We start from the raw sequence: 576,355 nt of genomic DNA, 5'->3' as shown, positions 1-576,355 counted from the left end.
AAAAGGAAGGAGGTTTCTGCATTTTAAAAAAATGTTTGTTCAGGGAGAAGGGCATGACTGGAATAGGGCATAGCTGGCTGCTAAAATGCTTCTTCCACCTGCACTTACTAAGGGGATGAGTGACTGCCTTTTTGCTGAATCAAATGTGCACTTCTTGGTCTTTTTCTTACTCTACTTCTCAGCACCATTCTATGTGATAGAACACGTATATGTTTTGAAACAATTTTTTTCTCCTGCCTGTTGGACACTACACCCATGTGGTTTTCTTTCCAGATTCCAGAGCTGCTCCTTTTTTTCTTTTTTTTTTTTTCCTTGTGGTGGCCTTCTTTCTCTACCCTTACTCTTCATGTTGTTCTCTAGAGCTTGGTGCCAGGCTCTCTTTTCACTCTGCACTCTTTCTCCACATGGTGTTCCTTGCTCTTAAGGCTTTGAATATCACCTGTATACTACCAACTACTCCCAAATTTATATCTCCAGGCTGTATCACTTTTCTGAACTAAAGACCAATATTTCTTGATCTTTCCCTGAAACCTGCTGCTCCTCCAGAGTTCCTTTTATCAATAAATGCCGCTAGCATCCATCCCAATGCCAAAGCCGGAAACCTCAAGCTTCCCTCCCCTTCAGCTTCCAGTCCATTGCCAAGTCCTGATTTTCTGCCTCCCAAATATCTCTCAATTCTTTCCGCTTCCTCTAGTAGCTCTCTCAACCCACTGAAATCACACGCCTGTACTACTGCAAGAGCCTCCTGATTGGTCTGGCTTCTAATCTTGCCCCCTGCCATCCATTCTCCACTCAGTAGCCAAAATATTCTTTTAAGGAACTCAAATCTGATACCATCATTTTTTCATACTCAGTGTTTCCCATTGCAGATCTGTGTTATGGCCCCTGCCTGCCTCTCAGCTTCCTCTCTCCACTCCTCCCCTGGCTCATGACACTTTAGCCACAAACTTTTTTCACTTCTTTTTTCCTACCTCTGGGCTATTTCATGTATTGTTCCCTTTGTCTAGAATGCCCTTCCCTTCCCCAGTGCATGTCTAACTCCTACTCCTATCCTTTACTTCTCAGCATGAAAGTAACTGTTTTAAAGAAGTTTTCCTGACCCCCCTCAATCTAAATGCAGTTTCCTATGTTAATCTATCATTTAATCTCTAATAGTCTTACATGACACTTACAATTTTTGCTGTATATTTCCTAATGTTTATCTCACCACAGATCATAGGCTTTTTAAAGTCAGGAGCTAAGTTTGTTTCGTTTTTATGATTATAGATCTAGCACTTACATAATAGGTTCATGGTTGACAATAAATAATCAGTTGACTTAATGATGTAATGGATAAGCAGAGCAGAAGATTTGGGAGCAGAATAGGAAGATATGAAGTTGTTAGAAATAGAGGCCCATGGGGGCTACGGTAAGGGGAAGCCTACACTTGAGAAAAGGAGAGGGATCTAGCTAATAGCATCTAATTTTTAGAAAGATAAAATCATGTTTATATTTTTAGAAGCTGCTTCTGTTAGATTTATCCAATTTCAAGGCTATAAAAAGAGCAGATTTTCACTTCAATTTGCTGGTAGTTAATTGTCCACATATTGGGCACCCTCATGAGATTGAAACCCATCTAATTAACGATTGTATATTCTTAGCTTTGCATAGTCAGAATAAAGAAACTGAATAAAGAAACTGAGGCTTAGATTAGGCAATTTATTCAATTTCACACGTAAGTGGGAGAAGCAGGACTCCACTAGGTCTGTTTGATCGAAATCCATGTTCTTAGTCACTTTCCCTGAACACATACTGTAGGTGCCCTACTCATAGGCTCTTGGCATTCAACGTTCTGGTATATGCCATGGTTGGCAACCTGCAAATATCTATAACCCCACCTGAGGGTGTTCTCATGATCCATGCTGGATGTAGGCTGGAAGTGACAGGAAGTTAACATCCCTGGGAATAGCTGCCAACCACACAAAAGTAGGAGTCAGCGAATAATACCCCAGCTCCCTTGCCCCTTGGGTGGGACAACTCTGAGGTGTGTTCTACACTTTGTCTCTAAGTTCTCCATGGAGGTTGAGCCCTAGGTCTCAGAGCAATAACCTGCTTGAAACTGACTCTGTTAGCTTTCTTCCCTTCTCTGTCTCACTTCACTCCCCTGCCTGTACTTCTTGGCGTCACCTCCCAAATAACCACTTACTCACATGCTTTACTCCAAGTCTGCTTTAGGAAGAATCCAACATAAGACACTCGCTCCATTTATAAGGTAAAGGAGAAAATGTGAAATGCCCCAACAATAGCTATAAAATTTTTTTAGTTTTCTCAACTATTATTGAACCTCACAAACCAACATTAATTTCCTCAGTATTTATTGTGATAGCCTAAACAATTTTATTTTCAAATTCCTTCCCATTTTAAAGATTGTCTTAGTTATCTTATAACAATGTTAAATTATGTTTTTACTCTGTTTTTAACAGGAAAAATCTGGAAGCTTCATGTTTAGGCTATGTAATTTTAGTATGCAAAGGTTGGAATTGAAATCACTATATTTGAGCAATCAACCCTGCCAACATCCGAGCTCTGGCTGAGAGTCAGAGAATAGCACTTAACATGCAGTGAGAGGACTCTTGGAATACTACTACCTTCAGAGCACATGCCAAATCAAAATGATTTAAACGTCCAAAAGATATGGGACTAAAACATTTAATGGATCAAAAAGTGCCAAACGTGGGTACCCTGGACGTGCAGACATTGTGAGCTACCAGTACCATTGTGAAACTTCAACTGGCTTAAAGATTGACTTGGGGAGAAGGCGGGTGTTGCTCATTGCAATAGATAATGTATTCATGAAATAATTTGGAAACTGATTACGTGTGATGAATCCTAATTATAGCTATTTACTGTGGTGAATATTTAAGAAAATCGGGGTCTTAAAAAAAGACACTAGCATCTGCTTTAATTATTTAGGAAGAAAAATAAGTTACCCCCCAATCTTACGTTCTGTAATTATTTTTTACATTCAGTTTACGTGTTTTATATTTAGGACCACAGCATATGTCCCTTTTCTGTTTCTTCCTTAAATTTTCCTTAAGACTCCTTCCCCAACCCATCAAGGAGAAAATGTAAATGACCACCATCACTCAAATAAATTCCCTGGTTTCTTCTGAACCTTCACCTCACAGCTGTTGCATGAAGTATAATCACTAAAGTACTAGCTAAATGAAATTGTCTATCCAAAATGACAGTTTTCTAATATTCTTATACCAAGTAACTTTTCAGGAGAAGAAACAGATTATTAAACACATTTTTTTCCATCTAAAAATAGCTGATCTGGAAATACAACAAAATGCTAATAGTGGTTAGGAAGGGAGAAGCATGAATGAATTCTTATCTTTCTTAAGTTTCTGTGAAGTGATTATTTTATATTGCCCCGCTACTGTCTTTGGGCAAATAGTTCTCAGAAAAGTTGTTAAAAGTCTGCAGATCTTATCTGTGTGATCAGAAAGGAGGTATTCAACCTTTGGGTACATGCATAATATAGGCATAGCATTATATCACCTTGCTGGCTGCAAACTGTATACCTCTCACCCAGCTATGAAACAGGCGGGAAATGTGAAAGGAAGAAGTAAATTACAAAATACCTGAGCTACAAAGTAACTGAAAAGTTAACAATGAGAAATCCAAGCTAATTGGCCTACATTTTCAATTTATAACATTCATAATTAAAATGAGATAATGATAGTTAAACTACATTACAAATGACAAGACACAAAATGAAGATGTTATTAGGATATTTTAATTGTAGTCATGAGGGCAGGGACTATGTGTCTTGTCCAATTAATATTTACTGAATTTATATATTTATGTATGTATCCTAATACCTATAAGGCATTAGGGAGATTTTTTTTAAAAAGAATGAGAGGGCTTCCCTGGTGGCACAGTGGTAAAGAGTCTGCCTCCTGCCGATGCAGGGGACGCAGGTTCGTGCCCCGGTCCGGGAAGATCCCACATGCCACGGAGCGGCTGGGCCCGTGAGCCATGGTCGCGCGTCCAGAGTCTGTGATCTGCAACGGGAGAGGCCGCAACAGTGAGAGGCCCCCCGTACCGCCACAAAAAAAAAAAAAAAAAAAAAAAAAAAAAAAGAATGCGATATGGTCCCTGCCCCCTAAGGAATGTGTAATATGGTGAAATTACATGTTAACACACCCAAATTGCCTCATACCTCACTAAAGAATATGGGTTTGCCTTTACTTTATCATCCATGGCACAGAAGGACAGAATGTAGGCGTCACTGTGCAGTGGAGAAGCAGAGCCTGTGGAGTCAAACATGGGCTTCAATCTTCTTGAAGACGTTCTCCAAAAAGAAGCCTTTTGTTACAGTAACATGGCAGACATTTACCACTCACCAAAATGTCCTTGTGCTCCCTCACATTTCCTGTAACTAGGGCTGATCAAAGAGCTCTAAGCAGAAGTGCCATGTGTCACTTCTAAACCAAAGCATTTAATAGCTGGCAGAAATCTCTCTTCCCTCTGCCTCGGCAACCTAGAAGAAGGGTATTCCAAATGATACAGCCAAAGAGAGGAAACAGCCTGGATCCCTGAGTCACTTTTTGGTAGACGTTGCCCCAGAGAGTCACTAAGAGCTATAAGAAACCTTGATGAATAATGAATAAATCCGTATATGTTAAACAGAGGGTATTTGGGTTTGTTACAGCAGCATTGCCTAGTCTGTTCTGATAAATAGAGATAATACATTCACTTGATGATTGGTGAGCCAGTGATGGAAGAATCAGCATGAAGGCAAGACTATGAGATCTGCTTTTTAAAAGTAGCCAAGGGATTCCCTGGTGACGCAGTAGTTAAGAATCCGCCTGCCAATGCAGAGGACAAGGGTTTGAGCTCTGGTCCGGGAAGATCCCATATGCTGCGGAGCAACGAAGCCCATGCTCCGCAACTACTGAGCCTGCGCTCTAGAGCCCGCGAGCCACAACTACTTTAGCCCGCATGCCTAGAGCCTGTGCTCCGCAAAAAGAGAAACCACTGCAATAAGAAGCCTGCGCGCCACAACGAACAGTAGCCCCCACTCACTGCAACTAGAGAAAGCCCGCGCGCAACAACAAAGACCCAACACAGCCAAAAGTAAATATATAAATTTGTTTAAAAAATTAAAAGTAGCCAAAACTGCTGTGTCTTTCTGTGCTGATTCACTTCACAACAGTGAAAAAGGCCTGACCAACCTCCAGACCTAGACAGGCCCCTGCTACCCAATATTTAAACCCAAATAAACTTTTGGCCTCCACAACTTTTGGGATTTTATCAAAGCAAACAAAGACCCAATGCAGCCATAAATGATAGGTAGACAAGTAGATGGATAGGTGGATGGATAAAATCATTAGAGAAGTTTTGTTTTGTTTTGTTTAAGTTATTTATTTGGCTGTACTGGGCCTTAGTTGTAGCATGCGGGATCTTCCTTCCAGCATGTGGAATCTTTAGTTGTGACATGTGGGATCTAGTTCCCTGACCAGGGATGGAACCTGGTCCCCCTGCATTGGGAGCACGGAGCCTTAGCCACTGGACCACCAGGGAAGTCCCCGTGAAGCTCTTTTTTTATAAAAACACTGGACACATGCGTGTCTTTTTTTTTTTAAACAAATTTATTTTATTTATTTATTTTTGGCTGCGTTGGGTTTTCATTGCTGTGCACAGGCTTCCTCTAATTGCATCAAGCAGGGGCTACTCTTCATTGCGGTGCACAGGCTTCTTATTGCAGTGGCTTCTCTTGTTGCAGAACACGGACTCTAGGCACGCAGGCTCCAGTAGTTGTGGAGCGCAGGCTTAGTAGTTGTGGCTTGCAGGCTCTAGAGAGCAGGCTCAGTAGTTGTGGCACATGGGCTTAGTTGCTCCGCGGCATGTGGGATCTTCCCGGACCAGGGCTCGAAACCGTGTCCCCTGCATTGGCAGATTCTTAACCACTGTGCCACCAGGGAAGCCCTGGGAAGCTATTTTTTTTTTTTAAAAATAATACCTGTATCCCACCCTAAAACAAATAATCAGAATCTGTGGAGGTAAGGCTGGGGCAGATGTTTTTTAAAAGCACCACGTGATTCTGTTGTCCAACCAGGGTTGAGAACTATTGCCTTAGGCAATGTGTAGGCAAAATATTTGATTACACATATTTTAAAATAAAGCCTTCATCATCGGGCTTCATCATCATCTTAATAATAGAAAAAAAACTTCAAACAATACAGAGAATGGCCACTTTTTCACAGACTTGGAGCTTTAAAAAAGGCTTATTTATAAATGACAGACACGGAGTCAATAAGTAGTTACTAGATGCTGTCGGGACTGAAGGACCTTCTGATAAGCCCAGCGATGTTGCAATGGAAAGAACAGGCTCGAGATACTATTTATGTTGTTTATAGTGATGACTGTTTTTCTGTTGTTATGGGCTGAATTGTGTCTCTCTCTGAATTCATATGTTGAAGTCCTAACCCCAGCACCTCCTAATTTGTATCTGGACGTAGAGGCTTTGCAGAGGGAATTAAATTAAAATGAGGTCATTAGGGTAGGCCCTAATCCTATATGATTGGTGTCCTTATAAGAGGAAGTTGAACACAGACACGTATAGATGGAAGATGATATGAAGACACTGGGTAAAGATAGCCATCTGCACATCAAGGAGAGAGACCTGGGACAAATCCTTCCCTTACAGCCCTCTGAAGGAACCACCCCTAACAACGCCTTGATCTCGGACTTATAGCCTCTGGAACTATGAGAAAAATAAATTTCTGTTGTTTAAGCCACCCAGCCTGTAGTACTTTATTACAGCAGCCATAGCAAACTAATATACCTGTGTTATAGCTAAAGTGTGTGGTAGGTTTTTGGTGAGTGGGTGGGAGAAATAGCCACCCTGCCTCTGTTTTATTAAGAGATGTTCAGAGAGAAGATGGGGTTTTTGTAAGGTTCCTGAAGTTGAGTACTTCGAATATTTGATAGGAAGGTAGTTTTAATTAGAGAAGGCCAGGAAATGTGAATCATTGTGTCTTCTGGCTCACAGCCTCTGTTGCCCACATAAAGCTGCCCTTTTCCCCCACAAGAGTGCCTACCCCTCCTGCCATGGCAGATTGGACTAAGCTGACCTTTCAAGAAAAGATGTGCTGGACCAATCAGATTCTCTCTTTAGATTTTGGAATTGCAACACTGAGAACCAGACCATTTAGCTCTAATGAACAGAGTTGAACAGTCATATTGGACTCCCTGGCCAAGGCCACTTGGCTGGGCCATATTCTAGAAGAGTCTTAAAAGGTGAGTCGAGGGAGGAGAGGATAAAGTAGACATGCAGGGACAAACAATAGATTTGACTTCTTTAGTGGAGCTAGCTTGAATGGGTTTCTGTACCACAAACAGAAGAGTGTTAACTGGAACATCATGAAATCAAGAGTGAGAACCTTGAGGCCAAAGCCCTGCCCTGAGGGGCCACTAAAAAATCAGCCTAATCTCTCTTCTGTGCAGATACAGAAGATTTTCAGGCTGGAAAAACCCTAGAGGACAGCATCAGCAGCATCATGGCTACTGTTTTCTGAGAAATTAAGATAAGCCAGGCCCTTTGCATGAACTGTCAGCTTTTGAGATAGGGCATGACAACAGATGAGTAAAAACAGAGAGGTTAAGACACCTGCCCTTAGTTGTATAGTTATTGTGGTAAATTGATTACAAATATGGCCACAATTATTTGCCCTTCCTGTATCCTCCCCCTTTGCAATGTGACTTTATAGCTGCTGTCATCAAGAGGGAGAATCTGGGCTGCCCCTGTGACTTGCTCTGGGCCAGTAGAATGTGGCATAAATGACACTGTCAGTTCTGAGGCTAGGCTTAAGAGGTCTTAATGCTGCTTCTTGATTTCTTAGAACCCTGTACATGTGAAGGAGTCCAGGCTACTCTAATGAAAGATGAGACACATGTGGTCCAGTAACCCCTGTGATCAATAGCCAGCCAACCAGTGGAGGTGTGACTGAGGCCATCCTAGATGAGTCAGCCCCTAGATGATCCCCTGACACTCGGCCGACTAACAGACGTATGAATGAGGCCAGGCAGCTCTGGGACAACCCACCTGCTGACTGTGGATGCATGAGTGAGTCCAGCGAAGATCAGCCAAGCCACCCAGCCAACTTCACAGAGTTATGAGCTAAATAATTACCTTAGACTTTTAAGCCACTAAGCTTTGGTGGGTTTGTTACGCAGCAACAACTGCTGGTGCTGAGGGTCTGGGACCTGAACAGAAGGGCATCTGACTTCCACACGGGTGTATGCTCTCAAATCCTGTGCACGCTGTAGCCTGGCCAATGCATTCCCTTCCTTCGGAGAAACCCTATATGTAGCATCTTCATTAGATTGCAGGATTGGTCTGAGTGAGTTCAAAACCCACTTTACTTTGCAGGTTACTGGGCAACTGTCTGGGCAGATTAACTTGTCCAAACCTTGGCTTCCTCATTTTGTTAACTGCAAACAATACCAACTACCTCACAGAGACACCAGGAAGGTAAAATGAGATAGTACATCTAAAGTGTCCAGAGTTTAGCAGGCCATGAGGTTTCCTGGAAGATGGAAGCTTGCAATGGGGGTGGGAGCATCAAAAATTTCTTAGTAGCTGAAGCAGAATTTCACTTTCAGTGTTGATGTTCAACCAACTGGCAGTTTTAAGAATGGAAATCTCTTCTTAGAGATACTGACTCTTGGGGCGGGAACTTCCCTGGCAGTCCAGTGGTTAAGAATCCATGCTTCCACTGGTTTGATCCCCGGTTGGGGAACTAAGATTGCACGTGCCGTGTGGTGAGTCCAAAAAACACAAAAAACAACCGACAGATACTGACTTTGATATAGCTTGTAACCCTTAATTCTAAAAGAATGCAGTAAGTTTTTCCCCCAATTATAAGCTTTTTTCTAGCTCAGCATTTCTCAAAGTAAAATCTACAGGTCACTCACGTAAGAGTCACCAGCTGCCTGTCAAAGGCAGATTTACATCCTCATCCCAGACCTACTGAATGAGACACTCCTGGGAGCAGGGTCTGAGAATCTACATTTTAAACAAAGTGCCCCGATAATTTCCATGCGCATTAAAGTTCCTCTGCTAAGACTTTTTTTTTTTTTTTTTTTTTTTGCGGTACGCGGGCCTCTCACTGCTGTGGCCTCTCCTGTTGCGGAGCACAGGCTCCGGACGCGCAGGCCCAGCGGCCATGGCTCACGGGCCCAGCTGCTCTGCGGCATGTGGGATCTTCCCCGGTGGGGGCACGACCCCGCATCCCCCGCATCGGCAGGCGGACCCCCAACCACTGCGCCACCAGGGAAGCCCCCTCTACTAAGACTTTAAAAACGGGGACGCAATGCAAACACATATATATGGAATCTAAAAAAAAAACAACGGTACTGATGAACCTAGTGGCAGGGCAGGAATAAAGATGTAGACATAGAGAATGGACTTGAGGACACGGAGGGGCGGGGTGGGGAAGCTGGGGTGAAGTGAGAGTGACGTCGACATATATACACTACCGAATTAAAATAGCTAGCTAGTGAGAAGCAGCCACATAGCACAGGGAGATCAGCTCGGTGCTTTGCCGTGACCTAGAGGGGTGGGATAGGGAGGGTGGGAGGGAGGCTCAAGAGGGAGGGGACATATGTATGCATATGGCTGATTCACTTTGTTGTACAACAGTAACTAACACAGTATTATGAAGCAATTATAATCCAATAAAGATCTATTTTTTAAAAAAAGTTACATTGGAAAAAAAAACAAAAAACAAAAACAGACGCATTGCATGTTCTCACTCTAGTATTGCTTTCTAGTTGGGTATTCCCCTACGGTTGTTTGTGTCCTAAGATTTTAGGTCAAAAACTAATACCTTTTTTGCAGAAGTAGTGTTGACATAGCCACTAACTTTTTGGTGGAAATAGAGGACACACCAATGAATGACCCAACCCAGATGACACCATGATTTTTTTTTTTTTTTTTTTTTGCGGTACACGGGCCTCTCACTGTTGTGGCCTCTCCCTTTGCGGAGCACAGGCTCCGGATGCGCAGGCTCAGCGGCCATGGCTTACAGGCCTAGCCACTCTGCGGCATGTGGGATCTTCCCGGACCGGGGCATGAACCTGTGTCTCCTGCATCGGCAGGCGGACTCTCAACCACTGCACCACCAGGGAAGCCCCGACACCATGATTTTTTTAAGTGTATCAACATATTACTCTCTGAATAAATACTGGGAAATCAGTTTTTCCTGTTTTTCTTGTTTTGCATCTATAATCTTTATATATGGACTTATGCTAGTTACAGAAATAGGGGAGGAGAAGAGTGGGGAGGGCATTTACCAAAATACTAATTTGTTAACAAAATTAACTTATTTTTACTGTTCTTATCAATTACATTATTATTTTCACAAAACAAGCACTAAGAGGAATAGGAAATGACTTGACCTTAAATTGACTTTGAAAGTTTGTGCAGTCTGAACTAGCTTTAAGCAGGAATGTTTTTGTTCACCTTCTGAATGTAGCCATTAGAGGGACTTCCCTGGAGGCGCAGCAGGTAAGAATCCACCTGCCAATGCAGGGGACACAGGTTCGATCCCTGAACCGGGAAGATCCCACATGCCGCGGAGCAACTAAGCCCACAACTACTGAGCCCACGCACCGCGTCTACTGAAGCCCGCGTGCTCTAGAGCCCGTGCTCCGCAAGAGAAGCCACCACAATGAGAAGCCTGCGCACCACAACGAAGAGTAGCCCCCCGATCGGCGCAACTAGAGAAAGCCCGCACGCAGCAACAAAGACCCAAAGCAGCAAAAAAAAAAAAAAAAAAAAAAAAAAAATCGTTTGAAAGTAGCCATTAGAGAGAGTAGTGGGAGTATTTGACTAGGGCTAAATTTTCAGGTTCACCTAGCTCTAGTTAAAAGTGTCTCAGTTTGATGTCTTTTTGGCTGATCTGTTTCATGGTATCATGTTTTTTAGAAACCTTTTCACCAAAAGTAGAAAAAGGAAAAATAATAACAGAAGGAAACAACTTCAAAAAGTAGTGGTGGAAGTCTATTCCTCTTCAGATGACACCAGTCCTTAGAACTTTTGATTCAGAGCTTTTCATTTCCTACAAATATTTTTTTTCACTGTTCCAAAGGTAGAAGTGGCTCTGAATAGCAAAAATTCTGTGCTTTTAAAAACCTGCTGGACAACTTCTCATCTCTAAGAGTACTGAAGTTTTGCCACACCAGACTGTGTATGACAAATCACAAAACATATGCATAAAGAAATCTAGACTCTTCTAATTGTGCCGATCCGTGGGTAAAAAACTTACTTCTGGAGCCACACAGCTGTTGAAATCAGTCATATTTACAATTTTTACAAATGAGTTTATTTTAATAAAAACAAGTTACTCTGTGAACATGATCTCTAAACAGATTTATGTGGGCTGGCACAATCTGCTATGCTAAACATATATTCATATTGCTTAGGTCTGCAACCAGTTTTTTGCTTTGGGAGTTTTTGGGTTTTTTAATTTTTTTTGTTTTTTTGAGTGGTGGTGATAACAGTCTTGCTTTGTACAAGGATACAAATAATTGGCAGCAATTCAGCTAAGGACACTGTTCTCAGCACTGAGCTGTTGAAATTGTTTTCCTGGACAGAACTGCCCTCTGGGCATGGCCCTAAATTGGGAGGACTCTGGGCTGCTGGCACTGGGCAGTGAACCAGGCAGACAGCTTATAGACAGAAGAAGATGACTATAAACTGATGCTAAATAAGAGGAGGGGGAGGGGGAGGGGGAATGGGAGGATGGGTCGGAGGAAAGGAAGAAAGGAAAAAAGGGTGGGAGAAGGAGAGAGAGGAAGGGAGAGGTGAGATTTACATTCATTAGTCCATACCCTTAAGGGGTCTCTATGTATTTCTCCTTGATCTTTCTGACTGCCCACATTGCTTGAGGTTTTTATGCTCATGTATTTTGCTTGGTTGTTAGACTGTAATCTCCTTGAAGACAGAAATATTGCCTGACTCAGCTTTGCATCTTCCACAGTGTCTGGCATACACTGGTGCTCAAAAAACTAGTTGTTAAATGCATGAACAAAATAAATTTCCATATCTAAAGCCTTTCCTTTCCTTAGAGATAAAGCCTAAGCAGTTCTCAGTGGGCACAGCAGTGCCCCTAGGGGGCATACTGAAATTTTGTTGGGGCAGTTTTTGTACTGTAGTTCTCGTATTGGTGCCAGTTTTTCCATAGTGAAAAACACATTATTATTTTTATTGATATTAGTATAGTATTTTTTAATAAATTTATTTATTTTTATTTATTTATTATTTTTGGCTGTGTTGGGTCTTCGTTGCTGCTTGCAGGCTTTCGCTAGTTGCAGCGAGCGGGCGCTACTCTTCGTTGCGGTGCGAGGGCTTCTCTTGTTGCTAAACACAGGCTCTAGAGCGCGCGGGCTTCAGTAGATGTGGTGCGTGGGCTCAGTAGTTGTGGCTCGTGGGCTCTAGAGCGCAGGCTCAGTAGTTGTGGTGCACGGACTTAGTTGCTCCGCGGCATGTGGGATCTTCCCGGACCAGGGCTCCAACCCGTGTCCCCCTGCATTGGTAGGCAGATTCTTAACCACTATGTCACCAGGGAAGCCCAATATTAATACAGTATTTTTAAAGACATTACTTTCGCTTATTTCACCTTTGTATTATTAGAATATTACAGTGTTTTCTTGCAGATAGTTTACATTATCAATAAATTTAATTCCGGAGAGTAAAGTGGTGTTAAATTTTTGTTGTGTTGAGTAATATACAGGGTGTTGAGTAGGGCAGGATTGAATACTTATGTTTACAAGATTAAGCTTTGCTTGCTTCTGCTTCCACACGTTCTAGGATTCTAGGACGAAACATGCAAGTAAAAGGAAGCTGGTGTACATTGATTTCAACCATCAGGCTTTCACTTTAAGCAACTGCATGTTTTAGGATTCAAGTGGCTCAGTGGAGCGCTGTTGTCAAAGCACAGAGGGTCCATGACTGGGATGGGGGCTGGGAATGAACATCAGGGCACCAGAGAGTTCTCACACGTCCTGGCCCGTGAATCTACGCAGAGTAGCTTGAAGGATGAGACGTTTCTCTTTGCTTTGGTCTGTACTTTTCTCCATTTTAAAAATGATGGGGGTGGGGGCTGCAGAGGGAAGGAGAGAGGTGGGAAGGGGCCATTTTTCCTAAAGCCTGGGTCCTTCTCTGGCCTCTGCGCGGCTAGTTCACATTGACGCCATCTGGATTTGAAGACCACAGCTTGAAGAGAAAACCCTCCAGAAGAGTGACTCGTAAGGGGGAAAAGGAGGGTTTTCGGGGAGCAGAGGGCGGCTCCGTCTAGCACCGCGGTTCTAAGTGAAGTTGAACCGAACTTTTGCTGTCGGCGAGTGGAGCGGCTGCTTTTGGTAGAGTAGGAGGCGAGAGGAGGCGGGACGGCAGTTGACAGGAGGTGGGGCTTCGGGGTAGAATCGAGAAGGGTCTCAGGAAGGCGGGGCTTCTGTTGACAGTGGGGGCGGTCTCCCGCCTAGAGGGGCGGGGCTTGGATCGTACTGCCGCCAAATGGGGCTTATGATGACAAGGGGTGTTTCTCACGATCTGGCGGTGACATTAGAAAAGCGGAGCGCTCAAAGGGCAGGGCCACAACTAACAGAGGGCCGGGTGCCTTCTGGATTGACCTGAGTGAAGACCAGGCTTCTGCCAGTAGCGGGCGGAGCTATCACCGGCAAGGGGCGGGGCCACTTCGAGACCTGGAGAAGGCGGGGCTTCTGTTGACATAAGGCGGGGCTTCCGTAGACCTGGGCGGGGCTTCTGTTGACAGAGGGGCGGGACGGTTCCCTACCTCCCGCCGTGAGGCAGAGGCCCGCAGAGGGCCGGGTCGAACCCCAGGGAAGCAGGAGGGTCCGGGAGTGGAGAGCCAGGCGCTGAGCGGGGTGGGGGCGCGCGGAGGGCGCGCGCGCGCGCGCACGTGGGAGGGCGCCGCCTGGGCCGGCTCTTCCCCTCCCCCCGCTCCCGCCCCCGGTCGGCTGCTGGGGCGCGCGCCTCGCCTCGCACCCCCACCCCCGATTCCCTACGCTCCGCGGAGTTCGCAGAGCTTCCGAAGCGTGAGCCGACCCGCCGAGCGGTTCCGGGTGTAGGGTTCACAGGTCAAAGTTGACTCCCTGAAGAGTGCAGCCGGTTTGAAATGCAAGATGGCGGCGGCGGGGCTCTGAGAGGCACGGCGGCCCCTGCAGGTAGCAGCGCGAGCGGGCTCCGCGACCAGCGGCCCAGGGCGTCCGGGGCTACGGGTGGGGACCGGCGGCGCAGAGTCCGCGGCCGGCGCGGCGGGCCGGACGGGGGAGGGCGGACCCGGGGCAGAGACCCCGGAGAGCTAAGCGCGCTCGGCGCGGCGAGTGGCCGGGCAGATGGGCGCGGGGCGTCCAAGGGGCAGGGACCTGGCCTGCCTGGGCCGGGATCGCCGCCAGGGGACAGACCCTGAGCCTCCTTTGCGCTCTCGGGGTCTCTGCGGCCGCGGAAGGAGCTGGGCTAGGCTCTGTAAGGGGAAATTTCAGCCCTCCTGCCTACGAGAGGGCTGAGCAACTTGGGATTGTTGAAGGAAGTGAGGACTGGGTCTCCCTAGAAGGGGGGCAGGCGCCGCAGTGATGGAACACCCTAGCAATGTTGAGGGTCCTGGGGGAGGTCGGGAGCCCTGCCCTGCAGGGGCGTGTGGCCTCGTGGGGACTTAGTCTCCCTGAGAGTGGGGAGAGATTCTCTTGCTGGAGCTGAGCGCACTGGTATTGGGGTTGGAGCCCGGAGAGATCCTTCGGGGAAGGGCTGTACCTCACTTCGGGTAAGGCTGGGCACCCATTTCGGGGCAAGACTCAGAGCTGAGTCCTTAAGAACTATATTAGCTTTTGAGGGAGCCCTGGGACTTAGGGAGAAGTTGATTAGAGAGAATGGAAATGTTATCCGTCCCTTTCAGGAGGGAGAGAGGGAGGCTGACCATGGACCGCTCCAAGCCTTAGGGCCTGAAGGGAACAACCTCCCGGTCTTTGCAGGGAATGAAGGGCTAGGAAGGAGCTGTGAGAGGAAGGGGGTCTAATGGCAGCAAAGAAGAGCCCTGGCGGATGCTCTTTCCCTGCGTATTTACACCAAAGTTCTAGGAAACAGGACTTGAAATTCTTTGTTTCAATACGTCCCTCCCCACCTCTCTGTGGGTAACAGTAAGGGAAAAGCAAAACCCTGGAGAAGAAGAAGGAAAACAAAAAAGATTTAAAAAATACAAGAAAGAAAGAAAGAAAGAAAATAAAGAGGAGAAAAAGGTTCCGTTGGATATCCTTAGCTTATGTTAGTGCAGGATCCAGCTCTCTGGCAGGTTTCAGTGAGAGACTCGGGTAGGAGAATTAGGAAGTGGGAGAGGGGATGGATAGAGGAGGCATATGGGGAAGAGACTGGGCAGAACGGGAATTCTGCAGGGCTTTTCTGTCATCTCACCCCAGCTCTAAAGAAAAACATGAGAAGAGGCTAATCTTTGTGGGGAGAAAAAAATGTCAGAAAAACTAACTCATAGAGAATTTGTAATGTGTTTAGGTTGGGATTGCATGTAACTTGAAACGAAGAAGCAATTCTCTTGGAGAGTGAGAGGATAGCAAAAAAGGGAAAATCACAGGATTGGGAAATAGAGTAGTTCCCAGTTAGGGAGGAAGAAGCAGCTATATCCCAGGAATAGTGACTATTTGTTGGGTTGGAGTATATGTTTGTGTATAACGTACATGAGTGCACCTTAAGATTTGTCGGTATTGGTCACTGTTTCTCAGTCTTTGTCTGAAAGCTTTAACTTGTGTTATATGGTGCTACGTGAATTATCCTTGCTTCTGAAAAATCATCCTGAAAAAGTCGTTTGTTTTTATGCCAGTGGTGAGGATGAACAGGATTTGGTGTTAACAAAGATACTGACCCTAGCACATCTCATAGATTTTTAAAAAAAATTTCTTAAGTAGCAATTCTGACTCTTGATTTTAAGCAAAAGAAATATGAGTGCTGCCAAAAACAATAATGCTGTAACAGGATATAAAAGAAAAAGGGCTTTCATGAATATTTTTTCCTCTTAGTTTTTCCCTTCTTACTCTAAGCATCTTAGGGCTAAGCAGACTAATTTTGTGCAAAATAAGTTGTCAAACCTTGGGTCCTTTCAATATAGAATTGATAGCATTTCATTTATCAAGGACTCTTTTTGTAGAAGAATCTCTTCAAATGCTTTATTTAGTGATCAAGATTAAAATGAAAAAAAAGAATTAAAGTAAGACTTGGGTAACTGATGACAGCTCTGATTCATATAGATTTCTTGAACCATTCTAGTATTTTTTAAAAGAGATTTAATGTCTTCAATAGAAATGTTTTTAAAAACACATTTCAAGTATAAACTAGTTTAGAGCTGCATGTTTGGAACATTGTTATTCATGTGTGCTGTTCTTTGGTTTCCCCAAAGTGCGTAGGTCTAGTTTTATATTCAATTCTGACCAGATTAGGCTGGGTGAACCAGAAAGGCATTGCTGCCAGATGGTTTGAAAATATGCTAAGGCTGAAAACATAAATGTGCCTGTGCTGGTGAGCGCTCATTAGTAGATGTCTCTCCCTTATAGTGAGCTGATTATTTCACTGGATTGGAGGACAGTTCATGAATGATGCAGCAATTATTTCACCTTTAATGATACTTGTGTTATAAGTTCTTTTTTTCAATAAATGTGAAAAAAACTTTTACAATTATTTTATTAATGAACTTGATAGCATAGGTGAGGTGGCTCATTTTGGAGATTTTCTCCCTTTTGTTATTATATTTCACATTGAGACTGAAAGGTGATGTTATGATATACTATACATTTTCCTTCTTGTAATGGTAAATAGGCACAAAAATGTGATATTTGGCACTTAAATGGAAGTACTCTTAAAATTACTAAAATGATTACAAGTGTAGCTGAGGAAATAGCCTTTTTATGTACGTTGCAGCATTGTGGATTTGGGCTCAAAAGACTCTATTTAGGGCTTCCCTGGTGGCGCAGTGATTGAGAGTCCGCCTGCTGATGCAGGGGACACGGGTTTGTGCCCCGGTCCGGGAAGATCCCACATGCCGTGGAGCAGCTGGGCCCGTGAGCCATGGCCACTGAGCCTGCGCGTCTGGAGCCTGTGCTCCGCAACGGGAGAGGCCACAACAGTGAGAGGCCCGCGTACCGCATAAAAAAAAAAAAAGGCTCTATTTATCTGAATATTAACAGTTTTGAAATTTCAGTGCCTAAGCTAGTTTTTAATCTAATATCATATTCAGTCAATTCAGGGAGGTGTCCAGAAATATCTATTGCACTGTTTGTGGTAATAGCCAGTATAGCACATTCACTTTTATGTCTAAGTTTTTTCTAACTTAAAATCCTCTTAAGTCATCCTATGTAATTTCAAAAGTAATTTAAATTACATTTATTTGAAGGGAAAAAAAACTATGGCATTAGCCTCTGAATAATAGCCAGTGTTTCCCTAATATGATTGTATACTGTTGCTCTGATATATTAATAGTTGTAGTCCGTGAGTAACCAGATTTGCATGACTCAGCTGCTGATTAAATTACTAATCAGGATATACATTTGCATTTACATTTTGGAGATCTGTGTTTTATACAGTTAATTTTTTTTAATATAGATTTTATTTATTTATTTATTTATTGGCTGCGTTGGGTCTTCCATGTCTGTGTGCGGGCTTTCTCTAGTTGCTGAGGGCTTCTCATTGCGGTGGCTTCTCTTGTTGTGGAGCACAGGCTCCAGGCGTGCAGGCTTCAGTAGTTGTGGCACACGGGCTTCAGTAGTTGTGGCTCGTGGGCTCTAGAGCGCAGGCTCAGTAGTTGTGGCACATGGGCTTAGTTGCTCTGCGGCATGTGGGATCTTCCCGGACCAGGGCTCGAACCCGTGTCCCCTGCATTGGCAGGCGGATTCTTAACCACTGTGCCACCAGTGAAGCCCTATACAGTTAATTTTTTTTTTTGGTACGCGGGCCTCTCACTGTTGTGGCCTCTCCCGTTGCAGAGCACAGGCTCCGGACGCGCAGGCTCAGCGGCCATGGCTCATGGGCCCAGCCGCTCCACGGCATGTGGCATATTCCCGGACCGGGGCACTAATCCGTGTCCCCTGCATCGGCAGGCGGACTCTCAACCACTGCGCCACCAGTGAAGCCCTATACAGTAAATTTTTAAAGTAAATATTTATGTAAATTTTTATGTAGGTTGCCACGTTTTGGTCTTAAAGGGTACTTAATCTTTTCAGTTTATATAACCAGTATCCCATAATGTATTTGAAAGGTATAAAGATGGTCTTATGTACCTTTGGTCTAAACAAATATGATGATATACTTTGGAAAACAAGGATATATGAGCAGTTTAAGAGTGACGTTTTTTCAAGGGAGTAAAAACTGAGTAAACCACTTTTTATACAGGATTTTTGTTTTCAGTTTTAAATTTAGATTTTTTAAAAATCATATTATCAAAGCTAATGTAAAAATTTAAACCATTAAAGCGGTAGACATATCATATACATATTTATCATTTAAAATAAAATAACTTTGTCATTAAATTTTAGTGATTTAATATTTCCCTTAGGACTTCTGACTCCCTTTTTCCCCTTCCTAAAGGTCTTTCTCTTTTTTTGATTGTTGTGAGGAATGAGAGGACATAGGAATATTCTGATATTTCTAAGCACTTCACTCATAATTATGTTTTTCTTCTTTACTAAGTTTATTCCCTTTTACCTTCCGATATTGTGAAAAAGAAGTTTGTTAAAATTTGTCTGGGGGCTTCTCTGGTGGCGCAGTGGTTAAGAATCCGCCTGCCAATGCAGGGGACACTGGTTCGAGCCCTGGTCCGGGAAGATCCGACATGCCGTGGAGCAGCTAAGCCTGCGAGCCACAACTACTGAAGCCCGCGGACCTAGAGCCTGTGCTTCACAACAAGAGAAGCCACCGCAATGAGAAGCCCTCACACTGCAACGAAGAGTAGCCCCCGCTCTCCGCAACTGGAGAAGAGCTCACTCACAGCAACGAAGACCCAATGCAGCCAAAATAAATAAATAAATAAATAAATAATAATAAAAAAACTTGGCTGGGCTTGGACTCTACTTGGGAGTGGGGGTTGGAAAAAAAGAACACTCACTGTATTACTATGATAAGATTTATATCAGAAGTTTGTGAGTTCTATGAAACACCCCTTAAAACGTGTCATATATTAGTGATTCATCTTGAAGCTAAGGTCAGAGAAACTATGTGCATGTTGGGGTGGGAGGTATAAATTATGATTGATTAATGTCTACCTGCTAAAGCCAGCCTATTCTATCATTGCTTAATATGCTCAGAGGTCTGAAATGGAAAATAAAATGGATTGTTTTGTGGACTTTTAAAATATTTTATAATGTTTCAACATTTAGCAAATTGTATGTGTGTGTGATAAGAACTCCTAGGGTTTAGTCTTTTGACAACTTTCGTATATAACATAGAACAGTGTTAATTATATTTATCGTGCTGTACAGTACATCCTTAGTACTTATTTATCTTATAACTGCAAGTTTGTACCTTTTGACCACCTTCATCCAATCCCCCCTCCCCCCAGTCCTGTATCCTGCCTCAGTAACCACAAATCTCATCTCTTTTTCTATGAGTTTGTTTGTTTTTTGAAGTATAACTGACCCAGAACACTATGCTAGTTCTCAACATTTAGCAAAATTTAAACAAAGACTTTCTTTGTTGTATAACTTAGTTAATACCTTAAATAAGAGTCAGAAAAATCTAATTGCGGACTTACCATGGGCCAGGAAATAGTCCAAGCACTTTACATGTGTTATTTCTTTCAATACTTACAGCAACCCTATTAAATAGGTACTATCATTAGCCCCATTTTACAGATGACGGGGCTATGGCACAGTCAGGCTAAGTGGCTTATCCGGGACCACACAGCTAGTAAGTGACAGAGCTGGGACTTGAACCCATGCACTCTGGTTCCAAAACCCAAATTCTTCATCTTTATTTCCAGTCCATCCTCTACTGCCAAAATAACTGATCTGTTTCATTACATAATGTATATGGTTGAGATGACTTATTTAATTTTCGAAGTTCACTCTATTCCTAAATTTTAAAATGATACTTTGAATTTGAGAGGTGTCCTAAAGTACTCCCAGTATCAGGAACTGAACTAACATCAGGCAAGTATGCTTTTCATCCAGAAATGCTGAGGAACTCATTTGTTGCTCCTCTAGTTGCCTTGTGCCTTTGCATGTCTTGGCAGCTCTTCTCAGAGACTCTGGTTCAGGAAAACATCTTGCAATTACTGTGTGATTTAAGAATGGATTCAAATAGGTTACCAATTTCCTATAATATTAATAATTCATTTTGGAAAATAACCTCCCCGCTTTGACAGCTGTTTCCTATCCTCTCTTCTAGTCCACATCTTGTAGATGGATGGCTAAGGAGTGTCCAAACAAGGAGATACCAGGAAATGAAATTGTAGAATCCCAGGCTGCAGACAGAATAGGATGCTCCACTGGGTCTACCAAGAAAATGCTCTTTTGCTTTTCATGAAAATAGTGTAATTATTCAGCCTAAGCTTTAACTTACCCTACAAGTATTTTACTAAAGGACTGGTATATTTACATGATTTCTCAATTTAAGTGGGCTCTTCATAAGCAATGCTAGAATAGGCTGGCTCTAGCAGGTAGACATTAATCAACATGCACCCCAACACCCATCCCAACGTGCACATAGTTTCTCTGACCTTAGCTTCAAGATGAATCACTAATATATGACACGTTTTAAGGGGTGTTTCATAGAACTCACAAACTTCTGATATAAATAATCTTATCATAGTAATACAGTGAGATTGTTCTTTTTTCACCAACCCCCACTCCCAAGTAGAGTCCAAGCCCAGCCAAGTTTTTTTTCTTTTTCTTTTTTAACTTTTGGATGCGTTAGGTCTTCGTTGCTGTGTGCGGCCTTTCTCTAGTTGCGGCAAGCTGGGGCTACTCTTTGTTGCGGTGCACGGGCTTCTCATTGCGGTGGCTTCTCTTGTTGTGGAGCACAGGCTCTAGGCGCGCGGGTTTCGGTAGTTGCAGCACATGGGCTCAGTAGTTGTGGCTCACGGGCTCTAGAGTGCAGGCTCAGTAGTTGTGGCGCACGGGCTTAGTTGCTCCACAGCATGTGGGATCCTGCTGGACCAGGTGTCGATCCCGTGTCGCCTGCATTGGCAGGTGGATTCTTAACCACTGCGCCAACAGGGAAGTTCCCAGCCAAGTTTTAACAAACTTCTTTATAAAAGTTGTATGTAATAATAGCAGAAATCAAAGGATAAGGTACTGAGGGAAATCATCTTCCTTAATATTCATTCACTATGGTTTTCAGAGTTTCACTGCTTAAAGAACAATAATAAAAATGCTTCAACCCTTCAAAAGCATTATTTACTTTTATTTAATAAGACAAACAATTATAGTTTTTACTTAATTTTCCTGACTGGTTTAACAACTGTGAATAATATACCACAGCAGTTTTAGACACAAATCTGAGTTTTCAGAGAATTTTCAGTTTGCTTGATTTTGTACCATCTAATGCTTCACAATGCACTGATTGAAAAACCATTCAGTAGTAGCTTTCTTGCAAAAATGAAATAACCACCAGTCATTCTATTAGATATATCATATGTTTAGGGGTAGAATACCACTAGTTTATTTAAGTAGTATTGGCATGTCCCCAGCATTAATGATCCACTTCATTCCAATTAATATGTAGTAAATTAGGGTACAAATATCACTAGGCTTACGTGTAAACATACAAACACACACCTCCTCCCAACTCTTAGTTTAACTAAGTTGTCTATCGTAACTTTTGTGTACTAATTTTTTGCAATCCCCAATTTCTTCATCTCAGCTTTCATATTATAGACTGCATATATTCACCTTTTGAAAACTTTTATTGAAAATAGTACAATAGTGACTTGGTTGTTTTATAAAATATAAAGATATTTTGAAGTGTAGTTTTCAGTTTTGAATTTCTTACTAAGATTGAGTTTGGCATTTCGATGATTCTTTTAAAAGTTCTGTGAGGAAATGAAATTTTTTAAAAATTACATTTATTTTTAAAAAGCCAAAGCATAAGCTTAAAGTTTCCGAATAAGACTGAATTGTATCTAGAATAATAAAGCGATATTACTTTTTTTGTAGGAGATGGCAGATAGGTACTTTGGACCTGTTGGTAATGATGGCCTGAGCTAAACATCTCCTAATTTGAGGGGACACCCTTCTGTGTCAAAGAACAGAATGTGAAGGAAGCTATGGCAAGTATGTGTTTCATCGTTTTGGTATGGTAAAAACTCAGATACTGAATGTGCTCACTTAATATAGTGATACTATATTTGGCTAAAGTTTTAAAAGCTTTTCTTTAAAAAGCAGCAGATATATTCTTAACTCTTTTTCAAGAAATGTACTTTCAAACTTGAAAAATATAGAAGTATTGTCTGCTTTAATTTCAAAGGAAACAGCATCACACTTCATAATAAATCTGTAGTATATTTAGAATTGATTTTTCAATCTATTCAATACATTTGCTGACATCCACTGTGTATCAGGCACTGTACCAGGTGCTGTGGTAATAGTGGTGAAACAGACAAATGAAGGTCATGAGGGTAGAGACCTTTTCTGTGGGGAAATTGATCTAGAAATTTTACTATTCTTTTGCCTATATCCAGAAAAATGCTTCAAGACTTACAAGAACAACTTCTGAAAATATGTTTTCAGTATACAGTCCTCTAAGAATAGTTAATTACAATTATAAAATTTAAGATATTAATAATTAAATACTTTGATTTAGGTTAGGCATACCACTATTTAAATATTTGAATATATTTTTACTTAATTACTTTTATATTTTATTTACCTGATATAAGTTGGCTTTTATAAGAAGCATTAGATTACATACTATACTGTTGGAAATATTTATTTAGTCCAATTGTTATTGTATATGATTCCAGAAAGTACTAGGAAAGATTCCATAACCATTAATGTGGTGGTTCACTTTCATTTTTTGTGTTCTTACAAGTTGACATTACCAATACTAATTACTGTTATCCTTCAAAGTATTTTTTAAATTAATTAATTAATTTTATTTATTTATTTTTGGCTACGTTGGGTCTCGGTTGCTCCGCGTGGGCTTTCTCTAGTTGCGGCGAGCGGGGGCTACTCTTCGTTGCTCTGCGCGGGCTTCTCATTGCAGTGGCTTCTCTTGTTGCAGAGCACAGGCTGTAGGCACGCAGGCTTCAGTAGTTGTAGCACGCAGGCTCAGTAGTTGTGGCTTGTGGGCTCTAGAGCGCAGGCTCAGTAGTTGTTGCGCACAGGCTTAGTTGCTCTGCGGCATGTGGGATCTTCCTGGACCAGGGCTTGAACCCGTGTCCCCTGCATTGGCAGGCGAATTCTTAACCACTGCGCCACCAGGGAAGCCCCCTTCAAAGTATTTTTAAAAATTGAATGATTATATCCAGAGTGAAATAGGTAACAGTTACTTTATTTTATAAATGGGCAAGATAATGGACAGATGAATGGCTTTTCAGCCTTTCAATGATAATCTCACTTAGAATCAAGAATAGCATTCTTGTGTTAGATTGTCTGTGAAAGATTTAATACACTTCCTTGAGAAAAGTAGGGGAAAATTATTTTCAGCCGAAAATTACTTTTGGATCCTATTCACAAACTTGAATAATAAAGACAGGAGATTTCATTATAGGGCTAGTTTGTATATCACTCTCATTATGTTACATACCGACCTACATGCCAGCAGAAGGTAGAACATCAGGATGTTAGTGTCCTAGAGACCATTCAAAAAGACATTTCACTTCTCAAATCTGGGGTCAGAGTTTACCAGGAGAAATCTGTCCAGCTTAGATTCTTCTTTTAATCTTTAGCAGCGTTAAAGTTGGCTTTCTCGGGTAGGAAAAAAAACAGGTAGAGAGGATAGAGTTTCTAACTCTTTAAGCCTTAATTAGCATTAGCAAAGGGATCTTCTGAAATTAGATAATCTTTGGCCACAGTTTCTTAGATGCTGTTACTTGGATCACATTCACTCCCGTCTGTATTCACCTTGATACTTGAATTTTTATTATTTTGAGACCATTTTGGCAATTTTCTTGAGACTTATCTCTTAGGTAATAATTCTAGGTTACAGTAATTTTTACAAACGTTTGTTGTGGGTACAAATTTGGGTTGACAAATCGCTCATTTAATTTTTTTTTTTGAGAACTTGACTCTTGTTTCTAAATATTTTTATATTTTAGCTTTGAAAAATGCCTCAAGTGTGTAAAGACCAAAGAAAAATTTTGTAATTAAAAAAAGTATCCTCGGGCTTCCCTGGTGGCGCAGTGGTTGAGAGTCCGCCTGCTGATGCAGGGGACGCGGGTTTGTGCCCCGGACCGGGAGGATCCCACGTGCCGCGGAGCGGCTGGGCCCGTGAGCCATGGCCGCTGGGCCTGCGCGTCCGGAGCCTGTGCCCCGCAGCGGGAGAGGCCACAACAGTGAGAGGCCCGCATACCGCAAAAAAAAAAAAAAAAAAAAAAAAAAAAAAAAAAAAAGTATCCTCTTGGACACCTTTTTTTAAAAAAAACATGGTAGATAGCATTTGTTTTAATTTGAGTCCATTATTCTTTGTTCCTACTATTATTTCAGGCATTCTGTGATTTTGGTGGATTTGTAACTTTTAGTTTGAATACAAACATGTAAAAATAAGTATTTTCAGCTGGCTAAACAGAACTCTGACTCAGAGAGGGAGAAGTGAAACTAAATAGAATACAGAGTCCTAAGAGTTCTCAGGATAGGTATAAATACACATTTCAAAGGATTCTTAGTTTGTATATTTTAGTTGTCCTAAGAACAGTTTTACTTAGTTGGTACTCGGTCAAAACTAACACAGTACTTAAAAATCATAGTTATCTTCTAAATGTTCTTATTTGACCCAGAATTGGCCTAAAAACAAAGTTTGTTTTTATTCACATAAAATCTTACCAAAATAACATGCCTTTGTGGCTAACTAGGCCAATAAACTGTTAATCATTTAATTTAAAGTACAAGACAGTCAGAAAAACAGAGGCTTGGAAATTCAGTGTAGCTATGGACCTACTTAGTTATAAAATTTTTGAAACTTTTTTTTTTAGCACTAAGCATAGAATTTGAAACAATTCACTAACTTTTTATAGTGTATTACATTGAGAACCTGTTTTTAAATCTCTTTAAAAATATAGGATATCATTAAAATATAGTTTTCTCTTATAGAGAAATAATGATTCTAAGTTCAAATTTGCATTTGCTATCTTTATAAGAACTGTGCCTTTTCTTCTGAATTCTACTGCAGGACTAATTCTTTGAATGAATTTATCATCCTTGTTTCATTTTTATATAGTCTACAAATATAGATATACACTATTCACACATAAAACTGATTTGTTATGGTAGAATTATAGATATTGGTAAATATTTGTTGAATATCCATTGCTGTGTTTTAATAAATAGAGTGTTTTATATTTGAGCATGTTTTCGTATTCTAGGGACTAAGGTAATTTTATTAGTAAGGATTTTACCAGTGAAAGTACTGTAAAGCGAGCACAGCTGTTCTTTATAGCTCCTCTATAAATGAGTGCTTAATGAAGTAGAATGTAGGTTATAATACACAATACACATATATTTTAAAGCTTGTTTTTTCCGCAGCAAATATTATTGGGGCCTTAATGGGCACTGTTTGGCCCTGAGAATATAGTGGAGAGCTAAACAGACATTCTCTCTGACAATGTAAGAAGAACTAGAACTGCTTAGATTTTTATTCTGTGATGAAATAAATTTTGCTTTCACTAAATGCTTTTCTGCAGAGAAAATTTCATGTAATTATTTTCATGAGTTAAGAATCATGAATTGATTAAGGAGCATCCTACCCTCCGGAGAAGAACCAGTGCGCAGATAGAACCATGGAAATTGGCTTGGCCTAGATCTACACCCTGGAGATTATGTGTGGTCTTGCGGGCTCTTAGAACCAGTCTGACTTCTCTACCGTGGGGCAGCAGTCCCCAAAGACGTCTGGAATACCCCTGAATGCTGTACACATTCTTCTTCCTCCTGAAAAAACCTTTATGTAGCACATGTTTTTGCTTTAAAAATAGAAAGTAAACTTTGTTTCCAGCTTGAGACAAATGACCATAGAAATATTTTAGTCTATTTGCAGTTTTAAGGCCTTGAAACTATTGTTTGTTGTATTTACAGTAAAGCAATGTCATAACAATATTAAAGAAAACTTGTAGATACCACACATAAAAAAATTTCACCCATAATCTAATGTGAAAATTTCATTTTTTATGTTCTCATCTAGTCTTTGTCCACATGCATACATATTTTCCCATGGTTATTTTATAATCAATATACAAATTTTGTTCCGATTTTTAAAAATTTAACAGTAAATGGATACTTTACCATATTCCTTAATTACTTTTTTGAATATCTTTTTTTTTTTGCGTGGTACGTGGGCCTCTCCCTGCTGTGGCCTCTCCCGCTGCGGAGCACAGGTGCTGGACGCGCAGGCTCAGCAGCCATGGCTCACGGGCCCAGCCACTCTGCAGCACGTGGGATCTTCCCGGACCAGGGCACGAACCCGTGTCCCCTGCATCGGCAGGCGGACTCTCAACCACTGTGCCACCAGGGAAGCCCTGAATATCATTTTTAATGGCAGTGTAATGGATTTGATCATTTATTTTTTTAACGTATTTCTCTACTGAAAGAGTAACTGAAAATAGCATTCAAATATAATTATATTTACAGTGCTGGATGCATTTAGAGCATGATTTTTTCTTTTATTGGCAGACTTCACTTTAATTATGTTTTAACTGCAAAGCCACCTAGCTCCTCAGTTGTGCAACTAAACTCTAACCCTCTTTTATAGGTAAATAGTGCAAGCTTCCGCAAATTGATTTTAAGCTTTTTTGAGTTGACTTTCAAAGGGAGGATGAGATGCCTGTCAGCTAATAGAAATTTCTATATGGCAGTTTTCCTGTTTCAGCTCCACTGCACTGTAATGATGAAAGGAGATGAATTGAAACCACACCATGGAAATTCTTATTCTGTATTTTTAACCCCTTTTGCTTTTTCATTCAACTTGTGTGCCTTGTCAGCTGATTATGTTGCTTGAGAGATAGAAAGAGAATAATAGTAAATAAATGGTATTTATTCATTCCGAAAAGAATTTTTCAGGGACTGGGGGGAAAAGCATTAATTAGGCACCTGCTGTATATCAGAGTGTGTGAAGCATTTTTATTTGATCAGCCTCTGAGGTAGGATACCAGTATTCTTATTTTCTCCAGGGCAGCCTTCTCTGCTTCTTTTCTAGAAGCCTCCTGTAGTGTGCTTACATAGTTCCCGATACTTCCTCTCTCATTGCATTGATCATAGTTAGTCTAAGTAATTGTTTACTGCCTGTTTTCCTTGCTCAACTGCTAGAATCTGGCAGAGCAGAGATGATCTGTCCTGGTCACTGCTGTAATCCAAGTGCCCAACACAGTGCCTGGCACGTGGTTGACCTTCAACAAATAGTTGTTCAGTGGATTTGTTGAACTGAAGAATTTTGGTTTTATAGGTGAGAAAACTGAGGTTGATATGAGGTTGATATTGGGTAACTTTTCCAGTCACCTAACTACTAAGTGACAGAGGAGACTCTAAAACCTGTGGTTTTACCCTACACCACAAAGCCTCTGTGAACTAATCCCCCTGGGCCTGGGTTTCTTCTTCCATAAAAAAATGGGACGATTGGGCTTCCCTGGTGGCGCAGTGGTTGAGAGTCTGCCTGCCGATGCAGGGGACACGGGTTCGTGCCCCGGTTTGGGAAGATCCCACATGCCGCGGAGCGGCTGGGCCCGTGAGCCATGGCCGCTGAGCCTGCGCGTCCGGAGCCTGTGCTCCGCAACGGGAGAGGCCACAGCAGTGAGAGGCCCGCGTACTGGTAAAAAAAAAAAAAAAAAAAAAAAAAGGGACGGTTGTGCTGAGGTCCCTGCTTCCCCGCCAGATCATGACTTTATAATAAGGACCACGAGGATGCCCTTGTTTGTGCTTTGATTTATTTTTAGGTTATATCATAATCATAGAATTGAGCCATTGGACCAAATCTTGAGGCTCTTTTGGAAACTCTTAGTCTCTCTTTGGAAATATGTTAAATAATATACTGACTCTGGTTTTGTTAGCAAAATGTGAGCAAACAGTTTTAGAAGTGAAGAGGAAAGAGTATTTCTCAGGTCTATGTAGTTGAGTATAGAAGTAATCCAGGTTGAGGCAACCTAGGCTACTCAAAATAATCAGATTTTTAGTCTTTTGCATTACTGAAGATTTTTTTTAAGCCTTTCCTTTTTTTTTTTTTTTTTTGCGGTACGCGGGCCTCTCACTGTTGTGGCCTCTCCCGTTGCGGAGCACAGGCTCCGGACGCGCAGGCTCAGCGGCCATGGCTTACGGGCCCAGCCGCCCCGTGGCATGTGGGATCTTCTCAGACCGAGGCACCAACCCGTGTCCCCTGCATCTGCAGGCGGACTCTCAACCACTGCGCCACCAGGGTAGCCCTTAAGCCTTTCTTTTAAGTAGCTTATTTAAATTTAATCATAATTTTCAAGTTACACATTTAAGTTAAAATATTTAATTTAAATAAATTTAATTTATAATTTAAAATTTTCAAATTCCTTTCAAAGACCAGTGTTTTCAAAGGAAAAAGCACAATTGTGTGTATATATCATTAGATAATAATACATGAATATTTTGTAATTTTCATGACTTTAGCAAAAAATAATTAAGGTTTTAAAATTTTATATCTGTTTCAGTTCTTACAAACTGACCATCCTGAGCTAGTGAACTATAAGGAAAAGAAATAAAAGTAATAATTTCGTAGCATATTCCTATTTTTATACTAGATAGGATAAAAAGTAAGAAGTTTAACCCAAGAGCTAGAGAACCAGAATAATAAAGGGATCTGAGCTCCTCAGGTTTCTCTTCTGTATCTTTTTATTAGTATGGGTTACTCTGTTCTACTCCTGGGCGCTCCAGGCCTGCCTTTTAGAGTGAAACAACCTGAAAGTACACATTAAATTCACTTTAGCTTTCACATTTCACTTAGCACTGGCAAGCTGAGGATTTTTGATGAAAGTATTTACGTTTTTTTTTGTTTTTTTTTTTGCGGTACGCGGGCCCCTCACTGCTGTGGCCTCTCCTGTTGTGGAGCACAGGCTCCGGACGCGCAGGCTCAGCGGCCATGGCTCACGGGTCCAGCCGCTCCGCGGCATGTGGGATCTTCCCAGACCAGGGCACGAACCAGTGTCCCCTGCATCGGCAGGCGGACTCTCAACCACTGCGCCACCAGGGAAGCCCCAGTATTTACGTTTTTAAGGCACAGGCTTCAGACACATCTCAGAACCCATCAGAGGTGGAAGTAGGGATTGTGGGGTCTGTGGGATGGGGTCAGGAAGTAGTTTAGCTTCTATACTTCTCCGACCAGTGGCTATATTCTTTAGTCAGTTTTGCACTTAGGCGTCTCATAGAATTTTGTTTGAAGAAAGGGCTGTCCTGCTTACAACAAAAAGTTTGAAAACCACCATTTTCAGGAAATGTAGTTTCAAGAAAAACCCCTCTATCTTTGGCTTCTGGCTGTTAATATACCCTAACTAAACATAATCTAAGATTCTATGAGAATAACAGTCATAAAATAGCTTACTCCCCTGCCTTTCAGCAATTCTCCTTCACTGTCAAAAATGTGGGTGCTGCTCATTGGTTACTGTTCTGCTTAAAGTCTTATTTGAGGAATTCCCTGTTTCTAATGAGGAAAAAATGATAAAAACAGTGGTGTTCCTTATTGAACTGAGTAGGAGAGATGGTATTATCTTAGTTTATAACATTTAGTTAAGAAATCATTTTAAATTTCAGTGATTTCTTTATGTTCCCTTAGAAATCAAAGTTTTTTGGTTTTTTTTTTTTTTTGCGGTACGCGGGCCTCTCACCGTTGTGGCCTCTCCCGCCGCGGAGCACAGGCTCCGGACGTGCAGGCCCAGCGGCCATGGCTCACGGACCCAGCCGCTCCGCGGCATGTGGGATCTTCCTGGACCGGGGATTGAACCCGTGTCTCCTGCATCAACAGGCAGACTCTCAACCACTGCGCCACCAGGGAATCCCCAAAGATTTTTTATAGAAAAAAAAGAACACTAACACTTTTGAGAGTGAGGTTTGGATTGTTGATACCATTATTATTACTAAGCTGATGCTCTTTATTTTGTAATATGGGAAATCAGGACATTTAGTCTGACTTTTGGTCCAACTTTCCACCTGTTGCTTGGATCCATCAAATGGATATGTAGTATATATTTGAATAATCCCAGTGAGGAGGATCTTACCACCTTCAAAGGCAGGACATTCTCTCTTTGGACAGCTGTTTCCTAAAAATGTTTCTCCCTTTACTGAGTCATGGAGACCTAGTTTTGCTATAATCTTTGAAATAAACTTTTTCTCCTCAGTTCAGCTAGGACAAGGATTATGCTAGTAAATGAAAATAGTTCCAATTCGTGGTACAAAATAAGTGATACCACTTATTGTATTCATTTTCATTTGGTTTAGAATTTAGAAGCACACCAACTTTGATTTAGCATCAAAATTGTATTTTAACTATTTTGGGTGCAAAAGTATTAAAATGTATTTGTATGAACATATCTCACTTTTTCTTGATGATTCAAGGTCATTCTTGTGAATTTCAGCTACATTTTCCATGGTGATGCCCTTAGGGCATTTTGAATTTTACAGGACTCTTTTTCTATTCATTCTAGTTCAGGTTGGAAGTAGTTTTTTTGTGTGTGTGTTGGGGGCATGGATCTTAGTTCCCCAACCAGGGATTGAACCCCGGGGCACAACAGTGAAAGCGCTGCAACCTAACCACTAGACCACCAGGGAACTCCCTAGTCCAGGTTAATAAGCATTTAGTGAGTCTCTACTTCCAGGCTTCTGTATGCAAAAGGAGATAGAGAAATGTATGAGAAGTCAGCCAAGATAGCTCAGCTGGGAGAGCTTAGATTGAAGACATAAAGGAAATTGCCTCCATCCAGAGTTTCAGGAGCTTTGCTATGTCTCAAAAAAGCTATTACTTTAAAAAAGAAGGAAAAAAATGAATAAGGAAACTGGAGGTTTCGGGACAAAAGTGTAACGTTCCTCTGGTACAATATGGTAAGTTCTAGACTAGAAAATAAGCCGGGGAGGAGGCTGGGCCGAGCTAAGGGGAGCAGGTGATTTATCAGGCAGATTTATAGAGAGGTCATCACACCCAGCGCACAAACAAGTGTCCTGGCACAAGGAATGGCCTGCACTGAGAGTCCTTAGAATAGCAATCGTTTTTGCTCTGTGCCTAAAACATAAAGAAATAGGAGTCAGGAGGGAGATGGTAGGAAATTGAGGTTGCAGCCAGGATGTGAAGAGAACTACATGTCGCTTAAGGAGTTTGAACTTCATTCTTTCAGCACTGGGGACCCATCATAAGCTTGAAGTCAGGAGACTGACATGATTAGATATGTTTTACCAATTTTGATAGCATTGTGGAGAATGATTAAGATAATGTTTCTGAAACGTTGATCATTTATATTCTGCCTTTGTTGCTTTTGCCATACTTGGGCATGCTTTGGGGATAAGACAGACCAGGAGGAAGAAGCGGGCATAACTGATGGATTGAATTTCTTATATACTTAGTGGTCATAGTCTTGAGTATCTGTGGCTGCTTTTATAGTTTTAAAGTTCCTCCCCTGTTAACAGATTATCATTTCACACTGATATTAGTATGCCTGCCGAAGCAGACTCTTTTTCCCCCTTCCCTTCCAGTGTATAGCTGGCTAGATGAAAAAATCCAAATAAACAAGCCCGTGGGCTGACCCATGAGGTACAGTACATGACCTAAAGTGAGTTGGCTTGGAGACATCTATTTTGACCCTTAGAGGACTTTTTTCCTGGTCTGGTCTTATTCTACATCTTTATAACTGAGCTCTCCAACAACTTCATGTAAGTGAAATATAACTGTAATTTGCTTAATAGATCATAATCACTCATTTAAAAACATTTTTTAATTTATCTTAATGTAGGTGATTGGAGTTGTGCTTCAAAAATTTCAGCAGTTCAGCAGTATTTTATTTGCCAACCATAAGCTCTTTACTTGATAGCACCATGAAAAAGCTGCTAATGAGACTTGTTGAGCACAAAGACAGACTTGAAGAACCAAAAGCCATTGTTTTCAAATGAAGAATACTGAACAGTTTTAAGCCCCAATGCTTTTTAATCACCACTGAGATTTTCCCCATAACATCAGAATGGCAAGCAGGCGAAAATCCACAACACCCTGCATGGTCCTTGCCAGTGAACAGGATCCAGACCTCGAGCTGATATCAGATCTGGATGAAGGTCCTCCTGTACTTACACCTGTAGAAAACACCAGAGCAGAGAGTATCTCAAGTGATGAAGAAGTTCATGAATCCGTAGACTCTGACAATCAGCAAAATAAAAAAGTTGAAGGTGGCTATGAATGTAAATATTGTACTTTTCAAACTCCAGATCTAAATATGTTTACTTTTCATGTGGATTCAGAACATCCCAATGTAGTGCTAAATTCATCCTATGTTTGTGTCGAATGCAATTTTCTTACCAAAAGGTATGATGCACTTTCCGAGCATAATCTGAAATATCACCCGGGAGAAGAAAATTTCAAGTTGACTATGGTGAAACGAAATAACCAGACAATCTTTGAACAAACAATAAATGATCTGACTTTTGATGGTAGTTTTGTTAAAGAGGAGAATTCAGAGCAAGCTGAATCGACAGAAGTTTCTTCTTCGGGAATATCTATCAGTAAAACTCCTATCATGAAAATGATGAAAAATAAAGTGGAGAACAAACGGATTACAGTTCATCATAATTCAGTTGAGGACGTTCCAGAAGAGAAAGAGAATGAAATCAAACCAGACCGTGAAGGAACTGTGGAAAATCCAAGTTCTTCAGCTTCTGAATCGAATACAAGTACTTCCATTGTAAACAGAATACATCCAAATACTGCCAGCACAGTTGTGACCCCGGCAGCAGTTCTTCCTGGGTTAGCACAGGTTATCACTGCTGTATCAGCTCAGCAGAATTCCAATTTGATTCCCAAAGTCCTCATCCCTGTTAATAGCATTCCTACCTACAATGCTGCATTGGATAACAACCCCCTTTTGCTTAACACCTACAACAAATTCCCTTATCCAACAATGTCAGAAATTACTGTTCTTTCTGCCCAAGCAAAATATACAGAGGAACAGATCAAGATATGGTTTTCAGCCCAACGTCTAAAACATGGTGTTAGCTGGACTCCTGAGGAAGTAGAGGAGGCGAGAAGAAAACAATTCAACGGAACAGTCCACACTGTACCTCAGACCATAACGGTCATCCCCACCCACATTTCCACAGGGAGTAATGGTTTACCATCCATCTTACAGACATGCCAAATAGTTGGCCAGCCAGGTCTGGTCCTTACCCAAGTGGCCGGCACGAATACCTTGCCAGTAGCAGCACCTATAGCCTTGACAGTGGCAGGGGTTCCAAATCAAACAAACGCACAGAAAAGTCAGCCCCCGGCCACTCAGCCTACTGCAGAGACCAAGCCAGCAGCAGCAGGAGCCCCATCCTCTCAGCTTGTGAAAAATGAGACTGCAGTGGCGAACCCTGATGCGTTCGGCGTTCGGGCAAAAAAGACTAAAGAGCAACTGGCAGAATTAAAAGTTAGCTACCTAAAGAATCAGTTTCCCCATGATTCCGAAATTATCAGACTTATGAAAATCACAGGGCTGACAAAAGGAGAGATTAAAAAATGGTTTAGTGACACAAGGTACAACCAGAGAAATTCAAAGAGTAATCAGTGCTTACATCTCAACAATGATTCCTCCGCCACTATTATCATAGACTCCAGTGATGAAACCACGGAATCCCCAACTGTTGTTACTTCACAGCAGAAACAATCCTGGAATCCTTTTCCAGACTTTACTCCCCAAAAGTTTAAAGAGAAGACGGCAGAGCAGCTTCGTGCCCTACAGGCAAGTTTTCTCAACAGCTCCGTACTTTCAGAAGAAGAATTAAATAGGTTAAGAGCGCAAACCAAACTTACCAGAAGGGAAATTGATGCTTGGTTTACAGAGAAGAAGAAATCAAAAGCTTTAAAGGAAGAGAAAGGAGAAATAGAGGAAAGCAATGCAGGTAGTTCCAAAGAAGAAACTGGAGAAACTTCTCCTGGAGATGAGTCTAGTGCACCTAAGTCAGGGAGTACGGGCAAAATATGTAAAAAAACACCCGAGCAGTTGCACATGCTTAAAAGCGCATTTGTCCGAACACAGTGGCCGTCGCCAGAAGAGTATGACAAGTTGGCTGAAGAAAGTGGGCTTGCTAGAACAGACATAGTTAGTTGGTTTGGGGACACCCGTTATGCTTGGAAAAATGGAAACTTAAAATGGTACTACTACTATCAAAGCGCCAATTCAAGCAGTATGAACGGTCTGTCTTCTCTTAGAAAAAGGGGGAGAGGGAGACCCAAAGGAAGGGGAAGAGGAAGACCTCGCGGGCGGCCCAGAGGAAGCAAGAGAATGAACAACTGGGACAGGGGGCCGTCCCTCATCAAATTTAAAACTGGAACTGCAATACTTAAGGATTATTACCTGAAGCACAAATTTCTTAATGAGCAAGACCTCGATGAACTTGTTAACAAATCACATATGGGCTACGAGCAGGTCAGAGAATGGTTTGCTGAAAGACAGAGAAGATCAGAGTTAGGTATAGAATTATTTGAGGAAAATGAGGAGGAAGATGAAGTTATTGATGATCAGGAAGAGGATGAAGAAGAAACAGATGACAGTGACACTTGGGAACCCCCACGACATGTGAAGCGGAAGCTTTCTAAATCAGATGACTGAAATGTAAGTTGTTAAGCTGCGTGTGCATTCACCAACCACATACATTTAGCACAGTCACCTCGTATTTGTCATCGTCACTTTTGACGGATTTTTTCTAAAATAGTTTCTCTTATGCCTCATAAGAGGACTAGGTGCCATGAGTATAGCCAAGAGATACGATTATCACGTGTAGTCTGATTCTTGTGATGGTTATGTTTATTATGTAGAGTTTAATGTTGCCTTAATTATTTTTTATGTGAAATGTTCTTTACTTTGTTTTAAGGGAAAGTTACCCATTCTCTAAGAAGGAAGACTGGTGGGCGGGTTGGGGATTCACACATACTAAAGATAACTAAAATGTATTTCTTGCAACCCTCCTTCACTAAAGCTTCATTTTTTGCCTGTTTAAGGAAAGAATTCAAAAACGAAAACTAAAAAGAAGGGGAAAAGTATACCGAAGGAAAGACTTACCACAGGGGTGAAGATTGCTCAGTTTTAGGAAACTAGGTGAAAATGGCTATCTCTCTTTCTTTATTCATTGTATTGCCCCCCAAACTATTAGATTTTTAACTAGAGTTTAAAATGCTTTAAGTATTAAAATTATTCAATTTTTTTTTCTATTAAAAGCCAAAGGTCTGTTTTAAGCGATATATAAATTCATGTTTGCTTAGGTGGCATCTGTCTTTGAAAACTGTGATATAAATTATTTCTGTTTTAGGGATCAGTGGTAAATAACAGATTTTATATTAAATTAACTCAATTGCCTGAAATGTCTTTTCCTTATTTGATATAAAACAAACCTGCTACCAGCAGAAACACATTATTAAGTTAAAAATACCTCTCTGTAGGCATAAAAGTGCAAGTATATATGCTTTAAATTTGAAAGGTTTGGCCTGTTCCTTAACTCTTAATTCTTTTATAGATTGGATTAATTAAAATTTCACTGTAGTTGCAAATCCAGATACCTGATTTGGAGTTAGAACTTGAATTCTTAATACTTTTGGAATTCAGTAGCATAGTTTGCTTCTTTTCTACTCTCTGTTTTGGAGTGTTCTAGGATAAGACTGTACTTTTTTTAAAAACAGTGCAGTTGTCATGAAGTGTTTGTATCTGTCCATCAGTAGTCCAAAAGCACCTTGTTGTCAGAAATCACTGCAGTGTTCTGAAACAGCAGGGGAGGAAAAGAGGCTTAGACCCTCATCATGTGAGCATATTTATTATACTTACTTCCATAGCTTTTTGCATCCCTACCCCATCTGCTACTTTTATGCTCTCTTATTCTACACAGAATTTCTTTAATTCCCCCATGCCTTCCTCCCTGGTTTTATTTATTTTGTTTTAACAGTTATTTATAGAGTGCTTAATATGTACCAGGCACTATTCTTATTGCTTGGCAGTAAGCAAGATATTCTTTTTTTCCAGATATTCTTTTCATTAACAGGTTTTTTTTTTTCAGGCAGAAAAACAGATGAGACTAAAAATGCACCTATTTTAGAATGAATCTCACTCCAGGTTATAGAGCATAATGTATCCTTGTGAGTCACAAGAAGTTAAACAGTCTTGTACGGCTTTATCCTGAAACACAGCCCTCCATTTCCTTATGTCAGAAATCTTCAGGACAGGCTTTCTTCTGACCCAGATGCAGAAAATATTTTTTACAGGCTTTTTTGTTGTTGTTGCTAAACACAAGAATGTGCACTCGGCCAAGACTGAATCAACAAATTAGTTGCTGCAGTGAATTGTTGTCGTTGTTGTAGTAGTAAGCTCTGCAGTGATTTTGGAGGAAGTTGTAATCTCATTCTAAAAATAATGTGAACTTTGTTGTACAGCTTAGTTTGACCTTACTTTAAGTTTGTGTGGGTAATTCTTAAGTAATATATCAATACGCTAATGGACACTAGGGTCAGAAAATTCACACAAAGCCATGCATGGTTTTTAAAAAATTGTATCGTATATGTTATACATGTACTTTTGTGGTACCTATATTGGCATGCTCTAATTTTAAAATATGCAAAAGTCTAAAATTATAAAACCCATTAATTACCAAGTTATCACTGGCTTAACAAAATAATTTTTCATCTTATAAAAGGATTCACCATAAATTTCCTCTAAACAGTTACTTCTTCATTTAGATACGGTTTAATTTACCAAAAAAAAAGTAACCAAAACCTTTCCAAAATAGTTACTGCAAAAAAGTGATAAACACATATGTCTTTTGCACAAGCTAGCCCCATATATAAATAGAAAAAAATACAAGTCTTTAGATTTCGTAGTCTATTATGAATACAATGAAATATATACTTCCAACTAATATTTTTTTATAAATTATTACATGTAGGTAAAAAATGTCTATAAGCAAATCTGGTATATGCAGAACATATACACTGGAGTTGCACACAAAATCTGCATTACACAAGATACATATGGCAAGTGATCTCAGGATTAATAAGCGAATACAGAGGATGTATTTTAATCGTTTTCGTTTCTAAAAGTGGTAAATGTTAAAATATGGTTATCTTTAAAATTTTAGTTTTTTATTATGTTTTTCTTTTATAGCTGCCTAAAACGTTGGAGGAGAATCAATTCTTCAACTCCAGATGTCTGATTTACTGTGAATGGGCTCAATCTTTGATGACACTGAAAACGTTTGGGGGCATACACAATCTCAAAAAATAGGATCCAATACCCAAAAACAGTGGGACTCAATGTTGTGTCAAAGTTAAACTGCTGCAGACGGCAGAAGTCCTGCAGTGCACACAGGACACTAATTAAAACAACTTGTAAGCAGTCACATTTCAATGAAGTGCATTTTTATTCTGATATGATGGAGACATTCTGATTCTTAGACTTTCTGAGGGGGTTTAATGACCACTAGAGCTTGTCCTCATATTCTGTTCAGCTTAATACTGTATGTCTCGTAAGATGGGCCTTATTGCCTGTATTCTTTGATATATGATTAAGATTATAGCTTTGAGTGACCAAACATTTTACAGAGTAAAACTTGTTTGAAGCAGGAAAAAGAAAAATCTGATTTATTTCTATATCTCATTTCTCAGGCCCTGCACTGAGATTAAGGAGTTGTGCATGGGTTTATGTAATTTCAGCGTAAGTGAAAAACAGGCTGTGGACATATTGGAGCAAGAAGATTTTGTGGTATCATTGGCGCTTAATGATTGGATCTTTCATTGAACACATTCATGGATACCACTATTACTACTTGTAATACTCTGTTACTTTTTTTCATTAGAAATTGAATTAGCTTTTTCTTAAACCGAACATAATCAGTACTGAAGAAGGGAAAGAAACTGGCATAAGAATTTGGATAGGGTGAAACTCTGAAATAAATATTGTACCAAAAATGTGAAAAAGAACCATGTAGTAAATATTAACTTAGTGTTTTCTTACAATCGTATAGAAATCAGAAATTTTGTACAGGTGTCAGATCAGAATTTTCAAGAATTATCTTTTGGTGAAATTCTACTTTGTGTAACAACTTCAATGAATAAAGAAAAAAATTCTGAACTGATCAGAATGAGGTAAAACTTAGCTTTTCACTTATGAACATGGCAGTGTTCACTGTTAACTCTTGCCATTTCAGGAGACTGAAAGTTCCTCCTAACTCAAACTTTGTAAAGACCGGTGCTGTTCATTCGTGTTGAGAAGGACCCTTTCCTTTGTGACTACAGGACCATTTTTCAAAATGTGCTTTCTTCATAGAAGAAATGTTCAGTTTCATTAGCTTTGGATTTTAAAATGTTTTTCTGAATGACCAGATGTAGTGGGCTTGGCCAGTTTATTTTATCTAATTTAATGAATAATAAATATTAAGCTCTTGTTTTTACCTAAATGTTTGTCATCTAATGAAAATGTTATGAAAAAGCCTTGACTATGCATGCTGCTTTCATTTTTATAAACTTTTCATTTTTTAACTATAGCTTTATTAGTAATTCCAAAATGCTGCAATTTAGCTTATTTCTTCATTCAAACAGCTGGCTTTGTGGGTGGCTTTTTCTTACTACTGTTAACTTTTTTTAAGAGAAGCAATGTAAAGACAGTAACGATTTAATGCACTAAACTGTTCTTTCTTTTACACGTTTAAAAACTTCTTAAAGCACTCTGTATTATAATGATTAAATTGCTCCCTTTTTTAAATCATTGCTAATGTGGTCTGAGTTTTGTTTGACAATAATTTTAATGTTTTCAAAATTTGAAATGTCAAGTATTGGAAATGAAACCTTTGAATATATTTATATTATGTTTCCCTTGCAATATGTTAACTTTGTATAGCTGTAAATAACTATTAGTAATTTTTCCCCAGTCTCTTAAGACTTGACACTTAAATCTGCTCTGATGTTTGCTAGCTTTTAAATATATTTATTTGACAGAGCAAAGAACCCTCTTCTCCTGGTTAACTGTGTCCTTGAATACAAAATAAAAGTTAGCAGTGATTAGTAGCTTTCAGTGATTTTTTTTTCATTTTATTAACTGAATTTTCAAAAAATCATGGTAAAATATAACAAAAGTTGCCATTATATCCATTTTTAAGTTCAATGGCATTAATTATATATACAGTGTTGGGCAACAGCATCCACTATTTCCAAAACTTTTCATCATCCCAAACAGAACTCTGTAACTGTTAAGCAATAACTCTCCATTGCCCCCTCCCTACAACCCCTGGTAACTTTTCATCTACTTTCTGTTTCTATGAATTTGCCTATTCTTGATATTTCAAATAAGTGGAATCATACAATCCTTGTCCTTTTATGTCTGAATTATTTCATTTAGCATAGTGTTTTCAAAGTTCATTCATACGGTAGCATATATCAGAATTTCATTCTTTTTTTAATAAATTTATTTATTTTTATTTGGGGGGGCTGTGTTGGGTCTTCATTGCTGCGTGCAGGCTTTCTCTAGTTGCGGCGAGTGGGGGCTACTCTTCGTTGTGGTGCGTGGGCTTCTCATTGTGGTGGGTTCTCTTGTTGCAGAGTATGGGCTGTAGGTGTTCGGGCTTCAGTAGTTGAGGCATGTGGGCTGAGTAGTCGTGGCTTGCGGGCTCTAGAGCGCAGGCTCAGTAGTTGTGGTGCTCGGGCTTAGTTGCTCCACGGCATGGGAGATCTTCCCGGACCAGGGCTCGAACCCATATCCGCTGCATTGGCAGGCGGATTCTTAACCACTGAGACACCAGGGAAGCCCTCATTCTTTTTTATGGCTGAATAATATTCCAGTGTGTATGCCCACGTGTGTGTGTATTCATCTGTTTATGGATGGACGCTTGGGTTGTTGTCACCTTTTGGCTAGAAAAATGCTACAGTGAACATCAGCATACAACTCACAGTGTGAGTCCCTATTTTCAGTTCTTTTGGGTATGTATCTAGGAGTGGAATTGCTGAATCTGGCAATTCTGTGTTTAACTTTTTGAGGAACCATCAAACTGTTTTCCACAGTTGTCTGTAGCCGTTTTACATTCCACCAGCAATATACAAGGGTTCTAATTTCTCAGTATCCTCACCAACACCTTTTATTTTCAGTTTTTAAAATTATTGTTATCACCATCCTAGTAGGTGTGAAGTGATATCTCACTGTGGCTTTGATTTGCATTTCTCTAGTGGCTAATGATGTTGAGCATCTTTTATGTGGTTAACGACCATTTGTATATCGTCTTTGGAAAAATGTCTGTCTGAGTCCTTTGCTAAGTTTTTTTTTTTGTTTTTTTTTTTTTGCGGTAAGCGGGCCCTCACTGCGGTGGCCTCTCCCGCCGCGGAGCACAGGCTCCGGACGCGCAGGCTCAGTGGCCATGGCTCACGGGCCCAGCCGCTCCACGGCATGTGGGATCCTCCCGGACCGGGACACGAACCCGTGTCCCCTGCATCGGCAGGCAGACTCTCAACCACTGCGCCACCAGGGAAGCCCTGCTAAGTTTTTAATTGGGTTGCCTTTTTGTTGTTGAGTTTTAGGAGTTTTTCATGTATTCTGGATGTTACACTCTTATCAGATACACGATTCGTAAATACAGTCAATCCTCATTTACAGATTCTATATACGCAAATTTTACTCGTTAAAACTTAACTGTAACCCCCGAATCAATATTCATGGCACTTTAGTGCTCATTCATGTGCTTGTGCATAGTGGCAAAGATATTTGAGTTGCCCAGTGTGTACATTCCCAGCTGAGGTCAAAAAAGGTGACGTTTTGCCTCTCGTTTCAGCTCTCAGACTGTAAAGAAGCCTCCTTTTTGTAATGTTTAGTGCCACTTTTAAAATATTTTTGTGTTTTTTGTTGGTGATTTCACTGTTTAAAATGATCCCCCAAGTGTAGTACCAAAGTGTTGTCTAGCATTCCTAAACGCAAGAAGGCTGTGGGGTGCCTTGTGGAGAAAATGTGTGTTAGATAAGCTTCATTCAGACATGAGGAATAGTGCTCTTGGCCGTGAATTCAACGTTAATGAGTAAACAGTATATATCAATATCTATTTAAAAAGGTGTCTTTAAGCAAAAACACATGAAGCAAGGTTATGTATTGACTGATTGATGAAACTTATGACCAGAAGATCCCAGGATCTTTTAAAATTAATTAGTTAGTTAATTTATGGCTGCGTTGGGTCTTCGTTGCTGCGTGTGGACTTTCTCTAGTTGCGGCGAGCGGGGGCTACTCTTGGTAGTGGTGCGCAGGTTTCTCATTGTGGCGGCTTCTCTTGTTGCGGAGCACAGGTTCTAGGCACACGGGCTTCAGAAGCTGTGGCATGCGGGTTCAGTAGTTGTGGCTCATGGGTTCTAGAGCGCAGGCTCAGTAGTTGTGGCGCACAGGCTTAAGTTGCCCCACGGCATGTGGGATCTTCACCGACCAGGGCTCAAACCCATATCCCCTGCATTGGCAGGTGGATTCTTAACCACTGCACTACCAGGGAAGTCCAGATCCCAGGATCTTAACCCTAGGAGCATCTGTTCAGTATTCGTGGTGACTTCATAGAACATAACTACTGTAAGTAATGAGAATTGACTGTACTTTATCCCCTTCTGTGGGTTGTCTTTTTCACTTTATTGATAGTGCACACAGAAAAATTGATGCACGCACAGTTTTAATTTTGGTGAAGTCCAGTTTATTTTTCTTTGTTGTTGCTTATGCTTTTGGTGTCATATCTAAGAATCCATTGCCAAATCCAAGGTCATGAAGATTGACCCCTATATTCTAAGATTTTATGGTTGTAGCTCTAATATTTAGGTTAATCCAGTTTGAGTAAATGTTTGTATATGCTGTGAGGTAGGGGTCCAACTTCATTCTTTAGTGTGTGGCAATCCAGTTATCCCAGCACCATCTGTTGAGGCACCTATCTTTTCCCCTTTGAATGGACCTGGTGCCCTTGTCAAAAACCAATTGGCCATATATGTAAAGGTTTATTTCTGGGCTCTCAGTTCCACTCCATTGGTCTATATGTCTAGCCTTATGCCAGTACCACACTGTTTTGACTATTTTAGGTTTGTAGTGCATTTTCAAATCAGGAGTATGAGTCCTTCAGCTTCCTTGTTTTTCAAGACTGTTTTATTTGGGGTCCCTAGCAATTCCATATGAATTTAAGGGTTGGTTTTTACATTTATGCAAAAAAAGTTGTTGAAAGTTTGAATTATGAATTATGGAAGGAATTATGTTGAATCTTTAGATTGCTTTGGGTAGTACTAACATCTTCACAATATTAAGTATTCCTATATATGAACACAAGATGTTTTTCCACTTATTTAGGTCTTATTTAATTTCTTTCAGCAATGTTTTGTAGTTTTCAGTGTACAAGTCTTTCTTTCACCTCCTTGGTTACATTTATTGATAGGTATTTTATTCTTTTAGGATGTTATTGTTAATTAGAATTGCTTTCTTAATTTCCTTTCAGATTGTTCATTGCTGGTGTATAGAAACACAACAAATTTTTTTTGTTGATCTTGTAACCTGCAACTTCTCTGAACTTGTTTATTAGCCCTAGTAGATTTCTTGTGGATTCTTTAGAATTTTCTATATATAGGATCATGTCATCCATAAATAGATGTTGTTCTACTGCTTTCCAATTTGGATGCCTATTATTCTTTTTCTTCTCTAATGGTTCTGGCTAGAACTTCTAGTACTGTGTTGAATAGCAGTAGTGAAAGAGGGCATCCTTGTCTTGTTCTTGATCATAAAAGAAAGCTTTCAGTCTCACCATCAAATATGATGTTCTCTGTGGGTTTTTATTAAATGCTGTTTATCATGTTGAAGAAATTCTACTCCTAGTTTTCTAAGAGGTATTTTTTTAAATTTATTTATTTATTTATTTTTTGGCTGTGTTGGGTCTTCGTTGCTGCACACAGGCTTTCTCTAGTTGCGGTGAGCAGGGGCTACTCTTCGTTGCAGTGCGTGGGCTTCTCATTATGGTGGCTTCTCTTGCTGCAGAGCACAGGCTCTAGACGCACGGGCTTCAGTAGCTGTGGCTCGCGGGCTCTAGAGCACAGGCTCAGTAGTTGTGGCACACAGGCTTAGTAGCTCCGTGGCATGTGGCATCTTCCCGGACCAGGGCTCGAACCCACGTCCCCTGCATTGGCAGGTGGTGCCACCAGGCAAGCCCAGCAGGCAGATTCTTAACCACTGCACCACCAGGGAAGCCCTCTAAGAGGTTTTATCATGAAAGAGTTTTGGCTTTTGTCAAATGCCTTTTCTGCATCGATTGAAATGAGCTTACTTTTTTTTTTTAATTAAATTTATTTATTCATTTATTTTTGGCTGCATTGGGTCCTAGTTGCTGCACGCGGGCTTTCTCTTTTTGTTTTTTTGGGGGTTTTCTTTTGCGGTACGCGGGCCTCTCACTGTTGTGGCCTCTCCCGTTGCGGAGCACAGGCTTCGGACGTGCAGGCTCAGCAGCCATGGCTCGCAGGCCCAGCTGCTCCGCGGCATGTGGGATCTTCCTGGACCGGGGCACGAACCCGTGTCCCCTGCATCGGCAGGCGGACTCTCAACCACTGCGCCACCAGGGAAGCCCCACGTGGGCTTTCTTTAGCTGTGATGAGTGGGGGCTACTCTTTGTTGCAGCGCGCGGGCTTCTCACTGCGGTGGCTTCTCTTGTTGTGGAGCACAGGCTCTGGGCACGCAGGCTTAAGTAGGTGTGGCATGTGGGCTCAGTAGTTGTGGCTCACAGGCTCTAGAGCACAGGCTCAGTAGTTGTGGCACACAGGCTTCGTTGCTCTGCAGCATGTGGGATCTTCCTGGACCAGGGATCGAACCCGTGTCCCCTGCATGGGCAGGTGGATTCTTAACTGCTGCACCACCAGGGAAGCCCTGAGCTTACTTATTTTTCCCCTTCGTTCTGTTAACATGATGTAGTACATTGATTCATTTTCTTTTGCTGAGTCACTCATATTCCTAGGATAAATCCCACTTGGTTATGGTGTGCCATATTTTTGATATGCTGTTGTATTACGTTTGCTAGTATTTTGTTGAGGATTTTCACACTTATATTCATAAGGGATATTGGTCTATACGTATCTCTTCTTGTGATGTCTTTATGACATATGGTAAAAGTATGTTTAGTTTTGTAAGAGACTGCCAAACTATCCTCCAAAGTGGTTATACCATTTTGCATTCCCACCAGGAATGAATGAGAGTTCCTGTAGCTCCGCATTCTCACCAGCATTTGGTGTTGTCAACATCCTGGATTTGGACCATTCTAATAGGTATGTAGCGGTATCTCACTGTTGTTTTAATTTACATTTCCTTGATGACATATGGTGTTGAGCATCTTTTCATGTGCTTATTTGCCATCTGTATATCTTCCTTGGTGAGATTTCTGTTAAGGTCTTTGGCCTGCTTTTATTTTTATTTTTTTTGTGGTATGCGGGCCTCTCACTGTTGTGGCCTCTCCCGTTGCGGAGCACAGGCTCTGGATGCGCAGGCTCAGTGGCCATGGCTCACGGGCCCAGCCGCTCCGCGGCATGTGGGATCTTCCCGGACCGGGGCACGAACCCGTGTGCCCTGCATTGGCAGGTGGACTCTCAACAACTGCACCACCAGGGAAGCCCTTTGGCCTGCTTTTAAATCAGTTGTTTGTTTTCTTACTAAGTTTTAGGAGTTCTTTCTATATGTTGGATAACAGTCCTTTTTTTAAAAAAAATTCTATTTAATTTTTGGCTGCATTGGGTCTTCCTTGCTGCATGCAGGCTTTCTCTAGTTGCGGTGAGCGGGGCGCTACTGTTCGGTGTGGTGCGCAGGCTTCTTGTTGCAGTGGCTTCTCTTGTTGCAGAGCACGGGCTCTAGTTTTGTGGGCTCGGTAGTTGTGGCTTGCACGCTCTAGAGCGCAGGCTCAGTAGTTGTGGCACATGGGCTTAGTTGCTCCGCAGCATACAGGATTTTCCCGGACCAGGAATCGAACCCGTGCCCCCCCTGCATTGGCAGGTGGATTCTCAACCACTGTGCCACCAGGGAAGTCCCTGGATAACAGTCCTTTATCAGATTTGCCTTTTGCAAATATTTTCACCCAGGTTATGGCTTGTCTTCACATCCTTTTGAAACTGTCTTTCATAGAGCAGAAGTTTTTAATTTTAATGAAGTCCATTTCATCAATTATTTCTTTCATGGATTATGCCTTTGGTGTTGTATCTAAAAAGCCATTGCCATACTGAAGGTCATCTTGGTTTTCCCCATGTTATTTTCTAGGAGTTTAATAGTTTTGCATTTTACATTTAGATCTATGATCCATTTTGTGTTACTTTTTGTGAAGGGTGTAAGGTGTGTGTCTAGATTCTTTTTTTTTTTTTTTTGCCTGTGGATGTCCAGTTATTCCAGCACCATTTTTTGAAGACTATCTTGAAATACAAAGTACCTTAGTGGAATTAAGCTCTCTTTCTCCTTGACTCCCTTTGCACTTTATATTTCTCTTAAGGGGTTCATTACTTTCGATCTTGTATTATATTCAGGCCCTTGTTCATTAACTGTTTTTTACACAGGTACACAGCTGCTTTGACTGAAATAATACATTTATGGTATTCCTTCTGTCTGGTTTGTTCTTCTGACGTCACCACCACAGTTGCTGCCCCCTTGAGGCCTCCCTCATTCCCTTCCTGCTCTAGTCAGTACTGACTGCTCCCCCTACATCTACCCAGCAGGTCCTAGTTGACTCTGTATGTACATCTATTTCACTAGCTTATAGCACTTCAAAGGCAGAAACCACATTTAAAAAAAATTTTTTTAAGCTAACGTTTATTGAACACTATGTGTCAAGCACTGGATTGAGAGAGTTACATGATTTATTTCAATCCATGGATGATCCATGAGGTAGATATTATTATTACCCCCACGGTATAGATAAGGAAAGCAAGCCTCGCGAAGGCTCAAATTCACATACCTAGTAAGTGCTGGAGGCATAAAACATGAACTGTCTCCAGAGCTCTCACCCTTAACCACTGCCTCTAGTGCCTAGCCTTGTCTTCACAAAATTGTTGCTCAGTAAATGTTCATCAAATTGCACTGAAGATTGCAAGTTTGGGAGCCAGGAGAGAAAAAAGCAATGCCGGCTGGTTGTGCACGTAGCCGGTGTTGGCAGGCAGTGTTTGTGTTTGGGGCAACAGCCTGTGATACTGGAATGAAATGATCTCAGCAAGAGACAGTACACTCCACAAGTCCTGAGAAAATTTCATTTGGCTCAGGAGTTGCTGACCTGAATAAAAGGGCATGAAATTGAGTTTTGCAGAGGGAAAGAGGAAAGAGGCCAAAGTTCAGCGACAGAGTCAGATCATATGACAACCGAGGGAGTGATGGCAAAGTAATGCGACATCAGGGGCACCAGACACAGTAAATACAATAAAATACAGCCAAGAAGCTTATGGGTACTGGCCACTTGCCAGATTCTGCTCCCCCAGACCACTGTCTCCCAAAAAGGAGTGTCATCTGGGACCTACCAGGCTGCACTGAATCGATCTGGTTGTGCCTTACACACACACACACACAGGCATAATGATTGATTGCTTAGAATGGGTTCCTCTAGGATTACCTTTTTTTCTCTAAGTTAGTTTTCTCTTTAAATTTAACCTTCAGTTTTGAGTCACTTAGTTGGCTGCTGCATCAAATGATTCTTTGGTTTTATAGGTTGTCTCCCAGTGATGCCAGATGGGATCAGCACAGCCCCAGGTGCTAGTTGCTAATGCCTATAAAATACCACCCACCCCCGAAAAGGAGAACCATTGAACAGTTCTTTGGACTTCATCTTCAAAAGTAGCCAAAGAATTCAAGTGACAGGTTACCCCAGAAAATCTTTTGCAATCAGTGAACTTACGGTATAACTAAGAACATTCAGAATACTACACACAGAGTTTAGATGATCTTGGTATAGTGGTAGGACAGCAGTGATTATAAAATGAAAGTAACATGTACATGCTCTGTTGGGGGAGACTAAAGGGAAAGAGGTGTTCGGCCTAGAAAAACATTTCTCAGTGGATTTCCTATGAAGTCAATGTGTCTTGGGTTTAACTTTGAAACAAATTAAAAAATTTAAAAACTGAAAAAAAAAAATACAGCCAAGAAGCTAGTAAGATGCAATACTTGAAGTCTGGGATCATTAGATCATTCGTTCTTTCAATAAACATGTGTTGTGCACACGATTTGCTCCCTGCCTGGCTACCCACCCTCCCGTCTCAGGCCACACAGCAAGCTCTACGGCACGCTCACGCGGCCTCGGCGCCGTGGCTCGCATCCCACTCATTCTTGCCTTGCAGTTTTTCAGATACTCTTGCTCCAGATGTCCTCTTGGCCAGCTCCTTCTCTTCACTCCAGGCCCAGCTCTTCAGAGGCACCTTCCCTGGCCACCCTACATGAAGGAGTCCCTTATACATCATCCCTCAAATTTTTTTTGTAGCACTTAACATGGTCTAAAACTACCTTGTTCGTTTACTTCCTTGTTTATTATTTGTCTGCCCACTAAAACTGAAGTTCCATGAGAGCAAGGATCTCACCTGTCTTATTTATCACTGTATCCTCCACTCTGAAAACAGCCCTTGCTTATAGCAGGTACTCAACAAGTTTTAGTTGAATCAATGAATGTACCTACGATAAAAATTTACAGAATATGGGAAAAAAATGAGCAAGCTTAACACGGTAATATAAATTAATAAATACTTGAGAATTAGTGGGCTGGAACTCATAACAGTAATGGAAGGGTATGCTTTGCTCAAAAGAAACCAAAAGAGATGGAAAAGGAGGAAAAGCAATATTTACAAATATCCATGGAAACTGAGAAAGGGAGGTCAGAGGTAAACTGCTTGGGTAAGAAAAGGAGAGGAAGAGATGTGATTTCATCATGGAAGATGTTTTACACCTGCTAAGCCCTGTTATTCTCTATCCTAGCACTTCGCCACAACCTGTAATTAAATAATTTGCTTGCTTACATGTTTATCACCTGTCTTCCCCACTTTAATTTAGGCTCTTTAAGAGCAGGGACCATGGGTGGTATCCTCAGCCCCTGGCACAGAGCAGGCCCTCAACAATATATTGGGTGGCGCACAGAATGCAGAAGTGAGTACTGTGGACCAAGTGTTTCCCTAGAGAACGAGGGGACAGTGTACAGGGGAGAGAATTCTGTGCAAATAGCTAATGATTAATCCACTCAACAAACATGGAGTGAGGGCCTACTGGGTGCCAGACACTGCTCGGTGCTACACACAGAGAGAATGACGCAGTCCCTGCGTAGAACGAGCTCACAGTCTCCTGCAGGTGATGGACAAGTGAGCAAGGGCCAAAAGGCGAGCTTGGACAAGAGCTATCCGGGATGAGAAGCGCCCTGTTAGAGGAAAGCACGTGGCACTATGTGAACCCAGATAGGGGCCATGTAGCCCAGACTAGGGGATCAGGAAAGGCTTCCAGGGAGTCAGCCAGATGGAGGGCACTGGGAGGGACTTTCCTGACAAAGGAAATGGTGAGCCGAAACCTGGTAAGCAGGGAAGGTTGCAGGATGAGGGAAAGACTCAGGGAGAAGAATCTGGGAGGCGGAATCTGGGTAGGACCAGCCTGGGTGTAGAGCAATGATTCAGTTAAGGGGATGGGGAAGAGGGGGGCGGGGATGAATTTTCAGGGGTGATGCACGTGTTCATCACCTTGACTTTGGGGAAGGTTTCACAGGTGTATACTTATGTAAACTTCTCACTTTCAATGTGTGAAGTTTACTGTTCCTCAATTATACCTCAATAAAGTTGTAAAAACTAAAACACTAAAATAATAATAATGAAACAGTATTGGTTAGGTTGGCAACAGGTTGTAGATGGCTTTGATTGCCTAGCTAAGGGGTGCGTAGTTAGAAAGGTGTCAGGCTTTTTCAAAGCACCTCCAACATCTCCTTTGGGCCAGGGAGGAAAGTGCTAACCTCAGACACCCATCCTTGAGGGCTGGATAAGAACTTCCTCAGGCTCCCTCTTGCCTCACAAAGGTCTGTATTTCTGGACAATTCCAGAAGTGCTCTGAAGACAACCAGTCTTCCCACCTTTGATTAAAGATGATATTTTGGTGTTCTGCAGGGGAGTGCCTTTGAGAGGCAGAGGTGGAAATTGAGAGGGGCCCGATGCTGGGAGGGGCGTGAAGGACTGCAATTGCTAAGTACAATTGCTAAGTGAGAACAGTCCTGTCCCTGGAAGCACCCCTAAGAGTGATGTGCTCAGGGCCTCCCAGCCAAGGCCAAGGCAAAGATCCCAGTGGTTGTAAATCCTGTAGACTACGCATCTATGTCTATTTGGCTTCCCTGTCACCTCCCAGCCCCACAGCCTCTTCTGAGCAACCAGCAAAGCACCAGAGCCTTCAGCTCTTTGAATGGAAATAATAACGTCTAATTCAGAGAGAGAGAGAGAGAGAGAGATTGTGAGGATTAATTAAAATAAAGCTAATAGGTTGCCCATAGCACAACCTAGTTCGTCACAGATGCTCAATAAATGTTCTCCCCTCCCCCACTCATAGAGAGGACATGAACATGTGACTTACAACTGAGAAATGCTCCTGTCTGCTCCTTCTGCCATTTCTATCCATGCAACAGGCATTGATTGAGCTGCTCTGGGCCAAGCCCTGTCTGGGGGCTGAGTTTACAAGAGTGAAAAAGACACAGTCTCCAATCTCCAACAGTCCACGGTGTGATTAATGCCACAGTGGATAGAAGCATGGGGAAATTACAGGAAAGAGGAAGGCGGGCTGCCTCGAGGAGGTGATAGCTACCTTGCCTGGGGAAACTCAATCACACCCCTCTATCTAAATTCAGATTTTTATGGATACAAATATGTAGAAATCAACTTTTATCACTTTTATCACCATCCATACCATTTTAGATGCTTACAGAATTTCCATCTACTCCCTAACACCTGGCATTTCCTAGGTATGTAAGATGTATTTAACAGTTACAGAGTACTCTCCTCTTTTAAAAAAGTATTCCAGGGCCTATCAATTGAGGTGGTGGTTTACAAGCTGGGGTCCCAGACCCCGGGTCCTCAACAGTGATAGGGGTCTTTGAGCTGTTTTCATTATTGCCAAAGACTCAACATCAATCACGTTTAACCTTTCCTCAGGCTTCCCAGGGTCCTTTGGCAGTTACTTCTTCACTTTCATAGAATCCTAACACACAGCGAGGCAATGCTGATAGGCTCAGGCTGGGCAGAGGCTTGGATTGGGTGTTATACAGGATTTGGATTCAATTATTTTTGTAAAGGAAAATGAAGCAAGCATTGGTTAATAAATGCAGTTTTACTGCATACACAAACCCTCCACTACTCTGGGGGAAAATAACTAAAAGGGTTCTTAGTGGTAAAAAAGCTGGAAACCCCTTAGCTCAGGAAGCCTGAGTTCAAAGGGCAAAGAACTCTCTTTTACCCGTAAACTGCCCTTCCGTGACTTCCTGACCATTTCCGGAAAATATCTACCTCAGTTAGTTGTTGGGCCAGGAGGAGGTCAGACCTGGGGGCACCTCAGAACAAGAGAGGGTGGAAGTTCCAAAACCAAGGAGCCTTCAAAAAGAGAAAGCTGAAAAAAATCTCCCTGCCTGCCTTTGCTTTTCTCTTTGCACTTGGAACAGGAATTTTGAATGAACATGTATTACTCACTCGCTGACAGGCACCTTACATGCATTATTTTAATCCATGCCCACTTCACGGATCAGGTCACACAGTGGGCGAATAACTGAACCAGGACCACGAATCTAGACAAATCTGGTGCTTGAGGCCCTTTGACACTATGCTGTATTGCCTTTTGGTAGGACAAGGCCATATTAGAATTAGGGCAAATAGGTTTACCTTCTTTAGACGTCATTGCTTCTCGGTGACAATATTATGGATACCTTTTTTCCCTCACTTTTCTATAAGTTCTAAATTTTTCCTAAGAACTTTTTCTTAATGGCTTTTCTATGGATGGATTCATCAGTAGTTAATGTCTGGAGGCTGTTCTGGTGGAGCTTTCCACCAAGGATATATGAGCTGCTTCTAGATTTGGGGAGTCATCAGCAGAGAGACGGGTTCTGAAAAATCGGGGAGTGAATTAGGTTCCCCTAGGGTGAATGTGTGGAGTAGAAATTTGGGTTGAGGAAAGAATCCTGGAAGACAGTTGGTGGAAGAGGAGCTGGTGAGAGTGAGGAGAAACAGGAGGAAAGCCAGAGAAAACCTCCATGTCTATTACCTTCTGTGTAATATGGCACAGTAATACTGTGCTGTGGAATACTGGCCGGTATTTTGTCAACAATGTCTACCTTCTTGTCTCAAGGAACATCTTGAAGGTATAAGAATTCTAGTAAATGTTGGTGTTAGAATTCTGGGATTTAGTGTTTTTCTAGGCAGAATTAATGCTCCCTGATGGAGTCCCCAGAGTAAATCTCCATGTCCTCTGTTTTACAAGTGCGTGAATTACTGTACCCTGGTCTTTATCATTGGTGTGTCTCTTCTATGGAGACACGGGGGTATTACTGACTCGATTCTTTTTTCCCCAGCTCTTTGCCACGTAATAATTGATCCTGAGCAAGATACGTAACCTCTCTAAGCCCCGGTTTTTAATGAGAATCATCGTGCCGTTCAGAGGTTGTTAGGAAAGGATACAGTAAAATGGAAGTAAAAAAAAAAAGTGCTTAACACAGTGCTAGGAGTACGGTCAATAGTGAAAAACTGGTACCTACCAGTTTTGAACAGCTACCCTGAGGCTAGTGCTTTTTGATGCGTGCACGTAAGGATCGCTCTGTCCATCTCCAGAAACAGAGAAGTCAAGTTCTGTCCTCGCGTCGTGAACCAGATAAAATCTCAGCTCAACGACTCCCAACTTGCCGTGGGCCAAGTCCCGGTCTGGCTCCCGCCCAAAGACTACAAGTCCCAGCATGCCGCTCGCTGGGCCTCGACGGCCCCGCCCCTTCCGCGTTGGCCCGCACGTGGGCGCCGCTCTAGGCACCGCCTCCTCTCGATGCTCCTGTCCTGGGCGCGCAATGGAAACCGGCTGCTGGTTGCTTGGCGGCGAGTTCGAGGACTCGGTGTTCGAGGAGAGGCGGGAGAGGCGGCCTGGACCGCTTGCGTGCTACCGCGCCAAGCTCTGCGAGCCGCAGGTGAGAAAGCGGGGCCTCTCGGCCTCATCCCAGCCCCCGGGCCTCGCGCTCCCGGGTCCCGGCCCGACAGCGCTTCAGCGCCCCAAGGCCGCGTGGCCTACCCCCGAGCCCAAACTCTCCCGGCACGAGCCCTGGGTTCACGCGGACTCCCTGGTGTCCCTTCCCCTACTCAAGCCGCAGCCGGCTGGGCCCGGCCCCCTCTGCCCCCGAGGGAATCCCCGCGCCGTCGGCGATCAACTCGCACCTGGCGTTCGGCCTGCCTCCCGGAGGCTCGCTGGCCTCACGCCCCTGCTCTAAAATCTGTAGTAGCTCCCGTGGAGCTTCACTGCTTCTGCTGCCGGGCAGTCAGGGCCCCCAGAAATCCAGCCCCCGCCCACTTTTCAGACCTCAGTGTTGTCTGCTCCCTGAACCGTGACGTCCCACCCACGGGCCTGCCCTTGTTCACTGAGTTCCCCCTGCCCATGTTAACCCCGTTCAGATGGTCACAATCGTTCAATTACAGACATTTCTCAAGGCGCACCTTAAATGCCACCTCCTCCAAGAAGTCTTTTCTGATTCCCTCTTCCAACCACATATGTTTTGACTCCTTTTCCCTCTTTTACCTACTAAAGCAATTGTCAGTATCTCTTAAAACTCTTAGACCCAGAATGCTTAATGATCACAGGAGCGTGCGTGCTTAACTTTATGTCCTCCACAGTGCCTGGCAGTTTTTGTTCATAGTGGGAACTCCGTGAATATTTTGAATAAGTAGAGTATTAACCTGGTATTCTTTCATGTGTGTAAATTTCATCTCACCAATAATAATTCCTTTCTATCAGGTAGTGTTCCAGGCACTGGGCAGGGTTCCTTGACACGTATCGTCTCATTTTTCCTTAAAACCCTTGTACTTACAGATGTCAGGCACTCAGAAATTACTGAGTTGTATGTTTGCTTTATTTCACTTACATTTTCTCCTTGCCACATGCAGTCTTTCAGAGTGACCTTTAGTACTTGATCGTGTAGACTAAAAGCGGGGAATGGGCTTTCAAAGTCATGGGGTACCGCATTAAAAAGCCACGGGTGTGAGATAGGACCCTTGCGTTCCAGCGTTGGCTTTACCAGTTGCCTTTCAAAGTGTCAGTTCCTTATTTGTCATTTGAGAAAAAATAATGTTTGCTGGCTCACAGGTTTATTGTGAGAGTAGAATGAGATAATACTTCGCCAGGTGTGGTATGCTGTATACTTATAAAGTAAAATCCCCAAATCACTTGTCATTAGAATTTATTTGGTAAATGGTAACTGCTCATAAATTCAGGCCCCATTCAAGTCCTCTTGGTTTCCCCAAGTGTAAAACCAGGAGTTTGGGTTAGAAGATCTGTGTTCCCTGCCTATTTGGTGTGGGACCAGGTGTTTTGCCTTACCAGCACTTCCCTTCTTAGTCTCACCCTTGTTCACAGCCTTTCCCTCCTACTCTTACCAGAATGGGGTATTTAAAGCCATCCCCATCTGCGCTCTTGCGTTTGAAAGCCAATTTTGCTTGATCATTTCCCAGTAGGATGATGAACATTGGATGGAGGTTTGCAGTTATTCAGTTATTGTTAAAGAAGTTGGGATTGGCCGATAATCTAATAGAGTATGTGACTGGAGAGCAATAAAGTGCAAAGGAAAATTATGGGTTCAGTATATAGGCTGTTGTTGGGTTACACAGTACTTCAGGGAGAACAGAAAAACAGTGGTTGCTAGCTTTCTCCACAATGATGAATCAGGCTAAGGAGGGAAACGATTGCTAATTAACGATATTACTAATTAACAGGGGGGCAGTGATACCCAAGCAACTCTTTTAGAAATAGAACCAAGAAATTTTGATGTGATGGTGGAGCCATCACAAATGCAGTTACGTTTGAATTAATAATAGTGTGTAACTGACTTCATTCAGCCTCAGTGTGTTTTACTCTAAGTAAAAGGGAGGATGGGGGACTTTCCTGAGGTCACAGTGGTTGAGAACCTGCCTGCCAATGCAGGGGACACGGGTTCAATCCCTCATCTGGGAAGATCCCACATGCTGCAGAGCAACTAAGCCCGTGTGCCACAGCTACTGAACCTGCGCTCTAGAGCCCGTGAGCCACAACTACTGAAGCCCGCGCGCCTAGAGCCTGTGCTCTGCAACGAAGAGTAGCCCCTGCTCGCTGCAACTAGAGAAAGCCCATGCACAGCAACAAAGACCTAATGCAGCCAGAAATAAAAAAATTTTTTTAAAAAGGTGGGAGGGGAGGAGGATGAGATACTTCTTTGGAGCTGGAAAACTGGCACACAGTGCTTCTCGTAATTCGTGTTTTCTCATCTTAATGTTCTTTATGCAATAATCAAAAAAGATCTTTCTATCCATAGGGTTTAAATCAGTAGAAAAGTGAATAAAATATTCCAGATGGGCATTTCCTGAGACTTTTCTCCTATAGCACTTCGGCATTTGATTGCACGGAAGCCGCCTTTCAGCCTTCATCTCTGTTTCCTCTTTGCGTCGATTCTACTTTTGGCTTTTACGCTTTCATAATAGCACTATAATGACAGTTCTTCTTTTCTATGTCCTCTCCATAAAGAGTTGTCAATCCCTAGTCCATCCACCCTAAAAATTTCTCTGCAGGAAAACATCTCAGTCTAAAGAACCATCGTGAACTGTGCTAGTTAAATGTAGGTTCCCAAGCATCACCACCCCAAATTGGAAATGCTATAGATAAAAGCGTATACTTTTGTGTTTTAGTTAAGAGGTATTGTATTATTGGTATATTTATTACTTGTGATAATTTTCATAAAAACTGGGCCACCATTAAAATTGTCATTCTTCTTTGTCAGATGTTTTCCTGAGTCTTATCCTGAAGAATTATGTCTTTTTTGAGGTTTAATCAATTATATATGGGAAATTGCTTCTGAGTAGGGAGTGGAAAAGTGTAGTTTCATTCTCTGTAACATGCTGTTTTCACAATTTCTAGTGGTTTTATGAAGAAACGGGGAGCAGTGATGATGTTGAAGCTCTGACTATCCAGAAATTCAAAGGGGACCTGGCCTACAGACGGCAGGAGTATCAGGTAGAATTTAACATATAGAAGATTGCACTACTCGAAATGGGCTTTTGTTCTGTCCATTACAGTATATTTAAGTAACAGTATACTAAGTTATGAGTGTGTTGTTTGTGAAGATGAATTTAATCTTTTGTGATATGTGTTTGTAATCTTAGACTCCCAAGTTTCTAGCTCTGTATAATTTGTTTTGTTTCCTGTAACTCCAGTATAGAGAGCTTGTTGGGATCCTTGTAGGTCTGTTTCCCCAGGTTCTGTATCTCCTAATTATGTGGGAACCTCTAGCACAGATACCTCATGGGGCCACAGGAACAAAGCACCCGAAAATGTGTAAGAAAAGGAAAGAACTAACAACTAGATTAGATGTCAGCTTGCTTTATTTAGAGACTTCATGTCATCTTCACAAGAGTCCTGTTGTTATTTTGCTGAGGTGAAAAGGTTATACAGCAAGTTAGTGGCAAACACAGGATTCAAATTCTGGTCTTTTGGGCTCCAGGATGCTTTATTTATAGTCTCCAGCCATTTTTTCTCTACCTTTCAGAAAAAGAGTACTGACTAAATGCTCAAGTCTTCCTTTAGTTCATTGTGGGGTCAGTTATAACATTACCTTCTGCCTAGGAAACACGTCACCCCCATGACTGAATTCTTTTTTCTACTGTGTTTTCTGCCTTTCTTTTCATCCCTTCCCTTCATTTTCCTTTATTTAACAAATATTTGCCAGAAAGCACTGCAAGAGTATTCCAGTATCTCAGAAAAACTGCCGTCTACGAATTTTGCCATGAAAAGGGATGTCCAGGAAGGCCAGGCTCGGTGTCTCGTTCACCTGGGAAGGCATGAGGAAGCCCTGGAGATTGCTACAAACTTGGTGAGTGGTTTCTGTGCGTATTTCCATTTGCTTCCCTAGGATGGCTGAATGGTTTATTTTGTAAAAAACAAAACAAAACAAAAGACAACTTGTTGCAGCTAAATCTGTGTGTTTGGTTAAGCAGAAAAAAATTGTCAGTGGTGGAAGAACTTTATTATGATGAACAGTTTGGAGGTCTAGACATAATCATTTGCTTGTAATATTTTTTCCTGTGTTATGCTCAAAATTTTTCATTGCCTGAAAATCTCACTTGCAAAGGTTTTTTTTTTTTTTTGGCTGTGTCGGGTCTTAGTTGCGGCATGCAGGATGTTTCATTGAGGTGTGCGGACTTCTCTTTAGTTGTGGTGTGCAGGTTTTTTCTCTTTCTAGTTGTATCACACAGGCTTCAGAGCATATGGGCTCTAGTTGAGGAGCGCGGGCTCAGTAGTTGCGATGTGTGGGCTTAGTTGCCCTGCGGCATGTGGGATCCTGGTTCCCCAACCAGGGATCGAACCCACATTCCCTGCACTAGAAGGCAGACTTTTTAGCACTGGACCACCGTGGAAGTCTCACTTGCAAAGGTTTTTACTCTTGTTAGGAGTAAATACTCAGAGTGGAAGGATTATGTGATGTGTTTTCTTCTTTAGGTGTTTTGCTGTTGTTTAGATTTTTATTTTCCAAAATTTCTACAATGAACATATATTACTTTTATAAACAGGAAAAAAGTTTACCAAAAAATGACTAAATATCATACTAGGCCAAGCTTAATCCTTTTTATTCTTAAATGGAGTCTGCAGAATTTTTTTTTAAGGAATGTAATAAAAGCAGGTTTTTTTGTAATTCTATATCCTGCTTGTTTTTGTTTTCAGATTAAAGCACCTACAGTTTTTAGTGTAAATTTTATATGGGGACAAGTCTAAGTCGACCAGTCCTAGTTTATAGATGACCAGTTTTCTTCCTCAGAGGGACTTAATGAGGCCCTGAGGCTCTGATCTTGAATCCTGTGGATCTCGTTGACCAGAGGTCAGCCTGAAGTACGCAGCCAACTGAGTTGTCCTCCTCCGTTTCATTAACTAAGAGAAATCCCACAATTTGCTTGCCGGGGTTCATTGCATAGGACCTCAGCCTCTTGCAGTGAGAGGAACCCTTGGTGGTAATTGTCTTCGGAACATGGAAAACAGCTGTGTTTTGTTCACTCTTTTTCTCCCCTCTGCTAATTGTGGGTTAATTCTTAAGCTGGAAGATAAGATTACCCTGTTAAGGAAGCACATGGCATGAACACAGTGAACTTGGTGGGGTTTAATAGTGTTCAGTCTCCCTGGTCTGAAAATTAACAGCAACTTCGGTTCTTTCAGTTGCTTTTTCTAGACATCAGTCACCCGTCCTTCGTCACTGTTCTGCTCTCCCATCGCCTCTCTCTTCCTCACATCACCTGCATATCACTGTTGTGCTTTGTCTCCCCCCCCCAGACCACCGAAAGCAGTGACAGGTAGGTTAGTGTCGGGGGCTGGACTGGCTCTCTGGTTCCTTCTAGCTTAGTGAGTCTCTGCTGTTGTGGCTCAGAGAAGGATTTGTTGCCAGCAGATGCCATCCAGAGCTTGGGATGCTTACCGGGCAGGAGGAAGGACCAGTCAGAAGACCTTCAGCTCCTCTGTCAGGACTTTGAGAACTGGTCCTTGGGCTGCGGGCACCCTGGTGGGCAGGAGTGTTGGGGAGAAACGGCAGCATAGGCTAATAGGTCTCACCCCTTTCTTTGGGTCTCTTCACATGATCTCAGTGCAGCCTGCCCATTTGCATGGTTTTCTCATTTCCTGATGCCCTGTGTTTTGTTTTCTTTTTCCCCACTTGTAGGTCCTCTTCTTGTTACTCGCTCTGGCCCGTTTCTGGGTTTTGTCCCAGTGGTTATTGCCTCCTCGTGCTCTGGAGTGGGCAGGTCATGACCCAGCATTGAACAAAACACAGTGAGTCTTGGAGTGCCCAGCAGGATATGAACACTTTATGCTCACAACTTCTACTGAAGTTTATTCACCTCTCTTCTTAATCATTTTTGGATAAAATTTGTAATGGAACTTATTTCTTTCTTTTTATTTTATTTTATTTTGGCTGCCAATGCAGCCAAAATTTTGTTCTTCGTTGCTGCGTGCAGGCTTTCTCTAGCTGCGGTGAGCAGGGGCTACTCTTTGTTGCAGTGCACGGGCTTCTTATTGCAGTGGCCTCTCTTGTTGCAGAGCACGGGCTGTAGGCTCGCGGGCTTCAGTAGTTGTGGCGCATGGGCTTAGTTGCTCCACATGTGGGATCTTCCCTGCCAGGGCTCGAACCCATGTCGCCTGCATTGGCAGGTGGGTTCTTAACCACTGCGCCACCAGGGAAGCTCTGGAACTTATTTCTTAAACAAATAGTTTAAACATCTTATAGCGGCTGATAGGCTCATGTGATAAACTGTGGTAAGGAAACTGCTTTTTGACAGTTACTGACTTTTTTTTCCATTTATCACTTCACAAACATTTATTTCAGTCTTACCATGTGTGCAGTTCTGGGTTCGGTGCTAAGGAGACAGAAAAGCACGTCCATAACCTGCCCATACATTGCTGACCTAGTGTCTAGTGGGAGAATCCTAAGCCAGCTAACACGCGTCAGCTCTTCTGAAGTACCTTTTTTCTGTGACTTCTAGTGGGACCGATTGTAGCTCTGCTACTTACTAGCTTTGTGACGTCAGGCAGCTTATCTGACTTCTCTCTTAGGACTCAGTTGCCTCAACTATAAAATGGGGATAGTGATAGAGTCTATTTTAAAGGATTGTCAGGATTAAATGAGTAAAGCACTTAGAGTAGTGTCTGGCGTATGGTAAGCACTCTGTAAATGTTAACTCTCGTCATCATCATTGCATTATAGAAGGAGCTGCAGTACTGTGCACACAAACTCGTTTAAATGGAACTTAGTTTCCAGAGAGTTCTTTACTAGCTAGGCCATCAAAACCATGGTCTGCGTGCTCCACCCTACCCCACCACATACTTGCTTCCGCAATCTGAAAATGTTTGTAAACAGTATAGAGCGCTATAGACTGTAGAGGAAAGGTAGCGTTTGCTGTAGGTAGTTTATACGTGTTGCTTTCACTATTATAAATAAAAAACATAAAGATGTATTACTCAACAGTTATTAGACATCTGCTATGTCTGAGGTGCTGTGCTCTCTACTAGGAATTCAGCATTGAACATAAACTTCTGGAACTTAATGGTCTCTGGGGAAGGACAGAATACTGAAAAATAGTAATAATAAAACCAGATCAGATCTGTCATCGGGAAGGTATAGTATGACTGAATAGGTTACATGAGGCTTTATTTCCTGTCTTTTCACTCAATATATGAATATTTAGAATCCTCCTCAAGCTTTCACTCACTGGTCAGCCAGTTTCTTCCAGCTGCCTGCTGGGTAGTTTTTTTTTTTTTTTTTTTTTTGCGGTACGCGGGCCTCTCACTGTTGTGGCCTCTCCAGTTGCGGAGCGCAGGCTCAGCAGCCATGGCTCACGGGCCTAGCCACTGTGCGGCATGTGGGATCTTCCCGGACCGGGGCATGAACCCGTGTCCCCTGCATCGGCAGGCAGACTCTCAACCACTGTGCCACCAGGGAAGCCCCATGCTGGGTAGTTTTACTCATATTTCTTGCTCAGTTCTATGCAGGGGCTTGATCTGAATACTAGTAGGCCAGGTTTTCCTTAGACTTAAAATGAACTGAATCTCTACAGACTTTAACTTAGAAAAAGGAGGCTTGTTTCCCTAACCCACGGGGCTTTTGCCATTTGGCAAGTTAGGCAAGAGGTGATGGCTCTGATTAAGGAGACTTGAAAAGGATTTTCTGGTCAGAAGGAAACCAAGCAATCCCCTCCAGCCAGAAATAATTGGCCCTGCTAATAGTTACCAGAGAGGGCATTTGGATTCAGTTATGCATCACGAAACACTGAGAGCTGCAGGGCCATCCTGTTTAGGATATCTACGCCAAGTAAAATTTGGAAATAGAGTCCATTTGAATCCTCAAGGAAATTACGATTTGGATTTTTAGAAAGCCTGGAATATTAAAATGGAACCATTAGCACAGGGTATAAAAAAGTTGGCTTGAGTCTTTCAGATATATGGCTGAAGACAATAAAGATTATAATACAAATGGAAAATAAACTGACACAGAGGTTTTTGGTGCTGAACTTTGCCAGGCCACTATCACCTGGATTATGTGACTGTTGTGACATTAGGGTGTTTGGGAATGACTGGTGATTATTTTGTTAGGTTAGTTTATATTTCTCTAGGTTTATGGTTTTGAACTGAGATCTATTGAACAATATTTAGTTCACCCTACTTGTGTGGCTACTTGTCATTTATAACATGTACAACTTGGATTTTTAGGCATCTTCATTTTTATATGGGAAACATTCCATAGTTTAAACTTCCTAATCTTTTTTTTTTTCTCCTTAGGAAAATAAGGCAACTAACACAGACCATTTAACCACTGTGCTCTACCTCCAGTTTGCTATTTGTTCAAGTTTGCAGAACTTGGAGAAAACAATTTTCTGCCTACAGAAACTGATTTCTTTGCATCCCTTTAATCCTTGGAACTGGGGCAGATTGGGAGAGGCTTACCTGAATCTGGAGCCAGTGCTTGCAGCATTGCTTGCGTCATCTCAGAAACAGAACAGTTTCACCTCGAGTGACAAGGCTATCAAATCCTCTTGTCCCCACTCAGGAAAAGACTGTCTTTTGTGTTTCCCTGAAATGTTGCCCGAGAGCTCTGCGTTATCTGTGGAAACGAGCAGTGGTAATAACCAGAAGAATGAGAAAGCTTTAAAAAATATTCAAAACTGTATGGCAGAAGAGAGAGCAGCAGTGTTGCTAGAAACTCAGATGAAAGCCTGTGCCTCTTTTATACGAACCAGGTAAGCTAAGAGTGAATTAAACACACATGGTGCTAAGCTCAGAGTAAAGGTTTTATTTTTCTAATTTTAAGCTTCTAAAAATTCTAGGCCACACACTTAGTATACGTTTTTAAGATTTTTCCCATGGTCTAGATAGAATCCTTTGAATGCATCCTTTTAGCATGTAAGATTTAAAAACAAAACTATGTTTGCTCAAAAATACAACTTGTATTATCACTCAAGATAAAAGGTTAAAATTGGCAGCCATTAAAATTAGGAAAGAAAATTAAATGTGTAAAACATTGACAAAGGGGGAAGCAATACATATATATATATATATATTTTAACATCTTTATTGGAGTATAGTTGCTTTACAATGGTGTGTTAATTTCTGCTTTATAACAAAGTGAATCAGCTATACATATACATATGTCCCCATATCTCTTCCCTCTTGCGTCTCCCTCCCTCCCACCCTCCCTATCCCACCCCCTAGGTGGTCACAAAGCACCGAGCTGATCTCCCTGTGCTATGCGGCTGCTTCCCACTAGCTATCTATCTTACATTTGGTAGTGTATATATGTGCGCGCCACTTTCTCACTTTGTCCCAGCTTACCCTTCCCCCTCCCCATGTCCTCAAGTCCATTCTCTGGTAGGTCTGTGTCTTTATTCCCGTCTTGCCCCTAGGTTCTTCTTGACCTTTTTTTTTTTTAGATTCCATTTATATGTGTTAGCATATGGTATTTGTTTTTCTCTTTCTGACTTACTTCACTCTGTATGATAGACTCTAGGTCCATCCACCTCACTACAAATAACTCAATTTTGTTTCTTTTTATGGCTGAGTAATATTCCATTGTATATATGTGCCACATCTTCTTTATCCATTCATCTGTTGATGGACACTTAGGTTGCTTCCATGTCCTGGCTATTGTAAATAGAGCTGCAGTGAACATTGTGGTACATGACTCTTTTTGAATTATGGTTTTCTCAGGGTATATGCCCAGTAGTGGGATTGCTGGGTCATATGGTAGTTCTGTTTGTAGTTTTTTAAGGAACCTCCATACTGTTCTCCATAGTGGCTGTATCAATTTACATTCCCACCAACAGTGCAAGAGTGTTCCCTTTTCTCCACACCCTCTCCAGAATTTATTTTTTTTAGACTTTTTGATGATGGCCATTCTGACCAGTGTGAGATGATATCATTGTAGTTTTGATTTGCCTTTCTCTAATGATTAATGATGTTGAGCATTCTTTCATGTGTTTGTTGGCAATCTGTATATCTTCTTTGGAGAAATGTCTGTTTAGGTCTTCTGCCCAGTTTTGGATTGGGTTATATGTTTTTTTGATATTAAGCTGCTGTAAATTTTGGAGATTAATCCTTTGTCAGTTGCTTCATTTGCAAATATTTTCTCCCATTCTGAGGGTTGTCTTTTCGTGTTGTTTATGGTTTCCTTTGCTGTGCAAAAGCTTTAAAGTTTCATTAGGTCCCATTTGTTTATTTTTGTTTTTATTTCCACAGCAAAAAGGATCTTGCTGTGATTTATGTCATAGAGTGCTCTGCCTATGTTTTCCTCTAAGGGTTTGATAGTGTCTGGCCTTACATTTAGGTCTATAACCCATTTTGAGTTTATTTTTGTGTATGGTGTTAGGGAGTGTTCTAATTTCATTCTTTTACATGTAGCTGTCCAGTTTTCCCAGCACCGCTTATTGAAGAGGCTGTCTTTTCTCCACTGTATATTGTTGCCTCTTTTATCAAAGATAAGGTGACCATATGTGCGTGGGTTTATCTCTGGGCTTTCTGTCCTGTTCCATTGATCTGTATTTCTGTTTTTGTGCCAGTACCATACTGTCTTGATTACTGTAGCTTTGTAGTATAGTCTGAAGTCAGGGAGCCTGATTCTTCCAGCTCCGTTTTTCTTCCTCAAGATTGCTGTGGCGGGCTTCCCTGGTGGCACAGTGGTTGAGAGTCTGCCTGCCGATGCAGGGGACACGGGTTCGTGCTCTGGTCCGGGAAGATCCCACATGCCGCGGAGCGGCTGGGCCCGTGAGCCATGGTCGCTGAGCCTGTGTGTCCGGAGCCTGTGCTCCGCAACAGGAGAGGCCTGTGTACCGCAAAAAAAAAAAAAAAAAAGATTGCTGTGGCTATTCAGGGTCTTTTGTGTTTCCATACAAATTGTGAAATTTTTTGTTCTAGTTCTGTGAAGAATGCCAGTGGTAGTTTGACAGGGATTGCATTGAATCTGTAGATTGCTTTGGGTAGTATAGTCATTTTCACAATGTTGATTCTTCCAATCCAAAAACATGGTATATCTCTCCATTTGTATCATCTTTAATTTCTTTCATCAGTGTCTTATAATTTTCTTCATATAGGTCTTTTGTCTCCTTAGGTAGGTTTATTCCTAGCTATTTTATTCTTTTTGTTGCAGTGGTAAATGAGAGTGTTTTCTTAATTTCACTTTCAGATTTTTCATCATTAGTGTATAGGAATGCAAGGGATTTCTGTGCATTAATTTTGTATCCTGCTACTTTACCAAATTCATTGATTAGCTCTAGTAGTTTTCTGGTAGCATCTTTAGGATTCTCTATGTATACTATCACATCATCTGCAAACAGTGACAGCTTTACTTCTTCTTTTCCAATTTGGATTCCTTTTATTTCTTTTTCTTCTCTGAGTGCTGTGGCTAAAACTTCCAAAACTATGTTGAATAAGAGTGGTGAGAGTGGGCAACCTTGTCTTGTTCCTGATCTTAGTGGAAATGCTTTCAGTTTTTCACCATTGAAGATGATGTTGGCTATGGGTTTGTCATCTATGGCCTTTATTATGTTGAGGAAAGTTCCCTCTGTGCCTACTTTCTGGACGGTTTTTATCGTAAATGGGTGTTGAGTTTTGTCGAAAGCTTTCGCTGCATCTGTTGAGATGATCATATGGTTTTTCTCCTTCAGTTTGTTAATATGGTGTATGACATTGATTGATTTGCGTATATTGAAGAATCCTTGCATTCCTGGGATAAACCCCACTTCATCATGGTGTAAGAGCCTTTTAATGTGCTGTTGGATTCTGTTTGCTAGTATTTTGTTGAAGAGTTTTGCATCTATGTTCATCAGTGATACTGGCCTGTAATTTTCTTTCTTTGTGACATCTTTGTCTGGTTTTGGTATCAGGGTGATGGTGGCCTCGTAGAATGAGTTTGGAAGAGTTTGAGAAGGATAGGTGTTAGCTCTTCTCTAAATATTTGACAGAATTCCCCTGTGAAGCCATCTGGTCCTAGGCTTTTGTTTGTTGGAAGATTTTTAATCACAGTTTCAATTTCATTGCTTGTGACTGGCCTTCATATTTTCTATTTCTTCCTGGTTCAGTCTCAAAACGTTGTGCATTTCTAAGAATTTGTCCATTTCTTCCAGGTTTTCCATTTTATTGGCATATAGTTGCTTGTAGTAATCTCTCATGATCCTTTGTATTTCTGCAGTGTCAGTTGTTACTTCTCCTTTTTCATTTCTAATTCTATTGATTTGAGTCTTATCCCTTTTTTTTCTTGATGAGTCTGCCTAATGGTTTATCAATTTTGTTTATCTTCTCAAAGAACCAGCTTTTAGTTTTATTGATCTTTGTTATCATTTCCTTCATTTCTTTTTCATTTATTTCTGATCTGATCTTTATGATTTCTTTCCTTCTGCTAACTTTGTGGTTTTTCTGTTCTTTCTCTAATTGCTTTAGGTGTAAGGTTAGGTTGTTTATTTGAGATGTTTCTTGTTTCTTGAGGTAGGATTGTATTGCTATAAACTTCCCTCTTAGAACTGCTTTTGCTGCATCCTGTAGGTTTTGGGTTGTCATGTTTTCATTGTCATTTGTTTCTAGGTAATTTTTGACTTCCTCTTTGATTTCATCAGTGATCTCTTGGTTATTTAGTAGTGTATTGTTTAGCCTCCATGTGTTTGTATTTTTTACAGATTTTTTTCCTGTAATTGATATTTAGTCTTATAACGTTGTGGTTGGAAAAGATACTTGAGACAATTTCGATTTTCTTAAATTTACCAAGGCTTGATTTGTGACCCAGGATATGATCTATCCTGGAGAATATTCCATGAGCACTTGAGAAGAATGTGTATTCTGTTGTTTTTGGATGGAATGTCCTATAAATATCAGTTAAGTCCATCTTGTTTAATGTATCATTTAAAGTTTGTGTTTCTTTATTTATTTTCATTTTGGATGATCTGTCCATTGGTGAAAGTGGGGTGTTAAAGTCCCCTGCTATGATTGTGTTGCTGTCGATTTCCTCTTTTATGGCTGTTAGTATTTGCCTTATGTATTGAGGTGCTCCTATGTTGGGTGAATAAATATTTACAATTGTTATATCTTCTTCTTGGATTGATACCTGGATCATTATGTAGTGTCCTTCTTTGTCTTTTGTAATAGTCTTTGTTTTAAAGTCTGTTTTGTCTGATATGAGAATTGCTAGTCAAACTTTCTTTTGATTTCCATTTGCATGGAATATCTTTTTCCATCCCCTCACTTTCAGTCTGTATGTGTCCCTAGGTCTGAAGTGGGTCTCTTGTAGACAGCATATATACGGGTCTCATTTTTGTGTCCATTCAGCTAGTCTATGTCTTTTGGTTGGAGCATTTAATCCATTTACATTTAGGGTGATTATTGATATGTATGATCCTGTCACCATTTTCTTAATTGTTTTGGGTTTGTTATTGTAGGTCTTTTCCTTGTCTTGTGTTTCCTGCCTAGAGAAGTTCCTTTAGCGTTTGTTGTAAAGCTGGTTTGGTGGTGCTGAATTCTCTTAGCTTTTGCTTGTCTGTAAAGGTTTTAATTTCTTTGTCAAGTCTGAATGAGATCCTTGCTGGGTAGAGTAATCTCGGTTGTAGGTTTTTCTCCTTCATCACTTTAAATATGTCCTGCCTGTCCCTTCTGGCTTGCAGAGTTTCTGCTGAAAGATCAGCTGTTAACCTTATGGGGATTCTCTTGTGTGTTATTTGTTGTTTTTCCCTTGCTGCTTTTAATATGTTTTCTTTGTATTTAATATTGACAGTTGGATTAATATATGTCTTGGCGTCTTTCTCCTTGGATTTATCCTGTATGGGACTCTGTGCTTCCTGGACTTGATTAACTATTTCCTTTCCCGTATTAGCGAAGTTTTCAACTATAATCTCTTCAGATGTTTTCTCAGTCCCTTTCTTTTTCTCTTCTTCTTCTGGAACCCCTATAATTCGAATGTTGGTGCGTTTAATGTTGTCCCAGAGGTCTCTGAGACTGTCCTCAGTTCGTTTCATTCTTTTTTCTTTATTCTGCTCTGCAGTAGTTATTTCCACTATTTTATCTTCCAGGTCACTTATCCGTTCTTCTGCCTCAGTTATTCTGCTATTGATCCCATCTAGAGTCTTTTTCATTTCATTTATTGTGTTGTTCATCGTTGTTTGTTTCATCTTTAGTTCTTCTAGGTCCTTGTTAAATGTTTCTTGCATTTTGTCTATTTCCAAGATTTTGGATCATCTTTACTATCATTATTCTGAATTCTTTTTCAGGTAGACTGCCTATTTCCTCTTCATTTGTTAGGTCTGGTGGGTTTTTATCTTGCTCCTTCATCTGCTGTGTGTTTTTCTGTCTTCTCGTTTTGCTTAAGTTACTATGTTTGGGGTCTCCTTTTTGCAGGCTGCAGGTTCGTAATTCCCGCTGTTTTTGGTGTCTGTCCCCAGTGGCTAAGGTTGGTTCAGTGGGTTGTGTAGTCTTCCTGGTGGAGGGGACTAGTGCCTGTGTTCTGGTGGATGAGTCTGGATCTTGTCTTTCTGGTGGGCAGGTCCACGTCTGGTGGTGTGTTTTGGGGTGTCTGTGGACTTTTTATGATTTTAGGCAGTCTCTCTGCTAATGGGTGGGGTTGTGTTCCTGTCTTGCTAGTTGTTTGGCATAGGGCGTCCTGCACTGTAGCTTGCTGGTCGTTGAGTGGAGCTGGGTCTTGGCGTTGAGATGGAGATCTCTGGGAGATTTCCGCCGTTTGATATTACGTGGAGCTGGTAGGTCTCTTGTGGACCAGTGTCCTGAACTTGGCTCTCCCACCTCAGAGGCACAGCCCTGACACCTGGCTGCAGCACCAAGAGCCTGTCATCCACATGGCTCAGAATAAAAAAGGAGAAAAAAAAGAAAGGAAGAAGGAAGAGGATAAAATAAAATAAAATGAAGTTATTAAAATAAAAAAAATAATTATTAAAAAAAATTTTCTTAAGTAATTAAAAAACGGACAGAACCCTAGGACAGATGGTAAAATCAAAGCTATACAGACAAAATCACACACAGAAGCATACACATACACCCTCACAAAGAGAGAAAAAGGGAAAAAAATATATATATGTATCGTTGCTCCCAAAGTCCACCTCCTCAATTTGGGATGATTCATTGTCCATTCAGGTATTCCAGAGATGCAGGGTACATCAAGTTGATTGTGGAGATTTAATCCCCTACTCCCGAGGCTGCTGGGAGAGACTTACCTTTCTCTTCTTTGTTCTCACAGCTCCCTGGGTTCAGCTTTGGGTTTGGCCCCGCCTCTGTGTGTAGGTCGCCTTCAGGCTTCTATTCTTCGCTCAGACAGGACGGGGTTAAAGGAGCAGCTGATTCCGTGGCTCTGGCTCACTCAGGCCGTGGGGGAGGGAGGGATACGGCTGCAGGGCGAGCGGGCGGCAGAGGCCGGCTTGTCGTTGCATCAGCGTGAGGTGCGCTGTGTGTTCTCCCAGGGAAGTTGCCCCTGGATCCCAGGACCCTTGCAGTGGCGGGCTGCACAGGCTCCCAGGAGGGGAGGTGTGGATAGTGACCTGTGCTTGCACACAGGGGAAGCGATATTTTAAAGAAGGAATTTTTCACTCACATTCCACAGAAAGCTACCGAAGAAGGAAATCTGCTCGTGTGTTCAAATCATTATTAATAACACAAATAAACAACGTTTAATTCATTCTACAGGGAATTCCCATGGTTCAGGGACTCCCATGGTTTTGGATCCATAGTGTATAAGAGTTTAGGGAGAGGGGAGAGTACACTGGACCAGTTCTGTAATTTATGAGAGAAACAGACTCTCTTAGGTCTCAGATAATACCAAAAAACATAGCATTGGGTTTTGTTTTGTTTATTTTTATTTTTTTTAACTCTGAAGAATTCAGGAAGTATTGATGTTAACAGTGAGTCTTACTGAAAAGCGGTATCTATTTGGCAGATTTTAAACTTCCTTCAGCGGATGTTTATTTAGCATTGCCTATATCACTTTAATTCAGAAGTGCATTGAACGACATCTGGGTTCCAGGCACCTGCTGGGGCCTGGGATCATAAAGATCATCAAAAAAGAGTCCCTTTCCTTACACTACTCAGTGTATTGAGGAAAACATATGAGCAGTCGGTGACCGGCAGCACAGGTGCTAAACAGTGTGTCAGTGGCAGAGAACCCTTCAGGGACCAGTACCTGGGAGCTGTGCAGAGTGGCAGGAAGAAGGACCTCCACAGATGGAATGGGGCTCTTGGGAACATTTGTCAGTTGTGTAGATGAATGTACTCGATGCTGTGTATACATTATTTCATTTTAACCCTCACCACTCTCTGGGTACATGTTGGGATCCCAGTGTACAGACTGGGGAGCTGATTGGAATCATGCCCAAGGTGGCGCAGCTGTGAAGTGCTGCCAGGATCTGGACCCAGATCTTTGACTCCAGAGCCTGTGTTCTTGCCAGGATATCTTGCGAGAGAGAAAGCACGGCCCAAGGAGTGGAAGGGCTGGTGTAGCATGGTGGTGTCACATGGTCCAGTGCAGTGAGAGCAGCTTTGGTGGCAGGAGACCGAGAGGTGGGCTGTGGACCCCGAGACCAGAACAGCGTCATGAGCAGGAGGCAGGACCTTGGAGTCAGATCCCATTTTAAGGGACCTAATAAGTCGTTGTTATTGAGGGAATTAGCCTGGACTTCTGTGCTTGCTCGCTCACCGTCTGACCTTCAGCTCTCCGATCTCCAGTTTCCTCATCTTGACAGACGGAGAAATGGGGGAAATGCCTACTTTGTAGAGTTGTGAGGTTTTAAAGTATCTGAAGCACTTATTGTAGTATGCATTGTGTGTAAAACATTTGGTAAATGTTGTACATCTGCTGTTTGTTTTTATTAGCACAAGGTGTTAAATGTCATCTTAAAGAGTTTGGTCCTTATGCCGAAGGTCTGAAGAATATTTAAATGTTTAAGTGGTGTGACAAGAGTTCTGATTTCGAGGGAGATCTGGTGGCTAGGAGGACGTATTAGAGGAAGGAGTTTGGATCCAGGGACACAAGGGAAGGGGCTGTTTACCAGTCAGTGGATGGTGCCGAGGCCCTGACCTAGCACAGTGCGCTGAGAATCAAAAGGGGAAGTGGATGGCACTGAGGATGGAACAGACAGGACTCGGTGACGAGCTGAATGTGTGCGTAGGCCAGGGTGGGGAGGGGAGGACAGAAGAGTCAGACAACCCTGAAGAGTCTGCCTTGTGGGTGAGGGTGGATGGTGGTGCCTCCACTGAGACAGGACAGGGCTGGAGAGCAGAGCGGATCGAGGGTGGGAATCCAGCTGGAGTTTTCCATTAGAAGTGGGAGCTGAGCTCAGAAGAAGGGAAGTGTAGAGGTTGAGCTCCAGGAAAGATCAGCGATCAGATGGAGTGAGAAGAAGCTTTGAAGGCGAGAGGTCTTGTGAGACCTTTGAGAAGGCACTTTCAGTAGCCATGCGGTGACAAGGCAGACTGCAGAGGACTGAGGGTGAATGAACATGAAATGGAGGCAGCAAGGGTAAGCTGTATTTTCAGGTAACTTCAGGAGCGCGAGAGAGAAAGCAAGGACATAAAGAGGCCACGCGTATAAGTGCCTCCAGAGGCCAGGTAGGTGAGGTGAAGAGTCAGAGTGAAGGCCAGTGAGGTCATGTTCTTTTATAAAACTCCAGCGGCTTCCCATTGCACTTATGTAAACTGCACGTTTCTTTCCGTGGCCTGCAGGGGCTTATGTGAGTTGGCCCTGCCTGTCTTTTTCTCCTCTTTCACTACAGTTTGTTTTCTTCTTGGCTGTGTTCCGGCCACAGAGATCTTCCTGATTTCCAGACTCGGCAAGCTGGTTCTTCTGGCAGGGCCCCCTTCCCCTGGCCAAGCCCTCTTCGCGCCGTGTGCCTGCGGCTGGCTGCTCACCATCTGAGCCTTAGCTTGAGTGGTAGCTCAGAAAAGCCGTCCGTCACTGCCCCGTCTGAGGTGGACGCTTCGTCCACCCTGTCTTGAATTTTTGTTTCATAGTCTTCGTCACTGCCTGAGGTGATCTTATTTGCTTGTGCTTTGCTCTCCTTCTGTTCCTTGAGGCAGAAACCTGTCTGTTTTGCTCACCAACGTCCCTCAATGCCTAGAGTAGCGTGGGGGGCGTTTCTCAAGGCAGGAAGTGAGTGAACAGGAGAGCTGAGTGCTTCTGGACGCGTAGCAGTGAGGCCTGAGGGGAATTGGAAAAATCTGCAGTCAGCATTTTAGAAAATAGAGACGAGCAGGAGGTGTGGGAGGAGAGAAGAGGAGACCAGGCCAGGACCATGACGGGGAGACCGGGGTGAGCCAGGTGCAGAGTGGCCTTGCGAGGGCCGTGGAGGGGATGGCCCTGCTGTGGGTAACGGAAGCGTGCTAGAGATCCTGTTAGTCCTTGAGGCCCAGGGAGATGGAAGGGTCGTAGAACACCGACTTCAGAGAGCTACATCCTGACACTTCTGGGAGGAGCCTTTGATGGGGAGGTTTGTTCTTTTCACTCTGCATTGTTTGTGCTTTTCAATCACTTGACTTCTACAGGAAGCTCTTTTGAGGCTTGCTCTCTAAAGATTCCTTTGAGAAGTTTTGGTCTATGAATTTTAGAAAAGATAACTCTCCAGTGTAAAGTTGGGCAATTTGTTGAGAGTAAGGAGCTTTCAGGATTCAAATGAAGGTGAGGACCTTCTCTTTAGCCGAGTTGGACTCACATCCAGCCCAGTTCCAGTGCTATGTATGAACATGTCCTCACTGCTGTCCTTTATGTGAGCCTACACATTGGGACTTTCTGTTTTTCAGGCTTTTGCTTCAGCTCGCCCAATCTCAGCAAACATCGTTTGCTTTGGAGAGGAACTTAAAGACTCAGCAGGAAATTGAAGCTAAAATGAAAGGGTTCAGCTTCAAAGAAGACACTTTGCTGTTGATAGCAGAGGTGAGTGTGTCCTCTAGGGTTTATGTGAAACAAAGTATCATAGATATTTTTCCTGGCTCCGAGACCATTTTTTAAAAAACAGGGCCAAATTGTGTCTTCTGAAGGACTTCTGTCTCCCTCCTTTACGTGCCTTTTGATCACTTAACCCCCGAAAGCGGCCTCTTCATCCCCTCTGAGCAGTAGCGTGCTGTGAGGCAGGGGCTGTGTTTCGTTTACTTGTCAGTGCTTGTTAGTACCTGCCTGCTTGAACATCAGAAATGCCCAGTGATTTGTGAATGCTGAATAAATGAATGAATGAGTGACTTGACATTTGGGCAGCTCTTTTGTCTGTTTTTTCTCCTGTTCATCCTCAGAACAGCCTGTGGGATGGGGGGAGCTGGAGTGAGGCTCATAGAGGCTGTGACTTGCCCTAAGGTCAGATTTTAAGTGGCAGAGCTAGTTTGGAACCCATCCAGCTCCAAGTCCATTTTCTTTCTGCTCCACCCTGTTACTACTTTGATGGTTGCAGAGAAATTCAGATGTCAGGTTTTTTTTTTTAACTTGGTCTGTGGCAGTTTCTCTCTGAACTCAGAGAGTGATTGCTGGAATAGATAGCTCTGTGGGGCCCCCAAAAAATTTAAAAATGTCTTTTCAGCTAGATTTTAAGTTCCTTATAAGTGAGACATCCTTACAAGGTGTCTTAAACATCTTCATATTCTTCCCCATGTGTGACTGGAATAGTAGTCCTCTGCCTGGACAATGCATGGGGAATACCTGCATTTAAAATAGCTTTTTAAAAAAGAAATGTCTGGGCCCTCTTTGGATGATAATGTGCATTTCATTTTGTGCTGTTACTTTTACTTAACATTGTGACATGAGCATGACCCTGTATCCTTAAATATTTCTTAATTACATACTTTTTTCTTTTTATAGTTGTTTTATTTGAATTAGGGTCCATATAAGGTCCACATACTGTGTTTGATTCTTTTGTCTCTTACATCTCTTTAATGTTATAACAGTCCCCCTTCCCCCTCTTTTTTTTTGGTGATAAAAAATACATCTAACATAAAATTTGCCATCTTAATTGCTGTTGAGTGTACAGTTCAGTGGCGTTAGTTACATTCACGATGTTGTGCAACCACCAGCACTATTTCCAAAATGTTTTCGTCACTCCAAATAGAAACACTTTAACCCTACCCAACCCTATGGTAACCTCTAATCTGCTTTTGTGTCTATGAGTTTGCCTGTGCTAGATATTTCAAATAGTGGAATCATACAATATTTGTCCTTTATGTCTGGTTACTTCACTTAGCATAATGTTTCAAGGTCTTCCATATGTATCAGAACTTCATTCCTTTTTATGGCTGAATAATATTCCATTGTGTATGTGTGTATACACACACACACACACACACGCGCGCACACACACACACACACACACACACACACACCCCACATCCTATTTGTCCATTCATCATCTGTTGATGGGCACTTGCATTGTTTTCTACCTTTTGGCTTTTGTGAAGAATACTGCTATGGACATTGGCATACAAGTATCTGTTTGAGTTCCTGATTTCAGTTCTTTTGGGCATCTACCTAAGAATGGAGTTGCTGGGTCATCTGGTAATTCTGTGTTTAACTTTTTGAGGAACTGCCAAACTGCATTTTGTTTTATAGGCTGATATTTTTACCTACATTGTGGTATGATCATGACTCTGTATCCTTAAATATTATTTGAGTGCATAATTCTTAATGACTGGATAGTAGTCCAGTTACAGCTTTTGATGAGCTATCATTTATTTGCTTAACTCCTATATTGGACATTTAACAAATATTCAGTACCGACTTTAATAAGTCTTTGCAAAAAAAAAAAAAAAGTTTTTGTGTTTGTTTTAGAATAGATTACTGGAAATAGAATCACTGGGTTAAAGTATATAAACATTTTAAAGCCTCAAAGCATGTTTCCAAATTGTCATTGAGAAAGATTGGTTCCGGGAATTCCCTGGCAGTCCAGTGGTTAGGACTCTGGCTTTCACTGCTGAGGGCTCGGGTTTGTCCCTGGTTGGGGAACTAAGATCTTATAAGTCACGCGGTGTGGCCAAAAAAAGAAAAAAGAGAGAGAAGAAAGGTTGGTTCTGTTTATATATTCTCCAGCAGCATAGGAGAATACTGATTTTCCTTCTCCAAACCTAGGTATTAGGTTGAACCATGTGAAATTGTCAATATTCAATCATTTTGACCATAAAACCAGAATTTTATATTGAACAACTTAATATTATTACTTTTTAAAATCTGTACTTTCATTGGTAAAAATAGCGCTTTTTAATATTACTGTTTACTTGATTACTAATAAAATGAACAATTTTTTCACACATTCATTGGCCATTTATATTTTGTGAAATACCTAGTCATGCTTTTTCTTCGTTATTTATGTTTCTGCTTTTCTTATTAATTTTAAGAGCTCTCTCTACACTAGGCTTACTAACCTTTTATATGTTGTTTATATAAATACTGTACTTATAAATACAGTATTTCAGTATTTTCTGAAGTTTATGATACTTTTGATATATAGAAGTTTAAATTTTTATTTGGCCAAAGACTTCTGCAGATTTTTTGACACCTGTGAATGATATACCTGCCAAGCCTGCTTTTTGGAATATTGCATTGTTTGAGTATTACTGTTATTCAGTTCTCTTTTTTTTTTTTGTGGTCCGTGGGCCTCTCACTGTTGTAGCCTCTTCTGTTGCAGAGCACAGGCTCCGGACGCACAGGCTCAGTGGCCATGGCTCACGGGCCTAGCCGCTCCGCGGCATGCGGGATCCTCCCGGACCGGGACACGAACCCATGTCCCTTGCATTGGCAGGCAGACTCTCGACTACTGCACCACCAGGGAAGCCCCTCTTTTTTTTTTTAATTAAAAAAAAAACACTTTTGGTGTTATACCCCAGATTTTAAAATACTGTATTTCATTGAGTCCAAGTAGTCATCAGTCATTAAGAGACATAATTATTTGATGTGCCACTAAAAGAAAAACAAGATGCTCTTTACACTGTGATATACCAGTGGGTATAAGATACATCTTGATTTCAGAAATGTTAAAATACAAAACCAAAAATTGTCTTTGAATTGATGAAAATAACATGCCTTAATAAATCCTGACAGTTGCTTGCTGTTCATCCTGTCAGCTCTAGCCTCAAACAATAAGTAGTCTTTGAAGATTTAAAGCCAGTGGAACCTGTTCTTGAGTGGGTTTCTAATCCATTATAATTTGAGTATTCATGGACACATAGGACCTCAGGGTTTGTAGGAAACCTAGGGACCATCTAGTCCAAATCCAAGTGACAGATTCCCTCTACAAACATCCCTGCCAAATGGCTCCCTAACTTTTCATGCCGAATCATGGGAAATGTTTTGGGACCTAATTTTAGTTCACTGTCCTTACCAAAGATGGGCTGATTCACTTAGCGAGTTCAGATGCAAGCTTCTTACAAACTTAACTTTGTGGGTGTCTTGTCAAAGAGAAGCTAACGCAGAACCTGGACCTGGATCTGACCAGTAGGGAGCAGTATTGTGCCTTTAGAGTGTGGGGCATGCTCTTAAGTCCCTGAGGTTGCTGTGGTAACCTTTCTGGAGGATGGAGTCTCTCTGGATCAGGGAAGTGTGGACTCAGCTACTTGCTGCTCGACTGTTTGCTGCCTTTGACTTCTTTGGAGAACTTCTAAGAGAAGGGATCTGTGCTCTCTACACAGCAGCAGTTACATTCTGTGCAAGCGCTGCTTTTCTGTCGTTTACAAGGAGGGAGGATCACTGGTGGTGCATTTCTTGTGAACTGCAGATGCTCCATATGACATAAGAAGGTTAACTCTCGCTCCCTGTAGCCTGAATGGTACTGCTGCCATGCTAGTGCTTGGTGATTTGTTTTGCTCAGGGGAAGATGAGACTGGAAGTAGGGGATGTTTTACAAATGTGGTCTTGGATCACTGCTTCTGAATAAACATCCTTTCGATATGTTGAATTGCTAGAGTTGTCACCTGGCTGCTAAAGAAATCCTGTACGAAATCATTTACACTTGATAAATAGCGTGGTCTTCATCCCGTCATTCCGTGTCTGCTTCCCCTGTTACTGGGACAGGGTTGGTTTTTTTTTTTCCCCTCCTACTGCAGGTTATGGGTGAAGATATCGTCCCAGAAAAAATAAGAGATGAGGTTCACACAGAGGTGAAGTGTGTTGGCCCTGCAGCCCTGACTGCCTTGGTGATCGCGTCTTCGAAAGAATTTGAAGACAAGTGGTTCAGAAAGATCAAAGACCACTTCTGTCCCTTTGAAAATCAGTTCCATACAGAGATACAGATGTTGGTTTAGTGGTCCCTTTAAAAACAGAACAAAACATCTTGTATTAATTGTGCTGGTTTACTTCAGACAGTATCCACTGCTAATCATGGAATATACTGAATTAAAAACAATTATTTATGTCTTATAAAAATAGCTTCTCTCCCAGCTTATTTCTACTGTGTTCAGTTTTTTGGTTTTTTGTTTCTTTTTAGATTTTTGTCATTCACTTACTTGAGGCCTACTGCCCCTTTAGAAGATAATCTGTTGGGAAAGTGTATAAAAGAGACTTAACAGATTTTATTGTCTTTTAAAAACAGTTATTATATTATAATCAGTGATGTAAGTATTACGTTGTTTAGGTAAATTCATCAAGAATGACCAAGAATGCTACAGTGTGATAGTAAACCCATTTCCAGGAAGGTGCGTCAAGGTCTGCGAAGGCTCTGAGACTTTACCACACCTGTCAGCCCGTGCATTAACCTGCCAGTGTCATAGATGCTGCAGGAGACTTGATTACTCGTGGCCCAGGGAACAGGATAAGCTTCAGCATATTTGTATCAGTTCCTTTGCCTCCAAGTCCCAAGGCACGTGACACATATGAGCCCAAACGAAAGAGTGTACGTGCAGTGGGGTGCGTTACAGGAGAGGAACCCTGAGCTTAGGAGACACAGATCCTTTATAACGAACAGTAAGCAGGCCTGCCCTGTGCTCCAGGGGAGAACACTCTCTTTTTTAAGGGTGTTTGCTTTGCAAGCATTGTTGAGAAGATAGTCTGGAATGAAGGGCTGTAAGTGCCTTGCTCACAAGATGTACAGAAACACGAGACCCATGGAGCTCTGTCTCAGGTGATTATCCTCTCCTTTCAGCCACATCATCTTCAAATGCAAAAGGCTTACTTGAATTATCCAGGGTGGAAGAGCTCCCTTATGAGAAGTGAAATTTAGTAATAGACCAAAAACTTCATCAAGTGTTGTCCCACATAACTTCTTTTTTCCCCCATGGCTAATATTTTATTTTCTTTAAAAATGTTTATGGGCTTCCCTGGTGGCACAGTGGATAAGAATCCGCCTGCCAGTGCAGGGCACATGGGTTCAAGCCCTGGCCTGGGAAGATCCCACATGACGCTGGGCAACTAAGCCTGTGTGCCACAATTACTGAGCCTGCGCTCTAGAGCCTGTGAGCCACAACTACTGAGCCCACGTGCCCCAGCTGCTGGGGCCCGTGCGCCTACAGCCCGTGCTCCGCAACAACAGAAGCCACCGCAATGAGAAGCCCACACACTGCAACGAAGAGTAGCCCCCGCTCGCCGCAACTAGAGAAAGCCACACACAACAACGAAGAACCAAAAAGCAGCCAAAAATAAATAAATAAAAATAAATAAAAACGTTTATGCCTTTGTAAATTATTATAATTACATTTCAATGTTATATTCTTTTTTGTTAACATTTTTATTGGAGTATAATTGCTTTACAGTGGCGTGTTAGGGTTTCTGCTTTATAACAAACTGAATCAGCTATACATATACATATATCCCCATATCTCCTCCCTCTTGTGTCTCCCTCCCACCCTCCCTATCCCACCCCTCTAGGTGGTCACAAAGCACCGAGCTGATCTCCCTGTGCTATGCGGCTGCTTCCTACTAGCTATCTATTTTACATTTGGTAGTGTATGTATGTCCATGCCACTCTCTCACTTTGCCCCAGCTTACCCTTCCCCCTCTCTGTGTCCTCACATCCATTCTCTACGTCTGTGTTTTTATTCCTGTCCTGCCCCTACATTCTTCAGAAACTTTTTTTTAAGATACTATATATATGTGTTAGCACATGGTATTTGTTTTTCTCTTTCTGACTTACTTCACTCTTTATAATGACAGTCTCTAGCTCCATCCACCTCACTACAAATAACTCAATTTCGTTTCTTTTTATGGCTGTGTATATGTGCCACATCTTCTTTATCCACTCATCCGTCAATGGACACTTAGGTTGTCTCCATGTCCTGGCTATTGTAAATAGAGCTGCAGTGAACATTGTGGTACATGACTCTCTTTGAATTATGGTTTTCTCAGGGTATATGCCCAGTAGTCCCACACAGCTTTTAATTTTTTTTTTTCTCATTAGAGGGAAGAAAATTCCAGCCCTGGGCAAAAAGGTGAAGTCATCAGGATTTCCTATCCACTTCACCAGCTCGTTTCTCCCTTTCCCAGGCCCCTTCCCAAAACAGACGAAGGTCTGGTTTTGTTTATAGTTTGAGACTCTTTTAGTATGAGTGAGAACGTGACTTAGCGATTGCAGGTTTAGTCATTTATCTCTAATGTGAAACAAGACTATATTTAACAGGCATTTCAATTTTTAGGAACCATTAAAAAGTATGGAAACCCCTTTACCGCTCCCCACTGCCCCCCATCCCTTCATTGAGTCATTAATAATCACTTACTGGGTCCTGTTAGGGGACAGGCATTGTGTGGTTGCCATGGAGACACTGGTTACTGTGGAGTTTATGGTTTGGTTGTGGGTGGCCTGCAGGATAGAGCCCAAAGGGACCGTGGTTGCCAAGCCCTTCACGACACAGCCTTTGGCTCCCAGGGGCTTCTCGTCTTTCCCCGCTCCCAACCTTTGAATGTGCCCTATTTGTCACCTTTACGCTTCCAGGCCGGCAACTCAGCCTGGAACCTCTCCCCACCCACTGCCCTCATGTGGCTAATTCGTATTCGTCTCACAGGCGTCCGCCTGATTTCAGCTTCCAGAAGTCTTGATCCCCAAGTGGTGGTAGGTTTCGCGCTGCTCTTTGACCCCTGTATTGGCCCTTATTATGCTGTCTTGTCATAGCCTGTTTGTTTTCCATGAGACGCTTTAAACTTTGTAAAATCAGGACTGTCTTGTTCATATTTGTATCCCGAGGGCAGAACACCTGGAATCTCGCCAAATGTTTGTGGAGAAGAATCCCTGAATTAATCGGCCAGCATCTTTCTTTGCACAAAAGGTTAATACCCCAAAGGTCTGACAGTGCTGAGACAGTCCGCTCAGAAGCGTTGCCCGTTTCTCTTTCTGTAGCTGAAAGCCCTTCCTCCCGTTCATCTCGGCCTCCTGGATATGCCCTTTTCCCTCGTAACTTCTCTAGGTTTCCCGTCTCATCCTAGTTAGTCCCCTTCTAACTTTGCCCAGACCTCTAGCTTGCAGCCCCTTGGCTTTCCTCCCAGACCCACTATCAACGCTGTCCTGCACCGCTGAGTGGTCTCCGTGGATCTGCCCACACCCTCACTCCCGCCGCACCTCACTCTCCTGGCAGCAGCGCGTCCACCCACGTGAGAACCCAGCCTCCTGTACCCTGTACTCCTGTATACCGGAGCTGTAACGCAGGGCAGGAAAGGGCAACCCAGGAAGCCTGGGCATCTCTGGGTGTCATCACACACAAGTCATCTTGATCATTTCCAGCACAGATGGTGAAGGTAATTAACTGAGCAATGATTATGGTAAAGACATCTTGAGCCTGCCTCCTAACCCCACCCTCTTGTTGATGAATGAATCACTCAGAAGGTGAGCAAATGTGAAGCACAGAGATGTCTGTCTGCCCTCCAGTGAGTGGGATGGGACCCAAGGGCAGTTCTTGCCTCCCTTGACTCAAAAGGCCTGTCTTCAGTGTTTTCTCCCAAGGGGGCATGGTCATGCCCAGAATTTGAGCTGTTGAGAGTCCTTTGTCTCTCATATGCTGACACCCCTGCAATCTATACTATAGCCAAAGAGATCTTATACAAATAAGATTGCTCTCAGAGTCCTTCAGTGATTTCCCCTGAGGCCTGGGAGGCCCCGTGTGGTCTGGCCCTAGCCCACTTCACCCCAGCTCACTCTGGTTTCTTCTCATGTCTTTGAACTCGGCAAGTGTCCTCCCACCCAAGCCCTACGCCCATCCAGTTACTTTTACTCGGAACACTCCTCCCTGTGGTCCCTCAACCCTGCCATAAACTTGCCCTTCCTACAGATCCCAGCGCAAAGGTCACTCTCAGACAAGATGATTCTGAGTCCAGACTTGCTCAGGTCCCCCCTTTAAATGTTGTCAGAGCGCCTGCTTTTTTATTCACCCCGCAAGGTGCTTAATGGAATCGTAATTGAATATTCTTTGTATGAATCCTCCTGGCTACGTCATAAGCTCCAGGACTGTGTGTCTGCTTTGCCCCTTCGTGGCGGAGCTCAGCTTCCTGGACGTGCCATGACTTCTGCCCAGTGCTGCTTTGCTGGAGCCCCAGGCACTTGAGACGGCCTGAAGCCCGGTGAGCCCGCAGCCAGTCCGTACAGAGCTCCACTGCCAGCGCCACAGGTGCCCCCACCTGTCTGTGAGGTACTGCATTTCAACAAAGATGGGCTTCATTTTAGGAAAACCTAGGGTAGAAATCTATGAAGCATATCCAAGGCCAATGTTTATAAAAATGATTATTTTAAATAGCAGCTTTCTAGTGCTTTTGAAATTTCATCTATAAAAGTAATTTATACACGATTTTCCAAGGTCTTAATCGTGAAAACAAACAAGCAAACAAAAACCAGAGAGGATTATACAAAAGAATCCAAAGCTCGAGAAACAATGGTCCTGATGAGTCACAGCCTAGGGCTGCTCCAATCCTGTCTTCGTGATCGAAGTGTCTCCACCAGGTGACTTTGCTAATGAGGTCAGAGAAATAGGACAGGCATTTGTTTGCTTGGGGCCTACTGTTCCTTATCCTTTCCTCCTTCCTCGGCACAGAATGACTTGGTCACTTAAAAGTTTGATGTTGTGTCTGCTCAGCCCTTGAGCTGACGACCACCCTGCCCCCCATCTCTGGGATCTCTGGGAACTTGGCAGCCATATTTGTCTTCACTGCCCCTAATGATGGGAGAGAGGAAGCAGGGTTTACCTGACCTAAGCTGAGCCAGTCAGGATCTCCCCTAGAGATGTAGAAATGAGTCTTCTCTTGTCTGAAACTGGGTCAAAACTGGGGGGTGGCTGTGTTTGCCAAATGGAATGGGGGATAGACAGAGCAGGTCTGCAGAAAGAGGATGAAAGAGATGCCCAGAAAGGGGCAGAGGGACAGTCTCTGCTCTGCTGCCTCCTGATTCCAGGCCCTTCCTGTTCTGTAGGCCCAGCTACAGTCTTGGCTGAGGCCTCCACGAAACACCTGGAGTGTGGGTAGGCGAAATAATGGCTCCCAAAGATGTCCTGGTCCCCCAGGGTGTCCCAACCTGTGAATATGTTAGGTTACAATGCAAAGGGGAATTAAGGTTGCTTATCAACTGACCTTAAAATAGAGAGTATTACCCAGGTGAGCCCAGTGTAGTCATTGAGATCTTAGCAAATGGAAGATGGAGTGTATTAGGACTTGCCAGAGAAACAGACCCAATAGGTCTGATACAGATGCATGTGAGAGGAGATTTAGTATAGGAATTAGCTCAAGTGGTTATGGAGGCCAAGAAGTCCCACCAGCTGCCTTCTGCAAGCTGGAGACGGGGAAAACCAATAATACCATTCAGTTGAAGTCTGAAGGCCTGAAAATCAGGGGGCTGATGGTGTAAGTCTGATCTGAGTCCAAAAGCCGAGAACCAGGAGTGCCGATGTCAAGGGCAGAAGGTAGATGTCCCAGCTCAAGCAGAGAGCACAAATTCATCCTCCCTCTGCCTTTTTGTTCCATTCAAGCCTTTGACAAATGGATGGTTCCCACTTGCACTGGGGAGGGTGATCTTAATTCACCAGCTCAAATGCCAGTCTCCTCCAGAAACACTCTCAAGACACACCCAGAATAATGTTTTAGCAGTTATCTGGGCATCCCTTAGCCAGTCAAGTTGACATAAAATTAGCCATCACACGGAGGCAGAAGGAGTGGGTCAGGGTCAGAGAGATGCTGTGCGGCTGGCTTTGAGATGGAGGAAGAGGCCATGGGCCAAGGAGTGCAGGCGGCCTGTAGAAGTTAGAAAAGGCAAGGAAACAGATTCTCTCCTAGGGTGTCCAGGGGGGAACACAGCCCTGCTGACGCCTTAATTTTAGTCCAGTGAAACCAATGTGGGAATTCTGAACTAGAAACTATAAGGTGATACATTTGTGTTGTTTTATGCCATGATGTTTGTGGTCATTTGTTATAGCCGCCATCGGAAACCAATATACAAGGTAACCTACCCATAACTTAAGATTGCTTGAGCTAGTTTCAGTTTCTGCTACTTGCAACCAAAGAATCCTGGTATGGACCACTTGGGTCCTTTCAACCTTGGTTTAAGAATAAGACATTGTGTCTCAGAAGGCTATTTCTTTTTTAAATGACATTCTTTTGTAAAACCTTGATAGAGCATCGCTGTAGGAGATACCAAAGATAAGACACAACACCTATTTTCTTTTTTTTTTTTAGAATTTATTTTAGCCATCACCTTTCTCCAGAATACTTCCTGTCTCTCTAAGTCTCAGTTTGGATCCCTTTCTACGCGCCCCCTTAGTACCCTGTGCTTACCTCTGACATTCCACCTGTGACACGTTTAACTTTTCTGTCCTTTTCATTAGGCAGTGAGCTACATGAGGATAGTGACAATGTCTCCTTTCTTTCCAAATCATCACACATAGCCCTTGATACATAATCAACCCCGGGCAAAAGCTGAATGATTTTACTGACAGTAAGGCAATCTCTAGAAGCTGGAGGGAAATGAGACTTTGAATGGAATCCCTAGGGAGAAGGACCACAGAATTGCTTTATCCTAAACAAAAGGTGCAAAAGTTTTCCTACTCAGGTGTGATCCACAGGTGAGAGAGAGATTGTAAGTAAAGAGTCTAAGCTTTGCTGTGAACAAAGACTGCTGGGTGTGCTAGAGAACAGTAAGGTTGACAGAGAACCAAGGACTTAAGGTTGTTTCTCATGCTTTGCATGGCTAAAGGGGATCAGTTTTCTCCTAGTAACTGAGGTTTTTTGGTTTTGTTTTTTTAAAAAAACAAAGTTTCAGAATATCATTGATCTGTTCTTATAACTGGTGTTAATCTTCAGAATTGGAATGACTTGAATCAAATGGTAAGGACTTCATTTCTGATTTCATTAGTAATTACCAGGAATTCATAATTCTGTCTCTGGCAAGTCATCTAATAGAGCCCAGGTTTGTGGAAGGGCCTTGGCTTGGTATCATGGACTGAAAAAGCTTGAGAAATTCATTTTTTTTTTAATTTTTATTTTTTTATACAGCAGGTTCTTATTAGTTATCCATTTTATACATATTAGACAAGACCTATTTCCAAGGAGCTTCCATCTCTAGTAGACGTAATAGGACATCCACATAAGTGGCAAATAAGGATCAGGAGGGAGGACTTGACAGCACAGGAGTGCAGAGGAAGGGGGTTTTCACGAAGGCGGTAACATCTGAGCTGGACCTGGTGAGGGGGTGGTTTGTAGCAGCCTCGTCAGAGAATGGAAGGCAGGCCTGCAAGGTTTTGCAGTCGAGGGATGAGAGCAGCCAAGGCCTGGAGGACATGAAGGCTGGTCATCCAGGTTAGCGGGTGTGAAGGGATGTGGTGGGTAATGAGGCTGGGCGGGTAAACCGGTGTCAAATTATGGATGATCTTGAGTGCCTGGTAGGGAACTTGACTTGGCGTGGATATACTGAGCTATGAAAGGTCTCTGAGCCCGGGAATGGCTGGTTTAGGGTTGTGCTTTAAGCCGATAAATCTGGTTTCACTTTCTACGTGTTAAACAACCTTTCAGCTTCGTGCAATATGTGTTTTCTGGGTCTAGGAGATAACGAGCACTAACGTGGAGGGTGGAGGTGAACTCAAGTCACTGAGAGCTCCCAACGCTTTGGGGAATCCACACTGTTGCGGAGTTTGTTACCCTGAAGGGCTTTCCCACCTGGAAAAGGCCAAATTCTTGATGGCTTTGCCCACTGCCCCTCCTGCCTTGTGCACAGGTGAGTCCTCCTTACTTTCAGGTCTCAGCTCGATCTCTCCTTCCGCCTTCATTCCCTTGTAGACCTAGCAAACCACCGATCAGGGAACTGCAAACGCTGGAGGCAGGGAGGCTCTTGGCACCATCACATAAGCCCTCTGGGAGCTGGGACACCGCTCTTTCCATCCATGCGGGCTGCCCAGCCCCTGGCATTCTGGGGGACAGGGTTGGGGGCAAGCGTGTGGTTAAATACATGAATTCAGGCCCTTTGGGAATGGAAGCCAGGGCTGGCCTCCAAGGACGGGGGACAGAATCATTCAGCCAGGGGACTCTGAACTGGATGCTGCTTCATACTGTGGCCACAGGGAGGGCTCCCAGAGCAGCAGTGCTGGTGTGCTTCTCACAGGAGCTGCGCTGGGAGGACAGCACAGCTGTGGGCGTTGGGGGGAAAAATCGGGGAGTTGGCCCTGGGACCTTTCCACTTTAGGGCCGCTGTTCTCGAAGAGCAGCCGGCCACCAGAAGCAAGCGCTGGCTCTGCTGGTAGAGAGGAGCAGTTTGTATTGAGAAGGGCCATCTCCGGAGGCCCAGCTGAGGTGACGCAGGTGCCCGCTGTCCTGCAGCGCGGCCGGGGAGTGTGTGGGGGCGGAGGGCGAGCAGCTGCAGGTGGGTGTACAGAGCCGGGGCTCCTCTGGCCACGTGGGCCGACACGGGAGGCCTGCCTCTTATGCCTGATTGTGTCCCCCTAAAAGGCATACGTTGAAGCCCTAACCCAGTACCTCAGAATATGACCGTATTAGGAGATAAGACCTTTAAGCTCCTGGCACCAAAATCTGTATTAGTCAGGATTCTCCAGAGAAACGGAACCAATAGGATGTGTGTATCTATAGCTGTATGTGTATCTGCATCTCCGTGTCTATATTATCTGTCTATATCTATAGCTACTTATGTACAGAGAGATTTATTATGAGGAATTGGCTCACACAGTTGTGGAAGCTGTCAAGTTCCAAGACCTACAGGTTGAGTCGGCAAGTTGGAGACCCAGGAGAGCCAGGGGTCTAGTTCCAAAGACCAGCAGGTTCAAGCCCCAGGAAGAGCCAGTGTTTCAGTTTGAGTCTGATGGCAGGAAAAACCTATGTCCCAGTTTGAAGGCAGTCAGGCAGGAGGAACTCTCTCTTACCTGGGGGAGAGTCAGCCTTTTTGTTGTCAGGTCTTCAGCTGATTGGGGAGGCCTACCCACGTTCGCAAGGGCAATCTGCTTTACTTACACTACCATTTTAAATGTTTATCTCATCCAAAAACACCCACACAGAAACACCCAGAACAATGTTCAGCCAAATACATGGGCACCCCATGGTCCAGTCAAGTTGACACATAAAATAAGCCATCAAAAGTCCATACTTTGTCAACTTCATCTCCTTAAATTCGTAATCCAATTTGACTGGTGTCCTTATAAGGAAAAGAAATTTGGACACACACAAAAAGACACTAGGGGGCTTCCCTGGTGGCTCAGAGGTTGAGAGTCCGCCTGCCAATGCAGGGGACATGGGTTCGTGCCCTGGTCTGGGAAGATCCCACATGCCGCGGAGCGGCTGGGCTCGTGAGCCATGGCTGCTGAGCCTGCGCGTCTGGAGCCTGTGCTCCACAACAGGAGAGGCCACAGCAGTGAGAGGCCCGCGTACCGCAAAAAAAAAGACACTAGGGATGCATATGGACAGAGGAAAGACTACATAAGCACACAGCAAGAGGATGGCCATCTGCGAGCCAAGGAGAGAGGCCTCAGGAGAAACCAGTCCTGCTGACACCTTGATCCCGGACTTCAGCCTCCACAACCGTGAGAATATAAACGTCTGCTGTTTAAGTCACCGAGTCCGTGGTATTTTGTTACGGCAGCCCTGGCAAATAAATACACTCTCTTCCAAACAAGGGATGTTCCCATCCCCTGAGAGGACTTCTTACTCATTTCTTTTTCTCTCAGATACCTTCTATGCTTATGACCTTCTGCTATAGATTGCATGTTTGTGTCCTCCCAAAATTCTCGTGTTGAAACATAATCCCCAAGGTGATGGTGTTAGGAGGCAGGGCCTTTGAGAGGTGATTAAGTCATGAGCATGGAGCCCTCATTATTAGGATTTGTTCTCTTAGAAAAGAGGCCCCAGAGAGCTAGGTTGTCCCTTCCACCATGTGATGACACAGTGAGAGGTGACCACCTGCAAACCAGGAAGAAGGCCTTCCCCAGAACCCAACCATGCCGGCACCCTGATCTTGGAGTCCCAGCCTCCGGAACTGTGAGAAATGTCTGTGGTTTATAAGCCACCCAGTCTTTGGTATTTTGTTATAGCAGCCCCAATGGACAGGTCCTCACCATTTCTGAAAAGTCAGTGGAGAGGCCTGGCTTGTGCGCTTCAGGATCACAGGGAAAATGAGGTTCAGAGAGCTTGGGGCTTCCTCGTTAGCAACCATTTCAGTGGGTGGGTTTAGAAACTCTGTTCTCAGAGCCCAGCCCACCGGCCTAGAAGGTGTCTGTGTGAATTTGCCTGGCGCGGTGAGCAGGCAGTGGAGGAAGGTGGCCTTGGCAAGCACGCTTATGAGGGCTGGGTTCCACCCTCCCCTCACGTTTGGCCTTGCGCACACACTGCAGCCTCACGCCACGCCACCTCCTCTGGGCCTCTCTGTCCACTCAGGCTGGCGCATCGTCGTGTGGACACCCTCGCTCACCACACCTTGCAGAGGAGTGGAGTATGGAGCCCCTGGGAGGCAGCATGTCTATCTCAGTGGATATGCAGTGAGCAACCAGGGAAAAAGGTCGTTTATACTCGTACGTGTGTCTGCAATATTTACATTCTCTGATGACAGTTTTTCCTCTTCAGGAGGAAGCTGAGAAAATGAGTGACAGTTTCTCTGTGTCCAACAGCTTTTTGGACTGAGTCCAGAAAATGAATCACGTGAAGATGCGGCTCTAGCACTTCTAGGCCAGGCCAGCAGGGCCAGCAGAGGAGAGGCAGGGAACCCAGGTCATGGTGAGGGCAAGTACAGGTCATCCTGGGGGCTCTGAATGTTTGACCCCCTCAGGAGCAAAGCTCCTTGACCAGTCAGTCAGCATCCATTGTGTGCGGGACCACCCACGGGGGGCCTGCAAAGATGCCCTTGGCCTCTTACAATACAGATAGGGAGATCTGGTGAGGACCAAATGAATGCCACAGATCATTTCTAGGAGAGGGAGGCCTGAGGGGAAGGGATGATCATTCCAATCAACACCCCAGTCCTGGCTGATAACCCTACAGGTGGGTAATAGTATCCCAGATCCCTGGTTGGGGACTGTGTTTCCACCGTGTCTCCCCTTGAACATGACCATACAATTTCTTTCATTCTCTTATGTTCTTTTTTTGGGGGGCAGCGCCTCGCGCAGCTTGTGGGATCTTAGTTCCCCAGCCAGGGATCGAACCCGGGCCCTCGGCAGTGAGAGTGCAGAGTCCTCACCACTGGACCACCAGGGAATTCCCATTCTCTCATGTTTTTCACGGTGGTGGTTCTCGTGGGCACCGCCCCCAGCTGACTCTGGCATTCTCCAGGACAGACGTGAGGCTGGGTCTCTTTGCCTGTTGCTGAAATCTGTTTGGCACACGGTGGGCACTCCACTGCTGTCGTTGAATTTCACACTGTAGGAGAGACTCTGTACGTCTCAGGATGGCCCCCAGCAAACAGGCCTGCCAAGGCAGTTGCAGGTGTGAGTCCCGCCTGGAGCAGAATTAAAGCTGGGCAAAACTAGGTTTGGGAGGATTGGAAACTTGGATAAGGACTTGCTTTGGCTTTCAAGCACTGCCTTGCCAGGTGTGTAAAAGCCACGTAGTCCCCTGGTGGAAATAATGTTTTGGCACAAGAGCCCAAGGCTGGGGGCCCTGGAGAGTCCAGTCCCACAAAGGAACGGCCCAGCCTCACATCAGTGGGTCCCGAGATTTTCTCAGTCAGGCTAGGCTGGATCATGGTGCAGTAAGAAACAGCCCCAACTCTCAGTGGCTTAAACAGCAGAAGTTTATTTCTTGCTCATACCACTTAGCCACTGCAGGTCAGTGCGGTAGGCATGTCCTGTTCTTTGTAGTCTCTTAGAAACCTGGGCTGGTGAAAGGGGCTCCATCTTGAGGTAAGGCCATCTGCACCCAAGTGCTTAAAAGCTGGAAGCAGTCCTCAACACTTCAGCTCGCATTCCACTGGCCAAAGCCAACCAAACCTAACTTCCTGGCTGGCTGGAATCACGAGGAAGTGACAAGGTGCTCAGAGGAGGAAAAACAATACTCGCAAACCCCTAAGACGACTGCAGAGGGGAAACTGGCCGCTGGAGGAGGAGGGCTTGTTCTGGCTGCAGACCCCCTCTCCACCCAGACAGAGCCGGACGCGGGGACAGAGCCCACCTGTGGAGCTCTTGGCACCCCAGTAAGCTTTACCTTCCCAAAGCTTTCTCATCAGGCTGTGAAATCAAGCTTAGGACACTCCACAGCCCTGGTCATTCTAACCTCATGACGGCGGTCATCAGGACCGGGGTTTAAAAAACCTTCAGGAGGGGCTTCCCTGGTGGTGCAGTGGTTAAGAATCCGCCTGCCAATGCAGGGGACATGGGTTTGTGCCCTGGTCCGGGAAGATCCCACATGCCGCAGAGCAATTAAGCCCGCGCGCCACAGCTGCTGAGCCTGCTCTCTGAAGCCCGGGAGGCACCACTGCTGAAGCCAACGTGCTGCAACTACTGAAGCCCACACGCCTAGAGCCCCTGCTCCGCAACAAGAGAAGCCACCGCGTGAGAAGCCTGCACACCTCAACGAAGAGTAGCCCCTGCTCGCTGCAGCTAGAGAAAGCCCACGTGCAGCAACAAAGACCCAAGGCAGCCAAAAATAAATAAATAAATGGATTTATTTTTTTTTAAAAAAAAACAACCTTCAGCAGCCAAAGGGCTTTTGGTGTTATTGTTGGGTTTTCAGGAACTAAGGAATAAAAAGGTGAAGTGAGGACAGAAACACAGTTTAAAACAAAAGCAAAGATGCCTCTGCCTCTGCCTCTGCCAGGAGTGTTGGACAAATACAAACAGGGCTGGGCTGCAGGGAGATGCCCTCTGCAGAGCACGACTCGGGATGCCATGTGCATCAGGATTCAGAGGCCACCAGGAGGAAGGATTGTCCCTCCAGCCTCCGCAGCAAAGGCAAAGCTTCTGAGCCGGAGAAGGGCAACAGGAAGACATTTGCTGAGACAACTTGGTGGTGGGGGAGGACATGGAAACCGAAAGACACGTGTGGGGCTTTTGCCCCTGCTTCTCTTGGACTGAAACAGCCCGAGTCGCATCCCTCGCCCCAGCCATACAGCCTTGTTCCTTAGGTCTTGGGTTACCTGTCGCTTCTCTGGGAAGTGTCCCCTGGCCTCCCAAGCTGGGCTGGCGGGCCCTCCTTTGTGCTCCCTCAGCATCCCGTGTTCTTTCTACCCCAGCAACGCTGTGGCCTTAGCATCTATTACCACCCCAGCAACAAATAGGACATGCTGTGACTCTGAGAAGGAAAGAATGATGAGACTGGTGAGGGGCCTGGATCTGGAGGTAGCGGACTATGCCTGGGAGCTGCAAGGTAATGCGGGATCCTCATTGGTTGCTCAAGGCTTCCTGAAGCACTGCTGCAGGGCCATTCCCAGATCTGACAACTCAAACCCCTGGGTTCCAGCCCAGACTCCAGGGACCTCCAGGCCAGCCCAAGGCTCTTCAGAGCAAAAACCTGAGCTGCCAAACTGCCTTGTCCATCTCCATCCCCTAGATGCCTTGGTTTGCTCCACCCTTGGTGGCCACCCTTTCAACCAGCCACACATAACTTACAGTGGCAGGTTCTGGGGCCTCATCCCTAATTCATCGGGCCAGGGATACTCTAGTATTATGCTCTTCCAGGGAGGAGGAGTTTCCCTCCCCTCCCAGAAACATCTAGAATGTCCCCATACTTACTCCTGAATCTGTCTCTCCAGAATCTCTGGGGAGCAGACCACCCCTGGGCACTGGGACACAGGAGTACCTTGGTCACACCCACCCCCTGCCTCTCAGTGCCTCAGTTTATCCATATGTAAAACTTGGGCTGCATCAGCCCCTTCTCACATTACAGAGATTTGGAAAATGTTAATATGAAAGCACTGGCTGCTCTTTGGAGAAAGGGGCTCTATTTTCATGATTTTGTCCTCTAGCTCCCTGCCCGCCACCTCCCTGGAAACTTCTGGAATGTGCTGCATAAGCCATACTAGAGAGGGGAACCCAGGGAAGTGTGGGGGTTAGCAAGCGAACGGTCTGAGGCCTGGGAACATTCAAACACAGGCAACGGTTTCGTCCAAGTGCCTTTAGTTCAAAGGGCCACTGGTTAAAGTAGGGTCCTTGAGCCAGAAAATCCAAGAATGCCCAGCTTTGGCCCTGGGGAGGTCAGCTGGAGGAAGGGACCCTTCAGAAATTCGGGGAGGCCTGTAGAAAGGGCCTCCAGGTGTGGGCCACCCTGGGCACCAGGCCAAGCTGCTCGACCTGCAGCCGCATAGGCCTGTAGCTGTTGAGGTTGCTGTAGAGAGCAAACAGGCCATCATGGGGCCTTGGGGAGAAGTGGGCCTGTGAGGTCAGGGCCCTCCAAGGGCCATGATAGGGCTGGAACCTGGGGGCCAGAGGTGGGTTTGGGGCCAGGGGGCTGCTGGGCCCCGAGGATGTGGACAGACTCCGGTTCTGGGGGTTGCTGCCTGTCAACAGGCTGCTGAAGGGGTTGGAGGACGTGCTGTCGCTGGTGGAGCAGCTACTGCCACTGAGGCAGCCGGGTCGGGGGTCGGGGGCTGCTCTGGGCTGGAGGGGTGCGGCCGGCCTGGGCGACTTGAGGCCCATCACGGGCTTGGAGGAGGCGTAGAGGTGGCAGAACTCCTCGTCAAACAGCTCCACCGCCTGGCCCGTGAACTTGGAGAGGATGTTCCTGTGCACGTGCCCGCAGAGCCAGGTGAAGCTGGAGGCAAGAGGAGAGAGAGTGAGGGCTGGGGATGGGGAGGGCTCGGGCACCCTGTGCCCGAAGGGCCACTAACGCGTGCCCACCGCTTCTCCGCACCGGCTGCTTCCGCCCAGGCCCAAACCCTTCCCTCCCACAGATGGGAGAACTGAAGCTCAGAGACCAGCAAATGTTTGCAGGGGAGTAGCTAAGATGCAGAGTGAATCCGGGCCTCCGGTCAGTGTTCCCTCCTGGTGCGCAGATTATGGCCCCTTAGAAGATCCCTGTGGAGGCCCAAAGGGGCCGAGTGCCAGTGTCCCCAATTCTGTGCTGATGTGAGTCACCAGCTGCTGGGGCCTTAGCGGCTCCACCTGTGACAGGTGTGACACCTGCCTCTTCTAACCAAATAGGTTAGCAGTCTGGGGCTGCTCCTTGGAAGGAAGGGCTGTATTTCCATGAAAAGCTGAAGGGTGTAGCCCAGTTTTCAGGCAAATGGGCCGGAAGGGGTGCGAGTGGGGGGAAGACTCCTGTGCTCTTTGGGGGATGGAAAGGAGAACACAGGGGTGAGCCCACAGGATGGGAAAGAGGCCGCATCAGTGGGCTTGCCCAGACACCCACGGGAGGCCGCCCTTAAGCAGAGGCCTTGGCCTTCTCTCCATTTACACATTTTAAATGGAAACAAAATGTTCAAGGCATTTGTGTGTCACTTTTTATGATTCCCTAATTTAAACAGATTCCTTTCTATCTCTGATGGGAAACTCCCCTCATCACCCCACTCCCCGCAAAAAAGCCTGGCGGCAGCGCAAGAAACCCACCAAGAACATCATTTGAGAGGTTCCTGGGTCCCTAACACTGTGGACCTAGGCGTGGGGAGCAATGGGGACAGCATGGTCAGAGGGGGACAGGGTCACTGTGGGGGACAGAAAGGACCCAACCAAGAGTCTCAGCCTCCAGCCCCCAGCCCCCAGCCCGCGTGTCTTGCCACCAAAAGGCGGACCCAGCTTCTGGAGTCCCCTGCTCTGTGAGGCAGGGCAGGGCCCACGCAAGGCCGGAGCAATCCTGGGAAGAGCAGCGAGGCTTTGTTTAAACCTCACCTCCTGCCCAGGAGCCACCCACGCACCCCAGAGAGGTGAGCAGCTGATACCGTGCCTCTGGCCAACCAGGTGACGGGGAAGGCAGCAAAGTTTGGGACAGCTGGACTCTTGGCTACACAAAGAAATCAATCGCCCTGTGTTCTTTGGAATCAGGCTAGATTAGAACAAGCAACTGCATGCTTTCTTAGCAAAGCAGGTCTAGGGGACTTCCCTCGCGGTCCAGTGGTTGAGACACTCCGCACTTCCACTCCAGGGGTCATGGGTTCGATCCTTGGTCAGGGAAAGAGGATCCCTCCCGCCACATGCCCCCACCCCCGAAAAAAGGCAGGTCCAAAGGTGCCCTGGCAGTGTTTCAGGCCCCCATGCACCCTCTGTGCCCCTGTGCCCCTTGTGTATCCCTGCACCACCTGAGTGCCATCCCCTGACCCTGCTCACTGCTCATGGGTTTCCCTCCTCTACACCCCACATGTCCATTCATCCTGTGCTCTAGCTTTTACACTTTCTTTTATCACCACCCATGGTAAGAATTACATTTTATTTTTATTGTTTTTTTGGCCCTTAAGTACAGATAGTTGATTTAATCATAATTTTTGGCTCAAGACCCACTCTCATCATTGATCTATTAATGGCCCATTTACATTTCTGCAGCTTTATTTTTTGGCCACACCAAGCGGCTTGTGGGATCTTAGTTCCCCGGCCAGGGATTGAACCCGGGCTCTTGGCAGTGAAAGTGCAGAGTCCTAACCACTGGACCGCCAGGGAAATCCCTTTACTTAGTTATTTTAAATAATCTAATAAGCACCTATGAATCCATCACCTAAAATAAAAAGCTAGCATTGACAATAACCAGCATCTAATCACATGGTCCCTCCTAGGAACCCGTCCAGTTTCCTCCAAATAGAGGAAATCATCACCCAGAATCCTGTGTCATGGTTCCCAAACTTTCCTTTTTCTATAATAAGAAAAAGTTTTCTATACTCTTGAAAGTACCGTCAGCCCTCCATATACTCGAGTTCTGCATCCGACAATTCAACCATCCACAGATGGAAAATATTCAGAAAAAAATTTTCCAGAAACTTTCAAAAGGCAAGACTTGAATTTGCCCCATTGGCAGCTATTTACATAGTATTTACATTGTATTAGGTATTATAAGTAATCTAGAGATGATTTAAAGTATTCAGGAGGATATGGGTAAGTTATATGCAAATACTACACCATTTTATATAAGGCACTCGAGCATCCTCAGATTTTGGTATCTGTGGGGATGCTAGAACCAATCCCCCCAGATGCGGAGGAACAACCGTAAATATTTCTATTTTAGTTGTTTTTAACATATATCTTTGGGGATTATTCTTTAGGGATTTTTTTCCACCTAAACATTGGAGTTTATCCATGTTATCTCTTGTTGCTGTACTTCACTTGTCTTTGACTGTTGTATGGGGGCTATATCATGGTTTATTCATACATTCTCTCATTGAGAGGCATTTGGGTTGTTTCCATGGTTCTCCTGTTGTGACCAGTGCTTCTGTGAACACTCTTATGCCTGTCTTCTACTGTCCTGTGGACCCGTTTCTCTTGGAAATACACCTAGGAGTGGAATTGCTGGATAAAGCTAGGTGAATGTTCAGCTTTAGAGAAAATGCCACACTTTCCAAAGTCACTGTACCGATTTGCAATCCCATCAGCAGTGTAGAGATTTGTAAATGCACTCTTTGTACTGTCAGGCTTCTTACTGGCTGGCCAGAAGTTTGTTCAGCTTTTTCTGTAAGATGCTATGGAAAAACCTAAATGAACTTTTTGGCCAACCCAATTTTTTTTTTTTTGCTGAATAGGTATAAAATGGTTAACTCATTCTAGCCTTGATTTGCATTTTGCTGGTCACTGAGGATGCTGAACATCTTTTCGTGTGTTTCCTCCCCGTGGAACGCCTGCTTTCACCTCCCCCTACCCACCACCACTTCCATTGTGCTGTTTCTTTTGTGGTTTGTGGGAGTTCACTGTGATTCTTGACACTAATCTTGTCAGGGTATCAGGAAAACCTGCTCCCAGTTAGTAATCTGACTTTTCACATTCTTTGAGCTGTCTTTGAGGGAACCAGAGTTCTTAATTGTAATACAGTCAGTTTTAGCAATCTTTTATAGTTAATGCTTTTTTGTGTTCTGTTTAACACAGAGGGGGGGGGCTATGTTAAGGCACCTAATCCTTATCCTAAGGTCTAAAAGACATTCGTCTGTATTTTCTACTAAGAGTCTTAAAATTTGTTTTTGACATTTAAGTTCTTTTAATCTATTAGGAGGCGATTTTGTGTGTGTGCATCGCATGTGTGCGTATGTATGTGTGAAGTAGAATCCAACTTCTCACATGGAGAATTTTTTTTTCCGGTTTCACCTTTCCCCGCTGCTCTGACATGCCCTGTCATGTGGGAATCTGTGTCTGGGCTTTCTGTTCTGTTCCATTTGTCACTTTGTGTGTGTCCTTCACCCAATGCCACATTGTCTTGGTTACCACAGCTCCATCTGCAAGGGCAAGTCCGCCCTGCCTGTTCTTCTTCAGACTCATCTTGGCTATTCTTGGAGAAATACGTCTTATTGATACACTGTAACCTCCTCACATACACAGATACATACATAACCTCACAACAATCTCCAGAACATCCTTTACCTCAGTGTGCTCTGATTACTTTTGTTCTGTCCTATTTCATTTTTGAAGAATTCTGGGGATCATCCACTAAAATCAATTTCATAGACAGGGATGCACAGTTTCAAAAGTTGTATTCCTCTAGCCATACTGGATGGCCAGGACCTAACATGAACATCCATTCATTCAACAAATATTTATGGTCATGTATAAACATACCGCCACCGTATTAACTGTACTTCCTGCCAGGAAGCAATAGAAAAGAAAACAGACCCAGCTCAGGCCCCGACGTCATCTTTCTTAAATCTTGGCTAAACAAGTTCACAGAAAAGGTCTCTAGGGAATGATCTGGAAGCTGCCTCCGGCAAGATGAGTTAGCAGGGTAAGGACAACAGGATTGAGCTGTCCAGCAAAGGGAATAAACGGCAAGGGTAAAGCCCCTGAGGCATGAAAGGCCTGGGGGGAGGCCAGTGTGGCTGCAGTACAGAGGAGGGGAAGAAGAATCCTGCTAAGACAGAGGCCGCAGTAAGAAGGTGGATTTTTTTTTGTTACCCCCTAGGAACAATGACATGCATCGAAGGATTTTAAGGATGGAAGTGATTTGATCTTGTTTGTGTTTAAAAATCTTTCTGTTCCTGGTAAATGCCAGGGTGGCAGCAGGGGTCAGGGCAGGAGTGGACTCAGGAGCCGGTTGGAAGGCCATGCTGATATCATGCTGTCACTCATGCTGTTGCAGCTGCCTGATTTTGCACCTCACCCCCGCCCCAATCTTCTTCATCCTCCAAGCCTCCATCCAGCCTCCTGGACCTGCCGGCAGAAGTGGGAGCTCCCTCCTGGCTGACCCCAGAGCACTTTCTTAGAGCACACACCATACCACACCCTGTGGTCACTCATCTACATTTCCTAAGGAGAGAGAGGAGTTCTGTGTCCCCAGCATGTGGCACAGCACCTGTGCCGGTGAGACCCTCAACAAGAGCTGTAATGTTGAAATGCACACCCTCCCCACTCCCACCCCCGCGACTCAGCCAGAGAAATGGACAGAGCCCTTCAGTTTGGGAAAACTGTGCAACCAGAGGGAGGGGCCCAGAGACAGGTGGACTGAGAGGATGGGGTGAAGGCTTTTCTGATTGATTTTTTGTTTTTATTGGAGACGGCTCTAAGGGTCCCAGGGAAAAGGATCCTCTGAAAGGCTGGCAAACAGATCACCTTTGAATGTTGAGAGCAAAAACATTATAGTTGTCCTGCCCTCCCTCCAGAAGCTGGATTCTCCACAGTTCCCAGGAATGGCCCGGCATGTCTTCAAGCCCACTGCCACCCTCCTCCTGGTACCTCCCATATCAAGCCCGACCTGGCCTCGGCAGGCGCTAACGAGCTGGAGATCCTAGTCAAGGAAGCTGGTGACCCTGACCCAATCACCTACCCTCTCTGTGCCTCAGTTCCCATCTGTCATTTAGAAGAATAATGCCTCCCTCAAAATGTCACGAGGATTAAGGGACTTCCCTGGCTGTCCAGTGGTTAGGACTCTGCACTTCCACTGCAGGGGGCATGGGTTTGCTCCCTGGTTGGGGAGCTAAGATCCCGCATGCCATGTGGCAAGCCAAAAAAAAAAAAAAAAAAAGTCACGAAGATTAAATCCTTACTAAAGGTCTGATCGCACCTGGCCCAGGGCCTGAAACAAAGCTCAGCAAGGTGGTTATGCTTCCTTCTGCCCCTTTCAAGGGCAAGGCCACCCCTGCATGATGAGCTCAAAGGGCAAATACAAATGAAACCTGAGAGAGTTAATTCTCCTTATTGAAAATAAGAGGAGAGGCTTCCCCCCTCTTCATCTCCTTTCAGAATTTCTTTCTCTGTCCTTTTCAAATGTATGGAAATCTTTGTAATGGCTAAATAAGCCACTTGCCAGTCACACAACTGGTTGCTCAAAGATGGGGAAGGGGAAGTGACCGCTTAGTGGTGGAGGGGCTGTGGATGTGTCATCCCCACCTCTGTGTATGCCGCTCTGACAAAAGACGTTATTTTGAGCTGAAGGAATTTGAGAAGCAGGTGCAGGAAGGACTCTCTGACCTCCCCCTTCTCCCTGAAGCCAGTCACAAGGCCCTCAAGTGAGAGATGCCCTCCCTGTACCCAGAGGAAAGGAGCATCCTTATCTCGAAGGGCAGGGGGACTCAGAGGGATCCGAATGGACCAGCCTTGCTCTGTTTCCCCCAGTAACTACCCTTAGCTCTTCCCTTTCGTCCTATCACATTTTACCGTGACTGTCCGTTCTTCATCCAACCTCATATAAAAACACTAAGGTTTAACCATTTCTTTGGGTCTTCATTTCCTTTTGAAGGCTCCTGTGTCACGTAAAACTTGTATTAAATAGATCTGTCTGCTTTTCTCCTGTTCATCTCTCTCTCACCAGTCCATTTTACAGGGCCCCAGCCAGAGAACCGAGAAGGGTATTAGAAAAAAGTGTTTCCTGGCACTTCCCTGGTGGTCCAGTGGTGGCACGGGACCACTGCGCTTCCACTGCAGGGAGCACGGGTTCGATCCCTGGTCAGGGAACTAAGGTCCCACAAGCTGTGTAGCCGAAAAAGAAAAGAGTTTTTCCTCCCCGTACAATGGGTGCGTGGTTTCTTTGGGGGGCAATGAAAGTGTTTTGGAACTAGATAGTGGTGATGGTTGCACACACTGTGAATGTACTACATGCCTCTGAATTGTACATTTTAAATGGTTAATTTATGTTATCGTGAATTTCACCTAATAAAAAAGAGTGAGAGAATTCCTCTGCTTTGACTGACCCCCTCCCTCCAGGCTTGGCTCCTGGGGTCTGGGGCAACTGCCCAGGCCTGGACCTCACCCTTGCCCTCCAGGTGGTGAACTCGGTCTAGTGGTGCTTGGTCAAGGTCAGAGGTCAAGGTCAGAGGCCTGATGTAGGGTTTTAGGCTGAGCTCCTGCCCTGAGCTTTATTTGCTTGCTGCCCAGAGGCCTTTGTCCCTCTCTAGGGAAAGAACAAAAGGCTGATAAGGTGGCTTTGGCCACTTGGGGAGGGGAGTTCAGCCCCACCTCAGCCTCTTACAAACAACCAAGGGCTGGAGACAGGGCCTGAGAATCAGAAGCAGGGGTGCTCCGTTTTCCACAGGTGCCCCCGGATGGAGCAGAGGATGAGGGGAGAGGCTGTGGGTGGAAACAGACGTGGGCTCAGTGGCCCCAGGACACTGGAGGTGTCCCCTCCTGGCTGCCTCGTCCCTGAGCCCCCTCCCTGCACACTAGTTGTAAAACCTCAGCTCTTCCCCTCGCAGAGGGACAGTGCCTCCCAGCTTCCTTTACTGCAGCCTGTGAGGTGGAGGCCACAGGCCCTTCGCACAGCTGAGGAGAACAGGCTCAGGAAGAGGTGGAAATGGGGAGCCAGAGAGGGGCACCCTGGCGCCATCCCAGGCCCCCTTCCCTCCCCTGGGTTTGTTATCGGTTACCCGCCTAGTTCGAGCAGAGCTGCAGGAGGGAGCCCCATCCTGTTCCATGCCTGCAGCAGGCCTGGTCTGTATCTACTAGGTCTCTACATAGCTGGTGAGTGAATGAAGGAACAGAGAGGTACAGTGACTTGCCCGAGGTCACCCAGCCAGGAAGCTGCAGAGCTGGGAACTGAACTTAGCTTATCTATATTCTAGGCTGGGCTGCTGCCACTTCCCGTCCCTAGTGCCAGCCTGAGGTCCCATGAAATTTGGAGACACTTCTGACAGGGAAGTGGAGGAGGGGCCAGGAAGCTGGTGGTCAGGGGCCACAGAGGGTGATGCTTGTAATCTTATCTAGGACATGGTGACAGCTCAGCAAGCCCTGGCAATTCTGAAGTGAGAGGAGGGCTGTCTCGGTGCTCCCCAGCCTTCTCGGGGCCCACACACCCTCTCCCCCAGCCAATGTGGCGTCGCCCAGGCCTGCTCTGCTGAGCAGCCCTTCACAACCAGCGTCTTCTCAGCCCACACCCTTTCAAGTCTTGCCTATTACATGTCCCTTCCCTTGGGGCTTTGGCTGGCTGATAGCAACCACTTATTGAGTACCTACTGTGTGCTGGGAGCTACACTACGCTTTGCAAATTTTATCTCGTTGAGTCTTAACAATAGTCTGCAAGGGGAAGTATTGTTATCCCCATTTTACGGATGAGAAAAGTGATGCTAAAAAGAATTGCACACTTTAAATGGGTGAAGTATCTGACATGTGAATTGCATCTCAATACATTCACTATATTAAAATAACCAAACATTTTAAAAATAAAATGGGGCCCCCATACACAACCAAACAAATCGCATGGCTTTAGAATCACACCTGAGAGATCTGAGGAGGGAAACAGGATTTTATGTCCTATTGCCACGCAAAGGGAAACCAAGGCACTTGGAAATGTCTCCCTACCCCGAAGTCCTCCCAGGAAGGGCCCAGATTCTCCTCTTTCACCCAGGCTGGTCCTGCCTCCAGCCTCGTGTATATGATGAGTCCCCAGCTCCCCCAGGGCGTTGCCGGTGGGCGTGTGGGCCTTGGCCTCCGCAAAGCCCCGACAGAAGGTGAAGCGCAGCGCTCACCTGTACGATCCGCACAGGACGTATCTCCAGTCCGAGATGATGAACTTGTCCTGGATTTGGCCGGCGAACTTCCTGCCTGATTTGGCGCAGTATACCTCTCCTTCCACGCTCCGGACGGAAACGTTCTGTTGCAAGGGAAGTCAAGGTATCCTCGCTAATTGTGTACCCAGAGATACGCACTTGCCTAAGAAAACATCTGGAAGTATGCTCGCCAAGAGTAAAAGGGTTATTGCTAGCTGGTGAGATTGTGGGCCATTGTTATGTTTTCCTTGGCTGAATTTTCTAAATTTTCCTCAATGTCCTGACATTATTTGAGTAATGGGGGGAAAAAAAAAAGAAAAAGAAAAGAAAAGAAAGGGAAGATGGTAGAATTCAAACAAAGCAGAAAGTAGAAGGAAGATGCGGGCCTGGTGTCCACAGAGCCCTCAGTCCAGGCTCCCATGGCCCACAGAGGTCTGGCAAGCCCAGCCTCACCCTGTAAGTGGCTTTAGTGACATGAGTCCCTGACTCCAGGCTGGTCAGAGGGAAGGCCCAGTGCAATCAGAGGGGGCGGCTTTGTGGAGACCTCAATGGACCCTAGATTGCTGTAAGAAAAGGTGTGGCCACAACCCAAATTTCCTTTCCTCCCCAGTGGCACCCGCTGCTCCAGCCCTCAAGCCAGCACCCCTGGAAGCTGAAGAAATGAAAGGCAGGTGAGGGAGGGGGCTGTCAGAGGCCGGCAGGATGCTCCTGGTGCCGAGAATGCCTGCTGGTAGCTGGATGGGCTCTGGGAAGGGGATGCCCAGCGCCTCCAACCACTCCTTCCAGCCTCTCCACAAGCTCTGGGGGTGGCGGGAACAGGGCCACGTCCCACTGTCCCTTGGTGCAGCAGGTGTGGGCCACGAGGACAAGGCCTACACTGACTCTCTGGACCTGTTTCGATGGCCTCATGCTGAGGCCGTGTGATCCACGTTACATCAAGCAGACCCAGCAGTTGGGGGACCTGAGGCCTGTGGCGACCGGAGGTGCTTGGACTCAGCTGCATCCCGGTCAGTGTGGAGGGGAAGGGAAGGAGGAAGGCGGGGAAGTTGGGGTCTCCCAGGACTGACCTGCCTGAGCTGGGGGGCAGTCACCAAGGAAACCACCTGTCAGCTGTTTAGCTGGGTCTGCTTGTGAAAGCTGTGGGCGATTTCACGTTAGAGCTTGAATTAGCTGCCCCAAATTTGCCGTGACTAAGTGAACCCTCATCTCTGGGTTTCCCTTCTCCTTGCTGGAAGAAGGAAGTGAGGAGTTCGGTTAAGTCCAAGAGGATCAGCATCCTTTTGGGGCCATGGAGCCCTGAAGATGCATCACACAGGTCCTGGATGTCTCACTGCCCCAGAAGTGCACCCACTGGGTCTCCTCAGCTGAGACGAGAAAAGGCAGAGGTTGGGCCCCTTTATCCTTCCCAGCCCCCAGTGGAGCTGTGTGAGGTCAAAGGACTATGAGCAGGAATGATGAAAATCTCTTCCAGGCCAGGTCCTAAAAACATCCCTCGGAATCCTCCCTCCCTCTCTCTCCCTGTCACTATGTCTCGGGGGCCGTGTATTCCTTGGGGTGCAGCTACAAGGTGAGGGATAGCCGTCTGAACTGGACTTTGAACAAGAAAGGAATGTGTGTTAAGCCATTGAGATGGAGGCATGCGTTACCACAGCGTAGCCTATTCTATCCTAACACAAAATACCTTTTACACTGTCACGGGACCCTACCTTGAGGTGACTGTCAGAGATCTGGGCTTTGTCACACATCTCCCAGAAGAGCTTCACGCCTCCCTGGTCCAGGAGCACACAGACGAACACCCCGCGCTTGTTGGCCGCCTCTAGGATGTCACAGAAGATCTCCACGTCTGTGAACACATCCATCAGGATGGCCAGGACCTGGACCAGGGCAGAGGGGTCGGACACCAGAGAGTCAGGGCCAGGTGCTGACTTCTTTCAGCCAAACCCCCTCAGTCTCAGCCGGCCTGGGAGAGCTGTTCCCTTTGCTGCTGCGCTGGAGCAGGGAGGGTCTGACAGGGCAGGACTCAAGGAGGGGTGCAGAGCTGCAGTGAGGGCCCTGCCTCTGTCCTGACGTCATCTTTCCAGCCCCACCACAGATCCTCTGGCCTCTCCACCCACTCCTGGCATGGAGAGTGCAGAGGAGAAAGGGGAGATGAGCAAAAAGATGAGGCGGGGGTCGGGGGGGAGATGAGGCCAAGGAGAGGTGGCCTGGCAGGGTCACAGGAGAGGGACAGATTTAAAGTCACAGGTTCTCAAACATTTGGAGCTTTAAGAGACTCTAGGCCCACTGGCTTTCAAATGTTTTTAAGCCGTGGAATCCTCGCCTCAAACGAAATCCCTGTGGAGACCCCAGGGGATATAAACTAGACTAGGCTGAGCCGCCCCAGTGGGATGGAGAAGGGAGTCCAGCTCAGCCAGCAGGTACTGCATCCTCCATCATAGCAGAAACTTGGGGGGTGGGGGGCCCTAGATAGCCAACAACGGGGAGAGACGTGTGTGTTCCTGCCTGCCAGGCACCCCTCCTTCCTGCCAACAGCACCCCGAGCTCACTTTATTTTATTTTTGGCCTACACCGTGCGACTTGTGGGATCTTAGTTCCCCAGCCAGGGATAGACCTTGGGCCCCCTGCAGCGGAAGCGCCCATTCCTAACCACTGGACCGCCAGGGAACTCCCCCAAGCTCACTTGAAGGAATTACCTCTGCTCCACCATGCATGTGCTTTGGGTGGGGTTACTGCCGTGCCCTGGATTGGGTGCGGGGGAGGCACACTGAAGCCAGACCACTGGCCACAGGGATTGGCCCAAATGTGGTCACATGACATGTTATCCTCATGGGAGTCAGCCCAGGACTATTGCTGGGACTCCTGGGGAAAGGAGGCATTCCTTCTACTGGGATTGCTTAGCTAGTAGATTATAAACTACAGCTGCTGGCAGCCATCTTACCCCATGTGGGGACAGCTTGCCTGAAAGCAAAGCCGGATCTGGAGAAACCAGGGCTAAGAGGTGGAGACAGATGCCCAGCAGCATCCTTTCGACATCTGATTTCAGTTACCCCTGAAGCCAATCCTATGCTTGACTTGTCCACTGAGGATGTCAATGCATGGTCCCCTTCTTAAGCTTTTTGGGGTTACTTTCTGTGATGTTGTGACTTATAATAAGAAATGTATATTTGGTCTTCATATCAGTTTCTGGCACAGAGCTCCTAATACCCTGGGAATTTCCAACCTGATGAGAGCTGAGAGCAATAAAGGGGTCTTTTGTTATGTTAATGAGGAGACTTTCAGACCTAAGGGCATTGGCACTTAAGGATGTGGAGCTCTTTGCCAGGAGGACCAACCTTGTGATCAGAGGGTTGGAACTTTTAGTCTAACCCCACAGCCTCTGGTGGAGAAGGGATGAGCTGGAGGTTAATCAGTTACCAGTGGCCAATGATTTGATCAATCATGTCTATGTAATGAAGCTCCATAAACACCCAGAAGGAGAGGGTTCAGAAAGCATCTCGTTGTTGGACACGTGAGGGTTTAGGGAGATTGGTGCACTCAGAGAGATGCACTATGCATCTCTTCCCTCTGGCTGTTCCTGAGTTATATCCTTTTATAATAAACCGGTACTCTATTAAGGAAAATGTTTCTCTGACTCCTCTCAGCCACTCTAGCAAATTGATCAAACCCAAGGAGGGTGTTGTTGGAATCTCTAATCTGTCGCTAGTTGGTCAGAAGCACAGGTGACAATCTCGGCTTGCGATTGGTGTGAGTTGAGTTGTAGGACACCCAGCTGATGTCCAAGAATTGCTTGGTGCTGTGGGAAAGGCTCCCACACAGTGGAATGGAACAGAACTAGAACTCTTTGTCACTCAATCAAAAGTCCTTCCTAGTACCTAAATTGTGGTGTGTTGAGAAGTGGATTATTAGGCAGCCAGTAAAAATGATCATTATAATGGTTACATAGAAACTATAGGACTTCCCTGGTGGTGCAGTGGTTAAGAATCTGCCTGCCAATGCAGGGGACACAGGTTCGAGCCCTGGTCCAGGAAGATCCCACATGCCGCAGAGCAACTAAGCCCGGGCACCATAACTACTGAGCCTGCGTGGCACAACTACTGAAGCCCGTGCACCACAACTACTGAAGCCCGCACACCTAGAGCCCATGCTCCGCAACAAGAGAAGCCACCGCAATGAGAAGCCCTCGAACCACAATGAAGAGTAACCCCTACTCGCTTGCATCTAGAGAAAGCCCACGCACAGCAACGAAGACCCAACACAGCCAAAAATAAATAAATAAATATTTAAAAAAAAGAAACTATAAATCACGGTGAAATGTTAAAGTAAGACTTGCTGTTTAATATATGCTCAACAAATGTGCATTAACAATTAATGAATTAAGTGAAAAAAAAAAACCAAAGCACAAAATGATAGCATGTCCATTATTATTGCCAGCAAGGGAAGGTGGTGTATGGATAGATGAGTGCAAAGCAAAAACTAACAGTCATATTTGGATGGGGGACTATGGCGATCTTTTCTTCAACATTACCTGTAATAATAACGTTCAACCACTTTTCTACTAATTACAATAAATTTTTTTGACCATCCACATCTGGGAAGTAGCAAGGACAAGAAGAGTGTCATGGAGGCAGGTGAAGGAGATGGCTGGTACTCACTCGGGGCTGACTTTCTGCTCAGTTGATGTGGGTGTCTGGACCGAGGACGGAACTGCGAAGAAATTGCTCACCCTCGGCTAGAGGTCACTAGAGCTAGAGCTGCTCTAATAGTGAGGCCCCTGATCCTTTAGAGCCATGGCCCTGTTAACACACAATTAAGTATATGTGCACATTGAAGCTTATGGCACCAGTAAGGTCCTCTCTCCTGAAAGATAAATGCCTCCTCATCCAAGGTATTGGCAAAAGAGACAATGCTCTCTCCCCAGGAGGTCAGTAAATCCTCCCAGTTGTGTTCCAGTGAGTCTTTGTTGGCAGAGACAGGGCTGGTAAGCAGGTGACCGATTGACAGAGAAGGGGAGAGGTTTGCAAAAAACCCAGCGTCCTGACTTAAGCGATGCTTGGAAAGACAGGCTCATGATAGCTAGGTTTATCTTGTTAGCCTCCTTTTGGGATTGCCTCCCAGCTGGATCGATTCAAGGCCAATAACTTCTTGCATCCCCTACGTGGGCGTCCTACCTCGCAGGGTGTCGTGTGTTGATCAATCAGGTCCCAAAAGATATGTCCGCATCCTAACCACCAGAACTGTGGATGTGACCTCATTTGGAAAAAAGGTCTTTGCAGATGTAATTAAGATTCTCAAGATGAGATCATCCTGGGCTTTCTGGTGAACCCTAAATCTAATGACAAGTGTTCTTATAAAAGACCCTCAGAGGAGAGACAGGGAGAAGAGGATAAGCCCATGTGAGGACGGAAGCAGAGACTGGACTTCTGTAGCCACAAGCCAAGAATCACCTGAGCCACTAGCAGCTGGGAGAGGAGGGAAGGATCCTCCCCTAGAGTTTTTCGAGGGAGTATGGCCCAGCTGACACCTTGATTTTGGACTTCTGGCCTCCAGAACTGTGAAAGAATACTTATCTGTTTTGTTTTGTTTTAAGGGTTTTTTTTGATAAATTTTTTTTATTTTATTTTTGGCTGTGTTGGGTCTTCGTTGCTGCGCACGAGCTTTCTCTAGTTGTGGCGAGCGGGGACTACTCTTCATTGCGGTGGCTTCTCTTGTTGCGGAGCACGGGCTCTAGGTGTGTGGACTTCAGTAGTTGCAGCACGTTGGCTTCAGCAGTGGTGGCTCCCAGGCTTCAGAGAGCAGGCTCAGCAGTTGTGGCACGCGGACTTCGTTGCTCCGCGGCATGTGGGATCTTCCCAGACCAGGGCTCGAACCCGTGTCCCCTGCATTGAGGCAGATTCTTAACCACTGTGCCATGAGGGAAGCCCTTATCTGTTGTTTTGAGCCACGAAATGTGTGATAATTTGTTACGGCAGCCCTAGGAAACTAATACAGAGCAGTAGCACATAATCCAGGGGAAAAACGATCTGGAAGATAGGGAACTTTAGCTCCAGCTGTGGCGCTAGTGGAGGCTAGCTGAGTGCCTTCGGACAACTCACTTACCGTCTCTGGGCCTCAGTTCCTTTACCTATAAAACATTGCACGATAGAAGAACATTAGCTGTCATGTAAGTTGGGTCTAACCGTAAGCCCAGGTAATATAAGCGGAAACATATGCAGAAGTAAAGTGTGTCGTTAAAATATGATTGTGATTTTTATATGCATTATTCTTGAGCAAGTGTGGATAATGTTAGAATAACACCATGAGAGAATGTTCTTTTAATTCAGGTTATGGGAGACGGTTAAAATTAGTGCCCACACCACTATGGGCATAAAAAAGAAACAGAGTAGGGTTCTTGTTAGGGCCAATCAGACGGCCCAGCCGAGAGGTGTGGGGTTGGCTGAGAACAGGAAGGAGGTACTTCCCGTGCTAAGGAAGGAAGTTGGTCTGGGAGCGCTGCCTGGCCGGCAGGCTCTGAGAATCTGGAGTTTCAGTGAGATGGCGGGGCCCAGCCAGGGGGCTGCTGGTCAAGTAGGGTGATACCCACAGACAGGGGTCATCCTGCGGAGACCTCAAATCCTGGCTGAGCATCCCTCACTACCTGCCCGGCAGACGTGAGTTCCTCATGGGCTGGAAAGCCTGCTGCTTTGGGAAGGGCAAGGGGCAGGAGGGGAAAGAGGATTTGGGTCCTGGTGGGACCACCAAGCATGTTGGGGCCAGTTGTTGGGGGGCACTTAGCACCCCAAGGCCCAGTTTGTGCTTCGATTGCTGCTCTTCCCTCTTTCTCTGCTACGTGCTGATGCTCCGTTTTTGAGCTTGCTTTTGGCGGATGAGTCATAAGAGCAGCAACTCTTTCTTTTTTTTTTTTGCGGTACGCGGGCCTCTCACTGTTGTGGCCTCTCCCATTGCGGAGAACAGGCTCCGGACGCGCAGGCTCAGCGGCCATGGCTCACGGGCCCAGCCGCTCTGCGGCATGTGGGATCTTCCCGGACCGGGGCACGAACCCGTGTCCCCCCGCATCGGCAGGTGGACTCCCAACCACTGCGCCACCAGGGAAGCCCCCAGCAACTCTTTCTTGAGCACCTACTGTCAGCCGTACGTTCGTCCCCTGTAAACTTCACAACACAGTTACCCTGGCTTGCCGGGTGAAGAGCCAGGAGTGCAGAGATGTTAAGTAACTTTCCAAAAGCTGGAATGCGAGGAGATGCTCCAGACCCCAACCCAGAGCCATGGTCCCAACTGCAGTCTACTGCAGGCCTAAGAGAAGGACTCTGATCTCTGTTTACATCAGATACAGCCTGTCCCTCCTCTGCTTGTGGGTTAGGATGGGCCAAGTAGGGAGAGTCAAGCCCTGGGAGGGTTGGGGGACCCCAGAGCAGAACTCAAAGAGAATGTGGACAGGGCTTCCCTGGTGGCGCAGTGGTTGGGAGTCCGCCTGCCGATGCAGGGGACACGGGTTCGAGCCCTGGTCTGGGAAGATCCCACATGCCGCAGAGCGGCTGCGCCCGTGAGCCATGGCCGCTGAGCCTGCGCGTCCGGAGCCTGTGCTCCACAACGGGAGAGGCCACAACAGTGAGAGGCCCGCGTACCGCAAAAAAAAAGAGAATGTGGACAGAAGAAGGGAAGGGGGCCCAGGTGGACCCTCCCCCATCACCTATCTGCTGACCACAGTGTGAGGGGGCCAGGAGCCCTTAAAAAGGCAGCAGTGAGAGGACCATCCCCCTGCAACCACGTGTTCCCACCTGTTTGTGTCGCCTCTGGGTGTGCCTGGCGCTCCCCTCCCTCACCGCCAATCTGGAGCAGTGACAATATGCCAGCGCTGAGCCCCGCCTCCCAGAGCGGGAGAGGGACTTCCTCTAGGGAACTCCTGTGGGAAGGGAGACAGGCCAATCACAGATCCCAGGAGGATGCCGGGGGCGCAGGGAGCATCCCTGCTGGCCCTTGGGAGCCGTCCCACCCCACTCTGGTGGGACCTAGATAGGACCTGGGCTGGGTAGAGGCACCCCGATGCCCAGAGACCCCATGGGCCTGGTAGGCTGGACCCCTGTCTCCCAGGTCTGCCCGTCCCTCGGCGGCCCTTGTTGGGGAAACAGCCGGAGACCTCGCCCTGGGGACCCTGGTGGTGTTCGAGGCCCTGGAATCCCAGTTGTCAGGCATGGGGCAGACCTGCTCGTCAGCTCCCTGGGGGCGCAGTAGGGGTGGGGGCAGGATTGTGCAGTTCCTGCTCAGACTTCTTGCTGTGTCCTGTCCCTCCACCCTTGTCCCTTGTTCAGCTGCTCCCAGGGCAGGGGCTCGGCCTGCAAAGGTGGTCCTTGACACCTAGGGGTGGGGGGAGCTTCTTTGGGACCTTCTTCCAGCTGCCCCCTTGGTCCTCTGCAGAGTGCTCACCCCACTCTCCCCCCACCTCCCCAGAGAACTGAGTAGATTTTTCTCTCTGCAGTGAAAGGGAGAGGGAGAGGGGATCGAGCAGGGACAGGGGGCTTGCCTGCTCAAGTTCTCCAACTTTTTGGTCTTGGGACCCCTTTACACTCTTAAAAGTTACTGAGGATTCCAAAGGGCTCTGGTTTCTGTGGATCATAACTACTGAGACTTGTCAAATTAGAAACAAACTGAGAAAATTCTTAATGTTTATTAGTTATTTTAAAATAACTAATATTCCTTACTTAAAACAATATTAAGCCCATTACATGTTAACATAAATAACAATTTTAAAGCAAAAATAACTGTACTTTCCAAAGCAGCAGCAAAATGGAGTGAGCAGAATGGCATCATTTTACAGTTTTGCAACTCTCTGTGGTGTCTGGCTTACCAGGAGACAGCTGGTTCTCACATCGGCTTCTGTAGCAATCTGTTGTGATGTGTTGTTGGGAAGGAGATATATAAAGATAATCCGGCCTCACACAGAGAAGTGGTTAGAAAGGGCAGGACCTCACAGACCCATTGGAAGGGTTTTGGAACTCTCAGGGATCCTGGACCACACTTGGAGGATGGATGATTCATGTTTTCTGTTTTCTGTATTTTATGACACTTTGACATCCCAGCGCCAACTGATTACTAGAGATGACAAGCACTTGGACTAGGTGCAGCCTCTGATATGCTAACCAAGCAATCCAGGGCCATGTCCCAGGCCTCCTTGATCTGACTCTCCAGCATCCAGACGGTATTTCCCTGCCCATCCTAAACCACCCCAGTGCCAGCTATGGGACAACCAGGGACCATATGTGGCCCAGAGCCTGCTAGAATTATTCAAAGTAGCCAATCCTAAACTGTTCACCTGGCCCTGCCTTGCCACCCTGGTGCTCCCCGTGTGGCCCTGCGCAGTGTGTGGTGCCTTCTGCTTCCAGGACACTGTGAGTAAAAACCTCTTCCTCCCTGACAGTCCTTTCCACGTCTCCCTACCTCCAGGTCATCCAGACCTCTCACTCCTCTTGACGTCTGTATCTGACACACCCTAGACCTGGAATTCCTTTACCTCCCTTCTCTGCCCAGCAAACTCTTACTCAGCCGTTGAGACTCAACTCAGAGGCCACCGCTTCTGTGAAGCCTGCCTTAGTCACCCTCCCCTCTGCTCCCCGGCACAAAGCGTTGCTCAAGCCCAGCACTGCCATCCACCAGTGTCCCCTGTCTTCCCACCTCTCCCCCAAGGGCAGGTGGCTGGAGGGAGGGAGGCCCCTTGTTCCGCTCTGCCATCCTGGGTTCAGGGCCTGCCCAATGACTTTGGCTTTGTGGAATAAAGGGATGAGAGCATGAAGGGAAAGAGGGAGAATGCCTGCTCCTCAGGGAGCAGAAGCCGCTCCGGGAGACACCCAGCAGGCTGGTTCCATTTGTGCCCCTGTCTTCTCTTCTTGAGGAGGCTGAAGCCACAGCAGAGGGAGAAAACAAACCCCCTGTCCTCCCTCTGTGTGGACACAGCCTACTTCCATCTACAGCCTGTGGCTGGGGATCCAGCCCCCTCTGGCATCTCTGTGGGAACAGGTCACTGGTCACTCCTGAGCCCTCTGTGTGTGTGTGTGTGTGTTGTTGTGTGTGTGTGTGTTGTGTATGGGAGTGGTATTGCAAACTGCCTGCAGGAGTCTGACAGGTAACAAGATGGCTGAAGTTCATCATGGCCTGGGACAAGAGGGAGTGGTGGGGACTGCCGCAAAGGTGACCCACCCAAAGAGGTGACCTCAACTCAGCGCCAACAGAGCCAGGTCTTCCGACTTGCTAAGAGGAACTGGAAATTCTTACTTTCAGGTGAAATCTTCTGATTTTTAAGTGTTGTCCTAAATTTGTAACATACGGTGTTGATAAAGCAAAGGACAGCAGCAGGCCTCAAGGCCGCAGGTGAAGAGAGAGAAGCCTCTCTGGGTGGGGGAGGGGGAAGGGGGAGCATTCAGCCAGGGGATTATGACAAGCCCCAACCTGGCTTCTTTCCAGGGAGTCTCGCTCACCCTTTGAGCCGCAGCTGCGGTTGAGAATTTCGCCAACACCATTGGTTCCCCGCCCTCAGGCGAGCACTGAACTCCAGCAGAGACCAGAGGTAGCACACTTAAGAACAAGCCCTGGGAGCTGGAAGGGACCCCTTAGTCCAGTGTGGGATCTGGGGCCTGGGGAGGTCAAGGGACTTGCCCTGCGTTGTGCAGCCCACCCCAGGCAGTGTGGGCACTCCTGGTTGCCTGCCTGAGCCCACCTGTCAGTTCCTGATGCTGCCTTGCCAGGGAAGCATGAAATGCTGCTCTGAAGTAGCCCAGCAGCGTGAAAAGCCAATACTCCACCCCTTGTCACCTTCTATTTTATTCTCCAGAGCTCCACTCCCTCCGTCCCGTTTGAGCACAGCTTCCCCCCTCCTGGTGGCTTCTTCTGGAGCCATGAGATTACACACACTATTAGACACGGGAGGGTATTCTGTCATGAGAGTGGGATCTCAGCAGAAAATGAGCTTAAATATCAATTTGCTCATTTTTGAATTCTTTTAAATGGAACAAACTAAATAATTTTAGTGATGAGAGAGACCCTTTGCAGATGACACTAAGTCCTTTCCTTGGGGTCCACTCTCACCCCTGCCCCTGCAGCTTCAGGAGGTGGAGGGGCACCCGTACCCCTGTGCTGAATGGTCATTTTGTGCACCTGGATAGAATGATCTGGGGTGCCCCCCCCAATTCCCTGGGGGAGCAGGCAGCCCCTGTGGGCCTGCAGTTCCAGGAGCATTGGGAGAACTCCCGGCCAAATGCCAGTCCCGGTGCCTGAAATTCTGCCAGCTAAGCTCTGGCCTTGAAGGATTTTTCTTCTTCTAAAGTCACTTATTAAAATATAAACACTCTGGGGAGGGAGAAACCTCTGCTGTCTCCTCTGTCCTCTGCCTGACCACAGGTTGGATTCAAGCGCTGCACTGAATTTGTGGGCAGACAGGTCTAAGCCGAGCCTGAGAGGAAACGGGGCGAGTTTGTGTCCCAGTGGAGTGGCCCCTTCACTCAGAAATACAGAAGTGAAGCACCTCGCCTAGCCTGGGGAACTCAGGAAAGGCTTTCTGAGAACGGGACTTCAGTGCTGGGTCCTGAGAAGGAGTAGGTGTTAAGGGAAAAGCAGGGAAGGTGAGGGGGCTCCAGGCAGAGGGAACAGCATGTGCAGAGACCTCAAGACAGAACCTGATGTGTGTGAGAATCTGCAGGTCACTCAGGACTGAGTGGCAGGGGTGGAAGGGGAGCTGGAGAGGCCGTGAGCCATGCTACGGAGTCTGCTGGTCCCACTGGGGGCAACTGGGAGCCACTGAAGGCTCTAAGCGACGAAGGGACCAAGTTAAATTTGAAGTATAGAAAAAGTGTCTACAGCAGCTTGGAGACTAGGTGGTCGGGCTCAAGATGGAACAGGAGGGTCAGATGGGAAGCTATTGCCAGAGTTCCAGTGATGGGTGTTGGTGGCCGGGACCCAGACTGTGACAAATGGGATCGGGAAATCAATGATCTAGGGCAGGGCAGAGCATAACATCCCTGGCTCCATCCTAAGCTCCAGTCACCTGGACTCCATCCCTTAGAGCAGGACACATCCCTCTGTCCTCTTCTCCACCAGTCCCCCCACCCCATGGCCAAGGAGACGCAGACTCCACCATCGCTACCTGGCTGGTCCGGGTGATGCAGCGGCGGATGAGGTCCCTGATGTTGTTGCGCTTGTCCGTCTGGAAGTACACGGTGACGCTGGACTTTTCCTTCAGGTAGGGCTTCTCAGCTGAGGCCCAGGTGTGCAGCAAGGTCGGCTCGCTGCCCTCTGAGGCCACAGGGAAGTAGGTACTTGAGGCCACGGAGCAGGAATCGAGTCCCTTGGAACCTGCCGCGGCCCCTCCTGAGAGCTCCGGGGCAGAGGGGGGCTCCTTGGCCTGGGCCTGGATATACTGGGCCTCCACCGAAGACAAGAAGTCCACCTCGCCTTCCTGGCTGAGCACCCGCCAGTAGGCCTCGGGACCCCCATCCAAGAGGGCATCTGTGGCCAGCCGGGCACTCTCATTGTCACTGAAGTCAGCCCTGGCTGGCCAGACCCACTGGCTCTTGACATCTTCCAGGCGTTTCTGGATCTTGCCCACGTGTCTTGCCCCGCTCATGCTGCCCTGTCCCTGAGTCGTGTGGGGGGCAGCCGGCACCTGAGCTCTTCCTGATGGCAGGGGCAAGCGGGCCACACCACCCAGGAGGAGCGGGGCTCACAGCACTTCTGGAAAGCACCCACTCCTAGCACTGGTGTGCGGCCAGCATCCAGGATTACCTGCTCCAAGGTAATCCTGCCCTCCTGAGCAATGCTTCACAGGGATCATCACCCACTGCCAGGGGTTGGTTTATCTCTGAGCGACACCCGCCCTGCCGCGGGCCAGGAGGGCTGGCTCTATCACGCCTGGGCACACTCAGCCCTGGGAGACTTCTTCTCCTCCCAGCAGCCAAGGTGAACCAGCTTTCCAGCTTGTTGTGCAATTCTCCCAAGACCCTCAGGCCCCATTTACAAAGCAAGCAGCCTCTCCCAGCACAGTCACCGCTGTGCCTCAGGTCCCCTCCTGTGCTCCTCATTTCAGACGCCAGTTGGTTCAGAGCCGTTTCCCTGATGGCCCCCTGAGATCTGCCATCCATCCTGTGCCCATGTGAGGAGGGAAGCTAGATGCCCCCCAGGCAGCACTGTTCACCAGGCACTGCTCCTTTCTCTTGGTAACACCCCCAAGTTCCCAGTCCTCCCCATTCTCTGGAAAAGCCCTCTTTCCCATCTCTCTTCCTTATTGTGTTGCAGTGGTCATGCTTGAACAGAACCCCCAGAGAGGTTCCATTTCTGGGGCCGGCGCTGATCTGTTGGAAGCGGCGGCTGCTTGGAATACTATCTGGAGAAGAATCTTGGGCTGTGTCCGGGCCCGCGGACCGATGGGATCAGTCTGTCTAGGTGCTGGTGGGGCAGGTGGCCGCAGGCGTGTTTGAAGTAGATGAACTGTGCTCGCTTCGGCAGCACATATACTAAAATTGAAGTAGATGAACTGCTAAGGGAGAAGCCACTTTTTCTTTCCAGGTCAGGCCATGGTCAATTCCATGTCAATGGAATGCAAAACCTAGAGTCCTGATGTTACTGAATCAGGTCTGACTGCTTGATGCGTAAAAATCAATATTCCAGAGAGAGACAAAAGTTGGTGAAAAGGAAAACTGCCTTTAATCAGAATGCTGGCAATCTGGGGAAATGGACCCAGTGTCCCCAAAACCCACCTCTCAAAATTCTGCTCAGCCATGGAGTTTGTGAAGGGAAAAGGGGAAGTAATCTCAATCATTGACATAGGGAGTCAGAGTTGTCGCCATCCCTCCCTGTGTGCAGGCTTGTCGGCTCCTTGTGATTCTTCCGCAGGTGCTCTCTTGTTCACACAGTTTGTTCGTGAGATTGCTGAAAGAAAAGCTAGGGAAGAGATCTGGTCATCGGCTGATTACTTATTCTTCATTTCTAATTTGATCTATGGAAAGAACCAACAGATTAGACAAGGTGTGGTATGATCAAAAGATTTGAAAGGTGTGCTAGGGCCGAGGTGAGTAGGGCATGAGGCGCCTGGTTGAGGTTAGTGACAGGACAAAGGGGCCTCCTGCAGAGAGCTCTTTCCTGCCCAAAGCTGCTTACACGGACTGCCTTTGATGGGGTTCTTCCAGAAACAGACTAGGATTCAAGTACAAGTAGCTAACTGGGAGGTGATCCCAAGATGCTCTGGTAGGGGAGCAGAGGAGTGAGACAGGAAGCGGGGGGGGGGAAGCTGCTCGGGGCAGGGTACATTAAGGAGCATGTCACCATTGTGGACATCTGGGATTTATGAACATCTGTGGGAACGTCTGGGCTCTGGTCCTGCCAGGGACCTCCAGGAGATGGTATAGAATACATCTCAGACTTTTCCTACCCAAAGGCTGAGAAAACTGCAGAATCTATCTACCAACCCCCACTGATCGTTGGTCCAGGGCTGCTTCTGGGGCTGCATTAGTTCCCCAGCCCTACTGGCCAGTTCTGTGGGCTCACCAAGCACAGCCCTGGAGCCCGAGAAAGCCTGCAGGCAGAAGTCGCAGGCGCAAAGGACAAGCTAACGAGGTAAGAGCGGGGCCCTGACAATATCCGCTATGAGAATTATGGCAGGAAACTAGGATTGAGTGGTCTTCAAACAGCTGGCACGTGGTAAGAGCCAGATGCCTCTCTGCGGCACATCTATCTACTCTTTGGAGGACAGTGCTATATATAAGCATCTGTAACCCCACAAAAGCTGTGGAGGGAGGCTGTCTGGAAGTAGAGCAGTGTTTTTAAATGCACAGTCCAAGAAAGAGAAAGGCGATTTAAAAGGGATTTCTTCTCTTTGAAGGATATAGAAGGAATCTAATTCAAGACCTCGGGCACCCTTCCCCTTATTCCACTTTATCTCCTTCCACAGGGCCTGGAACCTTGATGGGGACAAAGCTAATACCCTCTCTGTCTTTGGTGCCCCTGGCTCCGCACGCCCTCCCTTCTGCCAGCTCCCTGCTTGTGCAGATTGACTTCACCTCTTGCCCACATTCTCCTTGGACCTTCCCTCCTCTCCATCTCCTCTGGGTCCTCAGCCCACTCTCCAATCTGTGTCATCAAATCCAGTCCCCAGTCTGGTGAGGGGATAATAATCCATGGGATTTGTGCTGGTTCACTCCGAGGCCCAGAAGCTGTCAATGGCTCGCAGTTGCCTGGCACGTTGAGCACCAAGTCTCGAGCCTAGCCTTTGGGGCCCTGCCTGTCTGTGATCTGTGTGAACACTGCAGCCTGACCTCTCCTTCACTTGGCCGTCATCGAGTCCTCCCTGCACGCTGGCTCTCTGAGCTAAGGGACACATGGAGGATGAGGCTTCGTCTCACAGATGAGGTAAGCAAGTTTCAGAGAAGTTGAGTAACTTGCCCAGCTAGTAAGTGGCAGAGCGCGACACAGGCCCTCCAAAGCCAGTGCACTTTCCACTGTGCCAAGCTTCACCCTCCCTTCCTTTCCCGGGTCCCTTTCCACTCTCAGAACAATCCAAGTCCTCTTATCAGTTCCAGAAAGTGTGTATGGGAGAAGGACAGAAGTGGGTAGATGTTCTGGGGCTCACCTTTCACCTGGGCCTGATTCTCTTTGGTAGATGAATAAATGATGGGAGGTCCCTCTGAGACAGAGGCAGGTCTCCGTGGCCTGTGGGGGCCATTTTCACTAGTCTACTTGCACAGTAGCTATCTTTTTTTTTTTTAAAGACTCTTTGAGTGGAACTTTCCCCTCAAGCTGCTGGAGGAAGAAGAGCCCTGCTTCTCCTGTCCCCAGCTCCCTGCCCTTACGCAGACCCCAGGGACTCTATCAAATCCTTTAGAATAGACAGCAAATGCAGTCTCTGTGTGCTGTCCCATCTTTGCCCCCGTTCCTGCACTCCTGGCAGACCGTTACTAGTTGATCATAGAACTTCTTCCCTATGAGCTGGGAACCATCCCCTCACTGCTCTTTACGGGGCTCAAAGAGAAGTTCTCACCTAGAAGGAGTCTTGGATGTACTGATGAGAAAACCGTACATCCAAGATGTACTGATGAGAAAACTGTTGCCCAGAAAGGGAAAGTGACTGTTCTCAAAGTCACACAGCTGGCCAGTGACTGTCATCAGCGTTGGCCCTCCCCTCCTCTGCAGCCCCAGCCATGTGAAATGTCATCATTCTTGCTGGATCTGCTGGCTGAAATAACAAATTTCTCCCCTGGGATTGCACTTCTGGACCAGGAAGTCTGGCCAGCTGTTGAGCCACATTGTCATACGCTGAGAAATCCTTATCAAAGAGCCTTTGATTCCAGGCACTGTGGATTATGGACAGCTTACTTCCCTTCTTCCATCCTGTGACCTGAAGTGTAGTCTCTCTGATTCATGAGGATACTGACAAAGAGGTAAGGAATGAGAAGCCAGTCTCTTGTTAGCAATTGAGTGGTGTTTGGGGCTTCCTGAGAATTCCATTTGTCTAGGGCCATGGTTCTCAACAGGGGGCGATTTTGCCCATCTAGGGGGGGATGTGGCAGTGTCTGGAGACATTGTTGGTTGTCACAGCTTGGAGGGGTGATGAAGCCACTGGCATCAAGTGGGTATAAGCCAGGGATGCTGCTACACCCTGCAGTGCACAGGACAGCCCCCACCGTAAAGAACTATCTGGCCCCAAATGTCAGTAGTGCTAAGACTGAGGAACCCTGGCCTAGGGCCCGGGGAATGACTAGTGAAATGACTGGCCCTCGCCCATGTAGGAGGTCCAGTCCCCTGCCTTTGCTCAGCCCGCCCCCTCAGCTGGAAGTCCTTGCTTCCCCCAACACAATTTATTCAAATCCTTCTCTGCATTCAAGGTCTCTCCCGATTCCCATCTATGGGAGGGAGCCTTTCCTGACTATTCCTAAACAGCCTTAACTGCTTCTCCTCTGAGCCTACAAGGTGCTTCTAGAACTTGTCTCAGTCAGTCTTGTACTAGTGATGGGTGCACTTCCCCATCTCCCACTGCATTTAATTCCTTGAGTGGTGCAAAGTCAAAAAGCTTCCATGCCCTTGGAATCAGGCACAGCTGTGTTCAGATTGTGCCTGTGATAATATGTGACCTCGGGTAGGTAACTTAGAGGACCTGCCTGAACTTCACTTTTCTGTCCATATAACCACAGAACACTTTTGGAACATGTCCTAAGTACCAGGTGCTGTTCTACATGCTCTACGTGTGTAAACTCATTCAATCCTCACAGCAGCCCTGTGAGTAAGTGCTATTATGACCAGTTCTGTTTCATGGATGAAGGAAACTGAAACACAGAGGTTACCTGACTACCAAGTTCACTGGCCGGGAAGTGGCTGCTCCAGGAGCCGCAGACGGGTGGTCTGGTCCCTCTGGTAACCACAGTGCCTTCTGCCTCCTTGACGGGATGAGCCTCAGAGGGTGTGAGGTCTAAGGGAGAAGGCCTGCGTGATGAGTGGTCCAAACTTGCCCAGTTTCTGCTCTGCTCTTCAGCCTAATACAGCACCAATATATCTTCCGGAATATTGTCGATATTATATGATACACTGCATCCTGTCACAGCCCTGCAATGTCTTTGTAAAACCGAGGCACAGGGAGGTTAAGTAAATTCCTCAAGAGCCCAACTGCAGAGCCTGGATTGGGTTTGTCTCCAAAGACCTGGCTCCTATCTGCACCCAAATTCTGTAATTGCTGGTGTAAGTGAAAATCTCCTCCTTTAGACTGTGAGCGATTTGAGGCGGGGGACCGGGACAGGTTAGGCACGACTTAGCTTCCCCAGCGCCTCTCCCACTTTGGGGCTGCACGTGGTAGGCATTCAATGAATGTTTGTTAGGTGAATAAACGGCTCAGAGCTTCTGGGGCAGAGGCCCGCTTGCACAGGCAGAAGGTGCTCAGATAGGATTCCAGAGCTTGTCTGTGGGGCAGCTGGGGGCTGAGAGCTTGGGCTGTGGGCCCAGGAACCTGGAGGAACAGGGCGCCTGTTTGAGCTCCCGGAGCTCCTGCCAGCCTCTCCCTACCACATCCCCATCAAGGCCTGCAGCAGCAAGAAAATTGTACGCTTGCATTACCCAGCGACCCAAGAAGTGCAATTAAGTTGAAAATTAGTTGGCATAATTAATTAGACGGGTAAATAGCTCCCTGTCAACACCAGTCAATCCATTCTGCATATAATCAGCTCAGTGCAGGCAGGCCAGAGCTCAAGCAGCTGCTGCTACTGCTGGCAGGCCAGGGCCTAGGGTGGGAGCAGAAATGGGACAGGGTGTCCAGCCAGGTACCCTAAACCCAACCCACCCCCAGGTCCTTCTACAACTGCTTTTCGTGGGAGCAGCCTCCTGGCAAGTCCATCTTCGGCACCCAGCAAAGCCACAGCTTAACTCCCAGGAAGCCACAGCTGCAAAGTCCCTTTGCTCCCTCAAGTTTCCTACTTTCGAGTTCCCGGTCCATTGCTCGAGGTTTCTGACATGCATAAAAACCACAAAGAGCTCCCTTTTCTTGGCTAATAAATTTGCAGATGCTTTTTAAAAAATTAAAGTATAACTTAGATGCAGTAAAATTTACCCTTGTTACTGTACAGCTTTATGAGTTTTGAGGAATGTGTACAGTTGTATAACTGTAACCGAGCAGGACCCTACAGGGTCTTCCTGGGACAGACCTCCCCATGTCCTCAGGCTGCCTCTTGTTTGTAGAAAAACTTCAGCTTCCTAGGCCTTCCCCAAGTTCCAAAGAATAAATTTAATCAGAGAAGTGATAAAAGGCAAAAGCAAAGGAAAACAGTCAAGCAAGACAAAATAATAGTTTAGCCATTGTTTAATGGCTGAAGTCAAGGACATCTAACTCCTCCTCAAGGACTATAGAGAATATTCTGAGCCGTGTCCTTTGAGCCATTTAGCAGATACTGAAACCCCCATCAGGTGGAAGGGTTAACTGCATGCTGCCCACAAGCACATAGACCCCAGACCAGTTGGAACCAGAAGGTTGATGATGTTGACTCCTGATTACCTCACCACCAACCAATCAGAAAAATGTCCACGAGCTGACCACACACCCTGCAACCCCTCTCCCTCATCCTATCGTTATTTATTTATTTATTTTGCGGTATGCGGGCCTCTCACTGTTGTGGCCTCTCTTGTTGCGGAGCACAGGCTCCGGATGCGCAGGCCCAGAGGCCATGGCTCACGGGCCCAGCCGCTCTGCGGCATGTGGGATCTTCCCAGACTGGGACACGAACCTGGGTCCCCTGCATTGGCAGGCGGACTCCCAACCACTGCGCCACCAGGGAAGCCCCCACGTCCTATCTTTAAAAACCTTTCCCTGAAACCCATTGGGGAGATCAGGTCTTATAAGCAAGCACTAGCTGCCTGGACTCCTTGCTTGGCGCCCTGCAATAAACGCTGCCCTTTCCTTCACCACAACCCAGTGTCATTGGATTGGCTTTACTGGGTGTGGGTGAGTGGACCCAAGTATGCTTCAGTAACATAACCACCAGCATGATTAAGATCTAGAATCCTTCCATCACCACACAAAAAAATCCCCATTCCCTTCTATAGTCAACTGCTTCCCCCACCCCCAGCCCCTGGCAACTACTGATCAGTTATCTCTCCCAAAAGTTTTACCTAGGGACTTCCCTGGTGGTCCAGTGGTTAAGACTCTGCCCTTCCACTGCAGGGGGCATGGGTTCAATCCCTGGTTGGGGAACTAAAGATCTCATGTGGTGTTGCCAAAAATAATTTTAAAAAATAATAATAAAATAGAGAAGTTTAAAAAACAAACAACAACAAAAACCTCAATATTAAAAAAAAAAAAGTTTTGCCTATTCCAGAATGTCCTATAAATGGAATCATATAGCGTGAGCCTTTTGAATCTGGTTTCTTTGTCTTAGCATAATGCACTTGGGATACATTCATATTGTGGTGTGTGTCCCTGCTTAGCTACTTTTTATGGCTGAGTCATGTTTCATTGCATGCATGTACCACGTTTTGTTTATCCCTTTCCCAGTTGAAGGACATTTGGTTGTTTCTAGTTTGGGGCATTTATGAATAAAGCCACTGTAAATGCTCATACAGAGGTTTTCGTATGAACATAAATCTTCATTTCACTTAGATAAATACCTAGGAACAAGATGGCTGGGTCTACAGTAGGTGTATAGATAACTTTGTAAGAAACTGACAAACTGTTTTCTAGGATCCTGTACCATTTTACGTGCCCACCATCCACATAGGAGGCTTCTGGCAGCCCCATATCTTTGTTACTGCACAGACGTTACAAAATGATGACATCCAGTGCTGGTGACAGCAGGGCCAGCTCCATAATTTACGTGGCCCAATTCAAAATGAAAATGTGAGGCCCCTTGTTTCAAACAAAAGGAAAAAGTGCCATTAATGGTATTAAAATAGAAAGTTTTTTCCTTTCTTCTGTAGTCTTTCTCTCATCTTCTCATGGTATTTTTTTAAATTTGCTATTTAATGTTTTAAGTAAAGAAAAACTAAAATTAAAAATTATTAGCATGAACTTTGCCATTTACCATTTATTTTTATATTGTGCAATGCCATTTTTTAAAAAGACGTTTTTTCTTTCTTTATTTCTGGCCGCAGCTTGTAGGATCTTAGTTCCCTGACCAGGGATCAAACCCAGGCCCATGGCAGTGAAAGTGCTGACTCATAACCACTGGACCAGCAGAGAATTCCCATGTGCAAAGCCATTATAGATGCAAATATGAGAGCTTTTAACTTGTATGTAGAATCACTGAAATTACATAGTCTGTGTTTCATTTATACATGCATGTGTATTTTGTTCTTAGAAAGTAGAAATGCTGCAGGTGGCCAAATGATCAGAACCTGCCCAAGGTGGCCATTGGGCTGCCAGGTGAATCAGGGCTCTCCCTCCGAGCTGGGCTGGGAAACTCTTCCTCTGGTTTTGTTCTTCTGAAAATAACTCTATTGGCTTTTGCTTTTGTTTTGTGAATATTATGGGTTCATTATAAAAATTTGGGGAAAACAAGCAAAAATAAATAAAATGCATTAAAATGAAAGAAAAAACTCAAACATCTTCCATAGCCACACCATTAGACATTGTAATTTTTTAAATATAAATTTATTTATTTATTTATTTTTGGCTGTGTTGGGTCTTCGTTGCTGCATGCGTGGGCTTTCTCTTGTTGCGGCGAGCGGGGGCTACTCTTTGTTGTGGTGCACGGGCTCCTCATTGCGGTGGCTTCTCTTGTTGCGGAGCATGGGCTCTAGGCGCACGGGCTTCAGTAGTTGTGGCACGTGGGCTCAGTAGTTGTGGTGCACGGGCTTAGTTGCTCCGCGGCATGTGGGATCTTCCCGGACCAGGGCTCGAACCCGTGACCCCTGCATTGGCAGGTGGATTCTTAGCCACTGCACTGTAATTTTTAACATTTTCTTGTGTGTTGTGGCAACAATGTAGATTAGATCCTGCAGAACCCACTGCAATCCCCTCTCATGTGCTTTCCCATGGCATCTGGGAAGCTCAAAACTCTTTTTCCCAGGCCTCCCAAAAGCAGAGCTCTGCGTGGAACCCAAGCTCTGACAGGCAGCAGCATCCTCACATGACTTGGAAGGTTTTTCTGTGGCAGCAGCTTAAGCAGACAGGAACACTGATGCTAGTCCAAGGCGTCAGAGGTGGAGAGCGGCGGCAGCAGGAAGGCTTCCACTGGAACAGTCCATGGTGGGGCTGGGCATCTTCCTGGCTGGGTTGTTTTCTGCAGCATCCAAGTGTGGTTCCCTAGGCCTCCTGGGAATTTTGTAGTGAACTAAGTCTCTGCAACAAACCCCTTTCTACTTAACCAGTTAGAGTGGATTCTGTTGTCTGCAATGAAGAACTCAACCTTTGGGTCTCAGCTTAACTTTTATTGTCTCCTTCATAGCACTTACCAAAATATGGAATTGCCTTGTTTATATATTTGTTTACCTACTTAGTGTCTTTTAATGAGGAGGAACCAGTTCTGTCTTGTTCACCACTTTGATCGCAGTGGCTATCCCACAGCAGCACTTGGTAGGTAATCTGTTGGGTGAAATAATTGGTCACCTTCCAGCACCCCTTACCCCAAGAGAGAGCAGAAACACTAGCCTCACCACTTCTGTGGACCAAGTGGGCTGTATTCCCTCTATGTGTACAACTGCTCCCCACTGCCACCAACGCTTGCTGATTGCCTCTTTTTGCAGAGAAATGCAATGTTGTAGAAGATTCCCACTTGCACCCCTCTTTGTTGCTAGTGACTTAAAAAGACTATAAGGATGAATCAGCTCACTGTGGCCAGCTCCCTGCTTCCCTTCAATGAGCAAAGCCCTGCTCTGTGGTGAGTATACGTGTCTGTGTGTGATAGCTGGGGACAGATTTCTGAATAGAATAAGACCCACAGACTCAGGAGGGCAAACATTATATCATTCATTCATTCCACAAACACGTACCAAGTGCCTCCTATGCATGTATGTGCAAGGTGCTGGAAGGGATCCAGACCTCCCAATAAATGCCCCTTTGTAATCAGACTTTCTCCTTTTGGCCATCAGGCTGTCACCTAAATTAGTTGAAGTCTCTAAGCTTTTAATTATGAGCCTGATAATGCAACTTTCCCATGGGGTTGTGCAATTTCAGGCACAAACCCTACGTTTGAAATGCAGGTGTAGGAATAGATGTTAGTGACATGATTTGAAAGGATTACTGTGCAAGCAGCCCAGCCCCTGGATGCCTGCCGACTTCAGGCTGGAGCCACGACACCCATGAGCTCTGTGATGAAGGTGGCCTCATGGCTCTGCATCCCAGCACTGCTTGGGGTGCCAGGACATATACCGTGACCTCTGTCATTGCCATTACACCTGCTGGAACTGTGGGCAAAACCACCGCCCTGTTCCAGGTCTGAACCTGGAAGGGGCAGGCCCAGTTCCTTGTGGCCCCAGGGCTGCTGGGACCACACCTACCACCACCTGTCTCACCTGTCAGAGGGGGTGGGGTGGGAGGGCGCTGAGAGGTGAGTGCTGTAACCCTTTCCTCTCCTCTGGCTAGGGGACCTCGCTGTATGTGGAGCATGGGAGATGGACCTGAATGTGTTTCTGGCCAGTTCATGGAAAGGCCTGCTTGGTTATTGAAATCAGAGCCTGCCCATCTTTGGAACTAGGAATGAGGTCTTTGATCAGGCTAAAATTTGGGGATCTAGAAATGAACCCACTGCAGCGTCTGCCCTCAAGGAAAGACAAGCAAATACAGTAGAATGTGAGAAGCCTTTTCTGTCATCATCAAATGCTCAAGGGCCCACCATGGGCTCTGCAGAGCCTATAGCATGACCCTCACTGTGGCCATGCCTACAGTCCAGTGGGAAAAACGGCAAATGAAAAGTCAGGACATTGAGCTGGGATGAGTGTTAAGGTCAGAGAAGCAAGAGCCAGGAGCGTAGAGAGCGGGGGTGGTGGTGGGGGGGTGGGGGGGTGGGGGTGGTTGTGGGGGTGGGGGGGCGGACCTAGCCTGGGGTCAGGAGGCCTGTCTGAGGTCCCGAAGGTTGGAGGCATTAGCTGGGGGAGGTGGGAGGGAATGGGTGCCCCAGGGGTGCAGGGGTTGGGTGTGTGCTGGGGGGGCACAAGAGTGGGAAGAGGTGAGCCCAGAGGTCAGACCCTGGTGGGAGGGTGCACGGCAAGAGGACTTGGGTCTTTATCTCATGGATGTGGGAGCTACAGAAGCTGTCACGCGGACAGAGAGGAGGCCAGACAAGCGTTTTCTGTGACGGCTGCCTCTGGCCTCAGTGTGGCAAGAACACAGCCCCTCAGGGAACATCCTGGCAGTCAGGGGCGAGGCCCTCTTCCTCCTGGGTGCTCTGTCAGCACGGCTCAGAGCAGTGACTCTCAGAAGCTTCCAGCAACAGGCTGACTCATGCGGTGGCAGCCGCTCGCCCAAAGACGGAGCTGGAAGGGCCATGGCCTGGCGCTGCCCGGGACAGATGGCAGAGACGTGCCAGCTGCTCCCTGCAGGGCGTTTCTGAGGAAAACCCCCTCCCGCCCCACGCGCGGCCTCCGCTGCCTCCCTGAACTTGCCCAACTGGCTGCGCCCTGGCTTCTGGCTTGTCACAGCCAGAATAACCAGATGGGACCTGTGGGACCGCGGCCAAGCCCTGCCACGTTATCGAGTCCTGGCTGGGAAGGGGTCAGGTCTGGGAAACCTCTGCCCCCTCTCAAAGCACCGTGGGAGAATCCACACCCCAAACTGGTCCCTTCTCTCCAGCCTCCTTCCTCCCCCAGTGAGCTTTCTCCTCACTTAGCCTCTTGACTCCCTCTATATTTTCAATTTTTATTTATTGACTTTTGTAAGCAGAGGGAACTGGAAAGGAGCTGAGAGTCACAGTGAGCCTGATTCTGAAGCCCACTCACCCCAACTTCCCTCCCACTGGACCAGATGGAGACCATGCCCCGTGGGGGAGGATCGAAGTGCAGGGAGAGGTCAGGGGTGAAAAGAAGAGCTCTTAACAGTGGTAACTGCCCTAGCACAGGCAAACGCCCAGAACCTCTGGCCTTCACCCTCAGATAAATGGGAAATGCCTCATGTGCTCCCTGCGGGCTGAAACAGCAAACCCACCTGAATCCAGGACAGAACAGAGTTTTCAGCTGCCCACAAGCTCCTCACATGTCCATTGTTAAAGGTGTACAAGAATGTTCGCTACAGTCATTGTTACTAATTGGGAAGAATTCGATGTTCTAGAATCAGAAGACCTGGAGCAGCTCGGGCTGCGAGGACCAAGTACCACAGGCTGAGGGTGGAGGGGTCAGGGGTGGGGTGGGGCTTAAACCACGGTAATTTGTTCTCTCGCAGTTCTGAAGGCAGGAAGGCCGAGATCAAGGTGTTGGAAGGGTTGGTTTCTTCTAAGGCCTCCCTCCTTGGCTGGCAGACGGCCACCTTCCTTCTGAGTCTTCATCTGATCTTCCCCCGGGCAGGTCTGCATCCTAATCTCCTGTTCTCAGAAACAGTTTCACTGCGGTTACAAAGAACAAGGAAGATCTATATGTATTGACAGGGAAAGAGTTCCCAGCTTATTGTTAAGTGGAAAAAGTAAGTCACTGGACAATATGATACTGATATCAGTGGTTCCCTCTAGAGAGGTAACAGTATTGGGGTAAGGGTGGGGTGAGGGAGACATTTATATGTGTAAGTCTGTGCAGAGATTGGATTACTGTTCTCAATTCTTCACTCCCCTCCTTGCCCTGGCTTTGCAGCTTCTCCCCTGTGGGCTGGGTATATCTCCCTGGCCCGTGGATGTTGAACTTGGCCAGGTGACTTGGTTTGGCCAATAGAATTTGGATGGAGGTGCCCAGAGCCAGAGGCCTTAAATGTGCTTGCTTGGTATAGTTTGGTCTCTCAGGCTTCTGTGACCCTCAGTGAGAAGAAGGCACCTCAGGAAATGGCTGACCATGAAGACCACAGTCTTTAAGACTGACCTTCCTGCTGCCAATGGAGACCATGAAGACATGACAAGAAGGGCTGAACCGAACCACAGCCTGGCGCTAGCCCAGCCGACAACACACCTGTGAGCAAGAAAAATACATGCTTACCTGGAGAACATTAATGCTGAATCAAGTAAGCCAGACACAAAAGGACGAATATCGTATGATCCCACATACATGAAATATCTAGAACAGGCAAATTCACAGACAGAAACTAGATTAGAAGCTACCAGGGGAGGAGAATGAGGGGAGAGAGGGGAAAGAAGGGCTATTACTTAATGGGCACAGAGTTTCTGCTTGGGGGGATGAAAAGGTTTTGAAAACAGATGTTATGATAGTTGCACAACATCACAAATGTACTTAATGCCACTGAATTGGACACTTAAGATGGTTAAAGTGGTAAATTTTGTGTTATGTATATCTCATACCACAATTTTAAAAAATAATAATGTAATATACCAAAAATACATTGAATTGTACACCTTACTTTTAAAAATATTTGTTTATTTACTTATTTTCCTTAGGCTGTGTCGGGTCTTAGTTGTGGCACACAGAGTCTTTGCTGAGGCATGCAGGATTCCCTCTAGTTGTGGTGCGGTGGCCTCGCAGCATGTGGGATCTGAGTTCCCTGACCAGGGATTGAACCCATGTCCCCTGAATTAAAAGGCAGATTCTTTACCACTGGACCACCAGGGAAGTGCCTGAATTATATACAGTTTAAACAAGTAAATTGTATGGCAGGAGAATTATATTTCAATAAAGCTATTCAAAAAGAAACCCACATTGTTTAAGCCATTACGTTTTGGGTGATTTGTTAAGCAGCGCTGTGCAGCACTAGCTGACTGATACAGTATGTATGCATGTGTTTTATAATGAGCACATATTATTTGTGTAATAAAAATATGCAAAATCAGAATTTATCGGGTTCCCTCCGAACAGGCCCCTCTTTTCTGTTTTCCTGCCCAGTGGTGGCACCAGGGCATTTATGGACATTGCTCCTCTGAATTTGGAGTGACATTTTGCTTCTCTCTTTATTCTTGGCGGTAACCCAGACCCAAATCCTGGCCGTTCCTGTAGACTGTGTCTCCACTCGTCTCTGCAGCATCTCCCAGAACATGTTTTCATCTCCCTTGGCCTGGATTGTTTCCTGGCTTCCCAGGTGGTCTCCCTGCCAGGGTCTATCCAGGCCATGGGGGAAGAATAATTTGCAATCTGTTTCCAGTACATTACTCTGCTCAGCCAGCCCTGAGCCTGCCTCTCAACACACACACACACACACACACACACACACACGCTTTTCATCTGTAAAGAAGGCTTACGACAGCCTCTGCTGCCCATCAGAACAAATCTAAGCCCCTCAAATGTCACCTGGATATGCACCTCATGGGTACGATGTGATGATGTCCCAAAATTGATCAGCTGGAGAAAAAGCTGCTGTAGGCGGTCGGGCCTCTGCTCCCTTCCTGTCTCTCCTTCATATCTGTTCTTTCTCCACCTTCAGGATTTTATGGAAGATGAGAAAACCTCCAGTGCTGCAAATAAAGGGAATGTTCAGTTCAAAACATTGGTTTAGAAGTTGAGAACGTGAAAGACGCTAATGACTAATTGTAGTGGCTTATAATTCAAAACTGAAAGAGGACATACATAACCAAGGCGATGGGTAAGAGATGATTGTTTAGAATATAGCTCAAAATTGTTAAAGGAATTGAGTTTTAGTGTCGACACAAAGCTCTCTCCATCCTTTTTTATTTCTTCGTGTGAACAGAGTGTCTCAACATTTACATCTATAAATATGGAAAATAGGAACAGAATTAATGCTGAATCCCATCTCATTCTAGAAAAAGGGAATAGCTAGCCATGCAGACATGAATTAAGTGGAATTAAAAAGTTGCATCCATCTCATGGATATTTGTTTCAGATTTTCCATTTAATAATTATTCTTCAAAATCATAAATATATTTTGTACTAACAAAAATAGTGATATGTCAACTTAGAAGAAAAATATGACACAAAACCTTATGGTCACAGGAAACAAAAATTTCAATTTATGTACATATTCTTGCCGCTGAGAGGCAAGTTAGGGTGCTCAATAACACATTCAAACATAAACTATTATATGAAGATAAAATGCTGGGGTGGGAGTATAATGGAAATATGAGTTCTGGGGTGAAAATAAATGTAAACTTAACAAATGTTAGAGAAGCTTACTCATGAGTATTTAAAATAGATTATGGTTTGTATGGAATCCATAAGGTATTTCGATTTCATTGGATGCCTGGTAAAAAAAAAAATCATACATGCAGTTTTATTTTTAGAAAATCAGCATATACAATCTACTGGAAATTACATCCTTTGAATTTACAACGAGAACGTTTAGATACAAATTTAGCATTAATCGAGGAGGTGTGTAGACGCTTCTCAAGATTATTGTAGGAGGTGCACGTGAGGAAACACTTGCGGAAACTGCTGCTGGGGGTGAGGGATGAGCTGGTGAGAGCCCCGCGCCGCACCGTGGTCCGACTCGGGACGGAGCCCCGCCTCGTGTAGCTACGAGCCGCTCGAACTTGGGCAGGTCGCCCAGCCTCTGTGAGTTTGCGTTTGCGCATCCGTCTGTGTAGTGCAGCGGTAACACCGACCCCCTCCGGGTGGTTTACCCGGCAGTAAATGAGCCGCCGCCGTGTAAGCGTTTAGCCTCCCATTCAGCCAAGTGAGGAGGGGAGGTGGGGAAGGGAGAAGCAATCCTGGAAGGAAAAGGGGATGAGATTGCTCAGAGCAGGTGACCTTTGACCTGGCTGACGAAGGGCAAGGAGGAGATCCCGGCACAGAAAAGGGGCCTGATACGGGAAAAACCGTGTCAGGCGGAGGGAACAGCCCTCGCGAAGGCCTGGAGGTGGGAACTGCTTCCTCCAGGAGCCCCTGCCCCCAGCCCCCGACGGAAAGGGACAACCTGCCTTCACCCGGCCACGGTCACCCATCACTAGACGAGCCTGGGGGTCGCCACCTGCAGGAGCCTCTGCGCCTGCGACCCTGATGGGCACGTAACACCGACCACTGAGCCCTTTATTTAGGACTCAGGGCGCAGCCAGCCGTCGGGTCCCTCCAGCGTGTCCAGGAGGTGCTCAGTGGGGCTTCTGTATCTGCCCAGATTCTGCCGCAGCTTGGGCTTCCTTGAGGCAGTAAGGAAGTCAGTCAACGCTCCCCGGGCCTGGAGACCTGGGTGTAACTGCCGCGACACTCCCTGTTTGCCGTTCTCGGGGTCCCCGGATTCCTCCGTGTGTGTGTAATGGGGGCGGGATCCCTCTGCCTGGGCCTCTGTTCTCCCGCACCTGCCGGGCGTCCTGGGGCCCCAGCAACCTTAGCCCGGAGCACACTCCCTCGGCCGGGTTCCCGCAGCGGAGCGTGGGAGGGAGAGCTCCCCCAGGGTTGGGTAAGTTTCATCCAATCTGCTAGGCCCGGGGTCCAGGCAACCTACGCTGTCCGCGACTCCTCCTAACGAGACGGGAGGACGCCGTAAGGTGCCCACCCATCTGCACCGACCTCACTCCCAGGGGTCTCTCTCCAAATGATCCGCGCTCCCCCGCCCAATGTTCTCTACACCAACAACCAGGAATTCTGGTGCCTGCTCTTAAGATAATATTATTTTTCACCTTCTTACGCTGATGTTGTGAATTTCCCTCTTAATGGGTGATTTAAAAAACACTCCCCAACACTTCATAATGAAACATTTTCAGATAAACAGAAACGTTGAAACAATTGTACAGTACGGTGAATATTCGTACATCCACCTCCTAGACCTACGTTAACGCCTCGCTACTCTCGCAGTCTCCCGAATCTCTCTCCACTTCTCTGTCCTTAGGTCCGTCAGGCTATCAAACCATCTTACCCTTTGAAACACTTCAAGCTTGCAATCGTCCAAAGCCCTTCTGTTAGCCTGTCGTTGGTTGGAGTTCAGTCTTAGTTTACATTTTTTAAGGTAAAATTTACACACAGCGAAATATACAGATTTTAAGTGTGCCTTCCTCTGGTCGATTTTAGATGGTACATGGAAGAGTGCTTTTTATTTTAATATTTATTTTAACGTGTATTAGGTGAAAAATAAACATCTGTTTTCCACTTATAATAGTGACAAAGTTTCCTTTAACGATGAATGTATTTAAAGGAGCTGATATAAAGGGCTGGGGGTAAGGGAGGGGAGAGGGCTTCCAAGATGCTGAGGCTGCGACCCGAGGTGTCGTTTCCAGAGCTGCGGACGCTTCTATGAAGGGTGGTCTCAGCCACCGAGCTCCGGGCAGAGGTGGCAACTTGGAGCGTCATAAGGGGCTGGGCACCCGACTGGATCTGGGGATCTGCGGTGGGGCCGGAGTAGTGTGCATTGTGTGTGCGCGTGTGTGTTTTCAAATCATTATGCATGTGCGCCCCGACTCCAGTTGTTTGAGGCTGAGAGTGTCTCTGTGAACGCAGCACCCAGCACAAGGCCGGGGACACGGTAGGTGCCCAAGAAGTGTTTCACGAGATCACGCATGTGCAAACGCTTTGTAAACAGTCTACAAAAATAAGAGTTTACAACAGCAGGAAGAATCCCACGGCCTCGGATCCCCAGTACTCGGCACATGGGGTCCGACAAGCCGCAGTGCTTGTTGATTGATAAATAGAACCGGCAGGCGGAGGAAGACCGGAGTGGCGTGGCCGGTTCAGCCAAGGCGGGCACTGGGGTCGGCAACTCCTGCGTCCGGGATCAGGGACTCAGCGGAAAAAATGAAAACGTGGTTTTCTGAGCATGCGTACTGGGCCGCCGTATGAGCCTCATTATCGTACTCCGAGAAACTACTGCTAGGTGCCTCGTTAGCGCAGTAGGTAGCGCGTCAGTCTCATAATCTGAAGGTCGTGAGTTCGATCCTCACACGGGGCACGATACTTTTGTTCGCTCCAGCTCCTTTATCGTCCTAGAAGGATAGGTTTTACTTGCTTGTGAGGGGATCTGTAGACCCTGGGCGTCCGCGCTTTTCCGCCCTGGGGTCACCAGCGTATTGGCATAGCCAACCCGAAGTACCGAGGCGGGGCAGAGTCGTTGATGGAAGCTACCACTCTTCTGCTCCGCCGCCCTGACGGCTCCGCCGTTCTGGGCCCGGGTGGGAGGACTGGAAGGGAGGCCGGCGCCTGAAGACTGGGCGGCAGGGGGTGGGGCATGGGGTGTGGGCACGTGAGGAAGACTAGCGCGCGGCGGGCTGGGGCCCGGGTGAGCCCCTCGGGAAGATCCCCACTCTCACCACCAGCGTTGCGGCCCGGGTACCCAGGAGGTGCACTCACCCTGCCGTCCCACCCTCCACCAGGTGTCCTGTCCTGGCCCTTGAGCCCTGATGGTGGCGGGAACGTGCACAGCCCTGGATGAGGGGAGGCCGGGGTGCTCGAGGTCCAGGAGGACGCTGAGGGCGCCGCTGCCTGCAAAGCCACCTAATGGAGGCCCCAGGGCAGTGCCTGGAACCCAAAGTCTCCTGGGGAGGGTCCTGATTATCAACACCTGGTCCCAGGGAAGGGTGGGTCTAGGCAACTGTGGGGAAGTGGACGGCACCGTGATGAGAGGCCAGACAGTGCACCGCGCTGAACACCTTGGTGAGGAGTTTGGGCTGCAGAGTTTTGCAGTGGCAGGGGAAGATCGGTCTCGGGGATGGGGGTGTTAGGGAGGTCATGCAGGCAGCAGCCCGGCCTAACGTGACAGGGGCTGTGCTGACGCTGCATCTGAAACAGTTGCTTCATTGCAATGATCACCCGTGAAATTTCTGATAATTCAGTCATTCTGAACAGGTCAAATAGCAAATTAAGTTGAGATGTGATGTAAAAGGGAAGAACCTTCGTATTCTGTTACAAGTTAATCACTAAACGGATGTTGCCTATAAGCTTAAATTATACATAATGGCCCATCTCTGGGAACCCTGCTTCCTAGGTAATGAGCATTAAGCTGAAATACCTTTGTTTAACTCACAGGAAACATCCTGACCAGGCCCACCTGTGCATGGCTGCAGCGAGGAAGAAATTAACACATCCCCTCCGGAGGCTGATGGGAACCAGGAAGTGTTTGACTTTACTTCCCACCCCAAACACACACTTTTAGTATAAAAGAAGCCTCAATTCTAGCTCAGATAAGATGGTTCTTTGGAATACGAGTCCACCGTCTTCTTGGTCTGCTGGCTTTCTGAATAGAGTCGTTATTCCTTGCCCCAGCAAGTCCTCTCTCCATTTATTGGCCTGTCCTGCCTTGCTACTCCTGGCTAGCTGGCAGTTGGGGAATTTGGGGGTAAGGCCCAGCTGCTGCTGCAACCGCTTGTCCTGAGGATCTTCCCTCCAGAACTCCCCGAAGCTGCACTGACTGCCCCAGCGCTTGGCAGTTGGAGCAAGGAATCAACATTTGGGAGCAGACAGGCTCCATACGGGGCGGGTAAGTCACTCTGGCTGTGTACAGCCAGGAGCTTTATTTCCTTTCCATTTGGGGTTTGGGGAGTTTTCTCCGGAATAAGCCACTTTGTATTTGAGTGGGGTACCCTGTTGGAGAGAGGAAAGAGTTGTTGGACTTTTACCTGATTTGTGAACTGGTTCATTTGTTTCTTTGGATGCTAGCATTTGTGTTTGGGGTTTGTGTTTTGCTCGTCTTGAAATTCTGTCTTTAAAAATGGGAAATGTGGCTTCCCTGGTGGCACAGTGGTTGAGAGTCTGCCTGCCGATGCAGGGGACACAGGTTCATGCCCTGTTGGAGAGAGGAAAGAGTTGTTGGACTTTTACCTGATTTGTGAACTGGTTCATTTGTTTCTTTGGATGCTAGCATTTGTGTTTGGGGTTTGTGTTTTGCTCGTCTTGAAATTCTGTCTTTAAAAATGGGAAATGTGGCTTCCCTGGTGGCACAGTGGTTGAGAGTCTGCCTGCCGATGGAGGGGACACAGGTTCATGCCCCAGTCGGGGAAGATCCCACATGCTGCGGAGCGGCTGGGCCCATGAGCCATGGCCGCTGAGCCTGTGCATCCGGAGCCTGTGCTCCGCAACGGGAGAGGCCACAACAGTGAGAGGCCCGTGTACCGCAAAAAAAAAAAAAAAAAAAAAAAAAGGGAAATATTTCAACTATTCCTAAAGAAAGTCCTCCGAGGTGCATTTTGGATAAGTGATCTGATTACAGCTATGAACCTATGGGTGAGGGGAAGATGACATTTTATTGTAACAATGTGTGGCCACAGTACCTGTTAGGATCTCCACAAGGGGTTTAGGCAGGGTTATCTTGGGACCCTGTGCACCATGTACTGTCACCCTTGCTGTGTTAATTACTTCATTTATGATCCCCTTATGGTCTCCGGTGTCGTTGGTATATGTAAAACCTCAAGACCAAACTTGAGGGTTTACTTAGGATTTTCTGTTTGTCCTTTGCGTTTTCCATTTCATTTTGTTTGGTACTATTTCTCCATTTACAGCCAAATCAGTTTTGTGATACTTAAAACTTTTGCTGATGTCAAATGGAGGAAAGGAACAGAAAAAGACAAAACCAAAACCTGTCTGTTCTTGTCCAAGAGAGGGACATTCACAGGAAGAAGAGAAAGGTTCTACTTGGCTTCTAACATCACCAAAAGCTACAAATAGAAATAGAAGTGTCTTTTCCATTAATATTAGTAAAAAGGGTTTAGCCATCTAGACAGGTGACCTTGATTTGTCCCATTTGCCAGAAACCCAATCTGAATCTAACCTCTTCTGTAACTGATGGGTTTTACACTGTTGGACCTGATTCATGGGTGAAATTTCAGAATGGTAACCATGAGGTCCCTGTGTTTGTGTACTTGTACATGTGTTATAGATGTGTGGCATTGCCAAAATTAATTTTTAAAAGAGCTCTATTTAACTGGCTTAAAGGAAATTAAGCACTTATATAAACACTCAAAAATAAAAGAAACTGGCCAGAATGAATTTCGGGTTCACATGATCAAGGAAATATTCAGTATTGAATTAATATCTGGTATTAAATAGCTTGAGCTTGTTGGTTTGATTAATATATACCTGTCTTTAGAGTCATCAACATTAAGTATAATACTTTTATTGTACTTAGGTTTAGTAGAAATGAAGTAAGACCTTATTATTCCTGTTACAAACTTTGTCAGCAAGAAAAACAACAATATGACAAAGATTTTAAGTAAATAAAATAGAGGTAAATGAGGTAAGACTTTAAGGTAGACTCTATAGGAATAATTATGTTTTGGGAATGTCTATCGAAAGTAGTCTCTACAGATTTTCAAAACTTGAAACTAAGTTAAATGAAGAGAATTCATTGGGTCGTTTCGAATAGGATAAAACATTAGAACATTAACTTCTGGGCAGGTCTAAATGTACCTACTTTCGCCCTCTTAGGAGAGGAAGACTAAGGCCAAAGTGTGTCAATCAGGAAATTCTGGTATGACAAAGTTTACAATTACTTGCTTTTTGGTTTTCACTAAAGATTAAGGTTTTAAGGTTAAGAATTGTGAAGGAAACACTTCAGTATGCAAAGATACGGGATGTGTGTTTTCAGCAAAGAAGGTATGAGAAATGAAAATGCATTTTGTTAAAGGGAAAAGGGTGGTTTTGTCCTAGAGCTGGTTGTTTCTGAATGGAAAAGAAAATGAGGAACAGATTAACATGGATACAGAAAGTTGTGGAAGGTTTGTGGAGGAGGAACACTGAATGAAAGAATTTTGTGCATAGTCCGGACTGGCTAACATAAGATTGAACCTAATTAAGAAAATGAATCTTAAAGGTAAGGAAGTGGAAAACCTGAATTTGGTTCTCTAAGAGGACAAAGTTTTCTTAAAATATTGAACTGCTTTTTAAAAAATCTTTTTAAAATTTTATTTGCCTTTTGCCAAAGCAAAAAGGCATCCTTTCAGTGGTTAGAGATGATCAGTTGCTATCTATGGTTTTACAGTGGCTTTTGAATACCTCTATAGCTATTTTGTGAGGAAGCAGGGAGGAATGATGAAGTCCTTGATGTGCAAGCATTTGTGTTATTACATCATGGAAAATAAGAAGGGAAGGGAATAAGAGTGAGGATATGTTGCTTCAGACCCTAACTCCTCCGGCTCAGCTAGCTGTCCCATCTACTCTGGCCATTCTGCCAGTATATCCACCCTTTCCACCACCTTCCATGCCTGTCTAGCCCCAATTCCTGACACTGGGGCTCAGGACTGCCCCTCCTTCTAGGCATCAATTAGAAAAGCCTGTGTTAGCTTCTGGGGTACAAGGACTTGGTCCCATGATCACCATCTAAGACCCAGTAGTGTATCCAATTTGGGCCAGAAGCCACTCCCAGGGCAGGGAGCTTTCCATTGCTGTTATCTCATATAGGGGGCTAAATGCAAACAACCAGCCAGCTGGGTTTCTCATCTTTCTTTAACTGGAAGGATCACAACCCTCCTTTATAGGGAGGATCCTCTACACCTGAAGCCCACTTGACAGGATCCACAGCTGAACCAAATTGGGACCACAATGAGGGAGGAATGCCCTTATTAGAGCACTACTAATTAGTATATCTTGGCAGGGCTTTGAAAAGGGGAACCAAAGCAAAAGAATTTGAATAAAATTAAAGAAATCCAGCAAAACAAATGAAGTCCTCTCTGAATTTTTGGAAAGGATTTATTAAGCCTATAGACGTCATCCTAATGCAGATCCCAAGGCCCCTGAAAATATTAGAATGATAAATTTGACCTTTTTTGGAGGGGATGGAGGGGGCAAAGTGCTTCAGATATCAGGAGAAAGTTGCAAAAACTAGGTGGTGCGTTTGGAATGAACCCTTCTCAATTGGTAGATGCTGCTTTTAAAGTGTTCAACAGGGAACAACAGAGAAAAGAAGATGCAAAATGAAACGCCACGTTTTTGACACCAGTGTTGGATTCCCAGAAGGCGTAACCGAAGAGATAAGCCATCACTATGGGGGAGAAACAATGCACTTACTGTAAGGAGGAACCACTGCCCAAGGCAAAAACAAAAGAAAAACAAAAGATGAGAGTCTCTAACAGGGTAGAAAGGGAGGAACACTGATGAATGAAGAGGCCCAGGGGCTCCCTTGGACTTGAGGCACTTAATTCCCCACAGGAGCTCCGGGTAAAATTGACAGTGGGGAATGAGCCGATTAACTTTCTGACAGATTTCACCCTGAAGTCTCACCAGAACAGCTTGACCTCAGAGTCCCACCAGGACACACTTAAGCCTACAGATGGGGCTCCTGAGAACCCCGGAAAAAGAGACAGAGCTCTCTCCAACCCATCACAGGTCTACGAAAAGGTAAGACCAGGAGCGTGTGCTAATGGCACCCCAGGGAAGGCCAAAAGCACATGACCAATATGAATCCTATTAAAAAGGGACGCTGGGACACCTAATCTATCCTCTGAGGCAAGAGGATGGACCAGTCACAATACCAGTCAGTGTATTCAGAAAAGGACAAAGAGAGGGCCAAAGAGTGGGATTTCACTTGGGTCGCGCCTGGCTGGAAATGGAGTGCCCAGTTTTTTTGTTTCCTGAGGCACTCTTATGCTGCAGCCCATTCATAATAGTGCCCATTATAGGAGAGATATCACCTTACAAAGGGTTCAAATATATATATAATGGGGCCTAACAAAAGACCATCCAGCAAGTCACTCAGAATTGCATGATTTGTGCTAAAAATAATCCAAATACTGCTGTCAGACCTCCCCAGACGGGGACTCAACATAGAGGAATCTGCCCCACCGAGGACTGGAAAATGGACTTTACTCAAATGCCTTGAGCTGCAGGAAGTTTCAGATAACATGCTGGTGTGTGTGGACACGTTTTCAGGATGGGTGGAAGCATACCACCTGGACAGAAAGGCTCTAAAGTGGTTAAAGCCCTCCTTAGGGAAATTATTCCCTGATTTGGATTACAGCATTGCTTTCATCCTAGAGACCACAGTCATCAGGAAAAACCAAGAAAATGAATCATACATTAAAAAGGAACATCATTAAAATATGTCAGAAGACTAATTTAACTTGGGATAAGGCCTTGCCAGTTACCCTGCTATGGATCAGTGGCTCCCAGAAACAGTCTTAAATTAAGCCCCTTTGAAATACTGTATTCGAGGTGCCTGCCTGGGCAGGAGAATCTATAAATGCTTTAAAATACCTAGCAGCTGCCAACTACGTTAAAACTTTGGGCATTATACTAACCTCTGTTCATGACTTGACCTCCAACAGGCCTGCCTGTCCAACTGAAGTAGATGGTAATTTCATTATAGCTGGAGAAGCTTCAACCAATTTGTTTAATTTTGTCCAAATAAATAGCACAGGAATTTAGTATATGTACTGGGAACCAGAACCAAAACCCCAAGTTCAATTACAAATTAGACAACAAAGTGCTAAGGAGTTTCATCAGGTTCAAATAATTGTAGATAAACAAGGCCTGACTAAAGATTCTAAGGAATAGTCATTGCCTCTGTTCAGCAGTAAGTAGCCAGAGCGACCTTCATCCCTTTTGCCACAAGATTGTGGAACGGACATTGACAGTAGGGAATTGTAATAGAGAATAACCTTTGTATTCGATTAGTAATACAAGTTAATCACTAAAGGGATGTTGCCTATAAGCTTAAATTATACATAATGGTCCATCTCTGGGAACCCTGCCTCCCAGGTAATGAGCTTAAGCTGAAATACCTTTGTTTAGCTCATAGGAAACATCCTGACCAGGCCCACATGTGAATGACTACAAGAAGGAAGAAATTAACATATACCCTCTGGAGCCTGACGGGAACCAGGAAGTGTTTGGCTTTAATCCCTTCCCTTTTAGCATAAAAGAAGCCTGAAATAACTCAGGCAAGATGGTTCTTTGGGACATGAGTCCACGTCTTCTTAGTCTGCTGGCTTTGTGAATAAAGTCACTATTCCTTGCCCCAGCAACTCCTCTCTCCATTTATTGGCCTGTCCTGCAGCAAGCAGCAGGAGCTTGGACTCAGTAACAGTGATAGCTATAACCACCCCTTCATCTTTCAAGTCTTTGATAGCACACTGGTCTCCGCCATTCTCCATTGAGGATGTGATAATACTTTTGGGTTAACATCGTGGTAGGGAGGACTTTCAGAGGCCTTCACTTGGCTCTTCCTATTCTAACGACCCTTACTCAGTGGGTCATAGCACCAGTGTAGAGATTCTGCCCTTTGTCAAATATGTTTATTCCAATTATACATTCAGGTACCCAAAATCACCACAGTTGGTTTCACAGCCTTATTGCATCCACTGTAATTCAAACTGGCCCAAGGCTCCTTTTTCACCTGACCACTGTTAGCTCTGACTTTGGTGGACCCAAGTAATTCGTGTCATTTTACAGCAAATGTCTAGTAATCCCTGAAAGGGCTGGGTGTCTTCTTTATCCTGCTACCCCGTCTTTCAGGTAAGTGCCAACAGATCTCTTTGGAAAGGACTGAGGGATTGTTTATAGCATATATATGTGTCATTCACAGCTGCAGAATCCTTCACCATAGGGACCTGGTCTTCCCTTCAATCAAGAGACATTGAATATAAAACAGACAACCAACAAGGACCTACTGCGTTTTAGCACAGGGAACTATACACAATATTTCATAGTAACTTATAAGGGAAGATAATCTGAAGACTATATATGTATAACTGAATCGCTGTGCTGTACACCTGAAACTAACATGACTATCCTTCAATTTAAAAAAAAAAAGGCTTTGAATCTGGGCATGAGTTTAGGTCTGGAAAATGGGTGACAGACATAGCTCTCCATTATGGTGATGTCATTGAGCAGGACCCTATGGGGCCTTCCTGGGACAGACCTCCCCATGTCCTCCACTTGCCTCTTGTTTGTAGAAAAACTTTAGCTTCCTAGGCCTTCCCCAAGTTCCAAAGATAAATTTAATTGGAGAAGTGAGAAAATGCAGAAACAAAGGAAAACAGTCAAGTAAGACAAATAACAATAGTTTAGCCATTAAACAAAGTCAGGGACTCTTAGCTCCTCCTCGAGGGCTGTAGATAAAAATCTGAGTCAAATCTTTTGAGCTGTTTAGCAGATAGATACTGAAACCCCCACCAGGTGGAAGAGTTAACTGCATGCTGCCCACAAGCACATAGACCCCAGACGGGTTGGAGCCAGAAGGTTGATGATGTTGACTCCCGATTACCTCACCACCAACCAATCACAAGAATGTCCACGAGCTGACCACACACCCCACAACCCCTCTCCCTCACTGTGTCTTTAGAAAACCTTTCCCTGAAAGCCACTGGCAAGTTTGGGCCTTCAGAGCATTAGCTGCCTGGACTCCTTGCTTGGTGCCCTGCACTAAATACTGCACTTTCCTTCACCCCGACCCAGTGTTGGGAGATTGGCTTAACTGCAGGCAGGCGAGTGGACCCAAGTTTGGTTCAGTAACAGCGACTCAAGTCAGGTTTTGGGCCACCAGATCTTAAGATTTCCTGTTACATATATCAAGCAACATTTTAGTAGGCTGCCTACCTATTTCATTCTTAGGGAAAACGTAATCAATTACTGATAGCAAAGAATCCCTTAATACTTCTTCTCTGCTGCCGGCAGCTGTCAGTGGTCGTCTTTGGTAGTTAAACCACTGACACTTGGCCTCTGCTGCATGAAATCCCATCATCCCCACTGAAATCAGGAAGCATATTGACGGGCGTCTCTCACCAGGGTTTTTCAAATTTGCAGATACTCCCCCCTTCACTCAGTGCCTTAAGAAGGGAGTGTCTTTGGGGCTGAGCACGTAGCTGGAAAGAGAGTGAGAAGTTCATACATGATAAATCCACTCCTGCGTTCATACCTTCCCAAGCCTGCATCTACGTCACATCAGGCATATCCTGGCACCTCTGTGTAATTAAAGAGGCCAACACTGAGTCCACGTTTCTGCCAACCAACCAAGTAAACTTTTAGAGCCACTTTCAACGCACAGGAGTGCCTGTGGTCAATTTATGGCTTCTGAGCTCCAGATTCCCTCTTCGGTGCCTGCTCTGCAAAAACAGATGAGACCCTTCAAGCCTTTCTTCTTCTGGTGTGCACGGTGTTAGGCTGTCAGCAGAGGGCGCGGGAGGACGCTGCAGGAGGAATGGGGCTTCTCTTTCTAGCTCAGATGTGCTATTTTCTTTATTGATAGCTCCTGCTTCACGGTCCCTCAGTGGTCGGAGTGTGTGGGGACACCCAGTGGTGCTCTGTGCCAGCCGTGTGCCCAGAGCACACAACCTCTTAGTGACTTCACAGCCCAGCCTGAGGACCACTTCACTGTGGTCCTCCCAACATGGACATGGCATGTTCACTTCTAATGCCAGCAGCAGCCCTGACACGCTCCGAGCGCCTGGCTTCTGGCCTTGGTTTGCCTGTGCCCCGCGGGGTGGTTCCCCGTTGTTACCAACAAGGGTTCTTGGCCTTCCTTAATAGAAATGGATGAGAGGCCAGACAAAAAATTCGGGCAAGGCTTTATTGGGGCCCCTGCTGCAGCAGGCGGGAGTGAAAGCAAGTAACACGTCCCCTTGCTCACCCCCCAAGCTTGCGGGGAGCTGGTTCCTTACCTGGGGTGAAGGTAGGGGTGGGTCCACGGGTGGCTTAGGTGTCTGCCCACCTCTCTGGCCGTGTTGAGTGCAGGGGGCGTGCTCAGTATGCTGCTTTTTGCTCCTGACACCCTGCTTTTGCTTCTGATTCTTTAGAAGTGGAAGTTGGGTTTTTTGGTCCTTTTGTATCTTGTCCATAATTTGCCCCAACTGCCCACGCACACAGTTATTTTTCGTCCCTTATAGTTTCTTTGTATTTTGTCGATCAAGGAGACATTTGCCTAGGTGCAAGCACTGCAGCAAAGGGTCCCAGGTCCCAGCCTGTCTCAGCATGACTCTTCCCTTCCCAACATGGCCCAACCGGGCCACACGTGGCTATGGTAACACTCGGGGTCCTGGCTTCCTACGAGCTTTCACTTGGCAGCCTGGGATCGCCTGCACCCTGGCCACTTCCTTCCTGCTGCCTGTGCAGGTGGGCCAGCTCTGGCCTGGGCAGTCCAGCAACCCCTCTGCTGGCCAGCGCGCTCTGAACCTGAGCCTTGAGGAGGGAGGGACCTCCTTCCGAGTTTGTCCTTCCTTGGGTCCTCTCCCTCAGCCCTAGGCACCCTTTGGCATTTTTATACTTACTGCCCTATTGTAGTTTACTAACTCTTTACATTAAACTTCTCATGTTCAAATTACGTGGTTTATCTCCAGACTGACCTGAGATTCAACATTAAGAATCTGTGTTAAGTGCACCCACATTAATAGAGTGACACTTCGGCAGCCCTTGTAGAGTCATCGTTACAGCTGTAGCGGTCACAGTGGAGTCACAGTGGGAAGGCCTTTAGCAAATATTCAAATCTTGCTCAACATCAGAGAATTCATACCAGAGAAAAACCTTGTGAATGTGTGAGAAGGCCTTTAACCAAGTCAGTAACGTATTCAACACCATTGAATTCATACTGAAGACTCTTTAAGTGGAGTCAATGTGGAGAGGGATTTAGCTGAAGCCCCACATTTATCCAACCAGAAAGAAACCTTATGAATGTGATAAATATGAAAAGGCATTTAGGAACTGCTCTTCTCCAACTAACTCAAGGGAGTACCGGAGAAAAGCTTTGTGACTGTAGTCAGTGTGGGAAGAATTTTAGCCAAGCTCAACCTTCATTCAATTCCCAGAGAGTTTATATTATAAAGAAATTGGGGGACTTCTTTGGTGGTCCAGTGGCTAAGACTCTGCGCTCCCAATGCAGGGGGCCCGGGTTCGATCCCTGGTTAGGAAACTAGATCCCACATGCCGCAACTAACACCCGGTGCAGCCAAATGAACGAATATTAAAAAAAAAAAAAAAGAAAAAAAGAAAGAAATTGGGGTCAGGTTGAAGATATACTGCCAAGAAGCAGGAAGAGATAATCAGAAATGTATTTCGTAGATTTCATTAAACGTGATAACCTCTGAAATGCCAAGCAATCCCACGTGACTTATGAGACTCAGCCAACTACCTCTCTGCTAAGCCAGTGACTTTATCAAGATTACTGTTGGGAGAATTGCAGGCTCAGGGAAAACTAGAGGGAAGAATGTAATAAAAAACTTCATGTCATTGAAAGTACGCATAACCCACTTTCACTGGATGGATAGAAACTTTTTAAAAAAGTTTAAAATATTATAAGACTGTAAAAGAGTGTGTGCGCGTGCATAGTCTGCAAAACCAATCTGAATGGATGTAAATTCTAGTAAAAGAGGACCTGAAGTAGAGGTCGACAACGGGCAATATACAGTTGATTCTGGCTGGCAGAATCACAATATTTTAGAATTCAAATGCTTTTTTTAAAAAAAAAATTTATTTAGGCTGAGCGGGATCTTTGTTGCAGCACGCGGGATCCTTTGTTGCGGCACATGGGATCTTTAGTTCTGGCACGTGGGCTTCTAAGTTGCGGCATGTGTGTGGGATCTAGTTCTCTGACCAGGGATTGAACCTGGGCCCCGAGCAATGGGAGGGCAGTGTCTTACCCACTGGACCACCGGCGGGGGGGGTCCCTAGAATTCAAATCCTTTTAGGTGAGCAATTTCTAGCTCATTGAAGTTGCAATCACACCAGAAATATTTTATATCCTGTGACTTTCTGTTGCCACATACACACACCAGCCTGGCCCATGAAGGTATGCTTCTAACAAACTGACGAAGAAAATGAGGCTGATGAAAGCGCTCTTGGGAAACCAATGCCTTGCATAATGATGGGGTACTTTTTTTTTTAATTGTTTTTCCTGATGTAACCTAAGGTGTTTTTTTCTCTTTTTTTTTTTTTGGCTGCGTTGGGTCTTTGTTGCTGTGCGCAGGCTTTCTCTAGTTGCAGCGAGCAGGGGCTACTCTACATTGCGGAGCACAGGCTCTAGGAGCGTGGGCTCAGTAGTTGTGGCACGCGGGCTCTAGAGCGCAGGCTCAGCAGTTGTGGCGCACGGGCTTAGCTGCTCCGCGGCATGTGGGATCTTCCTGGACCAGGGCTCGAACCTGTGTCCCCTGCATTGGCAGGCGGATTCTTAACCACTGCACCACCAGGGAAGTCCTGTAACGGGGTATTCTTTTAGGACTTCGGACAAAAGAGAGCATTTGGCTTACCATAAGGTTATCTTTGTGCCAAAACCAAAACAAAAGACTCGTATGTACTGTGTGCTATGTGTTAAGCACCATACCAGGAAAAGCACTGTATCAGGAACTTTATATACATGATCTTATTTAATCTTTACATCAAAGACCACGTGCTGTTTCTACTCTCCCTTTAGAAATGGGTTCAGGGAAGTAATTTGCCAAGATGATGAAGCCGGGAGCAGCCCTGTTGTGGCGCTGAGCCGGTGCCGTCAGGAGAAGAGGAGACAGTGGCCTGGGTGCTGTTGGTACGGTGGATCGCGGGCGAGGCGGGGACCAGCTCCTGGGGGCAGAGGGGCTGGCAGGTGGGCCTCTCCTCACTGCTCACACTCTGGCGCTGCTGAGTTCAGGCTCAGTCCTGGCTGCACAGCTGCTGAGGTGGTGTCGCGTTCTTTATTTCTCCGTTCACCTTTAAAATAAAACCTCATCCACTAAAGTTCCTGAGGTTTATGCTGGTCCTTGAAACCTGAGAGGGCCTAATACAAAGCTTTAAAAGCTTCAAATTTTTTTTTATTGTGAAAAGTACAATAAGCCATTTACAAGTCCCAAAGCACCAGAATTAAGGAGAACACATAATTTTTATACACACATATTTTTCATACAAAAGGTTGATCTTTATAGGAATTTAAAATAAATAATCTGAAAATCAGTGTCACTGATTGCAAAATAGGTATCTCGCTCTTTGACTCTCTCGAGGTGACCAGCCTCCTAAGTAGCCAAAAGATGAGGCGTTTGACATCTGTTTCGAGCCTGGGTGGCGAGTCTCTGGCGGAGATTTCTCACTCTCTCCATAAGATCCCATTCCATGGTGTCCCAACGTGTTTTTCTTTGGTTTAATGAAACTTGAAAACAAAATTTAAAATTGACAACAGTTAATTTTAGCAATGGTATAGTGTTTAAAGGTAAATACGTTGCAAAAAATCAATAATGAAATGAATATTCTAAAAACAAAACTTCTTAAACAAAAAGCCTAACATATTACCTGCCCGTGTGGTTCCATTTACAAGTCAAATATTTATTCGTTGAATTGAATGAATGCTATTAGAGAACTTATCTGCTTTTGGTTAGCTTTTTTTTGATTTGGGAATACAGATGACCTTTTAAATTAGGAAGAAAGCTTGTTTAAGAGAGAATTTGAGTTCTTTGCAATAGTAAGTTTCTTCACCATGGTGCTTATTGTAATGAGAAAATTCCAAGGTGCCAAAATTAATATTGTGAAATGTACACCATGACCACTTCTCCTAATGCTTAAATAAATAAAGTGCTTTTTATAGTGGCCAAGGCAGGGAGAGTCCAGAATCAAGATTAGAGCATTACAATGTGTCCAAGTGTAACAGTCATTTCACATTGATTTAGAGGGGCTAGTAAATACTGGAATTCAAAAAGGAAGCATCTTAAAAATATACTTCTCTGAAACTTAGTTACATATTCAAATAGCTTCAATTTCTGAAAACTGTTTTTCCCCCAAGGAATAAAACATTTATGCTTTTCTTATTTTGCTGCCAAATGAGAAACCTGCCAAATGTCCTCAACTGGATTTTGAAATTTAGAACTATCTAGTTAAAAAGTTCTGAGGTGTCAGAATAGAGAACAGTTGAGAATCTCCTGTCCTTTCATTTGACTTACACATGACTTTTGGTTTAATTCACATCCTGACACAGAATTTAGAGATGCACGTAAGAGTATGAGTTAGCAAGGATATTTTACACAACACTGGAACTCATGACTTGTTACCAGGTATCTTTCTTATAAAGCTGGTCTTTTGGGGACATTATATACAGATCTGTTCTTCTAAAAGAACTCAAAACACACTGTTAAATTCTGCTTCACTTATATGACAGTTTTACTGAAAAAGTTGGTTGGAATAAAGTCTAACAGAGTTTCCAGTCCCCTCCCCTCCTTTTAAACACAAATCAAGTACTTTACTGGGGAAACTGTTAGCTCCTTTATGGGCTTAATGCTATGACTACATTTCTGTAAGATGTTTCCATCCCAGCCCTTCCAGAAATAAACAAAAACCTCCAGTTAATCAAGTCAAGGGATCAAAAGGCAACTAATCAACATGGAGCCACTTGCCCTCAGCAGTTCTGAGCGAGCTGGCCCTGCAGTACATCTCAGGGCCCAGAGCAGACACATGTTTCCAATGGTTGCTGGAGGGAACTCAGCCCAGAATAAGAGCTGAGAAAATTCAAATATGTAATAGCTTTGAAAACAAATCCTGAGATTTTCTTTTCACGAGGATGTAAAAAATAGTCATGAATATCATTAATTTAGTTAGTGGCGGACTTCTACTGGAGCCTCCAACTCTGTTTTGGGCAGCAGTGCTGGTGCTAGAGAAATAGTCGCACTAATGATATTTGGCAAGCTTTCTCTACTTGGGGTTCGAACTGACCCAGTTTTTCTCCCCAGCTGGAAACTTGAGAGTCTTGCTGACTCTACTTTAGGATTTCCATGATCAATGCCCTGGGAAAATGGTCTCAACACGCTACAAATATAACTTAAGCCACAATCTTGCTTAAATATTGCTAAATCGAACATGACAGGAGACATCTTTCTTGTTTGTTGACTTACTCTGTGTCAAGGTCTCCATTTCAGAAATGTCTTTTAACTGTGAGGTTCTAGGCAAACAGCTTGAGGCGACCCATTCATCTTGGCACCTGGGCATTATGTTATAAAAGTGAAAAAACAGAGAGAATGTTTGGGAGTGGATAGAAAGCCATGATTAATTCCAGACGGTCCCTAGTGAATTAAAAGTGCCAAGGATAAAAAGCCCCTTAGTTTTTCTCTTCTGAGAAGAATGCTGTCACCATTCAATAGGCAAGGGAAGTACAGTTAGTGAGAATTAAGAGCTGAGCTGAAGTTTTGGTAAAGTACTTTAAAAACACCTTTAGCGAAAACAAAAAGCCAACAAACTACTGAAAAATACAGGTGTTAGTATAGAGATCCCAAACATTTGTTGGGAGAGACTATTAAATGTGATTAGCAAACCTTCCCTGAGAACACCTGTGAGCTGATCACTACCAGCTTTAACCGGGCAAGGCATGACCACAATATACAGCAGACCAGAAGCAGCGACAGGCAAGTTTTGTTTTGTTTTTTTTAATATTTTTATGTTTATTATTTATTTTGGCTGGGCTGGGTCTTAGCTGCGGCACGTGGCATCTTTAGTTGCAGCACGTGGGATCTTTAGTTGCGGCATGCAGAGTCTTAGTTGCAGCATGCGGGATCTAGTTCCTGACCTGGGATGAAACCCTGCATTGGGAGCATGGAGTCTCACCCACCGGACTACCAGGGACGTCCCAAGCGCTAGGCAAGTTTTACCTGGACTTATCAGAGTAGGAAGCATGGCAGTGTTCCACACCTAACCGGTGCCACCTCCTATTTTTTTTAACATCACTCCCCACTTCAAAATTTATACTCACCCTTCAGCTGTGTTTTTACTGTTTCCTAACTCCTACAGCTTTACATCCAATAAGACATCAGAGTCCTTTTGATTTTTTCATCCTAATGTCACTTAGGATGTCCCTTCCTTTCTACTCCCATCACCAGGATCCAAGCCTCCATGAGTCAGGCCCAGACTGCTCGGGTCACACTGACTCATGAAGATAATGCCTGCCTTTCACCTGGGCTCAAGAGCTTCAGCTACTGGTGTGTGCGTGTGCGTGTGTGTTTTGTGTTTTTTAAAATTAATTTTTTAACATCTTTACTGGAGTATAATTGCTTTACAATGCTGTTAGTTTCTGCTTTATAACAAAGTGAATCAGTTATACATATACATATGTTCCCATATCTCTTCCCTCTTGCGTCTCCCTCCCTCCCACCTTCCCTATCCCACCCCTCTAGGTGGTCACAAAGCACCGAGCTCGTCTCCCTGTGCTATGCGGCTGCTTCCCACTAGCTATCTATTTTACATTTGGTAGTGTATATGTGTCCATGCCACTCTCTCACTTCGCCCCAGCTTACCCTTCCCTCTCCCTGTGTCCTCAAGTCCATTCTCTACGTCTGCATCTTTATTCCTATCCTGCCCCTAGGTTTTTCAGAACCATCTTTTTTTTTTTTAGATTCCATACATATGTGTTCAGCTAATGGTTTTAACTCATCGTTTTAGCTCAATGAGTCATTAAGATAATGTGACTAATTACCAAATGATTAATTTTGAACTGGTGTCAGGGAATGGAATATAAGAGGCATCTTAAAATATCTGAGGGGCTATCATGGTAGTAAGCGTAATCCGCATTGCTCCAGAGAATAGTTTTGTTTTTTTTAATTGTAGTTGATTTACAATGTTGTGTTAGTTTCAGGTGTATGGAAAAGTGATTCACTTGTGTATTCTTTTTCAGATTCTTTTGTATTCTAGCTTATTACAAGATACTGAATATAGTTCTCTGTGCTATACAGTAAGTCCCTGTTGTTTATCTATTTTATATATAGTAGCGTGTATCTGTTAATCCCATACTCCTAATTTATCCCTCTCCCCCTTTTCCCCTTTGGTAACCACAAGTTTGTTTTCTATGTCTGTGAGTCTGTTTGTTTCATAAATAAGTTCATTTGTATCATTTTTAAAGATTCCACATATAAGTGATAGCATATGATTCATCTTTCTCTGTCTGGCTTACTTCACTTAGTATTATAATCTCTAGGTCCATCCATGTTGCAAATGGCATTATTTCATTCTTTTTTAAGGCTGAGTAGTATTCCATTGTATATATGTATTGCATCTTCTTTATCCATTCATCTGTTGATGGACATTTAGGTTGCTTCCATGTCTTGGCTATTGTGAATAGTGCTGTAATGAACATTAGGGTGCATGTATTTTTTCAAATTAGAGTTTTTGTCTTTTCTGGATATATGCCCAGGAATGGAATTGCTGGGCCATATGGTAATTGTTTTTAGTTTTTTAAGGAACCTCCATACTGTTTTCCATAGTGGCTGCACCAATCTACATTCCCACCAACAGTATAGGAAGGTTCCCTTTTCTCTACACCTCCAGCATTTATTTGTAGACTTTTCTGATGGCCATTCTGACCAGAGAACAGTTTTTAATGAGACGGTTTACAAAAAGAAAAGCAGGTTCAGCTTTACATAAGGAAGGAACAACTTTTAAATAAAATACTGGCAGAAAATGGAATGGGGTAACGAGCTCACCAACTCTATTAGTGTTCTGGCATAGGCTGGATAACCACTATTGCAATGTTGCAGAGATGATTCACATATCAGATCCTTCCAAATCTGACATCTCACCGTTCCTTGTCTCTCATCTGTCCTCCTATATCCCTCCTGCCCACGGCTATTGGGGAGGATGAATTAAATGCCGTCTTGTGAATATCACACAGCCAGTGGCTCCCCCCCCTTTGCTTATAGCAAGTTTCAAACACTGCTGAGCAGATCCACCTGTGAAACTTTAAAACAAAAATCTAGCTTTCCGTTTTTTAAAAAAAAATTATTTAATTTTGGCTGCATTGGGTCTTTGTTGCTGCACGTGTGCTTTCTCTAGCTGTGGCGAGCGGGGGCTACTCTTGGTTGCAGTGTATGGGCTTCTTATTGCAGTGGCTTCTCTTGTTGTGGAGCACGGGCTCTAGGCACGTGGGCTTCAGTAGTTGTGGCGCACGGGCTTAGTTGCTCTGTGGCATGTGGGATCTTCCCGGACCAGGGATCAAACCCATGTCCCCTGCATGGGCAGGCGGATTCTTAACCACTGTGCCGCCAGGGAAGCCCTTTCCATTTTTTTCTAAATCTACAGAATTAAATGTGAGGTCCTGACTATGCATTTTTTTAAAAATTTGTAATGTATCAAAAAATTGCCAGTCACTGGCTAACTGTAACAAATTTGAACATATAAATAGTACAGTAAAAAGTGAAAGTTCTTTTTTCTATACTTTTTTGCACTACAACTTGTTTTCCTTCATTTAATGTATTTATTTTAAAGCCCCAAAAGTGATTCTTATTATTTAAAATTAGTATTTTACTGAAGTGGTATTACCTGTACCTCACAAAATTCGAAAGGAACAGAAAGGTACAAACTAAATTTCCTTCCTTTCCCTAACCACGTTCCTTGCCCAGGAGGCAAGCCCTGTACTCTGTCTTCCGCAGGCCATTCTGCTCTGCAGCCAGGCTGGTCAACAGGATGAAGCCCACTGCTCAGCCTGAAGGTCCCCATCACCTACATGCTTCAGTGATATCTTTAACCACCCTTGTACAGAAGCTCTCTGCTCCAGCTGGCCTAACCTGAATCACCACGACAGGCAAGTCTCTGCCACTGATTCATTACTTTTAACAAGTTCTGTCTCATGCAAGGAGTTGATGGAGGCGTTTGGTTGGGGAATCCACAAAAATGATTATGGGAAAGTGCTGTGTGTGTGTGTATGTGTATGTGCATGTTTCTGGGAGAGATCCTCAGAGGGACCCACAGACTGTCAGTGGTTAGAAAATGGTGTAATATAACGTTAGGACTGTAACAAAATTAAAAATCGCCTAGTCTATAATCTTCTCATTTTACAAATGAGGAAACTGAAGACCAGTAAACATTTCTTAATAGGCACAAATGAAACACAAGTGGGTAAATAAACTAACCAGAGATACACAGCTTATTGACTCTGGCTAAGATTCTTTAAACTCTGTCTTCGTTTACCGTGAGGCTGGGACCAGAACCCCGTGTTCCCGACATCCAGCCTGGGCTCCTGCACCACACCATGAAATCCTCCCTCCCCAAAATGTCCTCCAATTGCTCTAAGCTCTTCCCTTTCTTCAAGGCCCAGTCGCTTTAAAACCTGGTCCAGTGGCCCTACCTGGCAACCAGCATTTACGAATGTCATTAAAAAAATAAGTTTCACTGAGGTAATTCACATACCACAGAATTCACCCCTTTCAAGGGTACAGTTCAGTGTTTTTAGTATACTTAAGAGTTGTATAATCATCACCACTAATTCTAGAACATTTTCATCATCCCCCAAATAAACGTCTTACCCACTAGTGGCCCACTCCCCTACCCCTCCCACCCACAAACCACTAACCCCCTTCTGCCTCTACAGGTTTGCCTATTCTGGGCATTTCATAAATAGAATCATATTAACATGTGGCCTTTTGGTCTAGCTGCTTTAACTCAGCATAAGGTTTTCAAGGTTCATTCATTTTGTAGCATGAATCAGTAGTTAATTCCTTTTTATCACTAAATAAGATTCCATTGTATGGATATACCATGTGTTGTTTATCCACTCCTCATTTGATGGATATTTGCGTTGTTTCTACTTTTTGGCTATTATGAATAATGATGCTGTGAGCATTCAATGTACAAGTTTTTGTAGGGATATGTTTTCAGTTCTCTTGGGTATACACCTAGGAGTGGAACTGCTGGGTCATACAGCCTCTCTACATTTAACCTTTTGAGGAACTGCCAGACTGTTTCCTAAAGTGGCTGTACCACGTTACATTCCCACCAGCACTGTTCCAATTCCTCTGATCCTTGCCCCCACTTGTTAATGGATTACATCCATGCTACTGATCATGAAGTTGTATCTCACTGTATATATATTTTTAATTTGAATGTTTTCTCATGTGGTTTTGATTTGTATTTCCCTAATGACTAATTTAAGCTGAACATCTTTTCATACGTGTATTGGTCATTGTATGTCTTCTCTGGAGAACTGTCTGTTCAAATCCTTTGCCCATTAAAAATCTGGACTAATATTTTATAAGATATCACTCGCTATTCAGTTTAAGTTTATGGGCCTAGGATTTTAGAAGCAGTCAGGGTCATTCACATTGTCCAGAAGGTTCTATGTTTTGGGAAACAATAAGAATTCCTCCCCATTGCTAATAAAGATTGACACTAGGCACAAATGTAAATAAACGATCTGTCGTTGGCACACTCACCTGCTTCCTACTTCCTGGTGCCTCACTTATAGGCTCTGAGTGACAAACCAGTGCTGAGCAACTTGCAATCAACATGCCGTTTTCCTAATTATAGCTGATTATCCTCCAGTTGTAGGATTAAGTGGCACGGATTTAATCTATATACCCTGATTAAGGCGATGATCAAATCCTTACACATTTGCCTTTTGAAAAATGAATGATTATTAACCAAACTATCTCTCATTGGTGAAATTTAGGAACGTCGAAAAAGCGTAGGCGGCCTGGGAGGAAGGCATCCTGGAGGCAGAAGGGCCACATGTAGGAAGACTACGGACGCAGGGAGCTTTTTGCAGTCTCTTTCCTTTTCAATTTCTAAATTCGTAGGTTCTCCAAGTCTCAAATTTCTGTTCTCTCTAATGTTGGGGTAAGTGTGACAGGGTTAGGGAGAAGTGGCAGCTCCAGTGGTTTGTGTCTTTTAATTTGTGACATTCTGCTCCCCGCTTCCCCCAAGGGCTCCGGGCGCTATTTGGGACCTAAACCCAAAAGCGTGAGAGGTAATGAGGGGTTTCAAAAGCAGCCTAATTAAATGATGATAGCATCTAACCTCTATTTTTGCTTTTCAATTTGTGCACTACAAAAGTAATGACAAAGAGCAGCATTAGTCATAAAAGCCCCAAAGCGGACACAACCCAAACGTCTATCAATTGATGAATGGATAAATAAAATGTGGAATACTCATACAATGGAATATTATTCTGCATTAAAAAGGAGTGAAGTACTGATATATGCTACAACATGGCTGAACCTCAAAACATTATGCTAGTGAAAGAAGTCAAACACAAAGGACCATGTAGCATATGATTCCATGTATATGAAATTTCCTGAATAGGCAAATCTACAGAAACGGGTAGATTAGTGGTTGCCAAGGGCTGGGGGGAGTAGCAGGAAGTGAGGAGTGACTGCAAATGGCCATGGGGTTTATTTGGGGCTGTGAAAATGTTCTAAAATCGATCGTGGTGATGGCTGCACAACTCTTAATATATGGTAATATAATACTGTTGAATTGTATATTTTTAATAGGTGAATGGTATGGCATGTGAATTACATGTCAGTAAGGCTGTTATTTTAAAAAGTAATACATAAACATTTTATAAAAGACTGAAACAATACAAGATATAGTAAAACAGAAGTTCCCTGTAAAGGTACTCTATTTTAGAATTTTAAATTATTATTATTATTTTGGCTGTGCCATGGGGCTTGTGGGATCTTAGCTCCTCAACCAGGGATTGAACCCGGACCACAGCAGCGAAAGCGCTGAGTCCTAACCACTGGATTGCCAGGGAATTTCCAAGAATTTTAAATTAAAAGTTTGATTTTTCATTGAATGCCACTGGTAAGCCTTGCACCAAAACCTAATGTTTGATTAGATCCTATAATGTTTCCTTGTGTTACTTTAATAAACTGTTGTTCTGAGGACCAGCTATTGGCAAAGCACACATTTTTACTAAAATTAACTAGAAATAGCACTTTGGGAACAAATCATAGTCTAGTACATTAAGGGGATGCCAAGGACCGTGGAATAAAACAATTCTACAGGATGGCTGAGAAATTTTTCTTAATTGGAGCTTTTTTTTTTTTTGCAGTAAGTGGGCTTCTCACTGTTGTGGCCTCTCCTGCCGCGGAGCACAGGCTTTGGACGCACAGGCCCAGCGGCCATGGCTCGCAGGCCCAGCCGCTCCGTGGCACATGGGATCCTCCTGGACCGGGGCACGAACCCGCGTCCCCTGCATCTGCAGGCGGACTCTCAACCACTGCGCCACCAGGTAAGCCCACTTTTTTTTTTTTTAAACAGTCCCACCTCCTCATCCCACCCTTTTAACTGAGCAATAATTTGACTAAAAGTGCCAAAATACATCTCAGGGATTTATCCATGATAAGAGACCACAGTAAATGAATGAAGGTGTTAACACCATGAAGGGAGAGAGAAGCATTCACGACGCTCACCTTTATGATACGGATGTTGAGCATGTATCTCATTCTCTAGGAACCACCTTCTAGAGGCATCTGAAGGAGCAGCAGCTTTCTTTTCTGATTTCAAATGAAAGTCTTGTTCTTCAGCTTCCTCCCACTAAATACAAATAAATGAAAAAAAAAAATCACATAAATTTGTGCTACTACAAGTTCCTGTAGTGAAGTAGCCCCTTTTGTCTCCTCTACTTTATATTTCCAAGGCACGTAGGATTTATTTGGTATTAGGGAATTTGGGTGCCTGTCTTGGCTCAAGGCTGTTGAAGAACCTTGAAAGCAAAGGCACTTCTGATGTCCCTACTATTCAATTCCTCAGAGTGCCATACAGGTCCCAACTGAAATAATTCATTTCAATACATTTCAGATCTCAAACCTTATGGGATTGAGTTTTTAAAATTAATGGATGGAAAGGTATCCATGAGAATGAAAGACATGCTCCAGGAAATAGTGCAGAAAGGTTGAAGGGGGCAGTTTTTCTGATGACCTTGGAGCCAGGATACCAACCGCGGACTGCCCACCTCCAGAGTTTTCATGTGAAAAAGAAAAATACTTCTATCTTGCTTATAGTTACTGTTATTTTGGTTTTTGTTACTAATAGCTACATATAATTCCTAACTGTTCAAAGTCTTTTACGTTGCTAGTATAAAAAATTAGGTAAATTAAAGTAGTAATATTATACAATCAGCTAGAACAAATCCACGAGGTTGGGAAGTTGAGACACTAATGTAACTGAGAAAGACACTTAGTCATTCTTAGGCGGCATCAACATTGGACTTCTCTGAGCACTACGTATTAAAATTAGATCATCTTTAAGATCCTTTCAAACACAAATTATGTGGTTTGATGCTATTGCCATTTGATTATGTACTATTTCAAGATTTAAATGATTAATAACAAGAAGTTTGTAACACCATTCTTACCTTTTTGGCTTCCCCCTCCATCACTGCATTTAATACTTCCATTTCTTTCTTTCTGTTTTTCCGAAGCAGTTTGGCTACTTCCTGGTAACATTCATTTCGGTGTAGATCATCGCATCTTTGTTTATGTAAAGCTTGAATTCGCCAGTCAGTATTTAGACATGCTTGTTCAGCTTTTGCCAAATTTTCTTCAGTTAACTAAGAACAATTCGTAAATTTCAGAAACAAGTTTAGACTACATAAAATACGGTATGTCCATTCAACGTATCCAAGTGTCCAGGACAGATGTTCACAACCCTGGTTGCATATTAGAATCAGTGTTTAAAACAAACTGATGTCCAGGCTCCACCACGTGTTTAAAACAAACTGATGTCCAGGCTCCACCACAAACCAACTAAATCAATCTCTTTATCAGCTGGATATTGGTACTTCTAGAAAGCTCTTCAAGTGGTTCTAATGTATAGCCAAGGTTGAGAACTTCTAGGCTAAGGGATGGGTGGAATTAAACAATTCCTATGTTTCAGTCCTTTGAAAAGGAGTCAGAAGAACCTATTTTTACAGACTGGACAAAAGCCTATAAGGAAAAAAAAAGGGGGAGGGGATATTCTGGGGGGGAAGCCAAGGGACAGAACAGAAGGTAGGGAAATCTTACACTATTCCTGGCTTTTGGAACAGGGCCAGGCCCTGCCACAGACCCACTTAACATTTCGTTAAAGGGATAATTGACAAAGTTCTATGCTGAAGCCCTCAAATTCTATTTCCATTCATTTAAGCCAGCATTTCTGAAAGGATACTCCGCAAGAAATTCTATAAAATAAGTTTAAGAAAATTTCTTAAAGATTCACAATGTGCCATATCCTGAAGCCTGGCATGGAAAAACCTAACTTTAAGACAGCACTTTCAATACTTGTCATCCCCATTTTATTTAATACTAGTTATGATATTCTACAGAATACACTTTGGAAACGCTGGCTTATATACCAGGCAGAGACCTGATGTTTTGCAACTAATCCACTCAGGGATAATTTCGGAGACTTAACAATGTAGGGCACTAAAATTTATAAAGTTATTCCCTATGTATTTTCTTCCAAGTCTTGAAATTCTCTAAAAGTATAAAAGACACATGTATATGGCTGTCAGTGAAGTAAGTAGCCTCTAAATAAAATAATGTGAATTTCTAGGAGCTGTGATAACTGAAGCAAAGAAACAAATTAACTTTATAGAGTTCAATATTAAATTCCTTCTTTTAAAAGAATGGCAGATGGTAATTCCTCCTTCTATAGAGACACTAAATTTATCATATTTTTACCTTCTGAGTTTTTTGGTTCTGAGTTTGATCTGTTCCTATCGGTCTATGAAACATGTGTTCTTCAAGATCCACTTTTCGTTTATTGGCGTCTGCATCTTCTCTCATTTCTTTTGCAATAGCTTCTTGATTTCTAGTGAGATTCTGTTAAAGAAATCATTTAAAAAAAATCACCAATCCATAAAATGAAGAAAGCTAGAACACAAAAACGTCTTTGCTCTTTTTCAGAATACCAAAACTAATCATCTAATTTTCAAAGTAAAGCAAACAGTGGTGACATCAGTGGAAATAAGAGTAAGGACCTCTGAAAATTCTCTCATCTATAAAAGCACTGAGATCACTGACAAAACAAACTTTTTTTCAGAACTCTGGAAATTAACTGAAGGCTTACAGCAATCTGTGGAGCATTTATTCATAAAAATGGCTGAATCTTAGTAAGAAAGACGAACTTTATGGCATTTTAAACTTGCATTATTCCTATTCCATGCCACCCCTAAGCTCTGCCATTAGCTTTGAAAATCATTAGCCTGGCAGCCAATGGAGGGGACAAAATGGAGTTTAGGTCCTTGTAACTCCCATTCCCAGAGAACTGTCATCATCTGACTTGGAAGACCCCACTTTCAAGGCTGTTTTTATTTGACCTGACTCATAACTCACCTGTAGCCTTTTCCCTGGGGATGTCTGCTGAAAACAATCAGGGGAAACTGTTGGACATCGTGACTGTCCAAGGCAGTGGATCACAGAGCAATCAACAGGCCAATCAAAAAGCTTTGTAGGAAAAGCTGGGGAATCAGATACCTATAGGGGGCTCTGAAATGCTCCAATAGATTCCAGGGACTTCAGAAGGCCGTGTGCATGTGTAAACAATGTGTGAATGCTCAGACCTGAGAAGGTCCTAAGCGCTCAGCTCTGGTGAACTGAGGTTTTGCAAAATCAGGAAGTGAAATCTAAGAGAGTTGTAAACTATCTGAGTGTTGAAAGTATGCCCGAAAATGATGCACACGGTGCCTCTCGGCAAAGACTAGAGGCTTTCTGGTTCAAGGGATCTAAGGAAATCTCTGTCTAGTCACCAGGCTACCTGAGTAGAGACTTCAGTGGCTACGCATGACAAAGAATACTTTACAGAGTAATTCAGAAAAGTCACTAACAAAGAAACAACAAGAAACCCTTAGGAGAGAAAAGAATGTGATTTCCAGAAATGTCCTCTTACTTAAAATAGCTAGTTTTCAACAAAAAATTACACGATATAACAAAAACCAAGAAAGTATGGCCCTACATGCTTTAAACAGACATTAACCACATGATCTCCAAAGAAGATATAAAAACGGACAATGAACATATGAAAAGGTGCTTGATATTAGTCAACAGGTAAACAACAAATGCTAACTGAGGAACATTCTACAATATATCTGGCCTATATACTTCAAAAGTATAAGTGTCATAAAACATAAAGACAAGACTCAGGAATGGTTCCAACTGAGAGGAGAATAAAGAGACATGACAACTGAAACAAATGGAGTAGCTTAGATTTTCTTTTGCTATAAAAGACATGTTTAGGACAACTGATAAAACGTGCATACGGTTTATATGACATAATAATATGTTAATGTGCTGATTTTGATCACTGTACTGTGATTATGTAATAAGGATTCCTTGTAGAAAATATACAATGAAGTATTCAGGGGTAAAAGAGCATAATGTCTGCAACTCAAACAGCTCAGGAAAAAAAATGTGTGTGTGTATAGACAGAAAGAGAAGGATAATGCAAACTTAGCAAAATGTTAACATTTGAGAATCTGAGAGAAGAACACTTTGAAATTTTTAGTATTTTCTTGCAAAATTTCTGTTAATTCTGAAATCATGCCCCCAGTGCCACCACTCCACCTCCCCCGCAGAAAAGACAGTAAAAAATAACCTCAAGCTTAGTTCAAATGAATGAATTCTAATTCAAAATCATAGGAGACTCAGTGTGAATTCCTGGGGCTCAGGTTTAGAAAAAGTTCAGTGTAGAAACAAAGTGTTGTAGTTATGAATGGATGCTATGTTTTAAATCTTATTTAATGTGAGCAACAAACAATCATATGCATGTTACCTATTACGTATTTGTAGTTATCGCTAATTTCAAACTCAGTCTGACTTTAAGAGGACTGAAGGAAGTGAAAACGTGGTTTCAACATTAAATAAATGAGTAACATAATGCTTTTCCCCAACAAAAAATATCTACAGCAGGAAGAAAGTTTCCAGTGTCTTGGAAACTGAATTATACGTGCTAAAGTAGGTCCTTGCTGATTTGATTCCAGAAGATTCAAATTTCGAGTGCTTTACAGCTCTTACCTGACTTACCTTGTAGGATCTTTGTGAAGTACTGGGTTAATTTTGCAGTCACTATTACACAGATATGAGAAAACTTAGTAAGTTAGTAAAAGATCCTGAGGCAAAATCTGGGGCTTACATCTGGTGCTTCAGACACTAGACTAAGTTGTTAAGAGAAACATGAATTAAAGAATTACAACAAACTGTGCATTCAGACATTCTGGCTACCTTACAATCCTGGATAACACTATACTCTTCTTGAAAAAAAAATAATAAAATGAACATTAAAAAACCTTGAATAAACTGTCTAAAAAGAGTTCGTACAAACTCTGCTTTTCTTATATTGGAGGTTGTTGATTTATACCTTCTCGTGAAGCCTTTTTTGTGGTTCGAGCTCCAGATGTCTCATTTCTAGGTCTTTGGCAGCAATTTCTCGACCTCTCATACGTACCTACGGCCAAGTAACAAACTGTGAATACCGAAAATAATTTAATAATAATAGATTAAGTAATCTTGATATATGAACAACCCGCTAAATGCATTTAAAATAAGAGGGATTGGGTTTTTGAAACCAGAGTAATTGCCAATCTATTAACATTCACTGTGGGATCTAGAAATAACGTCTGAGTTAAAGTTAAGCATAATTTTCTAAAAAAGAAAACACAATTACCATATGCTCATCTGCCCAGACTGGGAGAACAGATGGCACTTCTTTCCACAGTACATTAGCCATATTATGAGTTAGAAAAACTTGAGCAGTTTCAATTCACAGTGGATAAAAATACAAAATGTTTAATCTTATTCGATATAACATTTATTTAATGTTCTTTTTGATTAAACTTCTATACTTTTCTAAATTCGGTTTGGCAACTAGTAATTTCAAGTTAAAATTTACTGTGTACTGTTCAACCTGTACGTGCCCTGCTTGGACTTAGCCAATTTAAAGTTCACCTTTCTCAAAATCTGATTACTTGGGAGCTTTTCAGTCCTATACACTAGAGGATTTGGATCAGGAACTCTTTAGATAGAGACTCCTGGGAACTGTCTTAAATACTTGGCTGCCTAAAATGCTCATTCTTTAGGAGTGAGAATAACATGATATGTGTTTCAGAACAAAACAAAACAAACTATAACCCATGAGGCATCTAACCTAATCATTTCATCCAACCAGTAAACGGTTAATGATTGCATTACTACTTACACGCATAAGGCAAAGCGTTAGATATTGTAGACAAACTAACAAATACATATAATCAGAGAAACAAACAGTAAAAATTAGAGTATAGTGGGATGTGCAAGGACATGCATCCAAGGAGTAAAAAAACCACGGACGGAAAACCAGTTCACCTTAAAGAGGTTCCTGAGAAAGCAGTTAGCTCAGAGGTGGGGATACTTGAGTTGATGAGGCAAGAGTAGTTATAATGCTAAGAGGTGGAGATGTTTGGCATAGCAAATAATGCTTTTTAGGAATTTCAATTACAGAAGCTCTTGTGCTCATGAATTTTCAGAGATACAAACAGCTATGTACCAGAGCAAAACAGATCAACTTTGCTTGCTACTAACAGATGTCTGTGTCACTTGTACGTGTCACTTTGGACTCAAGCTGCCTTTCCTGCTGGCGCCTGAACGGTGAGTAGAGGAGCTTCTGCTATTTAGCAGGGTCAGAGCTCACTATCAGACCAGGGAGATGGAAGGGCAGGAGGCTGGAATGGGAGGCAGAGGCCAGATCGTGCCACTGAAAGGACTTGACAGGATTCTTTCACCAAAAAAACTGCCTTCCACTATCTCAAAGGGGTTTGGAATAAAGAGATCAGAGTTCTAAGACTGTATTACTTTTGGGGAAGAACATAGATTTTCTAGAATAATGAATTACCAACCTCATTTACTAGATGAGATAGTTAAAAGAAATCATGGATTTTAAAAACCAACTTAAAGTTAATTGGCTTTAAACAAAACAAAGTATTATCTCATGCTATAAAAAGAGATAATAGATTATTAATATAGATGAGTGAAAATCTTAAGAAAAATTTAAATATTTACTACTTTATCAAAAGCAAGTTTGAAACTCCTTAATTAGTTTACTAATTCAATGCAATCCTAATAAAAATTCCAATTGGATGGGGGGATTCAGAGAGAGAGAGAGAGAGGGAGAGAGAAAATTTTCAAAGTCTATTTGAAATGATAAACATTTGAGAATACTGAAGAAAACTCTTTTTTTTTTTTTTTGCGGTACGCGGGCCTCTCAGTGCTGTGACCTCTCCCGCTGCGGAGCACAGGCTCCGGATGCCAGGCCCAGTGGCCATGGCTCACGGGCCCAGCCGCTCCGCGGCATGTGGGATCTTCCCGGACCGGGGCACGAACCCGTGTCCACCTGCATCGGCAGGCGGACTCTCAACCACCGCGCCACCAGGGAAGCCCCCAAGAAAACTCTTTAAAAGGCACACTAATTATGGTAATTAGGCCTACTAATTAGTAAAACATTACACAGGTGTTATTCACACAGTGTGGTACTGGCTTAGGAATAGACAGCAAAGGAGGAGATCAAGTTTATAAGGGAACTGAACATTTAAAAACCATCAGCTGGCAAAATGACTTTGCTAATATTCAACAAATGCTGCTGGGAAAATTGACTTGCCTTTGGAAAGAAGTAAGCTTGGTTCCTAACTCCTTCCTTACATTCAATTTTCAGACACACCAGGGGCTGGCAAACTTTTCCTGTAAAGGGTCTCAGAGTTAAATACTTAGGCTTTGTGGGACATCGTTTGTGTCAGCTATTCACCTCTGCTGTTGTAGTGCGAAAGCAGCCAAAGAAATATGTAAACAAATAAGTGTGATCGTTTTCCAATAAAACTTATTTATGGTCACTGAAATTTGAATTTCATGTTTTAAAAATTTAATATAATTTTCATGTCATGAATTATTCTTCTTTGATTCCGATTTTCTTTAACCACTGAAAATGCTAAAGCCATTGTAACTCACGAGCCTTAACAAAACAGGTGGTGGGTCAGATTTGCTGGCACACAATAATCTGCTGACTCTTAGGGACTTCCCTGTGGCGCAGTGGTTAAGAATCCGCCTGCCAATGAAGGGGACACGGGTTCGAGCCTTGGTCCAGGAAGATCCCACATGCCGCAGAGCAACTAAGCCTGTGCGCCACAACTACTGAGCCCACGCTCTACAGCCCACGAGCCACAAGTACTGAGCTCGCATGCCACAACTACTGAGGCCTGCGCGCCTAGAGCCCATGCTCCACAACAAAAGAAGCCACCGCAATGAGAAGCCCGCGAACCTCAATGAAGAGTAGCCCCCACTCGCCACAACTAGAGGAAGCCCGCGCGCAGCAACAAAGACCCAACACAGCCATAAATAAATAATTTAAAAGATAATCAAAGATTTTAAAAAAACAGAAAACTACAGAACTAGAAGAAAATAGGCATAAGTGGTAATATAACCTTAAATGGGAAGGTTAATAAACATGACAGAAAACCTGGAAGTCATAAAAAACTAATGAAGTTGGTTATCCAAAAATTAAAATATTTTACATAATGAAAAAAAGACACTGCAAACATTCTTAAGAGTCAAGAAACACAGACTGAGCAAAACATTCTCAACAGACAAAAGGATTAATGCCCTGACTATGCTGTGAGGCAAGCACTATAGCCACATATAACTGCTGAGTCACTTAAAATGTGATTAGTCCTAATTGAGGTGTGCTACAAGTATAAACTGACTATTAGATTTCGAAGACTTCGTACCAACAGAAGGTAAAACATCTCAATGACAATGTATACTAATTACATACTGCAAAGGTAACTTCAGATATACTGAGTTAAATATTATTAAAATTAATTTCACCTGTTTCTTCTTACTTTTTAATGTGGCCATTAGAAAACTTAAAATTACCCATGTGGCTCACATCATATTTCTATTGGACACTGCTGCCCCAAATGATAAAAGAGCCTGTGTAAATTGGTAAGAAAGAGAGTAACTTGGTAGAAAAATGGAAAAACGATTTAGATATGCAATTTTTAGTTCTACAAACGAAGATAAATAAATGAAGAGACTGGGCTTCCCTGGTGGCGCAGTGGTTTAGAGTCCGCCTGCTGATGCAGGGGACACGGGTTCGCGCCCCGGTCTGGGAAGATCCCACATGCCACGGAGCGGCTGGGCCCGTGAGCCATGGCCGCTGAGCCTGTGCGTCCGGAGCCTGTGCTCCACAACGGGAGAGGCCACAACAGTGAGAGGCCCGCGTACCCCCCGAAAAAGTAAATATAAATAAATAAATAAAGGGACAGTTAACATCACTAGCAAAAAACCCAAAAAACAAAACCATTTTTCACCTATCACCTATCAGACTGGCAAATATTAAGACTGATGCACTCCAAATTGACTAGGGTATCGGTACTCTTATATTCTTTTTTTTTTTTGTGGTACGCAGGCCTCCCACCGCCGTGGCCTCTCCCGCCGCGGAGCACAGGCTCTGAACGCGCAGGCCCAGCGGCCATGGCCCACGGGCCCAGCCACTCCGCGGCACGCGGGATCCTCCTGGACCGGGGTACAAACCTGCGTCCCCCGCGTCGGCAGGTGGACCCCCAACCACTGCGCCACCAGGGAAGCCCGTACTCTTATATTCTTAAAATACCTAAGTGGATTCATTTTTGGAGGACAATCTGGCATACCTTGGAATTTATTCAACAAAAATAAGTGTGCAACTACTCAAAGATTTGTACCGAGAATGCACAATCTAGCAGTGTTTTGTACAGCAGAATACTGCAAACAACCTAAATGTCCAACAGCAAAGGATTAGTTAAGTAAACTATGACATGTCCATATAATGGAATACTATGCAACCATAAAAAAGAGAAAGATATATAGCCATTTTAAAATAATGTATCTCTGGGGATGAAATGAGAGAAGAGTGGAGAAGGTCCATTTTAACTCCATATATTTTATAATGGAAATCTTTCCAGACTGGCGATGTGTAAATTTTTATATTAAAAAGGAGCATTTCCCTTACTTCGCAATTAACTTCATGCTTAATTGATACTTCTCTAAAAGAGACAGTCATCAAGGACACTCGTCAACCTGACCCATTTTCCTGGCATTTCTAAAACATTTAACCATTAATGAAATATAAAAGAGAATAAGAATAGCTGGGGGCAGGGCAGAATTACATAAAACTAAAGGGGCTGTTTAGTATCCCTTGTGAACTCTAGGAATATTATTTAACTTGAAGGTGTTCGTTACATTTAAATGAGAGTTAATGGAGATAATGTATGAAAACTAAGAATAATAAACCTTTCTCTCAACTTCATCATCCAGTCTTCTTAGCTCCATTTCACGCTGTTCTTGCTGAAGCTGCAGAAGGCGCCTTCTTGCAGCATCTTGTAAGTGCACTTCCTTTACTTTCAACTCTCTTTTCACAGCAGCTAGTCTTAAACACAAAATACATCAAGAGGAATAAATAAAATCACTTCCCAATATATATTTAAATGGAAAAATACTATGTTTCACAACAATGAAAGGCCTGCCACCTATTTTGGTCCGCTTTCCCAATTCAACTGGTGCCATCATAACATGGGTTTTTATAATATATAAATGAAAACGCTCAATTACAAAACAAGCCTGCATTCATGAAAATGACAAGTCCACATGCAGTTGGCTATTTCTTCATACTCAAAAATTCTCTTTAACAGGTCCACTACTCAGATCACCTCAATACAATTAATATCCTTTATCTGAGAAAAGGCGGCCCCCAAATACTCCAATGTTACCAAAGATTATGTATGCTTATTCTTTTAGAATTTTAGAAGGCTGATGGCTCAGTTCAGTCATTTTTTTAAATTCACACCAGAAATCTGTTTCATAGTCCTATCCAAAAATAAGAATCAACAAACACTTACAGAAGTGATTTTCCCAACAATTAGCCTTAATCTCAATGCTTATCCCATGATCTTAACTAATTTAAACATTTTGCCTTATTAATGTATTATTGAATAAGCATTTAATACTTCTTTCCCTGTCCTCCAAAGTATGAAATGTACAATGAGACAATCATTTTATGTTTCATTTTCAGGTCACACAGATATGTTTAAAACACAATTTAAAAAATTATACTCCACTAAAGATGATTTACCCAGTATTGTGTTGCAAGGCATTTCTGCCCACCGTAAAAGGTACCTTAGATCTTGTATTACTTCTGAATAATCAGAGCAAGTTATATTATACCCAGTATAGCTTTAGAATTACAGTTTACTATATGCCAATTTTTTGAAAAATGTATTATAATTTCTTTTTATTAGCTTAAACATTTGTTTAATGGAAATAGCAGAGCTGGGTAATACTATACCAAGTGAAACTGTATATAATTATATATAATTTCATAATAATGAAAGAAATAAAAATTATTAAAATAACTCAGATGTCCAGCTTTTTTCAAAGTGTTAAACATACTTTTGTCTTTGCTGTATCATCATCTCCTCCTCTTGTAAGAGCGTTTCTCTCCTTGTTTCTTCAGCTTTACGAAGCGGTTCCTGTTTTTGGTACCAAGCTTCATCTTCAACTCTTTGCTGGTCTACTTCAGCTTGCATGTCTTCAACTGCCTGCCTAGAGTAGATAATATTTATTATTATAACAAAACGCAAATAAGAAAACTGAGTAATTTAAGTCCAAGAACGAACAAAACACAAAATGTATACCTCATTAACATGTAACTGTTTTACTTCCATATGCAAGAATACCTTTAAAGATATTTCCATCCTTCAAACTCTGATTTTATACAACTTAATAATTTACATGTCTTTTTCATAAAAATTTTGTTTATAAGAGATTTTGTTTTTATCAAAGAACAACCGTTGCATGATTACCTCTCTTTTAAGTAATCCAGTTCATCATCCCTTATTCTTTCTCGTTCCTGTGTCTGACAGTCCACAATAAACTTTGGATATTGATTAAATACTGGGTATTGCCCTTTTGTCAGTGCCACAAAAACATCAAGCATGCTGTCTGGATGAATATCAGTGGGCGTGGTATCCATGAGACGATAAACTTCTCTAATTACAGCACTTATATCCAGGTTATTCCGATGGTGAAAAAAATACTGTAAGAAAACTTCGTGTTTAAATTGAGATTGACCTAGTAAAGCAATTAAGGTAGAACTAAAACGAGTTTAAACACGTAAATGTGAATTTATCTTTAAGAGGATTTTTTTTTTTTGCAAATTCACTGAAGCGTTTCGTAACCCAAGTTTTAAAGTGAAGATCCAGTTTCATATTTAAAAGAATAAATTTATACAACCACATTATGAAATTTTGAAATAAAACTTTTAAAATGTTAACTCAAAATGAAGGCTTCCTTCATAAGAGAAGACTGCTTCAACAACGAAATAAATTCTTCTACTGGAATTTTTTTCTTCAAAATTCAAAATAAGTAAATTCAAAACTAAACTAGCCTTTGAAAATAACCTTGATTTTTAAAAAATATCTGACCTTTCCACATTATCTTGTTCTGCTGGTACAGCCAAATTCTAGTATATATACACACATCCATACATAGATGTACACATCTTGTGATCATGAAGTACAAATAGAGTTTAATTTGATAGGAACCACAAAATAAGTAACAAACAAACAAAACCAACTTAATTCATCCTGTTACCAAAAGAACCTCTCCCTTTAAAAACTACCTCTAACGCTTTCTTTCAGCCACTGGCCTCAAAATTCTCCTAGTTCCCATTCTGCACGTGTAATAAGCATCCAGATTATCGCAGACCAGCTGGGTCACTGATAAAATCATGCACAGAATAAACAACGACCCAACTGTTAAACATCCTTTAAACAGGCAAAAAGCACAAAACTCCAATGTTATCATGATTCTTCTCCGAAGCTATGATTTTGGGACTAGTGGTCAAGCTATGACTGACTACAGCTATGTAAGGGCCAGGAGGCAGTGGTATAACTTATTCTCTGCTATATTCTTACCACCTGGCACCAGTACCTGACATATAGTAGGTACTCAATAAATACGTGGATTTTTAACTGAAATAAATGAAATTTGAGAGCCACTACTTAAGAACAAGGATATGTACCTTAAAATCATCTTTAAGATTACAGTTGAGCAAAGGAGCTCTAGAACATATGTTGTAGGCCACAACAGTCATCAGGAGGAATGAAGGATGGTTGGAAAAGACATTATCGAATAATTTTAGCCACTCCTCTCTGGTCAGTACTTCCGAGAACACAGTTTCAAGAAGAGGCCAGGCATACAGCTAAAATAAATAAGAAAAAATGTATTAGTTCTTGAGGGAAAAGTCATAATAGCCATTGCTAATATGCTCATTTGGTTTAGATACTAAAATCATTATATTAAGAATATAACTATGGAAAGAACTACTCTAATTTGGGCTCTTCTTTACAGACTTTCAGGAAAGCAGTTTAATGAAGAAAAAAATGGAATACTATTAAAAGCATAACAGTAGTAATGTTTATTATATTCTTTCAAGAAAATACCGTCTTATTTATACCAGAACCAATGTTAGCTTCCAAAATAAGTTGTTATTCTAAAAACCTTACGTTTCTTACCTGGGAAGTTATATCATGATTTATGAAGTGTTGCAGGAGTTCCTTGTCATGAAATGCCAAAACATTTTCTATCATACTAAGAATATTGATAGGAGGATTAGGAAAATATTCAAACCAGTGTTGACACCAATTGACTATGAAGAAAAAAATTGAAAATTTACCTTTACCTTTCTATATCATCAAAGAGCTTCGCAGTTCTTAAATGTATCCACTCTTTATATCCTCAACATGCCCATTAATAAGGAAAACATAACTCTTTAAACTCTAGAACAATAGATTTTAAAACTCCATCATGTTACCGCGGTATTTTAGGCTTATAGAATATTCCCGTTTCTTCAGAGCAGTCAATGAGAAAGTGTCAACTAAAACAAACCAACCTTCCCGAAGTATTCCTGGCGGCAGCTATGAGGCTCTGCTTCCTGCTGGCTTGTGTGCCGCGTGTATTTAGATTTCTCCTGGTTAACAAAATGACCCTCCTCAAAAAGGTCCCTATTTAAGTCTTTGATAAAATGTGATCCATGTTAAATGGCAATCTCCTCAAATCTACTAAAATTCTTTCCTAATTAAAGAGTCCCATTTCTAGGAAAAGACTGTTCTATAGCCATGGTAACAGGCAGTCACCAGGACTGGTTTTAAATCTAACTGATCAATGACAACTTGTTTCAGTAAACTTGACTTTGAAAACCAACCAATCAGTGACAGCTGCAGCAGTGTCCTCTGAAAGTCAGCCAATAGAAAGGAGAATCCATTCCACTAAAGAGGCTTCTAAGGCTGACTTTAACTCAGTCTCACGTAGTAACCAGCACAACCCCCAAAACATTCTTTTCCCAAAACCCTAGGAAGATGATCAGTTTCATTGCTCAATGAACCTATGTCTAACCACCACAACTTTCCATAATTATTAAATTCAGATTTTTTATTTTAAATACTGAGCTGGGGTTTCATGTTTTGACGATAAGATCTTTCTCAAATTAGCAAATGGTCTGATCAGAATATTGGATTACATATGGTTTATTCCATTATTTCATTTATTAGTTACGTATTTAGATTTGAGTTAATATTTAAGTCATAAATAAAATCTTGCAAAAACTAAGCTTTAAAAGAAACATTTCAGCTTCTTTATAAGTTATGCTCTTAATAAGTTATGCTCTTATGCTTATAATAAGTTATGCTCTTAATAAGTTAACTTTAACAGAAAAATCCAACCTCTCCTAAGTAAGTACCTATGATGTCCCACACACTGCTAGTTTTGGGAATTTTAAAACACCACACACATACACAAAGCCCTCTTATATTTAATCTTCATCAATAGAACAACTTTTCAATTAAGCAAGAGGGAAACCCTGTTTTATAGAGTAAACATCTCCTCTTGTATTCTGCTAGGTGCCACCACACAGAAGTATGGGGTAGAGGACCTAGAGACAGAATTGACTGAGAGGAGAATCAAGAGAAATGGACATCGTGTGGAGACCCTTCACTAAACCTGAAGAATTTCCTCCTGGTTATAAGAGGAACTCTAAAGAGTGCTTAAAAATGATTTTTATAAACATATTCCAAGTTATACATAGAAGTAACTATATTCCTTCACGATTTCTTCTTGGCCCCAACTAGACTGTAACCTGAAAGCCAAGACAATGGCTTATCCCAAAGCAGGGCTAACATTTAGCTGAAGCTCAGTTTATTGAATAAAACTAGTTTGAGACCCTTGATGAAAATCCATAGCTACTCATGCTGACTGTCATGGATCTTTTAGATTTAGATTTCAGTTTCAGAAGAGAATCGTTTCCCAAACAGAAACTCTGTACCTATTCGGCATTAACTTCCCATTCCTACTTCCCCAGCCCTGGTAACCTCTGATCTACTTTCTGTGCCTATGTGAGAAATTTCACATAAACCTGTCCTTCAGTGTCTAGCTTTTTTCACTAAACATGTTTCCAAGGCTCATCCATGTTGTAGCAGGCGTCAGAATGTCATTGCTTTTTATGGCTGAATAATATTCCACTGTATATATACAGATATGGTTTCTCCATTCATCTGTTAATGGACATTTGGGTTGTTTCCATCTTTTGGCTATTGCTCCACAAACATATTTGTATACAAGTATCTATTTGAGTCTCTGTTTTCAATTTTTGGGGGGATATCACTAGGAGTACAACTGTGGGGTTATATGGTAATTCTATGTTTAACTTTTTGAGGAACCACCAAACTGTTTTCCACAGTGACTGCACCATTTTACATTTCTATCAGCAATGTACAAAGGTTATAATTTTTCCACATCCTTGCCAACACTTATTTTCTTTTAAATTACAGCCATCCTAGTAGGTATGAAGTGGTGTCTCACTGTGGTTTTGATCTGCATTTCCCTAATGACTAATGATCCTGGGCATCTTTTCATGGGCTCAGTAGCTCATTTGTACATCTTCTTTGGAGAAACATCCATTCAAGCCCTTGCCCATTTTTAAATTGGATTGTTCATCTTTTGTTCTTGTTTCTTTTCCTTTTAAAACTCTTTAGTGTTATTGACAGGGTAAACTACCCTTTAGTGGAATCAATTAGAATATTCATATTTTATGACCTAATGATACCAATTCTAGGACTCCAACCAAAAGAAATTATTATAAATTTATGAATCTGAGGCTAGTCACAACATTGTTACTTTTAATACATAAAAATTAGAAACAACCTAAATGTCCAACAATAAAACATTAAAATAGACCATGTACATTATAGAATTACAATAAACAATAAAATGTTTACAAAGTGTATACAAGTAAGAGAAATGTATATATATGAAATAAAAGTAGTATAATTATAAAAATAAAAAACCCTAGAAGTCTAACAGTTGGGGGATACATTATGGTATAAGATGAAATATTATATAGGCAATAAATTATATTTTTTAAGATATTTAATGATTTAGGGAAATGCTCTTAAAAGAAATTCATTAATATATCATCAAGATTGTTTCTGAGGAAGAGGAATAGTCATGAATTTTCTTTTCTTTTGTATATTTTCCTATATTTCCTCCAATGACTGGTAAAAACTTACTAAAGCAAATACAGCATAATAAAATGAACGAAAATCTGTAAAGAGAACTAAAATATTCACAATATGTATGCTGGGATCTTTTTATTTCTACTTTTCAGAATTTTATTGTTATAGTTAAGTGCTTATCTCCTTTGTACAAGAAAAATACATACAAAAATGTTATTTTTGTTAAACCAGTGTTGGTTTAATTTGGATCCAGTTCATTAACCATTTAGCTGATTTTACTAATGCGAAAAAAAAATGACTCACTTTTTAGTGTAGATGATAATGATGAGGCAGTAACACAAAGGGAGTACAGCTATAGGTTCTGAGTGCCTGGGTTCAAATCCTTCTTCTGTCATTAACCTAATCATGGAACTTAAGCTCTCTGTGCCTCAGTTTCCTCAACTATAAAAAGGGAATAATAATATATAACACCTACCCTACAGGACTGCTGTACAGTTAAATGAGTTAGTAAAGGCAAAACACTTAGAATGGTACCTGGTACACAGAAAGTTCTCATTAAATGTTAGCTATGGATGAGAACATGCCTGCCAACACCTGCCGCATACGCATCGTGTGCTAAATGCTTTACATCCTCACTGCAGTCGTATGAATAATAACAGACTTTCAATAAGTGAAACATCTGCTTCCTTCTTACCAACAAAATCTAGCCTGTAACAGTATCTTCTAAATGCAACCATCCAAACTTCATTGTAAGTAAAAAGGTTTATTTATGTATAAATGTCCAAACTCTCCATTTTATGCTCTACGTCTGACTGTCTCACACTAGAATTGTTAAACGTTGCAAAGGTATCGGAAAATGTGTAAGTATCTACTCTTGGTTTCATTATTTACTCATTTACTTACTTATAAGAGTAGCAACAACTTCAAAACAGATGAGCTGGTTGTTCTGGAACAATTTTACAAATGGAAATGCCAGAAGTGGAAGATACGGTGTATCACTAAAGATGGTGGACCAGTGAGCTAATGCGGAGAGGGTTCTGTGAATAAAATAAGGAAAGACCAGAAAAGCTTGTTAAAATTTATTTGAATAAATAATACATTCACATGATGAAAAATGATAAAGAAGGTAAATGTGGTGAAATTCGGGTGTGTCTGTTTTCCCACGATTAGACTGAGGTTATAAGTTTTCGGCAAAAATACCACAAAAGTGATGTGCAACACACGGATAGGATTTATTACTGGTGATTTTAAATCTGATTACTTGGTTAAGGAGGTGTCTGCTAAGTTTCTCTACTATGAAATCACCATTTTCCCATTTGTAATTAATAAATATCTTGGGGGAGATACACATTGCTGCGAAATACTGAACGTACATACCTCTGTAATACTCTGAGTAGTTTCCTACTTTTGATGGGGTATTTCTTCTGAAGGTTGAGAAATGCCACATGAATACCTTTATCTATAAGGTTACTAAATGCAGTATGATTTTCAGGCAGCTGTAGCAGAGAGCGCCAAATGAACATTCTGAAATTAAAACATAATTTTAACCAAGAAAAGTTAGGGGAATAAGATTGATTTAACATGCAAGAATTTAAATTTTACCTGTATTTCATTGGATATTCACCATAGCCTTTTAATAAGATTTGTAAACGCTTTTTGTTTAATCCATCTGAAAACTCATTCTGTAAAGAAAAAAAAATAGTATCAATAAGTGACATAATCTTAAAACTGAAAAGGTAATCTAGTCCACAGTGGCTTTCCAACTTTGGAACACAATACACAGTAAAATACATTTTATATCATGGAACTCTCCACACACACACACACACACACACACACACACACTATCTTTCTCTCTCTTGAGTATGCATATACACAGCAGATAAAGTTTATGACATATTTTTTTACCCTGTAACAGGGTTTGACAAACTTTTGCTGTCAAAGGTCAGAGAGTAAATATTTTAGGCTTTGTGGGTCAAGAGGCAGAATCAAGCATATTATGCAGGTACTTATATAACCATTTAAAATGCAATCATTTAAAAATATAAAAGTCATCCTTAGCCTGAGTAGCCAGATTGGGCCCATGGGTCCTCTGTCAATCCCTGTAGCAAGAGCAATGCATCTGGATAATTTTTTCCTCTCTTGATCCTTCCATCTCTTTTATTTTTTTGCACTTTTAAGTCAATTTTTATCTTAATGGAAAAACATTTTATAGATTTTAGGATCATAAAGCCATTTTCATAGATTATCTCGTTTAAGCCTAAAAACTATATGAAACAGATGAGACGTTTTGTCTTCCTTTCTTTGAGAAAATGGGAAGGTCAGAGAAGTTCAGCAACTTGCTTAAGATCACAGATCTGTTGAGTCTTGGCTCAAGACTCAAAGCCACATTTTCTGACTTAGTTCAGTGCACTTTTCACCACATAAGAAACAGGTAATCAAAGTGTAAGAGGGAGGTGAGGGACAGCCCAAGATGATGGTGAATGAAGATCCCCGTTGGAGAGCGATGTACCAGACATTAAGGGCAACTAGCCCAGACTGGAGCCATGCGATCCATAAAAGAGACACGTTCACTGTCTCTGTTCACTGTCGTCACCAAGACACCTGCTGCCATTGAAGCCTCTTTAAACAAAGGTCAGAATGCCCAGGGGGATTGGCCTGAGTTTCATCTGTTTGTCTTCACCATGAGCTGATGAAGGTCCTACTTCCCTTTCCATGTCCTGATGCCACGATCAGTTGAGGACAGGCATTTCACCCATAGAAGTACTCTACTTTGACCTACTCCTTAGAACTGGCTACGGGTTTTTAGAAGCCGCCCACTCCCAGACAGTATTTCTGTAGGGCTTCCAACTTTGATCCAGACTAAGGGCTGCCAGATGCCCTGACCGTGGTGTCACTTTTATTTCCCAGAAGTCAATCATCACCATGCCCACGCTAGTTTTCTCAGAAAAGGCTCCTGTGAACTCTCAGGAAAGCTGAAGCCAGACCATGTCTCAGAAACACATTCAACTAATAGGGTCAATACCGCCCAACCTTTACACAGCTAGGCTTGTGCCTGCTGCTTAGTTTTTTTTAAAACTAAACAGTATTTTGTTTAGGGTTACATTGTAGAGGCGATAAAACTATAAGGAAAGCCAAGGACATAATGCAAAAGTGAGGACAACGGTTACATCTATGGGACAGGGAGAGAAATGTGGGACAGGGGACAAGCAAACAGGGGACTTCAGAGCTACTGGGAATACTCTATTTCTTAATGTGGATATGAATATGTCCAGAAAAGAGTTAACATGGCAGGTCCGTGACTGCTACCCTTAGAAAGGCCCACTTGAAGGTTGGCCCTTGTCTGGTGTCCAGATATCTGGATTTTGAGGAAGTTCCCACTATCTCCAGAACGAACAGGAGCTGCTCACCGTGCCTAAACTGTACACTGTGGTTTATGTTGAGCACCTGCTTTCCTTGTGGAGTCTGGAATTTTGCAAGGGTGCCTATAACCAGCCTCCAGTAAAAACCCTGGGCACTGAGTTTCTAATGAACTTCCCTGGTAGACAACACTTTACACATTCTTCTTTTGAGGGAAGTTTCACATTTTAAAACTGCTTATAGAAGAAAAGAGGTTAAAATTAATGTGAAAAATACCAACAGTTGCTAAGAATATGAAGCAACTGGAACCCTCAGATACCTCTTGGTGGGAATATGGATTGTTTAAATCAACCACCTGGGAAATTATCTGACAGTATTTACTAAAGTTGAACATATGCATAGCCCATATGCCAGTAATTCCATTCCTAGGTTTACACCCAACAGAAACATGTCCTTATGCTCAACAAAGATGCCTTAGAATGTTCAGAGCAGCACTGTTTCTAATAGCAAAAAAACCTAGAAAACTACCCAAATGCCTACCAATAGCAGAATGGATAAAGCATGGTTTATTCACTCAACGGAATTCTATACAGCTGTGAGTGAATGGTTTACGACCACATGGATCTCTCCAAAATACCGTTAAATGAAAGAAGCCAGAAACAAAAGAGTACCAATTGAATGAGCCAATGAACATAAGTACAAAAAAAGGCAGAAATAATCTACGGTGTTAAAAGGGAGGAGAGTAGTGATGCTTGGGGTAAGGGGGCAAGTGTCTGGAAGGGAGCAGCAGAGGGGCTTCTAGGGTGCTGGGAATGGTCCATTTTTTGGTCAGGGTGCTGATAACACAGGTGTATTCAGTCTGTAAAAATTTACTGAGCTGTGCATTTTTATGCATATGATTGATTAACTGTCAATAAAAAGTTTTGAAAGTCCTTGAAAGTATTAGCAGGTTGTCTATTAATGTGCATATTTTCTTTCAATTCCAAAGCAATATATGCTCTTTGCAGAAAATTAAGAAAATACAAAAAAATACATACAAAGAAGAGAATAAAACTGACTGAAATAGGTAATTCTACTATCAAAATTTTTATGTACATGCTCTGACTTAAAAATTCTACTTCTACAGATACGTTTGTTCCAATGTTCTAGGAATATCCACTGCACCAGATTGTATTAACAGAAGACTGACGATACAACCTAAATGCCAGTCAGCAGAGTCCTAGTGAGATAAATTAAGTTATAACCATAAATGCAATACTATGCAAATATTTTAAGAATGTTGTAGCACTACATGCACTAATATAAACAGATATTCAATCTGTTAAGTGATAAGAACAAGTTATAAAACAGTGCTATAGTATGATTCCATTTATGTAAAAATATTTTAAAAAGGTAACAGACACAGATATACATTATGTTTATACACAGAAAACTTCTGAAAGGATATCAACAATTATCTTTTCTTTAAATTTTATTTTATTTTATTGTTTTATTTTTGGCTGCGTTGGGTCTTTGTTGCTGTGCGCGGGCTTCTCGTTGTGGTGGCTTCTCTTGTCATGGAGCACAGGCTTTAGGTGCACGGGCTTCAGTAGTTGTGGCACATGGGCTCAGTAGTTGTGGCCCCGGGCTTAGTTGCTCTGCGGCATGTGGGATACTCCCGGACCAGGGATCGAACCCGTGTCCCCTGCATTGGCAGGTGGATTCTTAACCACTGCGCCACCAGGGAAGTCCCATCAACAACTATTAACAATGGTCACCTCTGGGGAGTGCAATGAAGAGTGGGCTAGGGCACAGGGAGGAAGAAAAGTATGCTTTTGTTCTTTTCCCTTTACAACCTCTATACTAGCATTGTCTAACAGATAAGCAAGAGACAAATGTAATTTAAGTTTTCTTAAAGAATATAATTTAAGTTTCATGTTAAAAAAAGTCAAAAGCAGCAGGTAAAAATCAAATTTAATACATTTATTTAACCCAATGTAATATTATTTCAACATATAATTAGCATAAAATTATTAATTAATATGATATTGTACATTCTTTAGGGGTAGGAGATTAAGGGGTACAAACTACTATGTATAAAATAAAGAAGCTACAAGGATATACGGCACCAGGAATATAGCCAATATTTTATAATAACTTTAAGTGGAGTATAATCTATAAAAATACTGAATCACTATTTTGTACTAATATAATACTGTAAATCAACTACACTTCAATTTTAAAAAAGATATTTTACATTCTTTTGTTCATAATAAAATCTCAATATCTGATGTGTATTTCACACATATACCACATCTCAAATCAGATTAGCCACATGTGACTAGTGGCTAGCATATTGGACATTGCAATTCTATACTGTTTTATTTGACTTTAAAAAAAAAACATAAACATGTATTAATTTTATATTAAAAAGTTTTAAAAGCATGTTATAATTTCAGTTACAACTTGCTTCTTTTCCATAATTTTCCTTTAATTCCTAAGAGAAGGAAGAATGATGATGGTCTAGAAATCACACGACTTGTCTACAGCAGAGCCATGACAAACAAATGTTTAATATAGTCTTACCTCTTTATTTTCAAAATTACCAGTCAGGTCTTGTTTTAATATTCTAGCCTGTATTTTGCTTTCCCTTGATTTTGCTGGCCGCTGTACTCTTCCTGATGTTACTTTCATCTTAAGATCACCAGAATTTACTTTCCTCTTAGGCAAATCTTCAATCACTTTCACTAAAGGAGGAGGTGGCTAAAAGAGAGGGGGGGGAATCCAGTGGTTATCCTTGGAAAATAGACCTGTTAACACATAATTTACAAAATGTATTTTGCTCAATTTAGTAATATGCCTTAATAGATATAATTATCCTTCAGGCAAAAAGTGTAAATAAAATGTCCAAGAATGTTTCCTTGTTGATTAACGAATCAAAGCAAATTTCTGCCGAATTCCTTTGAGCAACGTAATAAAGATCACGATTAACAACAAACAGAATTTAGTTATTCCTTGAAAGCTGGCCTCAATCATACAGTATCAATCCATTTTTTACACCTGTATGATAAAGTGAATAGTACGGCGGTAATCTGCTGCAGAGAAGGCCCACTTACACACAGGGCCCTCTAGAATGCTGAGAGAAGCACCCTAACATTCTTTGGGCTCAGGTGAAATTTCTTTGAGGGAAACTGTCACATGACTTTCCTCTGAAAGCAGGGGACCCCTGCCTTGTCCTTGGTTACATTTTCTAATCTACACGGAGACGGCTGTCAGTCCCTGACTGCATCAACAGCTTCAGAGGCAGGGCAGAAAGCACGACTTAGATGCCAAACCCTCATTTTTATGGGGCTCATCAAACAGGAAAATAAGCCTCCAAGAACTTCAATTTACTTAAGGTAAAATGATTCACTAAGACATTTTCTCTGTGAATAACACTCTCTTTGAAATAAAAAGGTCTTCATTGTTCAAAGAAAATAAGTAGATAATATAGCTCCGGCTTTCTGAGTTCTAAGTGTGATTCAAGTAAAATGACTTTCACAGGGTGTTTTAAAGGTTCGAGACCATTACTGCTGAATGTTCCCTTAGTAATTAGCCCAGATCCAGATCAAAGACAAGGTGGATTTGTGATTTTTAAATAATTTTTCTTGAAGCCAAAGTGCCAATTCCTTGCATATGAGAATAAGAACACAATATACCCCAAATGTCCAAATGAACACATTAGATTTCAGAAAGACAAATATTACACACATCACCCTGAATTCAAGCTGTCATGAAAGCCAGAACAGTGGGCTTCCATGATGACGTACGATGGAAGTGAATCACCACTCTTTGGGAAAGCTCTCTGAAGCAGAAAACAAACTTTTCTGACCTCCTCCCCCTTCGTCCCCCAAAGAAATAAACAGAACAAAGCAAACACCTTGACTCTTTTTAAATAACAGACTATAAAAAGACTACTTTGAGGTTTCAAACAGAGATTTTTCTCACGTTGCCTCCAAAAGTTCAGGACTGCTGCTTTTGAAACCTGCAGCCTATTATAGGAGACCAAGAAAATATTCCCTATTGTCAACTGCAGTATGTATGACACTAACACTGTAAAATGTATAGAGCAGGTAATATACATGGCACTGATATTGCATTTTTATTTGTTTTAAAATTATTTTGAAAAGTATTTGAAGTTTCAACTGCATCTGTAAGGGTTTTTTAATAGTGTTTTTCTAGGATACATTGGTATTTATTCACATCTAGAAAGAGTACAGGATAATACAAAATATAATAACAATAACTCTGACCAAAATAAAGTACAATGACCACTTACTCTATGATTTAATTTTTTACCTATGAAATGTAATTAATAGTGGTCTGATTTCTGAATATTGCCCATCTTTAATATCCCTGAACTATCTTCTAACCTCAGTCCATTCTTCTATATCTTTATTGTAATATTTATTCTAGTGCCACATTTTTCATGGTTCTTCCATGAAGGAATCTCCCGGAAGTTGGAGCCTGAGATATGACCTGAATTGCCACACCTTAGGAGTGTTAAAACTTCAACAGAGAAATAGGAATTAGCTTACTTATTATTAACACAATAGCAGAAATTCTCCAATGGCAAGAAAACAGGACTTGAAGGAATGAGACACGGGTAATAAGTTTTGCATAAACCTGAGCATTTTGTAGGCCTGGAATAGCACTGGTGGTGCTGGTAATATGTCCAAAAAAAAAAAAAAATTATCCTTCTTCTGTTATAAGCTAGCTTTTCTGGTCAATATGACCTCAACTTGCTTAACAAATAACAGAGAGGAAGCCAATGACTCATGCTTACCATGGTTTTTCTCAGATCTTTGTTTCTATTAATAACATTTATCTAGCTCTTACAAAATTCAGCTAGGCTAACAACTCTCATTAAGAATGAATAATGTGGGGCTTCTCTGGTGGCGCAGTGGTTAAGAATCCGCCTGCCAATGCAGGGGACACAGGTTCGAGCCCTGGTCGGGGAAGATCCCACATGCCGCGGAGCAACTAAGCCCGTGTGCCACAACTACTGAGCCTGTGCTCTAGAGCCCGTGAGCCACAACTACTGAAGTCCGCATGCCTAGAGCCCGTGCTCCGCACCAAGAGAAGCCACCGCAATGAGAAGCCCATACACCGCAATGAAGAGTAGCCCCCACTCACCGCAACTAGAGAAAGCCCATGTGCAGCAACAAAGACCCAATGCTGCCAAAAGTAAATAAATAAAAATAAATAAAGACGCTCATTGCACAGTGTTGATTCATTAGCACTGAACTCATGCCAACAGCGCTGTAGCTCATTCCTGAAAGAAGCTTATCTAACACACATATGTTCTCCCTGAGACGCCTCCCAGCCCTCTTGTGCTTAGGATACCAGACAGCACGTCAACACTGTGGTTGGGGGACATTTTAAACAGCAAAATCACCAACAAAAATCACAAGAATGTGAAACATGTGGCACTAAACAGACCACGAGAAGGACACTTGTTCCCACGGAGAGCTGAAATAAGGCCGAGTGCTGCTGTCTGACCTCGGGGGGAACCTGCATGAAGGCAACTCCAGTTTCTTGCTGCTCTGCACATGCAAATGTCTGTAAATATGTGGTGAGGACTGATTTTAGAGTTGCAGATAAATTTTCACCAACAAACTCACAACTATAGAATCCGTGAATCATGTAGACTGTATACATTTACACACACAGAGCAAAAGACTGAGTAGGCATACATTTCAACATCATCTAAGAATGGTGAGACTTGTTGACCTATTTGCTTATCTGTATCTTGATTTTGCTCTGTAATAAGAACTTCTTATCTATCTAATTGGAAAAGAAAAAGGTAAAAGGGAGCGAGTACATGGCAACAAGATTATCATATTAAGAATAGAACACTTGGGCCTGCTAAGGACTAGCTGCGTCATTAGGTTGGGGCATGAGCTGCTCCCCCTGTAAAACGAAATGGTTAGACTAGGTGATCACCGAAGTCCCTCTCAGGGCTACTGTGATACAATTCCAGACCTGGAAAGGCTCCCACAGGACAACTGGACTCGACAACGAGCTGGGGGAGTTTTAGATAACCATAAGAGAAGTGGGAAGTATATTTTAGATGAGGCGAGTAGTGTAATAACAGACGTAGAAATGAGCACGGTGTCTATGGGGGACGAGGGAAGCTGAAAGTATGAGGAAACACATTAGGGAGAGACGACAAGATTAGAGAGGACTTGGAGAGCCAAGCAGAGGAGTGTGGACTCGACGCAACAGGCAAAAGGAAGGAAGCCACTAAGACAGCGTTATTTTAGAAACGGTGATGAAAGTATTATTTTAGAAAACTGTTACATTGGGACTTCCCTGGTGGCGCAGTGGTTAAGAATCTGTCTGCCAATGCAGGGGGCAAAGGTTCGAGCCCTGGTCTGGGAAGATCTCACATGCCGCGGAGCAACTAAACCCACGCGCCACAACTACTGAGCCTGCGCTCTAGAGCCTGTGAGCCACAACTACTGAAGCCCGCGCACCTAGAGCCCGTGCTCCGCAACAGAGAAGCCACCGCGATGAGAAGCCCGCACACCGCAATGAAGAGTAGCCTCAGCTACTACTAGCTCTAGCCACAACTAGAGAAAGCCTGCGCACAGCAACAAAGACCCGATGCAGCCAAAAATAAATAATTTTAAAGAAGAAAAATGTTATATAAAAGATGATGGAGAAAAGCAAAAGAATAAAAAAAAGAATTAAAAAAACCCCATAAAAGATGACTGATGGGCAGGAGCGGGCACTGAGGGCTCTGGGTTTTGGTATATTTGTTTAAGTTACTGTTATTCGAGAGCAGCAAGTGAGCACCAGCATGGGGATGGCCAATATGGAGACAGAACAGGCGGCACATACAGAGGCACCTCAGATTCAAGGACTGCAGGACTTAGTGTTGACTAGATCTGCGAAATACAGGAATAGAAACAGACGTAGTGCTCCAAGGTGTCTAGCCTACAACAATGGGAAGAAAGGGACAGAAATGAAGAGACTGGAACTGAAGACCTCTTTTGGGAAGCAGATCAGAGGGGCACCCTGAATGGGACAAGGACTCCAAACAGATGCCTTTTGTGAAGACAGCAATTTAGGGATGCAGCATGGGTGAGAAAAATCTGGAGATTTGGCTTTGGGGGTAAGAGCAGAAACCGTACCCAGGAAAATGGATAAGGTGCAAGGAGGTTAGAAGCTTGTGTAACACGGAGTTTTTATTTTTGATGATACAGCATTTAAATCTTAAAAGAAAAAAGATACTGTTTACTTGATAACATACCTTATTTATTTCTTTTGTTAAAGTCTGAACTGAATATATGTTCAGACTTCCATTGTCCATAATAGATGCAATGTACCGTCCATGGGGGCTAATTGCCGATGAACTAATTCCTTCGTCAAGGCTCCCAATTTCAAAGAGAAGTTTACAAGTCTGTATATTAACAAATCTCATAATGCCATCCTGACAGAGCACTCCAAGAACCTAAGAGTAGAGGGAAACAACATATGAGTTCCTAAAACACATTTAAGAGTCAAGTCTCAGATGTTAACTGGACTTATGCTGATCATCTCGCAATGTACACAAATACTGAATCATCATGCTGTACACCTGAAACTAATATAATGTTCTATGTCAATTACACCTCAATTAAAAAAGTCAGATGTCTGCAAGTCAAACTACACACATACACACGTGTGTATTTACATATGTTTTCTTTTCTTTGGTTGGGGAGGGAGGACAGTCAGAGGAGATTTTACTCGCAGAGAGCCGTCATGTATTTTAAAATCCCTAATTACGGCTCATGTAGATTCGCCCTGTTCAGGTCCAGATAAGCCTGGCTCTACCCAGAACCAGTAAGGAGCCCATCCTGGGACACTACAGAAAGGTCACCTAAGAATCAGCCCTCCCCACGGGCAGGCGCATCTCCACCAATCCCTCCAGAGGGAGTACAGATGATGGCAGTCCTTCACCTTAACTGCACACTGGCCGCCAGAAGCAAGGAAGGTGGAGGGCTTGTTTCTCTTCTCCATCCCCAGCCTGACCAGAGCTAACACCTGTCCTGCTGCCCCACACAAACCTGTGACTCCCGCGGTTGTAACTAGCATTTGGACTGTGGAGAGGGAAGGTCTGCGAGCTGCAAGGGCAGTCGGGCTGCGGGTCGGAGGGAAGCTAGTCTTTCAAGGGGAAAAAAAATTAGCTGTAACTCATACAACTTAGAACTTAAAAACACATACTAAAAAAGCTTCAACACATGAAACAATAAACCCCTCTGCTGCCTTGTCCACATACAGGTTCTTTTCCCCAGGGCCACCACGTGATCTCGTGAAACGCTGATGTCCCCCGTTACATGAAAGACATAGTCTAGAGGTGGCTGGAGGCAGTTTGAATGTGACAACCTAGAAAGCATGTTCTGGGGCTTCCTTGGTGGCGCAGTGGTTAAGAATCTATCTGCCTGCCAATGCAGGGGACACGGGTTCAAGCCCCGGTCCGGGATCCCACATGCTGCGGAGCAACAAGGCCTGTGAGCCACAACTACTGAGCCCATGTGCCACAACTACTGAAGCCCGCGTACCTACAGCCTGTGCTCCACAACAAGACAAGCCACCGCAATGAGAAGCCCGTGCACCACAACAAAGAGTAGCCCCTGTTCACTAGAACTAGAGAAAGCCCACGCACAGCAATGAAGACCCAACGCAGCCATAAATAAACAAATTTATTAAGAAAAATAAAAAGTAAATAAATAAACAGCATGTTCTTCTCTGGGTCAGATGGTAGGAAACCCTCTTATTCACAGTTGATGCAACCTCTCTGGAAGGCAATTTGGCAAGATCTATCAAAATTACAGATGCACCTAACCCTGGTACAACTATTTTAACTCTGGGATTTTATCCTACAGACAGGATGTATAAAATGACATGTGCAAAAGTTATGTGTATTAAAAAAAAAGGGACATCCCTGGCGGTCTAGTGGTTAAGACTCCATGCTTCCAGCGCTTCCACTGCAGGGGGCACGGGTTCGATCCCTGGTTGGGGAACTAAGAACCCACATGCTGCGTGGCTCGGCCAAAACATAAATTACAAAAACAAAAAACAAACAAAAATGTTATTCAGTGCAGCATCATTTGTAACAGAAGAGGACTGAAAACAGGTTAAGTGCCCAATAATAAAGGACTGGTTATAATAACCTATACACCTGTAAAAAAGAATGAAGTTCTGTACTGATATAGGAAAATCGTCAAGGTAAACTAAGTTAGGAAAAAACAAGGTAAAAAAAATGGGAAAAACATAAGATTATACAACAGCAGTGGGTTAAGGAGAGTGAATAACTGGGCAAATGGGAGAAAAGAGTAAGACTTCACTTTATGCCTTTTTATATTTTTTTATGTTTTCAACCATGTGAAAGCATTATCTACTCAAAAAACTTAAAATAGATATAATACACACATATATTATACATAAATACACACAACACACACACACACAATTTGTTAATGTGCAACACCCAAGATAATTTAAAATAAGAAAGTTAAGGTTCAACTATTCGACTATTAAAGAGAAAAAAGGTGTGTGGCGGGGGGAGCGCATTGTAAACGAAGGCAAGATAGAGCAGACGTCTCATAGGATTGAGGCAGCCAGCTATGGTAGATAGAACACAGCGTAACAAAGTGAGAACATTTCAGTTCTAGTCCTACCTTTAATCCTTATAATTAAAGGAGTGTTGACAAGTCACTTTGTGTTTCTAAGCTTCAGCGTCACAATCTGTATAATGGTGAGAATACCTTCCCTGCCTACACTCAATGAATTCTTTAAGGATCCAATAAAAAACAGCATGCTTAATCAACCTGTAAACCATAAAGTATGACATAAAGTATACCGATTTTAGAAAAGGGGCAAGTTATCAGTAATATACGGAACCTAAGATTTTTCCATTTTTTCAGTTTTAGACTCTTTACAAGTTATCAGCAGTTTCAAAACCTTGTAACAATCAGGCTACAAGTTAAAGAGACCTAACATAGTACGGAAATTGATAACGATCTTTCCAAAAAAGTACAACTTTACTAACATTTATGTTACTAACCTGATTAGAACCAGCATCAAAACTATCAGGAAGAAACTCTAGGTGGCGAATGGCTCGAACTTTGGTGGGCATCTGGATAATTCTAAACAGCTGTTTGGCTTCCAAGCACCACAAATGAAGATGGTTCGATTTGCCCCCAGCAGCCAGGATTTGGCCATCTCTATATTTTAAAAAGGTGAGAAAGTAAGACTAGATGAATGATTTATAGCAGCACTGTCCAACCTGATCCAATATGATGACAGAAATGTTCTGTATCTATGCTGTCCAATGTAGTCACTACTGGCCACGTGATTATTGAGAACTAAAATGTGGCTAGCGTTTCTGAGGAAATTAATTCTTGATGTTATTTAATTTTTATTAATTTAAATAGTCCCATGTACCCAGTGGCTACCATATAGGAAAACTCAGGTTTACAGTAGATTTTTTTTTTTTTTTTTTTTAACCTATTGTGCTAAGATACCAGCTTAACAAATATCTGTTTGATGACTTGACTGGGAGTTTCTGAGTAACAGTTATATTTTATAGCATAATCTCAAAGACACTTACTACTAACCAACTTTCTGTATTTCACATACGACTGTACTGAACTGATAACAGCATTGCTATATGAAAAACCAAAACGCCCAAACTTTTTTCCTGCCAAAGAAAGCTACTTTATATTTAAAAGGTACAGAAAGAATAAGCTGGATTGATTTGCAAGGCTGTTGCTCATCCATTCACAAAGGATTATAAAGTGTCTACTATAAGCTAGGTTTCACTCCAGGTGCCAGGGGCACAGTGGTGAACAAGAAGACAGGTAAGATCCCTGCTCTCAGGGGATTTTCAGTCTAGAGGAAGGTAAAGAAACAAATAAATGAACTTGATATCAGCTGTTAAGTTCTTTAAAGAACTCTAAAACGAGGTAATGTTACAGAGCTGGGAAAGGAGGAAGATCTACTACATAAATGATGTGAATGGGCCAGTCACAGGGTGACTTGGAGAAAGAATTCCATGCTGGTCAGTATTCCTGACTGGCCAGAAGAAAAATGTTGAGATAGGTGTAAATAACAAAAAGAAGCCACACTCAAGTGTGGCTGGAACACAGTAAGGGGAAATAAGATGAGAAAAGAGAGGGAGGCCTAGACCAGAGGACAAAAGATCTCAGGGACATGGCAGGGAGTTGGATTTTCTAAGAGCAGTGGAAAGCCTTTTACGGGAGTTCAACAGGGAAATGACATGATCTGACTTAATGATTTGAGAAGACCACTCTATCTGCTTTGTAGACACTGACTTTAGGAAATGAGACTGAAAACAGGGAGACCAAATAAGGGAGCTATTACAGTAGCCTGAAAAAGACTACGATAGTTTGGACTGGGGTAATAGCTGTAGCAATGGACAAAGGAAAGTAGACCAATTCAAGATACAGTTTGGTAGAGTTGATGGGATTTACTGATAACTCAGAAGAAGAGGGTGAGAGAAAGAGAGGAAATAACATCCATTAATACCTGGAAACAATGACCAACCCACCCACAGTGAGAACCTAGCACCCAGATTAAGTGTCAATGTATCATTTCCCACAAAAATAAACCCACACCCTTTAGAGAAATGGCTGATTCCATTTTGGGACAGGAAATACACAAGATAAGACTGGAACATCTTGTTGGACCAGAGAGAATGAGAACTATCACAGACAACCGGGGTTGTATCAAAAGGGTTCGTTCAAAGCCGACCTGGAGAGGATCCCACTGGTCAAAGATGAGAGAACTGGAGCATCACTAAGAATAATAACTTCAATGGGTCAAATCATGTCAACTGTGTTTAAGTCCATGAGCTTACAAAGATTAAAGACAAAAAACATCAGCCACCTTTGAAGATACCAAAAAAATCAATCCATTATTTTGGTGAAAAAAAATTTTTCTTTAAATAGGAAGAAATCCAGCATTTATCCTGCCTTTCCTTTACAAACTGTAAAGTAACCAAAGAGTTGAGAGGCAGTTTCTTTTTTTTTTTTTTTAATTTTTATGGAGTATAGTTGATGAGAGGAAGTTTCTTTCTATAGAAGGTTTTGGTTAATAAGGGAGAAGGAAAGACAGAATCATAATAGCACCATTTGCTAACCCCCAATGCAACACACGATATCTAGGTAATAATCATCAATGGCCACTAATATCACAAGATATTCACAAGAGAAAGAGTTCTGTGTTCCTCTTGATGAAGGTATACAAACCGCCTACAATGTCTTCTTGCCCCCAAATCAAACCAGATCAAGATCTAGCCTCCAATTTATAGGAGATATAGGTGTAACCAGTTTATAGTAAATATAGATGAGAGAAGATCATATTAAACAGCATCACAGGGATGCAAAGAGGAAAATCCAGAATGTAGAAAACTACGGGACAAATGACCAGTTCTTTAACAAATAAACTGCAAGGAAAATATAAGAAGAGAGATATACCAACCAAGGCAATGTGTGAACCTTATTTTGCTCCTGACTTGAACAAACCCACCATAAAAAATAATTATTAGACAAATCAGGGAAATATGAATAACTAGATATATGATATTATATTATGAATTTTTAAAAGTCTGATGATAGTACCATGGTTATGTTTCAAAAAGGGTCCTATCCTTTAGAGATACACGCTGAAATACTTACACATGAAATGATACACTTGGGCTTTGCTTTATGACAGTGCAGTAGAGAAATGGTAGGTAGAGTAATAGAAAAAGTAGGAGTGGCTATTAGTTAACGCTTATGATAGTTAACGAGAGTGCTAGCCTTGAGATTTCATGTACTTTTATATTTTTGTGTACATTTTCCACAATAAGTAAAAAACTTATTACCATATCTTAGATCATATCTAAGTTTGAAGGAAATGTTTGCTTATAGGACAATAAAATACTGAATGAAAATTTATAAAATTTCCCCGGAAGTTAAATTTCATAAAAATCCTTAGTGTCTTAAAGAGGACATTACCTGGTCACAGCAAACACTTTGTATAATATACTAGAGCTTTCGGGTGGAGCTGGTAATTGATATTTGCAAACAAGAGTATCACATTCCCAGGCGAAGATGGAATTATCTTTAAAACAACTCAGGATGGTATTAGTTAATGGTAGAAAGAAAACCTAAAGAGGAAGAAAAAAAGTTATTGTTCATATAAGGATCATATAGTCCTCTTTAAATTCAAAATTTACAAGTAGTTAATTTTTCTGTCTTAAAATTATTTTTTCTTAAAATGGAGAAAAATACATTTACAACATATGACAGGGGAGAAAACCGGTATTTTTACATACTATTATAAACTAAAAAGAAAAGGTAAACTCCTTTAAACAAAAAACAGGTGACTATAATGACTAGGCTATTCATAAAATACTAGGTAACAATTTAAAATATTTAACCTTATAAAAGATTCAAATGAAAATAAGATACCATTTTATGTGTATCAAATTTATTTTAAAATAATGCACACACATACATATACACAAACTATACATATACTAACATACGTATTATATTTATAAGCTATATACTAATATAAATACTATATCGAGTACTAAATACAGATAAGTGTTAAAAAATATTAAATGTTGGTGAAAGTATAGATAAAGGCACTGTCATACACTGCTGCTGATAGTAAAAACTGGTTAAAGATACTGTCTAACAGCTCAACAACCTTAAATATCTCTCTCTTCTGAACTAGTCAATCTGCTTCTTTTTTTTTTTTTTTTTTTTTTTTTTAAATTATTTTATTTTATTTATTTTATTTCTGGCTGAACTGGGTCTTTGTTGCTGCGCGCAGGCTTTCTCTAGTTGCAGCGAGAGGGGGCTACTCCTCGTTGCGGCGCGCAGGCTTCTCATTGTGGTGGCTTCTCTTGTGGAGCAGGGGCTCCAGGCACACGGGCTTCAGCAGCTGTGGCACACAGGCTCAGTAGTTGTGGCACATGGGCTCAGGAGTTGTGGCTCGCGGGCTCTAGAGCACAGGCTCAGTAGTTGTGGCACACGGGCCCAGCTGCTCCGCGGCATGTGGGATCCTCCCGGACCAGGGCTCGAACCCGTGTCTCCCGCATTGGCAGGCGGACTCCCAACCACTGCGCCACCAGGGAAGCCCTAGTCAATCTGCTTCTAAGAGTTAATCCCTTGGGGAAAAAAATCAGCAAAATGCTTTAAGATAAATGTGTATAAATGTTTGCTAAGCATTATTTGTAAAAGTAAAAAGTTGAAAACAAATACATGATATTTTATTAGATTCAATTTATTTAATGGACAGATGAGACTGAAATTGGTAGTGAAGTTGAAAATACCATTTTATTCTCCTAATTTCTATTTTTCTATTGCATAAGCAGTAAGCAATGCTTACTTTTGATAATATAAAATTTTTATTAAAGTTGACCAATATTTTCTCATAAGAGTTTCAATGGCCTCAAATATAATTCTATGTGTCATTTGTGTAAAACACACAAAGTGAGGTAGGAAAGGAAGCAAAGAAGGAAAGAAAATGAAAAAAATTCAATGTCCTAAGGACAAATATTCCTACCTATCCTCTCAAAATACTGGGTTGGCCAAAAAGTTCTTTCGGTTTTAAGTAAAAATAAAAGACACATTTTTCATTTTCACCAAGAACTTTATTGAACAACATATTCACTAACCAAACTAACTTTCTGGCCAATCCAATAACACCCCAGAAAGAGCTTGAGACATTTCACACGGTTTGTTCATTAGTTAGAGCTCTAGCTATTTATTCTTTTTTTCCCTTATTTTTTCCTCAATATAGCTTTGGTCTTATATTTCACTCCTCATTCATTCATTCATTCATTTATGGTTGTGTTGGGTCTTCGTTTCTGTGCGAGGGCTTTCTCCAGTTGTGGCAAGCGGGGGCCACTCTTCATCGCGGTGGGCAGGCCTCTCACTATCGCGGCCTCTCTTGTTGCTGAGCGCAGGCTCAGTAGTTGTGGCTCACGGGCCTAGTTGCTCTGCGGCATGTGGGATCTTCCCAGACCAGGGCTCGAACCTGTGTCCCCTGCATTGGCAGGCAGATTCTCAACCACTGCGCCACCAGAGAAGCCCATCACTCCTCTTTTGAATTACAGAATAATTATAATTTCTTTATACATATGTCTGTCCACAGGAAATCGACCCAGGGACTCTATGCATGGGACCCCATACACTGTGGACAAAATTGAGCGAGAGGTGTCATCCTTCACAGCTGCCTTGGGATGAAGACCCTTGGTTGGTTTCTGAGAGGGCAGACGTCTTGTCTATTCTGTTTATTTTTGTGTAGTCAGTGCTGAGCACAATGACAGAAATGTAGTAAAGGTGCTCAACAGTATTTGTTGAATAAATGAATGAATCCTTTTCTGAGTTGTACAGTATATGTATGTCCATCTTTAACAGTTAGTGCTGAGTTCCAGGTATTTATTCTTTCCCATCCAGACCAGCCTTAACTGCGTTATAGCTTATTGTAACACTTTACATTTGAACGTATCTTGTTGCTTCTACTGGTGTGTCTTTACAAGCTTTATTATTTTTTTTGCGGTTCGTGGGCCTCTCGCTGTTGTGGCCTCTCCCGTTGCGGAGCACAGGCTCCGGATGCGCAGGCTCAGTGGCCACGGCTCACGGGCCCAGCCGCTCCGCGGCATGTGGGATCCTCCCGGACCGGAGCACGAACCCGTGTCCCCTGCATCGGCAGGCAGACTCTCAACCACTGCGCCACCAGGGAAGCCCCAACTTTATTATTTTTAAAATATGTGACTTTCTGTGTTGGCAAGAGAGAGGGGCAGGGACTCACAGAGGAGGCAGGGCACCTTTAAGGATTTGTCACCTCTTATTCCGACCCCTGATCTGTCACACACCTTCACAATTTTACTGGCGTCAGAGAGAGTGCTACATTCCTTGGGGATGAAGTGTTCAGTGTCTACAGCACTGGATTGGAGCGTCTCTGAGTATTCAGAATCTGGATATAACCATCATCACAGTAATGAGAGAGAGCTGTCCTGGGGAAAAGCAGCACGAACACTGCATCTACCATGGCTTTCCTCAGTGTTACAAAAATAACGGTTCAATAAGGCATCTACGTGAAATACCGTAGCCTTGCAATGAATTTGTGTTATTGTCACCCAGCCTGTTAGGAAATGATTCTAATAGTTAATGACATTACTATAAGAATTTTAGGGAATTGTAAATATATATATATTTATATTACACATACATACTAGTATCTGTTTTTTGATAATAGTGCTAAAAATACATACATACACACATATAAAATATACTATGGAACATACTGGTTAATTAGAACACTCCACTAAGGACTAAAGCTAATAAGACAATAAAAAGTGGTAACTCAGCTACATCAGGTGCTGATGCCCTTGCCTGACCCAACTCCTCCTCACTTCTGTCCTGAGCTCACTCTGTCAAAGACAATCTGGTAGGTCTTTTGCCAGTTTCATTATGTTAAGAAGATTTGTAATATGAAGGTCTTACGGAAAGGATTTGCAGTGAATACATTATAATCTATAATGAATGCCCTAAAACACTGTTTCAAATCTGATGTCAAAAAAAGTGACTTGAGGGGGCTTCCCTGGTGGCGCAGTGGTTGAGTCCGCCTGCCGATGCAGGGGACATGGGTTCGTGCCCCGGTCCGGGAGGGTCCCACGTGCCCCGGAGCGGCTGGGCCCGTGAGCCATGGCCGCTGAGCCTGCGCGTCCGGAGCCTGTGCTCCGCAGCGGGAGAGGCCACAACAGTGAGAGGCCCGCGTACCGCAAAAAAAAAAAGTGACTTGAAATTTTTATTATAATTAGCAATATTTTTCTAGAAAAGTAATAAAGTTTATTCCTACTGGGAGAAGCAAAAGCTTAAAAGTTAATGAACATCAGCTGCTATTTTGAGGCACAGCTGTGACAGATTGTTGCCAACATGATTATTCATTACTAGATTTGTGATTTTAATTGCCAGATTTCAATGATTATAAAATTGTTCCTAATGAATCATGTCATTATTTATATAGTGTCATCTCCTGACAAACATAAAATGCTTAGAAGAAACTTCAAAAGCAGTAACAAAATATACTCTTTGGAGGGTTGGCTGCAGTTTTTCCTTACAAAATATGAAAATCCTGGCCTTCCCAATTCACTTTTGAGAGGTATGTGAGTTCTTTCCAAAGTTTAAAGAGTTCAGGATAGTAATAACAGAAAGTTAAGGTCAAATGTACAATTCAGCAAAAATTTAGTGAGCGCCCATTGTATACAGAGACTGGGTAAGTTCGGTAACACACTATTTAATGTTTTCTGATACCCATCACAAAACCTTTTCTGATACATACTGAACGACGGTAATTAGAAATCTCAGGATTTGTTCCAAAATCTTTAACTAAAGAGCTAAATATCTTACCTCCAAGTATCAAAAAAAGAATCAAAATTTCCTAATTTGAAGAAATGTAATTGGTCTACCTGAGAGGCAGTATGGCGTAATGGAATGACTTCAGAGTGAAACAAGCTTCGGTTCAAAACTGCAACTCTTTCATAAACTATGTGACACTCTCTGAAGTGCAGTTTCCCCAATTGTAAAATGAGAATAATAGTATCTACCTTTTAGGATTATTTAAGCTTAAAAATAACAAAACAAAGTGTTAAGTACATAGTAAGGACTCAACAATTGGTATCTATTACTATTAGTGTTAATTACCGCTATTGCTGGGTACAAAAATCAGTGGAAAGAGGATGGAGTGGTAAGTTCTCTAAAAACATTTTGAAATCAAAGGTCTGTAGTTCCTTATCTGAAACCTTTAGGGACAGATGTGTTCCAAAATTCAGAATTACTTCCAATTTGAGAACGGTAATACAATGCCTGTTCTGTAATATTATGTAGAACCCCCAGTGACCTGGAGCAACACTCCATACTCAAACATATTAATATTTCAGCCTTATGTCAATTTAGTTCAGATTTTGCTGCTAGATGAATTCCAATCAGATTTTGCCACAAAATGAGTTATTAAAAAACATCTGGGTTTTTGAGTTGCTAATAAGGGATTGTGCATCTATTTAATATAGTTCAAAAGAAAAAGAATACATTTCCCTTATAGCTTTTTAAGAAGATATGTAATTGCACTGAGATAATCTCATAATAAAGCTAGATAATAGATAACAATAACATTAATGACAATATAGAAATAGCAGCTGCAGCTAACTTGTACTAAGCACTTCTATAAACAAGCATCGTGCTAAGTGCTTTGCATAGATTATCACATTCAGTTCAGAAACTAACCCTGAGGTAAGCACTATTACTATTTTCATCTTACACACAAGGTAAACAGCTTGTCAAAAATGTTTAACGTGAATCTACTCAAGACTTTAGACCTAAATTCAAGTTTACAACAAATACAGGTGAGAGAACCAGTTAAATGACACAATGAGGAAACAGTAAGACAAATCCAGAATGTGGGGCATTTTCTAATTGGCCTGGTCTCTCAAGAAAGAAAAAAAAGAAAAATTCATGTTATGGGAAAAAAAGAGAAAGGTAGGAGATCGTTTTAGGTTAAAAGAGCCATCATAAAATGAAACCCATAGAATCACGTGTCACCACGTGTCATCAAGGGAAAAAAAATCACAAAACTTTTATTTAAAATATAAAATATTTTATTGGTGGCACAGTGGTTAAGAATCCACCTGCCAATGCAGGAGACATGGGTTAAGAATCCACCTGCCAATGCAGGAGACATGGGTTCGATCCCTAGTCCAGGAAGATCTCACATGCTGCAGAGCAACTAAGCCCGTGTGCCACAACTACTGAGCCCGCGTGCCACAACTACTGAAGCCTGCTTGCCTAGAGCCCGTGCTCCACAAGAGAAGCCATCACAATGAGAAGCCTGTGCACCACAATGAAAGAGCAGCCCTCACTCGCAGCAACAAAGACCCAGCACAGCCAAAAGTAAATAAATAAAATAAATAAATTTATATAAAAAAATAAAGTATAAAAGCAGAAACTGCAATAAAAATATAGGTGTAATAAAAACTTGATAAGAATAAAACTTTTACTTTAAGATTAGTTTATAACTATTTCCTATTTTCAACAGAATAAGCCAGGAGTGACAACCACCTGACTCATCTCTAGTCCTTGTATGGTGCAAGAGAGAATGGTTTTTACATTTTAAAATTATTTCATTTCAGATGGTTATGTAAGTACACACATAATATCCTCAATTTTGCTCTTGGCCAGCAAAAGCAAAAATGTTTACTATCTGGTGTTTCGAGGAAAAGTTTGCTGGTAACTTATAGACTATGATGTTCTTTTAGAGTATACTTAAATGTATACTGCATACTGTATTCACATTTACTACATTTAATTTTATTCTCTTATCACAAACATTTGGAATCCTATTCTTTAAACTAAAATGTCTGAATGACCAAGGCAAGGCTAAAATTGGCAACTATTCCATGTATACTAATTCTAATTTCATGGTGAAAAGAACAGATGGTTTTTATGTCATTGTTTCATGACTGTTTCCACTGTGGGTTCAACTTTCAATGTTCTCTACCTTAGAATTTAAAATTCAATTTAAGTATTGAAGCAGTTAAAGAATAAAAGACCTACCAAGGCATTTGGCCTAAATACCTGATGAGTAATCTGGCTATAGCTTTTACCTTTTTTAAATTATTAAGATCTCTGAGATTTCCGTGGAAACTACAAAATAAATTTTTGGTTGACATGCACTGCTAGCTTTTCATGTTAATAACCAAGAAATTAAAAGCAATACTGCATGTATAATATAACCTGAAGCAAAATAATTAAAAGGGAGATGCAGACAATCCTGAAAATAGCATTTAGCTAATCAAATAGAAGGAAAAAAAAACCTTAAAAGCAAAAGAAATGGATTTTTAAAAAAGTGATATATGTGTACAATGGAATACTGATCAGCAATAAAAAGGAACAAACTACTGATACATACAGCAGCATGGATGAATCTCGAAAACATGATGCTGAAGGAGAAAAGCTTTTACACATACCATTACTGACCAGCTCTACTTATGTGAAATTTTAGAACAGATAAAACTAACCTATGGTGGAAAAACATCAGAGGAGTGCTTACCTGGGAAGGGATATAATGTAACTTCCTGGGATGATGGTAATAATAGGTCTGCACATGTTACAAAAGTGTATGTATTTGCCAAAACTTAATAAATGAATACTTAAAGATTTGTGCATTATGCACAAATTTTACATCAACAAATACTGAACCCAATTAAATGCAGTTAATTAAATGCAGGCTTAAAGCATGGATGGGCAAGCACTGATGTCTGCAATTTACTTTAAAATGCAAAAAAAAAGGGCTTCCCTGGTGGCGCAGTGGTTGAGAGTCCGCCTGCCAATGCAGGGGACACGGGTTCGTGCCCCGGTCCGGGAAGATCCCACATGCCGCAGAGCGGCTGGGCCCGTGATCCATGGCCGCTGAGCCTGCGCGTCCGGAGCCTGTGCTCCGCAACGGGAGAGGCCACAACGGTGAGAGGCCCGTGTCCAGCAAAAAAAAAAATGCAAAAAAAAAAAATGAGTTAATAAACAGAGGAACAGAAAGATGGATAGATCCATCATATAGTTTACTAACATGTAAGTACAGTATAGTATAGTAGGATCTAGACCATGGGTGTACATGTGTTCACTGTGAAATTCTTCTATATATATAAAATCTGCTATATATTTGAAATTTTTCATAATTGGGTTAAGAAATAAAACGAGATCAACCAGCTACGTAAAAACTAACAACTAAAGTTGAAGTTACACACTATAATAATTAAAAATAATAAAAAAGGTTTGCTTGTTGCTGAGTTATGAAGGCATAGCTAAGTGGGACAAAGCGAACCATTACTTATAATATCTATATTCTGCTGATCAAGAAACTAGCCTGAGAAGCACAACAGACCAAGATGTGTCTCCCTTCACTGACCTTTTGTATACCCACAGACTGGAGAATATTCAGCTTTCTTTTTCTTTGAAAGGTATCCAAGTCCCATAGCTGTGCTGTATCAGAAGAAGTAGTGATGGCGTATCTCCCGGATGCGTGCACAGAGATTGAGAACACCGACGATTCATGTCCTCTCATCCAGCTAACTAGCTGCTTGGTGACTGTGGGAAAAAGGAAAACAGATATACAGGTCAAACCCTATATTTCATCCGAGAACTGATTCAGTTGATGGCTAGGGATTATATGAGGTCCCTCCATCTCCGTTAACACCTAAAAAGAATGGAAGCCGGTGGCTGGTTGATGAAGTGCACCGTAGGACATGTTAGTAACATGTGTAACACCGAGGTTGGAGGAGAGGAGGCCGAAAGAGGGTTTAAGAACAGCCTTGAATGTGACGTGATGGAGTCTGGGCTTTCTCTTGAAATAGTTTTACACAGAAGAATACCATATCTGGTCTGTTTCAGAAAGCACTTTGAAGATATGATGGATATACTAGAAAGGAGGAAGAGATTACAAAATGACTAGTTTATCTGTTGCTGTAATAACCCAGGCAGGAGATAAGGAGGGTCTATACTAAGAACGTGGCAATGGAGAAAGGAACAAACTCAAAAGCTACAAAAGAAATATCAAAGGACTCAGTGATTAAATGGATGTGTTGAGACAAAAGAGGAGTTGAAACTCCAGTGGCTCTGGTTTAGTTACATAAGCAGGTGGTGATTCTACTACCTGACATAAATACACAAGGAGGGACAGACTTAGCAGTGTGAGAAGAGGTAAGAAACTTGATCTTTTACATCGATTTGGTGTGTGTACATGTGTGTGTGTGACACAAAAGCAGAGAAAACAGTCTGGTAGAGAAAACACCAAAAACTCTTCATAATAATTATCAATGGTAATAAAATTACAGTGATTTTTACTTTCTCTTTACGTTTTTCTGTGTCTCTAAGTTTTCTGTAATAGGCATGGTATACTTTTAGGGTCATATTTTTTTCCTCCAGAAAGATGGAAGTGGGGAGAACAGTCAGAAAACAAGATGTAAATCTGGGAAACATTAAGACACAAAGTAGGTCAAAACTGAAGATAGAGGAACAGATAAACCCTTGGGAAGGGAGGAGTGGTTTCCAAACACCAGTCTGAAGTCTGGCATTACTTAATGCTCAATTTTTCACTGGCCTTCAGTGAAATGAGAAAAGGATAACGTAATGAGTTTTTCATAAAGCTAAATTTAAAGTACTACCTTTAAAAAAAAAAAAGTACTACCTTTTAATCTATTGTATCCTTCTAAGTTTTTATGTTTTAAAAAAAAATCCCTTGTTGGGCTTCCCTGGTGGCACAGTGGTTCAGAGTCTGCCTGCCGATGCCGGGGACGCGGGTTCGTGCCCCGGTCCGGGAGGATCCCCCATGCCGTGGGGTGGCTGGGCCCGTGAGCCACGGCCACTGAGCCTATGCTCCACAACGGGAGAGGCCACAACAGTGAGAAGCCTGCGTACTGCAAAAAAAAAAAAAAAAAAAAAAAAATCCCTAGTTTTATGAAATGAAGTTATATTGTTTTTTTCCAATGTCAATCAGCAAAATTAAAAGTTGCAACCTATGTTAGTTCCTCTACTTTTTCTAATTGGGTCAAATACCCAAAAGTCTAGGAACCACTAAAAGAACCCAGAAAAGAAAGAGTCGGAAAAGTAGAACCAAGAGAGGTAACAGCAGAAAACTAAGACTCTTGAAGTAACCCAAAGTGTTAAAAGCTATGAAGAAACAAAATGAAAAGGATAAAGAGGATTTACACAATCAGAGGTTACTAAAGACCTTGGAGATAGAAGTCTTGGAAGCCTGGATGGGGGGACTAAGAGTCAGAATCCATCAATGGATGCTGTGAAGAAGCAGGATTTGGCAGCAAAGAAAGGGAGGTAGTTGGGGAAGTAGAGACGGTATCTGAGGAAGGGGCTTGGTTAAGAGGGGTTTCCATAAGACAGAAGACACTATAAAAAGATAAAACTAAGATGAGAGGAGGAGAGAATGGATAAAATCCAAGGAAAGCAATCACACAGGAGTTTAAAGACTTAGTTTTTCAGAATTTCAGTGACAGCAGTGTTTGTAATAGCAAAAATTGGAAACAGTTTAAAGTCCATCAATAGGTAAAAGGCTAAACAATTATGGTATTACAAACATTTATAGAGTATGATTACTAAGTACTGATCTTAAATATATAAAATTTTCATGAGGTAAGGAAGTGATTCCACCAAACAATATAAACAGGATGATTATATATTTGTTAGAGTATAAAAAAGGTATATGCATAGAAAACAGATTGGAAAGATCAGTCCCTGTTATAAAAACACTGACTGTGTCTCTGGGCATTATTGCAGGATGCCTGCCTTTTCTTCCTGCATGTGCGGTGAGAGGGTACTACTGATTGAGAGCAGGGACCCTGCAGCTTGACTCCCAGATTAGGAATCCTGGCTCCACCGCTTACCAAGCTGTGGCAACTTAGTCAAGTTACTTCTGTGCTTCAATCTCCTCATCGGCAAAATGGGCATAACAAGAGTATCCATCTCTGTGGGTTATTATGATGAGTAAAATTCATTAATATGCATAAAATCATAGAACAGTACCTGGCAAGGAGTAAACACTAAGTAAGTGTTAGCTATTACTACCATTCTTATGATTATTGTTTATAATTTTTCTAAATATTATAATACATAGGTTACATTAATAACAAGAAAAAAACAATGCAGTTGAGATTTTTTTTCTTAATAATAAGTTCAGTTTACAGAACTCTAAGTTCTCTATTAAAAAATATAATGTGGTATAAAGTACATAGGTTATATTTAAAAAGTGTTTATTCTTGTACCTGTGTAGTAAGGAATTTGGCCTTCAAAGAGAGGTATGGCCTTTGTCCAGGCTCCAAGGAGGCAACCTCTAAACCCTTGGAATTACTCCAGTGGTAGGAGTGTCTTTGTTCTTTGTGGTAGGTCCCTGGACAACAGCAGATGGTTTATGCTAAGGAGAGAACCTCAGAGTGGGGACTGGCCACACCAGAAAGACCAACCATGTGAGTGACTGGAAGGTTGGGGCTTTCGGCCACATGATGTCAGCCCAGCCTCCAGAGAAGAGGAGGGCTGGACACTGAGTTTAAAATCAAGTGGGCAATAATCCAGTCATGCCTGTTATGGAGCCTCAATAAAAACTCTGGAAGTCAGAGCCTGGGTGAATTTCCCGGTGTGGCAATACTCGGTACGGATGGCCACACGTGGGTGTCGGGAGGGTAATGTGTCCCTGGGGACAATGGAAGCTTCTCTTTTGTGAGCCTCCCAGATTCCACCCTATGCGTCTCTTCCTTTGGCTAGTTTTAATTTATATCCCTTCGCTACATCAAAACAATAACCATAAGCATAGTGCTTCCCTGAATTCTGTGAGTCATTCTAGTGAACTCCCAAACCTAGGGGAAGTTGTGGGGAACCCCGAGTTTGTAGTCTGTTGATCTGATGTGACGATGGCCCTGGGACCCCCAAACCTGTGGCTAGTGTCTGAAGTGAGGGTCATTGGGTGGGGTCTGATCCCTCAGACTATACAGATCAGCCAACTCCCTGCAGTATTTCTGTCTGCATTTCACTCTGCTTCAAAAGAGAAATAGGACCTCTTACCTGTATCGAAACATTTAATAGAATAATCAGCTAACGCCACAAGGAATTCAGACTTCCTATGAAGATTAAAGGCCAGAGCTGTGCAAGCTTGCGATGTTCGCTGAACAAGATTAAACCTATGAAGAGATTACTGCGTTAGTATCAGAAATTCTTCCAATAATTGTAAAATTTCACATTGGAGAAGTCCTTAGAGATGAAGAAAATGAAACCCAGAAAAATGAGCTCCCATTCCGGCAGAACAAAAACAGATTATGAAGAGTGCTACCTGCTATGTAAAGGAGTTTGGATTTTACTTACACAGAATGGGAAGCCATCAAGAACTTTTGAGCACAGCAGAATCATGGTCAGGCATGTCTTTCAGGAAGAGGATTCTGGCAGAGATGGCAAATGGACAGGGGGACAAGAAGAGATGATTAAGAAAGCTACTACAGAGACTCTCAACCAGAGTTACGGGTATAAAATGGAAATGACGAATAGGAGAGGTGTCAGAAGTCAAGTGGAGAAAGGCCTGGTGATGCATGGAACATGGGGTGAAGAGGGAGGAATCAGGAATTCCTCACACGTGAAATGAAGATAAGAAAAGATGTCTCATAAGGTTGTTGTGACAGTTAAATGAAATAATATCTGATGATTAAATGAAATAATGTACGTTAAGTACTTAGCAGAGTACTTGGCACCTAGCCAGAGTTTCATTTACTAAAAAATGAAGGTTTCAAACTTAGGCAAAAAAGGAACCTACGTGGGGGTAGGAAACAATCATTCTGGTTTTAAACATGTAGAGTTTAAGGCCCTTGAAAAGCATTTGGAGCCGTGCTGTCCAAAAGAAATGGAATGCAGGCCACATGCATCATTTAAAATTTTCTAGGAGCCACATAAAAAAATGTTATGTGGCAAAAATGTTATGTGGCACAATGTTATGTGGCAGCTGAAGCCTGAGGCTTGATGGTGATAAGATTATTAAAGAGAATACCTAGAATATGGAAGGAGGCAGGCCAGGGACAGATGCCCAAATAGAAATGAGAAGAGACCACTGGATTAGGCGATTAGGAAGAGGGAGCCCACTGCAGTGGGCTGTAGAATCAGACAGGCCTGATTTCAAGTCACAGCTACGCCACTTACACCTCTGCCCAGATGTGAATATTTACAGAGAGAAAAGGGACAGTGGACTGAATAAAAGAGAGGAATACTCATGGTGCAAAGTCCCAAGGGCGGCCATAGAAGATAGAGATTAGGGCTGGAAGAAATTAGGAACACCTATTTCTACAGATGAAGTGGCAAAGAGTTATGGATGTTGAACTTACAGATATATTTGAGGTTCCCTTGAGAAGAAAAGGAAGCTTGAGGGCGTCTATTTTCTCATGAATTAGGAGGCTAGGCAGTCAGAATAAGAGTAGAGTCTGAACATACGGAATCACGGAAATTGGTAAAAGTTTGGAATATTCAGAGAAGAATGGGAAAAGTAAATGACAATAAATACAAGCAAATGAAGTACTAGCATCACTGATGCTGAAGTTCATTACTCTGTAATGGAGTCAATCAACAATTATTTTTATTTTGTCTGTTATTTTCTTTAGTGGGAGCAAAGAAGAGACAGGTGTATTGATTTAAGATTGGGAACTGGGCTTCCCTGGTGGCGCAGTGGTTGAGGGTCCACCTGCCGATGCAGGGGACATGGGTTCGTGCCCCAGTCCGGGAAAATCCCACATGCTGCGGAGCGGCTGAGCCTGTGGGCCATGGCCACTGGGCCTGCGCGTCCGGAGCCTGTGCTCCGCAGCGGGAGAGGCCACAGCAGTGAGAGGACCGTGTACCAGGAAAAAAAAAAAAAAAAAAAAGATTGGGAACTGGCTGGGTAGGTTAGCAAGAATAAAGGGTGGGAAAACTGCGACTATTATTTTTTTGGTAAGGAGTAGAAACAATGATTAACAGATTTCTACCTAGTAAATCACAGATAGATAAATCATATATGACCTCTTCCTTCCCTGAACTATTTGAGAATAAGTTACTGAGATCACGTTTCCCACAGACAAGGAAATTCTCCTATATAATCTTAATATAACCATCAAAATTAGAAAATTACATTTATATATTACTACCATCTAATCCCCAGACCCCAGCTTTGCCCACTGTCCTAATAATGTCCTTTGCAGCAAAGGGACCAGTCCAGGTCCAAGCCTTGACCTGCCATGTGTCTAGGCTCCCTCCGTCTGGAACAGTCTTCAGTCTTTCCACAACTTTCACGACCTTGACCCTTATGAAGATCACAGGCCAGTCTTGTTCTACAATGCCCTTAATTCAGCTTTGCCTGCTGATTCTACTGAATAGACTCAGGTTACCTGTCTTTGGTAGACAGGACTATCAGAGAAGCAACACTGTGGTCTTATCGCTGCACCCTATAAGGTGGCACACAAACTTTGATTTGTCCCACTACTGGTTAATTTAATTTTAATCATTTGATAAGGTGCTGCTGGCCAGGTTTCTTCATTGTAAAATTACTCTTTTTTTCTCTTTAATTAATAAATATTTTGTGGGGAGGTACTTTGCGACTATGCAAATATCCATTCTCATTAAACTATCTGTTTGTTGATTACAGCATGAATTCACGAATTTCTGTTTTATTCAGTGGATTATGAGCCATCACTATCAATTATTTTGAAACGCAAATTGTCTCCAATCTGCCCAGAGAGAGCTTCTTCAAGCTGACGTTTATGTCTTTTTGACACATCCCCATCATTCTCTGAACAAGTCCTTCTTTCTGGCTACAAAGTGTTCCAGGCTCATCTTGTACTCTCCCTGTCTCCATCCTGAAACTGGCTATTTCTGCAAGGATCCCTGATTTCTTGTAATAGAGAGTGATATTTAGAAAAGAACTGGGCACTAGGTATATGCATTACTACTGCGGTGTTATTGCTCCCAGGTCCTATGCGTGGACAAAGCTAGGAAATATATGTACATATAATTCATTCACTTTCTCATACACACACCTCTGTTCATTTCTATGTCTGTCTATATATGCTCAAAACCAGGAGGTCACACAGATATACCCAACTACAATCCAGTTCCACAGGGTTCAGTCAAGTTTTCTCCCTTTCCATGTTTGTAATTCCCCTTTCCAATAGTGAGGAATCTGGCCTCCATCATCCTCAGTCTATTTACTCATTTGACCAAACCTCCCCTCTTTCCCATGATTGCCCTGCCCCCAGGCAGAAACGTTCTGACTCTCTGGCTGGGCTAACAGTTTTCCCTCCCATCCACCCACCCTCACTGCACAGATGTCTGCCTTAATCAATCCCACCTAATTGCTTTTTCACTAATTGTCCGGCAAAGGAAGAGAAGACGAGGAAGAGTAAGGATCAATTCTTTAAAACTCCTAGATCTAGTATACTGACAATAATGTAGAAAGGAAACTGTGTTCTTTCTAAACAATGAACAGACAGTAACTGATAAATTAGCAATAATAAAATTTTAAATTTAAGGGAAAAAAAGCTACTAGAGATGCTGTTAAAACCAGAACTTTAATTCTCTGAAAAAGTAATCCAACCATTTTATCTTTCTATTCTTTCTCACGTTATTCTACCAACACTTATGACAGAGTTTTACAAAGTGCCTGAAATACAGTAAGAACTTAATAAATCTTTCCGAATGAATAGTTAATAGCAGGTACTAAAATAGTCAAGGAGTTAATTACTTGGTAAATATCCAAAGTATCTGCTCACCTGTTTCCATACAAGTCAAAAACATAGATATTTCCTTGATGGTCCCCAGCAATTAAAGAATCACCTGAGCTATCAAAAGCCACATTCAAAAATCGTAAAACTTTGGGCAGGTAGTCAGAAGTGTTGTGAATGATGTTCACTATAATTCTGTCAAAAAAAACAAAAACAAGAACCATTAAATTCTATGTCAAGCATTACTTGTTGTCATGAAAACCATGGATTTTGTAGTATGCCTCACTAACGTTGAAGTTTTCTGCCTACCCCATCTTCCCTCTCCTATTGCTGCGGCTCCTCTGCCTCTCCTAGAAGCAACCCTACGAGGATTTCTGAAAACTGTCCTGGAAGTTATTGTCAAAGTAGCTGCCATTCATTTATTTATCAAATAGCTGAAAACCCAGGGTGTCAGACACTGAACAAGCCAGGAGCTAAGAGTAGTTGATAGACAGGAGCCCTGCCCTCAGGAAGCTTTCAGTTTAGTAGTAAAGACAGACACTAAAAAATATAAACACACACAAGAAGAGATTTATAAACTGTGATTAAGTCATAGACAACAGGATATGATAAGAAAATGTATTTCTGATTGAGTAGTTGAATTGTTACATCAAGCAACAGACCCATGATAAAAACAATGAAGTAATTAGTGAAAAGTAGAGAGTTTTATATAAATCACAAGCTACCACATGTAAGAAAAAATTCAATTCAATATCCTAACTTTAAGATATCCTAATGAGATTTTGTTTTTGTGATTACAGAACGTTCCAAGTGTACATGAGTTTTATTTTTAGGTATATTTGTCTAAAGCTATTATTTTTTCAGAGGAAGATCATGTACCATGTATCTGCTGAAAAGAAAACTGTTATAAAACTTGTAGCACAAATTAACTAACTCTTTAAAATAATATATGTGTTTATATTTGGGTCATGAAGGCCAGAAAAGTCCCATTCTCTCCTGCAACAAGTTTTCAAATCATGAAATTTTTTATCTTAATTGACTTTCTATGAATTTGAATATTTGAAACATCTGCCTCATTATCACTTCATTTAAAAAACACTACATTGAATTAAGTATATCAAACATTTTCTACAGCGTATCTAAAAATAAGGCTTTCAGACTCATTGGGTAAAACAGTAAAATTATTTTTATCTAGTCCCTGACAAAGATTCTTGGCTTGACCAGACTTTAGTCAGGCTCCCAAACCTTCTCCTAGGCCCTTCTGTGCACTCCCTTATAAAATCTACTTTTAGCAAGAATGCTGCTTAGTCAGTTTAACCAGAACCCCCCTACCCTCAATACTACTTTCCTTGACATCAGATGGGTTCCTCATTCTCCACCATCTCCCAAGTGATGTCTGATCACCTTGGCCTGTCTTCAGCAGGAATCCTGTGAGGTAGATTTAGCCAGAACTCCCTTAACCCCAGATGTTTTCTCTTAGTAATTTTCCATCCAGCGACCCCCACCCTTCTCCTTGGCTATAGCTTCCCACTTGCCCAGGCTGTATTCAGGACTGAGCCCAGTTCTACGCTGTGGTCTTGTTTCCTCTGTTGCAACAGTCCTGAATACAGTCTGTTTTTACTTTAACTATTGTCCAGCTCTGGTTTTTGTTTGACATTCCCAAAGGGGGATGGGGGGGATAAATGTATTGAAATAATAAGTAACAACATCAAAATGTTCCCTGGCAATTAAGCTCAGACCAAGCAAACGACTTTTCCCTCCAGTCTTTTTTCTGTAACATTTATTATGTGTCTGGATTACATGATCACTGTTCAAAATATGGAAAATACAGAAAAACACTAATAATTTGATTATAACCCTATCATCATGATATAATCACATTTAATAGCAAAATTCTGTCCTTCTGATTTTTCATATAAATCACACATGCAAATATTTTAAAACGGCTTTTCAGTTGCTCACAATTTGCCTGATAGAGTTCCTCAGTCCTTAAACATAGTAAAAACATCAAATATTTACTGAACACCAAGATGCATGAGACACTAATTCCCTAAGACAATCTTGCTGTTAAGTACGATTATTTTCACTTACGGCCTAAGAGATTAACTTGCCCAAGGTCACAGAGCTAGCGAGTGGACACTTACTTCAACTAAAGTGCATCTGACTCCACAGTCAATGCTCCTTGCTTCTCTCAACACCGTAACAACGGGTTTTATTGAACAGAAAGAAAGCTATGTTTTAGTGGAAGAAACAAATGAGGATATTTGCACACAAACTCGTTTCTTTCATTTTTTGAATCTTGCATGTGTATCTAGATATTTTATAACAGCAAGAAAGAGAATTAGTGTGGGTTGGCATAACTTTTACAACATTTAGAGAACGTGAGGAAGTAAGGGTGCTATTTACATAAACTCCAGATTTGGAAATGAAAATCTCTACTGAAGTACCCCTATTCTAGATAAAATGTTTATTCAATGGAGTTGACGGGACAGCAGTATTGTTAGGGGACTGATAGCAACCAGAAACCAAAGAAACTAATGGTACAATGTGCAGCAGTGTGCTTTGGGCATGTGTAGTTGGCACTGATTTGGTGAGGAGGAAGCAAAGGATCAACAGAAAAATCACGAGAACAAGAAACACACTGCAATATGAGTGCAAGTGAGGCAGCAAAGTCCGAAGGAATTAGAAGCAATAAGATTAATCTGTGTGCAGCAACTGGACCCAAGATGGCGCCACTTTGGGACAAAGGCTTCCATTAAAGTCACCCAGGAGCCTCAAACAGGACAGATACCCGGGAACTGAATGAAAAGAAGAGTTGGGGAGGGAGGGATGAATGGGCAGGGCAACGGCAATTTTTAGGGCAGTGAAAATACTTTGTATGAGACCGTAATGGTGGATGAGTCATTATACATTTGTCCAAACCTACAGAATGTAGAACACCAAGACTGAATCCTAACCTTAACTGTGAGAATTTGGGTAATAATGATGCCTTCATGCAGTTTCATCCATTGCAACAAATATCTAGTGGAGAATATTAATAAGGGGCAGGCTAGGCATGTGTGGGAGCAGGGGGTATAAGGGAAATCTCTGTACCTTCCTCTCAATTTTGCTGTGAACCTAAAACTGTCCTAAAGAAATAAAGTTTATCAAAAAAAAAAAAAAGCAGCAGCAACTATAGCCTTACTAGAAAGAGTGCCCTACCTTGTAAACCGTAACCCCTTCCTCCACCACTATCACCACCATACACGTTAATACGTAAACTCCAAGAGAACCAGAAGTTTGTTTTGGTCCACAGCTGTCTCTCAGCGCTTAGAAGCCTGGCACATAGTAAGTGCTCATCAAATAGTCGATGAGCGAATGCTTGCCTGAATACAAACAATGATTCAAGGATGGATAAACTGCGGCATTTGGAAGGGGAGAAGTGCATTGTTCCCCTCCCGCATCAGTTCTTCCTCCTGAGTTCTTTCCCAGCTGGAATAACTAACGAGTATTTACTGAGCATCAACTGCGTGCCAGGAATACTACAGGGATTCTGTGTTAATTAAGGCAGGCAGTCCTGGTACTCACCAGAAACTCAAATTCCCTGGCATAAACCAGGACCTCCCGCTCCACGTTGATCCTAATGAGACCCCGTCCCCAGGACTGGGAGGGGGGTCTCTAAGGATCATGAAACTCAGGGCACCTGGGTTGCTCGAGGTCACCCAACCCAGGTATCCGGGGCAGGATCAGATCCAGGACCCAAACCTCCATCCGGCCCCCCGCACCCCTTCCCGAGATCCTCCCCAACAGCCCCTCCAACGCCTCGCCAAAGCCGGGGACCCGCCCCTCGCCGGCGGCCATCCCCCTCTACAGCGCGCGCCTCCCGCCGCGGCCTTTACCCGTCCCGAGTGGCCGGGGATGGTTTGCGGTGCCATATCTTGCCGCTCTCCTTGTTGCCCAGGTTTATGCTCTGCATGTCGCAGTCCACGCGCGACCGCCGCCAGTCCAGCGGACAACTGTCCCGGCGCCTTTCCGGCACGCCCCGCGCTTCCTGCCCGGGAAACTTGAGCGCCGGCCGCGGCTGCCCGTATCCCCAACGACCGTACCAAGAGCGCGCAGGCCGCCGATCGGACGGCGCTAAACCCCGCCCAGGCGACCCCTCCCGTTCAGGACAATGGAATCAGCCCACGACCTTCTCCCTTAGACTCCGCCCCCTTTCGCGGGCCGTTCTCCCCAGCCCCACCCCCCCCAAAACCTTCTGGGAATCGTAGTTTTCTGCAGGTGTAACCTGGCGCGCGAAATCGGCTTGGGATTTCTGCTTTCTCGGGGCCTCGCTGGCTTTTAGGCTTTCAACGGAAGCAATAAAAGTGATTTTTCCCCAGGGCCCCCAGATCCCGTTTCACGTTGCGTTTAGGGATTGAGGAGTTGTACAGACAACTAATAGAGAAGCAAGGACCCAAATGCATTGAGAATTGAAGGGTTCCTTTTATAAAACATTCGGGTTCAAAAAAGAACCTTGATGGAGTCCACTCTTCTTGACCTTTTCATCATCGTCATGAATGTTGTTTTAATTCCGTAGTCTAACAAGAGGCTCCAGTATTATGGCGTCGGATCCACCAGGCATGCACCGGTAAAGCAATGTCATCAACAACCAGTTGCGTTGACGCCAGAGAAATTCTTTTCGGTAAATATTTACTTAGAACTTGTATAGTGCTTACTAGGTATCAAACACTCTTCTAAGTGCTTTAGGACTATTAACTCATTTAGGTTTTTTAATCCTCATAACAAACCTACAACATTGGTAATACTGTCACCTTCATCTTTAGTGCTTTATGAGGTAGTGTATTGGTTTGCTGAGGCTTTGTGCCACAGACTTGGTGGCTAAAACAACAGAAATTTATTCTCTCACAGTTCTGGAGGCCAGAGTCTGAATCAAAGTGTTGGCAGGTCACTCCCTCCAGAGGCCCTAGGGAAGATTACTTTGCCTTTTCCACCTTCTGGTGGTTGCTGGCTTCCTTGGCATGGAAGGAAGCACACATCACTCCATTCTCTGCCTGCAACTTCACCAAGCCTTGTCTTTTCCTCTAATCTCTGTCTCAAATCTCCCTTTGCTTTTCTCTTATAAGAACACCTGTCCTTGGATTTAGGGCCCACCTAGATAATCTAGGATAATCTCCTCATTTCAAGATCCTTAACTTACTTACACCTGCAAAGACCCATTTTCCAAATAAGGTAACATTCACACGTTCTGGGCATTACTCCCTGGGTATATATTTCCGGGGTCCACCATTCAACCCACTACAGGTAGAAAAATGACTTTTTACAAAATTATATGACCATGATATTTAAAAAGCGCAAACTCTAGCAGAAATACAAAACGCTCACAAAAATTTAGCAGTGTGGATTTTTAAACTTTTTTTTTTTTTTTTTTTTGCGGTACGCGGGCCTCTCACTGTTGTGGACTCTCCCGTTGCGAAGCACAGACTCCGGACGCGCAGGCTCAGCGGCCACAGCTCACGGGCCCAGCCGCTCCGCAGCATGTGGGATCTTCTCGGACCGAGGCACAAACCCGTGTCCCCTGCATCGGCAGGCGGACTCTCAACCACTGCGCCACCAGGGAAGCCCTGAATTTTTAAACTTTTTATATTGTTATCAAGGGGTAGGTAGCCCTGAGAGACAACTCTTAGTAACCCTTTGCAGAGGAGATTATTTTTTAATTTATTTTTTTATATTTTTATTTTATTTTTATTTATTGGACTTGAGATGGTAATAAACTGTATGTATGAATGTTTGCATTGTTATTCAGGAAATTTAAGGTGTTAAGCTTAAGGGCACCTAACTTGAAATAGGTTATTTCCCACACTTGTGTCTCACACAGGTAACCATACAACTTTTTATCAGTAGCAGAGACAAATCCGCTGAATGATTTCCTTAACTACTCTGGTTTAACCTGCCTGCAGCTCAGCTTGTATGGGTTGTCACAGCCTATGTGACCATCCTATTCAATTTCAGATACATTGGTAAAGAGGTTTCCATATTACAGATCTTCTGGACACCCACTTTTCACTTATCTTTGGATTTAGTTGGACCAGATCTGAAGGTCAGGCTGGCAGCTGAAGAGATGTGCACCCATGGCTGCCAACCTCCCAATTTTTTCTCTTTTCTTTTTTTTTTCGGCCGCGCCATGTGGCATGTGGGATCTTAGTTCCCCAACCAGGGATCGAATCTGCATCCCTTGCATTTGAAGTGCAGAGTCTTAACCACTGGACCACCAGGGAAGTCCCGAATCTCCCAATTTAGTAACCCAAGTTGGTAGACCGTTTTCTAGTTCCTTCTTGAATCATTACGTAGTCAATAACTGATGCATACTATACATATTTTTCAGCTTTATTGAGGTATAATATATCCATCACCTCCAAAATTTTCCTTCTGCCTCTTTTTATCCCTATCCCACCTTGTCCATGGGCAACCACTGATCTGCTTTGTCTCTTAGATTAGTTAATATTTTCTAGAAATTTATACAAATGGGTGTTAAACTAGGTACCCTTTTTTTTTGATCCGGTTTCTTTCATTCAGCATAATTATTTTGAGAGTCGACTATGTTGTTGGGTATATCAGTGGTACATATGTTTTTATTGCTGGGTAGTATTCCATGGTATTGATATACCACAATTAGTGGTATATTCAGCTGTTGGTGAACATTGGGATTGTTTCCAGTGTTTGGCTATTACAAAGAAAGCTGTTATGGACATTCCTGTTCGAGTCTTTGTATAAATATATGTTTTCATTTCTGATGAGTAAATTCCTAGATGTGGAATGGCTGGGCCATATGGTAAGTGTAGGTTTAACTTTTTTTTTTTTTTTTTTTTTTTGCGGTACGCGGGCCTCTCACCCTTGTGGCCTCTCCCGTTGCGAAGCACAGACTCCAGACGCGCAGGCTCAGTGGCCATGGCTCACCAGCCCAGCCACTCTGCGGCATATGGGATCCTCCCAGACCGGGGCACGAACCCGTGTCCCCTGCATAGGCAGGCAGACTCTCAACCACTGCGCCACCAGGGAAGCCCAGGTTTAACTTTTTAAGAAAGTATCAGTCATTTTCAAAGTAGTTGTCATTTTACATACCCACCGATACTGGATAGTGTAGGATAGTTTCAGATACTCCGTATCTATGATGAGTCTTTGTTATTATAGCTGTTCTAGGAGTGTGGTGGTACTTCATGGTGAGTTTATTTTGTGTGGGATCCTAGTTTCCCGACCAGGGATCGAACTCACACCCCCTGCAGTGGAAGCTCGGAGTCTTAGCCGCTGGACCACCAGGGAAGTCCCTTTCATGGTGATTTTAATTTCCATATCTGGAATGACAAATGATGTTCAGTATCTTTTCTTGGGATTTTTTGCCTTCTGCATATATCTGCTCAAATCTTTTGCCTGATTTATAATTGGGTTGTTTTCTTCTTCTTCTTCTTCTTATTATTATTTTTTTTTAAACATCTTTATTGGGGTATAATTGCTTTACAATGGTGTGTTAGTTTCTGCTTTACAACAAAGTGAATCAGCTATACATATACATATGTTCCCATATGTCTTCCCTCTTGCGTCTCCCTCCCTCCCACTCTCCCCATCCCACCCTTCCAGGCTGTCACAAAGCACCGAGCTAATATCCCTGTGCCTTGCGGCTGCTTCCCCCCAGCTATCTACCTTACTACGTTTGTTAGTGTGTATATGTCCATGACTCTCTCTCGCCCTGTCAAAACTCACCCTTCCCCCTCCCCATATCCTTAAGTCCGTTCTCCAGTAGGTCTGCGTCTTTATTCCTATCTTACCCCTAGGTTCTTCATGACATTTTTTTCCCTTAAATTCCATATATATGTGTTAGCATACGGTATTTGTCTTTTTCTTTCTGACTTACTTCACTCTGTATGACAGATTCTAGGTCTATCCATCTCATTACAAATAGCTCAATTTCATTTCTTTTTAAGGCTGAGTAATATTCCATTGTGTATATGTGCCACATCTTCTTTATCCATTCATCCGATGATGGGCGCTTAGGTTGTTTCCATGTCCTGGCTATTGTAAATAGAGCTGCAATGAACATTTTGGTACATGACTCTCTTTGAATTTTGGTTTTCTCAGGGTATATGCCAAGTAGTGGGATTGCTGGGTCATATGGTAATTCTATTTGTAGTTTTTTAAGGAACCTCCATACTGTTCTCCATAGTGGCTGAACCAATTCACATTCCCACCAGCAGTGCAAGAGTGTCCCCTTTTCTCCACACCCTCTCCAGCATTTATTGTTTCTTGATTTTTTGATGATGGCCATTCTGACTGGTGTGAGATGATATCTCATTGTAGTTTTGATTTGCATTTCTCTAATGATTAATGATGTTGAGCATTCTTTCATGTGTTTGTTGGCATTCTGTATATCTTCTTTGGAGAAATGTCTATTTAGGTCTTCTGCCCATTTTTGGATGGGGTTGTTTGTTTTTTTGTTATTGAGCTGCATGAGCTGCTTGTAAATTTTGGAGATTAATCCTTTGTCAGTTGCTTCATTTGCAAATGTTTTCTCCCATTCTGAGGGTTGTCTTTTGGTCTTGGTTATGGTCTCCTTTGCTGTGCAAAAGCTTTGAAGTTTCATTAGGTCCCATTTGTTTATTTTTGTTTTTATTTCCATTACTCTAGGAGGTGGGTCAGAAAGGATCTTGCTGTGATTTATGTCATAGAGTGTTCTTCCTATGTTTTCTTCTAAGAGTTTGATAGTTTCTGGCCTTACATTTAGGTCTTTAATCCATTTTGAGCTTATTTTTGTGTATGGTGTTAGGGAGTGATCTAATCTCATACTTTTACATGTACCTGTCCAGTTTTCCCAGCACCATTTATTGAAGAGGCTGTCCTTTCTCCACTGTACATTCCTGCCTCCTTTATCAAAGATAAGGTGTCCATATGTGCGTGGGTTTATCTCTGGGCTTTCTATCCTGTTCCACTGATCTATCTTTCTGTTTTTGTGCCAGTACCATACTGTCTTGATTACTGTTGCTTTGTAATATAGTCTGAAGTCAGGGAGCCTTATTCCTCCAGCTCCTTTTTTCGTTCTAAAGATTGCTTTGGCTATTCGGGGTCTTTTGTGTTTCCATACAAATTGCGAAATTTTTTGTTCTAGTTCTGTGAAAAATGCCAGTGGTAGTTTGATAGGGATTGCATTGAATCTGTAGATTGCTTTGGGTAGTAGAGTCATTTTCACAATGTTGATTCTTCCCATCCAAGAACATGGTATATCTCTCCATCTATTTGTATCATCTTTAATTTCTTTCATCAGTGTCTTATAATTTTCTGCATACAGGTCTTTCGTATCCTTAGGTAGGTTTATTCCTAGATATTTTATTCTTTTTGTTGCAATGGTAAATGGGAGTGTTTTCTTGATTTCACTTTCAGATTTTTCATCATTAGTATATAGGAATGCCATAGATTTCTGTGCATTAATTTTGTATCCTGCTACTTTACCAAATTCATTGATTAGCTCTAGTAGTTTTCTGGTAGCATCTTTAGGATTCTCTATGTATAGTATCATGTCATCTGCAAACAGTGACAGCTTTACTTCTTCTTTTCCGATTTGGATTCCTTTTATTTCCTTTTCTTCTCTGATTGCTGTGGCTAAAACTTCCAAAACTATGTTGAATAAGAGTGGTGAGAGTGGGCAACCTTGTCTTGTTCCTGATCTTAGTGGAAATGCTTTCAGTTTTTCACCATTGAGGATGATGTTTGCTGTGGGCTTGTCATATATGGCTTTTATTATGTTTAGGAAAGTTCCCTCTATGCCTACTTTCTGGAGGGTTTTTATCATAAATGGGTGTTGAATTTTGTCGAAAGCTTTCTCTGCATCTATTGAGATGATCACATGGTTTTTCTCCTTCAATTTGTTAATATAGTTTATCACATTGATAGATTTGCGTATATTGAAGAATCCTTGCATTCCTGGAATAAACCCCACTTGATCATGGTGTATGATCCTTTTAATGTGCTGTTGGATTCTGTTTGCTAGTATTTTGTTGAGGATTTTTGCATCTATGTTCATCAGTGATATTGGCCTGTAGTTTTCTTTCTTTGTGACATCCTTGTCTGGTTTTGGTATCAAGGTGATGGTGGCTTCGTAGAAGGAATTTGGGAGTGTTCCTCCCTCTGCTATATTTTGGAAGAGTTTGAGAAGGATAGGTGTTAGCTCTTCTCTAAACGTTTGATAGAATTCACCTGTGAAGCCATCTGGTCCTGGGCTTTTGTTTGTTGGAAGGTTTTTAATCACAGTTTCAATTTCAGTGCTTGTGATTGGTCTGTTCATATTTTCTATTTCTTCCTGATTCAGTCTTGGCAGGTTGTGCATTTCTAAGAATTTGTCCATTTCTTCCAGATTGTCCATTTTATTGGCATAGAGTTGCTTGTAGTAATCTCTCATGATTTTTTTTATTTCTGCAGTGTCAGTTGTTACTTCTCCTTTTTCATTTCTAATTCTATTGATTTGAGTCTTCTCCCTTTTTTTCTTGATGAGTCTGGCTAGTGGTTTATCTATTTTGTTTATCTTCTCAAAGAACCAGCTTTTAGTTTTATTGATCTTTGCTATTGTTTCCTTCATTTCTTTTTCATTTATTTCTGATCTGATTTTTATGATTTCTTTCCTTCTGCTAGCTTTGGGGTTTTTTTGTTCTTCTTTCTCTAATTGCTTGAGGTGCAAGGTTAGGTTGTTTATTCGAGATGTTTCCTGCTTCTTAAGGTGGGCTTGTATTGCTATAAACTTCCCCCTTAGAACTGCTTTTGCTGCATCCCATAGGTTTTGGGTCGTTGTGTCTCCATTGTCATTTGTTTCTAGGTATTTTTTTATTTCCTCTTTGATTTCTTCAGTGATCACTTCATTATTAAGTAGTGTATTGTTTAGCCTCCATGTGTTTGTATTTTTTACAGATCTTTTCCTGTAATTGATATCTAGTCTCATGGCGTTGTGGTCGGAAAAGATACTTGATACAATTTCAGTTTTCTTAAATTTACCAAGGCTTGATTTGTGACCCAAGATATGATCTATCCTGGAGAATGTTCCATGAGCACTTGAGAAAAATGTGTATTCTGTTGTTTTTGGATGGAGTGTCCTATAAATATCAATTAAGTCCATCTTGTTTAATGTATCATTTAAAGCTTGTGTTTCCTTATTTATTTTCATTTTGGATGATCTGTCCATGGGTGAAAGTGGGGTGTTAAAGTCCCCTACTATGAATGTGTTACTGTTGATCTCCCCTTTTATGGTTGTTAGTATTTGCCTTATGTATTGAGGTGCTCCTATGTTGGGTGCATAAATATTTACAATTGTTATATCTTCTTCTTGGATCGATCCCTTGATCATTATGTAGTGTCCTTCTTTGTCCCTTTTAATAGTCCTTATTTTAAAGTCTATTTTGTCTGATATGAGAATTGCTACTCCAGCTTTCTTTTGGTTTCCATTTGCATGGAATATCTTTTTCCATCCCCTTACTTTCAGTCTGTATGTGTCTCTAGTTCTGAAGTGGGTCTCTTGTAGACAGCATATATAAGGGTCTTGTTTTTGTATCCATTCAGCCAATCTGTGTCTTTTGGTGGGAGCATTTAGTCCATTTACATTTAAGGTAATTATTGATATGTATGTTCCTATTTCCATTTTATATACTGTTTTGGGTTCGCTACTATAGGTCATTTCCTTCTCTTGTGTTTCGTGTCTAGAGAAGTTCCTTTAGCATTTGTTGTAAAGCTGGTTTGGTGGTGCTGAACTCTCTCAGCTTTTGCTTGTCTGTAAAGGTTATAATTTCTCCATCAAATGTGAATGAGATCCTTGCTGGGTAGAGTAGTCTTGGTTTCAGGCTATTCTCCTTCATCACTTTCAGTATGTCCTGCCACTCCCTTCTGGCTTGTAGGGTTTCTGCTGAGAGATCAGCTGTTAACCTTATGGGGATTCCCTTGTGTGTTATTTGTTGTTTTTCCCTTGCTGCTTTTAATATGCTTTCTTTGTATTTAATTTTTGACAGTTTGATTAATATGTGTCTTGGCGTGTTTCTCCTTGTATTTATCCTGTATGGGACCCTCTGTGCTTCCTGGAGTTGATTAACTATTTCCTTTCCCATATTAGGGAAGTTTTCAACTATAATCTCTTCAAATATTTTCTCAGTCCCTTTCTTTCTTTCTTCTTCTTCTGGAACCCCTATAATTCGAATGTTGGTGCGTTTCATGTTGTCCCAGAGGTCTCTGAGACTGTCCTCAGTTCTTTTCATTCTTTTTTCTTTATTCTGCTCTGCAGTAGTTATTTCCACTACTTTATCTTCCAGGTCACTTATCCGTTCTTCTGCCTCAGTTATTCTGCTATTGATCCTATCTAGAGTGATTTTAATTTCATTTATTGCATTGTTCATCGTTGCTTGTTTCATCTTTAGTTCTTGTAGGTCCTTGTTAACTGTTTCTTGCATTTTGTCCATTCTACTTCCAAGATTTCGGATCATCCTTACTATCATTATTCTGAATTCTTTTTCAGGTAGATTGCCTATTTCCTCTTCATTTGTTAGGTCTGGTGGGTTTTTATCTTGCTCCTTCATCTGCTGTGTGTTTTTCTGTCTTCTCATTTTGCTTATCTTACTGTGTTTGGGGTCTCCTTTTTGCAGGCTGCAGGTTCGTAGTTCCCGTTGTTTTTGATGTCTGTCTCCAGTGGCTAAGGTTTTTTCAGTGGGTTGTGTAGGCTTCCTAGTGGAGGGGACTAGTGCCTGTGTTGTGCTGGATGAGGCTGGATCTTGTCTCTCTAGTGGGCAGGTTCACGTCTGGTGGTGTGTTTTGGGGTGTCTGTGGCCTTATTATGATTTTAGGCAGCCTCTCTGCTAATGGGTGGGGTTGTGTTCCTGTTTTGCTAGTTGTTTGGCATAGGTTGTCCAGCACTGTGGCTTGCTGGTCGTTGAGTGAAGCTGGGTGCTGGTGTTAAGATGGAGGTCTCTGGGAGATTTCCGCTGTTTAATATTATGTGGAGCTGGGAGGTCTCTTGTTGACCAGTGTCCTGAAGTTGGCTCTCCTACCTCAGAGGCAGAGCCCTGACTTCTGGCTGGAGCACCAAGAGCCTTTCATCCACACGGCTCAGAATAAAAGGGAGAAAAAGTAGAGAGAATTAGTAGAAGTATGAGGAAAGAAAGAAGGAAAGGAGGAAAGGAAGGAAGGAAGAAAGAAGCAAAGAAGGAAAGAAAGGAGGGAGGGGGGAGGGAGGGAGGAAGGAAGGAAGGAGGGAAAGAAGGAAAAAAAGACAGAAAGAAAGATGATACAGTAAAAATAAAATAAAGTATAATATAGTTATTGAATTAAAAAATATTTAGAAAAAAAAAGGGACGGATAGAACCTTAGGACAAATGTTGGAAGCAAAGCTATACAGAGAAAATCTTTCACAGAAGCATACACATACACCTTCACAAAAAGAGGTAAAGGGGGAAAAATCATAAATCCTGCTCCCTGAGACCACCTCCTCAATTTGGGGTGATTCGTTGTCTAAAGGAGGGAGGGAAGGAAGGAAAGAAAGAAAGAACGAAGGTAAAGTATAATAAAGTTATTCCAATTAAACTTAATTATTAAGAAAAAGAATTTTTAAAAAAAAGTCATGGACGGATAGAGCCCTAGGACAAATGGTGGAAGCTAGAGTATACAGACTAGATGTCACACAGGAGCATACACGTACACCTTCACAAAAAGAGGAAAAGGGAAAAAAATCATAGATTTCGCTCCTAAATTCCCCCTCTTCAATTTGGGATCATTCCTTGTCTATTCAGGTATTCCACAGATGCAGGGTATATCAAGTTGATTGTGGAGCTTTAATCCGCTGCTTCTGTGGCTGCTGGGAGAGATTTCCCTTTCTCTTCTTTGTTTTCACAGCTCTCAGGAGCTCAGCTTTGGATTTGGCCCTGCCTCTGCGTGTAGGTCGCTGGAGGGCGTCTGTTTTTTCGCTCAGACAGGACGGGGTTAAAGGAGCCGCTGATTCGGGGCCTCCGGCTCACTCAGGCCGGGGGTTGGGGGATGGGGGAAGGAGGGGCACTGCGTGCGGGGCCGGCCTGCGGGCGGCAGAGGCAGCGTGACGTTGCGGCAGAGGCCGGCGTGACGTTGCACCAGCCTGAGGCCCGCCGTGCGCTGTCCCGGGGAAGTTGTCCCTGGATTCCGGGAACCTGGCAGTGGCGGGCTGCACAGGCTCCGCGGAAGCGGGGTGTGGAGAGTGACCTGTGCTCGCACACAGGCCCCTTGGTGGCGGCAGCAGCAGCCTTAGCGTCTCCCGCCCGTCTCTGGGGTCCGCGGTTTTAGCCGCGGCTCGCGCCCGTCTCGGGGGCTCGCGCCCTCAGCCGCGGCTCGCGCCCGTCTCTGGGGTTCGCGCTTTTAGCCGCGGCTCGCGCCCGTCTCTGGAGTTCCTTTAAGCAGCGCTCTTAAACCCCTCTCCTCGCGCACCAGGAAACAAAGAGGGAAGAAAAAGTCTCTTGCCTCTTCGGCCGGTGCAGGCTTTTCCCCGAACTCCCTCCCGGCTAGTCGTGGTGCACTAACCCCTTCAGGCTATGTTCAAGCCGCCAACCCCAGTCCTCTCCCTGAGCTCCGTCCAAAACCAAAACCCGAGCCTCAGCTCGCAGCCCCGCCCGCCCTGGCGGGTGAGCAGACAAGCCACTCGGGCTGGTGAGTGCCGGTCAGCACCGATCGTCTGTGCAGGAATCTCTCCGCTTTGCCCTCCGCACCCATCGCTGTGCACTACTCCGCGGTCCCGATACTCCCCCCTCTGCCTCCCGCAGTCTCCGCCCGCGGAGGGGCTTCCTAGTGTGTGGAAACTTTTCCTCCTTCACAGCTCCCTCCCACTGGTGCAGGTGCCGTCCTTATTCTTTTGTCTCTGTTTTTTCTTTTGCCCTACCCAGTTACGTGGGGAGTTTCTTGCCTTTTGGGAGGTCTGAGGTCTTCTGCCAGCCTTCAGTAGGAGTTCTGTAGGAGTTGTTCCACGTGTGGATGTATTTCTGGTGTATCCGTGGGGAGGAAGGCGATCTCCGCGTCTTACTCTTCCGCCATCTTCAAGGTCCCCGTTTTCTTATTATTGAATTTTGAGGATTCTGTATATGTTCTGGATATAGGCCTTTTATCAAGTTTATGTTCTGCAAATATTTTCTCCTAGTCTTTGTCTTGTTTTTTCATCCTCTTGACCATGTCTTTGAATGCACAGAAACTATTAATATGGATGAAGGGTTGACCAAATCAGTCACCGTGGAAGGAAACCAAACAGGCAACAGTTGGATGACAAAGGTCCATTGACATATTGTGTAGGAAAGCTGACATTGCACAGGAAAGAGTTCTGTTTCATCAGTAAAACAGAAATGTGTGTCATGCTGCTAACTGACACAAACCCAGGCAATGTTTTCCGTTTCCTAGACAACTATTTGGCCCTGTAAGGAAAGGGGTGAGGAGGCCAAAGCCATTACAGGTGAACTTTGACATAGTGCATGTCCCCCAACCTTTAAACATGAATCAGAACAGAAAAGGAAAATCAAAGGGTTGTGTTCCAAGTTGCTTAAATAAATATTCATGCCTAGGGGTTCTCATAAAACATACATGAAAGCAACCAAGGGTAGTATTTCATGTGGAATCAAAAGGATTTGACACCTACAGTTGAAATGGTTCAGTATCAAAGCAGAGGGGAAAATGTGATGTTGATCTTGACAGGCAGCTAGATCAGTCCCACATACAGTGAGAAACAACTCACATAAACTGGGGTTTCTAAAAGGCCTCCTCCAGACTAAAGGAAGGAGGAGACCAGAGGGTGAAGCTCCCTCTTCCACGGCAGAGTGGGCAGTGGTTACAAGTTTCTCCTCTTTACAGCCCTTACGCGTGGCCAGGAGAGGAGTAGGACTTAGAATTCTTGATCTCTATCTCGTCCAAAGCTGTCCTAAGAAGCAAGGACAGCCTAGAGCCACCTCTGCCTTAGCTGCAACTGCATAATATCCCATCTTATGGATGCAGCATAATTTAATAATTCCCCTATTTTGGGCAGTTGGGTTTAAAAAAATTATATGCAAACATTATGCCAGAGAAATTAATATCTAAGTGTGTAATTGTAGGCACTGGTATAAGCCAGCTCAGGAAGCTTCTATAGGGAAGCTTAAACCTTCCAAATTATGCTCTGCATGTAGTGGCCTATTCCAAAGGCCTCCCTGGGCAGAGGGCTGTGGAGTCAGAGAATGCTGGGAATATCTCCCATAGGACCGGATAACTATTCTTGATTCACAGGCTCCTAATAACTTTTGTGGGCTCAGAGGACAGACGATCCATCACGTGTGACAGGATGCCAGTAAACCATGAGTAAAATGCCTCTAAGTGCTGTAGGGAGGAAGGCAAACTGATTGGGCTAAGCATTTATTGTCCACTGAAGTATTCTAGGGCAGCGTGGCATCCTTCCTGCCCGCTCTGGGCAGTGTGTGGCGAGAGGCCACAGAGCCGAGTGAGGATGAACACTTTCATGGCAGAGCAAAATCTTTGGAGATGGTCTTTGGGGGACAACAAGTCCACCGTCTCCCCAGATTGACAGCATTCTGATTAAAGGCAACTTTCCTTTCTACCAAATTCTGCAAGTATTGATTTTTTTCAAGCAGCGAGCAGCCCGACCTGATTTGGTAACATTTTCATTGCCCTAAAAATCCTATGTGCTCCACCTATATTCATCCCTCCCCTCTCTCTAAGTATTTTTGTTACTTTCATTATATAGATGGCTTTGAAAACTACTGCAAGCAGCTATCCACGGGAGGAAAGAGAAAGATAAGATAGAGATGCACAGTGGGGCTGGCTCTTTCACCTACAGACCTTAGAAGGGTGTTGTCTTTGTTAGTGAAGTAGTGGGCTGGACGCTGGTTCCATCTGCTTGACCCTTCAGAGAATTCTGTGCGAGGACGCAGATGTGGACAGGTGCGGGTTGGCATAGGTAACCACTTTTCACTTCGTTATTACACAGTTTCTTCTTTGGTCTTGCTTGCTTTTATTTTTTAATCCTATAGAAGCTCCTATTTGAATTTTGCATAAAATTTAAATTTTGCATAAAATTAAAACCTCTAAGTCATAAGTACTGTGAACATAGAGTCCTAATTTCAAGGATTCTGCCCTGTACTCCCCCCCAAGTACATTGCACTTATTAGATCTTGTACCCTGACTAGTGGTTTGGAAAATGTGGGCAGCCTATGTGTAAAGGCCTGGTACCCAGAATGCCTAAGTACATTGGCTCTAAAGCTTACGAGTACTATAACCTTGGGCAAAGTATTTAACTTCTCTGTGCCTTGATTTCTTCATCTGTAAGATCAGGCCAATAATAGTGCCAACCCCATAGAGTTGTGAAGAATTTAGAACAGCAGCTGACACATAGAAGTCGTCTCCTAGTTATTATTATTGCTATTATTTAAGCCCTTCTAGGGAGAGTACCAGTGATATGCAGATACATTTAACAACTGGCTGTCTGGACAAAAAACTCTGGTTTGTAGAATTTGGCAATTTCTGTGGTATAAATACTCCTACTATGGCCAATTTCAAGCTGTGAATGTGATGTCATTGAATGCAGAGTTGGAGAGAGATGAGCTGTAGCACACTATTATATAGTATGGTCACCATACAGATACAATAGACACAACCCCAAGAGCATGGATAATAGTAAAATGGATTAAAATAATTTAAAAAATGATATGTTTTGAGTATTACCTTTTAAAAAATATCATTTATTTCTACCTAAGTTAATACAATTTAATATTTAATAATTGACTCAGAAAATGCCTGAAAATTTAACAGTTTGCTCTTGTGAGCTAGCATGAGCCTGCCCCAGCTCTGCACTGTTTCTTACTTTCATCAACTTAGACATTTGCTGATGTTTCAGCTGACTTGCTATGTAACACAGTACCTCAAAACTTATTGGCTTAAAACAAAGCTGATTTCCTGTTTTCCAGTCCTGTGAGTTGACTGGGCTCAGCTGAACAGTTCTTCTGTTCCACATGGTGTAGCCAAGATCACTCACGGTTGCATTCAGCCCAAGTTCATCTTGAACTGGAACATCCACAATGGCTTCTCATCTACCAGTGCGTCTCTCCGTGTGGCCTCTGGGCCTTCAGGAGTCTAGCCTGATCTTCTTTACCTGGTACTGGCTCTCAAGAAAGGAATGTTCCAATAGGACAAGCCTGAATGTGTCAGTGTTTAACAAGCCTGTTTGTATCACCATGCCTGCTAATGTCCCATTGGCTAAAGGAGGTCACATGGTCAAGTCTAGACTCAATGTAGATGGGAATTACATATGTGCAGGAATCCTGAGAGATGTATTTTGTCATAGGCTACTAATATAATGGTTGACCACGGATGACATCAGGAAATCCCAGGGCACATTCGGAGGGAGTACACATAGGAATGAAGCTTCCTTTGAGGGGAGTTGAGAGTGTTGTCCTACCGTACATGTGTGGGGTGTGCACGCGTGCGTGTGTGTGTGCGTGTGTGTAGGATGTATGGGGAATTGCAAATGGAGGAGGGGGAGTAGACAAGCACCACATATAACTCAGTGGTTCTCAACCAGCGGTGAGTTTGCCCCCAGAACCCCAGAGGACATTTGGCCACATCTGCAGACGTTCTTGGTTGTCATAACTGGTGAGGTTGTCATTTGCTGCCAATCACCCTTTGCACAGGGAAGCCCCTCACCAACAAATAACTGTCTAACCCAAAGTGTCAGCAGTGCCGAGGCTAAGAAACCCTGTGTGTAACCTCACAGCACCAATTTGGCTGTTTAGTATGTGCTCTCTCTTCCCAACACGTTTTCCCTACTGCCTCTGACAGCACGTGCAAGATATAAAATTCTTTCCCAGCTCTCCAAATGCATGTTTAGCCTACTTGGATTGGCTTCAAACAAATGTGACAGATGTAGCCTTTCTGGATCCAGTGCCTTGCCAGACAAGCATATGCATGTTTGCACATCACGTCTGCAAAATTCCGCGGCTGAAAGAGGTCACACCTCCAACTTCCAGGAAAATATCTCAGATGACTTTTCCCCCAAGTCTTCCGGCTCTCAGAAGCTCTTGATACCTCTCTTTGCTCGCTTCTCCAGGGAAGCTATTCTGTTCTATTCCTCATTATGCCAAGGTTACATTTTGCCTTATCTGAGCAAAAGAATCCTCACTCATTAGTTCAGTAAATGTCAATGGAATGCATATTGCTGGCCAGGGCTGTCCTGGGTGCTGGGGTGCAGCAGGGAATGAGACACAGCTGCCTTTGCATGGAGCTTGCCGTTCTAGTTGGGGAGACAGACAACAACTAAGGGAATAAATAAATGATATCATGTTAGGTAATGAAAAGTGAAGACAATTTTAAGCAGGGTAAAAGGATGAGAACAATGGGGGTGGGGTGATACTTTGATTAAGGGGTTTAGGGAAGGCACTGTTGAGGGGTGCTCTCTGATCAGGGAACTGGACGCTGAGCGGGAGGGAGACACAATGACAGGTTCCCCACAGTGTACTCATTGCACAGTGTGGGAGCTTAGTATTTGGTTCCCAGGGCTGCTGTCACCAAGTATCACAAATTGGGTGGCTTAAAACAACCCAGATGTATCCTCTATGTCTCCAGAGGCCAGAGGCCTGCAATCAAGGTACTGGCAGAGTTGATTCCCTCTGGAGGCTCTACGGAGCATCTGTTCCCTGCCTCTCTCCTAACTCCTGGGAGTGGCTGGCAATCCTTGGTGTCCCTCGCTTTGTAAACGCATTACTCCAATCTCTGCTCTTGTCTTCACATGGCCTTCTCCCCTGTGTGTGTCTGTGTCTGTATTCTCTTTTTATAAGGAAACCAAGTCATTGCTAATCCAGTAGTTTAGCTCACCCTAATCTAGTCTAACCTCATTTTAACTTAATTACATCTGCAAAGACTCTATTGTCAAATAAGGTCATGGTCACAGGTACTGGGGGTTAGGACATTAATATATCTTTTGGGGGAATACAATTCAACCCATACCGTGATTGTTTTGGGTTATCACAATGACTAGGGGCACAACTGGCCTTTAGAACAGGGGGCAGGGATGCTAGGTAGGCCTCTGTAGTGTATAAACTGGTCCCAAACCCTTTTGAATGTTACCAAGATATTCCTGTAAATGAAAACCCTGTTTGTAATAGCTAAACTAGAACTGAATTCTGTTTTACATATATATAAACATAAAGGATATTTACAGGGATTTTACATTCACTAAATTTTCCTAGAATGCAACTACCGTACTCATTGAGGCAGGATTGTACTTATTTTCTTTCTTCTTTTTTAAAAATTGAAATATATTTGACATAAAATTGTGTAAATTTAAGGTGTATGTACTTGTTCTTTCTAATGTATGTGTGGATGTATTCTTATTTCCTCTTCTTTATTACATGAAAAATGGCATTATATGTACTTATACTATTTTGCACTTTCTCTTTTTCACTTATCAAGGTATCCTGGATATCACTCCATATGGTTTTGTAGAGATCTTTCTTATTCTTTGTTTACAGCTGCATATTATCCTAATGTGTGAATGTATTATAGTTTATTCAATCTATCTTCTATGTATGGGCACTTAGGTTCTTTCCAATAGGTTGCAGTTACAAATAGCACAATAAATAACCTTGTATCTAAGTTTTTGTACAATTTTTTTTGCACCGTTACAGGTTTATCTTCAGGTTGAATTACTAAAATTGACATTGTCAGATTAAAGGGTAAATGCATACGTTGTTTCTATTGTAATAAATTCCCTCCCTAGGGATACTAATTCTTGCCAGTCTGATAGGTGAGAAATAGTATCTGAGTATGGTTTTAAGTTGCATTTCTCTTATTATGAGAAAAGTTGAATATCTTTTAATATGTTTTTGGGTAATTTAATATATTTTTTGGTGAGTTATCTGTGTATTTTGTCCACTTTCTGTTGGGTTTTTGGTCTTTTTTCCCCTCAGATTTTACAAGTTTTTTATTTACATGGGAATATTAGTCTTTTATCTGTGATATACCTTGAAACTATTTTCTCCCACTTTACCTTTTGACTTTGTAACTTTTTTGTTAAGCAAACATTTTATTTTTACAAAGTTCAATTTATCTTTTTATTAATTATCTATGAACTTTGATGCCCTTTGTTACATTCAGAACTTTCCTGAGTTGTCCACCATTTTAGATAATCCTGTAACCAACGCCAATCCTGTAACCTATGTGGCTGGTGATATTTGAGTTACAAATATAGTATGTGGGTATCTGTCTGCACCTGTAGTTCTTCACTCATCAAGACTTTATGTGTAACTGCAAGCAGCAGACTATTTCATTCCACCTGCTAATGTAGTTGTGTCTGAACATTTATATGTTAAAATACATATTATAGTATAAATCAATTTTCTTTTATTTCTCATTTATATGATAATTAGGCACTATATTGATTTTATTGGAACTGCAATTTATAACTTATGATTTTCATTTTGGAATAGCAAATATTTGTTGTTTAAAAAAATAAATTTATTTATTTAATTTATTTAATTTTGGCTGCACTGGGTCTTCATTTCGGTGTGCAGGCTTTCTCTAGTTGCAGCAAGCAGGGGCTGCTTTTCGTTGCGATGTGTGGTCTTCACATTGCGGTGGCTTCTCTTGTTGTGGAGCACGGGCTCTAGGCGCACAGGCTTCAGTAGTTGTGGCTCGTGGGCTGGCTCGCGGGCTCAGTAGTTGTGGCTCGTGGGCTCTAGAGCACAGGCTTTGTAGCTGTGGCACACGGGCTTAGTTGCTCCGCAATATGTGGGATCTTCCCAGACCAGGGATCGAACCCGTGTCCCCTGCATTGGCAGGCAGATTCTTAACCACTGCGCCACCAGGGAAGCCCCAAATATTTGTCTTAAAAAGTGTGCATTTTGGACTTCCATGATGGTGCAGTGGTGAAGCAGGGAGCAGGGAGACCACTTAGAAGTCTACTGCAAAAGTTCAGTCACTAAGGAATAGTTGGGATGGGGGTAGCATAGTGGAGATGTTGCAAAGTGGTTGGATTGGGGATATATTTTGAAGTTGGAGAGGCCAGGATTTGCTCATGAAGTTTCTTCCGTCTTGTGTGAAGAGTTATACAACCCAGCCTCCACCTGAAGGAGCTTATACTCTAGAGGAGACAGCTACACACACACACACACACACACACACACACACACACACACGTAATTATAAAACAGAGAGCTAAGTGCAATGATGGTGATTTGTGTAAGGTGTTCTAGGAGTATAGAGGAAGCGTGTGGAGCATTGACCTAGGATGGGGAGTCAGGGAAAGTTTCTAGAATGAATCATAATTCATCCATTCCACAAATATTTCTTGAGCACCCATTATGTATCAGGCACAGATGTAAGCACTGGGGATACAAAAGTGAACAAAACAAAGTCTCCATCCTTGTGGAGCTCACATGCTAGAGGTCACAAGTCTGAGACCCTCTTCTTTTTTGGTGGAAGCAATCAGTTCTTGTTGTATACGTAACATGACTCATTGGTGTTATTCAACTGTAGTCACAGGATTCTGGAAGGCCATTCCCTCGAGGCACCTGAATGTTTTCAGAGGGAAAGAAAAGGAAGAGGAGGGGAGAGTTTTGGCTGGAGTGGGAGGGAGGGAGGGCAGGTAGGGCTGGATTGACACCTTTCGAGTCAGACCCTAAATCTAAAAAGATGAAGGTACCTACTCCCGTTTGTAATTCAAAATCAGAAACAACAGATTATCTGATTGGGAGATTCTATCGATAGATAAATTCACTGAGGCCCTGCTTTGCTGGTGTCCTAAACCTGTTCATTGTTTACCAGTGGCTGGTGAAGAGGACTGGCCATCTGGGTTGTGGATAGGCTGAGAGCCAGAGCCTGTCTGTACATGGAAACCGGAATTTGATTGGGAACTCAGCTGGAGGTGCTGGGGATCTGATTCTTCTCCAACGCTATGCAGAGCTCAAGGGAAATGACCCTGTAGCCTAACTAAGATTTCTATGGGTGAAAAGCAGTATGACAATATGCAGTAAGTGGGCAGATCCAGGTTTTGTTGGGCCTGAAGTTTATACAATTTGAGGGGCCCTCTTGAAGAAAAAAGAGTAAAATTATGAATACAAATTTAAGCGAAAGCCTTGGAAGAGCCGTGTGTGGGGTCCGGTAGCCTAATGTTGATTAGCTTTACAATCAGGTGATCTCTGGGAATAATAGTCATAAGGATGTTTGTATCCTTTCATCTCAGAATCCCACTCCTAGAAATCTGTTCCATAGAATTACTGAGAGGCAGTGTGGCACAGTAGTTAAGGGCAAGATAAAATGCAAGGTCCTTTCAGCAAACTACAAAGTCTTGTCTGATTCTTCCTTTCTCTCTCTGAACTTCTGCCCAACTCCCTCTCCACTCGGCCACACTGGTCTTCGTGCTGTACCGCCTCCGTTCCAGGCACCATCCCACTTCTGGGCCTTTGCTGGTCCTTCTACCTGAACTGCTGTTCCCCCAGATATCCACATTGTTTGTTCTTTCACCTCCTTAAGACCTTTACTCAAATATCTCCTGAGGTGAGGTCACAGTGAGGCCTTTCCTGACCAACCCAAATCTCTTTCTCTTTATTTTTTTTCTCTAGCATTTATCAACAGTTTTCTACTGAACTTCTTACTTTTACCCTTTTCAACTGTCTTTCTACATCCTGTAGGATGTAACCTCTAAGAGGACAGAATTATTTGTCAATTTGGTTTACAGCCGGATCCTCAATGCCTACAAGAGTACCCGGTACAATAACAAGCTCCTGTGGTCTGATTGTTGGTGTTTTTCCCAAATTCTCCCCAAAGTGCTGAAATCCTACTGCCCAATGTGATGGTATTAGGAGGTGGGGCCTTTTGTAGGCTCCGCCCTCATGATGAGGTTAACACACTTATGAAAGAGACCTGGGAGAGCTCTCTTGCCCCTTCCACCAATGTGAGGATGTGATGGAGAAGTCTGCAACATGAAGAGGGCCTTCTCCAGAACCTGGCCCTGCTGGCACCCTGGTCTTGGACTTCCAGCCTCCAGAATTGTGAGAAATAAATTTCTGTTGCTTATAAGCCACCCAATCTATGGAACTTTGTTATAGCAGCTGGTTCAGAGTAAGACACAGGTATTTGACAAAAACCTTGTTGAAGGGCCGAATTAAAGAGCACCACCGGGCTTCCCTGGTGGCGCAGTGGTTGAGTCTGCCTGCCGATGCAGGGGACACGGATTCATGCCCGGGTCCGCGAAGATCCCACATGCCGTGGAGCGGCTGGGCCCGTGAGCCATGGCCGCTGAGCCTGCGTGTCCGGAGCCTGTGCTCCGCAACAGGAGAGGCTACAACAGTGAGAGGCCCGAGTACCGCAAAACAAAAAGAAAAAGAAAAAGAGCACCACCTTTGAATTCAGATAGACCTGGGTTTAAATCTTACCTATGCATCTGCTGGCAAGTGGCAAGTGACTTCACTCTTCTGAGGCTGTTTCTTCATGTATTTATTTATTTTTAAAATATGTTTTCCCTTTTATTCTTTATTTTTTTAAGGTTTATTTTTATTATTATTTTTGGCCACGTTGGGTCTTTGTTGCTGTGCGGGCTCTCTCTAGTTGCGGCAAGCAGGGGCTACTCTTCGTTGCGGTGTGTGGCCTTCTCATTGTGGTGGCTTCTCTTGTTGCGGAGCACAGGCTCTAGGTGTGCAAGCTTCAGTAGTTGTGGCACGTGGGCTCAGTAGTTGTGGCACACAGGCTTAGTTGTTCCGCGACATGTGGGATCTTCCTGGACCAGGGATTGAACCTGTGTCCCCTGCATTGGCAGGTGGATTCTCAACCACTGCACCACCAGGGAAGTCTCCTGTTTCTTCGTTTATAAATGGAAATAAAAGTACCTCATAGGGTGACGTGTTCTTGCAAAGACTAATGGATAAAGTGCCAAACTGTTAACACTCGGTAAATGTTAGCTATTAGTGAAAAAAAGTTAGCTATTTTATACAAAGACGTATATGCATAAAGATTTTCAAATTGTCAACACACAAAATTAATCAATGCATAGGACAACCAGTACCTATGAGATGCTTTTGAGTTTATAAAAAGCCTTCATTATTTTCACGGAGGTACAACAGAGTGGTTAAAAGATTGACTCAAGTCAGATAGACCTAGATGTGAGTCACCACTTACACTTATGTGACTTTGGATAAATTAATCTCTGTTTCTGTAATAATAGTACCTGCCTATGGGGGTTAGTGTAACCGAGCAGGACTCTATGACGCCTTCCCAGAATAGACCTCCACCCATGTCCTCCGCCTACATTTTGTCTGTAGAAATAATTTAGTCAAAGAATAAATTTAATCAGAGAAGTGAGAAAATGCAGAAAGGAAAACAGTCAAGCAAGATAAAATAATAATACTTTAGCCATTAAACAAAGTTAGGGACCTTTATTTCTTCCCCAAGGACTATAGATAATATTCTGAGCCATGGCCTTTGAGCTGTTTTGCAGATACTGAAACCCCCAACCAGGTGGAAGAAGTTAACTGCATGCTGCCCACAGACACGTAGACCCCAGACGGATTGGAACCAGAAAGTTGATGATGCTGACTCCTGATTACCTCACCACCAACCAATCAGAAGAATGTCCACCAGCTGACCACTCCCTGCTCCTTGAACACTATAAAACTCACTACCCTCTCCAGGGTGGGACACACAGTTCTGAGGGCAATAGCCTGCTGTGGTCCCGTTTGCCTGAAAGCAATAAAGCTATTCTTTTCAACTTCACCCAAAACTCTTATCTCTGCGTTTCTAGTGGCACCGGTGAACAGAGGCTGAGTTTCGGCAACATTAGTGTGAACAGTAAGAGAGATGGTGCCCAGGGACTTCCCTGGTGGCGGAGAGGTTAAGAATCTGCCTTCCAGTGCAGGGGACACGGGTTCGAGCCCTGGTCCGGGAAGATCCCACATACTGCGGAGCGTCTAAGCCCGTGCGCCACAACTACTGAGCCTGCACTCTAGAGTCCGCGAGCCACAACTACTGAGCCCGCGTGCTGCAACTACTGAAGCCCACGTGCCTAGAGCCCGTGCTTTGCAACAAGAGAAGCCACCGCACTGAGAAGCCTGCTCACCGCACCGAAGAATAGCCCCCGCTCACTGCAACTAGAAAAAGCCCATGTGCAGCAACGAAGACCCAACGCAGAGAAAAATAAATAAATAAATTTATTTATTTAAAAAAAAGAGAGAGAGAGAGAGAGGATGCCCAGAAAGCACAAGCACAGAGCTTGGTAAACAGCAGGCTCTCAATTAAAACAAACAAACAACAACCTTGATGTAGGTGGCAGGTAATACTATTTTCCCATTTGGATGTCAGCTAAGAGGTTAATTACTTGCCCATGGTCACACAATCAGCAGAGGAAAGAGGCAGGACTGGAATCCAGGTTGATTCCTTTACAGTGTGTAGAAGGCTCTTTAGTACACACACACACACACACACACACACACGTGCACTTATCAGAATAACAAATGGGAAATGCTTTATATGCTATTTGCTAATCCTCTTGTTTCCCAGCCCGACGTGCCAAAATAAAAATAATTGCCCAGGCTTAGGAGTACAAATATGGACTGCTTCTGCCAGGCATAACAGAGATAAATTATTATTCTTGCCATAGCTTCTTCATCTGCAAGATGGGGCTAACAAAACCGCCTACTAGTTAACATAAAGATTAATTACATCTTTGCAAGGTGCTTTGGATTTCTTGAAGCTAGACGGCACTAACATGGCAGGCATCCCACTAGGATGGTGTTCCTATGTAACTGTTGTGACAGAAAGGTATTTAAATCATCAGTTCCCCGTCTGTCAGCATCACTCAGCAGCGTAGTGCCGAGATCTATCACCAGGCAATAATGTGTTCTCCGCTGTGGGTCTCCCTCCAGTTTTTTTAAGTTCTTTTGTTTTAGAGAAACAATAGGAAATATATTTCAATTACAGCAGGAGAGACATTGTTGAGGTTATCTTTTCTATTTCTCAATCTTTCTGAAGATGTTGACATTGAACCTGTTCCTTTCTGAAGAAACCTCCTTTCTACATATTTTTAAAGTTCACTTCAAAACACAAGTACATATAATTGGGATAAAATTTAAAAGGCACAGAAGGATATGCAATGAAACGCCTCCTTCCCGCTCCTGTCTCCCAGCCTCTGAGTTTCCCTTCCCAAAGGTAACCACTGTTTCAAGCAAATACTGTGCGCGTATTTTTGTGTGTGCCTTCTGTACAATTCATCTGTGTAATGGCGTAGCATGTGTCTTGTACTATTACTCTTGTGTTAATGCTGTATGCTATTAGAGATTATTCCATGGGGGGGCATACAAAATTATTTTTTTCTAATAAAGTTTGTATAGTATTCAATTATATGGGTAAAGTGTAGTTTATTTAATCAGTTTCTTATTGACAGATAATCAGCTATTTCTAGTCTTTTGCTATTTCAGAAAATGCAGCAATGATTATCCCTGCACATTAAAAAAAAAGTTTGAGTGTACCTAAAATTTAAATTCCTAGAAATGAATTTAAATATTGCCAAATTGCTTGCTGGAGGGGTATCATATATATTCTCATCAGTAATTCACGAGAGCGCCTGTTTCCCTCAAGCCTCCACATTTTTTCCTAGAACGTAGCCTGGTATCATTACCTGCATGTTTTTAAATGATGACTTGTGTTGATGACAGTAACACAGGAACTTTCTTACAAGCTAAGCGATTGAATTCTAGAGCACGCTATCTGGAGCACTGGGGAAGTCCTCTATTTAAGATAACTAAGAATTAAACACCTTTGTGTTTTATGCCCAGAATAGTTTATCACAATGTAGAGTGATTTTATAATAAAGAGAAATGGGAAAATCTTGAATGTCCATCTAGTCTGATGGTTCTCAAAGAATGGTCTGCAGATAACTTGCATCAGAATCACATGGTGGGTGGGGGAAGGGCTTTTGAAAATGCCGATTTCTAGGACCACCTCAAGCTTATGAAACTTGAAATCTCTGGGGGACGGGCCAAGTTCTCACTGGTGACCCTTATACTCACTCTCATTTGGAAACACTGCTCTGTCATTAAGGTAGGACAATTTGAAGGCAGACAAGCACTCTTACCGATTAACTTGTTTAAATTACAAAAGTGATAGATACATTTTCATTTTAAACATTTCAAAAGGAGAAATAAGCACAAAGAGAATTGTAATAAGTATACTGCTTCAAGCACTAGACATGAATTTGTCTCTTGTACATCTTCACAACAATCCTATGAGTTACCTTCTCCCCACCCATTTTACAGATGAAGAGACTAAGACACAGAGAGATTATTTTATTTTATTTTTGGCTGCGTCATGCAGCGTGTGGGATCTTAGTTCCCCATCCAGGGATCGAACCCATACACCCTGCAGTGGGGGGCGCGGAGTCTTAACCACTGGACTGCCAGGGAAGTCCTGAGGTTTCATTTTAAAAACATGATATTGCTAATAAGTGGCATAGTCACAATTTAAACTTGTGTTTCTAAACCCTGAAGTTGAATTCCAGAGCACACACTCAGTGAATTCTAGAGTACAACCCAGAAATAAATACTGACAAACACTGGATGTATGTTGTTTTATCCTTGTTTTTTTTCTCACGCACCTTACTTATGATTTCATCAGAGAAACCTTATTTATCCCTCCACCTAAGGTAGATAACCCATTTTTTTCTCACTGTACCTTGGATACAATGGGTAGTAGGTAAAAGAAAATGGGTGGAGATGTAGAGAAGGAAACTTAGGCGAGATTTCTAAATATCTATTTATACAACATACTAGATTTTCTTTTATATCAAAATTATCTTATAAGGTTGTACCAATTTACATTCCCAACAGCTTTGTACAGGTGAGACGTTTCTTCATATATTTACTATGCTTAATATTTCTTAGATCCCCGAATATTGTATAGTCTCATTAGACTATGGAATATTTAGTGCCTTTTTGTTCTGTAAAAAATGCTTTTGTTAATTAACATCAAGGACATGGTACTAAGAAATGTTCTCCAAAATAACAGATTGGCAGAAACTTTGCCGTTTGAAATCAGTGTGGATGGAACACCCCATTCTTGCTGAAGGACCTGAGGCATACGGGTCATTATGACACAGGATTTTAAATCCAGGTGCAAAGCTTTAGATAAGGAGTTTTCAGACCCAACATTTCACACTTACCTTTTTTTTTTTTTTTTAAATCATAGGAGTACTGTATTTTTTAAAAATTTTATTTTTATTTATTTTTTATTTTTGGCTGCTTTTGCGTCTTTGTTGCTGCACGCCGGCTTTTCTCTGGTTGCGACGAGCAGGGGCTACTCTTCGTTTTAGTGTGCGGGCTTCTTATTGCGGTGGCTTCTCTTGTTGTGGAGCACGGGCTCTAGGCACGCGGGCTTCAGTAGTTGTGGCTCATGGGCTTCAGTAGTTGTGGCTTGTGGGCCCTAGAGCGCAGGATCAGTAGTTGTGGAACACGGGCTTAGTTGTTCCGCGGCATGTGGGATCTTCCGGGACCAGGGCTCGGAACCCGTGTCTCCTGCATTGGCAAGTGGATTCTTAACCACCGCGCCACCAGGGAAGCCCCACACTTATCTTGATTTTGAGATTTCTAAGGAAAGAGGACCCCGGGTCTGCTTTTCAGCTCAGGCTTAGGCCTGATGTTAACACTTTTACAGACAGCTCTGCTCTGTTTTGAGCCTATCAAAACACTGCTTCATTTAAATTATACCACAACTCTACCCTTCCTTATAATCCAGTAATGACCCTATTCTCTTTAGTTTGGTGAGATGTTTCAGTTTCCTCTGGAGTGCAGTCTCCCTCCTAGCAAGTTAAGAAATCTAACCTTCTGGACTATAGGTGTGTTCCTAGTGGTCTCTACTGGATGGCCTCATCAGTCTTAAACTGTAGGTCCTTATATGATCAGGCCAATCAAGATGACTGTTCTCCTGTCTTTGTACATCCCCTGCTGGACCAGTACGTACGTACTTCACCTACACCCTACTCACATGACTGACCTTCCTACCCCATGACCCAGCTAGTGATTGTTCTAATCTTTAGATCAGACCATTTCCCCCAGGATAGTTTATCAAAGAGCGGTGAGGGGCATGCTCCTCCAATAGTTTCCCTGGTAACCGATAACCCAACCTGAAGTCAATTCCCCCTATAACTGGTAACCTCTCTTTCCCCCAGGTAGCAAAGACTGCTGCCTTATCCTGCCCACTGTCTGCCACACATGGTGAGGTGTCGCTCCAGGACCTTGCTTCAGATGTGTAAGCTCCCCCTATCCATTAAACCTTTGATGTCTCTGTGGCTGACTCTGGGTCTTTCTTTGGTCTTGAAGCTGGGCAAGTGCAGGGCTTGCAGGCCTGCAGGGTGCAGCCCAACAGTCCTATATCTAAAGACAACAGGAAAAGTTCTACTCTGTATCCTTTGATAGATTCTTTTAAAAACAAGAGGGATTTTCATCTACTTGTAGTTTAGGTCCTACCCAACAAACTAGATTAAGAGTCATGATCATTTCTGCTTTCAGTTCCTCCAAATTGCAAGCCAGTTGGGGTTGTTGACTGAAGAAAAATCACATAACCTAAAAGTTGTGAGCTAAATTTTATTCGAGGAATTTACTGAGGACTATAGCCCAGGACATAGCCTCTCAGATAGCTCTGAGGAACTGCTCCAAAGAGGTAAGGGAGAAGCCAAGATATATAGGAGTTTTTGCTGAAACAAACAAAAAAAACCATGTAGTCAAATGTCAAAAGATTACTGCTAATTGGAAAAATCAGACATCTCAAGGTAATGATTTTAGTGCTTTTCTTTGTGTGGGAAGGTGCAATAATCTGGCTCATTGAAATTATTCCTTAGATATGCACCTTAACTATTTAGGGCCAGTATCCTGTTTTTCTCCACCCTGAAATCTCCTCAGGGCACACCATCTGGGTGGCTGCAGTGGCTAAGGGCCTGATGGCAGGCAACATTCCCTGTTTACCGGAATAGAAGTCAACATTCTTTGTTTACTGAAATGGCAGGCAACGTTTTGTGTGTGCAGAGTGTGTTTTCTCTGTGTGGAAAACTCTCCAGATCTGTGTGTGTGTGTGTGTGTGTGTGTGTGTGTGTGGGCTCAGCTCAAAGATCACCTCCTCCAGCTTCTCCCTTACCTTTCTCATCGAAAGCGGCCATCTCTCCCCACACTTCTGCACTCCCACTCCATCACTCTATCCCCACTATCCTAACTTATCTTCCTTATTTTTCTTACCACTCTCTTGAAATTATCTTATTCAATTATTTGTTCATTACCTCCCTACCTTTGTATGGAAGCTCCAGGAGAGAAGGTACCACAACAGCTCTGATAGCTGCAGCACCTCCAGAGTCTAAAACCCTATCTCGCACTTACTAAGCCCTCAATAAACATTTGTGGAACGGATGGACATTTGAGGGGCTACATTGTACATTATTTTCCTCCTTCCCCTTTAAACACCCTCCAAGTGGAACCACCTGGGCTATAAAGCCGGCAGGAACTGGGTAGAGGGCGTTCAGCCTCGCTATTGGCTGGAGTATCTGTCGTTGCTCCTGGCAACCACTGTTCCCCACCAGTCGTGAGGTCGGCCCCTCCTGGACCCGTCCCTCGCCCTCCCGCCTTCGAACCACCGAGCTTCTGCCCAGTGGTAAAAACGGTGCTCGCCCTTTAAGCGGCGGGACTTCTGGTTAACGTCGTCGGCGGCCGCCGGAAGGGGAAGTTTCGCTGCCGAATTCTCCCTCGCTCGTCCGAATTCGGTGGCGCCACGTCTGCCGGTCTCCGCGTTCTGCAACGGGTCTGGGGCGGCTTCCGCCTCGACACCTCCCATTTGCCCAGCGGACCGCGTCGTGAGGGGGCCGGGACAGGAGTCGGGCGGCTTTGCACATCCCGGCCACCGAAGAGGCGAAGATGTCGGACATCGGGGACTGGTTCAGGAGCATCCCGGCCATCACGCGCTATTGGTTCGCCGCCACCGTCGCGGTGCCCTTAGTCGGCAAACTCGGTCTCATCAGCCCGGCCTATTTCTTCCTCTGGCCCGAAGCCTTTCTCTATCGCTTCCAGGTACTGACCGGCGACTGGGGAAGTGGAGACTACAGGCTCCAGGTGGCCCTGCAGCGGCGGAGCGTAGACCGGCTGGTTGCGGACGCGCGGTGCCTGGTGGGACTTGTAGTGCGGTGGCTCCAGCGGTTTAGGGCGGGGTCCTGTGGCCAGGGGTTAGGGTGGAGGCCAAGGGGTTTGAGCGTGGGCCTGGGTAGCTGGAGACGTGGAGGGAGACAACACGGTTTGGCCCGGTGGGAAGGGATTGATTTCGTTCTTCCATTAAAATTGTGCTCCCCGCCCTCTGTACTCAGAGAAGGCGGCAGTGGGAAGGTAAGTCTGATAGTCGTCAATCTATTGGACGCCAGTGAGTAGCAACCTGGGGCCACCTGGAGTAGCTGCCCTCTGACCTCCCTCTGCCACCCAAGTGGATGGCATGTGGACGTCGCCTTGCTCAACTACCAGCTGAGTTCTTTTTATGTTAATGGAGTTTCTTCCCAGTAGGAGTGATTTGAAGCCCGAGGTGCAAAGAGTGAGTTTATTTCTGTGCATCCCAGATCCTGATCTAGTATCTTGCAGGTGGTAGTTGTATTTATGAAGGAGTGAGTAAAGAGTAAATTGCTCCTGAAATGGAAGTCCTTATTTTTTGAAGCATGAAGGAAACAGCCCAGAGTAACACTCCTGGCAAGAGAATATTAGTTTTCTGGAGGTTATCTTTATTCACTGGATTCTGTGATTTAAATCTTTAATCAGTGGCAGGTCGGATACTAAGATCTGACATTAATTTCGACACGTTGTTTGCACTGTGGGTAACACAGTCTTGTCTTCTCTCTCCTCACTGGCTGTTTCTTAGTTTTCTTTGCTGGTTCCCCATCTTCCTGATCCTTAAACATTGTGATGTACCCCAGGACCTCTTTTCCATATTCTCCCTAGCTGTGGGTGATCTCATGTAGCTTCATGGCTTTATATAATTTCTACAAACTGAAGATTCTCAAATACAAATATACATATTTTCAGTCCAGATCTATTTTACTTCCAGACTTGTATACTTGAAATTACCACTTAGATGACTAATAGACATCTCAGACGTAATGTGTCCAAAACAATACCCTTTTCCCTAGAAGTAAATAGCAATTCCATTATTACAGGAGCTCAACCTAAAAGTCACGGACTCATCCTTGACTTCTTATCTCACATCCCACAGTCTGTTAGCAAATTCTGTTCATTTTAGACAGATGTCCAGAATGCAATCCCTTTTCATTCTCTACTGTAAGCCATTATCATAGCAGCCTTGTTCCTTTCAGTCTTTTCTCTAGACAGCTAGAGTGACCCTTTCAAAACATAAATCACATCCTGGCAGCCTTCTGCCCAGAACCTTTTAATGTCTTCTCAGCTGGATGAGTAAAGCTCAAGTCCTTCAGTGGCCTGCAAGGCCCCTACTGCCTCTCTGACCTCATCTCCTACTACTTTCCACCTTGTGTATTAGGCTCCACAGTGGAATCCTTTCTGTTTCTTCAGCACCTAACTCCATCCCTGCTCAGGCCCTTTGCACATGTTATTTCTCTGCTTGAGGACGATAACCGTGGTTTATCTCATTACCTCCTTCAAGTCTGCCCAAATGCCACCTTATTGGCAAGGCCTTATTTGATTGCCCTGTGTAAAATAGTACCTCTCCTTCACTCTGTCTCCCTTATCCTTAATTTTTCTTGGTTACATATCACCCCTTGATGTTTGTTAGCTGCTTCCCTTCAGAGAATAAAGCTCCATGAGAGCCACTTGTCTCTTTACCACTGTCTTTGTTACCTAGATTAGTGTTTGGCATATAGCAGGTGCTTATATATGGGTTGAATGCATGGAAATAACTGGGTACTTGCCGGTGCTGGGCACTAGGGGTACAATAGTGAATAGTACAGAAAAAGTCCCAGCTCACATGAAGAAAATAAGAGAGGGGTGTGTGACGGAGAGTGACTTTGATGAAGTGTTCCAGAAAGGCCTCAGAGAAGGTATTTGAACTGAAATCTGAATGACGAGGAGCCAGCTTTGGGAAGATCTGGCTCTGGGGACAATCTTCCAAGAAGAAGGAGTAATAAGGGAAAGGCTTAGAAGCAGGAATTAGAAAGAAGACTGGATAGTTAGTACAGAGTCGGCTGTAGGGACGAGGATTGGTAGTTGAGGACAGAGAGGTAGCCACGGGTGAACGCAATAAAGTGGAAGAGGAAAGGTAGGCTGGGGCTAGACTGTGTAGGGCTTTGTGGTTTGAACTTTAATTTGAAGGCACTAGAAAGGCTTCAGAGCCTTTTGAGCAAAGGACTGAAAAATTGCCTTGGCTACTCTGTGGGATGGACTTGGTATGTGAATGGGGGAAAGGGTGGGCTAGGTAACAGGATCAGAGAGGTGAGTCAAGTTAGAGGGCCAGAGAGATGGTGGTTTGGACCAGAGTGGCTGTGAAGATGGAAGTGGATAGATTTGGGAGTTGGAGTGGGCTACACTGCCGCTTAATGGATGCGAAGGGGCAGGACTTGAAGATGTCACTGTTTTCACAGGAGCAATGGAGTGCCTGGTGCAGCTCTTTTCTGAGATTGGGACTGTTTAGGGAGGCTTAGGTTTGGGGGTGGAGAAAGGTATCGATAAAGAGTTATATTTTGACCATATTACGTCTAGAGAGGCTTTTTAGGCATCCAGGTGGAGAAGTTAAGTAGGCAGTTGAGTATTAGAATATGATCTGGGTGTGCAGCCAGAATGGCAGACTCTTTTCTATTTGCTTTGGTAAAATATTCGTTGCAGTGAATGTTGTGCACTTTGTGCCCTGTGGCATGTTAGGTAATGCGGTGCCTGAGGAGCAGCGGTCGTAAATGATTGTAAATCATCAGTGGTCGTCAATGAGAAGGTCCTGGTCAAAACTGGCTCTTTGGCCCTCCTTGCAAAATCTTGCTTGTTCCTGTAGTCAGCTTAGTAAAAGTAAGTCTTTCTAATAGCCTACATGTGTATAATATTGAAAGTGGTGAACTGATTAGAAAGGTCATCATTCATGTCACACCTTCCATAATGTTCCCATCTTCCTTGCATTGTTTCTTGTGGGCTTGTTATCCTGAAACGGGGGAGAAGCTGCTGGTAGAAGGCAGGGCTTGTTATCCTGAAACGGGGGAGAAGCTGCTGGTAGAAGGCAGGACAGTGTGCTCACTGCCCTGGTGTGGAGAGACCAGTATCTATACTTTCTTTCTGCTACTCTGACTCCTACTCTTTCTGGACAGGTTTAGCTTTCAGACCCACCTGGAGGAACTCATTTGCAAATGAAGCAGTTAAAGGAAAAACTGCATCCGAGAGGCTGATGGGTGAGGACACACAGCCTGTGGTGTGCTTTCTGCTAGAGGCGCCTCTTTTCCTTAAAAGCTGCATCTTTGGACAACTTGGAAATGATCAGTTTAGAATTGTGGATTCATGCTGGAAGTGACAAAAGTTACTTTTCCTCCTTATCTGTGGGTTTCCTCTGAGTAGCTTGTTGGTTTGGAACTCTAAAGTTTAAAATGTTATTTCCTTAGTTTGGGTAAGTGGAAAGGCGTAGGTGTATGTTAAGACTCACTCCACTGTTGCCTAAAGTTCCTCATCTCTTACATTTAAGACTCGTTGATCGGATAGTACACAGTGATGAAATGCCTCCATATTGGTCCCTGATTAATGAGAAGAGAGGCTGCACTTTGCTGCTGCCCTTGTGGTTTCTGAGATTATGTCTCCCAGGGCTGCCCACACGGGAGATTTCGTTTCTTTGGACAAAATAACATCACTGCCTTACATCTGTGTTGGGCTTCTCCATATGATACCTCACTTAACCCCCATAAACAAACCGAGGTCAGCGTTACCCCAGTTGATAGACAGCTGCAGTTTCAGTTTCTATTTTGGCGAGTTCAAGATAGTTCTAAGCGCTCTTGTTTCACTCTTTTGCATCCTATCTACCCAAACACAGACTTATGTGTTTAACGAAACATTCTTGAGGGTGATTTCTTTCAAACCAGTCGTAGCAAATTATTGTTCTTTTCTATTAGAGTAGAAAGACTGTGGGATTTCAAGTAGTTGAGTCATGGTCTCCAGGCCTGGCTTAGCCCCCTTGCAAGCTGTATGCCCTCAGGCAAGCTGTTTATCCTTTCTGAGCCTCAATTTCCCCACCTAAAGTGGGGAGAATTTAATACCATATTAACTCTGTTCTAAGAGTTAACTGTGTTGTAACTCCATTGGTTATAAGATGCTCCTTTAATTTAATACAATTTTTTGGATGGGGAGGAGAGTACAGATTACATTAAATGAATATATTGACGGTAAGGCATGTCCGAATTTCAGGAACATGAAAATGAGTATCTTCAAATTGAGGAGAAATGTTACTCACTTCATGCCTCTATTATATAAAAACATAAAAATGTAAGGTGCCCAGTAAATAATCTGGTAGATAATCTATTAAAAAAATAGTGCCTATTTTTACTTATTAGTCAATAATAATTCCTGCCATTGCTGCCTTCTCTCCTTGGGCAATAATATTCTAATTTTAATTTGTAATTGAAATTAAAACATAACTGCTGGATTATTATCCTTCTTTTTGTCCCACTAAAGGCGTCCTGACTAGAAATGGGAAGATGTGTACTCTCAATTTCTCTAATTTGTTTCCGGGAACAAAAAGAAATGGCACCAACTAAGTCTGTGACCAGGCCTGGTGCTTATATTTGCCAAGCTTTTGCTCACGTTCTCACATTTAGCCTGATGACAGCAGCCCTAGTAGACTCATCTGAGTGTGTTGGGAAAGAGAGTCATATAGACCCGTAACTGTAAGGGGAATGAACTTGGTCTGTGGGCTGAGCATAGAAGTAGTCTTAGGGTTTGGATTTAGAACTTTATGGCAAGTGTTCTGGTATGTACAGCTTTAAAATCTTTCCTTTGCAATCCTGTCCACATAAGACAGTTCTGCTGTGGTCTGTAGCTAAGGGTGAGCTCATAGCTTCATTTTTAAACTTTTTGTTGAGTTGCAGTATACAAGCAGGAAAGTGTATGTATTATATATTTATAGCTTGTTGAATTTTCAGAAATTGAACATCAGTATATAACCAGCCACCAGATCAAGACACAGCCAGCATCCCCAAAACCTTCCTACTGCTCCCTTCTGGTCACTACCCACTGCAAGGGTAACTACTGTCTTGACTTTTAATACCATAGATGGTTTTTGCCAGTTTTCTTACTGTTCTATAAATGAAATTGTACAATATGTATTTTTTTGTGTCTAGCCTCTTTTCAACAGTTTGAGAGTCACCCACATTGTTGCATGTGGTTATAGATTGCTCATCCTTACATTGTTCCCTTGTGTGAACAGACCACCATTTATTTACCCTTTCTGCTGGTAACGGGCTTTTTGGGTAGTTCTAGTTTTGGCTAGAATGCGTAGTGCTGCTGTGAACATTCTGGAACATGTCTTGGTGAACATAGGTATGCATACGTACCTAGGAGTAGAATTGATGGCTCCTAATAGCTGGTTTAACGTCCTCAGTCTCAACTGAGTGCCTTTCATTTGATTTTCTTGCCTGTCTAGTGTCCCCCCAGCCCCACCCCCAGGCTCCTCTCCCCCACACCGCCACCTCCTGCCAAAAAAAAAAAAAAGAGAGAGAAAAGCCAGAGTTTGCTAACATCAGCGTTTGGCACATGGGTGCTCTTCATTCTTACTTGCTTGATGACCCAGGCAGACTTTCTTTAACTCCAAACCAACCAGTCTGTATTGTTGCAGAAAAATCTTTGTTTTTGATAGTTAAAAAAACCTGCCCTAGACTCTGGGTGGCGTTTGTAATGATTTCAGTAGCACATTGTTTGGGAGATGTTTGTTGAAGGATGGTTGAACTAAACACTCAACAGAAGTTGTCGGACTAGCAGCTGACGACTACGAGCAGTGTCTGATGTTTCTTTGAAGGCCTCTACGCCAGGGAGTACGTGGGCTTCTTGCTCTTGTTAAGTGAGGAACTCTGGGAGGGTTACCTCAACTCTAATGAGGGCCCAGCTTTCCTCATGGAAAGGTGGGTGATTATGCTTCCGGCCTTGGGATTGCTGTGGGGTTAAAGTGAGATGCTTGCCTGCAAGTCCCAGGCTCTTTGCACTGCCCCTGGCTGCTTCTTACGGGTCAGTGCAGGCTTTCTAGGCTCGAAAGGTGCCTTCACCACTCCCAGCCCTGAAAATAAAGCCATTTCCTTATTGTAACTATCTACATGTCAGAGGAGAGGAGGGGATTTAGTTGGTTACCTTCAAGGGGAATTTCAGAAATATATTACACTGTGTCCCTCTGAAGAGATGAGCTATCTCCTGGTGTTTTCAGATTATAATTTTAAAGTGATGTAAAATTAATACTAAGTCCCTTAGATCGGTGAGAGCAAGTATACCTCAAGGGTAAGTGTAATGAACTGGGAAAAGAAGTGTGCGGTGTTTTGACAGACACTGATTTCCAAAGCACAGGTGCACACAGTGGCTAAAAATAGCATCATGGCATCAAGTGTTAGTGAAAAATGTAGTCAGAAAACCCTTGAGGTTTCTTTTCCAAAATCAGGCCTGGAGTAACTTAGAGGAATCCAGGGGGAGTTTAAAATGTGAATTTGTAAAAACCAGGTCAGCACGTGTCTCCTAAAAGATTGTAATAATTGTATGCCCACACAAAGTTTTTTACAAAGCACCTTCTTAATCTGCTTTCTTAATTCCAACCTTTTACAAAATCTGTGAGATGAGGAAGGCGGGAGTCAAAGGACAGATGTTACTGGGTAGATGAAGATGCAAACTCACAGGTCCAGACTCTTCCAAGGCCCCGAGCCAAGGCCACAGCTTGCTTGCTTCTGGTCTTTTACCCCCAATGCTTTTTTTTTAAGCGGGGAGAATGAATTTGTGAGCTTACGCTCAGTTCATTTCAGGATTATACAAGTAGTATAGTAGTACTAAAAATTTTTACTGATTTTAATTATATCTCATAGTAATGATGTCACTTGTGAGAGGCATTGTAAAAATAGGGACTTATTAGTATTGTAAACTCTGGAGTCAGGCTGTCTGGGACAAAATTCTAGCTCAGCCACTTACTGGCTATTATTTGGCCTTTTCTCATTCTGCTTCCTCATCTATACAATCTACCCCCTGAGTTAGGACATGTAAATGAGCATAATAGTACACTATTTTTTTTTTTAAACCATTAACCAAAATGGAGCAAGTATTAGTATATCACTCCTCTTTTATAAATGGGAATTGAGACTCAGGACTGCTGACTTGTAAGCCCCTACTGAAGTCTCTGTCTTCTCAAATCCTTTCCGGTGCTCTTTCCATCAGACTCAACTGTTTCTGAGATAAAATTGTGAATAAACCAAAATGAATTTTAACCTATTTTGTTTTACTGGTTTAGTTCAAGGTTGTTGGAAGTGACTTTTGGGGTATGTGAAGTGCATTCTCCTCCACAGGGAGTTAAGCTCTGAGGGTTACAGTTCTGTACTTGGAGAACCTGACTTGTCAGCTGTGCCTGGCCAGCCCCACAGCTAATGCCCTCCATTCTAGCCACACCCAAATCGTGAGCAGTACCCATTCATTATTGTGCTCTTGCAGTTCTTTGGGACTTTGTACTCATTTTTCCAAGACCAAAAGTTCCCCTTCCTGTACCTACTCTTGCTTCTTTGGACAGACTCCCCATTATCGAGACCTCCTTGATGTAGGGACCATATCTTTCACACTCATGCGATAAGACACACAGCTCTCAAGACAAAAGCCGGCATTATGTTGGCATTTCCAAGTCTGGGAAGGCCATCTTCTTCAACCTCTATAACTTAACATTATTCTGGAGGTGTTAGCCAGTAAATTAGGCAAGAAGAAGATACAAAATTTTATTTACAGATAGAGTTGTATACTTGGAAAGTGCAAGAGGCGGAGTTTTCAAATATCACAAACAATTAGATAATTCAGCTTTGGTGGTTGAGTATAAAAAAGATAGAAATCGAAAGCTCAATAGAAAGGTATGAAAGACTTCTTTCTGGCTGGAAACTGTCTTTATCACATTGAAATAAGAAAGGTGTTGGTTCTCGTTCATTTAGAAAAGTAATATGGAGACTAGCCAAGAAGATTGTGACATATGTGGAAGAAAAACAGGAGGGGGTTTATTTAATTATATAACTTTGCCAGATAAGAAAATACATTATAAAACTAGAAATTAAAATAGCTTGGTATTGGTATCGGCATTCGATTCCAAACAGGATAGTCTAAAAGTAGACTTTCCTATAAAAGGGAATCAATATATGATGAAAGTAGTTTTTCAAATAAATGGAGAGAAGAATGGGTCACTCTGTAAATAGTATTGGGAAAACTAGTGACCGCCTAGAAAAATAAGTTGACTCTCTTTCTCACTTCTTACATAAACCACAGTACAACTGGGAGCACTGTTGTGTTCTTGGAGGGGAGAAGTACTTGTAAACGTGATACATGATGGATACATTTGCCTATATAAAAATTAAACTTTTACATTTCATTTTATATGGCAAAAATACCACAAAAGCATAAGACTAATGACAGACCAGAAAATAATTGCAACAATGAGAAAGGGCAATTTCCATAATGTGTAAAGAAATGCAAATTGAGTAGAAAAATGAAGAAAGAAAATGCTAAAGTTTTAGAAACATGATTGGTGACTGTGAAATACACTAAATGGTGAAGCTGTGGAGAGAAGACAGACATTAATCTCCGTTTTAGGAGGAAGTATAAATTGGTTAAACATTTTTGTAGGCAGTTGGCAATATCTGCTGAAATTAAATGCAAATGTTTGATCTAGCAGGTTGACTCACAGGAATTTATCCTATATGTACATGTATAAAGAGGATATTCATTGTAGCATTGTAATAGTTTCAGTGAAGTTTGGACATCCACGCAGAAGGAGTATCATGAAGCCTATAAAAATATTTTTTCAAGGGAGTGAAACAAGGTATAGAACAGCGCAAGGTAAGTTAGGATGAAAAGGGAGGAATAATAGTAATAGAAATGATTGTTTCTCGAAAGAAGTACAATAAATGGATCCGTTCTTGCTGAAAAGGAGCTGGGAGACTGAGGGTCAGGAGGGAGGCTTACTTCTCACTGTAGACCTTCTGTGGTTTTTTGGGGGGAAGGGAATATTTTTAAGTTATGTATCCATATTGCCTAAATAGCACATTGATTTGAATGGGAAGTTCCTGTTTTACTTCTGTCTTTTGAATATGACATTATTTTGACAAGGTTTGTCATCCCAGTGTATTCTTTTCCTAAATGCTGCTTTTCCTAAACAGCATTCTTTTCCTAAATTACTATACTGTTGGAAATTATCTTTATAAATCTTTTTTCTTTTTCTTTTTTTTTCCCCACTGTAGTTGATTTACGATGTTTCAGGTGTACAGCAAAGTGATTCAGTTATACTGTAATTCTTTTTTGATAGGCATAACTATAAGCCTCATCCCAGTAAAGATTAACCATATATGTCTTTAGTATTGATTTTTTTCAACTTGTTTAGAAATATTTATTGTTTATTTTATGATGCCATCTCATTCCATTGACTTGCACTTTGAAGTCATTGTAGCTAATATGAACTTTTCTTCAGTTTTCTTGAATTATATTGGTGATGTCCATTTGGTAGCTCTCATCACTGAGGAGAATGTTTTTCAAGGGTTAATTTTGTTTAGTTAAAAGAAAAAAAAAAAACACCCATCTTAGAGAAACTAACAGCCGTGTTTATTTTGATCTGGACAGATTTGGAGGCCGATTACTGCCACCTTTTACTTTCCTGTGGGTCCAGGAACTGGATTTCTTTATTTGGTCAATTTATATTTCTTATATCAGTACTCTACACGACTCGAAACAGGTATGTTATCTGTGGTTGTTTTAAGTATTGTTTCTGTCTAATTTACTAATCCATGTATTTACTTATTGGAGGAATTTTGAGGGCAGATGGCATATATAAAGAAAGTACATAATGGTGTAAATGCGCAGTAAGTAGTGACTGTGCCAGGAGTCTACTAGGCGCTTAGATTATTCGTTTTTTAATCCTCACAGCATCATCATGAGATGTAAGCAGCAGTGTCACCATTTTATAGGTGAAAAAAATACAAGAGCAGAGGTTTACACATCTTGTCTATCTCCTGTGTGTGCCTCTCACTTCATGTGACGTCTCCCTCATTTCTGTCACACAGCAGTCCCTGTTTTTTAAAGCACAATTGGGCTGAAGTGTATATATCTCCTAAATTGGGGTTGAAAAACACTGCTTTATGCAAGTAAAAGCCTAGACTTAGTCTCTGTAATTGAAACATGCAACTTTAAAAAAAAAATTTTTTTAATAAATAAATTTATTTATTTAGTTTTGTTTGCATTGGGTCTTCGTTGCTGCGCGTGGGCTTTCTCTAGTTGCGGTAAGCGGGGGCTACTCTTCGTTGAGGTGTGCGGGCTTCTCATTGTGGCGGCTTCTCTTGTTGCGGAGCATGGGCTCTAGGTGCGCGGGCCTCAGTAGTTGTGGCACACAGGCTCAGTAGTTGTGTCTCGTGGGCTCTAGAGCACAGGCTCAGTGGTTGTGGTGCACAGGCTTAGTTGCTCTGTGGCATGTGGGATCTTCCTGGACGAGGGATCGAACCTATGTCCCCTGCATTAGCAGGCGGATTCTTAACCACTGCGCCACCAGGGGAGTCCCTCTTTTTTTTTTTTTTAATTATTATTCACGGTGTTAGAGCGTTTATACTCAATATGAAGCACTCAACTTTTAAAAAATATATAGCCAGGATTTTAATAGCATGGTAGTTTTTCAGATATGACTACCTATATGGATAAGCTATAAAATTCTTTTCTTAAAACTTTCTTACTGAATTGTTATTTATTTTCTACAATACCTTATATGCTTTTCTGAGTTACTTATACTGAGAAGCAATAACTTGATAGACTGCTGTGTCAAAATATAATTTGGCAAAGCCTAAATGATTTTGAAAATGTGGTCTAACTTCAGAGACTAGAAACCTGATGGCTGTTAGCTCAGGATAGAAAATTCTGAGCTACCCTTAAATCTAAGTCAGTGCTCATATGCTTGAGAATTGTGAATCAGTCTCACAACTGCAGGGATATAGAAGGTTGGACATTCGGTGTCAAATATCATTTTTCCTTAAATTGGCATTTGCTGTTAGGTGCTTTTTAAGAAGAGGGAAATCACCGTGTTAATACAAAGTTCTGGGTAATAGACTATTGCTTCTGGAAGGGACCTAGCCCATTCCCTTAGTTTTATAAAGGAAGAACAGGAGATTCAAGCAAGTAAAGTGACTTGGCTGAGGTGAGACTGACAACCAGGACTCTGACCGCCATATCAGGGATTGGATCCTTAAATCTACCAGAATATATGATATTCATTCTCCCTTGCCAACTTGCTTAGCATTCTACCCCTCTGATATGATTTAATTGAGGGTTAAGCCGTGGGAGGAATTTTTTTTTATATCAGTAGTAAACTCTAGATTAAATGTGGATGATCAAGTGGATAACCACTTGTTAAAAATTGTATTATGGGGCATTTTCAAACATATACAAAAGTAGAGAGAAAGGTTAGTGAACCTCTTTATTTTTTTTCCTTTTCATTTAGAGAAAACTCACCTAACATAAAGTTCCTCATTTAACCATTTTAAAGTGTACAACCCAGTGGTCTTCAGTATCCTCACAAAGTCGTGCAGCCATCACCACTAATGCCAGACACTTTCATCACCCCCGGAAAAACCCAAGCCAGCAGTCTCCATTCTCCCTCCCCCTCCTTCCAGCCTCTGGCAACCACTCATCTACTTTGTGTATGGATTTGCCCATTTGGGACATTTTATGTGTCCTTCTGTGACTGGCTTCTTTCACTTAGCATAATATTTTTGAGGTTCATCATGTTGTAGCATGTGTCAGTATGAGCCCCTTTTAATCATCACTCATCTTTAACAGTTATCCCATAGCCAGTCTTTTTTTTTTTTTTTTTTTTTTTTTTTTGCGGTACGTGGGCCTCTCACTGTTGTGGCCTCTCCCGTTGCGGAGCACAGGCTCCGGCCGTGCAGGCTCAGCGGCCATGGTTCACGGGCCCAGATTGGGGCACAAACCTGTGTCCCCTGCATCGGCAGGCGGACTGTCAACCACTGCGCCACCAGGGAAGCCGAGGATTATTTTTTTTAAATGGACTCTATATATCATGTAATTGTGATGGGGTGTGGAGGGGGGGGGAGTAACCGTTTGAGATAGAGGGAACTTACAGTCATTTGTCCTTTTCTCCGCCCCTCTCCTAGTCTTGCTGCTGGAGGCATGAGGATCATCCTTAGAAGGGAGAGCTGGGCCAATGTTGATTGTTCTGCCCAGTAATAAGACAAAGCCCAGTATGTGGCGTAGCAGAAAGAACACTAAGCTAGGAATTAGACTTCACTCTGCTTCCAAAAGCCATGTGACTTTGGTCATGTAACTGTATTTCCTCATCTGCAGAAAGAGGGTGTAGGTTTTTCCATTGTCCCTCACAGATACGGTAGGAAGAGTCAGGGCCATGGAGAGGTGTGGCTGCCCCCTACTCCCCCACCATTGTTTTCCTTTGCTAGAATGTGAGATCCCGGAAGACGGAGACCAAATCCTCTTGGTGAGCCCAGTGCCGGACTGCGCAGTAGTGAGCGTGCGTGTGTGTGCACATGCGTGTGTGTGTGTGCGCGTACGTGTGTCTCCAGTCATAACAGCAGTAAGTGCTTCCCAGCCTAGTTGTGTGGAGGAGCCACAGTGGTAGGCAGAACGGACATGGTTCTTCCCCTGACGGAGCTTATGGTCTAGTGGAGGGAGAAGGGATTAACCAGGTAATCACGAATAGGTCTCCATCTCATGATGAGAGCCATGAAGGAAAGGCCCCCAGGCTGTGAGGGGCTTCAGCGGGTGGGGTCTCAGTAGCTGTGGACCTGACTGTCCTCCCTTTGGGTTTCTTTTGGCTCGTGCTAGTTGAGCAGAGCATTTTACGGACTGGAATTCAGTTAGGGGAACACAGATTATTAGCCTTGATACCTGGGCAACTTTACTTTAGGGCTTAATTGTGGACACGGTTTTATATATTAAAATTTTCTTTTACTTCCGAGGAGTGGTTTTAAAATATTCTCATTTTGTGTTTTCTCTACAATTTTTTGAAGTATTTCTCAACATAGAAGTCTCTTTGTTCCGAAATTCTGAACCATGACATTTGGCTTATTTTTGTTTCCAGGAGCTTTTGATGGGAGGCCAGCAGACTATTTATTCATGCTCCTCTTTAACTGGATTTGCATCGTGGTATCCTTCCGTCTGTCATTTTGGGCCAGAAATAACCAGGTTTTTTTTCAGGTTTGGGGAAATGGGCAGTAATCTGCATAACATTTTAAATGATAATATTTGCATCTTTGTTTACTATAGTTAATAGTTAAGAATCATGCAAGTTCTTGTCAAAAGCGGTAGTAAATCACATAGCCGTGGAGTGATGCATTCCCCTACCATTGCCTTTGTGGGGTTTTTCCACATTTGGTTGAGTTTTATTACTGTTCCCTCTTCTTGTTCCCAGTTCTCTGTGTTCTGGTGTGTGGCAGCTTGTTGACTGCAGCTCAGAGAGATTCCGTGCCATGAGATAGCTTTTGAAAGCTGTGGTCCTTATCAAAAAATTAATTTACAACCAGCATCCTTTCTGACTTTAGTGCTGTCTTTGTCTCGAGGTCCTAAATGGTAATTCGGTCCCTCTGTAAGTGCCTGGCTCTGGGAAAGGACACAGCATGCCTCTCTGCTTGCTGTGTGTCAACCACAGCTGTCAGCAGCCTTCCGGCCGCAGACCTTTACAGACAGTGAGAGCAGCAGAAGGGGCTTGGTGGCTCAAGTCCTGTGCACAGTTGGTGAGCTCAGAATGGCTTTGGGGTTTAGTGTCCATTGAAACTTGGCCAAGAGCCAGAAAATTGTGGCACTCTGGATGCCCTTTCTCTCCTTAAGGGAAGATAAAAAGATTGTTTTGGACTTCACCTGTGCTGTGGAGCCCTGAATGTGAGCAGACGCATTATTTGTTTCAGAGGCATGTTTCACATGCCCCTCCATCTCCTAATCGAAGGAGAGCTGCTAAAATACAGTGGCAGGGCACGGAGGACACAGGCAACCCAACTGAGTCATGTGCCAAAGCAGTTAATTTCTACTATTTCCTCGTCATCGGATAGTTTAATAGCGTGTTCACAGTGAAGATTATTAGATACCTTTGTGTTCCGGGGTGTTTTAAGCAACCTGAACTATAGAAAAGTGTTTTCCTTCAGAAAACTGGAATGAAATGAACTTTTATTAGGTGTAGAATGCTTTATTTGTGTCTGATCTTTAACTTTACAAACCAAGATTACTGGCTTAGCAATGGATATGCAGGTAAGTGTCCCTTGAAACTCTTTGGCCTTTCATGTGTTTCAGACTTACTGTTAATGACCTTTGACAGAAGTTTAAATTGCATTAACTGCGTGGTTAATTATATGGTATTTTGAAGCTCTTATGTGAGTTACCTAAATCATTACTGTCCTTGCTCATTTCTGGCTTCTGTATTAATGTATGAATGTTGAGAACGATGGTTTATCCAGTGTTTCCTGTGCATGTGTGTGGATATGTGTTTTTAAAAAATTGAGAATACGTGGTAAGTAGAGCTTTATTGCATACTTTTTCCAAGTAACAGAGCTTGACCCTGATATTTCTGAATCCATCCCAAATAATATAATTGTGTTGTATTTTATTAGAGGATTTTAAAGCATGCATTGCATGATTAAGTAATTCTGATGAGTTGAATTTCCTTCTGCTTTTTGAATAACCATGGGAGAGTTTATTTGGAGGGGAGAGGTTAAAGAGCAAAGAAGAGGTAGGTTTACGCTCAGCCTCTGGAGCCTTTACGTGTTCGTTTCTTTTGCAGCTGCTGATGATTCCTCTGATCATGTCAGTACTTTATGTCTGGGCCCAGCTGAACAGAGACATGATTGTATCATTTTGGTTTGGAACACGATTTAAGGTACTCTAACCTAGCTGGGAAAATTTCCTTTTCATTTGTCTTTGCAGAAATCCCTCTCTTCAGCCCAGAGATGTACTTTCTGACACGTGCAGAAGAGGTCACTGCAGAGCAGTAAACCTTAGGCAAGCCCCTTCTCCCCTCCTCAGTCCCCCTGGATTTCTTTAGCCAACCCTGAGGCCTTTGCTGACTATTACTTCTCACTTCCTCTGGAGCTCAGGCCCTTTAGGCATGTGTCCTGAGTGATCTCATGTATGTGTGTGTGGTAGGGGGAGGGGAGGAAGGACACTCATGTGGAACCCTCTCTTTCAGTCTGTTCTTATCATTGCCTGTTATGTATTTTACACTTAAGCTGAAACAGATTGGTTCCCCGCCGCCCCCCCCCCCCCCGCCCCCGCAAACGCTTCCCTTTGTGCCTTCTCTCACAGCTTTCCACCTGTAACATCTTTTTTATTTTCTTTCTCATGTAAATCCTGCCCATTCTTAATTTGAGTGGGGGACTAAACATATTTCCTGCCTCTCCTCCCTGGAATTGGTCTTGCCTTTGGGCTTCTGCTGTGTTCTTATAGTAGTCACCGCATTCTGCCTTCAAGCTATTGATGTGTAACCCTTTCTTTACCAGTTTGTGATGTTTTTTGCAACGCCCTTAGCTCTTAGTATGATGTCTTGAAACTGGTAAGGGGTGTTGACCTCAAGTAAATAGGCTGCCAGATACTTCTGCAGCAAAGATGGGTTTACTTGGGATCAGTGGAGAACTGCATTTCGGGGTCTGCAACCATGGTGAGCCACGAGCAAGCCCCTACATGCAAAGGGAAGGAGAGCGCTTTTCTATAAAGAGGAAAAGGAAGTCAAGAGATGTGGTAAACAAAGCTTTTCATTGGCTGAGTCCTTGCCGGGGAAAGAAGTCTGTCTTCTTCCTCTTGGACTCTGCTGTTGAAACAGGGCGTGAGAGCTCCCCCTTCTGGTCTCCCAACCCTACTTAATGGAGGGTTCTGTTTGCTAATTTTTTTTTTTTTACAGGGGCTCAAATGTTGAATTCATCTGGAGAGCTGTCTTACTTGGGAGAGTGTTAGTTCAAGAGATCAGTGTGTAACGTGATAAAGATTCAAAGTAACTTTGTGAAATATGTAAAAGGAGAACCTAAAAAGATGGGGTGTTTTATAGCTGATTGGTAACAATTTGCTGGCAGGAGTCTTAATGTGACTCTATTATGGACCATGTTTTTATTAGCATCCGTAGGACACTCATCTGCTTTCTTTTTTTTTTTAGTATTTATTTATTTATTTGCTTGCACCAGGTCTTAGTTGCAGCAAGTGGGCTCCTTAGTTGCGGCATGTGGGCTCCTTAGTTGCGGCATGTGGGCTTCTTAGTTGTGGCATGCATGTGGGATCTAGTTCCCCGACCAGAGATCAAACCTGGGCCCCCTGCATTGGGAGCACGGAGTCTTAACCACTGTGCCACCAGAGAAGTCCCAGACACTCATCTTCTTTCTAAAGCTATTTGTGATAATTCAGCAGGGTATGTATTGGATCTGAAAACTATGGGCAAAGTACTCTGTCTCCAATTGCTAATATCTGAATAAGTATGATGCTAGGGATCTCTCTGGTGGCGCAGTAGTTGGGAGTCTGCCTGCCAGTGCAGGGGCATGGGTTTGAGCCCTGGTCCGGGAAGATCCCACATGCTGCAGAGCAACTAAGCCCGTGCGCCACAACTACTGAGCCTGCGCTCTAGAGCCTGCGAGCCAGAACTACAGAGCCTGCATGCCACAACTACTGAAGCCCTTGTGCCTAGAGCCCATGCTCCGTAGCAAAAGAGGCCACGACAATGAGAAGCCCTCACACCGCTGCGAAGAGTGGCCTCCGCTTGCCGCAACTAGACAAAGTACAAAGACCCAATGCAGCCATAAATAAATAAATAAATAAATAAATAAATAAATAAATAAATAAGGCTTGAAACAGTAGGAATGATGCTAGATTGTTAAAAGGAACTTTTGCAGTGACTTTCCAAAGGATTTATTTATTTTTTTTTTAAACATCTTTATTGGAGTATAATTGCTTTACAATGGTGTGTTATAAAAGCCCTTCTCAATAGAACCTTCCGCATTTCAGCCCCCTAGCAGCTGTATCCTCTGTAGGTATATTCATGTTTGTGTGTATTCTTTCCTAGGCCTGTTATTTACCTTGGGTTATCCTTGGATTCAACTATATCATCGGAGGCTCGTAAGTGATATTAGATTTATTTAATTGCAAACTAACCCTTGGAAGACTTCCATTATTCTTTATCTTCCTTCTCTAATCTTTATAACACTTCAAAGAATCTCAACGCTGATACCTTAGTACCTTATACTTTTGAAATAATTTCATTTGGATGTAATTGATTAAAATTGCAGGGCTTTAAGCACATTTAGCACTGAATGGTTTTTTATTATTGTTGTTGTTTGTTGTTATAGTATGCTTCCATATATGTGTTTTTGAATAAATATTTATTTCTGGATTCACTGTCCAGATTGAGCAAATATAGACCTAATTTTATCCAAGCCAACTCTGTGCGTAAAATTCCTGTTTTTTTAATTCTTAAGGCATTTCCAGAATGCCTTGGAAACTGCTCATCAGTCACAGAAATGCACAGATTCTCAGATGGGAAGTTTTGTCAGTGGTTTGATAGTGTAGAAGTTTGGGCCAAACAGGGTCAAATTTCTAGTCTGGAATTAGACCTGAGACTTAGGAAAATCTTGAATGCATCCAGTCAGAATTTTGGAAGGAGGATTTCAAGATGCAGTTATTCTAAGAACTCCTGTTTCTTACGCCACAAAATATTTTTAACGTTTTTAAACGGATTTTGCTAGTGCTAGTTCTTAATGCGATGGCCTCGTTGCTCTATGTGGTCCTAACTTCTGCTGCATAGCCACAGGGAGAAGGGAATGAATCGAGTAAACAGGTTCTGTTTAGAGTAGAGCAAGTCCGGGGCTTGGCAAAACTGCCCTGCCGCCCAGAAGGGAAGAATCTGGGAGCAGTTGTAGACGGTGATTTGTCCCTAAGAGGAATCAGGTTGCAGGCGGAGGCGGAGAAGGATATGTAACAGTAAGAATTGATCTGTAAAACCTTGAAGTGGCCTGTGTGTCAGCCATGGGAAGATTGAAGAAGGGCAGTGTTTATTTTAGGATTACAAGGTGAAGGTCAGCTTTCCAGAGTGATCTGTGTGATGTCTTACAGTCAGGGACCCAAGAGGTGAGGGAGACGTGATCCATGGTTCCAGGAACGAGGGAGTGGACGTTTTTCATCCCTCCTTTCCTTACTCCCATGCTTCTCTCTTGCCAGCCTTCAGTTTTACCCACGTTTTGCAAATATGGTATTCATGACTGAAAGCGTTCAAAAGCTTGCTTTGTGGCTTGCCCCAACTCCTGAGGCAGGAAGTAGCAAAAACAACATGTTGAGGATGGGCAGGGGCTTGAAAGAGATGTCAGAGGGGCAGCTGGCCTTGAAGAGCACAGGCCCCATTGGTCCAGCAGGACGGATTTTGCTTCTCATTCAGAATGCGTGTGCCTCTCAGACTTTATAAAAGGGCTCACTGTCGAGCTGTCACAGACTCCCAGCGACCAGAAACAGGCCGCCACGAAGGATCTCTTCCCTCTGCTATCAGCTACAACTTGCTGTGTCTCACTTCACTGCTTGAATGTCTTTAAACTCATTTGGCTCTCTGTTTGCAGGGTCATCAATGAGCTAATTGGAAATCTTGTTGGACATCTTTATTTCTTCCTCATGTTCAGATACCCAATGGACTTGGGAGGAAGGAATTTTCTATCCACGCCTCAGTTTTTGTAAGTGTTTCTTCCCCCTCTCGTCTGATAATCATCTTATTGTCCGTGTTTGTCAGCATCCTGATAAAAACTCTGTGAGGGGTGAGATTTCCCTCTCAGTCTGATGGGGAAATGTGAGCCAACCAGGGACTTGCCCAGGTCACTGCAAGCCAAGGCTTGGTCTTCTCCCGGAGCCCTCGTAGCCAGGGGCCGCTGAGCCTAGATTCAGGCATCCCGGGGAGCCGTGGGCCCTGCAGAGCGGGCGGCACGCCTGTGTGCATCCAGTGTGTGCAGCAGGGGGCCAGGGTGACAGGGTTATCAGTTTTACCCAAGATTTTGCCTGAGGAAGGGGTAAGAGGGTAAGTAGTCTCATTGGTTAGCAGTTTAAAACATTTTTATATTCAATATTATAGACCAGAATGTTTAAAGGACTTTTCAACGTTAAAATGAGAGACGGGAGGCTTGTATAGTCCCGCCCCGTGGGAGGATGTGCGTGTTCTTTCTCTGTTTGCAGGGTTTACTAAAGTGAGGAGGCCAGGGGCACAGCTTTGGTTTCGAGACAGACTTGGGTTGGAATCCCATTCCCGTCGTCTACTAGTTCATACATTGGGAAAGTGACTTAGTAAATCCCCCGAGCTTTAGTTTGCGAGTCTGTGTGTTGCGGGGAGGCCCTGTCTCACGGGTCTGCAGGAGGTGGGGTTTACCGTTAGCAGCACAGTAGTGGATGCTCAGTAAATACAAGCTCTCAGCCTTGCTCCTGAAGTTGGGGCGGGGGGCGGGATTCTGATGAGCCCGCAGAGATGCTGACACACTTAAGCGTTCAAGTAGTGTGACCATTCTGTCAGTGAAGCAAAAGGCTGTCGAAGACGGGACAAGTGAAATCACCATCTGGGTGTCACAGCCGGCCTGACAATCACGCTTAATCTCCAGTCGGGCGTATGCAATAATAGCTTGCACTTAGAAGCTTAAAAAAAAAAACAAAAGCAAAAAACCCTTTTCACATCTTGCTCGTTTTAATGTTTTCCAGTTTGTCATTCTTCCAGGGGGTAAATGAGGGCAGTAAACTTGAGTAGGCACCCCTTCCCCCTACTTTTATAGGTTAGAGGAAGGTTTTTTATGGTGAAATACAGTATACAAACAGAGAAGTACACTATTGTTGTATTTTTTTTTTTTTTGCGGTACGCGGGCCTCTCACTGTTGTGGCCTCTCCCGTTGCGGAGCACAGGCTCCGGACGTGCAGGCTCAGTGGCCATGGCTCACGGGCCCAGCCGCTCCGCGGCATGTGGGATCTTCCGGACCGGGGCACGAACCCATGTCCCCTGCATTAGCAGGCGGACTCTCAACCACTGCGCCACCAGGGAAGCCCTGTTTTGTTTTGTTCTGTTTTTTTCGTTAAGAGCATAAGAAGAAACTTGTTTCTCTTGTGAGCCTTGAGTTGCCTTCGGGCTAAAAAAAACCCCAAATGACCAGTCTGCTTTCTAATTATCAAAGGACGCAGTAGCAGCAGGTTTGGAGTTTTGATCTAGGGTTTATCAAGTCGGATGGCAGATGCATCATTAAAAAAAAAAAAACTTGTTGCTTTGGGGGGCAGCCAAGAACTATTTTACTTTAAACAGCCATATTCTGACTTAATGGCTTGGAGAGATTTCTCAATTGTGGGCAACAACGTGTATGGGATTCTAGTGGCAAAATCGACAGCCCACTGGAGCCTGCCTTCCACTTGAGCTTTCCCTGTTGGTGGAAGCCCTTCTGTTAAATTTTGCATAAAGATCAGATGACAAAATGTAGCTCCTTGCAAAAGCAGTAACTGCTTTGAAATTACCATAAATCTTTGTTGATTATGTATAATTGGGTATCTTTTTATACTAATTACTTGCATTTAATTTCGCTATCTGTTTAAGCAGTGGCGATGGCTTCCATATTGTCTCAGAGTAAGAAGCAAAGCAAGACAGCCTTGGTGTTGCCTTTTTTAAGTCTTCCAATTTATTACATACTTTGGAGGAATGTTATTGTGCCAGAACGTCATGAATGTTGGGAAACCAGCGCTTGGAAATACATGTTGATGTAATGATAAAACTGTATTTGTTTAAAAGGGAGGATGCGAGTTATAGAATTCTAAGTCATATCACTATTTTGCATTCCACTTAGAAAAGTAGACAGATCCTCTTCTGTGCACAGTTATTTTTCTGTTTACAAGGGGTTTAATTGTCTTTGGGGAGGGAGCGTCCAGCTAACTGGGTTGATGTAAACACATGAGGACTCCGGTCACTAACTGTTGTCACCTGAATCTCATGCTGTGTGTCCTGCGGAAGTGTGAGGTGTAGGAAGTGGTGTGGGGCATGAGCTCCAGAGTCAGGCTGCCTGGGTTTGAATCCTGTCTGTCACTTTAGAAGAGCTTTGCTCAATTCTGCCTCAGTTTTCCCATCTATAAAATGGGGTAATAGTAGTGCCAACCTCATAGGGCAGTCGTGAAGATGAGAGGCAGTTATAAACATGCAGCACCCGGTGTAAGGGAGATGCTTTATGATAAGGTTGAACTCTGCAGGCTTGCTGCTGTGGGCAAGTCACCCCTCGTGGTTTGCTCTTGGTGCCATGAGGGGTTTAAAAAGAGGTATCAGGTCACGGTCTCTGCCTTCAAGACAAAAATTGAACCATCAGGATCTGATTAGTGGAATAGGTTAAAATACATTCTCAGTTTACTAATAGTCAAGGAAGGGAAGTAGTTAGAAAAACTATTGTGAACATAGAGTCCTGGGTTTACATTTTCTTAGCGGTTCTGGGACTTAATTTATTAATTTGTAAGGTGAGAAATCAGCTAACCTTTTCGGGCCTCAGCTTTCCCACCATCTATGAGAGAAAGATTGCAGTTGGAGGGCAAACTATGAATCAACTTTAAAACACGTCCAAATTCCAAGACAGAAAGCTGTCTTCTCCGCTGTCCCTTGATGGACGCCGAAGAACCCAGCAGCATCGTGGTGATGCCGGGCGGTGCTCAAACACGCTGGCTGCAGATTTGTCCTTTGGAACTGAATTTATTTTGTATCCTTTGAGCCAGTTAGAGCCATAGTTACATAAACTAAAATGCTATATAGATGGTTCTTTCTGGTTGTTGGGCTCGTGGGTGTAATATTTTTGTTTCCATACTGTTCCTGCACGAATTGCTTTTATAATCAGGGAAAAAAAAAGTTAGAGTGTGAAGTTAGCGCGAAAGCTTAGTAAATTAAAAAGAAAACATAAAAAGTGAGTGACTTCTGTGGTCAGGGCATTGAGCTAAGTGCTGAAAAGGCAAAGGGCAATAAGACATTGTCCTCAGCCTCTCCGTGGCCACAGACAAACGTAATTCAATGTGACAGATGCCGTGGGAACCCCAGGAAGGGAGATGGGATGGACAACTGTGTGGAGAAGTGACTGTGCTTTTCTCTCCTTTTGTTTCTTCCCCCCTCTGCTCTAGGTACCGCTGGCTGCCCAGCAGGAGAGGAGGGGTGTCAGGGTTTGGTGTGCCCCCCGCTAGCATGAGGCGAGCCGCCGACCAGAATGGCGGAGGCGGGAGACACAACTGGGGACAGGGCTTTAGGCTCGGGGACCAGTGACGGAGTGGCCTCTGGCCTGCCCACCAGCCCTCCACTCAGATGACGTTTCCTCCCAGTGCCGGGTGACCTTTACCACCGAGTTCTAGCTAACGCTGTTGGACCTGACCCACACTGAATGTAGTCTTTCAGTACAAGACAACAGTTTTTTAAATCCTGAAGAAAAAATATATGTTCCTCGAGTTTCGTGATTCTCATTCAAGTCCTTACTACTAAGAAGAACAAATATCAACTGGGCAGATTTCGGAACTGACCTTAGTTTTTGGTGTCTTCTCTTCCTTTTCCATCTGAATCATGGGTTTCGGCAGGTCCCGCTCTGCTGGCACCAAGCTGGATATCTGGCGTTGGGTCACCAGACCCCTGTCCCGGGGGCTCTTAGCTCTTTCTCGCACCCACGCCTGCCTCCTCCTTCCCCAGCCTCACACTCCCAGCTAGAGGAGATTGCCCATGAATTGGTCCTGCCTCTGACAAGCTCGCTTTATTTGTTGGCTTTTGCCAAGGCTTGGCCACAGAGGCCTTGTTCCCAGCGTTTTATGGTGGCAGAACCGTAACCGCAGGGCAGAAGGCGGACAACAGATGAAGAGCTTCCTCAGCTTTTGGGATAGCCGTGGCCTGGTATCAGTTGCCACCGTTTGCCACCTCTTCAGCTGTTCCGATAAAAAAATCACCGCTGAGTCAGTGAGGACCACAGATCGGTATTAATGAGGCCTGAAGGTCCTTGCTAGGCATTTTTTATCTTAAGTGATCAAAACCCTAGTGGAGTTGCATCTTACACAGGGGCTGTGTTTAACCGTGGGCATAATCCCAATGCGTCTCGTGTAGGGCATACTGGCTCTGTGTGTACCCAGAGTAGTGGATTTGTATTGTGCTAGAAAGTTCCAAAGCACATTGGCCACAGGGAGAAGCTCTCTTTGAGAGGTGCCTGGGCATTGATTGATTTGACTTCATTCTCCTTCTGGGTGTATGTTTATTGAGTAAGAGTGGAGGGAGAACCTTAAGCCCTCTTTAAGTTGTCTTTTTTTTTTAAACCAAGCCCCCATTCCCCACCCCCATGGCCATATGCTTCAGTTAATCGTGAGGAGGGTGCAGCTCCTCTGTATGTAGATCTTATTTAGAAGCTGTTGTAAGCACATCTAAGTGAATCACGTAATTTTGGGTGTAATGGCTTTAGAATCATCTGTGTTTGAGGAGCTTTTTTATTTCGAGTCATGAAGGTACATCAGACCGTCTTCACCCACAGCTCCTTTTTTTACGGGTGGGCTTTTTCCATCAGAGCTAGCCTTGTCACCGGATAGCTTTTTGAAGGCTGCGACGTTTCACACAGGTTCTTATTTTATATTTTTATTCTGAAAGCAAACTGCTAGGAGCAGTGCTGAGTGGCTGCCATACTTTGAGTCAACTAGAGAAGGCTTTGAACATTTTGACCAGCGGTTCTGTGCAGGAGACACCGTGTGCTAAGAGTATGACTCTTCGCCCCACTCTGAAGCAGTGACGTGTGTTATTCTAGCAAGTGGGGATTTGAAATCCGCTCCTCGTTTTTCATGAAGTTTGTTCGAGTGTACCTCTTCATATTTAATTTATATGATAAAATAGGCGGCGGGGAGAATCTGAACCCTAACTGTCATATGTTTGCTGTTGACCTGTGGCCAGAATAAAATTTACTTGTAAAATTTTAGAAACCCTTCTTCCTGTTACGTCATACTTGCACTCACTGCAGGAGTGGAGACTCATTGTATGTGTAAGAAGATTCTCACGGTAAGTGAGCTAGTCTCCTACACGCTGTCACAGCAGCTCAGCTGCCTGAGAGCAGTAGTCTTTCTGAAGGCTACAAGTATCCCTTAGAATTCTTCAGTTCAAGGCAAAATGTTCATTAAATCCTTCCTCTTAAACACATTTAAGAAGCTGATAATTTTTATTAATTTTGTCTGGATTACCTATCTTTGGGGAATAATTTTAGCTAAGCAAGCTATTTGAGATTTGATTTGGCAAGGCAAGACATGACAGCAGATTCTCTTTGTGAAAGAAGATAAATCCTAATTTTGTATAGAGAAATTCCCGTTTTGTAACTAATCCTTTTTATTGGTAAGAATTGTAAATTAAAATGTACAGCTTCATGGTTGTATGTCTTAAGTTTCTGTATCCCTACTCTGCTGCCTCTTTTAGATATGACGTAATTTATGTAGCTAGTCATCTCTTGGTGGGCATTGAGGAGTGTCCAGTGTGTGTTGCTATTATAGCCGCACAGCAAACTTTAAAAAAAAAATTTTTTTTTGGCTGCGTTGGGTCTTTGTTGCTGCGCGCAGGCTTTCTCTAGTTGCGGTGAGCGGGACTTCTCTTGTTGTGGAGCACAAGCTCTAGGTGCGTGGGCTTCAGTAGTTGCAGCATGCGGGCTCAATAGTTGTGGCTCACGGGCTGTAGAGCGCAGGCTCAGTAGTTGTGGCGCATGGGCTTAGACGCTCTGCGGCATGTGGGATCTTCCCTGACCAGGGCTCGAACACGTGTCCTCTGCGTTGGCAGGCGGATTCTTAACCACTGCGCCACCAGGGAAGTCCCAGCAAACATTTTTGTATCTCCTTCTGTTCACGTGTTGGAAAATACCTGTAGGATTAATTCTTGGAAGCAGGATTTTTAGGTTTTCATTATAAGGAAGCAGGATGCTTCAGAACATTGGGTTAGGGGTTATATCTGATTGTAGCATGCTGTATAGCATTTTTGTCACCTCCACCCATGGGTCTGAGTCTTGGAACTGGACAGAATTAGTTTAATCCCCTTTCTGTATTTTCTTTCTAAGGACCCATGGACCGTGAAAGGCAGGTGCAGTGACACTCCTGAACCATTCAAGTCTAGCCCCGGCCTTAGGCAGGCTCTCTTCCTTCATCACAAGTTGGGTGATGGGAAGGAACAGGGCTGTGCACCCCTATTCTGGTGCTGGAGAAACACTGAGAAAATAGGAACAGTCCTGCTTGTTTTGGAGGATAGCACATTGCCAGTATCACTGTGTTCTAAGCTACCTTTTGAAGAACACGGATGTAATAGGTGATGCTGCAGCTGCCAACAGCTGCATCTGTTGCCAACTCTTTCTGAGGTCCCGGCCCCTTTGAAATTTTCAACATTCACTTAACAAACCTTAACCTTTGGAAAAATTCACCCCTGTCTGCTTGGACTTCTCACCGTTAGTATCTTGAAAGGCTGGGCTGAGAGAATATGTGTCTCCTGGCAGTTTGCTTGCTTTCCAGAGTGGCTCTGGTGATTCTAATTGGAATTGAGGGGAATATCACGTCATGTAATTCCTTCCATGTACGGTTTATGCCCAGAATGCTTCCCCGTGCTCCTCCTGTTTTCCCACCACTGTTCCTTAGGGTAGAATCCCATTTTCTACAGCACACCTGGGTATTTTTTTTTTAAATTAATCTCTCCCCTTCCTTTTTTCTATTTACATATTTGTTGATTTATTTTGGCTGCACCGGGTCTTAGTTGCAGCACATGTAGGATCTTCGTTGTGGTGTGCAGGACTTTTAGTTGCGGCATGTAAACTCTTTAGTTGTGGCATGCATGCGGGATCTAGTTCCCCAACCAGGGATGGAACCGGGGCCCCCTGCACTGGGAGCACAGAGTCCTACCCACTGGACCACCAGGGAAGTCCCCTCATCTGGGTATTTGAGCGTTAATGTGACAGGTACTTCACGAATAATTGAAGCCTCCAATCTCTGGTTTCCAATCTGGCTATACGTGCGAATCACTTGGGGCTTTTGAAAAATTCAGATTTCTTGTTTCGTTTTCATTCTGCATCTTTTTCAAGTTCCCAGTGATTCTGATATTCAGCTGGGTTTGGGAATCAATGTTTAAACCCGCTTGTGAAGTAAGTAGTATTATCCCCATTTCCCAAATAAGGAAACTTGAGAGATTAAGTCATTTAAGAGCAAGCAGCTAGAAGTTACCAAAGATAAGATATGAACTCAACTCTAAGTTAAGACCTCTGCTGCTACAGTTGAGGAAGCCAACGTTGAGAATCTGGCATTAAGTGACGAAAAAGATTCTTTTCTTGCCAGGCTGAAGGCAGGCCAACATGTTGGGAAACATTAGTTGAAGGTATAAATTGCTATCATCCCTGGGGGGGGGAATTGCCTTGTAGCCTGGGAAGAAAAAAACATATATTAATATGATATTAATAAATAATATAATATAGTGTAATATAGTGTCTGCTGAGTGGTGCCTGGGCAGATGCAAATAGAACCTAATCTCTGTCTTCACAGTGTGTTCTCTCCACGAAGGCACACAGCTTGGCTGGTAGTAGGTACTCACGTATTTGTAGAATAGGTGAGCACAAATTATAATACAACTTGATAAGCTGCTAGAGTAGAAATAAATAAAAAGTTGTATTGGATAGAGGGGTTAGGTCTTGAAAAATCGATGGGAAATTCCAGGCTGAGAAGGAGAACGAATGAGCAGTGGGAACCATTGAAAGATTTGCACATTTGTTCCTTAAAAAGTGACTGGCTGAAGCATTGGGAGGCGGGGAGAGGGCTGAGAGGGGCAGCTGAAGGTCAGGTGACTGAGCTTTGAGTTTGTTGCTGTGGCGCAGACACGAGGCCATGGGTTGGTACGAGGTTGGCCCGAACCAAGGCCGTGGGGTTGGGGGCTGGGGGCTGGGGGCTGGATTGGAGAGACCTCTGTGAGGGAACTGCTGGGAGTTCGTGAGGAAAAGGGGGGCTTGTGAGCACAGGACATCAGGACTCAGCATAAGTTTCCCATAGAAACGAGTTTGGTTAAAAAATGCTATGTATGGTGCAGCACGCCATAGATAATTGGGTGCCGGTGGACCAGCCTGGAAACCTGGCCACTATTTCTAAGTGTATTTCTGTGGAAAAATAAATTTGTATCATTGTGAGCTCTAAATCCATGAATGGGAAAATAAACTTTTCGAACATGACCTCTTCCTGAGTTGGGGACAGCTTTCCAGAAGGCCCCAAGTGAAAGAGAAACAATTCTCTTGATTCCTGTTGCCCACCCTGTCACCCTCCTTCAGGTCTCCCCGTCTTTTACATCATTTCATCAAGGAGAGGCCTATCTAGGGTTGTAGGCGAGGTAGAATGTCTCCCCATAGGGTCCACTGGCACCCTGCTCTCTCATGAGACTCATCCATCTGTAATCATTTGCTTAATGTCTCTCTCCTGTGGTCTGTTATCAGCATCTTGGGGGCAGGGACTGCACCTGATTCAAGGCTGTGTTCCCAGTCCATAGCACGGTGCCTGCCACAGACAGGTGCTTCTGTGTTCGAGGCACTGAACTAAAATTTGGACCGGGTAAGAGGTTGCGTAGGAATTTGGCCTATTTAGGGAGAGAGCGAATGGCCTGGCCTCCTAGGAGCCTTAATGGATTGGGTGGGTGTGGGAAGGTTGTCGTACAGGGGAATCAAGCCTCCTGAAAGAGGATATTGGAGGAGGTTGGAGATACTGGGAAGAATGGATTCAAAGTTGAGAAGCTTTTTAAAACGGCAGTTAATAGCTTTCATTTGCATTTGTGTAATTGCCTGCTAATGGGTGTGGATACTTGGGGTGATTTGGGCAAAAGGAGACTCAGTATAGACCGAAGGCAGGCAGAAACATTTGGGAAGATTAATCGAAGGTATAAATTTAGCTTTCTCTCCCTTGAGGACTTCTGTGGCCTGTACAAATGCGTATGCATTTAGCGAGAAGGAGAAATCCCTGCCATGGCATCTGGGCCAGAGAGACCCCCAGGGAGTGTGGAATTGAATTCAGGTGCAAGGCTGCAGGATCACTTAGGAAATGTTTACTAAGCGCGATGTGTCATTTGAAGCCTCAGCCTGACCCAGATGAACTTGATCCCTCTCCTCAGTCAGTGGGTTGGCCTTTTCCTAAGGGCTGGCACTGATAGGGTGAGTATCCTTGTTAATGATGGGCAATCACTGTTAGCTTAAGGGAGACTTTGGATTTTGATGGAAACTGTCCTGATACAGAAGTTGTAAACCTGGTGCTTAGGATATAAGATGCATCTGTCCCCATAACCAAGGCCCTTGTCCCCTGGAGGTTGCCCCCTTGCGGGGGGAGGAGGGACTGGGACTTTTCTTGATCCTTTCCATCAGTTAGGGTTCTTTGATTTCAGGTACCCAAAAAGGACTCTGGTTAACTTAAGCAAAAGGGAATTTATCGGAAGGGTATAGACTTATCTCAGAGATTCCAAGGGTCTGCTGAGAAGCCTGACACAGAGAGTGTATCAGGGATCCAGGGACCGGGAACCGATCTTACCTAAATCAGCTCCACCTTTTATTCTGTGCTTGCATCTCTCCCTTTACGATTGAACTCCTGGGTCTTAGTGACCTCACTTTGGCCTTAAGACTCCCTGTTAAGAGGGGAGAGATAATTTTCCAAAAGCAAAGCAAAGCGCTGTTGCGTCATAAGGGGGAAGAGGGTGCCGGATCCCTGAAAAGCCCTGGCTGGCCCACTGGTGCATGTAAACCACATGTGTGACCTCCTGGAGGAGCCTCTGGCTTTCCCTCAGGAAGAAGGCGGGTGCCCTGGATGAGAACAGTATTAAAAATGCTTTCTATTCACTAGATCCTTTAAACCTTACAATTACTCATTTTGAAAGTTATTATTTAACCCATTGCACAGATGAAGAAATGGGGTCCTAAGAAGTTAAATTATCTGATGGAGCCAGGATTCAGATCCACCCAATTGTGCTTGAATGTAAGTTCTTGCTTGTTTGTTGATATCATTCTGAACTAACAAAGATAAATATAAAATTCATAAAATTTAAATGGAAAGGAGTCTGTGTTTTTTCACACTAAATGCAATATGAAGCCATTAAAGGACTTCAAATCAAAAAGTAAATTACATAAATTACTAATATCAGTCAAAATGGAACCTAGGATGAATTAGGTATTCTATTTTATAGAAAATAATGTTATTTTATTCATATGTGTAATGTAGCTAAATGACCGGAAAGGAATAGGTAAGAGGCATGATGAAAACAAATAGACATTTCTAAATTAACTACCCCCCCAAAATTCCCTAATCAGTCTCTAGATAAAGTATCTTTTCCCGGCTTCTTCCTGTCCAATCTTGTGATTCTGTAATATCTCCTGTAAATTATTGTTCTTAACAATGATTGCCCAATTCTATATAAAGAGGAAAACACTTGCCGTTCATGTTATTCATATTATTGCTTCAGTATCTCCTCCCATCTCCTGTCTCCAGCTTGTCTACAGAGCATAAGCAGTGTAGATTTTGCTGAAGATTTTTGAGGGGATAGGCATGGAACATCTAGGGAAAGTGACTCCCCACATTCTTGAGAGCAGGGACTGTGTTGGTCTGTTCACCACCACATCCCCAGTACCTAGCGCAAAGATTGGCATGCATAGCTTCTTTTTTTTTTTATTTACTTATTTATTTTTGGCTGCATTGGGTCTTTGTTGCTGCGTGCGGGTTTTCTCTACTTGCGGCGAGCGGGGGCTACCCTTCATTGTGGTGTGCAGGCTTCTCATTGCGGTGGCGTCTCCTGTTGTGGAGCACGGGCTCTAGGCACTCGGGCTCAGTAGTTGTGGCTTGGGGGCTCTAGAGCACAGGCTCCGTAGTTGTGGTGCATGGGCTTAGTTGCTCCGCGGCATGTGGGATCTTCCCGGACCAGGGCTCGAACCCGTGTCCCCTGCACTGGCAGGCGGATTCTTTTTTTTTTTTTTTTTGTTGTTTGTTTTTTTGTTTTTGCGGTATGTGGGTCTCTCACTTTGTGGCCTCTCCCGTTGTGGAGCACAGGCTCCAGATGCGCAGGCTCAGCGGCCATGGCTCACGGGCCCAGCCGCTCTGCGGCATGTGGGATCTTCCCGGACCGGGGCACGAACCCGTGTCCCCTGCATCGGCAGGCGGACTCCCAACCACTGTGCCACCAGGGAAGCCCTGGCAGGCGGATTCTTAACCACTGCGCCACCAGGGAAGCCCCAGGCTTCTTGACATAAATTTTCGTTGAAGGGGTGATCCATTTCATAACCTAAATTCCCTTCAGCTATCAACTGGCTCCCTGCCTTTCTCTTCATCCTCTCCTCATGTGGCTTTTCCAGTCCCCTCTAATTCCTTGGTCAGTTTAGCTCTGCCTCCAAAACGCTTTACTCAGCAAAATAAAAGCCTTGCAGTTAATCAGACCTACTCACCTCAGAAAGGCTTATCAAAGTTATTCAATAGATAAAAAGTAAGACTCTTGGTCAGTGAAGCAGGGGAATTCTGCTGCTAAAAATTTAAGATCATTTCATTACGTACAAACTCCCCAAGTTCTGATACGCACCCTGTAGTGCATTGAATGGTGGCCCCCAAAAGATATGTCCATAGACTAATTTCCAGACCCTGTGAATGTGACCTTACTTGGAAAAAGGGTCTTTGCAGATGTAATTAAGGGTCTTGATGAGGCAGTCATCCTGGATTATCTGGATGAACCCTGAATCCCATGACAAGTGTCCAATAAGAGACACACAGGGGATATTTAACAGACAAAGAAGAGAAGACACAGACACACAGAGGAGAAGGTGACGTGAAGACAGGCAGAGATGGGCGTGATGTGGCCAAAAGCCAAGGAACGCCTGAAGCTCCCAGAAGCTGGAAGAGGCAAGGCACAGAATCCTTACAGATTTTGGAGTGAGTGTGGTCTTGCTGACACCTTGATTTTGGATTTCTGGCCTCCTGAACTGTGAGAAAATAAAGTTCTGTTGTTTTACACTATCAAGTTTGTGGTGATTTGTTACAGCAGCCCTTGGAAATGAATACACCTCCTATAAAGTGCTGTAGTAAACTGCCAACTATCTTCTCTGAATTTCTTAAATGCAGTGTGCCTCTTTCTGCCTTTCACACCTGGAACACTCTCAGAATCTCTGACCTAGCAAGGTGTATTGGAAATCATATTTCATCCATTCAGGTGAACCAGTCAAGCACTGTCCAAGACAGAAAGGTTGACCGCCAGTGTCCCACCAGCTAAGGTCATCTGAATGCATCTCTTTGCTTCCTGAGAAAGCTTTAACTAATTTAGGAGCTGACCACGAGGCTTCTCTTGGCATCCCAGTGTCTGTCTACTTTTGTCGTAGGCAAACATCATTGACAAAACATTGCAAAAATGCAATTTTGGATTTCTTATATAAGCTCAAAGATCCGTTAGGCTAGGGGTTCCTGAAAAGATTATCTAAATCACAGATTTTTCCAGTGATTTTTAAGCATGGAACTCTGCCTTAATGAAATCCAAATCTTATATGTAAAAGACAAAGGTGAAGCTGATATAAATTGGGAAGGAAGAGAAGGGTCACAGCTAGTGCTGGCTCAAACCCACCCCCTCTCTCAGTCCCTTTTTGCTCCTGCTTAAAAAAAAAAAAAAAAATCTCTTGAAATATCCCTGACTTCTGTTGTTAAAAATGATTTGTCTAAATTGGTCTCATTTGTGGACCATGGCTACAGAGAACAGGTCCTTTCCTAGTCTTTGTTGGTTTTTTAGGGACCAGTAAATCTCTCTCCCCTTTTCCTTCTCAGTTTGGAATGACCAAGAGGTAATTAAGTTATTAGATAGAGATAAAAATGTTAGCTTCATTATTGAGAAGAGCTGGGTTTGAAGACATGGTAAGGGGGTGTAGTCATGTGGACATCCTAAAACAGAACCTCAGAATTTGAGAGTCCCTGGTCCCTGGCACAGCATGGCAGGGACAGGATAGCCTACTGCAGACCACAGGGAAGAACAGAGAAGGTGGCCTCCCCAGGCCTGATTGGCTTCACACAGGCTGAGGTCAGTTCCTACATCTGCTCACCAATCACATAATTCTTTCCCTTGGGAGAAAAATTAAAGAGTTTCTTGTTTACTTTTCCTTCCTGGGAAATTCCCTCTCCTCTAGGGAAATGCCAGGAGGGAGGAATAAGTATTTCTCCTTGAGCATGTTCACTTGCATTCCCATTGACAAGAGAAGTTTCCACTTGGAAACCCACGACTCAAATGGCATCTTTTAGGAAGGCGAATTGTGTATTAATAGATCAGGCTAACAGCTGTAACAAACAATCCCCAAGTCTCCATTGCGTATCACGACAGAGGTATATTTCTCGTTCACATCACAGCCCACTGTGGGTAGGCAGGCGTGATGGCAGGAATGAGGAGGGGTGTCTGCTCCATGCGGTTATTCAGGGACTCAGTGTCCTTTTGTTCAGTGCCATGACTATCAGTACCCCCGTGCCCTCCTGAGACCTCAGAGCCCTCCACTAAATTCTTTGCAGTGGTGAACAGATTGAGAAACAGAACAAGTGGAGGATCGTGTAGGAGATTTAGGGGCCAGGCTGGAAGTAGGATTCTTCATTTCTGCCCACATTCCATTGGTCAGCACTCAGACACGTGGTCCCAACTAACCCCAAGGGAAGCTCAGAAACATCAATCTTCCTGGTGGCATAGAAGGTACATCAAAGAGGTTGAGAGAACACAGAGCATTGCCTCAGCACAGTATCACATTCACATAAACACAACCCAACCACCAAAGCAATTTCACAGTGATTCCAATCTTTGAGAAATCCAAAGAACAGACCCGCTACAATGCTACTGCTTTTCAAAACTATTTTATTGTATTTCGTACATTTAGAAAATCGCACACAGCCTAAGCATAGGGCTTGATGAGTTTTTACAAACTGAGCATACCCGTATAACCACCACCTGGATCAGAATGACACCACCAGACCCCAAGAAGCCGCCTAGAGCTCGCTGTCAGTCAACGAGACCTCCAAGTGAGCCACTGTCCTGACTTGTAACCACGAGGGTTACTTTTTGCCTGGTTCCGAATATTCTGTAAATGGAATCATGAATTCTTTTGTGTCTGGCCTCTTTTATTTACCATTACGCTTGCGGGAGCCATTCACGTTGTTGTGTCTAATTGTCCCACTTTCCTTCTTGTTGCTGTAGAGTATTCTGTATAAACACACCATGGTTGATTTATTCATGCTACTGGTGATGGGCATTTGGGTAATTTTAGGATAAAGCGAGCTGTGCTGCTGCGAACATTCTAGTGCACGTCTTTTGGTGAACGCAGGGACACGTTACCTGCTGCGTAGGCACCTCCTATACCTCGTTCCTAGAAGTGAGAATCCTTGGATCACAGAGTACGAGAGTTCAGCTCTGGTAGAAACGACCAGTTTCACAAAGCAGTTGTACCTGCTCTCTACCGTGGTGTGAGGTACGAGGGTGCCAATGTCTTTCTTTCCCCAGAGTTTCTTAAAATCCTCACTCTGCTTTGTTTCGTTTTGACCCTTACACCTGTAGTAGAACCCCTGACTCCCCACCTCCAAGAAAACTGCTTCCCAAACCGGAATCTTTGAATCTCAACTTTTCTCCACCCACCCCGCTTTCACTTTCTTGTTTCTAGTTTGGTGCCTCTCGGCCATCATTCTCTGATTCTCTACCCCCCTTGGTGGGTGGGAATAGGCCTGGCTCAAAGGAAGCAAAGCGGTGGTGGGACGGGGCTGGGGGAGGAACTGAAAATCTAAAGATAAAATTTCCTTTAGAGATGGAGGGGGTGTGTGTGGGGGGGAGCTGGCAACACTCACACATTAATAATTTTTGTATCTGTCACACAGAGAAAGAGAATTAAAGAAAACCCTTCGAAATCATTGAGATGAACAGTCTGCAGGAGTGTGGGCTCTTATTAACATTCACATCCACATGGTGTGTGATGGGCGGGGAGAGTCGGGTGCTAAAGTGAGGAAGTGAACTCCCCTAGATCCCCCCCCCCAGCCCAGCCCCTTAGGGTAGAGCGGTGGCAGGGTGAGGCAGGGGGCTGGGGGGAGTAGGGCCTGCTGAAGAGGGCGTTGAGCAAAGGCCACTGGAACCTAAGAGCAGCCCTGTGCTGGGAAAGGTCACCGGTTGCGGCTCGAGCTTCTCGGTGGCCTTGATTCATGTCCAAGTCGGGCGGGTGGGCATCGAGGCAGCTGAGCATCCCCTGCTCTCTGGAGAAATGCGTAATCATTCATCAGCATCACCGGGCTCCACTCAGACTAAGTGGCCTCTTGTGATTAGGAATGGGCCCTTGAAAAAGAAAAACGTAGGCTTTTAGCATGTTAAGTGTGAGCATTTGACAATGGCTTTCTTGATAGCGGTGGGGGGTTCGGAGGGGAGTCCAAATGCAGGGCCCTGAGTGTCGTGTGTGTGTGTGTGTGTGTGTGTGTGTGTGTGTGTGTGTGTGTGTGTGTGTGTGTGTGTGTACCAGGAGTGCAGGCCTGGTTCGGGGCCTGAGGAACAAAGCCCATTGGAGGAGTTGTGGGCCTGGCCTTCGTGGTAGGAGATGAGACGGTCCACCCGGCAGGTTGAATTTTGCGCCTTTCTCTGGGTAAGAGCTGGAACTTCCAGGAATGGTGAGGGCAGCTGGGGACTGGCTTCTCTCTCTGACTTCTGAGTCACGCGGTCGGTCCTGACACCTGGAAGGCCCGTGTTAGAAGGAAATAATCCAACTCCCACCTTGGAAGGCTGTTAAATCAGGTAGGACGTGTAATCGTTCATTTAGCTCTGCTCAGAAATGTTAGTTCTCCTTCCCTTCCCAGCCATGAACTCATGTAATCCTCATGACTACCCTCTGAGGGTAGTACTGTCCTCGTGCTGCAAATGAGGACGCTGGGGCTCAGAGGAAGCCAGAGACCACCGCCCCTTCCCAGTTAGAGGCAGGATCCAACCCCCACCTTCTGTGTATTCAGTGTAGACTGGGGAGTCCAGCCGACCTGGGTACCACTGACACTGCCCTTTACCAGCCCTAGAACCTCGAGCCAGTTATTAAACCTCCTTGAACCTCAGTTTCCTCAGCTTTCTGAAGGATGAGAATCAGGTTCGTGTGAGAATTCAGTGAGCGAATGTTCAGGGAGCATTTGGTGTGGAGACTGTCCACAGCAAACATTGGTCTCCCTGCCCTCAATCATCAGTCTGACCCTCACAACAGCCCGATGAGGTTGATGCTGTTATAGATGTGGAAACTGAGGCTGAGAGAGGTGCTGACCATCACTCTGCCATGTCCTGCAGTGATGCAGCAGCTGTGGCACTTAGGACCGGCCTGCCACCAAGGGGGTGTTAATTACAGGGGAGACTGTGGGCCCAGGCAGTCACCTTAAATTCCACCTTTGGAAAGATTCTACTTGCTTTAAAGCCAGTTTGGGGAAACGTTTTTTCCAAAAAAATTACCCTTTATTTTTCCTATAAAAATCTGAGTTGGCCCCAGTTCTGCCTTCCCTCGTATGACTGTCTACACTGCAATGCACATGAAGGTCAGGTGTGAAGAATGCTGAGAACAGCATTATTTATAATAAGCCTCAACTAGAAACCACCCCGTGTCCTCTGGCAATAGAATGGGTCAATTGTGCTCTACACCTACAATGGAATACTCTACAGCTGGGAGCACAAACAAAGCACTGCCATAGGTAGCAACGTGGGCCAATCTCAGAAACATAATATGGAGTGAAAGAAGGCAGGTGCAAAAGGATATATAAAATGATTCCACTCATATAAGACTCAGGAATATGCAAAACGGATCCATGGTCTTAGAAATCGGTACATTTAGAGAGGAGGCAAGTTATTGGGAGGGGCCCTTGTGGGTGCACCTGGGGGTACTGGTAATACACTTATTGATACGGGTGATGGTTCACTTTATAAAAATGTATTGAGCTGTACACTCATGATTGATATACTTTTTGTCAGGACATTATACCTTAGCTTTAATGCTTGTTTAAAAAGATTATCGGGTAACCGGAAGAACCACTGGGAAGGCTGGAGAAACAGGCTTGAGGCTGAGCTCCTGGCAATGACATTCATAACTCTGCTGCAGAATTGATGTGATAAGGAAACTGTCCCCGCCGGGCACCTGCTGTAGCAGTTGCACCACCCCAGCCCCTTCCACACTAGGAACTCGGTCTGACTGTAGTGGGAACGCTGCCCCACTGCCAACGCCCCTCGTCCAGAGCATGCGGGCTGCGTGGTGCTTCTCCCTCACTTCCCCCTTGCTTCTGTTCTGTTAGCTCCCGCTGGCTGTACTTGGTTTCTGGAGGGGATGCTTGCTTCCAGCTGCAGGGGAGGCTGGCAAAGTGAGATCGTAACTTCCATGTTGAGGTAGAAGCGAGAAACTCTGCAGAGGTATGGAGGCTGCCGAGAGGCGTGGGACGGCCACAAAGCAAGCCAATGTCCACTGTGCTCAAGGCCGGAGCCAGGGCCTTTTGGGAACAGCACCTTAGTCTTGGATGACCCTAGTGATGTACAGGTTTTGTCTGTTGGTGTTCAGCTTGTTACCTGCCCTTTGATACTTTTTCCTGTACTACTATGTCTGAGGGACTGTATTTTCCAGACTCCCTTGCTAGCTGGGTTTCAGTTCATTATTGCAATGAAAGGCACCTGTGTGAGATCAGATGTTAGACGTTTGTTTTTCCTCTGGCAGCAGCTTTGCAGTGCCTGGGCTCCTGGGCTCTGGGTAGCACCACTTTCCTCCATGTGTGTCTTCAGCCCTCCCACACTTGTTATGAATTCTCGGTAGTCACCCCGGCCCTGTGTTCCCGATGGACATGGACCTGTACCCACAGACACCTGAAGAACCGTGAGGCTGGGGTTTAGATATGTGTGTGAGGCTGGGGGAGAATCAAGCCTTTCCCACCACCCCAAGGGCCCCCCCGTAGAGTCGTGGAGTGGTTAACATGTCACTGGAGGGGCCTGAGCAGTGTCTGCTCGTCTGGATCTTAAGTTGGTGGGCTCCGCCCGGGGATGCCAGAGCCCAGGACGTGTGACGGGAGAACAAAGGTGCTGGGGACCAGTGCTGATCCGGAGTCAGGTGGACCCGGGGGCCGGTCCTCTCGTTGCCACCTCCCAGTGTCCCTCTCAGGCAGCTCCTGTAGCTGCTCTGGGCCTCAGGTTCCCCATCTATAAAGTGGGTAGACTAATACCTACCCCGAGGGTGGTGGGGAAGCCATGTAGAAAAGTGCACGTGAAAGCCCTTTGCAAACTGAAAGAAGGGAGTGGCTTTTCATGCGGAGGGAGTACCCTTAGGCCCCAGAGAAGGACACTTCAGCTGAGGAGTGACCTGGACCTTCTCGTCCTCCTGATGGGAGTCAGTGGCTCCCGTGAGAGGGTGAACGTGCACATGTCTGTTTGATCCGGCACGTGCATAGGCCTGGCGCTGTGCTGTGCTGGGGTCACTAAGGTGGAAGAGACTTGTCTGCACCCTGAAGGAGCCCTACTGGGAGACACACGCAACCCGGCGGATCACAAGCCAGCGTGAGAGATGCATTGAAGGGGTGAGTAGAGGATACAATGGGAGCTCCAAGCAGAGGTAGCTCCCCTGGACCTGGGGGTGGAATCACAGGAAAATTCTAGAAGGAGGACTTGCTGAGCTGAGACCTGAAGGAGGAGGGGTTAACCAGCTATAGGAGCAGGGCTGGTTGGAGCAGGGAGTCTCAGGTAGAGGGACAGCGTGTGCAAAGTTCTGAAGGCAAGGAAAGTGGAGGGTTGGGGAGCTGGAGGCCAGTGGAGGCAGAGGTTGAGAACTGGGGGATGATGGGGCTGGAGGGTGAGGCCTGTCACATCCTGCTAAGTAAGGGGTTTGGATTTACTGGGTACATTCTCTGCCCCAGGAGAGACCCAGCTAGCCGTGGGCCCAGCTCCAGGCTGATTTGTCAGCTCCAAGTGCCAAGAGTGGGCACGTCACCTGTTCTGAAATCTTAGGCACGTAAGGCGCCGGGGCAAACGCTCTCTGTACTTTGTCCGGTGTTACCCTGAGCCGCCTCCGGGCCCCGTGGACTCTGGCTGCGGCTCTCCGCAGGAGGAAAGCTGCAGGAGTGGAAGCAATCCCTCCCAGGACCTGCTCCACCCTCTGTTCACCTCTTGTCCCTGATCTTGATGAAATCTGAGGTCCTCTGTCTTCTCGGTTCGTCAAGCCAGGCAGGAAGGAGCATTGTGATTTCCCACCGGCCCTCCGGGCAGGTGATCCTCATGTAGAGGAGACCAGATGGGCTCACACTGGTGTTTTCTAGGTTGTCTTCCCGTCGGAGAGTTAAAAACCCTATCAGCTCTGCAAAGGGGAGGCAGATGGAAGCTTAAGTAGGAGAGAAAGCGAGAAGCGGGAAAAGCTTGTTATCAGCGTGTTTCTGCCTAACCCTGTCTCCTCCCACCTACGTCTTCCTGCGCTTTATTCTTTGTCTCCGAGCTCAGCGTAGGTGGCACCTCCTCCAGGAAGCCCACCATGCCTCTGTTTGAGTTGATGCCCCTCCTCTGTTTTTCCAGCTGTCTCTGGAGGTGTCCACCTGTGGTTGCTGTTGACTGGTCTGCCTCACCCATTAGACTGAGCTCCCTCAGTGCAACAGAAGTGAAATGAACACCTCCTTTGGGCTGGGCTCTGCCAGATCCTGGGTGGTCAAGGATGAACTCAAACTCCAGGACTGGACAAGGTCCTGCAGTGGCCTGTGATCTAGTGGCACAGACTAGTGGGGTTCATTTAGGGCAGGGGCCAGCATTTATTCAGCTTTGTTTCCCCAGCAAGTGCAGTGCTTGACACACAGTAAGAACGCAATAAGTGAATACTGAATGAATGGTTTTGGTATTGTGGAGGTATTTATGAATGTTCTAAGAAGAGAAATTATAAGAACACTCTGGAAAGGAACTCATCAGTGAAGCCTTCGCCTAGAGCACTTCTCCTAGCTGCCCTTCCCCAGCCATCTCCCTGCGTTCTTTCCTAAGAGCGGGCTCAGGTCCTTGGGCATTTGCTTGCATATTGCCCGTAGGCACAGGTGCTGTGGGATGTGGCGTGGAACTGCAGCTGGCTAGGAGGAAGATGAGCAAGTGGCTGGCAGTAGCTGGACCATCACTAGTCTAGGGGACCGGGAAGGCTGAGACCGGAGAGTTGGGGCCCAGGACTGCAACGCTTAATGGAAGAAATGTTATATTCCCACCAATGGACAACGGCCAGATGACAGCTACTTACATTATCCGTCATCATAACCAGCATCGCTGGCTGTGACAAAGCACTATCCTTTATATCAGTACAGTATAATCTCGTATAATAACCACTAGATTTGTATGGTGGGTATCACCGTCACTTTAGACTGAACAGAAGGTGGTCCAGAGAAGTTAGGGATTTAAGTCAATACAGCTTCTAAGTGGCAAAATTGGGAGTAGAACCCGGGCCTGTTGACCCCAAGTTTTTTTTCCTAGTACACTATGCAACTATTATCATAACCTCTCTGTTAGTATGGCCTTATTTTAGGAGATTATCAGGGTAGGTATTATTATTTTAAAAATTTATTTATTTGGTTGCACCAGGTCGCAGTTGCAGAAGGTGGGCTCCATAGTTGTGGCATGTGAACTCTTAGTTGTGGCATGCGTGCGGGATCTAGTTCCTTGACCAGGGATTGAACCCTGGCCTCCTGCTTTGGGAGCACAGAGTCCCATCCACTGTGCCACCAGGGAAATCCCCAGGGTAGGTATTGTCTTCCTAAAGCCACAAGGAATATAAATATCTTTTAAATTATTTATCCACCCATTCATCCACAAACTACTCATCCATCTACCCAGGCACCCAACCATCATCACCTACCCATCCATTTATCTATTCATCCATCTCTCCACCCAACATCCAACCATCCATCCGGCCAAACATCTATCTATCTATCTATCTATCTATCTATCTATCTATCTACTCATCTGCCTACCCATACACTCACTCACCTATAAATTCATATATTCATAATTCATCCATTCATCAATTTATCCATTTACCATTCCATTAATCAATAAATATGTATTAAGCACATACTGTGTATTAGGCACTAGAGTACTGAGCTGCAAAGATGCCTGGGTTTTGACTATTGTCCTTGAAGGACTCTGATGGTGGAGACGGGGTGATACATGCTATAACAGAGGTATATATAAAGGGCCATGGGAAATCAGAGGAAGGGTCATGTCCCTTCCATGGCAGGACAAAGAAACACAGGCTTATGTCTGCAGGTGACAACTCTAAAAACAACTCTAAAAATACTTGGTGTGATGTAAACTCATGCCAGTGATCATGTTCTGGGACTGAGGAATGCTTTTGTCATCAATATCAACAACAGAAAGATGTAAAAGTATGTGTTGTGTGTGTGTGTGTGTGTGTACATGTGTTGGGAGAGGGAGAATAAAGAAGTAGGCAGATAACTGCTTTAAGGACAAGAATATTGTCTAATGTATTTTGGTATCCCCAGCATATAGTATGGTGCTGAGTATATAGTAGGTGCTCATTAAATATTGAGAAACCTTGCTAGAATCTGCAGTGTGGGAATGAAATGTAATGTTGATCAGTAATGAATCAACAACCAATCACTACCACCTCAGCTTCATTTCTTACCAAGCTTCGGTTTGAATTTGGACTGTTTTGAATTTGAATTTGGAGGAAGATTCGTCCTTCATTATCCTTTAGAACTGAAGAATGTTTGTACTTCTTACTTTCTTGAGCCTATAAAAGAGGAGGTTACTCTGATTTCTCATAGCTTACAGGGGACAATGGACCTTTTATGGCTCAGAGGCTTTAGGAATAAGTGCATTGATGGCTCTACCAAAGACAACTTTGGTGCATGGCTGTAATAATAATGCTTATAATAAAGGACAGAAAAAGCTGGTTCTGGAGTATAATATTTCGGTTCTGGTCCTGGATGTGTAACTAATTAGAAGGTGACCTTAGGCAGATGGCTTATGTTGGACTGCTGTCTCCGCATCTCTGAAACAAGGAGGCCTGGGCTAGATGAACTCCACCACCTTGCATCTTGGTGTCTCTGAATCGATGGCTTGTTTACCTGGATTCCTGGCCAGAATCCACTTGAGTCCATCTGAGCGTTCGCCTTTCTCAGTCTGGACCACCTCTGGGTCTGCATCACCCAGAGTCCCTTGTCACTGGCTTCTGGTTGGGCTTGACCCTGGGAAGCAGTGGCAGGAGATTGGAGGGCTCGGGGGAGAGAGGGAACCTGGCATTCCTTCTTCATTTTTCTTTTCCTCTCTCTTTGGTGTTGTGTCACCAGCAGTAGCTGCAACTAGGACTCCAGCTAGTGTCCCCTTCTCCACGGCACTAACAATCACTGGCTTCTGGTAACACTCTTCGAGGTTTTTTCAGCCCTGCAGGTGGTAATGGCTTCCCGCTGTGGCTAGATTCTGGGTGCCTTGCTTGTTCCCTTAGGCCTGCCCACACCCGTCTAAACAGTCCCTGCCATGCAGTCTCTTCGGTTGAACCACCTGTGGTGGGTAATGTTTCCTCTTGGGCTTTTGACCATCCAGCACTGCACCAGTGTTTCACGTTTGTCATCTAATCAGTCCTCACAAACCTCCACGATGCAGCCATTATCTTCCCATTTTACACCCAAGAAAACCAAGGCTCAGAGAAATTCAGTGACTTGCCCCAAAAGACAGGATTTGGAAGGCCCGGCTTCCAGGTCTGTGTTCCCCCTCCCGCCTTGTACTCATCCTCATCTCCTCCCCTGTTTCCAGGCAGAGTGGCTTCTCAACCTTTCCCTTCATATTTTTCCATTCTGGCATCTTGGGACAGGATATTAGTCTATCTAGGCTCTAACTTTTGTGTCTAAAAAATGTCAGTGTGGGGCTTCCCTGGTGGCGCAGTCCTTGAGAGTCCGCCTGCCGGTGCAGGGGACACGGGTTCGTGCCCCGGTCCGGGAGGATCCCACATGCCGCGGAGCGGCTGGGCCCGTGAGCCATGGCCGCTGAGCCTGCGCGTCCGGAACCTGTGGTCCGCAACGGGAGAGGCCGCAGCAGTGAGAGGCCCGCGTACCGCAAAAAACAAACAAAAAAAGTCAGTGTGCCCACCTGGAGTCTTAACTCACATGTGTTGGCAATAATTGGTGAGAGCTGTTAGTGGAAGCCCCGTTTTCATGCTCGGTGCAGAGTCAGCTCAGGCAGGCAAGAGAGGCAGCTTCCTAGGGAGGGGCGTTCCGCTGTGGGGATGACGCATGGATGAGGGAAAACGACGGGCAATCTAGCAGCGCTTTTTCCAGCTCCGGCCTTGAACCCTTCAGGTCTGGCTTTGGTCTTGGAAGCCAAAAGCCTCTCCGCCATCTATCCTAAGGAAACAATCAGACACAGGAGAAGAAGGATGAACAAAGATTGCAGTAGCAAAAAAGTTGGAAACGGCCTGCCTGCCCATCAGCAGGGCGTTGGGTTAAATAAATCATGGTCTGACGCTGGAAATGACTCATTTCAAAATCCACTGAAACTGACCTGCATGTGTTGACATGGAGACAATGTCCAGAGCAAGTTGTGAAAGGAAAGGAGTTGGGTTACAAAAGAATGCACATGGTGGAATGCCATTTTTATAAAAAATCATCTTGATCTATTTTGCTCTATCTCCGTATCCAACCAGGCAATCCTATAACCTCCAAACTTTAGGCCCATTGACTCCTCAGTGATTCCAAACACACCTGTAAGGCTCATTGCTCCATTTCTACTGGAGAACTATTCTTCCTTCACGATGGCTCCAGTGCATCTCCCCACTCCTTCCTCCTGTGCTCTTTCCTGGAGCACTTGGCTCACCTCTGTGACAGCGCCCATTGCATTGGGATGAAGTTACTCACCTGGCCGCCTGTCTTCCGCACTAGTGAGGACATGGATTCAGTTTGGGGGCTCAGAGCTCGGGCCCTAGTATGTGCTGTATGTGTTTTTTTAAATTTTAATTTTATATTGGGATATAGTTTTTTTTTTTTTTTTTTGCGGTACGCAGGCCTCTCACTGTTGTGGCCTCTCCCGTTGTGGAGCATAGGCTCCGGACGCGCAGGCCCAGTGGCCATGGCTCACGGGCCCAGCTGCTCCGCGGCACGTGGGATCTTCCCGGACCGGGGCACGAACCCGTGTCCCCTGCATCGGCAGGTGGATTCTCAACCACTGCGCCACCAGGGAAGCCCCGGTAATGTTTATATTACAAAAAAACACATGATTTTGAGTCCATTCTGATACTAGCAAATAAACAAATGCTAGGGGGAGAAGGGAAAGCTCTTCTTCTCAGTAGAATGCCAACTAATAAACATAGAAGGAATGATAGAGCTACAAAAATCACCATTTTGCAGCCATCAAAGTACTCATTGATTCAAGCGAGAATCAACGGTGGATGCCAAAACCATTGGGTGAAACATTGGAGAACAGGGTGTTTACACTGTCTCAAAGTGTCTGCCACAGGTTACAGACTATTCACAAAGGCAAAAATGGCCCCTTTGCAGTGGAGACACCTGGCAGACACCACCTTCACCAAATTATCAACATCTATGTCGCCAGTGAGAGGACAAACTGACATCTGGTACCTCCCGATGCATGGCACTGAGAAGGCCACACCGTCTTATGTAGTATTCCTGCTAGAATCCTGTAGTATTCAAGAATCAAATCATGAGACACGTGCAGCAACACAGTGAGCTTTACTCTTTAAGGATGTCAGTGCCTTTTTTTTTTTTTTAAAGGAATTCCTTTATTTATTTATTTATGGCTGTGTTGGGTCCTCATTTCTGTGCGAGGGCCTTCTCTAGTTGCGGCAAGCGGGGGCCACTCTTCATCGCGGTGCGCGGGCCTCTCACTATCGTGGCCTCTCGTTGTGGAGCACGGGCTCCAGATGCGCAGGCTCAGTAGTTGTGGCTCACGGGCCTAGCTGCTCCGCGGCATGTGGGATCTTCCTAGATCAGGGCTCAAACCCGTGTCCCCTGCATCGGCAGGCAGATTCTTATCCACTGCATCACCAGCGAAGCCCCGATGTCAGTGTCTTTAAATGTAGAAGACAAAGGCTGAGAAATGGTTCCAAATAGAAAGAGAGCAAAGAAGCATGACAAGTAACTGCAAAACGTGATTCAGGATTGGATCCTGGAAACAAAAGTTGGTGTAAAGGGAAGTATTAGGCAATCGGTAAAATTAGAATGTGGATTGTATGTAAGATAGTAGGATTGTAGTAATGATACTTTCCTGAAGTTGGTAATGGCACTGTGGTTATGTTAGAAAACTGCTTTATTGGAATTTTGTGTGATGAAAAATTTTGAATGTCCAGAAAACTGGAGAGAATAGTCTAATACACATCTGTGTATTCATTATCTTAGAGATGAGTAAGAGAAGATCCTTGCCTCAGGGATCTCAGGGCCTAATGAAGGAGGAACAGTCACAGGACTAGATAATTATGAAACAGTGTGTGAGCTCTGCCAGAGACAGGCGCTGCGTAGTCCACAAGTCTGCAACCTTCTGTCAAATAACAGAAGAAGAAAAAAAGAAAAATTGGTTCAAGGAGGCAGTTGGAAAAAACAACTAAAGAAAGTTTTACAGGTCATGACATGGATGTCAAATTCCCTTAATCTCCTGGTCCTTCATTCTTATGAGTCAACAGGGGTTGATAGTTAAAATCATTTGATACCCCATTCAGTCTGTTTTTCTCTTCAAAGCTCCTTCAAAGGCAGCACCCAATCCATGCGTCCCGTTCCAGCCAGCCTTCCATGACCACAGACATGAAAGCCAGGCTCCCAGCAAGGAGGATGGTCTGCATCCGCGGCCTGGGATAGGATGGAAGAGTCCTCAGGGACTGTGACTCTCGGGGCGTGTATCCCACATACCAGCCCATTTTGAACGTGCGTGTGCCCACGGGCTGCTTCCAGTGTTGTAATGGGTCCTGAGCCACGAAGAGCACTTGACGAAGGGCTGGAGGCTTGTGGGTAAAAGCATGGGCTTCCCTCTCAGAGAAACCTGGGTTCAAATCCTAGCTCTGACACTTACTAGTTTCTGTGGCCTTGGGCAGATTTCTGAATCCTACCGTGACGAAATCCTTCTGAAGTCTAAACTTTACTCTGATGTGGAAAAGTAAGCAATTTCTCCATGCAGGGGATCAACGTTTTCATGTGCCATGGAAGTCCTTCCTCCTTGGAGCCCTAGTCGTTCTTACACAACATGCTGATAATCTGCCACACCAGGGAGTTGGAAGCAGCATGTAAAACTTCTGGGACATATATATGTGTTAGCATATCGTATTTATTTTTCTCTTTCTGACTTACTCTGTATGACAGACTCTAGGTCCATCCACCTCACTACAAATAACTCAATTTCGTTTCTCTTTATGGCTGAGTAATATTCCATTGCATATATGTGCCACATCTTCTTTATCCATTCATCTGTCGATGGACGCTTAGGCTGCTTCCATGTCCTGCGTATTGTAAATACAGCTGCAATGAACGTTGTGGTACATGACTCTTTTTTTTTTTTTTTTTTTTTGCGGTACTCGGGCCTCTCACTGCTGTGGCCTCTCCCGTTGTGGAGCACAGGCTCCGGACACGCAGGCTCAGCGGCCATGGCTCACGGGCCTAGCCGCTCCACGGCATGTGGAATCTTCCTGGGGCACAAACCCGCGTCCCCTGCATCGGCAGGCGGACTCTCAACCACTGTGCCACCAGGGAAGCCCCATGACTCTTTTTGATAGGAATCTAAAAAAAAATGGTTCTGAAGAACCTAGGGGCAGGACAGGAATAAAGACACAGATGTAGAGAATGGACTTGAGGACACGGGGAGGGGGAAGGGTAAGCTGGGACAAAGTGAGAGAGTGGCATGGACATATATACACTACCAAATGTAAAATAGATAGCTAGTGGGAAGCAGCCGCATAGCACAGGGAGATCAGCTCCGTGCTTTGTGACACCTAGAGGGGTGGGATAGGGAGGGTGGGAGGGAGACACAAGAGGGAGGAGATATGGGGATATATGTATAGGTATAGCTGATTCACTTTGTTATAAAGCAGAAACTAACACTCCATTGTAAAGCAATTATACTCCAATAAAGATGTTAAAAAAAAACCAAAACCAAAAACTGAAAAAAAAAAAAACTTCTGGGACACCCATGGATTTAAAAATCCCTTATAGAGAACTTCATCCTGCTAAGACCAACCCAGTTCCCAGCCTGATTCCCACGTTGGCACCTGGGAGGCTTTTTCACCTCTGCAGGGTAGAGACAGTATCCGGGCAGAGAGCTGGGGCAGCTGTCTTTCCAGGGCAGCTGGTCAAATGACCCCAAACAAAGGTTCTCTGTTTCTCTAACAAAGGCCATTGTGAGTGTATTATGGTTGAGCAGAGATGCAAAGAAATATTCCTGGACAGCCAGCCTACTTTTCAGTTCTCCCTGCTGCTAATTTGCTGCTCTTTAATTAAATGCTGTTTATGGGCACACAAGCTCCTTTAAAGTTCCCTCAGGGCGGTGCTGACAAACCTTGCTCAAAAGCTTTAGAGCTGTTGCCCTAAAGCTTTCTTTAGCTCACTGCTGGCCAAGTGAGCTGGAGTTTGGAGACTTTTGTTTGATTTTTTTTTTTTTTTTTTTTGCGGTACGCGGGCCCCTCACTGCTGTGGCCTCTCCCGTTGCGGAGCACAGGCTCCGGACGCGCAGGCTCAGCGGCCATGGCTCACGGGCCCAGCCACTCCGCATCGTGTGGGATCTTCCCGGACTGGGGCACGAACCCGTGTCCTCTGCGTCGGCAGGCGCCACCAGGGAAGCCCCTGGAGACTTTTAAGAGGAGGTTGGCTCAGATCCCTGTGATCGTAGCATCTCACAGTTGGAATGAATACTTGATGGTTGTCTGGTTTAAACCCCCTCATTTTTCAAACGAGGAAACTGAGGCTTAAAGAGCGGAAATCACTTGTCCAGGGTCGTATAAGCCATTAGTAGTAAAGCAGGGGCTAGAATTCAGGGCCCCTGAATTCTGGGGTGGCCTTGCCATGGATATTCCCTGTGATTGTGGAAAGTCACTTGTCCTCTGCTGCTTAACCATGTTTCTGTCTATTTCTGGTCTCACGAGAATTCCTACCAGACAGAGGACAGTAAAAACAGATGTGAAGATGAGCATGGTCCTTGGACATGGGTAATGAGGCTTATCCTATTAGTAGCGGGATATGTTTTCAGTTGGTTTTCCAGTTTCATTTCACATTTACTGAAACGACTCCTCATGTAACCCTATTGAAGCTGTGACCCACATGGTCCAGTCCTAGAATTAGTTACGGAAGAATAATCCGAATAAACCAAAACATGATGAAAAGGGAACTTAATATTTTTATCTATTTATTTATTTTTGCGGTATGTGGGCCTCTCACTGCTGTGGCCTCTCCCGTTGCGGAGCACAGGCTCTGGACACGCAGGCTCAGCGGCCATGGCTCACCGGCCCAGCCGCTCCGTGACATGTGGGATCTTCCCAGACCGGGGTGTGAACCCGTGTCCCCTGCATCGGCAGGCGGACTCTCAACCACTGCACCACCAGGGAAGCCCGGAACTTAATATTTTTCTCATCTTTCTCAAAGGACATTCAGCAGGCTTCCAGGTATACCCCATGGCATGTTCTTTGGACCCTTGCCCAGTTTTTTTTGTATCCCACAATCTGTTTGAAGCCGTTCCCTCCCTAGAACTTTGAAGAATTTTTTCCTTCTCCACCAGCTCCAGTGGCTTCTACTTACTCAACTTCCTCTTTTTTTCTCTTTTCATTCTTTATTACATAGATTGATTTGGCCTGTTTCCTTAAGTCCTTCTGCTTCTGCTTCAAGCCCTCTGCTGCTGTCTTCCTTTGCTGACTCCAGACTCTGCACCAAAAACGTCTAGGAATTGGTCTCTCAGGTGATGGGGGAAGAAGAAGAATTAGGCTGTTAGTTAGGGTTCTCTTGGGCAGGTTGGGTAAAGGGAAGAAGTTTGTGAACATTAATCTATTTTATCCCATCCTGGGTATTTTCCCACAAATGATTACTGTTTTCAAATATCTTACTACCATCCCGAGTCTAATTAAACTTCTGACATTGCCAGTGAAGATGTATTCATACAACACACTATATAATGCATGCTTGCCTCGTCTTGAGCCTGTGTTAGCAAAAAAGTTAAAGAAGACCCAGGCCAAATCATTATGCTGTACACCTTAAACAGTGCTGTATGTCAATTATCTCAATAAAACTGGAAGGAAAAAAAGAAGTAAAAAAAAAAAAGATAACGTGGATTTTATCTGCAAGGAGGCCACAGGCTTATGTGGTAGACAAACACGGAGACCATTATAATACTGTGTGTCTAGAATTATAATAGAGACATACAGAAGGGGTTTTAGGAGCACAGAGGAAGAAGCACCTGACTTGGCTGGAAGGGGTCAGGAGAGGATTCTTGGAGCACGTGATATTATTCATCTGGGCCGTGCAAGAGAGAAGATGGAGGGAGTGGGACACAGTAGTTGAGGATGGGCTTCAACAGTGTGTGTGTGTGTGTGTGTGTGTGTGTGTGTGTGTGTGTGTGTGTGTGAACAGGGGTCGGGAGAGATGAGATGGGGGATACAGTAGGTTGGAGGTTGGGAGGTACAGGCAGGATGCCAAGAGGAGCTTGGGCTTAATCTGTAGGCAGTGGGAGCCACCGACAGTCAGACGAGAGGCATGATGGGACTTACACAGTAGAAAACATTACTCTGGCTGCAGCCTGGAACACAGATGGGGCTGGTGGGGAGAGACTGGGGCAGGGAGGCAAGTTAGGAGGCTGTGCAGGGAAATGGGGGCGAGGGACTGAATGATGACAGTAGTTCTGGGGCTGGTGGAGGGGTGATTCGGAGAGAGATTTGGGAGCTAGAAGTGAGAGAACTTGATGTTTGGTTAAAACCCAGGGTTGTAAAAAAATGCCCCCCTTGTTTCTGGCTTGGGCAATTGGATTGCTGCTGCCACTCAGTCTTCCCCAAGATAGGAAAGGTAGGAACAGGTTCTGGGGGAAAAGATAACAATTTTGTAGTAATTTAAGTGTTCCTTAAATCAGCTTTCCCTGTAACTCAAGACTTAACTTTATTCGGTTTCTAGTTTCCATTGTCACATACTCTCTTTCTCTCTCTCTATATATATACATATAAAATTATGTTAAAAATAAAAATACATAATCATATATATTTATGTTATATAAATATATAAAAAATATATATATAAATATAAAAAGATATGAAAATGAAAATATATTCTTATATATATGTAAAATTGAGATACCATACAATTCACCCATTTGATGCGTACAATTCAATGGCTTTTCGTATATTCAGAGTTGTGTAACCATCACCACAATATCAATCTTGTACCATTTTCATTACCCCACAAAGAAATCTCACATCTCTTAGCCCCCAATCCTCTGTCTAGCCCCCTACCCACTTTCTGTCTCTACAGATCTGCCTATTCTGAACATTTCATATAAATGGAATCATAGCCAGTATATTTTCAAACTATATTCTAATCTGCTCTTGCATTTTTTTAACATCTTTAATGGAGTATAATTGCTTTACAATGGTGTGTTAGTTTCTACTTTATAACAGAGTGAATCAGGTATACATATACATATATCCCCATATCCCCTCCCTCTTGTGTTTCCCTCCCACCCTCCCTATCCCACCCCTCTAGGTGGTCACAAAGCACCGAGCTGATCTCCCTGTGCTATGCGGCTGCTTCCCACTAGCTATTTATTTTACACTTGGTAGTGTATATACGTCCATGCCACTCTCTCACTTCATCCCAGTTTACCCTTCCTGCTCCCTGTATCCTCAAATCCATTCTCTATGTCTGTGTCTTTATTCCTGCCCTGCCCCTAGGTTCTTCAGAACTTTTTTTTTTAGATTCCATATATATGTGTTAGCGTATGGTATTTGTTTTTCTCTTTCTGACTTACTTCACGCTGTGTGACAGACTCTAGGTCCATCTACCTCACTACAGATAACTCAATTTCGTTTCTTTTTACAGCTGAGTAATATTCCATTGTATATATGTGTCACATCTTCTTTATCCGTTCATCTGTCGATGGACACTTAGGTTGCTTCCATGTCCTGGCTATTGTAAATAGAGCTGCAATGAACATTGTGGTACATGACTCTTTCTGAATTATGGTTTTCTCAGGGTATATGCCCAGTAGTGGGATTGCTGGGTCATGTGGTAGTTCTATTTTTAGTTTTTTAAGGAAACTCCATACTGTTCTCCATAGTGGCTGTATCAATTTACATTCCCACCAACTGTGCAAGAGGGTTTCCTTTTCTCCACACCCTTTCCAGCATTTATTTTTTGTAGATTTTTTGATGATAGCCATTCTGACTGGTGTGAGATGATACCTCATTGTAGTTTTGACTTGCATTTCTCTAATGATTAGTGACGTTGAGCATCCTTTCATGTGTTTGTTGGCAATCTGTTTGTCTTCTTTGGAGAAATGTCTATTTAGGTCTTCTGCCCATTTTTGGATTGGGTTGTTTGTTTTTTTGATATTGAGCTGCATGAGCTGCTTGTAAGTTTTGGAGATTAATCCTTTTCAGTTGCTTCATTGGCAAATATTTTCTCCCATTCTGAGGGCTGTCTTTTCGTCTTGTTTATGGTTTCCTTTGCTGTGCAAAAGCTTTGAAGTTTCATTAGGTCCCATTTGTTTATTTTTATTTCCATTTCTCTAGGAGGTGGGTCAAAAAGGATCTTGCTGTGATTTATGTCATAGAGTGTTCTGCCTATGTTTTCCTCTAAGAGTTTGATAGTGTCTGGCCTTACATTTAGATCTTTAATCCATTTTGAGTTTATTTTTGTGTATGATGTTAGGTAGTGTTCTAATTTCATTCTTTTACATGTAGCTGTCCAGTTTTCCCAGCACTACTTATTGAAGAGGCTGTCTTTTCTCCATTGTATATTCTTGCCTCCTTTATCAAATATAAGGTGATCATATGTGCATGGGTTTATCTCTGGGCTTTCTATCCTGTTTCAATGATCTATATATCTGTTTTTGTGCCAGTACCATACTATCTTGATTACTGTAGCTTTGTAGTATAGCCTGAAGTCAGGGACCCTGATTCCTCCAGCTCCGTTTTTCTTTCTCAAGATTGCTTTGGCTATTTGGGTCTTTTGTGTTTCCATACAAACTGTGAAATTTTTTGTTGTAGTTCTGTGAAAAATGCCATTGGTAGTTTGAAAGGGATTGCCTTGAATCTGTAGATTGCTTTGGGTAGTAGAGTCATTTTCACAATGTTGATTCTTCCAATTCAAGAACATGGTATATCTTTCCATCTGTTTGTATCATCTTTAATTTCTTTCATTAGTGTCCTATAGTTTTCTTCATACAGGTCTTTTGTCTCTTTAGGTAGGTTTATTGCTAGGTATTTTATTCTTTTTGTCGCAGTGGTAAATGGGAGTGTTTCCTTAATTTCTCTTTCAGATTTTTCATCATTAGTGTATAGGAATGTAAGAGATTTCTACGCCTTAAGTTTGTATCCTGATACTTTACCAAATTCATTGATTTAGTCGTTTTGTGATAGCATCTTTAGGATCCTCTATGTATAGTATCACGTCATCTGCAAACAGTGACAGCTTTACTTCTTCTTTTCTGATTTGGATTCCTTTTATTTCTTTTTCTTCTCTGATTGCTGTGGCTAAAACTTCCAAAACTATGTTGAATAATAGTGGTGAGAGTGGACAACCTACTCTTCTTCCTGATCTTAGAGGAAATGCTTTCAGTTTTTCACCATTGAGAATGATGTTGGCTGTGGGTTTGTCATATATGGCCTTTATTATGTTGAGCTAAGTTCCCTCTATGCCTACTATCTGGAGAGTTTTTATCATAAATCGGTGTTGAATTTTGTTGAAAGCTTTTTCTGCATCTATTGAGATAATCATATGGTTTTTCTCCTTCAATTTGTTAATATGGTTTATCACATTGATTGATTTGAGTATATTGAAGAATCCTTGCATTCCTGGGATAAACCCCACTTGATTATGGTGTATGATACTTTTAGTGTGCTGTTGGATTCTGTTTGCTAGTATTTTGTTGAGGATTTTTGCTTCTATGTTCATCACTGATACTGGCCTGTAATTTTCTTTCTTTGTGACATCTTTGTCTGGTTTTGGTATCAGGGTGATGGTGGCCTTGTAGAATGAGTTTGGGAGTGTTCCTCACTCTGCTATATTTTGGAAGAATTTGAGAAGGATAGGTGTTAGCTCTTCTCTAAATGTTTGATAAAATTCGCCTGTGAACGCATCGGGTCCTGGGCTTTTGTTTGTTGTAAGATTTTTAATCACAGTCTCAATTTCAGTGCTTGCGATTGGTCTGTTTATATTTTCTATTTCTTCCTGGTTCAATCTCAGAAGGTTGTGCTTTTCTAAGAATTTGTCCATTTTTTCCAGGTTGTCCATTTTATTGGCATAGAGTTGCTTGTAGTAATCTCTCATGATTCTTTGTATTTCTGCAGTGTCAGTTGTTACTTCTCCTTTTTCATTTCTAATTGTATTGATTTGAGTCTTCTCCCTTTTTTTCTTGATGAGTCAGGCTAATCTTTTATCAATTTTGTTTATCTTCTCAAAGAACCAGCTTTTAGTTTTATTGATCTTTGCTATCGTTTCCTTCATTTCTTTTTCATTTATTTCTGATCTGATCTTTATGATTTCTTTCCTTTTGTTAACTTTGGGGTTTTATTGTTCTTCTTTGCCTAATTGCTATAGGTGTAAGGTTAGGTTTTTTATTGAGATGTTTCTTGTTTCTTAAGGTAGGATTGTATTGCTATAAACTTCCTCTTAGAACTGCTTTTGCTGCATCCCATAGGTTTTGTTTCATCGTGTTTTCATTGTCATTTGTTTGTAGGTATTTTTTGATTTCCTCTTTGATTCCTTCAGTGATCTCTTGGTTATTTAGCAGTGTATTGTTTAGCCTCCATGTGTTTGTATTTTTTACAGCATAGTGTTGTGGTCAGAAAAGATACTTGATATGATTTCAATTTACTTAAATTTACCAAGGCTTGATTTGTGACCCAAGATATGATCTATCCTGGAGAATGTTCCATGAGCACTTGAGAAGAAAGTGTATTCTGTTGTTTTCGGATGGAATGTCCTATAAATATCAATTAAGTCCACCTTGTTTAATGTGTCATTTAAAGCTTGTGTTTCCTTATTTATTTTCATTTTGGATGATCTGTCCATTGGTGAAAGTGGGGTGTTAAAGTCCCCTACTATGACTGTGTTACCTTCGATTTCCCCTTTTATGGCTGTTATCATTTGCCTTATGTATGTTGGGTGCATAAATATGTACAATTGTTATATCTTCTTGGATTGATCCCTTGATCATTATGTAGTGTCCTTCTTTGTCTCTTGTAATAGTCTTTATTTATTTTATTTTATTTTTTTTGCGGTATGCTGGCCTCTCACTGTTGTGGCCCCTCCCGTTGCTGAGCACAGGCTCCGGACGTGCAGGCTCAGCGGCCATGGCTCACGGGCCCAGCCGCTCCGCAGCATGTGGGATCTTCCCAGACCGGGGCATGAACCCGTGTCCCCTGCATCGGCAGGCGGACTCTCAACTGCTGCGCCACCAGGGAGGCCCTATTTTAAAGTCTATATTGTCTGATATGAGAATTGCTAGTCCAGCTTTCTCTTGATATCCACTTGCATGGAATATCTTTTTCCATCCCCTCACTTTCAATCTGTATGTGTCCCTAGGTCTGAAGTGGGCCTCTTGTAGACAGCATATATATGGGTCTTGTTTTTGTATCCATTCAGCCAGTCTATGTCTTTTGGTTGGAGCATTTAATCCATTTACATTTAAGATAGTTATCGATATGTATGTTCCTATTATCATTTTTTAAATTGTTTTGGGTTTGTTTTTGTAGGTCTTTTCCTTCTCTTGTGTTTCCCGCCTAGAAAAGCTCCTTTAGCATTTGTTGTAAAGCTGGTTTGGTGGTGCCGAATTCTCTTAGCTTTTGCTTCTCTGTAAAGGTTTTAATTTCTCTGTCGAATCTGAATGAGATCCTTGCTGGGTAGAGTAATCTTGGTTGTAGGTTTTCCCCTTTCATCACTTTAAATATGTTCTGGCTTGCAGAGTTTCTGCTGAAAGATCAGCTGTTAACCTTATGGGGATTCCCTTGTGTGTTATTTGTTGTTTTTCCCTTGCTGCTTTTAGTATCTTTTCTTTGTATTTAATTTTTGATAGTTTGATTAATATGTGTCTTGGTGTGTTTCTCCTTGGATTTATTCTGTATGGGACTCTCTGCACTTCCTGGACTTGACTATTTCCTTTCCCAAATTAGGGAAGTTTTCAACTATAATCTCTTCAAATATTTTCTCAGTCACTTTCTTTTTCTCTTCTTCTGGGACCCCTATAATTCGAATGTTGGTGTGTTTAATGTTGTCCCAGAGGTCTCTGAGACTGTCCTCAATTCTTTTCATTCTTTTTTCTTTATTCTACTCTGTGGTAGTTATTTCTACTATTTTATCTTTCAGGTCACTTATCTGTTCTTCTGCCTCAGTTATTCTGGTATTGATTCCTTCTAGAGAATTTTTAATTTCATTTATTGTGTTGTTCATCATTGTTTGTTTGCTCTTTAGTTCTTCTAGGTCCTTGTTAAATGTTTCTTGTATTTTCTCCATTCTCTTCCCAAGATTTTGGATCATCTTTACTATCATTACTCTGCATTCTTTTTCAGGTAGACTGCCTATTTCCTCTTCATTTGTTTTCGTGTGGTGGGTTTTGTTACCTTGCTTCTTCATCTTCTGTCTGTTTCTCTGTCTTCTCACTTTGCTTAACTTACTGTGTTTGGGGTCTCCTTTTTGCAGGCTGCATGTTCATAGTTCCCATTGTTTTTGGTGTCTGACACCAGTGGCTAAGGTTGGTTCAGTGGGTTGTGTATGCTTCCTGGTGGATGGGACTGGTGCCTGTGTTCTGGTGGATGAGGTTGGATCTTGTCTTTCTTGTGGGCAGGACCACGTCCGGTGGTATGTTTTGGGGTGTCTGTGACCTTATTATGATTTTAGGCAGCCTCTCTGCTAATGGGTGGGTTTTTTTCCTGTCTTGCTAGTTGTTTGGCATAGGGTATCCAGCACTGTAGCTTGCTGGTCGTTGAGTGGAGCTGGGCCTTAGTGTTGAGATGGAGATCTCTGGGAGAGCGTTCACCATTTAATATTACATGGAGCTGGGGGGTCTCTGGTGGACCAATGTCCTGAACTTGGCTCTCCCACGTCAGAGGCACAGGCCTGACACCTGGCCAGAGCACCAAGACCCTGTCAGCCACATGGCATTAACTACAGAGAGGTTGACTCTACTGAAGATATGAAGAGTAAATTCCCTTGAGACAGTTGGGCTTTGGAGAGCTCTGGAGGGGGGAGCAGCAATTCTTCTGTCAAAGTTCCGTGACGGTAAGTGCAGAGTCAGGGAACTGTGAGTGAGCTGGTCTTGCTCCAGAGGCTGCTGGCTCACCAGGGTAGCGTGAGACACCAGTTGGCCTGCAGCTTCAGTGGCTCCTGTGGCTCCTGCAGGATCCTTACCGGGCCAAGTGCTTAGTTAGCCCTGTGCCAAAGGACACCATGTTCTCCTGGAAGATATTCTCATCATGAAAGGTGAGGCCCCATCAGAGCAGGAGGAGCTGCAGACCAGGCTTCAGTAGGAAATCGCTGCGCAGGAACCGAGGGGACCAGCACGCCTTCAGGCCCGTCTGCAACCTCAGGTTGGGGAGCAGTAAACATGAAAGCTGGAGCAGTCCATCTAGCCTGAAATTCCTGCTTGGGTGCAGCCTTTCAGCAGCAGCCCACTCTTCCTTTTCAACCTCTTCTTGCCCTTGCATTTTTACTTGTTATCAGTTCAGCAGACATGTGCTGGGCAGTAGGGTAAGAGTATGGGTTTTAGTCATAACTCTTTCATTTTTTAAAAAAAAATTATTTTATTTTTGGCTGTGTTGGGTCTTCATTGCTGCGTGTGGGCTTTCTCTAGTTGCGGCGAATGGGGGCTACTCTTCATTGAGGTGCATGGGCTTCTCATTGCGGTGGCTTCTCTTGTTGTGGAGTATGGGCTCTAGGTGCGCTGGCTTCAGTAGTTGTGGCACATGGGCTCAGTAGTTGTGGCACACGGGCTTAGTTGCTCCACGACATGTGGGATCTTCCTGGACCAGGGATTGAACCCTTGTCCCCTGCATTGGCAGATGGATTCTTAACCACTGTGCCACCAGGGAAGTCCCTCATTTCTGAATGAAGTAATGCAACTCAAACTAATTTTTAAGCAAAAGGAGGATCTGTTGACACATAACTGGGGAAGATGGGATGTATCTAACTTTAAGGTTGACTGGATCTAAATACTAAAATGATGTCATTTCTCTCTTTCTCTCTCCTTGCTTCTGTCTTTTTTTCTATCTCTTTCTCTCTCTCTCCCCTCCCCCTGCTTCAATTTCTTTAAACCTCAGGAAAGACTCTGATTGGCCCAGCTTGGGTCATGTGTGTACCCCTTGGGCACTCACTGAGGTCAGAGATAGTGCTACGATTGGTTAGGCCTGAATCACATGACTACCCATGGACAGAAGGATCCTGTCCTGTGCTGGTGCCACACCAACATCTTAGAGTTGACTCAGGGAAAGAGCAGGTCTGTAGAAGACTCTCCCAGTGGGAAGGGGTGTGAGTGTTGCTGAAAGAGATGGGGAAGGAATACTGGACAGATGTTCAGTACATTTCCTGGCCAGGAGGAGCATAACACAAAGAGGAGACTGAACAACTAACCCATATGTGGTTAGATCTAGAACTACATCCCGTTGATGCAGGAGTTCAGTGCAGCAGGGCTTCCAGAGAGCCAGTTGGGATATGTGTGTCTTCCTTAAATCCAGCCTCTCTGTCACCCAAGATGTACCTTTCTTTGGTCTGGTGAAACTTCAACTGGGACTGGAAGAAATGGGGAAGGGGCACATTCTGAGAGGAGAAACTGTGTGGACCCAGGGAGTGCTCACCAATCAGCAAGCAGACCAGAGTGGGCAGAGGAAGAGACTGGGGAAGGAGTTGGGAGATCCTTTGGAGAGATGGACCTGATCCCAAGGTTTGTGACCCAAACTCAGCCATGGGAAGCAAGTCCAAGGTAAAAGACTTCGAATGTATTTTGTTTCACTTTACAGCAGTTTTATACAACATTTTACTCATCTTGGTAAATCCCAAACACTTTTTGATTTCCCATCATACAAGCAAATAGCATAATTCTTTGGCAGTTCTTCAGGGTCTTTCCAAGTGGATAATCACTTCTGTTTTTTTATGACTGGGTTTGAATCAGTGTGACTTGGTTGCTTTTCAAAGTTGGTTGTTGAAAACTGATGGTTTCTTCTTTTGTTACACGTTATAGCCTCCTCGTTGGATTTCTACTACGTAACACCCTGACATTGTATATATACACTCTTTCACTTCTGCATCTTGTGCCTTCCTCTGATTTATCCATTTGGCCAGCTCCTACCCATCCTTCAAAATATAGATCAAGGGGCTTCCCTGGTGGTGCAGTGGTTGGGAGTCTGCCTGCCGATGCAGGGGACACGGGTTTGTGCCCCGGTCCAGGAAGATCCCACATGCCGTGGAGCGGCTGGGCCCGTGAGCCATGGCCGCTGAGCCTGCGCGTCCGGAGCCTGTGCTCCGCAAACGCAAGTTTCCTTGAGGAGGGAGACTATACATAACTTATCTCTCACCTGGCAATTGGCACAGGTATAAATGAACTCATGCATGAATGAGAGGATTGATATCCAGTCTAAGGATGGCACAAAAGTTTTGTGTCACTTACGAGCACATTTGAATGCAAGTATCAGACAAATGCAATGAGTGGTGGATTAAACGAATAGATATTTTTCTCACATATCAAGATGTTTGAAAACTTTCAGCTGTGGCACTGGTTCAGGGGCTCAAAGAAGCTATTAAGGATGTAGTCTCAAGATCAGCAGTGCACACAAGGTAAGAACAAGGGAGGAAGAAGACAGGCACCAGCTATGCAAGAGCCTTCTGTGTGCATCTCATTGGCCGCTCCTGGCTGCAAGGGAAATTGAGTTTCTGTCCTGGGACTGGGGTATGTCAGTGCCTGGGCAATATCTTGGTTCTGTTAGTGAGGAAGAATGAGGGAATGGATACTAGCTAGGCAACCAGGGGCACCCACCCAATGTGTCATCTTATGTTCCAAGGTTAATAGATTCAAGGTGAGGCTCTGTGTTCAGTATTGTGAAGGCCGTCGAAGCCCAGCAGCCAAAGGCGCTTCAGTTGATTATTAATGTTTGCCATGAGTGGGGCATATAGCATCCTTGGTGTGTATTTGTCATCTTTGGTCCAGCCCATACATTGATGTGTACGTTGGACCATCTGTTCCCTCCCCCCCACCCTTCCCTCACCTGCTCTGTGTGCTGAGAGGCAGACTCTGATGGACTGGACCAACAGATCCCCTTACCCTCTGACTTCTGGTTGGGTTTGGCCATTGGGAGGAAGTGGCAGGAGGGCAGAGGATAGGAGGAGAATGATGTCAGGGTATTTGTTCCCCAGATTCTCCCCCTGCCGGGTCACCATGGTTTATTGAAGGCATGTATCCTTTACAGGTTCCAGTAACTGCCCCATCCCTTACCCCTTCAGGCCAGGATCTCTACATCCTCCCTTGTTGGCTTCCCCAAGCCCTGCCCACACCGTGTGGACATCCATTTAATGCACTTCCCTTAAATTTCCCAGTTTAAGTGTTCTGTCTCTTTTTCTCAAGGATCCAGACTGAGGCAGTCTGTAATGCTTTGGGGGCTGGTTCTGGGAGAGGGTATGCGAGTTACTGATGGAGACCTTTGTCATCTCCCTTCCTCAAAGTCCAGCGCAACGCGCCTCCTACACTCTACAGGATACCCGACTTGCAACATGTCATGGGATGTACTTGGATGTCTTTTTTATTCATTCTTATTGATCAAGCGCCCAGGGGTAATGATGGTGCCTCTACTGTGGTTTGTAAGTACATCCAGCTGTTAGGTGCTCCAGATGGGAGCTTTCAGGAAGCAGTAGGAGGGAACTGACGTCTCTCCCGGTTCTCTCCAGCTTGTATTGTGGCAGGCCAGTGAGAGCTGTCATTTCCGCATGCTGTTGGCTAGAAGTAGCTGTGCACCAGGTGGTCTGGAAGGACAAGGGCACCCGCACCTGGGGTACCACATGATCTCCATCCTGTTGCTGCCTCTGCCTTCCTGCTCCCCAAGGCCTTGGAGTCTACACTCTGAAAACAGGCTCTGTGGTGTATCACATCTCGCCCCCAGCCCTCAGTGTGCTGGAAGAGGCTGTCGAGGAGCCCTTCAAAGCCTTCAGAGCAGAGTTTCTTAAACTTGAATGAACAGTTGAGTCACCTGGGGATGGTGTGAAGTTGCACATTATGATTCAACAGGTCTGGGGTAGGGGCTGGAGATTCTGCGTTTCTAACAAGCACCCTGGTGATGCTGCCACTTCTGATCCAGGGAACACACTTGAGTAGCAAGGACTTAGAGATGGACATCCAGTATAGTAGCCACCAGCTATATGGGGCTGTTTACACTTACTGTCTTTCCTTTGTTTTTTATCTCATAATCTCATCAAACCATCCTGAATGCTGAGTTTCTAGCAACAGAAACCCAATTCAAAAGGTTTTTAGCCTAAGTCAAAAAGAGAAGTATGTTGGTTTTTATGAAACTGGAAAGATAGGGAGCTGGCCTCAGGAATGGCAGGGTCCAGGGACTCAAATGATGTCACCACTGTCATCACCACCACCATCATCACTGCCACCATCATCTCTTTCTTCTTCCATTGCTCCTCTGCCTCTTTTCTTGAGTTTTCGGCCTCCTTCTTGCCACCCGCAGACTGGCTTCCTCTCTCGGGCAGGAGGTTTGGATGCTGATGGCTCCAGGCTAAGATCACATTCGTCATCTCAATGGAAAAAGGGAGCTCTCTCCCAGCATCTGAGTGCGCCTGCATCACACTGCACCCAGCTCGGTGAACAGGGGGCTGGAGCGCCAGGCTTGTCCTGTGGGAGGGGAGCGGGTCACCGTGATGGGCAGCCCCTCAGAATCAGATGAACAGAAGGGGAGACAAGTGAACCCTAAAGGAAGAGATGTCGTGCAAAGAGGTACGGGGCAGACAAAACCAGCAGGTGTTCACGCCACTCCACGGCTCTCTTCCACCTCACCTGTCCGTGTATTCCCCTTAAGAACCCCTCTCCTAGTTTCTGCCACCCTTTGATCATTCCCGGGGGTGGGGGGGAGATGTAGCTTGTCAGATTTTGCTGGGTGCTTAAAAGAGCACAGCTGTTTTCCCTGTGTATTTTCATTGCAACCAATTAGCAAAGCTTTCTCTTTGGTGCAGAAATTAAAAATAAAAAGACAAAAGTTCTGGCAAGGTTTTCCCTTTGGTTTCTTCAGGCATTTAATAGCATCTCCTGCTGCCTTGCTGGAAGAATTTACTTAAATCGCTTGAGAGTGGCAAGCGGAACGGCAAGGGTGGTAACTAGCAGGAGGGGAAGGCAGCTGCCTGCCAGGGAGAAGCTGGAGGGGGCTGGGATGGGCTGACGTTCATTGATGGTCTGGAAGGACAGGACAGCATGAGGAGATGAGGTCTGCGGATGGTCCACGGCTCGGAGCGCAGACAGGAAAGGCAGCGTAGGCAGGAAGCGGGAGATGAGCCAGCTACAGCCACTTGGCACTTTTGTTTTTGTAATAAGAAAAGCGCAGGTTGGATTTTTGGTTTTTTTTTGCAGCGGGGGAGGTGGATGGGGAGAGTTTGGAGGCTGAGGGGTGGATAAGCTGCCCAAAAGTCTGTAAGTCCCTGTGAAAATGAAACATCTAGACCAGAGATTCCCAATGTTGGGACCCCGAGCTGGCAGTACCAGCCTCACCTGGGAGCAGTGGACGTTCTCTGGTCCACCCAGACCTACTCAGTTAGAAACTCTAACCAGCCTTCCAGGTGATTCCGCTACCTGCTCAAGCTCGAAAGGCACTGGTCTAAACGAGGGTCGCCTTGAACAACGAGGGGCTTTTTAAACCTCACCGGGTCAGAGACACAAAAGCCGGCCTTCTCGGAGAAGTGGCAGTGTCCCAGTCACCAGCAACCCGGGACAGAAGTGACTTGCCTGAGGTCTCCCGAGAGAAAGCGGTGGCCTGCAGGCAGGTCTCATTCCCACGCCTGTGCTCTTCTCTGCAGCATTTTATGAGTCTATGTGTGAAGACCCCGGAGAAGGGTGGGCCTGTCACTCACTTCTTCTCTATGTCACAGAGATGTGATGAAGATTCCCACGTCGACACTTACCCCCTGTTTTTACAGTCCCACTGGCGCTGTCAGGCCTCACCAGGACGGAAGATGAGAAGTGTGGTCTTAATGGATTTGAAACAGATGGGTGAGTTGGAACCCTCAGGCTGTGCCCTGGGAGCCAGACAGCAATGAAGAGCCAGGAGCAGAGGAAAAGGTTATAAAAATGTGTAGTCTTTGCTTTATTGAGTTACAACAAATGAGCAACAAGTTAGAAAAATTGTTTTTTTTCCTCCAAACTCCCTAACCTTTTATTTGTGCAGTGTACTCAAATGAGGGGCAGTGTGGGCAGGGGAAGGGACTGCAAACACAGCTCATACTGCAACAGTTACACCAGATGTGTCTCCTGGTTTTTCTTCTTTAGAAGTTAGGACTAACTGAGGGAAAAAAAAAGTGCACTCAGGAAGCTAAAATTGGCCCAAAACAAACACACAAACAAACAAAAAAAGCAATTCGTGGTGAAGCTTCAAGCTGAAATCCTGTCCAATACCACACTGAGAAAAGGCAGCTAGGAACGGAGATGAAAACCAAAGCTGTTCCTCTTTGTACCATCTAGACACGAAGATCTCTTTTTCTTTTAATTTCACAAAAGTAATGACGATGCTAATGCATCCGGGAGAGCCCTTTCTGCTGGTCACTAAAATGGGGCTCAGGGTGGGTAGCTGTCCGCTACCCAGTTGTCCGGGTGCTGGCTCGGCCCAAGGTCTGAGGCCAGGCCATCAAAAAAACCAGACCGGCCTGGTGGCAGTTCAGAAAGCCTTGTGTGTGGCTAAACAGGGACCCCCAGAGGAGGCTGGGGAAGAAATAGAAATGGATTTGATTTGGAAGATCTGTCATCTGTAAAACCCTCTCCAAGTTAAGATAGATGCCTGAATCCCAGCCCTTTCCCCTGAAGAAATCTCCCAAATTTCAAACTACCTTTAAAAATGAACTCTCCCTACCTAAAATCCAGTAGATATAATGGCACTAATGCTAACATCCCCCCCTCCCCCAAATTAATAAAATAAAAAAAAAAAGAAAGGAAAAAAGAGAAAAGCACGTGTGATCAGCCCTCCCTCCTGGAAAAATACCTTACAATGGTAGTGCTGGAAAAGGAAGTCGCCCTTGGTTAAAAAGGTAACAAAATTTTCCCACATTGTACAAATCGGTTCCAGTACAGCAAGAGGCGGGGGCTTGGGCACAGGAACCAACTATTTACAAGGACCCATGGAAAACGCAGTGGTAGGACTTTGGCACTATGAACAATTCCCACCAGGCCTCGGGGAGGTGTGTACGAGTGAAGGCGTTGCACTTGGAGTCTCTGGCCAGGGTGGCCCGCAGCCAGGGACGGAAGTTCTCTTCTCTCTTTGAAGACAGAGTGTCCCCTTCATCAGCACAGCAGTTCTGATGGACTTCCCTAGAAGGACAACACAAAACCAGAGATGTCAGGGAGGTGACCATCATTCCCTGGGTGCAAGGCATCGGGGGTGGCCTCTCCTTGGCTCTCCTGGGGAGACACTTCCAAAGCCATCCTGGGACCTGGAGGAGAGACAAACTCCCTGTTTTAAAGAAACAAGTGTGTTTCCTGACCACAGTCTAACATTATGGGAAGTGCGTTCAGAATAAGGCCTTTGAAAACAGGATGACTTTCTGGGCAAGTGAAGGAGGTGATTCATTTCATCATTACAAGACCCTTTTCTTATTCCTGGAGAGGCAGCCAGTCACAATGGTTCCTAAAAGGCCCCAGAATCAGACACACCTGGATTTGGGTCGGGAGTTCTCTCTGTACTGGCCATGGGGCCATACACACGTCAAAATCTCTCTAGGGCTTAGTTTTTGCTTCTGTAAAACAGGGATGATAGTAGCATCCACAAAGTAGTTGTGATAAGAAGTTGATATATGCACCAGCATATAAAATAGTGCCAGGCGAGTGGTAAATATTACATGTGCTTTTGTTGTATTTGTTAGATGGAACCCTTTCCAAATAGGATATAAAATAATCATAAGATGAGAAATTTTAAGTGTATTTTTTAATTTAATGTTTCTATCAACCCTCAGGTGTAGATAAAATTGTTATTCCCATTTTACAGGTGAGGAGACTGAGCACAGAGAAGCTAAAAACCTTGCCCAAGATCACACAGCTAGAAAATGGCAGAGCCAAAATTCCAACCCAGGCAATTTCCAGAGCCTGTGCCCTTAAACAGTGTTTGTTGAGTCAGTATGGAGACGTGTTTAATTCTTATGTACTTTGAAGGAACGAAAATAGTCCAAGGACCTTCTTATGGGTTAAATTGTGTCCTCCCAACCCCCAAAGATATGTTGAAGTCCTAACCCTTAGTACCTCAGAACATAACCCTATCTGGAAATTCCTTTACAGAGGCGATCAATGTTAAAATGAGGTCATTAGGGTGGGACCTAATCCCATAGGGCTGGTGTCCTTATAAAAAGGGGAAATTTGGACATGGAGACAGACACGGAGAACATCATGGGGAGACGGAGGCAGAAATTGGGGTGTTGCATCTATAAGGCAAGGATTGCCAGCAACCCGCCAGAAGCTAGCAGAGAAGCAAGGAACACACGTTCCCACGCAGCCCTCAGAAGGAAGCAACCCTGCCAGCACCAGACTTCCAGTCTCCAGACCATGGGAGAATAAATTCCTGTCGGTTAAGCCACCCCGTTTGTGGTACTTGATGGCAGCCTCAGGAAATTAAGGCTGACCTCCATTTCCTCTGTGGGTTCCTGGGATCCAAGGATCCTGAGCACGAATCCAAGGGGAGGGCTCAGGGCTGTAAAGGACGTAGTCAGGATTCCATGGCAGGCTGGAAGGTGATCAAATCTGTAGATTCCTGAAGACACTGGCTTTTTCTTTGCCTCCCTCCTGGTAAGGCTGCGTTACTGCTCAGTCACTTCTTGTCTAAGTAGCCGAGAAGGCTCTGAGAAGTTTTGGTGTTTTTCTTGTGCAGGGGACCAAGAGCAAGAATACCAGACTTCTCAGCCAAAGGCATCAGCAGATTATCTATGTTGTTTGTCATTCTTAACGTCTGGATGTCAAATGTATCCACATTCCCTAAATGCTCCCGACAATAAGACTGAATACTGGAGTTAAGGAAACAGCTTGCAAGAGAAATGTCTGTGGATGCAACCAGATTCCAGGGTGTCCTTGGGACCTGGTACCACCCAAAAGTGATCCAGCAAATGTCACCGAATCGTAAGAGCTACAGGGATCCTTATAGGTGATGCTGCCAACATCACTCATTTCACGAGAAAAAAAAAAAGGAAGCTCGGGGGAAGAAAAGCGATTTCCCCGGGTCACATGACTGCTCAGCGGCAGTCAAAAGCAATAACGATCATGGTTGTGACAACAGTGAGAGTAGCTTAAATATATCTCATGCTTATTATGTGCCAGGCCCAATGCTAAGTGCTGATATGGATCATCTCATTTGGTAACCTGGTAACCCGGGAGGTAGGCCCACCTGCAGTGAAGAGATGGGGGTTTAGCGAGATTAAATGGTGTCAGGCAAGTAGTAAGTGGTGGAACCTGGATTCTACTGCGGTCAATCCAACTTTCACTGCTTCTCGCCACACCTGACCCTCCTTGCCCTACGTTCACAGCTGCTCGCTGCAGGGAGTCACGTGGCACAGGAGAGCGCAGGTCTGCTTCAAAGACAGGCTGGCGGTCCCGGGCAGCTGAAGAGGACCATGTGCCTTACCGCTGATCCCATGCAGGGCCACACGCACCCAGGATGGGCACACGGACCACAGCCAGCCTCCCGCTGTGCTCTCCGAACAGGATTTCCCGCAGCAAACTGGGTCTTTCACCGTCTTCGGAAAGGAGGCTGCCTGTGGGTGGATGTCCATGCGAACAGTTCTCGAGACTCCAGGAAAACAAGGCCAAAGGTGGGTAAAGAGCGATTTTTCCTTCTCCCAACCAGGCTGAGGAACGTCAGCTCAGCACAGGACTGTGGTCTCCGCCGTGGAGCAGGGAGGAAAGAGCCATGGAGTCAGAGAAAGCTGGATCCAGGGTCAGCCACTTCCGAGCTGTGTGCCGAGGTCAGTTACCTAACCTCCCTGAGCCTCACTTCCACAATTCATCATCAGCCGGCTGCTGGGAGGGCAACAGAAGAGGTGTGCAAAGCATACATGTGCTCCAGAAATATTGCTTCCTTTTTTCCTTGAGGAAAGCCAGGTGCAAAATTACAGCCTTAGGGGTAAGTCAGCTCACCTGTGTGTGTGAGAATTTACAAATTTCCTCTCTCCTCTCTCTCATATACAGAAAACTGAACCCTGTCTGATTGGCAAAAATTTGCTTTTTATTTTTGTTTATTGATTTCTTTTGTTTTCTGAATTTGAAGATGACTAGTTAATGAGATCAGTCAGGCTGCTTGAATTATCTTGCCTATTAATATTACACTCTTATAACGCATATCAAGTATAAATTATTAGAAGAAAAAGTTGATTTTATCACGGTGATTTTTCTGTAACAAATAATTTTTAAACAATCCGATTATTGACGAATTATAAAATATCGTAGCAACTATGCTGTCAGTTTATTTGAAAGTAATGAAAATATGTAAACATTTGCTTTTTAGATAAACCTCAATATTAAGGTGGTTCTCCATCTGACAGTTTTTTAAAAATTGAAGTATAGTTGATTTACAGTATTGTTTCAGGGGTACAGCAAAGTGATTCAGTTATATATATATATAAATATTTTTTCAGATTATTTTCCATTATAGGTTATTACAAGATATTCAGTACAGTTCCCTGTGCTATATAGTAAATCCTTCCTGCTTTTCTATTTCCTATTTAGTAGTGTGTATCTGTTAATCCCGTACTCCTAATTTATCCCTCTGCCCTCTCTTTCCCCTTTGGTAACCATAAGTTAGTTTTCTCTGTGAGTCTGTTTCTGTTTTGTATATAGATTCATTTGTATCATTTTTAAGATTCCACATATAAGTGATATCATGTAATATTTGTCTTTCTCTGATTCATTAAGTATAATATTCTCTAGGTCCATCCATGTTGCTGCAAATGGCAATATTTCATTCTTTTTTATGGCTGAGTAGTATTCTATTACATATATATATATATATATATATATATGTTACATTTTCTTAAGCCAATAGTCTGTTGATGGGCACTTGGATTGTTACCATGTCTTGGCTATTGTAAATAGCGCTGCTATGAACACTGGGGTGCATGTATCTTTTAGAATTAAGAGTATTCATCTTTTCCAGAGTGGGATTGCTGGAGCGTATGGTAGCTCTATTTTTAGATTTTTAAGGAATGTCTGTACTGTTTTCCATAGTATTTACATACAAATTTATATTGCCACCAACAGTGTAGGAGGGTTCTTTTTTCTCCACACCCCCTCCAGCATTTAATATTTGTAGACTTTTTGATGATGGCCATTCTGACAGGTGTGAGGTGATACCTCATTGTGCTTCTGATTTGCATTTTTCTAATAATTAGCAATGTTGAGCATCTTTTCATGTGCCTGTTGGCCATCTGCATGTCTTCTCTGGAGAAATGTCTATTTAGGTCTTCTGCCCATTTTTTGAATGGGTTGTTTGTTTTCTTGATACTGAGTTGTATGAGCTGTTTGTATGTTTTGGATATTAACTCCTTGTTGGTTGCATCATTTGCAAATATTTTTTCCCACTCAGCTTGTCTTTTCGTTTTGTTGATGGTTTCCTTTGCTGTGCAAGAGCTTTTAAGTTTGATTAAGTCCCATTTATTTATTTTTGCTTTTATTTCTATTGCCTTGGGAGACTGATCTAAGAAAATATTGCTACGATTTTTGTCCAAGAATGTTTTGCCTATATTCTCTTTTAGGAGTTTTATGGTGTCATGTCTTACATTTAGATCTTTAAACCATTTTGAGTTTATTTTTGTGTATGGTGAGAAGGTGTGTTCTAACTTCATTGATTTACATGAGGCTGTCCAGCTTTCCCAGCACCACTTGCTGAAGAGACTCTTTTTTCTCCATTGCATATTCTTGCTTCCTTTGTTGAAGATTAATTGACCGTAGGTGTGTGGGTTTATTTCTGTGCTCTTCTGTGCCATTGATCTATATGTCTGTTTCTGTGCCAATACCATCATGTTTTGATTACTATAGCTTTGTAGATGGTCTTATCTGGGAGGGTTATGCCTCCAGCTTTGTTTTCTTCCCCTCAGGATTGCTTTGGCAATTCTGGGTCTTTTGTGGTTCCATGTAAATTTTAGGATTATTTGTTCTAGTTCTGTGAAAAACGTCATGAGTATTTTGATAGGGATTGCATTAAATCTGTAGATTGCTTTGGGTAGTATGGCCATTTTAACAATATTCTTCCAATCTAAGAGCATGGGATATCTTTCCATTTCTTTGAATCATCTTCATTTTCTTTTATGACAATGTGTTTTTCCCTGTCTTATGGGGATGAACATGTATAATCCTCCAGCCATATGCATTAATAATGAAAAATAAATGCCGAACAAGGCCCTTAAAAAAACAAAAGAAAAAACCCCACAAAAAACATACTGCAAAGCCAAAGGGTGACCTGGAGAAGGGGAGACAAAGCCACTTCTTTTTGGCTTTTTCAGTGATTCCAGATGTCTGTGGATGGCTCTGGGCCCCAGTAGCACCCTTGGAACTGCTGGACTTCAATTCTCCTCTGACCTCTCCCAGGCTACGTAGCGGTGGGCAGGACTTGGGCTGTGGGAGCTGGCGACACTCTCAAAGTGAGGCTGGGAAGATGCAGGACGCCAAGGGCACACAGCCTGGCCCCACTGCCTTCCCCTTGGGCAGCAGGTCCCAGCTGCAGGTCGCTTCTACAGAAGACCCTGCTCCCAGACACCCCTCAGTGCGCCTTTTTAAACGTATGTCCACAGTTCACTGCTGACCCCCACCCTGCACTGAGTCTGGCTCACTGAGGAAACTCAAATGTTCGTTAGTGAATGAAAAACAAGAAGAGACCACAGTGCTGTTAGAGGCGGCTGGTTACACGAGACTGATGACAAAGTTCACATTTCAGGGTTTTTGTTTGTTTGTTTGTTTGCTTTAAAGAGTACTACAGTGATTTTGACTATGTGGCCTCTTGCTAAGCCCCTGGGCTTCTGCCTGGAATCCTACCACTTGATCAGGGACATTCCACACGGTAGAGAACCAACTGCCCGATGGGTCACTTAATCCCAGAGCACTAGTTCTTAGCTTTGGGGGAAACTGCAAAGTCACTGGGCCCCTTTTCTTATGGCCACTGTTCGAACGTTTCCACCAAGTGGATGTCCTGCCTCTCCCTGAACACTGTCCAGGACAGGGAACCCACTGGCTCCCACAGCTGTCCCTTTCTATCTTGGCGACACCTTGGAATGTTAAAAAGTACTACCTAATTCTTCAGCAAAATCTGTTTCCCTATTACTTTACCTTTGGGGAAGCATGAAACAATTAGAATTCTTTTCCCATGTGCTAGCTTTCTGTTCCTATTTCTCTTTACTTTTCCCTGTAGGGATTTCCCTTAGGTCCTGTGGACTTGAGAGAGAATAACACCGCGGTCCATGGGATAGAAAAGCAAGCACTGTGATTGTAATTTATTCAGTCTAATCTCAGTCATATTTCTGAGTCCAACTTTCTTTTATTGGGAAGGGGCATGGTCTAATTTGAATTAGAACTGAGAAAAGGAAAACATGGTGACACGGAGAAAGAATAAGTAATTTCTCAGCGAATGAGGAAAATTTCACACTATCCTACGTTATGTCAACTCTGAACATCCGACACTTCTTTGAAGTGTGAACTCAGACAAGTCATAGCCACGATAGTCACCTTTTAGGTTCCCTGATACACCAAGTTCCCTCCTGTCTCAGGGTCTTTGGGTATGCGGTTTCTTCTGCCTGGACTGTTTCTCTGCCCAGCCAACTCCTACTTAACCTTTTGCATTTCAATTCATCCACTGCTTGTTTAGAGAAACCTTGCCCAACCCCCGAAATCAGGTCAAATTGCCCTAATCTATATTCTCACAGTTCCATGCGCCTTTCCTTCAAAAAATCTTGTCACCTGGCAAAATTTCTTTTTTTTTAAAGAAGATTTTATTAATTAATTTATTTAATTAGGAAATTTAGGAGTTTATTAATTAATTTATTTTTGCTGTGTTGGGTCTCCGTTTCTGTGCGAGGGCTTTCTCTAGTTGTGGCAAGCGGGGGCCACTCTTCATCGCGGTGCGCGGGCCTGTCACTATCGCGGCCTCTCTTGTTGCGGAGCACAGGCTCCAGACGTGCAGGCTCAGTAGTTGTGGCTCACGGGCCTAGTTGCTCCGCGGCGTGTGGGATCTTCCCGGACCGGGGCTCGAACCCGTGTGCCCTGCATTGGCAGGCAGATTCTCAACAACTGCGCCACCAGGGAAGCCCAACATTTCCTTTTTGTTTGATGGAAGATTATTTGGTCAAAGACTATGGGCTCCATGAGGGCAGGGACATGCTGGGCACTGCTGCCTTCCAGAGCCTGGCACACTGCAGGCTTTCCACAAATACTGATGGATGAATGAGCCAAGGCACTGACTATGAGCATCTCTGGACTAGTTGCTCCTACTCCTTGGGGCTAGCATCCTTCCTCTGAAAAATGAGGGGCTTCGATTTCATTACGCTCCTAAGTCACTACAAGCTGCCTAAAGCACAATGGAAATTCCTAGTGTGAGAAACTCCAGAATTAGGTAAAAGGAAGTCATAGCAGTTAACCCTCCATGAGGTACCAGGGCAGCGAGGCTAAGGTACAGTCCCTGAGAAGTATCACCCAGTAAATAGCTAGTGATCGATTCTCCAACAGACCTTTCCCTCAAGCTGCCCACACACAGGGAAAGCAGTTTGTCCCCAGTTCCTCTCCCCCCACGGCTGTCATCTGATGGGACTAGTGAGTGACAGAAAAAAAAAAAAATGAGGAGAAGCAAAGGACTGAGGTACCAGATCCTGGATAACTGGAAGCCAACTATCTTTGTTAATTCTCAGGTTGGTTCGATAAACTGTTGTTAAGCATCTGTTCTGAATCAGGCACTGGGGGATTCAGAGATTAATGGCCTATGATGCCTGCCTTTAAGGGTCTGATAGGGGAGAGACAGGGAAATAGTTAATTACGACATTTTCATTTATCCATCCATCCATTCACATATCTGTATTTGGACGGCTAATCTGAACAGATGATGGGGGTATACCTATCCTAGATCTTAAATTGTAGCCAGGATCCAATGTTGGCAGCCTTGAATATTTTAAGCAAGCTGAACTATGGAAAATATTTTTTTTCTGACATGTCACAGATTTACCTCTTCCCCAAAGCCATCCCTAATTCTCAGGAGATGGAAATTGTCAGAAATCAGGAGGCAGCAAAGTAGTGAATAGTTGTGTATTAGTTCCCACTCCACATAGAATTAAGAAATGACCACGTCCCATTGGTCCGGCCTGGGCGGTGATGGTGGTGCCACTGTTGGCAAGGTGGTGGGCCATGGTGGTTGGGTCAGGCAGTGACCTGACAGATGAGAGGGGGCCTCCAGGCTCCACCAGCTGCTAGCTGAGGAACCCAGGGCAAGCATCTCTGAGCCTCCGTTTGGCCCTCTGTAAAATGGGGAACGAGCCGTACCTCTCTCAGAAGGTTGTCATGAAGTGTAAATGACTTAATAGATGTGCTGGGAAGAATGCTGAACACATGGCATATACAAATAAATGGAAATTCTTCGTGGTAGCAGAGCCGGGCAATTTCGTTTGGCCAACCATCAAGGCATATGTCTGACATTCTCTGGCTCAAGTGTTCTGACTCATTTTTAGGAAAGGAGGAGTTTATTTTTTGGCCTCTTACCAGGACAGATCTCTCAGTGGATGGCTTAAAAATTGTTTGGACCCAGAGACTGAATCAAGATGCCCCAATTCAAGGCTTGGGAAGGATTCCTCATCTTTGTGTCTAATCTCACGGCCAGGGTGAGCCTGGACACTCGAATACTGTCCTGAGCCTTTCCAAGCTTCAGCCAGAGGAATTGGTCGGGGTGGGTACGCTTCACTCCCACAGAGGAAATCCCATCCTAGAATCAGCGCCCAGCTGCTTACCCAAGTTTTTTCTCACTCTCTCTCTCTCTCATATGTGCATCACATAACACCTTTCATGAAATCAAAACCATGCATCATTCCCAGGATTATTATATGTGTGGCAACTGCAGGTTCCTAAATAAATATGTGTTTAAATAAAGACATCACTGAATATTTATGAATTTCAAGAGACCCATGTGTTTGGTTCATAAAAGCTGTGAAGTATCTGGAGAGGTTTTTTTCCCCTCGAGGTTGGAAGCTTCCTTGAAGGGGTGCTTTTGGGAGAACTTTCGGCTGCCGCCACCGGCACAGAGACGGCGGCCCCTTTCTCAATTCAGTGGCACCTGAAAAGTATCAGGAGGCCCATTAGGGATATCGGATGTCACAGGTGTTGAGTAGATCCTAGCATGTTGTTTAGGAATGTTTTCTAGCACACACTTGTGGCGTTCGTCATAAATAAACATAAAAGAGCGGTTCCTGGGAGTTCCTGTTTTTTGGGGGGACTTGACTAGTTCCTACATCTCTGAATTATTTGATGTTAATTCAAAAGTCAACTCTAAAAACCCTAGGTATCTGCCGCCACAGGAGCGGGTCAGGGGTGGGAGGTGCTATCAATCAGAAATGGGGAATTTCTGTCAGAAATAAAGAGGCAGAAACGGCAGCAGGAAGAATGAAGGCTCCGGAGTGAAACCGAGGTGCTGGCTGGGAGAATGTGGATAAGTTCCTTGGTTTCTGAGTCTCAGTTTCTGGTTTTATAAAAATATAGAGAAGCTTACCTCTCAGGGCCGCTAGGAGAATTGAATGAGACCATCTGTGGCCACAGCGCCCAGCTCGGCCTCTGAACTCAGGAAGCCTTGCATCCTTCTTTCCTTCTTTCCTTCCTTCCCTTCCTTCCTTCCTTCCTTCCTTCCTTCCTTTCCTTCCTTCCTTCCTTCCTTCCTTCCTCCCTTCCTCCCTCCCTCCCTTCCTCCCTCCCTCCCTCCCTTCCTCCCTTCCTCCCTTCCTCCCTCCCCCGCCAAAGCTTCTCTTTATGGTTTCAGCATTTCTCCCCGCTTCTCCTTCTCTTGGGCCTCAGGTGGGGGTCAAGCACAGTGGCAACTAACTCAGATGGGCGCTGTCAACTGTTGGTGTTGGTATAGTTTGGGAGAGAAAAGATGGGGACAGGTGGCCTTGGGGGCCTCTGGGGGGCTGCCATCCCTGGATACCTCCCACTCAGCGATGTGCATCCAGAGCTCACTCTGGACACAGGAACAATTAGCATCCTTATATCCAAATTGAGCAAACACAACTGGTTCAGAATAACTTTTGCCTGCTGTGGAAAGCCATGAGGTTTTTTTAGTTTGCCTCTTCTCATTGTTTGCTGAATCCCAAACTCAACTTTCTGGCTACGCCAAACCTCTTTTGGTTCCTCAGCTGCACCATTCCTGTTCTTGTCTCTGGACCCTTGCTTGGCTCTTCCTTCCACTTGAAACACTCTTTTCCTTGTCTGTGCACTTGGCTAGCTCCTGAGTCAGCTGTCCCTTCCTCCAGGAAGCCTTCCCTGACTCCCAGCCTGGGTGCCCCTCCTACACGCACGTCTCCATCATTCCACAGAGCACCCTGGCGAATAAAGGAAGAGCAATTTCCCTTCTTGTTGGTCTGACTGAGCTCTAGGTGAAGGAGGACTCTATCTTCTTCATCTTGTCTTCTCTAGTGCCTAGCACATTCGCCCGCACACAGGAGGCGCTCAGGACATATTTGTTGAGTTGAATTGAACCCAACTGTCTACTGTGTGGTAGGTGGAAAAAGCAATCACGTAGACTTATGTTTATGCATCAGAACAATCTGGGATGGAAGACGGGGCAAACTAGGAGCTTTTAGGCAGAATCTGATTGGACAAAAAACAAAAAAAACTGCTCCTTCATTTCAACAAGGGGGTATGGGCTGGTTTGGTAGGGTCTTTTTTTTTTTTTTATTGAATTTGTTACAAATTGCTTCTGTTTTATGTTTTGGTTTTTTGGCCAGTAAGGCACGTGGGATCTCAGCTCGCCGACCAGGGATCGAACCCGCACCCCCTGCATTGGAAGGCAAAGTCTTAACCACTGGACTGCCACGGTAGTCCCTGGTAGATTCTTATAAGAAGCAAGAAAATGGCCAGAGGGCGGATGAAACCGTTGTTGCCGGGTGGAGGTGGGTGGTTGGTGCGATGCGTAATGCCCTTTAACCCCTCCTATCACTAGCTCACCTTCCTCATCCGCAGCCCATTACCACTTCCTCCTGCAAAGTTGGAGGAGAAAGACTTGATGGCATTCTGTGATTGGCTGCTCATTAAATTGCTCTTTTAATAACTGATGGCACCGGCTAAAATAAGGTTTCTAGAGGACTTTATTTATTTGCCAGGTGCCTCGTTTTATTACTGAATAAATGAATTAATGAGGGACATGGCTGGCCAAAGTTGTCCGAGTTCATAAATAAAAAGGTATGGTAGTTTCCAGGGCTCCCTTGGGGACCTTATCAATCATTCTAGAGGTTTTTACCTTTCACTATGTTTAAAGATGACATGGCGGTGGCGTGGGGCTTCCATTGCCTTTTAAGTGGCCTCTGGAGAAGCCAAGCCGGGCAGATTGTAAATTGTAAATTGTGCATCTCCCTCCTGGTTCTAAGCTGCCCTTGGAATACTTCGGCTTTGGCCAAGGTAGACCTTTCCCTCCTGTATCCCTCTCTCTACCATCCCCCCCACCCCGCCCCCTTTTCTAAACATACCATCAAGAAAGCTGCCATGCTTCAGGCCCTGATTTGCACAGACACAAACACCAAGGGCTTGGGTGGCACGTCCCGTTTTGTGGATGACATGGCCATTAGTGACCATGGTAACCTCCCTTTCCAGGCTTTTGTGGCTCCACAGACCTAATTTACACCAGTCTCTTCCAGATTTGAAGGGGCTCTGGGGACCCCATCAGCACAGCAACAAGCGGTGTTACTTAATGAGACATACATGGGCGCACCTTCCTTCAGCCGCGGTGAGGTAAATACCAGGTACTTTCAAAACCTTTCAGGTTAAAGGAAACAATCCCAAATTTTTATTCAGTAAACGTAGACACTTATTCTTTAAAAAATCCAAAAAGAAAAGACATATCCTTTCATGTTTGTCTCTTACACCAGTGAACACAAAACAGGCCTTGTGTTGTGTTACCTTGTTACTAGACTTTAGAACGGATGGACCCCCCAAAGGCCACAGGCAGTGATGCTGTCACCTACCAGCACTACCTTGCAAATAAAAACATAAAATCTAGCAACACCTATTCTTCTTCCCTTGTCTTAAAAGAGCTTGAAAGAAGAACCCATGATCTGTGTCCATATCTCTGTACCCAACACCTGTATCGACTGTGCCAATAGAAAGAAAGAAACCCAGCCTCCTGCCCTGGCTCCCGGGGGGACAGCTGGCGTTACCTGTCTAGGCCTGGCTGGCCTCAGCAGGGACGCTGTCGGAGTCCGAGTCGGCCAGTTCCGCCGCACCTTCTGCTGCCGTCTGACTCCAGCTGTCCGACCTGTCTGAGACGGCGTCCTCCTCTCCGACCGTCACCTCCACCCAATCCACGATGCCCGATTCCTCATTCTCGTCGCTGCCCTGGCCGTCCCGACTATTGCCCTCTGATCTGTCCGAGGTGGCCTCCGAGGGCTTTGCCAGCAAACCGTCTCTTGCTTGCTCGCCGCCTGCTTTCATCCTGGGGCCCAGCTTCTCCAAGTCCTCTTTGCAGAGCTTTTTGGGGTCCTTGTGATACTGCGGACCGCCCTCACTCCCGTTCTTCGAGCTCTCGGCGATGACGGCTTTTGCCGCCCTCCTCGACGGGGCGTCGTAGCCATGATCATCCGCCACGTGCCGCTGCTGGTACCGCTCCAGCCACTTTAAGGTTCCAGTTTTTAGCAGGCATCTGTTCTCCTTGAACCAACGCACGATTTCAGTTCGGACCAGGCCGGTCTTTGCCGCCAGCTGGTCATACTCCTGGGGGGTTGGCCACTGGGTTCTTGCAAACGTGCTCCTCAGGAGATGAACCTGTTCTTGATTTTTTGTAATTGCTGGTGAAGGGCTGGGCAAAGAACCGGGCACCTGGGCGCTGGAGAACTGGTCGAGTCGAGACAGAGCACCATTGGGGGCCACCGAGTCTGGGCCTTTCTTGCTGGACCCCATGGAATCCAGGACGGCCTGTTCCATGCTGTCACGAAGCTTCCGCCTCTCCAAGAACCAGGAGTCGATCTCTCTCCTGCTGAGCTTGGTCTCCACTCTTAGCCTGTCCAGTTCTGCTTGGGTCGGGAAAGAGCTTTTCAGAAAGCTGTCTTCCAGGATTTTCACCTGACCTTGGCTTTTCTCTTTGAACTTCTGCGGGGCAAAGTCTGGGTACGCGTGGTGAGTGCGGCCGTGTCGGGAAGCCGCGATGGCCAGCTGGTCTTTGGCAAGGGATTCGCTGGTGATGTGGACGATGCCCCTTTGACACCGATACCGGTGGTCGCTGAACCACTTCTTGATCTCACTCCTGGCGAGGCCGGTCACCTCGATGAGCCGGTAGACCTCAGCATCGTCGGGGAACTGGCTCTGGAGGAAGCTCGCCTTGAGGTGTGCGATCTGCTCCTTTGTCTTCTTGCGGTCGCTGGCCGGGGTCAGCGAAGGGTTGGCCACCTTGGGCGGAGGCTCTGGCACTTGAGCGATGTGTGGGCGCTTGGGCTCGGGGGCAGCTTGGGGAGTCGCTAGAGGTCTCTTCTGGCCGTGGTTGGTCACTCCGGCCACGGCGAGCGTGATGGGGGAGCAAGAGACGGTCGTCGGCCCGCTGGTCACCTGAGTCAGCACAAGGCTGGTCTGGCCGAGGATCTGGCACGGAAGCGCTGTCTGGAGGATGGGCTGTGACATCTTTGTGGGGGCCAACTGGGCGGGCAGCACAGTGATCGTTGGGGGCACTGACTGGATGGTGCCATTAAACATCTTCTTCCGGGCCTCTTCCACCTCCTCCGGGGACCAGCTGATGCCATGCTTTAAGCGCTGGGTGGCAAACCAGATTCTGATGTGCTCTTCCGGGTGTTTGGAAGCAGCTGTGAGCCAGGACAGCTCAGCCTGCGTTGGGTAAGGGAACTTGTTGAAGGAGTTGATCATGGTGGCGTTGGTGTCCAGGGCAGAGTTGTATTTGGTAGTGTTCAGCGGCACGGGGACCTTGGGGACAAGGTTGATATTTGGTGGGAGCTGGACAGAAGGCATGACGTGTCCTAACGTGTCCTGGAGGAGCTCCACGCCCCCTAGTCTTGAGAGGATCTCAGCCGCGTCTGTCACCAGGCGGGTGGTCCCTTCCACGTGGTTCTCAGGGGCGGCCTCCTCTGGCTTCTTGGGCACCTTCTTGGCATCGGCTTTCGGTTTCCCTGGCTTCATGATGGGGGTTTTACTCACCGAGATCCCGGGGTCATTGTCCCCGCTTCCGGGGCCGCTGGTGGTGATGGACACGATGTGGTTGGTGGCATCGATGGACTGCTCCAAGACGGTCTGATTATTGCGTTTGATGAGCTTCAGCTTGAAGTTGGTCTCCCCGGGGTGGAACTTGGAGTTGTGGTCAGACAAGGAGTCGTACTTTTTGGTTGTGAAGTTACACTCGGCACACACGTAGAGCGGGTTGAGAATCACGTTGGGGTGCTGCGTGTCAACGTGCTCCGTGAACTCGTTCAGGTTTTGCGTGGAGTAGGGGCAGTATTTGCATTCATAACCACCTTGGAGTTTTTTGGATTGATTTTCCCCTGTAGACTTCACCTCTATCACTTCATTTTCTTTGGAAGAGTTTTCAGGTTCTGCTGCCCAAGCGTCCTTGGCCATTTCGGGCTGTGGCGTGCCGAGTCCTTTCTCTTTGGCCCTGTCTCCTTCCTCGGGCACGTCTTGTTCTACTACTTGTGACGTCCGAACCATGCACGGGGTTGTGGATTTTCGTTTGCTCGCCATGCTGTCTGTCTGTGTGCAATGGCTTATTTGGGGGATGGGGGCGGGTAGGGAAGGGGCAGTGAAAGTTTTGGAACTACTAAGATAAAAGGCTTTTGGCTTTATGCCCCGCTCCGATGGCTTTGGCTTCACTTGAACGCTGAAGTCTGGTGCTTGAGTTTCCAGAATGATTTCAGTGCAGAAGATTGTAACTGTTCCAATGGCTAAACACAAGAGGCAGCATCATATCTGTGGGACAAGAACGAAGAGGGTGTCAGTGTTTCCTCACAGGGCAAAAGGAACTAGCATTTCTTTCTAAGTTGCTCCCATGACCCATCCCAACTGGCACCCAAAGCAAATACCCAGGTGCGCACAGATGGTGTGAGAGCGGGTACTCCTAAACATGAAAGATCACATTTTTCTTCTCTTCCATTCTCTGGGAAGGGCAGTGGGGACGGGCCCAAAGCAAGCAAATGAGGATGCAGGTCACTCATTCATGTTTAGAGACCAAGGGATACAGAAAAGCAACAAGGGCACTGAGATCTTATGAAGTGGTGGGTAGGGTGCTGGAGGGAACCTTGCAGTGAAGTGTTGGCTGGGTTGGCAAGCCGCTTTTAGGGATGGTACATCAGAAGCAAGATGCTTGCTTGGGGCTGGCAAGTGGAATTTATATAGGAGTTAGAAAATGGATATGAATGTTTCGTTTATTATCATAAAGGTAAAATCACTATAGAAAATCCAGAAAAGGCATCAAAGTATAAAAAAGAAAAACATTGCCCCAAATATCGTAGTTCCTTCATTTCACTTGAACATTTCCCATTTTCACAAACTTTGAGCAAAAGCATGATTAAGAAATGGCTGCATGACATTACATTGTAGGGATATACCATACATGATGTAATTAGCCGTTGGACTTTTGTTGGACATTTATTCCTAATTTTTGGCTCTTCTCGACAAAATTGTAGTCAATACCCTTAGTCCTTATTTCTGAAGTAAAAGCACTGGGTCAAAGGAGGTCAACATTTTACATTCTCTTGACTCATATGGCCAAGTTTTTGCATCATTTGGCCTTTTCGCCGGCAGTGAATGAGTGCCCGACTCACCACTTAGCTTACATGAAATATTACCATTAAAAAGCCTGGCCAATTAGATATGGGAAAACTGCTTTAATATGCTTTGGTGCTTCTCTTGATTGCTAATAAGGGTGAACAGTTTTCAAAGATTCACTTGCCATTTGTATTCTTTTGTGAATTGTGGATTTATGCCATTTAAAAAAACATACTTTATTATTATCTTTAAAAATTATTTATTTATTTATTTTGGCTGTGCCGGGTCTTAGTTGTGGCATGCGGGATCTTTAACTGTGGCATGCAGACTTCTTAGTTGCAGCATGCATACGGGATCTAGTTCCCCGAACAGGGATCGAACCCGGGCCCCCTGCATTGGGAGTGCAGGGTCTTACCCACTGGATCACCAGGAAAGTCCCTATGTCATTTTTATATTGTGATGCCCAGTGGTTTTATTATTAATTTATGAGTTCTCTCTATATTAAAAACATTAGTACCTTTCTATATTTGTTGCAAAAATTTTCCAGTCTGTCATTTACCTTTTAGTTTTGCATATGGTATTTTTTCATGTTTTACAGGTAGAAATTTTTTATTTTTAGATGGCAAATTTATCAATCTTTTCCTCTTGTGGTTTCTTTCATTGTGATTTTACATTTAGAAGGTGATTCCCTGCTTTGATAGCTGAGACCTATTATTCTATGTTTTCATAGAGTGTTTTGGCTTTATTTATTTATTTTTTTTTTGCGTTACGCGAGCCTCTCACTGTTGTGGCCTCTCCCGTTGTGGAGCACAGGCTCCGGACGCGCAGGCTCAGCGGCCATGGCTCACGGGCCCAGCCGCCCCGCGGCATGTGGGATCTTCCCGGACCGGGGCACAAACCCGCGTCCCCTGCATCGGCAGGCGGACTCTCAACCACTGCGCCACCAGGGAAGCCCTTGGCTTTATTTTTTACATTTAACTTGTCTGGACTTGAACCGAACTGATCTTGGAGTAAGCTGTGAGATACAATTCTAACCATTTTTCTTGAAAGTTATCAATTATCTCAATAGCATGTATAGTGTTATTTATTTCTCACTAATTTGTGAAGCCACCTTGGCCATACATTGAATTTTTCTATATACTGGGGTGTTTCTGGATTATCTGTTCTGTACCTCTTATCTAGCTCTTGAGCCCTACACTTATGCTTCACTTAAATTTCTTTTTGTAGATTAGAGCATGTTTTAACATCTGGTAGAGTGAGTTTCTCTTTATCATTCTTCTTTTGCCAAATGATTCTGGGTTATTCTGATCACCCATTAATGTAAATCAGTTCTCATGAGTCAGAATCATCTGCAAGATAAGATTCTGTTAGAATGTTGACTGGAATTGCATTAAACAAATGTTAATTTAGGAGTACAGGGACAATTTGCTTATTATAAGGTAGGTTATGTTAACAGAACCCCCACAGGGGAAGTGATGGGCTGGACCACGCTGAGTATCTAAATGCACGGGCTTCCATAGAGGATGGCCTTTCATTGTGTGTTTGGAAACAGAGGTAGCCGACATGACATCCGGGGGAAAGGGGATGAGGAGATAGCATATCCTCTCCCGTCCCTCCCACTGGCCTAGGTTTGAGTTCCACTGAAGAGAGGGCTCAAGGAAGAATTAATGGACTTATTTTCAAGATCAACCCTCTGGGACTTGGGGCCCCACTTATCTGCTTAGGGGGTCAGGTGACAAACCTGTGCAGGACTCGGGGGAGGGGCATCCCTCCCCTGTGAACCCAGAAACGGCCACTCTGAGGCATTTTCATGCTGGGCAATTTCTTTCTTTTTTTTAACACCTTTATTGGAGTGTAACTGCTTTACGATTGTGTGTTAGTTTCTGCTTTATAACAAAGTGATGCTGGGCAATTTCATCAGAAGTGGGTGAGGGTCCCTCAGGGCACTGGTGAGGACAGGAGATGGGCACAGCAGAGCAGAGGGGAGCTGTGTCTTTTTGCTGACAACACCCAAATTGACATGTTTAGCTGAACATCAGACTCTTGATTTTCCCCCTCAAACATGGGTCCTGCCTACCGCCCCCCATGTCTACAGCTCTTCATCTCCATCTCTATGGCACACTCAGGCCAAAATCCTCTTTACCTCACCCCCAAATTAGTCCATCAGCGATCCTGTTGACTCTGTCTTCAAAATAAACCCAGTATCGGACCACTTCCGTCCCCCGTCTGGAAGCCTCCCACAGGCCTCCTGCTTACTTCCTCTCTAGAGCAGCACAGGGATTTTCTTTCTGCTTCTTAATGGGCTTTATTTATGGTTTGAAATTCATTTTGGTACTGAAAAGCAATTAAATGTTATTTTTAATCTCTAAAGGTTTTTTAAAAGTTGAAGTATAGTTGGTGTATAATATTATATAAATTACAGGTATACAATGTAGTGATTCAGTTTTTAAAAGTTTTACTCCAGGGGGCTTCCCTGGTGGCGCAGTGGTTGAGAGTCCGCCTGCCGATGCAGGGGACATGGGTTTGAGCCCTGGTCTGGGAAGATCCCACATGCTGTGGAGCGGCTGGGCCCGTGAGCCATGGCCGCTGAGCCTGCGCGTCCGGAGCCTGTGCTCCGGAATGGGAGAGGCCACAACAGTGAGAGGCCCGTGTACCGCGCACACACACACAAAAAAAAAAACTTGTAAAAAAAAGTTATACTCCATTTATAGTACTACAAAATATTTGCTGTATTCCTCATGGCGTACAATATATCCTTGTAGCTTATTTTATGACTAACAGTTTGTACCTCTTAATCCTCTTCTCCTATCTTGCCCCTCCCCCTTCCCTCTCCCCACTGGTAACCACTGGTTTGTTCTCTGTATCTGTGAGTCTGCTTCTTTTTCGTTATACTCACTAGTTTGTTGTACTTTTTAGATTCTACATATAAGTGATTTGTATTTGTCTTTCTCTGTCTGGCTTACTTCACTGAGCATAATACCCTCCAAATCCATCCATGGTGTTGCAAATGGTAAAATTTCATTCTTTTTAAGGCTGAGTAGTATTCCATTGTGTGTGTGTGTGTGTGTGTGTGTGTGTGTGTGTGTGTATCACATCTTCTTTATCCATTTATCTGTTGATGGACACATAGGTTGCTTGCATATCTTGGCTATTGTAAATAATGCTGTGAACACTGCGGTGCATATATCTTTTCAAATTAGTACTTTTTTTTTTTTTTACAAAATATACCCAGGAGTGGGATTGCTGGGTCATATGGTAGTTCTATTTTTAGTTTTTGAGGAACATCCATACTATTCTCCACAGTGGCTGCACCAATTTACATTCCCACCAACAGTGCATGAGGGTTCCCTTTTCTTCACATCCCTGCCAACATTTGTTTCTTGTATTCTTTTTGATGATAGTCATGCAGAGGGAGATTTTAAGGTAGGAATCAGTTCAGGACACTGTTCTGCATGAAGCCCTCTCTTGGGTCCCATCAGAGTGAACTCCAACCCTGGCCCGTTCTGGTTCCTGCTCCCCTCTCCACTTGTCCCTATCACTCCAGCTGCTGGAACAGGTGTATCCCTTCCATCACAGGGCCTTTGCCAGGAAGTCCACCCCTAGAGCTCCTCGGTTTTCACGGCTCCATGTGAAAGTCACCCTTCCACAGAGAGGCCTTTCCTGACCACCATTCCATGTAAAATACTGCCTCTCCCAGTTCCCCAGTCACTCTCTCCCTGCTTTGCTTTCTTCATAGCACCATATATATATATATAGTCACTGAGATATAATTGATTTACAATGTTGTGTTAGTTTCAGGTGTACAGCAAAATTGTTCAGTTATACAGATATATATATATATATATATATATATATATATATATATATATATATATATGGTTTTTCCGTAAGATCTTACAGAAAAACCCAAACAGACTTTTTGGCCAACCCAATATACATATATATTCCTTTTCAGATTCTTTTCTATTATAGGTTATTACAAGATATTGAGTATAGTTCCCTGCATAGCACTTTTTAATATTCAAAATTTACTTATATTTTTGTGGTTAAAGGAAGAGGCAGGAGAGAGTATCTACCCATTTTCTCCTAATACAGCAGCCACTGGCCACATGTGCCTCTTTACATTTATATTAATTAAAATTAAATAAAATTTAAGATCCAGTTTTCAGTTGCACCAGGCACATTTCGACTGCTCAGTAGCTGCACGTGGCTGGTGGCTATTGTATTAAATAATGCGGGACATCGCTCTCATTGAGGGATGTTCTACCGGACGGCGCTGTTCTAGAATATAAACTCCACAAAGGCAGGAGCTCTTCACTGTGGTTTCCCCGGAGCCTAGAGCAGTATTTGGTCCACAGTATGCTTTCCATAAAGATTGGTTGAATGTTAAATTAACTGCAGAGTGGCCACCCTGAGGGAACTGCTGCTGATGCAGACCAGTGATGTACAGGGACATCTCTCGTGGATGCTCAGTGATGTGGGTGCGTGCATGTACATTGCACGCGTTGTGTGTGCATGCACACAAGCCTGCATCTGCACGTGTGTGCACGTGTGTGTGCACGTGTGAGTGTGTGTGAGTGTGCACGAGGGCTTCTGTGAGCGGAGGAACTCGGTAAGGGAAAGGAGGTCTTACAGTTCTGTAGGGGTTACTGCTGACGTAGCAGAATGTGGCCACATCTGTGCCGCTTATCCAAGAGGCCTGGGCCTTTGAATTATGATTTTTAAAAGAGAGGGAGCAGAAGACAACTTTTCTTTTGCAGAACAAAGAAATTGGGCAGGAATAGGTGCAGGGGAGAGCAGAGACTTTTTCACAGAAACTCCTTTATCTAGAATTATTTAAATCTGTTGACAAGTGAGGCCAAGAAATGAGCCAAATTTGTGGTGAAATATCCTAAAAGCTTTTTGATGTTCTAAGAACTGTGGTTCAGAATAGACGGTATCTTCTAAAACGTATTTGGCAACCAGGGGTGAAAACCACAGCAGATTGAAAAGAAGGGAAGATGAAGGAAGGAAAGAGAGGGGTGGGGAGGGCTCAGAAAACAGTGAGCCTTTGAAGAATTCCTCTCCCAAGGTCCCCCCCAGTGAAGCTGCAAGAACCACTGCCCTTGGAAGAATAATCCGAGCACAACAAGGGGGTGAGTGTCTGCAGAGCAGTGGAGACTTGGCGTCTGTTTTTCTGAAAGTCTGTGAGCCACCAGTGAGGGGACCAGCGCCACGAGGCCTGCTACTCGCTGGCGTGAAGGCTGCATATTTCTGGCCAAGTCTTCAGGTTCAGGTGTACACTTGCCCAAGTTAGCAAAAATAAAAAACAAATGAATGCATGAACAAAATGCACGTTAAAACTCCGACACAGTCCCTTCCGTGGCGGGTGGTGAGTATCCCAGCAGACCGGCTCCATGTCGCAGGCCTCGCCCTGGGCCAGTTTCCCAGCGGGTCTGAACTGCGTGCAGGCACGTTCTGTACCGACCTGAAAACACTCCACTTCAAAGCAGCACCGAGTGGCCCCCAGGCTGCTCCAGCCACTGTGCTGAGGGCCCAGCGGTAGGTGGGGAGCCTCAGAGGCAATCCCTGCCCTTGGGGGGAGTGGCCCAAGCAGATTAGAACTAAACACCATTGTGTTTAAGATCCTGGTGCCCAGAAGGAGGGGAGAGGTGAGAAGTTTCCTTCCTCTATGGCTCTTCTCCATCACGCCTCTTTCTGTCTTGAATCCCAACCCTCACAGCACAACTAAGAGCATCACACGTACATGTTACATGGAGAAGGAACCCAAACACCAAGTACAGACTCTTGCCTCCTTTGCCTGTTTTTGCAATTGATTGGATTCTTTTTTAATATAAATTTATTTATTTATTTTTGGCTGCATTGGGTCTTCGTTGTTTTTTTTTTTTTTTTTTTTTTTTTTTTATGCGTTACGCGGGCCTCTCACTGTTGTGGCCTCTCCCGTTGCGGAGGACAGGCTCCGGACGCGCAGGCTCAGCGGCCACGGCCCACGGGCCCAGCCGCTCCGCGGCATGTGGGATCTTCCCAGACCGGGGCACGAACCCATGTCCCCTGCATCGGCAGGCGGACTCTCAACCACTGCGCCACCAGGGAAGCCCCGGGTCTTCGTTGTTTTGTGCAGGCTTTCTCTAGTTGTGGCAAGAGGGGGCTACTCTTCGTTGTGGTGCGTGGGCTTCTCATTGCAGTGGCTTCTCTTGTTGCGGAGCACGGGCTCTAGGCGCATGGGCTTCGGTAGTTGTGGCTCGTGGGCTGTAGAGCACAGGCTCAGTAGTTGTGGCGTACGGGCTCAGTAGTTGTGGCTTATGGGCTCTAGAGCGCAGGCTCAGTAGTTGTGGCGCATGGGCTTAGTTGCTCCGCGGCATGTGGGATCTTCCTGGACCAGGGCTTGAACCCGTGTCCCCTGCATTGGCAGGCAGATTCTTAACCACTGCACCACCAGGGAAGCCCCGATTGACTGGATTTTCCTTTTATCCACTATGGTATTTATTATGTGCCACAAAGAAACCCCAACGAGTGAGAAATGATACCACTTTGGAATAGATAATATATAAGGAAAATGGCCAGCCTGTATAGACAATTGTGAACAACTCATTCCTGGATGTCTGTGCAGGGCTCTCCCTTCACCACTTGGTGCTTCTTCAGTCATCATTCTTCCTGTTGTGAGTGGAATGCAATTCGATTAGAACCCTATTTACTGAATATGAGTTTGGGCCAGAACCCTGTGGATACGGGGCATACAAAGATGAAGAAACCATGGTTCTTGTCCTCAAGGAGTTCACAGCTGGTGTATTAGTCAGCTCGGGCCGCCATTACAAAGTGCACAGACTGGGCGGCTTAAACCTCAAAAATTTTGTTCTCACGGTTCTGGAGGCTAGAAGTCCGGGACCAAGATGTCTGCAGGGTTCGTTTCTTCTGAAGCCTCCCCGCTTGGCTGCAGATGGACCCCTTCTCACCGTGTCCTCACATGGTCTCCCTTCCGTGCGTGCCTATCTCTAATCTCCTCTTCTTACAAGGACACCAGTCAGACTGGACTAGGGCCCACGCTGAGGACTTCATTTAAGGTGACTTAATCCCCTCTTTAAAAACCTTATCTCCAAATATAGCCACATTCTGAGGGTTGGGATTCCAACATATGAATTTGGGTGGGGACACAATTTAGCCCTTCACAGCTGGGCAGGGCAGGGACATCTGAATACCCCTCGATGGCACACAATGATTTCCACGTGCAGTCCTCAAATCCTGTCTGAGAGCCTGTGAGTGCCAGACACACTTGTAGGTACTGAGGATGCAGGAGTGAGCAGACAGGAATCTCTGCTCTTGTGGAGCTCACATTCACACGAATAAACAAGCAGAAGCCGACACTGATGAGCACAAAGGAGAAAAGTCAAGCAGAGAAGAGGATGGGGTGGGAAGTGAGGTGACCTATGATTATTTTATCTTATTGAAGTGTAGTTGATTTACAATGTTGTGTTACTTTCTACTGTACAGCAAAGTGATTCAGTTGTGTGTGTGTGTGTGTGTGTGTGTGTGTGTGTATATATATATACTCTTTTCCATTATGGTTTATCACAGGATATTGAATATAGTTCCCTGTGCTATGCAGTAGGACCTTGTCGTTTATCCATTCTATATATAATAGTTTGCATCTGCTAACCCCAAACTCCCAATCCATCCCTCCCCCATGCCCCCTCCCCCTTGGCGACCATAAGTCTGTTCTCTACGTCTGTGAGTCTGTTTCTGTTTCCTAGATAAGTTCATTTGTGTCATATTTTAGATTCCACATATAAGTGATATCATATGGCATTTGTCTTTCTCTTTCTGACTTATTTCACTTAGTGTGATAATCTCTAGGTCCATCCATGTAGCTGATAATGGCATTATTTCATTCTTTTTCATGGCTGAGTAGTATTCCGTTGTATAAATGTACTACATCTTCTTTATCCATTCATCTGTCAATGGACATTTAGGTTGCTTCCATGTCTTGACTACTGTGAATAATGCTGCAATGAATATTGGGGTGCATGTATCTTTTCAAATTATGGTTTTATCCAGATATATGCCCAGGAGTGGGATTGCAGGATCATATGGCAACTCTACTTTTAGTTTTTTGAGGAACCTCCATACTGTTTTCCATAGTGGCTGCACCAACTTATATTCTCACCAACAGCGTAGGAGGGTTCCCTCTTCTCCACACCCTCTCCAGACTTTGTTATTTGTAGACATTTTGATGATGGCCATTCTGACTGATGTGGGTTGGTACCTCATTGTAGTTTTGATTTGCATTTCTCTAATAATTAGTGATGTTAAGTATCTTTTCATGTGCCTGTTGGCCATCTGTACGCCTTTTTTAGAGAAATGTCTATTTAGGTCTTCTGCCCTGCCCATTTTTCTTTTTTTTTTTAAATTTAATTTTATTTTTTAAATTATTTTTTAAACATCTTTATTGGAGTTTAATTGCTTTACAATAGTGTGTTAGTTTCTGCTTTATAATAAAGTTATCAGCCATACATATACATATATCCTCATATTTCTGCCCATTTTTCAATTGGGTTGTGTGTCTTCTCAATATTGAGTTGTATGAGCTGTTCGTATATTTTGGAAATTAAGCCTTTGTTGGTTGCATCATTTGCAAATATTTTCTCTCAGTCTTTAGGTTGTCTTTTTGTTTTGTTTATGGTTTCCTTTGCTGTGCAAAAGCTTATAAGTTTGATGAGGTCCCACTTGTTTATTTTTGTTTTTATTTCTATTGCCTTGGGAGACCGACCTAAGAAAACATTGGTAAGATTCATGTCAGGGCTTCCCTGGTGGCGCAGTGGTTGAGAGTCTGCCTGCCAATGCAGGGGACATGGGTTTGTGCACCGGTCCGGGAAGATCCCACATACCGCAGAGCGGCTGGGCCCATGGACCATGGCCGCTGAGCCTGCGTGTCTGGAGCCTGTTGCTCCACAACGGGAGAGGCCACAACAGTGAGAGGCCTGCGTATCGCAAAAAAAAAAAAAAAAAAAAAAGATTTATGTCAGAAAATGTCTTGCCTATGTTCTCTTCTCAGAGTTTTATGTTGTCATGTCTTTTTAAAAATAAAACTTTTATATTTATTTATTTATTTGGCTGATCCAAGTCTTAGTTGCAGCATGTGGGATCTTTACTACCATGTGTGGGATCTTTGTTGTGGCACACAGGATATTTTTCAGTTGCGGCACGTGGGATCTTTGTTGTGGCATGTCGGATCTTTTAGTTGTGGCACGCTGGATCTTCACTGCAGCATGCGGACTCTAAGTTGAGGCACGTGGGCTCTTACTTGTGGCATATGAACTCTTAGTTGCGGCATGTGGGATCTGGTTCCTTGACCAGGGATTGAACCCGGGCCTCCTGCATTGGGAGCATGGAGTCTTAACCACTGGACCACCAGGGAAGTCCCTGTCATGTCATTTTATTTTTTAAGTCTTTATTGAATATTGCTTCTGTTTTATGTTTTGGTGTTTTGGCAGCAAGGCATGTGGGATCTTAGCTCCCCAACCAGGGGTCGAACCTGCACCCCCTGCATTGGAAGGCGAAGTCTTAACCACTGGACCACCAGGGAAGTCCCTGTCATATCTTATATTTAAGTCTTTAAGCCATTTTGAGTTTATTTTTGTGTATGGTATGAGGGTGTGTTCTAACTTCATTGATTGATATGAGGCTGTCCAAATTTCCCAACACCGCTTGCTGAAGAGATGGTTTTTTCTTCGTTCTATATTCTTGCCTCCTTTGTCAAAGATTAATTGAACATAGGTATGTGGGCTTACTTCTGGGCTTTCTAATCTGTTCCATTGATCCCTATGTCTGTTTTAGTGCCAATACCATGCTGTTTTGATTACTGTAGCTTTGTAGTATAGTATGAAGTCTGGGAGAGTTATGCCTCCTGCTTTGTTCTTTCTCCTCAGGATTGCTTTGGCAATTCTGGGTCTTTTGTGGTTCCATATAAATTTTAGGATTATTTGTTCTAGTGCTGTGCAAAATGCCACAGGTAATTTGATAGGGAGCGTATTAAACCTGTAGATTGCTTTGGGTAGTATGGGGTGGCCTGTGATCTTTAGCAGAGAGGTCAGGGACTCCTTCTGTGAGAAAGCCTCACTGGAGCATCCAGACATTGCAGAGACAAGAAGGAGAAAGAGTTTATGAAACACAGAGGAGGCTGAACTTAATTGTGTAGGACAGGCAGGAAAAGGATGCTAAAGGCTTCACAGGGGAGGTAACTTTCTTCTTAAAAGAAAACGGTCTTGACTATGATTAATTGAAATTTTCCCTACTTTGTTGATGAACCCTCATAACAACCCTGCAAAGCAGTGGTCATTAGCCTCAATTGATGAAGAGAGAACCCAGGCCAGGGAGGATAATTGCCTTGCGCAAGGTCACATGACTAGTTCATGGCAGAGGTGGGATTAAACAAAGTCCACTCAAGCTGCAGCTGTTCTCTCTGCACACTGCACAGCCTCCCTGGGTAAACAGGGCTCCAAAGGCGGAGTCGGATCCTGCTGAGAGAATGAGAGTGATTCCAAGTAGAGGAACAGGGTACTGCCAGGCAGAGGACACAGCAACAGCAAGGAAACGTCAGAGGAATGACAAGGACTGAGGCTAAAGGGCAGGTGTGAGGGAAGCCCAGAAGTGGCTGACAAGTCAGGTTGGGCTAGATTGTGAAGGGCCATGCTTTGGAGGTAGGATTGGGCTAGATTGTGAAGGGCCATGCTAAGGAGGTAGGATTTCATTCTGCTGGTGAAGGAGTTGCAAGGCCTTTTAGGCAGGATCATGGAAGCAGCAGGGTCTGGGAGATAAGTTTGGGGGGGTGGGGATGGCAGGAAAAGAAGGCACAGTAATGAAGGTAATCCCCAAGCCAAACAGATGAATAATCATCTTTAACCTCAAGTTCAATAGTCAGGGCCCAGGCTGCTAAGAGACATCCCTCTCTCCAGTCTTTAGGTTTGCTCTTTAAGTAGATGTTGAGGGCTCTTCACTTTGTATTTGGAACTATCTCCCGTTCAGTTTGGACTTCCTTCTCCACCAAGGAGTGGCTGGATAATTTGTGTTTAAATGTGGCAAAACGGATTCTCCCTTAATCATTTTCCCGGTAACAGTGATGGCGAACATTCACTGAAAGCTTAGTATGTGCCGAGTGCTAAGTGTTTCATTTCTCAAAAACCCTATGTAGACACTGAAGCTCAGAGAGGTTAAGGAGCGTGGCCATGGTCACACAGCCTGGAGCAGTAGAGTTGGGATACAGATCTTTAAGTGTAGACAAATCACCCGGTGATCTTGTTAAAATACAGATTTGGATTCAGTAAGTCTGGGGTGGGACTGACATTCTGCATTTCTAACAAACTCCTAGGTAAGGATGACACTGCATGGGTGGAAGGCTCTCCAGGTGAGCACTTTCCCGTTGTCATCCCCTTGGTCTCCCTCCTCCCCACTCTGCTCATTTCCAGACACAGGGCACTAGCATTTCCTGACCTTTCCTGGGAGTGACCTGTGGCCCTCGGGGGGAGGAAGAATGGGTCAAACTGTCAAATCAGCCCCTGGAAACTCTTTGCAAGGTGGCTTCCACATAGCCTGGCTGTCAGATGAGGGAAATGTCCAGGCCTTGACCTCCCTAGGGAGACTCTGGGGGAGGTGAAGAGTCAGACTGCAGAGACCCCCTGTGGCCGGGGTCTCCAGCCCGAGGGGGGTCAGAGGTTGGAGTTAGTGGAGGAGCCTGGGGTCCTCGGGGGAGGGTGGGTGGGCACACGTGCCACTCTCAAGGAATCACACCTTCAGGCTCCGGCGGGACGCCACTTCTGATTTCAGAGCTTTTCACTGGGGCTGTCAGAGGAAATAACGGGACTGTCTCTGAACTTTCAAAGGAAGCATCTTATCAAGACATCAAAGCCCAGAAGGATGCTTTTAGCTTTGCTGGGTCTTCTGACAGAGCTGTTAACAGATTCTGCGGCAGTTCATCAAGGGTAGATCTTTTGTGTGTGTGTGTGTGATCTTTTATGTTTTAAAGTCACAACATTGTCCTCACTGCACTGCACCCCAGAAGAAGGAATTCTGATGGGCAGGTATGTTGTGATGGTGATGGTTGCGGGGAGATAGGTGGAGAAAGGAATGGGATGCAGGGATCCTGGGTTTTGCTCTAAGCTCCCAGCTCTCTCCTCATCTGTCTCCATCCTTGTCTCCATTTATCCCAACTGTTAAATGGGAGAGGCTTTTGAAGTGTCACTGGTGACCCTGAGTTCATTCCTGAGCTTTACTGATTTCTCCCAAGCTTACCTGAAATCTAAACTTGAATTTTGGGGGTGGGCCTATAGGGTGGCCCCCAAACCATCAGATGCCACCTGGGGTGCTTTGTAAAAATGCCCACTCCTGAGCCCCAGTCCAGACTTATTAATCCCAAGCATCCAGGAGCAGGCCCAGGAATCTGCATTTTTAACAAGCAGCCACCATGACTGATGGGCAGCCAGGTTCAGTGGCCTTGGCAAGAAGCCATCAGTTGGCCTCTCCTGATTCAGAAGTGGTTGGGCTCAGGCCAACCCTGCGCCGTGAAGATGGGAAATATTCCTCGCTGTGTTCTGTGCTGGACCAGAGTAAATTAGCGTGCTCCCCGGGGAATGACAGTTCGGAGGATGATGCAGAAATGGGGGAAGAATTGTACAAAGGAACGATGCTGGAAGAGAAAAGAACACAGAATACAGGGCACTCGATAATGGAGTGTAAGACAGCTTTAGAAACAACAGGGTACATAGCAGCAGAGTCGGTGGCTGGGGAGGTGAGCTTTAAGAAGCTGTTTCCCATTATCTCTGTGCTTAACTTTTTTTTTTTTTTTTTTTGGCGATACGCAGGCCTCTCACTGCTGCGGCCTCTCCCATTGCGAAGCACAGACTCCGGACGCGCAGGCTCAGCGGCCATGGCTCACGGGCCCAGCCGCTCCGCGGCATGTGGGATCCTCCCGGACCGGGGCACGAACCCGTGTCCCCTGCATCGGCAGGCGGACTCTCAACCACTGCGCCACCAGGGAAGCCCTGTGCTTAACTTTTACTGCTCAGTTTCGCAGACTTTTTTTTTTGAAGTAAAGAAGGGTTTGCTGATCTGGTCAAATGTAGGCAGGATAATGTAGTCACAAGATGCCATTTACATGCATAATCTTTATCATTCCCACAACACCCACAGATGGTGATGCTCTCCATTTCACAGATAAGGAAACTGAGGCTCAGAGAGGTTAACTGGCTTGCTGAGGAGGGTGGAGCCCCGATCATCCTTGGCTCTACACCCACTGCTGGGTCCCGGTAACACACAGTTGCTAATTGTTAACAATTCCATTTCCTGACACTGGGTCTATAAATTAGGTTTCTCACAAGTTCTGAGTGGCTCTTCCCCACTGGGAGTGTTCAAAAGAGTAAGCTTTTAATTGAATTGTAATGTCTTTTTCAACTTGCTACTCCGAGATGCTCTCTTATTAGGTGGAAGAAAGCTTGCGTGGTCTCTTCCAGCCAAAAATTTTCAGTGGATGAAATGAAATTCATGAAATGAAATGGTGACGTTAGCGTCATCACGCATTTAGGTGACACAGAGCTCTGAGAGGAGGCTGGTGTCCTGCTAGCAGTGGGTAGGAGTGGTGACTTGAGGTGGGGTAGTAAGTACGCAGGGACAAAGAAAGCCAGCCGCGCCTGAGAAGGCAGGTCCATTTTGGGCCCACGTGAGCCTGGGGCCCAGAATTTACTTTTTTTTTTTTTTTTTTTTGCGGTACGCGGGACTCTCACTGTTGTGGCCTCTCCCGCTGCAGAGCACAGGCTCCGGACGCGCAGGCTCAGCAGCCACGGCTCACGGGCCCAGCCGCTCCGCGGCATGTGGGATCTTCCCGGACCGGGGCATGAACCCGCATCTCCTGCATTGGCAGGCGGACTCTCAACCATTGTGCCACCAGGGAAGCCCTCAGAATTTACTTTTACTCAAAGCAATGAATTCCAATGGCTGTCCTGCTCCCCCTTAGTTCCCACCACTAGTGCCCACGTGGTGGATGGAAGGGGCCACAGGCTGGAACCAGGCCTCCCGGTTTGAATCCTGGCTCTGCCACTTACTAACAGCAGTCTGCCCTTCTCTGGCCACAGCTGGGATGCCCACTGCCCAGGTCCCGAACCCACGTGCGGCCTGGAGAACACCAACCGCAGCACGCTCGTTCACCGTTGCCAGCCTCAGTCCTTGCGTCTCTGAAATGGGTGGATCTCCACCTGCAGGGTTGGACTGAATGAGACGCTTTAAAGCTGGTACGATCTGGTTCCCTAAAAGGGTGACTTTAATGAGTGAGCTGGTATTAGTGATGAGGGACTTGACAAAGTGCGGTTCAGAGGTACCGTTCTGCCCCTCGTCCTTCTCAGGCCCCCCTGGAGCATCCTGACCTTTTCCCCCACAGCCCCTCAGATGTCAGTCCCCGTGCCAGGTGCTGTGTGTTCACACGTGCTCATCTCACCTGAGTCACGCTGCTCCGACATACTCATCTTTTGTTCATACCCACAGAAATTTCTATGGCAACTGTGCCAATATCTTTAATTCTCCCAACTTTCCCTCTCTGTTTTAGTAGAAGATTTTGCTTTCTATCTTGCTGAGAAGATCAAGGTCACTTTCTTCCCCATCTCCACACTCATCTCTTTTCTCTCTACGTCGGAGGAGGTAGCGGGTCTCCCTGTTATAAGTTAACCCATCCACCTGGCCTCGAGGCCTGCCCTCTGCTCCCCAGGGACCCCAGCCCAGCACTCATTGGCTCCCTCAACTCTTATCTCCCTTCACTGGATCCCCTTCCCTTTGGGTTATGAGCACCTCAGCTTGCCATTTCCCTAAAAAAGTAGACAAAAGCAAAACAAACATGAAAAGCAACATCAAAGTTCCCAAAGCTGCTCAATTCCACCATCGTCTACACATTATTAAGCAACTCTTGCTTTCTAGGGCAGAGGCTCCCGAGTGAAAGAGACTGGCCTTCTGGGTCTGGTGCCACCACTCACTGGCATGTGAGCCTGGACAAGTTACACCCGTCCTCCGAAGCATCAGCCTTTCCATCAGTAATCGGGGGATGAAAATGGTACCCATGGGGTGCTGGGGTGCTCGAAGGGGTGCTGAGAGTATCCAGTGAGCTCTCTGTGCACAGTGTTTGCCTCCGGGCCCCAAATACAATAAGCTCTGAGCCTGCAACACAGGGACGGTACCTGCTGTTAAAATCATGTAACCATCAAACATCTCAAAGGAAGTTCGAGATGGCTGCTGCCCGCCTCTCCTGTTACTGCCCCGTTCATCCCTCACCTCTGCGCATTCTGTCCTCCTTGCTCTGTCGACGCTTTTCTCTTAAACTGCCAAATAAATCCCGCATCACTGCCTCTGTGGGGCAAACTGCCTTCCTTAAATCGCCTCCCCTTGGCTCTCCTGGGTGGTGCCCCTTATTCTCTTCCTGGCAGCTCCTACTTTGCTTCCTCATCCATTTTCTGCTGTCACCTCCATGCTCTGGGCCTTTTCTCATCCCTCTCCTCTCCATTGTCCTTGGTGATCTCACCCATCCCAAAGCGCTAAACTCACCGTTGCAGACGTCTACCAAACGAGCCTTTCTAGCCCCGGCTCCTCTTCGCAGAGCCCCAGACCTTCCTTTCCCACCTCTAGCTGACAGCGAGGACAGGCTACATGGACTTGTAACCGGACAAACGCTGGAGCAGCCACTCTCCACTGAAACACGATTTTTTGAACAAGACCAAGATGATTCATGAAAACCAAAGAAAATAATACATGAATTCAAAACAAAAAAAAATGCACAATCCACTCCCACTCAGTTGAACAGACTCTGCTCCGTCACCCGCACCTGGAAGGTGGCTCTGAAGAGGAAATTTGGTCTTGGAGCCTCTTCCGAGTGTGGCTTCTGTGCATCTCTGACCCGCACGGGAGCCTCAACTTGAACACGTGTAGAGCCAAGCCCCCCACCCGTCTCCCAAACCCGATCTTTCCGTAACACTCCTCATTCCCGACAGAAGCATCCCGGTCTTCTTAGTCATTCGGGCTGGAAACCCAGATTCCTCTTGCTCTCCACTCCCTCCCCGCCCCACAGTTAATTATGTCCCAGGCCCTCCCGACTCTGCTTCCACAATGGCTCCGCATCCTTCATTCCTCCGCTCCAGGCAGGGTCCCCCCTCCTGGCTTCTCCCAGCAGCTGCAGTGACTCCCTACAGCCTGGCCTGGCCTCTGGGCTTCACCTGGCTGTGGCAGGCACTACCTGTCTGGCAGCCCTTCCTCCTCTGGCCAGGGCAGTCCACTTCTTTCTAGAGAAAGACCCCCACCCACTCTTGGCCCTTGTGGATCCTCCAGCAGTGGGCATGTGATTTGGTCCTGACCACTCAGTACATCATGTCCCCCCACGAGAGTGAGTGATTTAAGGAGTGGCCTGATGACCCGAGTGGGGCGGTCGGAACCAGCTGAGTTGAGAGATGCAGAGTCCCCATCACATCCCTCTGTATGCCGCCACGCCTGAATCTGACACACGCATGGACCTACCCTTCCAGCAGTTTGTGTACGCCGGTTTGATGGGGCTTTCTGGCACCTATGATTGAAAACGTCCTGACAGACACGGTTTCAGGCCAACCTCCTTGCTGCCACCATTTCTTTCTAAGACGGCAATCCTCAGTCTTTCCCTGACGGTAGACGTGCTAGGTGACATGCCCGTTTGCAACGTTCTCTCACTCTTGTCATGTTGGGTATCATTCCACACCATTCTCTTTCCCTTAAGAAAGAATCTCAGCATGTTAGCGGGAGTGCCATTCGTATAGGGCTAACCTGGAGTCCTTGCTAATCAATAAAAGTACATCCTAAACAAACGTCAGTGCTCTGTTTTCAGAAACAGATCTCTTGCCACTGCCTATGTCACAACTAATGCCATGATTAAACATCATGTCTCTAAACGTGAATCTGACCATGTCATCCTCATCTTCAAAACCTCCTTAGGAGTATTGGGAACTGGCTGTGAGCAGTGCTTTCTGCCACCCAATTTCACCTCAGTGCTCCATTCCTGTCCTACAGCAGTCCTGGTGTTTTAAAAGGGAAATACAGCAGAAGAGCTATTCTTTGGAAGCAGAAACATGGACCTTGGAAAAGAGAACACAGCTCAGATGTTCATTCATTCATTCACTCATTCATTCATTCCTTCATTCCTTCTTGAGTGCCTGCTCTATGCCAGACACTGCTTTGATACTCAGGAAATAAGACATAAGATTCCTGCTTTCAAGGTGCCCATGATCTAGGAGGGGGAGACAGAAAATTGAAAACAACTTGTAGATAGTGGTTAAGTATTTACTCTGCAAAGAGTTCTTAAAAATGATGTGATGGGGGCTTCCCTGGTGGCACAGTGGTTAAGAATCCGCCTGCCGATGCAGGGAATGCGGGTTCGAGCCCTGGTCCAGGACGATCCCACATGCCGCAGAGCAACTAAGCCTGTGCGCCACAACTACTGAGCCTGCGCTCTAGAGCCCACGAGCCACAACTACTGAAGCCCGCGTGCCTAGAGCCCGTGCTCCACAACGAGAGAAGCCACCGCAATGAGAAGTCCACGCACCACAATGAAGAGTAGCCCCCGCTCGCCACAACTAGAGAAAGCTCACATGCAGCAATGAAGACCCAACGCAGCCAAAAATAAATAAATAAAATAAATACATTTAAAAAGAAAAAAAATGTTGTGACGGTGACTTAAAGACCTACTTTCTTTTTTTTGTTTGTTTGTTTTTTTTTTGCCGTGCCACCTGCCTTGTGGGATTTTAGTTCCCCAACCAGGGATCGAACCCCAGCCCTTGACAATGAGAGCTTGGAGTCCTAATCACTGGCCCACCAGGGATTCCCCAAGACCTACTTTCAAGGAGGTAATCAGGAAAGCCTCTTTGAGGAGAGGACATCTAAGCTGAGCTCTTCATATCAAGAAACAGTAAACCTGACACAGTAACGAGTATCAATGAAAACAGAGGCAGAGACTCCCTGACTACCTGTGACATTTGATGTTCACTGCAAAGTAATTTTCAAATTATTCAGTTATTATTTAAAAATTATATTCCCTCTCAAAATACTTTTTTGGGAAAGGTCTTAAAAAGCTGCATTGAAAAGTACAACTTTTCACTTGCTAACATGAAAACAAAACTCTTCGATGGTTTCATAATGGGAAAAAGTTCTTTTCCCTACTTGGGACCGTTCAGGGATAGATAAGCATGAGATGAGTTGAGAGCTCCAAACATCTCCAAAAAAGAGGGAGGGAAAAGTCACCTGTGAGTCTAGATCAAGTAGTAAGAGAAATTTTAATCACAAGGAATACTTTGTATAAAGTGGATTAAAAAACAAAACCATAGCATACGGTTTTGTTTTCTATTAATAGATTGTTACTGGAGTATAATTGCTTCTAATACTGTGTTAGTTTCTGTCGCACAACAAAGCGGATCAGCCATATACACACACGTGTCCCTCCCACCCTCCCTATCCCACCCCTCTAGGTCATCGCAAAGCACCGAGCTGATCTCCCTGTGCTATGCTGCTGCTTCCCACCAGCCAACTATTTTACATTCGGCAGTGTATATATGTCGATGCTACTCTCACTTCGCCCAGCTTCCCCTTCCCACCCTGTATCCTCAGGTCCATTCTCTATGTCTACATCTTTATTTCTGGCCTGCAACTAGGTCCATCAGTACCATTTTTTTTTTTTTTTTTTTTAGATTCTATACATATGCGTTAGCATACGGTACTTGTTTTTCTCCTTCTGACTTAACTTCACTCTGTATGACGGACACTAGGTCCATCCACCTCACTACAAATAACTCACTTTCGTTTCTTTTTATGGCTGAGTAATATTCCACTGTATATATGTGCCACATCTTCTTTATCCATTCATCTGTCAATGGACATTTAGGTTCCTTCCATGTCCTATTGTAAATAGTGCTGCAATGAACATTGTGGTACATGTCTCGTTTTGAATTATGGTTTTCTCAGGATATATGCCCAATAGTGGGATTGCTGGCTCATATGGTAGTTCTATTTTTAGTTTAAGGAAACTCCATACTGTTCTCCATAGTGGTTGTATCAATTTACATTCCCACCAACTGTGCAGGAGGGTTCCCTTGTCACCACACCCTTTCCATCATTTATTTATTTATATTATTATTTTAAAATATTTATTTATTTTTGGCTGCACTGGGTCTTCGTTGCTGCACGTGGGCTTTCTTTAGTTGTGGCAAGTGGGGGCTACTCTTCGTTGAGGTGTGTGGGCTTCTCATCGCAGTGGCTTCTCTTGTTGGGGAGCACGGGCTCTAGGCGCGCGGGCTTCAGTAGTTGTGGCACGCAGGTTCAGTAGTTGTGGCTTGTGGGCTCTAGAGTGCAGGCTCAGTAGTTGTGGCACACGGGCTTAGTTCCTCCGTGGCATGTGGGATCTTCCCGGACCAGGGCTCGAACCTGTGTCGTCTGCATAGGCAGGCAGATTCTCAACCACTGCGCCACCAGGGAAGCCCTCCAGCATTTATTGTTCCTAGATTTTTTGATGCTGGCCATTCTGACTGGTGTGAGCTGATACCTCATTGTAGTTTTGATTTGCATTTCTCTAATAATTAGTGATGTTGAACATCTTTTCATGTGCCTCTTGGCCATCTGTATGTCTTCTTTGGTGAAATGTCTATTTAGGTCTTCCATCCAGTTTTTAACTGGATTGTTTGTTTTTTGATATTGAGCTCCATGAGCTGTTTGTATACTTTGGAGATTAATCCTTTGTCTGTTGTTTCATTTGCAAATATTTTCTCCCATTCTGAGGGCTTCCTTTTTTTTTGTTTGTTTATGGTTTTTTGTCTTGTTTATGGTTTCCTTTGCTGTGCAAAATATTTAAGTTTAATTAAGTCCCAATTGTTTATTTTTGTTTTTATTTCCGTTACTCTAGGAGGTGGGTCAAAAAAGATCTTGCTGTGGTTTATGTCAAAGAGTGTTTTTCCTATGTTTTCCTGTAAGAGCATATGGTTTTTTGAAGTCAAAATGAAGCAGTATCTTGATGGCTTATAAATAAAGACTTTGCACCCAAATGCCATTCTCTGCCTTTAACGAGAGAAGCCAAAGGAGAAAAACCAGAATCAAGAAGGTTCACAGGGCATCAGAGTTGGGAGGCTCGTAGAGGTGACCTAGGCCTGCCTGTTAGGTAAGGCCAACCTTGAGATTTGGGAAGGGACAGGATATAAGTATGGCGAGAGGACCCCGTGTCTCATGGCCTATCTGCCCAGGCAGGTGGGTGAAGTTTCTCCTAGAGGTGGTTGTGTTGGGGTGATGGGTTCTGCTGGGTGGCTGTCTGTCCCCAATGTCATCATGGGATCAAGGTGTTCTGAGCTGAACTGGTCCTTAAGAAGCCAGTTAAGCAGAGTGGGTAAATCTACTAGCTTTGGAATTAGAACAGACTTGGGTGTGAATCGAGGCTCCATCCAACACTTACCACTGTGGTGAATTATAAAGCAGAAATTAGTGTTGTAGAAAGAGTATGACAAAGGCAAGTTTAATTTGATCCCATGGAGGGGCTTGATACTTCATGACTGTAGATCCAAGCCAGGACAACCGGGAAATAGTCTCTGTATGTGTCTGCCTGGGTTTCATATCGCAAATCTATCACATTGTAGCATCTTTACACCCTCTCTTTCTCTGAGCAATAATCTTGTGGAAAAAAAAAAGCAACAAGATTAAGACATATTTTGAAGCAAAGCGGCTTCATTATTTTTGCAGTTAGTTCCTGTTGCTATCATCTTCTTCAAGGCAAAGCATCCTTTTTCTGGGTAGAAAGAATCATAACAGCCACCACCACATACAGGCCCACACACCCACAAACACAGAAAACCGGGGCTGGGGGAAGAGTGATGTGTTTCTGAAAGCAGGAAAAAAAAATCTCCCTGAGACAGAAAGAAAAATGAATCAATTCTGGTTTTACGTGTCACATAAATAAATAAGGTGCTCTCAAATGTTTAAGATGGGCCTACTCTGATTTACAATCCATCATATTCTGCTATCAAAACATTTAGAGAGGCTGTGAGACTGCAGGGATTTATCATATCGACAATTCCCAGTGTAACCTTTTCCTTTTGCTCCTGCGGGTGATTTGCACACACTTCATCTTCTCGGAGCTGGGAGAGAAGTGAGATTTTTCTGTTCCCCAGGCATGGATCAGGGCGAGACAGGGCTTTTCAGCAGATGCTTAGATTCTGTCAGATCCCCTTCTCCATTCTAGCCCCCACCCCTCCCTCCAGCCCTCCAGCCCCTCCTTTGCATCCCCAAACCCACAGCTTTCTCTTGAACCCCTTTCATCTCTACCTCGAAGAGACTTCCCTTCATCTCAAAGCCTGGGATAAAGGCTGAAGGTTTACTCGTATTCTCTGATAGAATGTCCTCCACAAAGCCATTCATCCAAGCCAGTTAAATCCCAGACAAAAGTCTCACAGATTTAAGCCACATCCAGGGGTTGTATTTCTGCATCTCTTTGCATGGGGCCCAGGGTACCACAGGCTGAATCATGGGCCTCAAAGATATCCAGGTCCTAACCCCTAGGTCCTATGGATGTAACCTTATATGGCAAAAGGAACTTTGATGATGTGATTAAATTAAGGATATTGAGATGGAGAGATTATCCTAGATTATTGGAGGGGACCCTAAATATAACCACACGTGTCCTGATAGAGGGAAGCAGAGGGAAATTTGACTACAGATGAGGAGAGGGCGATGTGAGGATGGACGCAGAGATTGGAGTGATGCACTGTGAAGATGGGAGAAGGCACCACAGGCCAAGGAATGCAGGCAGCCATTGGGAACTGAAACGGGCAAGGAGCCGGCGGAAGAATCTAGCCCTGCCAACACCTTGATTTGAGTCTTGTGGATCTGATTGTTGATTCTTGACCTCTACAGCTTTCAGAGAACAAATCTGTGCTGTTCTGAGCCAACACCTTTGTGGTCATTTGTTACAGCAGCCATAGGACACCCTACCGTGGGCCAGCTGAGTGAGGTTTGCAGCCTGTGACTCTCCTGTCACTCCACACGTCCTCTTTGGTGAGCTGCTTCCTGCTCCCAGGCAGAAGCTGGAGGCCCCAGTTCCACCAGCCCTGGAGAAGTAGGCTGCTGTCTCTTGGGAATGAGTAATGAGCTGGAGACCACAGCCCTGTTGGACTCGGATCCACAAGGCCAGGATCTGCTGCCTTCAGTTTCCACAAAATTGCCACAGTTACAGGATGATTCCCTCTGCTCCAGATTCTAAGACGATAGTCTTTAGGGAAACACACGCGAGCGTGCACAGATTCACACCAGCACGGCCTGTTTGCTCTCCCTGCAAATCAGGTTCCGGATTCACCTTCCTCCCTCACCTTCCACGGCCACCACCCTGACCTAGGTCGCCATCACCTCTCATCTGGGCCCCTGTGATCGCCTCCTGCCTGGTCTCCCAGCTTCCCATTCATGCCCCACCCTCCCCAACTCACTAATCCTCCAGAAAGGTCCTTTAAAGTCATAAGTCACATCTGCTTCCGTATCCTGACGCTCAGACTACACCCTCGGTGATTACACGAGAAACTTGGGATGGGGACCAAGCTTCGGTGTGTTTCAAAGCTCCCAGGTGATGCTGATGCAACTGCTCGAAGGGAGTGACGACGGGATGCACATTTGACCTACGCCCTCAGCTGTACCCCCGTGTTCAGAACACCTTTCTCTTGGAGGTGGAGTTCGTTACCTTGCGTGTGTCAAAGCCGAACTGTCTTTAAGGTGCCCTGATCCCTATCTTCCTTCTCACTTCCCAGGGCTGTGGGGAGGGTCACAGGAGATGACGGGCACACAGGGGCCTACCTGCCTTCTCCCCTCCCCCTCCCCCCTTCCTCTCTGTCTCCTTTCTTTCCCCCTTCCCTTGCCCATCCCCCTCCCTCGTCCTTCCTTCTTGCTGTTAAAGGTCATGTAAGGGATGTGGTAGGTCACTACGTGGTGGCACCTTCCTCTCTGGGCCCAAAGCACAAACTTCAGCCCCTCGCATGCAGCCAGCAGTGCACAGCTCCTGCAGAAATACTGTTGGCTCCCGGGGGTGCAGACACAGAGCCCCTTGCCCAGCTGCACCCTAACACAACTGAACAGCTTCGGCCAGGCAGGGTGAAAGCCAGTATTCTTGGACAACTATGGGCCACAGACTACAGACTTGAATCCAGGCTTGTCCAGCCCCACTTATTTTACAAATGAGGAAACGGAGGCTTAGAGAGGTATCAGTGCCCTGGAATGGTACATGGACCAGGGGGTTTTGGACAAGTGGCCTCTGGTGGCCATTGGCAAGGCCTGCCCCACCTGGACCTGGGACAGCTCTCAGACCAGGGAGGGCTCCCATGATAACACCGAGGACCAGCCTTGGGTTGAAAGGGAGAGGATTCTGGTTGGCTTTGCCGACACGATGTCTTGGTTGAATAGACCAAGGACTGGCTGGGGGGTGGAGGTAGGAGTGGGTGTGCCGGCCACCCACTCCCATTTCCTCTCCAGCCCTCAAGTCTGGTCGTGTCCTGAGTTTCCTCACTCCCAACACGTTGGGGACTCACAAGGAAAATGGGAAGGCAGGGTCTCTTTTGGGATCACCTTCACCATGGGGGCAAAATTCTTACCAAATCAGTCTCGTGTGAAAGGGCCCGAGAAAAGAATGATTTTTTTTTTTTTTTACAATTTAAGCTTGAGAAGGAACCTGTAGGGGTTCCCTACTCTTCCAGCATCCCCCTTTCACATTTTCTGAGCAGTTTTGCAAACTGCTGCTCTTTGGTAGAAAATTACTCGTCTGTGTGTTCCTCTTTGCCAACAGCCCTCCCCATCGCCACATCAATAATAATAACAGTAACGATGCTGACGGCAGTGAGCGCCCCTCAGGTCTGGAACGTGCGTTACAGTTCACAGAACGTTTTTACGTACATCATCATATAGGAGCTCTTAATCCTCAGGAGGCAGAGCGGGAAATATTATAGCCTCCATTTTCCCATAAGGCCCCTGAGGCTGAGAAGAGGTTTCCTTCCGGGATCTGTCTCAGAACCTTCTTTACACCAGCTCTCTACTGTCACCTTCCTGTTGTACAAATAGGAGGTACAGCGCTGAGCTGGCCTGCTGAACTGATGTCCGAACCCAAGCCTGATCCTTCGCTTGCCTTTGTGGTTTCTTTTTTGGTGGGATACAATATTAATTAATCATAACCAACCACGTGGCCTCCATAGCTTCCTATATAGTTAGGTCTTTATTGGCAGTTGATGTACTCTATAGATCAGCGTGAAAAAGACTGTGAGTTATGGATATATGAGGACAGGAAACAAAATAATACTTAGTGGATTTTTTTTTCAGACATGAGGGGCCTGTCTTTGTGATTTTTTTTGTCCTTTTCCAGAGGAATTTCCAGCCAACATGCTATGACCCTGGGTACAGGAGCTTGGTCAAAATATTAAAAAAATATATGCTGATGAATATCAAGGAGCAAAACCCTATACACGAATGAGAAATGGGGTTACGTCTTGGCTGACTGAATGGGTCGGAATGGTCACTGAGCATTGGTTGATGAAATAGCAGCAGGCTCACAAGGGAAGAAATAAAAAAAATTAGTACGTCAGTGTCAGGAGTCATATTAGAAAGAAACACGTTTTAATATCATCTTGTTCGAGGGACAGAGCATTTCAGAGGGAAAAGGATAGCTCAGTTTTCTCATTTGTATCATGGGGATACTAACTGAAAGTATTCCTCAGAAGGTTGTTGTGAGAATCAAATAATATGATCCATTGAAGAAAAGCACAGTACAACTTGGTATATGGAAAGTATTCAATGTAAATATTCTGACCAATCAGAGAATAAAAATACTAATAGCAACAACAGTAACAATAACAATAGGACGTCCTATTCTCTTTTCTGCAAACCCAACTTGTTCCAAAGCCAAGATGGTCACCTGGCTTCCACAGTTTTCTGCCTGCAGGGGCACCAGACTCTCTGCCACCTGGGCTGGTGACACAAAGTCATCTTGGCTACTCCCTCTGGTGCCATTATTCCTTTGTGTGCCCAGGGCGTGCTACCTTAGCTCACGAGTGTCTCTCCTTCCATCTGAATCCAAGCTCTATCATTTGCTTGTAACATTGTACATGTTTCCACACCAGTCCAAACCATCATCACACCTTGTCCAGACTGCCGAAATGGAATGGCTTTCCTTCTGTCCACGGTCTCCACTGTTCCAATCTGCCTCGTGCCTGCTGCCAGGCACATCTCCCCCAATCTCTGACTTTCCTCCATCTCTTACGTCAGTAACGACCAGTCATGGCTCTCATTCTCCACTGAATCCCATTCCAACTTGTCTGATGAGCTTTCAGAGTCTCTCAAGACATGATTCCAAGGCTCTTACCAAAACTCACACACTTTTCTCGCTGAAACCTCTGCCCCCAGCAGGCTCTTTGCATCTCCCCCCATCCCCCCGCCAATATATTTTGATGACTTACCAGCCAGGCCTCTAGTCTAGGCATTTCGGGGTGAGCCAACAGCCCAGTTTCCCCTGATGAGCCAATATTCTCAAAAGCAAAGCTGCCTGGCTTTGAACAACCAATTAGCCTGAAGTTCCTTTGTTCACTTAACAGATATTTGAATACCCACTATGTGCCAGGTTCTGTCCTGGGGGCTGGAGATAGGGGAGGCGGGTGAGCGAAGCTTAGAGCTGTTCATGTAGAGTATAATCTAGTAGAGGTGACACAAAGTTACAGAAGCAGTGATAATGCAAGAGTGCCCTATATAAATAGGTGGTATGAGGTGTTAGGAGAGAGGTGTGGGGAGTTGGGAGAGGTACGCAGCAGCCTCACTGGACTTTATCCCGAGGGTGAGGGAAAGCTAGTGAACGGGGAGGAGGGAGAAGGTGTGTGGTGTCGACTGATGTGCGTTTCAGAAAGCACCAAGTTTAATCCCTCCATGCCTGGCTCTTCCACAGCTTGCCTCCAGCCCTCCTTCTGGATCCCTATGAGTCTGATTCCTAACACAATGTAATCGGCCAATGCATTGAGTTTACACTATTCATCTATTTGTTCACTATGTCACTCTGTCCCAGGTACTGCATTAGGTTGTGACGCTACAAAGGTGGACAAAAATAAGAAGCCCTGTGGTAGGCCGAGTACTGGCCCTCCCAAAGATGTCCAGGTCCCAATCCCTGGAACTTGTGACTTACCTCATGTGTAAAAAAGAACATTGAAGATGTGATTAAGTTAGGCCCGTCCTCATATATCCAGACAAAACTACAATTCGAAATGATACGTGCAGATCATAGCAGCATTGTTTACAATAGCCAAGACATGGAAACAACCTAAATGTCCATTGACAGACGAATGGATAAAGAAGATGTGACATATGTATATATACAATGGAATACTACTCAGCCTTAAAAAAGAATGAAATTAATGCCATTTGCAACTACATGGATGGACGTAGAGATTATCATACTAAGAGAAGTCAGAAAGAGAAACACAAATACCATACGATATCACATATATGTGGAATCTAAAATATGACACAAAAGAACTTCTCTACGAAACAGAAACAGATTCACGGACATAGAGGACAGACTCGTGGTTGCCGAGGAGAAGGAGAGGTGGGGGAGGGATGGATTGGGAGTTTGGGATTAGTAGATGCAAATTATTATATAGTGAATGGATAAACAACAACAACAAAAGCTAAGGCCCATCCTGGATTATCTGGGTGGGCCCTAAATGCCATCCTAAGTGTCTTTATAAGACAGAGGTAGAGAGAGATAGGAGACACAGCCTTTAATTAAGAAATCACACAAATTAATAGCTAATGACAAACTGACAGCAGCTGGACAGCCTGACTTTGTAAGGGAAGACGCTTCTTCAGGGCAGGGGCTCTCCACCCTGTCTCTGCACTGGCGTCAGCAGAGGGGCTCTTAAGTACCCTGACCCTCAGGCCACATCCCATACCAACTGAGCCAGACTCCCTGGGGGTGGCCGCAGCAAATTACATTCCCATCGGCAGAGCACGAGGGTTCCCTTTTCTCCACATCTTTGCCGACACTTGTCATCCCTTGTCTTTTTGATGATGGTCATCCTGACAGGTGTGAGGTGGCATCTCATGGTGGTTTTGATTTGCATTTCCCTGATGTTTAGTGATGTTGAGCATCTTTTTATATGCCTACTGGCCATCTGTATGTCTTCTTTGGAAAAAGGTCTATTCAGGTCCTCTGCCCATTTTTTTTGTGTGTGTGTTACGCGGGCCTCTCACTGTTGTGGCCTCTCCCGTTGTGGAGCACAGGCTCCGGATGCGCAGGCTCAGCGGCCATGGCTCACGGGCCCAGCCGCTCCGCGGCATGTGGGATCCTCCCGGACCGGGACACGAACCCATGTCCCCTGCGTTGGCAGGCGGACTCACAACCACTACGCCACCAGGGAAGCCCTACCTCTGACCATGTAAAAAAAAAATTTTATTTATTTATTTTTGGTTGCATTGGGTCTTCGTTGTTTTGTGCAGGCTTTCTCTAGTCGTGGCAAGAGGGGCCTACTCTTCGTTGCGGTGCGTGGGCTTCTCATTGCGGTGGCTTCTCTTGTTGCGGAGCATGGGCTCTAGGCGCACGGGCTTCAGTAGCTGTGGCTCGCGGGCTGTGGAACACAGGCTCAGTAGTGGTGGTGCATGGGCTTAGTTGCTCCGCGGCATGTGGGCTCTTCCTGGACCAGGGCTCAAATCCGTGTCCCCTGCACCAGCAGGCGAGCTCCCAACCACTGTGCCACCAGGGAAGCTCCCTCTACCCATTTTTCAATTGGTTTTTTTCTTTTAATGGTCAATTGTATGAGTTCTTTGTATTTTAGATATTAATCCCTTATCAGATATATCATCTGCAAATATCTTCTCCCATTCATTAGTTTCCTTTTTGTTTGGTTAACAGTTTCCTTCACTGTGCAAAAGCTTTTTTCTTTTTTAAACATCTTTATTGGAGTATAATTGCTTTACAATGTGTTAGCTTCTGCTGTATAACGAAGTGAATCAGCTATGCATATACATATATCCCCATATCCCCTCCCTCTTGTGTCTCCCTCCCACCCTCCCTATCCCACCCCTCTAGGTGGTCACAAAGCACTGAGCTGATCTCCCTGTGCTATGCAGCTGCTTCCCACTAGCCATCTATTTTACATTTGGTAGTGTATATACGTCCATGCCACTCTCTCACTTTGTCCCAGCTTACCCTTCCCCCTCCCCGTGTCCTCAAGTCCATTCTCTACATCTGCATCTTTACTCCTGTCCTGCCCCTAGGTTAATCAGAACCATTTTTTTTTAGATTCCATATATATGTGTTAGCATACGGTATTTGTTTTTCTCTTTCTGACTTACTTCATTCTGTATGCCAGACTTTAGGTCCATCCACCCCATTATAAATAACTCAATTTCATTTCTTTTTATGGCTGAGTAATATTCCATTGTATATATGTGCCACATCTTCTTTATCCATTTGTCTGTCGATGGCCACTTAGGTTGGTTCCATGTCCTGGCTATTGTAAATAGTGATGCAATGAACATTGTGGTACGCGGCTCTTTTTGAATTATGGTCTTCTTAGGGTATATGCCCAGTAGTGGGATTGCTGGGTCATATGGTAGTTCTATTTTTAGTTTTTTAAGGAACCTCCATACTGTTCTCCACAGTGGCTGTATCAATTTACATTCCCACCAACAGTGCAAGAGGGTTCCCTTTTCTCCACACCCTCTCCAGCATTTATTGTTTGTACATTTTTTGATGATGGCCATTCTGACTGGTGTGAGGTGATACCTCATTGTGGTTTTGATTTGCATTTCTCTAATGATTAATGATATTGAGCATTCTTTCATGTGTTTCTTGGCCATCTGTATGTCTTCTTTGGAGAAATGTCTATTTAGGTGTTCCGCCCATTTTTGGGTTGGGTTGTTTGTTTTCTTGACATTGAGCTGCATGAGCTGCTTGTATGTTTTGGAGATTAATCCTTTGTCAGTTGCTTTGTTTGCAAATATTTTCTATTCTGAGGGTTGTCTCTTCGTCTTGTTTATGGTTTCCTTTGCCGTGCAAAAGCTTTGAAGTTTCATTAGGTCCCATTTGTTTATTTTTGTTTTTATTTCCATTTATCTAGGAGGTGGGTCAAAAAGGATCTTGCTGTAATTTATGTCATAGAATGTTCTGCCTATGTTTTCCTAAGAGTTTTATAGTGTCTGGCCTTACATTTAGTTCTTGAATCCATTTTGAGTTTATTTTTGTGTGTGGTGTTAGGAAGTGTCCTAATTTCATTCTTTTACATGTAGCTGTCCAGTTTTCCCAACACTACTTATTGAAGAGGCTGTCTTGTGCAAAAGCTTTTTAGGTTAATGTAGTCCCACATATTTATTTTTGCTTTTGTTTCCCTTGCCTGAGGAGACAGACCCAAAAATCTTTTGCTGAGACTGATGTCAAAGAACATACTGCCTATGTTTTCTTCTAGAAAATTTATGGTTTCAGGTCTTACATTTAGGTCTTTAATCCGTGTTGAGTTTATTTTTGTATATGGTGTGAGAAAGTAGTCCAGTTTGATTCTTCTGCATGTAGCTGTCCAGTTTTCCCAACACCATTTACTGAAGAGGCTGTCTTTTCCCCAGTGTATATTTTTGCCTCCTTTATTGTAGATTAATTGACCATATAAGGGTGGGCTTATTTCTGGGCTCTCTTTATTGATCTATGTGTCTGTTTTTGTGCCAGTACCATACTCTTTTGATTACTGTAGCTTTGTAAGCATAGTTTGAAATCAGGGAGCATCATACCTCCAGCTTTGCTCTTCTTTCTCAATATTGCATTGGCTATTCAGGGTCTTCTGTGTTTCCATATAAATTTTAGGACTATTTGGTCTAATTCTGTCCCCTATATTTTTCTTAATAGCAGGATGTCACTGACTCAACTTCAAAGGAGGACAAGAGGCCTGTTAATACTGCTGTATTGTTAGCAGCATAAGTAACTGCAGCAATAACTAACAGAGACCCTCAACTACCTCACTGCTTAGGATCAGGACCCATAGGTATAGGGCATATTAGATCTTCTGCTCTCTCTGTCTGGGCCACTTGCTGTTCATTGATTATTTGACTGGTTCTTGCATTCAGTCATGCATGCATTTATTCATTTAATAAAATATGTGTTGCAAGCCTAATATATGCCAGTACTGTTCTAGGCACTGGGAATACTGTCACCTGGAGCTTATCCTTTGATGGCCTAGGTTATGACCCTAGAGACAGAGAGAGACACTGGAAGTGAGATGGCATGAGGTCAGGCTTTGGCCCCAGTCTACCTCTGCTCATCACCTGTTCTGGGTTGATTATAATCTCCCCCCTCCCCACTGCAAATATATGTTGAAGTCCTAACCCCAAGTGCCTCAGACTGTGAGTGTACTTGGAAACAGGGTCTTTATAGAGGTAATCAAGCAAAGATGAGGTCATTAGGGTGGGCCCCTCTTCAGTATGACTGGTGTTTTTTATAAAAAGAAGAAGTTTGGATGCAGAGACAGAGTTGCACAGAGGGAAGTCAGTGTGAAGAGACACAGGGAAAAGATGGCCATCGACAAGCTAAGTAGCGCCTGAGGCCACCAGAAGCTAGGAGATAGGTCTGGAACGGACCCTTCCCTAGTGCCTTAGGGGGGGCATGCCTTCTGGTTTCCATCACTGGGAGACAATAAGTTTCTGTTGTTTTAAGCCACCCTGTTTGTGGTACTTCGTTAATGGCAGCTGTAGGAAACTAGTACGCCACCCAAAGCAGGGATCTTTTCTTTCCAGGCAACTAGGGCCTGGAGACCAGGTGGTGAATGCTGACCTGGCTGCTTTGGCTAAATTTGAAAACCTGGACCCACCTTTCACTAGGAAAGAGCACAGTGACTTGGACGGGAAATGCCTCACTTTCAGCAAAACTGGTGTGTGAACACTTGGCATTTACACTTGAGAGAAACTGAGGGGTTGTCGTCAATAGGAATCTGCCGGAGAGCATACCCAGGGGGCATTCACAGGTAGGGGTCACTCGAAAATTCTGGTTTGCACACAACCCTTTGAGCAGCCAGCTACCCTGAAAGGCATGCTCTCTGGGCTCCATCTTCACCTGTGACCAGTGATGTTGGTCTTGCCTTTTGGTTCTGCTCTCAGGTGCCACCATCAGCTTCTGAGATTTTCCTTGTGGGGCAAGCAGACAGGTAGGTGTGGTGAATTTGTGGCAGATTAAAGATGGCCACACATTATTTGACATTTCTCCTATTGAGAGGTGGGGTTCATGTCCCTGTCCCTGCCCCCTTGAACTGGGGCTGCTCTGTAGCTTCTTTGCCCAACAGAATGTGGTAGAAGTGACACCATGACAGTCCTGAACCAAGACCTTTAAGAGGACATGCAGTTTCTGCTTCCTTCCCCTTGGAGCTCTGGACCACCATGTAGGAAGTCTGACTACCCTGAGGCTGCCATGCTGTGAGGAAACCCAAGCTACCCACGTGGAGAGAGAGACGCTCAGCCAGTCCCCACTGTTCCAGCCCCAACATTTCAAGTCATCTCAGCCAGACAGCATGGAGTAGAGATGAGTCATAACTGCTACACTGTCTGAACTTCTCACTCACAGAATTGTGAGATACAACAGATTTCTGTTTGAGAGACTCCTAAGTTTTGGTGTGGTTTCTAGGCAGCAGTAGTTAACCAGAATAGAGGCAGACCCAAGATATCAACCAAGAGTGTGAGAAGATGCTCTGCATCTGGACTTTGAGAGCAGCAAGTAATTTTCAGAATGAATGAATGACACCGAGGAAGGCCTTAGAGGTTGAGGCGGGGTCCACACCTGATGGGCCTCCTGGCTGGCTCCGTCAGCAGGATGATAGACACAAGCTCACCTGCCCCCTCTGCAGCCCCCATCAGCCCCCGGGGCAGATAGGAAATGTGACTAGAAGACAAGAGAATCTCTTTCTATTACACAACATTGCTACTAATAGCTCTGCGCTGGCCACTGTGCTAGGAGCTTCATGTGTTATTGCTATACTTCACAAAATCTTGAAAGCAGGTGTTTTACTAATATGGAAACTGCAGTTCAGATGCTTATGAAGAGCTCAGAAGAACATGCTCTAGGACCAGAGCTAGTCCAAGGCAGGGCTAGCATTCAAACCCAGGCTCCAAGGCTTGGCTTTTGGAAGGAACCCAAGGGAGTCCAAATTGGGGTGACCTGACACAGGAAAGGTAGGGGGAGGGGAGAGGGAACAGGAGGAAGGACTTTAAAACAAACACAACAGAGTCCAGTTACTCAGAGGTACCCCTTGAAACGACTGCCACATCATCCATTTGGCCAACACAGAAGGTTCCTGCCACCAACCTAGAAATCTCAAGTAGCCTCTCAGAGTTCTGAGGGGGCAATGACTGTGAAAAAGCTCTGCAAAGAGTCTTCTGTAGGACTGAGAGTCTGACGCTGTATAAGCCCTAACATCTGCTGATTTGGTAAGTGGATATATTTAGTGGTGGAACAGTTTTTCTCCCAGTTTCGTAACACTTAAAAAAAAAAACCTGCTTGTCCAATTTTTTTTTCTTTTTTCCTTTTCTTTCTTTCTTTCTTTCTTTTTTTTTTTTTTTTTTCATGAACTCGCGAGGGATGTTGCCATTCTTTCCATAGCAACACACTAGGATACTGACTCTGCTTTGCTGGGAGAAGTCTAAGCCGGCCCCGGGAGGAGCAGAAGAAAATGCCGGGCTGGGGTGGGGAATAAAACACTAAAACTCCAGTACCCGAAATGAAGGCAGAAAAAGCCTTGAGGTGTTTTGGTCCCAAGAGCTGCAGGTGTCATTTCAGCTTCCACTCCTGTCCTGTACTGAGGCGGTGCCTCCTGCACGTACGGGGCAGGTCCTTAAGGCCCTGGCGTATTTGTTCCCAAAGGATCATGATTCTGATAGTTGTATCGTTCTCTCCAAAGTGCTACCTTTCTTCAGTGCTTTCTGGATCCTTCTGATGATGGTAGGGGGGCAGCTTCAACTAGGTGACAACCTGTCTTCAACACTTTTTGATAACATCAACTTGTCTCTCCTTTTTAAAGGAAGGTAGACCTGGACATTTGGGGAGGGAATGGGAAAACCAGCCCAAGTCGAGGGCACGTAGTTCCCACTTTCACACACACCACCTCCTTTCATCCCCACGATGGCCCCGTGGAGGGAACATTCTTATCTCCATTTCCTTGAGGAAACTGGATCTGAAGCCGAGAATCTGAAGCTGTCACGCCTAAGGAAGGGCTCTGCAGGTACAGAGCTGGATGCAAACGTTGCTGTCATGTGTTGCCATTTGGTATTGTCCGGTGTGTCTGCATGGAGCTCGGCTACCTCGGCCTGAAGGCGGAAAAGCCAGCACTTCCTATCAAGGGTGATAAGGGTTAGCAGACCCATTCTGCCCTTGTTCTTTCCAACATGACATTCTACCTCTCATTTCTATTCTCCAAGAGGCTGCTGCGGTGAGTGGAAGAGCACGTAGGAGGACGAGTGCCTGGGAGTCATTAAAAAATAATACTTTTGAAGAATATATAACGATGTAGGAATATACTCATAATATGTTAAGTAAAAGATGAAGCTACATAATGTACTGTATGAGGCCATTTACCTGACACCTGGAAAAGGCAAAATGAGAGAAAAAGCAGTGGTTTCCAGGGGCTGGGGTGGGGGCTGACTCCAAGGGGCACGAGGGAATTTGGGGGGTGATAGAAATGTTCTATTCTTGATTATCGTGATGATTACTCAACCACATGGGTTTATCAGAACGCATAGAATTGTTCACTAAAAAGTGAATCTAATTGTATGCAAATTATACCTTGATTTTATTTTTGGGTGTTTTTTGTCCATATACTATGGCTTGTGGGGTCTCAGTTCCCCGACCAGGGATTGAACCCACTCCCTCAGCTATGAAAGTGTGGAGTCCTAACCGCTGGGGAATTCCCTTATACCTTGATTTTAAGAAAGACCAAAAAAAGGGCTTCCCTGGTGGTGCAGTGGTTAAGAATCCGCCTGCCAATGCAGGGGACACGGGTTCGAGCCCTGGTCCAGAAAGATCCCACACGCCGCGGAACAACTAAGCCCGTGTGCCACAACTACTGAGCCTGAGCTCTAGAACCCATGAGCCACAACTACTGAAGCCCGCGCGCCTACAGCCCATGCTCCGCAACAAGAGAAGCCACCGCAGTGAGAAGCCCTCACACTGCAACGAAGAGTAGCCCCCGCTCGCCGCAACTGGAGAAAGCCCGCACACAGCAACAAAGACCCAACACAGCCAAAAATAAATAAATAAAATAAATACATAAAAAAAATTTGCAGCTACATATCAGTATGTACAAGAGAACTCCAATTTTGTGTCAACACACACAAACATTTGTAAAAACATGCAGATGATGTTAACACTGGCTATCTATGGGCTGAGGAATTATTCATGATTTTTATTTTCTGCTTTATATTTTTTCAACAATTTCTATAATATCCTAGACTGTTACCTTTAGGATCAGAAGAGTGGTTTTCTTTTGTTTTAGGAGAGAAAACACGGCTGAAACAGTTTTGGAGTCAAGCTCCATTTCTTAGAAGCTGTCTGACTTCAAGCAAGCAGGGCCATAACCTCTGAGCCCAGTCTTCTCATCTGTAAAATGGGATAACACCATTCACCTCTGAGGGTTGTCACTATGATTAAATGAGATAACAGTTGTAGAAGTACTTTATAAATTGGAAGATGCAGCTCGACTAGTAATCACTGCTATCCTCTCATCTTTGAGAACTTCTTTGATTTCCTAATCCAGTGGTTTTCAAGCATGATGTCATTACACATTTATGCTAGTAAGAGCTTGAAGCTAGCACATGACTTATTTAAAAAAAAAAAAAAGGAGTACCTAGTACTTAGTGAGTACTTAATAAATACATGTGGAATGAATAAATGGCATGCTGTCCTCCATGTGTTGTACCAGAAAAAACAGTGAACCATGCCCTTGTTCATACACTGCAGTGGAGCACATCTTCAAAACTGTTGATCGTATACTGGGTACTCATCATGAATCCAGCACATTGCTACATCTAATGGCACTTTTGGACATTTAAGAGGTAAACCCCAAGAATCTAACCATCTAAGTAGAAGCAAAGGAGTAATAGATGAAAAGGAGAAGAGCTTGGTGAAGGGGAGATTAGCACACAGGGCCGTGGTGGTGGGGAGGAGATTTTTCCTGGCTAGGTGGGACCACAGCTGAGCCTTGAAGTTTCAGCAGGAAAGAATGGATGTTACAAAATGAGGTGGAAAGATGTTCCAGATGGGAGAACAGTTTGGGCCAGGGGTTGACTATGATCTACCTCTTGCTCTTGTAAATAACGCTTTACTGGGACACAGACAGCCAGGCCCATGTTTGCTTTTACCCTTCCACGGAGGAGTTGAGTAGTTGCAACAGAGACCCTCTGGTCTGCACAGCCTAGAGTATTTACTATCTGCCCCTTGACAGAAAAGGTTGGCTGACCTCTGGTCTGGGCCAAGACACAGAGGCCTGAACAAACCGTGGAGTCTGCTGAGGACCAGGTGAGAAGGGAGCTGGGTGTAACAGAGGAAGTGGGGTGGGAGGCAAGGAAAAGATGGGACAGGTAAGGTGCCGAGCGTAGTGGGGGTAGTGAGGAGGTAAATGCCTGGACTGAAGTTCTTGTTTCCACGGAAGCAAAACAGCACTGCTGAATTTGCCGGGGAAGAAGAGGTTCTGGGGACCTGGACCAGCCGACAGCTGGTCTTGGAGGGGCCTGGTGGTGATGACCCTACAGCTAGGACCGCAAGAGAGAGTGGCCTGCAGTGGTTCTGCCATCCTGCACGGGGGCTGGGAGAGGCGCCTCTGTCGGAACAGTGAGGCTGAGGGGGATGTGAAGGCGGGGCCCTCCCTACTGGCACCCACCCACACCCCAGGTGGCTTCGGCTCTTTCACAAACTCTGATGCCATCCTCTGAGCCTGGGGGTGTTGGAGAGGGAAGAGCCTGCTTCTATAAGAACAGCGAGGGCTGTCAGGGGATAAAAGGCATTGGTCAGACTCCAGCTCTGTTCTTTCCTCTCTCGTTCATTCATTTTAAATGGCTTGAATGAAATTACTCCCTCAGTCTCCAATTCAGCTCCCCTGTTCTTGAGTTAACTCCCATCCTCCTATCTCTCCATGAAAACTGCACTCAGAGTAAATGATTTCTTAAGGGCTACACCCAGGCATCATGCTAGGTTCTACTTTTGTCCTCAGGGCCTATCGCAGGGCCTGGTATGCATGGCTGTCTAATAAAAATGTTGGCTGAACCACTGAAACGACAAAGGTGGGCAGGACACAGTTTCTGTTTTGGGAACGGTGTCACTCCTGTGTCTCAGTTGCCTCATTTGTAAAATGGGGATGATAAGGGCATTTACATCATATGATTGTGAGGATTAAATTTGTTTAACAAGAGTCACTTAGAACAGTGCCTGAGTCAAAGCAAGAGCTCAGGAGAATACCACAAAGCTACAGTAATCAAAACAGTTTGGTACTGGCACGAAAACAGACACATAGATCAATGGAACAGAATAGAGAGCCCAGAAATAAACCCAGGCACCTATGGTCAACTAATCTATAACAAAGGAGGAAAGAATATAGAGTGGAGAAAAGACAGTCTCTTCAATAAGTGGTGCTGGGAAAACTGGACAGCTACATGTAAAAGAATGAGATTAGAACATTTTCCAACACCACCTACAAAAATAAACTCAAAATAGATTTAAGACCTAAATGTAAGACTGAAAACCTTAAAACCCCTAGAAGAAAATATAGGTGGAACACTCTTTGGTGTAAATCGTAGCAATATTTTTTTGGATCTGTCTCCTAAAGCAAAGGAAACAAAAGCAAAAATAAACAAATGGGACTAATTAAACTTAAAAGCTTTTGCACAGCAAAGGAAGCCATCGGCAAAACGAAAAGACAGCCTAGCCTACTGAATAGGAGAGAATATTTGCAAATGATATGGCCAATAAGGGGTTAATATCCAAAATATAATATATAAACAACTCATACAACTCAACACCCAAAAAGCCCAACAACCAGATTAAAAAATGGGCAGAAGGCCTGAATAGACATTTTTCCAAGGAAGACATACAGATGGCCAACGGGCACATGAAAAGATGCTCCACATCGTTAATCATCAGAGAAATGCAAATTAAAACTACAGTGAGATACCACCTCACACCTGTCAGAATGGCTGTTATCACCAAAAAGAACACAAATAACAAATGTTGGCGAGGATGTGGAGAAAAGGGAACTCTCACATGCTGATGGTGGGAACATAAATCGGTGCAGCCACTGTGGAAAAGAGTATGGAGGTTTCTCAAAAAAAATTTAAAAAGGGGTTTAAGAGGTACAAATAAGCTACAAGTATATATTGTACAACATGGGGAATATAGCCAATATTTTATAATAACTATAAATGGAGTATAAACTTTAAAAATTGTGAATCACTATATTGTACACCTGTAACTTATATAATTTTTTTTAAAGATTTCTTTTTGATGTGGACCGTTTTTAAAGTCTTTTATTGAATTTGTTACAACACTGCTTCTGTTTTATGTTTTGGTTTTTTGGCCGTGAGGCATTTGGGATCTTAGCTCCCTGACCAGGGATTGAACATGCACCCCCTGCATTGGAAGGCGAAGTCTTAACCACTAGACTGCCAGGGAAGTCCCTAATTTATATAATATTGTACAGCAACTATACTTCAGTTAAGAAAACCAGAACTACTGCATTACCTAGCAGTTCCACTCCTGGGTATATATCCAGAAAAAAAAAAAAAAAAAAAAGAAACCAAAACACAATTTGATAAGATACATGCACCCCAATGTTCATAGCAGCACTATTTACAATAGCCAAGATATGGAAGCAACTTAAGTGTCCATCAACAGATGAGTGGATAAAGAAGATGGGGTATATATACACAATGGAATACTACACAGCCATAAAAAACGAAGAGTTTGCCATTTGCAACAGCATGGATGGACTTGGAAGATACCATGCTTAGTGAAATAAGTCAGACAGAGAAAGACAAATACTGTATGATATCACTTATATGTGGAATCTAAAAAAATACAACAAATTAGTAAATATTACAAAACGGAAGCAGACTCACAGATATAGAGAACAAACTAGTGGCTACCAGTGGGGAGAGGGAAGGGGGAGAGAACAAGATGGAAGCAAAGGATTAAGAGTTACAAACTATTATGTATAAAATAAATAAGCTATAAGGATATATAATACAAAACAAGGAACATAGCCAATATTTAAAAATTGTGAATCACTATGTTTTACACCTGAAACTTATATAATATTATACATCAACTATAACTCAATTAAAAAAAAAGAGAGGTTAGTAGATGTTAACCATTAGTTTTATTATTACAACCCGAAAGGGCCCAGACAAGAGCAGCAAAATCCTGAGGGTTATGAAAGGTTAAAAAAAAAAAAGGTGGAATCATTGCCATTGGAATCATTTCCAAGGCTTTCTGGGGATCCAGAAAGGCTTCAGGGTAGAGGTGTGGTCTACAGTGCCTTGAGAATGGAGTGTTTGGGAAGAATCCTAATGGCTTTACTAGATAGACAGTGAACTGTAATTGATTACTGATGTCTGCTCTGGGCAAGGAAAAGTATAACGGTGGTGTGTGTGCCTCCTTGGCTTATATTGTTTGTTTTAGGATTCAGACATGTTAGGGCACATTTTGAATTCTGGCAGTACAGACCCACCAATAATTTTTTGAATTCTAAGGCCTAAGAGTTATCTGGGAGGTAATGTATCCTTAGGGAAGGCATATGCCCTGACTCAGGAACACTGCCTGAGTCATCAGAAGGAAATGCAATTGTGACTGCAGCCTGGTGCCTGATCTTCATCAGATCATCCTTTGGCCCAGATCCCAAGGATCCATGCCCAACTCTGAGAGGAGGGGACAAGTAAAAACTGACAGAGTTGTTGAGAGGAAAATCTCTGCGTGAAGCAGCGCTGCTGGGGCCCCGTGACGGAATGTAACACATGGGGTGGGGGGTAGATTCTCCTTGTCACAGCAGAGTCCACCATGGGGGTGGGGACACTGTGGGGACACTGGCACTCTGTCAGACGCCGGGGAGTCTCACAAGGGCAAGAACTGGAGGCCCAACTCTGGCAGAAACAGGAGATGCATTCATGGTGGCTCCTTAAAGACTCTCTACCACGTCCCCTGAGGACTCCCAGGAATAGTTAAGGGGCTGGAGATGGTCAGGGCCTGGAGCCCCACCGCAATGGGAGGGGACAAAGCCTCATGCATAGTGACCTATATGTGAGCCCAAGGCTGGGAGCCCTGAGAAACACAGGTCACTGGGTTAGACTGCCCCGAGGGGATGAGTGCTCGGCGTGCCCAGAGGAGGGAGGTGCTCATTGCCTGGGGCGAGGGCAGAGGTGCTGGAAAGCTTCACAGAGACCAGGGTGGAGCCAGGTGAAGGTGTGGGTGGGGACCTGGAAGAGGAAGGGCATCCTGGACCAGGGAAGATGCATGAGCCAAAGTTCAGAGGCACGAAAGGAAGGCTGGGGCCGGGAATGGTGCCGGTTTGGGTGGATGGGGGTCAGGAGATGATGAGCGCTGGGAGGGGACGCTGGAGGGGCTGGAAGTGGGGAAGGCAGATCAGGGGTGTGAACATGAACAGCAGGACTCTGCTTTGGTCTTTGTTGCATTTCCTGTTCCTAAGGACAGCAGCTAGCCCAGAGGGAAAGAGCTCCATGAGAAAGAGTTAAATGAGAGGATGGATGGATGCAAGGAAGAAATCAGGACTGGGGGGAGGGTAGAAGCTCCCCTTCCTTTTATTGAGAGCAAAATGGGAAGGAAACCCTGGTTGGCCTGTTAAAGGAAAGGAAACCTGACAAGCAAGATTATGAGCAAATACAGCAAAGAAGAAGGGTGTGTGCGCAGGTGCGTACATAAAGCAAAAGCGTAAGAGACAGGTTGTGTTCTCAGCCCCGAGCCTCAAAAAAGTACCTGTAGGTTTAAAAGAAAAGAACAAGAAAGGCAACGGAGCCCCTCTGCACTGGATTGAAGTGAAGAGCACAAAGCAAAGGGATGATTAGAGCCTTCCCAGGATGCAATGCAACTTCCTTCAGGCGCCAAGGGGGAAGGACCCCTCTTAACCTGGTCTCGGTGCTCCCTTCTCAGCCTCCGCGGCTCAAAGGGACGCGGCAGGAGGATGCGCAGGCCAGGTAACCCTGCCCAGCGGGGCCGCGGCCGCGCATGAGCCTCCTCTTCTTGTTCTCGCCTCGTTGTCTGTCTTTGGAGCCTTGCTGAGAAGGAGGAAAACGGGGCCAAAGCTGAGATGAAAGCGCCTGTAATCTCATAAAAGAGCCAGGCGGAGGCTCTGAAAGGCACAGAGGAGCCAGCACCTGCCATTTGCACTTCAAGGCAGGCAGTTTGAAACCCACCAAGGCGAGAGGCCTGACTGTCCTTCCCCACCAGAACCCGGGCTTGGGCACGCTATGGCCCTGGGTACCAGAGCGTGCTGGTTGGTCAGCTGAATATCCCATGGGCTGCAGGAGGTAGAGGAGGAGAGGCAGGTAAACCACCAAAGCCCCCGGCTCGAAAGCTGCATTTAGGAGAGCTGGAGACTTAAAAATCCATCACCTCCTTTCCTTGCTGGACACAGTATTTATCACTTTCGTCGGCCCTCAGGCCACTGTACAGTGGGGAGAAGGACCTGCTATCACAAATGAACCCTTTCCCAAGGCCATCACAAAATGAGGCTCCGTCAGAACTGAGAAAAGAATGAGTCTGCTTTAGGTGGCACACGGATGGAGCCTTTTCTGCTTTTATTTGCTCTCCTGAGAAATTCTGCAACCCTGCTAGAACCCGAGGCTTGCACGGGGTCTTGTTAACCACCCATAACTGGAAGAGGGAATGTCTTCTCAGAGCACAAAGCCAAGAAGCAAAAGCAGAAAGAGACGGATGATTTTCCAAATGAAATCACCACATGATCAGTACAGGACTTGTGACAAATTTCTCGCAAAGTCATCTTCTATTTTCCATGAGCGATCTAGAAGGAGGACTTGGGGAAACCTACGAGGCTGAAGAGAACACGTTGTCCTTTCCAGCTGTGAATCGCCGTGATGGTGGGAGAGGCCACGGGAGGCAATGTGAAGTGGGAAGAAGGCTGAGTTCGGGGGCACGCTCCCTCACAGCGTGACTCAACTGTGTTCAGCATGCTGGGCTCTTGGTTATCCGCTGCAACTCTGGGAAGGCATCCACGTGGAGAGAGCCTCTGAAGGGGAGTTGGAAGACCTGAATGCTCCGCCATTCCTAACAGGTGTCATTTCACTACCTGGGGATTTGACGGGGTGAGCTCTCGAATTCAGCTCCAGCCCTCCAGGGTTCTGAGATGCCAACAGCTGTTCCAAGAAAGGTAAAGAAGCAGCATCCCGGAGAGTCAGCAGGAAGTAGGGGGAGAGGGTGCCCGGAAGATGCACAGTCATGGCTGCAAGGAACCGGTTATGACAGACCCAGCCTAGAGTTAGGTTTAGGGAAAGCAAAGAAGAAAGCAAGATGCTCCCCTTGGGGAATAACATTAAAATATGTGCTGCAGGAATCATCATAAAGACAGAGATATGCCTCCCCAAAGCAGCTTCCCCGGAAATAACTGCATTGCAGACTCTGAACATCAGAAAAATCCAAGAGAGATGAAAAACCTTGGGTAACAACACAATAGGGAGAAAAACACTTCTCCAGGAGCCGCCTGAAGTATCTGAATTGACCTGTATTAGGGAGTAGAGGTCTGCCACTGCAAGAAAGGAAATTGGTTGCATGTTTTAATTAGCTGGGGTTTTGATAAGTGGTGGATCTCAGAAGCGGTAAAATGCCAAGTGATGGGCCTGAAAGGGCAGGTGAACCAGAGACAGGGTGGGCACTTCGCTCTGCAGCAGCATATAATGAGCTTGAAAGTGGGCCAGGGCTGAACCGGGGCCCGCAGGCGTGGCTGAGAAATAACCAGTGGGGCCCTTGTGCCTGTCGGTCGTAGACAGATGCCATCTGCTCCAGCTGCTGCCCACTCTGCCTCATTCTCTCTCCACTTTACCATTGGTGGTTACGGCGACCTGGCTGGTGGGACCAAAGTGCCTTGAGTGCCCTTCTGTTCCTCTGGCTTAGCACATGCTGCCATCTTGGCCAGGGCAGCCTGGCAGAGAGCCGGCTGCCAGGATCAGACAGCACGGTGAGAGCAGGCACTCTCCAGTGCTCCTTGCTGGCTTGCCTCCTTCCTTCCACAGCCTTCCCCGAGCACCTCCAAGGCATCAAGGACTGTGTTAAGTGCTTTGACTGTGACAACAAGCAATCTTTTCTCCCTGGGTTCAAGGAGGTGGCAGATAAGAGGACAGGCAGAGATGCAACAGTAGATAAGTTCTGTGAATGGGAAACAGAAAGGACCATAGAGGATAGAGTTGGGGGGGTGCGGGGTGGAGATTAGGAAAGGCTTGCCTCAGGAGCCAGGTGAGCTCACTAAGGCCATAGTTATAGACGATGGATTCACCCATGGACTTGGTGGCACTTGCTGGGCTCTATGCACCTATCCTTCCTTTCTATCAATCGTTGATAGTGTCAAAACCTTTCTTTTGTCGTAAGAGTGAACCAGGTAAGGAGGTGACTGGCTCAGGAAAGAGCCACGAGTGACTTTAAGCACGTGCTCTGTGGTCCGTGAGCAAGTGCGGGCCAGAAGGGCCACCACGTTCAGGCTCCACTGTGGATGCCGCCCTGACTTCTCAGTTAGTCCCCTCAATCCCCTGAGCTCAGGCTTGCTCAGGACACAGCACCTCAGCCTTTGCTCTCTGCCTGTTCCCGTCACGAGGGGCAGGATGAGAACAACACAACTGCTGGAGAACTTCCTCAGCTGCCTGATTCCTGGGAGTCTAACACGTGCCGATAGGTCTTCCGGGCTCAGCTAAGGCCATGGTACCTGAGGATGAATTCTTTCCCTCAAAACACACCTAGCTCCAAGGCAGACAGGCTCCTAAAGGCATGATCTTTGTGTGGGGGGGGTGGCGGGGCACGGAGGCTACCGAGGAGTACAGTAGTTAGGCTTTGGAGATGGGCAGAACTGGTTCCAATCTAGGTTTCTTCTGTGCAAACATCTGTACGTGGATGTTCACAGCAGCACTATTCATAATCATCGAAAGTGGAAAGGTCCGTCAACCAACGCTTGATAAGCAAAATACAGTCTATCCCTACGACGGGGTCTTACTTGGCAAAAGAAGGCATGAAGGGGTGCTACATGCAGAACAGGCCCTGAAAACATGATTCTAAGTGAAATAAACCAGTCACAAAAGACCACATACTGTATGACTCCATTTGTATGAAATGTCCAGGATAGGCAAATCTATAGCGATGGAAAGCAGATTCGTAGCTGCCAAGAGCCTAGGGGGCTGAAGGCCTGGGGGAGGGAGGGAATTGGGAAGCGACTGCAAATGGCATGGGGTTTCTTTGTGGGGTGATGGAAGATGCTGGACAATTGTGTTGAGGGTTGCACAACTCTGGACTATAATAAAACCTGCTGGATGGTACCCTTCAGTGGGTGAATGACACGGTATGTGAATTTTCTCAGTAAGGCTGGTATATTCACATTGCTTCTTGGCTCCCACTAGACTAAGGTTGACGAGGGCAAAGACCCCTTTCTTTCACTGTCTTCTGAGGACCTGGCACATGGTTGATGTTTTCATATTTGCTAATGAATGAACACGTGGCCTTGGGCAAGCCCCTTAGGTTCTTTAAGCCTCAGTTTCTGCGTCTGCCAAGCGGAGATAAGAATGTCTCTTGTGGGCTTCCCTGGTGGCGCAGTGGTTAAGAATCTGCCTGCCAACGCAGGGGACGTGGGTTCGAGCCCTGGTCTGGGAAGATCCCACATGCTGCAGAGCAACTAAGCCCGTGTACCACAACTACTGAGCCTGCGCTCTAGAGCCCCCGAGCCACAACTACTGAGCCCGTGTGCCACAACTACTGAGCCCGCGTGCCTAGAGCCCGTGTTCCACAACAAGAGAAGCCACCGCAATGAGAAGCCCGCGCACTGCAACGAAGAGTAGCCCCCGCTCGCCACAGCTAGAGAAAGCCCGTGTGCAGCAACAAAGACCCAACACAGCCAATAAGTAAAAGATTGCCTCCTGCAAAGGGCTGCTGATTAGGAGACGGGGCACTGGAGGCCGTTGGCAGGTCTGGGGCACACAGTGGTGCTGATTAAAGGTTGGTCCCTGGATGTGTGGTTCAGCGCCACTGACTCGGCTCCATAGGGGGGGTCCCTCCCACTGGGAATGCTATTTCTTAGCCACCCACCTCCCTCCCGTCACTCATCCGTTCTTAGAGCCCAGTGTCCACGGCCACACTGCCACACAGAGCAGCCCGCATGAAGCCGGGTGTCAGGCCGTTAGAGGCTGCCCCGTGCGAGCACCCCGGCCAGCAGGGGGCTGGTGAACACATCAGACTGTATTTGCTGTCTGTCTGGAGAGGCCTCTGACAGCCTCTCCCAGACTGTGTCTGTCACTGCCGGTCAGGGCGGACGCCAGCTAGCAGCACACGCTGCTGAAAAGGCACAGTGTTTTCAAAACAGCTGCGTGAGGGTCAAGGCTACGAGTGCGAGAAGCCACGCTGCCATCCTTACGAATCCGTTTTGCAGAAAACATGAAAGGGAACTTCCAGGCCCCCAGAGGCCTGGAACTCTGCGTCCCACTCCCACTCTTGTTCACACCGGGGCCCCAAGAGCCCCGGCCAGGGGCCCTGGTGCGCAGTGTCCCCCAGGCATCTGTCCTTTCCAGGCCTCCGAGCCCTCGGGGGAGCCATTCTCTTCTCCAGGAAGGCGGCTCACTGCCACCCTCCAGCCTCCCCAGACTTCACCGGTAACCCCTCCCTCTTTCGGGAACCGGCTGGAAAGTACCTTCTGCAGAGAAGCCCACCTGATCCTTTTAAGATGAGGTTAGGTCTCCATCACATGGGCTTGGAGCTCCATTTTTCCTTCCGTCTGCAATGTTACATTGATGATCAAGTGTCTAAGGTCTGTCCCCCAACCAGCCCGTGTGCTCCCGGAGGGTGGGGTCTGTCTTGATTACCGCAGTGTCCCCAGGGCTTAGCGCACAGGAGATGCTCGATAAGTACCTGTTCAGTGAAACAGTCCCACTGACATTCTCCTTTCTCTCCACTTCTTCCGGCTCTGCTGGGCGGCGGCCTGTTCCCGCCCTGGCCCCTGTACCCCACGAAGCCAGAGGAGGAGAGGGTTGGAGGAAACACTTGGGTCTCTTCACGGAGAAGCCCTTTGTGTGGCAAGAGCGTGGGGAGGGGAGGAGAGGAAGCGGGAGGGGTGCGGGGTGAAGCCTGGAGGTGGGGGGATGATGCGAGGGATGGGGGGCGCTGAGGAGACTGCGAGGCTGGCCTGCGGGCCCCTCCCACTCTATCCACCCGCACCCCACCCGCGCTGCCCACCCCTCGTCTGGGCAAAGCCCCTTCATCCTCTGGGGAAGGTGACACTCTAAAGCTGGTGGAGAGCTGACCGAGCAGCCCTACAGGTGACCGCAAGGGGCTGACCCACTGGTTTGGTTTTTGGACATTTTGAGCCAGCCTACAGTAAGAAATACATTCCACATGGCAGTCCTGTGTGTGTGTGTGTGTGTGTGTGTGTGTGTGTAGACTTGCATATAAAAACGAAGCGGACAAATATAGGAGGAAGGGATTGGAGCTACAAACTATTAGGTACAAAATAAGCGACAAGGATACACTGTACAAGAATATAGCGAATATTTGATAAGAACTGTAAATGGAGGGAGTATAACCGTTAAAGCTGTGGATCACTATACTGTGACCTGTAACTTGTATAATTCAAACGAAAAACCAACCCCACAACGTGAACAAAATACTGCTCACCCTCACCATGTTGGGTGTATTCTAATACCTTCTACTGTTTTCTATTCAATTGCAAAAACACTAGCGGTCATGACTTACTAACAGGGACCTGCCGCCAGGACTGGTTAGGTGTGGGAAACAGATACTTCTTACAGTTTTAGGTCAAATGAAAGGGAAGACGGTGATAACGAGAGTGTTCCATGTGGACAAGGCTTTAAAGTTTATATAACACTCCTCTCTCATTTGTGTTCACAACAGCCCTGCAGCATCAAGGGGATAAGACTGCCATCCAACCTCACCCACGTAGAACCTGCGCCATCTGTGAAAGGCGTTATAAGGTCGCGGGGCAAGTATGGAGAGAGGTCTTCTGCCTTTTACCATCTGTCCTCCCATCATGCTATGTTACCCAGGGAGAACCCCTTAATTGTCTGGAGATCACGTATATTTGAGACATGCAGCAACAGGCATTAGAATTAGTTTCGTTTGGATTAGAAAGAAGAACTACCCCACACTTCGGTGGTGCTTGTCACGTGCCTTTCACTGGGATCTATGCTGGGGATGGTGGTGTAAAGGCACTAACACAGGTACCTCTTCTGAGTACTTAAGATCCAGGCACTTTATATAGCTTTGATTTCATTTAATCCTCACAACACCATTATGAGGTGGGTGTCATTCCGAGAAAACATCCTCTGACCTGACTTGGCGGCTCTGGGCACCCAAACAAAGAGGCCGGGGCAGGACCGACTTCCTGCTAGTTGGGTGTTGGCCACGTAGCCGCACGTGTTGCATTTTCCCAACACTCCTGGGAGGTCTCCCATTTTGAGGAAACTGAGGCTGAGAAGGGTTTAAGCAAGTTGATGATAGACCCCTGGGATGGGGGAAGCCTTCATGCTCTGTCCCCTTTAGTTAAAACCACTTTAATTTTTTAAAATTTCACAAGCAGTGTCTGGTTTTTCTGAAAATCTAAACAACACAGGAGTATTCAGAGGAAAATGCTCCCCCACCTCTGCTTCTCTATTTCCACTCCCCAGAAGTAACTGCTTTTAACAGTTTGATGTCTGTCCTTTTCCCATGCACAAACACACCCAGACGTGGACATTATGTTTCACAAAAGGGATTGCACTAGACACATTATTCAGCAACTTGTGTTATTCACTCACTCCGTATCACCAGTTATCAGTCCCTATCCACACTGTAAAGAGTATTCCTTATCCCCCAGCCGGATTTCATTGCCTGAAGGTAGCATAAACCACTCCCCTACTGCTAGACTCTCCAGTTGTCTTCAATTGCTCATGAATTCTGTACCAAACATAATTGTAAATCTAACAGATTCCTGAGCTGTAAGCTCTCAATAAACATTAGCTAAATTTTTAGCTTCCTTATCTAGCTTTATTTAACCGATGGCTTCCATTCAATTCCTATTGCAACTGCTCATTTCAAAGAGTTGGAGCTAACTATGCCTCAGTCTCCCGACCATTATGAAAACTGGTTACATTCATGGCCCACGGCTGATAGCTACCTAAGCCAATATTGAAACTGGGTTTCGACAGGTCATTTTTGAACTGATATTACTTTTCCAAATTTTCAGGTTCATTCCCTAACTGCAGCTGAGCTTTTGCAGGAAACTACACAGTGGTATAAAGTAATGAAGGTTGTGGTTTAGGTCTTTAAGAGAAGCTGTAGAACTCCAGCCTAATATAAAGAAGGGAGGAAGCTACACAGCCTAACATTTCTGCTGTACCTCAAATCATGTTATTACACTACTTCAAACAACAAGAAGTTGAGCCTGTCACTGCAGACTGTGTCCCCTCATAGGTCCCCAGGCCGCTTCTCTGCCCTGGGCAGAAACTGAGTCACTCCTCTCTTCCATTTCATAGTATCCTTGAGATTCAGACTGTGTTCCTTTTTCAGAACTCTCAGACTCTGCTTTGCTTTTCCTTGTCCTTTTCCTTCAAGATGGGCAGCAAAGCAGAAGAGAGTCCTGTGTTCTTTCTTCCTTCCTGATATTCCAAGATCCCTTCTTGTATCATTTCCTTTCTACCTAAAGAACTTCCATGAGCTGTTCTTTTAGGGCAGGTGTGCTGGCAATAAATTAGTAGTTTTCCTTCTGAGAATGTCTTGATTTCCCTTTCATCCCTGAAGGATATTTTTTGCTGGATCTAGGATTCTCGGTTGACAGTTCTTTTAAAAATGCTATGCCTCTTCCCTTTGGCCTCCGTGGCTTCTGATGAGAAATCCACTCTCATTCATGTTGTTTTATAAATGAAAGGTCATTTCTCACTCAACGATTTCAAGAGTTTGTCTTTAGTTTTCAGACGTTTGAGTATGATGTGTCTTGGTGTGGATGGCTTTAGATTTATAATATTTGGGATTTGCTCAGCTTCTTGAATCTGTAGGCTTATGTCTTTTGCCAGATTTGGGAAGGTTGAAGCCATATTTACTTGAGTAGTTTTTCAGCCCCACTGTCTTTCTCCTCTCTGTCCAGGACTCTGATGACATGACTATTACGACGACTGTTACAGTCCTATAGTTCCCTGAGGTTCTGTTCATTCTCCCCACCGCCACCCCCCCCACGCCAGTCTGTTTTCTCTTTGCTGTTCAGACTGGGTAATTTATATTGTCCTATTTTCAAGTTCACTGATTCTTTCGTCTGTCCCTTCCATTCTGTTATTGAGCTCATCCAGTGAGTTTTAAATTTCAGTAATTGTATTTTTCAGCCCTAAAATTTCCATGTAGTTTTTTTTGACTTCTATTTCTTTGTTGAAACTTTCTATTTTTTTTTTTCATTTGTGTCTTATTCCTACTTGCTTTTTTTTTTTTTTTTTTTTTTTTTTTGCGGTATGCGGGCCTCTCACTGTTGTGGCCTCTCCCGTCGCGGAGCACAGGCTTCGGACGCGCACGCTCAGCGGCCATGGCTCACGGGCCCAGCCGCTCCGCGGCATGTGGGATATTCCCAGACCGGGGCACGAACCCGTGTCCCCTGCATCAGCAGGTGGACTCTCAACCACTGTGCCACCAGGGAAGCCCCCTACTTGCTTTTTGAAGTATTTTTATGATGGCTGCTTTAAAATCTTTGTTGGAGAATTGCAACATCTGTGTCATCTTGGTGTTGGCATCTATTGTCTTTTTTCATTTAGTTTGAGATCTTCTTGGTTCTTGGTATGAGCGATTTTGTTCAAAACTGGAAATGTGGACGTTTGGGTATTATGCTATAAGGGTTTGCATCTCTCATGAAATCTTCTGTTTTAGCTGGATTAGGGGAAGGGAGTACCACCTCATTAATGCCAAGTGGAAGTCTAGGCTCTCCGCTTGGTCTTCATTGACATGTGAGCAGGGAGTTTCCTCATTACCGAGCAGGGATGGGAGCTCCAGCTCTCCACAAGGTTTCCACTGAGGTCCCCAGCTGGGAAGGGCAAGGAGTGTCTCCTTACTGCTCCCAGGTGGCCTTCACTGACATCAAGGAGGTGGGTGTGGCCAGGTTACCTTTGTACCTGGTCTTCTCTGACACCACCCTGGGCAGCTGGGGTGCCCTGTTATAACCTGCTAGGGTGGAAGTTGAGGCTCCCCATTTGGCCTTTGCTTGTGAGATGGAGGCTGAGCCACAGTTTTTTCTGTGGTGTTTGGATCAAGACTGTGATTATTCTCTAGAAGTGTTCAGCTTCCTAGGCTGCCCTTTCCTGGTCCTTTGGCTACAGAGAGAGCAGGCTTTTTTTGTTTGTTTGTTTTTGGATCTGTGCCCATTGGCATTTCTGAGCTCCGAGTCTTGGATATATGAGGCAAAACAAACAAAACAAAAACAAACAAACCAAAAGGAAACCCCAGGGAACCCACCACCATGTCATTCCTTGGGTTATGAGGCCCCTAGATAATCTGTTTCCTCTTTCCACCTCCCAGAGTCTTCTTACACTTGTTTTGCACATAATATCCAGAGTTTTCAGTTGTATTTAGTAGGAGGAATAGAGAGAAGTGTGTCTACTCCATCTTCCCAGAGGTAGCAGTCCATCGACAAACATTAGCGATTTCCATTCCCCTCTCTTCCCAGGCCCAATGAAACATTATATTTACCACTGGTATCCTCGGACATTTCTATCCACCCAACGTACGACACCAGCTTTACCTTTTTAGCTTCCATGAAGATGATGATGAAGATAAGGAGGAGAGGGAGGAAAGCTCACGTCAGGACACACCAGAGCAACATGCTATTTCCCTTTCCAAAGTCTTTTCTACATCTCTACTGTCTACAGACCAGACTCCAAACTCATCAGCCTGCCAAAGGACACTCTGTACAGTTCTGGTCTCTGTCTTCGTTCTTGCCCAGAGTCCCCTTCACTTGTGCACAGGAGCTTATCTTCTGCCCGGTGTGTCTGCCCTTGTCACTCCATGCTTGCACACAGGACCCATTTCTCAACGCCTGTTTTCTTCCATAAGACCTTCCAGCTGAAACCGAAGTCCATCCCGGGACTTGGCACTTATATTAGACATTAATAATTACTGAAGGTGTGCCATTTACTTCATTATTTGGACTTTAAATTCATGAAAGGGCTGGGTTGTGCTTGATCCTTCTTTATCTCTTGGCCAACCATAAGCATCTGATAAATACTTTTTTGGAAACAGTGACTAAAGGCCCTCGCTTGTCAGTGTGAATCTGATGGCAGAATTCTGAGAATTAAATAAAAACCCAGCATCAAGTAGATAAGATTAGCTCTGGGCGAAGTTATCTTAAATGCAGATAAGACAGAAGCTGGAGAGTAAGAAGAATTTGGAGTGTCTGGACTAATAATTGAAGTTATTAATACATCTAGATAAAGAATAAGTTTAGAAGAGAGCTAGGAGAAGCAGTCACCCAACTGGGAAGAACGTCCTGGCCCGGGGAAAGCCCAGGGGGGCTGGAGGCAGGGCAGCCCTATTGTGGTGGTAGATACCCAGGTGGAGGCCGTGCATATGTGAATTCCAGAACCACCTCCCCTGAGTGGATTCTGTACGTACTCAGGTGGCCATGGGAAGCCAGCTTCCCATCTTCACTTCCCTACAGAGTTGGGGAAGTGACCCAATGATGCAACTGTCTGGGCCCTTGGCAGTCTTGTTTTTCACTTATTGGTCTTTGGTGTCTTATGAGTTTGGTTGGCAAAAAAAAAAAAAAAAAAAAAATCCATTTATAATATCAATAATTCAAATAATAAAAAATGACAACTGAAAGATTATTCAGTGCCTATTATGTGCCAGACTGGGATGGACAGTTCACGGAGCATCTTGTCTCATCGGTACCATCGTCCTGTGAGGCAAGTACTGTGACTGTCCCAGCTCATGGATGGAGAACTTGAGGCTCAAATAGATTACTCTACTTGCTCAAGCTCAGAAGAGTCAGAGCTGGGATTTCAGCCCAAGTCTCCTGACTCCAAGGTCCACCCTTTACCACTGGGCTTTCTAACATTGCCCTTTCTAAGTGCCAGGCACTGTTCTAAGAGCCTTACATATACGAACTCCTATAACCCTCCAAAGAACCCCTTGAGGTAGGGACTATTTCTACCCCCAATTTACAGCTGAGGAAACAGAGGCACAGAGAGGTCAGGTAACTTGCCCAAAGTCACACAGCTAGTGTGAGTAGAGCAGGATTTGAAACCAGGTAATGTGGCAAAGGACCATTATGTCATGCTGCCTCTTTTTGAGGCACTTGCCTGACTCCTTCTAATAGACCTAAGCCCCCTGAGGGAAAGAACTCCATCTTAGTCGTTTTTGTATCCTTACCAGCTACTGTAGTGCTGGCACAAAGTACGCCTATAATACATGTTGAATCATTTGAATTCCATTGGAAGGGCAGCCCTCTAGCCACCTGCCCTGTTCCAGCTACATTCTGATTTCATGAAGCCCCTTGAATTTGCAGCTGAACTAAAGTAGGTTTTTGCCAGGCTGCAGGCTTCTCATTTTGTTTCATGCACAGATTACAAATGCAAGGCCCACAGAGCTACGAATAATTGCTACTGGAGCATATTTTTCCCATTTGGGGACCTGAGTTCTCAAGGGACTCAGTCCTAGAAGCAGGAGGCTAGCAAATGCCTTTTTAGCACCATCTTCTGAGTCCAGTTGTGACTCGAAAGGTTTATCGAAGTGGAATAAAGGTACCAATTTAGCCGAGTGGTTCTCAACGGTGGATGATTTCATCCCCCTAGAGGACATCTGGCAACATCCGGAGATGTTTTTTGTTGTCACAACAGTGGGGACATGGGGGGTGCTACTGGTATCTAGTGGGTAGAGGCCAGGGATACCGCTACACATCCTACAATGCAAGGATAATCCATCACAACAAAGAATTAGCCAGCCTCAAATGCCAACAGTGCTGAGGCTGAGAAATCCTGATTAGCCAAGCAGCCCCCAAATCTGCATGTACAAGTGGTTTTAAAGAGGAAGCATCGCTCAAAGATTAAATTAGGTTTTATGAGACTTTTTTCCCAGAGAGCAGACATCAATCACTGGCGGAAAAAATAGAAGTGAGCCTTCTATGCCAAAGCGAAACCATCTTTGTTTGGGCGCACATTCCGAGGCAGTGCTTGAGAAGTAAGGTCCTAAGGATCTCCTACCCCAAAGCCACTTGGGAAGCTTATTAAAATGCAAATTCCACGGCCTCCCTCAAACCCACTGCATTAGGCTCTCTTGGTGAGAGTACGAGGGATCTATGTTTTTAGGACACCCCAAAAGTCGTCTGGCTGCACACTGACAGTTTTCTTCCACTCTTCCAGAAGTAGGGGAGATAAATTGGGGGGTGGGGGAGGAGTGCAGTAGACCGACCATATGCATGGTGGTTTTTAAAAAGTTAACTAAAAATGCTCACATTCTAGTGCGGTTCCTCTAACTTCAGTCATCTGTACCACACTGTCGTGAGTTATGCCCTGGACGAATACCACCCCTTCTCTTCTCAATAATTAAAAAAAATTATTTTGGTTATCTTTTTTCCTAATACTCCTGAGAATACATACGTAACCATGAAAATGATCGAGATCTGTCCATACCACTTAAAATCGGCATGCAGTACGTGTAGGAAGCAGTGCCTTATGGCAAAGCAATTACAGTCCGCCAGGAGAATGCTAATAACAGCGCCTGCAAGCTCTGGAAGGCAGACAGGCACGGCTCTTCATTTGGAACCTCAGAGCCTCCTTTTCAGGGACGGATGACAATCCCCTATGCTTCCTGGAAGAGGAAGAACAGAGTGGGCAACGGCCCATGCTCCTGACCATGGCATTGTGGCCTCAACCACAGCTGCCAAGCTCCCATTTATGAGCCTTTGAAAACAACCCTCTTAAACCCAGCACTGGGACAACATGAAGGACCAACACATTTTGAGCCTCAGAAATTGGAACCCACATGTGTGAAGAGCAGAAGCCACACTCCAACCATACACTCGTTTTCAGAATCATCCTCCTGTCCCCAGAGGGCACCCCACTTTTAGTGGAGAGCAGAGGGAAAAGCGTGATACACAGAAAGCTACAAAACGATTCACGTCTCTACTAAGAATCAGAACAAATATTCGCCATCTGTTTTTCCATTTACATCTTTTTCCAAAATGCCTAAACTTGACATAATGTTAGTTTTAACTGGGCTCTGCACCCGGCCCACCATGCTGCCAATGCTGGGAACACAGCAGCAGTGGCAGGGAATTACGAGTGCGCCTGTACTAGCTAACACCACTTTATTTTTGTCTTTCCCTCCAATTTGCCTTAAGCTGCCTGCATAATTTCCACCTCAGGTGAAACCTCTCTGTCTTCGTTCTTTCCTACTTGAAATACATTGATTTTCCACGTAAGTCAGGAGATGGGGAAGCGGGATGGGAGGTGTGACTGTGGAATTGGGTTAAGAGGAAGGTAAGACATCACATTCTAAACTCAGGTAAGACGGATGCAGAAGAAAAAAGAGGAAAAAAAAAAAAGAAAAGAAACCTGTGGGAGCATTTCGCTTTGGGGACTCAAAGAGGGGGGTTCCTGAGGGAGGCCATAAATGTGACACCCTTTTGCTCCAGCCTCACGGGGCTTGTTATTTAAGCAGCTTCTCTTTTTGTGCTGTTGTAAACCATGCCTGCTTGGCTTCAACCGGAAAGACAAGGCAGGGTATGAACGTCGATCGTAAATAAGTAGGTTCCAAGCGTTGAGGACAAATTCCTACTCCCGGCGAGCAGGAGTGCGGAAGAAAGACAGTTACCACAGTGTTCACTGCAGCTCTGTGTACAATAGCCCGGAGATGGAAGCAACCTACGTGTCCATCATCGGATGAACGGATAAAGAAGACGTGGCACATAGATACAATGGAATATTACTCAGCCATAAAAAGAAACGAAATTGAGCTATTTGTAGTGAGGTGGATGGACCTAGAGTCTGTCATACAGAGTGAAGTAAGTCAGAAAGAGAAAGACAAATACCATATGCTAACACATATATATGGAATTTAAGAAAAAAAAATGTCATGAAGAGCCTAGGGGTAAGACAGGAATAAAGACACAGACCTACTAGAGAATGGACTTGAGGATACGGGAAGGGGGAAGGGTAAGCTGGGACAAGGCGAGAGAGTGGCATGGACATATATACACTACCAAACCTAAAATAGATGGCTAGTGGGAAGCAGCCGCATAGCACAGGGAGATCAGCTCGGTGCTTTGTGACCACCTAGAGGGGTGGGATAGGGAGGGTGTGAGGGAGACGCAAGAGGGAGGAGACATGGGGATATATGTATATGTGCAGCTAATTCACTTTGTTATAAAGCAGAAACTAACACACCATTGTAAAGCAATTATACTCCAATAAAGATGTAAAAAAAAAAAAATGTTTGTCAGGGAGAGGAAGTGCTCTCAGTGCTGTGGGAGAGAGGTAAGAGGCAGGTGAGAGGGTCTGTGTAGGAGATAGAGACCGTAGCTCTGGGAGGGAGAGAAAAAAATCCAAGCTGCGCCCAGCCCTCCAGCCCTCTGGGAACTCGGAACTCTGTGACGACTTGGCTGAGAACCTGCACTCACAGGGCCCCGTTGGGTGCTTTGGACCTAGCAGGGATTCGGTACAAGTTTGCTGAGTGGGTGGATGTTGCATGGCTGCTGACTGAACCTCTCACCCCTCACCCTGGACGTCCAGGACGTCTGTAAAATTGTGGGAAGATCCAGAGGGTGAGTATTGGACAAGTCTGTGCAAAACCACCGCTCGACTGGAAGAACAAGGCTGGGAGCACGTCCCCCTGAGCTGGGGCGGGAGTCCAAAGGGGGGTGGGTGGGAAGAGCAGCCTCAGGACCAGCCTGCCTGGGCACGCATCCCGGCCGCCCTCTGGGGAGTCACCTCCACGAGTGACGTGGCTCCTCTGGGCCTCAGTTTCCTGATCTGTGAAACGATTATGATAATGGTGTCCGTCTCAAGGGTTCTAGTGCAGCTTTAAGGAGTTAATACAGAAAAGTGTGTAGAACAGTGCCTGGCACACAGAGAGTGCTAAATAAGTACTAGCTGCTCTCATTTTTCTGTGGGTGGGAAAGACTGGGTTAACTTGGTCCTTTTTGGACTAGAAGCAAAAACCATCCTATAGTGTGAAGCTTGTGGATGCATGAGGGTAGGGAGGAAAAAAAATCCAGAAGCATGTTGATCGGGCTCAGTCCTGCCTTTGACACTGGGAATACAGGCCTAAAAACTTCACTCTTTTAAACAGAGTTGACTATGTATCTGTTCATCAGTTCTTAGATCCTCTTCTGAAAGTGAAGAGCGCAAACGTCACCACTATCATGATGAACAGCTACATTTCCATTGATACCACCTCCACTGCCATCACCCACTGTCCCTGAGGCTTTTTCTACTGTTTTCTCATCCCCTATGTTTAATCGTCTTGGTCATTTACCAGAAGGAAAAGAGCTTTGGGAGAAAAAAAGACCTGGCTCGATCACTTCATAGCTGTGTAACCTTGGGCGAGTCATTCCACCTCTCTTGAGTTTCAGTTTCCTCATCTGTAAGATGGGTTTCTGATAACAACTGGTGATGACTATACGAAGTGCCTGGGAAAAGCCTGTCACATGCAAGGAGATGCTGAATGGGTGGTGGCTCGTTTTTGCAGTGTAGAAAAATCAGTGTGTACACTTTGCTGATATCCCTTTGACGGTCCTGAAACACATCATTCACTTGAAGAGGCTGGACGGCCATGACTTCTCTTCATGAATTTAGGTTTCCAGGTTGAGCAGTACGACCTGAGGCCTCAAATAAGCCCAAATGTGGCCTTGCCGTGATCCGGACCCACAGCTGGCAAAAGGAACCAAGCTGTCCTCTGCACACCAGATGGGGCTTGTCCCTGCATCCAGACTGGTGATCTCCTGGCCCACACTTCCAGCTATTCAGTTAAACAGAGTTGACCCAGGTTTGAGAGTGGGGGTTTCACCACCGACCAGCTTGAAGGAAAAACAAAGTCTCAGTTCTTTGTCAGGAAAACATGGAAATCACTCCATGTGTGAGGCTACATCCTGGGATGAGAACCTGTTCTTTAGTTTTCTTGTTCCTTTAACAATCTACTTCAGTCAATGGAAACGAAATTGCTCCATTCAATTTCTAAACACATTAAAGGAAAAAAACACACAGACAAAACAAAAACCTCCCAGGCTGAAGGATATAAATCCCAAACCGAATAGTGAGACACGATGTTTTCCAGAAACAATTAGACTTGATTTTGAGACCAAGAAATGTAATAATCAGTGACATCTCAGAATCTCAGGGTTTTGCTGTGCTTTTGAAGGAAAGAACAAAGCTTTGGTGCTGGGAAGCACGGAGGCATGGCGGTTACTGTCGGGACAAGATCACTGAATTCTCGTAACAACCCTCTGAGGTAGGTACTATCATTATCCCCATTTCACAGGTGACAACACTGAGGCACAGTGATTTCAGTAACTTGCTGAAGGTGATATAACTAGTAAGTGGAGAGCTGGGATTTTAACCACAGTCGTAACCACTAGGCAGTACTGCCCCTCATGACCCAGAAGAAACTCCAGTGCCCAGTACCAGAAGGAGCCCAGGCTTTTACTCAACAGGCTCCCAAGACTGTTGAGGGCTTTGGAATAACTCACAGTGCCAAGGAATAAGTCATGCTAGCTCAGGACATCAGTTTTTGAAGCATGTTCCCACATCCTGGCTGTTTGGAAATCCATCCAACCTTGTTAATTTCATCCCCATTTCACAGTCATGGAAACAGGCTCGAGGGGTTAAACAACTTCTCTGAGGTCACACCCATTATCTCCTAACTTCCAGGCACCGTCCTCTCCTTGATGATGTGTAATCAAGTCTAAATGGACATATATACACTACCAAGTGTGAAATGGATAGCAGGTGGGAAGCAGCCACATAGCACAGGGAGATCAGCTCGGTGCTTTGTGACCACCTAGAGGGGTGGGATAGGGAGGGTGGGAGGGAGACGCAAGAGGGAGGAGATATGGGGATATATATACATGTATGGCTGATTCACATCGTTATACAGCAGAAACTAACACACCACTGTAAAGCAATTATACTCCGATAAAGATGTTAAAAAACAACAACAAAAAAACCCCAAACAAAACCAGGGGAGGCGGGAGGGAAGCTTCAGACAATGGCAAAGCTCTCTCCATCTGTAGCACTGTGCTCAGACCCGGGGAAGCAGCTGCTTACAGCGGAGGAGGGACTGGCTTCAGAGCCAGCCAAGTGGCTCTGTGACCTTGGCCAAGTGACTTAATGTCTCTGAGTCTTGGTGTCTCAGTCTGTAAAATGGCATAACAGCAGCGACCAGAACGTAAGTTCCTTGTCAGTAGGGAACTTGCCTGTTCACGGCTGGATCCCCAGCTGCGTAATATTCGACCATAGTAGATGCCCAATAAACGCTTTTTTTTTTTTTTTTTTAGCATGAATAGATAAATGAACCAAATCCCCCCACTTCACAGAGTTTCTGTAGGGATTCAATGAGACACTGCAGGCATAGTGCATAAAACGGAGAACACGTGCTCAAAACATGCCAATCACCTCCATCACTGTGTCACAGGCATTCATATTCATTATCTTTTTGTGTCCTCCAAAGAATCCCATGAAATAGGTCTGGCTATGCTCATTTGATGCGGGAGGAAACCAGAGAAGAGGGTAGCGAGTGAAAGAATACTCAGAGAAGAGCTCATCCCTTCTAATAAAAATTGCACCTCTAAGAAAAAGGGTCATAGCAAAGAGCTGTAGAAAAAGGTTCTAGAGTCAGTCCAGGGGGAAGAGAAGGGCTGTGGGAACTGGGCTTTGGATCCAGACTGGTGAGCGTTTCTGCCTCCCTCCTGAGTCCTCCTCTGTGGGGGCATCCCAGGACCTGGCATGATGGACCGCCCCCCACCCCTGCATTTGCCATCGGTCCCTCCTGTCTGCAGAGAGCTCTGGCCGAGACACTGAGTGCCCAGCTGTGCTCTTACCGATGATAATAGTAATCCTAATGAATTGCAGCCTGATGACTCACTGATTGCAGGAGAGGAAAAATTAAGAGTGAGCTGATTGAAACTCTTAATAAAGCTTATTCTTTGGGGAGGGTCTGGCTTGGCAGGTGGGAGGAGTGAGGATCTCCCTGGGATCTGAGGGGAGACTTTTAAAGACGGTTCTGATGGTTAAACTGCAGAATGCTCTCTCTTGGCCAGAGCATGTTTTCACACAATATCAAAACTGCTTGGTTCCTAGGCTGTGGGCACCTAAAGGGCACCCACCTCGTTCCCCAGTCGCTCGACATCTAGCATCCTGAACGTAGCAGGTGTGAAAATATCTGGTCCATATCCAAGACGTAAGGAGTCTAGGTACTAGTGAGATGAACAACGAAGCAAAGGAAAGAAGCAGAAAAAAAGTCCTACAGGGTGAGGACACACAGATTTGTTTATGAATTCCAACTGTAAAAGGGCTTATCGAAATTGATTGCTAAAACTTGAGCCATGCAAAGCCAATTATGCTGGAAATAATCCCGGCGGCCACACCCTCTTCCTGTGCTGCGCGCAGCATCTCCTGCGGCGCTTCTCAAGAGAAGCCGGCTCCCCTGCAGGAGCACCACCCTCAAGGTGTCCCTTCCTCAGAAAGCGCATTTCTCCACCTGATTTAATTGCAAATGCCCGCACCAGTGCTCACACCTTCCCTACAATGTGATTACTAGTGGCTCTTGAATCTGCCCCCACCTGTGTGCCCCCTTTAAAGAGAGGGGGAGGGCAACAGGGAGACACATGTCAACATGAATTGTCATTTAATAGAGCTCCTTGGTGATGACCCTGGGGAGAGGGATGGGGGAAATTAATGCCAGTGACTGAAAAACAATATGCGAATTAAGAGGCCATCCTGAAGTCCTCTGGAATGGACAGAAAAATGCCTCTCTGAACTTTCTGTCCGTGGTCCATCAAGACTGTCACTTAATCAAAGCAGCGCCAGTCAAGCATTTCTTGAGGACACACTCTACGTCAGGCACTGTACCAGACACAGAGGGGACTGGAAATGACCAGGACAAAATCCAGGTCCTCATGTGGTTTTCTCTGCGAGTGACTAGAGGATGGGGGTCAAGATAACTAAGATGGATAAAATAAAAAGGTGACAAAGCAGAACTGAAATTGGCTTGAGAGGTATGCCACCTTGCCTCTCATGCATGACATCACCTTATAAAGGATGGGGAAATGCCAGGCAGGGCAGCTGGGTCTTCGATTCATGGTTCAGTTCAGAGTAACCTGATCGGGAATCCTCAGGAAACTGGTGGCACAGGACAACTCATTCTAGCACCTCCTAAAGGAGGCAAGTGGCTGTTTCTGGACTCTGAATGCAGCAGGTACTCTCTTCGGGGCTAGAGGCGGCTTTTGGGGATCATGGGTTGCTCAGCTCCATTTAAGGATGGGACGGCTGCTGTCTGGTCCTCATATTCCCTTTTGAACAGGGGCTGCCTCTGGAGAAGGGGGCGGGGCTCCTGCAGCTGGCTTGGAACCGCCATGCAACCTTGGGTGAGAGAAGCAATCCAGGACCACCCAGGACGGGAGGCCAGTTTCAGATGCAGCTCTCGGGCTGGCCAGAGGGAAACACTGGTCAGCCTGGGTCACTGCTGCACACTAACCCGTGATGAGCCCTAGTGGGCAAGCGGGGCAGAGGGTGGCAACACCCACAGGAAGAGCCCCAGACGCAGAGCAGAGGGGAGTGGATAGGGGACGCCGGGAAAACCTTCCTGAGCCCAGGCCACCAGCTCAAGGACGTGGCTCCTTGCTCTCTCCCTCCATCCCCTTCTGCCACTTTTTCTCTCTCTTTCTCCTTCATTTGTGTATTTTCTTTCTTTTTTAAAAAATTAAGATAACATTGGTTTATAACATTATATAGGTTTCAGGTGTACAACACTGTATTTCCACTTCTGTACATACTACAGTGTGCTCACCACCAAAAATTTAGTTTCCATCCATCACCCTATAGCTGATCCCCTTTACCGACTTCGCCCTCCCTGCTTCCCCTTGCAGACCAAACAAAAACACACACAGAGCTACGGAGAACAGAGTAGCTGTTACCAGAGGGGAAGGGGTATTTTCATTTTTGATGCATTTTTTTTCTTCCTCTTTCTTTCTATTCACTCACACTCACCAATCACCCCCATCTTGCTCTCTTCTTATACACACACACACACACACACACACATACACACACACACACGGGTGTGCACAATGGCAGAGTGCAATGTCAGGTTCATGGGCCTAGCAGTCAATTAGATCTGATTCACATCTCGCCTCTGATGCTCTGTGACCCAGCACACGTGACTGAACCTCTGAGTCTCCACTTCCTTGTCTTATAAAATGAAGATGATAATAGGACTTCTTCCTAGTGTGGTGGTGTGGACTAAATCTATAAGGCTCAATGTTGTACCTACTTGGACCAGAGTAAACCCTGTTTAATGAGTGCTGTCCTTCCTTCCCGGGTCTTTTGTGAAAGCCTGGCCTGCAATGACGACAGTAACAAATATTTGTGATGTGCCTGCCTCTTTGGAAGCACTCAATAAGTGCTAGCTATTAGAATATAATAGTTTTGCTAATTCCGTTATATCATATTGCTTAACTTAAAAAATTAATATTTAGGGCAGTTTTAGGTTTATAGAAAAAAATGTGCAGAAAGTAGAGTTCCCGCATCCCCCCTGACCTCTCTTCCCCTGGTTTCTCCTACTATTAACATCTTGCACTGATGTGACACATTTGTCACAACTGGACCAATATTGATACAGCCAAACTGATCATTAACCAAAGGCCACAGTTTATGTTAGGGCTCATGCCTTGTGCTGTGCCCTTAACGGGTTTTGACAAATCTATGGTGACACGTATCCACCATCACAGTCTCACACAGAAGAGTGTCACGGCTGTAAAAACCCCCTGTGCTCCACCCGTTCAACCCTCCCGCCAGGCTAACCCTGGCGACCCCCTGACCTGTTTATTGTCCCTGTAGCTGTGCCTTTGCCAGAATGTGACAGAGCTGGTATCACACAGTATGGGACCACTTTGGATTGGCTTCTTTCGCTTACTAAGATGTATTTACGTTTCCTCCATGTCTTTGCTTGGCCCGAGAGCTCATTTCTGTGTGGCTGAATAACACCCCGCCCTGTGGATGTGGATTGTCTGTCCGTCCCCTACTGAAGGGTATCTTGGTGGTTCCCAGTTCTTTGCACACATTGCTTAACTATTAATGGCATTTTTGTACACTTTAATTAAAAGAAACGTGTTTCCCAAATTGGTAGCCTTTCAGAAGTGCTGATCTAAATACATGTGTACTCAGCTCAGCATCAACGCCTCTCAGATACAAAGAGCAAGAAACTCCTTTATCAGGTGTAGACACCAGTAGAGCCCCACAGGCCATGCGGCCAATGCTCCGGACCACAGGCTTTTGCAACAGGCCTGAAAAGGGTTAACCATTTCCCCCAATGTTGGAGGTTTATATTTAAAATGAGGGTTTCTCCCATAATTTGAAAAGATACATGGCACCCCACTGTGCATCGCACTATTTACAACAGCCAAGATGTGGAAGCAACCCAAATGTCCATCGACAGATGAATGGATAAAGAAGATGTGGTACATATATACAAGGGAATACTACTCAGCCATAAAAAAGAATGAAATAATGCCACTTGCAGCAACATGGATGGACCTTGAGATTACCATACTGCGTGAAGTAAGTCAGACAGAGAAAGACAAATATCATAGGATATCGCTTATATGTGGAATCTAAAAAAAAAAATGATACAAATTAACTTATATACAAAATAGTAATAGACTCACAGACATAGAAAACAAACTTATGGTTACCAAAGGGGAAAGGAGAGAGGGATAAATTAGGAATTTGGGCTTAACATAAACATGCTACTATATATAAAATAGATAATAATCAAGGATCTACTGTATAGCACAGGGAACTATACTCAATGTTTTGTTATAACCTATAAGAGGAAAGAATCTGAAAAAGAATATACACATATATATGTATACCGAATCACTGCTGTACACCTAAAACTAACACAACATTGTAAATCAACTATTCTTCAATAAAACACAATGAGAAAAAAAAGAAATTACTTTTTTGTATGCCAACTGGAAAAAAAATCAGGGTTTCTCAGCCTCGGCAGAGCTGACATTTTGGGCCAGCTAACTCTCTGTTGAGGGAGCTGTCCTGTGTGCTGTAGGGAGTTTAGCAGCACGCTAAAATCCGTCACCAACTAGATGCCAGTAGCAACCCCCCTCCAGCTGAGACAACTGAAAAATGTCTGTAGACATTGCCCATGTCCTCTGCGGGGCAAAGCTGCCCCTGACTTCTCCCACTGCTGTGAACCACTGTTTTTTAAATTAATTAATTAATTAATTTTATTTTTGGCTGCATTGGGTCTTCATTGCTGTGCGCGGGCTTTCTCTAGTTGCGGCGAGCGGGGGTTACTCTTCGTTGCGGTGCGCGGGCTTCTCATTGCGGTGGCTTCTCTTGTTGCGGAGCACGGGCTCTAGGCGTGTGGGCTTCAGGAGTTGTGGCACGTGGGCTCAGTAGTTGTGGCACGCAGGCTCAGTAGTTGTGGCGCACGGGTGTAGTTGCTCCACGCCATGTGGGATCTTCCCGGACCAGGGCTCAAACCCGTGTCCCCTGCATTGGCAGGCGGATACTTAACCACTGTGCCACCAGGGAAGTCCCCCACTGTTTTAAATATTTTGTTATTGTCAGGGCTGTTATGATGAAAACTTTCAATGCCACTCCAAACCTCCAATGTGAAACTGTACTTCCTAAGAGGGGGCCTTTCCTTTACTAAGCAGTAAGGAGATGCCTCAGCCTCCTAACGTCTCTCGTATCTCACTCTCGTTGGGTGTGTTTACGTACATCACAGCCAAATGCTGTCACTATGCGGACTGTCCTCTGGATGTTTCCTCTAGAAATGACAAATTCAACGTCTCGATGATACGAAGCTTTCGCTGACTTGCCAAGTACCACGCTGCTAACGGATGAGGCCTGTCTCCTGACTGCAATCCGGTGACTTTTCCGTGAGCCAGAAAGATCTCGCCAGCGGAGTCATAACAGGAAACAAACCACCCTTCTGCTCACCCCAGTTTATGCATCGGCAACTCCTGTCGGCTCTTCCTCCAAAATATACCCCAAATATGACCCCTTCCCATCACTTTTCTACCCTGGTCCAAGCTGCCATCACCTCTCGCCCGCTCTCCTGCTTTGGCATTTGTTCTCCAACAATCCAGATTCTACGCTGCTTTAGGGCAATGCTGGAAAATCGCAATCAGATCACATCACTCCCGTCTCCAACGGCTTCCCATTTTCGTTATGAGCTTTTCGGTACTGTTACTGCTCTGTCTATTGTCCTTGCCTCTGCTGCTGAAGGGGTGTCTTTAAGTGGAAATAGGAAGAACCAGAAGCTGGACATGTAAGGATCAGAAAATCTCAGGGTTATACAGTAAACCCTGTACACCTGAAACTAACACAATGTTGTAAATCAACCATACTTTGGTTAAAAAAGAAAAAAGAAAGAAAAGCACAGGTACCAGGCTCAGCGTTAAGTGCCTCCCTTGATCTGCTAGATTTGCATGCACCCTGGGTTTCCACTACTTGCCTCTGATTCCACGAGTTTTCTCAGTCCCCCTCCCCCGCCAGCTCCCATGAGGGCCAGGCTTCAGCATGGCCAACATCACACCTCAATATGGGAGCTGCTGTGGCTTCGTTCAGGTCCCACCTGGCCAGTCCCAAGGACTGAACCAGGGTGGCAGAAGTGGGCTTCAGGAAGTGGCAGGCACCACAGTTGTCCCTGTGGACTTGGGAGGGAAGGGAGAAATTCTAGGGGGCCCAAGATCTAGTTTTGCGTATTTCATTACTTCACAACTTGGGGCAGGTCACCATCCTTCAGAAAAAGGAAGAAAGAATGTTTAAATAAATTAAAGAAGAAGATTCTAGAGGGTAGAGGCAAAGGACCTTAGTCACAGCGGTTGCAAAAAAAAAAAAGTGCAAAGCTCATCCGTTGGCTTTGGAATTAAAAAAAGGGGTGGGGCTTCCCTGGTGGTGCAGTGGTTGAGAGTCCGCCTGCCGATGCAGGGGACACGGGTTCGTGCCCCAGTCCGGGACGATCCCACATGCCGCGGAGCAGCTGGGCCCGTGAGCCACGGCCGCTGAGCCTGCGCGTCCGGAGCCTGTGATCCACAACGGGAGAGGCCACAACAGTGAGAGGCCCGCATACCGCAAAAAAAAAAAAAAAAGAAGAAGAATTATGCAAGGAAAGTTACTGTTTCCACTCACTCCTTTCAGGGAACAATAACCACACACAATAAGCTGCAGTGCAGTGCTTGTCTGTGTCTGAAACATGGCCAAACAAAGCAAAGATTAATCACACAGGGAAGGCTGATATCTCATGGGCAGATTAAGACAACAAGGTAGCAATTTTGAGTCTGACTAGAAACTGCTAAAATCAGAACTTTCAGTTAGGGACTTCACTTTCAACAGCCTTCTGGTTTGAGGGGGATATGGGAGCAGGGAGGGTGATTGATTTAATTAAACCTAGTGCTTAATTAAGTGTTCTTAGATATAAACTATCTCCTTTTTGCATGGTTAATGCAAACCTGGGTTCACAGCGCCATTCAGTTTGCTGGCTGGAAGGTTTAAGGAGCTGGGGAGGTTTCCATTAGATGTATGAATACAGGGGCTTTTCTAATGGTAAGTTATGGGGTGGTAGAAGGGGTGACTTGGGGATGGGACAGAAGCCCCTTCTCAGGAATTGTGGAAAAGCAGAAAGGGTCCTGACCTTGGGGTCAGGGAAACTGGCTTCTACTGTCCACGTGGCCTCTCACTAGCGGGATGACCTTGGGCAAGTCACCTATCCCCACGGATTCCCAGATGTGTTCATCACACAAGATGCCTTTTGTGACTCCACTCCCATGCCCCCTAAGGATTTGGTCTCCAAACTACATTTACCAAACTCAACTTCATTTCCAGTTGTGATTAATCAACATGCATGTAGTAATGGCGATACGTAATATTTATCGCAGGCTTCCCATTTATTCCAGGTACCCTTGTTCTAAGCACATGACATGGATTAACTATTTAATTCTCAGAACAACTCTAAGAGGTAAACACTATTATCCCCATTTTACAGAGGAGAAAATGGAGGCACAGAGAAGGAAAGTAACTTCCTTAAGGTCACACAGACAGTAAATGGTGGAATGGAAATGTGTACCCAAGATTCTGACTGAGCACAGAGAAACAGTATTAGTCAGTGTCAACCTTGACCTCTTTTGCCAAATTTTAACGGCTCCAGCCTTAGTTTTCTTATCTGTAGAACACAGACACTCATCCCTGCTCTAACCTCCCTCCAGGAGTTAAAAGGCTCTGCTGTCAAGGTGCTTAGAAAGCTTTATATTGTAGATACGAGAGGTGTTAGGATAAGGGTGGAGGGGCCTGAGTGCCCAGCGTGGATCCTTTTAGCGACCTCATGTGCCACCCGCAAATTAACTGGCACTGATACTGCATCTGAAGCAGAGGAATTTGGTCACGCAAGGTATTTGGTGTTTATCAGCCGTGAGTTAGATGATGCTACAGCCTTCTGAATCACTGGGTTCCGTGAACTCAAGCTTTAGATGGGGTAGGGTTTTTTTTTTCTGTTGTTTCTTGGGGCGTGAACTCAGGGGTTCTCTAAGATAACGTTTCTATTGTTTGAATGGACCAGATGCTTGGGGCAGCACCTGTTTTAGACGCTTTTTAGGGTGGTGGCAGGGTTTTCCCTTTGATTCAACTGTAGTACGTTTTCCCCTGTGCACTGCTCAATCTCAAGGTTCCAGAGGGACAATAACAGCATCCTTGCTGAACTTTTTCATGGGAAGCAGAGGTGCCCAGGCCCCTGTGTCACAGAGCCTACCGCCAAGTCTCAGCTCCATCGTGGGGCGACTTTTGGCAGGTCACTCGGTGTCACTGAGCCTCAGCATCCCATCTGGAAAGATGGGATAATAACAGTACTACTTCTCAGTGTGGTTTTGAGGGTTAAATGAGAGCACGAGGAACATTTCTGACTGTAGGGCAGCACTCAGGAATCTTAGTTAATGGGGATATATGTATATGCATAGTTGATTCACTTTGTTATAAAGCAGAAACTAACACACCATTGTAAAGCAATTATACTCCAATAAAGATATTTTTAAAAAAAAAGAATCTTAGTTAATTTTAAACTCATGTACTTCTCATAAAAACCCTATCAGGGAGGTAAAATTCTCTCCAGAGTCCCGGAGGCGGTAAGTGACATGTCCAAGGCCACATATCTGCAAGAGGCAGAATCAGGATTTGAACACAGTCCCCAGGGCTGAGTTGCAGATTGGTGGGGGTGGAGACAGAGAGAGGGTCGGCTGTACACCTGGCTTTGCCACACTTAGGCTCTCTGGACCTCAGTGTCCTCACCTGTGAAATGGGAATCATGTTAGTCATTAGTGTTATGGGAAGTATCAAGTGCAAAATAAATTCAAGGTATTGGGCTACTATGAAAAAAATGATGTGGGATTAAGAAAAAATCCTTAGACAAGACCTTTCTTTCATTTGACCTACATTTCTAGGCAGACTGCCATTAGGGCAAATCTTGGGTACAAAGTTCTGCAGGGAAGCACATGGCTAACCCTGAGTTCTCAGGGCTGTGCGGGAAAGCAGCTTAGGACCAGAAGGCATCCAAACCCAGTGCTATGGAGAGTACACCAGTCTCCATTCCTCAGCCAAATGTTCTGCATGTCTCTGCAGACACCTTGAGTCAGGGAGCAGGTGTGATGTTGAAGACACAGATGCTGACTTCAATGCCACGCATTGAGGACCCACTTTGAGGTCAAGTTCATCTTGTGGCTTCTGTGCCAGAAGAAATTATATGACTATTCCAATCTGTCATTGAGGACTCCTCCTCCTAGATGGCTTGATGTTTCCATCAGGTGGATTTTGGGAAACGTGGGATTGATTGTGATAACGGTCCTGATTCTGTATCCCTCCTAGTATCCATACTCTTTGACACAGAAACTCGTAGGGCCTTCCCACTGCCACTCTGGCTATGACTTGCTTTGGCTCACTGGATGTTTGTTAGCAGATGGGATGCAAGCCATGGCTTGGAAAAGCACTGGCACCTTTCTGCCTATACTGTTGCCCGTCTACCATGAGAACATGCCTGGGCAAGACCTGGAGAGTGACAGTGTGTGGAGTTTTGTCAAGTCACCCTTGTCATCCCAGCTGAAGTCATCTTAGGGCAGACAGCATCCTGACAACCCCAAAGGTAATGGTAAGCCCAATCAAGACCAGCAGAGCCGCTTAACTGATCCTTACCTGACCTCAGGTTCATGAGCGAACCCAACACAGACAGGCTGAACCCTGCAGATTGTGAGCTAAATAAATACTTCCTGTTGTTCACCAGTGAGCTTGGTGGTTCTTTGTTATGAAGTGCTATTGTTGCAATAAATAGCTGATACACACACACATATATATATTAAAAAATGTAGTACACTATGGCTTTGATTATAATTTGCTATGCAACCTAAACTATCATTTTTCTTTCTTTGCTTTTAGAGGTACTAGCACAAAATGTTTTCATTTTCCATATACATACACACTTGATACAGACATTACTCCAGTTAAATCCTGATACGAGGAAATGGAGAACTCTAAAAGCTGTGCTCTCCCTCTTACGTCTCATGCTTTCTTTTCCAATCCATTTTATTTTTAAAAAAAATTTTAATTTTAGTTTTTTATACAGCAGGTCCTTATTAGTCATCAACTTTATACACATCAGTGTACACATGTCAATCCCAATCGCCCAATTCATCACACCACCACCACCATCCCCTGCCGCTTTCCCCCCTTGGTGTCCATATGTTTGTTCTCTACATCTGTGTCTCTATTTCTGCCCTGCAAACCAGTTCATCTGTACCAGTTTTCTAGGTTCCACATATATGCGTTAACATACGATGTTTTTCTCTTTCTGACTTACTTCACTCTATATGACAGTCTCTAGATCTATCCACGTCTCAACAAATGAGCCAATTTCGTTCCTTTTTATGGCTGAGTAATATTCCATTGTATATATGTACCACATCTTCTTTATCCATCTGTCTGTCGATGGGCATGTAGGTTGCTTCCATGTCCTGGCTATTGTAAATAGAGCTGCAATGAACATTGTGGTACATGACTCTTTTTGAATTATGGTTTTCTTAGGGTATATGCCCAGTAGTGGGATTGCTGGGTCTTATGGTAATTCTATTTTTAGTTTTTTAAGGAACCTCCATACTGTTCTCCATAGTGGCTGTATCAGTTTACATTCCCACCAACAGTGCAAGAGGGTTCCCTTTTCTCCACACCCTCTCCAGCCTTTGTTGTTTGTAGATTTTCTGATGACGGCCATTCTCACTGGTGTGAGGTGATACCTCATTGTAGTTTTGATTTGCATTTCTCTAGTAATTAGTGATGTTGAGCAGCTTTTCATGTGCTCCTTGGCCATCTGTTTGTCTTCTTTGGAGAAATGTCTACTTAGGTCTTCTGCCCATTTTTGGATTGGGTTGTTTGTTTCTTTAATATTGAGTTGCATGAGCTGTTTATATATTTTGGAGATTAATCCTTTGTCCGTTGATTCATTTGCAAATATTTTCTCCCATTCTGAGGGCTGCCTTTTCATCTGGTTTATAGTTTTCTTGCTGTGCAGAAGCTTTGAAGTTTCATTAGGTCCCATTTGTTTATTTTTATTTCCATTACTCTAGGAGGTGGGTCAAAAAATATCTTGCTGTGATTTATGTCAAAGAGTGCTCTTCCTATGTTTTCCTCTAAGAGTTTTATAGTGTCTGGTCTTACATTTAGGTCTCTAATCCATTTTGAGTTTACTTTTGTGTATGGTGTTAGGGAGTGTTCTAATTTCATTCTTTTACATGTAGCTGTCCAGTTTTCCCAGCACCACTTATTGAAGAGACTGTCTTTTCTCCATTGTATATCCTTGCCTCCTTGGTCATAGGTTAGTTGACCATAGGTACGTGGGTTTATCTCTGGGCTTTCTATCTTGTTCCATTGATCTACGTTTCTGTTTTTGTGCCAGTACCATACTGTCTTGCCAATCCATTTATTTTAAATAAAAATTAAATGTATTTTTAAATTCAACAGGTCATATTTAAGATGAGCTCCTACTCAATGCGAAGAATGTGCCTTTTAAATAGTCAACCATGCTGTGGTTTTCCTCCAAATGTTCCCATTCTCTGTCCATGAAGACCCATGAGCCTTCAGGGCATCCATGGCCACTTGCCCCAGTCAGCTGTCCCCAGAGCCCTCCAGGGAGGCACCTGTGGTCCCAGCACCACCTGTGTGCTCCTCGTGGTGGTGGCAGATGCAGACAAACTGGATTCAAATCCCCTCTTACTAGCCTCACAACTAGTTCCCCAACCCCTCTGGGCCCATCTCCTCATCTGCAAGGTGAGGACACTAATAATGAGAGTCTCTGTCTCACAGGGCTGCCTGTGAAGATTAAATGAGATAGTGTACCTCCATCACTGCCTAGTGCCTGAGGGATAGTAAGCGCTTCATAGACAATTGTATGCATGGTACCATGGGAACCTGAAATCCCAGCGAGCAGCTTTTTAATACTTACCGTGTGCCCACTGTTTTGCATATTTTAAGAACGATTTTAGTGCTTTTTATACGTTTATTTAATTTTTCTTAAAACCTCACAACAACAGTTAGGTTTTCATATAGGTAGTGTTGTTATCTCCAATTTATGGATGAGAAAACTGAGGCACAGAGAGGTTAAGTAATTTACCCAAGGGCACACAGCTAAAAGATCACCATGATAGCACTCTCCCCAGTTTATTATAGTTATTTACCCATCTTTCTCCATGGGGATCTGCAATGGGTAATTAATTTGTGCCTCCCTTGTGCTCAGCATATAGCTGGTCCATCATAGTGGTAGAGGTTGCTACAGAATGTTCTCGTCTTTCCTCTCTCAGCATTGACCCTTTTGAGGGCAGAGGACTGGGTCCTCCGATCAATCCCTGCACCGGCCTGTTACTGAATCGATCGGGTGGGACCAGATGGCGCCTTGACGAGGAAACGAGCTCTCTCTCACCCCAGCGCACACATGTTCTGGGCTCTTCGCACACTGTCCCACAGCCCAGCTCGATTCAAGACACAGGAAGCAAACAAGGCTTGCAGCAGCCTCAGGCGTGCGGCAGTGAAATTAGTAGATCTGTGTACAAAGGAGCATTTAATAATGCTATCAGGCTACCCCGACCACGCGGAGCCGTTGTTAACATTCTGCATGAAAGAAGTAACAACCCTTGGGACTTCCCTGGTGGCTCAGTGGTTAAGAATCTGCCTGCCAATGCAGGGGACACGGGTTCAAGCCCTGGTCCGGGAAGATCCCACATGCCGCGGAGCTACTAAGCCCATGGGCCACAACTACTGAGCCCTCCTGCCACAACTACTGAAGCTTACACACCTAGAGCCTGTGCTCCGCAACAAAAGAAGCCACTGCAATGTGAAGCCCACGTACTGCAAGGAAGAGTAGCCACTGCTCGCCACAACTAGAGAAAGCCCGTGTGCAGCAACGAAGACCCAACGCAGCCAAAAATAAATAAATAAAATAAATAAATAAAAATAAATAAATACATAAATACATAAATAAATAAAAGGAAGCGACAACCCCCAATTGCTGCGGGTAGGCCTGGCATCACGCTTGCTCCCAGCCCCCAGAACACTCGCATTTTCTGGCAACGGATGGCACATGGGGATCAGGGGGAACTGATGGCTTTGTGCAAAAATGTCCTCTAAGTGCTTTGTAGTGTGGTTGCTCCTCTGATTGCCTGTCAGGAATGTAATTTTCATTAAATATTAAGGAGCTGTTTGTTAAAATAGTGTCGTCATGGTAACCGGGTGGGGGAGGGGTGCTGAAATAGTCTGGGGCTGCCCGAATTGCAGCATGTTAATCAAATGCTCGCTGCTATTTAATGAGCTTCTCTGGGCACCTCCCCCTGACAGTGAATTTGGAAGACCCAAGGGCTTGGGGTTTACCCCAGTTGTCACTGTCAAAGACGTGGGTGCTTGTGAGTTCCTGGGGCTGTGCTGTGTTTGCTTGATGGATAGATGGGTGGGTGACGGACAGATGGATGGATGATGGATGATGGATGGATGCTGTAAACAAAACTTTAGACGTTCGAGTCTGAGCTGTCTCTCACAGCTCTTCCATTTTTCAGTTTCTCTTTTGCAGTGGAAAGGAATTTTGCCAGAGAGCTGGGAGAAAGAGGTGAGGCGAGTAAATGGACGAGGGCTTTGCCTGAAAGGAGAGCTGATGGCAATGACAGGGAAGCAGCGTGGAAGAGTGTAGACCCGGACCACCTGCCTTCAAGTCCCCACTCCGTCTCCTTTCCCTGTGTCACCGCGACTCGGCGACCTGCTCCCCCAAGCAGCTTCTGTTGCCCCAGACATCACAGGCGTTCATAGTGTTCGTCCCTCAGAGGGCTGGTGCGGGGATTCAAGGAGATGAGGCTCGTAACCCAGCGCTGGCCCAGAGTAAATGCCCAATAAACCCTGAGCACCTCCTCTGCTATTGCTATGGGCACTGCTGCTGCACAGGGGGGTTATGAAAACGCCCCTCCCCTCCGAGGGAAGGCCTCACCATGCTTTCAGGGCCTAAAGGTCTAATGGGGCCCTGACCAGCCTGTGCAGGACCCAGACCCAGGTCTGCTTTACTCTTACTACCCATGTTCTTTCTGAGGTCAGCAAACTTTTCCTGGAAAGGGACAGATAGTAAATATTTTAGGCCTGGTGGGTCACATGCAGTCTCTGTCACATACTGTCATTGTTGTTGGTTTTTTTAAACAATCCTTTAAAATTATAAAGCCATTCTTAGCTCCCAGGCTACTCAGAGATAAGCCTGGTTGGCCGGTCCCTGCCGTGCTGCCTTATGAGGAAATAGAGGAAAAAAGGAAAGCAAAGTAAAGGGAGATGTAGACATGGGTATTTTTTTTCCCCCACTAAAAGTAGGTTGAAGCTACACAGAAAAGAAAAATTGGGGTCCAAGAATTTGTCCGACTTTAAAAATCAAAATAAAACCAGCCACAGTGATTCACTACAGCCTTGCAATGCTCACTTCATTGTCCAGTAAAGGGGGGCAGACGGAAGTGGGGTGACCTGGCCAAGGTCACATCACTAGTAAGGGACAGAGCTGGGACATAAACCCAGGGGGTCTGGCACCAGACAACATCCCCACCACCCCATCTTCCTTGACTATTGTAGGAAAGAATCTCTATTTTCTATTATTCTGAGACTCCCGACATCCTCCATCAGCTGACCTCCTGGTTAAGAGCCAGACTTTGGGGTCTGACAGGTCTGCAGTCCAGCCTCAACTCTACTGTCACTGCATCTATGACCTTGGAAGTGACTAACTTTTCGGTGCCTCAGTTTCCTCAACGGTAAGATGGAGAGATCTGCTATACCTCCCTCTGGGTGGTTATGGGGATGAAATGAGTTAAAGGCATGTAAGGGACTTAGCAAATGGCTTTGCACATGGTCAGTGTTGGATCAAGGTTAGAATTGATGATTATAACAATCACTGTGGCAGGCAGAATAATGGCCCCCAAATATGCCCTTACCCTGAACCGCAGAACCTGTGAATATGTTATCTTAAATGGCAAAGAGGACTTACGGTAGCAGATGGAATTAAGACTGCAAATCAGATGACCTTAAAATAGATAATCCTGGATTATCTGGGTAGGCATGATGTAATCACAAGAGCTAAGTTAGAGACGGAAGGGAGAGGCAGAAGAGCCACCATGAGAGTGCTACGGCCCGAGAAAAACTCAGCTGGCCATTGCTGGCCTTGCAGGTAGAAGGGCCCATGAGCTAAGGAATTCGGAAAGCTTCTGGAAGCTGGAAATTCAATGAAACAGATTTTCCCTTTGAGTCTCCAGATAGTAATGCAACTTGTTGGCATCTTGATTTTAGCTCAGTGAGATGAATTGCAGATTTCTGACCTCCAGAACTGTAAGATGATAAATGTGTGTGGTTCAAGCCACTAAGGCATGTGTTACAGCAGCAATAGGAATAGGAAATTAATATACTGTTTGTCCTACACACGAGAGGACTCCCCGGGGTTGGGAGAGCCACCGGAAGCGAGCGTGGCATCCCACACAGTCTGGAGGAGGAGGCCTTCTCTGCACACTCCCCAGCCAGCAACCCTTGGCTTAGGGATGGACATGAGGCCTGACCCTCTCAATTCCAGGGCATTTGCTAGGATGACAACAGAAGCAACACCCTCTTTCTGAGGGGGCTGCAGAGAGAAGGGGCTGGGTCAGTGGGGGACACATGCCTTGGTAAAGCCTGTGTAGGAGAAAGTTGAGGCAGGAGATGGAGCAAAACCACACCCACCAGCACTGTTTAGATCCAGCTGGGCTCAAAGCCAGACCAGCTCAGACTTTTCAATTACACGAGCTTCTTTTTTGTTTTACGCTTACGTCAATATGAATTAGATCTTTATTTTGTACCTAAAAGTCTGACTAATATAATCCAATATCCACTTAGGTACAGTTCCCTACTAGTTTCAGGTGTTATCCTTTCCTTGGCCCATACACTTTGGGTTCTAGAGTAACATGGAGTGGGCTTTAGGAGTGGGCACTTAGGTCAAATTTTTATGTTTTAAAATTTAAAACATTGGATTTATTTATTTATTTATCTGCCCCCACTGCGAGGCATGCAGGGCCTTAGTTCCCCGACCAGGGATCGAACCGGTGCCCCCTGCAGTGGAAGCTCGGAGTCTTAACCACTGGACCGCCAGGGAAGTCCCCTAGGGCAAATTTTTGGATGGACGTCGGTAGGGGAGAGTGGGCTACCATCTCTCACTTCTGCTTAGCTCAGAGATGTCAAGTCTACTGCTGCTGGCAGAAGAAGGAGTGAAGAGCCCCTCATGGGCTACTGAACGGGAATGTGGCTTGAACTTGCACCTGGATCTGTGGGAGAACCAACGGCCTACGGCGGAGTCGTCATGTCTAGTCCATTAGGGCTGAGTGATTTCCACATTTATGGCACAGGGGACGGTTGTGACTTGCTTTCCTGGTTAGGCTGTTTCTTCTGGTCTTGCCTCTTGCATGTTGATGGTGTCCCAGGGTTCTGTCCTCTGGCTCTGAGCTGTCCCCGAGAGAGCGCAATCCCCCCACGGCCTCCCCTATCTCCTTCATCCGCTGTCCATCCATCCTTATTCTATCCCAGTAGGCCTGAGGGATGTGACACACGTCCTTGGGTGATGGTGACGGCTGCCCTCCCTCCTCGAATTTTCATAGGGCGGCAAGGGTGGAGTGGGGCTATGTTGCAGTCGGGGAAGTCGATACGATTCGAAAAGAACCCAGGTCATGCTCGCCTTTTCCTCCTCCAAGCATACACTGGCCAGGTTGACAGATAATCACTGACCTATATAAGGATGGCTCTCCTGAATCAATCCATCCCGACCTGAGCCGGCTTCTGTGTTCCAGGCCCATGCTGGACATTCCCACTAGGACGATGATACAAACACTAATCCTAGAATTACTATCAGCACTAATACTAATGTAATTCCGGGTCACATCTATTGAGCACTCCCTCTGTGCCAGGCCTAGTGCTTAACACTTTACATGTACTGACCAGAAGGACCCTCTCGGGCAGCTAACAGCTGCATAATCCCCATTATACAGATGAAGAAACTGAGACTTAGGAACGTTAAAGGACCCCCCAGGATTTCAATTCAAGCCATTTGGACTCCTGAGACCACTTGTTCAACCACTGCTCTATGTTATCTCCCAGGCCTCAGGCGTCCCACCGGTGTGCCCAGTGCCATGTCCTCAGTACCTTCTGCGACATACGCTACTTTTTCCCTACCTGTGCGCTACCTGGTTAACGGGATCCCTCTCTTAGGTTCCCAAGCCGGGAGACTGGGGCTCGCTCTTGACCCGTCTTTCCTCACTTTTCATGTTCAAGTCCAGTCAATGCTTTCTCTGAATCGGTACTCCTCAGCGACCCCCACTCTCACCCCCGCTGTGACTGCCTCTGTTTAGGTGGCCACACCCTGTCTTCAGGGTCATCTCTCTGCAGCTGCCCCCGACTGCTGCCTTGTCTTTGATCTCTCTTATCTGCAGCCTACCCGCTGCTGCGCCGTGACCATGTCAAGTTTCTAAACCCAAGGCTGCGTCGCTTGGTTTGAGAGAGTGGCATGGACACATATACACTACCAAACGTAAAACAGATAGCTAGTGGGAAGCAGCCACATAGCACAGGGAGATCAGCTCGGTGCTTTGTGACCACCTAGAGGGGTGGGATAGGGAGGGTGGGAGGGAGGGAGATGCAAGAGGGAGGAGATATGGGAACACATGTATATGTATAACTGATTCACTTTGTTATAAAGCAGAAACGAGCACACCATTGTAAAGCAATTGTACTCCAATAAAGATGAAAAAAAAACCCAAAACCAAAAAACTTCTGAAAGTTGCTTATTGCTTCCTGCAAACAGTCCAGTCCTGAGCATGGCATTCGGGAACCTCTGTGGTTTGACTCAGCCAAGCTTGCCCATCTCAGCTGCCACACGCTCCCCAGCCAGGCTCTCTCTGCTCCAGTCACAGCAGGCTTCCCGACACCCTCCGCACGTCTTCCTCTCCCCTGGCACCTCTGCCCAGGCTGCCCCTTCCTCCCCTTCTGCAGAAATCCTTCCCTTCCCTCAGGGTCTAGCTGAAAGCCTCCCTGAACCCACAGGTCGAATGAGGGACTTCGTTTCTGTGGGTAGGAAACTGACTGTCTTGGTGTCAATCGGGCGATCATGTGACACACTGACTTCTGCATTGCTTTACCTACAGATTTTGTTTTACTAACACCTCTACTCAGTGCCAGGCGCTGCTCTAAGCATGTTTCATAAGCTCAGTAGTCGTCGTAACTACCCTATCCGGTGGCGCATTTTAAAGATGAGGAAACTGAGGCACAGAGACGTTAAATAACTTGGTCGAGATCACAGGGCTAGCAAAGGTACGGCTGGGATTCCAATGGAGCCAGTCTGGCACCAGAGTGCATGGATTTAAGTGCTCTGTGGTGCCGCCTCATGCTGGGTGGTGTAGACAGTACCCTCTGTGGGAGCCCAGAGAGGAGACAAGGGCCTTGGGGAACTGTGGCACCTGCTGAGTTTGGAGTGATGTGACGCCCCTGCCTACCCAGGTCTCCAGAGGCCAGCTCCCCAGGCGCGCCTATGCCTTCTAACCCCAAGGCTTCCGCCTGGCCCACGGTCCCCTCAGCTCCATCTTCAGGAGCTAGGAGTCTGAGGCCAGACAAGGATGAAGCGAGGGACCAGGACAGGGTCCTTGCACCAGGATGTGGAGCCTCAGTGGGAAGGATGGGAGGGCAGGATGGGCCCCACTCTGCTTTTCCCTGCCGGTGGGACAGTAGGGTGACCACTGGCCACGCCTCCTCTGGCGGGGCTTCTGCTTAGGCAGGGGAGCCGTTCTGCCCTAGGCCTCGGAGAGAGGAGAGAAGAGAAGCATGAGATTATCTGACCCAGCTCACCAGGCCAGGGGCTGGAGAAGACTGGGGACAGATGCTCAAGGTGGCCAGAATAACAGGCATGCACTTGCCTGGTGCCCCCTGAGAAGCCAGCTCTGGGCCAACAACCCAGGAGTCCCAGTGAGCCACCTGGGCTTGCAGGCCCTCCCCCCGCCCTCGGCTTCTGTGACCAGAGGCCCTGCTCTTCCCACTGCGTATGAGTTCCAATCCCCCCTTCATATCGATTTAATGCTCTTGATGTTTATTTAAGTATAAATTGAATCCTTCTCTTGAAGAGTCTCAGAAACTAAGGCTGAAAGAGGAGTTCCAGTTCAAACTTCTTCCCCATTTGGAACAGGTAAAGCCCATCCTTTAGACACGCTCCCACTCAAATTCAGTTGGTGCCAACTTGGCGTTCAACCACCTTGGCTGTCCGCACTCTCCCTGCAGTGGGAGTGAATTCGGGTGTTGACACTTGCTGAGCTGAAGGGAAGATGTGGTCTAGTCACTGTGGGGTTCAGTCCCCTCCAGAGACACCCCCTACCAAGACACTCGTGCACATGCATGTTAGGACCCTTGGGGCATCAGCTACTCCCTGCAGAAGACCGAGAGTAGAGTAACTCAAGTTGAAGGTTTAAGTGGACCTTTCCTATTGGAGAATCATCAACAATGAAAAATGAGCCTCTGAAAAATGAACAGGAGTCATTTGAAAGTACGGTACTATTAAAACAATCTGTAGCTTCATTTTTCTCAGATTATAAGAAAGCTCTTCTTTCAGGGTGATTATGGATGGGAAGAGACAGAAGGGGAGAAGAAACAGCATCTTTTGACCATATTTTGTGAACAAGATCTTCTGCTAGGTCTCTTCCGTGTTTTATCTCATTTGCTCTCCTGCAGAGCCCTGTGAGGTATATTATATCCCCATTCTACAGATCGGGAAACTCGGGGGAAACCTAGTTCTGAACTACTTTGTCTCATCTTCTGCATATAATTCTGGAAACGCAGCTTATTCCCAGCTAGTGCGGTGAAGTCTCTCTAATTCAGAGCCCTTGGCAATTTGAAATAGAAGCAAAGCTGCCCACGGAATGATTTGCTACTTCAGAAAACGTCCTGCTTTTGTGAGAGTTTCGTTGGTATCAATCCTAAGCTCATAAACAGAGCAAGTGCCCTAGAAGTACAGGTCAGGTGCGCTCAGCCATACGGTCAGACGTGCAAGCACAGACCTCCGAGGCCCCTGCCTCCCCTCCCCACCTGTCAGCTAGCTGGGCTGAGCTGACTCCGTGTACTGAAGGATAATAGAGCTCACCTGCATGCAGAAGACACCCTCAGATTAAGACTTTTCACTCACTTGGCTTGGTACCAAAGTGGTCCAGATTAATGAGGTTTTGCTGTGCTTTGCCTCTCTGATGTAAAACAAGGCTGCTAGGTAGAAGCACGAAGTGTGAGAGCAGGCAGGGGCCTTGGAAATTGCTTTGTCTCAGATGCCAAAAGGTAGCACATGTGCTACGTCCTTCTTATTGCTCCTCAGCAGACATCACTAATCCATTGCAGCACACTCTTTCCTGGGTATGCCTCAGAATCCTTCTCCACACAGTGCCCCTGGCAGCCGTGACCAATTGATCAGAATGGGCGGAAGATGAAATCTACTTGCCAGCCCCGACCTAGCCCAGTCGCCTCATGGGAACAGAGGTGGAACACAAGCTGAGAGATGCCAAATGGCTGACGGAGCCAGGAATTGGGACCTCTTCTAACCGTTTTGCCTTTGAAGCTGTTTCCTGCCTCATCCCTGTCCCCTTCCCACTAAAGGTAGAACTGAAGTTGGGGTCGCTTGGCAGATGTTAGGGGGTACATAGGGAGAAGGAGACTGATATGAGTGACAGTTTTTAGGATCCCCATAGGCCTAGGGGCTGTGCCTATGCCATAAACAATTTTGGCTTAAACTACCATCGTATTAAATTCCAGCTAGGATCACAGGGCGATGGGGCAGGAGAGGCAAAAGGTAGGCCCCCGAGTAAGCCTGTTCCATAGTCCCAGGTCTACCACTAATGCAAGAAATGTGACCTTGACAAATGCTTCAGGCAAATGCCATTTTATTTGAAATATGCTACAAATCCTGGGTGGTGAATGGTGCCTTTTGCGAAGTGAAGCATCGTTTTGAGAATCTGTCTTGAGACAGCCAGGCCTCACTGGAGAAGGGATTGGGAACCGACATTGACTGTGAGACTCCAGACTGGGCTACCCAAGCTCAAGTCTTAAACGATTTTACATCTGTACCAACAGACCCTCATACCCGTGCTTTTCACTTCTGCGAGGGAAGGACGCCCGCATTGCTTTCTCATTTATTGGGAGAAAGAGAGGTCCTGAGAAGTCAAACCACTCACCACGAGGCCCACAGCTAGTAATAAAGGGCTGAGCTGCCCCTGCCTTTGAACCAGTGCTGGGACCACCAGAGGGAGAGCAGGAAAAATGGAGCTGCCCTTGACCGCCTTCTTGCAGCATCTCTGCTGTAGAGTGAGCTCAGGGGGAGTGATCACTTTCCTCTTCCCCTCCCTGCAGCTAAGCCAGGGCTTCTGACTCCCCATCCAGTGCTCTGTCCTCCCACCTGTGTTGCTATTTCCCGTCCCAACACTGAACCTTAATCTGGGGTCACGCCCCACATCTAGAATGAGAATAAGGGCTAATGTTCATTGAACACTTACGATGTGCTGGCACAGGACCAAGCGGCTTTGCATGAATCAGTTCACGGACTCCTCACAGCCCCCTTATGCAGTAGGTACTATCATGACACCCATTTTGCAGATGGGGAGACTGAGGCATAGAGAGGTGGGCAACTTGCCTGAGGCCCCACAGCTAGCAGAAGAGGCAGGATTTGAAGCCTGCCGTCTGACTCCAGGGGCCCTGCTCTTAACCACAGACACAGCCTCCGGAGCAGCCACCTCTTCACTTTCCCTTTTAGTCATTCGACAATCACTTCTTGAGCACCTACTATATGCCAGGTCCTTTGAATCAAGGACACAGCCTCTGTCCTCAAAGCCCAGCTCATGCTTGAAGACTTGCCAAGGAAGCATCGAGTCACAGCTGAAGCTCCTGTTCAGCCCCCTCCCCTTCCTCGCCCACCCATCCGCCCACCGCATGGCACTCAGGACTCAGCTGAACGTACAGCCTCTGCACAATGACTGTCAAACTCGATTCTCGTCCAGGCTTCAGTTTCTTAAAGAAAAACCCCATCTCTGGCCTCCCACAGCGCCTTGCCCTCGATACACATTTTGTGCTGCAGTTGACCTAGGCCCGGGAGAAGAAGACCCAGTTACAAAGCACAAAGGAAGCCCCCGTGCTCATTATTCAGACCTTCAGACCCTCTCTCTTGCAATGGGTGTCTCTCCTGGGCAATTTCGCCACCGGCATCTGTGGTATGACTCCTCTCACGTTCACTGGGCCAGGTTTTGGTCACTGGAGAATGTGGTCCTACTGAACGAGCCCAGCGCCCTTGGGGAAGGCATGCTCACCGTCCTCCCACAGCCTGGGGGTTCGGGGAATCCTGCTGCGGCATCCCCCCACCCCAACCCGGTGCCTTCCCTTCTGGTCTGTGTGGTCGGGATCCCGGGCAAGTCTCTTGAAAGCGCGACTCACTGGCAACTCTTTTGGTGGTCCTAGTATGGGAGAGAGCTCCCTCGAGCCTCTGGTCAGAGCCCCTACCGTGCTTGGAGAGTTGCCCACCCCTTCACACAGATCAGGTGTTTGGGGTCACAAGTGTGATGTGTGGACGGATGTCTGTCATAAGCTCAGGTACAGTTGGCCAATGGACAACAGGTATGAGGATAGACCATCTCATCCAGTAGCTTCTAAACTGTTTTAAGGCAGCACCCTGCCCCATAAAACAGGCAGCGCCGACAGTGTGTGTGTGAACTCACAAGTTCCCCTCATTCACTCTCCCTGAACTCTCTCCCTCATCCTCCTGCCCCTCCGGGATTCTTAGTCATCACAGAACAGTCTGTAAAACACTACCCTGGGGCTTCCCTGGTGGCACAGTGGTTGGGAGTCCGCCTGCCGATGCAGGGGACATGGGTTCGTGCCCCGGTCCGGGAAGATCCCACGTGCCGCGGAGCGGCTGGGCCCGTGAGCCATGGCCGCTGAGCCTGTGCGTCCGGAGCCTGTGCTCCGCAACGGGAGAGGCCACAGCAGTGAGAGGCCCGGGTACCGCAAAAACAAACAAACAAACAAAAAAACACTACCCTGTCAAAACCTCTCCCCACTTCAACATTTCCCATCCATGCTTCTCCAACCTGTGCTTGAATTCTGCCAGCGACAGGGAACTCACTACCTCTAACGGACGTCAATTTTACCGTTGCCAACCTCTTGTTAGGAATTTCTCCTTAGGCTGAGTCATTAGCTGCCCTCTTGCCAGTGACAGCCGTTCAAAGGTGCAAAGGTGGCGTTCTCGCCTCCTTTTACTCATGTCTCCTCAGGGCTATGGTTTACAAACTGGTGTGAGCCTGGTAGTTCCCTCTCTAGTCCAAGCATATGTCCCTAACCCTGGTTACTGGGTTAGAGAACAATTCCCAGCACGAACCCTCCGGATGGGGAGCCTGAGTTGTTGTCATCTGAGCAAAGAGAGGTCGGCACAGCCACCTGCATTCTCCCTTTGCTTCTGGGGAGAGACGGGCAGGGACCCAGTGAATTCCAAGGGATTCACACCTGGATTCTCTGCACTGTTTCCAGCTGCATCTGGAGGGAAACCGTTTCAGGGGCGCAAAAGCTCAGCCGCCCCTGCCCCTTCCATTCATCTTCCTTCCCTTCCTGAAATCCAGCTGAGGCCCCGACCTCCGCCAAACACACGGGTCACTCACCAGTCCCATATTGCTTACATCCTGGGAATCTTTTTACACTTTGACTCAGAGCAGACAGTACGCCAAGACCTACAAAGAAGAGATACTCAATATTAAAGGCAGAACAAAGCAAATGGGGGTTCAACTCTCATTTCTAGAAGGATTAAGGTGCTAGGATCCTGGGATGGAGATGGGGAGGAGAAAGAAACAGGAAATGGTCAGGACCGGGGTGCTCGTTGAACTGCCCTCAAGAATCTCAGGGCTTTGGGACAATGCTGAGAAGAAAAAAAAAAAAAAAGAGACCCTTACTCTGGGTGAGTCAGCAGCTTTTTGAGAAGCAGGCCTTTTAGAAGAGCGAAACTAAAAGCCAAATCTGCTCGGTGGGGCTGGGGAGGCGTCTCTTGAACCCCACTCCGAGTTTCCTTGAGTCTTTGGTGTCCGTTCCTAGCAGCAGCGGGGGTTCACGGCTCCACGTTGGTGAGGGTGGAGGGGAAAAGCTCTGCACGCAAGGCCTCAAGTCCGAAAGATACCGCAGTCCTGAAAACAAAAGCCCCTGACGTGGATTTCCATCCTGGGAGACTACCGCCAGGCGAGCCCTGTGCGCTTTGAAAATTCCTCAGGAGAGTGGTAGCCGGAGGAACATGCGTGCGCCTGGCTCGGAGAATGCGTTCCCTGCATGGCAAGTCGAGGCCTGAGCTCTAGGGGTTTCTGCAGCCCGGCAGAGGCCCACCAGCGACGCACACGTGAGCGTGGAGAGCCTGCTGATGAGTGGCTGCTGGGGCCACGCTTCTCCTCGCTCCCCACGCCCTGCCCACCTTTAAAGCCAAACTTGTTTTTTCTTGTGGCCCTCAGAATTCTGAGGGGAGCAGAGGTTTCTCTATTCATCTATCGCTGTTCTCAAAGGAGCACCCTTTGCGGGGAAAGTCTTCATGGCAAGTTTCTACTGACTGAGTACATACTATATGGCAGGCGCTTCATACCCCGGATCCATAGTCAAAACTGAAATCGCATCACCTGGGAGCTTGCTGGAAGGGGCGGTTCTCGAGCCCCACTCAGCCCTACAGAATCAGAACCTGCTTTTCAACAAGCTCCTCAGGTGATTCCTGGGCACATTGAAGTCTGCAAAGTGTGTATTTCTAATCCTCTTAATCAGAGAAGGAAAGAAGGAAGTCAGGAAGTTGTAGCCCATTCCCAAGGTGAAGAAATAGGTTCAGGAAACCACAGCTTGGCTATTATGATTTTAGAGCTGCTGCGTGGTAGAGCTCATTAAATCCGTGTTCATGTGATTCCGGAATCAGTGTTCCTTTCCTCTGCACGATTTTGGGGAAGCAAGATGAGCGGCTGATGGGACAGGCGGGCCTGGCTTGGTGGGAGGGGCCTGGGGAAGAGCAGTGGGCCAGGGGTCGGCTGATGACCTCAGGCTTGCAGACGGAGGCTGCCAGGTGAGCACTCAGAGAGAGGCATCAGATACTGTGGACGCAGGGGCTCCACAGAGGCCGTCGGACACCAGCAAAATTTCCCGAAGCTCATTCAAGCTTCTGCATTGAATCCCAGTGATTAATTTATTTTGTTTGATTCCAGTTTAGCTGCATTTGCCCTCTGCCCTTAGAACTAGCCATACAGCAGGAGAAGGTACCCTAGGAGGCAAGCTAAACCGAGTGTCCCAGCGCTGATCTGCAGGAAGGACAATACTCTCTAAAGCCCCTTATAGTTTAGAGAGAACTTTTCATCCACCAGCTAATCTGCTCTTTCAAAGAACTTGGGGAGGGTCACTAGTGCTACTCTGCAGTTGAGGAAACTGAGGCACAGAGAGGTTAAGTGATTTTCCTGAGGTCACACAGCTTTCAGGCAGGTTGGGGTTGAGGTCCTCTAAGTCCATGTCCAGAAGTGTGAGCTCAGCTGCTTCTGATGGGGAAAGCGATCACATCACAGGTTTATGATGCCCTTGCTTAGTGTCACCCACTCCATATGTCTTGCTTCACCTTCTGCTCACTGAATGGGTTTACTGAATAGACTCATGAACCAAGAGGAAAACAGTCTACACCTCACACAGGGTGTGTGACTGGTACCTTACTTGATGTAAACTGGCCGGTGGGCATTCTTGGTTTATCAGTTAGTCATGTATTCCATTATGTAATGTTTGATCTGTTGCACTTGCTTCCATGAGGAAGATTAGTGTATATAAGGTATAGAGGGATCGATAAAACCTGGAGTTTGCACTGGTTCATAGGCAAATGTTCCCAGCACATTCATATTTTGCACCACCAAGTGCGGGCGGCTGGATGCAAAGTACACACAGCTGAGTAGAACAAGCCAGGGGGGACTCCGCCCTCCCAGCTCCTCCTCTGGGCTCCAGTGGTCACGTGCTCTGTCTTAGCCACTCCTGTTGCTCGGTTCTTCCTGGTCTTTGTGCAAAGGCCATGGGCTAGAGAAGCCATCTGTCCCTGCTACACTCTGGCAGAGCCTGAAACTGCTCTTCCACGGGGAACTCCTGATAAAGATGATCTGACCCCCTCTGTCTCTAAACCCATCAGCCTCCAGCCTTCTCTAGCCCCTTCCATCAAGTTTTACCCCTTTTAAAAATAATATATTGTCCTATAAGTTACTCAGGTCCTAAAGTTATTGCTATATTTGTTTTCATCCAAATTTTTTTATATAAATTTATTTGTTCTATTTATTTTATTTTTGGCTGCATTGGGTCTTCGTTGCTGCGCGCGGGCTTTCTCTAGTTGCGGCGAGCGGGGGCTACTCTTCGCTGCGGAGCACGGGCTTCTCATGGCGGTGGCTTCTCTCGTTGTGGAGCACGGGCTCTAGGCGCGTGGGCTTCAGTAGTTGCGGCATGCGGGCTCAGTAGTTGTGGTTCGCGGGCTCTAGAGTGCAGGCTCAGTAGTCGTGGTGCACGGGCTTAGTTGCTCCACGGCATGTGGGATCTTCCCGGACTAGGGATCGAACCCATGTCCCCTGCATTGGCAGGCGGATTGTCAACCACTGCGCCACCAGGGAAGCCCCTCATCCAAAATGTATCATGCCCTTTGAACTCTGCTTGGTATCACCACTTGGACTGTGCTTCATTACAGAGTCACATGAATCGTGAATGCTCTGCTACAGCCCAATTGTCCCCAAAGCGCTGTGATTTTTGAATTTTTCAGAGTATAGGGTTTTATAGGCACGCATATATCATTTTAGAGCAGAAATGCCTGCATAAAGGAAGTTATATTACAGGTACTAATATCTATATATAACCAATATATAATATATAGTTTTAAAATATTGAACATGTTACTATTATTAAATGTTGAATATTTTAAATATCTGATGAACAACCAATTATTGACTATCCATATATACCTGATTCTGTGCTAAGCACCACATAGCCATAAATACATACATACATACATACATACATACATACGTAAATAAGACCCAATCCCTACCCTTAGGAAACTCACGGTACAAAAAAGGAGAAAGATACGTAATAAACTGAATGTGAGGAAGGGCAATGTACACAGAGGTGGGACAGGTGGGAGCAGTTAATGAACACCCCATTTGTCTCAGGAAAAAGCCACACTCCTTACCGCAGGGTCTTGGAGCTGCTGAGGTCTGCCCCCTGCTCATTGCTCCCCGCTCCCTTTGCCCCACTGCGTTCTGGGCTCACGGATGCCTAAGCTTCTTGAACCCACTATGCCCCCTGCAGCCATATGGCTATGCTATCTTAGACCCTCTCTCTTCAATGCTCTGTTCTCCCTCTTCCCCAAATTAACCCCGAGTTACCCTGTAGGACCCAGGGTGGTAACACATACAAAACACTGAGAATCATGTAATCAGGCATGATAGCTACTATTATTATTGATAATACTTATTATCATCCTCAGCTGACTAGGTGCTTCTTCTTGAGCACAGAGGCGTGGAGTGGGGCTTGGCTGGGGCCACACCGTGAATTCTTAGAGCTGGGGAGTCTCAATGAATCTGTTACATCTTCCCCATTTATCCTGGAACTCAGCTCTGCAGCGTCACCCACTAGACACTGGACCCTTCCTAACCAGCATGGGGGGAAGAGCGTAGGTCTTGGAGACAGGCCATCTGAGTCTGGTCCTGGTTCTGGTCCTGGTTCTTTCACACGCTTGTGCTGTGCCCTGACGCCAAGCACCTCCCTCCCGGGGACCTTGGTTTTCTTAGCAGCCAAGTGGGGCTCTAAACAGAACCTGCCTCCTTGGGTTGCATGGGGGATCCAAGGCCACGGTGCCGACCGCAGTTCCTGCACGTGGAAATGGCAGCTTTCATCGCGAGCAGTATAAATGAAGTAAAGGGCTTTTCACTGTCCTTCAAGCTCTTAATGGGCACACATTTCCAGTCTTCCTGGCTCAGAACTCCTTTCCCCAGAAAATGGTCATGTGGCGCGAAATCCCAATGAGGAAAAATCTGCCTGTAGGATTTTCCCTACAGGTCCCTCCTATTCCCTTTTGGCCTAGTTTAAACCTACCAGATGGCAAGACAACTGCAGGGGGAAAAAGAGGAACGGTGATTTAACGGTCTGTAGAAGAAGAAAAACACCCTTCCCCAGGGTCACCCCCTCTCACGTAGTTTATTCCAGTCCATTTTTTCACTCGGCAAACGTTTAGCAGATGAGTGAGAAATTCTAGTAAACAGGTCATGATGTCCCGAGGTGATGGCCTCATATGGAGGAGAGGGTGAGGAACCCATGGAGGACACTGCTGGGGAGTGACTGACTCAGGCCAGGGCCAGTGCAGACTGGATACAAGAGAGGAAGGTCAACTTCAAAGAAGGTGGAAAACTACAGGCCACTTCTGTGCAGCCATCATTCTGCCAGCCAGAAGTGCAGCCTTAAGTTGCCTGTCTTTGCTTCAGAAAATGTTCCACTTTGGACACCAACAACAGCCTTTAATTCATAAGAGCGAGCAGCGAGTGACGGGTACAAAGGCCACCCCTTCCCGAGTGCTTGCTCTGCGCCAGACGTTGAGCTGGGCCCTCCACATGGCTTGTCTGTCCTTCCCGCAACAAGTCTGACGAGCACATATCCTTATACCCCTTTTACAGACAACAGACCTGAACCTTAGCGTGATTAAATACATTGCCACGTGTCATAAGCGTAAAATGTCCAGCACTGAGGTTTGAGCTCAGGCCTGATTGAGTGTAGTCTTTCCATTCCCGCTCCCACCCCCACCCCGCTGCCTCTTAAACTTTGGCTCCATGACTTGAGCTGCTGACAAACTGGGCCACCTCTCCCATCACCCCCAACCTGGTCTTCCACTGAGACGCCCCCAGGAGCACGGAGGAAGCTGAGTTCATAACCTCCCCGACGTGTGAGGGCGCAGAACGACACCTTGAACATTCACCAGGACACTGAATTCTACTCTAGGATTGATCTGTATTTGCTCCCAAATATTTCCCCCCTGAAAACTGTCAAGTACAATCAGCACTCCACAAAGATGTGCCCAGCACCGGGCAGGGCAGTGTCTGATTTGCTCACTGCTGTCTCTTCATTCCTCCGATAACTGTGGGGCACTGACTATGGGCCAGTGCTGGGGACATAAGGTGAGCCCTGCCCTTGCAGTTGGGTTGGATAAGAGACTCCAGTGGCGTGATGGTGCTACCTGAAGCACATGCAATGGTGGTGCGATCGCCAGGAGAGGCACGTGAGGATATGGCAGATGAGGTGGCGGGGGCGGGGGGGTGGGGGGCGCCGGGGCGGGGCGGGGAGCTGGACCTGAAAGGCAGGCAGCAGCAAACCTGGCCAAGAGGGGAAGGAAGAATGGAGAAAGCCAGAGAGAGCGTGTATGGGGCCGAGGGGGAGGAGGCATACTGGTCACCAAGCAATGGAAGCTGGCTGGGGTGGCCACAGCCAAGCAGGGCAGAGAAAGAGGAAGCACCAGCTCTTCCAGGGAGTTGCTGGCCTTTAAGAAGCTGGGTCTTTATCCCTGTGAGTGACGGGAAGTCACCAAAAGAGCTGGATTCTCAGTGTCTGCAGTTCTCCACACGTGGTGGCCCTCAGTAGTATTTGTTGAACGGAGGGTGGAATCTTATTTACCCCCGGCCCCATCAGGTCCTCTAGCAATCTGAGAAGCACCGCCTGGGACTCTGCCATCTCTACAAAGGGCAACCACGGGACAATCTGATTTGTGTAGGGAAAAATTCTCCCCGGGCACCTGGCCTGAGCCTCCTTCTGTCAGGCCTCGGGGAACCGTGGCTCCGGCGTGGCTGCTGGCAGATGTGCGGGGATGAATACACCTTTGATTACAGCTCATGTTTCCGAGGGAAAGACACAGCTCCCTGGAGATTGGGAGTCTATGAAAATGAACCCTTGCAAAAGAGATGTAAGTGAGCTGGAAATACAAGTCCTCTGGGCGGGTGGTGGTTTCTTTCTTTAAAGTAAACAACAGCAGAGAGGACCAGCCTGGACCAGAAGCAGGTTTTTTGTAATCCCGAACGGGCGGGACTCAAAGGCAAGTGGCAGGAGGTGGTTAAAGGGACTGGTCTGCGAGAAAGTGGTACCTGCTTAGGATAAGCGGATGTGATCTCCGAGAATGGGTGTCTTAGCTCCCCTCCTTGGTGGGGAAACTCAGCCCCTGAGGACATAAATTTAACCCAAATTTCTTTACCCTAGGGAGACTCACAGACCCAGTTTAGAAGATGATTTCTACCATTTAAGAGCTTTGTGTCCACAGACAAATTATTTTCTCTTCTCTGAGCCTTAGTTTTGTCATCCACAAAATGGGAGAAGAGGGGGCTTAGATAATATTATGAAAGTAGGCTGAGGTTTGAACCCAAGCGTGTCTGAATACAATCATTCCATTTTTCCCCACACTTCCTCTTGAACTTGGGACATGTACCCCGACCCCAGCCCCGAATATCTGGCACATAATAGGTTCTTAATGAATGCTGGTTATGCCTCCCTTCTTTCCCATATTTCTTTCCCCAGTATGTTGAGTATAAATCAGGGAATCCAGGAGGTGCTTTAGAAACCCACGTACGTCGGGTCCTCCTATGTGCGATGCAGCAGCTGAGAATACAGAAGGAAAAGGCAGCTAGCTGTGTTTTCTCTCCTCGACTCTTGTTTCGAACCCTTTATTAAATATCTTAAGTATTACTTGCCTTCAGGGTCAAAATACAGTTTCCGGAGACTTCCACTTTGCACTCATAAAGGATTCTCGCTGAAGTCTCTTTCTTCTTAAAATTTTTAAATGTGTGTGTGAGAGAGCATAAATGTACTGACTCATAGCTGGAAAAACTCTCTCTCGCTAACACATTCCAAATTTGTCGAGTCACATGAATTGAGTAAGAGCACTTAATGTGGCTGTTAGCCCCGAGCTGGCGAGCAGTTACGCCAGAGACAGCTCTTCTCTCCCTTCCCTGCCCCCTGAACCGAGCCAGTGTAGCCGGGGAGGCTCTGCGGACGGCAGTGAATACCCAGTGCAGGTTCTGTGAATGCAAGGGTTGGAAAGGATCTGGCAACTACCTAAATAAAGCCAAGCTCGAATTCTGTAAGGCGGTGTAATATTTTTTCAAAAAATCAAATAAAAATTTGCATATTGGATTGCCAGAATCTCACAACTTCACTTATTAAATCAAGTCTATGCTGGGCACGACATCAAGCACTTGACAAACGTGACTCATTTAGTCTTCACAGCCACCCTGTGAGGTAGGGGGTTATGACTTATCCTCATTTTACCAGTGAGGAAACTGAGGCACAAGTGTTAGTAATTTGTCCAAGGCCCCCACCGTGTGTACATGGTGGAGCTAAGATTCCACCCAGTGCAGCTCTAGGACAGACGCTCTTACACATCTGACCATTCATTCTGAAAGGAAAGAATCCTTTCACGTAGAAGAAAGAAAACTCCATTTATTCCGCAAATATCTACCCAACACTTAGAATACAAACACTGCAACAGATGTGAAAGAGGAGGCTGGTGATAGGCATGGGCAAAATGGAAGCAATTTGAGTTTGGAATTGTATAGAGGAGCTATGATGTATGCACAAATAATTACAATACAAGTAAGTAAAAAAAAGTAAAAAAAAAAGATTATAAAGTGGGATGCATGGGGAAGGCTTGCTTAGGTGATGGTTCTGGCTGGGGTGATCTGGAAGGCTTCCTGGTGGAGGTGTCATTTGAGTTGGATCGAAGGATGTGGAGCATTCAGACAGAAGCTGGCTGGAGGAGGTCCTGCTCACTTATGCCAGTGAGTACAGACAGATGGCTGATGGCCCTGGGAGTTCTCATCTTGGTTCTGACTTGGGACCCACCCACCCCAGGAAAGGCTGAGTCTCCATGTCTGGCAGGTGAGGGGCACAGGCAGAGGGGAAGGAGGGAAAGAGGCGTCCAGGAAGGAGAAGATCGGGGAGAGAAGGCAGGACACTGGAGCAAGGCGGGGAGGAGTGTAGCTCTGGCCGAAGCTAGAGCTCCAGTCCCACCTCCAAATGGGCGGGCTCAGATCAGGTCTCTTGCTCTTGGGCCTCAGTTTCTCCCATCTACAGGGAGGAACATGAAGGAACTGCCTGAATAGTCCAGCTGGGCGGAACCTTGGAGAGCTCCCAATTTATCCCATCCATTTGTAGATGAGAGAACCAAGGGCTGGAGAAGCTGGGCTTGTGCAAGTCCTTGGATTTGAATCCAAGTTTGTGGGATGAGGATGCAGGGGTCCCATCTCCCAGTCTAGCTGCGCTTCCCACATCCACACCTCAAGGGGCGTGCAGACCTGTGTCAGAAGTCCAGGAAACTCCAGGCACATTGTGGAAGGGGAGACGTGCCTCAGCTTGTCCACGGGCACCAGGCTCAGACCTCAGCTAGTCCTCTGGCCCCCAGTGTCCCCAGAAAGCTCGGCCATGGTCCCGAGAGTGCAGCCCTGGCCCAGCCCCCCAGCACGGTCTCCTCTCTCTGCCCTGGCTGGCACCTATCCTCAGAGTGCCCCTGCCCCACACTGAGGAAGTTTCCAGGAAACCATGACCAGTTCTCCGCGGCCATGTCTCTCCCTGACAAGACGTACATCTGGTCGTGACTCACAGTGCTGGATTTCTGCCCGGGGCCCTGCCTCTTGAGTGGGGAAACCCGCCCACCCCGCCGTGACAGTGAGGGCTGCTGCGCTTATCAGCTCACGCTGAGGTCATCCACGTGGTGCCTTGGGCTCCCGGCCTGGCGTTGCTCTCAGAATTGGCTCAGGCCTGGGCAGTCTCCCAGGGTCCCTCAGACACCAGGCTCTTCGACCAAACTCCCCTCTCCCCCGGGATGCTCGTTTCTCAACCCCCCCAAACGCCACATCCTCTTCCTCCGCTGCTGTCCGTTTCCCAGCACTCCAGCCCCCAAGGCGCTGCTCCCCTCTGAAAGCCGGGTTCGTCTAGGCCCTGCTCCCTGGAGGGCTGGGCAGAGGTCCTGTGTCCCCCCAGGGTGGTGGCCTCTGAGGGTGGGACCACATGCAATAGGACCACAGCTATCAGAATGAATACCGTGGGCACTGAGCGTGCCCACCTTCAGGCCTTCGTGATTGCTACTCCCCCGCCTGGAATACTCTGCCCCGAGGCTTTGAATGGCCCTCAGCTTCTTGTCAAAGTCACCTCCCCAGTGAGGCCTTTCCTCCCTTGCTGCTTTTTACTTCCTTACGGCCCATGTCCCATTCTCAAATGACGGACGTGTTTGCTATCTGATCACATAATTCCTTGTATATTATCCGGCTCTTCAAGGAAGAATGAGAACAAAGGATCTGCTCTGTCCTACTCACCACCGGCTCCCCAGCACCCAGCAGAGAGCCTAGCATGGAGGATGTGCTCAGTAACTGTTTCTCCAGGGTGGTCGTGAATGCTGCTGGGCGTGGTGGATGTGCGTGGATCTTGCTTAACCCTCATACAAACCCTGGGTGGTTGGTGTGAGGAGTGCAAGGCTCCTTTCACAGTGAGGAGTGCAAGGCTCAGAGAAGTTGGGTAGGTTGTCTAAGGTCACCTGGTCAGTAAGCGGTAGAGCTAAGTATCAAACTTGAATTTGCCTGATGTGAAAGCTCGTGCTTTTGACCACTGGACTCTGCTGTTTGCCTTCAATGTTTTCAGAACCCCCATAGTGAGGACACAGGAAAGACTTGTGGATTGAATAATCTGGAATGCCATGTGTTATGGACTGAATGTTCGTCCTCCACTCCCCAAATTTATACGCTGGAGCCTTAACCCCCAGTGTGACTGTATTTGGAGGTGGGACCTCTAAGGGAGGTTAAATGAGGTCATAACAATGGGGCCCTGACCCCATATAATTAGTGTCCTTATAAGAAGAGACAGCAGAGAGCTCGTTCTCTCCGAGTGCACGCACCGAGGAAAGGCCATGTGAGGACACAGCAAGAAGGTGGCCATTTGCAAGTGAGGAAGAGAGTCATCACCAGAAACAGAATTGGCTGGAACCTTGACCTTGGACTTCCAACCTCCAGAAACTGTAAGAAAACAAATTTCTGCTGTTTAAGCCACCCAATCTATGGTATTTTGTTATGGCAGCTTGAGCAGACTAATTAATACACCATGTTTTACGGAAGCCAAATTGCCAGGTCTAGGAAGGTAAATATTTCCTTCTTTCCTCCCCTCCTTCCCTCCATCCCTCATTTAAGTAGTGACAATGGAGAGAAGCACACGAATCCCGAGGAGCTCCCAAGAGTCCCAGACTGGTGGCCCATGGTTCAAACACCAGCCACAAAGTTGTTTCGTTGGGCTGGCGTGTGTTTTAAAAAAAACCCACAAGGAATCAGAATGCTCTTGGGCGGGGCACACATTGTCCGGTGCTTCCACAAGCCACACTGCTCCCTGCTGTCCTTTGTCCCTCTATCTGAGGGCTATGTTAGGTGCCAGTGACACCGGGTGAGCTGTGCCGCAATGGGGTGTGGTTCAGGGTGCCCTGGGGCAGAGTGACGCTGGGCAGGGAGAAGGGCATGGGAGATGGTGGGTCAGAGGAGGCTGCATGGAGAAGGTGGCTTTGGCCTGGTGCATGGAGGATGGATGGGAAATCACCAGCCAGAAGGGGAAGGAGTGTGCCTTCCAAGGAGGGCAGCAGAGAGGCGAGGTCCAGAGCAAGGGCGTGGCCTAAGCAGGGAGCAGCTGGTAGTTGAGTGTGGCTGAGAGTGAAGGTGGAGGGGCTAGGACGTGGGCTGGAGGGTAGGTGCCGTGGGCACAGGGAGGCCCTGCACACCACAACAAGGAGTTTGGACATTGTCCTGTCCAGGAGTCATGACCAGCAGTCCCGGTAGGCTTCAACCAGGGAGGGGTCACCGGACAATCTGTGTCAACGCGTGCAGAACCTGGGTTTACCACCTCCTCGTTGTGTGACTATATGCACGTGTTGCCCCGGGGCTGTGTGGTCTCAGGCACCTCATCTGTGAAATGGGAGTTATAATGCTATATATCTCAAAGGGGTATTGTGGGGATTAGAAGGACGTAAAACGCGAAAAGCCCCTAGCACAGTTCCTGGCACATCAAAGGTACTCAGTAAAAGATGGTCACCGTTCTGACAGGAATTTATTACTAATCTAGTGGTGACAACAGTGTAGGAGGTGGCTGGGAGTAATCGAAGACTCTGTTTGCTAAGATTATTACAGGAAAGTAAGAAAAACCCTGAGGAAGGACCCAGGAAATACTCATAGGAGACAGGAGGAGATAAATGCAACCTTAAGATCAGCCTTCTCCACCTCTATTTCCTCGTCTGTAAAATGGGACTCTCCCTGCCTGTCCACACAGGGTCTCTATGTGAATCAAGTGAGAACAGAGATGTGAGAGTGCTTTTAAAGTTAATCAACACCAGAGGACCATATGGGTTTCATAGATTTTTTTTTTTTATCACACAGAGGGGAAAGATGTCTGGGGGTAGATGAGCACCTGTGGGCTCTTATTTCTGCAAACAATCAAGGCAAGAAAAGTAGCAAATGACAGGACAGCAAGACACAAGAGAGAACCTGACGGAAATGAAGCCCGGATCATGGACCTTCCTGTGATAGCCTTAATCCTGCTGCATCCCAGTCACCTATACTTCTTGCACTCACACCAATGACTCAAAAGTACTACCAGGTTCTCAGCCTCACAAGCATAGTTTTTTCAAGCTGAAAATACGATTGAATGCATTCCCCACAATTTATAGCTGAAGCTGAGAGTCACAAAAGAGAGCTGGTTGAAACCCATCCTCAGGAGACATACGGCCCGCGTTCACATCCCGGCTCTGCCGGTCATGAGCTGTATGATTTTGGTCAAGTTATTCAACATCTCTGTGTTTCTGCGACTAGGATTACTGGAGTTAATAAGAGTACTTGTTCCCGTGATTGGTTGGGGAGCTAAACGAGTTCATATGCATAAAGCACTTGGAATGTCTCTGACACCTGGCAAGACTCAGGGACTGAGGGGTACTATTACTATGTAAGGGTACAGGTTATCTCAGCGGTGGAGCGCAGGGTGCATCTTTGCATGGTCCCACACTGAAATATTTGATTCTTATCAACACACCATGTTTACTAAAGGCAGAAAATGGACTGACCTGTTTTTGGAATAAAGGGCACATTCACGCAGCCTGCATGCCCCATTTCCAGAACATTCCGGGCCACTGAAGTCTGACAGTAACTGAATAGAGCAAAAGTGCCTCATGGACACCCTTCTTACCCCCTCACGTTGTACCATCAGGGGAGGCAGCAGAAAGCTCTCACAATTTAAAGCATGAAACAGGAAGGAGACCCAGAGCAAATTTGGAGCAATCAGCTTAGATGTGCTGGGCTCGGCTATTGTCGTCCTGGTACATTCAAGTCGTGTGTTTCCGTTTCCAAAGGTCTGTCACCACAGTCTCTCGTTTCTCTCTCATGACAGATGGTGATTCGGAAAGTGGGTTCTGGCAGGAGACGAGCTGGTTCAGATCCTGCTGCTGCCTTTCCCTCGTTGGGTAGCCCAGGACATTTATTTAATGTCTCTGTGCCCTGGACAAAATGAGGGTGTGACAACACCGACATCACTGGTTGTTGGGAGACCAGGAGGATGTGTGCAGAGCCAGAGCCCGGCCCGTAATCATTCCCTTGTCCAGAAAGTGCTTCTCATGTGTTTAACATGTGCTTGGGGCTGAGGACCCAGCAGCCATCAAAACAGAGTTTCTCCCTTCACAGACTCGAGTGTGATGGGGGAAAGCACGCAATGCCACAGGCAAATAAACATCCGGCGCCAGGTAGCAAGCTGTGCTTTGAAAAAGACAGGTTGAGAGATCTGTGGGGATGCCGGCTGAGCTATGACCCTGCGGTGGGCAGGGAAGGCCTCCGTGACAGCGTGTCTTTTAAGCACAGACTGAATGAAATGAGGCAGAAAACCACAAAGATAGCTGGGAAAAGAGTGTTCTAGGCTTAGAAAGTAGCAAGCACAAATGCAAGTGTGTGTGTGGTGGGGGGGTGTTTTGTTCAAGGCTGGTGGCAGAGAGGAAGGTGATCACGTGGGCCTGGGCGTTACCATAAGGCCTTTGGCTTCTGCTCTGAGTGAGACGGGGGAACCATTGGAGGGTTTGGAGCAGGCGAGGACAATCTGACCTGTGTTTTGAGGAGAGGAGACGGTCGGGGGGGTGTGCGTGAAGTGAGGGAGGGGTGGCAGCTAAGGGACGAGCTGGGAGGACAGCCAACGGTGACTGCAGTGACCCACGTGAGAGACGATGGGGCTTGAACCGGGGGACGGGGGTGGAGGTGGCAGGAAGCAGCACCACGGTGCTGAACATAAGACTCCAGAGGTGCCACCCACAGCCACCAAAATGGGAAGGGTCCTCTGGAGGGGTGCAACGTGGTGGTACTGAAAGATGGTGGTCACACTGGGGATATATTTTGAAGGCAGAATAGACAGGACTTATAGATGGAATGAGGTGTGAGAGAAAAAGAGGAAACCAGGATTATTTAAAGGATGGAGTACACAGAGGTAACTATTTACTGAGAAGTTGAAGAATGAGAGTCAAGAGTTAGTTTTAGATGTGTTCAGTTTGGGAAGCCTCTTCACAAATGTTAGGGATGATGGTGATGGTGATGGTGATGGTGGTGATGGTGGTGATGATGGTGACAGCAGTGATGGTGGTGGTGATGGTAATGGTGGTGATGATGGTGATGATGGTGATGGTGACAGTTGTGACAGTGGTGGTGATGATGATGTGGCGATGATGGTGATGGTGGTGATAATGGTAATGGTGATGGTAATGATGGTGACGGTGGTGATGGGGGTGGTGATGATGGTGATGGTGGTGATGGTAACGGTGATGATGGTGATGGTGGCGATGATGGTGATGGTGGTGATAATGGTAATGGTGATGGTGATGATGGTGACCGTGGTGATGGGGGTGGTGATGATGGTGATGATGGTGATGGCGGTGATGGTGATGGTGGTGATGGTGGTGATAATGGTAATGGTGATGATGGTGATGGTGGTGATGGTGATGGTGGTGATGGGGGTGGTGATGATGGTGATGGTGGTGATGGTGGTGATAATGGTAATGGTGATGGTGACAGTTGTGACAGTGGTGATGATGGTAATGGTGGTGATGGTGATGGTGGTGATGGTGGTGATGGTGATGGTGACAGTTGTGACAGTGGTGGTGATGGTAATGGTGGTGATGGTGATGGTGGTGATAATGGTAATGGTGATGGTGATGGTGGTGATGGTGATGATGGTGGTGATGGTGACAGTTGTGACAGTGGTGGTGATGGTAATGGTGGTGATGGTGATGGTGGTGATAATGGTAATGGTGATGGTGATGGTGATGGTGATGGTGGTGATGGTGGTGATGGTGGTGATGGTGACAGTTGTGACAGTGGTGGTGATGGTAATGGTGGTGATGGTGGCGATGGGGGTGGTGATGGTGGTGATGGTGACGGCGGTGATGGTGGTGGCGATGGTGATGGTGGTGATGATGATGGTGATTATGAAATGATGGCTTGCTGAGGATTATGACAAAAGCAAACACTGAGTGTTTGCTGTGTGATAGGCACGGCTCAAAGGACTTTAGACGTATAAACCTGTGTAGTCTCCATAATGGGATCTCCATTATCATCCTCATTTAATAAACCAGTGTAGTGGGTTGAATTGTGCCCCCTCCCCCGCAAATGATATGTCTATGTCCTAGTCCCCAGAATCTGCGAATGTGCCCTTATTTGAAAAGAGTCTTCCTAGGTGTAACTAAGTAAAGGATCTCAAGATGAGATCACCCTGGCTTATCCAAATGGGCCCTGGATTCAATGGCAAGTACCCTAATAAGAAACACCTGCAGAAGAAACCCACAGACGGAAGAGAAGGTGATGTGAAGGCAGAGGTGGAGTTGGGAGTGATACAACCACAAGGAATACCAACAACTTCTAGAAACTGGAAGAAGCAAGGAAGGGTTTTCTCGTAGCCTTTGGAGAGAGCCGCGTCCTGCTAACTCTTGATTTTGCACTTCTGGCCTCCAGCACTGCGAGAGATCAAATTTTTGTTGTTTTAAGTCATCAAGTTTGTGGTCCTCTGTTATAGCAATCACAGGAAACCAACATAACAAGGAAAACCAGGCACAGAGATATTAACGTAACTTGCTCAACATCACACAGCAAGCAAGCAGCACAGCTGGCAACGTGTGCCTCCAGAGCGGCTCACTTGGTAGGTGAGTATGTTCGCCCTGTGTGTCCAAGGAGGAAATGGAGGTCAGAGCCTCAAGGCCACACCAAGGAACACAGCTGGTGAAAGGCAGTACCAGGCTCCCTTGAGTCTCTAGCAGGGAGGCCGGATGCCTTTCCCACTCTCGATCCCCACCTCTCCACTTTGAAAAATCCAGAAAGGCTCTTGTCCAGACCCTCTAATGCTTCTTGGCAGCCACCACATGCATCCAGGGCTTTGCTGGGAATCCCGTCCAATCTGGTGATTCCAGTTTACAGCTGCTGGGTCCATGTACAAGTGACCCCAGAGACACCCTGGCGGGCTGGCGGCCTCAGTCAACAGATTTCAGTGGCACCAAGATTCACAGCAGTCACTCAGGAACGGCATATGATCTGGATTTCAAAACCGCCTCCTCTTTCTGTGATACTGACACTGAAAACCTCTTGGCTACCTCCCTACCAGGGACACGAGGACTGAAAAGGGAGGGGTGCTGGGGCAGGGTACACCGGCTGCCCCTGAACCTCTGCCAGCAGCTAAAATCAGTCTCTGAAGAAACAGAGATTGTCCATTTCCTCTCCCACTGATGCCCGGGAAAATATTTTACCGGACAAAACCCAAATATTGGGAATCCAGGGAAAACATCCTCCCTCCCTTTCCGCTCCCCCCCACCACCACCGCGCCTCCTGCCTTGTCAAAGCTTCATCATTTTAAGAGAGATAGACAGTGGGACCTGCAACAAACAGGGCCTGTGAAGAGGGCCCAGGCCTCTTCCCACACAGAACCGCGTCCTTAGAGCACCTAATGAGAGGAGGGCAGTTAGTTTCGGGGTTGGGGTGGGAATCGGGGGCAGGGGGAGGTGTTCTATTTATGAAGAATACAATCATTACGTTCAGGTCGCTGGAGGGAGCCAGCGGGCTGGAACAAATTTGGGGGCTGGGGGAAAGGGAGGCAAGTGGCAAAGGGATGAGTGCTATGGCTGCCGCATAGCACAGGGAGATCAGCTCGGTGCTTTGTGACCACCTAGAGGGGTGGGATAGGGAGGCTGGGAGGGAGGGAGACGCAAGAGGGAAGAGATATGGGAACATATGTACATGTATAACTGATTCACTTTGTTATAAAGCAGAAACTAGCACACCATTGTAAAGCAATTATACTCCAATAAAGATGTAAAAAAAACCAAACAACAAAAAACAAAAAAAAAAACAGGGCTGTCTCCCCCGGGGCTGGCTGGCCTCTGGGGGCCCAGGGGGCTCAGCAGGCCCCTGCTCTCTCCCCTAAGGCACACACGTACACAAGCACAACACCACACGTGTTCTTCCGATCAAACACACACTCACTCGTTCATTCCTCTTTGAGGACAAATTTTAAACACAGTCACAGAACTGACCCTGCCCAAAGCGAACCGCTGTCTCAACGAGGCCCCCATGGCAGAGCCTGCACGTTCATCTCCACGATGCCCAAGACGTGTGGAAGCCCTCCTCTGGAGCTGTCTTCAGAGTCAGGTTACAAGGCAACGCGTAAAACTGGGCACATTATCGTTTAATTGCCCCTGATTCAGACCACCCTTCCCCGACAACTGTATTTCTAAAGGGCGTCAGTCCTGGTTCCACAGATGTGAGCCGTGGAGCCACCCTCAAAGGGCAGAGATCTGCCAACACCAAGGAGAACAGTGCGGTGTTGGGGGACGTTCTTGAATGTTCTTGGGGGTCTCGGAGGTTCCGAGCCAGGGCGCCACCTTGGGAATAAGGGGTAAACTTCCCAAAGGGATGACCTGGGTGAACGCACCACCCCTTTGCATAGGTGGGTGCTGGGCATGATTATTTTTATTGTTTTCTAAAAGTCAGTTGTGTAATGTCATGGCACCTGCTCTGGGCGTGGCCCTGGCCAGGCACATGGGAGCTGGAGAGTCACAAGGTACAGGGCAAGGCCTCTGTCTCCCTCTACCCAATGCGGGAGCCAAGACTCACACCTGCGGAGTCACCTGCGATGGTAGGGGTGGGGCCCGGGATGGCTGGAGAAGGGTGCCGTGAGGGCGGGGGTCAGGGAAGGAGGAGGTGGAGGCGGGGTCTGAACCCCACTTCAAAGAATGTGGCCGGGCTTCCCTGGTGGCGCAGTGGTTGAGAGTCCTCCTGCCGATGCAGGGGACACGGGTTCGTGCCCCGGTCTGGGAAGATCCCACATGCCGCGGAGCGGCTGGGCCCGTGAGCCATGGCCGCTGAGCCTGCGCGTCCGGAGCCTGTGCTCCGCAACGGGAGAGGCCACAACAGTGAGAGCCCCGCGTGATGAGCGGCAGGGGGCACCGGGGCAGGAGGCAGGGAGGGGACAGGCTCCGAGCAGTCCTGGATGGTGTGTTCAACCCACCTCACAGAGGATGGGGACTTGCAAGGGAGAGAAGGGGGAGATGGGGGAGGAGAATTTCAAAGGGATCCAGGCCCGGCAGCAGCCTTCCTGGCTCACTTCGGATCCCTTCTGAGCGTGGCATCCAGAAATACCTCACATCCTACACAGCTCGGAGTTGATGCCACTGCTGAGAGTGTACGACGCAGTTTCACTGTGCCTCAGTTTCTCTACCTAGAAACTAACCATACAAACAACAATAGCTACTGTTCACCGGCCAGTCCCGTTCCAAGGACCTCAACTCTTAATCTAGCCATGCCATAGTTACGTCACTTTTACACGCTCTTGGCTACTGTAGGCCTCCGGCTCTCAGAGCTTAACATGCTGTTTATCTCACCTCAGAGATGGTGGGAGGCTAAAATCAAATAATGCATATAAAAGAGGTCTTTTAATTAAATGACACTCCACCAAAGCTCATTATTGCTGTCGATGTTATTAGCATTTTACTAGGCTTCATCTACCTCAGGGTAAAGGTTATTTAAGGCCTGAGTACAACATTAAAAAAAAAAAAAAGCATCACTTTCAAACATTAGCAGAGGAAAGATCCCATGGAGACTGGCAAAAGAAAAAGTTACCCAAAGCCTGAAACACGAGAAGGCAGGACATGGGGGTTTTTGTTTGTTTCTTGTACGGGCCACAACGTTCTCAGAAGAGGTCATTAATGGCTTTCTGGTTCCTTGGCGGCAGAAGGAACACAGCACCTTGCCATCGGCGGCATTTTTCACAGACCGGCTGCCCGGGGGTGGACCTGAGTGCACCCAGCTCACATAAAGCATTTATTCAATGCCCAGGAGCAAGTGAATACGACCTGCTCTCTGCCATCAGAAGGCCCAGTGTTTGGAATAAGATACCCTCCTTCCAAAAACAAATGCAAGTAGAGCCCCTGATTCGCCCCTCCCCCCCACCTCTGAAACCTGTTCCTCCTCAGACGTCCCCACCGTCAACCGCCCATCAACCCACTGGGAAGCTGGAAGCCATCCTTGGTTCTCCCTCTTCATCAACATCCACGGCCAACCCACCCTAAGGCCATCTTGTGACCTCCACTCTCTGACCCACCTTCTCTTTATCTCCGCTAGCGCTGTTATCATTTCTTGCCTGAGCTTCCAAAGCCACCTCCCAAGTGGCCTCCTTGGTTCCACTTTTGCTCTCTCCCCTCTCTACCAAGAGATCTTCTAAAAATGTACATAAGATTGCAGCACTTTCCTGCTTAAGCACACTGAACTCAAAACAATCCAAATTTCTTTACCAAATCCTACAAGGCCCAGTGGGATGCGGTTCCTGACTGTCTTTCCCACTCAGCATCAGCCTGAAACTGTCTTCTCTCCCCTGAGGAATGGGCAGTATCATACTTACCTTCCAGGACGGTTGTGAGGCCACTAGGGGTGGGGAATACCTAAAACTGCTCTGTAAACCAGAAAATGCAGTACCGTGTAACCTCTATTCCATTATAATTGGGCTTTTGTGTTTCGACTCTTGTTTTCATGGTTTCCAGTTCATTAATATCTTTCATTGTTTGCAATTTTATATCCTTTTCAGATATAAGGATATTTATATGCACAAGGTAGTACTGAAAACTACCATGCCAGCATCTTGGTATTCCAAAGATAACAGCCCAGCTATGGTGTGCTTAAAACCTCGACAATATTTGTTCTTCCCAGGGCAGAAAATCAAAGTTTTAACTATGCAGTCAGATTGCCAGAGGCCTAGAGAGAGATCTCATTTAAATGATGAACCAGTTCATTCTCTCACGAAAATGATGCAAGAATGTGATCTTCAACATCTCTCCAACATTTTCAGTAGCAGCAGATAATGTTTATTAAGCCCCTACTTTGTACCAGTCCCTGTATTAAACACTTTTAATGCTTTACCTTTGTTAATCCTGACAGCAACATTAAGAGGTGTTATAATTGTCCAGACGAGGAAGGTGAAGCTCAGAGAGGTTAAGTAACTTACCCAAGGGCACACCGCTAATGAGAAATGTCCAATCCTCTATTTTAATAGCCCATGTTCTTTTGTTCTACCCTATGTGTGTTGCAGGCAGGAGAACCAGGAATGTGTCTATCTGTGAAAGGGGAAGAGGGATAATTGGGAGATGGGGGTTTAGGCAAGTACAAGGCCACCAAGCCCTATGGGTGCAAGGGATTTGGGGCAGTAGATTCTCCTTAACTTCAAGCTTCACTCCTCCGAGACTTTCGTTCTATCTTGCAAAGTTAGACGATGACCAACAGGTTTCCGCATAATCAGTGAAAAAGAGTATAAGTCTCTCCTGTAAAGGGTAGTCACTGCCTTTTTGTTATTTACACCAAGAAATGTGTGTGTGCATGCATGTGCCTGTGTGTGTCTGAGAGACAGAGAGGCAGAGAGGGTGCTCTGGCCAGAGAGATTCCCAGAGAAGTTTTCCTGTCACTTCACTCACTGTTTGCCAAACAATCACCCACATGGAAATAGCAACAGGACCACGAGGGCAATACCCTCCTTCTACTGTCAGTTCTCTAGTGCCCCAAAACTCGCTGTGCAACTTCATGCAAGTTACCTCCTCCCTCTGGGCCTCGGGTTTCTCATCAGTAAAGTAAAACATCTAGATTCCTAGAATTTCATCCAGCTCTCAGACTGGACGGATGCTCTCAGATCCATGATCTTTTCTTTTTTTCTTTTGCAGTACGCGGGCCTTTCACTCCTGTGGCCTCTCCCGTTGCGGAGCACAGGCTCAGCGGCCACGGCTCACGGGCCCAGCTGCTCCGCGGCACGTGAGATCTTCCCGGACCGGGGCACGAACCTGCGTCCCCTGCATCGGCAGGCGGACTCCCAACCACTGCGCCACCAGGGAAGCCCCCATGATCTCTTTTGCTATCACCACCTCCCTGAGGAGACGGGTAAGTCAGACTGGCCATGGGAGGCTGGGGGAAGGTGCCATGGTTGAGTGAAAGATCCTGGACCAGAGCTATTGACTTTCGACGCCAATTCCAATGTCAGTAGACTCCACCAAGCTGCCTTCAAGGGTGCGGACAGAGCTTGTGCAGGACCTATGCATGTCTGTCCTCTTAAAACAGAAAGGATAGCACGCCGAAGCCACTGTATGGGGGGCTATGGCCACGCCAACGGATCAGTGTTTGAGGGCAGTTCCTTCGTTTATTCCTTCCTCCCTCCCTTCCTCCCTCCCTCCCTCCCTCCCTCCCTCTCTCCCTTCCTTCCTTTTCTTTGCAGAGGGAAGAGAACAGGTAGAAGTAGGAGATGCTGCCAAAAAGGTATGGATGGCTTGAAAAACTTGAGATCCCTGCCAGACATAAAAATAACTGAAAACAAAACAAAACGACACACACACAAGCATGATCTGTGTTGTATGTGTGTGTGTGTCTGTGTTGGCGAATGGTAAGATTAAAGAGCTAAGTGTGGAAAAAGCCCTCATGGCCACTTGTATTTCCTAGTTACTCTGTGTTTTATATGTTTGCACAAATCAATGAGCTTTCTATTAAACAACAGGCCAATTTTCACATGTTAGAGGGAAAGAAGCTCCCCCACTAAGACGCACCAGCTGGGAGAGTTGAACTCACGACTCAACCTTCTCCATGTCTATCTGTTCCCTGGGATCCGGCACCAACAGTTCTACTATTCCAGGGCGCTTACAGGCAAACAGAACATTGGCCAGGCCAGAACCCACGCAGAACCCCAGCAGGCTGGGATCCAGCAGCAGACCACCGTTTTCACCCCAGGAGCTCAGCCTGCTAGAGCTGCAACGGTCCCCGCTTACACGAGGGGTCCCTTCAAAGTGGGTGAAACGAGACGAGCAGCAAGCAGGCTGTCCCGCGGGTGTGAACCAAGGGCCACCACCGGCAGGGTACAATTTGTGGGGAACTAATGAAAGCCTCCTCCAACCCAAAATCCCACCCCCAACCTGGGTGGTGACCCCTCTCTGAACCTGGCTGGAAACTCTCCTGACACTCCAGGCAGAGACAAAGACAGGCCTCGTGGGGTAAAGAAAATAGCCCAAGCTTCCCTCTAGAAAGTCCTCGTGGTATTTGTAGCAAGTGCAATCTTAGACGATCACTTAATCTCATCCTTTGTTTTTGAATCTGCAAACCCTATATAATAATGAGAGACATGGATCGTAGACATCTAGCACAGGGCCTGGCATGTAGCGTGTATCATACTAAATGGTAGCTGTTGTTATAATATCTCAATAATTTCGAAGGTCTCTGTTAAAAGTTCATGCGCTGACAGGACTGCTCCACCCCGGCCCGTCGCCCACGAGTAAAGATGCCTTTGCTGGCTGGCTCGGGAGATGAGCTAGGGCAGTGGTTCTCCAAGTGTGGTTCCCTGCATCACCTGGGAATTTGTTTGAAGTACGCATTTGTGGACCCCCCTCTGAACTACTGAATCAGAAATTCTGGGGGTGGTGCCCAGTCATCTCACACCCCCGCCCCGTGACTCTGATGCCTGCCAAAGCTGGAGAACCACTGAGCTCAGCAACGCCTGCCAAGTCTGGCCGGTGAGCAGAATTTCCTGGGAGTGTTTAGAGGAGAAATGCAGGTCCCTGGGCCCATCTCCCAGGGACTCAGAGTCATCAGGTTCTGGGAAGCTGCCTGGGAGTCAGCATTTTAACAGGCTCCTCAGGTGATTCCACTGAGCTAGAGGTTGGGTTTGTTGGGGAGAGGGGAGCACAGAGGCTGGGAGAGACCCAGGGATGGGGGTTCCTGGGAAGGGACTGGGAGTGCAGGCCTGGCAGAGCTGGGGGCGCTGAGATGTAAGAAAGCACTGAAGATCAAAGTTTTCATAGTTCTATAGATTTATGAGATGGAATCTCCTACCATCTTCTCATTTTCCATCCAGGGAAACTGAGCTCCAAAGAGAAGTGTCTATTCTAAGTCCATGCAGCTCATGCTTGGAAGAGCTGGGACTTGAGCCAGGGGTCTCCCTTCCAGAGCCAGCGCCCTTTCCACCGAGCCCCACAAGCTCACGCTCACGTGTTCCCTCCCTCTCAGCATCTCTCTCTGTGCTGAGGACTGAATCCACGCGCATTCCCTCAGTGTTGACCATGAGGGTGAGATCTAGGGAGGAGTTGGAGTCAGGCCTCAGACCTGAGTGCAAATCTAGCCTCAGTCACTGAGTAGCTGAGCCATCAAGTCACCCTCTCAAGGCCTCAGTTGCCATATCTGTAAAATGGGGATAAAATCCGACGTCACAAAGCTGCCGAGCAGGTCAGCAGCCGATGACTCAGGCGAAGGTGTTTTCCAAGCTGTCCATCACCCCCACAAGCACAGGGGCTAGAGAAGAAGGAGCAGGGCCTACTATGACCTCTTGCCTAGGAGCACTTACCATCTAGCTGAGGCAGAATGAACACACTCAAGGCAACTGGAGAACAAGGAAGCACTCAGCTCCACGCCCAGTGCAAGGTCACGCTTCAGTGCCTTTGCTCGGGTGCCGCTCTGCCTGGAACACCGGCCCCCGAAACCCTGTGGGAACAAGAATCCCCGGTCATTAGGCTCACAGTCTGGACCTGACTTTGCCCACCCGTGAAGGCAGGAAGCAAAGCTCGTTCAGCTTTGTGGCCCCAGAATGCCTACATCTCAAAGGTGTGCTCAGGAAGTGGCTGATCCAGGTAGGGAGGCTTCTGGTCAGAGGGGCCTTAGAGACCTGGAAGGGCCTTTTCAGGGGGGCACGTGCCTCAGAGGATTCCTGTAATGCCCCACCGGAGCAAGCATAGTGGGGACAAGGGCTTCAAACCAGCCAGAAGCCATCAGCCAACTCCTGGCCCTCCTACAGGCCCCCAGTGTGTCTATCATCCACCCCAGGGACCAAGGCTCTCAGGTGGGGTTGGCGGTTCCTTCACAGTCAGGAGGGGAGGAAAGTGAAACAGGAAGCATCAGCTCCACGCAAAGCGGCACCAAGATCTACTGAATAAGGGAAGACACTAAGCAAGGGGCAGGCGCACAGGAAACAGCGATCCAAACTAGGGCTCCCGAGCATCTGGTCATTTGTTTCTCCTGTTTCTCCCTCTTCTGGTCTGGAGGATCCAAGGAGGTGTCCAGAGTGAACAGGGCACTGCAGAGTGAAGACCTCTAGAGACGGGAAATTTCTCCCACTGCCCCTAGGAGCAGTGTGACCTTGATCATACCACGTCAGTTCTCAGGGCCTTTAAAATGGGTACCAGGTGAATAAGGAACTGGTGGATCGTTTTCCCCTGGAGGATAAAGCAAAGAGCACAGCTAGCAGAGTGAATGCCCCTGGTCCAGCCAAGCAAAATAGGTTCAAAGCTGGCTCTGGGTCATGGCTGTGGTCTTTCCATGGAAAACTGATAATAACAATGATGGTGTTGAGGGTGACAACTCATCTTTACTGAGTGTGTACTGGGCACCAGGAACCGGGCAAGCACTTTTCATTCATTACGCTGTTCAATCCTCGCAATGACCCTTACGGCAGATACTATCGTTATTCCCATTTTACAGTTGGGAAAACTGATACTCAGAGAAGTTACACCTGGGATCGTGGTCTGGTGGGTGGGGGAGGCAGGATTTGAACGCAGGCTGTCGGATTCCAGAGCCCACCTACTTTCCTACTGGAATCTTCTGAACCTGCGAGTCAGTATTCCACAGCTAGGAAATATGGGAGGATCTAGAAAGGCAATTACAATAATCATGTTCTAGACCCAGGACTGAGTCTGGAAAGAAAGATCACATTTGGAGCAAAAATTCGAAGTCTGCTGAATTATTTGCGGTACAGGAAACACAACTCAGGGACGTGGTTGAAATAGGCAGACTGGGTGTCCTGGAGGCAGCCCAGGCCTTCAGGGTAGACACCCTGGATTCTCGGCCACTGCCCCCACGCACCAGCCTGCTTAGCTGGGGTCAGGCAGCTGCTCTCCAGTCCATTTTCTCATCCATCAGGCATGCCAGGATATTCCTGGCTTCACCACCTCGCAGGTGGGCCCAAGTTAGCTGAGTCCCAGCAATGTCCACCTTCTCTCACCCCCAATTTTAAAAGATTTTATCTCTCATACAGTAATTAGTTTCTCCATTAACAAAATAGCAAAGCATTTGTGTAAGTGCCGAAGTTTCTGATCAAAACAAAGTAACCGGGCTTCCCTGGTGGTACAGTGGTTGAGAGTCCGCCTGCCGATGCAGGGGACGTGGGTTTGTGCCCCGGGCCGGGAGGATCCCACATGTCGCGGAGCGGCTGGGCCCGTGAGCCATGGCCGCTGAGCCTGCGCGTCCGGAGCCTGTGCTCCGCAACGGGAGAGGCCACAACAGTGAGAGGCCCGTGTACCGCAAAAAAAAAAACAAACCAAAAAATCCCCAAAGTAACCACTGTCACCCACTTCCAGCCCAGAGCGAAAACAAAACAACCCCCCAAACCCCCTACCACACCACAATATTTTTAGGCAGCCAGTGCCACTGTATCCTGGGTACTGTACAACTTCCACTGGTTTCTGGAATACTGACTCCCATTATGTGGACTTTCAGGAAAACACTGGCCTAAACAATTTCTGAGGTCTCCTCCAACACCAAGTTCAACAAGTCTACAAAATCGATGCTGTCTCTTTGTGTGCTTGGCTAATTGTGAATGTGTAGTCACCGTTCTTCTTTTGTTTGCTCAGTCCTAGAAATGCAAAACCAGGGAGGACCCTTGGAGTCTAAAGGAGGTCACCTAAGGATACCCGTTGCGCAGGCCTCTGCCACTTCACACCGAGGGTGGAAAACACAGGGAACTTCTTGGGCCCGAGAGGCTGTAGCAGCTAAAAATATAAACAAGTTCAAGAAGTGTTTAGATGGACTCACGGAGGAGGGAATGATGGGTGAGGGGAATTAGGAGCATCGGGTCTCGTCCTTATACCCCTGCAGCTTTCTGTTTCCTGCTAGCAATACAGTATCTGGCGGGCAGAACACCGACGGTTCCACTGACAGCATAGCTGATGTTCTCATGCAAGGAGATTAAAAGAGGAAGGAAAACAAACAAAGAAAAAAAGAAACGAATGTATATGATAGTTTCCTGCTTTGACATCTAACTTCTATGATCAGAAAAAAAAGAAAAATTTCCATTGTCGGAAATTTAGAAATAGAAGAGGAAACATAATCTCTGATTCCACGTCTAAGGATTAACTGCATTAACATTTTGCTATGTTTCCATCTGTGTGCCTGTTTTTTTTTTTGTGGTACACGGGCCTCTCACTGTTGTGGCCTCTCCCGTTGCGGAGCATAGGCTCCGGACGCGCAGGCTCAGCGGCCGTGGCTCTCGGGCGCAGCCGCTCCGCGGCACGTGGGATCTTCCCGGACCCGGGCACGAACCCGTGTCCCCTGCATCGGCAGGCGGACTCTCAACCACTGCGCCACCAGGGAAGCCCTGTGTGTCTGTTTTTTAAAAGATAAAAACTCTATGTACAACATGTATCCTGCATTTTTCATTTAACATTGAAAAGAATCACATTACTTAATAGACATGCTGTTGACTTACGGATTTCTACTACTTATTTACTTAAGAATGAATTTATTTAATCGTTGAATTATTTTATCATTCACCTCTTGTTGGACATTGTTTTTCTTTTCCTAATTTTCTACCGTATAAATAATGCTGGGATAGACATGCCTACTGACTTCTCTTTGGAGAAATAACAATAAATCTCAAAATCTTGGAGTGCACCATTTAATAAGTTTCTCTTACATAGACGAAGGGCAGGTGAGGGACAGGCTGGCGAGGACTTCCCCAGGGAGCCCTGAGTCTTGCTACAATACCATTTTAAAGGCTCAGTGCTTCTGGTACTCCCCCATCCCGCCGTTTCCCCTCCTTCTCCACAGCTATTTATTCATGCTGAAGACTCTTGCCTCGGTCCCTGGAAAACAGAGTGCTTAGAGAGCTAAAGAAAGAGACCCGCAGCCACAATAAGGACCTACTGGATAGCACAGGGAACTCTACTCAATACTGTGTAATGGCCTATATGGGAAAAGAACCTTAAAAAGAGTGGATATATGTATATGAAGAACAGATTCACTTTGCTGTACACCTGAAACTAACACAACATTGCAAATCAATTATACCCCAATGAAAATTAAAAAATAAAATTAACTTAAAATAAAATTATATATACTAAAAAAAAAAAGACATTCGCAGCCACTGGGCTGCAGCTTTCCAGGACGTGGCCCTTATTAGAAATGCAAATCCTCAGCTAACAAACCCCAAACACCCAGCTCACCAGCCCCCCTCACCGTCTGCCCGGTCGGGTGGCCCCTGTCTTCCATTTTACCTGAATGGGCTGAAAGGGAGTTGGCTGGGCTGTGGATGAGTCATCTGAGAAGGAAAGGGTCTGCCTGAAATGGAATCGTCTCCTCGGGGTTTCAATTTTACCCAATAAGAGGAAGTCAGTTCCTTTCTTCCCAGCCTTAACTCTACTAAAAGCCATTAAGCACTGCCAGGGACAGGAGACATTTATCTGTTGGTGAGTGTGAATGCTGCGTTCTGTACCTCCAGCTGGGATGGAAATTAAGCTGTTTACTTGGTGGCCACCCCAAGGGACCGAAAGGAAGCTCTAACGTGATGGTACTTCTGAAATGCATTTTTAAAATCTCAAAGTCTCGGCCTGCATTCCTGCCTGTAAAATCACCAGGAATTTGCAAAATTCATTTAGCTGAATTACACCCTGACCAGCGCTGACCACCAAATGCAAATGGGGTGACCAGCAGGTGACCTCACCGAACCGGTTCCTGTTTTGGAAAGGGTGGTGGGCATCTGAAGGCTGTTGCGGTTGCAGTCAGGTTAGCTTTTACGATAACCAAGATCAAAGAGAGGTTTGGTACTGGTTTCCCAGGTGCGCTTCCTCTGCATGTTCAGTCACATTCAAAACTTCACATGATAGAGTCCCTTTATGTAGGGCAGGCCACCCCCACAATATGTCTCAGTGACGTATTGATTACTTTGAATTAAAGTTACTTGAGAAACAGCCGGTGGCAAGAAATGACATTTAAAAAACCCATTCTAATCCCCAACTTTCCCCCGAAAGTGGGGCATAAATCTCCCATGTGAAGGTACCCTCCCTATATCAGGAGGATAGAAAACATCCTTCTCACCAGAGTTAGGAAAGTCAAGGCTAAGAAAGCTATAGGAACAAACTTTGTTACTTCTTCATTAGTCCGCTACCCCAAGCACAAGCCCCTTTGTTTTGCTGTGTCTTCACAAAGAACTGTTTCTTCTTTGTCAAAAAGTGATATATAAACAGCCTGCTTTGGTCACTTGAGGGAGGGCATCCCGTTTCTACAGAACCTCCATGCCTATGAATAAAATTGGCTTTTTCTCCTGTTCATTGGTCATGTGTCAATTTAATGATTAGACCAGACAAAAGAACTCAAGAGGGGTAGGGGGAAATTTCTCCCTTTCCGTCCCCCTCGACGTGGCATGAGCAGGTTCTCCCTGTCTAGAACGACAAGCCCACTTCCTCATCAACAGACTTCCCTTCACAATTGGTCCATGCCATTCCTTCTGCCAGTCTGGGGGCCATTGCTACTTCAAAATGCCACTCCAAACTTACCTTTTATATGCAGAAAACCTGTCAGGCTGAATTCCATCTGAGGTCATTTATTTTGTATCCTTTTGGCACTCTTAACACTCAGAGCCCTCAACATGACTTTGCTTGTACATTTGGTCTCACCCCTACGTTCCTTAGCACTGGAAGGTGGAGCCAGTCTTTTATGTTTGGTCCCAGCTATACTGAATGTTTGTGTCCCCCACCAAAATCTGTATGTTAAATCCTAATGCCCAAGGGTGACGGTATTAGGAGGTTGGGGCCTTAGAGAGGTAATTAGGTCATAAGGATGGGGTCCTCATGAATGGGATTAGTGCCTTTACAAAAGAGACCCCAGAGAGCTCCCTTGCCCCTTCCTCCATGTGAGGACACAGCGAGAAGACAGCCATCTATAAACCAGGAAGTGGGCCCTCACCAGATACTGAATCTGACAGCCCCTTGATTTTGGACTTTAAGCCTCCAGAACTGTGAGATATAAGTTTCTGTTGTTTATGAGCCATATACCCAAAACACCACAGACTCAGTCTATGGCATTTTGTTATAGCAGCCCAAAGGGACTAAGAGTCCCAACAGTGCTTAAGTAGAGAGACTCTTGCCCCGCTCCCAGAATAAGGTGGGAGAGTTTTCATATTGTTCTTATTCTTATTTTCTAATCTATATGAATGTATATGTGCGCATATCCTTCTAAAGGTAGTATAAACACGTTAAATAAATTCTGAAAAGTACAGTTCCAACCACTCTAACCACTGTTGTAAGTTCTTAAAGTTCTTTAGTGAGAGTAAAAGGTAACGGGCCTCGCTTACATGCGAATTCTGCAGTCAAACAAATGATTTTGGATTTGCAGATTTGGAGTTAAAGGTGTATCATAAGATGCGCTTGGTAGTGTAGTGGTGATTAAAAGGATGCACTCTGTCTGCGTTGAATTCTGGCTCAGCCACTCAACAGCTGTGTGACTCTGGGCAAGTTACTTAACGTCTCTGACTTTGGGCATACCCAGATTCTTAAAATAATGTCCTTCTACTACACATACCCTTTATATATTCCTCGTTTTACCTAATGTCCCATGCAAGTATCTACCCTTATTATTACACAGTTCTCGTAACCAACATTAAAATAGTCGTGCAATATTCTAGTCAATCACTGGTGCAGAGTTAAGTAAATGTTTTCTAACTTTTTGCTGAAATTCAGTATTTCAATGACTGTTTAAAACAAGATCAATACCCTCAATTTGTGGGATCAGTGAATTAGTATCTGCCATCTCCTGGATACTCTGTAAAACAGAAGCCAGCCCACAAGACCCTGGTAGACCCCAAACACACTGTACTTTATGTTCCCAATGAGAACAACCTGGAACTAGTCATCCAAGAGCCCATTCACATATACGATCCATCATCCTCAGGAAGGGGTGGGAAAAATATCAGATGAAATAGACCATGCAGCCCTTCGGGGTAGCACCGCCCTGCCCCCCACCCCATCCCATAGTCCATCTCGGCCCACGTGCACTGGGGCTGCCTCCGTGCATCCACTCCCATCCATACCCCGCACAGTCATCTCACGACAGCACGGGCGGCTCTCCGTCAAACAGGTGTGTTGTGGGAGGCAGTCTCCTGAGGTTCCGCGGTCAGACACTGGGGGCAACACTTCAGTCATGGCTTTCCCCGTCTTCCCAGGTTTTGGGTGTTCTTTCGATCAGTCCTCTCATTCTTTTCCCACACAACGACCCAGGCTGAGCTGGTCTGAGGACACACCCTCCCTTACGGCAGTCGCTCCTGAGGGATGTGTGTAGGAGGAGGACACACACACACACTCACGCACGCACACACACTCTACAGGAATTTTTGCATCATTCCTCCTGAGCCCAGGTCTGTGTTTCTGCCCTGAGGTCAGAGCTGCCCTCCCCACAGACATCAGCGCCCACTTCACAGAGGTCCCTTTGTTCCACGCACACTGCACCTCACTCTTGACCGGAACCTTCTAGCTGCCCCCGCAGGGCTCTCCTCTGTTCCAGCTCTTTTCTCCCTCATCTTGTCTCTGTTCTTAATACTTTCCAGGGGCCTGTTGGCCCCATCCTACCATTTCCTGATCACTTGCTTATGGATTCTCTCCTTTTTTTCCCTAAAGATTCTGATTCTGAAGTCTGATCTGGGTCACCCTGGGCCTCAGTTTTCTCATCAGTAAAACAGGGTTATGTTAGTACTGACCTGCTTCCCAGAGGTGTGTGAGGATTAAAGGAGATAATACAGGTACAGCACCAGGCACAGCGCTTGGCTCCAAGAAAGCACGTAAATGTTAGCAATTATTACCTTTATCATTATCATCATTAATTAGAATAATGAATAACAACCCTCAGTTTTTCTAAAAAGCCGGAGGTTCTCCCATAGCTTGTCATTCCTAAATTCCTCCATCTCAGACTTCCTAATCTCCCCACTAGGAATCCTACCTGATCTCCTGATTGGTTTTCTCTTCTCTGGACTTGAAAAAAATAACAAATCTGGATTAAGAGTCAGGAGATCTGAATTCTACTGTCATGAAAGAGTGAAAAGGGCTTGTGACCCTGGGCAAGTAATAGTCTTTCTGGGTTCCATCTCCTTCACCTGAAAAATGAGGAGATTGGACCAGAATAGCATTTTCCCAAGCATGTTCCGGAAGCTTCCATCACACTCGTGCTCCCCCCACCCCCCGCCCTGAGCCCCTCTGGCCACAGCAGTGCCATAAGTGACCAACCTAGCACCCAGCTCCACCTCACTTAGCTCATCGTCAGAGCTGGGACACTGTCTACACTGCCTGGTGCCTCAGTAGATGACTACAGGGCTGATCCAGTCCCTTTCATTAAAAAAGAGGTTTGAAATTGGTGTAAATCTCAGCTCTGTAAGGGAGGAAAATGAACTCTCAGCTCTGCTGAAAAACTAGGACAAGGTTCTCTTTAGCAAGTCTCCAGGTACTGTTCAGGCAATCACTGGGTATCAGGAGCCTTAAAATATGCCCCTGCCTGGTACAATGTCTCCTGATTAAGCTGCCTGCCAGGCCTGGGGTATTTCAGGCGGGAATGGTGTATTTTAAAACCACACAATTACTAGCAGTTTGGAAGAACCTTTTGAAACACCATGCCAATCATTTAATTCATTTTCCAAGTCCTTTTTAAATGCAAAATATGCTAATACGTTGTTGGAGTATCCAGCAGAGAAACCTGCGAGAGACTGGGGCCTCTCTTGCTTGGAGGTTAAGCGGAGGGCTGGTGGCAATGGGGCGCAGCGAGAAGAATGGCCCATTTTCCCACCGATGCCACTGGGCTCAAGTGTTTCTTTGTGTTCCCTTCAGCTGCGAAAAGGTGCGATCACCCTCACAGGCACAGATTTGGGGCATAATGGGCTTCTTTTCTGCCCAAAGCCCAAGTCCTGCCCCTGGTAAGTAAGACATGTCCTTGAGTTGTCTGCTAGCTCCTCCTGGTGAAGAGGGGACAATGAGGGAGGGAATAAAGAAAGGGTGAGACAAATTGATGGCTTGAAGGAATAAATTACTTTAGGCCCGGAGGGGCTGCTGCAGCCTTTGAAAAAATGATATAAACCAGCAAGGCTCCATTTCTCTTACCTATACAAGGGAGGAGGATAAATTACAGACCAGGGGTCTCTCTTAGAGGATTCAGGTAGATCAGCCTCTTTACCAAATATTACACCCATTTTGCCAAAATCCACGGGCTTCTCTGTACCTACTTCGTAACTGACTCCATAATATCACTCAAAGTTGCCTTTGCTGCTTATTTAATAAGTACACGTTACTGGTCCTACTCTGTATACCTGGCGCTGTGCTGGTCTTGGTGGGACGGGGGCAGCACACAGGAGTACTACACGGGGATCTAGCCCTTTATAGCTATCTTTAATTGAGCCTCTGCTATCTTCCAGGGACAATACATGCCTGGGCTGCAGAGGGAAAAACACACATCCAGGCCCGAAGGAAGCGAGGCAGGCGTGGCAGCATCCCCACCTGTCCGAGTGGGAAAGCCGGAATGCAACCTACGGAGGCTCTGGCCCAGGTGGCTGACACTGGATTTGACCCTTAGATATGTTTTCTTTGACTTTATACACTGCTTTAAACATTTGGGGAATATCTCATAAAAATCCAGATTTCCAACTTTTCTTTAAAAAATGAATAAGGGGCTCCCTGACGTCACTGAATCCATATCCCTGCATGGGAACAGTCAGGGGGAGTTCAGTGGCCAGTATCCCCTTTAGACTGGGCGTGGATGCTCTCATTTACCAAAGACGCCACCACTCCTGTGACTTACCCCTAGCTAGCCTCCCTCATTCTCTTCACCTGCCTGACCTCTGTATGCATTTGGGTGTGCAAGCCTGACTCAGGACAGGCCCCTTACTTGCAAATGAGCAGTCAGAGGCCCAGAGAGGTTAAGACAGAGAGAAGTACAGGTCTCTGCTGGACACCTGGGTCTGTGCTATTTTTACTATGTCATACTATGTGTCATCAAGGGCAACCTAGGGGTACATGGTGCATGAAATAACTACTCGATGGGCAGAGGAACAAATGAATGAACGGATGGACCAGCCCAAGCCATAGATGCAGGCGTGCAGGGGCCACGGTGGGTAGGCGGCTGGAGGAGGCTTTATGAAGTGGATAGAAAGAGAACAGGCCTGAAAGAGCTCAGGAAAGGAGTAAAGAGTTCCCAGCTGACTTGAGGACCTGGAACCCCATTTATTTAGTTTAGTTTTTGTGACTTTTAAAATGTGTTTTTATTGTAAAATAGGACATAGAAATAGAAAAGCATTCCCACCAACAGTGCAAGAGGATTCCCTTTTCTCCACACCCTCTCCAGCCACTGTGGAGAACAGTATGGAGGTTCCTCTAAAAACTAAAAACAGAACTACCATACGACCCAGCAGTCCCACTACTGGGCATATACCCTGAGAAAACCATAATTCAAAAAGAGTCATGTACCAAAATGTTCACTGCAGCTCTATTTACAATAGTCAGGACATAGAAGCAACCTAAGTGTCCATCGACAGATGAATGGATAAAGAAGATGTGACACATGTATACAATGGAATATTACTCAGCCATAAAAAGAAATGAAATTGAGTTATTTGTAGTGAGGTAGATGGACCTAGAGTCTGGCATACAGAATGAAGTAAGTCAGAAAGAGAAAAACAAATACCGTATGCTAACACATATATATATGGAATCTAAAAAAAAAAGAAAAAGAAAAATGGTTCTGAGGAACCTAGTGGCAAGAAAGGAATAAAGACACAGACATAGAGAATGGACTTGAGGACACGGGGAGGGGGAAGGGTAAGCTGGGACGAAGTGAGAGAGTGGCATGGACATAGATACACTACCAAATGTAAAATAGATAGCTGGTGGGAAGCAGCCACATAGCACAGGGAGATCAGCTCAGTGCTTTGTGACCACCTAGAGGGGTGGGATAGGGAGGGTGGGAGGGAGATGCAAGAAGGAGGGGATATGGGGATATATGTATACGTATAGCTGATTCACTTTGCTATAAAGCAGAAACTAACACACCATTGTAAAGCAATTATACTCCAGTAAAGATGTTAAAAAAAAAAAAGAAATAGAAAAGCATATAACACACAAACATACAAATTATTTTCAACTATTTATGATTTTTTTTTGGTCTTGTTTTCTTTCTAAAAGCCATCAAAGCTACTTCAAAATCAGGGTTTTCTGTGCTTTTCAATCTGTACTCCCTGCAGAGTAAGAAACTACCCTACCCCTTCCAGCCTGATATGGTGTAGCAGAAACATAGAAAATGCCACGAGATAATGGGGGCAAGCAACTGGGAGACCCGGTGTTCAATCCCAACTTAGATGCATGGGGAAGGTGGTTTACCCTCTGACCTCAGATGGGGAGACAGGACCAGATCTCTCTGAGGTGCCAATGTTCCAGTGCTGTAGGATTCTGTAAGGCCAGGAATGCTGGGGAGAACAGAAGGAACCTGCTAGGAGGTCCAGGAAAGGAAAGTCAGTGATCCAGTCACTTACTGGCTCAGGCCAGAAGCAAAACTGTCATCATGGCTGCATTAGAACCTGAAACCAGTCACCAGAATCTGTCCTAGATCCCTCCAGGTAATAAGATGTTGGTGAAAAGGGAATTTAGAGGTCATGGGCTCCAGGCCAGCTGAGTACAAGTAGTTTGGATGAGGGATGTGACTTGCCCAGGGTCTGATCCTGAGTATTAAATTGCATCCCAAAGGCTTTTCCTTCAGCCTTTATTCCAAGCATGGGCTCTTGCAAGGGCCAGAGGCCTGGGGACGTGAGTAGGAAGGCTTCTTGGGCCAGGCCTCTCCTTCATGAACGGGCATACACTTAAACTTTTGACAGTCCCTGCAAGACACATATGTGGCTGTCTGAAGTTGGGCCTACAACACACGTAGAATACCCTGAATTAATGTATTTTAAATACAAACCTGCAGGAAGCTTACAAGACGATTCTATAGCATTGTATTTTGGATGTCAAAAGAGTTAACCTGCTGGTTTAATTATTTTACAGATCTTCAATTTCTATAATCAGTTTTAATATTTTTTTTCATATTTTAGCACGCCAGGAGTCTAAAAAATGTGGATGTGGCCCGAGTCTCTCTCGATCTCAGTGAGGACTGATCCCAGGGCAGAACTTGAACACCAGAACCTGCGGGAGGTCCCTTCAGTCGCTGAATGGCAACGGGGACGGGGAGAGTGCAGTAAAACGAATATGGAACACTTCGGTCTCAGCCAAGGCAACCTGCACTCCCCATGTGCTTTCTAAGTGCCAGGAATGTCCAGCAGCTGGCACAGAGATGGCCAGGCCCTGCCCATGAGGCAGTCATGGCCTAGCCAGCCAGCCAGCCACTGAATGAGCTATAAAGTGACGTGACAAGTACTGCAACTGAGAGACGCGGAAAGTGCTGGGGCATGTGTGGGGAGAACGTACATTCGCCTGAGCGTGGACCGACAAGCAGATGATGCGCTGGGAGGTGTGGCGCACGGAACAACGTCCCCTCCAAATATGCCACGCCCTAACCCCCAGTACCTGTGAATATGTCACCTTACATGTCAAAGGGTCTTTGCAGATGTGATTAAGGTTGTTGCCAAGGGGAGATTATTCTGGCCTATCCGGATGGGCCCAGTGTAATCACAAAGGTCCTGAGAAGTGAAAGAGGGAGGCAGGAGGGTCAAAGTCAGAGAAAGACTCAGTCGGCACTGCTGGCTTGGAAGATGGAGGAAGGGGCTGTGAGGCAAGGAATACAGGCAGCTCTAGAATCTGGAAAAGACAAGGAAATGAATTCTCCCTTAGAGCCTCCAGAAGACAGAGTCCTGCCAGCGCTGTGCTTTTAGCCCAGTGAGACCCATTTCAGACTTCTCACCTCCAGAACTGTCAGGTAACACGCGCGTTGCTTTAAGCCACCAAGTTTGTGGTAGTTTGTCACAGTAGCCCCAGGAAACTAAGGCAGGAGTAGAACCCAAGTAAGAGACAGGAGTCTTGGTGCACCAGTCCTGAACTGGTACCAACTGCCCTCTGAGAGCCTCTGTTTCTCCCTCCAAAAAACAGGGGCACTGGGTAGATGGCCTCCCTGGGTAGATGGTCAGCCCTTCCCCTTCTGACACTTGGTGTCTCGATGGATGGAGGCAGCATCCGCTGTACCAGATGGCTGGCAACTGGTGGTGAGAGTTGACAGAAAACAGCATGTCCCAGAGTGTGTTTGGTGGAATTTAAGTTCTATGGGCTGTGGATGAGGGTTAGTCACGCAGCAAATAATTACCGAGCACTTCCCAGGCACTGTTCTAGGCACGGGGGAGTCAGTGGTGAACCAGGACAGACAAGGTCCCTGCCCTCGTAGAATTCAGGGCAGAGGAGTGAGCGAACTAGTGAAGAAGCCCATTTCCACTGGTCAGCAGACCACGGAGGAAATGAAACCTGGTGACGAGACAGAGTGGGACGGGGAGGCCTGCCACTCTCAGCAGGGTGGTCAGGGCTGGCCTCCCAGGGTCAAATGTGACTTGGTCCTATGTGACGTGAGATGAGCTGGGCATTTAAAGAAAAGGGGAGGGCTCCCCTGGTGGCGCAGTGGTTGAGAGTCCGCCTGCCGATGCAGGGGACGCGGGTTCGTGCCCCGGTCCGGGAAGATCCCACGTGCCGCGGAGCGGCTGGGCCCGTGAGCCATGGCCGCTGAGCCTGCGCGTCCGGAGCCCGTGCTCCGCAAGGGGAGAGGCCGCAACGGTGAGAGGCCCGCGTACCGCAAAAATAAATAAATAAATAAATAAAGGGGAAAGAAGGATGAAAAAATACTGAGCTAAACAGAGCTAAACAGAATTATGTATGAAGGAGTCCTGAGCGTTTGAACATACTAATTGGTCCATGTGTGCGTTTGACACATTCTCTTATTGAAGCAGGCAGTGTTCTGGGCACGAGGGATACAGTCCGGAACAAGACAGCCAAGCAAGAACGGGGGGAGCAGCATTAGTGCAGGGGAGACGGACAACACAGAGGTAAACAGACAAGTGTAAAATGAGGATGTGAAAGCAGGAACAGAGCAGGTAAGGGGGCGGAGGTCTGGGAAGACCTCTCGGAGGTGATGCTACCTGAGTGGAGTCCTAACACACAGGAGGAATCAGTGTGCAGCATTTCCCAAACTAACACGACGACGGAACCCTTTGTCATAGAGCGTCTTGCAGGACGACTGCTCCTCAGACGGGCCTTGAGAAAAGCCTGAAGCGTCAAGCTGGCGTCTGCACGTGCTTGCAGGACCGCAGTGGGCACGTCAGGATGGAGGCTGTGAGTCTCATGAAAGCCAAGGAAGACATCTCACGTAGAAGTCCCCCCTCCGAAGGCATATCAGAAGACGGGAGTGACTGGGAGGTCTCCTCCGATGGACTTGTGGATTTAGAAATCCCCGCACTCTCTCCTGGGCGGCCCCAGATTCCTTGGTGCTGCTGGAGAGTAGCTGAGAGCCCAAGATTAGATGAGATGGGCTCTGCAGGCATGCACAGGTGCCATTTTTCGCATGTCCCAGAAAATGGAAGAGAAGAACAGGAATCCTTTTCCTGGGATGTTGCGTCGTAAAGAACACGTATTTTTTGGGTCTTTTATTGGAGTATATATAACAGATAACTTGTATTTGTTTTTAAAGTGTATCTGTGTGACGATGATCAATGTTCCCATTTCCGGGGATTTTTACCCAAGTCCTCCTTCAGTCTTGATAAAGGAATACATTCTACACCCCAGGACCAGAAACAAGAACCGGGGGCCCAACCAGGGCACATCCTATCCTCATGGGAAGTCCACGCCCAGAGAGAGAGACTAACATCCTCTGCAAGAAGTCCCAGGGAGTTGCTCTGAGAACGAACGCCGCCGTCCCTGCGATGTCCTCTCCTGTCTGGAACAGGCCGTCTGGACTTTCTCACAGCTCAGATCAGCTGAGGCACATTATGTATTCAAATCCTGCGGCAGGAAGCCTCCCAGCAACGGCCATCCCGCCCGGGCTCTGCTCCTGATAAGCTGGGCTCCAGGGCTGCCAGGGGGCCGCTCTGAGAGGCCACAGACGCGGCCTGACCTGGCAGGTGGTGACGCCACTCATTTTCCACATTCCCTCGGCAAAGAGGTCAACGCAGAGACATATGGGAGCAGCCTTCGCACGAGAACTGGCATCTGTTTCGAGCCCCTGCTTCCCGGGAGCAGTAGGAGGGGCATAGGACCAAGCACACGTGTGGTTCCTCTGCTTGGAAGCTCTCCTTGGCCCTCATTACCTTTCTACTCATCATCTTTTCATCTCAGCTCAGTGTCACTTCCTCTGGGAAGCTGTATAGATTGGATCAGACCCGCCATTTTGGGTTCTTACGGCACATCCTGCCTCTATTATGAGCATCTGAGACGGCTTCAGGCCCCAGGTCTGGCACTGACTGCGCCTTGAACAAATCCCATCATCTCCCGGGGCCTCAGTTACTGAAGGAAGGGGGTTGATAAAATGCTCTCTGTGGTCCCTCCCAGTCCCAGCACCCTGGGATTTCCCTTCCCAAAAGAAGAGCCCTGAGCACAGCATGTACCCAGTCAGAGGTCTTGGCCTTGGGCCATGACCTTGGGAAAATCCCCTTCCCTCTCTTCCATTTACCCAGCATTAAAATGACAGAGCCAGTTGCCATGCTGGTTTGCAAACTTTTTAAGGCATGAAATCCTTTAAAAGAAAATGCAATCTGATACCTAAAACAGGTAAACGTGGAGCCACTTTGCTTGAAATAGGCGCGAGGGTCTGGGAGGCCCTTTTTGTTTTGGCCTCTGAGGCACCTCCCCCAACAGCGCCCCTAAAGCGCAGCTAAAAGCCGCCGCTCCCTTAGATGCTCCTTCCAAATCCAACCCGGAGTCAAGTTCCGATGTCCACCCACGCACACCTCACCTCTGCTCGGTGCCTGACTTCTGTGGGGTTTGGAGACCTTCTTTTGAGGCACGTCCAAAAGATACAGAAGTTTGCCTGCTCCTCTTTAGTTTCTTGGTTTTGTTTTTTACATGCTTAATTTCCAACATCACTCCATACAGCACAAGACGTGAGAATTATAAAGGCAGGAGAGGAGAAACCCATCCCTTAACCCATTTCCAAATCACTGCTATGGACGCCAAAGCCGCAAGTGCTGAGATGAAGGACACAAGTGACTGTGGCCAGCTCTGCCTGTTTACAGAGGAATCACCAACACCCATGGAGGGGTTGCCAGCCCCCAACGCCCTCCCGGGCATGTGTGTCCCACCACGACGCCCAGCAGAGCTCCTGCCGTTCCTACCACGGAGTTTCTACCATGGATGGAAGGGCAGCCAATCAGGAGACCTGGCCGCTGGTCCCCAGGAGCACCTTGCAGAGCCAAAGACACAGACAAGGACCCTGCAGAAGCAGCCCGCCTTTCCTCCAGAACTCAGAATTTGCTGAGACACCTCCCCGCCGTCACTATTCCCCAGGTGTGAGCGACTGGGTGGCTTTCTACAGCCCGGGCCGCACACTCCTTTACTTCTTTATTTCCTAATGCCTTCTAAATTCATCACCCTCCCTGTGTTGAGCTAAACGTGCTGAGGTTTGTAGAGAAGGAGTGCCCTTGCTGCCTCGGTGTCCGAGGGACAAAAAAACCCACTGAGAAATCCCCTGGGGGAAGGCTCAAGGGATGGGCCTTTGTGGGCACCTGGCCGTAGGTTTATTTATTTATTTTGCGGTACACGGGCCTCTCCCTGTTGTGGCCTCTCCCGTTGTGGAGCACAGGCTCCGGACGCGCAGGCTCAGCGGCCATGGCTCACGGGCCCAGCCGCTCCGCGGCATGTGGGATCTTCCCGGACCGGGGCATGAACCCGCGTCCCCTGCATCGGCAGGCGGACTCTCAACCATTGCGCCACCAGGGAAGCCCTGGCCGTAGGTTTTGATTTGGAGGCCAGGACAGCTGACCTTTCAGAACCAGAGAGAAACCTTTTATATTTTGAGGCAGCTGATTTTCATTATTATTTTTTAGAGACTCTAAAGCTTCTCTAAAACCATCTCCTGGACGTAGAACTTCTCTTTGTTTTCCCCTAATGCTTACTTGGCTTATGAAAATGCATTAAATCAATAGTCATTCTGCTACTCCCAAATGTGTCCCACTCTCAGCCCCATCGTCTGGCTGGTGATGGTTCTCTTTATCAATCCCAAGACAGCAGCTGAACCTCCTGCACGATCTGGCATCTCCCCGTCCTCCCCACTCCCCGCCCCCCTGTCCTGCTCGGTCCTCTTGAATTTAAACTGTCAGCCCTGCAGTGACAGACTTCGCGAGTTGGAAGGGGAGGGAGACAGTGCTATTTATAATCCAGCGGAGTTCACCCTCAGAACACGGCCATTTTTTTCCAGGCCACCTGCCAGAACCCACATTCTCCAGGCCCCATATATGGGCCTCCCCACAGGCCCCTGTGGCCACAGCCTCACCTCTGAGGGGACAAGGCAGCCAGGCGACTCAGGAAGGTAAGGCCGGATCTGCTTCTCCAGGGCCTGTGACACCCCACTGCGGGGGTGATCTGAGACGGTGGGGTGTGGGGGGTAAAGAGCCAGGAACCCTGGGGTACCAGCCTGACCAAGCTTGGAGGGCAGCCGGCTTTCCCCCCAAGGCTTGAATAAGAATGGGGAGGAAGAAACGTATTCTTGCTATAAAACATTAGATCACCCCATAGTTTTGCCAAGTGGTTTTCAATTGTTTCCACTGCGATGTGACTGAGGTCCGTGGCGGCCTTGCCAGCCCCCAAGGGCTCCGAAAGCTGGATTTATGGACGCCCCTGGATAGGCAGATGGGAGGGGAAGGCTGGGGAGGGTGCGCAGGCCAAGGCAAGGGAGCGGGGCTTTGCCAAGCAGATCTTTTCTGCAGGCTGTCGGCTTTGATTAGCATATATTAAGGACACAGAAAGAGAAAGGCGTCTGGCTTCTCCTGGGCATTTGGACACAAACACCCAACTACCTTCTGGAAGCCAAGCATGGAGGCAAACAGGAAGGGCCTGACCGGTTGAGTTGTCACTCTGGGCTCTTCTCTGTCCTTTCTGTGCCGATGTCCGTGGGACCAGGCTGGGGCCACAAACGGGTCAGGGTGGGGTGCCTACGGACCGGAAGTCCTGGAAACCCTCCTCCAAGTTCCTGTAAGCAGTTTTACTTTGATGTCTTGGAAAGCATCTCCAAACCTCCTCCAGAACTGTCTGCAGTGGACACAGCTGTGACAAATCAAGTTCAGGTCCTTCCTCTAAATGGCCTTCTGTGGTCATCTGGCTATCTCTTCCTTAGGATGGAGAGTATCTGGTTTTATGATGAATGGTTATTATTAATATTAATGATAACAGTTTGGCTTTATTGAGTGCTTACTCAATGCCAGGCATTTAACACGTAGCATCTCATTTAATCCTCATAGGGGTGTTACTTTGTCCGTGAGGAAACTGGGGAGCAGAGAGGTTAAGCTGTGTGTCTACCCCCGAGTCTATCCGGCTCCTGACCCCCAGTCTCTCCGCTGTACGTACTGGTTCCTATCACTCTTGCCTGCCGCCTTCTTTGTTACATTTTTATCCTTGCGGGTGGAGGCCATGCCTTAAACTCCTTGTCTCTTCTCTTCTTCCTTGAGCATCCAGAACAAAGTAGACCTGCAGAAAATCTTCACTCACGTGGCAGTCCTTCGGCTGAGGCACCCTTTACTTGCCAGCTCTTTTCAGCCTGGGATGGATTCCTGATTCTCTTTTGACTCCGTGGCCTCCGAAACCAGCCCCGAGGGGCCACGATCCTGTATCTGCAGAGGTCCCAGGCATCCCTACCGTTCCTCGTTCGCCTGTGACAAATATGGGACTGGCACTTCAGCAGAGGAAAAGTAGCAGCAGGAGTTGATCAATTCCTAAGCAACGAAGATCCTGTTTTCATGCAAACGTCCTCAGCATTAAAACAAAAACAAATTCTTTCCCAGGGTGCGTCCTGGATGCCAAGTCTTCTTGCAAGACACATTTTGAAGCAAGGTTTTGCGCCTGTGCTAGAGACCGAGGGGGGCTGGGAGGAGAGCTGCGTGCCAAGTGGCGTCTTGATATGCTCTCATTTTAAACTCACAGCCACCCCACGGAGCTAGCCCCAGTCGGATCTCGGCTTGACAGATAAGGAAACGGGCAGAGAGAAATGAGGGAACGGGTCCAGTGTCTATCAGCTGGCGATGGCAGCCAGGGCACATTGACCAGATCTGATTGAAGCTGTATTGTTTTGGACACAGACAACAGGTATCCACTGCGACTGTATTCACCTTACAGAGATGAGGGGATGACCATGAATGTTTCAGATACTACAGACAAAATCTTTTTTTCCCCTTAGGGTACTTTTCCCATCACTTAAATAAAAGTGTGCTTTTCCCCTCAAATAAAAAGAAAGAAGGATGCCGCCTGGGTACCACTCCTCTTCTTACAATAAACTAGTCCTGGGTGTGAATCTGGATGAAATGTTAGAACTGACTAAATGCTGTTGAGTCTGTGATGCCTACAAAGTGCTCAGGCGTGTCCCTGACGACTTGGCTCTGGCCACGGTCTCGGTTTCCTTGCCTCTGAGGGCCAACAGCAGATAAAGAGAGGGTGACTATGAATGAGGTCACAAAGCAATGCAGGGCCTATATATAGGTGGAACGGCGACAAGTGCCCTTGAGTTCTGAAGAGGTGGGGATCATAGAGGGCTTCCTGGAGGAGGGATTTATTCCAACTCAGGAATAAATCCCTCCTAAAGGAGCTGAGTTCCCACCAACACTGGCACTACTGGAACACTGCCAGGGTCACTGGGCTTGCCCAACAGTTACAGGCAGTGCCCACAGGGCATCTAGCCTCCAGCTGGCTCCGGCAGCTTTGTCCCTTAGGATCCCGTGAGTTCAAAGGCAACACACATTGATTAGGGACAGCCCACGTGAGTCACTTCTGGCAAATGACCCATTAATACCAGGATTGCGGCCCTTTAGTGCTACATGATCACTGGGTGCCACCCCCTTCCTGCTGATGTCTTGCCCAAGGCTCATGGTCCAGCCAAGTCTCCAGCTCAAAACTCTTTCCTCCTGCCGCTGAAGCCCTCTGCTGAGCCCCCTTTTCTCACACTGAAGAGGCGATCACTGGCTTCTGCATGTGCCCAGAAGCAGCCAGTGAGCCCGGGACTGGGAGATACAGACAGCAGCCTTCTCAGGGTAACCTGAAAGCGAATCCGCGGCGGGGAGGAGCTTCTTTTCGGAGCATCTCTCTTCCTAGCACTACCGCAGCAACTGGGACTGAGCAGGCGAAGGTCTGGTGCTGGGAACAGTGAGTAGGCAAGTCTGGCTGGAGAAAAGGGCCCATAAAGAGGCTTTGTGGAAGTTAAAAGTGACAAGAACCAGTTGAGTGGAAAGAGCATGGACTTTGTGTACAAAAGACCTGGGCTGGCATCCAACACTGTCGCTGTGTCAGGGGTTGAGAGTGCTCCCCAGCATACACGTTCTCCTTTTCCTCCCAGGCAGCAGCTAGACTACATCTCCCAGCATTCCTTTGCAGTGACAGGTGGTCGTGTGACAGCTTTCCGAAATTTGAGTGGAATTTGAGTGGAAGTGATGCGGGCCAACTCCAGGCCTGGCCCTAAAAACCTCCCACTTGCGGTTCACTTTTCTTCCATCTCCCACTGAATGGACAGAGCCCCCAGGACTAGAGGGAGACAGCCACAAGAGGGAAGGAGCCTGGGTCCCTGAATCACTGTGTGGAACACTGCCTGCGGACATACACACCAAACTGTGGTGTGAGCAGGAAATAGACTCCTAAACTGTTAAGCTATTAAAATTTGGGGGTTGTTACAGCTGTTAGTTCAACCTGACTAATATAATATAGGCTTTTACTTGCCATGTGACTTTGGATGAGTTTCTTAACCTCCTTAAGCTTAGATTTCCTCATCTGTAAAATGAGAATTAAAAAAAAAACAAAAAAACCTTCCGGAGAATGACCAGGCTAGCATTTGTAAAGTTTCCACAGCAAAGGCTGCATCGTAAATTTGGGAGCCCTAGGCACTTTTGCATTTGTGGGTCCCTTCCCGCATTAAAAAAACCTCAAAACAAAACCCATAAAAAATTAGGTTTTAATATTACGTTGGTATAAAGACAAATATATTCCAGGTTGGATTAATCGTTATGTTTATTATTGTTTAGGATTTTAATATTTGATTTTATAGTCATTATTACTATATTCATTTTTTCTTCTAATTTTAAGAGAAATTAAAATGAAACGTTTCCTGGGGCCCTAAAAGTATCGTGGGCCCCAGGCACTGTGCTTACTGTGCCAAATGAAGAAATCGATCCTTCTTACTACAGAGCCTGGCCCCCGACGCACACGATAAGTGATAACTACTATGGGTACTTAAAAAATAATAATAGGAAGATGGACACACGAACGGCCACAGATGCTTATGAAACCCCTTTCACACCCCTCATTTCCTCCCGTGCCCACATCCATTGTATGAGATGGTTTCATCTATACTTTCCAATGAAGAAAAGCGAGGCTCAAGGAGGTCAGGTACTATGCTCAAGAGGGGTAAGAACGTCTACCACTCAGCGCCTTCTGCCTGCTGCCTTATACCAAGCACAGTGCTAGACACCTGTCTTACTTGATCACTTTTAATTTTCACAACCTGTCACGAGATGGGGCTTCCTTCTTATCCCCATTTTACAACGGAATAAAAGAAATCAATATTGAGGACAAGTGGCTGAGTTGAGAACTGAAACCACTTCTGGTGCCAAATCTGATGCTTGTTCTATCAGCCCACCTTTCCAGCTCTCGGGAGCTATGTCCTGAGCATTGATAAGTGGCCGTGTCTGAGGAGGGTGTCAGCCACCCCAGTACCTCCTTTCACGGAGCAGAGAAGGATCTGCTCAGGGCTGACATCCAAACACATCATGCTAAGGTTACACTTGAGCTTTCTCTTTCTCTACCTAAATGTACCCCTTCGAAGGTCTAATTATAGTGACTTTTATTTTCTTGTAAATTATCACATCTGTCATAACTGATTTCACTGATCCAAGGCTCCAAGTTGGCAGTCTTGGAGGCCTGAGCCAATGCGTCAGTTAGGCCAAGTAGGCTGTAAGCAAAAGGTGCACGAAATGGCAGAGAGAAAAAAAAATTAGTCGCAGGCATATAGATGGTGGGGACCAATATGTGCTTTTCCACAACAGTTATATCAACACAAACTCCTAAATGTGGCTCATGGTGTCAATCTCTCGGCAAGCGAAGCTAGTAAAACTGGCACAGCCAGCCAGATGCCAGAGAATGAAAACAATCTTTTTAGTGGAGACTCAATCCTAGAAACTGGTTTTTCTAATATCTTTCGAGTCTAAGGTGATGCCCCCAGGAATTTGCCATGGCTCTTTATGCTCGTTTTCAGTAAGAAAGACAGGATGCAGGGCTCCCTCCCGTGAAGGGCTCCCAGAGTCTTAAGGGCTACGTTTTGAGTGTGGCCGTTCAGCCAGCATTGAGTCATAGATCAAACGTCGTCTCCGGACTTGGGTACGAGTCTCTTTCCACCTGCCTTATCAGTACTGTGACGAAGCAAATCATTTCACCTTCCCCAATTCATCTCGGCTTCCTTAAGCTATGAGATGGTGACAGCCCACAACCCTCGTGAGGCTGAATGATATAATGACCGTGTGTGACAGCCTGTTGGATAAGTGCTAGTCATCCCCATCACGATCAACAGATCAGCACATACTGAGTTCCGTTTTCAATCTGTGGGGATGGTTTCTTTCTCTCCTCAAATAACTCCACATAGAAACAGTCATGCTTCAAGTCATCGAAGGATGGGAGCCATGATCTACTTGGGACTTCTTTCGTGGGGAGGTGTTTGAAAGTCATCTTGCTAATTAAGCTCGGAAAGTTCCTGTGTCTGATGGGAAGCTTCGAGAAAGGAGTGTCATCCAGGTAAGAAGGTGGGGAAATGGAAGGCAGCGCTCATCTACTCCCCAGCCTGCTCACAGGAAACTGACATATGCTTTTGGTGACCCCAGTTCTGCGGCTGGTGTAACCTCCTGTGGGTCTGGCTAATCTGTGTGAGCAGCCGGGTTAAGAGCACAGACTCTGAAGTCAGGCTGCCTGAGCTTTGAGCCCAGCTCAACTCTTCACTCCCGGTGGGACCTTGGGCAAGTGATCTCATCTTTCTGCGCTTCCGTTTCCTCACCTATAAAATGAAGATAACGATAGTACCTAGCCCTGAGGGTGGTGGTAAGGAATAAGGAGGCGAACACCTGTCAACAGTTTGTAACAGGCCAGGTACCCAGGAAGCAATCAGTACCTGTGAATGGTTATATTACAGTCAGTGACCTTCTTTCCCTCATTCAGCATTTATTAACATGTGTGTTTAAGTTAGCCATCTTCGGATTTCCACCTCAAACCCCTTACTAAGACGGGAATTCTGAGTGCAATCTAAATTGTACTCAGATTCTGATTCAATCAAAATGTTGAATCACTATGTTATACACCTGAAATATAATATTGTAAATCAGCTATACTTCAGTTAAAAGAAAGAAGGGAATTCTGTAGTCCCCATAGAAAATCTAAGAGCTCCATGATCTAGAACTGAATCTTCAAGAGAGGCCCAGAGCCACCTCCTTCAGAGGAATTCCTTTCTGGGGCAGAGATGTGGGAGGAGTTCCAGGCTGAGAATCAGGGGACCCAAGTCCTAGTAGATGTCATTTTCCCACTCTGTGGCCTTGGGCAAGTCACTCCCCCTCTCTTGAGTGTAAGTTTTCTTTTTTTTTGCGGTACGCAGGCCTCGCACTGCTGTGGCCTCTCCCGTTGCAGAGTCCAGGCTCCGGACGCGCAGGCTCAGCAGCCATGGCTCACGGGCCCAGCCGCTCCGCGGCATGTGGGATCTTCCCAGACTGGGGCACGAACCCGTGTCCCCTGCATCGGCAGGCGGACGCTCAACCACTGCGCCGCCAGGGAAGCCCTTAAGTGTAAGTTTTCTCAGTTGTAAAATAAAGAGGGCTATCGGCTATGACTCTCAGTTTTTCTTCTGTAAAAAGGGATAATAGAAGAACTATCATACATGTGCTATGACGTGCGACCCAAACAAAGCATCACATACTAAAACGGGTGAGGGCCTGACCATGGCCCACAGGCTCTAGGCCATCTGGCTCCTGTCACTCACGGCCCATCTCTCTCCCTTTCACCCATTCTGCTGCACACATTGGTCTCCTTGTTTTGCTTTCGTCCCTCAGCACTACTGCCTTAGGGTCTTTGCCCCAGCTTTGTCCCTCTGCCTGGGGTGCTCTTTCCCCACATAGCCCCATGGCTCACTCCCCTACTTCCTTCAAGTCTTGAATTATTATTTTTTCCATAGCAACTATCACTTTCGAGCATAGTACATGGTTTCCTTACCTGTTACGATTATGGCTTACTCTCGGTCTCACCCCAGACTGGGAATGTAAGGAATCTGTTTGGTTCCTCAAGAGCTGGGAAGACCACCTGGTACATAATAGGTGATCAATAAATATCTGAGGATTCCCTGAGTGAATGAATGGAGAGCACTTTGTACACTAAGAAGGGGCTTATTTCCGGCAGCCTTCCTAAGTGTGAAGGGGGCATTCTCACTCCTCACCTGCCTTCTTTCCCTTAATTACCTAGACACCTGGACCTGTTTCCACCCCCCCTCCTCCCTCCCAGCCCGGAAGTGGAGTAAAGCACCTGTTGGCAGGTAACTGTCACTGGTCTATTTCTCGACTTGGTGAAGTTAATCTGTAAACATCAGAGATGCAGTCTCTCTGCCTGTTCTGTCTCTCCCTGATCAGAGGGCAGCCATGGCCTGAGTGTGTATCTTTGCAGACTCGCAGTTTCACTGATGGACACTTTATGGTGTGGGGTGCAGGGCACGGAGCGTTAGAAAGACTTTCTAGTCAGTGACCTAGCTAAGTCATGCCCTCTAGTCTGGTTCTGTAAGGAACAGAGGAGATATATATTTTGATCGCACCTGTCTGACTCTGTCTCTCTCGATTGGTCTTGAACCTGGCTAGGTAAAAGGGTTGTGTCATTTACTGACCCCTAAAACTCCAACACCAAACATTCCGGATTTTAGCAAGTGAAGCCTTACATTCCCTGGTTCCAGATTGTCTACAGTTCTTGCCATTCTCCTCTGACATATTAATTTGTGGATGTCCCACTTTACATACAACGCTGCAAACTGGGCACAGTTCTGCAGTGAGGTTTGTGACCCAGGGGAGAGGGGCTGTTACCAGCTCGCCCATTCCAGACACCGTTCTGCCATCAATGCTGTGGAAAGATATCTCTATATCCCTCCTCCCACCACTGGACTCTCCTAGACCTGCAGTCCTTGGACACTTTCCCACCCAGGATCTGTGATGCCTCAGGGCTCCACCCCCAGCTCCCATGGGATGTGACGCTGTTCTGTAAATTGCTAGATTAGGCTCCTTCCTCTTGTCCCCTGAGATCTTCTAGGATACTGTCTCTATCACTCGACAAGTTCACTATCGCTCCCAGATTCATGCTATCCCCGACCACAGCGAAATGACAGTGACCGCTGCCTCAATGCTTGCAAGGGCTCGGGAATGGGGCCCAGCGCCCTCCCTACCTCGTCCTGTTTAATCCTCAAAACAAGCCAACGAGGCGGTCGTTACTATCTCCCATTTTACAGATGAGGAAACTGAGGTTTTTCGAGGTGAAGGGTCTTTACGTGTCATTGTAGCTTGTAAGCAGTAGTGTGAATTCCAAAGCCTAGACTGGATGGCTTCTAGGGCTAGCATTTAGGTCTCCATTTAAGCCACAGAAAAACATGTGGACAGAATGGGGGTGAGCCAGAGACCCCAGGCCCACCCCCAGGAACCTAAGTCCAGACGATTTCACTCAGGTCCGTCGGCATCCTTTGGGGTGGCCATTTAACCTGCAAACTTATCCAAAAGGATCTTCCAACATTTCTCCATCGTGTTGCCAAGGAGCTCACGAGTGGTGTTCTCAAACACCTTAATGACAACCAGGGATGCCTGATTTGTGGCTTTTTTCCTCGCCTACTGGCTGAAAAGCCATGAAAAAAACCTTAAGTTCATCTGGCTCCACCTGATCTGGGCGAATCCACGCTGGATTCCAATGAGCACCATTGTGCCCTCTCTAAGCCCTGGCATTCCAATGAGCACCATTGTGCCCTCTCTAAGCCCTGGCAAAACAGCCTTGGAAACAGCCCAGGAACCAAGAGATTTAAGGCAGTTAAGATCATCACTAGCTGAGTCCAGGTACAAGGTTAGACCTGGAGTAAGGCATTGCTTACCCACCAGCAAGTCAACGGCAGGGAGGTGAGCATGGCATCGGACAAGGAAGCAAAGCGATTCATTTGGCAAGAAGAGGTCTGTCTCAAGGCTCCCGGTTCCCCTTTCCCACTGTAATTCTGGAGCTCTGGGCTGCACTCGGCTGAAACAGCAACCCCTGCTGACTCCTTTCCTGAAGCGTCCAGGCAATAGTGACAGCAAGTCGTCAGGGTACACAGACATTAACAGCCTGCATTTATTAAGCTCTTACTATTTGCCAAGCATCGTGCACAGTGCTGATTTACATGATCCCTTAAAATGCTTTAAAAAAAAAAAATATATATATATATATATTTTTTTTTTTTTTTTTTGCGGTACGTGGGCCTCTCTCTGTTGTGGCCTCTCCCGTTGTGGAGCACAGGCTCCGGACACGCAGGCTCAGCGACCATGGCTCACGGGCCCAGCCGCTCCGCGGCATGTGGGATCTTCCCGGACCGGGGCACGAACCCGTGTCCCCTGCATCGGCAGGCGGACTCTCAACCACTGCGCCACCAGGGAAGCCCAACTTTAAAAGTATTTTTAGCAAAGAAATACATGCTTATGGTCAAGAAATCAAATACTACAGAGGTTTATAATGAAAATCACCAGCTTATAATACAAACTAGCCATCCCCCCAAAAAAAACACTCCCCAAAGGCAACTCTTTGTTTTCTAGTTCTTTTGGTGATGACTTCTCTAAGTATAGGATTTCTCTTAACCTTCAAAAAGATTGGATGAGGTAGATAGAATTATTACCCCTCTTTACAGATGATGAAAGGGTGGCAGAGTGTAGCCTCAGGTCACACAGCTGGAAAGCGATGGAGTCAGGATTCAAACGCACGTCTGCCTTACTCCAGGGCCTGCTCTTAAACTTTAGGCTCTGTGGCTGACAGATCTGGAGCCTAGTAAAGGATGTGGCTCAGGTCGCTTAGGCCCAGGATGGCTCCTGAGGTCACCTGTTGCCTAAAATCACTCGCAGAGGCTATAACTAAATAACATCATGGGATTACACAGAGGTGAGCTTTCTCTTCTCCTGGGAGGTCTGTTTTCAATTCTTCTTTCTGGTCTCTTTGCGTTTCTCCTCCTGCAGCCACTTCAGGCCTCTCTGCCCTTTCTGTTATGATACATCAGCCAACGTGACCTCAGAGGGCGAGCCTCTGGGGACCCTTATATTCCTCTCTAGGAACTTCACATCTTCCTGTCTCTCATCCTAGAAGATGGTACTTAGAGCGTTTATCACCACCTCCACTGGGATGCTGCAAGAAAGACCAGTCCCTTCCAGATTGAGGTTTTATGAAGAAATGGTTTTCCTTTGTTTTGTGCATTTGCAGTGCAAAATGTGACAACATGGACAGTCTTTGTTGATAACTACTGGTTAGGAGCGCCAACCCAGACTAGTCAGGTTTCAATCTTAGTAAGGGCACTCGCTCACTAGCTTTGGTAACCTGGCAAGTTATTCCCTTCTCTGTAACTGATTATCCAACTGTAAAACTGTAAAACCAGAAGGCGTGTGGTGAGAATTACGGATTATGAACGATAATGACGGGGCTAACAGATGAGAGCTTTGAACTCTGCTGATCAGAACCAGGGCTCCAGACATGTTATTGTTATTATCAGTACTGTTTTCGTTGTTGCCTAGCCCCTTGCAGTTTACCTGAGGTGTTCATATATGTCGTATGTGGTCCTCACATCCAAGAGGAGTCAGGGCAGAAACGACCGCGTCTCTTAGAAGTATTTAAAGGTATAACTATTAGTCCCATTTTACAGATGAGCAAGTAAATGGAAAACAAGGTGAGTGACCTGCCCAAGGGGACAGGATGGTTCAGAGTCAGAAGCAGTCATGAAGACCCATTTGAACTCTCTTGCTAGCAAGGCTGGGTGCCTTTGGACAAATCACTGTACCTCTCTAAGCCCTGTTTGAACAATAAGACGGTTGAAGTCAGGCCTCAGTTCTACCACTCTCTAACAGAGACGCGATTAGCACTGCAGTTCAAAGAAGGTCTCCCGAGTCAGACTCTGGACTTGAATTAGGGGTCTTCCACTTACCACCTGATGACCTTGGGCAAATTACTTAGTCTCCCTGGGCCTCAGTTCCCTCATCTGCAAAATGGGGCTACTACAGAACCCACCTAGAAGATAGTTATGGGAACTGAATGAGTAAACTCGTGTAACATCTCAGGACAAGACCTGGCCCATGAAAGCACATAGTGAATGTCAGCTGTTATTCCTGAGCCTTAGGTGGCCATCCCGGCCTCCTATACCCTGTCAGCCCTATGCCCTGTGTATCAGCACCACACCCTCCCTCCTGACCATGTGGAGCCCACTGGGCAGGGCATCACCTGTGGTTTCCAGGTTGGGTGGTCTCAGGCAGAAGTGTTAAATTCTCAACTTAAATTCAAAGGCCACCACCAAGCGCTTAACGTTTCAACCTGAATGGAAAAACCTACTTTTCTATTTCTGCCTAAAACACTGATGGTAGTGTTTTGCTTTCCTTCTCATATTGTCTGAAAATCCCGAAAAAATGTCAAAAAGAATTCACTGAGTCAAGCATGTGATAGTATTTAAACTCTTAGGAGTGAACTAGAAGTGAACTAGAAGTGAACCAGAAGCGTAAAGGGATGATATTTTCAATTACATTACTCAATAAACATGCTCTTCAGGGCCTGATTGATGTTGCTATCATTTGTAGTTAACAGGACAGTGGTCCGTTCGTTCCACTGGAAAATATCTGAGCCCACCCTGGAGCCAGACATGGCCCCGTGCTTTGATGATCCAATGACAATGACAGTGGCAGCAGCAGCAACCGCACTCCTACTTACCCATCGCCTATTGTGTTGGATCGCCTCCCTTTGCTCTGCAGATCCACTCTCCACCCTTCTCCACTCTGCTCTGTGACTCCCATGGACTGTTTCAGTGGGGGTCCTCACCCTCTACACCCAGGTGAGTTCTACCACTGAGAGGGACCAGGGTGAGATCAGAGGGTCAAAGGAGAGTGAGGTCCCACCACCACTGTGGGACCCAGAAAAAAAAAAAAAGAATCTGTGCCTCAGCTTTCCCATCTGCCAAATGGGTCAAATAGTAATACTTACCCCGTAAATATGGCTTAAATGAATTACTGGTTTGGAACAGTGCTGGCCATAGTCGGCACACAGTAACGTTAGTTCTTACTCCTTATTATCTTATGGGACAGCTACTCTGCTCCAGCTACCCCTCTCTTGAGTTCCAGTGGCCTCTTGCCCCTTCAGGTAGAGGGAGACAAGGCCTTCAGCTGTTGCTAACCCGGGCTTCCGCAGGTCTTGTTGGCTCTGTTTAACCCTGCCCACCCCACTGTCAGTAGTCCATTCATTAGCTCCCCTTACCTCCTCATTACCTGCTGGGACCCTAACTCAGACACCTGTACATACTGTTCTAGGTAGTTTTCATGAACTTTCTCTAATGCTTTGCAACCCCCCTGTGAAAGAAGCAGTATTGTGCCCATTTCTAAAGATAGGAAAACTGAGGTTTAAAGTCCAACCCAAGCCCCACAGTTAGGAAGTAGTTAAGCTGAGTTTCAGCTTCAGGCGTAGCGTTCATACCCAGGCCCGGCTTTAATGTCCAGTGAAAATGATACAGGCATCCCCGACATCCCCCAAGCTTACAGACAAGAGGTGAGGACAGTCTTGCAGAGATCATGACTCTGATAGGAATAAGAACAGTGAACCTGACAAAAAAACCAAGGGCATCTGGGATTGGAGTGTTAGTCAGAGATGGCTTTCCCAGAGGAGTGATATTAACCTGACTCATAAAGAGGGGGAGTTACTCTGGAGGGAGAAGAAGTACTGGAGGTGTAAAGGTCCAGAGGGAGGAGAGTCAGAGAGAAGGAGCTTCTTCAGGAGCTGCAAGTAGTTCAGAAGTCCTGGAGCAGAGAGCTCGAGGGGGAGGTAATGACAGGAGAGGGGTTTGGGCCCTGGTGGTGAAGCAGCATGGATGCTGAGCTGAGGGGCTGGGACTCAGACGTTTCAGTGCTGATGCTTGAACAGGAGGTGCTCTGCTCATCTGTCCACGATGGCCAGCTCGGTCAGGACACAACGTCTTCCTATTTCAAACCTATCATGGAGCTCTGCATACAATTGGTGGCTCAGCGAATGAGACTGCAAAGTAACAGAGGCGAACTCGAGTGGAGAGCTGTTCCTCTGACTCTGAGCAGACGCTGCCCATGCCCCGCCCACATCCCCCTGCCCTTCCCGCTCCAGTGCGTGGTGGCCTGGCTTCCAACTGCCGACACCTGGGTTTTCTCGCTTGGGGGCTCTCCCTGGTTTCAGGCCCACTTTGCTTCCTGGGCGGCAGGCTGGAAGCACAGGAGAATCCGGCCCCTCAGGGAGCAGCCCACAGCCGTGGCTGATGGAAGCTGGTGAGAAAGTGCCATACCTGTCTCAGCCAACAGGTGGCCAGAGGTCCCCGTGGGATTAAGTCCCAGCTGCCCACTGTGATAACTTCCTTGAAAATGCTCCATGTCTTGCTTCCTTCTCATCCCCGTCTCACTTCTTGGCTCACCCCCCAGTTTCCTTCACTTCTCAGATAAACGACGTGCGCCTGGATCTTTGTCTTGGGGTCTGCTTCTGGGGAACCCAGACTAAGACAGTCTGACTCTTGGTTTCACAGAATGAAAGAGCACAGAATAAAGGGTCTTCAGGGGTCAGCTTTCAGGGGCAGAAAACACAGACTCAACTGCTGGTTAATGGCAGAAGTGGGATTGATCTTACGTGCCGGTTGTGTGCACAAGCCAATCCAGGATCCTGTGTTCTAGCCTCCGCTCTGGATGCAGCATCGTATGCTGGAAAGAACGTGGGCTTTTGAGAGAGGCAGACCTGGGTTTGAGTCCAGGCTGGGCCACACACAGGCAGGTGACCCCTATTGGAAGTTATGTAGCACCTCAGTTTGCTCAGCTGGGAAATGGGGGCCACACCTACTGTGCATGGTTGTGATGATGTTCAAGTGTGAAAATGTAAGTAAAACACTTCATGGAGAGAAGCTAGGTGCCTTTCTAGTGTCTTTTAAGGAACCGCTTATTCTATGAGCTAATTGCTGTCCACAGACCTCCAGTCTAGCAATGATCTCATGATACGGGCAACCCTGTGTCTTTGCACATTTGTGCCTCCCAGGGGACTGGAGGCACCTAAAAGATGGGGGTCACGTTTACTCAACTTTGCATCCCTGCATTAGCACCTCACCTGGCACAGAGCAAGCACTTCATGAATGTTTGTTGAATGAATGATAAAATGAAAGAATCCCTACCAAAACCATCCACCGCTGACGACTGGTTTCTGACCATTTGTTCATTCGTGCAATCTCAGTTCTGAGTCCCCACTATGCACCAGACACCCTCCTAACAACACAACTGTGGCCACGGAGCCATGTTCCTCCCTCAGGCGGCAGCTCACCCTCCGGTGGGGAGACAGCAGTGATCCTCAAGCCAGGCTGCCCAGCAGACGAATCTGGGAAGTTTTTTTTTTTTTTTTTGCGGTACGCGGGCCTCTCACTGCTGTGGCCTCTCCCGTTGCGGGGCACAGGCTCTGGACGCGCAGACTCAGCGGCCATGGCTCACGGGCCCAGCCACTCCGTGGCATGTGGGATCTTCCTGGACCGGGGCACGAACCCGTGTCCCCTGCATCGGCAGACGGACTCTCAACCACTGCGCCACCAGGGAAGCCCTGGGAAGCTTTTAAATGAGCATGTCCTAGACTCCAGAGATTCTAATTGAATTATTTGGGGGTGGGGCTGGGCAGTGGGATTTTAAAAAAACTTCTCAGGTGAATATACTGTGCTGCTGGGCTGTGCACCAGACGGATCAAGTGAAGAAAAAGTAAGATCCTTTCAGAGAGTGAAGAAGGCTGAGATGAAGATAAAACAGAGGATGTGATTTAGCCAGTGGCTCTCAGTAGAGGGGGAGGGAAGGATGGGACAATTCTGCCCCCATGGAGACATTTGGCAACATCTGGAGATGTTTTTGGAGGGAAATGGAGGGAAGGCGCTACCGGCATCTGGCGGGTCGAGGCCAGGGATGCTTCTCGGCACCCTGTGGCGCACAGAACAGCCCTGCACAACAAAGACTCCGCCATTCCCAAGTGTCAACAGTGGTGAGATCGAGAAATCCTGGTCTGGAGGAACGGGGAGCAGGGGCCACTCCAGGGAAGGCCTCCCCGTGGAGGGGACAGGAGGGCCGAGACTGAGCTCCAGCGCAAGTCCCTGGAGGAAGTGACGCGGAGCGCTGAGTGTGCGGTTGGGCCCAGAGCCACCGTTACAGCTTCGCACAGAAAGACGCCAGATGGTTAAACCGCCAAGTCTGGCTCACGCCACCTACTAACCTAAGAGCGCTCCCACCTCTGCTCCGGGTGCCATTTGGGGGTTGCTTGCTGGGCTGGGAGGGGGAAGGGAGAGGGAAATCCGGTGGCTTGTGCTTGGCTGCTTTCACTTTTAAGTGCCCACAGCACTGAGTCCCCACCCCCTTCTTCCCAGGCTCAGAACCGGAAAGGGGGAAGGAGAGGGCGTTCATACAGGCTGACCACTCAGAGTCCCGCCACCACCTGCAGGCTCACTTTGTCCTCTTCTCCTAAAGCATGTCCCGCTGCCACCTCCTGGTCCCCAAAAGCTCTAACTGGAGGGGAAGGGAGATTGCTTTGGAGACACGCTGCCAGCCTCCTGCAGCCGTGGAAGAAGTGATTTCCCAAGAGAAACAAGGATCCACAGAGCCGTAAATAAACATGGCATTCCAGAGGCCGAGGGCTGGGAGGGCAGCCCGGCCAGCTTTGCCCCCCTCACCCTCACCGAGACGGCCCATTAACTTTTCCAGCAGGCGATGGGCCCCGAGAACCTGCCAGACCCCGTCCACCCACCACGAGCCGCCCCTTCTCTTTCCCTTTCTCGCCTCTTCCCTGTAAATCAGTCCCAGGCCCATTGCCTTGGGAGCTGCACACAGCAGCCTGCTTGCTCAACACCACGTGGGCTTTCCAAGGAAACGTCATACCAGTTCCGTGGGCAATTTCGCTGGAGAGACGAGTTCTTTTGTACAAGGCTTCCAGAAAGATCTGAGTCAACAGGCTCCTCTGAGGCAGCTGGGTGGCAGCAGGCCTCTGACAAGCAGCCCAACCTGCAGAAGCCCTGCCAGCCTGGAGCGGACAGAGCGAACCCATCCAACAGACCACTGGGAGGAAAGTCACTCCAAGCCCGTGAGGCCACGTCCACTTTACAAGCGGGGACACTGAAGCCAGGGAGGGGGGCGAATGATGCCCTCCAAGTCAGCAGGCAGTGGGTGGCTGAGCTGGGAGACCCCAGGCCTCCTGACCCCCCGCCTGTGTATAGAATTTCTTTCAGGACACATACTTATTCCAGAAGAGTGGAAAAGTTCCACGTCGACTCATTCAAACGGAAAGACAGAGATTGCCCAGAACTGGCAGCCATCTTCCTCCAAACGTGCATCTGGGGTCAGGAGGGCGCTACTGAGCACCTCTGCTTCCCTAGTCTACAGAGTTCTCATCTGAGCTGAAAACATTCCCCTGTGCTCCCAGAGTCCCCAGATAGAAGCCCCATGTCAAAAGCCTGCTCGTGAGGAAAGCTGTCAGACCCAACTTACGAAACTCCATCTCACAGGAAGGGGCATTATGGGAACTTTGCAGGAATACGTTTAATTAAGTAATTATTTTACTAAAAATGATAATTTGCCCACTATGCCCTGAGAGTTTTATTCCAGATAGCCAGAATGAAGTAGCTAATTTGCAATAAATACACCCTCTCTGCAAACCCAGGAGCAGGAATTTTTCTGTGTGTTGTTATTTTCAACAAACACCACACAAATGTATAGTCTTTTCATTCGTTGAAAGACTTGGTTTACAGAGTTGGAGGTCTACAGCACGGAACTTACAAAACAAACCATCAGACTTAACATTTTTTTTTTTTTTTTTTTGCGGTACGCGGGCCTCTCACTGTTGCGGCCCCTCCCGTTGCAGAGCACAGGCTCTGGACACGCAGGCTCAGCGGCCATGGCTCACGGGCCCAGCCGCTCCGCGGCATGTGGGATCTTCCCGGACCGGGGCACGAACCTGTGTCCCCTGCATCGGCAGGCGGACTCTCAACCACTGCGCCACCACGGAAGCCCTTAACGTATGCTTTCTGCTGTTAAAGTTGGATACAAATACGTTTGCATTGGCAAACAAAAGACTCAAAAAGATTAAACTTTCCAGCTGTGCTGTTTTAGCTCTGTTTGTGTGTGTGCCTGCACCTGTCTACACATGATATAACTTCCAGTTGTAGGTTTTTGTTTTGTTTTTATAAGTCTTTCAGGCAAACCTCCCACATGGTTTTGAAAGGAGGAAACAAAACAAAACAAAACACGTTCTTTGTTCTTTAGCTCCTGGATTTTAATAGGATTTTCATTCCCCCTCCCCCTGGGGAAAAGGCTCTGCTCTTAAGTGACCACTAGCTATTCTCACGACTAACGCAAGCATTCACTGTTAACATGCATTTAGGGTTACCGAGAGATGTTTCATCCGTCGCCAGAACAAATGACCGAGTGCCAAATCTCCAACAGCTTGCCTCCTGGATAAGGGTCACTGTGGGTCCATTGGTGCTGCCTGACTCAGGAATTCCACAAATATTTACTGAGCACAAGGGGTGGCCACAACAGCCTGGGGGCTCACTGTGCTGTCTCCCTCCCACTGTTTTTGCAGAAGCCAAGGGTTGCAGGCCCAGCACCGGCTTCATCCATGGGCGTCTAGCAGAGCAGAAAAGCTGGAGGCCACCATGACCCTGGTAACCGGTACCATGTGAACCCGGGACAGGGGAAGAGGCAGGATGGGATGGGGCTGGGATGAAAGGGACCTAACGGTGACTAGTGTCGTCTGTCGTCAAGGTCACCTGAACTGCAAGACAGACAGACTCTAGCTGTACCAGACCAGCTAGGCAAAACCAAAAGCATTTTCTTTTTCTCCAAAGTAAATTCAAGTGCTGTTATTCGTGCAAAGCAAAGGCAGAGGGGTTGGTGGGATGCAGGTGGATGGGACTCTTCCAGAAGCTTGGAAAGGAGAAGCTGACTACACCTCAGGGTCCAGCGGGGTCATTGAGACTGAGAGTTTCTCATAATCAGAAAGACTGGGCACTGGCCTGCTCCCTCCTCGGATGACCAGCACCACCACAACCAAGGCCTCTACTTCGTGGAGATAATCAAGTCATACCAGTATATTCTGGGCACCAAACCAGCTACAATATGTGAAGTTCACCAAAATGATATTTAATAGACTTCTTTGGATTTATATCTCTTCCACCTTTACCCCCCACCCCCCAGTATGAAATGATTAGCTTGGTCAGAGAACTTGGCATGAAATTCTAATACTGCAAATCAAACAAGAAAATAGTGAAGCCCAAGCAAAAAGCACAGGGCTCTAGCCCAGTTCCCATTGCTAGTAACTTGACATCGTGTGTGTCCTTTACCTTCTGTGATGGAGGGAAGGCTGGCTGCAGCCTTCAGCACTTCCCCATTCTCCCCCAAAACCTAGGAGTTGGGTGGGGAGAAGGACTTGTCAGCTCTCCTGCCCTGGGCACTCGGGGGGGGGGGGGGGTGTGTGGAAAGGCATGTGGGCAAAGGTGTTAAGAGCTTAGAGAGGTGAAACACTGCATCTTTTTTTTTTCTTTGGCTGCACCGCAGGTCATGCAGGGTTTTAGTTCCCCGACCAGGGATAGAACCTGGGATAGGAGCTGTGCATGCTGCAGTGGAAGCGCGGAGCCCTAACCGCTAGACCACCAGGGAATTCCAAAACACTGCATCCTTAACATTCCCGAATGTAAGTGTAGAGGAGAGAGGCGCACTTTTTGCACCATTGATGCTGTTTGTTGTCCTGGAGCCAGCTTTGATATTGAAACCTTTTATAGGAGCAGAGGGGCCTTGGGCCTTTCACGCCCCAGGGAGAGCCTGGGTTTCCTCTCCTATCAAACCTCAGAGGGTTGGACTAGGTGATCTTGGAGGTTGACAATAATATCGGTTGGCTGACTGTTCAAGACAGGAACTACGCAAAGGTGATAACCAACAAACGCTTGGCTGGTTAATTATGGGATACATTGGTTGAAGAGGGTCCTTATTTTCCGAGTAGAGCTCAGGGGCCACGTGCAATGTTTTCAGAGTTAAGATTCAAACACAGGACCATTCCTGGGCAGGGTGCTGGGATCAAGGTTCTTAAGTGACTTTGCAAGGTCATTTAAAAAATGTAGAAAGTTCCATAGAGAGAGAAACATATCTAGACTGAAGGAGCATCTTGTTCACCACTGTAGCATTTAGCAGGTGCCTGTAGTAGGAGGTGGAACACTTCTTGTATGAATCAACAAAGTGTCCAACACTCAGAACGCTTCTGACACTCCCCCCACCCCCGGAATGTATAGGCAGAGCTGAATCCACAAAAACCTTTCAACTACTTACCTTAATGGCACTAGTATTTAATCCCTGGCCTTTTCTGCATCCCCTACATACCCACAACCTCACAAATCAAGTGTTGGGTTTAGAATCAGCTAGACCTGCCAGGGAAGCCGAGCTCTGCCCCTTCCTAGCTGTGTTCCTTCACCTCGCTGAGCCTCAGTTTCCTCATTTATTACGTGCAAATAATCAGGCCTCTCTCAGGAGGAAAGGAACGGTCAGGCCCTCCGAGGGCAGGTGGGTGGAATATATAAATTAATCCACTAGTGCCGAGACTCCACCTGGCACAGTGCACACTTGCTTGTGGTAAATACCAGCATCATTCGTGCTTGGCAGTGATTAGGGCCTCATAAAATTTTAATTTCCTTTCTGCCAGACTGGATGCTCGAGGCAGGACCAAACTGCAATGGTACTCTACAAAATGCAAGAAGGGTAAATATGCTGCAAAAAATTAACTTGCATATTTGATGGTCTTTCGGATCCTCAGGACCACTTCCCCACATACCACTGGGCAGGACAACTGGACACTGTCCTTAGAGCAAAAAGTTACGCTGGACTAAGTGGCAGGAAGTTTTGTTCAGATCTGGGCTTCGCCACTGGTCCTCTTCACTCCCTGAGACTCAGTGAGGCCGAGAAGCAGCACAGTCCGTCAGCCCAGGATGTGGCTGGACACAGAGACATGTCCTACTCGACAGACATCCACGTGCTCTGCCACGTTTTTTCCAGGCTCATTGCAATTAGGCTGGGTCATGTGAGCAGAAGTGACATGTTTAGAGTGTGTATGTGACCCTTTGGTTTTGTTTTCCTCTTCAGCAGCCTGAAAGCCAATTCTTTGAAATGACGTGGCTAAAAAATTTAGCCTGGGGACTTCCCTGGTGGAGCAGTGGGATAAGACCCGCGATCCCAGTGCAGGGGGCCCGGGTTCTACCCTTGGTCAGGGAACTAGATCCCGTATGCATGTCACAACTAAGAGTTCGCATGCCACAACTAAGGAGCCCGCAAGCCACAACTAAGACCCGGTGCAACCAAATAAATAAATAAATATTTAAAATATTTACCCTGCCTGGATCCTTAAGTCATAGCTACCTTGAAGAGCTCTTGTCCTTCAGTGAATTTCATGAAAGTAAGAAATAATCCTTGCTGGTTAAGCACTAGGATATCAGGGTTTATTGTCACTGCATCATAGCTTAGCCTAAGCTGACTACTCATACATCTTATTCAGTGCCTGTTCCAGAGGGTTTATGCATGTTTGTCACAGAATAGCCAGTTATTCTCTATTACACACACACACACACACACACACACACACGATTGTAATCTCATAGTCAATTGGCCATCTGTCTTGTGGCAAGTATTTTTTTTTTCTTCCTGCCCCAGAGGAGAAATATTTGGCGCCGAAACTGTAAGAGGACAAGTATCTTGAGGATAAGAAGCTGTATTAGTGCCAGGAAGCACCTTCTAAGGGAAAGAGAAAAGATGCCTTTGTTACTCATTCTAGCCATGCAGCCTTTTACATCAAAATAGTAAACTCTGTATCCCACTCACTAAAGCACTTAACACAGAGTCTTAATAACCTTTAACTTACATGCCAGCTCTGCAATGTGGCAAGTACTTGGGCTGTGATGTCACTTGGGCCTGCCTTTAAATCCAGTTGATTTCATAAAACCTCAATTTCCTCATATGTAGAATGGGTATAAAAATTTCTACCAGCTGGGGTTGTTGGGGGAATGAAATAAAATAAGACAAGGCAGAGAATACAGTATGCTTGGTTCCATGGTTGGCATGCAGCAGGCATTCAATCAATGTGTGTCCTGCTTTCCTACCACCTTTAGAGTTTGGTTTCAAGTTCAGACTTGGCCAAAAAAAATTAAAAATTACCATTGGAATTGGTAGAAAGATCCTGCAATGCCACCTGTGATATTGCTCTGGGTGCCACACAGGAAGGTGGACCCAGTGTTCCTGGAAGGAAACAGAGGCTACAGCCAAGTCAGAGGGAGGAAGTGGACCCAGGATGCACACAGAGGCCAGATGTCCAGACAAGGTAGCAGGGCTGAGCCAGGGAGGCAGGCAGATCAGCAGAATTTGGCCCAGAGGCCCCAACCCTGGGACAAAGGCAGCCTGGGACGGAAGCCTCCTTGCCGGCTTCCTGTGACGAAATGGTCCAGTGACTGTCCTTCCAGGCACTGGTAAGGACCAGCCACCAGGGGCAGCAACTCCTATTTAACTACCTCGCGCTGACCCAGAACACAGGCTCCCAAACAGGCTCTGGTGAAAGAATCATTTACTCATTTGTAGAACCATCCAGTCACTCGAGAGAGACGCTCATTTTGAACCTACTCAGTGGGCCAGCCCTGGGAGGGTGCTGGGAACACGAAGACAAAGAGCACAGTCTCCCTTGGAGCGCAGGGGTGGTCCACAGTTTTTCACAGAGACAGATGTGCAAACAGATCAAAATCCACGTGCTAAGATTTCTAAGTGGTTATTTCCATGGCATACTAAGCCTCTCGGAGGGGAGAGCAAGTATCTCTCTAGCAGGAATGAGTAGATTTTTGCTAAGTTTGGAGGATGAGTCTTCGGGGAGAAGGACCTACGTGTGGAAAAGGAAAGAAAAGGGAGAGAGGATGGCACGTTGTGGGGTTTAGGGGTCAGCCTTGAACGGCTGAAGTGTGGGACACATGGCAGAGCAGAGGAAGAGGTTATGGCAAAATACGTCTGGTAGGTAGAGGTCGGCTCTCAAAGAGCTGCCACACCAGGCTCAGGAATCTGGACTTGATTCTATGGGTTAGAAGTTACTAAGCAGCAGTCCTTGGAATGGACAGGAAAGCTCACTTAAAATTTTTTGATTTTGGGTGCTTTAGACTGGACATATGCTTTCTCCTTTGACCCACTCCCCACCACTCCCTAATGTCCTACACTTGACCCCTTTACTTGTTTCTGCTACCTGCAAGGCCCCTAAAAGCTTTTGGGTTTATGACTCCTGGGCATGATCAGATTTCGTATTTTAGAACCACACGTCAGTGGCGTGGAGGCAGGGGGAGAATGGTGACAGATGCCACGACATATATTCCTTCTGATAACTTCCTCCATCCCCCTCTTATTGAAAAAACAGATGCAAAAAATCAAACTCTGGAAGAGTTCCTGTTCACTTCTGGGTAGTGAGGCCCATCATGACTCCCTCTTCCTATTTCAATACACACAGATTCTCTTTTATTCGATTCTGTTTATCAATTAAACAATGATTTATTGAGCCACCACTCAGCCAGAGCTAGGGGTTCAGGTGGCAGAGGCCGAGGGGGGCTGTGTGTGGGTTAACGTGTAAAGCCCTCATGTTCCGCAAGTCTGAGGTCTTGTCATGGTGTCAGAACACATCTGAGGCCACCGGTGAGGCACACGGTGACCCTGCAGCATGGACTGCCCGTGCTCAGTGTGCCAGCAGGTGTGCGGCAGGCACGGTGTGTGCACAGGGCTGGGGAGGGCACCAGCCGGGAGGTCTGAATGCCTTCGGTCCTGTGCTTCTGCCAGCAAGCCGCCTTCCCCGAGACAAGGACCACTGAGCTTCAGTTGTTAAGAGAGGTGGGTCGCTTTAAGCCACGTACAGAATCTACGTGGCCTCTGACCAAGCCGAGCATCATTTCTATCATTTTTGTAACTGAAATGTCTTCTGTACCCAGACATCTTGAAATTGATTCCCCAAATCTCCTACCAGGATCAATCAGTGCACCCTCTCCAACCCTGAAAGACCAGCAGGCTGAGGTGTTGACAACCCAGGCCCACCGACAGGGCCCCTTCACCCAGCTGGGGAAAACCAGGGGACTGTCAATTCAGCACAAAGGACCCAAGGCCATTCCTTCCCTGGCTTACCTTGACCCCCACCAGTATTATCCATTAGGTCTTTTCTCAGTCTGGAAGCACAGGAATTGCACTCTGGCTTTGGAGGTAACAGAGCCAGACCTGGACTGTCTACAGCCTGACTGGGGGACACCCCGTGAGTTGAAGGAGAGCTAGTGTTGGCTCTGTGGACGGACCCCACCATTCCCAGGACAGGCTCAGCAGGTCTGAGGAGGGCGCAGATGGCCAGTTTCCCTTCGTCTCTGGCCACTGCTTGTCACTGGGTGACGGCTCTTCTGTGGGGTGGGGATGAGGCTCCCGGTCACAGACCCAAAGCATCAGGACGTGCCTCAAACTCCCGAGACTCAGAGGCAGCCTCGTGACACACAGGTCCAAGATACGTTCACACCATGGTGCCAGCCAGCACTTCCGAGGCACTGCCTGGGTGTCGGGCGCTGTGCTAAGTTCCTCACAGGTATTCAGGTTCCCCTGAAATCTGCACAGCAGCCCTGTGAGCAGGGATTCTGCCTCTGCAGGTCCAGCTAGGCTCGCTGTGTGTGGCTGCAAATGCACACATTCTCCAGCCAGACTGAGGGCCCCTGCGGGGAAGGGGTGGTGGCTTGATTTTCTGTCCCCACCCTCGCTCCCACCACCACCCCCCCCAACACGGAGCACAGTGCCCTACACACAAGGAGCGGGGTGGCTGCAGGTCCAGGGCAAGGGTGACGTAAGGAGCAAACTAGGCACCCAGGATGTGAAATTTAAGGAGGCGCTTTTACTCTCTCTCAGGTGCCAAGCCTTGCTGACCTTGAGAGCAAAACACTGTCTTAGGTTTCACACACTGGGTGCCTCACTTGCTAACCGGTCCTGGACCAGGGTAGGAACTGGTCCAAACTGTGTGTGTGTGTGTGTGTGAAGCCTGCTCCTCTGCTCTCTAACCCTGTGATTGACCTTCCCCGTTCAGTGCCTCAGTTTCCTCACCTGGAAAATGGACCTTATGACAATGCCAAGGGTTGGCGAAGATATGGAGGAATCAGAATCCCCACATGCTGCTGGTGGGAATGTAAAATGGAAACAGCCAGGAGAACAGTTTGGAAGTTTCTCAGAAAGTTAAACACAAACCCAGCAATTCCACTCCTAGAAATCTACCTAGAGATGAAAACACACGTCCACACAGAGATTGCACACAAATGTTCACAGCAGCATTATTACAATGGCTAAGACGTAGAAACACCCAATTGCCCATCAGCAGGTCAATGGATAAACAAAACAGCCCATGACACCACTGTGGTATGATATGAATTGTGTCCTGCCCAAATTCTTTTGTTGAAGCCCTAACCCCAGAATGTGACTGTATCTGGAGTCAAGGCCTTTAGGAGGTGATTAAGCTAAAATGAAGCTGTTAGGGTGGACCCTAGTCCAATCCGACTGGTATCCTTACAAGAAGAGGAAACTGAACACAAAAAGAGACACCAGGGAGGCACGTACACAGAGAAAAGACCATGTGAGGACACAGTAAGAAGGTGCCTTCTCCAAGCCAAGGAGAGAGACCTCAACAGCAATCAAACCTGCAGACATGTTGAATCTGGACTTCCAGCCTCCAGAACTGTGAGAAGATGTCTGTTCTTTAAGCCACCCAGTCTGTGGTATTTGGCTATGGCAGCCCCAGCCCACTAATACATGTGGTCTAGCCATACGATGGAATATTACTTAGCCATGAAACAATGAAGTACTGATGCATGCTATAACATGGATGAACATCAAAAACATGCCAAGTGAAGAAGCACATGAAAGACCCCATGTTATACAATTCCTTCCATAGGAAACGTCAGTAAAGGCAAATATATAAAGACAGAAAGTCTAATCCGTTGTTGCCGAGGGCTGTGGGAGATGAGGGTGGGAGATGGGGATGGAGAGTGACTGTCAACGGGCACAGGACCTCTTTCTGGGTGATGGAAATGTTCTGAAATGAGACTGTGGTGATGAATGCATACCTCTGTAAATATACAAAAAGTTAACTGTACACTTTAAGTGGGTGGATTTGAAGGTATGTAAGTTACTTCTCAAGCTATTTTTTTTTAATTGTGACTAATGCTAATATCTATGCTACAGAGATGCACAGGGCCTGGCACACAGCACTTGGGACTTCTTTCTTATGCTCAAATAAGTATCTGTTGCTCAACTGAAAGTTGCCTAAAGTGTCTCATAGTTCCTTTAGTTCTATGGAGACCTTGGGAAACTAAACTGGGCTGCCACCTGTGATTCTGTGTCCCTAAGTGACCTGCCCCGGCCCACACAGGACTCCCCAATCAGCGACTTCTAGCTGAGGCATGCCTGCCTGATGTGGCTAAAACTGATCCGGTCTGGGATTGCACAGACCTGTGCTGGAGTTCCGGCTCTGCCCTTCCCACTGTCTGCTTAGCAGGATTGCCACACAAATGACCTGGGCCATGGTGTTAAGGGTTGTGTGGAGCCTACACACAGTTGACATTCGATACCTTGGGAAAACCCCCTACGCATAAGAAGGCCCTTTGTCAGGCCCTGAATGCACACCCATCCTTGTGTCATCCTCAGTGCGGGCTGGTGACTCCGCCCTCTGCGCTCATCAGTGGGGGAGGGGCCCCAGCCCTCTCGCCAGAGCTGCAGGTGCGCAGAGGGTAGGAGAGGCTGCATGTGCCCCTGCCTTAAGAGCGTCAGGTGTGGTGTAGGACTGCCTGACTTGCAGAAACCTTGGACAAAGGACTTCCCCACTCTGTGCTTTTCCATCTGTTAAATTGGGATAACAGAGTCCTCATAGCTCCTAGAAGCGCTGTGAGCTAACCCACAAAAGGCACTCAGCTTTGCGCCTGTGATGTCAGAAAGCAGTTGCTGCTAAGCGCCAAATGACCGTGAACTTCCTGAGAGCAGGGTCGTTGTTTTCTTCCTCTGGTAGGTGCTCAGTGAGTGTTTGCTGATTGGACAGAAAAACCAGAACGGGGGAGGGAAGGTACTGTGATGGGGCTGGCTGGTCAGGGGAGTCGAAGGAAACAGAGGGCCTTGAGTTAGATTGTACAGAAGAGGGAAAGCCATACACTGCCATATGATCCTGTAACCTTAGGCCAATTCCCTTATTGCTCTGAGCCTCAGTTCCCCTAAGCTTGATTAGGCGATCCCTCAACTTTCTTCCTGCTAGAACACTCCTTGATCCTATTAATGCACCATTAATAATTAATTAATAATTATTATAATTAATAATAATTAATAATAATGCTATTATTCTCATCCCCCCCAACGTCCCCCTCCGGGGATGCCAGAGGACATTAGACTTTCTACCAGGAGACCCATAAATCCCAGGAGACCCATAAATCAGGACATGTCCCATTTCAGTGTCGACTCCTGCCCTGTCTTTGGAGGGTCTACCATTAACCCACCAGTGATCCAGACCGTTTCTACTCTTCGGCTCCGTGGGCCCAGGAACCTTTGCTCTTGGAAACAATGTGAAGGCTTCCAGCTCTCCTGAGCTGTGTGGCTCTGGCAGAAATTCACTGCCTGCTCAGAATCAACTAAATTCCAGGCCGTTCTACAGGATAACGTGATCTTGGCACTCTGTTAGGGCAGGTTAGGTGAGGCCCTGTTCCTCTCCGCTCCTGCCTGGAGCCACCAGCATCCCTTCCCCTCGATTTCTTGGCCAGGGGGGCAGTCTCTTCTTCCAGCTTCTAGCTGTGAGTCCATATCTCCCCTCCTCCAGCCCCTGTCATTCTGGCCTCTCCTTACCCCCTCTGGGCCACCACCCACCCTAAACAACTTGGCCATGACATCCAGCTCTGACCAGGATGGGTACAAATAACCTTAAAGGTGCTGTTTCCAAAAAGAGCGCAATGCAAAGCAAAATAGTTTCTAAAAGTCCTCCTGCACAGGCCAGGGAGGTTCCGTGGGGGCTCCGGGTACACACAGGGGCTAAAGGAGCCTGAGATGGCTTTTTCGTTCGAGCAGTTAGGCCCAGTCTCATATTTAAAAACAGCGGGAAAAGTAATGCCAGATGAAAGGGAGTTTTCTGTGTGCTACTTAACTAAATGGCCCTGCAGCTGGAGAGAAGCACGGGCAGACGTGTAACGATTCAAGAGCTCCCAGTTAACAATGATCCTCTTTTATTGTATAAAGACAGCGACGCAGCCATTCTCCTCCCTCCCAATGCCTGCTCTCTCTACCTGCTTCCCCACTGGCTGGCATGGCTGTTCAGCGTCCGGAAAGGAGCACCCAGCTTCTCCTCCCACTGTCTCCAACTCTGCAGCTTTCAGCCCACTGGGATTTCCTTTTCTCGCCGGAGCCAGGGAGGAGAGGGTGGAGAGGGTGCCGTGCTCCCTAGAGAATGTTCTGGTAGAGACACTGATAGAGGCTTGAGAATTGTCTTGGGGGTGGGGTTTGGGGGCTAAGGATAACAGGCACAGATTTGGAACTGTCTTCTGTTTTGACCTAAACGCACAAACACACGCACACAAGCCTGTGTGCACTCACCCCTACACTCCTTTAGCAGAAAAGCTGTCAGACTGTCCAGAAGCTCATTCTAAAAGTGTCCCTTCTCCCGCCCTTATTATTCCAGGCTGGGGTGGAGCTGGCCTCCAGAACACTTCAGAAAGACTCGGCGATGACCAAGGGCATCGGCTTTAGAATCAGACTGATGTGAGTTCGAATCTTGGCGACCTTCTCTCTGTGACCTTGAGCAAGCATCTGAGCGCTCTGAGCTTTGGCCTCCTGTCTTTAACATGGGGCTCCGCCATGGCTCTCAATGTGTTCCTCAGGGTCACACTGAAGGACGCAGTGGAGAGAGAGCATTCAGCAGGGCGCCTGGCACAAGGTAGGTGCCCAGTTTTTGGAAGTTGTTGCTGCCCCGAGGATGGCGGCACTGTGTTTGTGGTGTGTCTGGGTGTGCAGGGAGATCTGTATTCATTCCATCTCATCAGCCAGAGTGGACAAGGCTGGGGTCTGTGGCAGGGCGGAGATGGCGGGTCGGGGGGGACACAAATGTCAGCCCTGCTGAGGAGTGTTTTCCTTGAGGCTTTCTGCGACACTGATTTAAACCGTCACGTTGGCCCAGCCCATGCGTGCGCGCATGCGGCCTCCTCCGTGTAGATTCTGGTCCTTCCTTGGTTTTCTGCAGATGTTTTGGAGCCCAGAAGCTGCAGCTGCAGGCATCCAACCAGCCCAGAAAATCTCATTCATCTTTTTCTCTCTACCCTTCTTGACAGCACGCTCCTTCTTTCTCCCACAGAGTCTGTTCTGGGCCCCCGACAGGGAGGATTCCCTCCCAGAGAAAGAGCTAATTCAGTTCGGCCACCCTCCAATGCCCCAGAGACACAGGAATCCACTCCCTGTCTGGAGCTTGGACGGCAAATGGTTCCCAGGATTGGGCTGGTTTCCCCCTGCCTGGTGAACCCAGAGTGGCTTTAAACCCAGGAAAGTAAACCCAGCCCACGCTTCCCATTTTTCCATCCCAAGCAAGCCTGTGCACCCCTAAAATATACTCTGAACCTCTTAGAAACGAAGTGAGTGAATGCCTGGGTCACACTCCTTAAGATCGATCCCCCATGAATCAAGAGCACAGGCGTTTCATTCACTGCAGGTTTTATGTGGTAAATACTGTTGCAGTGAAACACTGTGTAATAAGATTTAATCTCTACTAAGTGTTTCTAGCACTAGGGGACCGGAGCTGGGCAGAAAGAGGAAGAAAGTGTGCAGAACTGTGGCTCTTAACACGTAAATTGTTCACCAGGGGGTAAGGAGAGGTGTCAGCAAGAAGACTGACGCTGGTCTTTTTTTTTGACTCCATTTTAAAGTTTGGGTGAACGTGATGGACCGTTGCCAAGACTGTTTATCTCCTTGGGGGCTCGTTACATGTGCGTATGTGTGAGACACACACACACACACCATTGCCAATCAACCCCTCTTAAGTGCATGACTTCAAGCATAGGAAGAGGAGACAGATCGGGGGTGGATGCTCTTAAAATCACAACCTGTTCGATGTAGGGTAGGGGCGGGGAATCCAGAGGACTTTCTTTTTTTTTCAACTGCAAATGAAACTACCTTGTCAATACCAAAAACAATGCCCACTTTATTGTCTACCACAGGGGTGTGTGAGCAGCTAAGCATCCTTTCAGAACCGCGCTGTCTGGGTTTGACCATGACACAGCACATTACGGTACCTGAAGACTGCGCCAGGGTCCCACTGTGATATTCAGGAAGAGATTTCCATGTCAGTAGTTGCTCAGACTTGCCACAAAGAAGCATATATGTGTATGGGGGGGGGTCGGGAGGAGAATTGCAATGAGATGGGGACAGTTGGGGTCTCGAAATCTAGGATAAGAATCTATGCATGTTAATTACCTCAAGGAAACAAGAAAGTCACATCCTAGAGGTGGTGGCAGTGATTATGATGGCGGAGGAGATGATGGTGATAACAGGTAATGTTCACTGAGAATAATCCACGTGTTAGGCGCTGTGCTAAGCTCCTTTATAAATCTCTTCTTAACCTTCACAACAACCCAGAAGGCAGCTGCTGGAAGAATCTCCATTTTAGAGATGAGGAAAACTGAGGTTTAAAGAGGTATGTAATAGCCCCAAATCATAAGGCTACTACTTGAGCAGAGAATCAGGGTGTTGGTCCTTGCTGGAGGAATCCAGCGTGGGGAACCTGACCAGAGGCCCTCTGAGGCCCTCTGATAGCATCCCCTCCTTTAAAAGCAAAACTGAAGGGTCACGACCAAAATTATTCTGCTGATGAGTGGTGGGAGTTGCAGGTGGGGCCTGGGGAGTCCGAGGGTCAGGAAAAAAGCAAGCGTCATGTCTGGGGAGTAAACTGGTACCCTTCCCAGTGTATCCAGTTCCACTCACTGAATTACTGCACAAGGAGAGCTAGTTACTTCCTGGTGACAGCCGACTGACATCAGGTTAATTTTGGATTCCTATTGGCAGGACCTAAAAGAAAATCTCCCTCACTTTCTTAGCGTGCTGTCTTCTTTTTGCCCTAAGGCAGAACTGGTCCCCTGGTCTGAAACTTTCCAGAACTCATTTTAGTTCAAATAAGAACCAAGCTGATTCATCTCCATAAGGCACACGGCTGTCAGTCTTACCTTCCTAAAACACCTGACGCTCCCTCCTCAGAAGCCTGCCATGCTCCCCAGTACCTACAGATTAACAGCCAACCTCCTCTACGTCCATCCCCAAGTGCGGCGGCATCTCTTTGCACAACCTTCCCTGCATCCCCCTCTCCATCTCCCCAGAATACACACAGCTCTCAGGACGCGGTTTTAACTTCATCAGGAGTAACCTCCTCTTCTCATCTGAGGCCACTAACGCCTTATCTGCCAACTCAACAACGTTTCTCCATTCATCCCTTCTGCCTTACATGCTGAACCCCAGTCTGCTCGTGGCAGTGATGTACCTAACTAAAAACACGGCATTGCCCCTTCCTGGTAGGGTTGGGTGGCCATGTGGCACAGTTCTGCTTGAGCTAAGGGCAGAAGTCCCTGAGAGGGGTGTCCCTTTCCAAATGTAACAGTAAAGCCACACTAGGTAAACGCTCTTTGTGCCTCACTCATCCTACTTCCCCTTTCCTGGTATGCAGATGTGAGGCCTGGAGATGCAGCAGGCCTTCCTACCATGAGATGATAGACCTGGGGCCAAAGGCCTACACTCTAAGGGTGGCAGAGTAGAAAGACAGAGCCTGGGTCCCCAGCAGTACAGCTGAGGCATTGTCCCACCCACTTTCTTGTTGTCTGACACAAATAAGCCCCCATCTGGTTAAGTCACGGTGGGCAGGATTTCTGTTGCTAACAGGTGAGTTCAAATGATACCCGACACACCGCCAGACATTGTTCCTCCTCAGTCATGGGTCAGTTCTGATGCTACCCCCTCTGGGAAATCCTCCATGGGTCCCTCAGAACACAAGAACTGCACCCTTCATTGTACTTCCACAGTAGTTACTTTTCTCAATTCTAGCACCTGTTTAATCCTGCTTTATTTGGCCTGCTGGCTGCTCAAATTCCTAGAGGGTAAGGGGTCTTGGTCTCACTGACGTCTCCATAGTGTCTGGAGCAGTGCTTTGCATCGAGGTTGGATAGATGCTCTATCTCAGCAGCACCTCTGTAACGTGTGGAGCAGTGCACTGTCTGCAGACGTGGAGTGTGCATGTTCTGGGGTCTGGCACTCTGCTTGCTAGCTGTTTGGTCTTGGGCAAGTTAGAGAACCTCTCCGTGCCCGTTTCCTCATCTATAGAAAGGAGAGGATGACAGTACTTTACCCCGCAGGGTTGTCACGAAGACAACATAGTTTAATCCTAAGCACTTAGAATGGTCTCTGGCATATAAAACTGCTTAATGACTCTAGGCTTTTATTAGTGGGATGAATATTACAGTCGCGGAGTGAACAAATAAATCAACACACAGCTGCTAAATAAATGAATTAAGAGATGAAAAACTAGGAAAAATTCCTGAGTTCGGACCACTGGGCCATGGTCACTCTTCCCTCTTTTCTGCCTTTAGTTTTCATTCTAACTACAACTTCCCATATCTGGGGAGCTGCTATACTGGAGTGTTGTAAGGCTTGGCTTCAAACATGGAATTTGATTTTTGCCATGCGGCTTTGGGTCAGTTTGTTTCACCTCTCTGAGCTTAAGTTTCTTCCCCACTAAGCTTGGGATAATAATAGTATGTATCTCATAGGGTTACGGTGAGAATTAAATGATAAAGCATGTAAAATATACAGCATTATGCCCGGCATACTGAAACAGTGTCAGCAATTGTTATCAAACACCGTCGTTATTGTTTTTGTCAAATGCATGGCATCCCACTGAATCACATGGTCCTGATGTGGATGGGACGCTTGGGGTGGGGTCGCCTTTTGGCATGTCAAGGTACACTGCATTTACATTGGGAGAATACTTTTCTTGAGTGCCAACGAACATTTGTGGCATTTTTGATTTTTTCCTTTAAACAGGGATTAGCTAATATATCCGATTTACCCCAGAACGTTGGCCTCCAAATTTTCCCCTTAAAAGCTGTTAACTTCAAGTGGATCCTTAGTTGACACCAAACCTGGCCGCAAGGTACGCGTGCATATGAGAACAATCGCCAAAGCAGAGTGTTTAAACAGCAGTGATATTCCCACAGATCGCAGATCCAGTCATTGTCGGTGACACATTTCAATCTTACTTGTAGATTTCCCGCCTTTGGCCTTAAAGAAGATGTGTATACAGCTTGATATAACTTTCCCTTTAAACTGAAACCGTTATGTTAGCCCCATTCAAGCACTTGGCGGCTCCATTAATCTATTTTTACCATTAAACGTGCCATTTTACAAGATATTTATTCCACTTGGTTGTCATCCAAATGCTTTTTGACATCACTGCCCCGGGACTCAAGTTCTTTAACTGCCCTCATAAATAGAAAATCCCCTTTTGACGGAAATCTTGAAGAGCTCTCTGAACCTCACTCTCTTCACTTCAACAGGCATTAATTTCTGCTCTACATAAAGGAGTGAGAGTGTGTGTGTGTGTGTGTGTGTGTGTGTGTGTGTGTGTGTGTGTGTTTTAAGAGGGTAACTGTGGGAGGTCTGAGCGACCCAAGGGATGAAGGGGAGGGATGCCTGCTCCCCAAATCCTGCCCAGCTGGGCCTGCCTCAGACTTGGGGAGCTGCTAACTTGGAGGCAGAAGGCGATCATCAGGGAGCAGGTAGGACAGAACTCTAGGGCCTGAAGAGACTTGGAGATCCCTGGGGCCCAAGCTGGGCAGCGACACTTTCAAAGGGGAGGGGTCCAGGGAAAGTCACTATTTCCTCACCTTCCTCCTCCCTCACCTCCCAGACAAACAAAAGGCCATCGCGGCAATAGCTGAAGGCAGAGACCCCACTGGCTTTGAAGCCGATCCATCAGGTGGAAGCCTGAGCAAATCACAACTTGGCTTCCCCGGCAAGTTTTTCTCCGCAGCCTAACACACCACCCTCCTCCTCCCGGTCGTGCGCCGCCGCCTCCCGAGCTCGGCACAGCGACGAGGCCGAGGGGGACGGTGCTGTGATGCTCACTGGTTTCCAACTTTCCGCTCCTTTTCCAGCCTCCTGCAAAGCGGCTGGGAAAGGGGCAAGTTTGCAAAGGCGAAGATACCAAGTCCTGGGGACGCCAAAAGGAGCCGCAACACCAACAAAGATGAACCTCTCGTGGGGCAGACGAAAAGCGCCAGCTGCCGTTCCGGGGGGCGATCGTGGGCTTGGGCGGGCTGCGGGCGCGGGCCCGCGGGCGGCGGGCAGCCGGGCCCGGGGGTCCCCAGGGTCCCCCGCCGCCCCTCCCCACGCGGGTTTCCCGTCACCTGAGCGGGGCGTGGGGACAGCGCCGCACTCCGGCCCGGCCCCCGGCAGGTAGCTCGGGCGGCCGCCCGCCCGCGCCGCGCGCCTGCTGCCTGCAGCCACCAGGAGCGCGGAGAGGAGAGGCAGCCTCAACCCACGGCGTCATGCTTCCTGCCACCACATTACGGCGAATCGTCACCGGGACGAGGGGAGAAGAGGGGAGAGCGGGGGAGGGAGGGGAGCACACACACGCAGCCCCCCGCCTGCCAAACCCCGCGGAGCCGGGGCCACGTCCCGGTGGAGTCCCCGCGGGACCGGCCCCATTCGCACAAAGCGCCGCAGTTTGGTCAAGAAGGGAGGGAGCCGGCCACGAAATAAATAAATAAAAACAGAGTCGGGTCTACGTAACGCCCTGTCGAAAGCGGACGCCATATTTTTTTGTGGCTTATGTCGACATAGGGAAACGTAGACATGTTTTCCTCCTCCTCCTCCTTCTCGGTCTGCCTCCCATTGATCCAACTTGTAATCAAAACTCTTTAAAAAAATCTCCCCCACCTCTGGATCCTCTGATCTCCTCCTACCCGCCAAAAAGAGCCTGCACCCTCCCTCCCGCCCCCCCCCCTTCCAATCGCAAACCCGGCCAAGTCCCATTAACAACACATTTTCGGGAGCCGCGGCGGCGGCTGCGGCAGCGGTGGGAAAGTTGGGCTGGAGTGGCCGGTGCCCGGCGTGCGGGGCTTGGGTCCGGCGGCGCCGGGCGGGGGGTGCTCCGCGCCGGGGCGAAGTTTCTTACCTGCGCCGGGGCTGGGAACGCGGAGACCCGGGCTGGGAACGCGGAGACGCTGCACGGGCGTTCCAAAATGGAACTCTGCTGGCTCCCCCCACCTACTCCCCACTCCCCACCGGGCGCCCGGCTCGGGCTCCGTGGGAAAGAGGGGGAAAGCCAGCCTGCCAGACAGACAGACAGAAGAAGCCCCCGTTCGGAGAACAGTGGCCAAAATTTTTAGAAAGAAAGAAAAAAAAAAAAAGAAGGGAAAAAAAAGGGGAAAAAAAATGTCTCGATCAGTGGGGAATCTACGCCAAAACCCACATGATCTGTAACGTCAGCATGCGTATTTGCATACGATACCACCACCCGAGCTGCCAACCCGGGCTCGGGTTCCGCAGAAAGTTACAAAGTGAAATTCAGCCCCCTCCGGAGACGCCGGCGAAATGTCATTTTCAGGCGGGAGCCGGGGGGGAAGCTAGCCCTAAAGGCGCTGGTTACTAGCCAAGGTTGGGGGGAGGGCAGTAAATTAACTTAAAAGTCTGAGCCCAGTAACGGACTCGGTGGAATTTCTGCGAGGGGCGGAGGGGGAGGCGCGAGCGAGATCATTGAATATTAAGCAGGACCCGGCGCGGCGGCCGCGGCCGAACCCTCCCGCTGCAATACCCATTTTCTTTATGAAAAGTTCAAGGTGTCACTGATGAGCTCAACAAACTGTTGATCTTGACCACGTGGAGTGGCGGACGGAGGGACCGCGGGGCTCGGCTGCTCGCCCTGAACCGGCGGCACCCGGGATCCCGCGTTCCTGCCGCAGCCCAAGGGGCAGCGCGAGGGTGGGGCTGCCGCGCGCCCCCCGCCTCTGCCTGCTTTCTCCCGCCTTCGGACTCAAAGAAATAATAATAACTTAAAAAAAAAATTTTTTTTAAGCGAGACACATTTAACTCCTGGAATAGTAATGAGAGGGCTTGGGGTAGGGAGGGTAAGAAAGAGCCCCTCACTTATATAACGAGTCGAAATTAGATGACTTTTGCTGGAGAGATTCTGAGATTTCCGCTTGCGCCAGGTCTGAGGTTGGTTCAACATCCTCAAACTTTTCCCCTAAGAGCCAATAAACAAACAGACGCCCCGGGAGCTGACTTCAACTCTTGTCGGGCCAGCTTTCGCCCGGATTCTCAGACTTCGAGAAATGCACACCCCTGCGGCGCTCGCAGGGAAAGTCCCTCGGAAGCGAGGTGGGTCTCTTTCGGAATTGGGACTCCGGCGTTCCTGGCGGGAGGGCATCCCTAACCGCCGCCGCCCCCCGGATCCCCTCCGGCGCCTTGAGAGCAAAGGCGAGTCAGGATCTCGCCGCTCTTCGCCTGCGGCCTCTGCAACCGTGAGCTTGCGTTTGGGGCGCGGCGTTCCTGCAACAGCGCTCAGCTGCGGAGCTCTAAGGGATCTGGGATTCAGGGGACGCTTTGGAATCTCACGGAGAGCAACCTGTCTGCGCCGCCCGCTCCTGCCCGGATGGACCAGTTTCTCCTCCGTGGGCATCTCGACGCGTTAGCGTCTCCCAGGTGTGAGCTGAGCGCGAGCGCGCACGAGCTAAGCGGGGACAAGGGGACGTCCCCAAAAGTGGGGTCCACTTTTGGACGTCCGAGCGCGGCGAGGGAGACAACGGGAGCCTGGGCTGGGAGGCTCAGCGGAGTCCCCGCCTGCCCAGAAGATGAGCAGGGGCGGAGTGTCGGGGCTTCCCGGCCAGCCTTTGCTCCGGGGAATTAGAACGAACTCTAGCGGCGGCTTGCGACTCGGCTCTGGGCGCGAGGGCAGCAACAGGTGGCCGTGTACGGCGGAGTGGCTGGAGGCGAGGACAGGGGACTGGGGTGAAAACGGCTGGCTCTGGGGCTGACTGCGAGGCCAACGCACCTGGAGACCTTTTGGCATTTTCTTAGGATGAGGAGAAGAAAGCAGCTACAAAGTTTTTCTAGGGTCTCTCCTAGGGCTCCAATTTCTCTAACAGAACCCCTTCTTTGCGTCCCCAGAAATTTCTGCAATAAAAATAAAAATAGCTCATATGCAAAACTGTCTTACTGGCTTGCACCTGTTTGTTCCGTTATTGCTGATGTAGGGTTTGTTTGTTTGTGAGTTAACGGTGCATAAAACTAGGTCCTGGGCTTCCCTGGTGGCGCAGTGGTTGAGAGTCCGCCTGCCGATGCAGGGGACACGGGTTCGTGCCCTGGTCCGGGAGGATCCCACATGCCGCGGAGCGGCTGCGTCCGTGAGCCGTGGCCGCTGGGCCTGCGCGTCCGGAGCCTGTGCTCCGCAGCGGGAGAGGCCACAACAGTGAGAGGCCCGCATACCGCAAAAAAGAAAAAAAAAAAAAAAAAAAAAAAAAAACTAGGTCCTGGCCTTGGAGGGGGTCTCTCGGTAGGTGCTCTCCTACCGGAGAGGCGAACTGCCCTGGCCGGCGCTTAAAGGATTCCGTTAAGAACTTCCTTTATGACTATGATCCGGTTAGCGTCACATCTTTCTCAAACTCATTTAATACCTACCGTCTAAAATCCTCATCTACTTGCCATCAGTATCGGAATTTAGGGATGCCGATTTTTTGTTCTTCCCTCAAGGGTGTGTCTGAAGAGTGAAAGAAAAAGACCCCTCCCCCCGCAAGTCTAATATTTTTATATCGCTTACTCTTGACTCTTGCAGGTCATCCCACCGTTTCCCCACCTTCCCTTGAAAGTAACTACGGTTCTTAGTTTGTTTCCATGGAAATTACTGAAATCTTAAGGAAGCTATTCCCGTTTTGAGGCGGCACCTCCTTTGCTGGTCAGCCACTCAGGAGGGGGTTCTATAAGCCACCTTTCCTCCGCCTCCACCTCGGTACCCGCCTTCTTCTGGCTGGGCCAGCGAGTAATAGGATGGAAGGGTCAGGGATGAGCCAAGCAGGGTAAACCCTCGGGACCGCCCACTGAGTTCTCATGTCTTCAGGGCACTTGGATCTCAAGTGGGGGGGGCCTTTGATGACTTCAGTATCTTTAAATTGTTCAAAGTTTAGCATGGGCTGAACCTTCACTATATAAACAAACAGGAGGGGATAAAACAAGGGTGACTTTTGCATCAAGTGCTATGATTTCAGTTTGCTTTATGTATAGGTGGAGTAGACAGACCCTTATCTTAATCTTTTTTTTTTTTTTTTACTAAAGTATAGTTGACTTACAACATTGTATTAGTCTCAGGTGTACAGTACTTAATCTTTACAACAACCCTCACAGGCAACGATTCTCCAAGTGTTTTGTCTTAGGTCCCTTTAGACTCTTAAAATTATTGAGGACCCCGAGTAGCTTTTGTTTACATGAGTTACATACATCTTGATATTTACCATGTTAGAAATTGAACTGAAAAAGAAAATGGAAACACAGGAATTTACAAACACACTTTCCGTTAGTCATGGGAGCAATGATACTATGACATGTCACGTAGCCTCTGGAAAACTACTGTATACTTGAGAAAAAATAAAAAGGACAGGTAATGTTTTAGCCCTATCACCAAAGTAAATTTTACCTTGAAGAGCCCTGGAAGGGTCTTGGGGGTCTCCAGGATCCCTGGATAATATTTGAGAAACACTGTGATGGTAAGTTATTGTTATGTGCGATTTACAGGTGAGGAAGCCAAGCTTCTTAGAAATGCAGTAAGTTGCCCAGGGCAGTGCAGGGAGCAAGGATTTAAACTGGGTTCTTTAGGGGCCAGAGCCAGATTTCTTAATGATTGTACAATTCTGCCTTTTATTAACAACCCAAGCTCCGCCCTCAACCTAGAACAGCCTCTAGGCTTCCCAAGACTACTTTTTATTAATAGCAATTACCTTTTGAGCCTTTATTATGTGCCAGCCCTTCTTACCCATCATCTTGTCAAATGCTTACAACCACCTTCCCTGCAGGTATTGTTTCTCCCATTTTACAGATGACAAAACTGCAGTTCAGACAGGTTAAGAAGCTTCTTCAAAGTTGCTCAGCCAATAAGGAGAAGAATCTAGATTCAAATCTTTGTCTGGTGGCTTCAAAACCAAGGAAAGACAGGAGTCTATCACAGTGATTTATAGAGGCCTAGCGGGGAGGAAACGACTTCTGTTCGAGATTTGGTGAGAACGAGGCCTGGCTAAAAGTCTTGAAAATTTAGAAATATCAGGAGGAGAAGAAATAAAAGCAGCATTGCCCTGATGGGGCCCCCTAATCTAATGACAACAAGTCCACACTTGCGGTGTAAACTCAAAAGAGACAGTAGGGGAGCAGCAAAGATTTGGAATTGAGATGGGAATTGTGGGGTCATCCCACCCAGCTATCTGATCCCTGCATGCACACGCTACATAAGTATTTTTCTAAATGAATGAAAAAAGAAAACACAAAACACAGAGAAGCAAGCAAGGAAAAAGAAAGCGTCAGCAGTCCAAACAGGTACTGCTTATAATTTTGGTATGGATCTTTCCACAAGTTACATTTATTTACTTTTTCCGCTATAAGACTCTTAAGAGAAATGAAAACTATTACATATCAGTTTACCAACTGTAGCATGGAATGGCCACTACTGACATGTCTTACAACAAAGCGAGACAGAGGATGACCTTTCAGAACATTCAGATTGCTTTACTTAATACCTGCAAGTGAAAGGAAGTGTGCTAGACAGAGGCTGTCTCCTTCCATGTCTGCATCCCCCCCCTCGCCCCCCGCCACGGCTTGAGAATAAAATGTCACATGCCCCGAGATCAATCCCATGGCACTGGTAGCATCGGAGCTGGGACTTGATGTTTGCAAGTTTACAGCAGGAGCTTGGCTTGGCAGTGACTTGATTCTGCTTGGAGGGTACAGCTAAAAATTTACCAAGTGGGGAAAACTCAGAACTTATTATTTGTTTGATTTTACAGTCTGGTTTAGTCCTTGTATCATCTCTGTAAGGAAAGCAGAACTGGTACTATTGTTCCCATTTTACAGAGAAGGTTACCGAGGCTTATAAAGGTTACAGTCATTAGTTCAAGTTCACAAACTAAATTCTGAACCACTGTATAAATCTGTCTTGTGACTGCAAGACCAATGCTATTTCTGTGCCCCTTCTTCATCATTTGCTATTTTACCGAAAGGGTCTAAACATGCCTCCTATCAGATGTTGTCTCTCCTTTCTTGCAGAACCTTGGAAGAGAATTATCACTCAACAAGGTCTTTTTATCATATGCCATTTTATATGTACTTATGCATTTATTTGGTTGTCTCCCCACTAGGATGTAAAGTTCCTGCAGCCAGGTACTTTGTTTCATTCATTGCTGCTGTATCCCTATGTTTAAACCAACATGGCGTATCGCAGGTGCACCACAAATGATTGCTGAATGAATGACGTGCACTTCTCGTCAGGGCTTCTCCAGGTCTAGGGAGTCACTGCTTTTTAAGAGTATACACATCTTCTGTTTACCTCAAATGACCTTAGCTAAGAACATCAGTTCCCGGGGTCAAGTCTTCAATTTCTATGATGCATAAGATTTGTGTCTGTTGAGACACTGTGGGTGGTTAGTCCTCATGTGAATTCCTAGCATGAGAAACGTTAGCAATGGAAAACGTTACGTCAAATGTTTTGAACCATCCAAGATTACTTCCTTATGATAAATTCCTTGATAACTAATCACTGGGTTGAAATATACACATAATTCTAGAGTGGAAACCCTTTGCAGTAAGTGAAAGCTTCAGGAGGCATGGTACATGGTCTCGCAAGATGGCTGCAGTCAATCCTTTCCCTCACTGTATGAAAGAGACTTCGCCATTAAGAGGTGGCATTTATCTCCCCTCCCCTTGAATCTGAACTAGTCCTGTGATTGCTTTGTTGCTATGAAAGTGATATTCTGAGACATGTGTGCCCAGGCCTTAAGAGACTGGCATTTCCTGACTCCTTCCTCTTGGAATTCTGCTGCCATGTTGTGAGAAGCCCAAGCTTCTTGGGGAGGCCACATGGAGGAAAATCAAGGTGCTACAGACAACAGCCCCAGCTGATTTCTGGCTGACTCCCAGTCAGACTTCAGCCGTGTGAGCGAGCCATCTTGGGTGCTCCAAACTAATTCACCTCCCAGTTGACTGCAGCCCCAGCTGAGATCACATAGAGCAGAAGAGCCACTCAGTTTAACCCAGTCAACCCCCAGAATCATGAGTGATGACAATAAAATAATAGTTGTTCAACACCACCAAGTTTAGGGTAGCTTATTACACAGTAATAGATGACTGAAGTGGGAGGTATTTTCCTTGTGTTTTCATTTGCACATATATCTGAATATTCCAGATGAGCTTCCCGCTGATCTCTGTGGGATGTAGCATTCTGAGATCATAGAGAAAGCCAGACAAGGGGTGGAGGGACGCGTCCATGATACCTGGGCTGGCCACTCCTCTGAGTCAAATGCTTTTCCTGATATCAGTTGTTTTTCACAGAACAGCTGAATTTAGCCTAAGGACACCACACGCCCCGCACGCACACACATGTACAGGTCCCAGATCCGAAGCAGATGAACGCTCTTATGTAATATTTACCAAGCACAGATACTCAGTAGGTGCTAGAGTTAAGTTCCTGTTTGGTGTTGCCAAAAAACTGAGGTTTCCATTCTTCGGAGATATGCACTGTGGTGGGAACTCCGAATGCCTACCATGCACAAGGCCACCTAGAAGATGCTTCTTACACTTGGCTTCACTTAATCTTCACAACCTTCTAAGTAGGTGTATCATTTCCTTAATTTGTGGCGGAAAACTAAGACCCGTAGAGGAGCCGAACTTGAACCCAAGTTTGACTGACTGCAAATACTGCCTGCTTCTTATTACACCTTTGTGTCCCAAATTAACTCATTTTGCAAACCACCTTCCCAATTTTTGCCCCAGAGGCATATGTACCACCTGTAATATATTTATTTAACATTTCAATGTACACTGATTTACATTCAAAACTTAAATGTATGTCCTTAATAATGATAATCTTTTTATCACAATGGAAAAAGAAAAACCAATACTGATTGTAACAAATGAAAGGTAGCAGTAAAAATAATCCCACAGAAAGAAAGAGTGCTATTAAGCTAGCTAGATACTTTCATTTCAGAAGGTGGAGCCAGAGGGTAAAGATGTTAGAAAGGTGTTAACGACAGGCTAACACCAAACTGATAACTTTTTCTTGAGCTAATTAAAAGGATAGAAGGAGAGTTGCAAAGGAACGACTTTCTTTCAAGTCAGGGTTATTTAATGCTGCGTCCATGCATCGTTTAAAACCTGTCCTCTAAGATTTAGTATCAGTGGATACCTGTCATTCTCTAAATTTGCTGTGGTCTTTTCTATCTTTGTAAATGGTGCACCCGCTACTTGGAATGCCTGCCCTCCTCAGTGCTTCAAGACTCGGATCAAATGTCACCCCCTTTGGGAAGCTTTCCTGCACTTTTCCTGAAAGAGTTAATGCCTCCTCGGAATTCCTACAGAATATTGCACTTTCTTTGAATTAGCAATTACTGCCCTGTAGTTGAATCACTTCTTTGTATTTGCTACATTCACTTGACTGTAATCCCTTGAGGATAGGTATTTCACCAGTCATCTCTGTGTCCTCCTCTTTTGCCTAACATGGAATATGGGCTAGTAGAATTCTGTGATGGCCCTCAAGATTCCCAGCCTCTGCTTATTCCAAGGTACTGCTGTGAAAGAATTTTGCAAACATAATTATAGTCTCAAGTCAGTTGGCCTTAAAATCTGGAAATTATGAAGATTTCTGGACAGGCTTGATCTAATCTTATAAGCTCTGTAAAAGCAGATTTTGTTGAGGAAGTCAGAGACATTCACAGTGTGAGAAAGATTTTACACAGGGATGATTCTCTGCTGCTGAGGTGGAGAGGCCATGTGGAAAGGAACTAAGAGCCACCTCTAGAAGTTGAGATCAGTCCCTGGCTGACAGTTAAGACAGTGGGGACCTCAGTCCTGCAACCACGAGGAAGTGAATTCTGCTGATAACCACTGAGCTTGGAAGGCCCGGTATATAGTTTATCTTGGTATATGTTCTGTGGACACTTGAAAAGAATGTGTATTCCTCTGTTATTGTGCAGAGTGTTCTATAAATGTCTGTTAGATCTTGTTGGTTGATGGTGTTGTTGAGTTTTATACCCTTGCTAATTTTTGTCTAGTTGTTTTATCAGTTAAGAGAAGGCTATTGAAATTTCCAAGTGTACTTGTGAAGTTGTCTGGTTTTTTCTTTCCATTCTATCAGTTTTTGCTTTACAGATTTTGTAGTTCCTTTTTTGGTACATACATGATTAACCTGTTAGGGGTTCACTCAACTTCTTAAATCTGTAGTTTTATGTTTCTTATGAAATTTGGGATGTTTTTGGCCATTATTTCTTTGATAATCTTTCATCCTTGTCTTCTTTCTCCTGTCCTTCTGGGACTCCAATGACACAAATGTTAGATCTTCTGTTATGGTCCCACATTTCCGTGAGGATCTGCTCTCTCTTTTTTATTTTTTTTTTTCAGTCTATTTATTTTCTGTTGTTCAGATTGGGTGACTTCTACTGATTTATCTCTGAATTCACTGTTTCTTTCCTCTGTTCCCTCCATTATTCTGTTGAGTCCATCCTCTGAAGCTTTTCTTTTGGATATTGTATTGTTCAGGTCAAAAATTTCCATTTGCTTTTCCTTTACATCTTCTATTTCTTTGCTGAGACTTTCTGTGCCTTTGACGAGGATTTTAATTTTTTCATTTGAAGTAGGTTCATTTGATTCTTCGAATCATTTTTTATCATGACTGCTTTAAAGTCTGTGTCAGGTAATTCTAATGTAGTTCTGTCATCTTGGCATTGATGCTTCTTTTCTTTTTTCTTTTTTTTTGCGGTACGCGGGCCTCTCACTGTTGTGGCCTCTCCCTTGCGGAGCACAGGCTCCGGACACTCAGGCTCAGCGGCCATGGCTCACGGGTCTAGCTGCTCTGCAGCATCTTCCTGGACTGGGGCATGAACCCGTGTCCCCTGCATCGGCAGGCAGACTCTCAACAACTGTGCCACAGGGAAGCCCATGACATTGGTGCTTCTTGATTGTCTTGTTTCATTCAGTTGGAGATCTTCCTAGTTCTTCGTATGGCATAAAATTTTAGACTGAAACATGGACATATTCATGTTATATTTTGAGACTCTGGGTCTTATTTAAACCTTATGTTTTAGCTGGCTTTCACTGATATCACTCTGCCATAGGAAAGGAGAGCAGCTCTGTCTTGTTTCTGCCAGATGGGATAGAAGTCCACGTTTCCCACTTGACCTCTGTTGGTACCTGAGAGGGGGACTCCCCATCACTGTTGGGCAGGGGTTGGTATTTCAGTTTCCCATGCGGTCTCCACTGACACCCACCCTACAGGGAGAGGAGAGACACCTCATTATTGTTGGGTGAAGGTGGAGGTCCGGGCTCCTACATGATCTCCACTGAGACCAGTGGTGATGAGAGTCCTGGCTACCCTCTTGGCCTTCTCTGACATGAACCCCAGTGGGTGTGTGTTGGCACCTCATTACAGCCACACCAGGGTGGAAGTCTGGTCTCCTCACATGGCCTTTGCGGGTGTGAGTGGGGCTGGGTCACAGTTTTTTTCTGTGGTGTTTGGCTGGAATACAGATGTTGTCTTAAAATTTTCTGTCTTGCTACTCTGTTCCTTTCCTTGTCCTGTGACTAGAGAAAGGCAGGCTTTGGTGAGTTTCACTGGGCTCTTTGTCAGCACCTGTTGGTGTTCGTAGGTTGCTGGCTTTGTCAGCTTCAACTCTGGGTTGTATGAAGCAAAAGAAAACCCAGGGAGGGCTTCCCTGGTGGCGTAGTGGTTGAGAGTCCACCTGCTGATGCAGGAGACACGGGCTCGTGCCCCGGTCCGGGAGGATCCCACATGCCGTGGAGCAGTTAGGCCCGTGAGCCGTGGCCGCTGAGCCTGCGCGTCCGGAGCCTGTGCTTCACAACGGGAGAGGCCACGGCAGTGAGAGGCACATGTACTGCAAAAAAAAAAAAAAAAAAAGAAAAGAAAACCCAGGGAAATCACTGTTGTGCCGTTCCTCAGATCCAGAGGTTCCTAATTGGTCTGCCTTCTTCTCCTCCACCCTTCAGAGTCTTTGTATGTTTGTAAGTGGTTTTGTTTGCAATGTCCAGGGATTTTAGTTGTACTTTGCAGAAGGAATAGGGAAAAATACGTCTACTCCGTCTTCCCAGAAGAAGAATTACTAAGTGATGGGATTTTAAAGCCATTTTCATAGGATTGTCATGAACACTTTAGGTCTCTATGATGGTGAATATGCTGTTATTGCCTTATAAAGGATGCTCAGCTGCTCTTATAAAGGGAATTGGGTGCTGTGGGGACATCCCGACTGGAAGACTTGCCTTCAATGCCCCTGGATCTTTAAAGGGTCCTTGATTCATTCCCTTTTAGAGAAATAAAGGAAGCATTTCCTTCTGCCCTCATTGACACAGGGCTTCTGAGCTTATCTTGCGAGCTTGAATCCCACTTCTTTCATGAAAGTCTGAAGCTTCCCATGTGGTAGATGTGAAAGAGCACTGAAGAAGAGATCAGGAGAAGTGTACTGTTGTGTGTCCTTGGGCATTTCATGTCCACTTTCTGAGCCTCAGTGTCTCCATCTCAAACTCAGGAAAGGTGGGGATGGACCAAATCAGAGTTCCAAACTTCAACCATTTATCCAGCACCAGTTTGAGTTTGTCATGTAGGACCACCTGCTTCTTTATATATGGATTACTTTCCTCCACACTGACTCACTTTAAAGAGGAAACTTCACATTGCCTTGGGACCTGTGCCCCTCAGCAGGAGGGAAGCCATGCTGGCTTGGCACACCTGGGACCAGTGTTTACTTGCAGAGTCCTCTGAGGTTTCAGTCCCAGCCTGAAGGAGATGGTCACTGGGGCTTGTAAATTCGATGTGCTACCTCTACCCTAACCCAGATTCTGATAAAATGTATCCTCATGGCAGCAGCCCAGTTATGGAGACCCTCCAAGCACAGTTGCCATGAGCTCTGGGGAGTGGGTTGGTAGTGTACCCTCCCCAGACTGCAGAGGGGAAACCTGCTTTGTTTCATTTGAAAATTTCCAACCACGTCTCCCCTCTCTGCCTCCACTTCTAAGGCACTTAATTAAAAACACCTCTTTTATTCCCAGACATTTTGGAGCAGGCAATTAACGTCGTGGCACTCCCTGTCTGCGAGCCCCTTCTGCTCCCTCCACGGCAGCAAAACTTGTTTGCCAGCATAGTCATCCTTTAAATGAAAGTGAATTAAAAATCATCTCTTCTGGAGCACTTGTGAGGAGAACTTCATGACACCTCTTATAATAATTGGAGAGCCCCAGGGGATTCAGCACAACTGGGATTAGCTACCCAGTGCCAGAATCCAGCCAACCTCTCTCAGACCCCCTCCTGGGATGTGATGCTGGGAAGTGCCTGGGTGGGTGACCGCCCTCTGGGCAGCCCAGACGTCCCACCAACAGCTAGATGGCTCCCTAGAGGGCTGGGAAGGCACATCCCAGCTGGGGCCGCGTATAAGACTGGTTTCCCCTTCCAACTTTTCACTGCCTAAAACGCTCCATTACATTGTTTTGAAATGTCCTAACATTATGAAGACAGCATCCCTGCCTTTTCTGTTCATTTTGCCACATCTTCAAACACTTAGAATTGATACCTGGCTCTGGAAGAATGACTCTCAATGAATATTAGTTAAATGAATAAATTCTGTAGTTGTATTCATTGGACTCTAAATTCTATTAGGCAGGGACCATTTCCGTCTTATTGCATCTCCAAGACTTAATACAGTACTGGGCACGTGGTATGTGATCGGTAACTATCTACTGAGCTGAGGTGCTCCTGAGATATTACTCATTCATTCCTTCCTGGAGTTGCTGTGGCCTCACAGTTTGGGGCAGGGGGCCAGAGTCAGGCCGTCCTGAGTGTGGATACCGACTCAGACGTTTTCTCCCTGAGGATCTGTGGCAAGAACTTCAACACTCTGACCCTCTGTTTCCCTTGTAAGTAACACAGAGATAATAACCCCCACCCAGTTTCTTCAACCCACAGGTCGTTGAGAAGATTAAATTGAAGGCACATGGCTTTAACAATTGGCAGTTATAATTATCGTTGCTGTTGACCGTAGGTCTATCTTCTGTTTCTTAGGCAGATAGGCATGACAGCACCACTTGGTTGGGTCTTAAGTGGAAGAACTGTCCTGGTGATACGGCAGGGAGAGCTGGACAGGTCCTGGGCTGTGTATCTGGTGGTGGCCTCCTGTCCACAGCCCACAGGCATGATCTGGGTGCTTTGAGAATTACCTGCAGCTTGTGAAAAAGCCTCACTGGAAATCCTAATCCAGTCCTTGATGAGACTGCATTAAGCATGTGTGCGCGTGCGTGTGTGTGTGTGTGTGTGTGTGTGTGTGTGTGTGTGTGTGTGTGCGTTGTGGTGGGATGGCATTGCAGGCTGATGAACGAGGACTGATAGCCACACATGACTTTAAGAAAACAATGACTTGATCATAATATAGTAAATGCTGTCTTGTAGACAACATATTATACTCCCTGGGAGTTGTGAGGGGAAATAACAGAAGGGCCCTATATGTGGTTCCTAAGTGACCCTCAGTCTTCACCTCCCTGAGGGCTGGAACAGAGAATAGTGAAGCACAGAGGTTAAGTACAGGAGCATACTGGGTGCAAGTAAGGACCCAGATCTCCTGGAATGGAATCCTGACTCCTCCACGCACGAGGTTCTACTGTCTTGGGCAAGTTACCCTTCTCTGTCTCTTTGTCCCTATCTGTAAAATGGAGATAATGGTGGTAGCTACCATGTAACATTGACCGTGAGGATTAAATGAAGCAATTCGTATAAAGAGCTGACAGCAACACCTGGGGCATCGTAGATGTGTAGGGCATCATAGATGTCTACCTTATTACCTACCATAATTGGATAATCTGTAATTATCCAACTGCTTTACCTTTTTCACAGGTGTTATTCTCCAGCCGACTTTTTGGTCCCTTCCCCAATCCATCACGTTCTCCTATCTCGAGTTTGTTTGGGTACAGATGTGGACCCAGCACTCGCCTGGTCCTGCCATGATAGTGTAAGGGGAGGATGACCTCAGCCCCAGAAGTACTTCCTGATGACTGCTGGCTTCTATTTATACGCCCCAGCACTGGGCTTGCTCGGAGGATGCCAGCATTATACATCTGCGACGCCACAGCTTGTCAGTCACCCGGACCCTGAAATCATCTTCTGCAGGTATCATAAAGTATCCCAGAATTACAGAATGCTGGAGCTGATGTCAAGACCACAAAAGCCTCTTAAATCTTATAGATAGAAGTAGTCATGACCATGGCCAATGTAGGAAAGATTGGCAAGGCCCAACATTTGTAAGCCCTTCCTAGTTTTCAAACACACTTCTCCAGAACCCCTCCTCCAGCTGTCTCCTTCTCTCCTGTTCTCTATTACCTCTTGCTCAGACTCTATAAGAGCCTCCTAACCGGTTTTCCTCCTTGTATCTTTGAGCTTCTCTGATCCAATTTCTAGAGCAGGGGTTGGGAAAATTTTTCTGTAAAGGGCCAGATAATAAATATCCTAGGCTTTGCAGGCCGTAGGTCTCTGTTTCAGCGACTAAATTATGCTGTTGGCGCATAGCAATAGCCATAGATGATACGTAAAGGAATGGGGTTGGCTGTGTCTTGATAAAACTTTATTTATAGGTGCTAAAATGTAAATTTCATAAAATTTTCATGTGTCATGAATTATTATTACTATTCTTTTGTTAAACTAATTTAAAAATTTAAAACCATTCTCAGGGACTACCCTGGTAGCGCAGTGGTTAAGAATCTGCCTGCCAATGCCGGGGACACGGGTTCAAGCCCTGGTCTGGGAAGATCCCACATGCCGCGGAGCAGCTAATTCCGTGTGCCACAACTACTGAGCCCGTGTGCCACAGCTACTGAGCCCGTGTGCTACAACTACTGAAGCCCACGCACCTAGAGCCCGTGCTCCACAACAAGAGAAGCCACCGCAATGAGAAGCCCGCGCACCGCAATGAAGAGTAGCCCCACTCGCTGCAACTAGAGAAAGTCCGCGCGCAGCAACGAAGACCCAACTCAGCTATCAATCAATCAATCAATCAATAAAAACATTCATAGCTTGTGGACAGCACAAAAATAGGAGGTAAGCTGGGCTTTGGTCCAGGGGCCATCGTTTGCCCACCCTGGCTCTAGAATGGCTTTTCAGAAATGCACTGCAACTACTATTATGGCCACTGCTGCTGCGAAGCCATCTGCTGAGTGGTGAGAGGCACCAGGCACTGAGCTAAGAGCTCCTCCTGGGATGCACTTAAACCTCACACACTGTACCAGAGGCACTCCTTGCCTCCTTACTGAGAAGCAGAGGGCTGCCCCAGGGTACATGCCAGGAAGTGGGTAGCCAGGATTTGAAGCGGGTTGCCTGAGCCTGCTCTCTTATCCGCTGGGCTGCACTGCCTCTGCCTCGGGATGAACCGCCAACGTCTTCCCACTGCCCCTGGAAGGCACCCCATGGTCCATCCCCCTGCCCCTGAAGGCTTGGGATGCTTTCATCCCCTATGCCTCCAGCTCTGCCCCCAGCTCTCTGCCCCCTAGCCAGTTTGTCTTCTGGTTCCGTGAACTCTCCAAGTTTATTTCTGGCTCAGGATCCTCACCTGTACTGCTTCTCCCTCCTCGCTTGGCCAAGCAAATGCCTGGGGGTCTGAGCTTGTGTCACTGTCTCAGAAAGGCCTCCTATATCTCCTGCAATATTCTCTCTCACAGAGCTCTGTCCTGCTGCAGTATTTCTGACAACAGGCGACTGCATAGCTACATATTGATTTCATGCCCATCTTCCCCCTTGCCTGTAATCCCGTGATGCATGATGGGAGAGCAGAGCTCCTGAGCACACCTTGTTAATACATAGTTTTGAGCCCAGACCCCAGGGCCTGGCCCAGAGTAAGTGCTCAACAAATATCTGGAGAATGAAGAATCAAATACCTTTTGCCTCTTTGTCTTCTCAACGTCCCTGGGAAGTAGTTATCGCTCTCTCCACCATCCCCCTTATAATTGAGAAAACCTGGATTCAGAAACAGCCAGTAGCTTTTCCAAGGTGTCAGAAACAATAATCAAATTCAAGGTCTCTGCTGCCATGTCCAGGGACTTCTTTTTAATGGACCATGAACATTCCCTTATGATTATTCATATATGTGTGCATATTTATATAGATAGATTTATTTTGGTATAGCTGCCCACATTCAGATGATACATAATGGGACACAGCAAAAATTCCCTGTTGCACTTCTGTCTCCCAACCACCTAGGTCCTTTCTGAAAGCAACGAGTGGTACCTGTTTCTTCTAGAGGTTATCCGTGCATATCTGAGAAAACACCTGTACTTATTCTTCTCCCTCCGCATATCTGACATAAGTGGTGACATAACATACATGCTGTTTTTTTTTGTACTTAGCAATATGTCATAAAGATCCATATCTGACACATTCCTACACATCTCTTCTGTATTCCTGCAGATAGAGCTTACTTTAAATGTTTTTTTTATGGCTGGGGAGTATTTCCTCATCTGCATGTTCCACAACTTATTTAACCATTCCCCAGTGATAGACATTTGGGTTGCTTCCAAGTTTTTGCCATTAAAAACACTGAGTAACTTTGTAAATATGTCCATTCATACATGTGCATGCATATCTGAAGGATAAAATTCTAGAAGTGGAACTGCTGGGTAACAGGTATGCTGCAATGAAAAAAGAAAAGTCTGTCTTTTCAGAAAGCATGTTTTAGAAAGCATGACACATCATTTCTGAGATTCATAGTGACCATGACAATTGGCCCATGGTACTGCCAGGTCAATATCTGGGGGGGAGCTGGTGGTGGAGAGCTCCCTTTCTAGGGGGACTTGAGAATCAGTCAAGTGCATTCTTCCTCCAACATTTGCCCTCCATGCTGGCTGTTTAATACTATCACTCCTGTGGACTGTCTTTGAAAGGCAGGCAGCATCATATGTCGTATGGTAGAATCAGCCTGGGCTTCAAGATCAAACATACCTCAAATCAGGTACCAGCTCTGAAATTATAAGCTGTGTGACCCAGAAAAGGTACTTTAACCTTTCTGAGCCTCAGTGTCCTCACCTGTAAAATGGGGCTAATAATTGCATACAACTCACGGGGTGGTTGTGAGGATTAAATAAACTAATCTGATACATGTAAGCTATTATTATTGTTATTAACTTTGGGGTCACAAAACCCTAAGTGGCTGGACACAGAAGGATAAAAGCAATGGGTCTGGGAGGGGGAAGGAGATGGGGCAGGGCGATTGTGGTCCTAGCAGACTAGGGGTCAGCTTAAGGCCACGTGGTGCCAGGGCCAGGGGTGAGAAAGTGATGCAATAACTCCACAGATAACCTTTGTCTGTTTCCCAGCTTAGCTAGAGCCATCTTGGTTAATGGTTAAGTGAGTGGTGCTTGCAATGTGGTGAACGTGCAAGGCCTTCCTGCGTACTTGGGACTAGGTGTAGCCAATTAAAAATATCCTCTGCAGAACAGACTTGTGGTTGCCAAGGGTGGGGGAGGGAAGGATTGGGAGTTTGGGAATAGCAGATGCAAACTAGTATATACAGGATGGATAAACTACAAGGTCCTATGTATAGCACAGGGAGATATATTCAATATCTTGTGATAAACCATAATGCAAAAGAATATAAAAAGAATATAATATATGTACAACTGAATCACTTTGCTGTACAGCAGAAATTAACACAACATTGTATGTCAACTACACTTCAATAAAATTAAAAAAAGTATATCCTCTCCAAGTGAAAGCTCCGAAGGTTGTGTATGCTGGAAGAGCTGTGTGGAGTGTGATCAGGGGCTGACTCACCTGTATGAAAACCTCTTTGATGCCTACTGGCAACCCCATCTTTGCCATTGTCACTCCCGCTGCTGCCAGCACCGCCCTTCTCCATGGTAACCACCGTTTATCAAGTGCCAGGTACTGTGCTGAGAAATAGATACACACTTTTCTCAACACCACCTTGACGGAGCTATTGTTCCCATTTCACAGATGAGGCAACTGAGGCTCAGGGAAACTTGCCTAAGATAATGCAGTGAGTAAGTGGTGGAGCTGGAATTTGAACTCAGGTCTCTGTAACTCCAAGTCTCTATCTTTACCCACTGCACTATAACGCATATTACCGTCACCACTGGTAATACCACCATCTCCATCACCACCAGCAGCACCATTATTATCATCATTGTCATCTTTATCATCCATTTCCAAGTCAGTTTCACATATATCATCTCATTTAATCATCTCAACATGTGATAACATCATGAGTTCGTTATCTCCAATCAGCAGATGTGTTAAACGAGTTACCACCTGCAAGCGTTTCGAGCAGTAACTGGCTCATTCCTAGCTCTCAATGAGTCTTTGTTTATTATGATTAAGCTCTATTATTACCACCACCATCATCATCGTGGTCCGTGATCATCATCTCAGCACCAGATCAGACACCCTGCAAAGTCACTGGGTCCCTAACCTGGCCTGGGTCAAAGCTCCTCCTAATGTCTCCTAGTTGCCCTCCTGTAATGTGATCCACATGGCATCTGCCTCCCAGGCTGTAGGCAAGGTGCTCAGGGGCGAGGTCCAATGACACTGCACCCCTGGGACTCAGGTTTGGGCTGTGCAGCCTGACACTGCCCCCGCCTCCCCGCCATCTGCTTAAGAAAGCCTGTGCACAGGGCCCTCAGAGGAGGCTATGAAGATAGACACCACCGGGTCCAATCTCCCCGCTGCCATCTGGGCAGGCTTCACATTCACAGCTGGTTCCCTTCTGGGTTGTTGCTGTACCTGGGATGCCCGCATCCTTCTTCCTGGAGCTCACGGCTTCCCCCACCTGGGCTTCTCTCCTGTCACTAGCCTCTTTCTCCAAGACCATTCTTCTCCTTTGTGTCATCTTTACTCACCAATCCCCTGCTCTTCTTGGAGTATTCTTATTATTATTTACAAATGAGATCTGGGCTTGTATTTCAGTGATGCTTTTGCTTCACTTGTTCCAAGTCCAGGTCTTGCTGAACTTTCTAGGCACCTGGTCTGAAAAGCTGACCAATTTTTGGACTTGAGTGTCATGGCCATAACTTTCCTAATATCACACAGCTGCAGAGGAGGTGGGGTCAGGGGAGGCCAGGGCAAGGCCCAGGTCTGGCTGGGGCTTAAATCCCTGCATGAACAGGGGACCACCTTCCAGGGATGACCCCAGCCCTGGAATTCATGGGTTGCTACCTGGGCGTTCAGATAGTTATATGCCTCACCTGCCAAAGCCAGTAACTCTTCTGATGTAGAGCCATGTGGAGGTAGCCCTGAGACCTGATCTCTGGGTTCCCAAACCCCTGAGCTCACAGTCCCCAAAGAACACGTTGTAAAGATACATGCACAATAGGCCGACGTTCAAAGCAAGGTGTAAGTGTGTGTGCGACAGGGGACAGGCGCTCGTTGCCCTGGCTCTATGCTCTTGTGCATGGACAAGTGTGTGAGCCACACCCAAGTGACCACACGTATGGAATATTTTGAGTAGGCACAAGCTTTAGAGCTGGGCAGCTCTGGGGTCTAGTTCTGCTCCTCTCTACCTCCCCACTCCCCGCAGCTATTGTCCATGTGGGAGACAGAATAAGGGCATTGGAAAGTATGAGCTCAGGAGTTAGTTCAAATCCTGTCTGTCCTGATTATTATCAATGGAACCATAGACAAATTGTTTGATGCCTCTGGGCCTCAGTTTCTTCATCTGTAAAATGGGGATGATAATCACACTGATCTGTATGGCTGTTGTGAGGCTGCAGTGAGATAAATGCATCTCAAGTACTTATCTCAGGGCCTTCAAATAAACTTGATGAAATTGTAGCTGATAGTTTCTAAGCATATTTTATCAGGCCACTATTGTTCTTAGTTCTCTCTTTCCTCTGTAACCATGTCTGAGGATAAGGCTGCGAGACCTCGGAGCCGCTTACTATCACCACGCCAGTCTCCTGGGCTGACCCCGATGTGTCTCAATTTGCCCATTTGAGTCACATGGACAAAGACAAAATCCTTGGCGCTGTTTGTGGAGCTTAACTGTGACGATGTCGCCATGTCTCAGCTGCTTTTCTCCCCTTCTTGGCTTCAGAATATCTGATCTAATGACTTGCCTGGAATCCTCAGATTTCGCTGTGAGAGTGAATTTTGCAGGCTTTCTCCAGCCAGCCCTGCTGGAGATGTTTTCCGGCCAGGAAAATTCTTTCTTCTCTAATGCGAGGCAGATGCCATTTACCTAAAGGATGTGGTGAGAGAGGACACTGTTGTTGGGTTTCCAGGATTCTGCTCTGTATGCAAAGTTGCCTGGGGACACCTGGCCATCCCACGAGGGTCTCAGTTTAATGTGCGGCCCTGATATACCTGCAATCCATGGGTGTCTGCACAGAGCCTGTGGGCACTCTGAGGAAGGAGCTTAGCACACAGCTCCTGGAGTGGATGGAGGGTTCTTTCTCACCCAGATCTCCAAGGAAAAAGGGAGGGGTGGACCAAACTGAGGGGTTCCCTACTTCCCCTGGCACTAGGGGTGGATGGAGCACATGGCCAACTCCGATGCCATTCTCCAAGGGGGGCGCTTCTGGTCCACCCACCAAAGCAAGGAGATTGTGACTGGTGCAGGTTGGCTCTACCTAGCTCAGGTTACCCTGTAACTCTCACTCTCCCTGCCTCACTCACCCCAGGAGAGGCAGTGTAGCACAGGGGTGATGACACGGGTTTGGAATCTAAGTGACTTGGGCTTGAATCCTGGCCCTACCCCTTATTATCTGTGTGACATTGGGCAAGTTACTTACCCTCTCTGAGTCTCAGTTTTCTCATTTGCAAAGTGGGGATAATAATATCCACTTTGTAAGTTTTGTGTGAAGATCGAAGTGAAATGACCTGTGAATGGTGTAGAGTCAGAACATTCAGTAAGTGGAAATGGTTTTTAAAAAACACCTCATGGAGTCCTTTTAAGTTGTGACACTAACAAGAAAATCAACTGAGTGGTTGAAAAGGACAAAAATTGTGATATGGAATCAATTAAAGCAGTTTACCAAACCGTGTATGTACATGTATATCTACATGTGATATAGATCTGAGGTTAACTATTAATTCTCTGCTTTCCTGACCATCGATGAAGCTCAATCCAGGGGACCCCAAAGTAAATGCCGTTGTCCTGGTTCTCCTTTCTGATCCCCTTTGCTGTCTCTGAGCTGTTTCTGTGTCATCCACTGATCCATTTCCACACATTACATCTATCTCTGCTGATTCACGCTGAACACTTCCTTGTACCAGAGCTAATGAAAGAGCTACTGAGAATTCTTCATCTCCTCTTCCTCACCCCTCGTCTGCAGCAGCCATTTACGTTCCCATTAGCAACTGTACAGACCCGAGCAAATCCTGCCTGCACGAGTCTCAGTTCTTGCAAAGTCCCTGCTCCAGCGCTCGGTGGATGCTGCTGGACCACTTAAAAAAAACCCAACCCTTTAATTTTGAAATAATTATAGACTCACAGGAAGTTGCGATCATAATACTGAGAGGACCCTTCTCCTCTTCACTCAGTTTTCCCCAGTGATTACCTCTTACCTACAGTGACCAGGAAATTGACACTGAAATTGACATGGTGTGTCAATGTACCACGTGTGTGTATCGTTCTTGTCCCTTATCACATGAACAGATTTGTGTAAACACCACCACAATCAAGATGTAAACTGTTCCATCACCACAATGGTCTCCCCCTTGCTTCCGCTTTATAATCACACCCACTCCCTCTTCCCCACCATCCCTAAACCTCAGCAACCACATGTAAGCCGTTTTCCAACTCGCATACTTTGGGGAGTGAAAGCGGATGCCATCAATTATTATGCTGGGTCAGCAGGTGTACGCTGGGATGTTTGGTCCCCTAATTAAATGTATTATTTCTTTTTTTAAAAAAATAAGTTTATTTATTTTATTATTTATTTTGGGCTGTGTTGGGTCTTCGTTGCTGCTCATGGCCTCTCTCCAGCTGCGGTGAGCGGGGGCCACTCCTCGCCGCGGTGCGTGGGCCTCTCACCACGGTGGCATCCCCTGTTGCAGAGCAAGGGCTCCAGGCGTGAGGGCTTCAGCAATTGTAGCACGCGGGCTCAGCAGCTGTGCCTCATGGGCTCCAGAGCGCAGGCTCAGCAGCCGTGGTGCGTGGGCCCAGCTGCTCCACGGCATGTGGGATCCTCCCGGACCAGGGCTTGAACCCGCGACCCCTGCGTTGGCAGGCGGGCCATCAACCACTGCGCCACCAGGGAAGCCCAAATGTATTATTTCTCTGTGTGTGTGTGTGTGTGTGTGTGTGTCTGCGCGCGTGTAAGTTTGGGGGTGGGGTAGGGAGTGAAGCTCTTCATGCAGCTCTTGGCTGTCTTATGGCGAAGTACCCTCCAAGAGCTGCCTGAGAGATTCCCTTGGGCCCATGGGAGTGTCCTGCTTCTGCAGGTGTCTGTGGCAGCATCTAATCCTCCTACACCATGCCCACTGCAGGATAGAGCGGTTTTGTCCCCGTAGAGCTACCAGGAGGATGGATTTAAAGACATTTTTTTGTTGTTTTGTCCTTGTTTTGCATCTACTCCAAACTACAGCACTCTGCCCTCTGCTCCCCCAGGAGGTTGCCCAAGTCACCACTGACTCTTCCTTGCCACACCCTGCCCTGGAGAGTCGGAGTTTCCCGGATCCTGGCCCAGGTTCTCCTCTCACCCTGCGCACTCTTGCTGGGTTATCTCACCTCACCCCAGCCCTTTAATAATCACTTAGGATGATGACATCATGCTGGTTGATTTCTCAGGTTCTTATTCCCCATGATGATGTGGCCCCCTGTGGGAGGGCTTCGTACCCCCCAGGCTCGCTGTGGCTTTTCTTCCAGCCCCTGCACATTTTGGAATGTAGTTCAAAGTTGTTTTTCTTTGCACTTTTCCCCCTTAGCTGGTCTCTCCTGCTTTAACTCAAGTTAAGTATGGACCTAATGTACAGTTTATATATATGAGAAGGTTAGTGCACCATAATTATGTTGAATAATCCTACCAAACTGCTTTAAGTTCTTAAACTTAAGATCAGAAAAGACTTACTCATTGATTTGCTTTTGCATTTTAAATTGATGTGATCCCCAGCAGGTGCTTTGTGCTTTTTTCCCCCCTAGAGATGGTGTTTCCCTATCACTTTCAAGTACTGATTCCGCTTGTCCTTTCCAGACTATGTTTCTTCTCAATTTCCCTTCTTGCCTTATCATTTTTATTTTTTATCAGCTAGCGTTCTGGTGTTGTTTTCCAAAAGGGGAGCCCGAGACAGCTGGTGACACAATAAATATGCCAGTGTGGGTCCTATGCGTCCCCGATCCTTCTAACCTTTGATGCTTTGTGCAGATGCCACGTTCTTCAGGAAACCCTGTCTCATTTCCCAATCAGAAATTCTTTTAGTTCTTCAGCATTCTCAAGTCCTGATTTCATCCTGCTTTGAGTTACATGCTCCACTATTAGACCGTCAACTCCTTGAGAATGGAGATCATGCTTTTTTTCATCCTGGAATCACCTCAGATAATAGAATAATGCCTTGCATAGGGAAGATGCTTAGGAAAGGCTTGTAAAAGCTCTGTGATCTTAGGAAAATCGCTTTCCCTCTCTGACCATTCTTGATTTCCTTACTTGTAAAATGAGAAGGTGCACAGGGTTGGACAAGATGATCTGTAAGATTCCTTCTAGCTCAAGAATACCTTGAAGAAAACAGTTATCTCCTTGCTAGCTCTGCTGCTTCTGGAGTTGTCAACCGGAATCCGTCTATGTCCCTTGTAGCGTAACCACGGAGAGCTGTGTAGCAACTTTCTGTGGTACCCACAGTCTCTTGGACTTTAATATCACTTACCTTGTCAAAGATAAGATTAAATACCACCACCCCAGACAAGCAACCAAGCACAAAAGACTAGAAGGAGAAAGACAAATTTCATATGATGTCACTTATATGTGGAATCTAAAAAATGGTAGAAATGAACTTATTTACAAAACAGAAACAGACTTACAGACACAGAAAACAAACTCATGGTTACCGAAGGGGAAAGGGGGGTTAAATTAGGAGTTTGGGGTTAACAAAGTACAATATATAAAATAGATATACTGTATAGCACAGGGAACTGTATTCAATATCTTGTAATAACCTATAATGGAAAAGAATCTGAAAAAAGAACACATCTGTGTATATATTTATATACATATGTGTAACTGAATACTCTGCTGTATACCTGAAACAATTGTAATCAACTATACTTCAAAAAAAAAAAGACCAGAGGGAAAATACACTCACACAGACACTCATATACATACACACATACACTGCATGTGTGTGCACATCCCCATAACTTGTTAGTCCAAAAGGAAGATTTGGTTTATACAGGGAGAGAAGATGGAAATGAAGGAAGAGGAGAATTAAACACATTGGTAAATATATATTTATATACATACACACGGCCTGCTTTGGATCCTTAACACCTTGAGATTCCAGTTTAATCATGTTGGTCGTCCCTTTCCTTTACTCTCGTTAGCTATTCTTTCCCCTTAGTTATTATTTACACTTTATACATAAGTGTATTGTTCAGGCGCAAGATGGTTCTATTCCAGCTTGTGTGGAAGAATGTCAGCAAGATAAAGTTTTTTGCATATTACTTCCTGAAAGAAAGAAAGACAAGACATATTATCCCTTCATCAACACCCACGGTCTTTCTAAAATAAACCTTCCTTCTTCATTATCCATGAATGGACATCTCGATCTGTTTCACACGAATGTAAAAGTGTTGATACTAATTAAGGAAAAAGCAAAGCACAAGTCATTAGTAAGGATTTAAAATTCTTGTGTTTTGTATGGGGCTTCACTGTGAAACGAAATATGCTTTTCCAGGTTTATTTTATTTAATGACTAAAGCAACCTGTTAGAGAAAGTAGGTGAAGTATTATAATTCTCACTTTATAGATGAGAAAACTGCGGCTCAGAGAAATTAAGTATCTTGCTTAAAGTTACGTGCTTAGAAAGTGGCTGAATTCATTTATAGTTTAGGTTTTCTGACTCTAAATTCAGTGCTCTGTGTTGTAGGATTCTTAATATTTGTTATCAACAAATTTATGTGTTCAATACTGAGGTTTAATCAAGTTACAGTTTCCTGGCAGAAATAGTGAGTTTCATTTTGCCGATGGAAAGCTTTTGTTCTTATCTTTCATGTGTCAGTATTAATTTCAGATGGGTAATTTCTGAAAACCTAGCATCTGTTTACATGAATATCAAGTCCTACTATATATACCCTTAGCCAGGATGGCTGGTGAGAAGCCACCTTTTCGCACTGATCTTTCAGTGACATCAGACATGCTGTGGCTTGCTCTGTGCATCATCAGACCTGTGGACAGGGCAAGAGAGGTCCCAGTGTAATAGGGAAGAACCTTTATATTCTATGACAAGTTAATCACTAAAGGGATGTTGCCTATAAGTTTAAATTATACATAATGGCCCCCCCCGCCCCCGCCCCCGCCCCGCTTCCCAGGTAATGAGCATTAAGCTAAAATACCTTTGTTTAGCTCACAGGAACATTCTGACCGGGCCCACCTGTGTACGACTGCAGGGAGGAAGAAATGAACACATCCCCTCCGGAGGCTGATGGGAACCAGGAAGTGTTTGACTTTACTCCCTCCCTTTAAGTATAAAAGGAGCCTGGCTTCTAACTCAGGCAGGTGGTTCTTTGGGGCAGGAGCCCACCGTCTTCTCAGTTTAGTTGGCTTTCCGAATAAAGCAATTATTCCTTGTCCCAACAACTCATTCTTGATTATTGGCCTGTTGTACGGTGAGCAGTACGAACTTAGGCTCGGTAATGCAGGCGTGCTATGGAAAGAATTGGGGGAGGCTTCCTAGAGGATGTGATGATTGAGGTGAGTATTTATTTATTTATTTTTGCTGTGTTGGGTCTTCGTTTCTGTGCGCGGCTTTCTCTAGTTGCGGCGAGCGGGGGCCACTCTTCATCGCGGTGCGCAGGCCTCTGACTGTCGCGGCCTCTCTTGTTGCAGAGCACAGGCTCCAGACGCGCAGGCTCAGTAGTTGTGGCGCGGCGGGCTAAGTTGCTCCACGGCATGTGGGATCTTCCCAGACCAGGGCTCGAACTCGTGTCCCCTGCATTAGCAGGCAGATTCTCAACGACTGCGCCACCAGGGAAGCCCCGGAGGTGAGGTCTTCAACATGATTTATCTTTCCCTGGTGGTCAAGGGGCACAGAGCAAGCATTTCAGGGAGGGGAGATAGTGTGGGCAGATATACAGAGGAGTGATACAGTTTTGGTGTATTCCAGCCATGCAATCTGGAGGGGCTGGACAAAGGAACCTGTTTCAGATGGGGATGGGCTGATGTGGGGTTGACAGATGAAGGTCAACCCAGCCAGAATTCAAGGCGTCCTCCAGTCTGAGAGTCAGCCCATCACAAAGGAGATTTGTGCAGACCTTCTGGCCAGCGATTCTTACCCTAGTACACATTAGAACCAAGCCATGGTTCTGACTCCTTGGTCTCAGGTGGGGTCCAGGTCTCCCCAGAATTAAAAAAAATGCTCCAGGTGTTCTTAACCAACTGTGAAATAATTATTCCAACACTTGTTAAAATGGTAAGGGAGACTTATTCAGACTATTGCAATGGGGATATTGCAACAGGGGAGAGACATGGGGTTCAACTCCAAATACGACAAAGACAAGTGGGGGGTTTATAGCCAATGGGTAAAATGCCCAGGGCACAACTGGTGACATTAAGAAGTAGCTGACTTTTCCTATTGAAACTACTGTACACATTTGAGTATAAGTTTTTTAGTTGCTAAAAGTCCAGATATTTGAAGAAAGCTTAGAGATCTAAGGGAGATCCTGGCAGCCATTCAGAGATAAGTCTCCAATATTTAACCTCTTTCTTCTGGTTGGCAAAGGCTGCATCTCTCTGCAGGGTAGAGGGTAAGGACTCATTCATGTAATTCTAAAGTGACTTCTGTTTTTGTCAAGGAAAATTTGCTACAGTGGCAACTTTATAATGAGTGACAGGAGGAAGCAAGCATGGTGATTAAAATTATTGGTGTAATCTGTATGGGTTTTTAGGATGAATCCTTCTAATGTTGATCTGACTTAGAATAAAAAAGAAAGATTTGGCAATAGAAGTCTTTGAGCTATCACCTTAACCTTCATTAGTACGCATACTTGTTTTATTTTGTGCTAACTTTCCTTTTCTGTACTTCATTTTCATGTAGAAAATGGTCGAAATTAATTATTTTTTATATTACCCTCCATGGAATTCCATAAGTTTATATGTTCTAAGTAATCTGTGCTGAATAAAAATAGGATATTTGTTCTTGTAAAAAAAAAAAAGTAGCTGTCTTTAAAGTAGGATTCGGAGTAAGGAAGGAAATTTAGAAGACATGATTTCCTATCCTGTACTTATGCCCTGCTCCCTCACCAATAATGATAATGATATATATATATAATATACTTAATATACTATATAACACATTATTTATAAAGTAAAGTATAAGTGATGCTTTGGATTCTGTTGTCATGAAACCTCTGAGTTGTGGGTCCTCTGGAGAAGAGTAAAAGGATTATTGAGCACAGGGAGAGACCATCTGGGGCTAGATAACATGATTTGACTTAATAACATGATTTATGATTTGACACCAGCAAGCTGGGTGGCTCAGAGGTAGAGACGGGGATAACAAATCTATAAGGTTGGCAATAAACAGAGTAAGATTGTGAACAAGGCACATATTTTGAGGTGGCTGAGAGGTTATTATTAAAATGACCTTGGGGACCTGGATAATAGGAAGAAGGGGGAACTAGGACAAGTTTTGAGAGACTGGGGTCTCTGGAATCTGACATGTACACAGGCAGGAGTTCATTGATTCCTCCAATAACATTGTAAGAAGGGTAATATTATTATTCCCAATTAACAGATGAGGAAACTGAGGCTCAGAGCAGTTTTATGATTTGCTCCAGCTCACAAAGCTTGTAAGAGGTCACAGTAGGACCAGCACCCAAGTTTGTTTAACACAAACAACAGTGTCCTTTTCATAGAGGGGAAGAGTGAAGTCATGAGAAGACCCATGTTAGCCAACGAGGCAATATGCCCGTCTAAGTAGCCATTGTGGTCTTCCACCTTCCCAGCCCAGCCCTAGGGAAGCCCAGGGCTCCCTCTCCAAAGGCTCTGGAGAATGGCATCTGAAGATATTCTAGTGTCATCTTGCATGCGGTCCTGTGTGCCAACATGACAGGTAAAGGTCAAGGCTGCAGTGAGGGATTTCCCTCTGTTGATAATTAAGTTCTTCAGCCAACCACTCCAAACTTGAAATGCATATTTACTAAGCTGGCTCTGTGACAAAGGAATTTAACTCACTGATAATTATGCAGGTCCACCTCTTGCTCTCAGGATGCTGGCTTCACTCACAGTGTCCTCCATTTGGCATAATGAAGACCCTTACTTCTGTCTTGGGCATTTAAATTCCCAGAGATGTGATCATTATTTGGGAAATGTCAAGAATTCAGAGTCCTGCAAAAGGACCACGTTTCCACTAGGTTTGGCAGTTAAATATAGGATACCCAGTTACATTTGAATTTCAGGACAGACAATGAAGCATTTTTTAGTATAAGTAGGTCCAAATATCACGTGGGATAAAATTGTTTTTGTTAATATTCAAATTTGATTGGGCATCTTGTACTTTTATTTGCTAGGCTGGCCACCCTACTTTCCACTGAATTAAGATTTCTACTTGCTCACAGATTTCGGCTGAATCTTTAGCTCTAGGACAGAAGGAACCTTCAGCATATGAAAGGACCGTGGATTGGGGGAGTGTAGTCCAGCTTACACTGACCTCCTTTTTTGATAGTTGCTCAAAGCAGCCATGTTTATCCATGGGATCCAGACCCTCAGCAGAGTTGATTGGCTGGGGTGACCATGTGAGTTGAGTTGGTCCAGTCAGATCTCTTTCTGAGAATTGGGATTCAGAGAAACCCAGTTAGTCTTTGCAAGTGGTTGGAACTGAGGGGATGGCCCATGAGATAACCCCATTATCTCTCCCACAAACCTTCTCCTTTCACTGAGCTAGACAAAGTTGGTTTTTGTTACTTGAAACCAAAGAGAAGGGGTGGTAATCCTAGATGGTTTTTTAGTAGAGGCATGAATGAATCCTCTCCTGGGATTGCCTTGCTAACTTCTTCCCCACTGTCTTAGTCCATTCAGACTGCTATAACAGAATATCACAGACTGGGTAGCTTATAATGATAGAAATTTATTTCTCATAGTTCTGGAGCCTGGAAGTCCAAGATCAGAGTGCTGCATGATTGTGTGAGGGCCCTCTTCTGGGTTGCAGACTTCTTGTATCCTCACATGGTGGAAGGGGCTAGGGATCTCTCTGGACCCTCTTTTATAAGGGCACTAATCCCAAATCATGAGGGCTCCACCTTCCCTATTTAAGCACCTCAAAAAGGCCCCACGTACTAATACCATCAACTTCAGGGTTAAGATGACAGCATATGAATTTTGGGGGGGAACACAAACATTCAGATGATAGCACCCACCCATTCACAGAAACGCTACTCATTCTTCAAGACCAGATTAAGTCCCATTTTGTCCATCTTAATGGTCCAGCACATTTTAAAAAACTGACCAATTGCCTGATTATCAAGGTCTACCTCAACTGAAATGTGAGTATGTGAAATTCCATCAGAAAAGTAGGACTTAGCGGAAGCTATAAAGAAGACATTTCTTTTCAACCTTTTTATATTTCTCCACTTGAAACCTCCATAGAGAGCCAACACTTAAATTACCTGAGACCCTTCCAGGCTGTACCCTCTCTGAGATAGGATAAAGAACACTGCTTCAGGATGCAGTATACGAACCTGCTAGTTGACTTCCACTTTTGCCACATACCAAAGTGTGACTTTGGACAATGCTCTTGGGATGCATTCTCACTTTGACTCACCTGCTTTGGGTCTGCGTTGCTTGTAAGTGGACGAATACTTTCCTAATGGATGCCTTATCTTCAGCTTTCCCCACTGTAACCTACTCTATGCACTACTACAGTTTAAGTCTCTAACTTATGACCTGAATAGACAAAGGAATGATAGCCTTAATTTATAAAGAGCTTATGCAAATGAATCAGAAAATCACTATGACCCCGAAAGTCTATGCCTTCCCACTCCCAGAACATGCCAGGCAGTCACGCCTCTTTTCCTTGCACATACTGTTCCCTCTGCCCGGAATCTCCTTCCCCTGCCTTTCTCCTAGTCACTTGTCAAGATGCAGCTTAATTATCACCTCTTCTGTGGGGCCTTTCCAGTCTCTTTCCCAGTCCCCTCTATCTCGATGTGTTTCCTGCTCTGTGCTCCCCTGCACTTTGTACTGTACATTGTTGCATTAGAGTATTTATCACATTGTATCATAAACCGACCTTCCATATCCACAGCTTCTGCATCCCGGAATTCAACCAACCGCAGTGCCGGTGGATGCTGAGCCTGCAGATACAGAGGGCCAACTTGTATCATTTTATATAAGGGACTTGAGCACCTGCGGATTTTGGTGTCCACAGGGGCTCCTGGAACAAATTCCCTGCAGATACCAAGGGATGATTGTACTTATTATTACGTGTACTTCCTTGCCTATCTGTCTCCTCCCACAGGCTACAAACCCCTCAAGGGCAAGGATGGGGCCTTCCTTGTGTCTTCAGCACCTGGCATGTATCAGGTGTTCAGATTGAAGCTCTCAGGATGAGAGTGAACCCTCCTCCCTGATACCCCATGGGTTCTTGGCCAAGTCATATGCAAGGAACAGTAGTCAAGTGGGGATAAAAAATTAGGAGCTTGCTTAATGATCTACAAGTACCATAACCCTCCCCCCGCCAAAAGAAGGGCCTTCTTTGATAAAAGCTGGATAGGAGAGTGTGCCTCAGGCCAAGAGGAAAAATGGAGTTTCCTTCTCCCTGTTGCCTCAAATCTAGAATGGCTGGAACTACAGAGCCTTCTCCAAGTCCACTTACCCAACCAGCTCCAAGGTCCAGGATGGCTGCCTTGCATTACACACCCAGTAATGGGCACAGAATCAGGCCCAGAAAGGGAGCCAGGTTCAGCAGGCTCTGCCTGTGACAGAGAATTGGGAAGAGGGTTGTGTTCACGGGTGCAGCACGTGTAGTGGTGTAGTAGGTCCACCTGACAAGAAACATGGTCCGATGATCCCCTCGGGTTCTGATCCGTGACAGGAGCTTGTCTCTCTCTCTTGGGGGGAAACTCTTAAGGGAGGGAGTAGACAGAGGCACTAGAAGTGATAAAAGGGATGGAGGTTCCTCTAATCCTATGAAAAAAGGGCAGAAGACCCCCCCTACTCTTCTAAAAATCAGGAAATGTTTTTTTGAGTGAACGTAAAGATTTTCTATACAGCCTCCTCCTTTCCTTGCCTAAACCCTGCCTGAATCCTGCCTCAAAGGATGATCAGAGAACAAGAAATAATATAAAAAAGACCTAAAGATCAGAGATTAGAAAGCAGTATAAGTACCGTATCCCCCCAGCCCCATTAAAAACTACTGGTAACTTCATAGAATCAACTCATTTTAATCAGGCTTTGGGCAACCTAAACCAGCAGGTCGCCTATTAGAATGATTAAAATTTGGAGATGGAGAGATTTACTGAGAAAAGCATTTAATTTCCTTCTCTAGTTGTGGGCTATATCTTCTCATTGGAAAAGCCCATGTGTTTTTAGAGATGCACGTGTCCCAGATGGGCTACTTAGAGGTTAGAGGTAAGCCGATCTCTCATAGGGGACTGATCTCCGGACCTTTCAGATCAGAGAAAAATACAAGCCCATTTGGACAGGCAGCTAAGTGATGCTCCCCTTTCTTGCAGACCCTCTGCATTGGCTGCCCAGTGCTGTCAGAGTCACCCTTTAATACATGAACACTGTAGAACATTTTGAAAATACAGATTAAAGAAAAAAAAGAAAACTAAAATACAATTCAATCACTCAGCTATTATCACTGTCATCATTTTTAGTCATTATCTTTCCAGGTCTGTGTGTGTGTGTGTGTGTTTATGTGTGTGTGCACGTGTGTGCTTATGACATGAAAAGTCTGATTAGGTCATATCACACATATTAGTTTATGTGTCTATGTACCTGCTTTTAAAAAATGACCAAACAATATCATGGTCACTTTCTGTGACATTAAATACTCTTGTACAAAATCATTTTCAGTGGCTGCTAGGTATTCCAGTGTGGGGATGAACCACGGTTTAATTACCGCACTCCTCCTGTTATTGGACATTGAGATGGTGTCCAATTTTTCACTATTATAAGCAATTCTGGGAATGAGAACTGTTAGCCATATTTTTGTGAACATCTGTGATTGTTCACCTAGGATCAATTCTTGGAAGCAGAATTGCTAAGTCAGAGTTTGCAAGCTTTTGAGGTTTTTGGGGACAGCTGTTTGACATCAGGTTGTGCTAGTTCCTTTCAGCAGTGGTCATTTCCTCTGACATTCCATGACTGGGCAGTATTGGGTCTTCAGCATGTCCTTGTTGAGCTGGGAGATGAGGCGCTTTCCTGGGGGTTCAGTGAGCAGTGAGCTCCAGCGACACAAAAATACCCCTCCCGTTAACACACCCTTTATTGGTCTTCTTGCCTCCCTGTCTCCTCCCACTTCCTCACCTGTCTTCCTGGGATCACGTCCCAAAGAAACTCCTTGCGTCCAAGTCTTTATCTCAGAGTCTGATTTTGAGGGAACCAACACCAAGGTTAGGAAACCCAACCTAAGTCACGTGGAAACACCAGAGGCAGGATCCATTCTGCTTGGTGTCTTGTTCAGGTTGCTGAAACAGAATACCACAGACTGGGTGGCTTATAAACAGTAGGAATTTGGGATTTCCCTGGCAGTCCAGTGGTTAAGACTTCACCTTCCAATGCAGGGGGTGTTCGATCCCTGGTCCGGGAGCTAAGATCCCAGGTGCCTTGTGGCCAAAAAACCAAAACATAAAACAAAAGCAATATTGTAACAAATTCAATAGAGACTTTAAAAATGGTCCACTTCAAAAAAAATCTTAAAGCAAAAATGGGAATTTATTGCTCCCAGTTCTGGAGGCTGGGAGTCCAAGATCAAGGAACTGGAAGATTTGGTGTCTGGTGAGGGCCTGGTTCCTCACAGATAGTGCCTACTAGCTGTGTGCTCACATGGTGGAAGGGAATTGGGGTCTCTCTCCAGCCTCTTTTATAAGGGCACTAATCCTGTTCATGAGGGCTCCACCTTCATGACCTAATCACTTCCCAAAGGCACCACCTCCAAATACCATTGCATTAGGCATTAGGATTAAACATATTAATTTGGGGGCACACAAACATTCAGCCTATAGCCCTGGGAGAGAAGTGGTAGTAGTAGCAGTGGTTGTTAAAGTAATAAAGATCATAGTTATAAAATGTCATGGGGATGTAATGTTCAGCACAGGGAATATAGTCAATAATATTGTAATAACTTTTATGGTAACAGATGGTGACTAGACTTACCATGGTATCATTTTGAAACGTATAAAAATATTGAATCACTATGTTGTACACCTGAAACTAATATAATGTTGTAGATCAATTATAATTCAATAAAAAACGGTTTTGTACTCAAATTTTTTAAAGTAATAATGATAATAATATTGAAAATATATAGTAACAGTGTCATTGCTTATTGTGCGCCAGGCACTGTGACAGGCTCTTCCCGTGCATGAGGCCCCTTGGTCCTCACAATTCCATGAGGTGTGTACTGTTTATTATCATCCCTTTTTTTTTTTTTTTTTTTTTTTGCGGTATGCGGGCCTCTCACTGCTGTGGCCTCTCCCGTTGTGGAGCACAGGCTCAGCGGCCATGGCTCACGGGCCCAGCCGCTCCGCGGCATACGGGATCCTCCCGGACCGGGCACGAACCCGTGTCCCCTGCCTCGGCAGGCGGACTCTCAACCACTGTGCCACCAGGGAAGCCCTACTCTCATCCCTTTTGATGGATGAGGAAACCAAAGCCTCAGTTAGTCAGGGAACTTGCCCTAGACACTGGGTAGGGATGGCAGAGCTGGAAAAGTCTGACTCCAGGACCTGTGTCCTCAGAGAAGGGGACATGTGAACTGATCCTCTAAGGAAGAGTGTGTGGGGTCCGTCAGGTGGACGGGGAGAGGCACCCCTCAGACAGATGGAGGAGGAAAGGCAAGAGAGGCTTGCAGAGGGGCATGTAGGGAAAATGTGATGTATTGGGAAGGGTCTAGATAGAACAAACGAGGGAGACTGCAGCATTTGGCTGGGGCCGGGCTGTGATGGACTTCATTACCTGCTAAGAACTTTGGGCTTGGAGGTATTGGATAGGACACTTTAAAAATATATATATATATATATTTTATTTATTTCTTTATTTTTTTGGCTGAGTCAGGTCTTAGTTGCAGCATGTGGATCTTTCGTTGCGGTGCACGGGCTTCTCTCTAGTTGTGGTGTGCAGGTTTTTTTTTGCTCTCTCTAGTTGTGGCTTGCGGGCTCCAGGAAGCGAGGGCTCTGTAGTTTGCGGCCCGCGGGCTCTCTCATTGAGGTGTGTGAGCTCAGTAGTTGTGGCTCGCGGGCTTAGTTGCCCTGCACGGCATGTGGGATCTCAGTTCCTCAACCAGGGATCAAACCTGCATCCCCAGCACTGGAAGGCAGATTCTTTACCACTGGACCACCAGGGAAGTCCCCAGATGGGACACTTTTAAGGACAGAAATGTCATGCTCAGGCCCGTGGGGCAGAGTGGAGAAGGGATAGTGAAGGGATAGGTGGCAGGGAAACCAGTTAGGAAGCGATTGCAACTTGATCAGCCTCCATCCTACCGTTTCCATAACTCCCTCGGTGGAGATGGACCTGGGCTGCTTGGCAAACCAGATGGGCAGCTCCCTGGGGATGATCTTTTTAGCAACTGGTTGTTCTTCCTATAGATGAGCTGGGTTTGCAGAGCAGCCCACAGACTGTCCTGATTTATAAATAAGCCTTCTCCAGCTCCATTCAGCCCTCCCCCCAAGTGCTCCAGGCAAAGCCTTTTCTAGAATTCAGACAACAGAGAAACCTCCAAAGCCTCCGTTTGGTGGGGATGGTCGTGGTGGGGGGTGGTGAAGAATGGACAGTGCTGAGGAATGTAGGTGGGGGAGTTGTGTATGTTTGAGCTGGTCAGGACGTAGAGGGAGGAGACCTCGAAGACATGGGGAAACCGAGGCTCAGAGATGAGAGCCTGGGTCTCCAGACCCCTTTCAGTTACACAGCCCTTCCTTAGGTCCTTTGCAGTAGCTGTTTCTGTTGCCTAATGTTCCTTCCCCAGGGAGTCACTTGGAATACTGTGCCCCACCCCTTCCAGTCTTGATTTACACTGGCATCTTCTCAATGGGACCCACCACGACCACCTATTCAATACTGCACCTGCTCCTTCCTCACCTGTACTTTCTTCCTTCTTTTGCCACAGTGCTTCTCACCTCCGAAGATACGAGGTCATTAACTGTTTCTACCCCGTGTTAGCTTCTCAAGGTAGGACCTATGTTTGCTCTGTTCTCTGATGATCCCAAGTTTCTGGAAAGTGCCTGGCGACAGCAGATACTCAATAGATATCTGTTGGAGTAACCATATTGTTTGTCTTTCTCTCTTCATGGCTGCCTTTAACGGCAATTTTCAACTGGTCTCACTGATGTTAAAGTGAGGTATAAATATGGTAGAGGGATGATGATGATGATGGTAATTTTTAGCTAAGAGCCACAATCCGATTGTTAAAGAACTTAAGAATCTGTAAATCCATTCTCAGACATTTAATGAATTGCTTCTCTGAAAACACTAGTCCCTAGGCAGCTTTTATATTTCCAATAGAAATATAAGGACACACCTATATTTAAAAATTTTCTAGTAGCTACCCTACAAAAAGTAAAAATGACAGGTGACATTAATTATAAGAATTTATTTTGTTTAATCCAACACAGCCAAAATATTATCATTTTGAAATGTAATAAATATAAACATAATTGGTGAATAGTTTCCATTTTTTCTCTCAGTCTTTAAAAGTCGGTGTGTATTTTATGCTTTCAGCACATCTTGATTTGGACCAGCCACGTTTTCCTTTTTTTGAAGTATAGTTGACTTACAATGTTACGTCAGTTTCTGGTGTAGAGCAAAGTGCTTCAGTTCTATGTATACACACATATATAATTTTCATATTCTTTTCCATTATGGTTTATTACAGGATATTGAATATAATGCCCCGTGCTTTACAATAGGACCTTGTTGTTTATCCATTCTACATACAATAGTTTGCATCTCTGGACTAGTCACATGTTAAGTGTTCAGCGGCCACAGGTAACTAGTGGCTACAGACAGGGGTTTGAAAAGGAAAACATAGCCCTTTCCCTCTAGGGGCTCATATATGAGCCAATAACTGCAACCCTGCGGTGTGTCCAAGGATAGAGGCAGGAACTAGGTACTAAGAGGGGACCAAGGAAGAGGTCATTAGTTCTGCTTCAGGAGAGGGAAATTGGCAAAGACATGAAAAATCAGGTCACATAAGAATCTATACTTAGCAGGTAAATATGGGAGCATGTTTAGCTTTCTTTATTATCAAAGAGATGAATTAAACTAAAGTCATGGTTTTATTTGATACAATTAAATTAGTAAGAATGAAAACTAAGGAGGTTGGTACACATGAATGGCTAGTGGCGGTGACAGCGGTACAGCACTTTTGGGAAGCATTTTGGGAATATGTCTCAAGCACCAAAAGAGGCCCTTATATACTTTACCTAATAAAACCCATTTCTGGGAATTCATCTTTAAAAATAATTCAGGGCTTCCCTGGTGACGCAGTGGTTGAGAGTCCGCCTGCCGATGCAGGGGACACGGGTTCGTGCCCCGGTCCGGGAAGATCCCACATGCCGTGGAGCAGCTGGGCCCGTGAGCCATGGCCGCTGAGCCTGCGCGTCCGGAGCCTGTGCTCCGCAACGGGAGAGGCCAAAACAGTGACAGGCCCGCGTACTGCAAGAAAAATTCAAAATGAAGGGAAAAAAGACAATACGTGACGTTGCTCATTTTAGCGTTACTTAAAAACCAAAAAACTGAAAATGACTTAATGGACAGTAAAAGGTTTACCTCCATTTGGAAGACCATCTTGGAGAAAACCTACCAACCCGGGAAATGCTATTGTTACTATGATAAGGGAAAACAAGTTGAACCTAACATTATATCTATTTAATGCCTGTAACTCTATAAACATTACCCAAGCATCCTCAGAAAAACTGTGAGGGAACACGGAATGATTTTCTTGTATGGTGAGATCGTGGCCGTTAAAAATTTCCCACGTTTTATCTGTATTTGGAAAATTATTTAACATCTGAGCAGCATTCTCTTATCTGACTATCCCCTATTACTGGATGATTGGGTTACTACTGAGTTTTTTATTGTTATAAAGCAAAGCTTCCAGCAGCATCCTTGTTAGCTGTCTTTGCACATGCACTTAATTATTTCTTCAGTTTACATTCCTGTACTGAAATTGGTGAGTGAAAAAGCTTGCACAATACAAAATTTTAAAAAAGGAAATTGTTTTTAAAAAAGAAAAGTGGCAGCAGGACTTCCCTGGCTGTCCAGCGGTTAGGACTCTGGGCTTCCCCTGCAGGGGGCGTGGGTTCAATCCCTGGTTGGGGAACTAAGCTCCCGTGTGCTGCTCGGTGTGGCCAAAAAAAAAAAAAAAAAAAAGAAAGAAAGAACGGAAAGGAAAGGAACAAATTATAAGCAAATGATATGGCGATGGCCTCCTCACTCTTTCTGCCTCTCCAACTAACCCTACTCCCAGGGGCATCACTGCTAACATTCCCCTGGATAGCCTCCCGGAACCTTCTCCTAGATTCAGGCAAGCGTCCTTGTCCACTTATCCCCCTCATTCTACACTCACGTGCACACATGTTGCTTAAGGCTTTTGATCTGTAATGTCCATTTATCTTCCAGAAAGATTCTTTCTCTCATTTCCACTTGTTTCTGTCTCTGACCCTGTTGCAGAGTTGCCACTGGGAAGCACTGTGCCAGCTGCCGTGGGATTTCGGCTCATCCCGGCTTTCGAGCTCTCTGAGGCAGGGCAGAGAAGGTTTGCAGCTGCAGGGGGAGGTGTTTCTGCATTGTGGTGTGTATTGGAAGCAATGTTCAGACCCAACTCTCATTCGGTTTTCACCCAGCGCATGTGTAACGAGGACAGGTAGGCACTGAGAGGCTTTAGAGACAGGTGTGGGCTCCTTGAGGGATGTAATGTACCACCTCCACCTCGGCAGAGCTTCCTGCTTCTTCATTATGAGGCTCGTGTGGAAGAAAAGAGAAAGAACAGGAGGACATAGTATCCCAGATCCTAACACTCAGAGGGCTGGTTCCAGGGCAGAGGCAGGGAGCTCTGAGGCCAAGGCTACTGAGAAGAGGTGACCATATCATTTATTGTCCAAATGGGACATGAAAGAGAAATTGATGATACTGATTCTGGGACAACAGCCATCTGGTCACCCTCCCGGAGAGGACGCTGGTTTCAGGTAGGTGTGCTGTTGTGGATAGAGCACTGAGTTGGAATCAGAAGGCCTGGGTTTGAGGCCCTGCCCCTTGTTGGCTGGTGAGACATGAGCAGTCCCTTCACCCCCAGAGCCTGTTTCTTCCTCTGCAAAGCGAGGAGTGATACCATTGACCTCACAGGGACGTTGTAGTGAAAGAGTGGGATGCCAAGCTCTGTAAAGTGTGATTCTCTGTAAACATCCTAGGTATGGGAGACCAACCCCTGCAGTCTCTCATTAGTGAATCCCCAAGAAGGGCTTTGTGGGAGAAGCCCGATTAAGATACCAGAAGGGAGCCAGTGAACAGTACTGCCTCAAACTACATTGCAATCCTCTGAAAGGAGAAGAAACACTTACATTAACCCAAGGTATAGTCAAGGTGGGTGTAGTGGGTTGAATACTGTCCCCCAGAATTCACGTCTCCCTGGAAACTTAGAATGAGACCTTATTTGGAAATAGGGTCTAGCAGATATACTTAAGGTAAGGATTGAGAAGGGATTATACTGCATTAGGGTGGGTCCTAAATTCAATGTGAGGGCCCTTATAAGAAGACACACGCAGAGGCGGGGAAGAAGGCCACAGGAAGATGGAGGCAGAGACTGGAGGGATGCAACCACCGCCCAGGAATGCCAGTAGACACCAGAAGCTGGAACAGATTAGAAGTACCCTTCCTTAGAGCCTTTGAGGGTGCACGGCTCTGCTGACACCTTGATTTCAGACTTCCAGTCTCCAAAACAGTAAGAGAATAAGTTTCTGTTTTTTTTTTTTTTTAAGTTTCTGTTGTTTTTAGCTAAGAAGTCTGTGGCAATTAGGTATGACAACGCTAGGACACTAATACATTGGTGTTGATATTAGCAAATGCCATTTACATAGCACTTGGGCTGAACCGGGCACTGTCTTAAGCACCACATGAGAATCAGCTTATTTCATCCACGCGACGCTATGAGGTAGCACCTTTACCGCCGACTGCAGCTTACAGAAGAGGTCCCTGAGAATCAGGGAGGAGCAATCACTTATCCAAAGCCATGTGGCTGATCGGTGGTGGAGCCAGGATTTATATCCAGGGGTTTCAACCCCAGACTCCTTATCTGCACCACAGAGCTCTCCTATCTCCTTTGGAAATAGGGGTCCTCATGGGACTGCCATGGGTCCAGGAGCCTGGCTGGTCCTCGCTGTGGTGGGATTTCGGGGGGGCCACCCTCTCTTTGAGGTTCAACCCTAGGCTTTCAGCTCATGCCTTGCTGATATATGAAGTCACATTCTTGTGAACTTGCAGGGCCAGGTGGGGCTGGAAGGGAAGTGGTCTTGGGGGTTAAGTCAACTTACATGCACGTGAGAGGGTGGGAGCAGGGGATGCAGTGCGGGGGCTTGGGAGGACATCTAGGAACGTCATCATTCCCTTGTAGGTAGTGATGCCCTGGAAGGTCTCTGTCACAGAAATCGGAAGATATGGGGACCAGTCCTGTCACCTACCAGTTGTGTGTCTGTGGAGAAGTCACTTACATTTCCCTGGGGTCCAGTTTCTTCATCTGTAGAACAGGACTCATCTCTGCTCCGCTTGTATTATAGAGCTGTGTGAATAACAGGTGGAATTCTGCTCCTGGAAAGTTATCGTATGGAAAGAATTCAAAAGACAAGAACATAAACGTGGGAAGATATTCGTTGCAGCTTCATTTATAATAGCCAAACCAAAGAAACAAACACAAACAGCTCCACAAAGGAACCAGACTATAAATAAAGAAAGGAAACCCTCAAATTAACCTGGAAGCTATTCTGTGACATCACCGGCTTGGAAAATTGTGTAGCTATTAATAAGGACAATTGCGAAAAGCGTGTAGCTACTTGGAAAAGTGCTTGAGCGTTGTTACATAAAAAGAGGAATACAAAATTGTGTCTGCTCGAAAGCACATAAAATCACCTATGAAGGTGAGGCCAGCCTGAAAGGAAACGTGGAACCATGAAGAACCAAAGTGTTAAAACAAGGAGACGTTGAAGAAAACAATTCTTTATGAATACTAAAATGTTTTGACAATGAATGCAAATTACAAGAAAGTTCAAATAAAATATATGTGAAAGTGCATATTTTTACCTAGTGGCTAAGGGACTCTAGCTCAGACTTCTTGATGACAGGGGAGATGTGATTTGTAGGAAAATCTGAGAAGTTCTGAGGGAGAATAATGTATATCGGTCAGGTGACGACACTTGGAGCGTGAGGTTCCTGGGGGCAAGTATTATGTTCTCTACACCTCAGGGTCCTCCATGGGGCCTGGTCCGAAAGAGGCCCTCAGCTGGGAATCATATCCAACCCTCTAACAGTGATACAGGTGTGGGAGGTGGGGTAATTATTCCCATTTTACAGATGAGGAAGCTGATGCCCTGAAAAGGGTCAACTGCCCGGAGTTTTCGGCAGTGAACAGTCAGGTCAGGCCCGACCTCACACCTCCCGCCCCCAGGTCAGTGTCTTTCCAGCCCCCACAGGGCTGCTCAGTTACTACTGCAGACGGGAAGGGGACCAACTCCTCTCCATTCACCCGGGTTCCACCCCATCTCTGGAGCAATAGGTGTGGTAGGCAGAATAATGGCCCCAAAGATCCCCATCCTTAGAATCTGTGAATATGTTAGCTCCCATGGCAAAGGGAAATTAAGGTACATGGAATTCAGATTGCTAATCAGTTGACCTTGAGATTGGGTTATTTTGCTGGATTATCCCAGTGGGCCAAGAGTAATCACAAGTCCTTATAAGTGGAAGAGGGAGGCAGGTAAGAGCGGACTGGAGATGTCAGCATGAGAAAGACTCCTCCCAAAGTTGCTGGTTTTGAAGATGGAGGAGATATAGATTCCAGCGCCAAGGAGTACTGGTGGCCTCTAGAAGCTGAAAAAGGCCCCGAAGTGGCTTCTCCCCTAGAGCCTCTAGGAAGAAGGCAACCCTGCTGACACTTTATTAGCCCAGTGAGACTCATTGTGGACTTCTGACTTCTAGGACAGGAAGATAATAAATTTGTGTTGTCTTAAGCAACTGAGTTCGTGGTAATCTGTTAGAGCAGCAATGGGAAACTAATACAGTGACTATTCCTGAGTTCCTGGCGGGGCACCTCTGAAAAGAGAATATTATGACCCCTCCTCAGTGAGGGCGATGTGTGGGCAAAGTCCCCTGTCTGTAATTAGTCATCATACTTAGTTTAACTGTTTACTAATCCAATGAGCAACTTATCCATCAGCTGTAATTAAATCATCTTCAAGCCGAGAGGCTCTTGTTTTAAGTCCCAGGTAAAGTTCCTAATGAAGCATTGTGGGGAAAGACCCTAAAGGGAAGCCTGATGAATCCTCAGGACAAGCCTCTGCCATGGGCATTGTCATTCCCATTTCACAGATGAGAAAACTGAGGCGCAAGAGAGAATCAGTACGCTGTCCGAGGTCGCATAGTGAATGGCACAACCAGGGCTTGAATCTGGGTTTGCTTGGCCAGACTCTTCCTCATACAACACTCTCTGGCCTGAGCTACCTTTTTCCTGAATGTGTTGTAGAGGAAGTTCAGACTCCCTCTGCAGAGACTCACTCCATCGTTGCCTGCTACGGTTCTGATGCTAAGTTACCACGAAGCTTTTCTGTGTTGCCTGGACATCAGCCTTCATTTCCCCCATGGAGGTCTTGCCTCCTTAATTAGGTCATATACACTGAGAAGAAGCTTCAGCTCCTTCCGAATTCTGCTAGTGCCAGGAGCCTGCTTTAGGGGCTCACCAGATTCCCAGCGGAGGAGAGAATGAAATCTGCCAGTACAGAAGGAGAAACACCTTTCTCTATTTTGAATCTGTGGGGAATTCCCATTCTCCTTCCCTGAAATCCCAAACCCACTTCTGCAATTGGTCATTACTGGATAGTAGCAAAGGTATGTGTATTAGCCTAGAAATTCCTTCAGTAGAAGTTTTAAAATTTCAACTTCAAAGGCAGGAAATGCTTGGTTAGTCTTTGATGTGCATGAGGGAAGTCAGCTAGACTTCTGGGAAGGGGGTGTGAGACACACACACACACACACACACCCCTACCTTTCTTTACCAAATAGGAAAGATTCTCACTGCTTCCTCCATCCTCAAATATTGGGAGGTTTCAATTCCTAGGAGACTCTCTCTGGCTATCCTAGGTGGGTGGAGAATGTTTCTTCAGATCTTTTGCTTTACTTTGCTCAGTAATGCCTTTCAAATAGAATTCCTGCTTTCTTCGATTGCAAATGGTGCTACAAAAAGGGCCGGGAGGGCTTCCCTGGAGGCGCAGTGGTTGAGAGTCCGCCTGCCGATGCAGGGGACACGGGTTCGTGCCCCGGTCTGGGAGGATCCCACATGCCGCGGAGCGGCTGGGCCCGTGAGCCATGGCCGCTGAGCCTGTGCTCCACAACGGAAGAGGCCACAGTAGTGAGAGGCCCGCGTACCGCAAAAAAAAAAAAAAAAAAAGGGCCGGTAGAGTTTCTGCAGCAATGCAGTACAGGAGAAAGTACACTGGCTCCGAAGAGGGAGGACTTGGACTTCTCCGAGGTCATTCATTTAATCCGTGGCCCCGAAAACTGCTTCCCCTGTTTCCATGAAAGTTACACATGTGAGCGCTCAAAATCTACTTAATTGACAAACTGATGTGTGTCCCGGGGATTGTTCGTGCAACCAGCTTGTGAATCTGAGAGGCGAGGGCGTCAGAAGGGTGAGCGTCTGGGATATTTTAATATTCAGTATTTCCAGACTCAGCAGGCAGCAGGCTAAATCTGTCTGCTGATGGGCAGGCATGAATTATGAAACTACTCACGTAGGTTGAGAGGTCGCCCGGAGCTCGGGAAGTGCCGCCACCAGTGTCTCCGCAAGCTGCTTGGGGGAGGGGTCTCTCCCCAGTCAAGAGGGAAGGTCTGGTGTGGACAGGTCGGTGATCACAGTGAGGGTATGGCCCGCACACAATGGGGCTAGTAGGAGCTTCCCAAATTCTGGGCCTTAAGACGAGGTGGGCGTTGGGATCCGAGAACAGAAGAGGACCCACAGGACAGTCCCTGCTTTCTGCGTGGCTGGAGGGTGAGTCTGCTTCCTAGTGGCTAAGGTCCAAAGGGGGCTGACCTTCAAGGAGTCCAGGAACTAAACATGACCTCCTTCCTGACCCGAATCCTGATGCCTCCTGTGCAGGCTGTGGGCTGGGAAACAAGGTCTCATCATCAAGGGGAGGAAACGGAATGCCAGGGGTAGGGTAGGCAATGGTGGTGCTGTGTTGTGAGCCAATCCTCTGAGATAATACTTAACAAAAGCACATCAATAATAACCACTTCTTGATGTTCTGTGTCTGCAGTGGTGCTAAGCACATTACACATATTTTCTCAGTTCTTCGCGACAACGCTGTTCATTAGATATTATTACTCCCACATTTACAGATGAGAGGTAAAGTGAAAACTCCAGTATCGCCATCACCGTGTCTGTGGTGTACAGTTATGTAATTCTTAATGTAACAAGCATTTTACAAGCGTTGTCTTATGTAGTCGTCACACTTATTTTAGGAAGCGGGGTTTATTATTCCTTTTTTTCATTACTTCCATTGTACCACAGAGGAGTCTGAGGCTTAGAGAGGGTAGGTGCCAGTTATCTTTTCCAATGTAGCAAATCATCCCCAAATTTAGTGGCTCAAGCCAACAATCACTTCCTTAGTTTTTAATGCAGTGAGTTGGCAATTTGGGCCGGTTTCTGCTGGGTCATTCTTCTGGTCTCGGCTGGTCCAGGGAGAGCACCTGATCAGCTAGGTGGCTCAGCTTCAAGGGATTCGCTGGTTGCAGGCTGGGGTAATGGTGGAGACTGGTCCATGTATGCGTCATCATCCAGCAGGCTAGCCTGAGTCTGTGACTGGGCAGGAGTCAGAGAGAGAGGGGGGGAGGGGGGGAGGGGGAAGGGGAGAGGGAGAGGGAGAGGAAACATGCAAGGTCTGTTGAGTCCCAGGCTCAAAACTGGTACAATATCACTTCTACTGAATTCTATTGGCCAAAGCAGGGCAATGACTAGCCCAGAATCAAGAGACGGGGTGTCTAGACTCTTGATGGGAGGGGCTGTGAAATCACAGAGCGAAGACTGAGTGTAGATATAGGGAGGGTGGGGAACTGGGGCCATTTTAGCCATATATCACTGGGTGGATATGGGGAATGTGTCCAGGTGGAATGGGGTCCCCGGGTAGAAAGAAGAGAATGAACAGAGTCTCCCTAAGACTTCCAGGCAACTAAGAGGTAGGTTTCTGAAAGGTAGGCTGGTGTGCCTGGAATACAGGAGGAGGAAGTTGGAGAAGTTTGGGATGGTGTGCCATTCTGAGCATTTCATCTAGGTTGACTCAATCCTCACAACAACTCCATGGGTCAGCACTGTGTTTACCTCTCCTCTTTCTAAGTGGGGAAACTGAGGTGTGGACAATACCCTGAGTCACACAGCCAGAAGAAGCAGGGTCAGGATTCCAGCCCAGGTTGCTGCCACCACAACAGGTGGACGAAAGAACCTGGGAAAGAAGGGTCCTGGGGTAGAGTGTGAGGGCCGAATGCTGAAACCAATTTTCTTAGAGACCTGGAGACAATAAGGTAGAGATTCCTTGACACCCTCTATTTGTCCAAGATTAGGACTGTTTATTTCTGCTTGGTGGTGGGAGGGAATGAGTCTTTCTGACTCTCTGACCCTACTCATGGGTGTACAATAGTGTCAAATGTATTCACTGAGAGGCTTCTGTTTTTAAGCAACAGAAACTGATTTCATCTAGCTTAAGTTGAAAATGAAGTATTTCTTAGGAAAGTACTGGGAGAGCTCACAGAATGAGATGATCTTAGAAAGGGCAAGAATAGACAGGCTGCTGGGACGGTGGTGGCAGGATTTCCTGGGCTTACTTTCTAGTTTGCTGCCAGCAAACATGACTCTGTTCTAAAGACTTCCCATCACTATGTCTTTTTGTTTATGTCTTGACTTCCCACGAGAGAGAATCTGGCACAGCTTGGGTCATGTGTTTTCTTTTTTTTTTTTTTTCGGTTCGTGGGCCTCTCACAGTTGTGGCCTCTCCCGTTGCGGAGCACAGGCTCCGGACGCGCAGGCTCAGCGGCCATGGCTCACGGGCCCAGCCGCCTCGCGGCACGTGGGATCTTCCCGGACCAGGGCAAGAACCCATGTCCCCTGCATCGGCAGGTGGACTCTCAACCATTGCGCCACCAGGGAAGCTGGGTCATGTGTTTTTACACTGGACACATTGGGTCTGGCCAGGGGAATAGCGACGTCAGTGCAGACACGGCCCTGGGGGCATCACTATGAAGCCATCCCACTCGGAGTCTATGGCTTGGTGGCGGGATTAGTACTAAGCAACACTACCTACATCTACCTGAACAGTTCCCAGGACACATCTCTTCTCAAGGAAAGGAGCAAGCCTTTCTCTCCTAGGGATCCTAGAGTTCCAGAGATTCTGATCAATCTCACATCCTGCAGATATAAATTTTCATCAAGAGCATTTGAATGTGGTTTAATTAATTGCATTTATTTATTAATTGTCTTTTTGAATTCAGAAAATTGTTTTCATTAAACTGTAACAATCCAAGGCAGATGAAATCTTAAAGCCCAAACAATTTTGCCATGCAAAGGTTATATTTCTAGAATCGTGCTTTTCAAGCCTGACTTCCTAAGTGATCAGGTTATAAAATATTTAATAGCAGTTCAAAGTCATTGCTTTTGTGAGTTCATTATCTTCTAAACGATAGGTGTCAGGGCAGGCAGCTCTGTTTGGTTGATTTCGCAGCGTGGTATTCAAAGGTGCTTCCTTGTGTTTGCAGAGGGATGAACCTGGGTTCTATAGATGATCAGCTTCTCTTCTGAGATTTGTATGTGATTTGCCCCAAGACTGAAAGGCCCACTTGCACAGATTAAATGAAATCCATTTTTTTAACTGGCTACTTACATTTCCAGAAGAGAACGTATCCATGGCACAACTGACTACCTTATAAATATTTTATGACAGTGATCATTCTGATTCTTGACATAAATATAATTATTGTGGGAATATACTCGATTCTGAGGGTATTAGGGTTGGGAATTTAAGACTCAGGTACTCAACAGGCCTGGATTTGCCACCAGTCAATTCATGATACGATCTTGGACAAACAGCCCAGCATCTCTGTACTTTGTTTATTTCAATACATCAAACTGGAATTGGTAAATATCAGTTAGGAATGTGTTCAGCTACAGATAATGGAAAACCTGATAAGGGTTTATTTCTAACCCAGTAAGTCAAGAGTCAGAAAGTCTGGAGTCGGTGTGGTGACCAAAGGATGTTATTTAGGACCCAGGCCCCGTCTCTGTTCCTGTGATCAGCCTGTGGTTTTGGTCCTTATTGTGGCAAGATGGCTGCTGCACCTTCAGAAGGAAGAAGGGGGAAGGGCAGAAGGCAAGGGTCAAAGGGAAACGTTGGCTGAGTTTGTTCCCCTTGGTTTCTGGGGAAGCGACAAATGTCCTAGAAGCCTCCCCAAATCATCTTCTCCTTGTATTCTATTTGCCAGAACTGAAATATGGCCACCTGGACCTACAAAGGAATCTGGGAAGGCGATTTTTTTTTTTTTTTTTTTAAATCTGGGCATGTTGAAGCCCTGAATGAAATCAGGAGTCTTTTGGTAAAGAAGAAGAATGAATATTGGTTAGGAACCGAATTGTGTTCTTTTAATCCCAAAAGGGCAGAAGGAAACTGTCATTTTATTGCTTCATTTACTGGTCTTCTGCCAGGTGGCAAGCATTGTGCTAAGCCCTTTTCACCGTTCATCTCAATTTAATTATTTTTTTGGCTGTGCCATGTGGCTTGTGGGTTCTTAGTTCCTTGACCAGGGGTTGAACCCCGGGCCCTCGGCAGTGAAATCGTGGAGTCCTGACCACTGGACTGCCAGGGAATTCCCTCAGTGTAACGCTTACTCATGTGTGTATGGTGGGTCTATAGAGATGAAGAAACTGAGGCTCAGAGACGTGAGGTAAATTGCTCAAGGTTGCAAAGTGGGGTGAATTAAGTCTCTCTCTATTGGTTGGGAGGGCTGGAGGGGGTCTCAAAGTTACTCTGAATATGTTTGTTGTTGGCCTACGGAGGAGGGGCTTAAAGCATTTTTTTCTCCCTTTTTATACTCCACATTCTCAAAGGAGGGTTGGGCTTGGGGGCTGGGGAGGGGCTCCCAGTGGCCCAGAGCCTCCCTCTGAGCTCCCATGGTGGTTGCTTGGGGGTGCTAGGACTCTTGTCCAGACATGTGCCTGATGACGTCATTGATCCTTTGTAGATTTCAAAGCAGAGCTGTGGCTGTCTCTGTCGCCTCCCTACGACATTGGAGCAAGATCACTTCCTCACTGTCCCCCCACTGCAGACTTCATGCAGGCCACCTGCAGTGATGTGAGCGAAACGCGGCAGGATTCAACGGCCCCCGCTGCTCTAACAAGCAGGTAACCTTGATTTTTTTTTTTTACATCTTTATTGGAGTATAATTGCTTTACAATGGTGTGTTAGTTTCTGCTGTATAACAAAGTGACTCAGTTATACATATACACATGTTCCCATATCTCTTGCCTCTTGCGTCTCCCACCCTCCCTATCCCACCCCTCTAGGTGGTCACAAAGCACCGAGCTGATCTCCCTGTGCTATGCGGCTGCTTCCCACTAGCTATCTATTTTACGCTTGGTAGTGTAAATATGTCCATGCCACTCTCTTACTTCATCCCAGCTTCCCCTTCCCCCTCTCCGTGTCCTCAAGTCCATTCTCTAGTAGGTCTGTGTCTTTATTCCCATCTTAGCCCTAGGTTCTCCAAAATTTACAAGCAGCTCATGCAGCTCAATAACAAAACAACAAACAACCCAAACCAACAATGGGCAGAAGACCTAAATAGACATTTCTCCAAAGAAGATATACAGATTGCCAACAAACACATGAAAGAATGCTCAACATCATTAATCATTAGAGAAATGCAAATCAAAACTACAATGAGATATCATCTCACACTGGTCAGAATGGCCATCATCAAAAAGTCTAGAAACAATAAATGCTGGAGAGGGTGTGGAGAAAAGGGAACACTCTTGCACTGCTGGTGGGAATGTGAATTGGTACAACCACTATGGAGAACAGTATGGAGGTTCCTTAAAAAACTACAAATAGAACTACCATATGACCCAGCAATCCCGCTACTGGGCATATACCCTGAGAAAACCATAATTCAGAAAGAGTCATGTACCAAAATGTTCATTGCAGCTCTGTTTACAATAGCCAGGAGATGGAAGCAACCTAAGTGTCCATCATCGGATAGATGGATAAAGAAGATGTGGCACATATATACAATGGAATATTGCTCAGCCATAAAAAGAAATGAAATTGAGTTATTTGTAGTGAGGTGGATGGACCTAGAGTCTGTCATACAGAGTGAAGTAAGTCAGAAAGAGAAAGACAAATACCGTGTGCTAACACATATATATGGAATTTAAGAAAAAAAAATGTCATGAAGGTAACCTTGATTAACTGGCTCTTACAAAAGGGGTGATGTTGTAAGTAGTCAAGCACACAGTGTTGGGAGCAAGTTGCTGCCTTTGAATCCCCTTGCCACTTCCTAGCTATGTGACTTGCAAGTTACCTGATTATTCTACATCTCAGTTTCCTCATCGGTAAAATGGGAGATAAATAATACTGCCTATGTCATCTGGCCGTGGTGAAACTTTACATACACAAAGCACTGAGAACAATGCCTACCACCTTTGTGAGTGCTTAAGTCAGATCCTTCTGAATGGCCTCGCTTTTAGCAATCTTTGTGATTAACTTGCTTTTATAGATTCATTCTTTTGATTCTTGAAAAGCGTATTTCCTGGGGTGTTTTTCCAGTTGCTATTTGTTTTTAATGAGTCCTGTAGTTATCAATGAATGGCTCAGTTCCTGCTGTTAATGAAGAGCAAGAAAAGTAATAGCTAACATTTGCGTTCTGACTCTTCTGCCTTTCTAAAATACGAATTAACGGTACAGTGTGAGTTGGGGCTCCTGGAGTTATGCAATATGGTGGCCCTGGGATTAGTCAACTTGGGAGGGATGGCTTGGTAAATAGCGAAGACCACTTTGTTTTCTTCACAGTTGGGGCGAAGCCTGCAGGTTTTAAATCCACTATTTTCCTTGGCTTCAGCCCTGCTTTTCTGTATATACATTTCAGTCATGTGTGTATATACTCACATGATGGTGAAATATGTACATTTCTCAACATGGATCACCACCTTCAGCATTGCTGCTTCCTGTCTTTCCTCAGTTTGCAGTCCTTGCCCAGTAGAACATCATCTGGGGGACAAGAGGTCAAAGCACCCCCGTTGCCATGGTATTGGGCAAGTCACTCCTCCACTGGGGCCCTTCAGCTTCCTTCGTAAGAGATGATCTCTAGGGTCCCTTCCAGCTCTACAGTATTCCGATATTCACTGAAAGATTCTCTTGGACTTTGGAAGCACAGCCTGCTCGGGAGATTTTAGTTTTGAAATTTTCTTTTGAGGATTGCCTGAATGGATTAGGCATCTTGTTTGTTGCCGAAAGATACTATCAAGAAAGCAAAGGCTGAAGTTCCTTTTCCTTCCCCAAATGTGATGCTTAAATAAAATTCAGTTTCATGGCACAGACACATGGAGCAGAAATGGCTAGGGCTTCTCCGATCTTCCAGCAGTCCCAGAGGAGGCTGTAAACAGCAGCATATCCCTTCAACCAGATGGGCTGCTGAGCTTGGAGAGCCAGGCAGATGCAGAGAAGAGAGAAATCAGTTGCAGAAACGAGGAAAGGCTGGTTGTTGTGTTGTTGGTTTCTTCTCTAGGCTGAATATAGCCAGCCTGGAGGGCACGGAGAAGAGGAAGATCAATCACGCTGAGAGGCTCTCAAACAGGAGCAGGTAGGCTGGGACGTGCCGAGTCGCAATTCAGGGTCTGATGGGAAAATGGCCCATTGAGTTACCTTTGATGCAAGACCTTGAGAGCAGGGCTAGCTTTAGGGAACACTAGGACAGGGCAGGGTTAGCTGGTAATCTAATCCCCCTTTGGTGGCTTTGCCTCATTTCTCTTGGTGCTGGGAACAGCCTTGGCTATCCAGGGTTTCTTGCTGCCTCCAGAGCCCTTCCCTCCATGCCTTACCTAAGACAGCCTTGACACTCTTGCTTTCAATTTTTTTTTCCTGCCCCCTTCCTTTCACCGTCAATTTTATTAAAATTTTCCTTGGGAGATATAGCATGGTGGAGTAGAAAGAGCCATGGATTCAGTCTTGAATGGTGAGCTTGGTCCTTTTGCTCATAACAATGGAAGCTTGGGTGACTTACTTGATTTCCTTCAGCCTCAATTTTCCCAACCTTTGAGATGGGTATAGTAATATGTACGTATAGCATGGTTGAGAGAATTAAATGAGACACAAAGGTTACCTCAAAAACAAAAACAAAAACAACCCAAACACCAAACCACAAGAAATGTTATTTCTTCCTTCCTATTCCATCTTATACTTCCTGCACATTAGACTCTGCAGAATTTAAAAAATATGTTGATGTCGGAGATCCACCCCATCCTCCATGGGGAATCGGTACTCTTTAAGACCTCCTCAGATGACAGTGTGCAGCCTGGGGTGAGACCTACAGCCCTCCGGCGCTGCTGATTAAGGGTTTGCTACTCTATACTCAGTGCTGCTTCTATTCCTGTCCCGTTGGACCTGACTCCTGACCCACCTGGAGGTTATCTGCATACAATTCCCATACAGCCCAAATCCTTCTGCATTTTTCTGCCTGAGGGTGTTCTCGGGCCATGGGAGCTTGGCCCTCACTTGGTAGCAAGAAGGATGTATTGGGAAATTAATGGCTTTGGGGACACGTTCCCGTGGAAGGATGCAGTTCGTGGATGAACACCCCATCCTCCCTGCCCTTCGGTGGGACAGTCCTGAAGCATGTTCTGCACAGTTTCTCAGAAGGTCTGCTGTGTGACCGAGTCCCGGATGCCCAGTGACAACACCCTCATCATGAAGCCTTTGCTGGCCTTCCTCGCTTCCCCATCTCACTTTCCCACTCCCTCCTTGTCCTTCCTGGGATCACTTCACAAATAAGCTACTTGGACCCCCATCTTTGTCTCAGGGTCTGATTCTATGGGAAAACATGCATCTTTTGTCAGCCTTTTCGTATTCACAGGAGTTTTACATCTCTGTTCACACATCCGTCTGGTGAGATGGATGGGTTAATATTCTCTGGAGAGACATTATAGAGCTCACCACTTTATGCCTTCACTGTTTCACACGTCTTTCCTTCTGGAGTCTTCATGGATAGGGAGAGGAAGGAAATCATGGCAAGGGCAGTCCTTTTCAATCTGCAGGTTCTGACCCATAAGGTACTTATAAAATCCATTTTTTAAAAATGAAAGAGGGCTTCCCTGGTGGCGCAGCGGTTGAGAGTCCACCTGCCGATGCAGGGGACACGGGTTCGTGCCCCGGTCCGGGAGGATCCCGCATGCCGTGGAGCGGCTGGGCCCGTGAGCCATGGCCGATGAGCCTGCACGTCCGGAGCCTGTGCTCCACAACGGGAGAGGCCACAACAGTGAGAGGCCCGCGTACGGCAAAAAAAAAAAAAAAAAAAGAAAAGGAAATGAGTGTGACCTGTCAGACTCTACTGCACATTGTAAGGGCGCATACTGTTGTATGAAAATTTCCTTTCAGTCATATGTGCGTACACTGGCATGTTGGTGAAATAGATTTCTTAACATGGATTATGGTAAAAAATTTCGGAAGTCATTGCATTAGTGAGCATCTATGGTTTTTTTTAGTCGTCCCAGGATCAATTCTTCCCATTTCCCTCCAGTAATAGCACCTGATATTCCATTCAACAAGGAAAGGAGACTTTGCCCCTAATTGGACATAGTCTTGGTGGGGCTGTCAATGAAGGTTCCATCATCCCTTGGTCAAAAGATGTTCACATGACCTACGATGGGTCAACCAGATGATTGCTCCAGGAACTTGAACCTAGAGAGAGCACAAGCAAGGGCTGAAAACTGTTGAAGATGTTTCATTCAAAGGGGGTGTCTGGAAGTTAACATCTCTATTTTTCTTGCTAGCTAGATCTTTGTACTCCCTTGACTTTTTTCCTTTCAAGATATGGTTGTTCAGCCATAGGGTTGATCCTGTGAAATACCTGTGGACCCCTTCTCTGTTTTTTTACCACTCAGGTAGATTGAACTGTTTCCTGTTCCTAGAAACCAAAGAACACTCCCATACCTGAGGGCTTTGGAGAACCCCAAGTCCACTACTTCCTGCCTGTGTGATGGGAAAATTGCTTAACTTTTCTAAGCTTCGGGTTCCTCTTCTGGGAAACAAGGGTGGTAACGCCAGATTGGAGGGTATAGATAATATTTACATGGCCACTGGCCTAGACCCTCAATTAGTGGCAGCTACGATTGTGGACCAAATTGTAATCATCTTTGTTTTACTGGTGATGACTTTCCACTTATTAAATGTCTGTGGAGGGAATGAGTGAATGATTACACAGAACAATGGGGATTTTCACAACTAAAACTCACAGCTGAACTTCTTTACATAGGTACAACTCCTTGGGTGTTAAATGTGTGATTTATTGTTCAAAAACTTAACATGAGAAAATGTCCATGACCTGGAGTTAGGCAAAAGAGTTCTTACTAATTCTAACAAAAGTGTAATTTTATCAAAGTGAATTGCACTTTGATAAAAAAATTGATAAATTGGACATCATCAAAACTTTTACTCTGTGAAAGACAATGTTAAGAAAATAAGAAAAAAACCTAGAGACTGGGAGAAAATATTTTGCATATCACATATCCGACAAAGGACTTGTATCTAGAATATATAAAACTTTTTTTTTTTTATCCATAGCTCCTTTTTATTTAAAACATTTTTTTTTTAACATCTTTATTGGGGTATAATTGCTTTACAATGGTGTGTTAGTTTCTGCTTTATAACAAAGTGAATCAGCTATACATATACATATGTTCCCATATGTCTTCCCTCTTGCGTCTCCCTCCCTCCCACTCTCCCCATCCCACCCTTCCAGGCTGTCACAAAGCACCGAGCTAATATCCCTGTGCCTTGCGGCTGCTTCCCCCCAGCTATCTACCTTACTACGTTTGTTAGTGTGTATATGTCCATGACTCTCTCTCGCCCTGTCAAAACTCACCCCTCCCCCTCCCCATACCCTCAAGTCCGTTCTCCAGTAGGTCTGCGTCTTTTAGAATATATAAAACTTTTAAAGCATACAATCTAATTTAAAAATAGGCAAAAGATTTAAACAGACATATAACCAAAGAAGACATAGGGAAGGCAAAGAAGCACATTAAAAGATGCTCAGTATCATTAATCATTAGGGAAAAACAAATTAAAAGTATAATGAGATACAACTACATATGTATCAGAATAGCTAAATAAAAATACTGACAATACCAAGTGCTGATAAGGATGCAGAGCAACTGGAACCCTTCCACATTGTTGGTGGGAATAAAAAATGGTTCAACTTCTCTGGAAGACATTTTGAGAGTTTCTTATGAAGCTAAACATACGCTTACCACATAACCCAACAATCTCACTCCTGAGAAATGAAATGGAAACTGGTTCACATAAAACCTCTACACGTATTTGTAACAACTCTCATCATAATCATCCCAAACTAGAAACAACTCAAAGGTCTTTCAGCCATTGAATGGATATACAAACTGTGGTACATCCATACGATGTAATAAAACAACGATAAATAGGAATGAACCACTGATGCACATGACAAATTTGGATGAGTCTCAAAGGCATTACGCTGAGTAAAAGAAGCCAATATTAGAAGGTTACGTACTGTGCGATTCCATTTGCGCAAAGATTAGGGGAGGGTGGGCGGTGTGATCGTAGAGAGATAGCGCCAAGGAGTCCTTTGGGGGTGATGGAAGAGCTCTATAGTCCAGTTATGGTGGCGGTTACATTAATCTATACATGTGTTAAAATTCATAGAACTGTACATCAAAAAAATCAATGATAATGAAAAAAAGCCTTTTCATCACGTAGAGCGAGGTGGTATTCATTTGGGTGTTTTGGTGTCCTATCCAAGACGGTAGCCACCAGCCACGTGCGACTAGGCTGGTCCAAGTGGCGGCGTGGAGCAAGCGTAAAGTGCATCTGGATTTCAAAGACTTAGTAAGAAAAGATAGAACATATGCTATCTCAGTAATTTTGTATGTTGATTATATATTGAAACAATACTATTTTAGATGGCTGGGTTAAATAAAACATATTAACTTCAGCTCTTTGTTTTTACTTTTAAAACTGTGGTTACTAGAAAGTTGTAATTACGAGATGTACCTGGGGCGATGTTTTTATTAAAGAGTGCTGCTCTGTATGACATACTTAGGGAGGAATGGGGAGGTCTGGGTTGTTCTCTCTCCAACTGGATGGGCAGGTGTAAGATTGCCCCACGCGAGGCTGAACAAGACCCACCCGGTCTCCCGCATTTGGGGCCAGGCTGTCTGAGAGGTGCATGCCGCTCTCCACATCTGCTTTGTGTCCTGTCTGTCTGGTTTTCCCTAACCTCTGGAGGAGAAGAAGGCGAGGGCAGGGTGAGGCACACTGTCCCAGGGGAGGGCTAGGGCGATGGATCAGACGTGCGTAGATTCGGCTCTTGTCGGACGTGAGCTTGAATTCCACTGTAACCGCTAGTTAGCTGTGTAGCTCTCGATGTCTCTTAACCCCAGTTTCAGTTTCTTCATGTGCCAGAGAGAATCCTAGTTCCCCAAGAGGTTTCCTTACCCCAGCGGGCTGTGATGAGGGCAAAGAGGGAGCCGTGGAAAGCGCTCAGGAGGCCTTCCAGTGATGAGAATTCTGCTGTCGCTCGTCCTGCTTCGTGCTGTGTTTGCTGCCCCACCTCAGGCTCTGTTTTTTCTCCCTCAGTTGAACCCCGTAGGCACTCTGCCCGACTTTTCTCCCTGATTCAGCACGGAGAAATGCCGAGGCAAGCTTTCCCATGAAGCTGCTTGTCAGCAAACGCCCACTCCTGTCTCTGCACTCCCCCCTGTGTCAGAGATGGGCCTGGACTCCACGCAAGGCCCAGGGTCCTGCCAGCTCCGGGGCTGACTGACACACACCCCGCCTCCCAGGCTTCAGGGCTCTGTTCCCAACCTGGGAGAGTAGCAGTTGGAGGCTCCCAAACAGTCCAGCAATGCGGGGGGGGAAAAGTCCTCCAACTGGCTACAGGGGCTACAGCAGTTTTCCTGGACTCCGTTTCAAAAGCATCAAAGCCTTGGTTTCAAACATTTAGTCGTCGCGTGGCCTGCCTTTTCCACTTTCTCCCCTTTGCCCTTAGTTTCCATTGAGCGTTTACTATGTTATTCTTGCTGCTTGTCCCCGGTTGCACGGTGTCTCCATCAAACATTAGGCAGGTACAGAATAACTTTATCAGCTACGTAGATTTTCATCAAAAGAGCTCGTTAAGTTCCTGTCTGGGCATGGCAAGGCACGAGGCTCAGTAGAAGGGAAGTTAGACAGACATGAGCGGTCTCTCGCGCCTCACGCATGATGGTGGTCACGGTTGCTACCTGGTAGGGCTGCCTTGATCACTGCCAGGACTTTGAGAGCTGTGAGGTCCGGACAGATCCCAAGTTCACAGGGCCGTGGTTTAAAAACCTCAGAAGCAGGCCTGGGGTGGGACCTCGAGCCGCCAAAAGAGGCCCTGTTCCAGGAGTGGCAGTGGTCAACCACCTGGGTTTTGGAATCTGGCCGCTATAGGTTTGCGTACGGCCTCTCCCGCTCAGGAGCATTCAGGGTGCAGGACCTTGTCTTCTTCTGTGACCTGGGATCACAGTACCAGTGTCCCAGCTGGTTGTAAGAATGTAACACCTGCCATTTATTGAGCTGCTGCTGTGTGTCAGGCACTGTGCTAAATGCTCTACAAGGGTCTTCACATTTAGTTCTTTTTGTTTGTTTGTTTTTGTTTTGTGGTACGCAGGCCTCTCACTGTTGTGGCCTCTCGCGTTGCAGAGCACAGGCTCCGGACGCACAGGCTCAGTGGCCACGGCTCGCAGGCCCAGCCACTCCGCGGCATGTGGGATCTTCCCGGACCGGGCCACGAACCCGTGTTCCCTGCATCGGCAGGTGGACTCTCAACCACTGTGCCACCAGGGAAGCCCCTAATTCTTAATTCTGTGAAACAGGTATTGTTTTTATCTTCATTTTACAGATGAGGAAATGGAGGCTTAGAGAGGTTAAACAATATGCCCGTTATAACATTTGCCGACTGTATATGATCATCCAGTCGGCAAATGTAGGCGAGGGATTTCAGTTCTAGCACCCTGCCCCACGTGCCGCCCCTGCCCTGAACTCCATGCCTGTGCTCAGGAGGGGACAGGGAAGGGGGTCTGGAACAGGTGGTTTGCTGAGAGTCCTCCCTTGGGAAGCAGGGGGTGGCAGGAGTTGGGGCTGTGTGTGGGGTAAGGCTCTAGGCCTCTGAAGCAAGATCCACTGTCCCTTCCGGCTTCACTTACAAAACACAAATGCGAAGGGAAAGTTTGATAATTTCAAGATGGTGACTTCAGAGCCTGAGACCCCAAGCATGGGGCCTTCTGAGTGCCCAGCCCTCTGTGACTGCACTGGTCAGACGCTCATGAGGCTGACACTATTTAAAATGCTTTTAATGGGCTTCCCTGGTGGCGCAGTGTTTGAGAGTCTGTCTGCCGATGCGGGGGACACGAGTTCGTGCCCCGGTCTGGGAGGATCCCACATGCTGTGGAGTGGCTGGGCCCGTGAGCCATGGCCACTGAGCCTGCGCGTCCAGAGCCTGTGCTGCGCAACGCGAGAGGCCACAACAGTGAGAGGCCCGCGCACCGCAACAAAACAAAACAAAACAAAACAAAATTGCTTTTAATGGCATAAACATTTCTAAAGTAAGAAATAAATGCTTCCTTCTTTTGTTTTTTGGTTTTTTTGGCTTTTGCTCTTGGGAGTGGATGCGTCTACATGGATGTGTATTTTAAATTTTAAAACACCCGGCACCCGCTCAGCCTGTGTCACTCGGGGAAGATGTGTGTCTGGGCAGCCTGCTTTATGTAGTATCTCTGCTGTCACTTGGGTGGTCATAGTAAGGACTCCCGGGCTTGCAGCGCTCCTGCCTGCCCAGTTCAAAGAGTGTTTAATTCACACCTTCCGTGGGAGGTAGAATAGAGCTGTGGCTAATGGCTTTGATTCCAAATACTTGCATTTATATTCCCAAAGGAGTCCAAATACTTGGGGTTATTGACTAAGCTCCCAACTCTGCCACTTTTTAGCGATTTGACCTTGGGCCAGTTACTTAACCCTTTTGAACCTCAGTTTTGCTCTCTGTAAAATAGGCATATGGTACCCATCTCCTGTGACTCTTTGAGGATTATAAGTGACAGTGTTGTGACAAGCACCCAGCACAGTGCCTGGCATGTATTGCCCATTCAATAGCTGTAATTATTCCTGAGCTTAAGAACAGCAACAGAACTCAAGAATTGTGTTCATGTGTTAATTGTCTCAGGTACTAGGATAGTACCTGAGAATGAATTCTGAATGAATGAATGGTTTATCATCTAATAATAATGCTTGAGGTGTGTTAATCATTTTATGGTTCACAACCACTTTCTTACACATTATTCCATTCTAGCCCCCTAAGAGCCTGGAAAAGTAAAAGAGCAAGAAATTTATTATCCTGTTTCACAGATTGGGCAAATCGAGGCTCAGAGATTAATGACTGATCATTTATTCAACAGTCACTTATGAGCACTTACTTTGTGCAAGACACTATGTTAGGATAAAAATGAATGAGGTTTTTTCCCTGACCTTTTGAAGACGTTATTGTGCGTCAGGGTATCTGGAGCAGGCTGGATGCAGGTGATGTTGGAGAAACAACAACAGATTTCAGTGGCTTAAAAAACAAAGATTCATTTCTCATTCGTGCTGTTGGTTCATCGTGGGTCAGTTAGTGGCTCTGCTCCACCCAGTTTTCACTCCAAACCAGACAGATGGGACAGCTGCAGGTTGGAACATCACTGATTTTTGTGACGGGAGGAAGCAGATCTGAGGTTGGGAGGGTCTCACACCAGCAGTCAAATTCTATTCTCATGAACCAGACTTTCAATATGGTCCCACCCAACCACAGGGGGCAGGGCAGGAAGTAAAATTCTACTATGTACCCACAAGGCAGAGAGCTGGGAATATTTGGTGAACAGATTAATGACTATTCCAGCTGGGCAGGTTCTGAAGGATGGGTAGGAATCCGGTGGGGTGGGATTGTGTGGGGAGAGTGGAATAAAGATGACGATGAAGAGGAGACTTAAAGAGATGGAGGATGGGGGATGAGAAACAATGGGAGAGACAGGAGGCAGAAATGTGCAAGGTACTGGGGGGAGGAATAGTGAGTCTGCCAGTCTGTCTGGAAGAGTTTGATTCAACAGTTTAACAAATACTGACTCAGCACCTATTGTGTATTAAGTGCTGGGGATTCAAAGAAGACTAAAACATGGTACCTACCTTGCAGTCCAGTGGGAGAGTTAGATTTTGCATAGAGAACAAAGGGAATCAAAATATAAGAAAGAGTAGACAATGCTTATGTTTGCAAGGCACTCTTCCAAGATCTGCACATGTTTAACTCATTTAATCATCACTGTAGCTCCATGGGGTGATTGCTGTTATTCTTACCCATTTTACAGGTGGAAAAACCGAGGCATGGCATGGCTGTGCATAGCAGAGGTGGGCTTCAAATCTAGGCACTCTGAGTCCAGGGTCTGTGCTTTTGATTGTCACTATAGTGCTTTTTGCTTGATAATTTCTGAGTTGGGGCTGTGCCTATAATCTTGGATGGCAGGTAGTTTTGCCTTGAGATCCAAAATGATAGATTGTTATTGGTTGCGTGGAGCTCCATATTGGAAAGGTTTCCAAGACCAAGCTGGCACTAGGGAGGAAAGAATGATGTGAGTAATTAGTAATGCCTGCCATGGGCATAGGAGGTGGTATTGTCAGCACAGTATATTTGGCAACCCTGGTCTATTTCATGCCTACAGGAAAGTGGATTTTTATCAATTTATTAACAAACAAAGAAGTCACAACCAAACAACTAATTCATTGACTGTTTTCCTCACTTTTCAATCTTTTTTTTTTAACTTTAAGGCTTTATCAGCTTTATAGCAGCATAGGTACTCCTTGTTTGAAAAGCTACATTTCCTTTCTGGATATTAATGTTTAAAATACCAAAATTGCAGCCCCCTCAGGCAAGCATACACCTTAATTGTCAAAACAATAAAAATATCAGCCATGGCAAATGCTCATTCCATTGCGCCCCTGGTGCAGTCATCAGCTGGGATGCTGTGGCAATGATAATAATAAGAAAGGATTCTACTTGCAGAATCCACGTACTGTACAAGGAAGCCTCCATCAGCTGACCCGGGGAACTTAGCCATAAGAGAATCCAGCTGTAGCGTGTATCATCAGTGGAATTTCCTGTCCTGAAATGTTGTAGGCTTTCCTCTACAGGGAAGGTTCTACATTGTCTCCCCCACCCCCATCTACAATCTCTTTCCTTGTCTTTTCTTTCCTGGGTACCACTTCTCCCTATGCTCAGACTTTTGTTTCTTTTATATTCTTTCCCATACATTTCTGGGAACGGAGCCCAAATTTAGTTGCATGGAGAAATAGATACCAACTAGGAGCTTGGAGCTTAGGTGATAGATAGCCATCCTCTCCTGAGTCAGCTCTGATCAATTGCTTGTGGCTACTGAAATGCTGAGTCAAGAAGGTTTGCAGTGGACTCAGGCTGAAAGCATTTGGGATTGATTAGTGATGTCCGCCATAGGTATATGCTAGGGACAATTATTTGTGGAGGCTCCCACTGGCTCTGTCCCGGCGGAAAGCCTGCACTGTTCTTACAGCTGTGATGTTAGTGAATGAACTTGGGGTTTGGTCCTAGGAGCTGCTAGTTCAAGTCCCATCTTTTCTCTTTGTGAATCTTGGCTGTGTTGCTTATCTTCTCTCTGTCTTAGCCATACTTGTATAAAACTAATCCTCCTTGTGGAGTCGTTGCAAATATTGCAGAGATGATGCACATTCATTCATTCAACAAATATTGGGTTGGCCAAAAAGTTCGTTTGGGTTTTTCTGCAACGGAACTTTTTGGCCAACCCAATATTTGTTGAGCACGGTGTGAGGTGCTGGGGATACGATGGGGGATACACTGTGGATGCGGTTTCTGCCCACATGGAGCTTACAGTCTACTGGGGGGATTTATTAGTTTTCTATGGCTGTGTAACAAAGTACTGTGAATTTAGAGGCTTAAGACAACCCCCATTTTGATGTCACACTTTCTGTGGGTCAGAAGTCCAGGTGTGGCTTAGCTGGCTCCCTGCTCAGAGTCTTATAAGGTGCAGTCAAGAGGTTCACTGAGCTGTGTTCTCATCCGGAAACTCGACTGGGGGGAAAGCTGCTTGCAATCTCATTGAGTTTGTTGGAAGAATTCACTTTCTTACCATGGTAAGACCGTGGGCCCTGGTTCTGGCTGGCTGTTGGCTGGATTCCACCTGCAGGTCCCAGAGGCTGCCTGCAGTTCCTCTTCTCATGGGCTTTCTCGTGGCCAGTTACTTTATCAAGTCAGTGAGGAAGGTCTCTCAGTCCAGTGTGCTGAGGTGGAATCTTATGTGACCATGGAGGTGACACCCCATCACTTTGCTGTATTCTATTGATTAGAAGCAAGTCACAGGTCCCGCCCATACTCAAGGGGAGGGGCTTATACCAAGGCTCTTTTTGTTCTACTAGGTATGATGTGCAAGTTATATTCTTTGGGGGAAAATGGCAAGTTACCAGAACAATTTTTTATACTCTGCTACTATTTGTGTAAAAAAATATATGGGTATGGATTATTTCTGGAATAATGCATAAAATAGTGGTAAGTCACTATTGTTGGCTCCAGAGAGGGAAACTGGATGGCTGGGGAACAGTGGAAAATTTTTACTTAATACCCTATATTAGCTTTCACATTTTAAAACATGTGAATGCTTCAATTCAACGGTGAGTATGTGCTGCCTGTTGCTTTACCTGGGAGACTCCACATCCTTGAGCCTGACCTGGCCTCAGCCTTCATTTTCAGCCTTATTATTCTCTCCTCTTATTTTACATTAAAAACTAGTGTGGTAAGCAGAATGATACCCCCCCCCCCTCCGCAAGATGTGCATGTCGTAATCCCTGGAACCTGTGCCTATTACCTAATATGGCAAAAGGGACTTTGCAGATGTGATTCAATGAGGACCTTGAAATGGGGAGGTTATCCTGGATTATTTGAGTGGAACTAATGCAATCAATCCCAAGAGTCTTGTGAGCGAGAGAGGGAAATAGAAGTGTCAGAGTCAGATTAGGAGATTTGAGGATGAAAGTATAGGTTGGAGTGATGTGATTGCTGACTTTGAAGATGAAAGGGGCCGTGGGCCCCGGAAGCTGGAAAAGACAAGGAAACAGCTTCTTTTCTGGAGCCTTCAGAAAGCACACAGCCCTGCCACACCTTGATTTTAGCCAAGTGGCACCCATTTCAGACTTGTGACCTGCAGAAACTGTAGGAGAATAAATGTATGTTATTTTTAGCCATTACGTTTGTGGTAATTTGTTACAGTGGCCATAGGAAGCTAACTTCTGCTTCTCAGATGGTGTTTCAAGAAATGAGCCTTTGGGATATTCATGAAAAAAATTCTCCAAAGTCAAATAAAAACCAAATTATTATAATTACTAATTACATTAAATGAGATATAATTGACACACAGCAAAATATACATTATGTGTACTGTTCAATGAATTTTTATATCTTTACTGGAGTATAATTGATTTACAATGTTGTGTTAGTTTCTGTACAACAAAGTGAATGAGCTATGCGTATACATATAGCCCCATATCCACTCCCTCTTGTGTCTCCCTCCCACCCTCCCTCTCCCACCCCTCTAGGTGGACACAAAGCATCGAGCTGATCTCCCTGCGCTATGCAGCAGCTTCCCACTAGCCATCCCTTTTACTGTTCAATGAATTCGGACATATGTGTACATCCATGTTTCCCACTATCCCAATCAAGGTATAGAATATGTCCCTACCCCAGAATGTTTCCCTGTGCCCCTTCGTAGTCAGTCCTCCTATCTCCACCTCCAGCCCCAGGCAGCCACAGATTTGCTTTGTGTCACTATACAAATTATTTTAAGCTGCAGGCCTTCTCGGGACCTTTCTGATACTTAGAGTATTGTCAATGCCCAAGGGGAGGTGCTATATAGCAGGTTGCATCTCCAGGTTTACTTGACCATGGGTCCTTTAATGCCAGAGCGTCTCGCAGTACGAGGGGCTCTCAGAACACACCTGAGTCATGCTTTCCTGCTCACCTGTCTCAGCTCAGGCATATCCCCCTCTTGGAGTGCCCAACTCTACCCTTGAAAAATGTGCTCACCCTTTAAGACCCAGCTCAGAAATGAGCTCCTCCATGAAGTAGAGCCTTCCCTCTGCTAAGTCTCTTATCCTTTGTTTTATATCTCTTGCAGCCCACAAATTGCACAATGGTTAACATTATAGCAATACGATGCTCTACTTGCATTATAGATACATAGTCTTAATGTCTTTTCTGAGAACAGTGAGTGACTATTTGCTTTGCTCTTACATGATTGCCGGGAAATGCTCAAGTGTTCCTCAGGGAGTTAAAGAAGATATACTTCAAAGTAACTTTTGAGCTGCCCTAGACTTGGTGACCTCTCGTGCTAAAACATTTTAAATCTCCACCATAGCAGTCCACAGCTGTGTGAGTTTACTAGGCTGATGGTGAATGAATCTCTCATCTTCCTACCCCACATCCAGCCTGACACATCCCTTGGTCCTGTGACCCGCCTTGCCCATCCGTAGTTTTCTTTCTATCCCCTCTGCCAATACCCTTGTTCAGGTTCTTATGACGTCTCACCTGCATTATTACAACAGCCTCTTAAGTGGTCTCCCCCCTCTTCAGTCTTGTGCCTCTTCCGACCTGCTTCCCCTTCGTATGCCAAGATCCTGGTCCTGTTGTTCTTCTGCCTAAAAACCTGAACACCATTGCCCACTGCTCATAAGATCAAGTTGGAAGGGCTGGCGTGCCAAATGTGCCCTCCCCACAGGGGACCCTGAGTCTCTCAAGCTGCACCTCCTTTCTACTTTTCTCTGTACCCCCGTTCCAATCGCTGTGGTTCCCTGAAGTTTCATGGACACACCCCACCTTTCAAGGCGCCATGTTGTTCCTTCACCCTGGGGCATCCTTCCCCTTCTCCATCTGGCAAACTCCTAAGTCATTGGAAGACCTTTTCAAATATCACCCCAGGAAACCTTCTCATCTTCCCAAGGCATGATAAAATCCTTCATTACGTTCCAGTAGTGTTTATATAAATTTCTTTGGAATAGTTCTTGTCTAATTGCATTACAATCATAATGTTTAATTGTTTTTTATCATTGTATCCCCAGCACTTAGCACAGCACCTGGCAAAACATATTTGTGATTAATAATGACTAACATTTATTGAACTCTTACTATGTTCTGGGCACTGAACTACATACCGCGTGGGTTAGCCCGATTATTTTATTATTCCTCGCACAGCCCTATAAAAAATGTTTTGTTAATGTCTATGTTTGCAGGAAAGAACACCAAGCCTTGGCGAGGATAAGGGAATTTCTAAGGACATACCACTGGTAAGTGATGGAACTTGTATTTAAACCCGCATTTATCCAATTTGTTCTCTTAATATTCGTTATTAGTATTTCTTGAAAAAATGAATGAATACATGAAGGAATGCATGAACACAGTCAGTTATTTGAACAGTTAAAGTGCGTATCTTCAAGCAGCAGACCACAGTCATCCCCTTGACTTGGAAAAGGGAGAGGAGACTTCTAGGTAGAGGTCATAGTATAAAAGATAAGCTGGGAAGCCTGAAGATAGGGGGTGGAGACTCAGAGAAGTGAAAAGACTTGCCCCAGGGTGCAGGGTTGTAAGTGACAGAGTCACGATTTGAACTCAGATAGGTTTCTACTGCAGGGGACGCTGAAGCTTGGTTCCTGCTTCCAGCAGCCTCCTTTTCCAGAGAAGTTCCAACACTCAGGTGTTTCTAGTTGCAGGTTTAAGAAGTCAAGAGGGTTGGGAATTCCCTGGTGGTCCAGTAGTTAGGACTCAGTTCTTTCACTGCCAGGGCCTGGGTTCAATCCCTGGGCAGGGTACTAAGATCTCACAAGCCACAGGGCACAGCCAAAAAGGTGGGGGTTGGGGGGAAGAGGGAGCTCCACGTTCTCTGGGGAAGGCCACCCTTCCCAGGCCTCCTACCCTACTGCCAGCAACCAAGAGGTGCCCAAGCTCTGGGTCCTTTCCTGGCCTCCATATGACCTGAGGAGGAAGTGAAGGGGATATTCCAGAATTCTTTGTGCTGCTGGCAAGAACCCTCTTTCTCCTTCAACACTCACACTTTCTCCCAGTTATTGCTTTGGGGCCAACAGGATCAATCTCGCTGTGTTATCGCTGTTTACACCAGTCCCCACACACAGCCCAGGTTCCCAGGACACCCGTCATCTCTCTGACCTTCATCCCCATAGAGCTTTGCACATCCCCTTCCATGAGCTTATCGCATACTGCTCCCTGTCTCCTGAAACCCTTTTGTTACCACTCTGGGACCCGTGGTCAGCCACCAGCAGAATCTCCTGTATCCTCAACCATCTTCTTCGAATAGTCTCTTCACCTTCTCCCTCCTACAGACTGGATCTCACCTGAGGGCACGGTTTTCCCTGTAGCCCTTTCCCATGGTCCTCCGGGCACACTGGCCTAGATATGGGGTAGGTACCCTGTTTGCTCCCTTATGGCCCTTCTAGACAATTTTACTGTTTCCTCGTTAAAAAAGCAAAACAAAATTCCCCCTGTAACACTTGGGGGGACCCTACTCTCTCTAACACTTTGAAGATTTTAGCTCCTGGCTCATTGTCACTCTCTCCAAAACGACTCCTGTCCCAGTTCTTGGTGATTTCAGTATCTGTGTAGATAGTTCAGGACCCTCCAGTAGTCTTGCACATCATCTTACCTTAGCCATGAACTCCCATGGTCACGCCCTAGAACTGTACTGCCCAATTGAATTGTCTGGGTTGATGGAAATACTCTTTATCTGTCTTGTCTGATAAGCCACTAGCCACATGTGGCCACTGGGTACTTGAAATGTAGCTAGTGCAATTAAAGAACTGGATTTTAAGCTTTAAATTTAATAATTAAAAATTAAATAGCCACTTGTAGTTAGTGGCTACCATATTGGGTAACACAACCTGGACCATGGAATCAGCACTAATTTTACCCTCTTCATAATCCCAGTTGCAAGAACCCCATTCTCTATTACCATCTAACTTACCAGTTTAATTCTTCTAGTTTCTGACCCTAATGCTTGCTTGACTTTACTGGGACCTGCAATCCAGTGATCCTATTACTTTTTCACAGTCCCTTATTTCTTTTGTGTGTCCTCATGTCCTTTTAATCGAGCTTAAATTCCATGATCCTTCATTATCGTCACTCTCTTGCATATGGCCTCAGCAAATTTGCCCCTTTCTCCTTCATTGTAGGTGCCTGGCTAAACCTCATCTCTTGTTAAATCCAACTCTCTGCTCTCTCCTTGAATCTGAACTTGACGCTGAATGTGACTGGGGAAGAAGAAAAGGATGCTGATGTGTCACACAGGTGGAATCAGTGCTGCTTAACAAGCATCTCTTTTCTAGACAGCTATTTGAGACCTTATTCTCTCTCCTCATACCTCTAAGACTCTCCTTCCCCTCTCTTTCAATGGATAAACTTGATTCCTATTTCAAGGAGAAATCTTAAACAAAACAAGAGGAAACTTCCAAAACTCCCACCACTTCTTCTAGCAGTTTACTCACATCTGGGCACATATGATCCGCCTTCCTTAATATTATTGGTTGAACTGTTCATGCTCCTCTTTTGGGCTGGCTTCTCTTGTGTGCTAGATTTCATCTCCTTCCACTTATCAAGGACATCATCACAATTCTTTCCTCTCCCTCAAGCAAACATCAACTCATTCTCATCAGTGTACACACATGCTATAATTTCTCCTCCTCAGGGCTTAGCATCTGCTGTTCCCTTCACCTACCATGCTGTTCCAGTCAATGTTCACAAAACTTGTCTCTTCATTTCCTTTGGGTCTTTGCACAAATATCACCTGCTGAGTATACTATTTAAAATTGCAAAAACTTTCCCTTCCATATCTCATTTTAATTTTTCCTTACTGCCACCTGACATGCTATAGACTATTCACTTGATCCTCAAGAGCAGTGATTTTTCATTTCTTTTTTTTTTTTTCATTGTTGTATATCAGCACCTGGAACAGTGTCTGGCACATAATGGGTCCTGATGAATGTTTGTAGAAAGAAATATACAGTGACTTGCCATTTCTGATATTCCTACTGGTTTGTAGAGATGGTGGGACATTTATTCAGAATGCTGTTACCACCCACTGCTCTCACTCATAAGTTTTTAGGGCCGAGCTTCTCAAACTTTAATGTGCATTTGAATTTCCTAGGGATCTTCTTAAAATATGGCTTCTGATTCAGCAGGTCTGGGGTGGGGCCTGAGACTCTGCATTTCTGCCAAGTTCCCAGGTCACATAGATGCTGCAGATCCAGACCACAGTTTGGGTAGAAGCCTGCTTGAATCATCTTAAGCCTTGTTCTTCTTTCTTTTTTAATAAAATAGAGTGAGCATAAATATTTACATGGCACATTTACATATTTACAGTATAAACATGACCCTGAGTTCAAGCAGTTCTGTGGTTAGCGCCTCTGTAGCTGCAGGTTACAACGTTTGGATGGAGAGCTTCATCCATCACTATATATGCCAGGGGAGGAAATATTGGCTGGTTAAGCTGTTATATGGTGACCGTCCATTGTTCTGGGAAGAATTTATGTGTGTGTGTGTGTTAAGAATATTATTATTGACGCTAATAAGTTTCCTAGCAATTGTCTAATGCAATTTGCCATATTTTGGCATGAAATCAATACAAAGACAAGTCCTGCCTTTCTGCTCAGGTTATCATTACATCACTCTGCTTCTGTCTAGAAAACAATGTGGAGTGTTTTCTACGATAATTGCCATCATCAGTTAGTTTTGAAATCATAGTCGGGGACTTCTGTATAGTTTGCACATGACACGAAGAGGCCCATCTTGGGGAGGGGGGCAAGAAGAGACTGGAAACCAGCTAGCACCTCTTTGCCAGGCTGGGTGCTCTGGCTGGGGTTGTGCTGCCCAGGGTGTGTGTAACCTTGGGGGAGGCTGTTTTGCAAATTGAATAAAGGTATCTGACATTTGATGGCTCCAGTCATAAAGCTAGGGAGAGCTGCGAAGGGAATTAGAGAGCACTGAGCACAGCACTTTGGTTTTAGGGCTGTAGAGATACTGAAGGTAGAGCTCCTGTCCTGGTTCCCATAAGCATCCTTCTCCTCATCTACCATTTACTGAGGACTTAAGATGCACAAGGCATTGGGCCGATTTCTTTACATATATCGTCTCATTTGTTCCCTACAAGAACAACCCCCAAAAGTTAAGTATTATTTTCATCCTCATTGGTAGACATGTAAACTGAGACTTGGAGAGGTTGAGGAACTTGCTTGGGGTCACAGAGCTATGCTGAGTGTACTTTTCAAAACTGTAAATCATGACTCTCTGGCAAATATTAAATGATCCTATGTCAAAGATTTTATTTAACTCACTAATTAGTGAGAGAACAAGTAAGATGTTAAAACTTATTCAAAGAGCATTAGAGAATTTACGTATATGCTTGTGATTTAACAAATAAATATAAGGAAAGTGTGGTAGGCTGAATAAGTCTCCCCAGAGATATCCATGTCTGGATCCCTGGAACTTGTGAATATGTGACCTTACATGTGAGTAAGACTTTGCAGGTGTGATGAAGAAATTTTAGAGGGAGAGATTATTCTGGGTTATCTGGGTAGGTCCCATGTAATCACAAGCATTTTTATGAGAGGGAGGCAGAAATGCTAGAGTGAGAATGATGCAGAGGGATGCAGAGGTTGGAGTGATGTGCTCTGAATATGGAAGAAGGGGCCACAAGCTACAGAATGTAGGCGACCCTGGAAGCTGGAAAAATAAAGGAAACAGATTCTCTTCTAGAGCCTCCAGAAGGACCCAGACCTGCTAACACCCAAGTTTAGCCCAGTGAGACTGATTTTGGACTTCTGACTTCTAGAACTATAAGATAAACTTATGTCGTCTTAAGCCCTAAGATGTGATCATTGTTACAGCAGCAGTAGGAAATTAATACAGAAAGTTACTGGATTAGATAGAAAGCTGGTTAATGTCCAACAGAGCCATAAACTATAACCCTTGGAACTAACTCTTCTACCAGAGTTAAATTATTTGCATCTTTACTGGATCAAAATTTACAAGTTAACCTCTGGCCCTACAGAGATAAAAATTGCCCAGTCAGTAGAAAGTCAAGTCCAGCACTGCGCTGAAAGAATATCCAGTAATGTCTCCTGCATATTCTCAAGTTTAGGATACTCTTTTGGACAGCAAGGAAGTAGAGAAGCTGGGATTTGAACCAGGCTTTTCCAAGTGCAGAACTTCTCCTAACTCTTAAGGGACATACCTTCTCACTAGCATTAGTTGGTAAACTACCAAGGCAATCCGGGATAAAGAGGACAAAGTTCTCATAGGAACTGAGAACACAGCTCAAAAATTGCCAGGATGATCCCCTAGATAGGGGACTAAAGAAAAAGCCTTGTCCCTTCTTAATGCCAACAGTGGAAATTCCTGCTCTAGCTCTTTGAAAAACTGAGTCAAGTTTTTAATAGGTTGTTTAGACAGGTTCTTAGTTGGTGTAACTCGAGAGCTTGGATGGGAAGTTGAAACACCCTCTCTACTCCTCCCCGCCTTACTTAGGAGCAAAGGTCCCTGAAAGTCACTTCTTTAAAAATATAGTACTTGGTTTGGCATCATAATACCTTATCTAGTAAATGCTTGATAAAGTTTTGAATGGTGTGTGGCTTGGTGGAAGGGAAGTTGAAGACTTTGGGGTTGGAAAATAGCCAGCAGGAGTAAATGGGTGGTGGCAAGAACTAGCACGGCATTCTGTTTTTTCAACATCTTTATTGGAGTATAATTGCTTTACAATGGTGTGTTACTTTCTGCTTTATAACAAAGTGAATCAGCTATACATATACATATGTCCCCATATCTCTTCCCTCTTGCTTCTCCCTCCCACCCTCCCTATCCCACCCCTCTAGGTGGTCAAAAAGCACCGAGCTGATCTCCCTGTGCTATGCAGCTGCTTCCCACTAGCTATCTATTTTACATTTGGTAGTGTGTATATGTCCATGCCACTCTCTCACTTCGTCCCAGCTTACCCACCCCCCTCCCCGTGTCCTCAAGTCCATTCTCTACATCTGCATCTTTATTCCTATCCTGTCCCTAGGTTCTTCAGAACCTGTTTTCTTTTTTTTTTTGATTCCATATATATGTGTTAGCATACGGTAATTTTTTTCTCTTTCTGACTTCACTCTGTGTGACAGACTCTAGGTCCATCTACCTCACTACAAATAACTCAATTTCGTTTCTTTTTATGGCTGAGTAATATTCCATTGTATATATGTGCCACATCTTCTTTATCCATTCATCTGTCGATGGACACTTAGGTTGCTTCCATGTCCTGGCTATTGTAAATAGAACTGCAATGAACATTGTGGTCCATGACTCTTTTTGAATTATGGTTTTCTTAGGGTATATGCCCAGTAGTGGGATTGCTGGGTCATATGGTAGTTCTATTTGTAGTTTTTTAAGGAACCTCCATACTGTTCTCCATAGTGCCACCAACAGTGCAAGAGGGTTCCCTTTTCTCCACACCCTCTCCAGCATTTATTGTTTCTAGATTTTCTTAGGGTATATGCCAGTAGTGGGATTGCTAGGTCATATGGTAGTTCTCTTTGTAGTTTTTTAAGGAACCTCCATACTGTTCTCCATAGTGCCACCAACAGTGCAAGAGGGTTCCCTTTTCTCCACACCCTCTCCAGCATTTATTGTTTCTAGATTTTTTGATGATGGCCATTCTGACCAGTGTGAGGTGATACCTCATTGTAGTTTTGATTTGCATTTCTCTAATGATTAGTGATGTTGAGCATCCTTTCATGTGTTTGTTGGCAATCTGTATATCTTCTTTGGAGAAACATCTATTTAGACCTTCTGCCCATTTTTGGATTAAGTTGTTTGTTTTCTTGACATTGAGCTGCATGAGCTGCTTGTAAATTTTGGAGATAAATCCTTTGTCAGTTGCTTCATTTGCAAATATTTTCTCCCATTCTGAGGGTTGTCTTTTCATCTTGTTTATGGTTTCCTTTGCTGTGCAAAAGCTTTTGTTTCATTAGGTCCCATTTGTTTATCTTTGTTTTTATTTCCATTTCTCTGGGAGGTGGGTCAAAAAGAATCTTGCTGTGTTTTATGTCAAAGAGTGTTCTGCCTATGTTTTCCTCTAAGAGTTTGATAGTGCCTGGCCTTACATTTAGGTCTTTAATCCATTGTGAGTTTATTTTTGTGTATGGTGTTAGGTAGTGTTCTAATTTCATTCTTTTTACAGTTTTCCCAGTTTTTTCCCAGTTTTCCCAGCACCACTTAATAAGAGGCTGTCTTTCTCCATTGTATATTCTTGCCTCCTTTATCAAAGATAAGTTGACCATATGTGTGTGGGTTTATCTCTGGGCTTTCTATCCTGTTCCATTGATCTATATTTCTGTTTTTATGCCAGTACCATACTGCCTTGATTACTGTAGCTTTTTAGTATAGTCTGAATTCTGGGAGCCTGATTCCTCCAGCTCTGTTTTTCTTTCTCAAGATTGTTTTGGCTATTCGGGGTCTTTTGTGTTTCCATACAAATTGTGAAATTTTTTGTTCTAGTTCTGTGAAAAATGCCATTGGTAGTTTGATAGGGATTGCATGGAATCTGTAGATTGCTTTGGGTAGTACGGTCATTTTCGCAATGTTGATTCCTCCAATCCAAGAACATGGTATACCTCTCCATCTGTTTTTATCATCTTCAATTTCTTTCATCAGTGTCTTATAGTTTTCTGTATATAGGTCTTTTGTCTCCTTAGGTAGGTTTTCGCATGGCATTCTTAAGAGATGGTGACATGATGCTTCTGACTCTAGCTGGGGACTTTTATGGGGAAGTGGGATCTGTGGTTGTACAGGCAGAGTGTGGCCAGAGTGTTGGATGAGAGCTGGGGAATGTAAGTTCACCTTACAGGGAAATCATTCTTGAAACTGATTGAGCATTAAAATAGTTGGCGAGAGTTAAGAACTACTAATGCACAGACTTTGTATTGGTTTTCTAGGGTGGCCATAACAAAGTACCATAGACTAGGTGACTTAAACAATACAAACTTATTTCCCACAATTCTGAAGCCTAGAAGTTCAAGATCAAGTTGTCATCAGGGCTGATTCCTACTGTAGCCTTTCTCCTTGGTTTGTAGATGACCATCTTCTCTCTGTGCCTTCATGCTGTCTTCCCTCTGTAACTGTGTCCAAATTTCCTCTTCTTAAAAGATAACAGTCAAACTGGATTAAGGTCTATCCTAAACAACTTATTTTAATTTAATTCCCTCTTTAAAGACCCTATTTCCAAATACAGTCACATGCTGAGGTACTGGGGGTTAGGACTTCAACATATGAACATTGCAGGGGGAACACAATTCAGCCCATAACAGACCCTCTCCCCAGAGATTGATTTGAGTGGTCAGGAATGGGGCTGAGGCTTTGGTAAGGAAAGCTCTGTTTTAATGCATGCCCAGGAATGAGAATCATGGCTGTAGGGTCTACAGTATAGGCAACTGGGGCAAAAGCTGGGGATGACGTGAGCAGAGTCGTCCACTGGTGACAGCCTCACACTCCCCTACTCTCACCGCTGGATGTGTTACCGATCAGGGTTCTTGGCCTTCCCCAGTCAATAGAAATTGACAAGAGGCCAGACAAGAAATTCAGGCAATGCTTTACTGGGGCCACTGCTGCCACAGTGCGGAGCGAGAACAAACCATAGGTTCCCTCCCTTGCTTGTTTGCTCCCTGAGCGGGGGCAAGCTTGTTCCTTATATGGGGCGAGGGTACGGGTGTGTCCAGGGGTCAGGCCAGAGGGGTGGCTTAGGTCATTTGCCCGCCCCTCTGGTGGTTTTTTATGCAGGGGGCATGCGCAGTACCCTGCTTTTGCTCCCGACTCCCTGTTTTTGCTCCAGGCTCTTCAAAAGTGGCCGTTGGGTATTTCTGGTCTCTTTGAATCTTTTGGGTCTAGAATTTGCCCCAGCATGCACACAGTTATTTTTAGTCCATATAGTTTCTTTGTATTTTGGTGCTCGAGGAGAGGTGTGTCCATGTGCAAGCACTGCAGCACTGCAGCAAAGGGTCCCAGGTCCCAGCAAAGGCTCTCAGGTCCCAGCCTATCTCAGATGGATTTGGGAAAATTACTCAGAGACGTTGAGCTTCAGTGGTTTCATCTGTGAGTAAAGACAACACTGCCTGCCTTCCAGCTTGAGGCTTCTTCAAGTTCCAAGACTTCTTATTCTGGAAGCAGTTGTAAGGTCAGTTGATGGTGGTGATGATGGTTGGAGGAGATAGGAAAAGGGACAATTTTAATGTGCTATGACCACCACTGCAGTGACTCCAAACCCCTGCCACCATTATTACCACTAGCAACTTCACCAACATCCCCGGGCCACCTCCATTATCATAAGCATTATCACCATCTCCACTGCTCTCATCATCCCTCCCCCACTGTCATCAGGAGGGGCAACTATAACAGCCGCCGCAGCAGCCATGGCTTCCATGTCAATAGAAACACAGGCAGTCACATTTTAGAACTGGATCACTTAGACCAAGTTATTAATTTCGAATTGGATGAAACTAAGGTCCAGAGAGGTTAATTGACTTATTCCAGGCCACAGAACTGTTAAACAGAAAAGCTAAGTCCAGGATCCTACCTTTTGACCTTACATTAACAGTCCTTTCTACTGGCCCACAGGACCTCGTCACAGCTCAACAGTGGGGAGGTGGGGCTCGTGGAGACCCCACTGTCAGAGATTCCTGTTCCTTCCAGTCAGGAGCACATCATCACGGAAAGCAGCCCCCTTAACCGCAGGTCCCCTGTGCCTGTGCTCCATATTTCCCTTTCCAAGGGGCTGAAATGCTCTGATATAAGGGTGGGGCATGATCCTTTTTTAAGTTTTTCGGTTAGGACTTGGTCAGTAAACAGTGACATAAACCCAACCCAACAAGGACTAAGCAAAACCAAAACTTAATGGCTCATGTAACTAGGAAGCCCAAGAGCAGCTCTGGCTTCAGGCCAGGCTACATTCAGGGATCGCAAGATGTAATCAGTGTCTCTCCTTCCGGTGCTGCTAGCGTCCTCCTGATTCAGTCTCAGGCTCTCCACGTGTCACGGTAAGTTGGCAGCTCCAGCCGTTGAATCCTCTAGGTTTCTGGTACAGGAGGAAAGACGTAGTCCGTTTCTCAATAGCTCAAACCAAAGCCATCGAATGAAATAATTCAAAACATATTTATTGAGGGCTCACTATGCACCAGACACTATTCTATATGCTGGGAGTACAGAGAGGAAGGGACGGAAGAGCTGCTGGTGTTCGGGGAGCTTTCACACCAGGGCCTTTGTGGGCTCTGATTGGACAGTCTTTGAACGTGTGCCCTCTTTGAACCAATCACTGTAGCCTGGAGATGGGATGTCCTGATTGGCTTGGGCTGGGTCATGTGCCCTGCTTAAAGAATGCAAGCTGTTTCTTTCTTTCTTTCTTTTTTTTTTTTTGCGGTACGTGGGCCTCTCACTGCAGTGGCCTCTCCTGTTGCCGAGCACAGGCTCCGGACGTGCAGGCTCAGCGGCCATAGCTCACGGGCCCAGCCGCCCAGCCGCCCCGCGGCATGTGGGATCTTCCCGGATCGGGGCACGAACCCGCGTCCCCTGCATCGGCAGGCGGACTCTCAACCACTGCGCCACCAGGGAAACCCCCAAGCTGTTTCTTTTTGATTGCAGGCACTGTCATAGTTAATGCTTGCGGTGTGTCCCCGGGGCATAACCCTGGGACTTGCCCATAATAAACAAATGAGAAATGACGTCAAATGAGTGAGTGAACTCAATAAATAAGCAAAAGAGAGAAAGTACTTGATAGGCAATTGTATAAAGACACATTCAAAGGGGACAAAACCAAACAAATCCAACCATAAAATGATGCCAATCAGAAAAGGGATATAATAGTCACTGTAGATGGTTTGCTAAAAAAAATTTGCATGGTGTGTTTCTTAGCAGGACAAGAAAACTGCTCATTATTCAGAGGAGCATTAGAAAGGAAACTGAAGTTGTAGTTACTTTCAGAGCTGTCCCTGGGGTCGACATACCCAGGAGTCACCCTGGGCCTCACATTTTGAGGAGATTGTGAAAGAAGAAATGGAGACAGCCAACAGCCGGCAGATAAAATATGTTGATGTCATTATGTAAGTGTCTGCCACCTTCACCTTTCTACGTTCACTGTCTCAGCCTGCTATGGCAGCTGGGAAACATTTCTCCCCATTGTCTGATGTTCTTGGGCACAGCTTCTTAGTTCCTTTGATAGAGGCTGCCCTTGATGTTCATTTTATGCAGATTTCAACTGGTAAAAAAGTACAAGGCAAGAAAGAAGTCTAGAAGAAAAATGTACACCTCAAAAACTTGTTAGCAGATGAAAGAGCCTTTTATTGGTCCTAAATTCTAAAAGTTTGTTTCTGTCTATCTTGTACAGAACCTAGGTGGGTCAGCACTTGCAGGAATGTGTGTAATTTTTGTCATTCCACTACTCAAGAAACGACATGTAGAGAACACATTGGAAGAGGCAAACTAAATTATTAAGAGAGACCTACATCTGCGCAAAGAGCTCAGAGGAGATGAACTCCAGCTTTAAAGAAATGAGCAAATGCTATGAATCCATGCAGGGCATAGAAAAAGATGCCTATACGTAAACTTGTTCATCAAATTCCAATAGTCCTAAATAAGAGGGGCGCCCATGAATTCTCAAAAGGCTAAAAGAGTTACAAATGTTAAGTGTGAGTGCTTTCACAAACGATGATGGCGAACACATGGAATCCATTACCTTTAGATGTAGGGATATATCATTGTTTTTAATGTGCATTTTCCTCATGGCTACTGATATTCAATAACTTTTCTTTTGCTTATTTGCCACTTTGGTGAAATATCTGTTCGTGTCTTTTGACCATTTTCTAACTGGATTGTTTGTTTGCTTTTTTCCTGTTGGGTTTTGAGAGGCCTTTATGTAGTTTTGATACAAGGCATTTGTCAGGTATGTGACTTGCAAATATTTTCTCCTAGTCTGCAGCTTGTCTTTTCATTCTCTAAACAGGGTCTTTCACAGGACAAAACAAGTGGAGGTTTTAAATTCCCATTTAGAAAAGCCTGACTTCTACCTGAGAGTGCTGAACAGGGCCACTCCATTGGTTATGGCTCATGAGGGCAGATCACGGGTCTAATTCCTGTTTGGCTGTGCTCACTCAGCTTTACAATAGCTCACCCACCATGGGCTTAACTCTATTCAGTGGCCACAGGTCAGTGTTTTTCAGGACATCACAAAAGGATGAGCTGAGAAAGAGTGGTCTACTGCTGAGAGAACAACTTGAAGGCAAGTCCCCAACGATCCGAAAGTGATCTGTAGCATCTCCCCCTGCTTAGAAAACTGGAAAATGCACCATCATCAGTAGAGAGTGAAAGCCAGCATTCAAAATGCTGGGAGACCTCTCGGGGCGTTTCATCACAACATAAAGCAAGAAGCAGATGTGAATCCATTGGGTGAATTTAACCAATACAGAGAGCCAAACACACATGGAATTCCAAACCAGACATAATCTCAAGTTGGAGGCATCTAGTGCCCTTGTCTACAATGATTGCTTTCACCACATAAAAGTCAAATCCACTCCCTGAGGCAAATCCTGCCTGGGCTCAGATTGAGGGCTGCTGCCATGGAGACCACAAGAGGGGAGATTTTCTGACAGGCTGCCGGCATGAAAGGAATGGATTACAGCTCCATCTTATGTAAATTTCCACTGGAGAGAAAAAGATTAAAAGGAAAATAATCATGCTTTAGTCATTCTCATTTAGGGTAATAAGATCCTTTAATTCCTTCTTGGAAAAAGAGGCAACAGCTGTCCTGTCATAAACGCTAAGACACTTGGCTCGACATTTTTCAGGAACCCAATCTTTAGCTGAAACTTTGACCTCATGGTTGCACTGAGTTTATGTTTTTAAGAGGAAGATAGATTTTCTTTAAACATATGACATAAGCCCATTGGCCCTAGACATGAAGAATTAAGAACGAATTGTACCAACCTCAGTTTCTGAAGTGGACAGAGAAATTTTATCCTTCTTGCCTCACCATGTCCAGGCCAAGTGGGCCTGAAGGAGGGTGAACTATTAGGTAAACAATATTTCACAGGGACATCAAGTGAACGTTGTATGTTTTCTCCTACAGACTTTATTCTCTTTTCACTTTGGCTGCAATGCCCAACTTTCTTGTGGGATGCACCTGACCCCAGCTCTCAGCCCACATGGTCACTTTAAGTTACTTTAGTGAATGACCATATCTCATGTACACAGCTTATTGTTATTAATTATTATCATTATTATATGATAATTATTATCATTTTCATTATTATCATCATTATTATTATCATTATTATTATGGAACTGCTTCTCAGGCAGGGTAACCTGCTCAAGGTATCAAAGCTGATAAGTGGGAACCCTGGTGGTCTTATTCCAGAGTCCATATACTCAAGTGTTTCTGCTCTGTGCTTCTGCCATGTTGAATGTCCCTCTCTGGTCTCCATCTATTATTATCCCAGAATAATAGCTCCTCTTAATTGTTTTTTTTCAAGGGCACAGGAGAAGTATGGAGTGTTTCTTAAACGAATCATCTAGAGAAGTTTATCTTATTTTGGGAATTCTACCGGCAGCTTAGGGTAGGGGAAATTTTGTTTTTCTCTGACCCCCTCTAGGTTCTATAAGGAAGAGAAAAAGATGGTGAGGGGATGAGATAGAAATGATTGTATTCTCTCTTTGCTCAGGTAATGGGGAAGCAGCTTGCAAGCTGTGAAGTTTAGAGTAATTCAGGGAACCGAACTTGCAGCTGTCAGAGATGGTGCCCAGTGTCTAGGTACAGCAGCCTGTGGGCCCAGAAAGAGCTGGAAGTCAAATGCGTAGCTCAGATCCCCAGGAAGGTGGTAGAGCCAGGACTCACGTATCAGAGGCATTTAATACCCACGAGAGCAGGGGTTGTGTCAGTTTTGTTCACTGGCTGGATCAGCTGGATTGGTTCCTGGCCAATGTCCATAAACACTTGTTGAATGAACAAATGAATGAATGAATGAATGCCAGCAGATGCTGGCAGGACGTCTATTTCTTCAGTCATCATGAAGGTGAAGAACATCAAAAATAGGAGGATTTAGACCCTCCTCAGGAGTTTTCAGCTGCCATATATCCTGACTTCATACTCCTAATAATTATGTTATTTAATTCAATCTTTCTTTTTAAAAAATAACTCCCTTTTCTTTCTTTACCTTCAGATTTCCATCCCACCTGCTAGCTCAAGTCCTTTATGGCCTAAAATATCTTACCTTGATCCTGTATCTTTGTCTATAACCTCTCTATTTCTACTTCTCCTTTTAGCCAAATTCCTTCGGTCACTTATAGTTTTGTTTCCTCCTCTTTTTCTATGCACTTCCTCAAACCTGTTGCTGACCACTCCTATCCCCCCGCCCCCAGTCCCCACAACCCCACCAAAGTATTATCATCAATGTCCAACATTTTACCAACCTAGTGAAGACATTGCAGTTCTTTATATTAATGAAATACGTAATACTTTAGTTGCATTTGAAAGAGCTGCCCATTCAGGGTGAAAATGATAGTTGTGACATCATTTGATTCTGCTTCTACTCCTAATTCTCTGACTACTCTTTGTTTGCAAGGTTTCTCTTCCTTTGTTTGCATGGTAGGTGGGGTCCTATGCGGCTCTGTCTTCTGGCCACTGTTTGTCTTGCTTGCTTCCTTACCTAGGCCCTGTGTTTTAGCTCACAAATGGTCACATGATCCAGCCAGGCCAATCGAAGTCTTCCCTGGGAGTTTTGTTAGAATTATCAGGAAGCCAAATTCTCCTTTCTTGGAGACAGTTGGCTTTAAAAATCACGTCAGTCTGGAGCTACCAATGACTATTTTCTCTAGGAGCAGAGAGCTAGCCTGAGAATAAAGTCAAAACATGGGAAAGCAGCATGGAGAAACATGTTGTCGTCATGTTGCTCCTGGATCTAGCCATATATGAAGCTTAAATTAATCCTGGATTCTAAAGTTATATGAACGAATATATCCGTTTTTAAAGCAGGTTTGAGTTGTGTTTCTGACACTTGCAACCAAGAGTTTTGAAAAATATACCTTCCACCATCTTCCTATTTCCAGTGTGGTCCTCACTTCTACAACTTCTCCACTCTGCTGCCAGAGGGATTAATACAAGATGTACAACTGGCAGTGCTATTCCCCTGTTTAATATCTTTTAATGGCTCCCCAGAGCCTACTCAGGGGAGGCAAACTCAAAAGTCTTGAGGGAACAGGCAGATGATGTAAATAAGGGAAGCAGGCCAGGTGGAATACAGTAGAAAGAGGTTCATCTGGAGATAAGTGCCCTGCCTCCAGCCAGGGCATTTATCAGTGTATTCAGAATGCAAACACTGTGTGCCTGTCAAACACGACACGTCTGAAGGTTGGGTTTGGCCTCTGGGCTCTAAGTTTGCAAAGTCTGGCCTAGGTTGCAAGTTCAAGCTCCTGCACACAGTCCAGGAGGCGTTTGCAGTCAAGCCGCTGACAATTCCACAGTCAAGCCATTGACAATTTCCCGCCATTAGATGCTCTGGTAATACTAAACTGGTGCTAACATTTTTTTCACTGACCCATGCTTTTGCTTATGCTGTTCCTTTACCTGGATCCTCATTCCACCCCCTCCTTCTATCATCATCTTCATCTTGCTAAATCCAACTTGTTCTTCAATATTCATCTCATGTGTTATCAGCTCCAGGGATCCTCCTCGTGACAAGACATTTGTCCTTCCTCCATGCTTTTACAGCCGGCCATATTCTTCTCTGTCACTGCATCCGATATGTATGCCAGACCTTGTTGATTGCTTACTCACAACCATTGCTTCTCCCGTTTACTTGCTGGCAGAATTTGCCTCTCTCAGCAAAGGCTGAAAAAACCTGATACTCATTCCCAGCCTGCCTTGCAGCTAAGGTCTGGGATGTGATCCAATCCTGCTCAGAGGGGTTGGATGGGAAATCAGCTAATGGACTCTTGGGAAAAATTTACCTCCATGGCAACAAAGAAGCGATGCAGAGAACGCCCTTCCTTTTCATTTCTTCCATTTAATATAGTTCTATGAGGAATGATGTTTGGAGCTGCAGCAGCCATCTTGCGACTATGAGGATAAAGCCAAGAGAGTCACGGAGAGGGTGAAGCAGATCCCTGGAATCCTTGAGCTGCTGAAACAACTTGGGAACTTATCTTTCAGACTTTTTGGTATGTGAGATATAGTAATAACAACCTGTTGCCTAAGTCACATTTTAGGGGCTATTCTGTCACTTGTAGGTGAAAACATTCTAAATGAGTCAATATATTATGTTCACATTGCCTTTGTGCTTTTCTTTTCTATTATTCTGTAAGTTATTTGTGGAGAAGGATGATTTCACACTCATATTTTTATCACTGATGTCTAACACAGAGTAGGAACTCAGTAAATTAAAAAAAATTTTTAATCGAAGTATAGCTGATTTACAGTGTTGGGTGACTCAGTTATACATATTCTTTTTCATATTCTTTTCCATTATGATTTAGCACAGGATATTGAATATAGCTCCCTGTGCTATACTGTAGGACCTTGTTGTTTATATATCCTATGTATAATAGTTTGCATCTGCTAATCCCAAACTCCCAATCCTTCCCTCCCCCAGTTCCCCCCACCCCCGTACCGACCTTGGCAACTACAAGTCTGTTCTCTATGTCTGTGAGTCTGTTACTGTTTCGTAGATATGTTCATTTGTGTCATATGTTAGATTCCAAATATAGGTGATATTATACAGTATTTGTCTTTCTCTTTCTGACTTACTTCGCTTAGTGTGATAATCTCTAGGTCCATCGATGTGTGATGTTCATCAAAGTATTTATTTTTCCATAATTTTCCCACTAGGAACTGCAGTAAACAGTGTGTGCCAGACAATGTCTGTCCCATTTAGGAGATAGCCCCTGAGTGTTGGGGAGTGGAAATGTCAGTGAATCATATATGGGTAATCCCCTGGGGATTTAAGGGAATGAAGGATCTGGTACAAGTATAAGGTCATCTCAGTGGAATTGACTAGTACTATTCAAATTGTTTATTCAGACCTTATGAAAGCTTACTGCAAAGCCTAACACGTATATCAGATGAAAGTTGCATTGGTTGGAGAAGGGAAGAGGTGCTGGGTGCTTACATCCCCCTCCTCCATGCTGGGCCTCTCTCATGTCCTGCTGCTGTCCCTAAGGCCCCTTTTCTGACCCTGTCCCCAGGGCTCAGTGAGACAGAAGTGAAAGCTGCCTTCATAATCAAATCCATCAAACACCTTGGACTTCTCTTGATCCTTAGCTACTGCCTAAACTCTGTCACTAAAAGTTGGAGGTTGCCCTTAGCTATTTGGAGGCTTGTGAGATTCCATTTTTATTAAAATGTTTAGAGCATTACACTAGCTTTGGCTAAAAATGGCGCCGCAAATCAAAGAGGCACAGTTACTTTGGAGAATCCATTTGGCAGCCCCAGTTCTCTAAGTACATACATTTAATTTTATGGTTTGTTATACAAATCATTTGAACTCATCGTATCAGAGGGAGCCCGTGTATTTTGGAAACTCCTGTAAACTGAGAGCAGACATTCTTTGGGCTGTTTTGTTCTTACTTGTAAGGGAGAAATGTCACTTTAGATTTCAGCGTTGACTCACAGAGAAGCCATTTCCCTTTTCTCATTTCCACATCCATGCTAACTTAAGTCCTAATTGCTTCAGATCTTCTTGGCTCTGAATTTTAGATAGTGGAGTCAGATCTTCATGTAATCCAGTCTCAGAGTCTGCAACTTCTGCAGCCAGGAAAGTGCCTTATATAACAGTGTTGTTAAGGTGGAGAGTTTGAGTGGGGGTGAGCGTGGAGGCTGCTATGGTGATGACATTATTCCTAGATCATTAATGACCCCGACACACGAGAAGCCGTGTCTGAGTATGTGTGGGTGTGTGTATTTTCTGAGGAGAGGAGGTTAGATTATATTTCCATTTTTTTTCATGGTCACCAGTTTTTTTACCATTTGGTTTCAGAAAATTTAAGTCTTCAGCTTTGATGAATTACAACCCGTGGCCAACAAACTCCCCTATATCCTCAAACTCTTGGCTGAGTTCCCCTCACTTTTCCCTGAATCGTGTCTCTTCTCCAAGGAAACAATATTCTTGAAGCCCCCTCGATTTCAGTCTGTTTTTTCTCCCATACCCCATGTAACTCAGGGTGGAAAGATACTTTTTTTTCCTCTTTCATTAACAACAGGACTTTGAGATCTTTATACTATTCCTTTCATGTTATAGCTCCTTTGCAGCCCAGGTCATCTGTCCATCCATCCATCTATTGACCCACCCACACATCCATCCATTCAACACATATTTGTTGAGCACTTTCTACCAGGAATTTTTCTAGGAGCTGAGGATACAGTGGTGAACAAGCCGAGCATGTCCCTGGTGTCACAGAGATTACAACAATAGCCAAATAAACATTAAATACAGTGTCAGAAAGTGAAAGTGCTATGAAGAAAAGTTGCAGTGGCCATGAGACTGGGCCTCTCAGATCTCCTTCTGCAGGATGTGTGAGTGACTGAGAGCTCCAGCAGCCACGTTCTGAAATCCATTGCTGTGCTGCCTAGGACCCTGCTTCACAGGGTCTGCTCTCTGCCAATAACCGAGCATGGCAGGGACGTTAAGATGGATGCAGGGAGCTTTAGCTGGAGTACTCTCTGAAGGTCTTGTGGAAAATTTCTTAGAAGTGTATTGTAGTCTAAGACCCTCCCTCCCTCCCTCCCTCCCTCCCACCCTCCCTCCCTCCCTCCCTCCCTTCCTCCCTTCCTTCCTTCCTTCCTTCCTTCCTTCCTTCCTTCCTTCCTTCCTTCCTCCCTCCCTTCCTTCCCTCTCTCCTTCACTCAGGAGCAGACCTTCACTGCAGCTCTTCCAGCCCATTCCAGTTACAGTAAGTCCCCTACATATTAACCTTCAAGCTGCGAACTTTCAAAGATGCGATCATGTGTTCCATCAATGTCAGGCGTGAGTGAGATTGCATCTTGCCCTCTGTCTCCAATTGCTGAGGATCCTTCAGCTCTACCATCTCCCACCTCCTCTCCCTCCTCCAGTCAGTAACTCTTCTTGCCTGTTCACTTGATGCCAGCCCCTGTATGCCAGCTGTTGTACTGGACTACTGTACTTTTCAAGGTACTGTAAGATTAAAAATGTTTTCTTTATGTTTGTTTTTTATGTATTATTTGTGGGAAAAGTATTATAAACCTATTACAGTACAGTACCATATAGCCGATTGTGTTAGTTGGGTACCTAGGCTAACTTTGTTGGACTTACGAACAAATTGGACTTACGAACACGCTCTCGGAATGAAACTCTTTCGTGTATAGGGGACTTACTGTGCCTCCTTTTACTTTCTCATGTTTTCCCTGATAAAATTGTGCATTTCTTATCCCATCTTGGCATCTTTTTCCTAGAGGACCTGGACTAACACAAGACTAAGGCAGCCTGAAAGAAGCCTTGGAGGGGGTACTTTAGATAAGTGACCAGTAAAGGCCCCTCACGACAAGTGGCATTTGTTTAGGAACTTGAGTGCAGTGAGGGGATGATCCATGCAAACACCTGGGGGAGGTAGCCTTCTGGCAGAAGGAAGAAGGGAGGGCACACGTGGAGACTTTGAGCCTTGGTTTTCTGAGGGGTCCTTTAAAACTGCTGAGGCGTGGGGAGCAAGATTAGGCAGATCTCTGGGTTCCCTCCAAACTCACTCCCATTTCGAGTGGCTCTACCTTTATCTGCTTTGCATATTTGGCTTCCCCGAAAATTTTAGATGAAAAGTTCAGGTTTAAAAAAAGATACTCTGAAAACCAGTGTTCTGGATGGACTCTGATCTCTGCCCTATTTTATGACTCTATCAGTCCATTGGCTGTGGGAAGAATGGGCAGTGGAAGAAGTTGCCTCTATTTGGAAGCCTAATTGTTCCACAGAGATACTGGATTAGTGTGGGGCAGGCGTAGATAAGGGGAATTAGAGTAAGTGATTAAAGGACTTGATGCACGGAGTCTGGTGGAGGGAGTGGGGCTAGATAACGTGGGGGAATTTCATGTTAAGCTCTGAAGCCCTACGGTTGGATGGCAGCCAGAGGAGACTGGTATATATCAAGTAGGCAGAAGTGGACAAAGGATGGCCGGGAGGGGGTGAGGGTTAAAGGGTTGTCCTCCATGTGCACTGGAGAGGTGTTTAGAGAAACAGTGGAGGATAACAGCTGTGCTCAAGGACTTTGGTTTCAACATGCAAAATATTAAAATTGCCCAGAAGAAAGTTGACAGAATTTACCTCTTTCCAGGGGGGGTTGATAACTGAACTTATAAAAATTTCCTGGCACTTTTTTAGTGTTAAAACTATATTTTTTTCCCCTGAGTTTTCAGTAGAAAGAGAGGTTGGCAGTAGTAATGCAAAGACTGAGCTGGCTGTGAGAGGCTTTTTTCCCCCTCCAGCCCTGTTTTTTTTTGTTTTTTAGTTGAAGTATAGTTAATTTACAATGTTGTGTTAGTTTTGAGTGTATGGCAGAGTGATTCATATACACACACACACACACACACACACACACACACATATATTTCAGATTCTTTTCCTTTATAGGTTATTACAAGATATTGAGTATAGTTTTGTGTACTATGCAGAAGGTCCTTGTTTACCTATTTACTATATAGTAGAGTGTATATGTTAATCCCAAACTTCTAATTTATCTCCCTTCCCCCCCACCCTCTGCTATCCCCCTTGGTAGCCATAAGTTTGTTTCCTATGTCTTTGAGTCTATTTCTGTTTTGTAAATAAGTTCATTTATATCATTTTTTTAAGATTCCACCTATAAGTGATATCATATGATATTTGTCTTTCTCTGTCTGACTTACTTCACTTAATATGATAATCTCTAGGTCCACCCACATTGCTGCAAATGGCATTATTTCATTCTTTATTATGGCTGAGTAATATTTCATTGTATATATACTACATCTTCTTTATCCATTCTTCTGTTGATGGACATGCAGTTTACTTCCATGTCTTGGCTATTATGAGTAGTGCTGCAGTGAACATTGGGGTGCATGTATCTTTTTGAATTAGAATTTTCTCCAGATATTTGCCCAGGAGTGGGATTGCAGGATCATATGGTAACTCTATTTTTTTTTGTTTTTTAAGGAACCTCCATACTGTTCTCCATAGTGGCTGCACCAATTTATATTCCCAACAACAGTGTAGGAGGGTTCCTTATTCTCCTACACCCTCTCCAGCATTTATTATTTGTAGACTTATTAACGATGGCCATTCTGACTGGTGTGAGGTAATACCTCATCATAGTTTTGGTTTGTATTTCTCTAATAATTAGCGATATTGAGCATTTTTTCATGTGCCTATTGGCCATCTGTATGTCTTCTTTGGGGAAATATCTATTTAGGTCTTCTACCCATTTTTTGATTGGGTTATTTGGTTTTTGATATTAATCTGTATGAGCTGTTTGTATATCTTGGAAATTAATCCCTTGTTGGTAGCATTGCTTGCAAATATTTTCTCCCAGTCCATAGGTTGTCTTTTCGTCTTGTTTATCATTTCCTTTGCTGTGCAAAACGTTTTAAGTTTAATTAGGTCCGTTTGCTTATTTTTGTTTTTATTTCCTTTACCTTAGGAAATGGATCAAAAAATATTGCTGTGTTCTGCCTGTGTTCAGAGTGTTCTGCCTATATTTTCCTCAAGGAGTTTTATAGAATCTGGTCTTACATTTAGGTCTCGAATCCATTTTGAGTTTATTTTTGTATATGGTATTAGAGAATGTTCTAATTTCATTCCTTTACATGTAGCTGTCCAGTTTTCCCAGCACCACTTATTGGGGAGACTGTCTTTTCTCCATTGTATATTCTTGCCTCCTTTGGCATAGATTAATTGACCCTAATTGTATGGGTTTATTTTTGTGCTTTCATTTTTTAATTTATTTTTTTAAACATCTTTATTGGGTATAATTGTTTTGCAGTGGTGTGTTAGTTTCTGCTATATAACAAAATGAATCAGCTATACGTATACATATATACCCATATCTCCTCCCCCTTACGTCTCCCACCCACACTGCCTGTCCCACCCCTCTAGTTGGACACAAAGCACTGAGCTAATCTCCCTGTGTTATGTGGCTGCTTCCCACTAGCTAGCTATTTTACATTTGGTAGTGTATATATGTCCATGCCTCTCTCTCACTTCGTCCCAACTTACCCTTCCCCCTCCCTGTGTCCTCAAGTCCATTCTCTACATCTGCATCTTTATTCCTGTCCTGCCCCTAGGGTCTTCAGAACCATTTTTTTATTCTTAGATTCCATATATATGTGTTAGCATACCATATTTGTTTTTCTTTTTCTGACTTACTTCACTCTGTGTGACAGACTCTAGGTCTATCCACCTCATTACAAATAACTCAATTTTGTTTCTTTTTATGGCTGAGTAATATTCCATTGTATGTATGTGCCACATCTTCTTTATCCATTCATCTGTCAATGGACACTTAGGTTGCTTCCACGTCCTGGCTATTGTAAATAGAGCTGCAATGATCACTGTGGTATGTGACTCTTTTTGAATTATGGTTTTCTCAGGGCATATGCCCAGTAGTGGGATTGCTGGGTCGTATGGTAGTTCTATTTTTAGTTTTTTAAGGAACTTCCATACTGTTCTCCATAGTGGTTGTATCAATTTACATGCCCACCAACAGTGCAAGAGGGTTCCCTTTTCTCCACACCCTCTCCAGCATTTATTGTTTGTAGATTTTTTGATGATGGCCATTCTGACCGGTGTGAGGTGATACCTCATTGTAGTTTTGACTTGCATTTCTCTAATGATTAGTGATGTTGAGCATCCTTTCATGTGTTTGTGGGCAATCTGTATATCTTCTTTGGAGAAATGTCTGTTTAGGTCTTCTGCCCATTTTTGGATAGAGTTGATTTTTTTTTTTTTTTGATATCGAGCTGCGTGAGCTGCTTGTAAATTTTGGAGATTAATCCTTTGTCAGTTGCTTCATTTGCAAATATTTTGTCCCATTCTGAGGGTTGTCTTTTTGTTCTGCTTATGGTTTCCTTTGCTGTGCAAAAGCTTTTAAGTTTCATTAGGTCCATTTGTTTATTTTTGTTTTTATTTCCATTTCTCTGGGAGGTGGGTCAAAAAGCATCTTGCTGTGATTTATGTAATAGGGTGTTCTGCCTATGTTTTCCTCTAAGAGTTTTATAGTTTCTGGCCTTACATTTAGGTCTTTAACCCATTTTGAGTTTATTTTTATGTATGGTGTTAGGGAGTGTTCTAATTTCATTCTTTTTACATGTAGCTGTCCAGTTTTCCCAGCCCACTTATTGAAGAGGCTATCTTCTCTCCACTGTATATTCTTACCTCCTTTATCAAAGATAAGGTGACCATATATGTGTGGGTTTATCTGTGGGCTTTCTATCGTGTTCCATTGATCTATATTTCTGTTTTTGTGCCACTACCATACTGTCTTGATTCCTGTGGCTTTGTAGTGTAGTCTGAAGTCTGGGAGCCTGATTCCTCCGGCTCTGTTTTTCTTTCTCAAGATTGCTTTGGTTATTCGGGGTCTTTTGTGTTTCCATACAAATTGTGAAATTTTTTGTTCTAGTTCTGTGATAAATGCCATTGGTAGTTTGATTGGGATTGCCTTGAATCTGTAGATTGCTTTGGGTAGTAGAGTCATTTTCACAATGATGATTCTTCCAATCCAAGAACATGGTATATCTCTCCATCTGTTTGTATCATCTTTAATTTCTTTCAACAGTGTCTTATAGTTTTCTGCATACAGGTCTTTTGTCTCCTTAGGTAGGTTTATTCCTAGCTATTTTATTCTTTTTGTTTCAGTGGTAAATGGGAGTGTTTCCTTAACTTCTCTTTCAGATTTTTCATCATTAGTGTATAGGAATACAAGAGATTTCTGTGCAATAATTTTGTATCCTGGTACTTTACCAAATTCATTGATTAGCTCTAGTAGTTTTCTGGTAACATCTTTAGGATGCTCTATGTATAGTATCATGTCATCTGCAAACAGTGATGGTTTTACTTCTTTTTCGATTTGGATTCCTTTTCTTTTTCTTCTCTGATTGCTGTGGCTAAAACTTCCAATACTATGTTGACTAATAGTGGTGAGAGTGGGCAACTTTGTCTTTTGCCTGATCTTAGTGGAAATGGTTTCAGTTTTTCACCATTGAGAATGATGTTGGCTCTGGGTTTGTTATATATGGCCTTTATTATGTTTTTATTTTTATATTTTATTTTATTTTTTGAAGACACCAAACTTAATTTAATAGAAATTTCATTTGTCGTTCTTACATTCTCAGTATGAGCCAAGCTAGAACCTGCTGCGCCACTCGGAAGTGGCCCAGTCTTGGGGGCAGGCGAGAGAGGAGAGAGGGAGGTCAGAGCTCAGGCCTTAGGAGCCCCATTCTTTCTCAGTGCTGGGGAGCTGGTGATGTCACCCTCTTCTCCTACCCCCCTGTGGGATCCAGGAAGGAGAGCAGATGGAACCTTGGGCCTGGGGCATCTCCTCCACACCCCACCCCACCCCGAGTCCCCAAGTTGGAGGGGAACTAAGGGATCTGGGGAGATAAGGGGGCAACAGAAAGCAAAGATGTCAAATCAAGAAAGATGAAGGCCAGGGTTGAGGGCTGAAGGAGATTCAGAGACAAAACATCAGTTAAAAAAAACAAACAAACAATAAAAAAGGGAGGGCGGGAAACAACAAAATCCACCCCAAATTGGAACCTGCCTGGAAAAAAAGGAAAGTTCTCCAGTCTCATAGAGACATTATTTTGCATGGTACATGGCCGGCTCTGTGGCTGGAGCACTCAAGCCTCAGTCCAGCCCTGGAGGCGGCGGTGTGGCCCCTGCAGCTCACCCTTGGCCTGGCCAGCGGCAGCGTCTTCCTTCTCGTCCTCCACTTTCTCATCCTCGTCCTCCCTCCTCCTCCTTTAGCCTCTGCTCTTCGTCTTGCATGTCCTTCATTTGTTTTTCTGCTACCTTCATGACACCCCATGTCTCATTGCCAAACTCCTCAGCATATGCCTCATTGTTGGTGATGAGGAAGTTGTCAAAGATGGTGGCAGACTTGACCTGCCTGGAGATCAGAGATCCAAGCCCAGTACAGCAAAGTTTTTATAGGCGTAGATGTTGCTATCAGGGGAATACTCAGGGTTGTCAATCTCTGGGTGGATCCAAATGCCCTTGTAATCTGGGTTGTCAATCTGCCGGGGCTTCCGCTCCCCCTTGGACTCTGGGTTCTGAATCACTGTTGGTTCCCATTCTCCATCCATCTCTCCATCCCAGTCCTCGGGCTTCTTAGCATCAGGGTCAGGAATGTGCTCAGGCTTGTCCCAGTCCTCAGGCTTGGAGTCTGTAGAGTCATCAGTCTTGGCTCACTCGTCCCAGCCTTCAGGCTTTGCAGCATCAGGGTCCTTTATCTTCTTGGGGGGCAAGAAATCCCAATCATCTTCCGAGGAGCCTGACTCCACCTGGCTGTTGTCAGTCTTTAGCTCACAGGTATTATCAGGCCACACAATCAGCATGTAAAGGCGTGTGAATTCATCGTCTTTGCAATGGATATCCTTGTTAATCAGCATGTTCTTGCCCTTGTAGTTGAAGATGACATGAACCTTCTTGGTGCCAGGGCCACAGATGTCCGGGCCAAACACGATGTTGTATTCGGAGTCTCCACGCATGTCTCTCTGGTCCAGACCATCTGGAAATAGCTTCAAGTAGCCACCCCCACAGTCGATGCTCCGTTCGCGTTTCACAGTGAACCGCACCACCAGTGTATGACACTTATTGCTGAAGGGCTCGAATCTGGCCAACACAGTGTAAGACCGGGCACCCTGGCTTGTCTGCAGCCCTTTATCTTTCTCCTGGTCACCATAGAACTTGCCGGAACTGAGAACGAATTTGCCAAAATCCGATCGTGTTTGGATTCGATCCAGCGCTCAGTCCACCCGTTTCCATTCAGAAACTGCTCCTTGAAGTAAATGGCGGGTTCAGCAGTGGCCAGGCCAAGAAGGCGGAGCAACAGCAGCACGGGCAGCAGCGTGGCGGGCCGAGGGGGTTGTGGCGCGCGGGCCCTTTAAGTCGCTTTTCTAGCGGTAGCTCTGCAGTAGGGACTGGCCTTTATTATGTTGAGGTAAGTTCCCTCTATGCCTACTGTCTGGAGGGTTTTATCATAAATGGGTGTTGAATTTTGTTGAAAGCTTTTTCTGCATCTATTGAGATGATCATATGGTTTTTCTCCCTCAATTTGTTAATATGGTTTATCACATTGATTGATTTTCATATATTGAAGAATCCTTGCATTCCTGGAATAAACCCCACTTGATCATGGTGTATGATCTTTTTAATGTGCTGTTGGATTCTGTTTGCTAGTATTTTGTTGAGGATATTTCCATCTATGTTCATCAGTGATATTGGCCTGTAGTTTTCTTTTTTTGTGACATCTTTGTCTGGTTTTGGTATCAGGGTGATGGTGGCCTCGTAGAATGAGTTTGGGAGTGTTCCTCCCTCTGTTATATTTTGGAAGAGTTTGAGAAGGATAGGTGATAGCTCTTCTCTAAGTGTTTGATAGAATTTGCCTGTGAAGCCATCTGGTCCTGGGCTTTTGTTTGCTGGAAGGTTTTTAATCACAGTTTCAATCTCAGTGCTTGTGATTGGTCTGTTTATATTCTCTGTTTCTTCCTGGTTCAGTCTCGGAAGGTTGTGCATTTCTAAGAATTTGTCCATTTCTTCCAAGTTGTCTATTTTATTGGCATAGAGTTGCTTGTAGTAATCTCTCATGATCCTTTGTATTTCTGCAGTGTCAGTTATTACTTCTCCTTTTTCATTTTTAATTCTATTGATCTGAGTCTTCTCCCTTTTTTTCTTGATGAGTCTGGCTAATGGTTTATCAATTTTGTTTATCTTCTCAAAGAACAAGCTTTTAGTTTTATTGATCTTTGTTATCATTTCCTTCATTTCTTTTTCATTTTTTATGATCTGATCTTTATGATTTCTTTCCTTCTGCTAACTTTGGGGTTTTTCTGTTCTTCTTTCTCTAATTGCTTTAGGTATAAGGTTAGGTTGTTTATTTGAGGTGTTTCTTGTTTCTTGAGGTAGGATTGTATTGCTATAAACTTCCCTCTTGGAATTGCTTTTGCTGCATCCCATAAGTTTTGGGTCATTGTGTTTTCATTATCATTTGTTTCTAGGTATTTTTTGATTTCCTCCTTGATTTCTGCAGTGATCTCTTGGTTATTTAGCAGTGTATTGTTTAACCTCCATGCATTTGTATTTTTTACAGAATTTTTTCCTGTAATTGATATCTAGTCTCATAGCATTGTGGTCGGAAAAGATGCTTGATATGATTTCAATTTTCTTAAATTTATCAAGGCTTGATTTGTGACCCAGGATATGATCTATCCTGGAGAATGTTCCATGATTACGTAAGAAGAAAGTGTATTCTGTTGTTTTGGATGGAATGTCCTATAAATATAAATTAAGTCCATCTTGTTTAATGTATCATTTAAAGCTTGTGTTTCCTTATTTATTTTTGTTTTGGATGATCTGTCCATTGGTGAAAATGGGGTGTTAAAGTCCACTACCATGATTGTGTTACTGTCGATTTCCCTTTTTATGGCTGTTAACATTTGCCTTATGTATTGAGGTGCTCCTAAGTTGGGTGCATAAATATTTACAATTGTTATATCTTCTTCTTGGATTGATCCCATGATCATTATGTCGTGTCCTTCTTTGTCTCTTGTAATAGTCTTTATTTTAAGGCCTATTTTGTTTGATACAAGAATTGCTACTCCAGCTTTCTTATGATTTCCATTTGCATGGAATATCTTTTGCCATCCCCTCACTTTCAATCTGTATGTGTCCCTAGGTCTGAAGCAGGTCTCTTGCAGACAGCATATATATGGGTCTTGTTTCTGTATCTATTCAGTCAGTCTATGTCTTTTGGTTGGAGCATTTAATTCATTTACATTCAAGGTAATTATCGATATGTATGTTCCTATTACCATTTTCTTAATTGTTTTGGGTTTGTCATTGTAGGTCTTTTCCTTCTCTTGTGTTTCCTGTCTAGAGAAGTTCCTTAGCATTTGTTTTAAAGCTGGTTTGGTGGTGCTGAATTCTCTTAGCTTTTGCTTCTCTGTAAAGGTTTTAATTTCTCTGTAGAATCTGAATGGGATCCTTGCTGGGTAGAGTAATCTTGGTTGTAAGTTTTTCCCTTTCATCACTTTAAATATGTCCTGCCACACCCTTCTGGCTTGTAGAGGTTCTGCTGAGAAATCATCTGTTAACCTTATGGGGATTCCCTTGTATGTTATTTGTTGCTTTTCCCTTGCTGCTTTTAATACTTTTTCTTTGTATTTAATTGTTGATAGTTTGATTAATATGTGTCTTGACATGCTTCTCCTTGGATTTATCCTGTGTGGGAGCTTCCTGGACTTGATTGACTTATTTCCTTTCCCATGTTAGGGAAGATTTCAACTATAATTTCTTCAAATATTTTCTCAGTCCCTTTCTTTTTCTCTTCTTCTTCTGGGACCCCTATAATTTGAATGTTGGTGCATTTAATGTTGTTGCAATTGTCTCTGACACTGTCCTACTGTCCTCAATTCTTTTTTCTTTATCCTGCTCTGTGTTAGTTATTTCCAGTATTTTATCGTCCAAGTCACTTATTGTTCTTCTGCCTCAGTTATTCTGCTATTGATTCCTTCTAGAGAATTTTAAATTTCATTTATTGTGTTGTTCATCATTGCTTGTTTGCTCTTTAGTTCTTCTAGGTCCTTATTAAACATTTCTTGTATTTTCTCCATTGTATTTCCAAGATTTTGTGTCATCTTTACTCTCATTACTCTGAATTCTTTTTCAGGTAGACTGCCTATTTCCTCTTCATTTGTTTGGTATGGTGGGTTTTTACTTTGCTCCTTCACCTTCTGTGTATTTCTCTGTCTTCTCATTTTGCTTAACGTACTGCCTTTGAGGGCTCCTTTTCACAGGCTGTAGGTTCGTAGTTCCCATTGTTTTTGGTGTCTGCCCCCAGTGGGTAAGATTGGTTCACTGGGTTGTGTAGGCTTCCTGGTGGAGGGGACTGGTGGCTGTGTTCTGGTGGATGAGGCTGGATCTTGTGTTTCTGGTGGGGTGGACTGCATCCAGTGGTGTGTTTTGGGGTGTCTGTGAACTTATTATGACTTTAAGCAGCCTCTCTTCTAATGGGTGGAGTTGTGCTCCTGTCTTGCTAGTTGTTTGGCATGGGTTGTCCAGCACTTTTGCTTGCTTGTTTTTGAGTGGAACTGGGTCTTAGCGTTGAGATGGAGATCTCTGGGAGAGCTTTCACCGTTTGATATTACGTGTGGCCAGGAGGTCTCTGGTGGACCAATGTTCTGAACTTGGCTCTCTCACCTAAGAGGCTCAGGCCTGATACCTGGCTGCAGCATGAAGACCCTGTCAGCCACATGGCTCAGAAGAAAAGAGAGGGGAAAAAAAAGAAATAATAAAATAAACTAAAGTTATTAAAATAAAAAATTAAAAAATATTTTATTAAAAATAAAAAAGTAATAAAAAAAGAAAGAATAGAGCAACGAAACCAATGAACAAATCCACCAATGATAACAAGAGCTAAAAACTAGGCTAAAAAAAACAAACAAATCCCAAAAAACCCCCCAAAACAAACGGACAGACAGAACCCTAGGACAAATGGTAAAAGCAATGCTATACAGACAAAATCATACAAAGATGCATACACATACACACTCACAAAAAGAGAAAAAGGAAAAAAACATATATATTAAAAAAAAAGGAAGAGAGCAACCAAATCAATAAACAAATCTACCAATGATAATAAGCTCTAAATACTAAACTAAGATAAACATAAAACCAGAAACAAATTAGATGCAGAAAGCAAACCCCAAGTCTACCGTTGCTCCCAAAGTCTACCATCTCAATTTTGGGATGATTCATTGTCTGTTCAGGCATTCCACAGATACAGGCTACATCAAGTTCCTCTGGTCCTGAGGCTGCTGGGAGAAATTTCCCTTTCTCTTCTTTGTTCGCACAGATCCTGGGGTTCAGCTTTAGATTTGGCTCCGCCCTGTATCTAGGTCACCTGAGGGCGTCTGTTCCCTTTTGGGAAGTCTGAGATCTTCTGCCAGCATTCAGTAGGTGTTCTGTAAGAGTTGTTCCACATGTAGATGTATTTTTGATGTATTTGTCGGGAGGAAGTTGATCTCCATGGCTTAATTCTCCACTATATTGAAGGTCCCCCCTATTTTTGTCCTTTCTATCCTGTTCCATTGCTCTATGTGTCTGTTTTTTGTGCCAGTACCATACTGTTTTGACTACTGTAGCTTTGTAGTATAATCTAAAGTCAGGGAGCATGATTCTTCCAGCTCCATTCTTCTTTCTCAAGATTATTTCGCTAGTTGGGGTCCCCTCCAGTCCTTAAAAGACTGTGTAGGGAATGCCTAAACCACTGATAGGAAAGTGAATGTATAACACATTGAGAGGAAGATGTGTTCACCTAGTGAGGACTCAGGGAGACCTTGAAGTACACTTTAGAATTGTTTGTGTGTAAAAAAGAAGCTCAAATACAGTTGCTAAAACATACAAGGGTTTATTGTCTCATGTAATGTAATTTTGGAGGTAAGTAGTGTGGGGCTGCTAAGGAAGCTCCCTGAATTAGAGACCTACAAGCTTTCTATCTTTCTGCTCTGTCATGTGCACCTACCATCCTCATGGTCCAAGATGGCTGCTAAAGCTTTTGCCATTATATCTGGATTCTAGGCAGCGGGAAGGAGGAATGGAAGAGGTCTGTCCTGTCTCTGTTAAGATGCCACTCAGAATGTTTCATACAACATTTATGCTTATATATTATTATCTAGAACTTAATTTCATGGGCACACCTTGCTGCAAAGAAGGTTGAGAAATGAATGATAATGTTCTCAGCTTAAAATGTAGGCTTTAGTTCATAAGGAAGAAGGGGAGAATGGCTTTTGGGAGGCAACTAGTTGTCTGAGTAAACTAAGGAGGAGTATATACATACCTGAAATGGAACACAAAATTCAGTCATTTATTTACTGAATCATTCATTCATTTACTGACTCAATAATTCAACAAATATTAGTACTTAGGTATTGGGGACCTGAGCATGAATAGGACACTGTTTTTGTCCTCAGAGTACTCCTTAATTGTTCAGAGATAAGGGCAATGGCATATGAGAAGTGATCTTACAGATCATTTTCTCTTTACAGTGATAGCTAAAGCAAAAATTTAGCTCTGGTTGGGTTGGGGAGCTTTGCAGAAAAGGAGACACATGAACTGGTACTTAGAGAATGAGAGGAATTCTTCAAGAGCAGATGGGGAAAAGACATTTCAGGGTGGCAGCATCTGCAGAGTCCTGTTGGTGTGAAATAGTAAGAAGGACCCATTTGGGAAATGCAAGTCCAGCCACAGTAGAGCTGAAGAGATGGCAGAGATGGACAGTGAGGCCCTTTTGTGTTCTGCTGAAGACTTAAACAGATGTTTTTCTATTATAGTCTATTTGGTTCCAAAACAGGATTGAAGGCAGTCTAAGGCACTTAGACTTTATCCTCTAGTTAACAGGAAGCCACAAATGGGTTTTGGGCCATGAAATGTGGGCTGAAGTGACCATGTGTCAGTTCTGAGCCTTAGGAGACATCATTGTTTCTGCTTGTCCCACTGGGATCTTCCATCATGGGAAGAACATGCCCATTTCTTGGTGTTCCTTCAGCCCAGGCTCCAGAATAAAATGCATGGGGCAGACCTGAGCTTGACCCACAGCTTGAAGCTAACTATTCCAGCCATCCCTCAAAGTCATGAGAAGCAAGTAAATGCTTATTTTGTTTGCCTCACAGATTTGTAATTGTTCATTAGGCAGCATTATTGTAGTAAAAGCCTACTAATACACCTGGTAATTAGCTTCCTCTCTATCATTTCACACTGTGAGTGCTAGACAGGGGGCATGGCCAAGCCTATCTGTTGGTATACCAGCCAGCCTTGGAGTTAGTGGGAAGGAAATGCCTCACAAAAGTGGCATTTCACAAAACAGGGATGTGGGGCTCATTGGGATATGAGTGCTGGCTCTCAGGTGAATGCCAGTGTTGGTTTAGCTCAGGGCTTCTCAACCTCTGCAATACTGATATTTTGTTCTGTGTGTGGGCTGTTCTGTGCATAGTTTAGAAGCATCCCTAATCACTAGATTCTGGTGGCACCCTTCCCCCTAATTTGTGACAACCAAAGATATCTCCAGACACTGCCAAATATCTCTTGGGTGGCAAAAATCACGCCCAGCTAAGAACCACTGATTTAGCTGACCTGGCTTCAGTTTTTCTGTTAAAGATAAGCACAGAATATGACAACAAATGACGCCATTTATCAAGCAATTACTGAATTCCAGACATTTTGTTAAGAACCTTCAGGAATTAATCTAATTTGGAAAGGGTATTAGTTAGCTAGGGCTGCCATCACAAAGTGCCACAGACTAGAGTGGCTTACACAACATAAATTTATTTTCTCACACTTCTGGAGGCTGGAAGTCTATCATGGTGTCAGCAGGGTTGGTTTCTTCTAAGACCTTTCCCCTTGGCTTGGAGATGGCATCTGCTCAGATGGTCCTTCCTCTTCCTGTGTCTGTATCCTAAGCTTCTCTTCTTATAAGGACTGTGGTCATATGGGATGAGCGCCCACTTTAATGACCTGATTTTAACTTCATTACCTCTTCAAAAACTAATGCTCCACATACAGTCACATTCTGAGGCACTGAGGGTTTAGATTTCAACATATGGATTTTGGGGGACACAGTACAGCCATAACAGAGAGTTAACAAATGAGGAAACAGGATACAGAGGTGAAGTACCACTTGCTTCAAGAACACATTCAGGATGTGGAAGAGGCAAGGCTGACCTGTCTAACTCCAGAATCAGTGCTGTTGACGATGCTTCATACTGCCTCCCCAAGAAATCAATCCTGTGAGGGAACGTAGGCGCTATACAAGAGTTATGTAAAGAGTTTCTCTCTCTCACTCTCTCTATGTTTTATAGTGGGCTTGTTCAGGTGTGATGCTCCCTCCCCTTAAAACCTGTGCATGGGAAGAACCTCCTCAATAGTAGCTTCTCTCACATGAGAGAAGCTATTTCAATGGTACGAAATTCTCAGCCACTGCAGGGCTGGTCTGGACAGCTCAATTCACTTCCTAAAAATATGTTTCTAGACCCCATGCCTCTTTGATGAGCAAGAGAAAAAATCTTGAAAATTTCTACCCATTAATCTAGCAATTCCACTCTTGGAATTTATCCTTAGCAAGGAATCAAATGTGTATACAAAGATTTATGCATAGTATATTTGATTTTAGAGTGATTTGCAAGAGCAAACATTGGATAGATATTGGATAAATAAATGACGGCGTGTCCATATGGTGGAATGTTCAACTTGTAGATGAGTATTTTCTTCCAGGGGAAAAACTTCATAATATATTATTCTTTGAGAAAAAAAGATTGGAATGCCATATAGAGTATGATCCCGATGTCTGAAAATGTGTATGCATGTCACTATCATAGTGGACTAGTAGGGACTCATAGGATGCAGTGGAAATGAATTGTATTCTTAGTCTCCCACTGTCCTGTCAAGCTTTTCTGTAGTTATTACCTTGCTCTTTGATAAAATTGGACTTCTTTTCACTTTGTCACTCTTATCTATGAAACAGTCATCCAGTTACTTCTTTCACAAAAACCCAGGCTGTATTTAGTAATTAATAGGTCCACTCCAGTGTAAAGATTCAACCCCTCAATCTTCGATGACAATTTCCTTCCCCCAGCTCAGCTGGCCTCCAGAGTGAAAAGGGGTGTGGGCTGTTGTCTCTTTTTCTTCACTTGGCGCTTCTATTTTCCTCCCATCTCCCCTGAGCTTCCTCTGCTTCCTCCAGAATTGGGAAGGGGGAGAGAGGAGGAAAGGGGCTGGAAAAGACTTACTGGATTGGTGTTGTTCTAGCCCTTGGGGTCTGACAGTTGACTGATCTCGAATGTTCCTTCCTGGGTTCTTTGCAACCAGTCCCTCTCTGTTCCTGTTTTGCACCTGCAGTTTGCTTGACTGGGAGTTGTGTGTCTTCTGTTGGTTCCTACATGACTACTTCATCTCCCAGCATCTGGCGGCACACCTCCTGAGGGGCCAGCTCTGGTTCACAGGAAACTCTCACATCCGTGGCCATGACAACTTGGGGAGAGCCGGCCACCAACACAACCTCTTCTCACTCTGCCCTCAGAGCAGCTAGCCGGCCACGGCCCTTTAGATTTCTCAGGGTGAGTCAGACACCAGTCTACCAAGTCCCTCATGTTCTAGGAACATGCATCCAGCCTTCCAAGAGGTCACTGCAGGCCCTTTGCCTCGACTTTCAGTGAGATGATGGAGCCCCTCCCCAATGGGGAGCATGGATGTCTAGACTTGACAACTCTCTCCCCAAATCCTCATCTGACAACAGCCCCTCTCTCTGCCTCTCCAACTTCTTCAAGTTTCCGGAGGTGGATGGGTTGGGCTCTTAAAACCTGACTATGTTCTCCCCAAGTCTTGATGGTCTTACCCTCACTTTGAAACAGGAAGCAGCCGGCTCTTATTGTCTTGGGGTATCAGCCGATATCGAAACAGAAAGAACCTGTTTTTAACATCCTGTTTTGCACGCAATAAAGAGGCAGACAGCATGCACACCAGTCTTGCAGAGGTGTCTGGGGGAGAGAAGAGGACGGGGGTCTGGCTAGAATAATCTTCAGGGTTCCTTCCAATCCAGAGATCGTATGGCGGGCTGGCAGGGAACAAAAGAAAGTATCAAACAAATCCCCTGTCGTGTTGAAGGGACCAGGCACTCACAAAGCATCACAGTCGTAAACCGTCGCACACGTTCTTGAGAGCAATAAATGTAGTAACAGGAAGTGTAAATAATCAAGCATTAAAGTTTGGAACTAACTTTATGTCTCAGAATAGAGAAGAGTTAGCTCACTGCTGCAGAAAGTTCCCGGCAGGAAGAACGTATAAACTAAACAGAACGGAAAGAGGAGATGTGCCTCAGTTTCAGCCTCTGTAGCCTCTCCTCCCAGGATCCGGGCTTCCTTGTTCCCCCAGATGCTACCCTGCTAGGAAGTCATTCCTGATCTCTGTAGCTGGAGGTACACTTGTCGTCTCTCACCCCCACTTGATCTACACGCCTGTTCTGCTCTGACACCCGGAGGGAAACACACACACATTATTATTATTGTTGTTGTTGCTATTGTTATTTCCAAGGCACTGAGTTCGTGGTTGGCTGAATCAGGATTAGAGCTGGGTTTCTGGGTTTCAACTACCAGGCTCTCCCCACCCCTTCTTCTGGCTTCTCAGGTCTTTCTCAGGCACCAGAAGCCTGGAAAGCACTTTGCAGGATATTCCAATCCTGCTGGCATTTGTGTTGGGGATCTGTGCCCAAATCCATCTTGTACGTTTCCAACTCGGAGCCTCCTGGAAGGCAGTGCTCCCCAGAGGCAAGGAGAGCGGCTACAGAAAGCTGAACTCCCAGCGTTGGTCCTGCTGTTGGGGGGCTGGCACTCTCGTCCCAGTCAGCCTCCCTTCCGTGTATCTTTGTATGAGCGTTTGGCCCGAGCTTCAAGCAGACCTGGGCTTGGGCGCTGGGCATGGAAATGAACTCCTGAGTTAGCTCTTGGAGAAAAGTAAAGGCCTGGCCTTGGGCCTGATTGGAGCCCCTCTTCTCTGCCAATGCTATGTAGAGAAAAGAACAGTTGTATTGAATAACTGCATTTTTAAGCAGAGTCTGTTTGAACCGCCTTATTTTACAAGATGGAAACGAAGCCTTGGAGAGGGGCAATCGTGCCCAAGTTCTTACATCTGGTTTAGTAGAGCCACTATATAGGCCAGCTGGAGAGAGGTCTGAGTCTCCTCCAGCTTCGCCCCCATGCCACCTCATCTGGGGAGAGTTCCCTGCTCCCCCCGGGCTGAGTTAGATGCCCCTGTATGTACCACTGCTCTTATCCTTGACTGTGGAAACACTCCACACAAAGCCATGTGTTCCTAAAGGGCCGGGACCAAGTGTTTATCATCCCTGGGTCTCCAGGAGAGGGTCCACTGTGTGCCTGTAGGGATCCTGTCCCTGGGGTAGGTATGGGGAGGGTGCTGGCGTGGGGCTGGCTTTCCCATGGGGGGTCAGACCCAGTTCTACCTGGTGATGCTCCTTCTGTCCTCTTTCACCAGGCTGAGCGGTTTCTTCTCAGGATACAACCCTCTTAACGGCAGGAGGGCAACGCTGCCTGGGGCGGCTGGAGTTCCTGGCCAGTTTCCAATGCAAAGGGAAATCGGAAGAGGGTCTAGAAAAGTGCTGTCTGCTAGAAAAATACAGTTGACCCTTGAACATCATGGGGGACTAGGGGCCTCAACCCTCTGAGCAGTGGAAAATTCGGGTCTAATTTATGGTTGGCCCTCTGTATCCATGGTATCTCTGTCTCTGTGGTTCCACCTCTTTGGATTTAACCAACCGCAGATTGTGTAGCTCTGTAGTGTTTAAAAATACGCATGTCAATGGACCCACGCAGTTCATCCTGGGTTGTTCCAGGGTCAGCTGTAAAGTGAAAACAGGAAAAAGAAACAGGTAAAATTAACTTTAATAATATAGTTTATTTAACCCAAGATATCCAAAATATTTTCACATGTAATCAATATAAACCATTATGAATGTGATATTTTTGCTTTCTTTTTTTGTAGTAAGCGTTCAAAATCTATTATGTATTTTATACCTACAGCGCATCTCATCTGGACTCTAAGTTTTCATCGAAAGTACTTGATATGTATTTCGATTTTATAAAATTTACAGTTGAAAAAACAGATTCATCTGCCCTCGTTGTTCCAAACATGAAGTTTTCCGATAACTGAATTAAGTATTTGTCTTTAAATTTGGATGAATTAAAATAAAATAAAACGTTCAACTACTCATCACACTAGTCACTTCTCAAGGACTCTGTAGTCAGGCCCAGGCTCTAGAAAGCGGGGTGGGAGCTTAGGGAACTGGTGACTGAGTGTGAGAAGAAAGCCCAAGGGCTCTCAGGGGTCATGGCAGCTTCACTCATCATTTCTATGTGTCCAAATATGCTTTTCATATATTTTCCTCAGGACTGCAGGGGCTGAAGGCAGGTGGCAGTCACGATGGGAAACATGTTCTTGGGTGCCAGCTCCCTATACAGTCTTCGTTTTGCTGCAATTTCAGCAGCGTTGGGAAGTTTGGACGGCGCTGCCACTGCTGAGGGGACAAAGAGGATTGAAACTCTGGGGAGAGTCTCCTAGGCCCACAGACCCTGGAGAGTAGCTGGAGGCTGGGGAGGTCCCTGGAGCTGACGGAGGGAACAGCCTCGCCCCCTACCGGGAGCCAGAAGAACAGCAGTCCTGCTGCTGGGTGGAGTGTCGAGGGAGTTACAGGACTCAATCAACAAGGTGTTTTCCAGACTCGCCCTTTGTGTGCAGGAGGCAGTGATACGAGTCTGGTGGAGCATGGTGGGCAGGGGCCAAGGAAAGGCTGCATCCTCTGGGTTTCCAAGTCTCAGAACCCAGAGGCCCTTGACTTTGGAAACATAGAAACGTTAGTGCAGAAAGAAATCTTAGAAAGTGAGGGTAAGATTATTTAATAAAGCTCTGTAGTTTCCAAACTCAACACAAAAACTATTTGTTTTTCTCTAGACTTAGTCAGACAACAATTATTAATCTACAGTTGTCATATGCAGAAAGACCTCACATGTGAAATATACATTTTCAAAAATGACATATCAAATCCCTTCAGCGGTCTCTTCTAACATATTTATAAACTGAAGGCAAAATGTAAAAATAATTCCAACTGTACCAAAGGTTATACAATGCAAAGCACAAGTCTCATCTTACCCTTGACTATCTTTTTAAAATGCTCAAAGCATGTGGCTTATAGTAGGTGCTCAATAAATGTTACTTAGCTACTGATGAAGGTGGACCAGAAAACTAACAGCAACCAAAGCAGGATTATTAAATCACGAACCACCTGGGCAGCATGTGAGGGGCAGGGTCAGAGGGCCATAGATAGAGGTGTGGTAGCCAGGTTCAGCAAGATTGCCTTTGAATTTGATAGTTTTAAAAATTTAATTCAGGCAATCTACCAAGCCTTTAGAGAAAGTACACTAATTGACTTACTCTGGGAGGTCTGGAAGCAGAGAACATGGGCAGACAGGGACACTGTTTTTCAGGTGAAGGGCGCATGGGGTGTAGGGGCTGGAGTTGGCTGTGACAGACTTGCCCCCAGAAAAGGAAGCTTTGAGCTGGGTTCTCTCCTTAGCAGAAGGGTTGAGTGACTTTGGATCAATTCAGTGGATATTCAGGCTAGTGGGGGAGGATTAAAAGGGACTAAAAGACAGCCTTTTAAAAGTTATTTTTATTTTCTGTTGATTTATAATGTTAAATAGGTTCCATGTGTGCAACATTATGTTTCTACTTCTGTGTACACTACAGTGTGCTCGCCACCAGACATTTTGCTTTCATCTCTCACCATACAGTGGATCTCTGTTACCCATTCCCCCCCCCCCGCCACCAATCTGGTAACTACTCCTCTGTTCTCTGTATTTACATGTTTGTTTTCATTTAATTTGGTTTGTTCATTTATTTTGCTGTTGTTGTTTATATTCTACATATGAGTGAAATCATACAGTATATGTTTTTCTCTGGCTGACTTATTTCACTAAGCCTAATACCCTCAAGGTCCATCCATGTTGCTGCAAATGGGAAGATTTCACCTTTTTTATGGCTGAGTAATATTCCATTGTGTGTGTGTATGTGTGTGTGTGTGTGTGTGTGTGTGTGTGTATAAAATATACCACATCTTCTTTATTCATTTATCTGTTGATGGGCACTTAGTTGCTTCCATATCTTGGTTATTGTAAATAATACCATGATGAACACAGGTATGCATATACCTCTTTGAATTAATGTTTTTGTGTTCTTTGGGTATATACCCAGAAGTGGAATAGCTGGATCATATGGTAGTTCCCTTCTTAATTTTTTAAGGAATTTCCGTACTGTTTTCCATAGCAGCTGCACCAATTTATATTCCCACCATTAGCACATGAGGGTCCCCTTTTCTCTACATCCTTGCCAACACTTTTTATTTCTTGCCTTTTTGGTAACTGCCATTCTGACAGGTGAGAGGCATCTCACTGTAGTTTTAATTTGCAGTTCCCTGAAGATTAGTGGTATTGAACATCTTGTCATGTGCCTGTTGGCGTCTGTATGTCTTCTTTGGAAAAATGTAAAAGGCAGTCCTTATCCTCAAGGAGTTTGCATCTAGGGGAAGATGGAAGGTAAACCCCTAATGGATAATGTAATGCAGGGCATGATGCTAGCAGATGGCAAATTTCCTTGGGGTCCAAAGGAGGGGGTCAGCAAAGTACCAACCTGCCCCGAAGGCTAAATCCAGCCCACCACCTGTTTTGGTAAATAAAATTGGATGGGAGCAAGGCTTGCTCATTTGTTTGTGTTGTCTATGGCTGCTTTCGCCCCCTAATGGCAGAGTGGAGTATTTGCAGGAGACAGACCAGATGACCCTCAAAGCCTAAAATATTTACTGCAGTATTCAGCTCTTAAAAGGAAAGTTTTGTGAACCCCTGGTTTAAAAGAAGGAACAGCTATTTTCAATAGAGAGGGCATGTTAGAGTGGCTTCTGGGCATAAGGAGGAGAAGAAAGGGAATTCTGGGTACAGGCAACAGCCTGGGTAAAGGCACAGTGGCCTGATACCAGGATGGAGGAGCTTGCCAGCCTGGAAGACTTAGATTTCAAGCCGTGCATCTGTGCATCACCTCTGAGGTGAAAGGAACTGGATCCATTTTTCCACACCTTGTAAAAGAGAGAGAGAGAGAGAGAGAGAGAGAGAGAATGAACTGATGTCTGTAAATGCTTTGAAAATAATATGATAGAAACAGCCATTAATCAAGACATTATTTCTATGGTATGTTAAATGGATGCTAATTTTCTCTGTTTCTTTCTTTTTTTCTTCCCAGCCCTGGCAGCCAATTTCTTTCTTCCTGTTGTTCTGCCTTGAAAAACAAAACAAAAACAAAACAAAACCCAGGCAAAAACCACCACAAACCACAAATGTATTTACCTCAAGAAATGTATTTTTATTCTTTTTCGGATAGGTTCATAAGATCTAAATAGGTCCAAATAGGTTTCACAAGGTCCAGATATAAAAGGTTTAAAGGGTGTGCAAAACGCCTCCCTTCCATCCACTAGGTTCTCTGTTCTCACGCTGGAGGCAGCTAATAGCACCAGTTTCTTGCAAAATGTATATTCTTCCTGAGATATTTTAGGTAGGTACAAATATTTACACATATATTATTTTTTCTTCCTTTTAACACAAATGATTATCTCCTATATATACCGTTTTGCACTTTGCTTTTTCCCCCTTACTAATGCCTCTTGGAATGTGTTTCATATCAGAACATACAGAATTTTCCCATTCTCTTTTATTGCTGTACAGCGTCCCATCATGTAGATGTACCATACCATACTTACGTGTTTCAGTGGCAAATAGGGATGGCTGTTGCTCTCTCTTCTTTCCTGCCAGCAACAAGCCCTGGGTAGCATTGTCGGATTCAGCGGATGGGATCAATAGCAGTGACTAGGTAGAAGTTTATGGTGCTGATGGCTTTAAAGACAGCTGTTATTCATTTATTGTTTTTAACTTCTTTATTGGAGTATAATTGCTTTACAATGGTGTGTTAGTTTCTGCTTTATAACAAAGTGAATCAGCTATACATATACATATATCCCCATATCCCCTCCCTCTTGTGTCTCCCTCCCACCCTCCCTATCCCACCCCTCTAGGTGGTCACAAAGCACCGAGCTGATCTCCCTGTGCTATGCGGCTGCTTCCCACTAGCTATCTATTTTACGTTTGGTAGTGTATATATGTCCATGCCTCTCTCTCACTTCATCCCAGCTTACCCTTCCTCCTCCCCGTGTCTTCAAGTCCATTCTCTAGTAGGTCTGTGACTTTATTCCTGTCCTGCCCCTAGGTTCTTCAGAACCATTTCATTTTGTTTTCAGATTCCATATATATGTGTTAACATACGGTATTTGTTTTTCTCTTTCTGACTTCACTATGTATGACAGACTCTAGGTCCATCCACCTCACTACAAATAACTCAATTTCGTTTCTTTCTATTTTTTATTTTATTTTATTTTTAACATCTTTATTGGAGTATGATTGCTTTACAATATTGTGTTAATTTCTGCTGTATAACAAAGTGAATCAGCGATATGTATACATATATCCCCATATCCCCTCCTTCTTGCGTCTCCCTCCCACTCTCCCTATCCCACCCCTCTAGGTGGTCACAAAGCACCGAGCTGATCTCCCTGTGCTATGCGGCTGCTTCCCACTAGCTATCTATTTTACGTTTGGTAGTGTATATATGTCCATGCCACTGTCTTACTTTGTCCCAGCTTACCCTTCCCCCTCCCCGTGTCCTTAAGTCCATTCTCTAGTAGGTCTGTGTCTATTCCCGTCTTGCCCCTAGGCTCTTCATGACCTTTTTTTTTTCTTTTAGATTCCATATATATGTGTTAGCATACGGTATTTGTTTTTCTCTTTCTGACTTACTTCACTCCGTATGACAGTCTAGTTCCATCCACCTCACTACAAATAACTCACTTTTGTTTCTTTTTATGGCTGAGTAATATTCCATTGTATATATGTGCCACATCTTCTTTATCCATTCATCTGACAGATGTTCTTTAGTAGCTAGATTCCAGCAATCATGCTGGCAGGGGCCACCTGTCTGCCTGGGCTGCCTGCGGGATTAACTCAGTCCCTGTGATTGCCCTACCTCAGGCTGCAGTGGGAAAAGCACCCATTATAACCGGAAATTGAAGGCAGGATTATTCTGATGGAGTTGGATTGGGTGTTGGTGGTGGCATTTGGCGGGTGTATCGGTCATGGCTTTTTTTCTTGAAAGTTGGAAACATCTACCTCAAACTGGCTTAAGCAAAAAAGGAGGATGTGTGGACTTATATAGGTCAACAAGGCAAATTAAGAGTTGTGGCAGAAACTGCCCATTGCCTTCCCAATATGCATCCCTTTTATCTTCTCATTGTGCCCAACTAAAAACAGCTCTCCAGACTCCCTTGCAGCTAGGTGTTGGGGGAGGGGGCACAAGACCCTTTTTTAACATTGAAATGTAAGCAGAAGTATGCAGGATGGGACTTGTGGGAGTCCTGACAAAAGAGGACACACTTAGCTGGCATATGCATTTTGTCCTTCTTGTCTGGTATGTGGATATGATACCCAGAGAGGCAGCATAAGAGGTGAGAAGGAGAGGTGATGAGAATGGTGGGGCAAGAGGGCGGGAGGATGTTGGTCTTTGCTATCGTCATGGAGCCAGGATTTCAGATCTTGCCTTCTGGCCTTTTGACCACTTGTTACCTGAGAAAAATAAACTCCTCTTTGGTTAAGTCCCAGAGCTGGGCTCTTGTTACATGCAGTTAAATATAGGCCTGGCCGTGAGTCAGCGTAACTGCGTTCTGGGATTTGCATCGTGTCACATTTCTCTGCCTCTTTCTCTCCAGTTTATCCTCTCAGAATACTCAAAGGGGGTAAGGGACTTCACACCAGCAGCTTTGGAATCATGCTGATAGCTTCCAATCTAGGGACAGAGGGAGCTAGGCCTCTGACTCCAACGGGAGGGCAAAAAACTCCAGAGAAGAGATTTGATTGGTTTGGAGGATGCTTTTTGAACCAGTTACCATGGACAAAGGGAAGAGGTAACATGATTGGCCAGGCCTGTGTCACGTGTACCCACCAGGAAGGGGGAGTAGGGAGCAGTTTCCAAAGGAGGAGGGAGTACTTTTTCCAAGAGGGGAGAAAGGTAGGCAGGCAGATGAAAACAATAGATGGCTCTCCAGGAGACACTGAATGTTTAAACATGTGGGGAGGAGAGAAAAAGTCATTTCAGGGGGATTGTCACCGCCTCCAGGAAGCCTTCTCTGATAGCCTGATTAGCCACTTCTCTTTCCACCCCATTAACTCCCTTGCTTACCCTCAGTATAGCACATGTCACTGTGTCTTGCTGTCTGTCTCCTCCTGGTAGCTCCTCAAAGGTGGGCATTTCATCTTATCGATCCTGTATACCTCCTTCCCATTACTAGCATGTAGAGGCCACACTGTGTTTGTGTTTAGATGAATGAAGGGACAGCAGGAACAAAGACAGAGAGTAGAGAAGTCACCTTTGGTTTGGTTGGAATCTTGGGCGTGTGATTAATAAAAACGGTAAAGCCTAAGATTCTCAAGGTGGATTATGGCTGGGTTGTTGTAGGGCCTTGAATGTCAGACTAAGGAGCTTGGGCTGTGCTATGGAAATAGGGAGCTATTGAAGGATTTTGAGCAGGGGAGTGGTGTGATCAGAGCTGCTGCATTGCTGAGCCTAGATCCTTTTGACTCCTGGCTGCTTTGTGTCTTTATTTTCCATCCTCTGGCTTGTCTGCGATCCTTCTTGGCCTGGTGCTTCATCTGTCTCAGCTGCCTTTGGTGCAGGTGACCCATCAGTGCTTCTTCCCTTTTCCATCTCCTTCGCTGTTCAGTCCTGGCCTTCTTTGTGCAGGTGGAGAGGACGCTTTCTCCTGACTGGAGCCAACTGGGTGACCTTCTGTGGAGGAGTCCCCCTTAGTGGTTCTTGCCTGCCCTCTTCTGGGAACTGGTGGGTACAGCCACCTTCTCTTCTGGAACTGGATGTCAGCTGGGCCCAGCCTTGCCTCATGACGTGACTTCTGCCTTCTTCCATCTGTCCCCAGATCTCCCTTAATTACTTACAAATACAATCAGAAGTTTCTTTTTGAGTGACTACTGTGTATGTAGGTTTGTCTGATGATAGCTAAGTAAGGAAAAGCCTTCTGACTTCCATTGATCTAGATATTTTTCATTGTGGGATCTAAGTGCTGCGTAAATGTCAGAACATTGATTTTTTGCTAATTTACACGTCTCTCCTATTTACTGGTCTGAACTGAAGTCACTTTATTTCAGCCATTGAAGAGGTAATGTGTTTGAACTTCATAAAAATGTAAGGCTTACATATGTATATTCCCTTGGAGAAAAGTCTCCCCAATAAATCACACCCAGATGCTTTTATCAAAGTACAGAAGTCTGCAAACATATTTTTATTATTCACAATAAAATCAAGGCAGTGCCCTAATTAATGATTTTGCTAAGACGTAATTGCTGTTAACATGGAATTTGGGTCTGTAACATTGATCAGAAACCATCCCTGGGTTTGTTTTTTTAATCACATAAAAAGATGGATACACATCCTAGCAGAACACCTGATTGGATTCTTGGCCTCATTGTGGGTGACGGAATTATTCTTTTCTGAATAAGTGGTTTTCCTCCAGCCAGAGGCTAAAACTTTGCCTCTGCCCTTTCGTTAGCAGATTCTCATTCAAATGCCTTGGCTCCAGACTCGGAAATTTCTTCATGATGCCAAGACCACATCCTGCTTTCCTGGATCCACATTTTGAATTCCTTCGTCTCCCCATCCATTTGAGTGCAACCCATCTTTCAAGACCTAATTCTCAACTCTTTCCTCTGAGATCCCTTCTCTGCATCACGATTTTTCTTTCTTCTAAACGATAACACTTCTGCAGTTTGCGGTATTTATTTAGTAAAAGTCCCGTGTTATCTTGTGACATCGTTTTACTTTTTGATGAAATATTATTTATAAATTGGTTGTTTAACTTTACAGAAATTTCTGTCTCATGTCTTTCTTAAGATCTTTAGTGCCAGAAACTATATCTTACACTTTTGGTTGTTTATCCCACAGAAGGTTGAATGTCTGTTGCTATATATTCAATAGATGAACAGCAAAGGCTGTTGATTGATGGCTTGCTGTATCATTTGCCTATCCTAGCTCTAATTAGTAGACTTCCCTTAGAACTATTTACAAAAGACAGATTGGCCCAGGCCATGATTAACACTTCCTTGAAATATTTTCATGCATTTAGATGCTTTGCAAAATGTATTGCCCAAATGGTGCTATGTGTCTCTGTGTGCACACAATGTGGGAAGCCAAATTAAAATCGTCATTTGAATTTATTGTTGACGCATGATCATTTCAAAATTTGGTTTTCATTTTCATCAAAGTTTTATACACATAATTTTAGGTGTTGTCTTAATCTGTTTGAGCTGCCGTAACGAAATACTATAGGCTGGGTGGCTTAACAACAGACATTTTATTTCTCATAGTTCTGGAGGCCGGGAAGTCCAAGATCAAGGCGCCGGCAGATTTGAAAGTTTCCTGGTGATGGCTCCTTTCTGGCTTGGCTTCTTGCTGTGTTCTCCCATGGTGAAGAGGGGGAGAGAGCGAGAGCGGGAGCGGGAGCGGGAGCGGGAGCGGGAGCGGGAGCGAGAGCGAGAGCGAGAGCGAGGTCTAGTCTTTCTTCTTCCATTTTAAAGGAAACTGGGGGTTCACCCTCATGACCTGATGTAAACAAATTACTTTTCAAAGTCCCCACCTCCAAGTACCATGACCTTGAAGACTAAAGTTCAACATACGCATTTTGGAGAGACGCAAACATTCAGTCCATAAGAGGGGTCAAATAATTTCACAAGGCACATTAAAAAAAGCAGCCTCCGCCTTGCTGCATTGTTTTCCTGCTTTCTAGAATCAACATGTCCAACTCTTTTAGCTGATTATTTGATTACCTCCTTATCTCTTTAATATGCTTATAGTGATCTTTTCTTTTCTTCTTCCAGCTTTAGGCATTATTTTTTAGCCTCTCACTATTTCAGCTCTCTATCACCCCCTACCTCGTTCCATCATGCAAAATTCCTGAGCCCCCTAACCTCCCATTATCTCACTATTGCTATTTCATAATTTTGCTTAGGTTAATATTCCATATTTAGTGTGTATATTATCCTGTCTCTTTACAGACTCTTCACAGTTGAAATACGATTATTTTAATTTTCTTGTATGACCTTTAGGTTTTCCTGGAGTTAATAGTTACGTTGTTTTTTCTGCCTTTGTTTTGCTTTATATCACGAATTCATCCCAAACTCTCCCCTCAGTTGTTTAAATCTCCCTTCAATATATTCACTCACATCAGATATTGCAACAGGGCCGTCTTTTTGGCTTTCTCTCCTGTGCCCTTCTGAGCTGTTCCAATCTGGACTATTTTCTTTCCAGGCTGAGTGCACAGCTGTCCTTCTTGGATCTCCCTTCATCTTCATCCCTGAGATTCTCTTGGCTTTTTCTTGGACTGATGCTCATATTTCCCAGACCTGTGTCTTCTCTCTTGGTTTCCTTCCTAATTTAGGATGAACAACCTCTCTAGCAGCTTCTTGAGAAAGGGTGTTATGAGAGGTAAATGTTTTGAGACCTGTCATGTCTGAAATGTTTGTATTCCACCCCGACATTTAATTGATAACTTTGATGGGTAGGGGATTCTAGGCTGGAAAGGATTTTTCTACAGAATTCTGAAGTCATTGCTCCAGTATCTTTTTGCTTCCAGTGTGGTTATTGAGATTATCCTGAATTTTGAGTAACCTTTTTCACTTTTTTGGAAGCTTAAGATTTTTTTTTTGTCCCCATTATTTTGAAAATTCATGGTGATAAATTTTAGTATGGACTTGTTTTTATCTACTGAACTGGGTATTTAACATGCCTTCTCAGTCTAGAAACTGATGCCCTTCAGTATTGGGGAATTTCTTAAATTACTTCTGGTGTTTTCCTCTCTTCCATTTTCCATGTTCTCTTTTTCTGAAACTTTATGTATTCAGATGATGAACTTCTAAAGTTTCCTTTCTATCCTATCCTCCATCTCTTTGACTCTTTACTCTGCTTTCTAGGAGATTTCCCTAACTTTATCTTCTAACCCTTCTATTAAAATTCTCATTTTGGCCAATGTTTACTTTGACTTTCTAAGAACTCTCTTTTGGTCTATAATTGTTTTCTTTTTGATAGAATATAATTTTTATTTAATAAATACAATAACTTTACCTACTTCTCTGAGAATGTTAGCAATAGTTTCCTTTTAATTTTTTATCTTCCTGTATAGTCTTCTACAAGATTTTTTTTCCCCTTAATATTTTGGCCTCTATTTTTAAAGTTAGAGAATTTCCTTGGAGGTCTGGTGATCATTGGCTAATGCTCACATTTTAAAATGGGACACTTAA

The 576,355-nt window shown here is 45.2% G+C and overlaps 6 protein-coding genes, 3 long non-coding RNA genes, 2 other non-coding genes and 1 pseudogene across 33 annotated transcripts; 7 read left to right on the top strand and 5 right to left on the bottom strand.

Annotated features, from left to right (window-relative positions):
• The first annotated feature begins 13,917 nt into the window (after positions 1-13,917).
• On the top strand, positions 13,918-39,442 carry ZHX1 (zinc fingers and homeoboxes 1). Of its 7 annotated transcripts, XR_004346475.1 has the most exons (6): positions 13,918-14,241; positions 22,222-22,338; positions 32,163-35,012; positions 35,404-35,495; positions 37,545-37,768; positions 38,587-39,442. XR_004346475.1 is itself a non-coding variant. In XM_032610163.1 (4 exons), exon 3 carries the CDS (start codon positions 32,388-32,390, stop codon positions 35,007-35,009), a length of 2,622 nt encoding a protein of 873 aa, XP_032466054.1. In that variant the 5' UTR covers positions 13,918-14,241; positions 22,222-22,338; positions 32,163-32,387; the 3' UTR covers positions 35,010-35,012; positions 35,404-39,442. The 7 variants fall into 7 exon arrangements, 3 of the variants coding, with proteins under 3 accessions (XP_032466054.1, XP_032466056.1, XP_032466057.1); XR_004346472.1 differs by having other exon boundaries at positions 37,545-39,442; XR_004346473.1 differs by having other exon boundaries at positions 35,399-35,495; positions 37,545-39,442.
• Positions 39,443-51,981: 12,539 nt separating this feature from the next.
• On the top strand, positions 51,982-75,995 carry C17H8orf76 (chromosome 17 C8orf76 homolog). Of its 2 annotated transcripts, none has more exons than XM_032610358.1 (6): positions 51,982-52,536; positions 55,503-55,598; positions 56,311-56,454; positions 60,897-61,354; positions 71,388-71,520; positions 75,663-75,995. In XM_032610358.1, the coding sequence occupies exons 1-6, from the start codon at positions 52,315-52,317 to the stop codon at positions 75,858-75,860; spliced, it is 1,251 nt and encodes a 416-aa protein (XP_032466249.1). In that variant the 5' UTR covers positions 51,982-52,314; the 3' UTR covers positions 75,861-75,995. The 2 variants fall into 2 exon arrangements, with proteins under 2 accessions (XP_032466249.1, XP_032466250.1); XM_032610359.1 differs by having other exon boundaries at positions 52,301-52,536; positions 75,631-75,842.
• Positions 75,996-87,125: 11,130 nt separating this feature from the next.
• On the bottom strand, positions 87,126-87,198 carry TRNAE-CUC. Its single transcript has one exon. It is a non-coding gene; the product is annotated as a tRNA-Glu (tRNA).
• A 2,954-nt stretch (positions 87,199-90,152) lies between these two features.
• FAM83A (family with sequence similarity 83 member A) lies at positions 90,153-111,740 on the bottom strand. Its single transcript, XM_032610546.1, has 4 exons — positions 111,099-111,740; positions 100,678-100,845; positions 98,951-99,075; positions 90,153-90,687 (listed from the first exon to the last, which is right to left on the bottom strand). The coding sequence occupies exons 1-4, from the start codon at positions 111,576-111,578 to the stop codon at positions 90,153-90,155; spliced, it is 1,308 nt and encodes a 435-aa protein (XP_032466437.1). The 5' UTR covers positions 111,579-111,740.
• Positions 105,465-112,189, top strand: LOC116742707. Of its 3 annotated transcripts, none has more exons than XR_004346547.1 (5): positions 105,465-105,618; positions 108,046-109,240; positions 109,424-111,194; positions 111,639-111,746; positions 112,038-112,189. It is a non-coding gene; the product is annotated as an uncharacterized LOC116742707 (long non-coding RNA). The 3 variants fall into 3 exon arrangements; XR_004346546.1 differs by having other exon boundaries at positions 108,046-110,550; positions 111,053-111,194; XR_004346545.1 differs by having other exon boundaries at positions 108,046-111,194.
• A 60-nt stretch (positions 112,190-112,249) lies between these two features.
• On the top strand, positions 112,250-125,176 carry LOC116742706. Of its 5 annotated transcripts, none has more exons than XR_004346544.1 (6): positions 112,250-112,975; positions 113,385-114,355; positions 115,294-115,383; positions 121,163-121,296; positions 123,914-124,553; positions 124,945-125,176. It is a non-coding gene; the product is annotated as an uncharacterized LOC116742706 (long non-coding RNA). The 5 variants fall into 5 exon arrangements; XR_004346542.1 differs by having other exon boundaries at positions 112,250-113,563; positions 113,898-114,355; XR_004346543.1 differs by having other exon boundaries at positions 112,250-114,355; positions 123,914-124,028; positions 124,356-124,553.
• A 4,080-nt stretch (positions 125,177-129,256) lies between these two features.
• On the top strand, positions 129,257-129,329 carry TRNAM-CAU. Its single transcript has one exon. It is a non-coding gene; the product is annotated as a tRNA-Met (tRNA).
• Positions 129,330-141,668: 12,339 nt separating this feature from the next.
• Positions 141,669-203,303, bottom strand: TBC1D31 (TBC1 domain family member 31). Of its 5 annotated transcripts, XM_032609986.1 has the most exons (23): positions 203,103-203,303; positions 199,273-199,419; positions 195,560-195,675; positions 191,901-192,079; positions 183,941-184,092; positions 180,985-181,144; positions 178,189-178,389; positions 173,478-173,654; positions 169,155-169,234; positions 168,930-169,076; positions 168,456-168,589; positions 164,559-164,692; positions 164,066-164,245; positions 162,846-163,078; positions 162,433-162,585; positions 161,278-161,413; positions 156,344-156,430; positions 153,670-153,810; positions 152,364-152,558; positions 151,414-151,543; positions 145,426-145,429; positions 144,139-144,224; positions 141,669-142,409 (listed from the first exon to the last, which is right to left on the bottom strand). In XM_032609986.1, the coding sequence occupies exons 1-23, from the start codon at positions 203,177-203,179 to the stop codon at positions 142,276-142,278; spliced, it is 3,183 nt and encodes a 1,060-aa protein (XP_032465877.1). In that variant the 5' UTR covers positions 203,180-203,303; the 3' UTR covers positions 141,669-142,275. The 5 variants fall into 5 exon arrangements, with proteins under 5 accessions (XP_032465877.1, XP_032465875.1, XP_032465874.1 ...); XM_032609984.1 differs by lacking the exon at positions 145,426-145,429 and having other exon boundaries at positions 151,420-151,543; XM_032609983.1 differs by lacking the exons at positions 144,139-144,224; positions 145,426-145,429 and having other exon boundaries at positions 151,420-151,543.
• Positions 151,183-166,230, top strand: LOC116742394. Its single transcript, XR_004346451.1, has 3 exons — positions 151,183-151,238; positions 157,488-157,608; positions 165,942-166,230. It is a non-coding gene; the product is annotated as an uncharacterized LOC116742394 (long non-coding RNA).
• A 27,535-nt stretch (positions 203,304-230,838) lies between the features above and the next one.
• Positions 230,839-322,570, top strand: DERL1 (derlin 1). 4 transcript variants are annotated; one of them, XM_032609992.1, is made up of 10 exons: positions 230,892-231,296; positions 241,026-241,137; positions 244,501-244,565; positions 245,634-245,660; positions 246,190-246,285; positions 248,449-248,501; positions 249,989-250,099; positions 296,588-296,705; positions 321,029-321,064; positions 321,484-322,570. In XM_032609992.1, exons 1-10 carry the CDS (start codon positions 231,144-231,146, stop codon positions 321,640-321,642), a joined length of 930 nt encoding a protein of 309 aa, XP_032465883.1. In that variant the 5' UTR covers positions 230,892-231,143; the 3' UTR covers positions 321,643-322,570. The 4 variants fall into 4 exon arrangements, with proteins under 4 accessions (XP_032465885.1, XP_032465883.1, XP_032465884.1 ...); XM_032609993.1 differs by having other exon boundaries at positions 230,893-231,296; positions 321,540-322,570; XM_032609995.1 differs by lacking the exons at positions 321,029-321,064; positions 321,484-322,570 and adding an exon at positions 292,692-292,764 and having other exon boundaries at positions 230,902-231,296; positions 296,588-296,644.
• On the bottom strand, positions 292,830-466,544 carry ZHX2 (zinc fingers and homeoboxes 2). Of its 3 annotated transcripts, XM_032609989.1 has the most exons (5): positions 466,028-466,544; positions 414,685-414,821; positions 391,398-391,466; positions 306,123-308,868; positions 292,830-294,072 (listed from the first exon to the last, which is right to left on the bottom strand). In XM_032609989.1, the coding sequence occupies exon 4, from the start codon at positions 308,641-308,643 to the stop codon at positions 306,127-306,129; it is 2,517 nt and encodes an 838-aa protein (XP_032465880.1). In that variant the 5' UTR covers positions 308,644-308,868; positions 391,398-391,466; positions 414,685-414,821; positions 466,028-466,544; the 3' UTR covers positions 292,830-294,072; positions 306,123-306,126. The 3 variants fall into 3 exon arrangements, with proteins under 3 accessions (XP_032465880.1, XP_032465881.1, XP_032465882.1); XM_032609990.1 differs by lacking the exon at positions 391,398-391,466 and having other exon boundaries at positions 466,028-466,329; XM_032609991.1 differs by lacking the exon at positions 414,685-414,821 and having other exon boundaries at positions 466,028-466,329.
• Positions 466,545-553,743: 87,199 nt separating this feature from the next.
• Positions 553,744-563,361, bottom strand: LOC116742246 (annotated as a pseudogene).
• Positions 563,362-576,355: the final 12,994 nt, after the last annotated feature.

The sequence above is a fragment of the Phocoena sinus genome, chromosome 17 (assembly GCF_008692025.1).
Source record: "Phocoena sinus isolate mPhoSin1 chromosome 17, mPhoSin1.pri, whole genome shotgun sequence".
NCBI lineage: Eukaryota > Metazoa > Chordata > Mammalia > Artiodactyla > Phocoenidae > Phocoena > Phocoena sinus.
Note: the sequence above shows the minus strand (reverse complement) of the source record. Positions and strands in the feature narration are given on the sequence as shown.

Coding starts and splice junctions, on each gene's coding strand:
- ZHX1 (XM_032610163.1), top strand. CDS start 32,388: ATGGCAAGCAGGCGAAAATCCACAACACCCTGCATGGTCCTTGCCAGT.
- C17H8orf76 (XM_032610358.1), top strand. CDS start 52,315: ATGCCGCTCGCTGGGCCTCGACGGCCCCGCCCCTTCCGCGTTGGCCCG. Junction 52,537..55,502: donor CCAAGCTCTGCGAGCCGCAG/GTGAGAAAGCGG, acceptor CACAATTTCTAG/TGGTTTTATGAAGAAACGGG. Junction 56,455..60,896: donor TGGAGATTGCTACAAACTTG/GTGAGTGGTTTC, acceptor TTTTCTCCTTAG/GAAAATAAGGCAACTAACAC.
- FAM83A (XM_032610546.1), bottom strand. CDS start 111,578: ATGAGCGGGGCAAGACACGTGGGCAAGATCCAGAAACGCCTGGAAGAT. Junction 99,076..100,677: donor TCTCTGACAGTCACCTCAAG/GTAGGGTCCCGT, acceptor CCCTTGCAACAG/AACGTTTCCGTCCGGAGCGT. Junction 90,688..98,950: donor GTCCTGTGCGGATCGTACAG/GTGAGCGCTGCG, acceptor TCTTGCCTCCAG/CTTCACCTGGCTCTGCGGGC.
- TBC1D31 (XM_032609986.1), bottom strand. CDS start 203,179: ATGCAGAGCATAAACCTGGGCAACAAGGAGAGCGGCAAGATATGGCAC. Junction 173,655..178,188: donor TAACAAAAGAAATAAATAAG/GTATGTTATCAA, acceptor CCTCTCTTTTAG/CCACCTCCTCCTTTAGTGAA. Junction 162,586..162,845: donor CTGGATTACTTAAAAGAGAG/GTAATCATGCAA, acceptor TATCTACTCTAG/GCAGGCAGTTGAAGACATGC.
- DERL1 (XM_032609992.1), top strand. CDS start 231,144: ATGTCGGACATCGGGGACTGGTTCAGGAGCATCCCGGCCATCACGCGC. Junction 241,138..244,500: donor CTCTACACGACTCGAAACAG/GTATGTTATCTG, acceptor TTTTGTTTCCAG/GAGCTTTTGATGGGAGGCCA. Junction 321,065..321,483: donor ATGGGTGGAAGGCTCTCCAG/GTGAGCACTTTC, acceptor TTCTGATTTCAG/AGCTTTTCACTGGGGCTGTC.
- ZHX2 (XM_032609989.1), bottom strand. CDS start 308,643: ATGGCGAGCAAACGAAAATCCACAACCCCGTGCATGGTTCGGACGTCA.